This window comes from Doryrhamphus excisus, chromosome 6, assembly GCF_030265055.1.
Source record: "Doryrhamphus excisus isolate RoL2022-K1 chromosome 6, RoL_Dexc_1.0, whole genome shotgun sequence".
NCBI lineage: Eukaryota > Metazoa > Chordata > Actinopteri > Syngnathiformes > Syngnathidae > Doryrhamphus > Doryrhamphus excisus.
In genome coordinates, this window is record NC_080471.1 from 22801308 (window position 1) to 23293807 (window position 492500).

A 492500-nucleotide genomic window follows, 5' to 3' on the forward strand; every position below is an offset into this window, starting at 1 on the left:
TTTAATTTAAAATAAATTATAATTTCATAATTAAAGAATCCTTTAATGTATTCAAATTATACTATTTGAATAATATTTCTTCCACAAAAAAAGAAAAAAAAAAGAATTATCTTGTTAAAATCCTCAAAATTACATCTACACATTTGCCCTCATTCAAAGAAGAAAGAACAAACAACAACAACAAACCACATTATTTTGTCTCAGATTACATTTGTGGGAAGTTATTACATTTACAGATTTTCACTTTCCCACATATGTAATAATTTCCTGAATACTGAATTTCCTGCAAATAACTATTAAATTTAATAACTATTAAATTTGCAGGAAATTCAGTATTCAGTATGTTTGCAGTAGGCAAATTTTATTACGTTTGTGGGAAATGTATTACATTTGTGGGATTATTACATTCAAATCTGCAGATTTCGCTATTTAGCTATTATTATTATTATTATTATTATTATTATTATTTAGCTATTATTATTATTTAGCTGCATTTTTTCCCAGCTAATAGAATGTGAACATTTGAGCAGGATCTTAAGACATAATTTTATTTATTTGTTTTTTATGTTGGTTTTTTTTTTGGTAAATTTAAAGCTGGATGTTAAAGCTTTATTTATCCAAATGCTACACTTTAAGTTTTTTTTACAGAGGAGAGTTTGTGATACAGCATAACATACTGTTCTAATGGAATAAAAATGTGTTTAGTAAGTGCATATTGCTGGTGTAATTCAGTTTTTTCCAGGAAATAATCTTTAACTACAAGAAAAAAAAATATCGCCTTGTTAGCAGTATCGTGATATATTGTATCGTGATACGTATTGTATCGCCAGATTCTTACCAATAAACACCCCTATATCCAACATATCTAACATAACCTTGCTGAAGTCTCCCTACACGCAAACATTATGGTGCATTTAAAGCCTTAAAGGTCTCCTATTTAGCTGTTTAAAGTTCTGGGATGTTAAACAAGCAGACAAGAAGATCATAAAAAGATGGGCTTGATGGCTGCCTGCAGGGGCGGGGGGGTTGAGTGCTGGGGAAATGTTGAGGTGGCAGGTGTAGTATGTCTAAATTAAGAAAAGGGACTGGGTGGTCATTTTGGTTCTAACGCCAGGGGTGTGGAGTGATAAGAAAGCCGTGTTTCTTGGAGTGGATGAAGAACAGACTGCTCTTAATGGCGTACCTCCTCTCAACACGCATTTGCGCCAAAGTGTCCGTTTTCCTGATGGCCTCAGGGCATCCCGGCAGTTTAATGTTCTTCATTCTTGCTTAGGTCTCACTTTACAATACGGTACACAAAAATACACTGGTACATGAATGAAGAACTAATGAGGTACTAATGAGTAGTGGTTAGGGTTAGGTAGGTTCGCTCCTCATTAACTTCTGTAATTTTGTGCACTTTATTGTAATGATAATGGTAATGGTAATGGTTTTATTTCATTTGAACATGCATCAGATTACAATTGAATGCATCACATAATCAGTTCACAGTTCCACATGTCCAAAAGGAGTAGGAAGAAGCAAAGCTTATTAAATCCTACCCCTCCATCTGGTACTTTTACAATCACTAACTGTTACATTTGTTCACTTCCTGCTTTCTATAATACAGTTTAAGTTTTTTTTTTTTTTAACTTCCCACAAATTGTAAAATTTTACCCGTGCGTAATCCCAGCGATTTTTCAAAAGCCGTCCCTTTTTTATGACATTGACTGATTTTTCAAGGCACACAGATTATGGTGTTCTAGGGCACTCATCTGTCATCAGAAAAAAAAACATTAGTTTCTACATTTTTCTGTTCTCTAGTAATCAGCAGTAGAACATAGAACAGTAGAACATCAAATATACTTTCACTTTGACACAAATGGAGCCATATGTACTTAACCAAAATATATAAAACTACCATAAACAACACAAACAGATGGTTTGTTACACCCGCAAACATAATAACTGCCCACAAACGTAATAAACCACAAACGTAGTACAAATCTGCAGCTTTTAATGTAATAATCCCGCAAATAATCCCCGCAAAAATGTAATAAATAAAAAAATGTGCCTACTGCAAACGTAATACTGAATTTAGGAAATTATTACATATGTGGGAAAGTGAAAATCTGTAAATGTAATAACTTCCCACAAATGTAATATGAAGCAAAATAATGATATTTTGTTGTTGTTACATTTGCAGGAAATTCAGTATCACGTTTGCAGTAGGCAAATTTTATTACATTTGTGGTAAATTTATTACATTTGCGGGATTATTACATTCAAAGCTGCAGATTTGTATTACATTTGTGGGCAGTTATTACGTTTGCGGGTGTAACATGGTTGTTTCGCATGGAAATACACATTTATTTCCAAATATACCGCTATGATCTATTTACAATTTTCACATTTGGAACCGAACTGCGTGTGCAAACATGCGTGTGCACGCGTGTGAATGCATTCAATGCATAATCTCTTCAACACTACCAGACTCCGTGCCTGGTACATAGTATCGGGACACCTCTTTACACGTCCCATCTGACCCTAACGTCTGGGTTATGCCCCTCAGCCTGAAACACAAACCTGAGCTCTGTCCAAGTCGTTACAACATCAAAGCCTGTACGTCTGTTAGCACTGAAACCAGATAGTTCTTATGACTAGCTGAGAGATCTGAAACAGCAGGATAGACACACACACACGGGCTTGTAAAGACAAACTTTCACACACTTGTTTATACATAGTCACACACAGAAATATTATCTCCGAGTCACGCCGCCTTCTTCATCATGAGCTTTGACAGTCTACTAATTCTCTTCAGGTTGTTGGGAAAGTTCCGATATTTTTCCCCAAAGGGTTGGAACCATGGAACACTTACATGTCCACAGAACTCTGAAGTTAAGGGGACAGACTTTGGTCAAGGTACTGACTGATCTAGAGTCTGATTGCTCTAATAAAGACTCCATAGAAGGTGTGTAAGATGATCTGATGTTAAACTAAAACACTAAATTTATGGTAGATGAGAAAATATGCGGGCGGCACGGTGGTCTAGTGGTTAGCGTGTAGACCTCACAGCTAGGAGACCAGGGTTCAATTCCACCCTCGGTCATCTCTGTGTGGAGTTTGCATGTTCTCCCCATGGGTTTTCTCCGGGTACTCCGGTTTCCTCCCACATTCCAAAAACATGCTAGGTTAATTGGCCACTCCAAATTCTCCATATGTATGAATGTGAGTGTGAATGGTTGTTTGTCTACAACAAAATTTTCGATATTTGTGCTACACGGTGGTCGAGTGGTTAGTGCACAGGCCACACAGCTAGGAGACCCGGGTTTGATTCCACTCTCGGCCATCTCTGGCGACTGGTCCATAGGTATGAATGTGAGTGTGAATGGTTGTTTGTCTATATGTGCCCTGTGATTGGCTGGCCACCAGTCCAGGGTGTACCCCGCCTCTCGCCCGAAGACAGCTGGGATAGGCTCCAGCACCCAACGCAACCCTCGTGAGGAAAAAGCGATAGAAAATGAAGGAATGAATGAAAGAAAATATGCTAATTTGTGATATAACAACAGCAATTTCATGTAAACGCTGCACAAGGATGTGCACATTCTGGAAGATCTAGAAAGCTTTATGTGCGGGTTATTATGTGTAGCTGCTCTATAGGAGTGCATTCAGTGTGGATTCAGTTAAATCAAAGACAATGGGTGCCTTATTTGGAATAGGTGAGGTCATCAATGTGTACTACTTCCCATATCAGGGTAGTTTTGGATGGTACCCGGGTATAATTTGCATAATCTGTGATTGTCATCAAACATCATAGTTCTAAATTTATTTATCGCTGCTGAGCCGTTTCGGAGGGAATCGTACTTTCAATCCTGATACAAGCGTGGTCTGGTAGCATGTGCGCAACAAAGATATGGGCATGCACAGAAAAAAAAAAAAAAAACATTGGCAAGTCACTGGCATTCCAGTACTCCAAAAGTATCTAGCATTGCTTTGAAGATACTGCAATTAGTCCGCTCAGATGGTCTACTAATACTTGATGGCGTGGCCCACACAGATTTGTGGCTTTGGGGGTTTTCCACCCAAGATTCCATCTTGGGGAACCGCTGACTTCAACAAGAGCAAATGGTGAGGCCCGCTGAAGGGGAGACGTCTGTATCATTACCAGGCGCTAGGACTGTAATTGTAATCACAACCAGTCTTGCACTACCCACACCCCCTCACCTGGGCCCTGCTGTCATTCACAGGTACTAAAATGTGTGAAGTGAATGTCACGGACGGCGCAAAGTACAATCACTTCCTGTAGCTGATATACACCCAACATTAAAAACACCTGAACACTTGCTAGAACCTGCCAGTAAAAGTAGAAGTAAAGGACGGGTGTTTATTTGCTGCTATATTACCTTTGATACTAATGAGGACTTGGGTCATCTTTAAATGTGTGTGTGTGGAAATCAGCTGGTTTTTCAAATGATTTAATGACATATTCTCTAAACCACTCTAAAACAACATCGTATTTAATCTTAGACAGTAGTGCAGGGGTCCCCAAACTTTTTCCAGTGAGGGCCACATGACTTTTCTTTCCTCTGAAGGGGGCCAGGGTCAGGGTCGTATGTTTGTTTATGTTCTATGACTGGGGCAAAAGTGTGGTTGTAGTCACGTCACAATAGGTTACCATTTGGTTATCATGCTTTATTGTTCAGGGGGCCCGGACAAATGTGGAAGTGGGCCGTGTCCGACCCCCGGGCCTTAGTTTGGGGACCACTGCAGTAGTGCATTTATCATTTTTCTTTGTTATAATGAATGCGTGTCACACATACTTTATAACACACATTCAGTTGTCAGTAATAAAGTCATTTTACCTTACATCATTACCAAAACATCGTTGTTTTAGCTTTAACAGGACAAATGACACCAAAAAAAAAACCTCCCAGGACAGCAAATAAGAAATTATCAGGTTATTCCACAACCAAAATAAGATCTGAGGCGCTCCTAACAGAAGTATATGCTATTAGCGCCCTCCTAAAATCCTTAAAACCAGCCGTCTTTGGCCTAAATCTCCTTCTGAGGCGTAGTTCCCTCTGCTGTTACATCAACATTAACACCTGGAGGTTCTTGCTTACCTGTAATTTGCCCACTGAACACTTTTTTTGAAGTGTGTATTTCACACGAGAACAATGTTGAGAAAAGGTGAGGCGCGATAAAACCTTTGTGGCCTATGGTTCCAGTTTTGGTACACAGAATATTGTGTTATATGGTTATTTAAATATGGTAACTATACCAAAAGAAAGATTAGACTCCCGTATTTCATCACAAAAAAAAGGTTCAGCAAAATATCAGTTCCCGACTAAAACAGGGAGATGAAACATCTAACCCAGGGGTGGGCAAACTTTTTGACTCGCGGGCCGCATTGATATAACAAAATTTCCGGGGGGGGTGGGGTGGGGGTGGGGGGGGGGGGGGCAGACTATATATTTTACACGTAACAGTCCACCTGGTATTATTGTATCTGTAAAATTGTCATGCAATCTGCTATTATTATTTATTATTTTATATTTATATTTAAATATTTTAAAAATAATAAAATATTATAATAATTAAAACAAAATTAGAATAATAATTATTATATTATTATTATGTAAAAATATGCAAATATAACAATATTATTATATATAATTAATATAATAATTAGCATTAATATAATAAATATAATAATCATAATAGTTATAATAATATAATAATTATTATTTTAATTTTTATTATTATTATGTGCTTGTGTCTCTTTTTTCAGGAGCACTTTGTAAACAACAGACCATGTCAAACAACGAAATTGATACAACCATCAAAAGGTTGGCTCAGGCCATGATGCCAGGTTGTATGTTGAGTTTAAATTAAATACTTTTGAAAGATTGGGCGGGCCGTATTCAAACACTTGGCGGGCCGGATGTGGCCCCCGGGCCGTAGTTTGCCCACCCCTGATCTAACCTATACCACAAGTGAAAAGTGAAAGTGCACGTAAATTTCAGCTCTTATGAAATGCATTGTGGCTCTTTTTATGGCTTTTTAAAGCTGCTCTAAAAGTGTCATCCATCAGTGTGCAGTTGCATCATCAAAAAATAACATTGTATAAATACATATGTGGTATTGCATGCATTAACAAAGACAGTTGACAAACATGACCAACCAGTCAAAAGGTGATTCTAAATTCTGTCATACAAGTTTGTACAGAACCTTAAAAGTGACTTGTTATTTTTTTAGGCTTTTTCTGACCTATAAATGTCGTATTCTTGTGTTAAACGATGCCAGGAAGTGCAGAATCTGGAAGATCTAGAAAGCTTTATGTGTGGGTTATTATGTGTAGCTGCTCTATAGAAGTGCACAACTCAATACAAAGAGCTGAAAATGAGCATAATCGGTCCCCTTTCATATCTCATGCGTTCATGCATGACTCTTACCTCTCTTTGCTTAGCGCCATGCGTGGGGGATCTAAGTTGGGATTCTCCATGGACTCCATTTGCGGGCATCGCAGGAAGTAATAGAGGGTGTGGAGGGCGTCAGGTGACCAGGACACAGGCTGCTGTGGGCGTGCATGGCGAGCTGGACTCAAACCTGGACGCACTGAGCTCAGACGCTGCATGTGGTGCATGGCACGGGATACCAGGTCACCTGGAAAAAAAATGACATCAAATGATTCCCGTGCTGAGAAAAGTATCGACACCGACCTGTAGTCAGACCCCTTACACAAATCTTAAAAACAAATAACAAGAAATCTGGTGCTTAATGTAAACTCTGCAGGATTCCAATTTAACCGGAATTCCCCTTTTCCTAAACCACTTACATTTAACACTCCGGCACTTATCTATGGTATCTGTCATTAGCGGTGTCATTATCGGTAAACACAGCCAGATGCCGATTCTAAATCAACTACTGAAGTTGGTAATACCTTAACAGATAACAGATCAACAGTACCAATAAAACATGATACAGTTAAATGTCTATTAGCTGTGTCAATGCATAAAAGTATATTCATGTGTACGGTATGTACTAAGTATCACTGTTGATTATAAAAATATTCCCACTTCATCTCGGGTATGGAGGGAGCATTGCTGGAAGAATATAATCTGATTTTTTTTTCATTACACCAGAAATTAAACAAAATATCTTAAAGTTACCCAGCCATGTTGGCGTCAGTGTGGTACAGTCAATGTTAACCATTCACATGTGTTTTGGTTATGCCCAAATATCACCGATTTTTGGAAGAGGGCCTGTAAAACCTTCGGATTTTGGGTTACAGTGTGACTTTTTCATGCGAGATATTGTATCTGGGAGACTTTGTGTTAAGGGAAGATATATTTATATTTATATAAATATCATGTTGGTAGTATATAAAAAATCCATTACCAAAAAAATGGCTTAATCCAAGACCCCCGGTACTGGAGGACTGGCTTTGTGTAATGAACACAATACACGATATGGAACTATTAACACATAGATTGAGGACTGAAGAAGACATGTGTTGAGAAAAATGGGTGAAATGGACACTGTTCACGGACAGAAACCAAGGAAATGACTGAAATTGCACCATGACAAGGAATGTAAATGTAAATGTAAATTGTACACTGTGTATGTCCAGTGCCCCCTTTTTGTTTTGAGTTTGTTTGTATTAATGTTGACGTTTTGTTTAAAAAAAAAAAGAAAAAATAAAGAATAAAAAAATATAAAGAAAAAAAAAATATTCCCACTACAGTACAACTATAACTGGAGTAAGTACCTCGTACTTCAGCACGAGGTACATTATTAAAAAAAAACAAACAAAAGAAAAGAACAAATGTAACTGATTACTAGAGAACAGAAAAATGTAGAAACTAATGTTTTTTTTCCGATGACAGATGAGTGCCCTAGAACACCATAATCTGTGTGCCTTGAAAAATCAGTCAAAATCATCAAAAAGGGACGGCTTTTGAAAAATTGCTGGGATTACGCATGGGTAAAACTTTACAATTTGTGGGAAGTAAAACAAAAAAAAACAAACAACAAAAAACGTGAACTATATTATGAAAGCAGGAAGTGAACAAATGTAACAGTTACTGATTGTAAAAGTACCAGATGGAGGGGTAGGATTTAATAAGCTTTGCTTCTTCCTACTCCTTTTGGACATGTGGAACTGGGAACCGATTATGGGATGCATTCAATTGTAACCTGATGCATGTTCAAATGAAATAAAACCATTACCATTACCATAACAACGATGGTGTTGTAATAAGTTCACACTTGAAGTGTGCATAGAGCAATAAAAACAATAAAATAAAATAAAACAATAAAAACACTGTTCACATTTGGACCAATTTAGTGCCAAACTAAACAGAATTATTCAAAAGGGGAATTGCAGGGCATTGGGAGAGCATTTGCATGACCATATTTGTCCCAAATGTAAAGAGCAATGAATGGACTATCAGTCATCACAGGAAGGGTGTGTGTTTGTGTGTGTTTGTGTGTGTGTGTGTGTGTGTCGAGAAGGGGGTGTTGTGGGTAGAAAAGAACAAGGGAGAGTGAAACAGGCCAAGCTGAACTTGGTATCATATAGCACTCATTTAGTGTGATTACCGCAGGGTTAATTTCTAACCGGATTAGCATGACTGGGGCAGTGCAGGGGTTGAGGCTTGGGGTTTTGGCCAGTTTGTGTGTGTGTGTGTGTGTGTGTGTGTGTGTGTGTGTGTGTGTGCATTAAAGAGTTTGGGTTAGATAGGGTTGGCTCTCCTTAAACAGACCCCACTTAAAGCTGAAGGGCCTCCTTTGTGTTAACCGCTAACAGCAGTCCACCCAGGAGGTCTCCGAGGAATCCTCGCCTGAGATGGAGTCTTTGCCTGGTTTTACAACCCATATTGAGCCCTGAGGCCCGAACTAGCTGTCAGGGGCGAAACACCAAAATGAAATACTACATCTCTAAGATTGCTTTTTAGGGTTCCTTTCGAGAATGGTTTCTTGTTGTTTTTTATTTATTTAAAAAGTCATAAAGAAAAATGATTGCACCCTATCACACAAGTGCACCATAGTTGGATCGAGGACTACAACTGGCCAAAATATTCAACTTTTCACTTTTCAGTATCAGTTTTGCATATTTTGCTAAAATATTTAGTAGAGTTCCATTCAATATTCATCCTGTTCAAGTATGCCGTGTGTCCGTGTGTCTTGCCAAGTCCTCTGTAAAGATCCAAGAGGACTGAGCAGCCAAGTACAGACGCTCCTGTATGGTCTCCTTGGCCTCACATCAGAGTGCCAAGCCCTCTGTGTTTTGCTCGTGTGTTGGATATCAGCGAACACATTGCCTGTGTGTGTCTGTTTGTGTTTGTAGGCGCCAAAGAGTGTGAAGCATGCCAGCCCTGCCCAGACCAGCTCGGATTCATACCACTAGGGCAACGTGGCACAAAGAGTCCACTGAGCAAAGTGGGAGAAAGAGTGCGTCTGTGTGAGAGAGTGTGCGTTCACTTTCTTAACGACCAGCTAACGACGGTGGTGTATGAACGTGGTCTTGTGTTCGAGGGAACAAATGGCAAAGTGTTTGCTCCCTTGGAAAGAGGAAACGTATATAGCACGAGCACCAAACCTATTCCTCTTACCCTTGTCACAACAGACTTTCCATCCTTTACTCGGACCTAAACCTCATTCATCCACCGTGTCCACAACGCTCTTCTACTCCTTTGCTGATGACCTTTGAAATAGATCTTTCAATGAACTGGATTGAGCCCAGTTTTCCATTACTGTCATGTGAAGTAGAGTAAATATTGTATATATTATGTTATGACCTATACAGTACTGACATAACACACTCGGGTAGCAACTATATTATAGCGGCATGTACAGTATGTACAGTAAACCTCGGATATATCGGATTCAATTGTTCCCACTGGTTTTGTCCGATATAAGCGAAATCCGTTATATGCGTATACCGGAAAATGTCAGTTTTACGCATATATCCGGTATATGCGTAAATGGGATTTTATCCGTTATAAAAAGGCACTTCCTTGACTATGTTTCCAATGTACCTGGACGCGCAGGCAACGCTGCAAACGCTGCAAATGACGTCGTATAGCGGCCTGTCACGATTCGGCGAATCGGAGCGGCAAGATGCGGCCATCCGATATATGCGAGGGAAATTTCATGGAAATGCATTGGAACGGGACTGGAGATTTTGTCCGAAATAGGCGAAATCCGTTATAAAACATCCGATATATGCAATGAATTTTTATTGGAAATGCATTACAGAAAAATCGGTTCTTTTTTATCTGTCCGTTGTGAGCGAATTTCCGATATATCCGAGTCCGATATATCTGAAGTTTACTGTATATGAATGATGTATGATGCTTGGTGCATGCCTGTCAAACATTTCTATGGAAAATACAAACAATTCTGCTATTTATGTCATATTTTTTAACAAATGTCTACTCTTGTTTTTCCATTAAAGTTAAAATACAGGGAAAATAGGGGAAATCTATTCAAACGGGATGGCGCCAGGAAAGAATTAGGTGGAAGGGAAGGTTGAGAGGTCAATACCATCATGCACCCTTGCTTGTTTATACAAAAAAAACCCCGTAATGGCATCATGATTCATGACACTACCATGTAAATGTATTGGAAAAAAAGTGAAAATAGAGTCACGTTTGCAGCTCTGTAATAAAAAACAGACTAGCTGGTCCATCAGTGCAACATTTTGATGTGCATTTCAATCAAAATGCAGTACAAGAACAGAAAAACTGACTCCATTTCTGTCACATAAAAGATTCTCCATCCCTTCTGAAGTTCACCCTTTGTCAACTTCAGTATTTGAGAGATGAAATAGCACGTCAGATATTGTCACCTGTTTCACAACACTATTATATTTAGCTACACTGAAGTAAGTGTATTACATGACTTACTGAGTTCGGAGATGCTGCCCACACAGGTAGCCAGCAGGGACTGTTCCAGCGTCCTGAGCTCTAGTTGGGCATAGGCATCCTCCCTGCAGTCCACAGAAGTCTGTTGATTCTCTGTATAAGGACTGAAATGGGCCGGCAGGGACAAGACACCTACGGGAACGAAAAACAGGGAGAAAGGAATTTATAGCAGACATATAATGTTGGTGAGGATCGCAAACAAGTCCCAGCATTGCCTGTGGAGAACAATTGTTGGTTGTATTTACCGAGTAAATGTGTAAACGTGTTACATGTAATCGATGGTAATGAGGCCAAATAAAAAAGTGAGTTATGATCGGGAACATAAACTACCGGTAGGCAGCCAGTGGTGACTTGGTAATGGTAATGGTAATGGTTTTATTTCATTTGAACATGCATCAGATTACAATTGAATGCATCACATAATCAGTTCCCGGTTCCACATGTCCAAAAGGAGTAGGAAGAAGCAAAGCTTATTAAATCCTACCCCTCCATCTGGTACTTTTACAATCAGTAACTGTTACATTTGTTCACTTCCTGCTTTCATAATATAGCTTTTATTTTTATTTTTATTTTTATTTTTATTTTTATTTTTATTTTTATTTTTATTTTTATTTTTATTTTTATTTTTATTTTTATTTTTGTTACCTACCAAAGTACGAGGTCATAAATCCTACCCCTCCATCTGGTACTTTTACAATCAGTATCTGTTACATTTGTTCACTTCCTGCTTTCCATAATAGTTTTTTTTTATTTATTTTTTTGTTTTTAAATAATGTACCTCGTACCGAAGTACGAGGTGATATGAGCATCCAATGACATAATGGGTACCATAGTAACTGGTTTTTAACCTTATGCATTATTTTAGCTGTTTGAAGATGAACTATATCAGCAAGTTGAAGTATTAGTGATTTTAGAAATAAGGAGTTAGTATGTTCTCTGTAGGCGGCATTATGAATTATCCTTACTGACTTTTTTTGCAGTACATTTAGCGAGTGAAGATTGCTTTTGTAGTTATTACCCCATACTTCACATGATCATGCATTTAATATAATGGCAATTAAAGCCATTGACACAACATCGCAATTAATTTAGAGTGGTGATCAGACACTAACTAAATCATGAACAACTTTTCACAGCCTATGTGACGACAGGAAATAGGAACGGTCAATACAAACAAAGGTTTGATGATTGCCAGCCCCCAACAACTACTACTGATGTTTTTTCAGGAAATACATGGGATTTGGAGTTTGTTCCTGTTTTTACAAAACAACCTGCAAACAAGTTATTAATTATAAGAAGGAGCTTTAGTTGGGGATTTCTTTGTAAAGCTCCCTAAAAGCCTCCACTTTACCTACTGTGACCCAGTGGTGGGAAATGACTGGTTCTCAAGAGCTGAGATGTAGAATTCATGGCATTGGAAGGAAAGAAAATAATTCAATATAATTCTCCATTGCATGGCTATGCTAAAATGGGTTGGTCTCGTGTGGGATTTCCTATATGGAACCATGGACCCCCAAGCCATGCCGCCCCCAACAAAGCGAATATATGAGTCTGTGTAAAAACATATTTTAAACTACGTTATGTGGAGTATGGATTACCTACATGTCTAAATTAGATTTACATACTGATGGCTGCTCCCACTAAACTGAATTAAAATAGTATGAACCGTTGTTAGACGGGTTTCGTTGTACAAAATTAGGCACACAAAATATCATGGTAAGATTACAATGCAATGAAGTCCTGAAGGATTGTTTGCAGCACATTTGAAAAATAGTTCAGACCTTGTCAGTCGCAAGCATGCACCAAGGTCAGTAGATATCTCTTGAAAAATGCAAGAGAAATATGATCTCAGGGAAGAACTATATTTGAAACACTTCTATGCTAGGACTACGTTATGCTAGCCATAGCATTTCAGTATGTGGAATCAAACTATGGAATGGATTGAGTAAGGAAATCAAACAATGCACAACGATGAGCCAATTCAAGAAACAATACAAGCAGTTGATGTTTGCGAAATACAAGGATGAAGAGTCTTGAACCAGTCATGATGTGCTATATATATCACTATATTGACACGCACTATGGTACCCATTATGGCATTGGATGCTCATATCACCTTGTCAAATAAAACTAAAAAAATTAAAATTAAAAAAACTTTTAAATTATATTATGAAAGCAGGAAGTGAACAAATGTAACAGTTACTGATTGTAAAAGTACCAGATGGAAGGGTAGGATTTAATAAGCTTTGCTTCTTCCTACTCCTTTTGGACATGTGGAACTGTGAACTGATTATGTGATGCATTCAATTGTAATCTGATGCATGTTCAAATGAAATAAAACCATTACCATTACCATTACCAAAGATACGTGGCTAACAGAGCATGAATAGGACCAAGCTGATCCCATTGTAAGAAGCTATGATATCAGCCATATTTGTAAACAAGCAGCATTATTCAACAAGACCATTGTTGGTCAGGTGTCTTGTGTTGAATTGTGAGAAGAGTTTCTCCTGAACTTATTTGCTTGAACCGCCTCTCGGATGTGTTCGTTTTTATGGTTCATTTGGTTTTATGACCTAATCCAAACACAACCTGCTATATCATTGCACAGTCATCAAACAACGGTTGCAGACTTAAGCAGCAACATGGTGTCAACTGCACCCCACGCATTAACGCATGTCTTTATTGCTCTATAAAAGATAGGTCAACTGTGAGTGTAAATGTAATTGCAAGCATAAATCGAGCTACAGTGCCGAGGCGGTTGAATATTGACTGAGTCGTTCAAAACTTACAAGGTGGTGGGTATTCGACTCTGTTAACGTTTTCACTTACCCCTGCTGCCACTGTTTAAATTGAAAGAGAAACTAGGCATTTATTGTACAAGTAAGTGCATTTGTCTTAGTATATTAACCGTTTGGAAAACAGATCTGCTCCTTGCCTCATATCAACTCTACTTTCCACTTCCTGTTCCTGTCTATCACCTCACACCCCCTAGAACTCAGGAACTCACAAACACAGAGAGATTGAAGAACCCGGTTACTTGCAAACATGTCTATGGGAGTCTTCTGTGGGAGATTTTTTTTTTTATGGATTCACACTGTGACACCCCACTCAAATACTCTATTCAATATCAAAACCTGAATCAGTACATTACTTAGTTCATGAAATCCATATTGATGCTAGAGCAGGGGTCTCAAACTCAATTTAACAGGGGGCCACTGGAGCTAGGGTCTGGGCGAGGCTGGGCCGCATCAGGTAAACAGAACAATGAATAAACTTTGCTTTGGTTCCGATTTTCGACAATAAAAGCTCTGATAAAACAGTCCACTGTTCTCAAATATCTTAATTTTTATTTTTCTACACAAAATAAGAAATAGGAAATAAAATAAATAAATAAAATCAATCAATCAGTAATAAATAAATATAATAATAATAATAATAAAACGGCAAATAATAAAAACTTGAGAAACCACATATAGTTGGTGGTTAGACACATTATTTTTTTTTCTGATTAAAATGAACAAAGCATTATTAGAGCCCTGTAGACATGACAAAACACGACTATAGTCACATTTATACTCTTTTTATTTACAACATATTGCGCAACTGCAGGGTCTTGAGACACATGCTAACTCGCAAACTAGAGAGCTAGCAACCTAAACGGTAGCCTCCAAGTTATTTCCTTTAAACTTAAAAAGCCAAAAACTTACCACTTCCACACGGATAGGGAGGATAACTATTAACAGTTATTTAACCTTTAACATGAACATTAGTCAAACGTAATAATTTTTTCTGGGTACATGATACCATACAGCATCCATATCAAACTTGCGCGGGCCGCACTAACATTAAACTTTCATATCAAGGCGGGGGCCTCAAACTAGTGTCCTGCGGGCCACATTTGGCCCGCGGGCCGCGTGTTTGAGACCACTGTGCTAGAGTAACTGACGAAGGGAACAAGGTTATAAAAGTCTAACTTCAGCTCTCTCTCGCTCTCTGTCTCTCTCGTCCACTCGATGCAAAATCTGACTTGTATAATATGTGCTGACTCCCCGTTCCTAACAATGAAAAAGGCTGCCTCTAGCAGAAGGCGACCACTACAAAGAACATGTCAGGCAAACAAAATCACTTTCCTGTGCACAAAAGAACACAATAGTAATGTCTGTACTTCTCTTCGGTTACTTTGTGTTCAAACAAGAACACCAAGACAACAAGAACACATACTTTGCTAAAGAACCCAGAGTGTTTTTAATTAACTGGTTTGATTATGTTAATGCTCACGCACTGCAGACTCATCCTTCAGTTAGATTAGTAGATCGCAGGAATTGTGTAATCATTCTGCAGGTGATATGCTGGAATGAATTTTTACCCTAATTGCTCAAATTAACAGCGCCTTAACCGAGTTAAAGTCTATAGATAAGGTAAGTAGTTCCAAGTGATTCAGCCACACCCAACGCAGTTCCCACCCTTTTTTTTTTTACCACCGAAGCCCAGCCAAAGTCATCTGGACTTGACAGAGGTTTACAATCCCACCAGGGCCCGTCTCCACATCCACCACAATATTAGAGGAATGTCAACAAAAGAAACTGGAATCACTGGAAAACAAGACATTGGTGAACTTTGTGAGGGTGGGGAGCCTTTTGTGGCTATTATGGTACAATTTCTGAGGTTTACCATGCAAATGGCATGTGGGAATCGAGGCTACAAATCGACAACATAAACATACCACAAAACCCGTGGTAGTCCCCAGCCATCAAACTATCTTGCAGAATTATTGCACTTCAGCCAAGCTATCAGTCAAAGCGCTCTCGAGTAAAATGCAGTAAGACGGTGGAAACCCGACAGCTGAGTTACTATGTTTCTGCTCAATGTTTTGCCAAGCCAAACTGTCATAATAAATTAGCTGCCATCACGGGTCATATCATATTAACAACAAAAAGTTCAACTTAGAGTTTTCTTTTCACTTAAACCTTCAAATATTCTTAGATTTATGGTTATGGTTTTATTTCATTTGAACATGCATCAGATTACAATTGAATGCATCACACAATCAGTTCACAGTCCAAAAAAGAGTAGGAAGAAGCAAAGCTTATTAAATCCTACCCCTCCATCTGGTACTTTTACAATCAGTAACTGTTACATTTGTTCACTTCCTGCTTTCAGAATATAATTTTAATTTTTTTTTTTAGTTTTTTTATTTTAATTTTTTTAGTTTTATTTGACAAGTTAATATGAGCATCCAATGACATAATGGGTACCATAGTAGGTGTCAATATAGTGATATATATAGCACATCATGACTGGTTCAAGACTCTTCATCCTTGTATTTAGCAAACATCAACTGCTTGTATTGTTTCTTGAATTGGCTCATCGTTGTGCATTGTTTGATTTCCTTACTCAATCCATTCCATAGTTTGATTCCACATACTGAAATGCTATGGCTAGCATAACGTAGTCCTAGCATAGAAGTGTTTCAAATGTACTTCTTCCCTGAGATCATATTTCTCCTTCTCTTGTAGAGAAGTATTGGATGACATTTTTTGGTAATTGATTATTTTTAGCCTTATGCATTATTTTAGCTGTTTAGATGAACTATATCAGCAAGTTGAAGTATTTGTGATTCTAAAAATAAGGAGTTAGTATGTTCTCTGTAGGCGGCATTATGAATTATCCTTACTGGCCTTTTTTGCAGTACATTTAGCCAGTGAAGATTGCTTTTGTAGTTATTAGCCCATATTTTTCCACACAATAAGTAAGATATGGTAGAACCAGAGAGCAATAAAGAGTGTGGAGTGATTTCTGATTGAGAACTAATTTTGCTTTGTTCAATATTGAAATATTTCTGGCCACTAATATATGAATAAGAAAGCCAATTATTGCACCAATTGGTCTGTGTGTGATAATTAGTTTTGTCTACCTCAAAGAATGTGTGAAAGACACATGATTAGATTTGGTCAAAGAATGTGTGTGTGTGTGTGTGTGTGTGTGTGTGTGTGCCGACAAATGCATAAGTAACGTGTCTGTCCTGCGACCTTAACAGCCTCTTCATTCATTAAAGGGTGGATCAGAGAGTCGGGGGAAAGTGGGCTTCAAAGTCATTTCCTTGAGCCAAAATAGGGCAGTCAGTGACCGAGAGGACAAGGAGGCTATATGCTAACTCCTGTTTGGATGGTGGAGGATGGAAAACCCTACAATAGTACAGTGTTTAACAGAGTTGTTATTGGATCAACCTCTCCGTGCCCTGGCAAGAAAATACAAACACACATGCTTTCTTTGAGAAATTGCCGGTTCCTTCTCTAATACACGGCAAATTGTCACAAGTTCTGCATGTGAGCGGATTGCGAGAGAATAAAACAGATACCTTGTGTAAATTTATGTAAATGTTTTTATTTTGCAGCCACGGCATTGATCAAGCTTCACCATGTAGGGTAAAAAAAAAAAAGTGTTTGCTTGCCATGGTGGGTCCTCCCCATGATCGTTATCTAAACAGACTTCAAATGGGACAGAGGGGCATTTAGGAAGCCTAAGTGGTCCATTAGTGTTCATGCTAAAAATAATTCTGTTTCAGTTTGAAAAATATGCACGTCTACAAACTGCCTTTACAGATAAAGAAAAGCATTCATACGGTGAATTATACAAATTCTCATTTAGAAATAAAATTATGAAACGTTCAAATCTCAATGGAAAGACGCATGCTCTTTACCAATCATGTGCAAGAACCTTGACAAATGCAGGAAGAGGCTGATAAATCACTAACTATGATAGGCAGGCGAGTTAGGGTCTGCTCAATATAATTTGACACCTCCAGGGACTCTTGGCTGGAAGGGGTCAGGGTTCAGAGGGGATGCTCAGCTGGGGTTAAAAACACAGGTAATCTCATCAGCTGTGAAGGAAGAGATATACACAAATCTCTGGGTTTGGACACTTACCCACATTGTCAATCACTCGCACAGTGACAATGAACAGAAAGTTGAAACATAAAGAGATCCTGAATTTGAGAAAGAAGAAATTGTGAAAGAAAAAAGCAGAAAAAGGCCATTAATGGTAAGTACTTGTCATTTATGCGTGTTTTCCCTGTGTTTGTTTGTAAACTACTAAATAAATGGCTAGGAAATAAAATGACATTAGTTGCAACCTTCATTTAATCCAGTGGTGAGCAAACTGTGACCCGTGGGCCACATTTGGCCCCCCAAGTGTCTTAATCTGGCCAACCGTGTTTTTCGAAATTCCGTTTTTGAACCCGTAACATCAAAGCTTTATCCGGCAACATGACTTGCAGTGCTATTGTGGCACGCTTGAGTCGTACAGGGAATATTCCGATGCAATCTGTAGCTTGTACATCCAAACAACACAACACATCAACGAACACAAAGTGGTACTCTCTCTACCAACATTTTGCCGTGTTTGTCGCATTTTTGCTCCATTGCAAAATATGTCGAGGAGGTTACGTTAACATACTCTTAATGTCCAGTATTTTATTGTTCATAAATCATTTTGTTGTTGTCGCTGGACTACCCAGCATGCTTTGCGGAACTTGTAAAAAACAGTTATGTGTTATGTTTAGCGCTTCGATGTCGTTTTTCACCCACGTAGTAGTACCGTAAAATGGGGTTATAAGGGACGGCGAGGTAATAAGTAACAATTTTCAGGAAAATGTTTTTTGAATGATTTGTTTTAATATTTAATATAATATTTAATAATGAATATTATAAATAAATATTTAATAATTTAATCAAACGGACCGAAAACGTTACCTTAATAAACTAATGAATGAGAGTGACAAAGTGTGCGGGAACCTCTTTTTGAACTCTTTTTGAACAATTTGTTCAAAAATATATGCTTCTTTGAAAAAAAACAACACAAAGCAGCTTCCTGTTTAATATGAAAAGGCAGAATTACATTTTAAATATTTTTCCAAAAATTGTCCCTTATTACCCCACCATCCCTTACAACCCAATTTACGATAGCAGTTAATTTATGTGAAGTTAACTTGCTATGGATGTGTTGTGTTTTCGTTTTATTGCACCGTGAGTAAGTATGTTGTTATCTTTGATGACGACCCATATATGGACGGCTCGCGAGTCGAAAAGTTTACCCAACCCTAATTTAGTCATTTTTGTGACTAAATATAACAATAAACAGTAGCTACAGGTTGTGTTGACCGGTGAACAAAGTGACACTGACACAGAACATAAAATAAGAAAAACACCATAATTCCTTGAAGGGTTTCAAACCCACTTCCGTATTATACACCTAAACATAGACAAACCTACATACACACACACACACACACAAGCTGGGATTGGATTTGCCATGCCTGGCTTTGGTTTCCCACAGTCCTGAAAATATTGTAAGCTCCTCAGCACAACTCACCCTAATCCTAAACATGACTTCAGAATCCCTCCTTTGAGCTCCCAGCCTCTTTTTTTCATTCTTCCACTTTTCTCTGGTCCCACTCTATTTCTTTCTAATCAAGTTGACATTCCACGCCAACCGTGGTGCCTGTGGCTATCTGGTCTCGTTCTGAAGTCCACGGTTTCCATATGTTGTGATGCCACTTCCCATCGCGTGCAGCAAAGGGACAGAAGAACCATAACCGGATGATATAGTTTTATAGGTTTCACTAGCTTATTGTCCGGTCCTCGGGGGTATAAAAATATACATCAATCCAAACACTGACTTTGTTTCTTCTAATGACAACGTATGGTGGCTATTACAACCTTTCGTCAATAGCAAAAGCACATACACACGCGACCTCAAACCCACCCTCTCATAATAGAATCCACTTTTACCACTAAGATGATGTCACCACCTAAAACTGTGCCAAAAACTGCATTACAGAAACAAAAACACAGCAAAAAAAAGTCAATCTCATGATAAGAATAGATGGCTTGAATAAAAGAAGAGTTCTCTCAAAGACTAGACCAGGGGTGGGCAAACTACGGCCCGGGGGCCACATCCGGCCCGCCAAGTGTTTGAATACGACCCGCCCAATCTTTCCAAAGTATTTCATTTAAACTCAACATACAACCTGGCATCATGGCCTGAGCCAACCTTTTGATGGTTTTATCAATTTCGTTTTTTGACATGGTCTGTTGTTTACAAAGTGCTCCTGAAAAAAGGGACACAAGCACATAATAATAATAATAATAATTATAATAATAATAATAATAATTATTATTATTATTATTAGATTATTATAATAATTATTAGAACTATTATGATTATTATAATTATTATATTAATGCTAATTATTATATTAATTATATATAATATTATTGTTATATTTGCATATTTCACATAATAATAATATAATAATTATTATTTTTATTTTATTGTAATTATTATAATATTTTATTATTATTAAAATATTTAAATATAAATATAAAATAATAAATAATAATAGCAGATTGCATGACAATTTTACAGATACAATAATACCAGGTGGACTGTTACGTGTAAAATATATAGTCTGCCACCCCTATAAAATTTTGTCATATCAATGCGGCCCGCGAGTCAAAAAGTTTGCCCACCCCTGGACTAGACCTTATTAGCCGTAATGCATCCAGGTATCCATTTTAAACAGAGACATTTTAAAAACAAGCTCCACTCTTGCTCTATTTGGATGATTCGTTGTGGGCTAAGCTTTGTCTTAATGTGTATTTGCACAATTTGCTCTCATTCTGTCATTGATCAAACCCTCGGTTTGATCACCTGAAAAACAGCACAAAAACTCTTACAGCATTTCAGTTCTCTCGCTGTTCAATACAAGTGAGCATCGGCACACATGTTAAAAGAGGTGAATTAACACAACACGGTTTACTTCCTCACTCGGGCAAATCCGTTCCTGACATCAAGCGAAATAAATCAATCTGTTTCAATTTTCATATCCGGCTATAAACTCAGTCGCTCTGCTTACAGTTCCCACACACCAATGAGCATGAGTTTTATACAGGGACTTAGAATTTGACGTTTCAAAGAACTGAAATCCAAAATCACTGTTGCAAATCTAAAGCAGCTTTCTGATGATTAACATTCCGGTTTGGGCACAGTAGAGAGCATGACGCAGTGCACCGAGAGTCAAATGAGGAAAAGAAACCAGGGCTACTGTGGTTAGTGATGGACGGTGAAAGGTTTACGGATAGGACTGGAGGTGCATTGAATTTTTTATAATTTTTCCAGCTCACCGCTCAAAATAATAATCAGTTTCACCTCAAAGAGGAAAAGAAGCTCACAGATTTATAAAACTACAGTAAACCTTGGATATATCGGACTTGGGTATATCGGAAATTCGCTCACAACGGACAGATAAAAAAGAACCAATTTTTCTGTAATGCATTTCCAATAAAAATTCATTGCATATATCGAACTTTTTATAACGGATTTCGTCTATTTCGGACAAAATCTCCAGTCCCGTTCCAATGCATTTCCATGAAATTTCCCTCGCATATATCGGATGGCCGCATCGTGGCGCTCCGATTCGCCGAATCGTGACAGGCCGCTATACGACGTCATTTGCAGCGTTTGCAGCGTTGCCTGCGCGTCCAGGTACATTGGAAACATAGTCAAGGAAGTGCCTTTTTATAACGGATAAAATCCCATTTACGCATATACCGGATATAAATCCGATATATGCGTAAAACGGACATTTTCCGGTATACGCATATAACGGATTTCGCTTATATCGGACAAAACCAGTGGGAACAATTGAATCCGATATATCCGAGGTTTACTGTATATGATGAAGGTCACTATGTCATCACCTACTGTAGCTTCTTAAGCCACTTTGCAGAATAAATAAATTTGTATTATTTAATGACAATCCACAATGAATGGACAAGCCTTTTCTTTGTTTTTCTTTGTCCACGGTAACAAAAGTGTCCAAATCTGCCCTACATACCATTATAGTGCCATTGTTAACAATAATATAATGCACTATAAAATAACACAATGCTGTGGGATGATACTGGTTAGTTGGATTGGGACGGCACAATGCCTATTTGTCAGTGATGGAACACAAATAAGAGACCACAATAAATCAACGGACCACCCAACCTCTAACATAAAAAGGTGGCGCATTTGTGCACCAATCACTGAAGTGTAATCCAATGCACAACTCATGTGACCTTACGTCGGGATAGAAGATGACAGCCGTGTCGAGCTCTAAAAGTGGGTGTGTGACGACCTGGGTGTGTCCAGAAGGTGCGGGGCGTCTCACCTCTTTAGTCAAAGGCAGTAAAATACCTCCAGTGAGACCTAATTCGAACCCAGTGCCCATCTGACACCCCAAGGGGCTTACATCTCACCCCTGACCCTTTCACACAGAACACAAGTGGGTGTGTCCGCACGTCCAAAGCGCTGTGCTCTAAGTAGATTTGCCCCACCCTTCTTTTAAAACCATCACATCCTCCACACACAGCAGCAGCACGCATTTATGGGGGGCCTATTCTGAGAAAATACGTGTCCGTGTGTTGGTTTCTTGAACTCATCACATGCACTAACAAAGACCCATTGTCTCACCCGGCACACATACTCAGCACGCCATCAGTAGCAGTCAATGGGTGTGTGTCTCTATGTGTCAGCCCGGTGATTGACTGGGGGTTAACCGGACTTTCTCACAAAATGGTCTGGATTAGTCTCCATGATCCTGAAAGGGATAAGGGATCTACAACAGTAATGGTGGAAGAGAAAGATTCCCTGGAAATGCAATGGATGTATTGAATGCAAGCTGAAATATTATCATTGTAGGGAAATTAACATGGCTTCCTTTAACATCACCATTAAATTATTATTATTTATTCTAAATTAGGCAGCAAGGTGGTCGAGTGGTTAGCGCGCAGACCTCACAGCTAAGAGACCAGGGTTCGATTCCACCCTCGGCCATCTCTGTGTGGAGTTTGCATGTTCTAACCCGTGCATGCGTGGGTTTTCTCCGGGTACTCCGGTTTCCTCCCACATTCCAAAAACATGCTAGGCGACTCCAAATTGTCCATAGGTATGAATGTGAGTGTGAATGGTTGTTTGTCTATATGTGCCCTGTGATTGGCTGGCGACCACTCCAGGGTGTACCCCGCCTCTCGTCTGAAGACGGCTAGGATAGGCTCCAGCACCCCCGTGACCCTTGTGAGGAAAAGCGGTAGAAAATGAATGAATGAATGAATATTTTAAATTATTTAAATTATTTGTACAAATTACTGTTTACGCTGTACATTGTTCATATTTATTATTTATTATTTATTATTTATTATTTATTATTTATTATTTATTATTTATTATTTATTATTTATTATTTATTATTTATTATTTATTATTTATTATTTATTATTTATTATTTATTATTTATTATTTATTATTTATTATTTATTATTTATTATTATACGGGAGCCAGGCAACAACATTTTGTTGGCAATTTCACTGCTGTGTTATTGTGCAAAGACGATAAAGAAAGTCTATGTCTATGTCTATAAGTCCCAGAAAAGTAGCTTCCGACAACATGAAATTAAAAGCACAACATGAATATCGACTCACCATTGTTGTCCATAGAGAATATTATCACATTCACACACAACATCGGTATTCGGAAAACAAGTGGGAAAAATATGTATTTTTGCATCAGCACTGAACTCTTACTTTGTCATGGAGAAGAGAACTATTATAGATTCAAGGACCGCTGGAAAACAAAACAACAAACATGCAAAAACTATGGCCATTTAACATTTAACATGGCGGTTAGGGAATACAGTTGCTATTTATTTATCAGTATTTATCAGTAATACAGTGAAAATGAGAGGAACTGTGAATATTGACTTTGCAAGTCAATTTCGATGTGCTCCTTTCACTTTTGTGCTTGTGCAACAAAAATTCCAAGTTGTGCTCCTAGTCTCCAAAGTTTCAACAATACTGATCCATACTTATTTTCTACAACTCCTGAACAACACAAACACCACACCAGTAGTTATCACTGTCCCCTCAATGAGCTTCCTGTGGAAACGATGTGACTGTCTTGAAGTGATTGCAAAGCACAATAGAAGAGAAGGAAGACTTAACACTGAAAAAACAAAGATACAAAGGAGAGAAGCGTCCACCGGTGAAAATGTATTGTGAGGATGTTAATGGCCTTCCGGGTGATGATACCTGCTGACTCGGCATGGAGAGATGTCTCTCAAAAACCTCATGTCTGATGGACACTGCTGAGTGCATTGACTTCCTCGAGGTTTATAATAAGCCAATGATAGCAAATATGACAGGGCTCGACAATAACGATGTACCGATGGCAAGTTAAAACAAAATTGGGGCAAGTAAATCCAATCAGTGATATTCCCGTCGGGCAAGTGTACTTTGGCATGCCATACTGCCAAGAGTTTTTTTTTAAGCGGTTCTTGTTGGGTGTTGGTAAAAAACACGGACTGCGTAATTCCGGTGGTAATTTGCAAACCAATCCTTGCAAATCTTGAAATGGACCAATCAGAATCGTTTATTTAGGCCGCGGTCCGCAGTCCACAGTCTGCGTTTTACCCGCACCCGATCAACCAATCAGCGATCGTTTGACTAGGAAAACATCTATCATGGCGTCCCTGCCAACATGGTCTAATTCTTCAACAACTTGTGAAGGAAAACAGCAAAAAGTGATGAAACAGTGCCTCCTAAACAAGTATTTTATTAGCGGCAGCAAATCAAATGATGGCACAGGTGAGTGAATCACATTGCTGTGACAATTTGAAGTGGTCACAATGAAATATAATAATAATAATAATAATAATGATAAAACGGCAAATAATAAAAACTTAAGAAACCACATATAGTTGGTGGGTAGACAAATTATTTTTTTCAGATTAAAATGAACAAAGCATTATTTGAGCCCTGTAGACATGACAAAACACGACTATAGTCACATTTATACTCTTTTTATTTACAACATATTGCGCAACTGTCGGGTCTTGAGACACATGCTAACTCGCAAACTAGAAAGCTAGCGACCTAAACGGTAGCCTTCAAGTTATTTCCTTATATTTCCTAAATAGCCAAAAACTTACCACTTCCACACGGATAGGGAGGATAACTATTAACAGTTATTTAACCTTTAACATGAACATTAATGAAACGTAATAATTTTTTCTGGGTACATGATACCATACAGCATCCATATCAAACTTTCATATCAAGGCGGGGGCCTCAAAGTAGTGTCCTGCGGGCCACATTTGGCACGCGGGCCACATGTTTGAGACCCCTGCCTTAAGGATTCCCCATGGGCAAGTAATTTTTGTTTTGAATGTAGAGCCCTGTATGACACAGTAGTTAGTAAACACCTTTGGGAGGGGAAAAAAGCCTGTTACCTCATAACTACTCCTTAACACAAACACAACTGTGCTGCAAAACCATGTTACAATACACACTGTGTGATGAGTACACTTCCTCTTCTCTGCTGGGGACACCTGCCTACACATTCCACAGCCTGAGCGTGGCGGCAGCACAAACACAACTGAGGGATCTGAGTGCATCTGTGTGTGTGTGTGTGTGTGTGTATGCGTACAAGGACTGTTTGTTGCTGTGTTCCCAGCTGTCAGCACCCTCCAAATGCTAAGCTAAAAGCACGTTTGTTAAATAGTTTATAAGGCAATTCCAACAACTTTAGAGATCCCTGTTTGTCTGTTTTTTTATGTATGAGCCGTGATGGTTTTCCACTGGTCTCTGCAGACCACCCACTCAATATTCCAAGAGCAGATGGAAAAAGACAGTCAAGGAGGATGATACAAGATATCACCTCCAGCGATACCGTCTCCATCTGTGCTCAAAGCCGCAGTATTTTGAATAGATGAAATTCATTAAATTGATGTATTTAGGAATTCTACGAAATGTCAAGTCATTTGACATGAGAATGATGAGAAAAATGTGTGTGATGAAAATGGGCAAAGACACACTCATCAACTCACTTCAACAGTTTTTCCCCACAAAGCTCCCCAAAGCCACAATGGTTAAATAATTGCTGAGAGAACATACGCTCTTCCAAAAAGACCGAAAATCACACCCCTGGCACTCAGACATATAGTGCATATTTTAGAACCTCTACGTCAGTGGTCTCAAACACGCGGCCCGCGGGCCAAATGTGGCCCGCAGGACACTAGTTTGAGGCCCCCACCTTGATATGAAAGGTTAATGTTAGTGCGGCCCGCGCAAGTTTGATATGGATGCTGTATGGTATCATGTACCCAGAAAAAATTATTACGTTTGATTAATGTTCATGTTAAAGGTTAAATAACTGTTAATAGTTATCCTCCCTATCCGTGTGGAAGTGGTAAGTTTTTGGTTATTTAAGTTTAAAGGAAATAACTTGAAGGCTACCGTTTAGGTCGCTAGCTCTCTAGTTTGCGAGTTAGCATGTGTCTCAAGACCCTGTAGTTGCGCAATATGTTGTCAATAAAAAGAGTATAAATGTGACTATAGTCGTGTTTTGTCATGTCTACAGGGCTCTAATAATGCTTTGTTCATTTTAATCTGAAAAAAATAATTTGTCTACCCACCAACTATATGTGGTTTCTTAAGTTTTTATTATTTACCGTTTTATTATTATTATTATTATATTTATTTATTACTGATTGATTGATTTTCTTTATTCTTCATCTTATTTTGTGTAGAAAAATAAAAAGTAAGATATTTGAGAACAGTGGAATGTTTTATCAGAGCTTTTCTTGTAGAAAATTGGAACCAAAGCAAAGTTTTTAAAATTGTTTTTGTTTTTAATAAATGCGTTTTTTTTGGAAAACCTGATGCGGCCCAGTCTCACCCAGACCCGAGCTCCAGTGGCCCCCAAGTAAATTGAGTTTGAGACCCCTGCTTTACATTGTATATTGTAAAGCCCACCCTGTATAGTAACGATTCAAAACGATCTTGACAAAATAGTGTTGATAGATCACGCCCACACAGTACTTGAACTTGACTGTGTTACAACAGAAAGTACACATTGAATAGTAAACCCACTCATGCATGTACAGTAATACATGCTGAGCTCTAACCATCATGGACATTGATAGTAAACGAATGCTTACTTGAGGTGTTAGCCACATCCTGGCCACACTTTAAGACACAAATGATCACTTTTCCTGGAGGGACCAGACAACCACGCAGCAGATACTCTTTAAAGGAGTGGTGTGTGTGTGTGTGTGTGTGTGTGTGGGTGTGTCGGTTTTTAATAGGAATGTGTGTGTATGTGTCACAGGACTATTCCCGCACACGTTCACACGGCTCCTGTACAAACATCACACCGAGTGACGAGTGTGTTTTCATTCTTTTTCCATTGATGGCTGCGTCTAGGTGTGATGATGTGCTCCAGTGCTAACCTTCTTCATCAAGTGAGACCTTCTGCAGGCATTGTCAACCCGACAGGGTACCGAGTACTTTTTTTTTATTTTTTTTACAATTCCTGCTCTTCTAACTTTCCAAGACAAACAACTGGCCTTGCTTGACTGCTCAGGAAACCATGTGACCACGAAGGGCTGAGCATAGAGACGAGCAGAGGCTCATGGGAACCCATTCAAGTGCCTGCCAAGTGCTCAAATTTGGAGTCAAGAGAAAATCACAAGACACAAAAATACACACAGTTTGCCTACCTTTGGATAACGTTTGTCCTTTTAGTCTAAAAAAAAATAAAGTATTTAAAAAAAAACAGCATGTGAACAATGAACTCTTCTTAGTTAAAGGCTTGAATGGCCAGAGATTATGGTGTATATCTAAAATCGTGCTGTGTCTGTGGATCGTGATGCCTTTCCCAGCTGTAAAAGCCCCGTGCCGGAAGCCTCTCCATGAGTCTCAGCCAGTACAGGCCTGGCAGACTGCACCAAGATGATTGCCGAGATGGACACAGATATAGAAAGCAGACGGGAGAGAAGGAACGTACACACAAAACTGAGTCTGACATATTAATTAAGATTGTAAACGTAAAAAAAACAAAGTAGTTGGAGATGGTATACAACTGCAATTATAGCGCCCGACACTAGTTGGTGTAATAAGAACCATGACCATAAGGCATTTTAGGTGAACACTAAAAACACTTCATATCGACTTTGTTTGGAAAATAACTTGGGAACGGATTCCGCTACCCATCATGAGCATCTTCTTGGCTTTTCCTTTCAGGGGTCGCCATAGCAAATCAACCCTGTCCTCGACCCTCATGTCTCTCTTTTGGTCTTCCTCTATGCCTCCGACCTGGAAGCGCTACCATCGCCGAACCATCTCAGTCTGGCCTCTCTGACTTTATTTCCAAGCCCTCTAACATGTAATGTCCCTCGGATGTACTCGTTCCTGATCCTATCCATCCTGGTCACTCCCAACGAGAACCTCAGCATCCTCATCTCTCCTACCTCCAGTTCTGTCTGTAAATCCTAGGCATCTGATGTAGTCTTCAAACATGTCAGCCAATCCCAACGGTAAAGGAATGACTACATGAACTGATAATTGATGAATTAAGTAAGTAAAGAGTCCATATTGAAGTTGCGTACTGGCCAAGTGTGCCTTCTGCAGGAGAAGATGACGGCATTTCAAGGCACATGTTCAATCAGCGAGGGCAAACCAGGACAAGAAGGGAGGAGAAATACACATAAGGGAAAATGGATGAAAATGGTTTCACAACTTGCAAATTTCCCCACTGAGGGACGAATAAAGGCAAAGTAAGGCCTCCACTAAAGTTTTGACATGGCACAGGTGATAGATATGACTGGAGAACTATCAATCCAGGCATCATGAATGGAAGGGATTTTAGTTTTCTCTGTTCTCACAAACATCAAACACTTTTGAAACAGTGATTGCAACACCTAGATCCTGAAAAAACCTCACAAATGCTGATAGTAGTGACAGTTTAAATTCCTTTCCATTTGTGTCTGACATTTATCTGCCCGTGCCTCTCTATCTGTTTGTGCTGTTTGTGCATGATCACGCTGCTATCTTGGTCTACTTAGAATCCGCAACAGATTCAGCCCCAGCGTTATCAGAGCGACAGTGATGCATCAAGGCGTTTCCTGAAGTTTTTAAGTACAAGTTAGTCTCTCGCGCCCATAGGCCCCGTTCTGCAGACTACTGTGTCAAAACAAAGACTTATGTTGAAAAGCAGAACATACTATCAATCAATCAATCAATCAAACCTTATTTGTAGAGCACTTTTTATACATAGAATGTAGCACAAAGTGCTTTACATGTTCAAAAAGAAAGACAACAACAACATATACACACACACTCGCACATATATAGAAATAGTGGGTAAGCCCCACGAGAGGAGACACCCCAGCCCCCAACCGAGAACAGCCCCCAGCGCAGAAAGCCCCCACTGAGGAAACTGGATATATGGGATAAAAAATATAAAAACGTAAAAAAAATAAGAATATAGAAAGTATATATAGAAATAATGAAATAAAAACTAAAATATATAAGAACATTAATAAAAACTAAAATAAGCATGTGTAAAAATTAAAAAAAAACATTTGGTTAAGATCCAAAACAAAAGGTATAGGGTATAAAATAACCATTAGACAAAAGTCAAGTTCAAAGGTTAAAAAAAAAAAGTAGTATACTAAGAGCATGAGCTAATCGACAAATTAAATAGGTCATACTATACTATACAGTAAACCTCGGATATATCGGATTCAATTGTTCCCACTGGTTTTGTCCGATATAAGCGAAATCAGTTATATGCGTATACCGGAAAATGTCCGTTTTACGCATATATCGGATTTATATCCGGTATATGCGTAAATGGGATTTTATCCGTTATAAAAAGGCACTTCCTTGACTATGTTTCCAATGTACCTGGACGCGCAGGCAACGCTGCAAACGCTGCAAATGACGTCGTATAGCGGCCTGTCACGATTCGGCGAATCGGAGCGCCACGATGCGGCCGTCCGATATATGCGAGGGAAATTTAATGGAAATGCATTGGAACGGGACTGGAGATTTTGTCCGAAATAGGCGAAATCCGTTATAAAAAATCCAATATATGCAATGAATTTTTATTGGAAATGCATTACAGAAAAATTGGTTCTTTTTTATCTGTCCGTTGTGAGCGAATTTCCAATATATCCGAGTCCGATAGTATATCCGAGGTTTACTGTACTATACTAATAATACTAATTCTGCTGAATTAGTACATATATTTATACTGTGTATTCTGTATAATTTGTATTTTCATTCTTTTTTTTTTTTTAATAGATGTGTCTGCACCTACTTCACCAAAACAAATTACTAGTCTGTGTTTGATCATACCTGGCAATAAACCTTTTTCTGATTCTGATTCTGAATTTTTGTATACTAATATGCACTGGGTCCACTCCTGAGCTTGCCTAGGTCTTAGTTGGCCAACTGGTTGGGTGTTATGGTATTTATGGCCTCCAACCTGACCCCGCTTCCTTTCAACCACCGTACACTCTTGATACATCTGCCCCCTTAACCTCGTCCCCCCCCCAACACTCAACACACATATACACTGAGACACCAGTGTGCATGCCTGAAAGGCTCCTTCTGTTGCAAGTTAATGGGGAACTTGCCAAAAATCAGACTAATAACTATGAACAAGGCACGGAATTGTTTCTACGTCTGCTCAACGACAGAAAGTTGTGAAGTTCCGTGCTCGGCTTGTATTGACTTTTGTCGTTTCTATGCAAGTCAACACGTAACTACTTCCCATACGACACCTACTAACAGCACCATAAGGTCCAGTTACTTACAGTTCACACATATGGCGGTATGTCTAATGTACAAACTGAGTCATGTCAGACACCTCGGAAATAATGACCATGCATGCAATAAACTGAACATGAGTCACACATGATTGTAGGAAACCATTTTTCCAATAATTCATACCTGAATCGGCATAATATAGAATTGAACAATAATTAATATATTTTTAGAAGATGATGGTTGGTATATCCACCAAGTGGAGGACAGAGAAGTACTGAGGAGGACTTAAGCCGTGCTGACTTTAACTGCTGTCTGACTTACTTCCTCTGGACTTGCCTGCACAGCCGCAGTGTAAACGCAACGTAATCTGAGACACTGATAGACGGGAGGCCCGCTGAATATTCTATCAGTCCAGGATGAGCAAAATAAATTTTTTTTAAAAAAAGGGCCATCTTCACAATGATTTATCTGTCTGACAAGAAATCCAACAAGAAGAATTACTGATCACTGGACAACCGCAAACAAGGCATCCTTTCAACTGTGAAATTCCATCTCATAGTCGTTCGCCAATCCCTTTTCAAGCTTTACTCTAAATTTCAATGGGCAGATTATCTCAAAGATGGATCGGAAATGTGGCCACCATCTCTGAAAATAACAATGAGATAGCCCAAAAGGATGTAGGGACACAATACATAAAACATGTGTACACATTGAACCATTTATTTTACAATTATAAAGTAATGGTAATGTTTTTATTTCATTTGAACGTGCATCAGATTACAATTGAATGCATCACATAATTAGTTCACAGTTCCACATGTCCAAAAGGAGTAGGAAGAAGCAAAGCTTATTAAATCCTACCCCTCCATCTGGTACTTTTACAATCAGTAACTGTTACATTTGTTCACTTCCTGCTTTCATAATATAGTTAAAGTTTTTTAGTAGTTTGTTTTTATTTTATTTTATTTTTTATTTATTTTTTTGTCAAAAGGATGTAGGGACACAATACATAAAACATGTGGACACATTGAACCATTTATTTTACAATTATAAAGTTATGGTAATGGTTTTATTTCATTTGAACATGCATCAGATTACAATTGAATGCATCACATAATCAGTTCACAGTTCCACATGTCCAAAAGGAGTAGGAAGAAGCAAAGCTTATTAAATTCTACCCCTCCATCTGGTACTTTAACAATCAGTAACTGTTCAATTAATTAATTAAAGTAATTTGTTCACTTCCTGCTTTCCTAATATAGTTTAATTTTTTTTAATTATTTTTTTATTTTTATTTTTTTTGGTCATGTACCGAAGTACGAGGTGATATGACCATCCAATGACATAATGGGTACCATAGTAAGTGTCAATATATACTATATAATATGTATAGCACATCATGACTGGTTCAAGACTCTTCATCCTTGTATTTAGCAAACATGGAAGTAATGTAAGAGACATAAACAGAGCACAAAGAGGACTAGACAAGACGCTCTAATTAGAATTACGAGTGATAGAAATCATCAAATAAATCACAATATTATGCTCTCAACATTCTTCTTGTCACACTTCCATTAGAACACCCAATAATCATCACCCTTTGGTTAACTTTGGGATCCGTGTTTATTTTGCCATCAGGAAGGAGGTCATGTGATGGTTGTTCAGCGCAGATCGCATCAGCAGAAAGACGTGAGGCTTTGGCTCAGGCTGTCATGTCTGTTTTTCTGTACCCACATGTGTTCCCCATATGGGCGTGCTGCCTAAATGTGCTCCTTCCCTCCAATAACCGCAACGGAATTCATGGGAGTTTTACTGTACATGGTTTTTGGCCTAATTGTGCCACGTGTGTTGCTGCGGCTCTTATAATTACTATGTGTCTATCTCGTTGACCTTGACCCAACAGGTGATGTTTCGAAGGGATGTTTGCTTGTATGCAGTGCAGCACATGTACAGGATTATGGGGGGGGGGGGGGGGGGGGGGGGGGTCTGGCATGGGTTCAGATGTCGAGAATGACCAGGTGTGAGAGCATAACAGGAAAAACTATGTGAATGACTTCAACCCAATGCGGTTTGGCTACCCAGCCGGCATTTGATAGAAAGCTTGTGTCACAAACAGATTCAAATAAATTGCATAGCCTCGTTGGTGGAGGCTCGTTTTCAAAACAAACACATTCCTGTGTTTATAGTTACAAGAGAAAGCCTTGGGTGTAGAAAAAGAGGAAAAAATACTATTTTAACCATTATCTGTGGCACATGTTGCATTTCAAGGTTGGAATTCTGTGGGGGGGAAAGTGAGCACATAAAGTGCGTAACTTCCGCTCAGCTCACTTGTAAACAAACAATTATTGTTTCTGTTTTTTGTGCTTCATTCATTCATTTTCTACCGCTTTTCCTCACAAGGGTTGCAGGGGGTGCTGGAGCCTATCCCAGTGGGCGAGAGGCGAAGTCCACCCTGGACTGGTGGCCAGCCAATCACAGGGCACATATAGACAAACAACCATTCACACTCACATTCATACCTATGGACAATTTGGAGTCGCTAATTAACCTAGCATGTTTTTTTGGAATGTGGGAGGAAACCGGAGTACCCGGAGAAAACCCACACATGCACGGGGAGAACATGCAAACTCCACACAGAGATGGGCCGAGGGTGGAATTGAACCCTTGTCTCCTCACTGTGAGGTCCCTGCAGCCCTGTTCCAAATTATTCATTCATTCATTTTCTACCGCTTTTCCTCACGAGGGTCGCGGGGGTGCTGGAGCCTATCCCAGCTGTCTTCGGGCGAGAGGCGGGGTACACCCTGGACTGGTGGCCAGCCAATCACAGGGCACATATAGACAAACAACCATTCACACTCACATTCATACCTATGGACAATTTGGAGTCGCTAATTAACCTAGCATGTTTTTTTGGAATGTGGGAGGAAACCGGAGTACCCGGAGAAAACCCACACATGCACGGGGAGAACATGCAAACTCCACACACAGATGGCCGACGGTGGAATTGAACCCTTGTCTCCTCACTGTGAGGTCCCTGCAGCCCTGTTCCAAAAAATTCCAAATTATCCGTGATAGTTATAGTCTGGAGAAGCAGGATTTTATCAGTACCGCTCCAAAAAAAAAACATGCTAATAACCATAATCTCTACTAAAAACCATAATACCTCCAAATGTATAGTTTCAGATATCTACAATATATTTTACTGCAATAATACAATGTATGCCACCGGGCATGAAAGTAGTTAAAAACAGGGGATGTAAAATCATGCTCCAAAAATAAGGTCAAATTAAACCGTTAACAGACTTATAAAAGTGTACTGTATATTCATACCTTCCTTAAAATGGCCTAAATGACATGTTAATGACAGCTTTGAAAAGCCTTATAGTATAGTATAGTACAGGGGTCGCCAACCTTTACCATCAAAAGAGCTATTTTGCTTCCTCTTAGTGAAGAAAAATAGTCTGGAGCAGCATAATAGCACTCAATTACATGGAATAATACAGACTTCTTTGTTATAATAATAATAATAATAATACATTTTATTTGTATAGCGCTTTTCAAAATACTCAAAGACACTTTACAGAAGAATGGAGTTGAATAAAAGCAAGTAAACAGAGTAGAAGACACACCAAAATACAATATTCATTCATTAATACACAGTTAAAACATGAGAAAAAGCAGGGCGGTGCACAGCAGTCAGATTATGCACAAAAATGTACGATAACAAGACAAAAAAAATGCAAAAATTTGTCAAAAAAAATTGTCAAAAACTGAATCATTGGAAAATTTGTGCCATTCTAAAACTGAGATTTGACTGTATATTGATTTGGCCTGGTGTATAAATCCTGATATATAAATAGTACTGCTCCCCCACGGTCCCCTCAATACATGCTGTTACCCACAGCTTCACACAACACAGTCACTCCGACTCCAGCAGATTTCACCAGAGTGCACAGCAAGGGGTTATTACATCCACTTCTTTCTGAGACAAATGTTTCCACTTAGACTACACACTCCCTGACAGACCCCCACTAACTCCCCAAACCTCTTCACCTCTTCACTTCCCTTCAGTCTGATCAAATGATCTGTTTGTATAGGTAACAGGTTGCATTGACAATAACAGACTTCACGTTTCCATAGGCACACATGCAGAGAAGCAGCTAAGTTAAAGACTACAAAACTGTGATGATGGACAGATATTTTTTTCCAGAGAAAATGGCAGGCGATTTCTGTGAACTGTATGTTTTGAAAAAAAAAAGGTGGAAGTGATGATTGTTGCAATAAAAGTGAAGCGTGCTATACACACTCACTGGATGAAGCCATCTGAGGAAAATAACTGGGTGTTGCTGAAAGATGGATAGTTATTTAGAAGAAATGAGTGTGTTTGGTTTATGTTTGGGTGGAAGGTCTTATGATAGGTAATGATATATACAAAGTCATATAAATGCATAAAGGTCAGACAGACATTTTTTTTTTCTTAATGTTAAGCTATGACGGCTGAACGTTAATGTCTTTGTCCATTAGAGACTCGCCTTCCTGGACTCCATTGTTACTTAGCGTTCTTATTGATGCACATGAAAGACAACAAAGATGATGAAGACAAATGGTAAATGGTATCAACATCCAAATAAGAAGTGCATTTCTTGTACTAGAGATAGGCATTACAGACTACGTATATCTGTGAAACACTTTCTCTTCATCCAATCTCAGTCCATTGCCAATAACCTTTGACCTGTAATGGTTTTATGTGTCCGGCTTTACAGAGTTATGACTAATCCAGATGACAACACAGGTGCATGTGGCATTGAGTCGATGGGGGCACTCCCCGGGTGTCTGGTTCTAATCCTTTTTTTCCCCCCCTATTAGCTACCCAGGCTGCAAATCCATTCCTCGGTACTGGACAGATTGCCTCAAGAGCCATAGCCAGGATGCTGTGGTAATGCACACTAGCTGCACAGTTTCCAATTTAAACAAGAAAAGGAAGCCCGAAACCAATGTGGGCTGTACAGAATAAAACCCAGTTCAATGTCATCCAAGAATTTGTCATGGAAGACTTAATCAAGATGTATATCTAAGGAAGATTTCATGACCACTGCCACTATTTCTGTTCCTCTATTTGTGTCCATTGCCTTTCTGTGAGTATGTCATCCTCACTGTGATTGGCTGGCGACCAATACACCAGGGTGTACCCCCACCTCTCGCCACAGTCTGCTGGGATAACCTCCAGTACAACCCGGGTCGCGGGGTGTGCTTAACTCTCCTAAGAACCATTACTCATCTGACTGTAATGTGATGGGAGATTCATGGTAGTGGTAATGGTAATGGTAATGGTAATGGTAATGGTTTTATTTCATTTGAACATGCATCAGATTACAATTGAATGCATCCCATAATCAGTTCACAGTTCTACATGTCCGAAAGGAGAAGGAAGAAGCAAAGCTTATTAAATCCTACCCCTCCATCTGGTATTTTTACAATCAGTAACTGTTACATTTGTTCACTTCCTGCTTTCCGAATATAGTTTAATTTAATTTAATTTAATTTAATTTAATTTAATTTAATTTAATTTAATTTAATTTAATTTAATTTAATTTAATTTAATTTAATTTAATTTAATTTAATTTCTTTACTTTACTTTACTTTACTTTACTTTACTTTACTTTACTTTACTTTACTTTACTTTACTTTACTTTACTTTACTTTAGTACGAGGTGAGATGAGCATCCAATGACATAATGGGTACCATAGTAAGTGTCAATATAGTAATATATTGTATTGTTTCTTGAATTGGCTCATCGTTGTGCATTGTTTGAGATCAGTAACTGTTACATTTGTTCACTTCCTGCTTTCCATAATACAGTTTAAGTTTTTTTTTTGTTTTGGTGTTTTTTAATAACGCACTTCGTACTGAAGTATGAGGTGATATGAGCATCCAATGACATAATGGCTACCATAGTAAGTGTCAATATAGTGATATATATACGTAGCACATCATGACTGGTTCAAGACTCTTTTTTGATTGATGTAAAAGTTGTGAAAATTTGTAAAAATGTAAAAATTCATCAAAATGAAGATTTCCACGAGGGCAGAGGAACAAATAAAGACAAGATTATTTGACAAAAGAACTGCGATGCTTTCATGATGAATTGGAGACTATCTAGAATCAAACCCATGTGATGTGAATGCATTCATGGTCTTCCAAGAATAGTCTGAACCAACGCATTTATGTACCAATAGATGAGCACAGTGCAACAAATATGCACACCAGCGCACAAACGGGTCTGTGTTTTTACAGCTGGGCCAGACCAGAAGCCAGCGCTAACAATGACATGAACCATCAGAGAGCTGGTGGATGTTTACAACTTTGAGATTCCAATGCAATGTAAAGTGCATTACTAATGTATTATTATTTGAATGTGTAGGATGTGCATTGAAAAGTGCAGCATTTTAGCCAAATTGACTTCCTAATGCAGTAAAGCTACAGTATATGACCCAGCACCTAAACAAGCCAAATATTGCATTACTGTTAATGCTCTGGCAAATTTGAAGCATGTTGGACACGCATGCATCATGCAATGACTATGTCACCGTGATGCTAATGCCGTGATATGTTTTTCAAAATGGCATATGATCATGATTCCAGATGTGCAGAGCAGGGCAGTGTATTTTCAGAGTGCTGGTTTCCCCATCTGTGTGACCACAGTGCTGGGCTGTTCTCCCTGCATCTTCCTCACCGCTGTTCCCACGCCGCCTTCTGGGTTAAATACATAGCTTGGAAAATACTGACCAGCAAGACGTATACACAGCTATCTTGCAGCCCTGATCCTTTACTCCTTGTTTTTTTAATACTTTTTGGGCTGGAACAAAATTATGTTTTGTTAGTGCTGAACCAAATCAAGGTTTATTTTTCTGGGTTAATCTGAATGCACCAGTACACCTCTGAGCTTCCCACAGGTGGAGAACACCTTTCAAACGTTTGCAATATAACACAGACTGCAAAAATCTGTAGTAGTCAGTAAGGCACATTTTCACTATTTATAGCCAAAAAAGCATGGCTCCAGGCATTATAACAATGACAGTGCTTTATGAAAAGCAGAATGAATAGTGAGTATATTGAGCACCACTAACAGAGTGGGGTAATGGTAATGGTAATGGTTTTATTTCATTTGAACATGTATCAGATTACAATTAAGTGCATCACATAACCAGTTCACAGTTCCACATGTCCAAAAGGAGTAGGAAGAAGCAAAGCTTATTAAATCCTACCCCTCAATCTGGTACTTTTACAATCAGTAACTGTTAAATTTGTTCACTTCCTGCTTTCCTATGTTATTTTATTTTTAATTTAATTTAATTTAATTTAATTTAATTTAATTTAATTTAATTTAATTTAATTTAATTTGTTTATTTTATTTTATTTTTGTCACGTACTAAAGTACAAGGTGATATGACCATACAACGGTAATGGTAATGGTAATGGTAATGGTAATGGTTTTATTTCATTTTATTTCATTCATAAGCAAAGCTTATTAAATCCTACCCCTCCATCTGGTACTTTTACAATCAGTAACCGTTACATTTGTTCACTTCCTGCTTTCCTATTTTATTTTATTTTATTTTATTTTATTTTATTTTATTTTATTTTATTTTATTTTATTTTATTTTATTTTATTTTATTTTATTTTATTTTATTTTATTTTATTTTATTTTATTTTATTTTATTTTATTTTATTTTATTTTATTTTATTTTATTTTATTTTAGGAAGAAGCAAAGTTTATTAAATCCTACCCCTCCATCTGGTACTTTTAAAATCAGTAACCATTACATTTGTTCACTTCCTGCTTTCCGTAATACAGTTTAAGGTTTTTTTAAGGTAAACATTGCATCATAATTGCAAAGAATTTGCAGGCCAAATTCACAGTACATGAGGTAAGAATCTACAATATGTTACTGCTATAGGGAGTTGAATGGACATTTATATGATCACAATCAGCAGGATCAATGATTCCCTCATCCACTGCCCATTAGTGAAGCTACTTCCATTTTAAAATGCCCTATAGTGCTATCAGGACAAAGCATGGCAGAAAGAGCTTGTTCATGCTTGCGGGGGGAACTGGATTCCTCTCTACAATGGTGCTGGGCAATGAGTTCAAACTGTGCTACGGAGCCATTTGAACGCAGATAAAAGGAAGACTAAACAAGTTCAGGGTCGACATGTGTATAACAAGCGCACGCATGAGTAATGAATACGATCCTGGCACATCCCGCCGAAGTTCCTCTAATGCACTCCATGCATAGTCGAATACATGAACAGCTAAACATGAAGCGCATGAGCAAAGAATAGAAAAAGATGTGCATAAGCACAAGAAAGAAGGGAGTTTTCAGAATTGTTATTGGAGCTGGAGCTGTGCAAGTCATTGCTTTCTTAAAGAGTTCCAGATGTGAGCCAGGGCCTGAGAACAGAGCTGAAGAGAAATCAAGAGAAAGGGAGGAGATTTATTTCCGAATGTGGCCTTCCAAGTGATCAACGGTCGACCCTCCCATTCAAGAACAATCATTTGAAGGCCAAAAAGTAGGTAATTGCTTTTTATAAACGATGACTGCTTGTGAGGACCGCAGCAGAAGAAGAAGAAGAAGAAAGGGGGGGTTGGAGGTGAGGTTTGTGTGTAAGGGTGTGGGGTGTCAGGTGGTACGGTGGTCAAAGGGCATGCGGCTAGCAGTCATGGGACTATAAAAAGCTGGGGTGGTCAGAATAATGGTCTGTTGTTATAACATACACGGACGCACATGTATATTTCCAAAACCCAACGACAGAACCAACAAAAATAGGCCAATCCCAAAGTAAACCAAAAGACATCTGCCTAAATGATGCGGCAGATGCTGGTCTTGAGCTTATTATATTTATATATTAAAGTGCTCCAACTCATACAGCACAACATAATTTTTAATCGATTGAGCAATTATATTATGTATAGCATGCATACTGTACTTACATACTAAAACCATCGTCTAATTGCACCCCCTAATAAACAGTAAAGATTATTAATCACCCCAGTCTTGTATGAAAGTGTACTTAGATGTGACCGCTCACGTGCCCGGCTTCCCCTGCATTTGTTTTCACTCCCTCTATGTCGAGCTAAGCTGCACAATCACACAACAAAAGGCCATTGTGCTGCATGGAAAAAAAAAGCTCTGCTCCACTGAGCTTGTACGAGGCCACAAACAAAGACTATAAATGAACTCGGCACTGGGTTGCCAAAAGTACCAAGAAAAGAAAGCTAAGTCTATTAGCAAAGAATTGAGATGATTAAGTAGGGAACTCTCATTAGAACACAAGAGGGATGAATAGTGCAAATATGGCAACACCGTTTTACTCCCGCGTTCCAAAAACATGCTAGGTTAATTAGCGACTCTAAATTGTCCATAGGTATGAATGTGAGTGTGAATGGTTGTTTGTCTATATGTGCCCTGTGATTGGGTTAGGGTCCACTCATGCACGGGGAGAACATGCAAACTCCACACAGAGATTGCCGAGGGTGGAATTGAACTCAGGTCTCCTAGCTGTGAGGCCTGCACGCTAACCACCCCTACGCCGTGCAGCCTCAAGACGGAATAGCAACGTCTAAATAAAAATTGTGTTTTTTTTTTTTAAATCCATTCATTGATTAATCAAAAAATAATCTGCAGATTAATTGGTTGTTACAATAATCATTAGTTGCAGCGGTATCAACCAAAATCTGAATCGGAAGATCAGGTTTTTTCAAGACGTGTGATCGACCAAACAACTATAATCATTCATTCATTCATTTTCTACCCCTTTTCCTCAGGAGGGTTCCAGGGGGTGCTGGAGCCTATCCCAGCTGTCTTCAGGCGAGAGGTACACCCTGGGACTGGTGGCCAGCCAATCACAGGGCACATATAGACAAACAACCATTCACACTCACATTCATACCTATGGACAATTTGGAGTCCCCAATTAACCTAGCATGTTTTTGGAATGTGGGAGGAAACCGGAGTACCCGGAGAAAACCCACGCATGCACGGGGAGAACATGCAAGAAATGGCTGAGGGTGGAATTGAACTCGGGTCTCCTCACTGTGAGGCCTGCGCGCTAACCACTTGTCCACCGTGCAGTCCCAAGACGGAATAATGACATGTAAATACATTTTTTAAATCTGATTAATTGATTAATCAAAAAATAATCAGCCGATTAATTGGTTATTGCAATAATTGTCAGTTGCAGCGGTATCGGTCAAAATCTGAATCGGAAGGTCAGGTTTTTTCAAGACGGGTGATCGACTAAACAAGCGCTAATCTCAAACCACAACATGAGGACTTAAGGCCATTCTGAATGATTACCTAAAATATGCAGCATGTCTGTGTGACGTGACAACTCACTGAAATCACTACAACCAATCGGGCCAAACATTTCCCATGAAAGAAAATGCTTCCCTTGTTGCATCATGTTGCTCTGCACTATTATGTTCCAATTCTGACAGGACAAATTAGCAAGAAATCCATCAAATGGCCACGCACAAAAGGCTATTGTATCCTGCCAGGACCAAAAGTAGGTTTTTCCACATCGTGTATTGGAAGGTAAACAAGTGGAAAGTGGAAAAGCACAAACCTCTAAAGGGAAAAGTTAGATAGATGTTGAATGCTATCATTGCAGGAACACATGCTGAAGGCCGCCATTCATTTCATCGAAAGGAAACTGAAATGGGTCGCATGTGGGCTTCACAGTCAGGAGATCGAGGGTTCGAATTGCCATTGGTGTGTTCATGTTCTTGGTTTTCTCTGGATACATCCCAGAAACATGCAAGGTAGGCTAATGCGAATGTCACTGGGAATGGTGTTCTGTGCCGGTTTTCCCACACATTAATTTATTTGTGGCAGTCCGCCAGCCCTTCACATATACAATACATTTGATGTGGCAGCCCGCCACATGTTCATTTAGACCGCCATAAATGCATTGCCCTCGCTCATAAAGACGTGGTGACACTGAATGCGTCCCCCACCTCTCATGCCTGAAGTCAGCCGGGGTAGGCTCCAGCACCCCTGCGACCCCCGTGAGGAAAAAGCGGTAGAAAATGAATGAATGAATGAATAATTTATTTGTGGCAGTCCGCCAGCCCTTCACATATACAATACATTTGATGTGGCAGCCCGCCACATGTTCATTTAGACCGCCATAAATGCATTGCCCTCGCTCATAAAGACATGGTGACACTGAATGTGTCCCCCACCTCTCATGCCTGAAGACAGCTGGGGTAGGCTCCAGCACCCCCGCGACCCTCGTGAGGAAAAAGCGGTAGAAAATGAATGAATAATTTATTTGTGGCAGTCCGCCAGCCCTTCACATATACAATACATTTGATGTGGCAGCCCGCCACATGTTCATTTAGACCGCCATAAACGCATTGCCCTCAATCATAAAGACATGGTGACACTGAGTGCGTACCCCACCTCTCATGCCTGAAGACAGCTGGGGTAGGCTCCAGCACCCCCGCGACCCTCGTGAGGAAAAAGCGGTAGAAAATGAATGAATAATTTATTTGTGGCAGTCCACCAGCCCTTCACATATAAATACATTTGATGTGGCAGCCCGCCACATGTTCATTTAGACCGCCATAAACGCATTGCCCTCACTCATAAAGACGTGGTGACACTGAAGGCGTACCCCACCTCTCATGCCTGAAGACAACTGGGGTAGGCTCCAGCACCCCCGCGACCCTCGTGAGGAAAAAGCGGTAGAAAATGAATGAATAATTTTTTTGTGGCAGTCCGCCAGCCCTTCACATATACAATACATGTGATGTGGCAGCCCGCCACATGTTCATTTAGACCGCCATAAACGCATTGCCCTCGCTCATAAAGACATGGTGACACTGAAGGCGTACCCCACCTCTCATGCCTGAAGACAACTGGGGTAGGCTCCAGCACCCCCGCGACCCTCGTGAGGAAAAAGCGGTAGAAAATGAATGAATTAATAATTTTTTTGTGGCAGTCCGCCAGCCCTTCACATATACAATACATGTGATGTGGCAGCCCGCCACATGTTCATTTAGACCGCCATAAACGCATTGCCCTCGCTCATAAAGACATGGTGACAATGAAGGCATCCCCCACCTCTCATGCCTGAAGTCAGCCGGGGTAGGCTCCATCTCACCCGAGACCCAAACAATGAAAAAAATGCATAGAAACCGAAGTGAACTCACCACTGGCGTTCTTCCCACAGATCAGGTGCTCGTACTGCTGCAGGACTCCCCACAGCTCCGCGTCATTGTTGACAACTCCTTCCAAGGCCTCTGGACTCACCGGAGCTGACCCCGCATCCGGCCCGGGGTGACCCCGTTCGGACATGAGCACACGGGCTCCGATCTCCTCCACCAGGGCTTCCATGCAGGCGGTCAGGCATATCGCAGCGTACTCGTGGATGCGCACGGATACGCGGGTGTCCACCATCCATCGGAAGAAACGTCCGACGCAGAAGGTCAAGCCGCATCGGGCCGACTTACCCTTTCTCAGCATCTCCCCGGCGCTCATGCTGTACATGGAGATGGCTTTGACCGAAGCGGAGACGCAGTAGTCAGCCAGAGCCCAGCTGAGCACCAGCCTCATTGCGCTTTGCACCTCAAAGCGCGTACAGCGGCAGTGCATGACACTCAGACGCTGCGCCTCCCTGGAGATGCGGATGAGAGCCTTGCGAAGGAGCGCAGATAAACGCCTCACGGCTTCCGTAGTGAACACGGGCGTGTGTCCGCCTTTTGTGACGCCACTTTCAGCCACTTGGCGAAGTATCCTCGCCACATCCTCTTCTGTCCAGGGGAACTCTTCCAGTTCGGGCAGGCGAGGACACTTGGAGAAGATGTCCTCTGGGTCCTCGGGGAGGACAGTGTTCACTGTGTCCCAGCTGTTGTTCCTGCTGTTCATAGAACCGGAGTAGTACCACCAGTTACCCCGGTGAGGGGTCGTCATAACGGCCTGGGAGTTCGACTTGGAGGAGGACAGGCTGAGGGATTTGCAGGAGTCTCCCGCTCCATAGCCGGAGTCCAAAGTCAGGTCCTCCAAGGTTTTCATGTGGGCATTACTTACACCAGACATGGTGATCAAACTTCTTGTCTGTCTTCTTTGTTTTGTTTTATTAGCACCGCGTTCCTCCACGGAAGGTCTACCTGCAAGTCAAAGAGTCTCCCAAGTCTCCGCCGAGCAGGCTGGACTGGTTTCAGCGCGCAGCATTTGACGCCAAAGTTGACCCGAAAAACATTTTCACCATAAAGTTGACTTAACTTAACTTATTCAGGTCTTTTTAACTTATTGAGTCCATTTCTGGAGGTTTTCAAGTCCCGACTCACCTTTCCTTCGGGTGGATTTTAAACCTTCCTCCTCCGAGGAGTCTATCCACGTCAGGCAAGGTTGCTCCCTTTCTGGAAAGTTCTCAAAAATGGAATGCTCCCCTTTATCGGAGAAGTGTGTTTAAAAGTCACGTTATCTCATTCAGCCCGCCTCATGTCTTCTCTTTCCTGTCTCCTATCTCAAAGTGAGCGAGTGGGGAAGGACTACAATGGTGAACTACAACACGGAAGTGACGAAAGCACCAATCAGGACACAGCCGACTGTGGTGGGAGCCAATCAGAGCCCAGCGCAGTTTTTCACCACTTCTTCCTTGAACTCTTTCGCTAGACCTTCGCGTCTTTTGATATAATTTATTAATTTGGTTTAATTTAATTTTTGGACATAATTTGTCATACTTCACGTATTGCAATCCACTTTTCCACATGTCCAAAAAGGAGTAGGAGGAAGCAAAGCTTATTTAATACTACCATCTTTCTGTTTCACTTCACTTCAATTGCTAATTGTTTGTGGGCTTCAACAGGAAGTGTTTACCAATAAACTCATTTGAAATAACTGCACGGTGCACAAGTGGTTGCTGTGCAGGCCTCACAGCTACATGACCCGAGTTCAATTCCACCAAGTTTGCATGTTTTTCCGGGTTTTCTCCGGGTACTCCGGTTTCCTCCCACATTCCAAAAACATGCTAGGTTAATTAGCGACTCCAAATTGTCCATAGGTATGAATGTGAGTGTGAATGGTTGTTTGTCTATATGTGCCCTGTGATTGGCTGGCCACCAGTCCAGGATGGACCCCGCCTCTCGCCTGAAGACAGCTGGGATAGGCTCCAGCATTTCTTGTGACCCTTGTGAGGATAAGTGGTAGAAAATGAATGAATGATTGTAACAATAATTGTATAATAATAAATAAAAAGGAGTTAAGGGTTGTAATGTATTGATAAATTATGTAATATTCATAATAAATAATAATAACTCATCTTTGCAGAATTGTTGTAATTCAGCCAAATTGGAGGGTGTCCCCTTTTTAAGGTCATGCCACAGCATCTCAGTAAGATTCAGGTCAGGGCCTTGAAGAGGCCACAGCAAAGCCTTCATTTTGGTTTTCTTCATCCATTCAGAGGTGGACCTGTTGGTGTGTTTTGGGTCATTGTTCTTCTGCAGAACATCTCGAGGTCACCAACAAATGGCCGGGACATTCTCCTTCAGGATTTTTTGGTAAACAGATTGCATGATTCCATTTATTACAGGAAGTTTTCCAGATTCTGAAATAGGAAAACCGCCCCAGACCATCATACCACCATACTACCACCACCATGTTTTACTTTGGAAAAAGTTCAAGTTTTTTCCCAAATTTTTCTAGCAAAATTATTCAGTAGTGGTTTTGGTCTTGGAACGCTGCCATGCAGGCCGTTTTTGCAGTGTCTTTCTTATGGTGGAACCATGAACGCTGACCTTAACTGAGGCAAGTAAGTCCTGCAGTTCTTTGGATGTTGTTGTGGGGTCTTTTGTGACCTCTTGGATGAGTCACACTGTTTTTGGCCAATTTTGGTTGGCCGGCCACTCCTGGGAAAGTTCACCATTTTTCCATATTTTCACCATTTGTGGATAATGGCTCTCACTGTGGTTTTCTGGAGTCCCAAAGCTTACAGACTGGTAAACTGAATTCATCTCAGCTATGTTTTAACAGGTGGGCCATGGAGGTTTGGATTTTTTCCCCCCTTCATAATAAAAGGTTCCATTTAAAAACTTAATTTTGTGTTCAGCTGTGTTGTCATTGATTAATATTTAGTTGAGTGACGATCTAAAAATATATGAAATACTTTTTAACACCCCTATATAAAATACACAGTAATAGTGTGACATAAAAATAAGCCTTTTTTAACGTTTACGTACTGGACAGAGAAACTGTGTGACAGCAGCAACAGAAAAAGGTTACATCATTCTTCATACCAGAAGTTGAAACGGTTATTTTTGGTCATTTGCCATAAAATGAGGTGAAACAACGGCAAAACATTCCCAACGCAGCACTCCCAAGTAGGGTGTTTCTCCACGTGGACCAAATCCAACACCGTTTCATGAGGGGCTTTGGGGGAAGAACATTAACGAGCAAAGTGATGACAATGGCGGTTTTGTTGCGGGATGAATCACAGGAAGTTTGGACTATTATTCTGTCCAAGGCCCTGATGAGATCAGGGGTGAGATCCAGTGCGGAACTCTGAGGTTAACGCTTGCTTCATCCAGATGTCATGTCACTGTGATGAGGACATCACTTACATCATACTGTGGCTCAAACTTAGACCCCAATTTGATTTAACTTTACCCCCAAACACCCATTTTGATAAAACAAAGTAGTAATTTTTACACCGGATGCATCCAGGAATTCCAACACATGGGTGATGGGGCCTGGGTTGGGAATCCAACCTGCAGCAGTGTGCATCACAACACCATGTTCTTAAAAAAAAAAATTGTTTTCACGATTCAGTTCTCAGAACAGCATATTTATTTCCAAAATAACGCAATTATAAAAATCCCGTTCCCACAAACCCAAAATAAAGTCACATTTTTCAGTGACTTTTTCAAAAGAGGAACTTGGCAAAAGTAAAGCTAGTCATTGCGCAATAATATGACGTCATCACAGTCGCATTTAGTCACTATGGAATGAGTGTGGAGTCACGTGTTCGTTACCTCTACGTCAAATATCTTCATTTCTTCCTTCTGTGGTACAATATTTTTAAATATTTCCATAACTTAAGTCCTACTCTAAGTATGTTTTTATTTATTTATTTGAAATTAAAATAAATAAATACAAATAAAAACATTATTCTCTTGGTTGCGTATGGGTATGTGTATGTGTACGGGTATGTATATGTGAATGTGGTGCCCCCTTGTGGTCAGATGAGGAACACAGCTTATTCCTTTCTCGTTTCAATGTGTTTCAATGTGTGCATTAAATGTACACCAGAAGAACACACAGTAAATAAAACACACATAACATCATCTAGGCGTAAGCATAAAATTTTATATGGAAAAAAAACAAACAAATTAAAGTACATTCTTTTAACCTTTTCTCTACGAAACAATTTCACAGAAATTACCTTGGAATGTATATTCCTATTTACCGCCACTCCGCTTCTTCAATATATATCTAGTCTAGTTCATAGTTTACACAGTTCTTTATATAGTCCCTTATGACTGTTAAATGACCTGGTACAGTTTAGACCTTTTGTCCAGTAGAGGCAAAGAAGAGGGCATTTAACAATCATATAAGTCAACACCGGATTATTAACTATAATATATAACTTAAACCAATAGTTGTATAAAGAGAAGCATTAGGAGCCCGTCCTCCCTCCATTTAAACTGGTTGGAGCCAGTCGGGCCCTGCTGGACTGCAGGGTCAGCGTAAGACCACGTGGTCCTGCTCAGTAGTCAACATTGGCCTTTTAGTTTGCTTTGAATTAATACAACAAGGACACCCACTCCATCATCTGTAATCCATGGTAAAGAACCGTAATTCCTTCTATCATTCCTGTTCTTCTGTTAATAACACGACCTGCAGCCCCGACCCTGATGAAGGCACACACGTGAGAAACAGTAAATGCTCCCACTTCTGTTTGAGTTTCAGGTAATACGCACATAAATAAACCTTTTCATTTTCCACATAGCCAATATTTGCAACACAAAAATGCTTAAAAATTAAACCCAACTCTAAGACCTCTAATTCCCTCCGTAGTGTTCACTTTGACGATGAGGTTAGAGATCTGGAGGGAACGCGGAGGGAACGCGGAGGCGAGCATCCGGCGATTAAGAGGCGTCAACTGTTCACAAACCAGTGTTTCAGGTATCAAAACACAACAGTTAGTGTAGTCGTAAAAACAAAATAAACGACAGCAGTTCATGGTAAAATGACCCCCGTTCCAAAAATGGCAGGGCTGTAGAGAAAGTTCCAACTGTACAAAAGCACATGACGCTGACGAGATAATGTGAAAGACAAGATGGAGGGCGTAAATGTGATGTGTATATAGATGACATATCTATGTGTGATCTGTGATTGGCTGGCGATCAGTCCAAGTCAGCTGGAATAGGCTCCAGCATACCCCCCCATGGCGTAGAAACCGGATGGCTGGATCTACTGTATATGTAATGTAATGTAAAATTCGTTACTTTAGCACCTCGGCCATAATTGATTAATTGATATATTTTGCGTCGATTTAATATTCGTACGTCACGGTATCGGAGCTTGATGATACAAATTCACATTGTGCCAACATAACACAATAAAATCTGAGGTGCGCATCTCCTTGTTAGGAAAAAAGGTGCTTTCGTTCATCTTTCAGCCGCCACACACACACTTACCGTGGTGTGAAAAACTGTTTGCCCCCCTATCCTGATTTTTTTGCATGTTTGTCACACTTAAACATTTCAGGTTGTTAAACAAATGTAAATATTAGTCAATGACAACACAACTGAACACAAAATACCGTTTTTTTAATAAAAAAAGTTATTTCATTTTTATTATTTTTATTTTATTATTAAGGGAGAAACAGGCCATCACACTACCACCACCATATTTTACTGTTGGTATGATGTTGTTTTTGTGCCGTTACTTTTACACCACACTGACCTTAACTTAACCTAAAACATAAATGAGTTCAAGTGGAAAAGCTTATAAAGCCATTTCTAAAGCATCGGGCTCCAGCACAACACAGTGAGAGCCATTATCCCCAAATGATGAAACAGTAGTGAACCTTGCCATGAGTCGCCGGGCCAACCAGAATTACCCCAAGAGCGCAGCGACAACAAGAGGTCATAAAAGACCCCACAACAGGCCCCACTTCAGTTAAGGTCAGTGTTCATGACTCCATCGTAAGAAAGATACTAAGCAAAAATACTGTCGTTTGTCGACACAAAAGATGAACCTTTTGAAAAAATGTGTGCCACCATTACATGTGGCGTAAAAGTAACGGCACAAAAACAACATCAAACCGACAGTAAAATATGGTGGTGGTAGTGTCATGGCCTGTTTCTATCTTAATAATAAAACAAGTTTCATTTTTGTGTTCAGTTGTGTTGTCATTGAGTAATATTTACATTTGTTTGATGATCTGAAACATTGAAGTGTGACAAATATGCAAAAATCAAGAAGGGGGCAAACACCTTTTCACACCACTGTATATACTGTACATATATACATAAGCACACTCACACACACTAAACAGCTGCTTTCCACTTCATCCGAGAACACTCCACTAGTAAAGGGTAGAGAGAAAGAGTAGAAAAAGCCTCTCTCTTCCCCAAAGTACTCCAGTTGACCCACCATGATTTGTGTAAACAGCTCGCTTCCAAAGTTCACATTTAGACGACCCCCCCCACCCCCCTCCGTTACACGACAAGAGGGGCCCATGCTGAAGCAGACGCTTCCCTGAAAATAGGTAGGCAGTGAGTGAGCTCTCCCGGCTCGTTCTCACACATACACGCGCCACGGATCTGCAGGCAGATCTAGGAGTCGGCTATCACTTAGGAGTCTTCTTGTTTTGGGCATTCCACATTCCACGTTTGGAGTGGTAGTAGTGAAAGAAGTTCCGCAAGCGGAGTCGCTCCACTTCCAAACCGTTCTGTAGCACCCTGGAGATACAGACACACACAAAAAGCAGGTCTTTATGCTTTTAGCTCAAATGTGAAAAAGGCATTAGCTGCTCTTAACTCAACCTTGAGTGCATTTCTTTATTTAACCAGGATGCCAATTGTTCATTCACTGGAGCATCTCAATAAATTAGCATATCTTTGAAAAGTTCATTTATATGTAAGATGCTGGATCGATCGATCAATCCATCCATCCACCCACCGACCCATCCACCCATCCATCCATCCACCCACGGACCCATCCATCCATCCACCCATCCACCCACTCACTCACCCATCCACCCACCTATTCAGCCACCCATCCACTCAGCCATCCCTCCATTCATCCATCCATCCACCCACTCACCCAATCCACCCACCCACCCATCCATCCATCCATCCACTCACCCATCCACCCACCTATTCAGCCACCCATCCACTCAGCCATCCCTCCATTCATCCATCCATCCACCCACTCACCCAATCCACCCACCCACCCATCCATCCACCCATCCACTCACCCATCCCCATCCATCCACCCAACCAACCCACCCACCCATCCACTCACTCACTCACTCACTCACCCACCCACTCATGCATCCATCAACCCACCCATCCATCCATCCACCGGTCGATCCATCCACCCACCCACCGACCCATCCATCCACCCATCCATCCACCCACCCACGGACCCATCCATCCATCCACCCATCCACCCACTCACTCACCCATCCACTCACCCATCCCTCCATTCATCCCTCCATCCACCCACTCACCCAATCCACCCACCCACCCAGCCATCCATCCACCCACCAACCCACCCACCCATCCATCCACCCATCCACTCACCCATCCCCATCCATCCATCCACCCAACCAACCCACCCACCCATCCACTCACTCACTCACTCACCCACCCACTCACCCATCCATGCATCCATCAACCCACCCATCCATCCATCCACCGGTCGATCCATCCACCCACCCACCGACCCAACCATCCACCCATCCATCCACCCACCCACTCACCCATCCCATCCATCCACCCACCTATCCAGCCACCCATCCACTCACCCATCCACCCACTCACCCATCCATCCACCCACCCATCCATCCATCCATCCATCCATCCATCCACCCACCCGTCAAATCATCCATCCATCCACCCACCGACCCACCCATCCATCCATCCATCCATCCATCCACCCACCTACTCGTCCATCCACCCACACACCCACTCACTCACTCACTCACTCACTCACTCACTCACTCACTCACTCACTCACTCACTCACTCACTCACTCACTCACTCACTCACTCACTCACCCACTCACCCATCCATCCATCCATCCACCCACCCACCCACCCATCCATCCATCAATGCATCCTGACTTTGACCAGAACCAGGAATAGCACTACATAACATGGATGGAGATGTATGGGTATATAAACATGAAATGCATTGTAATGACTTGCAATAGACAGTAGGTGGAGACAAAGATGTACGTTGGAAGCCATCATGAAGCATGAAACATTCCCAACCACTAGGTGGCAGAATATACATAATTAACATAATTAACTGTATCCACCTGTCATACATTTTTATTTCATGTGCTGTGCAAGTTTCTAATGTAAATGATGTCACCAAACACTGCTTTGAAAGATGTTTTTTGCTATTTAGCTACCTGTCCAGAAGCTCCCAGTCTTCTCCACCCCAGCGGTCTTTGAATTCTTCCGTGTTCATTCCTCCAATTTTATCAAAATCAGACTTGTAAATACCAAACAGCCCGAATCCATTTACCTCCCAGTACCCTGTGATCACAAGAATTTCATCACATTGCAGTGTCCATATTCAATGGAAAGTGTGTTGCTTACATCAGCATGTTTCTAACACTAATATGCAATATAGAAATGAAGTTATAAACTCCAGCTACCAGGAAAATAGTTCCTGTGTGATGAATTAAGAATTACAAAGTGAGTGTGATTGCATGCATGTCTTGCTTTGTTCGTTACCGTCAGGCTCCAGAGGTGAGCTCCCACAGCCGAGTCTCATAACAATGGGAGCGAAAGCGAGGCGTCCCTCCACACAGTGCTTCCGGATGCTCTCCAAGATGTTGAGAGGGAAATGGATGTGGAGGTCACACAGGAACACGATACTGTGGCTGTCCTGTCGGTCGGAAAACAAACATTTTTTTTCTTGGGATTTACGTAGAAGCGTAAGCAATAAGATGCTGACACCGTCATCCAGTACCCAGCTGGACTTGGGTACTTTATATGTACTATGTTTATATTTACTTGACATATTACATAATATTGGCAGAGACACAAAATTACTAAGTGGCCTCAGCATCCATAGCCTGACGTTGAAGTCATTGAGTTGTGAATGACAGGCCCGCCATTGCACGGTGACAGCACTGACACTCAACTGACAGATCCACTTAAAACGGGCACCCCCCGCCCCCCTGGGTGGGTGCCAATGAATTTCTGATCAAGACAAAGCCAGGACGGCAAATAGGGAACAGCCATTGCATTACACATGGTGGGCCAATTGAAAGCCAACTGTAAAAGGAGTGAAAGGGGTTGTCGTCAGGCGATACGGTCAATGTGAGGGTCAGAAGGTCAGCGTGTGTCTTTTCTCCTCGCCACATCATCATCATCATCTTCACTTTGTGTTCATCTCACCTCGATGGTGTCCACTCCAATCTGCAGTCCTGCCGAGCGCTCAAAGTTCCCTTCTCTCCTAAGATATTCATATCTAAACAAAAACAAGTTAAGATGTAGCAAGTTAGCTGCTAAAATGTATGAAAAATACAAATACAAATAAACGGTAGGAAAATACATTTCTGGGGATCACAATACATGAAAAAATGAGCTGGAACATCTGGTTCTACCATATCTTACTTATTGTGTGGAAATATGGGCTAATAACTATAAAAGCAATCTTCACTCGCTAAATGTACTGCAAAAAAAGGTCAGTAAGGATAATTCATAATGCCGCCAACAGAGAACATACTAACTCCTTATTTCTAAAATCACAAATACTTCAACTCGCTGATATAGTTCATCTTCAAACAGCTAAAATAATGCATAAGGCTAAAAAATAACCAATTAGCTAAAAATGTCATCCAATACTTCTCTACAAGAGAGGAGAAATATGATCTCAGGGAAGAAGTACATTTGAAACACTTCTATGTTAGGACTACGTTATGCTAGCCATAGCATTTCAGTATGTGGAATCAAGTCAAGTCAAGCCAAGTCAAATCAAATCAAATCAAAGTCCAGTCCAGTCATAGTCAAGTCAAGTCAAGTCAAGTCAAAGTCCAGTCCAGTCATAGTCAGTGTCAAGTCAGGTCAAGTCAAGTCAAAGTCCAGTCCAGTCCAGTCCAGTCCAGTCCAGTCCAGTCCAGTCCAGTCAAGTCATAGTCAAGTCATAGTCAAGTCAAGTCAAAGTCCAGTCAAAGTCCAGTCAAGTCAAGTCAAGTCAAAGTCCAGTCAAGTCAAAGTCAAGTCAAAGTCAAGTCAAAGTCCAGTCAGGTCAAATTCAAGTCAAAGTCAAGTCAAAGTCCAATCCAGTCCAATCCAGTCCAGTCAAGTCATAGTCAAGTCAAGTCCAGTCCAGTCCAGTCCAGTCCAGTCCAGTAAAGTAAAATTAAATCTTAAACTGTATTATGGGAAGCAGGAAGTGAACAAATGTAACAGTTACTGATTGTAAAAGTACCAGATGGAGGGGTAGGATTTAATAAGCTTTGCTTCTTCCTACTCCTTTTGGACATGTGGAACTGTGAACTGATTATGTGATGCATTCAATTGTAATCTGATGCATGCTCAAATGAAATAAAACCATTAGCATTAGCATTAGCATTAGCATGTGTGGTTATGTACCTCGGCACGCTGCTGTCTCGAAGTGCCTGCTCCACATCCATGTCATCGCTGTCAAAGTCAACAATGATGATGCTGAAATTGTCATCCTTGGTCTGATGGTGGAGATTTTCCATGTCTGAAATGAACTGCTGGATCCAGCGTGCTTGGTTCTTCACTGAATGACAGAACAGGGAGATTATGATGGACGGCAACAAGCTTCTCTTAATGAAAGGAGGTGAAAAGCGAATTAATGAAAAGAATATTCCATCAAACTGGCAGCTGTTCTGACCTGGGACCACAAAGTGCACCATAACATCTTTCCTCCATTGCAGCATGACTGGCTGGCAGAGCAGAGGCTTGGCGTAGGCTGTGCTCCAGGGTGTGGCTGCGGGTCGTGACGGGGACCTGGTCGAGGGCGGGTTCGATGAGGCGCTAAGGTTGGACGTAGCGGCGGAAGGTCCTGAAGCCGGGACGGAGCCTGGAACGGTCTCAGAGTTCTCCAGGCTTTCGTCTACTTGCCTGCCACGGTGCAGGAGCAGATACACGTACTCAGACAGACGCACTACACTGCGGCCTCGCTCCATTAGCTCCAGTTCCACCAGATAGCGGTTTCCTCTGGCAGAGTCACGGCGCTTCTCCACGTTGATGATTCGTAACAATGTATAAATCCTGGGGAGGCAATTGCAGGAAACATACATGGGTTTGATGCCAATACCATAAACACTCCATATAATTTCAATGGGAAGAGAAATTCATACATTAATTTCATTCATTCATTTTCTACCGCTTATCCTCACATGCTGGAGCCTATCAATGCTGTCTACACCCTGGACCTGTCACCAGCCAATCACAGAGCACATATAGACAAACAACCATTCACACTCACATTCATACCTATGGACAATTTGGAGTCGCTAATTAACCTAGCATGTTTTTGGAATGTGGGAGGAAACCGGAGTACCCGGAGAAAACCCACACATGCACGGGGAGAACATGCAAACTCCACACGAGGGTGGAATCGAACTTGGGTTTCCTAGCTATGAGGCCTGCGTGCTAACCACTTAACCACCGTGCAGCTGAATCTAATATTAAAACTGAGAAAAAAACAAAACCCAACAACATAATTTTACAAGAACACAGTGAAAATATTAACAGAAAAAAATTGGAATTTAACAAATTGCCTTCGGACGAGAGGCGGGGCACACCCCGGAGTGATGGCCAGCCAATCACAGGGCACATATAGACAAATAACCATTCTGATAATAAATGTTGTTGTTGAACCTACGGCAGCTTGTAGATCTCATTTTACCTTTATTTTTCTATTTTCATAAATTTTATACTTAAGTTATTGGTTAGGCCAATGGTGTCCAAAGAATTCATTGGGGTGCTGCAATGACATCAGCCTCCCAATGGGCTCTGGATCCCTCTGGTAAACAAAGGCAGCCATCCATGCATTTTCTATGACACTTGTCCTCCAATGAAAGGTGTTGCTCAGATGAAATGCATTATGGGAAAACTTTCATTCATTCATTCATTTTCTACCGCTTATCCTCACGAGGGTCTGGTGGCCAGCCAATCACAGGGCACATATAGACAAACAACCATTCACACTCACATTCATACCTATGGACAATTTGGAGTCGCTAATTAACCTAGCATGTTTTTGGAATGTGGGAGGAAACTGGAGTACATGGAGAACATGCAAACTCCGCACAGATATAGCCGAGGGTGGAATCGAACTCGAGTCTCCTAGCTGTGAGGCCCGCGTGCTAACCACTCACAGGACTCAGCATATTTCGAATGTTAAGAGAAAAAGTGTGTTGTTGTTACCCTCCATTGCGTTCGTTCAGCTTCTCCATGTACTGGGCCAACACATCCACCACCTCGCTCTCCGCCAGCTGGAGGTTCCCAGACACGTTGCAGCGCAGGTCATTCCAGTCGGACCGCAGCAGCTCAAAGTCCATCGGATTCACAGAGAAGGTCCTCTGCCAGTTGATGCTCTCCTCTGCCCAGCCCGGACGAGCCTCCACTTCCTCGTAGCTGTAGTCCGACATCTCGCCTTCCTCCAGTTCTGGCTCTGGGTCAGGGTTGGAGCGGTTCATGTCCTGCTCCAGCTCATCCAGGTTGGAGTCCGGCTGCAATTCTGTGATCTCAGTGGTCCTGAGGTAAGACGTAACCCGCTTTTGACCTTGAGGGTTTTCGGTGGAGTTCGACCAATGAGGTGAAGGCGGAGTGGAGTCTTGGTGATGGGACAGTGGATCACCTTTACTGGGAGGAGTAGTCGTGACATTGCTCTTTAAAGGGCGACTTTCCCTGAACCGTTTTACATCTGTTTCACCGTTGGTAGACTTTTGAATGCTTCCATTGTCCGGAGATGCTTTGCCCTCTTTCATGGAGCGACTGGGCCACAGTTGAGGGGCGCTGACTGGACTTCTACCCATTTTAACCCCACCGACATTTCCTTGGGCGCCGAGTTTCACCAATCTTGTCGTCTTTCCTGTTTGGTAGAGAAAAACTCCAGGGAATATCTCTCTCGGGTGACGAGATGCCCGCTCCTCCCTCCTCTCTCGACGCTGCTCCCGTTCCTTCTCTCGTTCCCTGTTGGGCCGAGGCCTCGTGATGTAGATCTTGTTCTCATCCTTCTTCTTGTTTGCAGCAAGTTTGCTGTTATTGTCACGGACGTTGTTGCTGTGGGCGGAGTTAGTCAGGATCTGTTTGGCACGACTGGTAAGCGCAGGGATGGAGGACTTTTTGGGGAAAAAGAGAGATCTTGTCAGTTTCGGTGGAGCATCGACTTCTTTCTCAGATACTTCCGGTCCTCCGCCTTTACTGTTTGGGCTGCTATGGATCCAGGATAGAGAGCGCCCCGGGATGACGCTATCTATGTCAGGGTAATGCATCCTAGATTGGACTTTGGGTACCATCTCTCCGCTGTCATGACTTCTGTTCGTTTTTGGATGAGCTCTTTTCCAATGTCTGTCCCGTTCCGTCTCCTCATCTCTGTACGGAAAGTGTATCCTCTCTCTACGTTGTGTAATACTATCGATTCCTCCTTCTTCTTTGTCGTCAGGCTCATCTTCTTCATCTTCTCCTTCCTTGCCCACAAATGTAGGCCCAGGTTGATGTTGCGGATGGAAGGGTTTTGAGGCGTGGCTTGTCTGACTGAAGTGCGGAGGCTTCTTGGGAGTCGGTGTGCCAACAATCTCCGCCTCGTCCTCAGCATCCACCATCTCCTCCTCCTCAAGGAAATCTGAAGAGACAACGATGAGAGGGTTGGATGAGACGGTCAGTCTTAGAAATACTATGATATATATTATTGTTATATATATTAATTGTTATTCCGTTAATCCGTGAATATCCACCAAGTAGGATTCAATATTAATACATGGAATATTTTCAGACTTAGAGCATAGAAAACCTGTTCATGAATTATATATTCTGAATATGATTTGTACCATTATTAGAGCCCAGAAAACATGAAATAACACCCCTATAGTCAACTTGACACTCCTATTATTGTTTGTTTGCAACACATTACTCAACAAAAGTATAATGCGCAGGTTATGGAATCACCGCAGGGACACAAGAGACTGCCGCCGCTTTATATAGCATGCTACTGAGCTAACTAGTTAGCCTACAATTTATTTAAGGTGTTTCAAATGGAGTGAATATATCGTATTTTCCGGACTATAAGTCACACTTTTTTTCATAGGTTGGCTGTTCCTGCGACTTATACTCCACAGCGACTGTCAATGAAAAAAGTGTTTATGTTACATAAACACTGGACACCTTTTCTGTTCATGTTTATTTTTTGTGTAGCTGAATAACCATTGTGTTAGCATAGCTTACACCTATTCAGCCTGTTCTCTTTTCTTTTATTATGGTTAGAACTTGCCTTCCAAGAGGAAGTAATGTCTGTTTTGGTCAAGTAGTAAAATAAATTACATTTGTTCACTTCCTGCTTTCCTAATATAGTTTAAGTTTTTTTTTTAATTTTTTAATTTTTTTTAAAACTTAATTATTTTTTTTTTGATAATTAGTTACTAGTTAGCTCAGTAGCATGCTATATAAAGCGACGGCAGTCTCTTGTGTCCCTGTGGTGATTCCATAACCTGCACATTACACTTTTGTTGAGCAATGTGTTGCGAACAAACAATAATAGGAGTGAAAAGTTGACTATAGGGGTGTTATTTCATGTCTTCTGGGCTCTAATAATGGTAGAAATCATATACAGAATGTCATGAACAGTTTTCTATGCTCCAACTCTGAAAATATTCCATGTATTAATATTGAATCCTACCTGGTGGATATTCGCGGATTAACGGATTGACGGATTAACAATGATAAACGAGGGGCGGCGGTGGGATTGGTGACTGTGACTTACCGTCAGGGTTGGGAAAGAAGAATGGCCTATCATCTTCCTCCTCATCCATCTTCATATACTTGTAGAAACCAAATCTGTCAAAGACATTAATAATTCACAAGTTTCATAAGTTAGTTAAAATGAAAGTAATAAGTCCTAATAAATATTGTTAAAAACGCTAAGGTTAAAAAGTTTACAGAGTGAGTCATCTTCTCTAGAAAGTATCGTTTTGGGCCACTAGAGAGTGCTCTCGCATATAGACAAGCTTTGTTGTTTTTCTCTCGGTAAAAGCAGGCTTACGTCACGGCAGAAATGAAACGGGAAAACCTCATAAACACGCTGAAAGTTGCTCTAAACGCTTGTTTCTTAGGAAATATAAGTATATTGGTGTACTTACATAGATGCATCTGTTTTTTGTAGTTGTTTTGTGAAGTTCGCTAGCTTCATGCTACTGCTAGCTTGCATTTGCAGTTAGTGTGTTAGCTAACTGTTAGCTGATGTGTGTTTAGCCTGCAACATGAGCAGTATTGGAGTATATTTATTTTTTTCTGTATATTTCAGTTACCACTTATTTTTACAAGAAATCTTCATAAAGCGAGAAAAGCAAACGGAAAAGTATGCGGAGTTTTTGCTGGCTGTCTAGCAGCATACAGACAGTGTACACACGCCAGGTGAAACACGGACAAGATCAGAGTTTAGTGTACCAAAGTTTTGAATAACTTACTTTTCTAAGTAGATTGGAGACTCTCGGTAGAAACACTTGTTTTCTCTCTCCATGTGTGTGAGCCGTGTGAAGTCGTTTGGGTAGACGAAAGAAAGATACACCTGGAGAAAAGTAATATAAGTGAGAGTACGGTCATAAAATCACTTGCCTTTTATTTTGATGTAGTGACTTCTTTTTTCCGATAGGGGGAAGCAGCGTTCAAGATCACCTGCTATCTACTTCCCTCATGTGAATGCTAAACTATCTCTCCTTTACTTTTTAGCAGGTTAAAAGTCACTCACACCAGCCTGCCATAATTGGATGTACTTCTGACAACCCCACCAAGATGATTTTTTAGTTTCAGCCAATTAAAACAGCATTAAAGATGAGTGGCAAGCCTGGTGATCCACGGGAAAGGTGATGGAGCGGTCACTTACAAACTGCAGGCCCTGGTATCTGGCGATGGGGAAATCTTTCACGACGTAAGTCGGAGAGTAAAGACAAGCAGGCAGAATGTTTTCCAGGCGAGAGGGGTCGATCATGGGAGCTGAAAGAAGAGATAAAAAATGATGAAGTACTCAAAATGACGAACGCTTATGTTGTAGTGACCACTGTACTGCCAAAATAGTGAATGTAGTATCATCAAGTAGGGGAATAATCAGATTATGGATGCTTCTTCAGGTTTTATAATTTAAACAGTTACATTAAGTTGATGGTACCGAGCTTATCTTGATGTATTTCTTTAGCAACCATTGTTAGATTTTTTTTCTCTTTCCCTAACACGGGGATCAAAAGAGCCATTTTACCCGCTTGCTGATTAAAGGAAAATAGACTGGAGCCGCAGAACATAATTCAAAAACAATATCTTATAAACTTTCAAAAGTTTAGACCTGAAGAAATTTGCAGCAACGTGCTCACATCCAGGGTGAATTGCGAGTTTTTTGATTGACTGCCAGATTTAGAGGGAATTTTGGGTTATCAAAGTAGTTCAGAGGAGAAAAAGCGGAGTTGATCGAGTACTCGGCTGCACGGTGGATGAGTGGTTAGCGTGCAGACCTCACAGCGAGGAGACCAGTGTCCAATTCCACCCTCGGCCATCTCTGTGTGGAATTAGTATTTTCTCACCGTGTGCATGTGTGGGTTTTCTCCGGGTACTCCGGTTTCCTCCCACATTCCAAAAACATGCTAGGTTAATTAGCGACTCCAAATTGTCCATAGGTATGAATGTGAGTGTGAATGGTTGTTTGTCTATATGTGCCCTGTGATTGGCTGGCCACCAGTCCAGGGTGTACCCTGCCTCTCGCCTGAAGACAGCTGGGATAGGCTCCAGCATCCCCGCGAGTAACAGATCTTGCTAATATAGAAGATAAATGTACATAAATATGTGCAAATTAAATGTAAACTCTGTTGTTTACTCTGGCCCCAACAAGTTTGGGTGTTAAATACTTGAGCATTGCGAAGGGAGCCATAACAAAGTGGCTGAAGAGCCACATGTGGCTCTCGAGCCGTGGGTTGCTGACCCCTGCCCTAACAGAACAATACAGTCCACCGAGAAGTAGCTACCTGCTGCCTGGTTGTCTGCCTTGGGAACCGTAGTACATTTTTATGGAGTTCAATGTAAGTACTGTAACTACAAGAAATTAGTACACCAAAAATACAGTATGTGACACTGAATAAATTACACAATTTTTTTTAGAGTGTACAAATAGTCAAATAGTCCAAAAATAATGATGAACAGATTTACTGCTATAGAAGGTGTCTCTCGGGTCCGGCTTCAGCATGTCTGCTCCGTGCTGTGGGATGCCACCTCCTTCCACCTTCCAGGGTAGAGACTCCTCTGGGAGGCGGACGTGACTGGCAAAGGTTTGAGGGATGTGACCTATACTGTTCATCTTGAGACTGGACTCGTCTGGAAAAAAAATAGATACATAAAAAATACAAAATTTTAAAAGACAGATGGCTGACAAGGAGTGTGGAGACAGATCCATACAAAGGTGTTTGAAGGACAAACAAATGCACATTGATTGTGGTGTGACCCTCGTAGATCACAGGGTGAAAGGGGGAAGGGGAGACAGACGGTCACTGAATACTTCATTAAGTACGCCTGCACAATCTCACGAGAGATATATACAGGAGCTGTATCAACAATTCATACAATAATGTTACATACAGTAGATACTTATGCTCACTTATTAAACATTGATACTATTAGAGATGTTTTCCTTCAATAATTAGTGTACTGCATCATAACAACAGATGTACAGTTGTGTGAATAAAACCCACACATTTGGCACACTTTAATGTTTCAGATCATCCAAAAAATGAAAAAAAAAATGTCAGTGACCACATAACTGAACACAAAATGCAGTTATTAAATTAAACTTTTTATTGTTACCTACGTGGCTCTGTGATTGCCCCGGTTAAAACATAACTTCATTGAGATTAATGGAGATTCATCAGTTTGGAAAAGGTTATAAAAAGCCATTTCTAAAGTTTTGGGACTCCAGGAAAACCACAAATGATGAGCCTTCCCAAAATTATCCCAAGAGCACAGTGACAACTCATGAAAGAGGTCACAAAAGACCCCACAACGACACCTTCACTGAGCAAAGATGACCCAAATATGGTCATTCATTTACATTTATTTGACGACCTAAAACATTTAAGTTTGACAAAAAAAAAAAAAATATGGAAGGGGGGTAAACAATATTTGACACTACTGTATATATATATGTATTCTTCAAGTTTCCTTAAATATTCTTAATATACTCTACTGCTCAAAAGTTTTTCATGCATTTCACAAAAAAATGTTCCATTTCACAAAATTCTAAATTTTTGCATAGAGGCCTACTATCAACAACTGTCAGTCCTCCGCATCAATCTCCTGGTATGGCTGCTAATCCAAGTTAATCATTTTATAAGGCTAACAGATTATTAGAAAACCCGTCTAAAAATCTAAACTAAAATCTCTTATCATGCTGTTAACTACTCCCTTCAGAGAGCAGCACAAACTGGGTCTAACAAGGACAGAAAAACGATGCACAACTGTGCATCGTTTTTCTGTGCAAGGATGCTGGACTTCATGGCACGATTGCCAAGAAAAAGCCATATCTCTCAGACCGGCCCAAAAAATTTCCAAGTGAAACCTTTGAGCGGTAGCGTATTTGTGACTATATTAATTACAGAATATTAATTAATTGCAGAACCCACCTTGCAATCTTAAACTTGTTTCATAAAATACACAGTGTTTTTAACAGGACAACGGGGGCACGATTGTGCATCAGTCACTCACTGTGTTTTTTTTCACATATGATATGAAGTCAGTTGTAAATCAGAATAAAACAGCTGCATCATCTTTATAAAGGCAGATTATTTTTGATATTGTTTATGTACTGGTTCCCATTACACAGTGCTGGTGTGCTTGATGTGAAGTGTCAAAGAAAGTAAAAGAAAGAAAAAGTTTGAAGAAGAAAAACAAAATAGTGCAGAGGAGAATAATAATTACACCAATCGATAGCGGAGGAGGAGGAGAAGGCATGTGTGATTAATGGCACGTCAGGAGCAAGGCCTGATGGGAGAAATGTCATGTAATGAACAGGGCGGTCAGCAACATTTTCATCCTTGGGTTGGTTTCACAGTGTGTGTGTACATATGCTAAACAAAGGGTATCTATTTTTAAACGTCTTCCCAGTGCTATTAGACATCTGCTAATCACATACCTGTTTTTCACAACGCCACTGATGTAATTATGGGCTGGCTCCCAGAGTATGGCTTTGGTCCAAGTCTTTAACCGTCTCATTCTTTCGCTTCAATATTTCACTGAGTTACTCTAAAAAGAACCAGAACTACGTATATACTACAACGTATACATGATGTTAAAGATCATATCATAAGGTATTTATTCTTACAGACCTATTGAGATTTATATGGAGAAAATGGCTTCCGATTGGGATGACTCCGATCCCACCAATACCTTCTAGCATCTGTGAGGACCATACCTGTCAACCCTCCTGTCATATTCAAATCATATATAACTCATATTTTACCTGTATTTCTCGTGAAAAATTAATAGTCAAAATTCTGGTACAAATCCCACAATTTAGCTTTTTCTCACTTCGGAAAAAAATGCAAATGCAAATGTCGACAGGCATGGTCAGAGCCATACCCATCTAAGCTCTGTAACCGAATACCGAATAGATAGCATCACAAGCGTTCCAGCTAACTACATTGCCTCTCCAATTTACTTACTAAACTAGAGAAAGGGTTTCAAACACAGTGGGAAAGAAGAAGCTAAAACCTACCACTTCCACACCAAATAAGAGGAGAATCTTTTTTCCATTCGATCTCAGCCTTTGTGAAATGTAATCAATCTAACGTCATGTCTCGTCAATGAAACATTACTGATGCTTAGATATCAGAACAATACTATAACTTGTCTTTCAATATTTAGATATATATAGAGTAAAAATAGATTATAGTAAACCACAAAACAGCAACCATTTATTTTTGTATTATTATTTTTTTTTAAAACAGTGATATAGTAAGGGACTGAGGGAAATTCCAAGTGGTAAAACAAACAAACCTCTTACCTGTATACAGTGAAATGTAGGCTGAGTCTATGACTTCATATTTCAGACCAGGGAGGAACGGACGCCACTGCGTGTGAAAAGAGAGAGGAGAGAGGGAGGTGAGAAGAGATAACATGTGTGAACAGGATGGATCCCATGAATCTTCCATCACGGTTTCTAGTCCATACTGACACTTAGTGTTATTGATTTCAGCAATGGAATAAGATCAATGTGATGCTGTGGTTTTGTACAAACACATTAGGTGGACAAAGAAAAGAACAATAGTGCCAGGCTGCGAGAACAGTGAAAAAATAGCAAAGCAATATATGAATTTGTAATGAAAATAGATCATAAACTGACAATTCAAGAAAAAAAAATGATGTGACAATCAGAGAGGAGCAAAGTGAGGCCGAGCAAGCAAGAGACAAGCTACAATTCTTTAAATAGATTTCAAAATTAACAAGTCACTTCTGCTTAGCCGGGCTATAATCACAGGAGACAGGTCATTTTAGCAGCGGCAAATAAAAGCACCCTCCTCGGAACTCATGCAAATGCCTACACACTAACACACAAATCTGCATTGAAAGCTTGAAATAAATCAATAAATACTGTCCGTCTTTCCCCTGCTGCCACTTCAAACCCACGCTGACCACAACTACACCAAATGCACAAATACAAGAATGACAAACAAGGTTAGTGAGACTTCATGCTGTGCAATTGCAGGAAGGGACTCAGCAGGCCACCTAAGGTTTTAGCAGGATGTCATTATTTGACTCCAGCGACAAGGCCTCAAGGTCACGTAAGACAGGTGCTACTAGCTTCACTGGAAGGACAAATAAAAACATTGAAGTAATGTATGCAAATTCAAGTAGTAAAAACCTGGTGGAGAATATCACTGAGGGAGTCGTAAGATCTTGCAAGTTTAAAACTTGCTCAGCGAAATGATTTCATGCTGTGAACTATGGTATCACCGCTGTGAATGGTCATACACCTAATATGGAAGTGGCAGTGCAGGAGGCACGAAAAGAACCACACATTCATTGCTTTACCCACAATATAAACCTTGCAATTCAAGCTGTCTCTGTGTTCCGGTTGAGAATGACTGCTTCAAAACAGGTCTACCCTGCCGTCAAGGTGTCTCTTATTTATTTTTGTGGGGGTTGGCAACCCTACACGCTTGCAACATCTGCCTGCTGCAGTCCAATTAAGCAGAGGCCGCAGTCAGTTTCCATTTGATCAAAGTTACTACAAATTTGTCAGATCAAAATAACAATCACTGCATATGGCTTCTATCAAAACATATTACACGATCGTGTAACGTCTCACCTTGTGAGCTGAGTGCATTGTGACAAATTACATAATGAAAACTGCCAGGATGCAGAATAGGAAAAGGTCATCATTCCGCACGCATATTCCCTGAGACAGCTTTCTTTCTCCAATTTCAACAACGTCTCAGGAGTGTTAAAAATGCTGCAGGGTATAAATTCATTCATTTATTTTCTATCGCTTATCCTCACAAGGGTCACGGGGGTGCTGGAGCCTATCCCAGCTGTCTTCGGGCGAAAGGCGGAGTACACTCTGGACTGGTCGCCAGCCAATCACAGGGCAAACAACCATTCACACTCACATTCATACCTATGGACAATTTGGAGTCGCCAATTAAGCTAGCATGTTTTTGGAATGTGGGAGGAAACCGGAGTACCCGGAGAAAACTCCGAGATAGCCGAGGTTGGAATTGAACTCGGGGTCTCCTAGGTGTGAGATCTGCGCGCTAACCACTCGACCGCCGTGCAGCCGAGTACTCTATCAACTCCGCTTTTTCTCCTCTGAACTACTTTGATACCCCAAAATTCCCTCTAAATCTGGCAGTCAATCAAAATCATGGGAGACTCGCTAACCACTTGACCGCCGTACAGCCTGGGTATAAATGAACTAGGAAAACAATGACGGAATTCAAAACCCTCCCGAATTTTAGAAACACGCAATACAGTAAACCTCGGATATATCGGATTCAATTGTTCCCACTGGTTTTGTCCGATATAAGCGAAATCCGTTATATGCGTATACCGGAAAATGTCCGTTTTACGCATATATCGGATTTATATCCGGTATATGCGTAAATCAGATTTTATCCGTTATAAAAAGGCACTTCCTTGACTATGTTTCCAATGTACCTGGACGCGCAGGCAACGCTGCAAATGACGTCGTATAGCGGCCTGTCACGATTCGGCGAATCGGAGCGCCACGATGCGGCCATCCGATATATGCGAGGGAAATTTAATGGAAATGCATTGGAACGGGACTGGAGATTTTGTCCGAAATAGGCGAAATCCGTTATAAAAAATCCGATATATGCAATGAATTTTTATTGGAAATGCATTACAGAAAAATCTGTTCTTTTTTTATCTGTCCGTTGTGAGTGAATTTCCGATATATCCGAGTCCGATATATCCGAGGTTTACTGTATAAGGAATGACGATGGAAAACAAATGTAGTTCTGCCATGTTAGCTGGCATTTTAACACCTACATATTTGTCGTCAAATTAGGCTACACCTGAGTTACTTCGGGGTTCCTCTCATCTTATATATGAATGAACAAAAAGTCCCCGAGACACATAGTAAAATATTTCACAAATCCCCCAGAGACAAGACAAAACCCAACAATGCGCCACTGATTTGTGCACACCCTTCATAATACAAGTTGTCAGGAACATTGAGTAGCTTACAAAAAAAGACCATCTACTACCAGACATGTGCTCCCACACTAATTATGCTCCTTTTAGACTTGACAACATAATAGATTTGAACATTTCCAGGATAAAATGCCACAAAGGGTTTGATGTGACATGAAGTCTTGCCTGCAGACAAAGAAACACAAACGAGAGCGGTATGTGGAGGTGGATGGAGCAAAATGGGCTGCTTCCACATATTTAAGGCTCTTTGACAATTAATGGAGACAAATAACACAATTTACCGGCGTGTCTTTGCCACTCATGCGCTATACTCTTGACACCAATATTTTGGCTACGTACTAATTAAGTCAAACTTACAAGCTGGTATGAGGTGGAACACGACGGTAAAACAATGTTTGTGTTTTACTCTCAGTGGTTTACTATAACGGTTTATACATTTAATGAGAGTAAAAACTGTTTAACCTAGCATGTTTTTGGAATGTGGGAGGAAACCGGAGTACCCGGAGCATGCAAACTCCACACAGAGATGGCCGAGGGTGGAATTGAACTCAGGTTTCCTAGCTGCATGCCCTGTGTGCTAATCACTCGAACACCGTGCAGACAGATTTAGTAAATGCTGTGTTTAAATCAGTGTATAGAATCTTTGTGGTGCTGGGGTGCTGGAGCCTATCCCAGCTGTCTTCGGGCGAGAGGCGGGGTACACCCTGGACTGGTGGCCAGCCAATCACAGGGCACATATAGACAAACAACCATTCACACTCACATTCATACCTATGGACAATTTGGAGTCGCTAATTAACCTAGCATGTTTTTGGAATGTGGGAGGAAACCGGAGTACCCGGAGAAAACCCAGAAATGGCCAAAGGTGGAATTGAATTCGGGTCTCCTAGCTGCGTGGCCTGTGTGATAACCACTCCTACACCGTGCAGCCAGACTTAGTAAATGCTGTGTTTAAATCAGTGTATGGAATCTTTGTGGTGCTGGGGTGCTGGAGCCTATCCCAGCTGTCTTCGGGCGAGAGGCGGGGTACACCCTGGACTGGTGGCCAGCCAATCACAGGGCACATATAGACAAACAACCATTCACACTCACATTCATACCTATGGATAATTTGGAGTCGTCAATTAACCTAGCATGTTTTTGGCATGTGGGAGGAAATACCCGGAGAAAACCCAGAAATGGCCAAAGGTGGAATTGAATTCGGGTTTCCTCACTGCGTGGCCTGTAGGCTAACCACTTGACCACCGTCCAGATTTAGTAAATGCTGTGTTTAAATCAGTGTATAGAATCTTTATCCATATTATGGCTAAAAAATAAGCATTCATACTTGATCATAAAAAAACATGACCACATTCCCATATTCCCATCATTCCTTCAGTAGCTGCCAGTTGTTTTGTTGCTACGTTTTTCTATGTGTTATTTATTTATAGCCATTTTAACTGAACATTTACTTGTGTGTTTTCTTTCAACTGTTGCGTGCCGAGCACAACGCAAGATTAATCTTGACAAGTGCAACAAAGTGAAGTTAATCAAAGGGGCAGGGAGACGAGAGAATTCCGAATCCATATGCTTGACAGCTGCTGCACTGATGTTGAACTTTCACATAATTCATGAGATTAAAAAGCAAGGTGTCTGAAATGTACATTGATGATAAAAAACATACACAATACTCTTTAATGACCGGTTCCAGGTGGCACGGGGCATTTACTGATTTATAGTGAAGCGGGGATACTTTTGTGTGTGAGTCTGCGGAGTGTGTGTGCGTACAGTGACGTGTTCATTAATTGGTCGACAGCGTGACATTTGGCCCGGCACAAGCGATAAAAGAGGAACAGTAAAATTGTGAATCTAAATCTTGCACCTTTGCTGCTACCGCTAATTAAGCCATGACTTTTCTCTCTTTCCTTTTTCTTTATCTCCCTTCCTCTCCCGCTTTTCCGCTTTACGTTATGCTGACAACCAGACCCGTATTCCATTAAGTCGGCCTGTTTCTCCGACAACAAAATCCAGAAAGCAATTGAAACAATTCAAAACACCGCTGTGCCAACAAATAACTTCAAATGGAGTGCTGAGACTTGTAGACTGAAAACATTCCGTGCAATTATCATGGCTGCTGTTTACTATTCTGCGTTTCATGTCTTGTTGTGTACTAAAGATCCAAGACAAAGATGTGTCAACTGCTTTCCTATATAGTAACTTTGCACAATTGTTGTAATTCAGCCACACCGGAGGGCATTTTTGAGCGTAAGGTCAGGACATTGACTAGGCCAGGGGTCTCAAACTCAATTTACTTGGGGGCCACTGGAGCGCGGGTCTGGGCCGCATCAGGTTTTCCAAAAAAAACCCCAAAAAACACATTTATTAAAAACAAAAAAATTTAAAAAACTTCGCTTTGGTTCCAATTTTCTACAAGAAAAGCTCTGATAAAACATTCCACAGTTCTCAAATATCTTACTTTTTATTTTTCTACACAAAATAAGATGAAAAATAAATAAACAAATCAAGAATAAAGAAAATCAATCAATCAGTAATACATAAATAAATATAATAATAATAATAAAACGGTAAATAATAAAAACTTAAGAAACCACATATAGTTGCTGGGTAGACAAATTATTTTTTTCAGATTAAAATGAACAAAGCATTATTAGAGCCCTGTAGACATGACAAAACACGACTATAGTCACATTTATACTCTTTTTATTTACAACATATTGCGCAACTGCAGGGTCTTGAGACACATGCTAACTCGCAAACTAGAGAGCTAGCGACCTAAACGGTAGCCTTCAAGTTATTTCCTTTCAACTTAAATAGCCAAAAACTTACCACTTCCACACAGATAGGGAGGATAACTATTAACAGTTATTTAACCTTTAACATGAACATTAATCAAACGTAATAATTTTTTCTGGGTACATGATACCATACAGCATCCATATCAAACTTGCGCGGGCCGCACTAACATTAAACTTTCATATCAAGGCGGGGCCTCCGCGGGCCGCGTGTTTGAGACCCCTGGACTAGGCCACTCCAAAGTCCTCATTTTATTTTTCTTCAGAGGTGGACTTCCTGGTGTGTTTTGGATCATTTTCCTTCTGCAGAACCCAATTTGGTTTCAGGTTATGAACAGATGGACTTTTTGGATTTTTTTTTTTTTTTGGTGGACAGCAGACTTCATGGTTCCACTTATCACAGCAAGTCTTCCAGGTCTTGAAGCAGCAAAACAGCCCCAGACCATCACACTACCACCACCATATTTTACTGTTGGTATGATGTTCTGCTGTAGTGGGACACACACCTAAGACCAGGGGAGACCGTGCTATGGAACTCTCTCCCCTCCCAAGTAAAAAAGGCCCCCAACATTGAAAGTCTCGTTTTTAATTAACTTTAATTAAATTAAATTAATTAATTAATAAAATAAAATAAAATAAAATAAATTAACTCTGAGTGAGTCGTATGGTGTTTTTTAGATCTTTCTTTTTTATTTTAATTGGTTTTATTTTTTTTATACTTTTATTGCTTTGCTTCTTGTTTCTAATATTTTAATATCTATTTTACTATTTTATTTCTTATTTGATCTTTTAGTTTTGGATTCAATTCAATTTCTACCTTTATTTATTGTATCTTATTTTTACTTTTTATTTTACTAGTCTGTGCAGCACTTTGGAAACTCTGTTTATAAAATGTGCTATATAAATAAAGTGGATTGGATTGGACACCTTTACACACCTCCCAAAAAGTTCAACTTGCATCTGTTATAACTCGGAAAACGAGCACGGATGCCTCAACGCAATAAAAACACTGTTTTGTATTTCATAGAAAAACCAGCTTTACTGGAGAGAAGCACGAAGATAGAAATAGTGCTGCTGGGATTTGACGCGACATTTCCAATGCCGACTGAAGTAATGGAGAGGTTTTGTCACAGTGCAGCTTTGCTAAGTTGCTTACTCATCCAAACTGAACAACAAGCTCCTCATTCATGGGCCTGCTGCTCCACACGGCACGCTCGTTCCGTTCCTTTAGGGAAGATGCAATGTATCCCGAACCTGCTGCTTATCGCATCTTTTCTCCTAATTTCATTCATTCATTCATTTTCTGATGGAGCCTATCCCAGCTGTCTTCGGGCGAGAGGCGGGGTCCACCCTGGACTGGTGGCCAGCCAATCACAGGGCACATATAGACAAACAACCATTCACACTCACATTCATACCTATGGACAATTTGGAGTGGCTAATTAACCTAGCATGTTTTTGGAATGTGGGAGAGATGGCCAAGGGTGGGATTGAACACAAGTCTCCTAGCTGTGAGGTCTGCGCGCTAACCACTCGTTCACCGTGCAACCTAGTAATATACATAATATATAATAATATACACAGTATATTTACATATATATATATTATCCGTAGAAAACCCACAATGCACGGGGAGAACATGCAAACTCCACACAGAGATGCCCGAGGGTGGAATCAAACTCGGGTCTTCTAGCTGTGAGGTCTGCGCGCTAACCACTTGTTCACCGTGCAGCCTAGTAATATACATAATATACACAGTATATTTACATATATATATTACCCGGAGAAAACCCACACATGCACTGGGAGAACAGGTGGAATCAAACTCGGGTCTCCTAGCTGTGAGGTCTGCGTGCTAACCACTCGACCACCGTGCAGCCTAGTAATATACACAGTATATTTACATATATATATATATATTACCCGGAGAAAACCCACACATGCACGGGGAGAACATGCAAACTCCACACAGAGATGTCCGAGGTTGGAATCAAACTCGGGTCTCCTAGCTGCGAGGTCTGCATGCTAACCGTCCACCGTGCAGCCCTCTCCCAATTTCTTCACACAAAATAAACAAAATGAGCCAGCCCAGAAAGAACATGCTTTCATTTTCATTTCAAAGGTACAAAAGTCTGTGTATTCTTTCTTCTTTACTACGAGCGCTGCAACACAAACACACTCCCGCAGGAACAGCCCACCTTTGACCGCACAATCAGAGCCTGGAATACAACACAGAGGGAAAAGCTGTGAATCCAGACTCTGCCTTTATGTGGATTTATGTGAGGCCTCTGCTTATGCTGTTGTGAGCCAGTCGCTATAAATCTGCTGTTTTTTGTAGAGGTGTGAAATATATCCCCTGTTAAATCTCACAAGAGGGCTGTAATAACAGAGTGCAACGCACACACACACACGATGATCGTGATTTGCTGCATGACCTTTAGAACTTTCACTAAATTGTTTCGACGAGTATAAACCACTTTGATGGTTTCATAGATGGCAGGCAGGCGATTCGTATTAGAAGGCTTATTTTTATCTTTATTCCAATAAATAGCAGATAACACCCAACAGCGCGGCTTGGAAAAAGCAAGTCATAACATAACACAATAAAATTTGACATAAGGCACTTAAGTACCAAATTTTAGCCCATTCAAGTGTGGACACACAGGCACAAACGCACACGTGGATGCTCACACTGAAATTATTTTTTGGAGGTCAACATTGCTTCCATTGGATTTCCCAGCCGTTGCATAATTATCTAATTATAACATATGAATAGCCATTTTATCATCTAAAATTCTAACTATTTTCTAAGCTGCTTATCCTTATTAAGGTGATGGGGGTATGCTGGAGCCTATCCCAGCCGACTTTTGGGAAAAGGTGGGGTACAACCCTGGACTAAAAATTATTCAACCCACTTCTTTTCCATGCTGAAACAATGGTAATGGTAATGGTAATGGTTTTATTTCATTTGAACATGCATCAGATTACAATTGAGTGCATCCCATAATCAGTTCCCAGTTCCACATGTCCAAAAGGAGTAGGAAGAAGCAAAGCTTATTAAATCCTACCCCTCCATCTGGTACTTTTACAATCAGTAACTGTTACATTTGTTCACTTCCTGCTTAATTTAATTTAATTTAATTTAATTTAATTTAATTTAATTTAATTTAATTTAATTTAATTTAATTTAATTTAATTTAATTTAATTTAATTTAATTTAATTTAATTTAATTTAATTTAATTTAATTTAATTTTAATTTTAATTATTTTGTGGCAAATCAAAGTTTTTTAAGTTAAGTTTTATCTGTCACCTTAAATAGGTGTCTATTATTTATTATGATTATTTAATTTATTTTTTATTTTATTTTTGTCACGTACCAAAGTAATGATCAATTAAAATTTAAATTAAAATTAAAATTCAAATTATAACGTAAACTAAAATAAACTAAAATTAAATTAAATTAAAATTAAATTAAAATTAAAATATATTAGGAAAGCAGGAAGTGAACAAATGTAACAGTTACTGATTGTAAAAGTACCAGATGGAGGGGTAGGATTTAATAAGCTTTGCTTCTTCCTACTCCTTTTGGACATGTGGAACTGTGAACTGATTATGGGATGCACTCAATTGTAATCTGATGCATGTTCAAGTGAAATAAAACCATTACCATTACCATTACCATTCCCATTCCCATTCCCATTCCCAAATGATAAATAAAGGCATAAATGACATAAATGACATTGAAGCTGTGTGGGAGAAGGAAGCATCTCCAGTAAAACCAGTCACCATAGCGATCACCCGAGGCTGGTCAAAATATTCCTTCCACAGACACACAGCGGTGATCTCTTTTCATCATCGTCATGCACCCTCCCACTCAAAGTCCGCGCACACGGGACTCCAGGTATTTGAAACTTTAACATGAAATGAAGAACCTCTCATCTCTAAGCTTTTGCCTGAGGTGCAAGAACACCACCACTGCTGGAGAAATGGTGCAGAGGCAGAGGGGGGAGCTGGAGCAAATAGAAAAATGAACACTATAGGTAGACGATGATACAGAGAGAGGAAAAAAAAACAACTAGCCAGGAGACGTGCTCATCATTTGAAAAGGTTGTTACCAGATGACATTCAGGATAAAAAAAAAGAACAAACAAAGATTGACGGAGGGGTGGGAGATGTTTTCCAAACCAAACATCATTTAAGTTCCACATTCCTTCACAGGAAAGTGTCACTGAGAGCTAAGTGCACATTTACTAAGCAAACGCATGGCAAGGCAAGTGTCATATGCGATGAGGAAAAGACGCCGGAAGCCAAATGTAGATAAATGAATCTTATGTACACTCACCCCAACCTCCACGTGATCGGAACCCTTGTCATCCTGCTTGTGCAGAATCTCAAAGTAGTATCGTCTGGATGACATCAGACTGAGGAAAGAGAGACAGATTGTTGGGTTTTTTTTACTTATTTGATCAAATATACACAAATCTTCCTCAGAGAAAACATCGTCTTGGTTTACAAACAGAATGCAGCAGTGAGGCAATTGAACTCGGGTGTCCTAGCTGTGAGGCCTGCGCGCTAACCACTCGTCCACCGTGCAACCAATATCAATTTGAATATCAAAATAATCAATATTGATTCATTCATTCATTTTCTACCGCTTTTCCTCACGAGGGTCGCCGGCGTGCTGGAGCCTATCCCAGCTGTCTTCAGGCCAGAGGCGGGGTACACCCTGGACTGGTGGCCAGCCAAACACAGGGCACATATAGACAAACAACCATTCACACTCACATTCATACCTATGGACAATTTGGAGTCGCCAATTAACCTAGCATGTTTTTGGAATGTGGGAGGAAACCGGAGTACCCGGAGAAAACCCACGCATGCACGGGGAGAACATGCAAACGCCATGGCCGAGGGTGGAATCGAACTCGGGTTTCCTAGCTGTGAGGCCTGCGCGCAAACCACTCCTCCACCGTGTGGATTCATGTATATTCAGGGATTAAACCTGGATTGGGTTAACAATGGGTGTCATGGATTAACAATGGCAATTAAAGAGAGAAGGGAATCTCATAATTCCAACAGTGATTTTTATTGCAAATGCTGTTTCGAAAGCAGAGGAGAATGTCAAGCGAGTAGCAGGCTCTGTGTCTAAAAAAATATTTTTTTTTTTGCTAAAAATGTTGGTATTTGGGCTGCACGGCGGTCAAGTGCTTAGCACGCAGACCTAACAGCTAGGGGACCAGGGTTCGATTCCACCCTCGGCCATCTCTGTGTGGAGTTTGCATGTTCTCCCCGTGCATGCGTGGGTTTTCTCCGGGTACTCCGGTTTCCTCCCACATTCCAAAAACATGCTAGGTTAATTAGCCACTCCAAATTGTCCATAGGTAAGAATGTGAGTGTGAATGGTTGTTTGTCTATATGTGCCCTGTGATTGGCTGGCCACCAGTACCCCGCCTCTCGCCCGAAGACAGCTGGGATAGTCTCCAGCACCCCCGCGACCCTCGTGAGGATAAGCGGTAGAAAATGAATGAATGAATGTTGCTATTTACTGGTGGTCCTGGAAGGTAACACCATACGCGCATACGGTATTGCCACCATTCTGTAATAAATCATAGAGGTTAGCCACTCATGAATATCGCTCATCCCTCAGAGTGGCTGTTGAGACACCATTCTGCCAACACAAGTACCATTTTCAGCTCCGGGAACCCCGACTGACCTTTTCTAAATGATTCCTCCATACGCTGTCTACTGAACGCTGCTAGCATATGAGCTGTGGAATATTTTAACAAATAAATATTACAATTCCTTTCACTTCACGTGCGATCAGATAGAAAAGAACATTATTGAAAATGTCAAAAGTGAGTAATTAGAATGATCCCCATCAGGTAAACCCGAGCAAACGTCAGTAACAATGTCGTATGAATACATTATTTCATGTAATGGTAATGGTTTTATTTCATTTGAACATGCATCAGATTACAATTGAATGCATCACATAATCAGTTCACAGTTCCACATGTCCAAAAGGAGTAGGAAGAAGCAAAGCTTATTAAATCCTACCCCTCCATCTGGTACTTTTACAATCACTAACTGTTACATTTGTTCACTTCCTGCTTTCCTAATTTAATTTAATTTAATTTAATTTAATTTAATTTAATTTAATTTAATTTAATTTAATTTAATTTAATTTAATTTAATTTAATTTAAATTTAAATTTAAATTTTCTTATTTATTTTTGTCGCAAATCAAAGTTTTTTAAGTTAAGTTTCATCTGTCAATTATTTAGTGTGAGGATTGGGCAAAGTCTTACAAAAAAACAAAACAGAAAAAAACCCCACTATGCGGAAAGCCGATATCACAATAAGAACCCAAAGATGAAAAATGAGGGTGCAAAACAAAATAGAGTACACCATATAGGAAGGGCAACGTGAGTGTGCGAGCTGGCTGTACTCGTCTCCTTGTGATGGATGATGCAGCGAGCTCGGGATGAATAGAATGAAGACACACGGAAATGAGTGGGAAGAAAGATGAAAGGAAGAGGGAACAGCAGAGGAACGCTAGAAAACAAAGAAAGAATTGTTATAATACTTTTTGTGCCTTGACAATTAGCTTCAGAGCTCTGCGACACACAAAAGAACAAGTGAAGGGCAAATGAAAGGCAGTGGAGGAAGATAATGGCCGTTCGCATGTGACCATGGATGAAAAGAGGACACGGAACAAAAAGTCTAATTGCCTGACTAATTTGCAGTTTGCAATTTCTCGATATACTCTATTCCACACATTTCTACTTGGTAGCTTTGAGATAGGACATTTCAAGTGCCGGCTTGTTTCTATTATTCTTTTTTCCATATTGATATTTTTTCAAACAACCATTCACACTCACATTCATACCTATGGACAATTTGGAGTTGCCAGTTAGCTTAGCATGTTTTTTTTGTATGTTTCAGGGAGAACATGCAAACTCCACACAGAGATTGCCGAGGGTGGAATTGAACTTGGGTCTCCTAGCTGTGAGGTCTGCGCGCTAACCACTCGACCGATGTGTAGCTCTAATTCAAATATTCATTCATTCATTCATTTTCGACCGCTTTTCCTCACAAGGGTCCCTGGGGGTGCTGGAGCCTATCCCAGGTGGGGTACATCCCGGACTGGTGGCCAGCCAATCACAGGGCAGATATAGACAAACAACCATTCACACTCACATTCATACCTATGGACAATTTGGAGTTGCCAATTAGCCTAGCATGTTTTTTTGTACTATGTTTCAGGGAGAACATGCAAACTCTACACAGAGATGGCCGAGGGTGGAATTGAACTCGGGTCTCCTAGCTGTGAGGTCAGTGCGCTAACCACTCGACCACTGTGCAGCCCTAATTTGAATATTGTTGTGTAAAATATTATGAGAAGTAAATATTATTAGAGTCTTTCTTCCAGTGTATCAGTCCCAAAATGCTACGCTAATGCTACGCTACCCATTTGACCAGCTGGCCAAAGATCCAGTTAGAGATCATGTAAACTGGGACATGGCAGACAGAACCAAATATGGCAGTCATCAGTTTATGTGCTGCTGACAGTAAAGTACAGTAAATCCCTCATTTATAGCGGTTAATTGGTTCCATAACTGAAATCAAAATATGAATTTCCGCAACACAGGATTCAATGTTGACCTATGATGCTGATTTTTCAGCCCTTAGTATTGACTTGTGGACTCCTATAGAGCAGCTGCACACAATAACGTGCACAGAAAACGTTCTACATTTGTGTTTCTGTTTTAATTTATTCCACCTCCAGGCACGCCCACTCGGCTATGATTGGTCACACGCACAAAGTGCTTCCTAATTACAAACAAACCCCACTTTCTAGTATAGTGGGTATAGGAGTTGATAATGAACGAATTAAGTCTTTGGAGAGCTAATTTAGCTCACGGTCCACTGACTGGAGACCCCTGACTTAGCGTGTATGAACTCAGAGCGGTAACGAATGCACCGCTGGTGTGGTGGAACTCAGGACTTGCATCCATGAGAGGCACTCATTGTCTGGTACACTTTGTCAGATGCACTGTTTGTGCCTTGAATCTCAGAAGTTAGGCGTTAGTTAGTTAGTTAGTTTTGCAATGCCCTTTGAAAACAAGCGTTTATTTTATTTCAGGGCTCAGTTCCAAATGTGCAAACCTCATTATTTGAAACTTTGGCATCATTTGACACAATAATATAACATTCTTACTACATTTGTGGGTCAGAAAAGTGGAAAAGCATAACAGGTCCCATTCAATAAATTGAATATTTACAGTTGGTAACACGGCTGTAAAGATGAAAAATCACCCCTAGTGACCTATATAACACATTGCATAACTCTTATGCTGCAAGGACTCGACACGGCCGCTATTTGTAAGGGGTGATTGTATCTGGAAGTGTGGATGTCGGCTTTTTCAGCTGAGAGACAAACATCTCCAAGACAGCTGCTGGACTCCGACTGTCGAAGATATAAAAATCTGTGCTCGGGCCACGGAAGCTCTTTGTTCCATAACAAAATGCATCACGAAACAAGAACAGAAGAGCAGACAGAGCACAACAGACGAAGGTGGTGATGATATACTTTAGGCCCAAAAACCCAAAACAAACCACAATGCACCAGCTGTCTTCCCCTCGTTCTCCGTCAGTACATCCCCAAAGTATCCTCCGGCCTCAGCAATTTCCTCATTTTCGTTTTTGCAGCTCAGTTTCTAATTAATGCTATCTGACTGCCACCTCTGCCCAATTTCGCCGCCTCCTCTCCACAACATTAATGATCGCAGTGTTTAGAGCTGCCCCAAGGAGATGCACAAACTTCACTTCTATTCCCCTCATAGTCACCCCCCCCCCCCCCGCCCCCCACCCCACTCCATTTCTCATGCATCCCTTTAATCCATCAGAGAGCTTTCACGCTGTTCTCCCCTGCAGCCTCTACATACGTATCGCCTCTCCTCCCTTCATGTCGTCCTAGTCCTCATCTCATGGATCTTGTCTCCAGATTTGTGTCTTTTAACATTCTCTACTGGTACCTCTATCTACTACATTCCAAAGTATCCAAGAATCCAAATACAGTATTACAACATAATTAGTGTCAATAACTTTTTTCCTCTAATGCAGCATAAAAATGTCATCCTGTATTTGTTGCTCATCACCAGGTTGCAATAGGAGCTTGTTACCTTGGCCAAGTGCTACTTGACATTGCATCAAGGTCACTGCTAAGAAAAGTTCCTCTACTTCTATTTACCATATTTTCCGGACTATAAGTCATTCAGGTGATTGTATGCAGAACTGTTGCCAGCAAGGCATACTGTGGTTTGTATAGATAAATTAATGAGTATTATCAGGCTCCTAATAGTATTTCTATTGGGGGCACTTTTTTGAGGAAACAGCTCCTATAATTAAGACTGTCAAATGATTAAAAATGTTTACCTGATTAATCATGTTAAAAAAATAATAATCATGATTAATCACCATGTATGACTGTCTAAAACAGGGGTGGGCAAACTTGTTGACTCGTGGGCCACATTCAGTTAACCCAATTGTAGAATATATTTGTTACATGCCAACTGTTTTATGTTTGTAATTCCAACAGTCCACCAGGAATAATTCATCTGTAGAAGTGTACCCTTTTTTTCAGGATCACTTGAAACATCAGACCCCATTAAATAACAAAATAGAATTACAATAAAAAAAACTGACTATTAAAGAGTATGTGAATATCCCTGACTACAACTTGACATGTTGCCAGCTTGTATGTTAAAGGTTTAAATACTTTGGAAGCAACTGGTGGGCCGGATTCAAATGCTTAGCGGGCCGCATGTGGCCCCCGGGCCGTAGTTTGCCCACCTCTGGTCTAAAACGTGTTAATTTTTCTGGATTTTATTAAAAGAAAGAAAAATTATGACACAATTAACGTATTTTCCGGACTATAACTGGCACTTTTTTTCATAGGTTGGCTGTTCCTGCGACTTATACTCCAGAGCGACTTATAAATGGAAAAAGTGTTTATGTTCCATAAACACTGGACACCTTTTCTGTTCATGTTTATTTTTTGTGTAGCTGAATAACCATTGTGTTAGCATATCTTACACCTATTCAGCCTGTTCTATATTCTTTTATTAATGTTAGAACTTGCCTTCCAAGAGGACGTAAAGTCTGTTTTGGTCAAGTAGTAAAATAAATTACCCGCAAACAATGCAACTTATACTCCAGTGTGACTTATGTATGTTTTTTTGTACCTAATTATGTATTTTTGGCCTTGTGCAACTTATACTCCGGAGCGACTTATAGTCCAGAAAATAAGGTAAGTTATTATTTAAACTACTATTTATAGCAGAAGATATGGTAATGGTTTTATTTCATTTGAACATGCATCAGATTACAATTGAACGCATCACATAATCAGTTCCCAGTTCCACATGTCCAAAAGGAGTAGGAAGAAGCAAAGCTTATTAAATCCTACCCCTCCATCTGGTACTTTTACAATCAGTAACTGTTACATTTGTTCACTTCCTGCTTTCATAATATATATATATTTTTTTTAATTTTTTGTCCCAAAATATGAATTGTGGGGGGTCTATGTGTCATTCGGACTTGACTCTTGTAATGACATGTAATAATACTACATATGGCATATGTCATTTTAACAGACTGTAAGTTCGATTGCTGCTGTTAATTTTTCACTGATGTAATTAAAGAGCACCAGGTGTGTTTGAATACTCCATAACGCTACATAAAAGATATTTCCAGTAATGCAACATGTCATTTCTGTGCCGCCATCATTAACATCTCTGATCCCGTCTGGCCGGAATAAGCTGTGTTAATGTGCGGTGAGGCTCATGCGCTGCTGCCAACCAGACGTCACACACAGTCTTTCACAGCTCAAGAGATGCACATCAAGTGAATAATCTGATTGCACACAAGCCAACACACACTGTCTCTCACATGTGTCAGCGGGCTCTCATCGTTTATCAAAAGCGACGGCATTGAGTGAAGGCCGTAGAGCAGAAAGCGGGATAGAAGAGTCAATCGAAAATGATGGTTTCATTCTAATCCAGACGCTGGCCAAACAATTGCTTTGAATGGCTAAAAGTTATAAATACATTTAGAGTTGAGAGTTATAGTAGTTGAACTGGAGCCTATATTTAGGTTTGAACTTATCACAAACAAACTATTAAGATAGAATATATTGTTTGAGTAGGCCTGTCATGAAAAAAAAAAATTCTGGACGATAATTGTCCTATAAATTATTATCGCTAATTGATATTATTGATGTCATTTTTCGAGAATTGGATTGTTAGAAAACAAAAAAAACATGCAGTTATTATTAAACTAATGTAAGGTGTCTGCTGGACCACATATTTGTGTTGGCGGAATAAAATGCAATATTTCCGTGTCCTTCAACACATATTTCTTCACTCTGTACTGTCTGTAAAATATTTGTAACATTTCCCAAAATATAGTCTTTTCAACCATATTGAATGGTTACATTTCTTTTGGAATGCAGTGAGCGACACCGTCTGTGAGCACGCAATATTTTGTTTATTACAGTAAACCTCGGATATATCGGACTCGGATATATCGGAAATTCGCTCACAACGGACAGATAAAAAAAACGATTTTTCTGTAACGCATTTCCAATAAAAGTTCATTGCATATATCGGATTTTTTATAACGGATTTCGCCTATTTTGGACAAAATCTCCAGTCCCGTTCCAATGCATTTCCATTAAATTTCCCTCGCATATATCGGATGGCCGCATCGTGGCGCTCCGATTCGCCGAATCATGACAGACCGATATACGACGTCATTTGCAGCGTTTGCAGCGTTGCCTGCGCGTCCAGGTACATTGGAAACATAGTCAAGGAAGTGCCTTTTTATAACGGATAAAATCCGATTTACGCATATACCAGATATAAATCCGATATATGCGTAAAACGGACATTTTCCGGTATACGCATATAACGGATTTCGCTTATATCGGACAAAACCAGTGGGAACAATTGAATCCGATATATCCGAGGTTTACTGTATTTACTTTACCAAGCATTGGCGTATTGATATTGATTGTGTTTTTGGTGTATTTATACAAGTTGCCTGTATTACTCCATCTGCACTACTTTCGAAAAAAATGCGACATATCGTTTTGTCGTTGTTCATTCTGTTCATATTTGCTTCACATTTGCTTTCAAAACCATCACTTATATTCCTTCATTCGTGTTAGCGTATGCTAGCTGACATGGGTTACCTTGCTGCTAGCACTCTGTATTCACTCAGAGTAGCCCCGCCTCTGCAAAGAGGCTGAATGAGAAGAGGGGTCACTCTCGCTATAAAACCAATATGAAGCCTCTCCTCATTCGATTTATCGATTTATTATCAGGGCAGAGATTTGAACCCACAGCCTCCTTGATTGATGCACCAGTGCTAACATCCTCCATCAGTATTTCTATAATGAAATATTCAGGTACCGAATTGTGCTATCCAGATACAGATACAGAGTAGAATACTCACCGGTTACTTTTATGTTTTTCTCACTGTTTTCTCATAGACTGGCCGTAAAGCGCTTTATCCAACGGTCGTCGACATAAGGAGAATTTCTATTAAACGACCTGTGTGGTGAGAAGCTGCACCTTTGCAGTAAGTATGGGAATAAACAATAGAGACACGAGAAGATGATAGAAGAGGAAACGCACAGATAATTCAAAAGAAGGACAGCGCCAGGACTGCTGAGAGCGTGCACGGACACACACACAAGCACACAGGGAGGCGAAGGCGTAAATGTCATTTCCCCCAGTTTTGGAACTCTCTTAAAATGCCAGCTGCAACATCACAGATAACCTTGGAACGCTCATCCATGTTCCGACTCAGCACGCCACTGTCAAAGGTCAGCTTCAGTTTTTTTTTTTTTCGATTTCACTCCTTGAACAGGAACATGCAAAATCACCCATGTTTGCAAATGTGTGTCAAAAATATCACACTTTTTTTTTTTTTATCACACAGCCTTGAGCGCATCACTTTGTAATATTTTTTTTCAAAATATCTTCGATCTTCTTATTGTGTGGAAATATGGGCTAATAACTATAAAAGCAATCTTCACTCGCTAAATGTACTGCAAAAAAAGGTCAGTAAGGATAATTCATAATGCCGCCTACAGAGAACATACTAACTCCTTATTTCTAAAATCATAAATACTTCAACTTGCTGATATAGTTCATTTTCAAACAGCTAAAATAATGCATAAGGCTAAAAATAACAAATTACTTAAAAATGTCATCCAATACTTCTCTACAAGAGAGGAGAAATATGATCTCAGGGAAGAAGTACATTTGAAACACTTCTATGCTAGGACTACGTTATGCTAGCCATAGCATTTCAGTATGTGGAATCAAATCAGTAAAAATAAAAATAAAAATAAAAATAAAAATAAAAATAAAAATAAAAATAAAAATAAAAATAAAAATAAAAATAAAAATAAAAATAAAAATAAAAATAAAAATAAAAATACTATATTAGGAAAGCAGGAAGTGAACAAATGTAACAGTTACTGATTGTAAAAGTACCAGATGGAGGGGTAGGATTTATTATTAATATATTTCCTTTGGGATTTAAAAGGAAACCACTTGTTTTCACCAGGAAGGTAAGGTGTTGCCAGGTGACACAGGAAAATAAAAATAAAAATAAAAATAAAAATAAAAATAAAAATAAAAATAAAAATAAAAATAAAAATAAAAATAAAAATAAAAATAAAAATAAAAATAAAAATAAAAATAAAAATAAAAATAAATTATGAAAGCAGGAAGTGAACAAATGTCGCAGCCATGTTGCTAGAATGGCAACACAGATCTCTTGTACAATATTACTATATTGACAGTTACTATAGTACCCATTATGTCCTTGGATCGTCAAATCACCTTGTACTTCGGTATGTGACAAAAAAAAAAAAAAAAAAAAAATACAACTTAAAACTTAAATTATATTAGGAAAGCAGGAAGTGAACAAATGTAACAGTTACTGATTGTAAAAGTACCAGATGGAGGGGTAGGATTTAATAAGCTTTGCTTCTTCCTACTCCTTTTGGACATGTGGAACTGTGAACTGATTATGTGATGCATTCAATTGTAATCTGATGCATGTTCAAATGAAATACAACCATTACCTTTACCATTACCATTACCAATTGTCCATCAAATCCTACCAAGTTGCATAAATTGAATATCAAATGTGACGTTATAGTATGCAACCACGGCGTCATGTCAATCCTCCTGGTGCTGTTTATACAGCCCGAGGCTTCAAAAAAGGTGTCAGGGAACAGAGATAGTGTTTGGGTTATCTGGGTTGCTCATCTGGCTGCTAAAGTGACACCGCTGTCACAACACCTAGCAGGCACCGCCAAGCTATAACTTCACAGGAATGAGCCGAGGAGCAGGCGTCTAGATCCTCAAAGATGAGTTGTTTGGAAATTCAACTTTTCAAACAGTTCACAAATGCTAAAAAAAAAAAGAAGTGCATTTTATGGATTCACTGAAAGTAACTCTGTCGCCGCATTGTTTGAGGTCATCTGCATAATCTGAACCAGTGAGACAGATTACTGCCAAATTTCGTCTGTGACTGTCAGCGATGCGTATGCGCTGCATCGCACTCTTATTCTAAATTCACTACCCAAAATGCAATTACCATCATATCTCAACACCATTCACTGCAAAGGAAGTCCGATTTACAGACACACAATGAGGACTTGATGGAAAACCGTACTATGCATGGCATCGCCAGTACATCTACATGAAATGACAATGGAAGAAAATATACACAACTTCTGAACACACTTCTGGAAAGACTTTTCCACAAATCCTACCTTGCTTTCTGCTCTGGTGCGCAATCATGATAGCATATAAATTAGCCACCTTCCCCAAACTGTCCCCACAAGGTTAGAAGCACGGAATGATTATAAAAGGTCTTGTTAAGATGAATGACTAACATTTACGTTGAAACAAGACCCCGATTAATCAGTTTGACACACATTTACTTGTGCTTGCCTGCTACGGAAAGATATAAAACCTTGTTAATAGGCACGTTTTGATGCAAATCAGCACCTCCATATACACAAACGCTTAAAAGTTTGGGATCACTTGCAAATGTCTTTGTTGAAATGTAGAACGATCTACATTTTTGCATAGAGGCCTACTATCAACAACTGTCAGTCCTCTGCATCAATCTCCTGGTATGGCTGCTAATCCAAGTTCATCATTTTATAAGGCTAAAAGATTATTAGAAAACCCATCTAAAAAATCGAAACTAAAACTAAAATCTCTTACCATGCTGTTAACTACTCCCTTCAGAGATCAGCAAAAACTGGGTCTAACAAGGACAGAAAAACGCTGCACAACTGTACAAGAAGACAAATATCTGAGAGTGTGTAGTTTCAGTGTCAGTATCAACAGTGAAGCGATGACTTCAGGACGGTGGACTTCATGGCAGGATTGCCAAGATTATTAGAAAACCCATCTAATAAATTTAAACTAAAACTAAATTATCTTACCATGCTGTTAACTACTCCCTTCACAGAGCAGCACAAACTGGGTCTAACAAGGACAGAAAAACGCTGCACAACCTTACAAGAAGACAAATATCTGAGAGTGTGTAGTTTCAGTGTCAGTATCAACAGTGAAGCGATGACTTCGGGATGCTGGACTTCATGGCAGGATTGCCAAGAAAAAGAAATATCTCAGACTGGCCAAAAAAATTTCAAACTTTTGAGCGGTAGTGTATAAAAAGTCCCAACCGGTCGAGAATTAATATTGTAAAACCCATATCCTACTCGTATCCGAATGTTGTTGTATGGTCATATCACTTTGTACTTTGGTAAGTGACAAAAATAAAATTCAAAAAAAAAAAAAACTTAAACTATATTAGGAAAGCAGGAAGTGAACAAATGTAACATTTACTGATTGTAAAAGTACCAAGTACCAGACCATTTGTTTTCGCCAGGAAGGTAACGTGTCGCCAGGTGACGCAGGACTGTGTCCAAGGTCCCCCATCTTGGCTGGGTTGGATTGCATTATGAAGGGGTTTATTCAGTTTTAAGACCAGCATTGCATGGTGATGCTTATGTGGAATCGAAGGTGCGTCCGACGGATACTTCAAGCAAAAAACACTTCCTGACTTTCAGGAACCCATTATGTCCTTGTATAGTCATATCACCTTGTACTTCGGTACAAAAAATTAAATAAAACATAAAAATAAAAATTAATTAAAAAATAAAAATTAATTAAAAACAATAATAAAATAATAAAATAATAAAATAATAAAATTATAAAATTATATTAGGAAAGCAGGAAGTGAACAAATGTAACAGTTACTTATTTGTAAAAGTACCAGATGGAGGGGTAGGATTTAATAAGCTTTGCTTCTTCCTACTCCTTTTGGACATGTGGAACTGGGAACTGATTATGGGATGCACTCAATTGTAATCTGATGCATGTTCAAATGAAATAAAAATGAAATTCGCCTATCGCAGTCAGATCTGGAACCACGATAAACACGGGATTACCGTGTGTTTGTTTACTCACATGGTACAAAATGTGTGTGTGTGTGTGGCATGAGTGAGACTTCTGACAGGTGAGTGAATGGTTTCCAGTGACGCCCTCAACAGCTCTATGTTTCATTCCCTGACAGTATGATTCAGGCCTACAGCAGCCATTAGTCACTGTTCACTTAACTACAGTTTGTTGTGCAGCTCCGATGATCCGAGACACATAAATAAACACACTAAAGCACGAGACGAGGAAAAAAGTAAGCATTGCAATACTCGTCTAGTCTCGTCTGTGTTCTACCATGACCGGCTCGGCTCCACTTCTCTTAAGCTAATTAAATCTGCCAATGTCATACTGATATAGGACGACAGCACACACAAAGGAAACTTTGATTAAGACTGTGGAACATAACAGAGACCAGAGCCTCAAAGGCGCCGAACGTAGAGTTCAGCCTACAGGAAGAGTGGAAATTGGCTGCATTAATTCGACTTCTCATTTAGAGAGAGACTTTTCCTTCCGATCTACATGAGTGGCATTTTAACACCACATAGTGATAACAAATTTAAAGCATGACAAAATCCGAAATCAGTACAGAAAAAAATAATAACAAAGCAAAACATATGATGAAATATTTGTTTTCTGGATAGCTACCAATAGTTTTGAAAATGTCAAGTGCAGGAATGCAATGATGCAAGTGATGAGAGAATAAATGCAACAAACACCTTTGGAAAAAGAACCTGAACTAAGCAACAGTCAATCCGGCATCAAAGTTATGGAGGCTGATGGGTTTTATTTTTATTTTTATTTTTTAAGGGGGATGAAAATTTAAATTCTACAAACGCACATAAACAGAGAACTCTCAGAAGTCGAGACTTTATTTTTATATCACCAATTTTCAGCTTCATGAGCACATAAATGAATAAAATTGGATGAAAATTGGGAAAACTGGATGATGACCGTACAACCTGTGACTCCGTTACGCTCGGAACAATATTGTAACTAATAAAAATGGAAGAATTTACATCTTAAAGGAGAGCTTTGTTTAATATTTAAAGCTTTCTGACATAGATGGAACCTTCCCAGCGTGGTCCCCGACAGTTAATGAAGGCATCATCTATCAGCGTGGTCTCAATGTGAAAGAGCCATGTGGCGATTTGATGAACATGTTGCTCCCCACGCGACTCAGCACAAAAATGATTAAAAAAAAAAAAAAACGCTTTTAAAGTGACAAAACAAGATACTCCATCAAGATTTTTTCGGATAAACGTTTCAAAGTGACAAATATAAACACACATGCTAACATAAACCTTCCCCAAACTGCATAGCTTGCTGCTGTGGCGTTTTCCTGTGTTTGTTAGGCGACTCAGCACAAAATGACAAAAAAAAAAACGCTTTTAAAGTGACAAAACAAGATACTCCATCAAGATTTTCGGTTAAACGTTTCAAAGTAACATACATAAACACACACGCTAACATAAACCTTCCCCAAACTGCATAGCTTGGTGCTGTGACGTTTTCCTGTGTTTGTTAGGCGACTCAGCACAAAATGACTAAAAAAAAATGATGCTTTTAAAGTGACAAAACAAGATACTCCATCAAGATTTGCGGATAAACATTTCAATGTGACAAACATAAACACACATGCGAACATAAACCTTCCCCAAACTGCATAGCTTGCTGCTGTGGCGTTTTCCTGTGTTTGTTAGGCGACTCAGCACAAAATGACTCAAAAAAAAAATGATGCTTTTAAAGTGACAAAACAAGATACTCCATCAAGATTTTTTCGGATAAACGTTTCAAAGTGACAAATATAAACACACATGCTAACATAAACCTTCCCCAAACTGAACAGATTGCTGCTGTGGCGTTTTCCTGTGTTTGGTAGGCGACTCAGCACAAAATTACTCAAAAAAATGACGCTTTTAAAGTGACACAACAAGATACTCCATCAAGATTTTCGGATAAACGTTCCAAAGTGACAAACATAAACACACATGCTAACATAAACCTTCCCCAAACTGCATAGCTTGCTGCTGTGGCGTTTTCCTGTGTTTGTTAGGCGACTCAGCACAAAATGACTAAAAAAAAAAATGATGCTTTTAAAGTGACAAAACAAGATAATCCATCAAGATTTTTTCGGATAAACGTTTCAAAGTGACAAATATAAACACACATGCTAACATAAACCTTCCCCAAACTGCATAGCTTGGTGCTGTGGCATTTTCCTGTGTTTGTTAGGCGACTCAGCACAAAATGACTCAAAAAAAATGACGCTTTTAAAGTGACAAAACAAGATACTCCATCAAGATTTGCGGATAAACATTTCAATGTGACAAACATAAACACACATGCGAACATAAACCTTCCCCAAACTGCATAGCTTGCTGCTGTGGCGTTTTCCTGTTTGTTAGGCGACTCAGCACAAAATTACTCAAAAAAAAATGATGCTTTTAAAGTGACAAAACAAGATACTCCATCAAGATTTTTTCGGATAAACGTTTCAAAGTGACAAATATAAACACACATGCTAACATAAACCTTCCCCAAACTGAACAGATTGCTGCTGTGGCGTTTTCCTGTGTTTGTTAGGCGACTCAGCACAAAATTACTCAAAAAAATGACGCTTTTAAAGTGACACAACAAGATACTCCATCAAGATTTTCGGATAAACGTTCCAAAGTGACAAACATAAACACACATGCTAACATAAACCTTCCCCAAACTGCATAGCTTGCTGCTGTGGCGTTTTCCTGTGTTTGTTAGGCGACTCAGCACAAAATGACTAAAAAAAAAATGATGCTTTTAAAGTGACAAAACAAGTTACTCCATCAAGATTTTTTCGGATAAACGTTTCAAAGTGACAAATATAAACACACATGCTAACATAAACCTTCCCCAAACTGCATAGCTTGGTGCTGTGGCATTTTCCTGTGTTTGTTAGGCGACTCAGCACAAAATGACAAAAAAAAAATTACACTTTTAAAGTGACAAAACAAAAAAAATTGAAACATTTCTGGAATCGCGTCAAAAGCTTTCACATGCACAAATTCCGTGTGACGCTTAGCTGGACTGTGACATGGGATAGTTGCCCTATTTTGTAGGTTCCATTGAAAATGAATGGAATAGAGGCGATGTTGCAACCTGTGTGTTATTCCACATGGAGAGGGCGCTAATCCTTTGGTTTTCCAAGCTTTAGCTATGAAAATATTCCATTCATAAGTACTTTTTGGAAATTAACTTATAACGGTCGGGTCTGGAAACAATTAACCTTTACGATCTGTGTTGTTGTCTGGCATGACACGTTCCAATCGATGTCCTCAAAAGCCCCTTGGGTTTTTTTTTGCACTTCACCTCTGTTTTGCATTTGTCATGTGTCACAATATTGTCTTCTTATTAAACGCTATTTAAAACATTAGATGCCAGGGTTGTAGATAATCAGCCACTAATGACCGTGCTGAATGCTGGCATGGTCTTTGCCCTTTGAAAGACGAGCGAGTGACATCTCAACATCTGTCCATGACCTTATTACATAATGTCATTGACCTTTTCTAGCCCCTTTAAGATGCAAAGCTGAGCACTTGGGTCGGAGACAGCAAAGGCAAAACTCTATTATCTGTACATAAATATTCCAAACTCAAAATAAAAAGCATACTTGTAGTGACTGTGGAAAAAAAAAGAACCAATATTGTACGTACGCCCACAAAGAAGAACATCAAACAAGATTTTGCCTAATTATGCTCGCATCCATTTTCACGGTCGCTTTGAAGCACTTCCCCTTCAGCATGTAATACGTTGCAGCATTCAGAAAGACCTAAGTCACCTTCTACCATGACCTGCAGCCCCGAAAACCATATTTTCACAGCCGTTTTTTAATGAAGTATTTATTATGAATTATTTATTAATTTATTTATTATAACATAATTTATTTATTTATATATTTATATATTATTATTTATTATTATATTATTTTATTTATATATTTTATTTTATTAATTATTATATATTTTTTATTTATAGATAAATATATAATATATAAAATATACAATATATTTTATAATTTTTATTATATATTATAATTTATAATAATATAATATATATCTATAATATATATATATTATATAATTATATATATTATAATATATAATTATAATGTATCATTTATTTATTATTCACTTATTATGTATTTATGAATTATTTATTAATTTATTTATTATAACAGAATTTATTTATTAATTATTATATATTTTTATTTATAGATAAATATATAATATATAAAATATACAATATACTTTTTATTATATATTATAATTTATAATAATATAATATATATCTATAATATATATATATATTATATAATTATATATATTATAATATATAATTATAATGTATAATTTATTTATTATTTATTTATTAATTTATTTATTATAACATAATTTATTTATTAATTATTATATATTTTTATTTATAGATAAATATATAATATATAAAATATACAATATATGTTATATTTTTATTATATATTATAATTTATAATAATATAATATATATCTATAAAATATATATATTATATAATTATATATATATATTATAATATATAATTATAATGTATAATTATAATGTATAATTTATTTATTATTTATTTATTATGTATTTATTATTATGAATCACATTACACTTTGGGTGGTATTGAAGAATGAGACTGAAGATAAAGAGCAGAGGGTCGTACTGTAGATAGAACGTGTCATCTCTACAAGAACAGTCAATTTGATAACAAAAACATGCCCCACATATGCAAAACAGAAACACATGCACAGTGGCATTTTTTTTTATGAAAAAAAGGAGGTTAAGCCACGATAGTGCTTTCAGTGTATTACTGCATTATCCAGTCGAGTAAACAATTCTTTTTATGTACAAACCGAGCGCAGTTCAAAGCTTCAAAAGTGTTGCGGATGGTTTGAATGGAATACATAGGTAGGATAATTAATACATTCATTTCTGCTATAACGACGCTGCTCACTGACACCGCATGATAAGATGATATTTGCATGAAAGAAAAAAACACACACATGGAGACGGCGTGGAAACAATTTCCTCCCACATGCTTGCACTGAAGGCTATTCGGAAAACGTATTCTATTATCAACTAGTGTGCTCATGTTCCACATCACCACTTTAACAGAGAGTAGTGCTTCCCAATTATTTTCTGTCACGCCCTGTCCCGGGAGACCTTTTTTTTTTTTTCCACAAATGCTATTGAGAACCTGATAATATTTATTTATCAAACCATTACACGAGTTGCTTACACAAACACCATCCAAGCATGAATAAAGACAATATACTGAAAGTACTACCGCTTCTTATGCCCTCTGGACACATAACCATGCCCAAGATTTGAGAAGCACCGGCATACTGTAAAGGAAAGTCCTAATGTAGCTTGACACAGTCGATTTACTGAAATGATGCAAGCAAGTCTCTCAGTCTGGTACAATATTGTATGTAATGGTAATGGTAATGGTAATGGTTTTATTTCATTTCAACATGCATCAGATTACAATTGAGTGCATCCCATAATCAGTTCCCAGTTCCACATGTCCAAAAGGAGTAAATCCTACCCCTCCATTTGGTACTTTTACAATCAGTAACTGTTACATTTGTTCACTTCCTGCTTTCCTAACATAATTTAAGTTTTAAGTTGTATTTTCTTTTTAATAATTTTTTATTTTTTATTAATTTTTATTTTTATGTTTTATTTAATTTTTTCATTTGTTCACTTCCTGCTTTCATAATATAGTTTAATTTTGATTTTTTTTTATTTTTCAAATTTTTTGTCCAGTACCGAAGTACGAGGTGATATGAGCATCCAATGCCATAATGGGTACCATAGTGCGTGTCAATATAGTGATATATATAGCACATCATGACTGGTTCAAGACTCTTCATCCTTGTATTTAGCAAACATCAACTGCTTGTATTGTTTCTTGAATTGGCTCATCGTTGTGCATTGTTTGATTCCCTTACTCAATCCATTCCATAGTTTGATTCCACATACTGAAATGCTATGGCTAGCATAACGTAGTCCTAGCATAGACGTGTTTCAAATGTACTTCTTCCCTGAGATCATATTTCTCCTCTCTTGTAGAGAAGTATTGGATGACATTTTTAGCTAATTGGTTATTTTTAGCCTTATGCATTATTTTAGCTGTTTGAAGATGAACTATATCAGCAAGTTGAAGTATTTGTGATTTTAGAAATAAGGAGTTAGTATGTTCTTTGTAGGCGGCATTATGAATTATCCTTACTGGCCTTTTTTGCAGTACATTTCTGATTTCTGATTGAGAACAAATTTTGCTTTGTTCAATATTGAAATATTTCTGGCCACTTTATGTTGTATATTTCTAATATGAGGTTTCCAGCTCATATTTTCATCTATTGTGATCCCCAGAAATGTATTTTCCTTCACTGGTGGACTGGTGGACGTCTAATTTGATTGGATTTGAATTGGTTCTTTTTAGCCTTATGCATTATTTTAGCTGTTTGAAGATGAACTATATCAGCAAGTTTATGTATGTTCTCTATAGGCGGCATTATGAATTATCCTTACTGACCTTTTTTGCAGCTCTATGTAGCTAACTAGTCTGTTGGCCTTCTGCTTCATCATTTTAAGAAATGTAGAGTTGGTTGGGGTTGATTTTAGAGAGACCAAACTCTTTTTTTTTTTCAAAAGTATGAATGTCACAGGTACTTACTGTACAGACTTGGAGGACTGGGACCTGAACTTGCTGAACTCCCCCGGAGCGGTCCATTCTGTACCCAGCTGCAAGACACAATCCAGGACACACGGATGAGATGGATGGTCCATACAGAAGCAGCAGAGCAGGGAATATGACTCATGGAAGCAATACAGAGGAGAGAGTATGCCTCGTTGCATGCTGGGAATTACAGAAACATTGTGCTTACTATCCATTACACAGCAACGCTGTTCTATCTGAGGGACAATCTGTATCCTGTGTCTGTAGGCACGTTGTTGTAAATGGATAGATACATAATTCTGGAAAGTGAAAAAGTACTATTTTACTACCTCAGTGTTGTGATCTATATATGCGTTTCTGGCATTTTACTTTAATGCTTGACTGTGATGTTCCAGCACGTATACAGTATATATTCGGCTTGCAAGACTAGCAACTTCAAATATACTACAAATTCCTCAGTGCACATCATTATTGGTTAAAGTTATTCACAACCCACATGATTTCAAACTGCTTTCTTTGTTAATGCCGATGCTTGTCTCTTGACAAAATGTGTTTTATTGTGCATACAGAAATTGACTTGAGCATGTACTGGAAAACTTTAACTCTCCAAGGCTACTCTTAAGTTTTTATGATGTTTTGATGAGCTCACTAGTGGCAGTGACAACTGCAGAAAGTAGAGCATCAGGATCTCTTCTGAGGGTTTTTTTTTTTCTTTCCTGCTTTAGAGGAATCATCATTAAAACATGCGTAACTTGCAAGACGCTGTTGGTTTCTGCCAAGAAGCAGCACACCTTCTGTGCACGATGAAGGATTTTGACAGATAGTAACGAAGAAAACCAGAACATCAGCAGAAGTCGTGCATCTTTTTGAGGCGGAGAAACGTTGCAGCATGAATATAAATGGCTAACTCCCCAGATACGGTCTATGCGGTGGTGTGAACAAGTGGTTTTTTTTTGTCACTGGTAAAAAGTTTCAGATCATCCAAAAAAGTTCAAATTAGTCAATGACAACACGTGTGTGGAAAAGTAGCAGCAACAACTGCAATCAAGTTTTTCAGATTCACTTGCAATTAGGAATTCTTTACAGAATGGCAGAATTTTCGAGCATGGAGCATGAAACACCGTTTTTAAGGTCATGCCACAGCACCTTGACTGGATTCAGGTCAGGACTTTTGTTTTCCCAGCCATTCAGAGGAGGACCCACTGGTGTGGTTTACATCTTCTTGGGTTCTGCTTAATGCAAGTTCGTTTCAACCGGATGGGCGGCTACTGTACTTCAGGGTTTTCTGGTAGGCAGCAGAATTCATGGTTCACTTTATCTTCCAAAAACAATCTTGCAAAACAGCCCAAGACCATCAAACTACCACCACCAAGTTTTACTGTTGGTATGATGGCCTTTTTGTGAACTGCGACATTACGGCAAATATAAATGGGAACACACCTTCCAAAAAGTTCAGCTTTTGTCTGGTCAGACCACAGAGTATTTTCCCAAACGGCTTGGGAATCATCAACATGTTTTCTGGTAGGCAGCAGAATTCATGGTTCACTTTATCCTCCAAAACAATCTTGCAAAACAGCCCTAGACCATCAGACTACCACCACCAAGTTTTACTGTTGGTATGATGGCCTTTTTGTGAACTGCGACATTACGGCAAATATAATGAGAACGCACCTTCCAAAAAGTTCAGTTTCGATCTGGCCAGACCACAGAGTATTTTCCCAAACAGCTTGGGAATCATCAACATGTTTTCTGGTAGGCAGCAGAATTCATGGTTCACTTTATCCTCCAAAACAATCTTGCAAAACAGCCCTAGACCATCAGACTACCACCACCAAGTTTTACTGTTGGTATGATGGCCTTTTTGTGAACTGCGACATTACGGCAAATATAAATGGGAACACACCTTCCAAAAAGTTCAGCTTTTGTCTGGTCAGAGTATTTTCCCAAACGGCTTGGGAATCATTAACATCAACATCATCTCCAATGTCTTTCTTTTGGAATCATGACTCATAAACACCGGCCTTAGCAAGTGAGGTTCTTTGGATATTGTTGGGGGGTCTTTTGTGACCTTTTGGGTGAGTCGTCACAGCGCTCTTGAGGTCATTTTGATTCGCCGGCAAATCCTAACAAGGATAACCACTGTTCAGTTTTTTCACCAACTGACGATAACGACTCTCACTGTGGTTTGCTGGTGTCCCAAAGCTTAAGAAATGGCTTTAAAACCTTTTCCAGACTGATAGATAGTCAATTAACTTTTAACACAGGGCCATATGGGTATGGATTTGTATTGGGTATGGATTTGTATTATTTATGATTATTATTATTTATGATTATTAGTTCGATTCCACCCTCGGCCATCTCTGTGTGGAGTTTGCATGTTCTCCCCGTGCATGCGTGGGTTTTGTCCGGGTACTCCGGTTTCCTCCCACATTCCAAAAAACATGCTAGGTTAATTGGCGACTCCAAATTGTCCATAGGTATGAATGTGAGTGTGAATGGTTGTTTGTCTATATGTGCCCTGTGATTGGCTGGCCACCAGTCCAGGGTGTACCCCGCCTCTCGCCCCGAAGACAGCTGGGATAGGCTCCAGCACCCATGTGACCCTCGTAGAAAATGAAAGAATGAATGATTATGATGATGATTATTATTATTGTAATTATTATATTAAAATTATATTAATATTTATTATATTAATTGAATATTGATATTAACATCCCTAAAAAGAAAAATTAAAATAGGGACGCTGCATTGTGAATATGAGGAATAAAAACGTGTGTACAATATAAGGCTGAATCGATTGGCCTAGTGAGAGTACATCTTAAGAAATGGATTTTCCAAAATGTCTTAATTCAATAACAAAACAAACATTTTCTTGAAAGATATCTGTTTTTATAATAATAAAAGGCAAATGGGTCACATCATGACAACGCATGCGTGGATCCAGACATTTATTTGGGAAGGCAATGAGTCTCCGAAGAAAGAATAAGAAACAAGGCCATCCGACAGCACGTAGCTACCTCCATCATATTTCACCACTGTTAAATGTCACATCAATATTCACTGCTGACTAATTAATCTCAGCTCCGGCAAAAACCTGGTGACTGTCACATCTTGTTGGAATCGAGACCGTTCTGCAGCTGGACCTTTAACTCTCAAACACACTCGGGTAAAGCCTTTCTTATGTGGCAGTTTGACCTCAAGCATCGCTTTCTTTGTGAATTTATTCAGAACATCTTACTCAGGAGACTTCGTTAATGAAGATTGGCATATTTTTTTATGGATGTCTGACGCGACATGGGAAAAGGAAAGACGGTTCATGAAAAAATGAGTGTTTGAGGTCTCTTTGGTGTGAGGTGAATGTGAGATTATTAAAGAAATCAAAGGTTAAATGTTCAGTGCCCTTCCTGTTTATGGTGTGTACCCGAGTACTGACACAACAGATGATATTCCATTATGCATGTTTTCTGTTCAACCAAAACAGCAGCTGCTAGACGAGTTATTTCCCGTATCTGCATTGTGTCCACACGTCCTGAGTTTGAGTTTCAAATTTAGTCTAAATATCAAATCATTATCAAGCCTGCAGAGCACCAAAAATAATAACAAATTCATACACATATGTACTTGTATCTTTATTTGAGATTTTGTATAAGGTGTACCAGTCCTTACCTGACCCACAAAGGCCAGCATCCGGGCGTTGAGGGGGCTTTCGTCAGGACTGAGCCAGAACTCTGAATTATCATCAGAAGATACAGAGAACTGGAAATCCCCTGAGAAGAAAAATCGTAATATTGGTCATTTATGGTCATTTATTTTGCACATGAGTAACTATTCTTACAAGTATATGGGTCATTTTTCTGAAAGCGGGACATAGCAAGCAAAAAATTTCTAAAAAAAAAGTTGTAATTTTCCACGTCCATCATCCACAATACTGATGTGAGACAAGAACATGTTTCCCTTTTTTTTGTGAGTTCTCGATAGCAGACCAAAATTATACATATATATGACCAATATTTTGGTCATTTTGTAAGCATTACCCAAACATCTTTCCTGGGTGCATCGATATCACAAAGAGCACAGCAACGTTACTTCCTACCACTGATCATAGTAATGGATTTATTTCATTTGAACATGCATCAGATTACAATTGAGTGCATCCCATAATCAGTTCACAGTTCCACATGTCCAAAAGGAGTAGGAAGAAGCACAGCTTATTAAATCCTACCCCTCCGTCTGGTACTTTTACAATCAGTAACTGTTACATTTGTTCACTTCCTGCTTTCCTAATATAGTTCAAAGTTTTTTTAATTTAATTTAATTTAATTTAATTTAATTTGATTTAATTTAATTTAATTTAATTTAATTTAATTTAATTTAATTTAATTTAATTTAATTTAATTTTATTTAGTCACATACAAAATAATTTACCCGCAAAAAATGCAACTTATATTTCAGTGCGACTTATGAATGTTTTTTTTCTACCAAATTATGCATTTTTGGCCTTGTGCGACTCATACTCCGGAGCGACTTAAAATACGATATTCACATTTTTAAGCAGATATGTTTTTACAGCCAAAAACCAAAATGGAAGGTAATGTAATTAACAACAATGGTTCTTCCATTTGTCTCCCAGAGTGTTGATGCTATTCTGTTGCCATAGTAACACCATCAGAAAGTGTGTTTTAGGACACTGGAGGGAGATTAGCATACGAGATGTCTGTCCTAATAAAATGTGCATCGGCTTTAGCAGTGATCTCCAACCCCTTGGAATTTGAGGGATGCTAAGATGGTCTATATTCATTTGAAGGACACTGGCGCTAAGGCCCACAGTGACTGAAAAGAGATTCGATAATAAGATGACCTGCTTACCATCTCTGTAAGGGTGAAGGAATCCAAAGATTCTCAGACCATAATTCTTCCACTTCGGAGCAACGGCCAGCTTCTTCACGGTCGTTCTAGTCTGCAGAAGAAAGCATAAATCGAAGTATTATTTCGATCCTGGGCTGCACGGTGTTCGAGTGGTTAGCACACAGGCCTCACAGCTAGGAGACCCAAGTTTGATTCCACCCTCGGCCATCTCTGTGTGGAGTTTGCATTTTCCGGGTACTCCGGTTTCCTCATTCCACATTCCAAAAACATGCTAGGTTAATTAGCGACTCCAAATTGTCCATAGGTATGAATGTGAGTGTGAATGGTTGTTTGTCTATATGTGCCCTGTGATTGGCTGGCGACCAGTCCAGGGTGTACCCCGCCTCTCGCCCGAAGACAGCTGGGAGAGGCTCCAGCACCCCCCCATCACCGTCACTCACTCACTTTTTTTCTGTTGAATTTGAAGTATTGTGCTGGAAGATACAGCCACTCCAATGCGAACCAACATTCTAAGTGACTGTTTTCATTATACTGTCCATGAACATTTAGCACTCGTGACTAGTGACAACGCTATAGCTGGATCCGCCTAGCACCCAGCAACGTTATTCCCGACCTGGTTGTGAAAAAAGGTAGTAGCCAATGGTGGCTCTCATAGAGTCTATCAAACATGAAACCCAGGATATGAAATGTTCTTGTATTGTGCAACAAACCATGCAACGGACAGAGACGACTACTTACATGAAATGTGCACAACAGAACATGATTTATTTAACAGTAATGATTTTTACAGTCTCATTTAGCGGCTAGGCTGTGCGTCTCATCATACAGTGATGATTGAATCTACTGCTGGCGAGCTACAGCAGATGTCATGAGTTTAATCTCTTCATAAGGGAATCCCATGGTCATAAAATAAAATCTCATCATCCGCAGCTTGAACTATTTTTATGCACGAACGGCAAACCGTCTAGAACAGGGGTGGGCAAACTTTTTGACTCGCGGGCCGCATTGATATAACAAAATTTCCGGGGGCAGACTATATATTTTACACGTAACAGTCCACCTGGTATTATTGTATCTGTAAAATTGTCATGCAATCTGCTATTATTATTTATTATTTTATATTTATATTTAAAAATTTTAAAAATAATAAAATATTATAATAATTAAAATAAAATTAAAATAATAATTATTATATTATTATTATGTAAAATATGCAAATATAACAATATTATTATATATAATTAATATAATAATTAGCGTTAATATAATAAATATAATAATCATAATAGTTATAATAATAATATAATAATTATTATTTTAATTTTTATTATTATTATTATGTGCTTGTGTCTCTTTTTTCAGGAGCACTTTGTAAACAACAGACCATGTCAAACAACGAAATTGATACAACCATCAAAAGGTTGGCTCAGGCCATGATGCCAGGTTGTATGTTGACTTTAAATTAAATACTTTGGAAAGATTGGGCGGGCCGTATTCAAACACTTGGCGGGCCGGATGTGGCCCCCGGGCCGTAGTTTGCCCACCCCTGGTCTAGAATGACCCAAGTACTCACTAGCATTTATGGACTAAGTTGTCCCTTTGGGTTTAAATGACAAATACTGAGGCGCATGTTAGCTTTGTAATTCAGAGGGGATTTGACTCAATATGGCTTCTTTCCTACTACTGATTAGTGAGGTTTTTGCTATAAAACTTAACAAGCAAGCACACCATTCGAAGTCAAAATCAAAAATGCATTACAATTTTTATATTCATGCAATTTTTAGTCCCCAAAACAGAAGAATCCTTAATACTTACATGAGGATAGAGGGGAAAGTGCAGGTTTTTTCTGAGTTGGGCTATCGAGGAGCCACACCAGTCCTCAAACACATGGAGGTTGGCCTGGCCTTTATACTGCAGACAAATAATCAACAGAACAACAGAACATGGTTAGAGTGGACAACATCGTTAGAAAGTTTCATTCATTCATTCATTTTCTATCGAGGGTCGCAGGGGTGCTGGAGCCTATCCCAGCTGTCTTCGGGGTACACCCTGGACTGGTCACTAGCCAATCACAGGGCACATATAGACAAACAACCATTCACACTCACATTCATACCTATGAACAATCGCCAATCGGCAATTGACCTAGCACAGGGGTGGGCAAACTACGGTCCGGGGGCCACATGCGGCCCACCAAGCGTCTGAATCCGGCCCGCCAGTTGCTTTCTAAGTATTTCAACTTTTAACATACAAGCTGGCAACATGACTTGCAATGTCGGATTAAAAAAAAAAAAAAAACACACAAAAAATGTAAAATTCAATTTTGTAATTTTTGTAATGTGGTCTGATGTTTAAAGTGCTCCTGAAAAAAGGGACACAAGAACATACAGCTGATAGTATGACACTTTTACAAATAAATTAGACAACTAATTCAATGCAGAATGTTAGAATAGAATTATAAACGTAAAATATTGTGTGTGTTAAATATATTTTCCGGCCCCCCCGGACAGTTTTGTAAACTCAACGCGGCCCACATGTCAAAAAGTTTGCCCACCCCTGACCTAGCATGTTTTTGGAATGTGGGAGGAAACTGGAGTACCCGGAGAAAACCCACGCATGCACGGGGAGAACATGCAAACTCCACACAGAGATGGCCGAGGGTGGAATTGAACCCTGGTCTCCGAGCTGTGAGGTCTGCGTGCTAACCACTCAACCGCCATGCAGCCCATGACATAATATGGAATCATAAAAATAATTATGAATGCCCAGAAACTTTCATAAAACACTAAAAAGGAACCTTGCGAATATTAAACCATAACAAAAACCACGCGACAGGAAGTGAAAATTGAAGACATCATAAAATTGCTGTAGCCCACTCTTTCAAGAAGACATGATGTTGGTGTTAGTCCTTTCATACACAACTACAATATTGAGGTCACAAGTCACATTGGACCACAGGCCTGTTGTTCAAGTTCAGGCGTCCAATGGGGTCGAAGTCAGGTCCGGTGCTCTGAAGCTATTCCACACCAAAATCATCCATTCATGTTTGTATGGACATTGCTTTGTGCACTGAGGCACAGTCTTGATGGAACGGAAAAGTTCCAAAAAACGGTCCCCACAAAGATGTAATTCACACGGTAACCAGACATGTGCATGACATAATATTCATTCATTCATATTCATTCAGCCAATCACAGGGCACATATAGACAAACAACCATTCACACTCACATTAATACCTACAGACTACGAACATTGGTAAATTTCAGGAAAATATCGGTTCACAACTAAAAATGTGAAACCAGCTTTTTGTGAGAAGATACATTCTCTAGCACTACTTTGAAAATATTTTTTGCTATTGTTACAGCTTGAATATCGAAACAACTATACCAACATTCATTCATTCATTTTCTACCGCTTTGCGGGGGTGCTGGAGCCTATCCCAGGAGGGGTACACGCTGGTCTGGTGGCCAGCCAATCACAGGGCACATATAGACAAACAACCATTCACACTCACATTAATAGTAGAACATTGGTAAGTTTCAAGAAAATATCAGTTCCCAACTAAAAATGGGAAACCAGCTTTTTGTGAGAAGATACATTTTCTAGCACTACTTTGAAAATATTTTTTTGCTATTGTTACAGCTTGAATATCGAAACAACTATACCAACATTCATTCATTCATTTTCTACCGCTTTGCGGGCGGTGCTGGAGCCACAGGGCACATATAGACAAACAACCATTCACACTCACATTCATACCTATGGACAATTTGGAGTCGCTAATTAACCTAGCATGTTTTTGGAATGTGGGAGAAAACCCACGCATGCACGGGGAGAACATGCAAACTCCACACAGAGATGGCCGAGGGTGGAATCGAACTTGGGTCTCCTCGCTGTGAGGCCTGCGCGCTAACCATTCAACCGCCATGCAGCCCATGACATAATATGGAATCATAAAAATAATTATGAATTTAACTAACAATTAACAACTCCTTAATTTTATGCCTATTGTTGTCTTTTACATTGAAAGGGGCGTTGCAAAGGAGGGAGAGCGCATTCACACTCAATAACGTGAACACTACACTCCCCTTGGTTAACACTGTCCATTTCATAGAAGAAGATTCTTTCATGTGTTTAAGCTACCAATGTTTTTTTTTTAATGATGGTCAAGACAGTCGAACAGCTTTCCTTTTCTTTGACGCCTCCTTGGGAGATATACTGTAGGTTAAAGTAAAAAATGTAACGGAAAAAAAAAATGACATTCTCCTTCCTCGGTGTAGCAACGCCGATATATTACGTATTCATCCATCCATTAATCATTTATGGGAGTGCGTTGTAACCACGAAATGGCGGAAAACGAGGAGCGCTTGTACAGGTATTACACATGCCCACCAGAAATGAGCGCGTGTTTGGTCCCCATCAGAGAAGGTTGACCAAGCACATCAGCAGCGTCATGGGAGTGTGTGAACCCAGAATATTCAACAATTAGTCAGGGCTCGTCCCCTGACCATACGCTGACATTTGTCGACATTACACAAGGAGCACACAAGACACGGCGAGGACAAATGGCACGAATCAGCCTTGAGGAACTCCACACACAAAAAATACACAATCTCATTTGCATACTAGAAAACGATTACAGCTATAGAATGAACACCGGAAACGATCATCTTTTGTCCTATTTGGCGGTAATTCATGAATTTTGATCATTACGTTTAAATGTTTCAATCATGGCAAGCCACACTAGCAAAGGCACAGTGTAGCATCCCCACTTTTATGACTTTATTCTGACCATAAGTCGCACTGGAGTATAAGTCGCATTTTCTTGCGGGTAATTTATTTTACTACTTGACCAAAACAGACATTACATCCTCTTGGAAGGCAAGTTTTAACAATAAAAGAATAGAGAACAGGCTGAATAGGTTCATTTATAAGTCGCTCTGGAGTATAAGTCCCAGGAACAGCCAACCAATGAAAAAAAGTGCCACTTATAGTCCGTAAAATACGGTAATTGTGTCATCATTTTTCTTTCTTTTAATAAAATCCAGAAAAATTAACACGTTTTAGACAGTCATACATGGTGATTAATCATGATTATTATTTTTTTAATGTGATTAATCAGGTAAACATTTTAATCATTTGACAGTCATAGTTATAGGACCTGTTTCCTCAAAAAGTCCCTCTTAAGAACTTGATAATACTCATTAATTTATCTGTACAAACCACAGTATGCCTTGCTGGCACCAGAGTTCTGCATACAATCACCTGATTATCAAATAGATCATTAAAATGAGCCGAGATACCATCTGCAACAGCTTCCATGTTACATTTACTGGTGTTATGCTCTGGAGTATAAGTCGCAGGAACAGCCAACCAATGAAAAAAAGTGCCAATTATAGTCCGGAAAATACTTTAATTGTGTCATTTTTCTTTCTTTTCATAAAATCCAGAAAAAATTAACACGTTTTAGACAGTCATATATGGTGATTAATCATGATTATTATTTTTTAATGTGATTAATCAGGTAAACATTTTAATCATTTGACAGTCTTAGTTATAGGACCTGTTTGCTCAAAAAGTCCCTCCAATAGAAATACTATTAGGAGCCTGATAATATTCATTAATTTATCCGTACAAACCACAGTATGCACGTTACATTAAGTGGTGTTATGCTCTGGAGTATAAGTTGCAGGGACAGCCAACCTATGAAAAAAAGTGCCACTTATAGTCTGGAAAGTAAGGTAATTGTGTCATAATCGTTCTTTCTTTTCATATAATCCAGAAAAATTAACACATTTTAGTCATACATGGTGATTAATCACGATTATTATTTTTTTAATGTGATTAATCATTAATCAAAATCACAAAATTACTAATTTGATACTAAATTGATCATATTCATTAATTTATCTGTACAAACCATCAATAAAATGATCTGAGATACCATCTGCAAATTCCACGTTACATTTACTGGTGTCATGCATTTCTGTGTACCAGAAAAAGCTACATAAAATGCTCTGTGCAGACTGAAATCTGGGTAAAAGTGAAGCTCTCAGGTTGAACAAACATGCCCTGTCACATATGGTAAAAGTCAACAAATGTAAATGTTTACTGCTTTGCTGCAAATAGATGGCTGTTAGTGACGCTGACATCCACCTGTTCTCGGGAAAGTACGTACGATATAGTAAGTGCTGTGTTGCAGGCATAATCTTTATCATTGAAAAAAACATTAAAAATCATTCATTTTTTGGTGAAAATCTGGTGTGAAAACAAGAAAGCTACTGTAAGCTGTTTAAGTCAGAATGACTCTATAGTGTCCAAAATTAAATATACCACAGCTCAAATATTTGTAACATTTTATGTCATTCTCCATGAACCAGGAAGTAGCCTGCTAAACAAAAACAAATGGACAAATAAAGTCTATTGTCATGCATGGTTTATTTTAACGGAAAATCAGTTCCAGGGACTACAGGACTCCAACTGTATCATCCATCAATCCGTAGAGTCTAAGTGACCTCAAGATATAAAAGAAAAAAAAAAAAATCATAAATCATGTCATGCTTCGGTTGATGAAGTGAGCAAGGAGAGCCTTTCAGCAGCTTACTCGGTTCTACATTTAAAAGCGGGTCCATAGTGAAGGGAGGTGTCACGCTTCTACATTATTATCACACAGGCGTTTCAACAGATGGCCTGACCCGAGGGGGGGGGCTCACATTTCTCCAGTGACTCCGTAACGTCAGTGAGCATCCTTACAAAGATTGCTCTTAATGTTTGTGTCAAAAAATGTACAAAGTAAGGGATGATGAAGGTCAACAGAATCGAGTCAGGTATCGGAAAGGTGAGTGTCTGCTGTTTGAAACGGAGTCATACAGAACTTCAAGTAGACGGCAATCGTACAAATACACATTATTAGTAGATTTCCTTTGGGATTTAAAAGGAAACCATTTGTTTTCGCTAGGAAGGTAAGGTGTTGCCAGGGGACGCACGTCAAGGTCATCTTTCTTGGCTGGGTTGGATTGCATTGTGAAGGGGTTTATTCAGTTTTAAGACCAGCATTGCATGGTGATGCCTATGTAGAATCGAAGGTGCGCATGGCGGATACATCAAGCAAAAAAACACTTCCTGACTTTCACTTTTAATGCACAACTATTCTCACTTAAAATAGCAGCCATGTTGCTAAGATTGGCAACACAGATCTCTTGTACAATATTACTATATTGACAGTTACTATAGTACTCATTATGTCCTTGGATCGTCATATCACCTTGTACTTCGGTACGTGACAACCCCCCCCCCCCCCCCAAAAAAAAATAAAAAATAAAAAAAATACAACTTAAAACTTAAATTATCTTAGGAAAGCAGGAAGTGAACAAATGTATCAGTTACTGATTGTAAAAGTACCAGATGGAGGGGTAGGATTTAATAAGCTTTGCTTCTTCCTACTCCTTTCAGACATGTGGAACTGTGAACTGATTATGTGATGCATTCAATTGTAATCTGATGCATGTTCAAATGAAATAAAACCATTACCATTACATACGTATGATGTGCGTAACGAAGCACAACCGGTGATCGATGGTGCTCGTGTAAATCGACCTGTTCAGTGATTAAGTATATAGACAAGTCCGAACAGCTACATGTTTTGATCTGACAAATCTTAAGTAGTTTACATCAAAGCAAAAGCTGTTCAACTCGAACAGAAAAAACACGTCACTCGCTGACACCGGGCACACCAAGGTAGGTTGGATTGCAAGGTTTACACTTTGCAGTTCCAATAATACCAAACACACTGCCACTTCCGTATGATGTGATATCATAGTTCATAATATGATGTCCTGCCTTGTTCTCAGGAAACAACGTTCGTCTAAAAGAGAACTCTCATTACGTTTTAATCTTGTGACACTCCTAAAAGAAAATTGAAAAAATGCATGATGAAGATTTGAGATATGAAATACAGCTAAAACAAGAGAAGACGCCATTTGCCCATTTTTCCTCCTACATTTATCTTGGCATATCGCCCCGTGTGCCGCTACCCGAAATCTCCACTCTCCACTCTACGCCACCCATCTGGTTGCACCATCAAGAGGAGAACAAATCCGAAATTCTCACTCCTCCAAGTCTGGTGCAGCCTGCTGCATTCATGCTGGCATCAGGCACTGACAAATGGCCGCTCATTGCACCCGCTGATGAGGAATCGCACCAGCTGACACTGTGAATCCCATTTGGATCAGGAAAGTGAGACATGATGTTCCTGGCAAAGGTACACCAATGATTTTTTTTTTTTAAATATCAATCCATGCACACATCCTCGCATTAGAATGACATTAAAGTGCATCACAACTCTTACTGCAGTTTTACTGAGTTTCTTATGATACAATTATATGCTATTTTACAGTTTAAATGTAATGGTAATGGTAATGGTTTTATTTCATTTGAACATGCATCAGATTACAATTGAATGCATCACATAATCAGTTCACAGTTCCACATGTCCAAAAGGAGTAGGAAGAAGCAAAGCTTATTAAATCCTACTCCTTCATCTGGTACTTTTACAATCAGTAACTGTTACATTTGTTCACTTCCTGCTTTCCTAATATATTAAATAAAATTAAATAAAATTAAATAAAATTAAATAAAATTAAATAAACATAACATAAATAAAATAAAATACAATTAAATAAAATTAAATAAAATTAAATAAAATTAAATAAAATTAAATAAAATTAAAATTTATTTTTGTCACGTACCAAAGTACAAGGTGATATGAGCATCCAATGACATAATGGGTACCATAGTAAGTGTCAATATAGTGATATATATAGCACATCATGACTGGTTCAAGACTCTTCATCCTTGTATTTAGCAAACATCAACTGCTTGTATTGTTTCTTGAATTGGCTCATCGTTGTGCATTGTTTGAGGTCCTTACTCAATCCATTCCATAGTTTGATTCCACATACTGAAATGCTATGGCTAGCATAACGTAGTCCTAGCATAGAAGTGTTTCAAATGTACTTCTTCCCTGAGATCATATTTCTCCTCTCTTGGAGAAAAGTATTGGATGACAATCAGTAACTGTTACATTTGTTCACTTCCTGCTTTCCTAATTTAATTTAATTTAATTTAATTTAATTTAATTTAATTTAATTTAATTTAATTTAATTTAATTTAATTTAATTTAATTTAATTTAATTTAATTTAATTTAATTTAATTTTTGTCACGTACCGAAGTACAAGGTGATATGAGCATCCAATGCCATAATGTGTACCATAGTAAGTGTCAATATAGTGATATATATAGCACATCATGACTGGTTCAAGACTCTTCTTCTTCTTCTCTTTGTATTTAGCAAACATCAACTGCTTGTATTGTTTCTTGAATTGGCTCATCGTTGTGCATTGTTTGAGGTCCTTACTCAATCCATTCCATAGTTTGATTCCACATACTGAAATGCTATGGCTTTTTAAGCTGTCCAAAGTGCAGACAGGTTGGGGGGGACCAGTGGTCAAAGAAGCACAAACGGTGTTCATATTCATCAGCAGGGTTAATATGAGGTCATAAGAACGAGGAGCGGACTAGAAATAGAAGACGAGATTCATGTGATCTATATTCTAGACTCATCAACTTCTGTAATGGGGTTTGTATAATCTGCCATCTGCTCACTGATTACATGTTTCCCCGTCATGGCCGGCATTTCCAATGCAGAAAGTCGATAGCACCCATCCGTCCATCAACGGTCCTATCGCAATAAGACGCTTGTAATGAAAATGAGACATCTGTAATCTTGTTTTTGATCCAGTATTTGGATAGGCAGATGGATGACAGACAGGCGGCGGAATAAAATTCATCACGCCTCTTGTTCTCTGCTGTAGTCACACTTACATGTTGAGTAGCACCTCATGGAGCTTTTTTAAAATTACATCCATAAAAACATGAGTGTGCTTGTCAAACAGCAGCGAGGCTTCTTATCTAGCCTCCGTTTACCTCACGAATCGGAGAAAGCGTTCCCACATGTCTGGGATTATTGCATAATTACAAAACATTTAGGCTTTGTGTGTCTTCAACATGAAAATATGACTGCTCCTATAGTCCCCAATGAGTTATGAATGATGACAAATGTTTACATAATAGCCACGTTTACATGTGGAGTTTGCATATTCCGGGTACTCCGGTTTCCTCCCACATTCCAAAAACATGCTAGCTTAATTAGCGACTCCAAATTGTCCATAGGTATGAATGTGAGTGTGAATGGTTGTTTGTCTATATGTGCCCTGTGATTGGCTGGCCACCAGTCCAGGGTGTACCCCGCCTCTCACCAGAAGACAGCTGGGATAGGCTCCAGCACCCCCGTGAATATAAGAGGTAGAAAATTAATGAATGAATGAATATTTCGACCCTCAAAAAAACGGGAATAGCCACGTTTACATGAGGAGTTTTTCTCTTTCCAAATGGAATCTTTCCGAATGACTTTTCCGAAAGCAATGGTATACATGGAAAGGAATATTCCAATCGCGTGTCTACATGCACCGCTATAATCAACCAGAATAGTCAATAGGGCATGCCCAGTAAACCATAAACACCAACATCACGTGATACCGACTTCCTCCAGTTTTTCTTTCACTTGTTGGAATACCTCCGTATTCCCAGTTTTTCCTTCGTTCGGTCTTGAAATTTAGTTTGAATCAAAAACAAAATTTCCGCAGGAGTCCAGTACCGATTGCTGGGCTCCATTTTTTTAAAATCGAAGAACGTCTGGAGCTGTGTGTTACGTCATATCTCAGCATTCGCTGAAAGAACGCACCCGGGAACAGGAAAAGATAAAGTTCAATCTTGCTAATATTTTATAATTAAGCTCGGCACATGTTTTATATAGATATGTATTTTCTTTTTTTAAATAAAACTGGACTTGTGAATGGCGTATAGAAGGGTTTAGATCAGTGGTGGGCAAACTACGGCCCGGAGGCCACATCCGGCCCGCCAAGTGTTTGAATACGGCCCACCCAATCTTTCCAAAGTATTTCATTTAAACTCAACATACAACCTGGCATCATGGCCTGAGCCAACCTTTTGATGGTTTTATCAATTTCGTTGTTTGACATGGTCTGTTGTTTACAAAGTGCTCCTGAAAAAAGAGACACAAGCACATAATAATAATAAAAATTAAAATAATTATTATTATATTATTATTATAACTATTATGATTATTATATTTATTATATTAATGCTAATTATTATATTAATTATATATAGTAATATTGTTATATTTGCATATTTTACATAATAATATAATAATTATTATTTAAATTTTATTTTAATTATTATAATATTTTATTATTTTTTAAATATTTAAATATAAATATAAAATAATAAATAATAATAGCAGATTGCATGACAATTTTACAGATACAATAATACCAGGTGGACTGTTACGTGTAAAATATATAGTCTCCCCCCCCCCGGAAATTTTGTGATATCAATGCGGCCCGCGAGTCAAAAAGTTTGCCCACCCCTGGTTTAGATTCTGTTCCACAGATGGCACTAATGCACACGAAAGCTGCTTGCCAACCGCCAATAAACTCGAAGAAGAACTCAGTCTGACAACTTTCCGATTGAGTGGGTACAAGATACCTCAATCGGATTGGGGAAAGGAATATTACACTACAAAGGTTACATTCTTTCCGTTTGAGCAAATAACCCGAATGGAATTGGAATATTTGGGTCCATGTATACGTGGCTAATGACAGTAGGTTCAGTTGAATGTGATACCCATGTGTAGTGACCAGTGAACTAACCATTCAACTGCATCACTGGATAAATTAAACCAAAATAACCAAGATATCCCGGATTAATCCCTTATCCTAGATTTGTGCACAAGGACCCAGACCGACTCTACAGTGGATTTCAGGGCAGGTGAACGTGCCGCTAACAAAGAAGGACAGATAGGCTTAAAATCATTGTTAATGTTGAGCATGACTGCCTGTTCCGGTATGGATTCTAACACTATGTGCTTCCCAGTGGTGAATGCATATGCTATGCTGTTTATCTATGACATTGCCAACAGAGCATGACTTTGAAGAAAGTCTCTCACAGGCGGTCTCTGAGGGGTATGATTTCAGTAGAGCCGAGTGCAGTGATACCAATGGAGAGGTACCACTGGTACTTTTGTATGGTTTTTTGTGCACAATTAGTGACATGTTAAATGGTTTCCTTTTTAAATTTAGCAATTTGCAATGTTAAAATCTGTACCGAGGCTTCGAATTGTGTGTCAAGTCATTAGCAAAAATCCAAATTAAATGTGGTTGGGATCATGGTTTGATGACATGAGTGTGCGTTCTAACCTTCCTGAAGCACTGTACCATGTGACTGATTCAGGAAGTGGTTTGCTGTGTGAACTATGTGTCATTTGAAATATAAAGGCACACCAAAACGCAACAGAGTTGACCACACATGTTTTTGGTTGGTCTTTGGTTAGTTATTAGCGAGTGTTATCCTCAGGGTTGCAAGGGGGTGCTGGAGCCTATCCCAGCTGTCTTCGGGCAAGAGGCGGGGTACACCCTGAACTGATATTTTGGCGAAACTTACTTACCTCAGCAAGAAGTACATTCACTTTTAGGGTTAAAAGACAATTTACTTAAAAGTCGTTGTGTGTAGTTTTGCTTTGTTTTAGTTTTACTGTACTTCTTTTTGTGTTAGTGTGACAGTAGAATGCAAAGAAATGCAGTTTACGTTTTTCTGTCCTTTTTTTTTCTCTCCACTTCTTTTTAATCCTATACATGTCATCAGGCAAGTACTCTCCAAGCTTCATTATACACTGGTTAACTTATTTTTACACTTGAAAGTTACTTATATTAATTATAGGTGCGTGAACCTTTTGGAGTCAATTTGGACAATTTGGAGTTGCTAATTAACCTAGCAGTGCAAGGGGCGAGGTACACCCTGGACTGGTCGCCAGCAAATCACAGGGCACATATAGACAAACAACCATTCACACTCACATTCATACCTATGGACAATTTGGAGTCGCTAATTAACCTAGCATGTTTTTGGAATGTGGGAGAAAACCGGAGTACCTGGAGAAAACATGCAAACTCCACATAGAGATGGCAGAGGGTGGAATTGAACTCGGGTCTCCTATTTGTGAAGCCTGTGTCCTAACCACCTGTATACCGTGCAGCCCCTAAAAGGTTTTATTTCCTTATATTTACAAATTTGGGTAATAAGAGTTTAAAAGTCAATATAGGGTTGTTATTTCATGTCTAGAGGGCTCTAATAATGCTTGAATATTCATTAATTTTCTACTGCTTATCCTCACAAGGGTGGCGGGGGTGCTGGAGCCTATCCCAGCCGTCTTCGGGCGAGAGGCGGGGTACACCCTGGACTGGTGGCCAGCCAATCACAGGGCACATATAGACAAACAACCATTCACACTCACATTCATACCTATGGACAATTTGGAGTCGCTAATTAAGCTAGCATGTTTTTGGAATGTGGGAGGAAACCGGAGTACCCGGAGAAAACCTACACATGCACGGGGAGAACATGCAAACTCCACACAGAGATGGTCGAGAGTGGAATTGAACTCGGGTCTCCTAATTGTGAGACCTTTGTTAATTCTCTTTATTTAATTACAAGTAACAAAAGTGCATTACTATGCATTACTCTAATGATGCTGTTGATACATATAGAATTCTACTCCAACAGATGTGGACATTCACTGTTTAATACATAACTATAATTAATAATATATACTGTACAGTTGCATGGCTTTGAGTTCAAGTCACCGTTTGAGCATCCTTCGTCTGCAGAATAGCGCGCAACAAAGGTGCATGTAGCTCGTATGACTACCCCGGCGTGCCTGTGTGACCGCAATCAGGCTGTGACAGCTGGCATATGGCGCTACTCTACCACCACCAGCCACAGCGTACTCCCTCTGACAGCGCCAGCTTGGTGGCCCCTCGGACCTCCGCCACTTTGGCTGTGCACCAGGAAAACAAGTTAGTGCCGGTAATTAGGACAGATAGCGAGCTGAGCGAGCAAAAAGAAGAATTGTTTTGCAATGTTTGACCGAGTCTGCTCAAGGCTTTTCATTATTCCACTGCAGTACCTTCGCAAATTGAGTGACTGCTGAAAAATTTTGTCACCGAGGCACACGGCAAATAATTAATATGTCACAGCAGTTTTAGTTCTGCTAGACCTGAGGACTGCCTTTGACACAGTTGAACGTGTGATCTTATTAATGAGGTTAGAGAACTGCATGGGATTCTCTAAACTGGTTCAAGTACTATCTGGAGGACGGCAAGACAGGAATTCATTCATTCGTTCATTTACTACCGCTTTTTCCTCACAAGGGTCGCGGCCGGGGTGCTGGAGCCTATCCCAGCTGTCTTTGGGCGAGAGGCGGGGTACACCCTGGACTGGTCGCCAGCCAATCACAGGGCAAGACTGGAATTGTCTCAGACCAAATAGTCATAAAAATGACCTGTGGGGTTCCCCAGGGGTCAATCACGGGACCCTTATTGTTTCCCCTATTGTTGTGCTAATACTCAGCTGCAATGTGTCTTACTCAGATCTTGGTGTCACTGACAGACGGTGAAGGTGAACATTGCAACTTTCTACAGCTAAACCAGAACTTCATCTTATTTTTCTGTATTTAATGTTGTGAGGAGCGGCGCCATGACACATTTTGTGACGGATGCGACTTAAAATCCAGATCAAGTCTGCAAAATACAAACTCAAAATGGAATGGGAAGGCAGCAGCATCTTCTTCTCAATGATATTTTGAGGTAATACCACAGTAACATTCTTCATTGATAAGGTCCATTAAAAAAAAAAAAAATATTGATACTTATATGAGTCACCATGAGAAGTTATGGTTGATGAGTCACAGAAAAAAAGTACTGGACCTCAGTGCCTGATGATGGGAGCTAAAAGGCTCCCCTGAAGAAGATTCAGCGCTAAGTGAAGATCCAAAAATAGGAGAAAGTAATTACCTCTGGTTTCCATGGCAATTTCTTATGGCGCTCGGTAAGAAACTTGCTGATGTGGGTGCGGTCTCTGCTGTTGGGGACTCCTGCGATCGGCTCGTCTTCCTTGAAGAGACAATGAAATGCAACACTTATTTTCCGAAACTCAAAACATAATTCACTCTAAAGAGACACTTATGCAAGGAAAAGTTGATTTTAAGTCCTATGTATAATCCTGCCGTCTACTCACACATCAATCTATGCACAGAGACGCAAAATCCATCCATCATCATGAATACTCAATAATAGAGATGAAGTGCCATCATTAGCTCCAACCGCAGGCCTGTCTATTTGATGGGAGTGCTAGGAGCTTAAACTGTCCATTATGCTCAGCTGAGAAGAGCACACACTTAGACTCATGCTGAGGGCCATTCCCCTTGTTAAAACCCCCGTGGAACCCTCTTCAACACTCCTTCCACACTCCTACAGCCTATGACAATTTTAACTCAAAACATTTAGTAAACCGTTGCATTGCTCTTGAGCTCAAGACCAGGATGGATGGTCTCAGGAATAAAGAACAAAAGACAAAATTTATGGATGTGGATTTTCCTGATTTTGTATTTTTGTTGCATGTTTGTCACACGACATTAACCCTTAGATGCATAAGTATATCTTCGTAATTAATTTTTTTTTATCATTTAATATTCCAGGTATTCCTCAAAAAACATGTTTTTGATATCATGCCGTTCACATTTTTAACTTACCTTTTATACATTTTAAGAAATTTTAGTTTTTGTGTTACTACCCCAACCTTCCATAAGTGGGTCAAAAATGACCCGGTCAGGTTGTTTTCTTGAAATATCTTCATAATTAATTTTTTTTTTATCATTTCATATTCCAGGTATTCCTCAAAAAACATTTTTTGATATCATGCCGTTCACATTTTTAACTTACCTTTTATACATTTTAAGAAATTTTTGTTTTTGTGTTACTACCCCAACCTTCCATAAGTGGGTCAAAAATGACCCGGTCAGGTTGTTTTCTTGAAATATCTTCATAATTAAATTTTTTTTATCATTTCATATTCCAGGTATTCCTCAAAAAACATGTTTTTGATATCATGCCGTTCACATTTTTAACTTACCTTTTATACATTTTAAGAAATTTTTGTTTTTGTGTTACTACCCCAACCTTCCATAAGTGGGTCAAAAATGACCCGGTCAGGTTGTTTTCTTGAAATATATTCATAATGAAATTTTTTTTATCATTTCATATTCCAGGTATTCCTCAAAAAACATGTTTTTGATATCATGCCGTTCACATTTTTAACTTACCTTTTATACATTTTAAGAAATTTTTGTTTTTGTGTTACTACCCCAACCTTCCATAAGTGGGTCAAAAATGACCCGGTCAGGTTGTTTTCTTGAAATATCTTCGTAATTAATTTTTTTTTTATCATTTCATATTCCAGGTATTCCTCAAAAAACATTTTTTGATATCATGCCGTTCACATTTTTAACTTACCTTTTATACATTTTAAGAAATTTTTGTTTTTGTGTTACTACCCCAACCTTCCATAAGTGGGTCAAAAATGACCCGGTCAGGTTGTTTTCTTGAAATATCTTCATAATTAAATTTTTTTTATCATTTCATATTCCAGGTATTCCTCAAAAAACATGTTTTTGATATCATGCCGTTCACATTTTTAACTTACCTTTTATACATTTTAAGAAATTTTTGTTTTTGTGTTACTACCCCAACCTTCCATAAGTGGGTCAAAAATGACCCGGTCAGGTTGTTTTCTTGAAATATATTCATAATGAAATTTTTTTTATCATTTCATATTCCAGGTATTCCTCAAAAAACATGTTTTTTATATCATGCCGTTCACATTTTTAACTTACCTTTTATACATTTTAAGAAATTTTTGTTTTTGTGTTACTACCCCAACCTTCCATAAGTGGGTCAAAAATGACCCGGTCAGGTTGTTTTCTTGAAATATCTTCGTAATTAATTTTTTTTTTATCATTTCATATTCCAGGTATTCCTCAAAAAACATGTTTTTGATATCATGCCGTTCACATTTTTAACTTACCTTTTATACATTTTAAGAATTTTTTGTTTTTGTGTTACTACCCCAACCTTCCATAAGTGGGTCAAAAATGACCCGGTCAGGTTGTTTTCTTGAAATATCTTCGTAAGGTCAGAATCAAGTTATAAAAGAGTGTCAGATATTTGTACAACAACAATAATAATGTCCTGACAATTGCACCATTTTGCCGTAGAAGCTCACAATGTGTGTGATTCATTCTGAAGGAATGGTGCAACAACGCTGTTGTTTCATTTGCTTTTCCTAGTGTCATTTACCGCGTTGACCCACAGCGAGTGACATTGCTCCTAATCTGCTGTAACATCAGCGAGAGCACAGCAGAGCTTTTCTTTGTGCAGCCTTGTACGAGGCATATTAAATCCATGGTGGTCATGTGAAGGGCAGGACAGACCGTCGGGGAGCAAAAAGTTCCCAGCAATGAGGATAAAAGCCTGCTCCGTTCCTATGATAGGATCAGGGGAGCAGGACTGTTAAATAAGTGGTAAAGCATCTTCCATTTAGCAGAGATGTTAAAAATGCATACGTCCCCCGTGACAGGTTGGAGACATTTTCATCACCCATGAATCTTTGTAGAGAAGCCGGCTGTATTTGCAAAAGATTTTTTTTTTTTTTTTTTTTAGAGCAGAACAAGTGATGCGACAGCTGTCAGATGCTGAGTCTTTGATTACTTTTTTAACTTCCAAGGGAGTCAGATGAAGGAGGGTGAGGGAAGGTAATGATAAAAAAATAAATGTGACAACAGGCTTCTCTCCTGTCTGCCAGCACCTCTTAAGGAGCCTGATGCATCTCGCTAACACACACATATACATACACACACACACACACACCTCAGACGCACACATACAAACATCCGTGAAGATATTTTGCTCTGTTTAAAGCGGCAAAGAATATTAAGAGTCTGAAGGTAATGGTAATGGTAATGGTAATGGTTTTATTTCATTTGAACATGCATCAGATTACAATTGAGTGCATCCCATAATCAGTTCACAGTTCCACATGTCCAAAAGGAGTAGGAAGAAGCAAAGCTTATTAAATCCTACCCCTCCATCTGGTACTTTTACAATCACTAACTGTTACATTTGTTCACTTCCTGCTTTCCTAATATAGTTTAAGTTTTAAGTTGTTTTTTTTTTTAAATAATATATTTTTAAAAATTTTTGTTCACTTCCTGCTTTCCTAATATAGTTTAAGTTTTAAGTTGTATTTTTTTTAAATAATAATTTTTTTTTATTTGTTTTAAATTTTTTGTCACATACCGATATGAGGTGAAATGACCTAATACAATTTAAAGTTATTTATTTATTGTTTATTTTTATTTTATTTATTGTTTTATTGTATTTCTTTATTTTTATTTTTTGTCATGTACCGAAGTACGAGGTGATATGACCATACGATGCCATAATGAGTACATTATGGCATTACAATTGAACGCATCACATAATCAGTTCACAGTTCCACATGTCCAAAAAGGAGTAGGAAGAAGCAAAGCTTATTAAATCCTACCCCTCCATCTGGTACTTTTACAATCAGTAACTGTTACATTTGTTCACTTCCTGCTTTCATAATATAGTTCAAGGTTTTTATTTATTAATTTAATTTAATTTAATTTAATTTAATTTAATTTAATTTAATTTAATTTAATTTAATTTAATTTAATTTAATTTAATTTAATTTATTTAATTTAGTCACATACCGAAGTATAAGGTGATATGAGCATATGATCATATTTCTCATCAGCAAGTTGAAGTATTTGTGATTTTAGAAATAAGGAGTTAGTATGTTCTCTGTAGGTGGCATTATGAATTATCCTTACTGGCCTTTTTTTCAGTACATTTAGCGAGTGAAGATTGCTTTGTTCAATACTGAAATATTTCTGGCCACTTTATGTTGTATATTTTGTAATATGAGGTTTCCAGCTCATATTTTTATCTATTAAATTTGTCCCACTATTGTACACGCTGCAGGGTTTAGTATGAGAAAAAAAGCAGCGTCATATACGCCGGAAACTACGGTAAACGAAACAAGTTGTCCATCTCATTATTTTTAGAGCGCTTATGACTTATGGGTGCGTGGAGCTTAACTCATGTTGCAAGGGTGATCCTGGTAGGTGGATGAAGACGTGCCCCAGATCTCTGCTCTACTTCATCCCTTCTCCCAGTCTAGCACATCGACTCACCCCTCCCTGCAGACCTGTGCTTGTTTGTGTTTAATAAGGAAGATTCATTAGGCTCATTGATATTCTAGGACACGCTGGTTCATTCTCTGGTCTCGGATCATCAAGGACACACGTGCATCGCGTGAACATGTACAAAGGGAACAGCTAAGCCCCTCTGCAATGATATGATGGATGGATGAGTCAAAGGTTTCCTGTTCAGCCTTCTAATCGACCATTCAAGTCAATTGGAGACGTTTTTACACTTGAGCAACTTGGTTAAAATGCCACAACTTAAATATTATACCACTTTAACATTGTTTTAAAGCTTGATTCATTCTGTAGAAGTGACAGTCATTAGGTTGATAGCATTATAAACATTTTGATATGATATGAACAGTTGCTTTTACTAGTGTGATTTATTTCCACGTTTTGCTGTTATGCAATGTTTAATACATAAGACAGTTTAACAGGCTCCTTAGCATCAGTTTTAATTACCAGTGAAACATGATGATGCAGTTCTGGGCCGAGCGCCAGGAAAAAATTAGGTCTGCTTCTAATTTGGACATTGAAGTAATGTTACATTTTTGTACTTTGGTATACGTGACGACATGTTTAGTCGATGCCGAGTATAGAAGATGCGGTGTAATATGAGGTCAGTGATTTAAACCGAGGCCTTTTAGTTGCATCGATAAGCAGACTGCGGGTCGATGGAGCTGAGCGAGCAGTTTGGAAAAAAATGAATATACAAAATCACTACTGTAGAAGGATAATCATATATCATCTGTTATGCGGTCATCAACCTCTGGTCGACCCGATAATGAAAGCTGATTAGCTGTCAACCTCATAGTTTGTCTGATGCATCCTGGTTTATTTAGGGCGCACAAATGTCACAGCAAATTTTTGCAAAAACTAATCACAATAAAAATGCACGACAAATCAAACTATGAGAATTCTTGTTCAGGTCCCTCCTTTATTGCTGTTTATCCTGTTTATGGCTTTTTAAATATGATTTTTACCATTATTAGAGCTCTGTATGTAACACCCCTATAGTCACCATGAAATAATTAGGGTAGTTTGTCTTCTTGTTACTTTTCCTGATAACACTATTTAGAATGCCCCAGATAATATTTCAATATTGAACAAAGCAACATTTGTTCAAAATTTTAATTTGTTCTCTTATTGTGTGGAAATTTTTTAAAATATCACACTTTTTTTTTTTTAAATCACACAGCCTTGAGCGCATCACTTTGTAATATTTTTATATTATATATTTTTATATATAACTATTCCTCCAGATCTTTGATCTTACTTATTGTGTGGAAATATGGGGTAATAATTATAAAAGCAATCTTCACTCGCTAAATGTACTGCAAAAAAAGGCCAGTAAGGATAATTCATAATGGCGCCTACAGAGAACATACTAACTCCTTATTTCTAAAATCACAAATACTTCAACTTGCTGATATAGTTCATCTTAAAAACAGCTAAAATAATGCAATTAGCTAAAAATGTCATCCAATACTTCTCTAAAAATGTAATTAAATTTAAACTTTGATCGTACCATTATTGGACGCATGTGTTGAAATGGGATAGCTTCTCATGCGTCAGGTACAAAAGGGCATCTGAATACTAACTTGGACATCCACTGCTCGGAACAACCATGACAACCATGAACCATGAACGCTTCAACATCAGCTCCCATTCCGAATACACCAAATAAAATCTGCTTGGTTTGTTTTGCGTTACACTTCACAAGCAAACAATTTCAAATGACAAAAATTGTTGCTCGTGCTCACAAGTTGCATGACTGGCGCTCATCCAATGAATCCAGTTTCTAAACTCAGCAGTATAATCATGCATAACAGTCTTTTCCTAATGCATAAACGAGACGAGCACCACTAAAGAGTGAAACATCGAGACTGTGGTCAGCTGCTTAATTCCAAAACTAAAGTTATCTACATCTTACCGTCTGATGGACATTTCACATTCTCACACATCTGCAAACCCACTTTCATGAATTCATTTCATTCTCTATTGCTTATCTTGTCCAGGGTCATCATCTGAGCTGGAGTATTTCCGAGTTGACTTTGGGCAAAATGCAAGGTCGTCTGTGTTAGTCATAGGGCAGTCACTTATTGGCTGAATTCATCGGGTTTAATCATGGCTGCCGCATCGGATAATAAAAACAGGTTTTATCAACGTATGCTTGATATTGGCTTTCTTAATGATATCGCCCTGAACGTCTTCACCAATAGGAGGATGCTTCATTTACTGTGATGCCACTGGAAGCATTTCACAAATAAACGCTGTTTGTGCAAAATAAGGCGAATACTGCAATATCCAATGCAGTCAGTATGGGAAAATAAAGTTGCAGGGTATGGAACACAAACACAAACAGAACCTTTAAGAGGGGAAATAAAAATAACCAATTAGCTAAAAATGTCATCCAATACTTCTCTACAAGAGAGGAGAAATACGATCTCAGGGAAGAAGTACATTTGAAACACTTCTATGCTAGGACTACGTTAAAAAGCTATAGCATTTCAGTAAATAAAATAAAATAAAATAAAATAAAATAAAATAAAATAAAATAAAATAAAATAAAATAAAATAAAATAAAATAAAATAAAATAAAATAAAATAAAATAAAATTAAATAAAATTAATAAACAAAACCTTCAACTATATTAGGAAAGCAGGAAGTGAACAAATGTAACAGTTACTGATTGTAAAAGTACCAGATGGAGGGGTAGGATTTAATAAGCTTTGCTTCTTCCTACTCCTTTTGGACATGTGGAACTGGGAACTGATTATGGGATGCACTCAATTGTAATCTGATGCATGTTCAAATGAAATAAAACCATTACCATTACCATTACCATTACCATTACCAAATGAGCCCTCCTTTCACAAAGAGCCAGTAACAAACTCTTCCAAGCTTTGGGAACCCGAGTACCTTCATATCTACATCTTAATTTCAGTTTCACAGACACTCTTGAATATAAATATATATATATATATATATATATATTTAAAAAAAACAATTCTGTCAAACTCTTGCAAAACTAATCTGAGCCAAGAAAAAAGCAGTGCGACTATTTTTGTCTGCTGTCTGCATTATTCATAATAGACATTACATGGCGATCACAGAGTGGCTGAGCGAGGAAGAACGCTCGAAAAATGGAACATAAATAAGAGACGACTGCAGCAGTCGATAATGGGAGTGATAGAGTCACTAGGTTTCAATTCATTGTTTGGAAGATTAATGGTGAATGGAGATGGATATGGCGAGGAGGACACGAGGAAGGAGGACGATGGACGGACAGACTGATGGGCACCGCAAACAACATCTTGGAAAGAAAAGTGTGAAGGACCGACTGCGATCCGGCGTGTTTGTTTTGAATAACATTGTGATTCATTTGCTTATGCTCCTGTGTATAGAAATATAGAAATGAACATTTGAGTGGGGCGAGCTGTATATTAAAATTATATGTGCTTATCAACTTGACAACACCATCAGGATCCAATTCTGATAACAACATTGGTATACACTTTACAAAACATATTTGTCCATTTCAGAGGAGCATTATGTAATGGTAATGGTAATGGTAATGGTTGTATTTCATTTGAACATGCATCAGATTACAATTGAATGCATCCCATAATCAGTTCACAGTTCCACATGTCCAAAAGGAGTAGGAAGAAGCAAAGCTTATTAAATCCTACCCCTCCATCTGGTACTTTTACAATCAGTAACTGTTACATTTGTTCACTTCCTGCTTTCTTAACAGAGTTTAAGGTTTTGTTTATTTTTTAATTTAATTTAATTTAATTTAATTTAATTTAATTTAATTTAATTTAATTTAATTTTATTTATTTTATTTATTTTATTTATTTTATTTATTTTATTTATTTTATTTTATTTACTGAAATGCTATGGCTTTTTAACGTAGTCCTAGCATAGAAGTGTTTCAAATGTACTTCTTCCCTGAGATCATATTTCTCCTCTCTTGTTTAATTTAATTTAATTTAATTTAATTTAATTTAATTTAATTTAATTTAATTTAATTTAATTTAATTTAATTTAATTTAATTTAATTTAGTGATTCAAATGTAGTTCTTCCCTGAGATCATATTTCTCCTCTCTTGTAGAGAAGTATTGGATGACATTTTTAGCTAATTATTATTATTTTTAGCCTTATGCATTATTTTAGCTGTTTGAAGATGAACTATATCAGCAAGTTGAAGTATTTGTGATTTTAGAAATAAGGAGTTAGTATGTTCTCTGTAGGCGGCATTATGAATTATCCTTACTGACCTTTTTTGCAGTACATTTAGCGAGTTAAGATTGCTTTTATAGTTATTAGCCCATATTTCCACAAAATAAGTAAGATATGGTAGAACCAGAGAGCAATAAAGAGTGTGGAGTGATTTCTGATTGAGAACAAATTTTACTTTGTTCAATATTGAAATATTTCCAGCAAGCAAGATGCATTATCAATAATAACATTGATTGTCTGCAGCAGATTATTTGACTAGTGAATTAAAATAATCCAGGGTGGATTTCAGTATAGCCGAATACTAAAATACTCCCTACAGAGATAAGCGAAAGCTGCTTTTAATCAAGTAAGTAAAGCTTAAAACATGAGCAGGTTGAATTGTTAAGAGAGCAGAAGTACTTGAAGGGAAATATATTATTGGTTTAGGAATAATGGACATACATACATAGAGTAATCTTTATGGACAAGAACCTGCGGTGACTATCTTCAATTCGACTAAAAAGATGCATGCTGAGAAAGCAAACTGATATTACATCACACTTATGTGTCCTTTTTTTAATATTTGGTCCGATATATTTGATCACACAGCAGCTGCTCCCCAGGGGTTCCTAATGGTTTAACCCTTTGTGACCACTTCTGAACAAAAGGCCTGGTAGGGGCGTTGGCGACTTCTTCCAACAACAAGGCCGAGTGAAGGAGCCATTAAACGAATACACGGACATGCGTTACAGCATCAGTATTGAGAAAGCCACTGGTCCACCCACAGGAGCTTTTATGACATCACTTTCTAAATCCATCGGCGCAGTGGTGTAGCGTGGGTTGCCGAGCGCCGAGGATGAGTCCAGTATTTGCGCTGCATGGGTCTCTTTCAACCAGCCCAGCACTGAGGCCTTATTTTTGGATCATAGCATAAAGTTCTACAATGTTTTGGAACATCGGCTCCATAGGGACAAGGTACAGTATATCACAACATGTATTACATCATTTTGATTTCCTGCAGGACTGCAATCTATTTGTGGTGACAGTCTGTTGACATTGTGTTAATTTATAAGGCTAAAATGTTGTATTTAGTTATTGTTAATACAAGTTACGAATGCACGGCGGATGAGTGGTTCGCACACAGGCCTCACAGCTAGGAGACCCAAGTTCAATTCCACCTTCGGCCATCTCTGTGTGGAGTTTGCATATTCTCCCCGTGCATGCGTGGGTTTTCTCCGGTTTCCTCCCACATTCCAAAAACATGCTAGGTTAATTAGCGACTCCAAATTGTCCATAGGTATGAATGTGAGTGTGAATGGTTGTTTGTCTATATGTGCCCTGTGATTGGCTGGCCACCATTCCAGGGTGTACCCTGCCTCTTGCACTACTTGGTTAATCGGTAACTCCAAATTGACTCCAAAAGGTTCACACACCGTAGTTTTTAATATACTTAACTGTCAAGTGTAAAAAGAAGTTAACCACTGTATAATGAAGCTTGGAGAGTACTTGCCTGATGACATGTATAGGATTCAAAAGAAGTGGAGAAAAAAAGTACAGAAAAACGTACTTCTTATACTGCATTTTTTTTTGCATTCTACTGTCACACAAGCAGAAAACCAAGTTAAAAACAAAGTACAATAAAACTAAAATAAAGCAAAACTACACACAATGACTTTAGGTAAATTGGCTTTCAACCCTAAAAGTGACTTTACTAAAAGTGAAATTGGCGACTCCAAATTGTCCACAGGTTTGAAGCGGGGGCGGGGTACACCCTGGACTGGTGGCCAGCCAATCACAGGGCACATATAGACAAACAACCATTCACACTCACATTCATACCTATGGACAATTTGGAGTGGCTAATTAACCTAGCATGTTTTTGGAATGTGGGAGGAAACTGGAGTACCCGGAGAAAACCCACGCATGAGGGTGGAATCAAATTCGGGTCTCCTAGCTGTGAGGTCTGCGCGCTAACCACTCCTCCACCGTGCAACCTGATGCTACTGCATATACAGGCAAAATTATGCTGAGAAAAACATGATGCGTTCACAGGCTCAGTAGAAAAAATACAGTAAAAACAACATCTTGTTTTTACTGAGTAAATGCATTTTTTAACAAGCTTCCCCTGGAAGTTACTCGAATCCAAGCGTGCGAATCCACAGCATTCTCTGTAACTCTCTTCCACACTCGTAATTAGGTGAAGACTTATTTGCAGACCTCAATTTGCTTCCGTCTCATTCCCTGTCCAATACCGCTGTGGCACGATCTTTATTTACCACCTGCAAACTCCCACTCATCCTTGTTGTCACCGAACCCACAAGACAAAGAGCAATTAAGACTGCCCCTTCTGCTTGAGGTTCAACGCCGCTGTCAGCTAACTGCGACCTTGGAGCCGCTTGAAGCGAACCTTCTGCTGCCATCTCACCCGGCAGCTCTTTCACATCTTCTGAGCTGAGGTCACATTTATTTGATTTATTTATTTATGACATGATAAGGTGTGAAAATGTGTGTACGCTCTTTGTGATTTCGTATTTATTTCCACATTTGTCACACTTGCATGTTTCAGATATTCGTCAATGATAACACAACCGAACACAAAATTCAGTTTTTAAATGAAACTTTTCATTACTAAGACAGAACAAAATCCAGCGACTCTCTGGAAAAATATTATAATGCCATTTCTAATGCTTTGGGACTCCAGCTAACCACAGTGAGAGTCATTATCATGCAAAACATGCAAAAGTGATGAACCTCCCCCAGAGTGGAAAGTTCCAAGACACATCCAAGAGGTCACAAAAGTCCCCACAGCAACATCCAAAGAACTCTTGCCTCAGTTAAGGTCAGTGTTCATGACTCCACCATAAGAAAAACGCTGGGCAGAAACAGCCTGCATGGCAGAATTCCAAGACGAAAACAAAAAATTTTTTTTGCCAGAAAACATCTTGATGATCCTCAAGACCTTTGGGAAAAAAAGACTCTGTGGTCTGATGATACAAAAGTTGAACTTTTTGGAAGGTACTATGTGTTCCATTACATTTGGTGTAAATGCTAAAAAAAAATAACATAAAAAATTTGATATCCTATTGTCATCTATTGGCATGTAAATAACGGAGGGACGACTCCAAAGGTAAAAAAAAAAGCCTCAAAACTGAATGTATAATAATTATATCATAGTACGTGTATGTACTAACCTCGCCCATTTCCGCCTAAATATTTTTTTCCCACAAATTCCACCCCATAATATATATTTCTTTACACTACACCATTGATTTCTTGTTGCAATTAACATATACTTGTTCCCGTCCGCTTTGCGTCAAATTAAAAAAGCCAATAAAAATTGGTTTTATTGAGCCGGTTGGCATCTCACAAGGGCCTAAATCGCTTCCGACGGATCCATCCATGCCTCCCAGACATTCGCTTTGACCGGTGCGTCGATACACCGGCAAACTTTTAACTGGCTCAAGTGAGAAAAATCAAAGCGGGAGGATGTTTAATGACGGGATAAATCTAACAAAGACACTTCAAGGGATTGATATTCTGACAAAAACAACCGAGGCCGACACAGCACATTATCAGTTCTCTGCTAATGTAGGCGCCGGTCGGCTTATTTAAGGTGTTGGGACGTAACCCTGGACTCTGAATAAAAATCTTGTTTATACAGGACAGATTTCTATCACGAAAATATTGAAGTTATTACTCTGCGAATTGGGTTATTTTGAAGTCAAAAAAAGTATTCGTATTACTCAAGGACGGCACCCATGCAGCCTACCACCACAGCTTCAAAAAAATCCCAGAATAAACCTTGTATTGCAACCCACACGTTTGATTTGACAGGAACGTTTTGATCCTAAAACGTAGACGGATTTCATTGTGTTGCCTTTGCGACTAATGGCTGACATTTTACAGATTCTAGATCAGGGGTGGGCAAACTTTTTGACTCGCGGGCTGCATTGATATAACAAAATTTCCGGGGGGGGGGGGGGGGGGGGGATATATATAATTATATATTATAATAATATTTATAATAATAAATATTATTATTTATTATTTTATATTCATATTTAAATATTTTAAAAATAATAAAATATTACAATAATTAAAATAAATTAAAATAATAATTATTATATTATTATTATGTAAAATATGCAAATATAACAATATTATTATATATAATTAATATAATAATTAGCATTAATATAATAAATATAATAATCATAATAGTTATAATAATATAATAATTACTATTTTAATTTTTATTATTATTATTATGTGCTTGTGTCTCTTTTTTCAGGAGCACTTTGTAAACAACAGACCATGTCAAACAACGAAATTGATACAACCATCAAAAGGTTGGCTCAGGCCATGATGCCAGGTTGTATGTTGAGTTTAAATGAAATACTTTGGAAAGATTGTATTCAAACACTTGGCGGGCCGGATGTGGCCCCCGGGCCGTAGTTTGCCCACCCCTGTTCTAGATTACTGTGTGGAAATGATGAAATCAAAAGGTTTGATTCCATACACAGCAAAGGCAAACCCTATTATGTATAATTACGCCTGTTGATCATTGTGTGGTTTAGGTCATTGTTTATGACATAAGTCATAATTGCCATTAAAATCGGTAGTCGACGCTAAAATGGGTACTTCGCATAAGACATTCAAGGCACACAGAGGATGAAGACGAGACGAGACAAGCAAAACAGTCGATAGACCATGGGGAGATCAATCAACAGGCTCCCGGAGTCTGGCCTGTGTCGGGGCGGCGTGGGGACAGCAGAAATCAATGAGTTCAACTCATGGGCGAGCTTAACGCCGGCGCCAGTGCATCGCTGCAGGAAGAAAACCGTGTTTGCCAGAAAAGAAAGGACGAGAATTGCTTTGCAGAGAACGAAGACAACAACCAAAGCATTAACGGGGGAACCAAAGGGATGTTTAGGTTTCGGTCAAATGTTGCGTTTCAGTGTCATAATCAAAATTCTTTCATTTTCTACCTGAGGTCGCGGGGGATGCTGGAGCCAATCCCAGCTGTCTACACCCTGGACTGGTGGCCAGCCAATCACAGCGCACATATAGACAAACAACCATTCACACTCACATTCATACCTATGGACAATTTGGAGTCGCTAATTAACCTAGCATGTTTTTGGAATGTGGGAGGAAACCGGAGTACCCGGAGAAAACCCACGCATGCACGGGGAGAACATGCAAACTCCACACAGAGAGGGTGGAATCGAACTTGGGTCTCCTAGCTGTGCGGCCTACTTGACCACACTTGACCACCGTGCAGCCTAGGATATTTACATATAAAAAAAAAAACAATCAGTGCATTACCAAAATAGTTGTTGATTAACTGGATATTCCATTAACCTGTGATTAATCCAACCAATTAACCTAGCATTATTTTGGAATGTGGGAGGAAAACCGGAGTACCCGGAGAAACAGGGAGAACATGAAAACTCCACACAGAGAGGGTGGAATCGAACTTGGGTCTCCTAGCTGTGTGGCCTACTCGCGAACCACTTGTCACCGTGCAGCCTAGGATATTTACATATATAAAAAAAAAACAATCAGTGCATTACCAAAATAGTTGTTGATTAACTGGGTATTCCATTAACCTGTGATTAATCCAACTAATTAACCTAGCATGTTTTTGGAATGTGGGAGGAAACCGGAGTACCCCGAGAAAACCACAGGGAAAACAGAGATGCCTGAGGGTGGAATCGAACTCGGGTCTCCTAGCTGTGAGGCCTGAGGGCTAACCACTCTACCACCGTGCAGCCCATAATTAAAATGTTATATGGAAAATTGCTCACAAGGTATCTTACATGCTTAGGTACAATTCATCCCATATGCAAGGGGGTGCATAAAAATGATTAATTCATTAATTTTCTACCGCTTATCCTAACGAAGGTCGCGGGGGTGCTGGAGCCTATCCCAGCTGTCTTCCGGCGTGAGGCGGGAAAAACCCACGCATGCACGGGTAGAACATGCAAACTCCACACAGAGATGCCCGAGGATGGAATCAAACTCGGGTCTTCTAGCTGTGAGCCATGTGTGCTAACCACTCGTCCACCGTGCAGCCGCATAAAAATCATTTGTAATTAATTTCTGAAAGCTTCCGAGTTGCTGGTGGAAAAAACTGTCACTGTCAGAACTTCGCAGGGTTCACGATGGGACGGCGGCGTGATTACGCAGAAGGATAAACCAAGCTTAACCACAGCACACCCGGGGTTTGGATTACGTGGGAGCCAAGCCTGGGCTCCTCTAAAAAGGTGGTAAATTGGAAAACAGGCGTCTTAAAAAAAAAAAATTCACTCACTTAGCCAAAAGAGAGTTTTGAAGGAAGGAGAGAAATGTTTCGCAGGAAGTGAAACAGAACTGAAACCAATTGGTACGGGGTCTCGGTACTGCATCCATCCATCCTTTTATCCTCCAGTGCATCCACAAACTAATGATGCTTTCCAGCTCAGTTCCATTATCTGACTGGAAGAAAACAAAAACACAAGCAGGCACCGATTTGGCGGAGGATGCTATTCTTTTATTGTTTGGAATTTATACACGGGTCTTATCCTGACTTGCTTCTATTGTTAAATTCTTTGTGATGCGAAAGAAAAAAGGAGGCGCTTAGTTTTTGTTTCTCTGTATCAAGCGGCAACAGGCGCAGGATCTGCTTAATCCTGCATGGATGTTTGGAATTTTCCGAGCCAAACAATTCGACTGTAGAGAAAATTTCAATGATCAAGCTTTTTTTTTTTTTTAAAGCCATAAGCACTTAAACATATTTGTGATGCTGGTGCATTCAAAGTCTGCGACCATGAGCTCATCACAATCTAAGCATTCTACCCCGAGTGTAAAGTGTGGGACGTAAGCACATAGAAAGCCATCATAATTCTATCTGCATTCTAGCCAATTAATTAATTATAATAATTAATTAATTCCATTACGATGAAACCCTGATGCAAAAATGATTGAACTAAACACGACTCATCACATAAAGCCATAAAATCAAATGTTGACATTCTCACCGAAAGAAAATTTTAAGAAAAACTGTGAGCCTTGAACACACACATCTATCTTCTGTTCATTCTAAAGATATACAAACAGATAAAAAGAGCCAGCAAAGAATCCACATAAAGGAACGCAACTACGTATAAAGCCTTCTGAATAAACCTCCAAAAAACACCAGCAATGCTCCATTCACATAACGTGATGTTATGTGAGTGTGAATGGTTGTTTGTCTATATGTGCCCTCTCACAAAAAGCTGGGTTCCCATTTTTAGTTAGGAACTGATATTTTCCTGAAACTTACCAATGTTCTACTGCTGGTAGGTATGAATGTGAGTGTGAATGGTTGTTTGTCTATATGTGCCCTGTGATTAGCTGGCCACCAGACCAGCGTGTACCCCTCCTGGGATAGGCTCCAGCACCCCCCGCAAAGCAGTAGAAAATGAATGAATGAATGTTGGTATAGTTGTTTCGATATTCAAGTTGTAACAATAGCAAAAAATATTTCCAACGTAGTGCTAGAAAATGTATCTTCTCACAAAAAGCTGGTTTCCCATTTTTAGTTGGGAACTGATATTTTCCTGAAACTTACCAATGTTCTACTATTAATGTGAGTGTGAATGGTTGTTTGTCTATATGTGCCCTGTGATTGGCTGGCCACCAGTCCAGGGTGTAACCCTCCTGGGGTAGGCTCCAGCACCCCCAGCAAAGCAGTAGAAAATGAATGAATGAATGTTGGTATAGTTGTTTCGATATTCAAGCTGTAACAATAGCAAAAAAAATATTGTCAAAGTTGTGCTAGAAAATGTATTTTCTCACAAAAAGTTGGTTTCCCATTTTTAGTCGGGAACTGATATTTTCCTGAAACTTACCAATGTTCAAGTAACCAGCAGTTTTTGGGTGGGAATTTTGCCCATCATCCACAATGCTTATGTGAGACTTGAACACACAAACACACGTCTTTCTCATTCATTTTCTACGGGCGAGAGGCAGGGTACACCCTGGACTGGTGGCCAGCCAATCACAGGGCACATATAGACAAACAACCATTCACACTCACATTAGTAACCAGCAGTCCGTAGGTTACAGTAGGTTCTCACAAAAAGCTGTTGGGAACTGATATTTTCCTGAAACTTACCAAGGTTCTAGTAACCAGCAGTAGAACATTGGATGCAGTTTTGCCTTCTATGCAGCCCACCACCACAGCTTTAAAAAAAATCCTAAGGGAAACTTAGGAAAAAATGAGGCTTCCTCTCCGTTGTGAGCACTAATACTAAAGCACTGTATGTACTACAACAAAACTCTCCGTCCTTATTGAACAAAGAGGTGCCCGAGTGAGTCAAAGTATAGAAATACTGCAATAATGCATCCTTCAACAGCCTCATACAACGCTGTAAACCCCCCAGAGCTTGAAAAATGACAAGGAACAAGTCAGCATTTGATGACTCCATCCACTAACAGCCGAGCTTGTAGCTCAACCAAGCTGTTTGAAGTTTAATTACACCCATGCAAAAGAAATACGTTAATTAGCACGGGGCATTGCTGCTAAGGAGCACGCTATTAAAGTGTAAACAAGATAAACGTTGAGCTCCATCGTACGTACTTTCAAGTGGCAGAGAAGTGCAAAACACAGTGAAAGACTTTCATATTTAAAAAAAAAAAGAGTAACAAAAGTCGAATCGAATTTACATTTCAGAAAAGACATTAGCATGACTCAAAACAAATTAACATTTCGGGAAACTTTAACAAAACATGAAACAAATTGCAGTCAATCAAAGGATTGGAGGCGAATAACGACACTCGCATGATTAGCGCTAATTGCTTGAATGACATGCACCATTACAATTATGGTACAATCCAGTTGGTGTGATTGGCATTGGTTTGGTCTTTTGTTAATGTGTTTAAATGGTAATTTGTTTAGATTTTTTTTTGGTTGTTTCAACTTTTTCACAGTTTATTAAAAATGTTTTGCATCCTTCATACTGGATGTCTGGGTTTAATTAAGTTGTGTTTTGTTATTTTAAATATATATTTTTTTCAATTTCATCATGTTCTATGACTGTTTTGACTTTTTTTTCATTTCAATAAAGATATTTCCATTCAAGAGCTGTAATTATACTCTGGTTTTGTATTTTATTAATGTGTTTAAGCGTTAATTTGTTTAGAATTTAGTTTGGTTGTTTCAACTTTTTTAACTTTTCAAATTTTTAAAAGTGTTTTCCACCCTTCATACTGGATGTCTGGATTTAATTATGTTGTGTTTTGTTATTTTAAATACATATTTTTCAATTTCATCATGTTCTATGATTGTTTTGACTTTTTTTTCTCTTTTTTCTATAAAGATATTTCCATTTAAGAGGTGTAGTTATACTCTGGTTTCGTCTTTTATTAATGTGTTTAAGAGTTAATTTGTTTAGAATTTTGTTAGGTTGTTTCAACTTTTTCAACTTTTTTTCAACTTTTATTTTTAAAAGTGTTTTCCACCCTTCATACTGGATGTCTGGGTTTAATTATGTTGTGTTTTGTTATTTTAAATACATATTTTTCAATTTTATAATTGTTCTATGACTGGTTTGACTTTTTTTTCTCTTTTCAATAAAGATATTTCCATTTAAGAGCTGTAATTATACTCTGGTTTTGTCTTTTGTTAATGTGTTTAAACGTTAATTTGTTTAGAATTTTGTTAGGTTGTTTCAACTTTTTCAAATTTTCACAGTTTGTTAAAAGTGTTTTGCATCCTATTATTGATTACTTAAGTTGTGTTTTGTTATTTTAAATACATATTTTCCAATTTCATCATGTTCTATGATTGTTTTGACTTTTTTTTCTCTTTTTTCTATAAAGATATTTCCATTTAAGAGCTGTAATTATACTCTGGTTTTGTCTTTTGTTAATGTGTTTAAGCGTTCATTTGTTTAGAATTTTGTTAGGTTGTTTCAACTTTTCAAATTTTTAAAAGTGTTTTCCACCCTTCATACTGGATGTCTGGGTTTAATTAAGTTGTGTTTTTTATTTTATTTTAAATACATATTTTCCAATTTCATGATGTTCTATGATTGTTTTGACTTTTTTTTCTCTTTTCAAAAAAGATATTTCCATTTAAGAGCTGTAATTATACTTTGGTTTCATCTTTTGTTAATGTGTTTAAGCGTTCATTTGTTTAGAATTTTGTTAGGTTGTTTCAACTTTTCAAATTTTTAAAAGTGTTTTCCACCCTTCATACTGGATGTCTGGGTTTAATTATGTTGTGTTTTGTTATTTTAAATACATATTTTCCAATTTTGTTGAATGTTCTATGACTGTTTTGACTTTTTTTCTCTATTCAATAAACATATTTCCATTTAAGAGCTGTAATTATAATACAGTGAAAAACATGATTTTTTGATTTTATTTTTTTTGCCCAAGGTTGTCATACCGTGAGCCGGTATCAAAGTAATGTAATTGCACTTCATCGTTTTATTGTTGAAAGACTCAAATATGTGCTCAGAGATTCAAATATGTGCTCAGAGATTCAAATATGTGCTCAGAGATGAAGACTATTTTGGTTTTATTAAATTATATGGATTTTTCCCACACAAATTTGGATTTGCAAATCACTCAGCATTTTAACATAATTAATATCATTTTATTGAATTCATTTGGCAAAGAGTGAGCCGGCTGTTTGTCAGTCGTTATATTAATATATTAATCATTATCCCAGCACCATCTGTGGTCATGATGACTGTTTCTGTGTTTTGTCACAATCACAACATTACAGAAGACCCTCATGAGCGATCAGAATAAAATCTATAATAATCAACTAAAATTGATCAAAAATATGTACTTCAAAAGTGGTATTTGTTTCCCTTTGTCATTAGCAATGATACTGTATTTAGGGATGTTCGATAATTATCGGTACTGATATCGGTATCTGATTTTTTCTCAGATTATGAAAAAAAAACATATTACAAAAATGTTGTATACAACACATACATATGTGTTCATTCCAACACAGGAAATGAGTCATGTTACACATATCGGTATCGAATTATATCGGTATCAGAAATTGAGAATTGGACAATATCGGATATACCTAATTATATTTATTGATCATATTCACACACTCTGGTATCAGTTCCCATCTTGAGGCAAATAAAAACAACATTTTGACATACATAGGAAATAATTGTACAATGGGCTGCACGGTGATCGAGTGGTTAGCACCCGAGTTCAATTCCACCCTCAGGGCATGTCTGTTTTGAGTTTGCATGTTCTCCCCGTGCATGCGTGGGTTTTCTCCGGGTACTCCGGTTTCCTCCCACATTCCAAAAACATGCTAGGTTAATTAGCGACTCCAAAAAGCCGGGTTCCCATTTTTAGTTGGGAACTGATATTTTCCTGAAACTTACCAATGTTCTACTGCTGGTAGGTATGAATGTGAGTGTGAATGGTTGTTTGTCTATATGTGCCCTGTGATTGGCTGGCCACCAGTCCAGGGTGTACAACCTTTTTCACACTTTCAATGACTTTGGACTTGACTTAATATTATTACCAAAGACTTGCAAGACTTTGACACCAACGACTCAGGACTTGACTCGGACTTTAACTTGGTGACTTGAAAATGCTTGCCATTTTCAGTGAATGAGTAAAAGTAAGGGTGGCATGGCGGTCAAGTGGTTAGCGCACAGGCCACACAGCAAGGAGACCGGGGTTCGATTCCACTTTCAGCCATCTCTGTTTGGAGTTTGCATGTTCTTCCTGTGCATGCGTGGGTTTTCTCCGGGTACTCCGGTTTCCTCCCACATTCCAAAAACATGCTAGGTTAATTAGCCACTCCAAATTGTCCATAGGTATGAATGTGAGTGTGAATGGTTGTTTGTCTATATGTGCCCTGTGATTGGCTGGCGACCAGTCCAGGGTGTAAACAGCTGGGATAGGCTCCAGCACAACTCGTGAGCCTTGTGAGGATAAGTGGTAGAAAATGAATGAATAATAGTACAATAACAAATGTATCAAACAAGAGTTTGTGTAGTATTGCAGTTGAAAACTACGTAAAATAGACCTGTGTTATTTTCTACAGTGTGTATTTGTATCTGTGACCAAGTCGCTTGGGGATCTAAGGTGTCATTACTGAATCACTTCTACATGTTGCTTCTAATAAACAATGCTTGCAACATAACAGAGACTGTTTAACGGCCGGATTTAATTACCATTTGTTCACAGTTGGATATCATTGTGGCAACTTTCATTCTCATTTCACTGTGGATTTCTCTCCTCGGAGCAAATGTGTCTCCTTGAATTGGATCGGTTTTGACAGACATTTGGAGAAAGAAAATTACAGTGTGACAAAACGATATGAGCAGCTGAGCGCTGGCTTGACGAGTAAGAAACCTGGGAACAGATTGGCAGTGTAGGTCTTCATTAAAGTCAAATTAAATTCCAAATCTTGGAGGGGGAGTGACAATGCACATGAGGGAAAATTGGCAGGCAAGTGCGCAAGATGAAGACATCCGCGGGAAGGACATTTGAGCCGATGGACCAAATCCCTCATGGGACATCCATTTACACTTGGATGGCTGCAGATCCAATCACCAACCAACCAGCGGGGGAGAGAACTGAACGACTCAACTGACTTTTCAATGCATGACGCATTTCGAATGCAAAATGTACCTGCAGAAATGCAATTGAGATGGGCAACCCTGGTCGGTTTAGGCCCCCATGTGTCGATTGGTTAGCGCACAGGCCTCACAGCTAGGAGACCCGGGTTCAATTCCACCCTCGGCCATCTCTGTGTGGAGTTTGCATGTTCTCCCCATGCGTGCGTGGGTTTTCTCCAGTTTCCTCCCACATTCCAAAAACATGCTAGGTTAATTGGCGACTCCAAATTGACAGCTGGGATAGGCTCCAGCACCCCCGCAAAGCGGTACAAAATAATTGAATGAATGTTGGTATAGTTGTTTCGATATTCAAGCTGTAACAATAGCAAAAAAAAATTGTCAAAGTAATGCATGAAAATGTATCTTTTAGTTAGGAACTGATATTTTCCTGAAACTTACCAATGTTCTACTGCTGATTACTACAAAATGGAAAAAGTTTTTTTTTTCTGATGTGGTAGGTGTGTTGTTCATATAGCCATAGAAGACAATATCTGTATATCGTGTATCCAATCAGTTTAGACCCCCCTGTGTCGAGTGGTTAGCGCACAGGCCTCACAGCTAGGAGACCCGAGTTCAATTCCACCCTCGGCCATCTCTGTGTGGAGTTTGCATGTTCTCCCTGTACATGTGTGGGTTTTCTACGGTTTCCTCCCACATTCCAAAAACATGCTAGGTTAATTGGCGACTCCAAATTGACACCTGGGATAGACTCCAGCACCCCCGCAAAGCGGTACAAAATGATTGAATGAATGTTGGTATAATTGTTTTGATATTCAAGCTTAACAATAGCAAAAAATCTTGTCAAAGTAATGCTTGAAAATGTTTTTAGTTAGGAACTGATATTTTCCTGAAACTAACCAATGTTCTACTGCTGATTACTACAAAATGGATTTTTTTTTTCTGATGTGGTAGGTGTGTTGTTCACATAGCCATAGAAGACAATATCTGTATATCGTGTATCCAATCAGTTTAGGCCCCCTGTGTCGAGTGGTTAGCGCACAGGCCTCACAGCTAGGAGACCCGGGTTCAATTCCACCCTCGGCCATCTCTGTGTGGAGTTTGCATGTTCTCCCCATGCGTGCGTGGGTTTTCTCCGGTTTCCTCCCACATTCCAAAAACATGCTAGGTTAATTGGCGACTCCAACTTAACAGCTGGGATAGGCTCCAGCACCCCCGCAAAGCGGTACAAAATAATTGAATGAATGTTGGTATAGTTGTTTCGATATTCAAGCTGTAACAATAGCAAAAAAAAATTGTCAAAGTAATGCATGAAAATGTATCTTTTAGTTAGGAACTGATATTTTCCTGAAACTTACCAATGTTCTACTGCTGATTACTACAAAATGGATTTTTTTTTTTTCTGATGTGGTAGGTGTGTTGTTCATATAGCCATAGAAGACAATATCTGTATATCGTGTATCCAATCAGTTTAGGCCCCCCTGTGTCAAGTGGTTAGCGCACAGGCCTCACAGCTAGGAGACCCGGGTTCAATTCCACCCTCGGCCATCTCTGTGTGGAGTTTGCATGTTCTCCCCATGCGTGCGTGGGTTTTCTCCGGTTTCCTCCCACATTCCAAAAACATGCTAGGTTAATTGGCGACTCCAACTTAACAGCTGGGATAGGCTCCAGCACCCCCGCAAAACCGTACAAAATGTTTGAATGAATATTGGTATAGTTGTTTCGATATTGAAGCTGTAACAATAGCAAAAAATATTGTCAAAGTAATGCTTGAAAATGCGAAAATCACAAAAAGCTGGTTTCCTATTTTTAGTTGGGAACTGATATTTTCCTAAAACTTACCAATGTTCTACTGCTGATGACTACAAAATGAAAAAAAAGTTTTTTTTTTTTAATTTGATGTGGTAGATGTGTTGTTCATAAGACAATATTTGTGTGCCTTCGAAGGTCAGTCAAAGTCGTCCAAATGAATTGAAGGTACTGTTTGTAACTGCCTCAAAATTACGCCACCATTGCTGAGCAAAGCCTCCTGCGCATGAATGTGTTACTCATGACTCAAACATATGTGGCTACGGTAATCACACCAACACCTGACGTTTTTACATTTGACAAAACATAACTTCCGATCGGCAGTATCACGATTCCTCATGAGCGCAAAATAAAGCTAATCTGATAAGACATGGATGAATGAGATAGTGTCTGAACAAATAAAATGGGCTTTAATAACTTAAATATAAACAATTTAAATAGATCAGATATAGCCAAGACTCACGCTAATTTGATTTTACAGCTTCTGACCCTACAGACGTGCAATTCATTACATTCACATCAGATAAGAGTTCATTTGAAATGTTTTCATACGTCTCTTAAACGCATCGATCGATGTTGTGACTTTCTCCAAACTGCAAAACGAATGGAACCAGAGAGGAAGCCAGGTGTCGTGATAATATAAATAGAATGCTAGGGCCATGTACTCTGTACTCTATGTATTAGTTATGCATATTAGGCTGTGTATAAGATACTAGAATCATGGTTGTATACCTGTGTAGTACAACTCCATGTTATTTTTTTTTGCAGCTGAAAATACACAGGTATGTTCCCAAGCTGTTTTAAGGGTACACAAAGTAGTGATTAACCAATGGAACACTAAAATGCAAATATTCACTATTTAGTTTTATTTTCAAAGATGAAAATAAATGTTCTTTTGCAGATGTCAGAGCTGTGGATTCGGCCCAAATCAAATCAAATCAAATCAACTTTATTTGTAGAGCACTTTTCCTGCAGAGACATGCAACACAAAGTGCTTTACAGAATTAAAAACAATTACCAATTAATTAAATTAAAAAATTAAAAAGTTAAAAATGTAATTACAATTAAAAAGAAAAACATCCTTGGGTCGATTTGACCCAAGGATGGCACCCCCTCAGCAGACCCGACACAGCCCCCAGTGTGGAGGACCCCCCCTGAGGAAACACCGGAGTTAAAAGCTAAAGACTAAGATCATAAAATAGCACTAAAAAGATAAAAACGTAAGAAAAGTTTAAAATATTAGTTAAAAGCCTGATTAAAAAGGTGTGTCTTTAATCTTCTTTTTTTTTTAAATATCAACAGTCTCCGCAGTCCTGAGGCTCTCCAACAGGCTGTTCCACAGGTGGGGGCCATAGTGGCTAAATGCTGCCTCACCGTGGGTTTTTGTTCTGGGTTTTGGTATTGTTAAAAGGCTAGTGCCGGAGCACCGCAGGGTCCGCGGGGGTTGATATGGATATGGTTAATATTCGGCCCGAAGTTAATCTAAGAATCACGATATACTTAATTGATAACACAGCCCACCTCAAATCTTATTTATTACTCAAAGTAGTTATCACAGAATACATTACCATAGTGATTTATTGACGCTGAGAATAAATATGCAGTACATGTGTGTATTACCATCCTTGGCTACACAATAAATGGAGGTCAGTGTGTTTGATGAGAAGAACCGAAGGTCAACTGAGGGAAATTCCAACCATTTGTTAGAAGAATTCTACAGTTTCATCCCCTTGTAGTGTTTTTATGTTGACGTGTAAAGTAAAGGCTGGCAAACAAGGTCATGGAGTGATGACCGTAGAGGGAAAGAAAGGATGGAGAATTTAAAACACAATTAAGAGAAAGTTCTGTTCCGTTGTCTCTCGGCAGGCAGAGGTTTTAATCATTGTGTCGATTTTACAGCGGCACATAAACTGTGGAAGCCATGCCACTTTGTTAACCTCTAGTTGCTTTCAGGGCTGTAAATATGGCTGCGGTACATCTCTGTGGCCTTGTTGGTAGTTTATGAGGGATTGGACATAGTCTGAGACAGACCAGTACCGTGACTAGTGGCAGGGGGGCCTAAACTGATTCGATATACAGATATTGTCTTCTATGGCTATATGAACAACACACCTACCACATCAGAAAAAAAAACTTTTTTTCATTTTGCATCAGCAGTAGAACATTGGTAAGTTTCAGGAAAATATCAGTTCCCAACTAAAAAATAGGAAACCATTTTTTTGTGATTTTCGCATTTTCAAGCATTACTTTGACAATATTTTTTGCTATTGTTACAGCTTGAATATCGAAACAACTATACCAACATTCATTCAATCATTTTGTACCACTTTGCGGGGGTGCTGGAGCCTATCCCAGCTGTCAATTTGGAGTCGCCAATTAACCTAGCATGTTTTCGGAATGTGGGAGGAAACCGGAAAAAACCCACGCATGCACGGGGAGAACATGCAAACTCCACACGGAGATGGCCGAGGGTGGAATTGAACTCGGGTCTCCTAGCTGTGAGGCATGTGCGCTAACCACTTGTCCACCGTCCAACCCATAATTAAAATTGCTCACAAGGTATCTTACATGCTTAAGTACAATTCATCCCATTTGCAAGGGGATGCCTAAAAATCATGAATTCATTCATTTTCTACCGCTTATCCTAACAAGGGTCGCGGGGGTGCTGGAGCCTATCCCAGCTGTGTTCCGGCGTGAGGCGGGAAAAACCCACGCATGCACGGGGAGAACATGCAAACCCCACACACCGAGGGTGGAATTGAACTCGGGTCTCCTAGCTGTGAGGCATGTGCGCTAACCACTCGACCACCGTGCAGCCCAAATATACCAACATAAACACAGAAAAGGTGCGGTTTCGTAGAAAAAAACCAATATATTTACAAATATAACACCGTGATCTGTCTATATGTGTGGCCACCCGCAAATTGTCAGCAAAATAAACTTGATTTGAAATTAACAAATTAGTTATAAATAACAAATCAAAAAACACAATAATTAAATATATTGTGTTGCCCTTCAGTCTCTGCAGTATTCAGGTCAGGCCATTTTCTTTGAGGCTATTTATCCATTCTAAGTGTGCTTAGCTTAGCCCTGAAGTGGTTTTACCCAAGCCATTTTGAGTCCATTGTGCGATATGTATAACATGAACTACTACTGTGCCATACTGGAAGAACTCCACAGAGCAGGCAAACAAAGGAGATGGTCTATGTCCCTCTGACCCACATAACAGTACGTTAAACACACTGAATCATTGCTATAGGCCTGGTTTTTTTTTTTAGCTCTCTGGTTCTCTCTCTTCTTCTGTGATTGGTGTCGAATCTATGTGACATTCAGACTCCACAACAAGAAGAGTGTTGACCTTTGGCACTGGCATTTTCAACGACGGATCGACCTCACTGGAATACACTCACAGTCGGTTTCATCTTGGATATTGCTCTGTGGGCTGCCAACTCCGGAGAAACACACAGAATAGTACGGCATCATAAGTCATGTCAAGGAGACATAAGCTGGGGTCAAAGTGCATGTGGTTGTTGATTTATCATTTTTTATGGATAGCTCAAACTAATTATGTCTTAAAAATAATGACGAAAAGTAATGCATGAAAAATCGAACTGTTGCACAAACAACCATAAAAAACAAACACACTTGTTGAGTTCATTTCATTCATTCATTCATTTTCTACCGCTTATCTTCACGAGGGTCGCGGGGTGTGCTGGAACCTATCCCAGATGTCTTCGGGCGAGAGGCGGCGTACACCCTGGACTGGTGGCCAGCCAATCACAGGGCACATATAGACAAACAACCATTCACACTCACATTCATACCTATGGACAATTTGGAGTCGCCAATTAACCTAGCATGTTTTTGGAACATGCAAACTCCACAAAGAGATGCCCGAGGGTGGAATTGAACTCGGGTCTCCTAGCTGTGAGGTCTGTGCGCTAACCAATCTCCCGCCGTACAACTTTGGGGGGAGTTTTGCAAAAGGAAAAAAAATGCATTAACACTTCAGAGCACTTTTAAGCCATAAAAAATGTCCATTCTAACAGCGTGGAGGAGTGTAGCGTGCAGAAGTTTAATTCCAAATGTGAAAATTATAAATAGTTCACGGTGTTATATTTGTAAATTTATTGTTGTTTTTCTATGAAACCACACCTTTTCTGTGTTTATGTTGGTATAGTTGGGCTGCACGGTGGAGGAGTGGTTAGCGCACAGGCCTCACAGCTAGGAAACCTGAGTTCAATTCCACCTTCGGCCATCTCTGTGTGGGGTATGCATGTTCTTCCTGTGCATGTGTGGGTTTTCTCCGGTTTCCTCCCACATTTCCAAAAACATGTTAGATTAATTGGCGACTCCAAATTGAGAGCTGGGATTGGCTCCAGCACCCCCGCAAGAATGAATGAATGTTGGTATAGTTGTTTCGATATTCAAGCTGTAACAATAGCAAAAAATATTGTCAAAGTAATGCTTGAAAATGTGTCTTCTAACAAAAAGCTGGTTTCCCATTTTTAGTTGGGAACTGATATTTTCCTGGAACTTACCAATGTTCTACTGCTGATTACTACAAAATTAAAAAAAGTTTTTTTTTTTTCTAATGTGGTAGGTGTGTTGTTCATATAGCCATAGAAGACAATATCTGTGTATCGTGTATCGAATCAGTTTAGGCTCCAGCACCCCCGCAAAGCGGTACAAAATGATTGAATGAATGTTGGTATAGTTGTTTCGATATTCAAGCTGTAACAATAGCAAAAAAATATTGTCAAAGTAATGCTTGAAAATGCGAAAATCACAAAAAGCTGGTTTCCTATTTTTAGTTGGGAACTGATATTTCCCTGAAACTTACCAATGTTCTACTGCTGATTACTATAAAATGAAAAAAGTTTTTTTTTATGTGGTAGGTGTGTTGTTCATATAGCCATTGAAGACAATATCTGTGTATCGTGTATCGAATCAGTTTAGGCTCCAGCACCCCCGCAAAGCGGTACAAAATAATTGAATGAATGTTGGTATAGTTATTTCGATATTCTAGCTGTAACAATAGCAAAAAATATTGTCAAAGTAATGCTTGAAAATGCGAAAATCACAAAAAGCTGGTTTCCTATTTTTTAGTTGGGAACTGATATTTTCCTGAAACTTACCAATGCTCTACTGCTGATTACGACAAAATGAAAAAAGTTTTTTTTTTTTTATGTGGTAGGTGTGTTGTTCATATAGCCATAGAAGACAATATCTGTGTGCCTTCGAAGGTCAGTCAAAGTCATCAAAATGAATTGTTTGCAACTGCCTCAAAATGACACCACCATTGCCTAGCAAAAGCATGAGTGTGTTAATAACAGCATCTTGCAAATAAACCATCTTGAACCAATTATATGCTCTCTATTTTTATGATTTTTGAGCATGTTTACGACCCATGCACTCCAGCGATTATGATCTGATACATCCATTTTAGGGGAGAGAATGACAAAGTGTGTGCGACACAAATAAAACGCTTAAATGGAATGCCATAAACTTTCTGGCACATTTCTGCTTCTTCAGCACACTTCTCACAGCACAGATGATTTCTCAGCGGGAGCGCTCGAGACTGACTCCTCTTGAGCGCTGCCATCCATTTGGCCACGACTGAGGCAAGCCCAGGGTCTTATCAGGCAGATTCGACCACCCCTGTCATCTTTTCTTCATGACTCTTATCTCTTCAGGCACATTTCCGCAATTCTTCCTTCAAATCAATTTTGAAGATGGACACATTTTATGAAATGAAATATGTGACACTTCTCGAAGGTGCTCAAAAGCCACATTATAACAGTTTTGGTTTTAAAGTTTTAAAGGAAAACTTTTTTTTTTAAACATTTCCGGCCACAATCCTCATGTGAGACATGAAAACATGTCTTTCTCTTTTCCGTGTGTTTTTGAAGGTATAAAAGCAGGTAGAAAAAAGGTTTAGGACCAGCGAAAAATCAAGCTACTTTTTCTGGCATTGTCGGAGAGTTTTCTGGTACGTGGGGGGACTTAACAGTGAAAGCACATATATATTTTTTTACACTTTTTAGCGGTTCCACTCTACTCCAAAGCAGTTAGCGCACAGTTAGCTTCCGCAGGAGTTTTAGATAGTTGCTTTCCATTACGTGCATTCCTAGCTGCCTCTTTTTTTAGCTGTTTTAATATCTTTAGAAGCACAGAAAAGACTAAGCGATGTGTTCAAGTCTCACATAATGATTATGGATGACGGGCAAAATTCCAAAACTGTGCAGTTTTCTGTGCAGTATAAAAAAGGTTTAGGACCAGCGAAAAATCAAGCTACTTTTTCTGGCATTGTTGGAGAGTTTTCTGGTACGTGGGGACTTAACAGTGAAAGCACATATTGTTCTGAAGTTTTGTTTTTTTTTTTACACTTTTTAGAGGTTCCACTCTACTTCAAAGCAGTTAGCTTCTGCAGCAGTTTTAGATTAGTTTTAGTTGCCTTCCATGTGCATTCCTAGCTGCCTCTTTTTTAGCTGTTTTAATATCTTTAGAAGAACAGAAAAGAGTAAGCGATGTGTTCAAGTCTCACATAAGGATTATGGATGACGGCCAAAATTTCAAAACTGTGCAGTTTTGTGTGTAGTATAAAAAAAAGGTTTAGGGCCAGCGAAAAATCAAGCTACTTTTTCTGGCATTGTCGGAGAGTTTTCTGTTATGTGGGGACTTAACAGTGAAAGCACATATTGTTTTTTTTCACACTTTTGAGAGGTTCCACCCTACCCCAAAGCAGTTAGCACACAGTTAGCATCCTGAAAGCATCATGGATCACACGTGTGAGGCATGATGCCATGTGATCAAAAACATAAATGTTTCTTAAATGACTTCATTAAATTACTATTACTATTTTTTAGTTTTTAGAGTTTTTTTCAGAAGACTTTTTTTAGTCTTCTGAAAAATAATAGTTGCCTCCCATTACGTGCATTCCTCGCTGACTTTTTTTTTAGCTGTTTTAATATCTTTAGAAGCACAGAAAAGAGTAAGCGGTGTGTCACATAAGTCTCACATAAGGATTATGTGGGGACTTAACAGTGAAAGCACATATTGTTCTGAAGTTTTTTTTCTCACTTTTGAGAGGTTCCACCCTACACCAAAGCAGTTAGCGCACAGTTAGCTTCCAGCAGCATCCTGAAAGCATCATGGATCACACGTATGAGGCATGATGCCGCCGTTGTGGATCTTTCCCCGTTTTACAGAGCATGAAAATGTTTCTTAAATGACTTCATTAAATTTTTCAGTTTTTAGAGTTTTTTTTCCCGAAGGCTTCATCGGCACAATAGTTGCCTCCCATTACGTGCATTCCTAGCTGCCTCTTTTTTTTTTATCTCTTTTAATATCTTTAGAAGCACAGAAAAGAGTAAGCGGTGTGTTCAAGTCCCACATAAGGATTATGGATGACGGGCAAAATTCCAAAACTGTGCAGTTTTCCTTTAAACTGTGAATTTGTGCAACATGGATATGGCCTTGTTAAAGGTTATCATAAAAATGAAACACTTTACAATGTTATCTATATTGTCTTCATTGATAAATGCAGTCTTGCTACACTTAAACGTACACATTCATCAAACTACTTACGTAGGTCGTTCGTTGTAGAGTGGCCAACACGGGCTCACATCGAGGTTTGTTAACGCTGCTTCCGAGTATTTCTATTTCACTTTATTCAATTTCTTTTGAACAGCACTTTTGTTATTGTTACCATTACTGGCCAATCAGGTTTTGGTGGCAAACTAGTCTCCTCCCCTTTCTGTATGAAAGGTCATCTGTAGGTGTGAATATGAGCACCAAGGGTTGTCTGTGTCCGTGTGTTTGCTGCTGGGATAGACTCCAGCTTCTAAACAAGATAAGCGATACAGGCAATGGATGCTTGTATGAAGATTGCAAACGTAACCAGTTTTGGGGATGAACACGATGATAAGCCAGGACGGTTTAAATAGACTCACCGCCGCCTCGTCCTCCCTGCTGTCGCTGGTGTCCTCGTTCTTGTGATGGCTAGCTGACGAGCGAGCGTCCCTCTTGCGGCCGGTGTCTGTACCCTCCGTCTGTCTTTCTCCATCTAAGTTCAAAACATGGACACCGCTCAGAAAGCCAATCAGCATGGCGTTTCATCATTTGCGCATAATGATGATGGCGATGACTATACATAATGGTGATTATGCACTCTTCAATCTGACTCTGCGTGATGAATTAAACCCGGATGCATTAATGGAGGAAAATGTGAAGAAGAAAGGAGAAAAAGTAGTCATTGTAGAAAGGAAACTCAGACATTAAGAATATAATTTCTCCTATGAAGTTGAATTATGCACAATGATGCATGTTTCATGGGTAAGGAAAGAACATTTGGGATTTAAATATAGTTTTGTGCCAAAAAACTACCTGTAAACGCCTGCCTGTACAGTCGCCCCTTGCTAGATCGCAGTTCCAATATCGATCCCTCCAAAATATGAGTAAAAAAAATACCAGTTACCATAGTAACTGGCTATATATATATATATATATATATATATATATATATATATATATATATATATATATATATATATATATATATATATATATATATATATATATATATAATTAAAATTAAAATTAAAATTAAAATTAAAATTAAAATTAAAATTAAAATTAAAATTAAAATTAAAATTAAAATTAAAATTAAAATTAAAATTAAAATTAAAATTATTAGGAATTATTAAAAATTATTACAAAAATATTTAAAATTATTTACAATTATTTAAAATAAAAAAATTAAAATAAAAAAATAAACTATATTAGGAAAGCAGGAAGTGAACAAATGTAATAGTTACTGTTTGTAAAAGTACCAGATAGAGGGGTAAGATTTAATAAGCTTTGCTTCTTCCTACTCCTTTTGGACATGTGGAACTGGGAACTGATTATGTGTTAAATATAGTTTTGTGCCAAAAAACTACCTGTAAACGCCTGCCTGTACAGTCGCCCCTTGCTAGATCGCAGTTCCAATATCGATCCCTCCAAAATATGAGTAAAAAAATACCAGTTACCATAGTAACTGGCTATATATATATATATATATATATATATATAATAAATAAAATAATACAATTAATAAATTAAAATTAAAATTATTAAGAATTATTACAAAAATATTTACAATTATTTACAATTATTTAAAATTAAAAAAAAAAAAAAACAATATTCGGAAAGCAGGAAGTGAACAAATGCAATAGTTACTGTTTGTAAAAGTACCAGATAGAGGGGTAAGATTTAATAAGCATTGCTTCTTCCTACTCCTTTTGGACATGTGGAACTGGGAACTGATTATGTGTTAAATATAGTTTTGTGCCAAAAAACTACCTGTAAACGCCTGCCTGTACAGTCGCCCCTTGCTAGATCGCAGTTCCAATATCGATCCCTCCAAAATATGAGTAAAAAAATACCAGTTACCATAGTAACTGGCTATATATATATATATATATATATATATATATATATATATATATATATATATAATAAATAAAATAATACAATTAATAAATTAAAATTAAAATTATTAAGAATTATTACAAAAATATTTACAATTATTTACAATTATTTAAAATTAAAAAAAAAAAAAAAACAATATTCGGAAAGCAGGAAGTGAACAAATGCAATAGTTACTGTTTGTAAAAGTACCAGATAGAGGGGTAAGATTTAATAAGCATTGCTTCTTCCTACTCCTTTTGGACATGTGGAACTGGGAACTGATTATGTGTTAAATATAGTTTTGTGCCAAAAAACTACCTGTAAACGCCTGCCTGTACAGTCGCCCCTTGCTAGATCGCAGTTCCAATATCGATCCCTCCAAAATATGAGTAAAAAAATACCAGTTACCATAATAACTGGCTATATATATATATATAAAAAATATATATAAATAATAAAAAAAATAATAAAAATAATAAAAAAAATATTAAGAATTATTAAAAATTATTTAAAATTAAAACATTTAAAAAATTTTAAAATAAGCTATATTAGAAAATCAGGAAGTGAACAAATGTAATAGTTACTGATTGTAAAAGTACCAGATGGAGGGGTAGGATTTAATAAGCTTTGCTTCTTCCTACTCCTTTTGGACATGTGGAACTGGGAACTGATTATGTGATGCATTCAATTGTAATCTGATGCATGTTCAAATGAAATAAAACCATTACCATTACAAAAATATTGCAAAAAAGGTGATATGTAGTATTCTGGCCACAAAGTGTCAATAACATTGATGAGACATGTCATTAGATTCGATCAGCCATTGCCTGTCTGACAAAAAAGGCTTCTTGGCTTCTTACTTTGTCGTCTTTCTCCACACTTCAAGTTTAGAATAAATAAATTGGAGGCTAACTACTTAGCTCCGGAGCATGATGTGTTAAAGTGGCGACCGTTTATTGTCATCAGGCTTTTAATAATAAAAAATATCGTATTTAGAAAGTCATACACAGATTTTTTTTATGCTCCAACTATAAAAATATGTATTCTATTTAATAATACTGAATCCTACTTCAGGGAAATTCACGGGGTCTGGAACCAATTAACCGTGATAATGAAGGGGCGGCTGCACGTGATCAAATCAAAGCCACACACAGATATCGAACACTCCATAAATCTGCAAAATTGAAGCTAAAAAGGACAAATAGGACGTTTACCTCCATAAGGAGTTCATAAAGCAAGAGAATCCATATTCCATTCCCGTTGATGTGTTTTTATTTGGCTCACATTGGATATTTGATCCCATTTGGCTGACAATTCTGCTGTTCGGATGGACCGAAATAAAATGTGGCACATTCATAAAAACAAGAGGTGCAGGCGGGGTGATATAGGGCACGCATTACACTGAGAGTGTTTTATTGCTCTGTCTGCCGGGCAGAAGAGACTGGAGTGTACGCTCATGCATATAGCTTGACAATAGAAAACATAGGCAGGGGTGCGTGCACGCACACACACATACACACACACACACAAACACACACACCAAGGCATGGATTGTGATTAAAAGACAAGGTGGGGAGAGTGGGTGGCTGTAAAGCATAATGAGAGCTAATGGTTTTCCAATATGTCCCCTTAACCAAGAGTCTGAGTGGACTGAATTGGATGGAGCAAGAAGTATGTGTGCACATGAAGGAGGAAAGGGTGCACACTTAATGATGTCCTTACGTATCACACCTTATTGATAATATCCATACAAATCAAAACATAACACCAAGCCAACCTTGGGATTTGGTAATGGTAATGGTAATGGTTGTATTTCATTTGAACATGCATCAGATTACAATTGAACGCATCACATAATCAGTTCACAGTTCCACATGTCCAAAAGGAGTAGGAAGAAGCAAAGCTTATTAAATCCTACCCCTCCATCTGGTACTTTTACAGTCAGTAACTGTTACATTTGTTCACTTCCTGCTTTCATAATATAGTTTAAGGTTGTATTCATTTATTTTTACTTAATTGTATTTAAGTTTAGCTTAGTTTAGTTTAGTTTAGTTTAGTTTAGTTTAGTTTAGTTTAGTTTAGTTTAGTTTAGTTTAGTTTAGTCACATACCGAAGTACGAGGTGATATGACCATACAATGACATAATGGGTACCATAGTAAGTGTCAATATAGTGATATATATGGTAATGGTAATGGTTTTATTTCATTTGAACATGCATCAGATTACAATTGAACGCATCACATAATCAGTTCACAGTTCCACATGTCCAAAAGGAGTAGGAAGAAGCAAAGCTTATTAAATCCTACCCCTCCATCTGGTACTTTTACAATCAGTAACTGTTACATTTGTTCACTTCCTGCTTTCCATAATAGTTTTTTTTTTTATATATAATGTACCTTGTACCCAAGTACGAGGTCATATGGCCATACAATGACATAATGATTTGGTGGCGAAATTCTTCTGACTTCTTGAGTTCAAAGTGGAACGTACTTCAAGAATAAACAAGAAAATACAAAATACATCAAAAAACTAGTTTCAAATCAGCTGATCTCTGTCGCTCTTCCGCCTTATCGGAAAAGCATTTAGCGCTTTCTGTGGCTTTAATTAGTGTACAACGGATCCCTGCACATTGGTGATTCAGCATTTTCAATACATATATATGTACATATATACACATCACAAGTTCCCATTATTTTGTCGTGAATCACAATATGGGGAGAACTATGGCGCTTGGCGGAGGTTTTGAGATTGTTTCATTCATCCTAAGTTGGCAAACATCTGTAAATACGTGATAATACTAGTGGTGTGCCGGTCATGAACGAACGGGTCAAAAGAACTAGTTCATTTTTGCGAACGGAATGAACGAGGTCACCCGTTCAGTCCGTTCAGTTACAAATGCTTTTTTTTTGATCGGTTGGAGAGTCAGTTCACCGTTCCTTTTGCAGAGCGGGACTATCTGCGTCTTATACTATCGTTTGTGGGTGGGTGGGGGTTAGCTGACTGAAACGACCAAGATCGAGAGATTGATCGGTGACCTCGTTCGTTCTGTTTACAAAAAAGAAGTAGTTCTTTTGACCCGTTCGTTCATGACCGACACACCACTAGTCATCACGTGTTGTTGAGCTGTTGAGTCGAAATGAATGTGAACTGAACATGAGTGAACGGACTGAATCGACACGGCTACGCACAGGGGGAGATCACAGTCTAACGACCAATTGACCGAAATGATCGAAATGACCGAAATGACCGAAATGATCGAAATGACCGAAATGATCAAAATGATCGAAATGATCGAAATGACCGAAATTATCAAAATGATCGAAATGAACAGATCTTTTTACTGAATGAATCACTAAATAATACAAGTCAAATGTACATCATACATGAGAAATTTGATAAAATCTAAGTAAATATGTAAATGTGGAACAATTTTCTGGAACAAGCTGAGCTTCTTTTATTCTATTCGAATAAATATTGCACATTCGACAAAGACAAAAGGTAGAAATGAGCTAAAACGGGTGCAGGTGATTTAACCGAGATCAGAAACAATGAACACCCCAGGAATGGCTGAAGTAAATACTGCATAATTACTAATAATAATAATATTTTTTCTCCGATGCTGAACATCATCTTCCCTGTCTGTCGCTCTTGCAATTTCCCTAAGTTGAGATAATTATGATGAAAACTCTCGACTGGATCGGAAGCATTTCACGAGTTTCCTGAATAAATGGAACAGAAGAGGAAATTGCAGTGCTCAGATTGCATTCCCTTTCAAACTGCAGGACCATCATTCTTCCCTGATTGTGCGAGGATGCATTGTGGTCTGACTCTTATCCACTCCCAACAAAGACAACCCGAGCTTTCGCAGAAAAGTAATACCGGGAAATCAACGTCAAGGAGGCTTGCAGTGACAGGTACTTTCAAGAGGGCTTGAGCCACAGGATCCACGCTGTGAAAGCTGCTAGTCTGTAGTCCAACTGGTCACGCTTCGGTCTGAGTGTAGCCTCCAGGGTCTCTCAAAGCTCACACAGATCAAAGGGAGGCTCCGTCGAGCTACTATGTCTAACTTCTGCTCTCATTCTATAACTATTGTTAAGCCGAAATCAGCAGGACACTTCCAACTTGTAAGCTCTCTATCTAGCAAAAAAATATATAAATCTTAGCTGGAAAGCTGCGGCGCCACGCGGGGAGTCCATTTTCCACTAAGCAAGAAGGTTACGGGTTTGAATCTTGCATGTTCTTGCTGTGCTTGCATAGGTTTTCGAATGCTAAAAGTCCACTGGGCCGGCGCCAGTTGGTGCCAGTTTGCACCAATGCAATTTTCTGCGGCGCCGAGTGTCGCCGATAAGGTGCCTAGTGGCATGCAGTGGCTCAAACTGCCTCCCAATTGGCTTGTGGTGGCCCGTAACGGCGGCAAAAATTGAGTTTGGCGGCAAGAAAATTTCAAAATCTTTAAAATCTTCGTCGCCCCGAGTGTCCACCAAGTGGAACCAAATGTCGCAAACAATTCGCCTATTTGAATCCACTGGAATGTAGTGGCGCGAGCCAAGATGCTAGGAGTCCACTGGGCCGGCGCCAGTTGGTGCCAGTTGGCGCCAAAGATTATGTGATTGGTGCGTAGTGGCTCGCGGTGGCGCCACAGTGAGCCAATCACATAATCTTTGGTGGCAACTGGCACCAACTGGCACCAAATGACCACAACCCTGTGGACTCCTAGCATCATTGGCGCAAATGAAATCTTTGTCGCGCTGTTTGCTTGATGCAAGTGTCCACCAAGTGGAACCAAATGTCGCAAACAATTCGCCTATTGGAATCCACTGGAATGTAATGGTGTGAGCCAAGTTGCGCCAATGATGCTAGGAGTCCACTGGGCCGGCACCAGTTGGTGCCAGTTGGTGCCAAAGATTATGTGATTGGTGCGTAGTGGCTCGCGGTGGCTCCACAGCGAGCCAATCACATAATCTTTGGCGCCAACTGGCACCAACTGGCACCGAATGACGACGACCCTGTGGACTCCTAGCATCATTGGCGCAAATGAAATCTTTGTTGCGCCGTTTGCTTGATGCAAGTGTCCACCAAGTGGAACCAAATGTCGCAAACAATTCGCCTATTGGAATCCACTGGATTGTAGTGGCGCGAGCCAAGTTGCGGCAATGATGCTAAGAGTCCACTGGGCCGGCGCCAGTTGGTGCCAGTTGGCGCCAAAGATTATGTGATTGGTGTGTAGTGGCTCGCGGTGGCGCCACAGCAAGCCAATCACATAATCTTTGGTGGCAACTGGCACCAACTGGTACCAACTGGCACCAAATGACGACAACCCTGTGGACTCCTAGCATCATTGGCGCAAATGAAATCTTCGTCGCGCCGTTTGCTTGATGCAAGTGTCCACCAAGTGGAACCAAATGTCGCAAACAATTCGCCTATTGGAATCCACTGGAATGTAATGGCGCGAGCCATGTTGCGCCAATGATGCTAGGAGTCCACTGGGCCGGCGCCAGTTGGTGCCAGTTGGCGCCAAAGATTATGTGATTGGCGCGTAGTGGCTCGCGGTGGCGCCACACATAATCACATAATCTTTGGCGGCAACTGGCACCAACTGGCACCAAATGACGCTGACCCAGTAGACTTCTAGCATCATTGGCGCAACTTGGCTCGCGCCATTACATTCCAGTAGATTCCAATAGGCGGATTATTTGCGACATTACATTCAAGTGGATTCCAAAAGGTGGATTTTTTTTCGACATTTGGTTCCACTTGGTGGACACTTGCATCAAGCAATCGCCGCGACGAAGATTTTAGGCAATAAATTGCATTGGTGCCAACTGGCACCAACTGGCACCAACTGGCACCAACTGGCACCAACTGGCACCGGCCCAAAGGACTCCTAGCATTAAGAGTATTCAGGTTTCATGTTGGGTTATCGTCAGTTGGGACCACAGAAATAGAAAGACGTAGAAAAAGCTCACACAGAGTGCGGTGTCGCCGCCGTGCAGTGCTTCAGTGCGCATGCCGCCATCTTGTGTAGCACAACTTGGCAGCAGTGTATAGGCATATAAAGGTAGTTTACAGCCACACAGTAGCACATTTTAATGCCTTATCCAATCCAGAATTTCAGAAATCAATAAAAACGTTGAAAGTCACAAACGAGCAAGGTTGTACTACACAAAATGGCGGACTGGCGGCGACAAAAACGTACGGCACAGACTCATGGAGTCCAAATAACTGTACACAATAGATGAATTAATGCGTAACTCATTTTTCTGTAATTTTGACTGATTTTTTTGTTAAAGCCTTCACAAGCACCTTAAAAGCCAAGATGGCTTCTCCACCTGGCATTTCCATTCACATCTGCTGTATGTGAGGTTTTGTGTGCAGGCGGGAAGACAGATGAGGTGGTGAACTGCACGCAGCGCAGAGGAGTCAGTACCAACTCCTGGACTGTGACGGGACTTCCTCAAGCCTCCATGCTACCTTTAATGAAGTAATGAAAAGCTGACTGGCGGGTTAATAGAAGCCAATCGACTACGAGTTGCGCCAGCAGCGGGAGGCCATGTAGAATACTGATCTTACAGCCGCTTCCTCTCTATTGTTCTACTGCATCAGCTAAAACCGTGTTCCTTGTCTCTGGACAGCAGAAAAGAGCCGCAGTCATCACCAAAAAAGGACACCGATGTAATTTTTGTACGACTTGAAGAAGATACTTTAAGTTATTGCACTGGAAAACAATCAAGACTTAATTTAGAAAAATAGATATAGATATAATAGATCGCTCTAATACACCACAAGCATGCAGAACACAATGCACGTTCATATGCAATAAAAAAAATGGGCAAAATTGCACTTTTAAAAACCTGCAAATCAGCGAAAGGTGAGCCATGATGTATCGAGGGAACACCGTACACCAAAAGGACATCATTAAAAGGTAGCGTTTTGGGTAATAGCAACATATGATAATCAGCTTAAGCAGAATTTCTGATTTAAGTTAGCTTGGGGAAAAAAAACGACAGACAGACAGACACGGACACTACCTTTGTGTACTTAAATCCAATAGTATTTCTCACCTTCTTCACTTGAGACTTTCTTTGGCTCCATTTTATGTTATTTTGAAGCCGGAATCAAAACAAGAGCAAAGACTTTATTGAATTAAAGAAATAACTCATGGCAAAACAAGAAGGTGGTGTCCGTGTTGCTGTCACTGCTGCATTGCATCACATTTGGCAATCTTCTATTAAGGTAAAAGTAACCTTACATGTTACTTTTACCTTAATAGAACATTTATATTAATTTATATACACTCCAATTTGTTTTCTGTAAATAAAACTATCATTGGTAAGTTATGAAAATGTGTTATGTGTTAACATTTTTCATTTTTCCTCTACTGGTAGCAGTAGTAAATACCGTAACACATACAACAGAGCACCCATAGGGCGCTCTAATACACCACAAGCATGCAGAACACAATGCACGTTCATATGCAATACAAAAAAAGGCAAAATTGCACTTTTAAAAACCTGCGAATCAGCGAAAGGTGAGCCGTGATGTAGCGAGGGAACACTGCACACCAAAAAGACATCATTAAAAGGTAGCGTATTGGGTAATAGCAAGGTAAGATAAGGTAAAAGTTACAGGTAAGGTAAAAGTAACCTTACATGTAACCTTACAAGTAGTACAACGTACTACTTTAAACAAAGTAACCTTACATGTTACTTTTACCTTAATAGAACATTTATATTAATTGATATACATTCCAATTTGTTTTCTGTAAATAAAACTATAATTGGAAAAGGTATGAAAATGCGTTTTGTGTTAACATTTTTCATTTTTCCTCTATATAATACCATAACACACACAGCAGAGCACCCATAGATCGCTCTAATACACCACAAGCATGCAGAACACAATGAACGCTCATATGCAATAAAAAATGGGCAAAATTGCATATACATTCCAATTTGTTTTCTGTAAATAAAACTATAATTGGAAAGCTATGAAAATGCTTTTTGTGTTAACATTTGTCATTTTTCCTCTACTGGTAGCAGTAGTAAATACCGTAACACACATACAACAGAGCACCCATAGATTGCTCTAATACACCACAAGCATGCAGAACACAATGCATGTTTATATGCAATTAAAAAAAGCAATATTGCACTTTTAAAAACCTGCGAATCAGTGAAAGGTGAGCCGTGATGTAGCGAGGGAACACTGCACACCAAAAAGACATCATTAAAAGGTAGCGTATTGAGTAATAGCAACATATGATATTTTATGTTATTTCCATTTTATGTTATTTTGAAGCCGGAATCAAAACAAGAGCAAAGACTTTATTGAATTAAATAAATAACTCATGGCAAAACAAGACAGTGGTGTCCGTGTTGCTGTCACTGCTACATTGCATCACATTTGGCAATCTTCTATTAAGGTAAACGTAACCTTAAATGTTAATTTAGCCTTTATTTAACATTTATATTAATTTATATAGATTTCAATTTGTTTTCTGTAAATAAAACTAGAATTGGAAAAGCTATGAAAATGCGTTTTGTGTTAACATTTTTCATTTTTCCTCTATATAATACCGTAACACACACAACAGAGCACCCATATGTCGCTCTAATACACCACAAGCATGCAGAACACAATGCACGTTCATATGCAATAAAAAAAATGGGCAAAATTGCATATACATTCCAATTTGTTTTCTGTAAATAAAACTATAATTGGAAAGCTATGAAAATGCTTTTTGTGTTAACATTTTTTTATTTTTCCCCTACCTGTAGCAGTAGTAAATACCGTAACAAACAGAGCACCCATAGATCGCTCTAATACACCACAAGCACGCAGAACACAATGCACATTCATATGCTATTAAAAAATGATATAGGCAAAACTGCACTTTTAAAAACCTGCGAATCAGCTAAAGGTGAGCCGTGATGTAGCGAGGGAACACTGTACACCAAAAAGACAACATTAAAAGGTAGCGTATTGGGTAATAGCGACATATAATAATCAGCTTAAGCAGAATTTCTGATTTAAGTTACCTTGGGGGAAAAAAAACGACTGACAAACAGCTAACAGAGAGAATAAGGAACAACAAAAATATACTTTATATAAATTATTGATAAGCCCAATCTCCTATTGCCCTCAACTATACTATATTGTGACGTCATCTCACTTATGTAAGCTGCACAGCTGCGGCTTTCAGAAGCACCACAAGAAGCCCTAAATATGTCCCTCGCCTCTTTTCTCTCCTTTGGGGAAAACAATTAAAGATGCATGAGACTGTGCGACAGACAGGAGGTTCTTTTTACCTTTTAAAAACACAAGAGCAAGAAAGGGTAAGCGAGGTAGGGTACAAGGAGACTGCGACTGTGTTTCAATGTGTGCACTTTTATATGTAAACTTCAATAATTATGCCATGCATATTTATTTAAAATAGTCAAAGAGAAATGCACAAATAAAAAAAAAAGCCATCTTTTACAACATAGTACTTTAAACAAACCCAGATATCCAAACCCAGCAATCAGGCAATGGAAGATGGACCACTTGTCATTCCGTAATGCCTCTTTTGGGCTCGATACCCAAGTGTCCATGCACACACGCTGCGTGGCGTAGCAGGGGGGCAGCATAAGTCTGCGCCGGCCAAACGGAGACGACTAATTATAGCGTATAAACTGCACTGATGTGTACCATTAACTAGGCAGTAATGAAAGTGAGTGGAGGGCTGCTGTGACACTTGATGAATAGGCGCAGCGCTCCCGGTACCTTTCAGTCCGTATAACTGTTGCAGGAAAGCGAGCCCACTCACAACAAGGCAAGTTGGAGAGTGGATGAAAACAAAGAGAAATATAATGCAAAGCTTTTGCAAGCGAATGTGTATAAGTTATATGTTTTTTGTACAATAAGTGTGCACCCTAGGCCATGTTCTACCCGTGCATGCATGGATGCCCCCACAAATGCCCCCCACCAACTCCCCGGAACTACATTCCCCATCACCAAAATTTGACTAGAACTTGGCAAACGGTGCAAATTGGAGTGAGGGGGTAAGTCACTATTGATGCACTACACTGCTAACGGAGATGTCATACAGTAAACCTCGGATATATCGGACTCGGATATATCGGAAATTCGCTCACAACGGACAGATAAAAAAGAACCGATTTTTCTGTAATGCATTTCCAATAAAAATTCATTGCATATATCGGATTTTTTATAACGGATTTCGCCTATTTCGGACAAAATCTCCAGTCCCGTTCCAATGCATTTCCATGAAATTTCCCTCGCATATATCGGATGGCCGCATCGTGGCGCTCCGATTCGCCGAATCGTGACAGGCCGCTATACGACGTCATTTGCAGCGTTTGCAGCGTTGCCTGCGCGTCCAGGTACATTGGAAACATAGTCAAGGAAGTGCCTTTTTATAACGGATAAAATCCCATTTACCCATATACCGGATATAAATCCGATATATGCTTAAAACGGACATTTTCCGGTATACGCATATAACGGATTTCGCTTATATCGGACAAAACCAGTGGGAACAATTGAATCCGATATATCCGTGGTTTACTGTACAATCCAGCAAAAAAAAAGATTTATATTATTTGATTATATTGGCTGCGTCTAAAGTCTCTACTATTGGCACTCCGATACAAAAAGTTGATTCCAGACCGGTTCGAGTCCACATGGTCACAACACCATGTGGTAATGTGTTTAGCTGTGTGTATTTTTCATTAAAGGCAACCTATTATGCTTTACCTCGTTTCCGACATACTATAATTGTTGTTACAATGTTGTATTCTCGTGTTAAATGAGCGCAAAGTTAGCGCATTTGGAACCAAAAAAAAAATTAATTGTTGTCAATAATATTGATTAGCGACAATAATTTTGAGCAGAATTTGTTATTATGACAAGCCAAGTATCGGCTCATATTCAAGGATGCGTTATCGTGTTGGATCGGAAGATAAAAAACATTCGATGTTGGAATTTAATACTACAATGGATTCATTTCATTTCAGATATTTTTTATATGGGCTGCATGGTGGTCGAGTGGTTAGCGCGCAGGCCTCACAGCTAGGAGACCCGAGTCCAATTCCACCCATGACTATCTCTGTGTGGAGTTTGCATGTTCTCCCGTGCATGCGTGGGTTTTCTCCGGGTATTCCGGAGAAACATTCCAAAAACATGCTAGGTTAATTAGCGAAAATAATAGTAATAGTAATAGTAATAGTAATAATAATAATAGTAATGACTCCAAATTGTCCATAGGTATGAATGTGAGTAATAGTAATAGTAATAGTAGTAGTAGTAGTAGTAGTAGTAATAGTAATAGTAATAGTAATAGTAATAGTAATAGTAATAATAATAATAATAATAGTAATGACTCCAAATTGTCCATAGGTATGAATGTGAGTAATAGTAATAGTAATAGTAGTAGTAGTAGTAGTAGTAGTAGTAATAGTAATAGTAATAGTAATAATAATAATAATAGTAATGACTCCAAATTGTCCATAGGTATGAATGTGAGTAATAGTAATAGTAATAGTAGTAGTAGTAGTAGTAGTAGTAGTAGTAGTAATAGTAATAGTAATAATAATAATAATAGTAATGACTCCAAATTGTCCATAGGTATGAATGTGAGTGTGAATGGTTGTTTGTCTATATGTGCCCTGTGATTGGCTGGCCACCAGTCCAGGGTGTACCCCGCCTCTCGCCCGAAGGCAGCTGGGATAGGCTCCAGCACCACCTGCCACCCTTGTGAATGAATACAGGAATGAATGAATGAACAAATGAATGAATGAATGAACAAATGAATGAATGAATGAACAAATGAATGAATGAATGAGTGTGCAGGGCAGAACAAGAGATGCCTTATGTGCTGTAATGTGGGTGGGGCCCAATGGAGGTCCCACCCTCCCTTCCTAACTCCTTCAGACTCCTCTGTAAGTGTTTTGCACTATACTAACAACTCACTAATGCTGCCACTTGAAAAAAAAAAAAAAAAAACAACAACCTGAATGACGTACTTGGAGACAGACATACAATAACAAACCCAAGGCCCATTGCACTTAACGATTAATAGTCAGCTTGAGAGACAGTGGCCTGACGGCAATGATGGAGCAGAGCCACAAACGCACGCTAGAAGCGAGAGAGTGTTGTTTTGGAGCAAATCTAATCAATGGATCAATAATGTTTGCATTAGAGAGTTAACAGACATTTGGGTGCGACATGCAGACTAAAAGCCGGTGTGTAAAAAGCAGCTCATGATATATTTACAAGAACGCAGCTCAATAGTTGGGTTTCTGTCTGTCAAAACAGGAAGAAAATCAATGAAACAATGACATTGGACTTTCCTTGTCAAGGTTTTTTGGAAATTAATTAATTGATTAATGACTAATTGGCCTATTATTAGTAAAAAGGACTGCCCAATGCCAATCACGCTGACCTATGGCATCACTATTATGAATGATAGTAAAATAGTAATATGGAAGTAGCGGTGTGCAACGTATTATTGGATGTATGGTTGTTTTTCTCAACTGCTGCTGACTTCAAGCAGAAGCTGTAGTAATTTTACATTTGATCAATTTTACTTAAAGATTTTTCAGCTCCATCCAGAGACACTTTTTACAGTTTCAACGCTTCAGGGCAAGCTAAAATGATACATCAATACAATTTACACATTCGTTTTTAGTCTGGGATGTTTTCTAGCAACATAAATTAATAATAGAATGTGTTTAGGATAAAGAGTAGTGGAAATAAGATTAAAAAAAAAAAAAAAAAAAAGCAGAAAAGCAGCTGAATGGACACAGATCAAGGTGTAAATGTTCAACGTTAATAATAGATAATAATAATAATTATTATTGTAATAATTATTAGAAAGAATTAATAATAATTAATAATTATATTATTAAAAATATAATTATAATTTTTTTAATGATTAAAATTATTAATAATAATTAATAATAATTAATAAAATAATTTGTAATTATGAATTATTTTATAATTATAATTTATAATATAATAATTTAATTTACCTTTAATAATTTATAATATAATATTATAATAATATAATATTTTATAATATAATTTATAATTATAATTATAAATTGTTTTATTAACTATAATTATATTTAAAATAATAATTGTAATTACAAAAATATATAAAAATTCATAATTATAATAATTATTATCATATTTAAAAAATAAACAAATTGAGAAATAATAATAATAAATTGTGAGAAATAATGATAATATTAATAGAAAGAATTAATAATAATTAATAAAATAATTTATAATTATAAATTATTTTAAAATTATAATTTATAATATATTAATGTAATTTAATTTAATTTTAATAATATATTATAATATATATAATAATATAATTTTATAATATAATTTATAATTATAATTATAAATTATTTTATTCATTAAAATTATAATTAAACTAATAATTTTAATCACAAGAATTTATATAAAATTCTAATAATTATTATTATAATTAAAAAAAACTTTTTTGAAAAATAATTAATAATATAATTATTTTTTAAATTAAAATTATTTTATTGAATTATTCATTCAATTATTATTTATTATTCATTAAATGTCTAAAGGTCCAATGACCCTTGACACTATATTTGGTAAATACATCATCCATTCAAAATCCTAAAGAACAAATTGAAAGTCATACGCCCTCAAGAAACAGACGGCGGTTCAGTTGCAAGAGACCACCGTTTTATAAGAATGTTCTATATCTTTTCATGGTAGAATTATCCGAAACAAGAAAGCACCACAGGAAGTCTTAAGGGCTAAAAGGTCCTTTTCAGCTGCCATCCTTCCAGTTGCCATAGAGACAACACAGGGAAAATGCTAGAACTCCCCATGACTTCTACAATATCTAAAACCACACGGACAAGGATGGAAGAACCGGGCAAATAAAGCTCTGAGGTGTTATTTGTGAGTCCACAAGCAAGTGCATGGATGTACTGTGTGAACACAAAGCACAAAGCAAAACCGAGTGACACCCGGAGGAGGACGCTGCTCCAATCCCAGCAGCGGCGATAAGGAGCCTACAACTGCTATCGCTGCTCATGTGTCACGGGGGAAGCATTAAGTGGGAGCACAAAAGAGGCTGCACGCTTCTCCAAGCCCCTCTTGCTCATTTGCATACATTTACAAACACAAAAACAAAGCTGATGAGTTTGGTGGCGTTGTATGGGATGTTGTGCTGGCACGCCATGCAAAATGGAGTATCCAAATGAGGTGAGGGCGCCGGCGGCGACCTTTGCGTGATAATTCATCCATCTTGTGAACTCCTGACAGCCCAGACGGCGCGCTGGGAGTCAGTTGGAAGGCAGCCGGCGGCGTCTGCAAGAGCCTACGTCGTGACAACATAGGTATACTTTAAAGCGGAGCGCCATATTTAGGTCCCGCGGTACTAAAGTATATCTGTTGCAAAATGGTAAAACGTGGTTCTTATGGGAGCGACAACAAAGAAGTGATAGGTGGCAGAATATGGAAGGAAAAACGGAGACTCGGAGATAGAGACGTATAATAACAGCAAAGGCTCAAAACACTTAAGACAAAATTGAACCCCAAATAACCTTCCTCTGTTTACATCCCTCCCGCTCCCTTACTGTCTTGCCGTGTGGTTTTAACATTCTTGCTGTACTTCTTTTCTTTTGTCAATTTGTACTTCCTAAAACCACCAGCCTCCGTGTAAACTCATTTATTCTCACTTTTTTCCCCATCATTATGGAGGACCAAAACTGCCAAAATAATAAATAAATAAATAAATAAAAGTGAAAATAAAAACAAAAATGAAAAAAAAAATCAAAAAATTAAATACAAAAAAAATTAATATAAATGGAAATAAAAACAAAAATAAAAAAATATATACATACAATTCTATTTATATATTTATTTTTGTATTTATTTTTAATTTTTGAATCTTGTTTTTTATTTTTGTATTTATTTTCGCTTTTATTTATTTATTTATGTAGATATTTTTTTTTGTTTTTATTTCCATTTATATTTATTTTTGTGTATTTAAATTTTTTTTTCATTTTTGTTTTTATTTTCACTTTTATTTATTTATTTATTTATTTATTATTTTGGCAGTTTTGGTCCTCCATACACTCCATCCTCAATCATATTCCCCGCAACCCATTAATAGCAAAGTATTGTTTCCTTGCAGGACCGTGGTGAGGTTATTATCCTTTACCGTCTATCTGATCATTATCCAGAAGAGTCATTACATTGCAGATCATATCACTTCTGTGCTTAAGAGAGAGGGATAAAGGGAAAAAAGAAAGGTGAGAATAAGAGGACAAAAAAAAAGCAAACAGCAAACTAGTGTCCACATTTGGCCCGCGGGCCGCGTGTTTGAGGATGTTAGTGCATCCCGAGCAAGTTTGATATGGATGCTGTATGGTATCATGTACCCAGAGAAAATTATTACGTTTGATTAATGTTCATGTTAAAGGTTAAATAACTGTTAATAGTTATCCTCCCTATCCGTGTGGAAGTGGTAGGTTTTTGGCTATTTAAGTTTAAAGGAAATAACTTGAAGGCTACCGTTTAGGTCGCTAGCTCTCTAGTTTGCGAGTTAGCATGTGTCTCAAGACCCTGCAGTTGCGCAATATGTTGTAAATAAAAAGAGTATAAATGTGACTATAGTCGTGTTTTGTCATGTCTACAGGGCTCTAATAATGCTTTGTTCATTTTAATCTGAAAAAAATAATTTGTCTACCCACCAACTATATGTGGTTTCTTAAATTTTTATTATTTGCCGTTTTATTATTATTATTATATTTATTTATTACTGATTTCTTTATTTGTTTATTTATTTTTCATCTTATTTTGTGCAGAAAAATAAAAATGAAGATATTAGAGAACAGTGGAATGTTTTATCAGAGCTTTTCTTGTAGAAAATCGGAACCAAAGCACTGAAAAACTTTGTATATTTTTCTATTTTTAATAATTTTTTTTTTTTTTTTTGGAAAACCTGATGCGGCCCAGCCTTGCCCAGACCCTAGCTCCAGTGGCCCCCAGGTAAATTGAGTTTGAGACCCCTGGTTTATAGCATAAAAATACCAGATAAGAGTACACACAGAGAGAGGAAAGGACGACATGGGAAAGACGCGAAGGAGAGAAAAGAAGGACCTGATGTGCTGCATACAAAGAGAAAGAAAGTCGAATGGGGGTGGGGGGGGTGAAAGAGGACAGAAACAATAATAGCCTTGTCTTATCACCACACAGTGATGAATTCCCTTCTCATAGGAGTCTCTGTTCCCCTGGCTTGGACCGTGCACGATGACAAACCACCTCGCCATTGCTATTTATGACCGCCACTCTCTTCATCAGCGGCAGTCCGGTGACCAGCTCGGCTTCGTTTCATCTAGGGGTCAGTAATGACAACCAACCCCCCCCCCCCCCCCCCCTCCACCCCTCCCCCCGCCCACCTATATCTTCATGTCACATGCCTTTCAGCACATCATCTTCTTGTTATCAGGGATCAGTGAATTGCAATGTGACCAGATCCTTGGTGTCAGCAGCCAAGATGGGGAAGACACAAGAATCTACCTCTCGGGAACAAATCGGGAATTTATTTGTTGGTAAAGGCATATTCCCAACATGTAGAGCAGGCGTTCCTAAACTTTACCAAGTCAGGGTCCACTTGAAAATCTAAAAAAAAATGTCCGGGGCCCACCTTTGTCCTATAAACAGTACTCAGAGCACTTAACTTAATAATAATAATTTTATTATTATTACTTATCATTATTATTATTATTATTACTACTACTACTACTATTTTTATTTTTATTTTTATTTTTATTTTTATTTTTATTTTTATTTTTATTTTTATTTTTATTTTTATTTTTATTTTTATTTTTATTTTTATTTTTATTTTTAAGATTCAGGATTGAAATGAAAACAGGGGGATGAAAGAAGTCCAAACTTTTAATCTGTGGTGTACACACAAGATTAGAATTAATTCTCATACTTTTCATAACTGCATTCAAGTCTGGCATGATGACCAGAGAGCTACGTTCCAATCATAAACTGTATAAGGTTCCGAAAATGTTGTGACAGGTCAATAAGACTCAATAGGTTATTACTTGGGTCTATTTTTATTTATTTTTATTTTTATTTTTATAGGTTATAAAAATATATATAATATATTTAAAAATATATAAAAAATATTAAAAATGTTTTTAATCGTGCATAAAATATTTTCAATAAAATATGTATATATATATTTGCAAAAAATCACATTTAATAAAGAATATTTTAATAATAAATAATAAAAAATAAATAATAAACCATATTTTTAATAGCCGCTCATGGCCCACCTGCAGTACCACCACGGCCCACCAGGGGGCCGCGACCCGCACTTTGGAAATCACTGATGCAGAGCATCATTTGTTGCTTTGAGTTGACTGAATCAGCCCAATAAGCAACATTTGGCCTGCAATGAATTCATGCAGTCTTGCTGCAATTGTTTGCATTTTGTATCTAGTTTACTGTTTACCCCGTTAACTGAAAATAATCCTAACACGCAAATCCTGTTCGCCATCAATTATTCATAGGTGTTCCTATTTGTACCCTCCGGTGACAACACAGGCTGGTCATGAACAAGAAAGCACAGCATTGATCGACACCTCTATGACACTTTGAAAATGAAAAGTGTGGAAGCAGGTTCAGCTATAGGACACACACGCACACACACACACACACACACACACACACACACACACAAAGACCCAACGCATCACGTTAGAGACACATTCAGCACACAAAAGGCGTGCACCCAACGAGGTGAGGTGTTACATGCAAAAATGGAGAAAGCTAGTCTATGAATTTCAACAGGGACTGATAATGATAGCAAAGAAACAAGAAGTCTCGTCAAAAGTATTGAATAAATTCAGGTCTGATTAGAATAAAAGCAAATTGCAGCACTATTTTTATTTTGCTTGGAAATGAACCTCAAACGGTACGAGGTGCATTATTTTAAAAAAAAAATAATTAATTAAAAAAAATAAAATACAAAACCTTAAACTGTATTATAGAAAGCAGGAAGTGAACAAATGTAACAGTTACTGATTGTAAAAGTACCAGATGGAGGGGTAGGATTTAATAAGCTTTGCTTCTTCCTACTCCTTTTGGACATGTGGAACTGGGAACTGATTATGGGATGCACTCAATTGTAATCTGATGCATGTTCAAATGAAATAAAACCATTACCATTAAACTTGAATTTATTACTATATTATTATTACTATAGTATTACTAGATTGACAGTTACTATGGTACCCATTATGTTATTGTATGGTCATATCACCTTGTACTTCGGTACGGGACAAAAAAAAAAAAAAACAAAAAAAAAAACCTAAACTATATTATGAAAGCAGGAAGTGAACAAATGTAACAGTTACTGATTGTAAAAGTAAAAGTGGAGGGGTAGGATTTAATAAGTTTTGCTTCTTCCTACTCCTTTCGGACATGTGGAACTCTGAACTGATTATGTGATGCATTCAATTGTAATCTGATGCATGTTCAAATGAAATAAAACCATTACCATTACCATTACCATTACCAAACTGCAGGAGCTGTCACATATTTAGTCAAGTTCCCCGTTCTAAAACTACAGCAACAAATAAAAAGTCCTACCAAACACAAAAAAAAGATTAAAAAAAACAGCATGTTTGTCAGTAATTTGGAAGCCATTGTAAAAACTCTACTTCCATTGTGAAGGAAGAAGACACATAGGCTGAGCAAAAATGGGGTGAAACAACATGGTTTTAATTTGCCTGATGGAACAGATACCTGGCTGCCTTACATGGCCTTTGAAGCACCCACAGTCCAGATAATGTGTCAAAGTGGGGTGTGGAAATAATTACTTTATGCCATGTATGTGTCACTGCTTGGCAACCTCCTTAACAGTAATGAGCACAAATGGTAGGATGAGACAGGTGCATTGGTCCTTTGTGATGCTCACCGCATGCGACAAGTCACGCACGCCCACGTTGGGATACTTCATCAACATTACCTCATCTTCATCGGTATCGTATAGGAGTGTCTCTCGTTAAAAGTAAAACGTAATCTCAATATCACATTTGGAGAGAAAAGCTGTATCGCGTGCACGCGACAAACTGTGAATTATGCCATGAATGCTACGATGAATAATAATAATAACACAATAAAATATGGAGGTGAAAGTGTGTGAGGAATTATTGGAACTACATATTAAGTTATTAACACATATCTCGTTTGTCGGGTCAAAACGCAACTTGTCTGCACTCTTCATCACAGAGTGGTTCTAATGTATCTACGCTCGTTACTTCTGGCTGACCACCAGAAGTAAGTGTTTTAGTGACAGTCTTTAGTTTAGCTAGTCAGTATAAATATATAAATTAATTAAATTAATTAATTATAAATAATTTATATATATATAAATATATTTTTTTATAATTTTTAAATAATTTTTAATTATTTTTTATATGATTTGTAAATCATATTTATTTAGTCAGTAGGGGTGTGCATTAACATTGAAAGACAGGAAGTGTTATGCATAATTCATTCATTCATTTTCTACCGCTTATCCTCAAGAGGGTCGCGGGGGGGGGGGGGGGGGGGGGGGGCTGGAGGCTATCCCAGCTGTCTTTGGGCGAAAGGTACACCCTGGACTGATCGCCAGCCAATCACAGGGCACATATAGACAAACAACCATTCACACTCACATTCATACCTATGGACAATTTGGAGTCGCCAATGAACCTAGCATGTTTTTGGAATGTGGGAGGAAACATGCAAACTTTACACAGGTGGAATTGAACTCGGGTCACCTAGCTGTGAGCCCTGTGCGCTAACCACTGGACCGCCGTGCCGCCGTTCCATTCATTCATTCATTTTCTACCGCTTATCCTCACGAGGGTCGCATGGGGTGCTGGAGCCTATCCCAGCTGTCTACACCCTGGACTGGTGGCCTGTGAATTATGCGGCCCGGGAATTAAGTCGGCTGGGATAGGCTCCAGCACACCCCCACGACCCTCATGAGGATAAGCATCAGTTGAGCAATGTGATGTAAATTAAAAATAATAATGTAAAGATAATTATAGGGGTGTTATTTCATATCTAGAGGGCTCTAATCATTGTAAAATTGTATTTATAATGTCATAAACAGGTTTTCTATGATCTAACTACCAAAATGTTGCATTTATTAATATTGAATCTTACTTATCACAGTAAAATCTCATTCTGGTAAAGAAAATTTCATGCATCGCATGCATGCATGCACGCAATCATGTGACTAATCCTAGTCACAAGAATCTAGCAATACATTCGGGTTTGTTTTTGTAGTAAAATGTATCAGTTATGAAGAATTTCTGCGTAATTACACAAGTCTGTGGTAATGCAGTGTTGTTGCAAGAAAAATCGGAAGGAACAAAAGTGGACCGTAAGACATCAGGGTACTGTACTCCTGCTAAAAAGTATACTGTAGTGGTTATTAATGCAAAAGTAGCATTACTATTGAAAAAAGCCTACTTAAATGTATGTATATTAAATATGAAAAATATGGATTGTTGCAGTGTACCTATATTTCCTGCCTTGTGTCTGTGTTTTCTGTATTTTGTTCTGTTACTACACCCCCCCCCATGCTGACTTCCTCTAATCATCCAATTAGTTCCCCTCATGCTCTATTTTGGTTTTCCATTCCAGACGTTAATTGCTTGTTGAAATGAAATGGATGGTTTGAATGAAATAATAATATCTTGCATTTTCAGAGAAAGATATAAACATGATTTGTACGAAAAAAAAAAAAAAATCTGTCAAGTCAAATATTGAGGGAAGAGTTTTATTTTATTCTATCCGTCAATGGTCCAGATACTGTTTGTAGTCAGAGTCAAAGTTACATGAAGAAAATGATAAAAGGGTTAAACCGATCTCTCATTGGGTTTAATGTAAGACTTCATGGGGGGGGGGGGGGGTTCTCATAACATCAAATTATGCGGCACGTTATTGGCTTGGTTCTGGATTCATATTTTGGCTCGAACCTTTGCATCTTTTCTGGTTTCTTCCCACATTTAAAAACATGCATTAAAAGTTACCTGGATCCTTAACCCCCCCCCCCAGAAAATTAACTTTATTAACCATGAAACCCGTAAATAAAAAATAATGGGTCTGGTTTCATGTTTTACATTTATAAACCAAATAATCATTCATCAAATACCAAAATAGTTGTTGATTAACTAGAGAATCAACTATTTAATCTAGTCATTGATTAATTGTTGCAGATCTAAGATGATTTACTGTGATAGTAGTTGAATATATGCTAAATGTATTTTTGAAAAAGGACCTAATACGCTTATTTTTTGACCCTTTGTATTGAGTTGTGGCCTATAGAGCAGCGACACACAATAACCCGCACAGAAAAACTTTGTAGATCTTCCAGAATCTTCACCTATTCCAGCTGTATTTCCTTGGATTTGTGTTTTCCCGCCAAACGGTCTGTTTTAATTTATTCCACCCCAAGCCCACTCCACAGTGATTGGTCCCACGCGCAAAGTATTTCCTAACTACAAATGAATAAAGTCTATGGAGAGCTAATTGAAAAGTGTTTAGGAACTACTGACTGGAGAACCCGGACATGTGGCGCTGCCTCCAACGTTGAATGCCTGAGGAGGAGCACACATTGTCGGACACACTTTGTCAGAGGCAACGTTGGTGCAGTGGAGCTCAGAAGCTGGACGTGAGGGCTAACTAATGTGGCTAACTAACCGCAGACAATCTTAGCAGAATAACGGCAGTGGAAATGAGATCGTTACATGTTTTCGGGGGGGGACTACCAGACATCTGTTATATATATTATATGTATATTATTATTTCATATTTCACCTTCATGTTCACAAAAACAGTTGCCGCTGACAAATGAAAAGCAGAGCTTTAGGGACATCTCACCCACAGCCACGCCCATAAGAAAGTCAGCTCCTTTGTGACATCACAAAAGGACAGCTTTACAACAGCCTCTGAAACTGAGCGTTTTGAGCCATACCAATCTTCTTCCAAATGTGCAAACCTCATTATCTGAAACTTTGGCATCGTTTATCAAGAGAATACAACATTCTAACTACATTTATCGGTCAGAAAAGTAGAAAAAGCATAGTAGGTCCCCTTTAAGGGATCAGACATCTCTAAAATCAATAATGTTCATTAAGTTTCTTGATTTAAAAACAAAACTTTATTTGCACTTAAAATGCATTGTCTGCTGATCAGTGGCTCACAGGGTAACCACTTCATAAGTAAAATCATTTACTGATTAGGCACGCTTACACAGCCAATGAACTCTCCCGCAGACTCACAACAACAAAGCAAGTAAGCTGTCAACCTATGAGAAGGGTCCAGTGATAATTGGGATTTCTCGTATGGAAACAAAGACACAAAAACAAATTCTGCTCTGAAGCTCGAAGGGAGTCACACGCGTTACATCCCGCGCCGGCGAGACATATTCATTTGTCATGCTAGACAACACAACAGTGTGGGAAACAAATGCAAGGTTGCACACAGATGCGGTTGTTAACACATCTGCTATGCATGAGGATGGGATCGGATAAAACAGACCACACTGAACCTTGTGGAGGTGGACAACAATGTCCGGGGGCCAGTGACGACACTTAAGGCAAAACACTGCATTTACAAAGACCTTTTATAACCTTAACACTGAAACTCACTGAAACAATACAATAACAGTGACGTTTTTATATCCATGTTAGCTTGTGATGACTGGTGTGGTGACTGGCACGTCGTTGGGTGCCTCAAGCTGGGTGCGGGTGGTTGGATGTGGGGTTTTTATTCTGTGTAGACAAGGAATAATATATATTTTGTTGGGATGAGGTTGGAATCTGGGTGGTTAGGGATGTGGGACTAGATAAGTCTTGACTTCTTCCCACTCCCTTTTCGAACATGTTTACGTTTATATTTATATAGGTATTTTTATTTGTATTGATTTTGGTTGGGGCTGCACGGCGGTCAAGTGGTTAGCACTGGTCAAGTGGGGCATCACTAGGTTCTGAGGACGGGGGGGCTTAGCCCCCTGGAGATGCATAGGATATTTTTTTTTAATTAAAATATCCAAAAAACAAATACCAAGAACCAGGATATAACTTTCCCACTTTTGGACAGATTTAGTAGAGTATAATAATCATTATTATATTATTAATTAGCCTATTATTATTATTACTATTATTATTACTATCATCATTATTCTTATTATTATACTTCTTATTTTTCTATTATTACTACTGCTACTAGTAGTAGTAGTAGGCTAGTATTAGCCTGCTTATTGGCTTGCTTATTAGCCTGCTTTTGCCCTATTATATGAAATTTGTCAGAGATTTTTTTTGTTTAAAAAATCAATAAAAAATATTATTAAAATATAATATTAAATATTAAATATTAAAATATTATTTAGGGGGGTATTTTATTTTAGGGGAGCTGAAGCCCCCCCTAAAATAGCCCTAATGTCGCCACTGTAACTCCCATTCAGAGATTTTTTGAAAAAAAATCAATAAAAAATATTATTAAAATAAAATATTAAATATTGAATATTAAAATATTATTTAGGGGGGTATTTTATTTTAGAGGAGCTGAAGCCCCCCTAAAATAGGCCCAATGTTGCCACTGTAACTCCCATTCAAAGTTTCTTTTGTAAAAAAAAAATCAATAAAAAATATGATTAAAATAAAATAGGAAATATTAAATATTAAAATATTATTTAGGGGGGTTATTTTATTTTAGGGGGGCTGAAGCCCCCCTAAAATAGGCCCAATGTCGCCACTGTAACTCCCATTCAAAGTTTTCTTTGTAAAAAAATCAATAAAAAATATGATTAAAATAAAATAGGAAATATTAAATATTAAAATATTATTTAGGGGGGTTATTTCATTTTAGGGGAGCTGAAGCCCCCCTAAAATAGGCCTAATGTCGCCACTGTAACTCCCATTCAGAGATTTTTTTGTAAAAAAATCAATAAAAAATATTATTAAAATAAAATATTAAATATTAAATATTAAAATATTATTTAGGGGGGGTATTTTATTTTAGGGGGGCTGAAGCCCCCCTAAAATAGGCCCAATGTCGCCACTGTAACTCCCATTCAAAGTTTTTTTTGTAAAAAAATCAATAAAAAATATGATTAAAATAAAATAGGAAATATTAAATATTAAAATATTATTTAGGGGGGGTATTTTATTTTAGGGGAGCTGAAGCCCCCCTAAAATAGGCCTAATGTCGCCACTGTAACTCCCATTCAGAGATTTTTTTGTAAAAAAAATCAATAAAAAATATTATTAAAATAAAATATTAAATATTAAATATTAAAATATTATTTAGGGGGGGCTATTTTATTTTAGGGGAGCTGAAGCCCCCCCCTAAAATAGCCCTAATGTCGCCACTGTAACTCCCATTACCTGGTACGTGATCAAGAACACATCTCAAGCTAATCTCAAATAATGAGCAATAATATTAGCGAAACGATGTTCCTTCCGCAAACGACAACCGGAATTACTGCAGCGAGGCGGATTTGTTCAAAAGAAATTAGGAAGAAAATTAGAAGCGTGTTGCTGATGCACATTTTAACATGACAAATTTAGATCACACAAGCCGAGCACGGGTGGAATGGCTTCAGCTTTGAGAAACAAAGACAAACTGAGGAACAGAAACGAGTGGATGTTAGGAGACGGAAAAAGAAGCGAGTGAGGTGGCCAGACAGGACGACAAGAGAAACGTTGCAAAAGTGATGAGACAAGAACGAGGACGACCTTATTCAGTCACTCTGCAGCCTGCACACACAAATGCTTACAAACCTGGCTTGTGTGTGTGTGTGTGTGTGTGTGTGTGTGTGTGCGTTGCACAGCGGTGCTCTCACTTTCATTACAGACCTATTTCCTCCGCCTAATACCCACACAGGAGCCGCTGATAAGGAAAGTGCACACTCTCCATTGCGCACAACATCTCATTTGAGCAGAGGAAATTGGAAAAAAGAGGAAAAGGGAGTAGTGTTCAGAAGAACGGCAAGAATAGCGGCGGCGAATGGATGTTTGCACGCTAAGCACAGATAAGTCGTAAAGTTGTTCTTTTGTGACTGAAGGAGGCGTAAAAAAAAAAAAACAAGGATGACTAGTTAAATATGAGAAGATTAAAAACAAAAATAAACCAATATACAATATAAAGCAACATTTTGCTTTTTTTTTTTTTACCAAACAGCAGGACAATAAATTTTGAAATTAATGTAGCAGGAGGGAACCGCAATCACAACTCAGTAGAGCGCAAGACCTCCACAGAGGCAAATCAATCCTAAAACGCGCCAAAGCACCAAATTGAACACTTTCTCCTCCAAATGCTTGAATTTCGCCAGTCAAACTCATGTATTATTCAATGGAGGGATTCAAGCGCTCAAACATGCTCAGAGAACGTCACATCATTGAAATATAGCAACGTTATTTCCTTCTTCCACACAAATAACATTCATTCATTTATTTTCTACTGCTTTTCCTCATGAAGGTCGCTGTCTTTGGGCGAGAGGCGAGGTACACCCTGGACTGGTGGCCAGCCAATCACAGGGCACATATAGACAAACAACCATTCACACTCACATTCATACCTATGGACAATTTGGAGTCGCTAATTAACCTAGCATGTTTTTGGAATGTGGGAGGAAACTGGAGTACCCGTAGAAAACCCACGCATGCACGGGGAGAACATGCAAACTCCACACAGAGATGGCCGAGGGTGGAATTGAACTCGGGTATCCTAGCTGTTGTGGCCTGCGTACTAATCACTCGACCACCATGCAGCCAGATTTAGTAAATGCTGTGTTTAAATCAGTGTATGAATCTTTATACATTCATTCATTCATTCATTTTCTACCGCTTTTCCTCACGAGGGTCGCGGGGGTGCTGGAGCCTATCCCAGCTGTCTTCGGGCGAGAGGCGGGGTACACCCTGGACTGGTGGCCAGCCAATCACAGGGCACATATAGACAAACAACCATTCACACTCACATTCAATCTTTATACATATTAGGGTCAAAATAATTCCTTCCTTCCTTCCTTCCTTCCTTCCTTCCTTCCTTCCTTCCTTCCTTCCTTCCTTCCTTCCTTCCTTCCTTCCTTCCTTCCTTCCTCCCTCCCTCCCTCCCTCCCTCCCTCCCTCCCTCCCTCCCTCCCTTCCTTCCTTCCTTCCTTCCTTCCTTCCTTCCTTCCTTCCTGAGCCTATACCAGCTTCTTCACACTCACATTCATACCTATGGACAGTTAACCTAGCATGTTTTTGGAATGTGGGAGGAAACCGGAGTACCTGGAGAAAACCCCACACAAATAACATAGAATTTGAGCAAGGTATTTCCTAATTCAGAGATGGAAACTAGAACCGGATTTGACAGCCAAAGACCAGGTCCGGACTGGGATTAAAAAAAGGAAAATGGATGCATGGCAAAAGAAGTGCAAATAAATACGTACATGTTGCAATGCTGCATATAGTTCATAAACATGCACATGATCCTTATTGTTCAAGACAATACGCCAGCAGCGCTCACATTTCGGACTGTGGTGGGGGTTAAAGGATGATAATAAGGATGATAATATGTGGGCCGGCAATATTAATCACAACACAATTCAAATGGAACAAATCTGGGATGTATCAGAGGAGGACATGAATACCACCAGTCACCAACTAGGCGGAAAGGGATGCCTGTGGACGTCACTAAATCATCTCCAGCCATGAGGAACTAGTATTCATTCACGTGCACCAACTAATGAACAGGGCAATGAACATGAGTAATACTAACACATGGAAATTTATTGTATAATATAATAATAATAATAATAATAATAATAATAATAATAATAATAATAATAATAATAATAATAATAATAATAATAATAATAATAATAATAATAATAATAATAATAATAATAATAATAATAATAATAATAATAATAATAATAATAATAAATAAATAATAAATAATAAATATATAACAATTTATTTAATATATTAATAATATAATATATTTAACAATATAAGAATGAGATTATTCATACATAGTAATTTAATCATTATTTCATATTAAATATGGAACAGACAAAAAGACCATCAGGTACGCAAAAAGTCATCATGTTATTTTTTGGGTGAAGGAAATGAAGTCATTCCCTCAGGAATAGTAACATATATGCTCACACAAACAAAAAAAAACATCCCAGTCCTGAGCAACCTCCAACCACCTCCTCTCCAAGGCGAGGCATCCATCACATGGACTGATGATGAACTGGTTCTGTCAAACGCGCACCGCTCATGAATGCGGGGGCACACTCCCCACCCCCTGACCAGACCGGCATTTGGCACCAGAAACCAGGTCAAGTGGGCAGAGGGTGGACAGAGGCGCAGCGCGGGCACACGGACGCTAACAAATTGTCATGCAGGAGAGCGTGAACACATCCACGTCGTCTGCTCGTGTGTTTATTCGGAATACACGGCAAAGGCAACACAGCAGGTACATGTTGAGTGCAAACAGAAAAGTAAGGAGAAAGATATTTTTCTTCCTGATTTATTGGTGATGTCCAACTGTGGGAATCTGTGGTGAGGTTCTACCCTCCAACATCTCGTTCACTGAAACAATGACATCATACAGCGAGGCAAAACGGGGTGCATGGGTATTATCAGAACTCAAAGGCATCAATATTGACAAGACCAATTGTACTCAAGCTACGATTGCTACAATTCACAAACAGACACTCATATCTGAAAAACTTAAAATGATAAATGAAGAGATAAAGAGGGGACAATCAATCCATCCACTTCATACCTCTTAGTCCGTTCAGGGCCACACATTCAGACATAGTATGCAACAATCCGAACAATAATAATAATAACTTCCAATTCAACACCAAATATGAGTCAAATATGTTGCAAAAAAAATTCTGCTACTAATTATTGTCGATAATCAATATTAATTCGTTTTCTATCGCTTATCCTCACTAGGGTCACGGTAACTGGAGCCTATCCCAGCTGTCTTCGAACAAGAGGCAGGGTACACCCCGGACTGGTGGCCAGCCAATCACAGGGCACATATAGACAAACAACCATTCACACTCACATTCATACCTATGGACAATTTGGAGTCGCTAATTAACCTAGCATGTTTTTGGAATGTGGGAGGAAACCGGAGTACCCGGAGAAAACCCACAGTGAGAACATGCGAACTCCACACAGAGATGCCCGAGCGGGTAATCGAACCTGAGTCTCTGAGCTGTGTGGCCTGCGTGCTGTTATTTTTCATGTTATTATTATTTTTTTGTATTAATATCATTTGGAGACATTCATTCATTTTCTACCGCTTATCCTCACGAGAGTCACAGGGGTGCTGGAGCCTATCCCAGCTGTCTTCGAACGAGAGGCGGGGTACACCCCGGACTGGTGGCCAGCCAATCACAGGGCACATATAGACAAACAACCATTCACACTCACATTCATACCTATGGACAATTTGGAGTGGCTAATTAACCTAGCATGTTTTTGGAATGTGGGAGGAAACCGGAGTACGGTTCCACTGTATTCATTTCACGATGAATGTTTCATTTGGTTTTTTTTTCCAAATACAACACGGTCAACTCATATGATAATTTATGGTAAATAAGGGAATTATTTAATTGCCCAAATTTAACAGAATTAGCCTTTAAGCACATTATTTTCAGACGTACTATTGTTCTATGTAGAGTTGTTACTTTGTACTATTGGGATGCAACAAACACGCTGATTTATTGTTTGTATCACAAGCTTTACAAGCATACACGCTTTCACTACAACAAGGGGCGATGAAATGTGAAAATGTCCTCTTTAATGAGAATAGACCAGTAAAAATGCAAATACCAAAATGTCAGAACAATGAATCAGCACCAGTGCGTGACCCCACCGTACGCGGCTAAGCTTTCATTCATCACGGAAACAAACGCAGACCGCTAACCCCTCCGTGACGTACACTCCGGCTTGTGTGGATTGCTCTTGCTTTTCATGATTGAACTATAGCTTTGAGGGCCGTCGGGAGAGTTGGAGCAGGATTAGACGGAACCTCGGAGGGCTTTCCGCAAGCGGCTGTTTTGTGTGTTTTCTGAATAGAAACATGGCGTCCTGAGAGATTTTGTCTGTCTGCTTGCCAGTTGTGTCCAACATGAAGTCGCCATCTTTACATCTTAAAAAATAATAATAATACCCAGCATGTCGAAGCAAAGGCACATGGTCCTTGAAGCCTTTAAAAAAAAAATCTGAAGTTTTCGTCCCAGACCCCGCGAAAAGGCGGGGTACACGCTGTACTGGTGGCCAGCCAATCACAGGGCACATAGTATAGACAAACAACCATTCACACTCACATTCATACCTATGGACAATTTGGAGTCGCCCACGCAAAACCCACGCATGCACGGGGAGAACATGCAAACTCCACACAGAGATGGCCGAGGGTGGAATTGAACTCGGGTCTCCTAGCTGTGAGGCCTGTGCGCTAACCACTCGACCACCGTGCAGCCTAGTAATATTCATGCAAACCACTCGCCCACCGTGCAGCCTAGTAATATTCATTCATTCATTTTCTACCGCTTTTCCTCACGAGGGTCGCGGGGGTGCTGGAGCCTATCCCAGCTGTCTTCGGGCGTAAGGCGGGGTACACCCTGGACTGGTGGCCAGCCAATCACAGGGCACATATAGACAAACAACCATTCACACTCACATTCATACCTATGGACAATTTGGAGTCGCTAATTAACCTAGCATGTTTTTGGAATGTGGGAGGAAACCGGAGTACCCGGAGAAAACCCACGCATGCACGGGGAAAACATGCAAATTCCGAGAGTGGAATTGAACCCTGGTCTCCTAGCTGTGAGGTCTGCACGTTAACCACCCGACCGCCGTGCCGCCCGCGAGGAACACATTTATATTCGAAATTACACCATACCGTTTGACGTGTAAAAAATTTAATTAATAAAAAAATAATAACAAAATTAATTAAAAATAATTGATAAAAAAATTAATAACAAAATTAATTAAAATTAATTAATAAAAAATTAATTAAATTAATAAAAAATTAATTAAAAATTAAAATAAAAACAACTGCACTGTATAGTGAATAGTGACAGAGATGGCAGAGGGTGGAATTGAACTCGGGTCTCCGAGCCGTGAGGCCTGTGCGCTAACCACTCAACCATCGTGCAGCCTAGTAATATACATAATATATAATAATATACACAGTATATCCATCCATCCATCTAGTTTCTATGCCACTTATCCTCATTAAGGTCGCGGGTATGCTAGAGCCTACACACACTATATATGTTGTTAAAAAGAAATATGGATCATAAAAGGAATTAAAAACAGATCAAATTATCATGTGCATTAGATTTTCACATGATGCATGGTTTAATAGCCTTACAGCCTGACCTCTGCATGTACAAATTGGTACTTAATCACTACCATCACTTCCCTCTGACTCTGTGGTACATCTCGCCATCAGCCGTCAGGACAAAGAAGCTGTGAAACCGTGTGTGAAACAAAGGTTGAAACAGAAAAGACACCAAGACGTCAGGTCCAGCATTGTATGATACTACTGGGCTGCAACGATGTTCAAGACCGAGCCTCCTGTCTTCTACAGTTCACTGCTTCATTGCCTCACAGGTCTCTCTGATGCCCTGACAACCGAGGTCAGGGTTAATTAAGCCTTGGTAGCGTCCATTCACCTACACTATACTGCCTTGGAATAATTAAAATGCTAAATACCATCCTGGAGACCCATAAGTAAAAATGTAATGGGGGTCATCGTGGGGTCCGTAGTGGATAATTATAAAATATTAACAAGATATTTTCCGTATCAAGTGAATTATCCAGCTGGTAGCACCGGAAGGGGGCGTGGATTGACAGGTAAAAACTGTATAAAAGATGTATTGATACATGGTAATGGTAATGGTAACGGTAATGGTAATGGTTTTATTTCATTTGAACATGCATCAGATTACAATGGAGCGCATCCCATAATCAGTTCACAGTTCCACATGTCCAAAAAAAGTAGAAAGAAGCAAAGCTTATTAAATCCTACCCCTCCATCTGGTACTTTTACAATCAGTAACTGTTACATTTGTTCACTTCCTGCTTTCATAACATATTTTGTTTAATTTTTTTATTTTTATTTTTTATTTTTTGTCACATACCGAAGTACAAGGTGATATGACCATACAATGACATAATGGTTACCATAGTAACTGTCAGTCTAATGATATATATAGCACATTTTTGTTAGAATCAGGCGTTCTAGAGTCTAAAAGTGTATTATAAAAACTTATAAATACATGTTTGTTTTATTTTAGGTATAATTTAGGCACATGTACTGGTACTTTTACAATCAGTAACTGTTACATTTGTACACTTCCTGCTTTCATAACATATTTTTTTTTAATGTATTTTTATTTTTTATTTTTTGTCACATACCGAAGTATGAGGTGATATGACCATACAATGACATAATGGTTACCATAGTAACTGTCAATATAGTGATATATATAGCACATTTTTGTTAGGATCAGGCGTTCTAGAGTCTAAAAGTATATTATAAAAACATATAAATACATGTTGGTTTTATTTTAGGTATAATTTAGGCACAAGTACTGGTACTTTTACAATCAGTAACTGTTATATTTGTTCACTTCCTGCTTTCATAACATAGTTTTTTAAATTTTTTTATATTTATTTTTTATTTTTTGTCACATACCGAAGTATGAGATCATATGACCATACAATGACATAATGGTTACCATAGTAACTGTCAATATAGTGATATATATAGCACATTTTTGTTAGGATCAGGCGTTCTAGAGTCTAAAAGTGTATTATAAAAACTTATAAATACATGTTTGATTTATTTTAGGTATAATTTAGGCACAAGTACTGGTACTTTTACAATCAGTAACTGTTACATTTGTTCACTTCCTGCTTTCATAACATAGTTTTAAAAAAAAAAAAGTCTATTTTTTATTTTTTGTCACATACCGAAGTACGAGGTGATATGACCATACAATGACATAATGGTTACCATAGTAACTGTCAGTATAATGATATATATAGCACATTTTTTGTTAGAATCAGGCGTTCTAGAGTCTAAAAGTGTATTATAAAAACTTATAAATACATGTTTGTTTTATTTTAGGTATAATTTAGGCACAAATACCAAATTACATACAGCGTGTCATAGAAACAGAACTCCCAAGAAAAACTGAGGACCCCCAACACGTGGTCCGTGGTCCAGCTTCCCTATGACCCTCAACAACAAAAGCAGTAAAACAATAATTTAAAAGCCAAGTTGTCCAATTGTTGCATTGCATCACAGAAACCTTTCATTACACCAGGTAAACATTTCATAATACCCACTGGGAGTGTGAACGGTCGAATCCTGCCCTTCATGATGGGGTAACCAATCGACATGACAAGCCCAGCAAGCACCAGCAGAATCACACCATGCAGTTCTTTCATCATGTATGGGACCAACACTATAATTTTACAGACTACCTAATCGTGTATCCACCATGCAGAGTGATTTCATTCATGAGGGAAGTCTAGCAGTGCCACGGTAAAGTAGTGAATGCAAATCATGCTGGGTAACATTTGAATGTATCCGGGGAGGAAAAAAAAAATGTTCTCATAGCAGCCCGGCATGCAGGAGAAACTAATGATTTTCAATGTCTGATCCAACTGGGGTGAACTAAGGGCAAAACTTCCTATTTATTTCCTTCACAAATGAGTCAATTGGCACAAACAAGAATGTGTCACGCCGGCAATGTGAGGAAAAATGTGTGCAATATGCACGCAGTACGGTACTACACTTGTGACAGTTGACCCATCACACTACAGGCATCTTGTGTCTTATATTATTGCAAACAGCAAACAATTATAAACAGTATGATGTGTATATCGAGAGGCACGACGGACGATTTCAACTTAATTAGAATGGGAATAATTAACCCAGATCGGCTCCCACATTCATTGTCAGTGGGTCAGTCCCTCACCCCCTACTGGGTGCCAGTCAATGAGTCGGTATGTTACTTAACACGGACCAGGCAAGTCCACATGCAAGCAATATTGATTGGTCATATCAGCATTTCAGAAAAATGGTGGCTATTTGCTGCTGATGGGACACTTACATAACAAAGGAAGGGTTGTCTGACTAAATTGTTCCATTATATTTAGTTTTACAGTTCAATCTTGTATTGTGCTGTTGACTTTATACAATGGTAATGGTAATGGTTTTATTTCATTTGAACATGCATCAGATTACAATTGAATGCATCCCATAATCAGTTCACAGTTCCACGTGTCCAAAAGGAGTAGGAAGAAGCAAAGCTTATTAAATCCTACCCCTCCATCTGGTACTTTTACAATGTTCACTTTGTTCACTTCCTGCTTTCCTAATATAGTTTAAGGTTTTGTTCATTAAATTAAATTAAATTAAATTAAATTAAATTAAATTAAATTAAATTAAATTAAATTAAATTAAATTAAATTAAATTAAATTAAATTAAATTAAATTAAATTAAATTAAATTAAATTAAATTAAATTAAATTAAAAATTAAATTAAATTTAACCCCCCGCGGCCCTTGTGAGGAAAAAGCGGTAGAAAATGAATGAATGAATTTAATTTAATGTAATTTAATGTAATTTGATGAAATTTAATTTAATTTAATTTAATGTAATTTCATGTAATTTCATGTAATTTCATGTAATTTCATGTAATTTCATGTAATTTAATGTAATTTGATGAAATTTAATTTAATTTAATTTAATTTATTTTAAGTCACTTGCCGAAGTACGAGGTGATATGAAAATGTACTTCTTCCCTGAGATCATATTTCTCCTCTCTAAGTATTGGATGACATTTTTAGCTAATTGGTTATTTTTAGCCTTATGCATTATTTTAGCTGTTTGAAGATGAACTATATCAGCAAGTTGAAGTATTTGTGATTTTAGAAATAAGGAGTTAGTATGTTCTCTGTAGGCGGCATTATGAATTATCCTTACTGACCTTTTTTTGCAGTACATTTAGCGAGTGTAGATTGCTTTTATAGTTATTAGCCCATATTTCCACACAATAAGTAAGATATGGTAGAACCAGAGAGCAATAAAGAGTGTGGAGTGATTTCTGATTGAGAATAAAATTTTGCTTTGTTCAATATTGAAATATTTCTGGCCAATAAAAGTAATCCACTTTTGATACGTCTGCTGTGTTCAACTGAAAATGTGTCAAAATAAGACTAATCGAGTATTCATATAAGGTAACATCACCAAATCCTGCAATGCAATTACATTTTTTTTTTTTTTAAATTTAAATATTTTAAAGGTTTTTAATGTTATTGTGTACACTGGGTCTATTATTCATCGGGATTTCAAAAACTCTTTCATCTGAATTGTAAAGGAGAGCAACAGCAATGAGATCACTGTCATTGTCTACCCCTAAGCCCTCAGTTACATCATCCGAGTTTCTTCATCTGGTTTTCGCGGCGTCTGTGTGCCACCCAGTGTGTGTGTGTGAGGGGGTGGCGATGGCAAGGGGCCATGGAGGGCACACCCGGCGGGAGAACTCAGAGCTCTCTCTGTGCGAGTCAATGTCACGCTTGTGTACTCATGAACGGATGCCAGGAAGTCGGAAGTTCCGAGCCAACTAACCAGGCCAGAACCACTCACTGTTTTAGGGCGGAATAGTCGAACTGTGGCGAGCCGAGGATAGCGGACACTCAACAGAATGCGTTAAGAAAAATGTGGTACATAAAGGATGAGATGGAATTGCTTTGCTACTGACGTTTACAAAAAAAAAATACCCAGTCATTTATGCTAAAGCGAAAAATCTGTCAGGAAATAAACTTGTTTTATGAAACCAGCACTCAGAGCAGCCAAGTCTGCAAAAACACATCAGTGCACACATCCCCTGCTTTTGCCAGACTTGTAGGAAAAAAAATGGTGAATTTGCAATATTAGTTTAGAATGAGAGAAAAGAGGCTCCAGATATATTAAAGGGGACCTATGATTCTTTTTACACTTTTCTGACCTATAAATAGAATTAAAATGTTATATTCTCGTGTTAAACAATGCCAAAGTTTCAGATAATAAAATTTGCGCATTTGGAAGTGAGCCTTAAAAGAAGTTTGAGATGACTTAAAACGCTCAGTTTCAAAAAGCATTGTACAACTGTCCCTTTGTGATGTCACAGAGGGGCAGACTTCCTTATATGGGCGTAGCTGTAAGCCAGATAAACTTTCTGCCCTTACCCAAGCTCTGCTCTTTTGTTTATGAAACAAACTCAGGCAGAAGTGATTGTATTTGGTGATTCCCAGCAAGAGAAAATTATTTTCATCTGTCATTAATTCATTGATGTCATTAATTTTGGACACGCTGTGCGTCCACGTGGCGCCCTCACATCTAGCTTCTCAGCTCCACCGCAACAACACCACCTGACAAAGTGTGCCCGACAATGACCACTATCCCTTCAGTGTTACGTTACCACTCTGAGTTCATACACGGTAAGTCAGGGGTCTCCAACCAGTGGATCATCAGCTGCTAGTAACCATAGTTAGGTGTGTGACCAATCACAGCGGAATGGGCGTGTCTGGAGGCGGGCCATGGATAGAATAAAATAAAAAAAGACCGTTCTGGCGTGAAGCACAAATCCAAGGAAATACAGATGGAATAGATGCAGATTCTGCAAAGTCTGTGTGTTATTGTGTGTAGCTGCTCTATAGGAGTCCATAACTCAATACAAAAGTACTAAAAGTACTAAAAATACAAAAATTCGCATTAATAGGTCATGAAGATGCAATGCAAAGTTGAGCAGTGTCATTGAGAATAAAAAAGGATAATAAAATATTAAAAAGGAATAAAAAGCTTTTCCATCGTTTATATCAGGGGTCTCAAACTCAATTTACTTGGGGGCCACTGGAGCTCGGGTCTGGGTGAGACTGGGCCGCATCAGGTTTTCCAAAAAAAAACAAAACGCATTTATTAAAAACAAAAAAATTTAAAAAACGTCGCTTTGGTTCCAATTTTCTACAAGAAAAGCTCTGATAAAACATTCCACTGTTCTCAAATATCTTAATTTTTATTTTTCTACACAAAATAAAATGAAAAATAAATAAACAAATCAATCAATCAGTAATAAATAAATATAATAATAATAATAAAACGGCAAATAATAAAAACTTAAGAAACCACATATAGTTGGTGGGTAGACAAATTATTACAACATTATTAAACAATTATTTACAACACATTGCGCAACTGCAGGGTCTTGAGACACATGCTAACTCGCAAACTAGAGAGCTAGCGACCTAAACGGTAGCCTTCAAGTTATTTCCTTTAAACTTAAATAAATAACTTACCACTTCCACACGGATAGGGAGGATAACTATTAACAGTTATTTAACCTTTAACATGAACATTAATCAAACGTAATAATTTTTTCTGGGTACATGATACCATACAGCATCCATATCAAACTTGCGCGGGCCGCACTGACATTAAACTTTCATATCAAGGCGGGGGCCTCAAACTAGTGTCCTGCGGGCCACATTTGGCCCGAGGGCCGCGTGTTTGAGACCCCTGGTTTATGTTTTTCAACTATTATTCTGGATCTGCGGAAACGTACTTCATTTAGAGCCTTGGTCGATCCAAAAGAATGTCTGTAGTCTTTAAGTCCTAAGTATAAATTACATAACAAATGGCCGTCGACATTTCTCATAACTGATAATAATGGTATTATAGTATCTAAATTGAGAAGAATATCGATTAGAATCACTGACGCTGCCACAATTCCTGGGTTCTGTCCATTGGTCAGAAGTAATATGCGTCTCCAGAATTCCGAGATCTACTCCCAGATGTGCTGTGAGGCTGAACTCTGTCACGGCACCCGGTTGTGGGAATCTGCCGCTCCATTCTCCTAACTTAGAACATTACAATCAGACACGGAAACTGTGACCCTTAGGCTGTGCTGGACTCGGATGCGATTATCTCTTGTAGGCCGTGACGGTCAATCACACTGTGCATTCAAGTCATAGCCTGTTTGCTAATCCCATCATTATTATCATTATCAATATCATTATTAAACTATTGTATCACTGCAATTTTCATTCATTCATTCATTTTCTACCGCTTTTCCTCACAAGGGTCGCAGGGGGTTCTGGAGCCTATCCCAGCTGTCTTCGGGCGAGAGGCAGGGTACACCCTGGACTGGTGGCCATCCAATCACAGGGCACATATAGACAAACAACCATTCACACTCACATTCATACCTATGGACAATTTGGAGTCGCTAATTAACCTAGCATGTTTTTGGAATGTGGGAGGAAACCGGAGTACCCGGAGAAAACCCACGCATGCACGGGGAGAACATGCAAACTCCACACAGAGATGCCCGAGGGTGGGATTGAACCCTGGTCTCCTAGCTGTGAGGTCTGCGCGCTAACCCCTAGACCACCGTGCCGCCCCACTGCAATTTTCTCACCTTATTTTGAGATTTTTTGTTATGAATGAGAGTGTGAATGGTTGTTTGTCTTATGTGTCCTGCAAATGACTGGCGACCAGTTCAGGCCCACAACTCCAGTGACGATAAGTGGCCTAGAAAATGGATAAATGGATGGATTCCAGTCGTATTTGGAGTCTGACGTAGTGTCCATGGCAGAAGGCTTTACTTTTTTCACAATGAAGCCAACCTTTGTTGATGCTAGATTTACTGCAAATATTTACATATACAATATAGGGGAAAAAGTCTTAGGGCATGCCCTTTTTATCCTATAATCAACCAAGTAGGTTAACAGTCCATAAGTCTATGGAAGAATTTTAAGAAACCAAATCCGATCAAACCCTTGAGGATGCTAGAGTGGTCGTCTTTCAACCTGAAGTATCCTTCGACAAGGTACCGAACCGAAATTTTGCTGCATGATCATTATCATTGATAATCAATATTAACGCAATATATTTTTCATTCATTTTAGTCATGATGTGTCATTCACATTTGAACCACTAGTGTCACGGAGCTAACTAACTGCAGCTAGTGTAGTAGCTAGTAGTAATAGGCCCCTGAACCCTCTTGTCATTCAGCCTGTGTGTCACAGAGCGATGATTTTTTATCGTTTGATAAGTCGATTTATATTGATATTATATTGATATACGTATGTTGCAGCCTACATACCTTTTTATCCCGAACACACTATAAACCTTGCCATCCTGCCTACACTTGGTGTTACCAGCATCACTCTTTAGCAGCAATGAGCGAAACGCCCCCCCCCCAATCAGAGTTCAAGCGCTACCATAGTCTAAACAGTCCTCGATCGTGCTTACTTCACATATTCAGTTCAAAACTCAAAACACACGATTGCTGCATAAAACGTCAAAACCTGGTATTAGCACTCACGACACTACTCCAATTCGCTACTTCCTGAATTTGCACTACAAGCATCATGGGAACTGTAGTTCTTTTAGCCATAAATTAGCCGTATCATTGTTTGAAGATAACGTGCATTCATTCATTCATTCATTTTCTACCGCTTTTCCTCACGAGGGTCGCGGGGGGTGCTGGAGCCTATCCCAGCTGTCTTCGGGCGAGAGGCGGGGTACACCCTGGACTGGTCGCCAGCCAATCACAGGGCACATATAGACAAACAACCATTCACACTCACATTCATACCTATGGACAATTTGGAGTTGCCAATTAACCTAGCATGTTTTTGGAATGTGGGATGGAAACCGGAGTACCCGGAGAAAACCCACGCATGCACGGGGAGAACATGCAAACACAGAGATGGCCGAGGGTGGGAATTGAACCCTGGTCTCCTAGCTGTCAGGTCTGCGCGCTAACCACGAGACCGCCGTGCCGCCGATAACGTGCATTGAATTAGAATTTTTATGTCACTGTTAGCGCAAATGCGTGCATGCGTGGGTTTTCTCCGGGTACTCCGGTTTCCTCCCACATTCCAAAAACATGCTAGGTTAATTAGCGACTCCAAATTGTCCATAGGTATGAATGTGAGTGTGAATGGTTGTTTGTCTATATGTGCCCTGTGACTGGCTGGCCACCAGTCCAGGGTGTACCCCGCCTCTCGCCCTGGGATAGGCTCCAGCCTGTGTTAGCGCAAAGTGACAAAATGCTAACATGAAACAGTGATAACATTGATGGCCATCAGTAGGTCAAAGTGTGACTACCTTGAAGGTACAAAAGCGCTATACAAGTGAAAGTCTATTTAAAGTTAAAAACCCTGACCGCACAAAACTAAAGGTGCTACCTGTTCACCCTTGTTTGTAAACACATTATAATGGGACTACGTCTTTGTACAGTAGATAGCATCGCAACTATAGTGACAGTATGTGCTTTTTATTATAACTGTGAGGCAGAGGTTTGCTACCAGTTGCCTACCACATGAAACCCCTCGAGTACGGTCCTATTTTTAATTAAACTTTTTATTTTTTTAATGATCCCTTAAGGGATAGCGCATTCACACTCAGCACACACATGCAAGCATGCAAGGAGAGATGTCACAATGAAGGGACACACAAACTTTGACTTTTCCCCTGGGCTGAGTTCCAGGGTCTTGAAACCACATGTCCTTTCTTTTCAGTCATTCCCGATGAGCCACCGCGTTTATACTTTTATTTGTGACAATCAGTTCCGACATTGACAGATAAGTAGCTTGTTTTTTTCTGTGACATTTTTCAGTTTGGGGTTACACGGCGGTCGAGTGGTTAGCGCGTAGACTTCACAGCTAGGAGACCAGAGTTCAATTCCACCCTCGGCCATCTCTGTGTGTAGTTTGCATGTTCTCCCCGTGCATGCGTGGGTTTTCTTCGGGTACTCCGGTTTCCTCCCACATTCAAAAAAAAAAAACATGCTAGGTTAATTAGCGACTCCAAATTGTCCATAGGTATGAATGTGAGTGTGAATGGTTGTTTGTCTATATGTGCCCTGTGATTGGCTGGCCACCAGTCCAGGGTGTACCATGTGTTTTTGACAGCATTTAACTGTTTCTTTGTGTTAAAAATAATGTAAAAAATTCAGAATATATTTGGATTGAATTTTCAGGAATTATCCGACATTGAACATGGAAGAAGTGATTAAATTTTGGCGGTGATCCGGTGTTTTAATAGCTAGCTTTGTAGAGGGAATAGGCGAGTCCCATTACTTGTATGAATTAGCTTCGCTGTTTTATATCTCGGCTGCACGGTGAACGAGTGGTTAGCGCGCAAGCCTCACAGCTTCGATTCCACCCTCGTTTTCCCCGTGCATGCGTGGGTTTTCTCCGGGTACTCCGGTTTCCTCCCACATTCCAAAAACATGCTAGGTTAATTAGCGACTCCAAATTATCCATAGGTATGAATGTGAGTGTGAATGGTTGTTTGTCTATATGTGCCCTGTGATTGGCTGGCCACCAATGAATTATTTCATGTCTAAATAACCCAACCGCAGCATCGCCTTGTTCTCTCAAATTCATCCAATCGATCCAAAAATTACAATTACGCCAAATATGACCACTGATGCTGCCTTTTATCTGGAATATCGACGTTTGTAGAAGTTCAAACAATAACAGGAACGACAGCAATTCAAATAACTTTCTTAACCCTCGGGTACATCTCCGCATATAACCTTGGGCACACACTCTAATTACACAATTCTTTGAACGAACTGTAAATACATCCAGACGTTTTAACTCCCAGAGGGCACAAGAGTTAACACGATTGCATGCAGCTCTGACATGGCCTCATTGGGGTTGTGTTGTGGGAAAGACTACAGGAAATATATTTTTATAATGAGGTAGGAGCAGGTTCTTAACACTGCTTACCGGGGCATTTAACGTTATCACTTTGTCACTTTGCGCTAACAGTGACATAAAAATTCTAATTCAATGCACTTTATCTTCAAACAATGATGCTGCTAATTTTGTAGTGCTCCCATAATGCTTGTAGTGCAAATTCAGGAAGTAGCGAATTGGAGTAGTGACATTAGTGCTAATACCAGGTTTTGACGTTTTATGCAGAAATCGTGTATTTTGAACTGCAAGGTTTATAGTGTGTTTGGGATAAAAAGGTATATAGGCTGCAACATCAAACGTGCATCTAAATATAAATCAACTTATCGAACAATAAAAAATAATCGCTCAAGAGTGATGATGCTGGTAACACCAAGTGCAGGCAGGATGGCAAGGTTTATAGTGTGTTCGGGATAAAAAGGTATGTAGGCTGCAACATCAAGCGCGCATCTAAATATAAATCGACTTATCGAACAATAAAAAATAATCGCTCAAAAGTGATGCTGGTAACACAAAGTGCAGGCAGGATGGTAAGGTTTATAGTGTGTTCGGGATGAAAAGGTATGTACGCTGCAACATCAAATGTGCATCTAAATATAAATCGACTTATCGAACAATAAAAAATAATCGCTCAAGAGTGATGCTGGTAACACCAAGTGCAGGCAGGATGGCAAGGTTTATAGTGTGTTTGGGATAAAAAAGGTATATAGGCTGCAACATCTAACGCGCATCTAAATATAAATCGACTTATCGAACGATAAAAAATAATCGCTCAAGAGTGATGCTGGTAACACCAAGTGCAGGCAGGATGGCAAGGTTTATAGTGTGTTCGGGATAAAAAGGTATGTAGGCTGCAACATCAAACGCGCATCTAAATATAAATCGACTTATCGAACAGTAAAAAATAATCGCTCAAGAGTGATGCTGGTAACACCAAGTGTAGGCAGGATGGCCAGGTTTATAGTGTGTTTGGGATAAAAAGGTATTTAGGCTGCAACATCAAACGCGCATCTAAATATAAATCGACTTATCGAACAGTAAAAAATAATCGCTCAAGAGTGATGCTGGTAACACCAAGTGTAGGCAGGATGGCCAGGTTTATAGTGTGTTTGGGATAAAAAGGTATTTAGGCTGCAACATCAAACGCGCATCTAAATATAAATCGACTTATCGAACAATAAAAAATAATCGCTCAAGAGTGATGATGCTGGTAACACAAAGTGCAGGCAGGATGGCAAGGTTTATAGTGTGTTCAGGATAAAAAGGTATTTAGGCTGCAACATCAAACGCGCATCTAAATATAAATCGACTTATCGAACAGTAAAAAATAATCGCTCAAGAGTGATGTTGGTAACACCAAGTGCAGGCAGGATGGCAAGGTTTATAGTGTGTTTGGGATAAAAAGGTATGTAGGGTGCAACATCAAACGCGCATCTAAATATAAATCGACTTATCGAACAGTAAAAAATAATCGCTCAAGAGTGATGTTGGTAACACCAAGTGCAGGCAGGATGGCATGGTTTATAGTGTGTTTGGGATAAAAAGGTATGTAGGGTGCAACATTACTTTCTATTACATTTATTCATTTTCTACCAGGTCACGGGAGCCTATCCCAGTTGTCTTTGGGTGAGAGGTACACCTTGGACTGGTCGCCAGCCAATCACAGGGCACATATAGACAAACAGTGTTTTTATGTCAATGTTAGCGCAAAGTGACAAAGTGATAACATTGATGGCCGTCAGTAGGTAACAGTGTCAAAGTATGTAATAGAATGCAATAGAAAGTAATAAACAGGTATTCTATGACACTAGAAGGGCAGAATAAAGTACATGCTTTTACACGTAGAAAACTCCAGTCCTGGGAGAAATGCGTAGTTTATTTTTGAGCTGTTATTTAATGTTGTGGACATTGAAATCTCAATGGAGGAGAGCGTCTTCTTGATATGAAGGACGTGTTGATGTTGCTGAGGGCTGCAGAGAGTTGACATGAGCTCTGAAAGCAGATTGCCACAGACTTTCAGTCAAGTGCAAGTTTGTGTGTACGTGTCAGTGTTTGAGCGTGCGTGTGCGTGTGTATCCGTGTGTGTGTGTCGCTGACTCACACGAGTCAAGCTGCTGACGGGTGAAAAACCACGGTGGAATGCTGGCTTTAGGTGGTTTCACTGTCATTTATGTGACAGCTGGAGTTCAAAAGGAACACATACTGTATGCACGCACTTGCATCAAACTCATTGGATTTCAGAACACGTCTGATGTTGGCGCCGATGTTCACAAGTTCTTACACCGGTATTTGACATCATTAACAAGGATATAAAAAGATCCTCCTTGCGGTGCAGAACAGTCACGCATTCTCTGAGAACAGCAACGGCCCATTGTGATATCATATTATACAACAAGGGCCTTTAGAAAAATCTAAAAAAAACATTAAAGGAGAAAAAAAAATACTGATGATTTTTATCTAATTCAGGGGCCTCAAACTCAATTTACTTGGGGGCCACTGGAGCTAGAGTCTGGGCAAGGCTGGGCCGCATCAGGTTTTCCAAAAAAAAAAAAAGAAAAAAACACATTTATTAAAAACAGAAAAATGAATAAACTTTGCTTTTGTTGCGATTTTCTACAAGAAAAGCTCTGATAAAACATTCCACTGTTCTCAAATATCTTAATTTTTATTTTTCTACACAAAATAAGATGAAAAATAAATAAACAAATCAAGAATAAAGAAATCAATCAGTAATAAATAAATATAATAATAATAATAAAAACTTAAGAAACCACATATAGTTGGTGGGTAGACAAATGATTTTTTTCATATTAAAATGAACAAAGCATTATTAGAGCCCTGTAGACATGACAAAACACGACTATAGTCACATTTATACTCTTTTTATTTACAACATATTGCGCAACTGCAGGGTCTTGAGACACATGCTAACTCGCAAACTAGAGAGCTAGCGGCCTTCAAGTTATTTCCTTTAAACTTAAATAGCCAAAAACTTACCACTTCCACACGGATAGGGAGGATAACTATTAACAGTTATTTAACCTTTAACATGAACATGAATCAAACGTAATAATTTTTTCTGGGTACATGATACCATACAGCATCCATATCAAACTTGCGCGGGCCGCACGAACATTAAACTTTCATATCAAGGCGGGGGCCTCAGACTAGTGTCCTGCGGGCCACATTTGGCCCGCGGGCCGCGTGTTTGAGACCCCTGATCTAATTCCTGTCAAATGGAACCCAGAGGGCATATCCTGCTGAAAATATGAAATATACACAGATCGTGCATGTAGTCCACACAGGTGCAGACCAGCACAACACGGGAAGCAATACTAGAATGAAGGCAGCAAATAAGGAATCCCTTGAAGCGTACAAATGAGAAGAGTGTGCGAGCGTGCATGAGGATTCTAACAGCAGGGTTAGAACCCATAGGCTCCAGCACACCCGTGACCCTAGCGAGGACACGCTATAGAAAATGGAAGGATGGATGGAGGTATAACGCAGAGTGAGCGAGGCATGCAATGGGTTACACTTGTGAAATTCTGCATCCACATCACATACACATGAAGTATCCCCCCCCCACCCCCCACCCCGTGGACGACACAATGACAGGTGAGATGGCGTTTGAGCAGGGGAGTGATACGCCGTGAGGTGTGAATTACCCGCACACATACTGTACCGAATTGCAATGTTTGTCGCGGTTTGTATTGGCAAGAATCTGGCAAAACGTATCACGATACTAGGCTCACAATACGATATATCACGATACTGTTAGAAAGACGATTTTTTTTTCTTGTAGTTAAAGATTATTTCCTAGAAAAACTGAATTACACCAGCAATATGCACTTACTAAACACATTTTTATTCCATTAGAACAGTATGTTATGCTGTATCACAAACTTAAAGTGTAGCATTTGGATAAATAAAGCTTTAACATCCAGCTTTAAATTTACAAAAAAAACATAAAAACAAATAAATTAAATTATGTCTTAAGATCCTGCTCAAATGTTCACATTCTATTAGCTGTGAAAAAATGTATACAGTCCCTGACTTATCCACCATCAGAAGCAAATTTGTGTGTAACAAAGTAACTAACATCAGTAAAAAGTCCTTTTAGGATGCTTAAAATAACCATTATTTAACAAAATAGTGATATCAATTTGAAAAATAAATATCTATGCAATATCTGCAATATCACAGTACTACTTTTGTAGTATACAAAAGGACCTCCTCATGGTGTCTCGCTAAGTGGACTCGCAGATTTGTCCACATTTTGGATTTCTACACAAAGTAGCACTACACAAAGTGCAGAAATTGACAAAACCCATGCCGTTTGTAAAATGTGTCGTGTTTCCCGAATAAAGTATATTCGGAAAACAAAACACATTTTACAAACGGCATGGGTTTCTACACATCTACACATTTTTGGATTTCTACACAAAGTAGCACAACACAAAGTGCAGAAATTGACAAAACCCATGCCGTTTGTAAAGTGTGTCATGTTTCCCGAATAAAGTATAAAGCATTCGGCAAACACGACACATTTTACAAACGGCATGGGTTTTGTCAATTTCTGCACTTTGTGTAGTGCTACTTTGTTTGACGAGATTCACGAGTGAAAGGTCCTCACACATAAACACAGTTCAACATGGCAGAATGCAAGCATATAACATATTTTACAAACATGGGCATGGGTTTGGTCAATTTCTGCACTTTGTGTAGTGCTACTTTGTGTAGAAATCCAAAAATGTGTAGATGTGTAGAATACTTATATTCGGGAAACATGACACATTTTACAAACGGCATGGGTTTTGTCCATTTCTGCACTTTGTGTAGTGCTACTTTTTTGTAGAAATCCAAAATGTGGACAAATCTGCGAGTCCACTTAGCGAGACACCATGAGGACCTGCCGCTAGCAAGCAATGCGAAGGTCCTTTTGTATACTACAAAAGTAGTACTGTGATATTGCGGGTATTTTGTTTTTCAAATTGATATCACTATTTTGTTAAATAATGGTTATTTCAAGCATCCTAAAACCCGAATACTTTATACTTTATTGGGAAACACGACCCATTTTACAAACGACATGGGTTTTGTCAACTTCTGCACTTTGTGTAGTGCTACTTTGTGTAGAAATCCAAAATGTGTCGTTTCACTCGTGAATCTCGTTCAACGTCCTTGCATAATTGACTACGTAAGTGCTGCCACCTAACGATCAGAGGTTTCAATTAAAATCAGAAATGGGAAGAAAAACTTGAATAAATACCATATACAGTCTATGATAAATGCCTAAAAAATAACCATATAATACTTTTTAATATCGATACAGTATCATGGAACGAAGTATCGCGATAAATCTCCGAAACGATATTTTCTTACCCCCCTATTTCAGACCCAACCATGATCTCTTATTTAAAATCAAATCCCGTACATCTCACATGTACAAAACAACCCCCATCCGACACAATGAATCGGCAAAGTATCGTGTAATGGGACTCACACTGGGCATGGAAAAATCGTTTTTTAAAAAGTAGCTTTCATTTTCACTCTCAGGAGGAGGTGAGATGATTGTCCCAAAAGTTTCCAAATGACTACTTTAAGGAGAATCTCTCGGATAAGCATTCATGGCAAGCGTCTAAAACAATAAAATTACCTTGGCAGGCACAATCCACAGTTGCACCGCTAATTATTCTGGCTCTTTAATCAGAAGAAACAATTTCCAAAATGATTCATGTGGGCACAGCGAGTCGTCACAGAGATTAGGTTTGATTCTATCGACAGGAAAACAACAAAAACTGCGAGATAGCAACAGCGGAGACCCGTTATCACAAACGTGTGTGTGGGACGGTTTATTTCACAAGAGGCAACACTGATAATGCGGAAAGTGCTGCAGTCGGCTGCGGCTACTGAGAGAAAGTAAAGAGGTTTGTTGCAATTTGCTAAAAAGATGAAAACGAAAAACACAAAACCTGGAAAGACCGACAGAAAGAGTGAAAGTGTTACAATGCTGACATGGAGGATTTTTGTGAAGCAGCCGTTTTGCCCAAGGGCACATGGCTGTTAACGTCAATGGTGACTTTTGTGAAGGAGTACTGAGGGCATATTTTACGGTCACACCAAAAAAAATTCCGATACATTCATTTGAGGCGATCTGCCACAAACTGAAAATCACACGGAAATCACAGACTATTTACATTCGTAAAATCCAAAAAAAGTTTAAGCGAATACCAAAAAAGTCAATTCATCAGAAAAAAAAACAGTTTCTTCCCAAAATCCCAACCCTCCCCAACACCCCTCGCAGACCATCTCACAAACATCTACTGTGAAAATTTTAAAATATCACCATAATTCTAATTATTTATCTATTTTTACCTATTTTATCCATAATGTTATTTATCTGTTTTTATTCCATGTTTGCACTATTCTATTCTATTCATTCATTCATTTTCTACCGCTTATCCTCACGAGGGTCGCAGGGGTGCTGGAGCCTATCCCAGCTGCCTTCAGGCGAGAGGCATCTGGTCGGCATCCAATCACAGGGCACATATAGACAAACAACCATTCACACTCACATTCATACCTATGGACAATTTGGAGTCGCTAATTAACCTAGCATGTTTTTGGAATGTGGGAGGAAACCGGAGTACCCGGAGAACATGCAAACTCCACACAGAGATGGTCGAAAGTGGAATTGAACTCGGGTTTCCTAGCTGTGAGGCATGCGCGCTAACCACTCGCTCGCCGTGCAGCCCTCTATTCTATTCTATTCTATTCTAGTCTTCGATCTAATTGTTGCAGCTCAAGTTATCATCTCTGTGATGAACAGCAATGGACTGAACCCACACCGAGCTGACGTCAAAGACCTAACAGCAAGCCAGGCCAACTGTGGTGTGACCTCATGTCTCCTGTTTCTGAGCCAGAAAGTTCTACTTCAGCACACCACAGCAGATGGTCGACTCGTATGTCCAAGAGGAAATCAGTCGGTACCAGTACATTGTGGATCTGGTAATGGTAATGGTAATGGTAATGGTTTTATTTCATTTGAACATGCATCAGATTACAATTGAGTGCATTCCATAATCAGTTCACAGTTCCACATGTCCAAAAGGAGTAGGAAGAAGCAAAGCTTATTAAATCCTACCCCTCCATCTGGTACTTTTACAATCAGTAACTGTTACATTTGTTCACTTCCTGCTTTCCTAATATAATTTTTTTTAATTTAATTTATTTTATTAATTTTTGTAAATATTTTTTTGGTCACGTGCCATATAATTTCAAAAAAATTAATTATTTAATTTTTGTTATTTATTTATTTATTTATTTGGTCACGTACCGAATCTGTGTGTCTATCTTGCAAGAACAAACACATTCACTTCCTGCTTTCCTAATATAATTTTTTTTTAAATTGAATTTATTTTATTACATTTTTTTTATTATTTTTTTGGTCACGTGCCATATAATTAAAAAAATATATTATTTGATTTTTTTTTTTTATGATTTTTTTTTTTTTGGTCACGTACCGAATCTGTGTGTCTATCTTGCAAGAATAAACACATTCACTTCCTGCTTTCCTAATATAATTTTTTTTTTAATGGAATTTATTTTATTAAATTTTTTAAATTATTTTTTTGGTCACGTGTCATATAATTAAAAAAAATATTATTTATTTATTTATTTTTTTTATGATTTTTTTTTTTGGATCATGTACCGAATCTGTGTCTATCTTGCAAGAACAAACACGTTCACGTCCTGCTTTCCTAATATAATTTTTTATTTATTTTATTAAATTTTTTTAATTTATTTTTTTTGTCATGTGCCATATAATGAAAAAAAATTGTCATTATTTTATTTATTTTTTTGTTTTTTTTTTGGTCACGTACTGAATCTGTGTGTCTATCTTGCAAGAACAAACCCATTCACTTCCTGCTTGCCTAATATAATTTTTTTTAAAATAGAATTTATTTTATGACATTTTTTTAATTAATTTTTTTTGGTCATGTGCCATATAATCAAAAAAAATTATTATTTGATTACGATTATTATTTTTATTAATTTTTTTTTGGTCACGCACCAAATCTGTGTGTCTATGTTGCAAGAACAAACACAACAAAACACAAATATGATTATAACTTAACTGCCCTCATCTACCGTTTGCCTCCCCCTCACTTTCAAGTCTTTTCCCCGTCTTTGTAACGAGCCAAGACAACCTCAATCCTAAGCGACCTTTCCCATTAACCATCGCCATCACCGAAAGCTCATTCAGAGCGTAAAGATTCACACTTTTCCATGATTTATTGAAATTCTCCGAGCTCTGGATCGCTTACAGTAAAGCAACACCACAGCTGATAGCGCCCGGCGTTGCAACCAGACTCCATGAAAGAAAATCCCTCTGTGGAGGTGAGGAGTAAAAGACCAGAACTGAGCTCGAGCGCAAAGAAGCTGACAAATCCCATCATGACCGGGATCGTGCTTGTCCACGGTCAATACTTTTCCCTGAATTCTGCCTCTCTGACATGTCTTACCTTCTCTCTCTCGTTCTTTCTCTCACTACGTGGTTGTTTCTCAGCGCTTACACTTTCTGGTTTTAAATGAATCTCTACTTTGTGGTCCTCGGGACTTTTCAGCTCAATCTGGTGTGATAAAGAACAGCTGACACTTCATCGATTTATTTTGTATCCCACTTTAGGCATTGGGATTCTTATGGAAAGGCATCATAGTCATCAATGTGTTACACATCATTGTACCTCATCTAAATCTGGTTATTATTGACACAGATTAAATCCATAAGAAAATGCAATTTATATGACAGTACCTTGTGTGTTATGGAGGACCAAAACTGCTAAAATAATAAATAAATAAATAAAAGTGAAAATAAAAACAAAAATAAAAAAAAAAATCAAAGAATTAAATACACAAAAATAAATATAAATGGAAATTTAAATATATATATATATATATATATATATATATATATATATATATATATATATATATATATATATATATATATATATATATATATATATATATATACATAAATAAATAAATAAATAAAGGCAAAAATAAATACAAAAATAAAAAACAAGATTCAAAAATTAAAAATAAATACACAAATAAATGTAGAAATGAATACAAAAATAAATATATAAATAGAATTACATATCAATAAATAAATAAAAGCACTCTGCTCTCATATGTATTTATTTCATGCAGCAGACAATGTCAGCTTGAAATGCAGAAGGAAAAACTATTCAAATGAGGGGGCGGTCCTAAGTGTGTCTTGGGTTGAACTGTTCGCCTATTGGTTGATCGACATTTTTCGACATATTTATTTATTTATGTATATATTTTTGTTTTTATTTCCATTTATATTTATTTTGTGTATTTAATTTTTAGATTTTTTTTTCATTTTTGTTTTTATTTTTTAGTTTCATTTTATTTATTTATTTATTTATTTATTTATTTATTATTTTGGCAGTTTTGGTCCTCCATAGTGTGTAGCCTTATTCTAATGACAATATGGCCGTGCATGTAAACTTTGTCCTTGTCTGTGCAAGACAGTCTAAAGTTAATTACAAGTCACAGCCCCATCCTCGCCTGATACATCATGCTCAGTGCTATGCGAGAAGGGCGTCCTTCTTCAGCGCCCCCCCCCCCCACCCCCCTTCACCCCAGGGTGCAGAGACCGTGCCAGCAGGAACACGGTGCCAACAACATATAGCTGTTTCCTCTCCTGCTCATCCAAAAAAGGAGAGGATAGTGTATAAGGCAGCACCCAAGATGGAAATGAACAATGATAATTCATATGAACTTTTATATTGATGGTGGCTTGTTAGACAAGCTAAAGGACAATTTATTAACATGGAAGTTCCATACTGTTTTATTAACAAATCAAATGCTATTAGCATCTTCTTTCTGGAAAACCAACTCTAGGATGGTGCCATCAATTGTACACATAGATATTACTGCATACTGTATACTACACATATACTGTATACTAAGCGAGCATGCTATGGGTTTTGACTTTTGGATTATTTCAAAATTTTCTATTTATTTTGATGATGAAATAAGGTGGTTATCATTAAGAACCGGCGAGGAGCTATCATATTAAAGTTATTCTGTAACTTGGTTATAACCAGGGGGGTCACTAGGTTCTGAGAGAGGGGGTGGGGGCATGGGGGGTCGCTCTGGAGTATAAGTCGCAGGAACAGCCAACCTATGAAAAAAAGTGCAACTTATAGTCCGGAAAATACGGTATATGAAATTTGTCTGGGATTAAAAAAAAAGAAAAACAATAAAAAATATCTAATTATTTAGGAGGCCTTAAGAACATTTTAGGGGGGGGTGAAGCCCCCCTAAAATAGCCCCACAGCTACACAAAAAATAAACATGAACGGAAAAGGTGTCCAGTGTTTATGTAACATAAACACTTTTTTCATTTATTAGTCGCTCTGGAGTATAAGTCGCAGGAACAGCCAACCTATGAAAAAAAGTGTGATTTATAGTCCGGAAAATACGGTATATGAAATTTGTCCGAGATTTAAAAAAAAAAAACAATAAAAAATATCTAATTATTTAGGAGGCCTTAAGAACATTTTGGGGGGGTGAAGTCCCCCTATAATAGTCCCACAGCTACACAAAAAATAAACATGAACGGAAAAGGTGTCCAGTGTTTATGTAACATAACAGTTTTTTTCATTTATAAGTCGCTCTGGAGTACAAGTCGCAGGAACAGCCAACCTATTAAAAAAGTGCGACTTATAGTCCGGAAAATATGGTAATTGAAATTTGTAAAATATATATTTTTTTAAATCGATAAAACATTTTTAAAAATTGATAAAAATATTGAATTATTTTGGGGGACTTGAGAACATTTTTTTTGGGGGGGGGGGGGTGAAGTCCCCCTAAAATAGTCCCACAGCTACACAAAAAATAAACATGAAAAGAAAAGGTGTCCAGTGTTTATGTAACATAAACAATTTTTTCATTTATAAGTCGCTCTGGAGTATAAGTCGCAGGAACAGCCAACCTATGAAAAAAAGTGCCACTTATAGTAGATAGAAAAAATAGAAAAATAGAAAATACAGTATATGAAATTTGACAGAGATTTAAAAAAAAATCAATAAAATTTTTTAAAAAATCAATAAAAAATATCTAAATATTTAGGGGGTCTTCAGAACATTTTAGGTGGGCTTCATCCCCCTAAAATAGCCCCACAACTACACAAAAAATTAACATGAAGCTGAAGCCCCCCTAAAATAGGCCTAATGACGCCTCTTCCAATTGTGCACCCCCAAAATGCCGAACTTGAGGTGTTACGACAGTACAAATAGTGTGAGTACACTATTAGTCCATATAGTAATATCTCCTACTGTACGTCTTGTTGATACACAGAAATAAAACTAAAGTTAAATCCCTGGTTTGTCTCCACTTGGGCCAGCCAATTCACACCCAAGTCAGGATGCAGTCTGTGCTGGGAAATGAGAATCCTTCATCCTGAGGGTGGAATCACCCGGAGAGAGAGATTTACTGCGTGGGTCAGATAAGCTGTAGTGTAGATTCATGGTTGAGTCAATGACAGCCCCCCCCCCCCCCACCACCACTACCGCCTGCACTGCGCTTAAATCCAATCTAACACTGGACAGACTCCCACATGAGGACTCTTATGACACTGACCTTTTAACAAAATGAGACCCCAAAGATATTGCTGCTGCCTCTGATTAAATGACTCTTCCATATATAATACATTTTCTATTACCAGCTCATATTAGTGTCGTTTCCACAATGAGATGCGCCTATATCAGATTCGGTAGCGCTTTTCGGTGTCGCATTTAGTGCTACAACTATTAATTTCTTAGTCGATTAATCTGTATTGATTAATCAAGGAATCGGTGAAGCCATAGGTGGACCAAATCAATATGATAAATGACATGCCGAGCCAAAGCAAAATGCGGGAAAATGCCTCCACCCATTGACAGGAGAGCTCACTCACTCCATCCATTCAGCTATAGAACCAACACGCTCAGGTGTTGAAACAGATATGCTTTCATGGATGACTAAGGAAATTACACACTTCGAAAGACGAGGATATTTGTATTTTGAAACCAAAAATAGTTGATTAGTTGGACAATTGATTAATCATCGATTAATTGTTGCAACTCTAGACACATTAATCCAGGTCTAGAAGTTATACTGAACCATTCATGGTCACCTATTGCGTGCCAAGCGTGAAATTTACGGGCAAACAGAATACAAACAGTCCGAAAACTAATGTTGCCGTTTTTCATAAATACATAGATAAATTACATGCCTTGCCAAAGCAAAATGCGGGAAAATGCCTCCACCCATTGACAGGAGGGCTCACTCAATCCATCCATTCAGCTATAGAACCAACACGCCCAGGTGTTGAAACAGATATGCTTTCATGGATAACTAAGGAAATTACACACTTGAGGATATTTGTATTTTGAAACCAAAAATAGTTGATTAGTTGGACAATTGATTAATCATCAATTAATTGTTGCAACTCTAGGCACATTAATCCAAGTCTAGAAGTTATACTGAACCATTCACGGTCACCTATTGCGTGCCAAGCGTGAAATTTACGAGCAAATAGAATACAAACAGTCCGAAAACTAATGTTGCCGTTTTTTATAAATACATAGATAAATTACATGCCTCGCCAAAGCAAATTGCGGGCAAAATGCCTCCACCCATTGACAGGAGGGCTCACTCACTCCATCCATTCAGCTATAGAACCAACACGCCCAGGTGTTGAAACAGATATGCTTTCATGGATAACTAAGGAAATTACACACTTGAGGATATTTGTATTTTGAAACCAAAAATAGTTGATTAGTTGGACAATTGATTAATCTTGGATTAATTGTTGCAAGTCTAGGCACATTAATCCAGGTCCAGAAGTTATACTGAACCATTCACGGTCACCTATTGCGTGCCAAGCGTGAAATTTACGGGCAAATAGAATACAAACAGTCCGAAAACTAATGTTGCCGTTTTTCATAAATACATTGATGAATGACATGCCTTGCCAAAGCAAAATGCGGGAAAATGCCTCCACCCATTGACAGGAGGGCTCACTCACTCCATCCATTCAGCTATAGAACCAACACGCCCAGGTGTTGAAACAGATATGCTTTCATGGATAACTAAGGAAATTACACACTTGAGGATATTTGTATTTTGAAACCAAAAATAGTTGATTAGTTGGACAATTGATTAATCTTGGATTAATTGTTGCAAGTCTAGGCACATTAATCCAGGTCCAGAAGTTATACTGAACCATTCACGGTCACCTATTGCGTGCTAAGCGTGAAATTTACGGGCAAATAGAATACAAACGGTCCGAAAACTAATGTTGCCGTTTTTCATAAATACATAGATAAATTACATGCCTTGCCAAAGCAAAATGCGGGAAAATGCCTCCACCCATTGACAGGAGGGCTCACTCAATCCATCCATTCAGCTATAGAACCAACACGCCCAGGTGTTGAAACAGATATGCTTTCATGGATAACTAAGGAAATTACACACTTGAGGATATTTGTATTTTGAAACCAAAAATAGTTGATTAGTTGGACAATTGATTAATCATCGATTAATTGTTGCAACTCTAGGCACATTAATCCAGGTCTAGAAGTTATACTGAACCAGTCACGGTCACCTATTGCGTGCCAAGCGTGACATTTACGGGCAAATAGAATACAAACAGTCCGAAAACCCATTGACAGGAGGTCTCACTCACTCCATCCATTCAGCTATAGAACCAACACGCCCAGGTGTTGAAACAGATGTACAGAATGAAGGATTCTTTAGGGTTTCATTTACAGCTGACTTTGCCAACATTTGTTGGGAACTGCAACAAGTCTATTTTCTCAATATCTTATAACCAGGAAAAACAGAACATGTCCCCGTTTTAAAAGTGCCTGAAGCTGTCGGCTGATACCAACCGCAGCCAACATAATACTACCGTGTTTCCCAAATCAACCACGTCAGAAGCCCACCTAAAATATAAAACATGACTTCCCCGGAAATTGCTTTTCACTGAGCAAGTTATTTGTTTTGTTCTGTGCTCCTCTCTTCAATTTACCCCTGCTCTGTTTCATCACATGGAAACAAGGTTCCCTCTCTTTTAGAAGACTCTTTCCTGGACTCTCACTTTCACGCCATACATTGTTGTCCACATGGCACATGAATTGGCGTTATCTCGACCAGTTTCGATATTGTTGTGTCTGCAACCTAATTGAACTCACTGCAGGTCACTGGGATAGATAGATGCACATTATTTGCAGTAAAGACATCAAATTTAAGTGAAATTGGATAGTTTCCCACGTCATACCTAATGACCCCTCACGTACAACTAATGTGCTGCAGAACAGTGGTTGGGAATCAACGTTCTCATGGGTATCTGTGACATTGGTAGTGTAGATGCAACTAATAAAATGTACCCATATGTACTGTATCTATATAATCAATCTGTCCGCTACATACGTACAATACCGCTCAAAAGTTTGGGATCACTTGCAAATTTCTTTGTTTTCCATTGAAAAACAAATTTCCATGCATTTCACAAACAATTTTTACTATTAATTAAAATTCATCAGATGATTTTCAAAGAACAATCTACATTTTTGCATAGAGGCCTACTATCAACAACTGTCAGTCCTCTGCATCAATCTCCTGGTATGGCTGCTAATCCAAATTAATCATTTTATAAGGCTAATAGATTATTAGAAAACCCATCTAAAAATCTACACTAAAATTTCTTACCATGCTGTTAACTACTCCCTTCAGAGAGCGGCACAAACTGGGTCTAACAAGGACAGAAAAACGCTGCACAACTGTGGAAGAAGACGGAAGAAGGATCTACATTTTTGCATAGAAGCCTATTATCAACAACTGTGAGTACTCTCCATTAATCTCCTGGTATGGCTGCTAATCCAATTTAATCATTTTATAAGGCTAATAGATTATTAGAAAACCCATCTAAAAAATCTAAACTAAAACAGAATTCTCTTACCATGCTGTTAACTACTCCCTTCAGAGAGCGGCACAAACTGGGTCTAACAAGGACAGAAAAACGCTGCACAACTGTGCAAGAAGAACGAAGAAGGATGTACATTTTTGCATAGAGGCCTACTATCAACAACTGTCAGTCATCTGCATCAATCTCCTGGTATGGCTGGTAATCCAAGTTAATCATTTTACAAGGCTAATAGATTATTAGAAAACCCATCTAAAAAATCTAAACTAAAACAGAAATCTCTTACCATGCTGTTAACTACTCCCTTCAGAGAGCGGCACAAACTGGGTCTAACAAGGACAGAAAAACGCTGCACAACTGTGCAAGAAGAACGAAGAAGGATGTACATTTTTGCATAGAGGCCTACTATCAACAACTGTCAGTCAACTGCATCAATCTCCTGGTATGGCTGCTAATCCAAGTTCATCATTTTATAAGGCTAATAGATTATTAGAAAACCCATCTAAAAAATCGAAACAAAAACTAAAATCTCTTACCATGCTGTTAACTACTCCCTTCAGAGAGCGGCACAAACTGGGTCTAACAAGGACAGAAAAACGCTGCATAATTGTGCAAAAAGACGGAAGAAGGATGTACATTTTTGCATAGAGACCTACTATCAACAACTGTCAGTCCTCTACATCAATCTCCTGGTATGGCTGCTAATCCAAGTTAATCATTTTATAAGGCTAATAGATTATTAGAAAACCCATCTAAAAAATCTAAACTAAAACAGAAATCTCTTACCATGCTGTTAACTACTCAACACAAACTGGGTCTAACAAGGACAGAAAAACGCTGCACAATTGTGCAAGAAGAGTGTGTAGTTTAAGACAAAGACGTCACCTGGCATCCGCACTAAATAGTATCCGTCAAACACCAGTGTCAGTATCAACAGTGAAGCGGCGACTTCATAGGATACTGGACTTCATAGCAGGACTGCCAAGAAAAAGCCATATCTCAGATTGGCCCAAAAAAAAAAATGTCCAAGTGATCCCAAACTTTTGAGCGGTAGTGTAAATATCAAAAGTAAGAAAATCTAATAAAATCTATCCTCCGGTGTCAACAGCAATACTAACTTTCATAGCAATTAAACCAGATACCAGTGTCTACTGTGAGTACTTCAAGCGCTTGTTTACCATTACAGAAACATAAAGCTTCCGGGCAAGGTAAAGCTGACCAACCGTAAGAACCACAAGAGCTAAAATTAGAGAGGGTGACATCAGAGAGCATTGTTACCATGACAGCAAGACAGCCAGAGGGTATTGCCGTTGCGATGCAACAGGCCAAATCCAACTTAAACTGCAACAATATTTTGAACGCTTTTGTGTAGATATTAAGTATGCAAATCAGTTTTTTGGTATTTTGGTCAGCACTTTGCATAAAGTTGGAGAAAATAATTTTACCACAATAACCAATCTGACTTCTTCATTGCTTCAAATGTGAAGTATATTTGTGTACGACGAGCATTTACCACAATATAGATAAGCACCATATTTGTACAGAAAAACTAGTGTGTATTTATGTGTGTATTCATAGTTGATCAATGGATGTCTGTATGCAGCGTTCACTCCCACCCGCCTTCCTCCTCCTTCTCCTCCTCCTAAGACGACCTGTTGATGCTTGAAAACAGGGGGGCTGTTGTGGAGCTGGGGTGGCCGCATAAATGTGCCACTCATCTAATATGCGCTGCCGTGTACCCTGCCAACACATTCCTCATTTAAATTCAGATTAAATAGGCGCAGAGTACAGCAAGTACACATTTGGAAAAACCATGTTGCTTTTAAGTTTTGCCCCGATCCAATCCGGAAAGCTTAGCCGTTGATGAAAATGGGCGAAAATATTCACCGGTGCTCTTGAACTTGACTTGAGTGGGAAGTGACCTCTTGTGTAAACAACACACATATGCATCATGTTTGTGATGAGTGGAGCACCTCTGCCACAAACATTTACAGACACATAAGGGTACTTTACCTCTAAAAAAAAAATAATAAAATAAAAATACTCAACCAAGGCACATATTCATAAAATAAAAATAGCAAAAAAAGTTGTAGGAATGGTTTATCCCAGCTTATGTTTGTTCTATCTGTTATTAGCATAAGGTCAATACGCTATGGTAATTTATCCTTTATATTATGTACTGTATTGTGTAAAACAGACAGGAAATTTAAAGCAAAAAATGAATACAAATGCACCAGTACAAGCCTGGAATTTTTTTTTTTTTTTTTTACAAAGAAAAGACTGTACACATGATATGTTTGTGTGTTTATATATATGATATTTCTATTGACGGGAGCCATAAATCAAAATCTTACGCATCTTGTGTGTGAATTTTTGAATGAAAACTTAAGTAAAAGTTTCAAATTGCGTTAAAAAGAAGGAAAAAGTAAAAACCCAACACCACTTCCACACGGAATGGGAGGATAACTATTTTTTTTTTCTACTTTCATATATATTGTGGCTGATTGCTTGCGATGTGAAGCTAATCTAATCAAATGTTAAGTCTTATCAATGTTACATTACATTAGTGACCATAATAATACATATAACTTGTATAATTTTGGACTAATAATAGACCACAGTCAACTACGAAACAGAGGTCATTGATTAATTCATGAATTAATTTTTTTTTAAAACCAACACAATGAGGGAGTGATGTTTGAACCATGATGTAGCAAGCGACGGCTGTACAGTAATCCATTCTTTATCGAGTTTTTTTTTTGTTCCAAATTCCTGCAAAGTAGGATTCCTTCATTCTAAATGCTATATTTTCCTAATAAAACATGTTTATAACCATCTAAATATGTTTTTTTTAATATTATTAGAGCCCTCTGGACATGCCCAAACCTGCAATAAAAGCCTGTTGTCCCATCCATCAAGAACAGTAATGTTACTGACTCCTAGTGTAGAATACTACATATAATTCAAAGCCTCTATTAATGAGTTTTCTGAATGCAATGTATTTGTACTTTATTTCATTTAGCCATTTTTATGCTAGAAAATGCTTAATTTAGCCCCAAAATATGCATATCAAAGCAAAATATACATATATTCTTACTAACAGTATGTCGTATTCAACTACAAAACAGCCTGTTTTACTAACTGTAATAGAATGAAGCTACAAAACTTTAACTGCGACGTGCTAAGGGAAGATATAGTGTGCCGTAAATTTGCTCAATGAAAGAACGGGGTAGTAATAAGTAATCATTTCAATGACCTGTTACTACACAGTTCATGAATCCAATTAGATCAGTCGTGTTCCCGGTTATATCATAATAATTCAACATTAAAAGGAATTGGGCACTGATAGTAAAATGTCATTCTTTCACTGACAGAAAAATATATATTTTTTTTATTTTATTTGGGCAAATATATGAAACATTACAGTGCATTTCTTACATCAATCAAAATATAACTTTCCATTTTTTATATTAGGCTTAAAAGCTTATAAATGCCTACCCCTTTTTGCAAGATATAATCATGTATTATTATCATTGTAATATTATTATTGTTTTTGTCATTATCATTATTGTTATAATCTTTATCATTATTACCATTATTATTGTTGTTATTATGACCATTATTAAAATCATCATTAATATTACCATTTTCATCATTATAGTTGTAACAATTTTTGGATTTTTTTTTAATTCTTTAATTTTACAGACTTCATTGCTTCTTGTAGAGTGCTGTATCATTCCATATGTTGTTTTCTGAAATCCGCAGTATTTGTGCTTTTATTGTCAATTTATTAGCCCACTTCCCCCCCCCCCCCCCCCCCCCCCGAAGTGTAACGTTTACATATCATTTTCTGGATTGCATGTGTCTAATCTTGTGCATTAAAAAACAATGTTAATGTACAGCTTCGTCCAATTCTTTCGTAAATAAATATCTGAGACAAGAACAACCACTGTATTTTTTCCATCGGTAAATAATAAGAATGAGAAGCTGCTATTTCACATTCAAGGAAGATAAGCTCGGTATCTCACCTTGCAATGCCAAGAATGACTGAATATTTGGGCGTGGAGAGATTGCGCAACAGCCTGATATGAATATTTACATGCTTCTTGGAGTCCCGTTTTCAGGAACGGCGGCTACGTCTCACTTAGAAACCCCTTGGTGCAAGAGGGGACATGTTATTCATAAGAGGTTAAGTGAGTTGACCCGCTCAGATGCCTGCTTAATGGAAGACGGTCAATTAGATGCACAAACCTGAAAAGACGGCAAGTGAGCGAGTCAGTCAGACGATTCGCTGAACTCTTTACTCTTAACACATTCATTCATTCATTTTCTACCGCTTATTCTCACGCTGGAGCCTATCCCAGCTGTCTTTGAGCAAGAGGCGGGGTACACCCTGGACTGGTGGCCAGCCCAATCACAGGGCACATATAGTCAAACAACCATTCACACTCACATTCATACCTATGGACAATTTGGAGTGGCTAATTAACCTAGCATGTTTTTTTTGGAATGTGGGAGGAAACCGGAGTACCCGGAGAAAACCCACGCATGCACGGGGAGAACATGCAAACTCCACACAGAGATGGCCGAGAGTGGAATTGAACCCTGGTCTCCTAGCTGTGAGGTCTGTGCGCTAACCACTCGACAATACATTTATATTCGAAATTACACCATACCGTTTGACGTGTAAAAAATACAATTAATAAAAAAATTAATTACAATTAATTAATTACAATTAATTACATTAATAAAAATTAATAAAAAATTAATTTAAAGAATGAAATAAAAACAACTGCACTGTATAGTGAATAGTGACATTTCTACCGCTATTTCCTCATGAGGGTCGCGGGGGTGCTGGAGCCTATCCCAGCTGTCTTCGGGCGAGAGGCGGGGTACACCTTGGACTGGTGGCCAGCCAATCACAGGGCACATATAGTCAAACAACCATTCACACTCACATTCATACCTATGGACAATTTGGAGTCACTAATTAACTTAGCATGTTTTTGGAAACCGGAGTACCCGGAGAAAACCCACGCATGCACGGGGAGAACATGCAAACGCCAGTGGAATTGAACCCTGGTCTCTTAGCTGTGAGGTCTGCGCGCTAACCACTCGACCGCGAGGAACACATTTATATTCGAAATTACACCATACCGTTTGACGTGTAAAAAATACAATTAATTTAAAAAAATATTAAAATTAATTAATTCAAATTAATTAATTCAAATTAATTCAAATTAATTACATTAATAAAAATAATTTAAAAATAATTACAAATTAATAAATAAAATAAAATAAAAACAACTGCACTGTATAGTGAATAGTGTCATAGTAGTACACATACAGTATTGTCACTGTCTGCAGGGCGGGAGAGATAGTAATCTGCCATTTCATCTCTACACAACCAGGAAATATGATTCATAAATCAACAACTCCTTCCAGTAATGGTGTTTAGATTTGCCTTACATAAAGCCCTCCCTGTGAATGACTGCAGCTAATTTAAAACCTCAGGGTGTATGATGTCACACCTCCCTCCCTGACTTGAATGTAGCGTAGCAGCCTTTTTTAAAATCTCTTTCATAAAGTGCCCTAATCAGTCCTTGTTAACGACCACATTTCAATGAGTAGAATTGCTGTATTCGAATACTACAGTAATACAACTCGGTTTACTATGAACGTAACTGGTGACAAAACGCCGCGGGCAAGATCAGAAGACGAGGAAAGGATCCTTTGTGTGTGTGTGTGTGTGTGACAGTGTGTGTTTGTGTGTGTGTGTGTGTGCATATAGTCAAGGACATCTTAATCATTGTGTATCGCTTTACACCAACAGCTGCAGCCGATATGCTTCCATGTTAAATGTGTAATAGGAGTGGGTTCATCATATATTTATTTACTAAGACAGACGGTACCAGGCTGCACAAACGCACAAGCGATCTACTTCCTCAATGATGACGTTTTTGGGTTTTATTCGAAAAATCATTCAAAAAATAGCCACGTTTACATGAGGAGTTTTTCTCTTTCCGAATGACCTTTCCGAAAGCAATGGTATCCATGGAAAGGAATATTCCAATCGCGCGTCTACATGCGCCGCTATAATCAACCAGAATAGTCAATGGGGCATGCCCAGTAAAACGTAAACACCAACATCACGTGATACCGACTTCCTCGAGTTTTTCTTTCACTTCTTGGAATAACTCCGTATTGCCGGTTTTTCGTTCGTCCAGTCTTGAAATTTAGTTTGAATCAAAAACAAACTTTTCGCCTCCATTTTTTTAAAATCAATGAACGCCTCGATCTGCGTTCTACGTCATATCTCAGCATTCGCTGAAAGAACGCACCCGGGAACAGGAAAAGATAAAGTTCAATCTTGCTAATATTTTATAATTAAGCTCGGCACATGTTTTATATAGATATATATTTTCTTTTTTTAATAAAACTGGACTTGTGAATGGCGTATAGAAGGGTTTAGATTCTGTTCCACAGATGGCGCTAATGCACACGAAAGCTGCTTGCCAACCGCCAATAAACAACAGAAGAAGAAAGAAAAAAAACCACGAAGAAGAACGCAGTCTGACAACTTTCCGATTGACCCTTACGACCCTCGTGAGGATAAGCGGTAGAAAATGAATGATTTTTTTCATTCTTTCTATTCATTAACAATCATTGGAAATTTTAGTAAAGCACAACAACACTATGATGAATGGAATAATATTAATGATAATTAAAAATACATACATAAACGTATACATAAGTAGCTCGTGTGTATCCGAATGACAATTTCAATTCGAAGCAACAATCGTGCAGCCCTGCTAAGTTCCAAGGTTTAAGATTTCCATCATGCCTCGGAAGCAGCAGGTGAAGATGGGAACCCTTTGCCAACCAACCAATCAAAAGGTGTCCCCTTGCTGACCTCATCATAAAACATCAGATTGTTTAACCTCAGGGCAAAGGATTTGCTTCACTCTCGACACTCTCTGTGCACCCTGTGTGACAACTATTCAACATGTACCTGTCAAGAGTGACAATATCTCACAGGAAGTAAACAAACACGATTGACTATAGGTCTGACATGATGGAACGATAATTGTCCTACTTTGTTTTTATTATTTTATATTATATTATTATGTGTGGAAATATGGGCTAATAACTATAAAAGCAATCTTCACTCGCTAAATGTACTGCAAAAAAGGCCAGTAAGGATAATTCATAATGCCGCCTACAGAGAACATACTAACTCCTTATTTCTAAAATCACAAATACTTCAACTTGCTGATATAGTTCATCTTCAAACAGCTAAAATAATGCATAAGGCTAAAAACAACCAATTATCTAAAAATGTCATCCAATACTTCTCTACAAGAGAGGAGAAATATGATCTCAGGGAAGAAGTACATTTGAAACACTTCTATGCTAGGACTATGTTATGCTAGCCATAGCATTTCAGTATGTGGAATCAAACTATGGAATGGATTGAGTAAGGAAATCAAACAATGCACAACGATGAGCCAATTCAAGAAACAATACAAGCAGTTGATGTTTGCTAAATTTAACATTAACTATGGTAGCCATTATGTCATTGGATGGTCATATCACCTCGTACTTCGGTACGTGATAAAAAAAATTGAAAATTAAAAAAAAAAAATTAAAAGAAAAAAGAAAAAATGTAAAGAATGTAAAAAGTGTAAAAAAAATTGGAAACATTTGGAAAAAAAGTAAAAAAAAAATGTAAAAAAAAAATGCAAAAATGTAAAACTTTCTAAAAATTTTAAAAATGGAAAAAATTGAAAAATGTAAAAAATTAAAAAATTACAAAAAAAACTTAAACTATATTAGGAAAGCAGGAAGTGAACAAATGTAACAGTTACTGATTGTGATTATGTTTTTATATATGTTTTATATATTTTTTTATAAATACAGATTAAATTATAATAATAAAAACTATATTAGGAAAGCAGGAAGTGAACAAATGTAACAGTTACTGATTGTAAAAGTACCAGATGGAGGGGTAGGATTTAATAAGCTTTGCTTCTTCCTACTCCTTTTGGACATGTGGAACTGGGAACTGATTATGTGATGCATTCAATTGTAATCTGATGCATGTTCAAATGAAATAAAACCATTACCATTATTTATGGATTGACATTATATGACATAATCATGCAAGTACAACAAAAGTTTAGTAATGGTCAAATTAAGTTTTAGTTTTATGGTGAAATTTCACTGGGAAATCCCTAACCTTTTGTGAGTAATGATAAAAAAAAACATTAAAAAATAAAAATAATAAAGAATAATAAACAAGCTCTTGCCTTTGCCGTAATTAAAGTGGAGTTTGATGGTCTTTCCCTGGTGTATGTGCAGGTAAGTAAACCACACCGCGGAGGTGAGCAGCACGAGAAGCAGCAGCAGCTTAAACTGCTTCCGGATCTTCTTCACGGGGAAGCGCAGCATCCTGACTCCAACATCCTCCGGTTGGCGGCCCGAGTGAGAGTCACAACGTATCCGGAGTGAGGCGTTCAGGCGTCCGGGTGGGTTTTGTCCTCAAAGGGTGGGGGGTCTGGGCTCAGTGGACCGCTTCCGTTTGCATCGTGGAGACAATAGCTCGGACAGGTTCACCCGGAGGTGACACCGCTGTGGGTCGACATGTGGCTGCGGTTCTCATGTTGCAAAGGAGCCGGTGAAAAGCCGATATATATTCACTTAACACGGAGCAAAATAGCAGTCTGCCGATAATCTACACAAATCCCTCCCGCGTCGGGATCATCCGCGTTGCACACTTGGACGTCCCACGCTAGGAGTTGAATGTAAGCAGATGAGCCAGATGACGAGACGTCAACATGTCACAGCTCCATCTTGAGTGGGCAGATCGTGGAAAAAAAGTGAGGCTGGAGTGTCGGGGAGCGCCTTTTTATTCAAGTCCCGGGAGAGGAGGGGCACTCGGTTGTCATCACGCCCGGTTCGGAGCTAAGCGCTTCACGCATGAACCGCGACAACAAGGCATGTGCCATCGCTTTTTTCCAATCTTATTCCTCCATTTAGAATCCACCGTGGACGAGGAGCAGGAGTCCGATATTCCACAGCAGGTGCATTTCAGCCATTTTTTTTGCAAAAGTAGGCTGCTTCTTCCTCAAGATGACAACACCATTAACAGTTGAGCGTTAAAAAAACAGCGATTCATAGCCGTGGTTAGAATCCTATAGCGCCTCTTCGGGATTAAATGTCAGATGCCGTCGTAGCGAGGAAAACAACTCCGCGAAACGGGGGGGGTCGAGATAATCTCTTCAAACCTCTCCAAACAAAGTAACGCGGTTTTGTGTAGTTCCAATAAAAGACGTCAACGTAGCCGCTTGAAGCTCAGGATTGCTCATCAATTGAGCAAGCTGGAAAGGTGCAGAGCAACCTAGCCTGGGAGGATGAAGAGTGACGGCTTCCGACAGCCAATTAAAACGCGGGGAATATCATCACAGGGAGGCGGGGCTACGAGCTCAGCTATCAACGTTGAAGTGCGCTTCATTATCTAATAGCTGAATGAAACTTGTATTATCGATGCATGTAGAAGACGTCAATAAACTACATTATATATATATTTAAATATATATATATAAATTCAGGTTAAGTATCAATATTTCCTGCCCATTCAAATATAAACTGTAAATTAACTAATTTATAGACCATTATTTTTTAAAATATATTCTTCGTTAAATATGAAAAATTAATATTTTTTCATTTAAGCTGAGCTAAACTAAAAATATCAATCATCTTCAAGTCCACATAATCTGCATATCTAAATAAACCGCTCGTTAAAGGTAATTATTGACTGTATGAGGTTATAGTGGGTGGTAAGGCTGATGTTATGCACACATTGCTGCCCTCCTCTGGCCAAATTGAAAATTACATACTGTTTTTGACAGGTTAGTAAAGTAAAAGTAGAAAAATAATCCTGCATATCTAGAGCAGCATTAAAAAATGAACTACTAAAAAGTTAAGAAATAAAAATAATAAAAAAAAACATACACACATTGCCCGGTGAGGCCGAAAATCAGCCAGCAGGTTCAAACTTTCTTGCTGTAATGTGCCGACAAACCGCTGTATCACAGAAAATGACTACTTCTAAATCATTTAAATAAACAGGTTTTGTGTCAGGTTGTGGGAAGACTTCCGAACGACACATTTGACATGTAAATGTATGAAACCGGGCGACACCGTGCATCATTCATGTGGTTTTTACCCTCTGTCCAATGACCCAGATGCAACAATACAAGGTATGCCTTCATAGAAAATCCAGACAAAGGACACAAACCTGGCTTCGAAGAATATGACCTCAATTTGTCCCAGATGTGCCTTCTGATTCGAACCCGTAATCCTTAATCTTTGTGGATTAATATTGTAATCTGCAGTTCAAACACTGAGCACAGATGAAAAAACGTTTTTTTCTTCATCGAGGCGGTATTAAAATGAGTCCATACTGAACAACCTCAATCAAACATTGTTTGCATCTCACCTCCGATGAGATAGCGTTCACCTTGCAATGGTTGTCGCATCAAAAGCGATGATGTTTCATAACACAACCGCACAGAAATGCAATACAAAGCGTGCAATCACATTATTTGCTTATTCTGTTTCAACCAGGGAGTAGGAGGGCATCACTAGCTCAGCAGGGGACAGTCACTCTTTTTTTTTTCAAGTTGCATAAAAGGTGTCAGCATTGTGAAGAGAGCTTTCATATTACAGCAAAAACACAACAAGCTAGCTCTCTTTCATCAGATGCATTTGGTATGTCAGGCTGCCCTCAGGTGAGAAAACCCCAGGAGACGGTGGTGTGCAGCTACGGTTAGAATGAGACAGTAATGCTGGTGGAGGGGCCGCGATGCTCAGCAGCATTCAAACGATCAAGCAGAGATACCTTGCTGGAATGAGTGTTGCATCGGCATTTTGATCTATATGTGCGATGGCACATATAGACAAACAACCATTCACACTCACATTCATACCTATGGACAATTTGGAGTCGCTAATTAACCTAGCATGTTTTCGGAATGTGGGAGGAAACCGGAGTACCCGGAGAAAACCTGCACATGCATGGGGAGAACATGCAAACTCCACACAGAGATGGCCGAAAGTGGAATTGAACTCGGGTCTCCTAGCTGTGAGGCCACTGGGTCATCGTGCAGCCTCAATTAAAACAGCCTTTTGGAAATGCAAGGAAATACAGCTAGAATAGGTGCAGATTCTGGAAGATCTCGAAAGCTTTCTGTGCAAGTAGCTGCTCTATATGGTTCCACAACTCAATACAAAGGTCTGACAAATTTTTCCATTCATTCATTTTCTACCGCTTATCCACACCAGGGTCGTGGGGGGGTGCTGGAGCCTATCCCAGCTGTCTTCAGGGGAGAGGCGGGGTACACCCTGGAATGGTCGCCAGCCAATCACAGGGCACATATAGACAAACAACCATTCACACTCACATTCATACCTATGGACAATTTGGAGTCGCCAATTAACCTAGCATGTTTTTGGAATGTGGGAGGAAACCGGAGTAAACCCACGCATGCGCGGGGAGAACATTCAAACTCCACACAGACATGGCCGAGAGTGGAATCGAACTCGGGTCTCCCATTCTCACTTCAATTATTCATCAGTTTGTTAGTAAAAAATATAAAAATCAAACACATTCACAATTGATGATCATAAGAGGACCCATCTTAAGGGGCCCAGGTGTGCCGCCAGCCCCACCAGTTCACAGCGGGCTTGGCCTGGCCCTCTCTGGGGTCTGGATGGGCAGGTGGTGTTCTCTGGCAGGTGGCCACCAATTAGCCAAAACATTTTTTAATACAAAATATCATTAGGTTATTCAAGGTTTAGCCTTCCGGATCCCAGCAGGCCACCTCGATGCTTTTTTCATCTGCGGTGAAACAAGTGTGGAGTACCGTTTGAATTTCCATCCAGGGAAACCACATGCCTTCAGGCTTAGAAGTCGACCCCGGGAGGAGGAGGGAAATTGGTAAAGATGAGATGATGAGAGGTGAAGAGCAGTTGTGGCAAACAGAGAGGGCTGAACACTGAAGGAGACACTGACAAGAAGGGACGTCTGGCATATCGACCATAATATCCCTTGCCTTTTTTCCATTCTACCAAGGGATTAAACAATCTATTAATTGTTGCCTACAAAAATGATTGAGATCATCTCTCCATTCGGAGCCCACTCAGAATTCATTGAATGCGGAATGTGTGCAGCTGTTCCTTTCAAATACATGTGAAAATTCTCCTGAGAAGAGTAGTTTAAATATCACATGGCTGCAGCTGCTGCCATATTAAACATTATTCCACTCTTACTTCTTACTGGGTCTTAAAAGGAAAGGAGGGTGCGATACAACTCATTTTGGTATCAATCCAATACCAAGTCAAGTCAGGGCTAGTAACGCCAATACCAACGCCAGTACCAATGCCGATGCCAATACCAACTCCAGTACCAATACCAATGCCAATACCAACACCAATAACATTGCCAATACCATTGCCAATACCGTTGCCAATACCATTGCCAATACCAACACCAATACCAACATCAATACCAATACCACTGCCAATACCAATACCAATACCAACATCAATACCAATACCATTGCCAATACCAATACCAATACCAACAACAATACCAATACCATTGCCAATACCAATACCAATACCAATGCCAATACCAACGCCAATACCAACAACAATACCAATACCAGTACCAATACCAACATCAATACCAATACCAACAACAATACCAGTACCAATACCATTGCCAATATCAATACCAACAACAATACCAACAAAAATACCATTGCCAATACCAATACCAATACCATTGCCAATACCAATACCAATACCAGTACCAATACCAATACCAACAACAATACCAATACCAACGCCAATACCAACAATACCAATACCAATGCCAATACCAACATCAATACCAACAACAATACCAATGCCAATACCAATACCAACAACAATACCGGTACCAATACCATTGCCAATATCAATACCAACAACAATACCAACAAAAATACCATTGCCAATACCAATACCAATACCAATACCAGTACCAGTACCAGTACCAGTACCAGTACCGATACCAATACCAATACCAATACTAATGCCAATGCCAATACCAATACCAATACCAATACCAATACCAACACCAACACCAATACCAAGTTACTCGGACACTTTTCAAGCTCATTGAATGATTTATTGATCATGATCATAATCATAATAAAATATCTGACAAAGATTGTTGGCAAAACAAAAAAAGTGAACAATTTAATAATTTCTGAGCAAATTCTGATACTGATACTGATCAGTGGCTGATTGATCGAAGCATCTTGAATTGACTCTCATTCAAATCCTTTGGTATTTTTGGTATCCAATGGTATACAAAACCGTGGTGAGACCGGCGATGTTGTTTGGTCTCGAGACAGTGCCAGTGAGGAAACGACAGAAAGCAGAACTGGAGGTAGCAAAAATGAGGATCCTGGGAGTGACCAGGATGGATAGGATCAGGAACGAGTTCATCAGAGGGACATTACATGTAAGAGTCCTTGGAGATAAAGTCAGAGAGGCCAGACTGAGATGGTTGGGACATGTCCAGAGCAGAGATAGTGAATATATTGGTAGAAGGATGGTGCGCTTAGGAAGACCAAAGAGGAGGTTTTTGGATGTGTGAGAGAGACAGATGGGTTGGATGGAGGCGATTGATTTGCTGTGACGACCCCCTGAAGGGAAAACCCGAAAAATCTCACCATGCTAGCATCCATCTAAAACTGATTCTACCCTGGTATCAGCGATTTGGATCAAGATTTTGTTGATGGTCATGTTGCATTCCATGTACGTATGTAAATTACAGCGCAGTAAAAAAAAAAATAGGTCGGCTTTTCTTCTGCTCTTCTTCTCTTGGTCAAGCGCTGGATATTATACGAATATGTTCTTTGTTGACACTCCTTTGTTCTAACGTCGCTAAAAGACGGATATCTCATAGGCGATGACGCCACAAGTGGCAAAACCTCAACACTTTGATTTTGCTGTGCTGCAAGAATAAAAATCTAGGTCATTGCTCTGACATTAGTATGCCACAGCCAGGTGTAGCGCAGAGGATAAGAGGACTGTCAGTTGGGCTGTCTGTCTCGAGCTTGTTCTTCCATGCAGAGGAGAGGTTTTGGTCTGGTAGACACCTTTGTGCTATCTATCTATATACTACCTACCTATCTATCGATCATATTGTAGAAGATTCACCGCAAATCCGACAATTGTAGACTTGACTGTGTGTAGCTGAGGTGAAAAATCCGTACATGTTTGTTCTCAGAATAAGCGCACAACATGTAAATGTTCTATCTAGCTAGCACCCATGAGGATACCAGCTTCAGAGACTGCTACAAAGCCTCCGTCAACACATCTTCTTTAAAGAATGTTAATGTTCTAATGCACATCCCGGAGAGGATGCTCCGTGGAGGCCAGTAGGAGATACGAGCGATGATTTTGCTCATCCAAACCGGGACACCGTGAACCCGACCGATGTTGCACAGATCAGTGCCTTATTTGTGCAAAGATGATTACACCATGTTTCCCGGGAGTGGTTCGTACATGGGGAAGAAGAAGAAGAAGAAGACCTAAGTGAATACCAAGCTGACAGGAGTCTGATGAGACGGGGAACAGCGCGGATGCGGACTAAGGACATCACTTGGGTGAATATTTGGTCAAGAAGCAGCTGGGCAAGAAACTTGTGGAAACTACTCAACTGTCTGTTAGAAACCGCTTTGCTGTCACAAGTAAGTTGGACTTTTTTTTTAACAAATAATAAAACAACTGAAAGAAGAGTAAGAAAAAACCTGAACAAAACGAAAAGAGATGTTGAGGCAAGCAACTTCTTCAGCAGTTTGCAGTTCTTCTGGCCTAAAAAAAAAATAGTTTTTTTGTTAGTTCCTATAGAAAACATCTTGTGGGTGAACATAAAAATCAAAGCTAACACAACCAATTAGGAGCTTCCTTGCTGCAGTTATATCTACCCTTCCATTGCACATCCACTGGCCACCACATTGTTGTATACAACAATATACAATATAATAACAATAACAATATATTAACAATAACAATATACAACAATGTATATTGTATCAAAAGGTATCCCAATTTATCATTGAAAAACTGTATTAGCAAGTTTGTATTGTATTATACTGAATATATACTATACAGGCGGCACGGTGGTCGAGTGGTTAGCACGCAGACCTCACAGCTAGGAGACCAGGGTTCAATTCCACCCTCGGCCATCTATGTGTGGAGTTTGCATGTTCTTCCCGGTTTCCTCCCACATTCCAAAAACATGCTAGGTTAATTAGCGACTCCAAATTGTCCATAGGTATGAATGTGAGTGTGAATGGTTGTTTGTCTATATGTGCTCTGTGATTGGCTGGCGACCAGTCCGGGGTGTACCCCGCCTCTCGCCCGAAGACAGCTGGGATAGGCTCCAGCACCCCACGCGACCCTCGTGAGGAAAAGCGGTAGAAAATAAATGAATGAATATACGATACAAAATATATGCACGCTTGAAAAAAATACAATAATTTACATTTTGCTCTTAAGGAAAGCTTAAAAATGCAAAAAGAAGAAATTGGAGTGAGACAACAAAAATGGCCAAAAGAGTGAATTTCATTGTCAACGTTATTGTCACACCACGTGGTAGGTTGACCCCGAAAGCATGCACGCGTGAGTCTTTATTGCTCTCTAGACAAGTAGCATGGCAACAACAAAAAACGATGGTGCAGAAAAAAAAACACACCACGAAAAAAGGCTAGCAGGGTTACAAAAACCAACATAATGCTAAGACGGGCAGCAGCTACCTGGCTGGCAGAGGAGGCAGCAGAAAATGTTCGGCGTGTGACGTGCGTCCATGGGGAGCAATACGACGACGCCCTCCTGCTGGCTGGCCGGGTAGCTCCTCCCATCATGGCGGACAAGGGTCTGAGGGGGGAGAGAGCATTAGCAGGCAGCAGACCAGAGAGCGAGTGTCAATCAGAGAGAAACCAATGAGCTGCTCACCTGGAGCGGGAAAGTGTTACCTTGTTGAAAAAGTCAGTCATCACCACACCGACGATGGCCTTCGGTCACGAGGGAAGCCGCCCACGGCATCTCCACATAGCTATGTGCCGTTTGACTCCCCTGCACAAACTGAAGCTCCATTGCTCTATTGAAGGAAAATGCACACCAGATCACGATGACGCCCTCTTCACTGTGTCGTGTGGAAAACATTTCAGATGGAAGTCCACATTTTTGATGATTTTTGGTGATTTTGGATTTTAAAGACTGTGGTCTTAAACTTTTGATTCACTTTAATGCTTGTTTGTTCACCACACCATCACTGTATAAGCATATATATACTATATACAAGATACATACAATATATCCGCCAAACCATTATAGTCAGACGAGCAATCCCCAACCCACCACAGACACTCTTCTGCCTGTCATCTCTGGTCCCCACCCCTCTACTCCCACCCCCCACTGAGGGAACCAGCTCCATGACTCTGACACCTGCCAAGTGGAAAGACAGCTGAAGAGAGTCACACAAGTCAAGTCAACCCTCGGGTTCTGAGGAGTCGTGCTGACTGAGATCCTACACTTCATCTTCAACCTGGGTCTGAAGTTGGAAAGTATACTGGCGCCATTAAAAAAAAAAACATCCTGCAGGTGCCCAAGAAGCCCGTCCCATCTGGCCTTAATGACTTCAGCCGTTGTTGCCCTGACCTCACAACTCATGACAGTCCTCGAGAGACTGGACCCCCTACAGTTTGGGAATCAGCCTCATGTTGGCGCAGTCATCTACCCGCTGCATTGTGCTAACTCTCACCTGGATGGCGGAAAGAGCACTGTGAGGATCAGGTTCTTTCATTGAACTAACTCAACTAACTCCTCCAGTTCCACTCCCACAGTGAATGCTACAGGACTTACATTCATTCCACAATACCTCACCTGTCTGTAAAAGATAATCTACAACAGGGGTCTCAAACTCAATTTACCTGGGGGCCACTGGAGCTAGGGTCCAGGCAAGGCTGGGCCGCATCAGGTTTTCCCAAAAAAAAAACGAAAAACGCATTTATTAAAAACAGAAAAATATACAAACTTTTTCAGTGCTTTGATTCCGATTTTTTACAATAAAAGCTCTGATAAAACATTTCACTGTTCTCAAATATCTTAATTTTTATTTTTCTGCACAAAATAAGATGAAAAATAAATAAACAAATCAAGAATAAAGAAAATCAATCAATCAGTAATAAATAAATATAATAATAATAATAATAATAAAACGGCAAATAATAAAAACTTAAGAAACCACATATAGTTGGTGGGTAGACAAATGATTTTTTTCACATTAAAATGAACAAAGCATTATTAGAGCCCTGTAGACATGACAAAACACGACTATAGTCACATTTATACACTTTTTATTTACAACATATTGCGCAACTGCGGGGTCTGGAGACACATGCTAACTCGCAAACCAGAGAGCTAGCGACCTAAATGGTAGCTTTCGAGTTATTTCCTTTAAACTTAAATAGCCCAAAACTTACCACTTCCACACGGATAGGGAGGATAACTATTAACAGTTATTTAACCTTTAACATGAACATTAATCAAACGTAATAATTTTTTCTGGGTACATGATACCATACAGCATCCATATCAAACTTGCGCGGGCCGCACTAACATTAAACTTTCATATCAAGGCGGGGGCCTCAAATGAGTGTCCTGCGGGCCACATTTGGCCCGCGGGCCGTGTGTTTGAGACCCCTGATCTACAACAATATGGGCTACCATTCATTCACATTATTAAATTTAAATGTATTTATAAAATGTTTTACTCATTATTTGTAAATATGCAATATATTGTATATTATTGTATATTATTGTATTGCATTTTTCATTTTCTTCTGTAACTGAGCTACAGCCATTTCCCCTGTGGATCAGTAAAGCCTAAGAGGAAGTTGTCGTTATATTGGACAGGTGTGACTGCACCGACTCAACTAATGTATTCACACGAGGCCTTTTGAGGATTAGAGACTCAAAGTTTTATAAGAGGGTGCAGTGAGTGACACATTTTAATTAGTGGGAGAGTGGAGCTTGACCCCTGCTGGTGTTTGGCATTAAGCGGTTGTAATGTGACTAATCTTCCCTCTGCTGGCGATTGTGTGCTCGGATGATGTGTTCAGGCGTGGCGGCTTCCGGTGCTCGTGTCGGGAGACAGAAACAACTCAAGCAGGTTGTGAATAAAGTGTCCATATTTAGGGTGAATTCATTCATTCATTTTCTACTGATTATCCTCACGAGGGTCATGGAGGTGCTGGAGCCTATCCCAGCAAAATCCGTTCCTTTACCCTTTTTTATGTGTCAGGTACTCTGAAAGGAGGAGTGCTTTTACTTAAGTTTAGTTTTATTTAGCTTTATTCTATAACTTATTCCTTCATTCATTTTCTACTGCTTAGCCTCACGAGGGTCGCGGCGGTGCTGGAGCCTATGCCAGCTGACTTCGGCCGAGAGGCGGGGTACACCCTGGAATGGTCGCCAGCCAATCACAGGGCACATATAGACAAACAACCATCAACACGACACGTTTTGAATACAATTTTTTTTTTTTTTTGGGGGGGGGCGTTCTTCCTCTCATGTGTTTCGTGTTTTTCCACCCAAATTTGAACCAACAGAACCAACCAAAAGACTTTGCAAAATTAGTTCCTTTACCCTTTCCTTTATGTGTCAGGTATTCTCAAAGGATGAGTGCTTTTACTTAAGTTTAGTTTTATTTAGCTTTATTCTATAACTTATTCCGTCATTCATTTTCTACTGCTTATCCTCACGATGGTCGCGGGGGTGCTGGAGCCTATCCCAGCTGACTTCGGCCGAGAGGCGGGGTACACCCTGGACTGGTCGCCAACCAATCACAGGGCACATATAGACAAACAACCATCCAGACCACACGCTTTGAATACAATTTTTTTTCTTTTTTTGGGGGGGGTTCTTCCTCATCTTTTTCTTTTATGATGTCCCCTTCGAGGCTCACCCAAAAATGAACCAACAGAACCAACCAAAAGACTTTGCAAAATCCGTTCCTTTACCCTTTCCTTTGTGTGTCAGGTATTCTCAAAGGATGAGTGCTTTTACTTAAGTTTAGTTTAATTTAGCTTCATTCCATAACTTATTTACTGACTAAAATTGTGTTGTAAAAATACGTATAAATTGGTGACATCACAGCGCAAATACCAATAAACTTGGCTACCACTGCTACACCACTAGCTATGTATCTGCTGGAGGAAATAACAGCACTGAAAAGCAATCAGACTCCATCCGAAAATCATCATTCATGACACCATTTCTGGCAGGATGGAACAGCAGATGAGAAAAACTATGCAGATGTCTTCCTCCTCCTCCTCCTCCACCACCTTCAGTTCCTCCATCAGTTCCACCAGACTGCGAAAGGTCTCTCAGGGCTTGTCCAAGACTTTCGATGGTAAGAAACTTAGACATGATATTTTTGTGGCTATGACTGATGTTGATGTCCCTCCAAAAATCCTCCATTAGACAGTACTGCGGTACAGCGTAAAACATCAGCTGTGGTAGAGACCTTCAGTCAAGTACAGAAGTCCCTCAACATCCCAGAGGGGGATTCTGTCCCGGATTTTGAGGAAAAGCTCCGCCCGATCACGGCACAAGAGGGTAAGTTTCTCTCCAATCATCAATGAGTCATTTGTGGAAGTCATCGCATCCTCTTATGTCCATACTCCAACTGTATTTAAAACAACAGTGAAGTTTGAAGAATAGTACGGAATCTAATTATAGATTGACTTTACATAGAAATACTGGTCGTCTCAAGCTTAACTCCTCTGGGACTATTATAATAAAATTTTTAAAAAAAGCAGAGCAGAAGACTAAATTGTCTCAGTGGATGAAAGTGTTTTAGATCCCCTCGCTGTGCCCGAGCGACGACCTCTTCCAGCATAAAGATGTTGTGACAGAACACGTCAATAAGAAAGAAAACTTTTTTCACGGAACTGCTCGGAACTTTAATTATGAGTCCATACCGCCATACTTGACGTATGAATATACTTTATATATGAAGTCACAGTATGAAAGCACTGCAGAACCGTGCAACATAAAATGCTTTAGAAGTCATTCCTATTGATCTGATAATACATATTAGAAGTGGGCGATGTTACACATTTTAGTGTCAATCCAATGCTAAGTAAACACAGAACCGGTATTGCTAATACCAATATATTTTACATAGACATTTTTCAATATTATTGAACGATTTTGTGAGTTTTTCCTTTGGTTCACAGATTCTAGCTGTATTTCTTTGGCTTTCGTCGATTCGATTTATTCCTCCAGGCATGCCCACTCTTGCTGTGGTTGATCACACTTCCAAGTGCTTCAGAGGACTTCCACATAGCAGCCGAAACCTAACTTTATAGGAGTTGATCAACAGTATAGAAGGTGATAATAAACAGCAAGGACTACCAATGTTTAAAAAACTGATTGTGGCGGGAATTGGCTATCAGTAACGACACTCCCATGTATGCACACTCTATAATGCTACACAAACAACCGCTTTTGTTCCACGACTTACACAAAGTAAACATAACAACCAAGTAACGTTGGAAAGTCGTCTGGCTTAAGCAATAGTTTGTCGGCTAGTCCAGCTACATACTGGTCCATGTTCACAAAACAGTCCAGTGTGAAATCCCGTGGACAGATTATATATTTTTGACAGGAATCAGGCACTCCAACCACTTCGGTCTGATGCTTGCATCGTTAGGTATTGTAAATAAATGTAGCTTTACCTTAAACGGAAGAAACACTTCCTGGTAGAATTTGCTAACACTGTAAACAGAGAAGCAGAGCTTGAGGGATCTGACGTATCTGGCTTACAGCACACGCCCATATAAGGAAACCCGGCACTTTGTGATCATCAATGACAGCAAAAACTCATCATCAACTCTGTTTTTTTTTCCATTTGAAATTATCATTTATACCGGTATAAGTTATTTTATTATCATTGGAAGAATTCACATTGGTAGATAAAAATTATTGCAACATCCCAACAAAAAAATCAAATAAATCTCATCACGCAAATATCAATCTGATACGGATATAACCCTGGTACAGTAAACCACGGATATATCGGATTCAATTGTTCCCACTGGTTTTGTCCGATATAAGCGAAATCCGTTATATGCGTATACCGGAAAATGTCAGTTTTACGCATATATCGGATTTATATCCGGTATATGCGTAAATCGGATTTTATCCGTTATAAAAAGGCACTTCCTTGACTATGTTTCCAATGTACCTGGACGCGCAGGCAACGCTGCAAACGCTGCAAATGACGTCGTATAGCGGCCTGTCACGATTCGACGAATCGGAGCGACACGATGCGGCCATCCGATATATGCGAGGGAAATTTAATGGAAATGCATTGGAACGGGACTGGAGATTTTGTCCGAAATAGGCGAAATCCGTTATAAAAAATCCGATATATGCAATGAATTTTTATTGGAAATGCATTACAGAAAAATTGGTTCTTTTTTATCTGTCCGTTGTGAGCGAATTTCTGATATATCCGAGTCCGATATATCCGCGGTTTACTGTATCAATATTTTGAACCCCCCCCCCCCAAGTCTAAAACATGGTTTGGTCTGTCATTCAAAGGTGATGGTGCTGCATTCAAAGCCAAGCTATCCGGGAAACCCAAACCCAGTGTTAGATGGGAGCGAGCCAGTGGCAGTCCACTGTCGGCCGGCACAAAGGTGTTCTACGACGACATCAACAATCAACATATACTTAAGGTCTGGCACATACACGTCTTGTTTATTGCGGATCAATCTTTCTAGCGCCGTGAACATCACTTATCACGTATCAATAACCTCGTCTTGGTTATACAAGGTGCTTTTTTCGGTGACACCAGACTCATCTCACCGCATCCTGCTGGTCTTACTACAGGAACTATGAACTGATTATGGTGTCTTGTGTTCCGATATCAGTATAACCTTGAAATCACATGCATTCCAGCTTAAATGCACATTTCTCAAAAGCGGTGTCCCACCGAAGAGTACTTACAGGCAGGGTCAGCACTTCTGTGCATCCTATCATTAAGCGGAGGGGCTTTACCAACTTGGTGCTGTCAAGTGAGACAGCACACCCATGCATCATGACCAGAAGTAGATGAAAGTAAACGCTCTTCTGATCCTTTTATCTATAAACACTCTAAAGTGGATTTAGCTCTCTCTCTCGCTGTACCAGTCCGGGGATCTTAAGTGAAGTTTAAATAGCTACTATAAAGCAATTAACTTGCGGGTGCTGACATATGCATCTCCCTTGGCCAACTGCATCTCTGACAAAAGTTGCAATGCTCGAAGTCAAGCGTTACACTGCCATCTGCTGTCACGGGAGCAAACGTCAACCGGGATAACTTGGCTTACAGAAATCCTTATATTGCATTCCAGATCAAAAATCTGACTCTGGAGGATGCTGATGTCTACAAGTGCATTGCCTCTAACGAGCACGGAGAAGCCATCTACAGTATATCGCTTATTGTTACAGAAAGTAAGTCCAACATGTACAACAGTGATTTTCAACCTTTTTTGAGCCACGGCACGTTTTTTTTACATTGGAAAAATCTTGTGGCACACCACTAACCAAAAATGTTACAAAATGTCACCACGACCTCACACGTGCATCAATAAGTCTATGGGAGGAACAAGGTAGGTGTTGCCACACGGACCAATATTACATTGCTCTGCCAGTCTTTACACCACAGACACTCCACAGTAGCCACGTTTTTACATCACCACTTTTTCTCTTTCCCAATCACCTTTCTCGGGAAACAATGGTATCCATGGAAAGGAATATTCCAATCTCTTGTCTACATGCGGCGTGAAAAATCAACCAGAATAGATATCAATAGGGCATGCCCAGTAAAACGTAAACATCAACATCACGTGATACCGGCTTCCCCGAGTTTTTCTTTCACTTGTTGGAATAACTCCGTATTGCCAGTTTTTCCGTCTGTCCAGTCTTGGAATTTAGTTTGAATCAAAAACAAACTTTGCTTAGTCCAGTGCCGATTGCTGGCCTCCATTTTTAAAAGTGAAGAACGTCTGGATCTGCGTGTTACGTCATATCTGAGCATGCGCTGAAAGAACGCACCCGGGATCAATTTATACCGGAAAAGATCAAATTCAATCTCTCTAATATTTTATAATTAAACTCAGGTTTTATATAGATATATATTTTCTTTTTTAATAAAACTGCACTTGTGAATAAAGTATAGAAGGGTTTAGATTCTGTTTCACAGATGGCGCTAATTCATACGAAAGCTGCTTGCCAACCGCCAATAAACAACAGAAGAAGAAAAACACCACGAAGAAGAACGCAGTCTGACAACTTTCCGTTTGAGCGGGTACAAGATACCTCAATCGGATTGGTTAAAGGAATATTCCATCACTGTTCAATTCTTTCCTTTTGAGCAAATAAACCAAATGCAATTGGAATATTTGGGTCCATGTATACTATTGACATAATATTTGCAAATGATGATTAATCAATGTTAATTATAAAAAGTGATATTGGATAATTCCTCACGGCACACCTGACGGTTTCTCAAGGTACACTAGTGTGCCGCGGCACAGCGGTTGAAAATCACTGCCGTACAATACACACTGCGATCCTGCAAGCCATTCATTCAGTGTTTCTTCTTCTTCTTCTTCTTGCCAGATCCAGCACTGGACTTTATAAGGATGCTGAAGAAATGGTTGGTTGTTCAACTTGTCAAGATTCAATCTCCTCTGATCCTACTTCACGTTATTGTTTGCATGAATCCAGAAATATCTACAAAGACGTCCCTGTGCAATGGTGTCACATCAGCAGGAGGGGAAAATACTTTTGAAATGTCATCGTGTTTATACTGTCAAACCCGCACAAAGCTTGCATACTCCTCTGCACAAGGAAACATAAATTATGAATGTATTATTAATTGCACAGCACGATAAAACTAACCTTGTACAAAAAACCTGAGATAAATGTGTGCTTTATAAGATTAAGGGGTGAAAACGACAGAAATATCGAAGTTTATATTGAGAGACATTTAATTCATTGGAATGGCCCATTGGTATTTCTGGAGTAAAGTATCTGGTGAGAGACCAGGGTTCAATTCCACCCTCCATCTCAGTGTGGAGTTTGCATGTTCTCCCCGTGCATGCGTGGGTTTTCTCCGGTTTCCTCCCACATTCCAAAAACATGCTAGGTTAATTAGCTAGGTTCATAGGTATCCATAGGTATGAATGTGAGTGCGAATGGTTGTTTGTCTATATGTGCCCTGTGATTGGCTGGCCACCAGTCCAGGGTGTACCCCGCCTCTTGCCCGAAGACAGCTGGGATAGGCTCCAGCACCCCCCCGCGACCCTCGTGAGGATAAGCGGTAAAAAATGAATGAATGATTATTTTCAGTCTTTCTATTCATCAACAGTCATTGGAAATTTCAGTAAACCACAACACTATGAGCAATGGAATAATATTAATGATAACTAAAAATATATACATAAACGTGGGTTTTCTCCGGTTTCCTCCCACATTCCAAAAACATGCTAGGTTAATTAGCGACTCCAAATTGTCCTTAGGTATGAATGTGAGTGTGAATGGTTGTTTGTCTATATGTGCCCTGTGATTGGCTGGCGACCAGTCCAGGGTGTACCCTGCCTCTCGCCCAAAGACAGCTGGCATAGGCTCCAGCACACCGCCACGACCCTGGTGTGGATAAGCGGTAGAAAATGAATGAATGAAAAAGATTTGTCAGACCTTTGTATTGAGTTGTGGAACCCTATAGAGCAGCTACCTGCACATAAAGCTTTCAAGATCTTCCAGAATCTGCACCTATTCTAGCTGTAGTATATCCTTGGATTTCCAAAAGGCTGTTTTAACTGAGGTGACCATCGTGAGGAAAAAGCGGTAGAAAATGAATGAATGAATGAGTATCTGGTGAGTTGATCCACTCCATGTTCTTCTCCCTGATATAGCAGCGTGGAGAAGAGAGAGGAGAAGAAGCCTCCGACAGAAGAAGAGATGCTAAAGATCTTGTCCGGAGCTGAGAAGAAGGACTACGAGAGGATCTGTGCGGAGTACGGCTTCACCGATTTCAGAGGAATCTTGAAGAAGCTGAAGGAGTTGAAGAAGAAAGTGGAAGTGGAGGTGAGCCTGTCATGAATACAATTTATGGAACAGGGCAGTGATGGTAAAATAATATGATATATACATATGATATATCATTGGAAACATGTTTCCCAGGTCGTACGAGTGCTGAAACCTTTGGAGGACATCACTGCCAGAGCAGACAGCAATGTTGTGTTTGATACCATCCTGGAACTGAAAGATCCAAACATGAAGATGCAGTGGTTTTTGGTGCGTTTCGTTTGTGTGTCTTCCAAGTGAGAAAATGCTGAGTACTCCCAACACGGGTATTTTGTTCTCAGGGCACAGAACTGCTGCGCCTCCAGTACGCGCATGGCAAATATGAAATGAAACAGATGGGAACCAAACACATGCTGTGCATTTCTAACGTGAGCCTCGCTGACGCCGGAACCTACAGCCTGCAAGTCGGAGATAAGAGACAGTCAGCTAAACTTAAAGTCATAGGCAAGTCATTCATGTCACCTTTATGTCACCTTTCCTCTCTTTGTCACATCTTCTATTGTTTTTCTATGCTCAGTTTGCAGTTAGTCACGGCGTACACCGAATTATTTACCATGTAAGGTTATTATTAGTGGTGGTTCTGGCTCGAATGACACCCTGGGAAGACTGACCCCTTGCCTCGCAAACCTTGCAATCCAATGAACCTCAGTGTTGCCAGCGTCAGCAAGTGACATGTTCATTTTCTATCAGAGTTGAACAGATACATTCAACTTAACGGCCAAGCAGATGCCGTAGTAAAGATTAAAGATTTGTCCGGTCAAAACACGCAGGTCTTCGGACTGGTCAGCGGTCACCGAGCGGTTCTATTTACGTTCGGCTTTGACTGAACCCCAACTTCATAACACACCTCATACGTAGAGAGAGTAATTTTGACCATTTATATAATGCTACAAACATCTTGACAGAACGAATTGTCTATGAAAAAATACATGTAACTCCAGCATCTCAGAATTCACGAAACGCGTAATCTAGTTTATTTTTGTCCACAGTGGGACATGAATTAGGACCATCCAGTTTCGATGTTGAAGTTTTTCAAGACCTCGCTACTGCTACCCAAACTAAAAAAAAATTTTCTGTTCCTGTCAGATGAACCTCTAAAATTCCTGTCTGAATTCAAGCCAATGAAAGTGACAGAACGCCAGACTGCTGTATTCGAGGTGCGTCTATCCAAGAAGACCAATGTTCCTCTGATCTGGAAGGTTAGTATCTGATAGCATGACTACACAAAAAAATGAAAGACGATCGTGATAATTTACTGTTTTCTTTTGGGCCCTAGGACCCAGCCAATCTATCCCACTCAATATTATATATCTTATATGTTTTACAGGTGAAAGGAAAGGAGGTAAAAAGGGATGAAAAGTTTGATGTGTTGCCGTCCGAAGACGGTCTGACCTACACCCTGAAGATTAAAGACGTGAAAGTCAGTGACACTGGAGACTACACCATCAGCATCGGAGACATCTCGGCCACCGTGCCGCTTTTCATCGAGAGTATGAAATACACCTCATCACAGAGAGGATGCAGAATTAATGGAATATCAGCTGCTATATCATTAAGCTCATCTTTATCCTTTATCTGTATCATCTTTGTTACACTTAAAGGTTTCAGATCATCAAAAAAAAATCAATATTAGTCGATGACAACACAACTGTACACAAATGTTTTGTTATTAAGGGAGAAAAAAAATCCAAAGCTACATGACCCTATGTGAAAAAGTGATTGGTTTAACCACCCACATCTGCAATCAAACATTTGCAATAACTTGCAATGAGTGTCTTAGAGCGCGGCGTAGAAATTTTAGCGCACTCATCTTTGCAGAATTGTTGTAATTCAGCAAAATCTGAGGGTTTTCAAGCATGAACTGCCATTTTAAGGTCATCTCAATAAGAGTCAGGTCAGGACTTTGACTAGGCCACTCCAAAGTCTTCATTATGTGTTACGGTGCGGCTTGTCGGCGTTGCGTTGTGACCCCAGGATGCAGATAAAAATGTCTTTCGAATAATAATCTTGCTGTGCAGTGGCAGGAAACGAGTAAGAGCGTGAGCGAACGGAAAGGAACAACAAAGAAAGTGGCGACAAAATACGGGAATGGGAACAGGAACTAAAGCATAGAAGGAACTAAACGAGCTGTCACGGAGGCTAATTCTGCAAAACAGTTATGTTTTGCTTCCGCCATTCAGAGGTGGACTTGCTGGTGTGTTTCGCATCATTGACTGTTTTTCATCGCAGGGATTCCCATCACCTTCACCGGCGCCTTGAAGAACGTGCGCGTAAAGGAGAAAGGCAAGGCACGAATGGAGTGCGAGATGAGCTCCAAGGATGTGCACATCCGTTGGCTGAAAGACGGGAGCGACATCACAGCCAGCCGCCGCTACATCTTCATGCGTGAGGGAAAGAGGGCAGAGGTCATCATTGAGGAGTGTGAACAGACAGATGAAGGAGAGTACTCCGTGGTCTGCACGCAAGACAACGACCCGCAGGAATACGCCACTTCGGCCAAACTCACTGTGGATGGTACTAAATATCTATCGGTTGTCAAAGTACTGCATACTGAAATTACCTGTTCTTCTTTGCTGTCATGATGTTTTCTGTCATGCTGTCAGAACGTTTTGCCTCAGTGAAGAGTGGGATGTCAGACACTCAGTGTCCTACGGGCAACCCTGCGGAGCTCTGTGTTGTCTTGGATGATGAGAAGGTGGATGGAGTGTGGCTAAAAGATGGACAGGAGGTACAAGATTACTTAACACGATTATCTCTATTCTATAAACTTGATTTTTGTATATGATTTCATATATATCAGGAGTGGACAAAATTTTGGCTATTTTCTATTGGCCGTTACCTCACTCCCTGAGTCCTTAAGAGCCATACTGGACATCGGGTTGACAGTGTGGGATTTTAGCTCGATGGCTAGCACTCTCGACTCTAATTCTGCTAACCCTCGTTCAATCCCCGGTGGGGTTAAAAGTCGGGTTAAACGATAGCTTTCAGATAGCTTGGGGTATTGTGATTGGTACAAAATGCAGTGGTGTCCAAACTACGACCTATGGGCCAAGTGTTACTCGCCATCCATTTTTCACCGGCCCATATCAAAATCTAAAAATATCATTGACAACGGCCCGCGCACAATATGTGCTTAACTGTTTTGTACTCTTTATTTTAAACACTATGTAGAGCTCCTGTATTGAACAAGGCAAAGTACAGTAGCATAATATTGTTCAGGGTAACCAACGAGAAATGGTGGAACCAAAGAGGCCTTATGTGTGGTTTTGCTTCCTTGAGGCTGAATCTGTGAATGACATTATTTCCCATGCACTAGGTGATGGTTCATGCTTGGGGAAGCCGTGTATGGTTATGGTAATGGTAATGGTAATGGTAATGTTAATTTCATTTGAACATGCATCAGATTACAATTGAATGCATCACATAATCAGTTCACAGTTCCACATGTCCAAAAGGAGTAGGAAGAAGCAAAGCTTATTAAATCCTACCCCTCCATCTGGTACTTTTACAATCAGTAACTGTTACATTTGTTCACTTCCTGCTTTCCATAATACAGTTTAAGGGTTTGTTTTTTTTAAATAATGGGCTAGGCATTCATTCAGCTAATGTTTTGCACCTTCAGTTTGACTTTTTTAAGTTCAAATGGGACCTGTTTCTCCAAGGTCAGCTGGGGTGGGCTCCAGCTCAGTATATATGTGAGCTGTGTCGAACCTTTTTTTTTGCATAACCCTAATGTGTGATATCGCTCAGGTTGCAGGACAGAGAGGAGTTCAGGTGGTCAAACAGGGAGCTGTTCACAAGTTGATCTTCTCAGGCGTGACCGATGCTCACGAGGGCAAGTACACCTTCAGAGCAAAGGGTGCGGAGAGTGAAGCTGTGCTCACCGTTGCAGGTGACTATACATCTGTGTATGCGTGTCTATATGACGTGTGCATCTAAGTGAGAAAACTTCCAGAAAATGTAGTTTATTTCTATATATCTCAGATCCGCCAGAGGTTGATTCCTCTGTGCTGGACATGTTGGGAACCCAACCGGTAACAGTGAAAGCGGGCCAGACTGCTACCATTAAGATCCCGTTTAAAGGGAAGCCTCCTCCCAAGGTCACATGGTACAAAGACGGCGTGGAGGTTGTGGAGGGTAAGCGAATGAAGGTGGAGCGGACTGCTGACAGCACCACGCTGGTGATTAACAAGTGAGTGGCAGACTTTCAAACATTTTCAGGCCTCCTCAAGATCTTAGGAGATCTTAGAAGATTTTTGCTGTGTGAGCAGATGCGTGCGAGAGGACAGCGGTGCGGTTGTGCTTCGACTAAAAAGTGACAGCGGCACAGCTACTGTCAACTTGCATCTCAACGTGATTGGTGGGTGATGATACACCATACGATTAACCGTTGTTAAAGATATGACCAACAAAACCATATATTCATCTTCTTTAGACCATCCGAAACCTCCTCAAGGCAAAGTGGAGTTCTTGGAGCTGTCCAGGAAGTGCATCAAGATGAAGTGGAAAGCCCCCAGAGACAATGGTGGTAAGGAGGTGACCGGCTTTGTGATAGAACGTCGTGAGTCAAGTAAAAAGTCATGGACCAGAGTGGGGGAAGTAAAAAGCAGCGCCACCGTCTTCACTGACGACAAAGTGGAAGCGGGGCAAGCCTATCAGTATTACATCAGGGCTGTCAACTCGGAGGGAATGAGTGACCCTCTTGAGACTGAAGAGGTGTGCGCTGGAGAACCAATAGGTAAGAACTATTTACCATTTATGTAGTAATTTGCATATTTCTACAAAAAAATACACACCTTGCTGAAATCCACTTAGAGCCTCCAGGCACAGCGTCCCAGCTTCAAGTGTCTGATGTCACCAAGGACGCCATGACAGTGAGCTGGACCCCGCCGGTTCATGATGGAGGAGCACCAGTTCTGGGCTACAACCTTGAGAGAAGGAAGAAGGGCAGCAAAATGTGGCTGCAAGTCAATAAGGAGATGATCACAGGTCAGACTTTAAACCTATACAGTACTTAAAATACGGTACTTAGGGGGGGTATTGCTTCCTGACCAGTGAGTCATTAAATTGCTCTAAATTAGAATGGTCCGCATATTAGCCTAGCTTAGTAGCATCGATGACACTACTGTGTTTCTGTATGATTGCATTCACACTGAGAAGTATGACAAAATGAAGTCAGGATTTGGATTTTGGACTCAAACTGGCCAAAATGGTGAGTGCGTTTACCGCTATAAAGTTGGCCAACTGAGGGACGGATGCATATATTGAAGGTTGGTGCTCTGAGCCCACCCAGGGACAAGTACATGTTTCATAACACTGTGGGCTCTAGACCACTGGTACATCACTTCATCAAATGAATGAATCATCAAATCGCTCCAAATTATGATTGTCCGTGTATATTAGTAAATAGTGGTTCAAAACCAACCAGGGTTGAATGTGAGTTTTTATCAAACAACCAAACCGCTACCGCTTATCCTCACGAGGGTCTCACACATGCTGGAGCCTATCCCAGCTGTCTTCGGGACTGGACTGGTTGCCAGTCAATCACAGGGCACATATAGACAAACAACCATTCACACTCACATTCATACCTATGGACAATTTGGAGTCGCCAATTAACCTAGCATGTTTTTGGAATGTGGGAGGAAACCGGAGTAATCAAATCAAATCAACTTTATTTGTATAGCACTTTTCCTGCAAAGACATGCAACACAAAGTGCTTTACAGAATTAAAAACAATTACCACACTTAAAAGGAAAAACAAACACTAAGAAAGCCCCTCCCACCCACCCACACACAATCACACACAGTAGGGAGACATGGCATGGCACTGAGGATCAAGGAAACGCCACCTTTGGGGCCGTCCACACTGGGAGGCGCCGCAGGCCGTGCCATCGGGGGACTAGCACCCGGGCCCCCTGACTCCGACACACGGACGGACCCCCACATCAAAGGGAGGAACCCCCAGCTGGCCGGGTCGATTTGACCCAAGGATGGCACCCCCTCAGCAGACCCAACACAGCCCCCAGTGTGGAGGAAATACTGGAGTTAAAAGCCAAACACTAAAAGCATAAAATGGGACTAAAAAGATAAAAACATAAGAAAAGTTTTAAAATATTAGTTAAATGCCTGATTAAAAAGGTGTGTCTTAATCTTTTTTAAAAAATATCAACAGTCTCCGCAGAACATGCAAACTCTACCCAGAGCTATGTAACCACTAGGGCGCCGGTGTACAGGTTTTATGTTGCTTTTTTCCTGTAACTGCTCATTCATTCATTGGTTACTTCCAGACTCTAAATTTATGGTGGAAGGGCTGGTTGCTGATGTGGAATATGAGTTCAGAGTGAGCAGTATAAACCAGGCCGGAGCAGGTAGTCCTAGTACTATTTCCAACGCAGTTATGGCCAAAGATCCTATACGTGAGTTCTTCAAACTTTCCTTTGAACTTTTGTCTTACTACTGATGTATAAGAAAAAATGGTTGTCTTATTCTTATTTTAGAAGCACCCGGCTTGGTGAAGAACTTGCTTGTTTCAGACTCCACCAACACATCCATTTCTCTGCGCTGGACACCACCTGAGCAGGGGGACACACCGTCAGGTTACATTCTGGAGGTTCGCTCTAAAGATGCCAAGGAATGGATGAAAGCCACTAAGATCCCTATTGCTGGTACTGGCTTCACAGTAGGGGGGCTTAAAGAACGAATGAGATACCGCTTTCGGATCCGGGCTGTGAATGAAGGAGGGCTGGGGGAGCCCATTGAACTCTCAGAGGGCGTCCTCGCTATGCCTCCTCCTGGTAATGCAACTCAATTCCCTTTTACTCTCTATCCGTCCTCCTGATTCCATTTCATTGGGCATTCAACCCACAGTGGCTCCCAAGTTTGATCTTCAAGGTAAAATCAAGAGTCAGATGGTGGTCCGTGCAGGAAGTACACTTTGCCTTCAGCTGAGCTTCACCGTGAGACTCCATCAGCCGTATGATAATGATCCTTCCGAGCCGCATCACTGACCCGCTTTGTCACCGCAGGCCTCCCCCCTACCGGTAGTGACCTGGTTCAAGGATGGCAACATCACTACAGGAAGAGAGGTCATCACCAAAAGCAATAATCACTCCCAGTTCCTCATCTCGTCCTCCCAGCGGAGTGATTCCGGAGTGTACCGTATCCACCTCAAGAACGACTATGGAGAGGCTCACTACAACGTTAATGTCCGGGTTACAGGTTTGTCAAGAATACCCACAAAGTTTGTTTCGTAGTACTATAGACACTTGATGAAACTTCCTTTTGGCGTCAAGACTTTCCTCGGCCCCCGAAGAACCTTCGTTTGGTTGAAGAGGTCCCCAGGACTGTGACCATGCAGTGGGATCACACTCCAGATCTGGCTGACGACAACGAGGGAGCCCATTATATCATCCTTAAACGAGATACCGGCACTCCTTCTTGGTTTACGGTGGCCGAACGTGTCTTCAGCAACAAGTACACCGTTACTGGACTGCTTCCAGAGAGGAAGTATTTCTTCAGAGTCGTAGCGCAGAACTCTATTGGAGACAGCGATCCTTTAGACTCAAATGAAGCGCTCATCATCGCCAGGGAAAAAGGTATTGGAAGTATTCAGCTTAGTTCAGTGATTTTCAACCTGGCACACCACTAACCAAAAATGTTCCAAAATGTCACCACGACCTCACACGTGCATCAATAAGTCTATGGGAGGAACAAGGTAGGTGTTGCCACACGGACCAATATTACATTTCTCTGCCAGTCTTTACACCACAGACACTCCACAGTAGCCACGTTTTTACATCACCACTTTTTCTCTTTCCGAATGACCTTTCAGGAAACAATGGTATCCATGGAAAGGAATATTCCAATCTCTTGTCTACATGCGTTCGTGAAAATCAAACCAGAATAGTCAATAGGGCATGCCCAGTAAAACGTAAACATCAACATCACGTGATACCGGCTTCCCCGAGTTATTCTTTCACTTGTTGGAATAACTCCGTATTGCCAGTTTTTCGTCTGTCCAGTCTTGAAATTTAGTTTGAATCAAAAACAAACTTTGCTTAGTCCAGCGCCGATTGCTGGCCTCCATTTTTAAAAGTGAAGAACGTCTGGATCTGCGTGTTACGTCATATCTGAGCATGCGCTGAAAGAATGCACCCGGGATCAATTTAAACAGGAAAAGATCAAATTCAATCTCTCTAATATTTTATAATTAAACTCGGGGCATGTTTTATATAGATATATATTTTCGTTTTTCATAAAACTGGACTTGTGAATAAAGTATAGAAGTGTTTAGATTCTGTTTCACAGATGGCGCTAATGCATACGAAAGCTGCTTGCCAACCGCCAATAAACAACAGAAGAAGAAAAACACCACAAAGAAGAACGCAGTCTGACAACTTTCCGTTTGAGCCTCAATCGGATTGGTTAAAGGAATATTCCAGCCCTGTTCAATTCTTTCCGTTTGAGCAAATAAACCAAATGCAATTGGAATATTTGGGTCCATGTATACTATTGACATAATATTTGCAAATGATGATTAATAAATGTTAATTATAAAAAAGTGATATTGGATAATTCCTCATGGCACACCTGACGGTTTCTCAAGGTACACTAGTGGTTGAAAATCACTGGCTTAGTTATCGGAACTAATCGTTTGTATCCCGGATCGTTTGTATCCTCAAGAGTGCATCAGCAGCCTTCGCTTGAAGGAATATGCTGGACCACCACGTCAGGTGAAACCTTCATTCCTTCTTCACCTGAAGGACCATGCAGTCCACCGAGGCCATGACTGCACCATGAGCTGCGCCTATCAAGGAATACCAACGCCACAGGTAAAAGATACATGGTACATGGTACTCTTGGAGTTGTTCTGTTCTGATGGATTTGGTATTTCCTGTGCGATAGGCTTCCTGGTATAAAGGAGAATGTAAGATCTCTGACTGCCCTCGCTTTTGGCAGAGCACCGCTAACGGAGTGTGTACCCTGGTCATTCCTATCTGCGATGCTAAAGATAGTGGGAAGTATACTCTTGTTCTGGAGAATCCGCTCGGGATGGCAAAGTGCTCATGCGACTTGGTGATTTTTGGTGAGTTATAAAAAAAGGTGAATAAAATGGTCATGGAGATGTGTTACACAAAATACATTACGGCATGTGTGGTGTCATTGTCTTCCAGATAAGGATGACAAGAACCTGCTGGAGAGCCTGGCTAACCAGGCAAACAAGGAGAAGCTTATTTTGTAGGAGACAATGTATGCTTTGTTTGACAAGATTCTGCATACTAGCAATTATTTAGCTCGAACACACGCATCTGCTATTTGGATTGTGGAATGTTATTTTCCTTCTGTGCATGAACTTTCCCTGGCAGTGTAATAAATGAACACTAGAGGTCAGTGGGGTACTTTTCATTCTTCATGAGCAGTGTGGTGTGTTTAGGTCATCGCAACTACCAGTTTGTGCTTTTTCTTTAAATCCCAAATCATGATTTGGTATGAATTAAGCGCTGTTTATGCATCTATAATGTAAACAAACATTTAATTTTGATTCAATGTAATTCTGCATATGTGAAAGTAAATCTAATTGTTCTCTGAAGGATAATGCATGACTTTAGTATACATTTGCTTTAAATATTATTTGACTTTTATTAATGTTTTATTATATTACAATTATTTAAAAAAAATAATAATAATAATTAAAATAATTAAATAATAAAATACAATTTATTAATATTAATAATATAATACTCAGGGTGGGCTGCACGGTGGGTGGGTGGTTAGCGCGCAGACCTCACAGCTAGGAATCCGGGTTCGATTCCACCCTCGGCCATCTCTGTGTGCAGTTTGCACGTTCTCCCCGTGCATGCGTGGGTTTTCTCCGGGTACTCCGGTTTCCTCCCACATTCCAAAAACATGCTAGGTTAATTGGTGACTCCAAATTGTCCATAGGTATGAATGTGAGTGTGAATGGTTGTTTGTCTATATGTGCCCTGTGATTGGCTGGCCACCAGTCCAGGGTGTACCCCGCCTCTCGCCCGAAGACAGCTGGGATAGGCTCCAGCACCCCCCGCGACCCTCGTGAGGAAAAAGCGGTAGAAAATGAATGAATGAATGGTTGACTACTATTTTTCAGAAAAGTATCAAAATCAAGAAAGAAATGTCTGTAAAATAACTGTAGTGAGTCTACACATTGTCACATAAAAGAGCATCCTCTTAATACCTTGTTACACATCTCATTTGAATACAATAAAAATACTACCTAAATACCTCAATATCTTCGGAAAGGCGTCAGCGGTAGCAGCAACAATTTCTGTAACAAAAGTTGTCACATTACATTTTTTTCTAAGTCACGTGAGATATGTATAATAATCAACACTATATACAAATGTATGAATTTTTAACCAGATAATTTAACTCTACATACATTATTAACCAATGAAATAAACGTTGGACAACAGAAGGGCAAACTGCCAACTTGTTCAAAGAATAGCTCTCCATGCTATTATGCTAGCAGCAACCAATATATTACCTGAACATAAAAAAAACACACACACTGTAAAGACAGAGTACTACCATTTCACTACAAATTATTTATTATGCTGAAGAATGCATAATATTTAGAATATTTACCTTTTGGAATTAAAGGCTGAGTCATGGACACACACAGTAGTTTCTACTCGGGTCTCGTTCAACCCTCACTTCTTCTGTTCATCCAAACGTCCAAAAAACCCTCACAGATAGCACACTGGCCCTTAGCGGTGTCACTTGGAACTGCATCGTAAACGTTTTTTTCAAAGGTTTTTTTCTTCTGTTCATCCAACGTCCAAAAACCCTTCACAAACAACACACTGACCCCTAGCTGTATCACCTGGAACTGCACCGTAAACCGTTTTTTTTCACCGAGTTACATTAGTATCAGATTTTTCCCGATCATGAAAACCAATATTAGGAAAATACTGTATAAAACACCCACTCCACTCCATGAGATATATCATGTCACAAATATCGGTATCGGTTGATATCAGTATAGGAAATTAAGAGGTTTTTGGCAAAAATTCGGACATCCTTAATTAAGACGACCATAAAAATGTCTATTTTTTTACGCAAACCCTTCTGCAAGCTTGATGCTAATGTTCCCGTCCAATTTTGAATCAACATTTGCAATAAGAGTAACTCTTTTTTGATTAGATTCGCCTCCAGAAACCCCAAATCTCTCTTTGGTATGCCACATACACTTATTAAACACATTTAAAAGTATAAATAAAATGATCTGGATCGTGAAAATACATAATCAGTGAAAAATAAAGACATAAACATGTAAAAAAAATTGTGGTGTATTTGTACAATTTAGGGTGGATGAGATGTGTCCTCTTCTCTGAGGAAATAAATACAATAAAAATCCACAAATAATATAATTTACCAATAATTTGTGAGACAATAAACATTTTAAAAAATGTCATTGTTTTGTAACATGTTTAAAGAAAAAAACTTTGGCCAGTTTGTGTGTACTTTTCCAAGTGACATAAACTAAAAAGTGTATTCTGACACTGTACGCATGTGTAAGGTCACCAAGGCCTGACAGCCAAGGTGTGTGACATTATATGTGAGTGATGCTTGACTGTGGTCTGATTACCAGCTGCCATGGAGGCCGAGGGGAGTTGAAACCGATCTCCAGACGTCATCACGCTGGCTCACACAAAGGCAGTGTCAAAAGAAGCACCACGGGGGGGGGGGTTCAAATGTCAGGTTGCCAGGTTCCAGTCAATTGAGCGGTGACAGGCTGTAAAGTGACATCACTGCTTCCTTCACCCTCTTTATTGCTCGATATTTGCAAGGCTAAACACTCGGTCTCGCACAATGTCAATGAAAATGAGGCAAAGGCACAGTATAATTAAGTATAATTAATTCCCTATATAGTCATTTTAACATACATAATTGCAAGGAAAATACATCTATTGTAAATTTCGGTGTATAAGCCGCTACTTTTTTATTAAACTTTGAAACTTACAAAGAACACTAAATTCATCACACAGCAACTTAACACTCAAAAGGTATACCTTAAAATGTTTTTTAAAAAACTCTTTTATGGTTTTACCACAATGCATTTTGTTCTCGCGACTCATTCATTGAGGAGCTGCAATGACGTCAGCCTCCCTCTGGGTTCTGGGCTTCTCTGTGCTCCTCTGTCGTCCATACATTTTCTATGCTGCTTATCCTCCAATGAAATGCTTTGCTAAGACCAAATGCTTTGTGGGAAAACTTGAATTTAACTACAAAAATATTTGATTTACAAATATATAAAGACATTTGCTGAAATGTATTTGTCACGGCGGGGCCAAGAAGCAATTAAAGGGGACTTTCAGTGAGCAACCAGTGCACTCACAATGAGATTATCAACCCATTGGGAAAAGCAGGAGATCATTATATATTTACAAAAAAAACTTACAAAGAACACTAAGCTCATCACACAGCAACTTAACACTCAAAAGGTATACCTTAAAATGTTTTTTTTTAAACTCTTTTATGGTTTTACCATAATGCATTTCATTCTAGCGACTCATTCATTGAGGAGCTGCAATGACGTCAGCCTCCCTCTGGGTTCTGGGCTCCTTTTCTATGCTGCTTATCCTCCAATGAAATGCTTTGCTCAGACCAAATGCTTTGTGGGAAAACTTGAATTTAACTACAAAAATATTTGATTCATAAATATATAAAGACATTTGCTGAAATTTATTTTTATTTAACTTTTCTGACCTATAAATGTAGTTAGAATGTTGTATTCTCATGTTAAACAAAATAACGAGGTTTGCACATTTGGAAGTAGAAGAAAGAGGCGAACTTCCCAACACTACAACTATGTTCATGTATCACTTTTATGCCACCATTCAGCATAATTTGCGTTTTTTTTTTTTTTTTTTTAATGGCGTGCTTCGAAATGATCCTCTACAGACGTTTTGGAAGAAGAATGGAGCTCTTTGACGGTACAAGCTTGGCAGTGAATGAATGTCACACATTTGGAGAAAACTGGCAAGCGGTGGAGAAAACAGATGAATGAAAGAGAAAAAAAAAAAAGGGGAGAGAAGTCTGGGTGGCCCTAATAGAGGACGCTTTCCCACCTCGGGCCAGACAACAGAATGCAGCTCTTACGAGGAAAGAGCTGTGTGTTGGTTCCGCTGCTGCTGACGCATAAAAGAACCCTGTTCAATATCCACTGGACTCGGGAGTGTGGAGTGCGGTTCTTAGCTTTGGACAGAAGGAAACACAAACTGACGGACGTTGCATTGTCATTGCATTTATTTCTCCGTTACACGTTCACATTCATAGCAGCTTCACTACAACATAGAAACTATATTTTCTATTACAGTCTTGAAATCATTCAATCACAATCATGGACAATAAAGGAAAATATACAGCATAAAAACAAAGGGAAACATTTTTTCTTTCATTAAATAATAATTAAATGATACATATTTATGGCTATTTGTGGGGAAAAAACACTCCTCCATCAAGCCTATGTTGCTTATTTGAAAAAAAAAATAATAAAATGCAACACTGTGAGGTCTGAAACACTTCCACTTATGAAAAAAAATAAAAATTTATTGTGCTTCAATAATCATGTATGCTTGGCCTATATTAGCATCAACTCATACAATCTGATTCATCTTGAAAAGAAAATGATTGCATTGTTTTTTTTATGAATTTAGGCCCAAAAGTCAGTCATGGTTTTCAGAGTTAGACTCTAAAGGGGATGGGTAGCTCGACGTCACACAATAAAGTGGCTAAAGACTGTAATCAGTTGTGATTGACAGTCATAAAAATTAATATTTTGTAGTTTTTTAGTTGGGCTGCACGGTGGTCGAGTGGTTAGCGCGCAGACCTCACAGCGAGGACACCCGAGTTCAATCCCACCCTTTTTGCATGTTCGCATGTTCGTGCATGCGTGGGTTTTGCGACTCCAAATTGTCCATAGGTACGAATGTGAGTGTGAATGGTTGTTTGTCTATATGTGCCCTGTGATTGGCTGGCCACCAGTCCAGGGTGTACCCCGCCTCTTGCCCGAAGACAGCTGGGATAGGCTCCAGCTACCCCGCGACCCTTGTGAGTATAAGCGGTACAAAATGAATGAATGAATGAATACTGGTCATGTTACTTGGCTGCACGGTGATCAAGTGGTTAGCGCGCAGGCCACACAGCTAGGAGACCGGAGTTTGATTCCACCCTCGGCTATCTCTGTGTGTAGTTTGCATGTTCTCCCCGTGCATGCGTGGGTTTTCTCCGGGTACTCCGGTTTCCTCCCACATTCCAAAAACATGTTAGGTTAATTAGCGACTCCAAATTGTCCATAGGTATGAATGTGAGTGTGAATGGTTGTTTGTCTATATGTGCCCTGTGATTGGCTGGCCACCAGTCCAGGGTGTACCCCGCCTCTTGCCCGAAGACAGCTGGGATAGGCTCCAGCAACCCTTGTGAGGATAAGCGGTAGAAAATGAATGAATGAATGAATACTGGTTATGTTACTTGGCTGCACGGTGATCAAGTGGTTAGTGCGCAGGCCACACAGCTAGGAGACCGGAGTTTGATTCCACCCTCGGCTATCTCTGTGTGGAGTTTGCATGTTCTTCCCGTGCATGCGTGGGTTTTCTCCGGGTACTCCGGTTTCCTCCCACATTCCAAAAACATGCTAGGTTAATTAGCCACTCCAAATTGTCCATAGGTATGAATGTGAGTGTGAATGGTTGTTTGTCTATATGTGCCCTGTGATTGTCTGGGATAGGCTCCAGCAACATTTGTGAGGATAAGCGGTAGAAAATGAATGAAAAAATGAATAAAAGCAGAGTGCATGGGTTCGATTCCCAGCTAGCTTTCCATCAGGAAGGATTTCAAATGTAAAAAGTAAGCCAAAACCGTTCATGCGATAAACCAAAAAACTGTATGTCATGTAAAAATATTTTCTCTTTGTTTTTCTCAAGCTGCTGAACCTCCCCTGAAACCAGCCCTTGTCTTCATACAGTTTTTTTTACAGTCTTTTTTTCACTTTCTTGAGTCATTTTCGAGTCACAGATACAAAGACAAAAATCCCTTTCATTGCAAATTTGGGGTTGTGTATGATCAATATCGTTTTTAATTGCACACCATAAAAATATTGAAAGGCAGTCAAAGTCTTAAACTATAATAACTTCCATCATCGTAGAACCCAAAGAGAGCAACAATCAAAGTGCATGTCAAAAACCTGTACCTTTATACTACACCAGCTACTGGCTCTGGATCAATACTAACAGTCCTGGACAGTCCAGGACAGACCCAAATACCCCGGTCCGCTTTCAGGTCCCTTTTTGTCTGCTTGCACAAAGCTCACAACAACAGGACTGTTGACAGGCCGAGGTAACGTAACAATCCTGTCCGCCATTTGTGGGAGGCTAATGGAGACGCAGCGTTATATTTCACCTCCTCGTCCAATTCTAGCGACATTATCAGTCAACACATAAAGAGGAAAAACAACATAGCATACTAGCGGTACTGCCAAATACATATACTGTATCGGAGAAATGACACCGAAGGACTTAGCTTTGGTTATTTGTGCTGTACAGCAATTTAAAACGAACTGGCAGCTTTCTGACTCCAGCAGGCATAGTTGTGGGTTGTCGAACAAAAATAACCGTAGAAAGAGTTCATCTCAGCCGAGAGCACACAAGAACGAAGCTCCTGGAGTGTTATATAAATTCCCTACATAGTACAAGATGAGTAAGAATTCCAGACTTTTCTTTTTTCCTACCATGTTTTCGTCCCGAGGCTTGAGCCAAAACAAAAAAACTACATAAATGAGGAAGAGTGGACGAGCGGGTATGAGTTGAAACGCTGCATGGACAAATTAAAAAGACAAGCGGGTCACGCTGATGGGTCGGACTGACAAAGCAAATATACCGACAAGACGCTGACGGACCAAAAGCAGATTGAGGAAGTTTCAGGCCAAAACAGTAGCCAGAAATAACTTTAGTCTTTAAGTCGAGTCTACTAGAGTTGCTCAGTCAATAAACCGAAAAACTAGAAGTGTTATCACGATGATCCGCCTGCAGATGTCATGTGACTGCATGAAAATGAAATATCGGTGCATTAACGGAAAACGGTCAAAGATTTCTATTCCAGTATGTTTTGCAAAATACAGCATTCGATTTTTCCGTCCGAATAACTCAACATGTCCTGATACAGTAAACCTCGGATATATCGGAAATTCGCTCACAACGGACAGATAAAAAAGAACCGATTTTTCTGTAATGCATTTCCAATAAAAATTCATTGCATATATCGGATTTTTTATAACGGATTTCGCCTATTTCGGACAAAATCTCCAGTCCCGTTCCAATGCATTTCCATTAAATTTCCCTCGCATATATCGGATGGCCGCGTCGTGGCGCTCCGATTCGCCGAATCGTGACAGGCCGCTATACGACGTCATTTTTCAGCGTTTGCAGCGTTGCCTGCGCGTCCAGGTACATTGGAAACATAGTCAAGGAAGTGCCTTTTTATAACGGATAAAATCCCATTTACGCATATACCGGATATAAATCCGATATATGCGTAAAACGGACATTTTCCGGTATACGCATATAACGGATTTCGCTTATATCGGACAAAACCAGTGGGAACAATTGAATCCGATATATCCGAGGTTTACTGTACTATGTAAGCAATTGAAAATAAACCCGTCTACTGTGCTTTTATTTTGAATGCCGGTCCTGTCCGGTACAGTATATGTTATGGCGATGTTTCCAGATTGTTGCGAACAGACGGGAAGCTGTGCTGCCTTGTCTTTTTCTTCATAAAAGTTAAATTACAGGAAATCTATGCGACTTTCCCGAAGAAAAATCAAACGCTTAACAGGCATAATAAAGGATTGAACAAAGGGGCATAAGTACAGCAATTGAAATAGTGAAAATTAAATGTCAATTTCAGACCTCGATTTGAGTGTGTTTTGCTTTTTCTTTGGCTTTTTCCAGCAGCACTGAATCAAAAAAAAAAAAACAACCAGTCGACAAGAACGAGAGAAAGACTCCATCTTTGCCCGTCACTGAAGTCATTTAAGTTGTATTATTCGTTTTAATGATTTTTTACATCTTAAAATTACCAGTGTTAAACTCTTTTAATAAAATTAAAATGTAACTTAAAAACAGCTTGTACAATTAATTTAAGTTTTATGATGGCAGAACGGTTTAGGCCTATTTTTATAATTAATAAGTGGAATAAGTGTTTGGATACTTAATGTATACAAACTAAAATGACCCAATCAGCTTCAATATCAGCCATAAGTATATATGGCTATATATATATATATATATACAGCCATAATATCCAGTAGTGTAATAATGACTCCATCCAGCCTTAAGCTGGTTGTATGCAACACATGCACACAAAAACATGCCTGGAATATAATTAGTATATATAAGTACACATTGATATCTGAAGACAGTTGCAGTATTTTTATATCGTCAATCAGACGCTTCATTCTAACAGTAAAACGGTGACGCAATATCTGTGATATTCCTGTCATTTCGGGGGGCGAAAAATGATATTTTGGCGTCATTCGCCATGATGCAAAACTCAATGTGTTTGTGTGTGGACGGGCAAAATGCAGTTTTTTTGGTTTGTGTCATAAGAAATGTGCAACATTATGTTTTTAAATCTTATTTACAGTAACAACAGAACATGATGTTATTGACTTACGAGTATTAATGTCATTGCGTGCAGTGGTAGACATACGTGGTAGACTACTACTGTACAGAGTAGCGACAATCTAAAAAAAAAGTAATAAAATAAGGTACAAAAATGAAATGTATGGAAAACACTGTGATAGTATCCAAGGTGGAAAGATGAGATACTAGATACAAGACAAACTACAGTAAACCTCGGATATATCGGACTCGGATATATCGGAAATTCGCTCACAACGGACAGATAAAAAAGAACCGATTTTTCTGTAATGCATTTCCAATAAAAATTCATTGCATATATCGGATTTTTTATAGCGGATTTCGCCTATTTCCGACAAAATCTCCAGTCCCGTTCCAATGCATTTCCATGAAATTTCCCTGGCATATATCGGATGGCCGCATCGTGGCGCTCCGATTCGCCGAATCGTGACAGGCCGCTATACGACGTCATTTGCAGCGTTTGCAGCGTTGCCTGCGCGTCCAGGTACATTGGAAACATAGTCAAGGAAGTGCCTTTTTATAACGGATAAAATCCCATTTACGCATATACCGGATATAAATCCGATATATGCGTAAAACGGACATTTTCCGGTACACGCATATAACGGATTTCGCTTATATCGGACAAAACCAGTGGGAACAATTGAATCCGATATATCCGAGGTTTACTGTACTAACAAAAGCAAAAAAACTATTAATTTGTTAGTTAGCAGGCTACTTCCTGGTAGAGGAAGTATGACATCACAATCCACACCATGGCTGTGTTCGAAACGGCATACTTACCTACTACTCATTTTTACTTTTTGCGATTTTTGAGTATGCAAGAAGTTTTCGGATGTATACTGCATTCGCCAGAAATGTACTACTCACACAAAAAAAAAAAAACGTTGGCTGAACACTGAGCAGCAGGATGGACCAAAACGGCGGTGTCAAGTAGGATATATTGCGAGTTGGTTCGCTTCTTGTTTTCAAAGTAAAAGCACTGATTTATCACTATGTTTTTTTTGTATGAGAAAAGTAAGAGGGTGTTTTATTTTGTGAAAAAAAAACCTGCTCACTTTAGCTAGCTTAAATTTTGACGATTTCGTCCGAACGAAATTGTAAACGGTTGGTATTTGGACAAATAAATGGCAAACTCGGGATCTAAACGAGTATTTCGAGAATTTCTTGCCTGATTAAAAAAAAAAATCTCAATAAAGTGATGTATTTAAAGAGTTTAGAGCGAAAGTCTGATGTCTGATGGATTGAGTTTGCAGTAGAGTGTGGACAGTATGTAGTACTTAGTATGCGGTTTCGAACACAGCCATTGTCCCATGTGCCACACCACAACAACGTTTTGCATTATCCTGTTCACGACCAAAACCCCAACCAAAGCGGTCTTGGTTTTCATTCCTCGGTACAACTGTACCAGTTCCAGCAATATCAATTTCAGTCAACATTCAAAATATTTACCTATGAGAGCATGGACTGCCTGATCACTTCCAATAACGCCATGGACTTCCTCTCATAATGTGCAATGCCCACATTTGCGGGTCTGTTTCGACTCATTCATTCGCTTCAATCGTTCAGTTCGAAAGAATTGAATCCTAGGAAGAGTAAGAACAACACTTACAGCAATACAGCAAATTCATAAAAACCCTACCTTCCCCAAGCAAAACCAGTACTCGCCTCACGATATACTAGTACTCAATCACAAAAGTGGCTGATTCAGTCACGTCAGTTTCCTCCCTTCTGCCTTCCCACCTCTATGCTTCATTTCTAGTTTTTCAGTGGCGAGAAAGAACTTAGTCCGATGTGTTGCTGAGGTTGTTGAATAAGTTCAATAACGGACCAAACAAAGCAATATGGTTGTTTGCGCGTGGAACGGAAGGGACTACAATTAATTCAACAGCTCCTGACAGCACTTTTTGGGGGAAATTTTGCCCATCATTCCTAATCCTTATGTGAAACATGACCACGTATTTATTTTCTGTGCATATGAGCTAGCTAACAATGCATATCATTGGGACATATGAACCTGTTTTGACTACAAAGCCCTCTAAAAAAAAATTAAAACGTTTTATTATTTAAAATACATCCTGTGATCATGCATACATCGATGATAAAATGATGCTAATACTGTAATCTTGCCGCGATTTGTTGATTTAAAACATTCTTCATGGGGCACACTGATTTAGCCCAGGAGCTAACACTACTTCCGTGAACAACAGCAGCACAAAAACATGACAGTCACTTGCAATATCAGCTCTCGTTGAGATGGCTGTATCTTCCAGCACAAAACTGACAGCAAACAAACATCTTTTTTGAGTCTTTGTAGCGAAATCGAGAGCTAAGTAGCGTTGCTAGCTAAGACTAGCGGCTAGCAAGGTGTTGTGTTACACCGCCAGATGTAGTTTTTCATGTTAGCTGCTACGATAACGGCTAGAAAAACTATATCTGGCGGTGTAACACAACGCCTTACTAGCTCAGACTAGCGGCTAGCAAGGCGTTGTGTTACACCGCCAGATATAGTTTTTCATGTTAGCTGCTACGATAACGGCTAGAAAAACTATATCTGGCGGTGTCACACAACGCCTTACTAGCTGAGACTAGCGGCTAGCAAGGCGTTGTGTTACACCGCCAGATGTAGTTTTTCATGTTAGCTGCTACAATAACGGCTAGAAAAACTATATCTGGCGGTGTAACACAACGCCTTACTAGCTGAGACTAGCGGCTAGCAAGGCGTTGTGTGACACCGCCAGATATCGTTTTTCATGTTAGCTGCTACAATAACGGCTAGAAAAACTATATCTGGCGGTGTAACACAACGCCTTACTAGCTGAGAGTAGCGGCTAGTAACACAACGCCTTACTAGCTGAGACTAGCGGCTAGCAAGGCGTTGTGTTACACCGCCAGATGTAGTTTTTCATGTTAGCTGCTACGATAACGGCTAGAAAAACTATATCTGGCGGTGTCACACAATGCCTTACTAGGTGAGACTAGCGGCTAGCAAGGCGTTGTGTTACCGTTATCGTTTTTCGTGTTAGTTGCTATAATAACAATATCGCCGTAGCTTGATTAATATATAGTCACTTATGTAAATTGAACACTGTTGGCTTTTTTTTTTGTTTGTTTGTTAGGGCTTTAGCGCCAAAATAGGTACAATAGATCTCATGATGTACATTGTTAGGTAGCTCATATTAACTTGTTTTCTATCATTAGAATGCACAGAAAATGGAAAGAAATGTGTAATATTGTAAATGATGGGCAAAAAGTGTACTTTTCCTTCGAAAATATCATCGTCAATACAGGGTAAGACAGACTAGCATAAGGGGCGGAGCCAAACACGGGCAAATCTGTCATAAATCCCGTTTTTGAGAGGACAAAATCAACAGTTGTAGACCTGGTTGACTGAGACGCTACATAACTAAAAGACAAGGAAATGTTATGAAATTGCATGGAAAAAAAATTAAGTGGATTTTTAAGCGTCTCAAGTCTGGGAACGACGTGGTAAAAGTAATGTACGTACGTGAATGCAACACTTACTGTAAATCCACATGTACATTTGCACCCCCCGTCAAAAAAGGTCCAGAGTGGCATGCACCTCTTAAACGAAAAATAATTACACCTAATACTTTGTAGAGCGGGATAACGATACCGTGCACACATCGTTGGTCAGTCAGTTGCAAGAGGCATTTGAATACCAGGTCGGATTGTTGCTGGAAGAGGCTGAAGATAATACGACCCAACCGCAGCTTCACGGTAAGAAAGAAGTGTGGGGTTATCATACATGGCTGTGGTGCTCCAGTTGCTATGGTAACAATGGAAATGAGGGCTGAGGCTTAGGGATGTGGTAGTGAGATGTGTCCATGATCACCAGGGAAGCGACTACCACCTTGTAGGGGCTCGTAAGCAGGATACCACGGAGACACCGAGTCCTCATATCCTCTTCCTGGCGACCTCCGCATCCTGGCATTCCACAGCTGACAACGCTATCAGCATCTGTGCGGCGTAATACGTCGCCATGATGATGGCACGCGAGTGCGGCACGGGGAAGCAGAACTTGTTGACAGCAATGGTGAGGTCGGACACCATGAAGAGAACGGCGCCAAGGCAGGCCGACAGCTTGGTCCAGGTCCACAGATCGTTGGCTAATTGCAGGCCAGCGATGGCCCTCCAGCCCATGAAGCCGATCAGAGCGATGTAGACGGCCACCAGGTAGGTGAAGGGGCCCGACAGGTAAGGGTAGAGGAGAAAGTAGCTCAGACTGGACACCGCCGTGATCACCAGGCCTGCACACACGTTGAGGGGCTTCATCCCAAACGCAGATGAGTAGAGGATGTGGGTGATGGCAAACATCAGAAGACCTGTGGAATCATATAAACATGAAATGTGACCTTACATCTCATTAGTTAAAGCCATTTGTAGTCATGGTAATGGTAATGGTAATGGTAATGGTAATGGTAATGGTAATGGTAATGGTAATGGTAATGGTAATGGTTTTATTTCATTTGAACATGCATCAGATTACAATTGAGTGCATCCCATAATCAGTTCACAGTTCTACATGTCCAAAAGGAGTAGGAAGAAGCAAAGCTTATTAAATCCTACCCCTCCATCTGGTACTTTTACAATCAGTAACTGTTACATTTGTTCACTTCCTGCTTTCCTAATATAGTTTGAGTTTTAAATTTTTTAATTTTTTAATTTTTTGATTTTTTTATTTTTTATTTTTTATTTTTTATTTTTTATTTTTTATTTTTTATTTTTTATTTTTTATTTTTTATTTTTTATTTTTTATTTTTTATTTTTTATTTTTTATTTTTTATTTTTATTTTTTATTTTTTATTTAAAATTTAAAATTTAAAATTTAAAATTTAAAATTTAAAATTTAAAATTTAAAATTTAAAATTTAAAATTTAAAATTTAAAATTTAAAATTTTTAATTTTTAATTTTTAATTTTTAATTTTTAATTTTTAATTTTTAATTTTTAATTTTTAATTTTTTTTTATTTTTAAAATTTTTAAATTTTTTATTTATTTATTTTTTTAATTTTTTCCAATGACATAATGGGTATTCCCTGAGATCATATTTCTCCTCTCTTGTAGAGAAGTATTGGATGACATTTTTAGCTCATTGGTTATTTTTAGCCTTATGCATTATGAAGATTGAAGTGTTTGTGATTTTAGAAATAAGGACTTAGTATGTTCTCTGTAGGCGGCATTATGAATTATCCTTACTGACCTTTTTTTGCAGTACATTTAGCGAGTGAAGATTACTTTTATAGTTATTAGCCCATATTTCCACACAATAAGTAAGATATGGTAGAACCAGAGAGCAATAAAGAGTGTGGAGTGATTTCTGATTGAGAACAATTTTTTTTGCTTTGTTCAATATTGAAATATTTCTGACCCCCTTATGTTGTATATTTGTAATATGAGGTTTCCAGCTCATATTTTCATCTATTTTGATCCCCAGAAATTTATTTTCAATGTCCACACCGTCTGTTTGTATTTAGCCCTTAACTGGACTAACTGCATGGATTAGAGGAATCGAAAGATTAAATGCTGCCAAAAACTCCAATGTGGGTCATCTCTCACCTATTGTTAGTGTCAATAAAGTTGAACCTTTAGTCCGCTTTAGTCTCCACTGCCGTACCGTGTCATCAACCACTGCAGATATCTGCAGTCCTTAGTTTGAGACCATCAATTTAGAACTGCAGCCTATATAACCGCGGCATCCATAACGATTTATAGCGGACTGCGGCAAAATGCAATTGTCCCTTTATGTCCCTTAAGGTACAAGCAATATTAATGTAGCCTGTAGACCTAATTTCAAGTGCAATGTTGCTTTGTTTTACTGTCTGCTGCATGAAACTTGATGGTAACTTATTGTTTTTAGTGTATTTTATAGCATGGGTCAAAACCGACCCGTTAACATAAGAGATGATACCAGAAAGCTAACACAAGAGGAAGGTTAACGCAGCCCATTCATTTCAAAGTATGCAACTCAGTATGTAGTATACAGTATCTTCTCACCATGGACGAAGTAGCCTTGCTCCTGCCAAATGAGGAAGGCGTCCCCCAGGGCGGAAAAGATGAGTCCAGCCAGGATCTTGCGAGCGCTGGAGTGAGCCCCGAGGAAGCTGAAGCCGTGTGCCAGGAGAAACACCCATAGGCAGAAGATGGGTAGACATTTGATAAGTGCGCTAAACCAAGATGGACTCGAGGTTGGCAGCCACAGGACGAAATAAACACAGGTTGACTTGAAGAACGGCACCAGCTTGGGGCCTTCACTCTTGACCTGGAAACAGCAAAGATACGTCGATCATCATTATAGCCTTAATGTGATGCTATTACGTCCCATTTGTCTATTCTATTATTTATTTATGTCCATAAAATGATCACAGGAAACAATAAGGCCAAGATGAGCAACAAATCAAAAAGTAGTACTTCCCATAAAGTACAAGAGTGGTTTGTGTTGGTACTACAAAAAGCCTCCCCTGCCCTTCTTGTGGTGCCCAATCAGACACGCATGTGTTGTTTTGATGCTGAAGTGAAACAACACGTCTATGCAATTACATGACCGCCTATAACCTTCCTCTTCCTCCTTGGTTTCTTTCCCTTCTTCCTCTTCTACTCATGTCCTTGGGAATTCCTGCCTATGTAAATAGTACTTCTTGTTTCTGTTTAGAATACATGATGCCTGTTGGAGTTACAAAGCAAACAAAGCCACGTTGCCACAGAATCACCCGTGGTTCCGAGAATCGAACATACAAAAGCAAAGGTCAGTGGGTGGTTGGAGCACATGAAGGTTGTTGTTTTTAGTGTGAAAGCTGAGAAAGACGAGATGAGTGGGAGAACGAGTGGTCACAGTAGTGATGGGAAAACTCAGTTCTTTGTACTGACTTGAGTTCTCATGAGGCCGCACGGTGGACTAGTGGTTGGCATGTAGGCCACACAGTCAGGAGATCGGAAAGACCTGGGTTTGATTCTCCACTTGGACGTCCACATTCCAAAAAGATATGTTGCTTTTTTCCCCATCCGGTTAATACATTCATACACATGTAATACTTGCAGTGTAACAGTGTAACGCCATAACAGTGTAAAGACATAACAGTGTAATGACATAAAAGTGTAACGACATAACAGTGCAACGACATAACAGTGTAACCACGTAACAGTGTAACGATGTAACAGTGTAACGATGTAACAGTGTAACGACGTAACAGTGCAATAACGTAACAGTGCAACGACGTAACAGTGCAACGATGTAACAGTGCAACAAAGTAATAGTGTAACAAAGTAACAGTGTAACGCCGCAACAGTGTACGCCGCAACAGTGTAACGCCATAACAGTGTAACGCCATAGCAGTGTAACGCCATAACAGTGTAACGACGTAACAGTGTAACGATGTAACAGTGTAACGACGAAACAGTGCAACAAAGTAATAGTGTAACAAAGTAACAGTGTAACGCCGCAACAGTGAAACAACATTACAGTGCAACAATGTAACAGTGTAACAACGTAACAGTGCAACGACATAACAGTGCAACGACATAACAGTGCAACGACATAACAGTGCAACGACATAACAGCGTAACGACGTAACAGTGCAACGACATAACAGTGCAACGACATAACAGTGCAACGACATAACAGTGCAACGACATAACAGTGCAACGACGTAACAGTGTAACAATGTAACAGTGTAATGACATAACAGTGTAATGATCTAACAGTGTAATGACGTAGCACTGTAACAACGTAGCAGTGTAACAACGTAGCAGTGTAACAACGTAGCAGTGTAACAACATAACAGTGTAACGACGTAACAGTGTAACGACGTAACAGTGTAACGACGTAGCAGTGTAACAACGTAACAGTGTAACAATGTAACAGTGTAACGACGTAGCAGTGTAACGACATAGCAGTGTAACGATGTAACAGTGTAACGACTTAACAGTTGTAATAACGTACCAATGGAATGACTTAACAGTGTAACGACTTAACAGTGTAACGACTTAACAGTGTAACGACTTAACAGTGTAACAACCTAACAGTGACGTCTTAACTGGCTTCCTTATTAAATGTAGCGAGTTAACAGCGACGGGTACACATGATTCCCAATTCAGTAAAACACTCGACTTTTTAATGACTCATTTGTGATTCGCACATCTCTCGGTCAAAGAGCAGTACGACTACGCCTCGTACAAGGGGAAGATGAAAGGGCTGGTACTATTACTATTCAACTATTCAGTGGGAGCATTGAGTGACAAAGCTAAAGCGACACTTTGAAGTGTTCACAAAAGAGGAAGTGGGGCAGAAGAGGGGGAGCGGGCGAATGCATGCACAGTGGAAGGACACTCAGAAGGATAGATGGGAGAAACCATGATGGATCCTCCAGTTTGGTTACAACGAGGGAGACATCTCGATTGATTTTCACTTATTGAAGGCAAACATGAAGGCAGCACGCCAGCTGAAAACTGAAAACAAATGAAAGCTGAAAGCTTCCCTCCCATCAGCGTATAACCTATCACAGACTAAATGCACACAAAAAGGTTATTTATAGCCGTGTTGGCCACAAGTGACCTTGCTGTACTTTACGCCTGTCTGCTATTGTGTCTCCTCATCAGCAGTTCTTTCCTCCTTCCTGTGCAAGTCAGCTCGACTTCTCCCTGCCTCCCCCCCCCCCCCCACCACCACCACCACACCCCCACCTCCTCCACATTACCATTACCGTGTTCACACATTTCCACATGCAGTGCATACACACTTTAGCCAGATAAGCATCGCATTTTACTTTCTGTTTACATTTGCCTCCTGATGCCATTTATTCCAAAACAGAATTAGACTGCGGGACGGCTGAGGGATTTTTCCAGGGAGGGGCCACTGGACACTAAGTGGACTTAAGTGTACTACGAAGCAATGCAACCATCTCTACTCTTTTATGTATGTTTACTTTCCGAATGGGATTATCTTTTCATGTCTGACAGTCAATTATTCATCTATAAGATTAGGATAATAAGCAGACATTTTAAATGAAAAACAGCATTAAAACCAACATGAGTGGCTCATGAACAAACACCCTCGTGAACAACAACAACAACAACAACAACAACAACAACAACACAATCATCAGTGACTTGCAGTGAGTGTTTCATTCAAGTAAGGCAGGAAGTCAAGTCACTCTCGTTACCTTTGCTCTAATTTATGCTGTGTCAGAGGAAAACAATGAGTAGAGTAAGTGGACACACCGAAGAATAGCAGGATTACTTTGATTCATATTTCAAAACATTCAGCCGGTATTGTAATTAAATAAAAAAAAACACAATTATGTTTGGGTTGAAAGAATTAAGATAAAAAAAAACATCTTTGTGCAAATGTATGGGATTGAATTATATAGTACATATACAGTGCCTCTAGTTCTTAGCAGAATAGAATAACTCATACTGTATATCGGGGTCCCAAACATGCGGCCCGCGGGCCAAATGTGGCCCGCAGTACACTAGTTTGAGGCCCCCCGCCTTGATATGAAAGTTTAATGTTAGTGCGGCCCGCGCAAGTTTGATATGGATGCTGTATGGTATCATGTACCCAGAAAAAATTATTACGTTTGATTAATGTTCATGTTAAAGGTTAAATAACTGTTAATAGTTATCCTTCCTATTCGTGTGGAAGTGGTAAGTTTTTTTTGCTATTTAAGTTTAAAGGAAATAACTTGAAGGCTACCGTTTAGGTCGCTAGCTCTCTAGTTTGCGAGTTAGCATGTGTCTCAAGACCCTGCAGTTGCGCAATATGTTGTAAATAAAAAAAAAAGTATAAATGTGACTATAGTCGTGTTTTGTCATGTCTACAGGGCTCTAATAATGCTTTGTTCATTTTAATCTGAAAAAAATAATTAATATGTGGTTAATTAAGTTTTTATTATTTGCCGTTTTATTATTATTATTATATTGATTTATTACTGATTGATTGAATTTCTTTATTCTTGATTGGTTTATTTATTTTTCATCTTATTTTGTGCAGAAAAATTAAAATTAATTAGTTGCTGTGCTGTGTTGCTGTGCTGAGACAGCAGGGTACCGGTATATGTCCATCAGGGAGGGGCCAGAACAGGCTATATCTTCTGTGCTTCTTTAACTACTTGGTGAAGATGAAGGCAAGGCTGGCCACAATAAAAGGCCTATGCAAAATGTGCACCCATTGAGCGTGTTTGGGATGCTCTACATTTACATTTGAAGCAAACGGTGGTCACAACAGATACCCTCTGGACATACAGTATGGCCTTTTATTGTGGCCAACCAAAAGACACACGTGCAAAATAATCACGGAGTCGCTATTTCCATCAGCGATAACCAACTAAAATGCATTTTTTGGAATGAATAATTCATGAGGTGTGGTTGGGGTGGGGCACAAATATCCACTCCATTATCTCTTCAGCTTTAAATGCACACGCACCCACATTGAAAACAAATGTCACAGCCATTGCCAAACAACGCTTTTCATAACTCTTACCATTAACAATGAATGAGTTCTTCCTCAGCCCAAGCTACATGATACATTTTATAGAAATTGCCGAGGTAGTATTTCACCAAGCAAACAAACCATAATACAAGATAATACAAGATAATACAAGGTGTGTCTTAACATAAATAAACACAGATACAGTACTGAATGAAATCCCATAGGTAAGCCAATACGCATCCGTTATTCATGCTGACTCACATGTTACTCAAGTGTCACCGCATGGCATCATTTTTCAATATGTGGCCAGGTGGAAAAAGTCTGGACACGCTTAACTTATGATATTTATGTCATGGGACGAAAGGCTGCACAGTAAGGAACATATGAATAAAGTAAGTTTGATTGGGCAACTTTTATGACTTATAACATGATATATCTTAAACATTACCCAAACCATAATTGTTGAATACTAGGTTAGGTGGATGGATGGATGGATGGATAGATAATAATCTGTACAAATAATTTGTACAAATAATTTAATTTTGAATAAATAATAATATAAAATAAATAAATAAATAAAACATAATAAAATAATAATATAAAATAATAATATAAAAATACTGCTATACAGTATTTTCACAAAAAAGCTTGTAAAACATACTTCTAAAGAACACCATAAATAAATAAACAAACAAACAAACAAATAAATAAATAAATCATAATAAATAAAATAATAATGTAAAATAATAATATAAAAATACTGGTATACAGTATTTTCACAAAAAGCTTGTGAAACATACTTCTAAAGAACACCGTAAATAAATAAATAAATAAATAAATAAATAATATAAAATAATAATATAAAAATACTGCTATACAGTATTTTCACAAAAGCTTGTAAAACATACTTCCAAAGAACACCATAAATAAATAAACAAACAAACAAACAAAAGAATAAATAAATAAATAAAACATAATAAATAAAATAATAATATAAAATAATAATATAAAAATACTGCTATACAGTATTTTCACAAAAAGCTTGTGAAACATACTTCTAAAGAACACCGTAAATAAATAAATAAATAAATAAATAAAACATAATAAAATAATAATATAAAATAATAATATAAAAATACTGCTATGCAGTATTTTCACAAAAAGCTTGTAAAACATACTTCTAAAGAACACTGTAAATAAATAAATGAATAAATAATACATAATAATACATAATAATTTAAATAATAATATAAAAATACTGCTATACAGTATTGTCACAAAAGCTTGTAAAACATACTTCTAAAGAGCACCGTAAATAAATAAATTAATAAATAATAAAATAATAATATAAAAATACTGCTATACAGCATTTTCACAAAAAGCTTGTAAAACATACTTCTAAAGAGCACCGTAAATAAATAAATAAATAAAAATACTGCTATACAGTATTTTCACAAAAGCTTGTAAAACATACTTCTAAAGAGCACCGTTGTCACATACACTTAGTGAGAGAACAGAGCGGAGAGACATGTGTCATTTCTGCATGTCAACACTCGTCTTTGTCTTTGGTTCACATCGTCTTCACATCTGACCTCAAGTGAACCAAACCCCACCAGAATTTACTTGAAAGCGAACCAAAACTCATCTCTCAGGTCTTTTGAACCAAATCACACACAAAACGCTAATAGATGATTGCAATTGATGATTTCTGTACGCTGTGTTGACATAAACATTCGTCCTGAGTTGAACTTGAGCCAGCGCCTCTATTTCAGACATCACATGACGCTACTTTCCATCTCATTGTAATCCGGGGGGGGCCTTGGCTGGGTCTAAATTAATTTGACAAATTCACACTGCTTGTCGCTATGGGAACTGGTCCGGCCGGCATGCATTCTTTCACACAGGCTGCCCTCACAGTAATCACACCGGCTTCACATGAGGGACCGAGTTACAACACTCCATCCTTCATGGCCCCTGCTAAGAGGCTAACCTTTCCTCGCAGCTCAGTTGTTAAGTAAGACGATGCTGGGGAGACTTGAATTATTCACGTTGCTGACACAATTGTTTGTTGCCATCTTTCCTTTGTGGCACTTTGATCAATATTGGATGGGATTAATGGGCTCGCCTCAGCTAAACACTCGGGATGGGCGTATTGGTCTAAATATTAATTATATCAATATCGGGAAATAAAGTAATAAAGTCGGTGAATGTACATATTAATAGCAAAATCCAAGTAAAATAACCATTGACTAATTAATTTATTTTTTTAATTTACCAGAGCGATAACATTAGTATTAGGGATACAATATAAATAAATAATACATAATAATACATAATAAATTTAATAATAATATAAAAATACGGCTATACAGTATTTTTGCAAAAAGCTTGTAAAACATACTTCTAAAGAGCACCGTAAATAAATAAATAAATACATTAAATTAATAAATAAGACATAATAAATAAAATAATAATATAAAAACACTGCTATACAGTATTTTATTTTTCTATATTTTTCTATTTTACTATAACATTAGTATTAGGGATACACAGTGTTTTTTTCAGGCAAATACCAACAACTTTGATATCCAATAATTTTGTAATAGCTAATGTAGATTTAAATTAGTTTGTACACACCTGGATGTAAAGTGTCTATACAAATAAAATGTATTATTATTATTATTAAGAACAACACAAACAAATTCTTCCCCCATTTTGAAACTACTCAAGTAAAAAAAATAGCAATACCGATCCTGTATTTACTTAAATAAATTATAATTACAATTAAACTAATAACTTATAACTCAAGTTATAATTAAATAATTATTATTAAATTAAATATTAATTATATCAATATTGGGAAATAAAGTAGTCAAGCCAGTGAATGTACATATTAATACCAAAATCCAAGTAAAATAACCATTGACTAATGCTTCAATTTACCACATAACATTACTATTAGGGATACACTGTGTTTTTTTCAGGCAAATACCAATAACTTTGATAACCAATAATTTTGTAATAGCTAATGTAGACAAACTGTACATATAGATTAGGCCTCACTAAATATCAACAATTTAAAGGCACAGTCACCAAATTCTTCCCCCATTTTGAAACTGCTCAAGTAAAAAAAAAAAGAAGCAATATTTACTTGTTTATATTTACTTGTGACTATATTAAAACCAAAATGTTAACTTTAACGCCACCGCTACTATAGCATGTACAAAACATTCAAGGGACGCCGAGCAGCGTACAGCGCATGCGTCGTTCCGAAGCACAGGAAAGAAAAACAGACAAAAAAAGGTAGTCACGTGACATTTTTTGCCTTTAGTCAGTGCCTTTCGGAATTGATGGAACCGTCCCGCACTTGCTGCGGTAACTTGCCAGTGTCACATAAATACCTGTACGTTCACAACGTAATAACATTGGCATGACATTCCCCGCCATACACATTATTAGACGCCGGGAACACAGTGAAGCCTTTAATAAGCATGTCTGCCTTTTATTTACGGGAACGCTGTAATAATCAAACTAGCAAACGTCAGCGCTTACTTTGGCCGTGATACTCACCACAGTGACCGGAGAAACCATCTCGATAACGACTGATGAAAGCGACAGATAAGCAGGTTTACGTCCAGTCCTCTTGTTTATGTTCGGATTGAGAGAGAAAGAGATGCCGATTGTTTTTGTCCTCTCTCCGGTGGGCGGTCTGACGTCCGGTGGGCGGGGAGTGGCTTGTCCCTACTAGCCAATAGGAGCAGAGATTCGTCGGATAGTGGGCGAGGTAAATGTGATTGACGCCCAGATGGGAGGAGCTAATTTTATGTTTACATCTGGGAGCAGATGGCCTTGTATTTACATTTGACAGAACTTCAGCTTGTTGGTTACCTTTGTCTGAAACGTCTTAATTAAACACTTGGTAATGACTTATTAACACCTTATACAACTTATAAACGTCATCTTATTGGAAATTCTAAGTAGTAAAGTGAACTTAGTGGACCTCGTGAAATGTTACACATTGATTAAAACAAGTGGAAAAATTCTTAAACGCAACTGACTAAATGTAAATGATGAATTTGGACTGGAGTGCCTAAAATACATGTACAGTAAAGTTGATTTAATACAAGAGGCATTATTGAGAATCCCACTAGGGGGCGACGTCACAGTTCTGGAGCATTCGAGAGAGCACGTATGACGCGTTATTTTTAGAATGGCGCCATCATGTGGTGGATTAGTGTACAGGTCACATGCGGAAGTGTCTATATTCAGCTTTTCCTACTTATTTCGTTATCACGTGGTTTTTAACATTTGACACTTAAACTTAAACCGCTTCCCATGCAAAAGTAAATCATTTTTTGAATCTACTACATACACGACTGAATAAAAAAAAAACTCGTCTGTCAAATACGGAAGTACGTAGCACTGACTTATCTCATTTCCGGAAAACAGCTTCAGCCCTTCCATATTTCGGTGTTGCTTGTCGGTACTGTGGCTAGTAATGACCGAATTTATCAAATTACTTTTAATTTCAGAATGTATTAATGTAATTGAGCCACTTCTAACGGCCTAAGGTCGTACGAAAGTGCTACTTTACCTTCCAGGCTGATTGGGTTAGCGCTGGCACAGGGCTAGCTAACTTTGCGACTTTGTGCTAGCGTAGGTGGCAACGCAAAGTCGTCTCATCGCACCAGTTTTCCACATAAACGACCGATTTTTTACAAATAAGTTCCCGAGTAAAGACTCTAGTGGTGTTGACGTAAAGCCCAGACACAGTGCTATAAAGTGTGAGCTGAAAGTCGAACGCTCAAATAAATCGTATCACTTTTCGCTCATTTCAAAAGACAGCTGAAACGGCAGTATATACTGCCGACATGATGGATTTTGACAACGTATTAACAATCGCCACTCAAAACCAAGGGAGTGTACAGGTAAGTGAAATAACTTATTTTCTTTTAATTTTTCAGTAATATATGAGTTTCGTCGAGCACACAAACGCTAGCTAGTCTCTTTATGACAGCGAGGCTCCCCTAATACAATGTCTGTTAGCAACCTAGCTGCTAACTTTTACATCCCCTACCGTCGGTGGTCGTTCTAACACTTGGCAGATGGACAACAAACAATATTATTAATCTGTTAGATTCACATTCCCATATAACACTCCCCTCCATTAAGAACTCTATTCGTTCATACTGTGCAGTATTCATTATTTTGGTGAGCTGATTTTATATTCAAAATTCTACAACTCTGTTATGCATTGTTGACAGAGGTTAACCTTCAATTTAAAATATTATGGATAAGAATGAACCAAAGATCATGTAGTGGTTCACTGCATTTAAATATATATACATACTGTACAAAGGCCCACTTGTCTATAAGCTGCAGGTGTCTTGTGTTGGAACATATGGAAGTGGCAGTGCTCCAGCCAGAATTAGAATCCCACATTTCCACTTTTCTGACCTATAAATGTTGTTATAATGTTGTATTTTTATGTTAAATTATGCCAAAACATCAGATAATGAGGTTCGTGCATTTACAAGTAGGCCCTGAAAGAAGTTTTGGATCGTTCTGGACGTGCTGGAGGTTTTTTCTAACACTCTAGTTCTACTGACATCAATGTGATGTCTGCATTTTGTTGCCCTGTACAAGTGACATGAGCAATAACAATAAAGTTGAATCTAATCTAATCTAATCTGGACTTATATGTGCTGCAGATTGCGTGCACTCATTAAACGTAACCCCGGAAGTCCTTGGGAGTGTGACAAATCCTACAAGAGGGCCGGAAGTGGACTAAATTAAACAGACCGTTAAGTTCGGAAGCAGGAAGTCCATTGAACTACTGCAGAAAAAGAAAATCTGGAAGATCTAGAAAGCTTTATGTGTGGGTTATTGAGTGTAGCAGCTCTATAAGAGTCCACAACGTAATACAAGGCACCGTAAATTAGCATAATAAGCCCTCTTAAAGTGCTTTGCACACGCTATAAACCTTGCAGTCCTACCTCCACTCGGTGTTCCCGGCTTCACTCGTTGGCTCCATTGGAGTTGAACTGTGGGACAAGCAGACGCTGTAGTAATTATTCACTTATGATATGTCGGATTGGTCAGCAGAATCAGTAGAATATGAAAACAATACATAGGCATCCCTCATTTATTAAACTGTTTATTACTTTTTAAATACAGGCTTTCCCATTATTAGAGCCCTTTAGACATGAAATAACACCCCTATAGTCACATTTACACTCCTATTCTTCTTTGTTTATACCAATTTACCTATTTAGTTTACTTATTTAGTTTTATAAACGAAGGCCCCGTTGCGCTTTTGGATAAGCCTTCTTAAGGCGGCTTTTTTTTGTGTTAAAGTGTTAAATTCTTAGACTTACCCTTTCTTGTAGAATGTTAGCACACCACAGATGGACTCTGCTTATTTTGTTGTTTATTTCATCTACACAGAAAAGATACAGTTTACAAGTTGGTCCACCCAAAAAGGATGCGAGGTCAAAAGGTGTAAATCCTGCCGCAGTGCAGGCACTCCTGAAGAGGCGACAACATGAAGCCAGACTGAAAGGTAAGAAAAAAAAACACAATTTATTTTGTAGACATTGTGGACTACATGACAAGACTATTTAAAAATATTTTTTCAGAAAGCGAAATGAAGAAGCAGAAGCAGGATCTTGTGGCGAAAAGGGTAGAGTTGAAGTCCGATCGTAAAGCGAGAGCCATGGCTTCCAGAACGAAAGACAACTTCCATGGTTACAACGGCATTCCAGTGGTAGAACCCCCGAAGAAGAGGAGAACTAAGGAGGAAATGGAGAAATCAAGAAAAGATGTAACATTTCAAAATGTACTCGACCCAGAGGACGATGAGGACAATTACGAGTACGAGCAGACAGACTCAGAGCCTGATCAAGATCCAGAACCAGTAAGACCCATAAAAACGTCAGCTTTCAGTAGTAGCAGTACCTCCAAGCTCTCCCCTAAAAAACCTAGCGGACCACCGAAGCCTTCTTCATCCTCGCTGAACTTTGCAGATCTGCTGAAATTGGCCGAAAAGAAGCAATACGAACCAGTGGAGTTAAAACCCAAAGCAACGAAGGAAGAAAGACTCCGCACAGCCGAAGAGATAAGGGAACTCGAGATCGAACGAAGGGCAAAGCGGCGAATCAAAGACCCTACGACTCAGTCCAGTTCCACCGCAGTCAGGAAAAACCCGTCTGAGAAGGAGCAGAAGAATGGTAAACCACAAAAGAGCTCATCGCAAAGACCTAGTCAGCCGTGTGGAACGAAGAAGAAGCCTCAGTCTACACCTTCTTCTAAGACCCCCGTTGGTGAGAGAGACAGACCCAAGACTGTAGTACCCTCCAAGGCCGCATCTTCTCAGGTTTCAACCAAACAAGGGGTCCCTAAGCCTTCATCTAGTAATACATCCATCATTTCAAGTGAACTTAGATTAAAAAAGGAAAGCTCTTCATCCGTTCAGGGAAGACCTTCAGGTCCACCTCAATCCAGACCTTTTGGTTCATCTGTCAGAGATCTCAAATCTCCGAATGGTAACCCACAAAGAACTAAACCTACTCAGGGTAGCTCATCGAAGCAGGAACACACATTTGCCAAGTCTGGAAGAGGAGAACCACAAAGATCTGGAAACCAACCCTCGGTAAAATCTAGTAGCAGTTCTGTGGTTAGACCTTCTTCAAGTGGCCGTCCTAAAGAAGGGAATAGACCTCAGCCGAGGCCAATGGGGACACCCCAGACCAAAGCTGGTGTCGGTAGCTTACACGGTCACCCAGCAGGTACCGCAGGCCGGCCGCCAGGGTTCGCACAGGGTCGAGGTACCGGTGGAGGATCGTTGCCCAACAGGAAACCGTCGGGCAGCTTCGGATCTGGGCCTGGGAGACCCAAGTGCACGGTGGTATCCGAGACAATCTCATCAAAGAATATGAGTGGAACCAGACCGGGAGCTCCTTCTCGACCGGGGATGCAACAGATACCCAGACCGGGAGGTCCGACCAGACCGCTGAATAGACCCCCAGGTATGACGGCACTTCATTTGTACTTTGAATTTTCTTAACTTCAACTCTTCTTTTTTTTTTAAGTGTATCCTCCAGGAACCATGTTACCGCCCATCACCATCGCATATAAGAGAAAATACGAAGAAGAAGATGAATATGATTCAGAAATGGAAGATTTCATCGACGATGGAGATGACGAGCAGGCAGAGGTTTCCAGACACATTAAGGAAATCTTTGGCTATGACCGAAGCAAGTAAGTGTTTTTAGCGTATGCTGTAAAAATCAGCCTCAGTATAAAATAACACTTTTTTTTTTTAACCCATTCAGATACAAAGATGAAAGTGACTATGCTCTTAAATTCATGGAGAGCAGCTGGCAAGATATGCAGAAAGAAGAAGCAAAGAGGTAACTAATGGATCATTCCCATTTATTTCATATTCCTGATTGTTTTTTTTTTTTTTCTTTCCTGCCCATTTTAGTCTCAGAATGGCCGTGCAGGAAGATCTAGAGGAGGAGAAAAAGGAGCAAGAGGAGATGAGAATGAAGAATGCCAAAAGGAAAAAAACAAACTGATGCACTTTAAAACTATTGTAATGGACAATTAAAAAAAAAAAAAGCGTCCTGTCACCTGACCAGCAACAGGACCACCCGGTGTGACATTTTCACATGGCAATCACAAAAACCGTTTTGTGTTATTTGCACTTCCCTCTCTTTGAGTGACACATGACACTGTAAGATTTGCGTTTTTCTTTCAAATCAAATCCAGAGATAACATTTAAATCAGAATATATAGAGAAATGTTTATTTAGTGTTTATTTAGGCTGTAGTGAAACATTCAGTTTCTTTCTTTTCCCCTGTTATTTATTTCCTTGTCATTGCAAAGTCCTATTTCCTAAAAAAAAAAAACCCATAACGTTTCAGATTTTGAGTGCGGAGGAGTGGTATTGTCTCTTTTTAAGATGGACTATACATAAATTGGCATAAAATGTCAGCTGCCAGTGTCACACATTTCACTCAATTGATTGCAAAGTCAGTTGACCCACAGAAAACATTTGTAAATTTGTGTTCCTTTTTAAAACATTTTCAAACAAAGCTTTGCTTCGGGGTTGTGTTTTCAAACCTGAATGTCGGTAGTGACGTAATATAATTCTAATGAATTGACTATTTGATATATGGAATGCGTTTTTAAATAAACATGCTGAGACTTCGCCTCTCGGCTACCGTACTTGGAATATATCGGAGTGGGCGGAGCATTACCTTAGCTACTAAAAGTTTGCGGAAGAGTAAAGAACATCGAGCGACCGCGGTCCACTGTATATAATTTTTTTACCTAAATAAATGGACCTTCGTTCGGAGAAAATACAGCGGGTCCTCTCAAAGGTGAGTTTAAAATACATGACGTCAAATAAAACGGTTAATGACGTCGTTAGAACTACGAAGAGCGCTGTAAAAAAAGTCAGCTAGCATAGCATGCTAGCACAGGTGTAGCTGTCAGATGTCACGACTGGCTAAACCAGCTCAACCACTACGACTTTGGGACAAGGAAATGCTGGACGATTAGTTTTACGAGATTTAATTAAAATATAGGACATGAAGTACATGTCTTTTGATATTTAATTAATACATTCCTGAGTTAATAACATATCTCCAGTACGGCTAGTAGCATACCATTAGCAGCTGTTTAAAACCTGAAAAGCTGAAAAATACTCCCTCTTGAATTTATTTGTGCGTGTGTTAAGATATTTTATCATTCCAATTTAAAAAAAAAACACAATTCTACAAATGGAATGCTTCTTCATTCTGTTGTAATGGTATTTATTATAATAAATACCGTAAATTGCTCTCTGGTTCTACCATATCTTACTTATTGTGTGGAAATATGGGCTAATAACTATAAAAGCAATCTTCACTCGCTAAATGTACTGCAAAAAAGGTCAGTAAGGATAATTCATAATGGCGCCTACACAGAACATACTAACTCCTTATTTCTAAAATCACGAATACTTCAACTTGCTGATATAGTTCATCTTCAAACAGCTAAAATAATGCATAAGGCTAAAAATAACCAATTAGCTAAAAAATGTCATCCAATACTTCTCTACAAGAGAGGAGAAATATGATCTCAGGGAAGAAGTACATTTGAAACACTTCTATGCTAGGACTACGTTATGCTAGCCATAGCATTTCAGTATGTGGAATCAAACTATGGAATGGATTGAGTAAGGATGCTCATATCACCTCGTACGAGGTACATTATAAAAAAAATAAAAAAAAACCTTAAACTATATTATGAAAGCAGGAAGTGAACAAATGTAACAGTTACTGATTGTAAAAGTACCAGATGGAGGGGTAGGATTTAATAAGCTTTGCTTCTTCCTACTCCTTTTGGACATGTGGAACTGGGAACTGATTATGGGATGCACTCAATTGTAATCTGATGCATGTTCAAATGAAATAAAACCATTACCATTACCAAATACATTAATAATAACCCCCAAAAAAACATTCAACGTTAGACACAGTATTTTCTAATTTAATTATTTTTCTCTATCGTTGTGTCTGAGACTGCAAATTTCCCCCAGGATCAATGCCGTGTTTATCTGTCTTGACTATTTTTAGTACAAATTCCGCGATGTTGCTCTTGAGGAACTGGATAAAATCGATAACGCCTTCCCAGGGATGGCGCCCTCTGTCGGCACGTACAGTAAGTTGCGTTCACACGCTTCACAGTTCACTCAAACACGTCACAGTTGACTTTTCATTCACTTCTTAAAACCACAGCATTCAATGACGGCTCGCAGAAAGATCTACTGAAACTGAATGGTAACCTTCCAGTCAAGTATGAAGGTGAGATTTACATTTAGGGGCGTGTCACGTGATGGAACCTACCACACTGATGTCTTTTATGCTGATAGGACGCTCCTACAACTTCCCCATTCAGCTTTGGCTGATGGACTCCTTCCCGGTCACACCTCCCATTTGTCTCCTGAGGCCCACCCCGGACATGATTGTCAGGGAGGGCAAACACGTGGATGCCCGTGGACGCCTTTACCTGCCGGTGCTGCACAACTGGGATCATGTATGTGCTACTTGTCTTACGTGTGCGTTTTCAGTCTTCTGGTTCTCATTTGTTGTTGTTTGTTGCAGCCTAAGTCATCTGTGGTGGAGCTTCTGGAGGAGATGATTTCAAAGTTTCAAGAGGATCCTCCACTGACCTCCAAACCGGAAGGAGACCATCAAGATCCTCATGAGCTTCTGGCATTTGTTAATAATCTCCAGATTAGTGATAGTGCGTTACTTTTTCGATGTTCCACATGTAATCAGGATGGTATTTGTAACGCTACTGCGTCACCTTTCAGGTTCAATCAGACATCACGATCACTTGGGTCATAAAGTGTCTGTCATCGGAGCTGGAGATTTAGGGATGGCATCAGTCATGACCATTCTGGCAAAGGTTTGCACCTTTTTTTTAATCTAACTGATCAGTGGAAAGAAGATGCAACTCTCCGTTTTGCTTCTGTTCTCCACCCAAGTGTAACGTGGATCAACTTGTCTTCGTTGATGTCGCCGAGAGTTCCGCCAAGGGAGGGAGCACAGATTTGGAGATCTTCAAGCTGCCGAAGGTGAACGTGTCCAAGGGTGTGTAACTTTCCGTGTTGCTTACCACATAAGGGAAGCCATTTTTTTTTAAAAATTTTCACTCCTCTGTTAGATTTGTCAGCTTCTGCGGGCTCCAGGGTCGTCGTGGTCACGGCCAACGCGTGGAGCGGTGAGCAGTCCTACGTAAGCGTGGTCCAGACCAACGTAGACTTGTTCAAAGGATTCATTCCAAAGTTGGCACGTCTCAGCCCCAACGCCATCATGCTCATCGCCTCTCAGCCTGGTAAGGAACGTGTGGTAGACAAAAACACGACAACAAAACATTCATATTCCATGTGCACTGATTTTAAAGATGGTGGGAGCGTGAGGTCGACGGACGGATCGGTGCAGCCTTGGCAGTAATGCGGTCGCTGTACCGGACCGTCGTGGTGAAAAGAGACCTGAGCCGGAAGGCAAAGCTCTCAATTTACTGGTGGATCTATGTTCCCACCCTCATCTATGGTCATGATCTTTGGGTCATGACCGAAAGAATGAGATTCCGAGATTACGGATCCAGGCGGCTGAAATGAGTTTCCACCGTAGCGTAGCTGGACTCACCCTAAGAGATAAGGGTGAGGAGCTCAGTCATCCGGGAAGGGCTCAGAGTAAAGACGAGGAGTCAGTTGAGGTGGTTCTTGGTATCTAGTCCGGATGCCTCCCGGACTCCTCCCTGGTGAGGTGTTCCGGGCATCATGCCCAGCCGGGAAAAAGGCCCCGGGGCAGACCTAGGACACGCTGGAGGCATTATGTCTCACAGCTGGCTTGGGAACGCCTTGGTGTTCTCTCGGTGGAGCTGTAGGAGGTGGCCCGGGACCCGGAAGTCTGGGCTTCCCTACTGAGACTGCTGCCCCCACGACCCGGATAAGCGGGAAAAATGGAAGGATGATTTTAAAGACGACGTACACGTCATTGTACGTCTAATATTGTACTTTTATTGATAACCAAATGCGTTTATAATGTGCGACCACGTCATCTGTGGCGGTCAGATGTGCCCTAAACACCTCCCTGAGGAGGCGTCCGGGGGGGGGGGGGTCATCCTGACCAGATGGCCGAGCCAACTCATCTGGATCCTCTCAATGCGGAGTTTCTAACTCATGACCGTACTTTGAGGGCAAACAGGCAGCACCAAATAAAATAATAAACGGTATCACCAAATTTATCTGTAGCGGTCCAAATTGACTCGTGGCGATCCACCACAAATAACATCAGCTATGTGTGAGCGAGTATGTATAAAATATATATAAAGAGTAGTATAGAGGATGATATCAACATGAATTATCAACATGACTCAAGGCGTCTCGCCTACCTAAGAGTCATTTTTTCTGAAGTGTCTATTTTTCTCTGTGCTTGGCCTCTAGTGGACATCATGACCCACGTAGCGTGGAGGCAGAGCGGCCTGCCGCCTACTCAAGTCATAGGAGTGGGCTGCAACCTGGACTCGGAGCGTCTTAGCCACGTGCTGGATATCAACTTAAACACTCACAAGGAGGCCTGGGTCATTGGCGAGCTTTCAGACAACAAAGGTGAGTCGGGTACGCCGTGTTTTGTACGTAGGATCGCTACACTATCGACTATCTGGTGCAGTCCCCGTGATGAGTAACACCGGACCGGGCTCCCAAAAGCAGCCCGAGATCGCCGGATTCAGCTCCACTAAACCTTTGCTCAGCAGGTAAAGCCAGGATGTTGACTTACATAAACGGGAACGTACATACGCAGATCTGACCGATGTGTTCTTCCAGAGCTTTCGACATCATGAAGAATCGAGGTCAGCGTTCGTGGTCTGTTGGTTTGTCTGTCGCTGACATCACAAACAGCATCTTGACAAACAGGAAGAAGGTCCACTCCATCACCACACTTGCCCAGGTGACACTTATTGGACACACCTGATAAACCTCCAAAAACCACATCCATGCTGTAAACGCCTCATGATAACATGTAATACTATGTTGGAACTTGGAAGGACTTGGATGATGGACAAAATCCCCCCCCCAAAATTCCCCCCCAAAAGTGCAGTTTTACTTTAAGTCTGCTTTGAGTTTTTGGCCCACCTCTGCAATTTAATTTGACGCCCCTGATCTCCGTCAGGGCTGGAGCGGCATCGGAGCGGAGGTGTTCTTCAGCTTGCCGTGCCTCCTGGGATCCAACGGTTCCACGCGCCTCGCTGGCGTGTCCCTGGGGAAGGAGGAAGATTCCAAACTCAAGGACAGCATCAGCTCACTCACGAACCTCATAAGTCAGCTCAGGATATGACGGACCGGGGACTTGGGACTGCCGGCTTCGGTGGGAAGTCAGTCGGTGGGAAGTCGCTGTTACTTACTGGCCGTCCGCCGCTGATGGGACTGTTACCAAAATGAATTCTATTACTTCTGATGGTTGCATTGCAAGCTTGAACTTCAGCTCGTCTTGACTGGGTGGGGAAGAAATCACACATTTAGATGACATTTTGTCACAAGTGCACTTTGAAACATTTGAAGCTATTTATCGATTTTGGAATATTCAGACACACGAGTACGATGGTGATTCTTCAACAGGGAAAGGAGTCCGTGGGTGACATGCAGCTCATCTTCTTGAAGGGTCTTTTATTAATAATTTGCTTTTTGCACAGCGGAAACAAAAAAAAAAGTTATGTACACTAACATCTAAATGTTTGTGAGAGTGCAATAAACAAAATCACCCGGTGCCTGCTTGACAAAAAAAACAAAACATATGCAATGTTTGTTTTTATAAGACAATTCAATGAAAAACATATCTCAGCCTTTACCTGAAATTTGCTATTTTACCATAAATTAAAGGTAAAAAAAAACAAAACTTGTGTAGATTAATTTTCATTGGTCAATAACATGACATCACAATAGAAGTCAACATTGTCCGCATCAGAGAAAGGAAAAACAAAACTGTACATAAAGCAACAACCTGTATCTTGAACACATATATAAACTGTATATATATGTATACACGTGTATATATGTATGTTGTTGAACACCACATAACTTGTATGATGTTCAACAAAACAGGTTTATATACATATATATACACATATATATGAAATGCCTTCATTCAGAAAAATAATGTGCACATGCATGAATTGACAGTGTAACAGACAAAAATAAGGGACTTTTACTAGTGAACCGCCAGCAAGTACTCTTATGACCACTAGAGGGAGACAATCTTCATTTTAGGCTTATGAACCGTCCTTAACACGGTAAACAATACAATGGAAACATAACTGACACCACAAGCTCCCTTCGGCTGTTTTGTATTTTTCTGTTGTAACTTTTTGACCTAAAAGATATTGAATATATTTTTGACATAAAACAAAATGTGAGCCAGCTCACTTCATCAAGTGAGCATTGAGATCCTCCACGGACTTTAAGACACTTTGTCGGAAATAACTAACATAATATTACAATAATACAATAATGCACTGGCAACGTGCACCGCATACTTTGAAGTACAAAGTCTGAGAATTGGAAAAAAGAGTACTTACCTTCCAAAGGGATCATCCTAGAAATGTGCCCGGTGATAAAAAAAAACAAACACTAAATAATAACTGGCCATTCTTTTAACATAAACATAATGAATCCATATTTCAAAAGGTGACTGACTTTGGTAGCCGCTGCCCACCTGGGGGTCTCCTACAAAAGTCCAGGCTGGATCGGACCGCCGGCACCCCGCCCCCCAACTGTGGGGGCCTGGACTGGCCCGCCATGGACCTGGTGTACAAAAGTGGCGCCGGGAATGCGGAATGGTCCCTGGGGCCCCGAGAGAACGGCTTGGCGTAAGCGGCGGGTGAGGCGGGTCCGTGTGTGTCGGCGTGACGCTGCATGGGGGACAGTCTGTCGGCAAAGCTGGGCGGGGGCGGGGGGATGATGGAATCGTCCACCCAGCTGTCCTCACCTTCGTATTCCGCTTCCTGAGGCAAACTGGGAAGAGCACAACGCGAGGGGGAAAGGGAGGACGGTGACGGGGGGATAAACACGGGAGGGGGGGGCAGCGGGTGCACAGCGGGGTCGTAGTCTCTGTTGAAGACGGGTGGTGGACTGCGGCGCACCCTGGGAGCCTCCTCGGGGGTGGAGCCCAGCAGCCTCTCCGGGCAGCGGTCGTAGTCATCGGCTTCGGACAGGTTGTCGTACTGGGACGTGTTGGAAGGGCGCCTGTCGGCTGCCGAGGCCGGGACGAAGAGGGACACTGGGAACTTGGTGGGCTTGGGGGGGGCGGACGCTGCCGCCGTGAAGGCACGGGGAGGGAATAATTTCGGAGACGGCTTCATCTCAGCCGCCGACGGGGGAGGAGAGGGGCGCTGGACCGTTATGCGGTCTTGTCGCCCGTCCTCCGCCAGGTAAACCAGGGGCGGGGGCGGCAGATCCGGGAGGTCCAACACTTCCTGCGTGTGCATGCTGACATCATCTAAATCAGGCGCTTCATAAGGAGGGGGCCACTCCATTGGCTCCTCTGGGTTCCCTCCTTGTTCTCCTTCGGGGTCACATTCAACACAAGGTTTTGCCGCTTTTGGGGGTAACGGAGGCGCTCTGCAAGGCATGATGGGAGACGGCGTTGCTTGTACGCGCACCGCAGCCGGATCAGGCGACGGCAAAGAAGGTGTATTTGACCTGCTGAGGATTCTTTGCTGGGGGGTAGAAACAGACACATCACCTTTGACCTCCAGAGGAGATTCAGGCTGCCGAGGAAGAAGGTGAATCGGCCTCTCTTGACCGAGCGCTTTCATTGGCAGCTCATCCGACTTGGCTATAAAAGGAAATTCATGGACAGGAATGAATTATAAAAAAAAAAACAATAATTCAATGTGAACTATACCTGGGGGGGGTTGGTCCAACTTTTTACTCCGTAGCTCAGTCATGGCGGCTTGCAGCTGCTCGACCACGGCGTCATCTGAAAGGAAGTAGGAAGCAGCCAGCTGCTCCTGAAGAAACTCCCTCAAGTCCTCCAACTGAAACTTCAGCAAACGCTCTGATTGGACGGAGAGTAAAAGACACATTAATGCCTTGCTTAATACGTTTCCTGATTATCATCCAATAGGAAGTCGGAATTTCGGTCTTCTCCGCGGCGGCCAATCAGAATGCGACGACGACGGCGTTGAGTTGGATTAGACACAGCGAGGCGTCCGACGGGCCTCAGACTCACTCTTGTGTAACTTGAGGGTGGTGTAGGCCATGGCGGTGAGCATCTTCTCCCCCTCCAGGATGTAGATGTCCCATAAGCGCAGGGTGAGAGTGAATGGGGTCTGTTATGTAACGGAATGCAGAGATACGTGCGTGATCCAAAAGATCTACAGAAAACGTTGAGATGATTTGAGAAGATGAGTGAAATCAAACACTCACCCTGTCGATGAAGCACTGGAGGAACCACTTGGTGGTGTAAATCCCACACGTCATCTGCTCCTTGTCCTGTGCAGGACAACGTTATGAGGAAAAGTGTCTTCCATTTATATGCATTTCAAATAGTTGTTTATATGTCGTACTATAAGGCTGCACGGTGGACGAGTGGTTAGCGCGCAGACCTCACAGCTCGGAGACCCGAGTTCAATCCCACCCTCGGTTTACATGTTCGTGGGTGCATGTGCGGGTTTTCTCTGGGTACTCCGGTTTCCTCCCACATTCCAAAAACATGCTATTTGTTTACTTTAGTTTACTTTACTTTAGTTTGATCTTAATCTGATTTTTAATATTATTATTTATTTATTTATGTATTTATTTGACTTTATTTGATATCAAATTAAATTATAATTTAAATTAATTTAAATACTTTTTTTCTATTTTTTTGTTTTCCTCATAACCTTGTAAAAAATGTTTTCATTTAATTTAATTTAAATTAAAACGCTGCATTTAAATTAAATTAAATTGACTTTGATATTAAATTAAATTATAATTTAAATTAATTTAAAAAATGTTTTTCTCATTTTTTGTTTTCCTCATAACCTTGTAAACAATGTTTAAATTTAATTTAATTTAAATTAAAACGCTGCATTTAAATTAAATTGACTTTATTTGATATTAAATTAAATTATAATTTAAATTAATTTAAATAATTTTTTGTCATTTTTTGTTTTCCTCATAACCTTGTAAAATTGTTTTAATTTAATTTAAATTAAAACGCTGCATTAAAATAAAATAAAATAAAATAAAATAAAATAAAATAAAATAAAATAAAATAAAATAAAATAAAATAAAATAAAATAAAATAAAATAAAATAAAATAAAATAAAATAAAATAAAATAAAATAAAATAAAATAAAATAAAATAAAATAGTTTGTCAAGATGTGCCCTGTGTTTGGCTGGCAACCAGTCCAGGGTGTACCCCGCCTCTGGCCCAAAGACAGCTGGGATAGGCTCCAGCACCCCCGCCACCCTTGTGAGGATAAGTGGAAGAAAATGAATGAATGAATGAATATCATACTATAAATGTCAAAGTATAAAAATGTGTATTGTGAATGACGCTAACCAAGATTCCACTTGATATATCCTGTGAGGGAAATCATTCATTCATTTTCTCCTCATGAGGGTCATGGGCGTGCTGGAGTCTATCCCAGCTGTCTCCGTACACCCTGGACTGGTGGCCAGCCAATCACAGGGCACATATAGACAAACAACCATTCACACTCACATTCATACCTATGGACAATTTGGAGTCGCTAATTAACCTAGCATGTTTTTGGAATGTGGGAGGAAACCGGAGTACCCGGAGTACATGCAAACTCCACACATAGATAGCCGAGGGTGGAATTGAACTCGGATCTCCTAGCTGTGAGGCCTGCGTGCTAACCACTCATCCACCGTGCAAATACATACAAATAAAGCAGCATACTATATCGGTGTTTGAGTGCTGTATCTCACCAGGTGCTTCCTCAGTTTAGGCAGCATTTTGGAGAGGATCCGCTCATGGTGGGCCTGGAAACGCTGCAGTTTGGGAAATCCCGGGATGAAGAAACCTAGCACAGTGGAAAAACACACATCAGCAGACCATAAATGGTGGGCGGAGGAGACATAATATTTAAAGTCTTTTGCCGACTATACTAAGATGAGTGAGATTATATTCTTTACAAATGCTCATGGGGTAAAAACTATAGCTATAAGCCAGTATGAATTATTACTGAAGGCATATTGAGACAATGGTTGATAGAAAATAGAAATGGATGTGCAATCATTATTTCAAATATATAAAAATCCAGTGTAAAAAAGTGATTCCCCCTCCTGTTGACCCCCCCGGCAGAAAGAAACTACCGGTAATTGAGCTCTATCAGTCTGGAACAGGTTATAAACCCATTTATAAAGCTTTGGGACTCCAGCAAACCACAGTGAGAGCTATTATCCACAAATGACAAAAACATTGAACAACGGTGAACCTTCACAGGAGTGGGCGGCCAACTAAAATGACGCCAAGACGACCCATCCGAGAGGTCACAAAAGACCCCCCCCCCCCCCCCAACACCCGAAGAACTGCAGACCTCACTTGCCTCAGTTATGATCGGAAAGACTGCGTATGCATGTTTGTTTGTAATAATAATGACGAATGGATTATATTTTGGCTGCACGGTGGTTGAGTGGTTAGCGCGCAGGCCTCACAGCTAGAAAACCCAGGTTCAATTCCACCCCCGGCCATCTCTGTGTGGAGTTTGCATGTTCTCCCCGTGCGTGCGTGGGTTTTCTCCGGGTAATATATATATATGTAGATATACTGTGTATATTATGTATATTACTAGGCTGCACGGTGGTCGAGTGGTTAACAAGCAGACCTCACAGCTAGGAGACTTGAGTTCAATCCCAACCTCAACCATCTCTGTGTGGAGTTTGCATGTTGTCCCCGTGCATGCGTGGGTTTTACCCATGAGATAAACGTGACTCGGCTGCACGGCGGTCGAGTGGTTAGCGCGTAGAACTCACAGCTAGGAGACAAGGGTTCAATTCCACCCTCGGCCAGCTCTGTGTGGAGTTTACATGTTCTCCCAATGCATGCGTGGGTTTTCTCCGGGTACTCCGGTTTCCTCCCACATTCCAAAAACATGCTAGGTTAATTAGCCACTCCAAATTGTCCATAGGTATGAATGTGAGTGTGAATGGTTGTTTGTCTATATGTGCCCTGTGATTGGCTGGCCACCAGTCCAGTCACCAGTTTGAGCGTCGTGTATGTGTTGTCTCACCATGCATGGCATGCTTGCTGTTGGTGAGGAGCTGGGACAGAGCCCAGAAGGCGTCCTCCTCATTCAGGTACATGAGCAGCATGGCAGCAATCTGGCTCATCCCTTGACAGTAGCTCACCTCCTGGGAACACGACAGTGGCGACAGTTGAACTCAAGCGGAATAATGAATTAATGAGAGGAATAATTTATTATTAGGGCATGCAGAACGTGCTGGAGACTTTTTAAAAAAGGGAGCACCTAAAGTACTCGCTGTAACAATATTATAAACATTTCCACCAAGGTTGTTCAAATATTTACTACAGTACATTTGGGGTGTTTTCAGCTTGTCTACCACTCTGAATACTTTAATTCCGTGACCAAAACGCCCTTGTCCATATTAGGGCCGTGGAAGCTACCATTCGGAGTACCCTTTCAAGGATAGAAGTAATTGTGATTACTGTGAGCTTAAACAACATTCTCCACATTCTTCACTGCTGTCACATAGGCGAAAGGACAAACACCCCCCCCACCACCACCACCACCTCGCCCTCCCCGTTTCGCTCGTGCTCTCCCACTGACCCAGTTTCTTACGAGCAGTTTGTGAGTGGAAGGGAAATGGGTAATAGGGAATAGCACGTCCATTTCCTATGGCTCAAACACCTCTTCCATACAGGAAGCGCAAAACACATCCCGATGAGAAAAACACACCAAGCACTGTTTGTGAAAACTGACATGTTGTGGCGGAAAAAAAGTGCCATAGCACTCCAGATGGTAGCCATCTCCGCTACATATACATACATATATAAATATACAGAATGGTGTGAAAAATCCTGATTTCTTATTTTTATATTAATATTTTAATATTCGTCAATGACAACACAGCTCAACACTAAATGCAGTTTTCCTTATTAAGGAGAAAGAAAAAATCCAAACCCAAAATGACCCCCCAAAATAGTAATTACTTCAAGTGTTTGGGATAACTTGCAATGATAGTCTCTTGGCAGAATCATTGTAATTCAGCCACATTGAAAGGTTATCCAGCATCAACCGCCTTTTTTAATGTCGTGCCACAGTGTCTCCATTGGATTCAGGTCAGGACTTTAACCGGGTCAAATCAAAGTATTCATTTCTTCGCTGAGCTCTTTGAGTAATGATGCTCAGCCGGCCACTCCTGTGAAGGTTCACCACCGTTGCATGTTTTTGCCATTTGTAGATAATGGCTCTCACTGTGGTTTGCTGGAGTCCCAAAGCTTAAGAAATGGCTTTATAACAATTTTCCAGACTGATATATCATATATTAATGTCATTTAAGTTATGTTTTCACACACGGCCATGTAGGTTTGCATTTCCTCACCCCGCTCCCCTTAATAAAAAAGTATCATTTTGTGTTTGGTTGTGTTGTCATTGTTATCATAGTTGTGTCGTTTGATGATCTGAATAAGAAATCAAGAAGGAAGCAAACACTTTTCCACACCACCGTAATTTATAGAATACAGTTGACTACATTCTGTTTATGTTCGTATGCTGATCAACAATCATTAAAATTCCCAGAATGCTCCACTGTAGCCGAATTCATCAGTCCCAGTGTCAAGTTGTCAACATTACAATATTAACAATATTGTGTATAACATTTTAGCCTTCTATTCTACCTGAGATTGTAACCTTTAATGTTCATTTATCCCTTTCATTCATCATTTATATGCATTTTGAATTGTTTTCTGCATCAAACTGTAATTGTTAAACTATAAAAAAACATTTTTGGCTTTTTGGTTTTGGTTAGAGTCTGTTTCAGTTAGAGTAGGCCTTCTTGAACAAATTAATGACGCTAACCAAGGTTCCATACGGTATGGACATACAGTATATACATTAATAATATCTTTGATATAATGTATGTCCACATCAAACTATAATTGTTAAACTATAAAAATATTTTGGCTTTTTGGTTTTGCTTATAGTCTGCTTCAGTTAGAGTCAGACCTTCTGGAACAAATTAATGACGCTAACCAAGGTTCCATACAGTATGGACATACAGTATATACATTAATATCTTTGATATAATGTATGTCCGCATTAAATAATAATTGTTAAACTATAAAAACATTTTTGGCTTTTTGGTTACAGTCTGTTTCAGTCAGAGTCAGACCTTCTGGAACAAATGAATGACGCTAACAAAGGTTCCCTAGGGTATGGACATACAGTACATACATTAATAATAACTTTGATATCATGTATGTCTGCATCAAACTATAATTGTTAAACTATAAAAAAAACATTTTTGGCTTTTTGGTTTTGGTTAGAGTCTGTTTCAGTTAGAGTCAGACCTTCTGGAACAAATTAATGACGCTAACCAAGGTTCCATACGGTATGGACATACAGTACATACATTAATAATAGCTTTGATATAATGTATGTCTGCATCAAACTATAATTGTTAAACTATAAAAATATTTTGGGCTTTTTGGTTTTGGTTAGAGTCTGTTTCAGTTAGAGTCAGACCTTCTGGAACAAATTAATGATGCTAACCAAGGTTCCATACGGTATGGACATACAGTATATACATTAATAATACCTTTGATATCATGTATGTCTGCATCAAACTATAATTGTTAAACTATATAAACATTTTTGGCTTTTTGGTTTTGGTTAGAGTCTGTTTCAGTTAAAGTCAGACCTTCTGGAACAAATTAATGACGCTAACCAAGGTTCCCTAGGGTATGGGCATACAGTACATACATCAATAATAGCTTTGACATAATGTATGTCTGCATCAAACTATAATTGTTAAACTATAAAAATATTTTTGGCTTTTTGGTTAGAGTCTGTTTCAGTTAGAGTCAGACCTTCTGGAACAAATGAATGACGCTAACCAAGGTTCCATACGGTATGGACATACAGTACATACATTAATAATAACTTTGATATCATGTATGTCTGCATCAAACTATAATTGTTAAACTATAAAAATATTTTTGGCTTTTTGGTTAGAGTCTGTTTCAGTTAGAGTCAGACCTTCTGGAACAAATGAATGACGCTAACCAAGGTTCCATACGGTATGGACATACAGTACATACATTAATAATAGCTTTGATATAATGTATGTCTGCATCAAACTATAATTGTTAAACTATAAAAATATTTTTGGCTTTTTGGTTTTGGTTAAGAGTCTGTTTCAGTTAGAGTCAGACCTTCTGGAACAAATTAATGACGCTAACAAAGGTTCCCTAGGGTATGGACATACAGTACATACATTAATAATAGCTTTGATATCATGTATGTCTGCATCAAACTATAATTGTTAAACTATAAAAAAACATTTTTGGCTTTTTGGTTTTGGTTACAGTTTGTTTCAGTTAGAGTCAGACTTTCTTGAACAAATTAATGACGCTAACCAAGGTTCCCTAGGGCAGGGGTCAGCAACCTAAGGCTCCAGAGCCGCATGTGGCTCTTCAGCCTCTTTGTTGTGGCTCCCTTTGCAATGCTCAAATATTTGTTTTAACACACAAATGAGGAAAATATGCATCTTTGTAATTACTTTTGAAAAAAATGGGACTTTCTGTGAGACCGTATACTAGCAAGAGTACTTGATCAACTCCGCTTTTTCTCCTCTGAACTACTTTGATACCCCAAAATTCCCTCCAAATCTGGCAGTCAATCAAAATCTTGGGAGACTCGCAATTTGCTCTGGATGTGAGCATGTTGCTACACATTTCTTGCACGGGGAGAACATGCAAACTCCACACAGAGATAGCCGAGGGTGGGATTGAACTCGGGTCTCCTAGCTGTGAGGTCTGCGCGCTAATCCCTCGACTGCTATGCAGCCCCTATATTCTGCTGTTAAATTATGTTTCGAGGCTCCATTCTATTTTTCTTCAGTGAGCGAGGGAGTAAAATGGCTCTTTTGATAGTAAAGGTTGCCGACCCCTGCCCTAGGGTATGGGCATATAGTACATACATCAATAATAGCTTTGATATAATGTATGTCTGCATCAAACTATAATTGTTAAACTATAAAAATATTTTTGGCTTTTTGGTTTTGGTTAGAGTCTGTTTCAGTTAGAGTCAGACCTTCTGGAACAAATGAATGACGCTAACCAAGGTTCCATACGGTATGGACATACAGTACATACATTAATAATACCTTTGATATAATGTATGTCCGCATCAAACTATAATTGTTAAACTATAAAAAAAATGTTTGGCTTTTTGGTTTTGGTTAGAGTCTGTTTCAGTTAAGAGTCAGACCTTCTGGAACAAATGAATGACGCTAACCAAGGTTCCATACGGTATGGACATACAGTACATACATTAATAATAGCTTTGATATAATGTATGTCTGCATCAAACTATAATTGTTAAACTATAAAAACATTTTTGGCTTTTTGGTTTTGGTTAGAGTCTGTTTCAGTTAAAGTCAGACCTTCTGGAACAAATTAATGACGCAAACCAAGGTTCCATAGGATATGGACATACAGTACATACATTAATAATAGCTTTGATATTGTTTGTTGTTTCTTTAAACTCAAGCCAAGTGAAATCCACGATTGCGCACGATTACACAGCTCACAAAACAGAATAAGGCCAGATGCAATGCCACTTCTGCTTTAGTATGTGCTCTGGAACGCCACAATATTATGTAATGCTCATGTGTTTTTACACACCTGCATCACTTACCGTGTTGTAGACAGAGTAGGCTGCCAGTACATGAAATAGTGCCTGTTGCCTGCAGGGGGGAGAAACCAGAGTCAGAAAGAAGAATATTGAATGTTTGGCAACAATTACAGAAGCTGGTAGAGCATCCCTGGTAAAGTGATGAACCTTCAAGGACCATATCCCAAAATGAGTGTCATCAGTGGGCCCAACTCTCATTAAAACAGCTGCAAATATGACTTCAAAGAGTCTGACGATGCCGGGCTGCATCTGCAATTAAGTGTCCTTCAAATCCTTAAATAGTCTCAATTTAGCTAATTGCATAAACCGTATTCAATTTTTAAAACATCAAGTGTGTGACATTGTGTGTTACTTCAGTTCCTCATTCAGGCCTTAACCAAAGGCACCGCATGTGAGGAACTTTTAGCATTTTACTTCCAGTTGTGTTGCTTCTTTCTTTTTATGACAATTGTCAAAGCAACACCGGTTATCCCTGTTAGAATCACATATTAGCCACTTTTATTCCACCATTGAAAAGCAACCACCAAATACCGTGCTAGCATCCATTACTTCCATACATACTAATATGACCATTGAACGTATGTTTTTTAATGGTCGCAAATACAATGTGGACCACAAAGGATGTCTTACAAACAGTGACTGAGACAGGAAAGGAGCTTTAAATAGTGGCCGGTGTCGACGTGCGAGTGGGACAGCTGTTGACTTGTAGGGAAAGAGTGGGCAAGCCAGCAGGACGGTCTGTTTGGACTCAGCCTCGCTTAGACGTGAGTGGGAAGGCGAGATCACTCCGACACTTTCTCACAACCGTAACCACCAAAAAACGGCGTTAGTGTGACAAATTATTTCACATATTTATTTACTATAAAAGATTAATTATTATCTCCGATTAATGCATCATTGTAGGTGTGATTGTCCTGTGCCAGTACTTGATGTCAGTGTGCTTTTTTTTGATTAAATGCCATTTCCTGTGGGGCTTTGTGCACTGACAGGAAGACTAATAAAATAGAGAGAGGAAACCACCCTTTAAGCTGAGCGCGTGTATTGAGCGGGGGGATGCCTGAAGCCAAAGGTTACGCCCTAACAGAACCTTGGTTAACATGCATGTGGATAGCATAGTTTGATCGTGCCATGTCTTCCTTATTCTCCTTATAACAATGCAACATATAACATATTTATGTTATCCTTCCTGTTTACACACACTGACCAATAAGAGAAGAGCTCATGTGGTTTGACATGTATTTTGCTTCCGTTTTTTTTACCGTGTGAAGAAAACGAATATTAATTAGAGACCCATATTTTTCCCCGCTGAGATACAAGATGTTTCTGATAGCCTTTCAGAGAAGGACTCACTTGACTCCAAAGCGGTCCATGAACATGATGTGGTTCCTGAAGGTTCTGTTGACATCTAAGTCAATCTGTTTGATCTCCGTGGAGAAGTACCGAGCCTGCAGCTTCATTTTCTGATGAAACAAACAACAACACCACATAAAACGTCAAAAGAGATGCCGGGTGGGAGATAATGTGTAAAAGATGTATGATTAATACCTCATATTTGCCCTCATTGTCTTTTTTAACCTTCTCTACGTCCAAAAGTAAAGCCCAAGCCTGGCCTCTGAGCTGGAGGGGGATGCCTTTATAGACGCGCTTCACTAACTGGAACAGGACCAGGACAATACAAGTCATCAACATCATACAATCAACTTGACACAGTTATGTATTTCTATTGCACCAGTGTATTATCTACTGTGACTATGCATGACATGTAGGAGTGACAAGACGTGACAAGGAGAAAAGCCCAATCAGACTGAACTATGGCATCGCAACTATACACATAAACTGTTTTACACACACTTTAAACCCTGCAATCCAACCTATCTTGATGCTTCCAGAGTCGTCGAGTGACATACAGATGTGTTTCCCATCGCCGTGTGTTAATGTCCAAGTAGAAGCTGGAGTAACTCTTTGATCAAAGTTACTTAAGATTTGTCAGATCAAAACATGTGTATGTTCGGACTTGTCTGCGCCCTTACGTACCGTTACCATTAATCGCCATCATCAAGATTAATAACAAAAAAAAGCACAATGGCGGCCACAACAGGTGACTCCCTCCGCTCTACACTCCTAGTACCTGTGGCAACAATAACAACACTAACCCTAACTCCTCATACGTAGAGGAGATCCGTGTTGACAATTTAGTCGCTATATTTAGCTAGCAGGGGCGTGCATTGCAAACTATAAAAACAGTAAGTTGGCATTATTCAGCGACAAGGTGGAGCTATTAATGCTGACACCCACTATTGAAAAGCTAGCATTTCAAGAAATGCTGCAAATGTTTGACAACACACAGTACTTGCGAGAAAATACATCTTACAAACATCAATTCCAGAACATGTCAAGGGAAGGATGGCATATTTAAGTAAATATTATACTACTTTATTACTATTTTTTTATTACTATACTACTATTATACTATTACTACTACTATACTATACTATATATACTATACTACTACTACTATACTATTATCATTGCAGTGGCGTATTAGGTCTCAAAGAACTTCAACAATATAATTTAGTGTCAATTTGTGGGACAATAAAAATTTAAAAACACACCCGCATGGTTTTGTGACTCGGTTAAAATAAAAAGTTCATTTGTTCAGTCATATTTTTCATTACACTTCATTTTAAATCAATGTTAAAATCTTGTCACGTTCTTGTGGACCCATCTCGTGCATCATATTGTGTCGCGAGTTGGTTGTCTCATGACACCCCTAATGACATGTTTTAGTTGGTTTGAGGTCTGGTGACTGCATAAATACCATATTAACACTTGACTAATGGATGGGTTACTATACTTCAGTTACATTGAACTACTATACATAGACACTGCAGTAATCACAAGTATGCTGTACAAAATGTGTTTGCCGTTTGCCTCGTGTTAACCGTTTGGAGAGCCATGGAGTTAGCGCCACAGATTGCGGGAGTGTCTGAGAGGAATCCCGAATTACGCACCTTCTCACTGTTCCTGTACTTGTTCCAGTTCTTCACCATTTTAAGCCATTTCTCCACGCGTTCGATCTCCTGCTGCTTTTGCTGGGGAATGAAAAATGAAAATATTGTCCAGTGCTGAAGTGATAAATGAAAGATGTTCAGTAGGCTGCAAATTAAATGCATACCTTTTCTTCAAGCACACTGGGTGTAGGTAGTTCTTTCTCACTAAAAAACACAAATAAATAAGAATAAAAGACCTTAACATGGTATAAGCTAAGAAGGAAAAGAGCGATGGTCGAATAAAATATGCAACTGCGATCTGTCAGCATAGGTTAGCAATCATCACAGAAAATATAAAATGGAATGTGGGGTTCCTCAAGGTTCAGTATTAGGTCCGATTTGTTTTAACATTTACAGTATGCTGCCACCAGGACGGGTCATCAGTAGACATGGCAGAAACTTCCATAATTAGGGGGTCCTCAAGGTTCAATTTTAGGTCCGATTCGTTTTAACATTAACAGTATGCTGCCTCCAGGACGGGTCATCAGTAGACATGGCAGAAACTTCCATAATTATGCTGACGATACACAATTGTATATCACTGTTTCTTCTGACAATCTGAGTCCTATTAACACTTTTTCGATGCAATTTAAATATTAAGTCCTGGATGGCTGCTAATGTTTCCAGAGGCTCAAAATTAAGCTCTCAGATCCTCAGTCACTAATCTTTTAACAATCCCAAAAGTCAGAACTAAAACTCGCGGTCAGGCCTCTTTCCGTCACGACGGCCCCCGTTTGTGAAACAGTCCAAGTGAGGAACTAAGGTTGGCAGCAACTGTTGACATGTGTAAAAGTACACTGAAAACAATTGTATTATTTCAATCAAAGAAGAGTCAATCAGACTCTTCTGTCTGATTGACTGAGCTCAAAATCTTAAAGACTTCAGGAAAATGTTAGCCCGTGAAGTGGAATAACTTACTGAAGGAAACCGAAGCGGTCTGTGACCTTATAAATGCTGTAGTCAGCATCCTCCCAGGGGTCAATACTGACACCCTCTTGCCGGCCCTGAAACAAAAACACACCATAAACTAGGAAAGATGCTATGGACTACTTTGACAAGACGGTGGTCATCAGAAACGGCAGTTCCGTTCTTACCTTGTCATATTTAGAAAGGATTTCAGCACGTTCCTCTGCTATCAGTGTGTCTATGTCCTTCTTCATGTCAAAATCTGAAATTAAATCCGAGCATGTGGAGACAAAACTTATTATTAAAGGTTATTGGTTATATTACACAAAAGGTCAATTACATTGGAATGATTATAATGGGAAGAAAACAAACCACATGTACTATGCAAAATAATCATACTACTACTGTATGTACTATGAATCATCATTCACCAAATGGAAAAAGTGACATTGTTGATTTGAATTTACTTGGGGGCCACTGGAGCTCGGGTCTGGGTGAGACTGGGCCGCATCAGGTTTTCCAAAAAAAAAAAAAAAAACGCATTTATTAAAAACATTTAAAAAAAACTTTGGTTCCAATTTTCTACAAGAAAAGCTCTGATAAAACATTCCACTGTTCTCAAATACCTTACTTTTTGTTTTTCTACACAATATACACATTTATACTCTTTTTATTTACAACATATTGCGCAACTGCTTGAGACACATGCTAACTCGCAAACTAGAGAGCTAGCGACCTAGCCTAACGGTAGCCTTCAAGTTATTTCCTTTCAACTTAAATAGCCAAAAACTTACCACTTCCACACAGATAGGGAGGATAACTATTAACAGTTATTTAACCTTTAACATGAACATTAAACGTAATATTTTTTTCTGGGTACATGATACCATACAGCATCCATATCAAACTTGCACGGGCCGCACTAACGTTAAACTTTCATATCAAGGCGGGGGGCCTCAAACTAGTGTCCTGCGGGCCACATTTGGCCCGCGGGCCGCGTGTTTGAGACCCCTGCCATAAACAAAGCAATGAGGAAGACTTTCACTGAGACACTTTCAGCAGCCAGCTAAGGCCCCAAGGAATATGTTTGGCATGTTTTGTACAAACAGGTGTTTACACACCTGTCTCGCACACGCAAAGACCATTCCACTTGAGTCTTACACAGCAGAAACACTTTGAAAGGATCATCAGTGGTTCACTTTCTTATACGCCCGCACTGAAAACGATTCATCCCGAGATTGTAAATGACACCCACTCTCTCAGAATGACACAAACGACAATTGTAAAGACAACCTCATAGTCAATAGAACAATATCTATAATATGAACCGTTTCTGTGCCAGTTGCACACGGCAGCTGATCTTCCAATCCAACAGGTGGTCTACTGTTCTACGTTCTTGTCCTGTTCTTGTGCATCTCACACCAGGCTATTTTAAGGGGGTTTTCTTATGTCGTCAACATTTTTCAAGCAAGAGCTGAGTAAGCTATATGCTTGGTGGTAGCTTTTCCCTGTATTTACTTCAACATTGTATCCATATGGTGTTAATCTTTGGGGAGGCAATTGAACCCTATGAATTCTGTTTTGTTTTTTCCATTCCCTTTACACTCATTTTCCCAACATTGACTGTATATTTTCTGGGTTAGTGAATAAAATGTCCATTAATTAAATGCATATATTCTAAGATTTATTATTAATTGGTAAATCTATGGACAATTTTGCCTTGTAATTCAGAAATGGATGTACAGTAGACATCAGCAGGCATTGTAAAACGCTCGCTTACATTAAAAGTAGCAAAGCACAACACAAGTCGCGCTAGCATGCTCTGCTTAACTAAGCTAAGTCGGCTCGCTTGCATTCATGCTCCATAAGAGAGGACTTTCCAAGTTTTTTTCACAAACGTTCGCCAGTGATTTAGCATGTTAAGTGTTTGTGATGAGATTGCCAGGGAAGTACTTCCCCACGCAAATGTTCCATGTCCTCACAATGGTATTACACCAAGATTCCTGGTATATCAGTAAATTCTGTTTTCATTGGCCAATTCTGTGATTCAATTAACATGGAAATCACAGGACCTTAGCTTCAAGCATTAACATCTCCAACGCACTAAGTAATTGTGTAACTTTCAAATTGAAATTCCCTAAAAAAAAACAGAAACAGACCAAAATATATCACAAAACACAAAAGCTATGAGGTTTAACCGTCTTCATGCAAGATGTGAGCATATCACAAAAGACAGGAGAAATCTTCAGTGTACCTCAACTACTGATCAGTTCAACGTGGATGAAATGAGTAATTCTGCATTTTGTTGTTCTTTGGCTTTTTGAGGCTTTTTTGGAAGAATTATTCCAAAAGGACCAAATACCCCTAAGAAAAGAACAAGAAGAATTACACAGGACGTTAGGTGAAGCAAGTGTAACATAGTATAAGGCAAATATTGTATAAGTAAAGTAGAATGCATAGACTATGAGACTAAAAACACTACCTACTATTGCAGTCATAACCCATGCTGAGCTAAAACTCAACTCTGAGCCTCCAACATCACTTCCTGTCTGCCCACCACTCCGTTCTACCTAGGAAACACATACAGCAACACACACAAGCATGAGTCTTATTTATGTCTACTATTTGGGGTAATATCAGCGTAAAGTGGCTACAGGGGTGTTTTGTTCAAGTCCAGCACCGACACCAAAGTTTGGAAGTGAAAAAGGGGTATCAGTGAAAAGTGGAGATCTACTGTATATTGGTGGTGAAGTCATTCATACATTTGGCTGACCACCAAAAACTAGCATCCCGGAACTGATTGTATTCGATCTTGGGTGTTCCACTGCATCTGTCTTTGCCTAAATGACCAACTTGGTCAGGCAATTAAATGTCCAATGAAGCAATTCATGCTTCTACTCATTAAGCACCTTGCTAATTTGTTTTCTGGTTTTCAAGGGTGACATATTCACATCTAAATACATTTGGGACATGTGTCCAAATTTGTTGTTTTTTTTAATCCTAGCTAAATAAGAATGATGTTCAACTATTATCCAGTGTACATTCATTTGTGTGTGGGGGGGGGACTTTTTAGCTTCATCTTATAGGTTCAAGCTGCTTACTTCCTGTGTTGACTCTTCTCGCTACCGATAGTATTGTGTAGGGGTCGGGAAGAAACGGAAACCAGCCACTGCCACTCCTTCAACAACAGGTTCAACGAGAACTGTGAAAGAGTGTCAAACAAAAACCTTGACGGAATACAGTCTCAAATGATCATGTCAGTGTTATTTTTGCTTTGGGGTTATGTGCAAATAATGGAATATCAATGTACATTGACGTAGGCTTTAAATACAGGAAGGTTGAGAACTATTGTTTTGAACGGGGAGAAGCAGTAGAAAACATAAGGAGGTCAAAGAAGACATCTGCATAAATTCTACACAGAGAATAAGAACTACAGTATAAACTGCATCTCTCAAAACAGAGTGTGGGAGGGGGCAGAGTTGGGGAGGAAGTGGTTAGGTGGGCTTGTTTAACTGAAAGTACTGCAACGACTGTTCTGTGTGACTACATTGTAATAACCTGGTTGCTTAAAAGGAGACAAAGCTTTGAGACAGAGGCCCGAGTGACATCATGTCCTGTTATGACATAAAGCTCTATCAATAGTCCGGCTAGCTTTCAGTGCTCATTAACCACAAACAGCTTGCAAAGTGTTCTGAATTCGAGCTAGCTCATTACACGGACTTGAGAAAAAATGCTGTCAGATGTCTTTTTTTTTTTTTTTTAAATCAGACCTAGCTTTCTGACTCTGCCAATGATATGTTTATTTATTTAGCAGAATTGCAAAAATCTATAAAACCTTGTGGTGGATTTTGGATTTTGTGGAGTTGTACAGTTACAAACATTGGCATATTATAGTAGCAGGTAGCTCTATATTGGACAATTCCTAATCATGAGTGGTTTTTATGTTAAACTCGTACTGGTACTTGTATGTTTCTTAGTTACCTTTTGTGTTAATTTACTGTGTTAATTTTACACTTATCTTGTGTCTACAGGGCTCTAAAGTTAAAAACTATAAAGTCACAGACGCTCTAACTATGAAAACATTCAATTTATTAACATTTAATCCTATATTGTGGAAACTCAAGATGGTATAAGCAAACATTGCTGCTCTCTCCTTGTATGTTTCTTAGTTACCTTTTGTGTTAATTTGCTGTATGATTTTAATTTTGTGGCTAACTTAGGCTGTTTGATAAGATTCAGATCAACCCCTTTTCAGTTTCCTCAACATCAAAGAAGTATCACACACTATTAAGTCATTTAGACCATCCGAATGTTAAGATTTTTTGCTACAGACACAGTGATGCTCAAGGAGCTTAGCACATCAGTCACACACCCCACTCTAAAATTAAGCTGTCCATGTGGTGCAATGTGGCGTAAAGAATGAATAATAGCAGTCTAAAGGTGGCTATAGGGGTGTTATCTTGTGTCTACAGGGCTCTAAAGTTAAAAACTATAAAGTCACAGACGCTCTAACTATGAAAACATTCAATTTATTAACATTTAATCCTATATTGTGGAAACTCAAGACGGTATAAGCAAACATTGCTGCTCTCTCCATTTCCATCATCCCCGATTATCTCTTTTTGAGTGTAGAATCAAACTTGAGCACATGCAGGATTTACAACAGAGGATTACATTCGAGAAAATGAAAAGCTTAGATGAAGTCTGGCAATGGTAAAGTAAGACAAGACCTGTGAAGACCTTTTGCCACGTGATGATTAGTCAATCCTCTGCGGTTATCCAAACACAACAGTAAGCCTTTAACCGTACACGTTTGCGAGCTTGCCTCGGTTTGAGTCCAAACCAAAAGGATTTGTATCTCTATTTGCTAACAATTTTCCTGTTGGGATAGAGGAGATTGTCCACAGATCACAACAAAATCCATTGTTTAGTCAAACAAAGGCCACATTGGGTTTAAAGGACAGAAAGGAAGAGTCGTCACCATCTGGTCTTATTAAGCCTGAAGGCTTGTGTCTTAACGGTATCACAAATGGTTCACTCGGCATAAACCGAACAATAAACTGGGGATGGTGCAGTCTGAAGCCAAAATGTAAGTATTTTTGTCTGAAACATGAATTAGCATTAAGCGAAATTGCTTTATTTAATCGCTTCATTGAACAAAACAGGTTGCTGTCGGCCACAACTCCGACACAAGGATGAGCAGGTACGTAGCAGGCATCATACGAGAAAAGTGAAGCCAACTGTCACTTTCCCAGATTTCCCTCCTGATGCCGTCATGGCAACTCAACACATCACACATAGATTCAGGGTGGCTACAGAGTTACTATTTTCAGTACACAACACATTATGATTTCCACGTTAACAGAATCAAAATTTAATAAAAATGGAATGTACTGTGGGCGGCACGGAGGACGAGTGGTTAGCGCGCAGACTTCACAGCTAGGAGACCAGGGTTCAATTCCACCCTCGGCTATCTCTGTGTGGAGTTTGCATGTTCTCCCTGTGCATGCGTGGGTCCCACATTCCAAAAACATGCTAGGTTAATTGGCGACTCCAAATTGTCCATAGGTATGAATGTGAGTGTGAATGGTTGTTTGTCTATATGTGCCCTGTGATTGGCTGGCCACCAGTCCAGGGTGTACCCCGCCTCTCGCCCGAAGACAGCTGGGATAGGCTCCAGTGCCCCCGCGACCCTCGTGAGGAAAAAGCGGTAGAAAATGAATGAATGAATGGAATGTACCGTTTGTCTCATTCACTTCAAAGAACCGGCTCCCATCGTTTCACTTCAAAAAGCCAATTCATTCCCGAACATCCCACCACTGCTATCCTCTCCCAGGAGCAAAGGGTTGAGCATATGGAAGAAATATTTTTGACCATGTCTCATTTTTGGCAGTAATGTTTGTGTTTTTTGACATTAAAAATAGTAGCAACACGGACAATGTATGCCCCTGGGGTGAACCAACCGTCAGAGCGACAGTGGAAAAAGAACAAAGCTGAGAATAGCTCGTAGCCCATCGAGGAGCAAGAGCCCATTGCTGCTCTGCCTTATCATTTTTCCAACGCTGATAAGACGGAGCAGCCGAAACCTACCCAACAATTTCCACATCTTAAAAGTTTATATGGTGAGCTTGAGGGAGGGGCCCGGTTCCCCTGACTTGAACGCATCTTAAGCGCAGAACACCCTGTGGTCCTTGCTTCCCTATCATTACCTTGGGGCGGGGGGTGGCCTGTCTATATATAACAATGACCACACCAAGGTTTACACACTGGAGCTGCTGGTCAGCCAGTTGTTTCCCAGACTACAAGAATATTTCGGAGGGGTGGTATGAGAAGGGCAGAGATGTCAAGGGAATGGTTTTCTTAAACAGAAAACCACAAGTTCATACTGAAGTAGCCACAGTCTCATAAATGAACCCTCTTGCTGGTCATGGTGTAGTCACGATAAAAGCAGTGAAGTGAGCAAAAAGCTATCATCTGGAGTTTTAATGACGGGTGTGATTAAATAGATTACAGTATGCATCACAGTAACTGTATTTAAATATAATCTTGCAAAGGCAATACCTAGATATACATCATGATACAGTTTTCACTGTTGGTATATCAGTACAGCAGCGCTACGTTGTCTTACAATGCCAAACAGACTAAATAATTCACAGGGCTCAGGGACCGCATTCAGACAATGTTACCTAGTTAGAATGAATTCAACCACTTCCAGCCAGCTGGTCTGGAGCTTCGGTGGGGGCTTACACTGCACCAGTGATGTGGTATATTTTGGTTTTCATGTTCAGTCATGTTTGCAAGCACAGAAAGAGGATTATCATGCAGTGTACTGGGAATGGATATTACGCCAATGGAAGGAAATTTCGTTTCAACATGATTGTAAACATGAAGTATTTTTGGACGTGAATGACACATTAGAATGACAATTACTGAGGGAATTCCCAAAACCATCTTATTTAGTCCCAACACATTTTGGAGCGAGATATGTAAAACTTCATCGGAGAGAAACATGATCATTAGTTGCACAGGGAAATTATACCCAATTAAAATGGCGGTATGCCCACAGCACAGCTTGTTCATTACTATCTGGCACAAGCAGTACTAAAAATAGACCTATTGTTCATTCAATTAAGTTACATTTTTACATGGTGTGTATATTCTTTTTCAGAATAGGTTTGTATTTCAGTCTTCTATTGACTGATGAGTTAATAATTTATGTAATCATTTCAGAAAATGCTCTTCATGTAATTATGATAAGCAAGATTTACAGAATAAAGATTTCAGGCAACTCAAAATAGCCGCTGGGTGATATGTAGGAATGACAAACGGCCAAGTGTAGTAAACAGCGCTCTTATTTTGAAGACCGTGACGACAACTTGGGTGCAAGAATAAACGTTTCACTCCAAACTTGCATTGTTAAACTCACTTATATTAAAGCAATAAAACACAATACAGTGAAAAATATATAATATACCCTAGCCCGAATCGCACACGCAAAAGCCACGCCAGCATGCTCTGCTAAACTAAGCTAACCTCGCTAGCTCCTATTTACACTTCTTGAGAAGAATTTCCGCTAAACTTTCAGGTCGCCATTTTGACATGAATAACTCGAACATTCAATGACAACATTTCATTCTCATTACGTCAATTTCCGCGAGAGTCCGCACTTAGTAGTAAATTCTGTTTTTGTTGACCAATTCCGCAATTCCGTCCACGATTTTATGAACATGGAAATCATAGAGTAAAAGCATGATCATATCCACAGGACTGGAAACAACTTATTGAAACATATCCGTATCATAGTGACAAAAGTGGCATACGTATCTCTGTCCTGGCTGCTCAGTACAATAGCTAACAATAAGTGGACATAATAGTAACCGTGCATAAGTGAATACACCACAAAGCGAGCTTGTTTACTCTTAATGTCAACATCATTTTACACTAGTACAGCAGGCACAATTGTATAGTAGTGGTAGTATATAAACAAATACAAATTAACTGCACTGTTATTAAAAGGTATTGATCTTTATTCAGCTTTTTCCTCTGTTATTATTGTGTTTATGTAATGTAATGAAATGTAGTGGAATAATGACAAATAACATGCAGACAAAACACAATGACACAGTAAATAGTGACATCTGGAAGAGCGTCTTGCAGGAGATCTACTATTCCAGTTGTCTGTCTGTGGCCTCCCCCCCTCCCCCCTTTTTGAACCAGTTAACATTTTAAAGAGGTCTGGGCATGGATGACATAGCACAGCAGACCAGCCTTTGGCCTACTTCTCAACGCTTGTCGGTTCACATACTGCAATCTTAATGGGGTCTTCACGCATGGACAGCAGTCATTTTTACTCAGCTTTTTGTCGGGAGTTGCTATGCATCGCTTGGTTAAGCTCCCATTTGGTGACATCATATCCTGTGTTTTGGTGCGGTCGGGATTGACGCTTGCCTCGCTCAGGTCAGGACGAGTCCGCTGGGAGACAGACTTGAGACACATCTCTCTCAGACGGTCCCTGTATTGATATTCGGTCCGGTTCTTTTGGTGCTGGATTTTGTGTTCACACTTGAGTTAATGGACTCAAAGTGCAATATATCCAGGCTACAGTGATGTCGTCAGACAATGTAAACATCACATATGTAAACGGATAATGGTGCAATGGTCCAAATGGACCTTCACCCGTTTTAACAGGACTAAAAATTACAAACACCCCAATGTTGTCTGAGATTTCTCACTTGTGTAAAAAGATATCCCAAAGAACGGGAACATCAAAAGCCATTTTAGAGTATAATTATGTTTTGAAAAGAGAATCCTTCTATAAACTGTGGGAGTGTTTCATGGCCGCATTAACAACTCTCAGCTCATAAACTCTGAAAGGATTGTTTCATGTACTCCACATTATCAAACTCAAGTGGCTAAATATGGCTAGCGAGAGCCTGGGAACACTGTTTTGCTTCAAAAATATATTTATACTTTCACATTCACAGGGAAAAAAATGTACCATGTACAGTTCCTCTGAAATTTAATATTAACTGATCATACAAAAAGACATTTCAATTATATTTTTATCAAAAAATAAACACTTGAATGTTTGCTGGTCACCCTGACATTCTGACTACACAACAGTTGGGTAATTGTGTAATAATATCATGATGCTATATTCATATTTATGCTAACATACAGTATAGACATAAACCTAACATTTATGCTAACATACAGTATATTGACAGTTACAAGTGTCCCTCAAAGAAAACGAGTTTGACACCACTGATTTACTCACTTTTAGTAGAATTGGCATGAATACTATCGCCATCACGGCTCATAGTGAAATTAAGTAAAGATGAAAGAGTACGTTGAGGAAACTAGCGTTCACTTACTTTCAAACTGCCGCGTTCGCTTACCTTGTGAATGAGTCCTCTTCTTCTGTAATGTACCTTCGAGTGGAAACAGCATCCACTATTCTCATTCTCTCCTTCGCCGTCCAGCGGAGCTTCTAACGTCACGCTTTGGAAGGCTTGTGCCCGAATGGATGCTGTCAGGTCGGGCTGTATTTCCCCGCACCCCGCTCGGTCAAGTCAGCAACACATGTCGCGAACTGGCAGCAGCTGTGAGGCACGCGGCGCTCTGCTGACAGTTGGAGGCGAGTTCACGAGCCAGCTCGAGGACGCGCCTCGTGGAGACAGCGGTTTGGGTTCGTGTTGTGACGTCATCTCACTTCCGTCTCAAGTCAAGTGTGGCCTGGGGTCCAGTGGCAGCTGTTTTTTCTTTTTAATTACCACTCGGCACTTTCGACACTAAACAAGAAAACTACAAAAAATACTTTTTTAAGCAGTCATATTTCAAATAAAAAACAATTAATTGGAGGAATTAAGTGAAACAATGTAATCTTACGAGAACAAATCACAATATTAAATCAAATATTAAAAGAAAAAAAGTTCGAATCTACCAGTCCAGGGCGTACCATGCTTTTCTTGCCCAAAATCAGCTGGGGCAGCCTCCAGCATACCCTAGTGAAGACAAGCAGCATAGAAAATAGATGTATGAATGAATAAAAGTTTAAATATTTGTACATTTGAAAAAAAAAAGAAAAATACTAATGGTGTGCAATCAGTACCAGCAAGGCCTTCACTGCTGGCCTAACCATTACCAAAAGCACTGACCTACATTTCAGTTTTGAATTGTAGTATTTATTCCATTAAATTATATTAATGTATTACCAATAGTCTATTATCTTTATTTGTAGCATGTTTCTTGGTTGAAATACTTCCAGTAGTTTATATATGTATATACTAGCGGTAACAATACGCGGTCAGGTGTATTGGTGACTATGTATACAAAGATAAGGCTACTTATATCATAACTACTAGCAATCTTATCACGGGTTGTGGCTATCTTGTTGAATGCATCCTGTAGCTCACCTGTATAATACATTGCTAATGACTATGTCGCTTTACATGAGTGACCCCCGGTTCAAAGTCCTGCTATGGCACATATTTAGTATCATTATTGTTTTGTTTTTTGATACTGGCTAAAATCTGGCCGGCACCAAATGCACCATCAGCCACTGAATTATACAAGCATATTAAGATGAAAAAATATTGTAATCATTATGACAAATAAACAAAAAACAACTGCAATTTTTTGGAAAATTGGGTTGGGAAAGAGTTACAATATTCAGAAAATTAAGTCAAAATGTTATGAAGTTAAGTTATTTAAAAGGGAGCAAAAATGTGTACTATAAGGAGAAAAACTTCATGCTAATACTACACTTTTCCAATTATAATCCTAAGCTGAGAAGCAGGCTGTTTTTTTCTTTAAATATACATAACTTGTTGGCTATATATACTATATATACAATATATATATATATATATATATATATATATATATATATATATATATATATATATATATATATATATATATATATATATATATATATATATATATATATATATATATATATATATATATATATATATATATATATATATATATATATATATATATATATATATATATTACCAATTCTGCCAATCTAGCAGGATGTTGAAGTTCAATGTACAGTAAATGCATGTATCAAAATAACACAAAAACAGTCAGTTAGCGCCCTCTACTGATAAAAATGGGATTGTGTTGAGATAGTTTACTGGGTTATTTCAGCACTGACATATTATTGAATTACTTTAGTGCTTCTTTTACATTGTCACACAAAACTCTGCATAATTATCTTGGTAATTGCATAGTTTTGTTGCAGCTTCTGTACTAGTTACCACTATACTGTATATCTTGAATTAGCATGTTTTAATAAACACGACTGAACATGAAAACCAAAATATACCACATTTAATAATGTTTTAATAATTAATTAATAATATTATTAAATATATAGAATATCAAAGTAGCGTCGAAATCCTTTAATTTTTCTGAATGCCACCCCTGGTGGAAAAAGTTTGGACACCTCTGCCCTTCGACCAAGGAGAATCCTGACGTCACCTCACTCTTTTTCTGCAATACCACATCAATCCTCTGGGGGGAGCTGTCCCGCCCGATAGAAACGTGACGTAGCAAAAGAAACAGACGGCATACACAAGCTTTTGCTCCATTCATGTAGCTCGTGTAACGTGAGCAGGACACACACAGCAGCGACACAACTGTGTCACATTCAGGAGCGAAAACTAAAGTCCTCCACAGAACTCCTCATATTCATAGGAACGTCTGGTGAGTAAAACGCCGTTCCGCCGTCGCCTTCGCGTATATCTTGCCTAGCTTGACTTGCACTGCAGTTTTACGAAGCAGCTCATTAAATATGGCTGCGACGGACACAAACACAAATGGATTCAGTTAAAAAAATGTGGCGGCGTAGCCTGGATTGTTTTTGTGTGAAAGCGATTGTAAAATATGCAACGGTGTTCAAATGTGTGACGTTTAAGAGCCGTAGAAAAAGATGGTAACTTTCGCTTTTGTCGGAATGCTTGCTAATAATGATTTTGAGAGACGTAGAAGTCAGAGCCGGAGTGCAAGCTGTTGCCGATTGAATATGTCAACTTAATTTATTGTGTTTATTAGTTGTATTGAAACATATATTGATTACATTAGTGGCTTACGCGCTGTCACTAGTTAAGATGTCTTCCTAGCAACGCCTATGTAGGTAATAGTGCAAATAAAGGTCATTCATTGTCATTTACCTGCTAGCTGGACACCACTTGGACACATTAGTGAACGATATTGTTGCCTATTTCTTTGCATTATAGTGATCTGTAGTGCAAATGGAACGTAATAAATAAATGCATTATGTTATTAAAATGTCACCTGATGCTGAAGGTCAGGAAAAAAGGGTCACCTGTGTAGCAGCACATACAGGATATGACGTATATCTGCGATGACTATAACATAATATTGCTTATTTTCCAAAGGGGGGGGTGCACATTAGTGACCCAGTTTCTGGCACACCACGTGGTTTGGGGGCTGCCATACATTTGACACATGTATGACACATGTTTCGTGTTGCTACCACGTTTTTTGTGGGTGGATTTGAAACGGTGCCATGTCATGACGGCACGGCGATTCAGGAGATCTGTGATCCACGTAAAAACAAAACGTTATGTTAAAGATTGCAGTAGCGGCGTTAACTGACATAATTAATTCCCTTTCATCACGGCGATAGAATCTTATTGACCAAAACACAACAATTATTTGTCGATGCAAACGCAACGGGAAAGGCTCGTCGGTACATTGGAGGTTTAAAGCTAGCTTGTTTTGCTAGGTCTTTAGTTCCTAGTTCTCCATGCCTACAAGCGGCAACGCGCGGCGACCTTTCCCCCAGTTTCCGCAGAGGAGGGTTGGTCATGTGATGCTTGGGGGAGGGGCGGGCTTTAGAGTAGAGAAGGGCGATACTGGATGATTTGGTATCGGCAAGATAACGCGCCAATTCTTGTATTATTGATACCGATTTAATACAAAGTAAATATAGGGACAATATTTAAATACAAGTGAATAATTGTTGGGATGGGATGTTGTCTTTTTGTCTAAGAAAACATGTGCATTTAATACTTTTAATACAACAATACAATTTGACCCATTTTATTGCATTTCACTGGTGTCAGTATCAAGTTCAGGCTGTACAGCACCAATAAATCAATAAATGATAATTTATCATTATTATTTTAAGTAGGTGGGTAGGTGACTGCCAATAAGGGATCCTCAAAGATGCATGTTCAGCCTCATCAGAGTAGAATTAAAATATCCTGTCTTCATATGCAGCTATCCTGTGTGTTTATTATCAATCCTTTTTATTTATTTGTTCTCCATATTATACAAAAATTGCAAGGAAGTGACACCAAGCAGACAGGAAATGGGAATGACCAAATAAAAGGTATAAAATGACAGGAATTCATGCCGAAAACAAGGAAAAACACACTTGATTTTACTTTTTAATGATTATATCGAGGGCTGCGCGGTGGTCGAGTGGTTAGCGCGCAGACCTAACAGCTAGGAGACCCGAGTTCAATCCCACCATCTCTGTATGGAGTTTGCGTGTTACTTGGCTGCACGGTGATCAAGTGGTTAGCGTGCAGGCCACACAGCTAGGAGACTGGAGTTCGATTCCATGTTCTCCCCGTGCATTGTGGGTTTTCTCCGGGTACTCCGGTTTCCTCCTACCAAAGACACATTTAGATTTGTTTCAACCTGAACGCCCGACACCAAATATGTATTTATACGTCTCTTACATTGTTTTTGTGCTTGAGACAGGCTAGAAGAGGTGATGATGCAAGTGCACATTAAAATAGCTCATGTTCGGTGCAGTTTTAATCCATAATATTAACCTTTATTTTGGTGTATACAGTATATAGAACAGGCTGCACGGCGGCGAGTGGTTAACACAGACGTCACAGCTAGGAGACCCGAGTTCGATTCCACCCTCGGCCATCTCTGTGTGGAGTTTGCATGTTCTTCCTGTGCATTGTGGGTCTTCTCCGGGTACTCCGGTTTCCTCCCACATTCCAAAAACATGCTAGGTTAATTGGCGACTCCAAATTGTCCATAGGTATGAATGTGAGTGTGAATGGTTGTTTGTCTATATGTGCCCTGTGATTGGCTGGCCACCTGTCCAGGGTGTACCCTCGTGAGGATAAGCGGTAGAAAATGTCAAAAGTGCAAAATAAGTAAACAAAAAGGAAAAATATCTTTTTGTATTTTGGGCCCGACGCCTCCCTGTGTCCAATAACATTGTTAACAATATACAGATATAGAATATTGTAGAAATATGAACAACACAACAAAAACAATCATACAAAAATTAACAGGAGAACTAGAAAGTATGCTCGTGGTATCGGTAATATCGATGTTTGTATCGACCCACCTCCTGCAGAACTGCTGTTTGAGTGGACACAACCTGTCTTTTACTTTTGAGTACTATTTCTATTCAATTACTGTGGTTTGCTATTCTGTTTGTGTTATTTGTGTAATTAATTTAGTAATGCAATCATTGGTGAAATGAACAGAAACCCAAAATGTGCATACGGACAAAAATATTGCAGTTTGTGGACGGCTGCAAGAGTAGTAATTACTACAATTTTTTAAATGTTATTTTCACATGAAATAAATGCTGAAGATACATTAGCTTTAATGTCTTGTTTTCACAAATGAAATCCATATTGAAAACGGATGACGCACTCACCTAACCGGTTTTCCAAGGAATTGTGGTTCTTACTTTGGCTTCGGCTTGCGGGAACCTGTTGTACCGAGAACGTTTCTTCATGTGATGTTTTAGTGATCGAGGAGACCACTGTTTAAACACACAGCCCTGAGTTTCTTCAGGCTATTCAACGGCAAATATAAGAAATGTTACTTTTCCCCACGACAGTTTAATTTTAATTTTATTAGTTAGGATTAATTTATCGAAAACATGACTGGAATACAGTATTAATGGTTTTAGAGCAATCCATGGTACAAAATACTAATTATTCTTACCGTCATGTCTGCTTCAACTTCATTTTTGTTTGAATAGCCAGTCACTATTAGTTTAAATAAAGGAACGTTTAAAGGAAGAAGCAACACAAATACCGGTTGTACTGTACAGATACTGTAATATACTGCTATGTCTTCCAGTACGCAAGCCACAGCCACCATGGCAGAAGCTCACCAGGCGGTGGCCTTTCAGTTCACCGTCACTCCAGACGGCATCGACCTGCAACTGTGCCACGAGGCTCTGCGCCAAATCTACCTCTCTGGTCTTCACTCGTGGAAGAAAAGGTTCATTCGCTTCAAGGTGAGAGCTGTTGTCTTTGAAACGGGGGGGGGGGCTAAGTTGAACCTTGTAACCTTGTTGGGTCCATCTGAGATGATTGAAATCCTTTCATCGCTTATTATCATCAACTAAGACGTATCATGTCTTGTCCTGGCTGATGTGAAGTAAATAAAATGCATCATAAAAGCTCTTTTTTTAAGCAATTGCTTAATAGATGCTGAGATTCTTTCCTATGGGGGTCAGTGATTTTCAACCACTGTGACACGGCACACTAGTGTTATCCAATATCACATTTTATAATAAACATTTATTAATCATCATTTGCAAATATTATGTCAATAGCCATGAATATATGGACCCAAATATTTCCAATTGCATTTGATTTATTTGCTCAAACGGAAAGAATTGAACAGGGATGGAATATTCCTTTAACCCCAGGGGTCTCAAACTCCATTTACCTGGGGGCCACTGGAGCTAGGGTCTGGGCAAGGCTGGGCCGCATCAGGTTTTAAAAAAAACCCCAAAAAAAACGCATTTATTTTTATTACAGAAAAATATACAAACTTTTTCAGTGCTTTGGTTCCGATTTTCTACAATAAAAGCTCTGATAAAACATTCCACTGTTCTCAAATATCTTCATTTTTATTTTTCTGCACACAAAATAAGATGAAAAATAAATAAACAAATCAAGAATCAATCAGTAATAAATAAATATAATAATAATAATAATAAAACAGCAAATAATAAAAACCTAAGAAACCACATATAGTTGGTGGGTAGACAAATGATTTTTTTCAGATTAAAATGAACAAAGCATTATTAGAGCCCTGTAGACATGACAAAACACGACTATAGTCACATTTATACTCTTTTTATTTACAACATATTGCGCAACTGCAGGGTCTTGAGACACATGCTAACTCGCAAACTAGAGAGCTAGCGACCTAAACGGTAGCCTTCAAGTTATTTCCTTCAAACGTAAATAGCCAAAAACTTACCACTTCCACACGGATAGGGAGGATAACTATTAACAGTTATTTAACCTTTAACATGAACATGAATCAAACGTAATAATTTTTTCTGGGTACATGATACCATACAGCATCCATATCAAACTTGCGCGGGCCGCACTAACATTAAACTTTCATATCAAGGCGGGGGCCTCAAACTAGTGACCGCGTGTTTGAGACCCCTGCTTTAACCAATCCGATTGAGGCTCAAACGGAAAGTTGTCAGACTGCGTTCTTCTTTGTGGTGTTTTTCTTCTTCTGTTGTTTATTGGCGGTCGGCAAGCAGCTTTCGTGTGCATTAGCGCCATCTGTGAAACAGAATCTAAACCCTTCTATACTTTATTCACAAGTCTAGTTTTATTAAAAAAGACAATATATATCTATATAAAACATGTCCTGAGTTTAATTATAAAATATTAGCAAGATTGAATTTGATCTTTTCCTGTTTAAATTGATCCCGGGTGCGTTCTTTCAGCGCATGCTCAGATATGACGTAACACGCAGATCCAGACGTTGTTCACTTTTAAAAATGGAGGCCAGCAATCGGCACTGGACGAAGCAAAGTTTGTTTTTGATTCAAACTAAATTTCAAGACTGGACGGACAGAAAAACTGGCAATACGGAGTTATTCCAACAAGTGAAAGAAAAACTCAAGGAAGCTGATATCACGTGATGTTGATGTTTACGTTTTACTGGGCATGCCCTATTGATATCTACTCTGGTTGATTTTCACGGCGCATGTAGACAAGAGATTGGAATATTCCTTTCCATGGATACCATTGTTTCCCGAAAGGTCATTCGGAAAGAGAAAAAGTGGTGATGTAAAAACGACTTGATGCACGTGTGAGGTCGTGGTGACATTTTGGAACATTTTTGGTTAGTGGTGTGCCACAACATTTTTCCAATGTAAAAAAAAAAAAACGTGCCATGGCTCAAAAAAGGTTGAAAATCACTGGTGTACATTAACACTCCCGTTTGAAAGTCACCCTCTCGCAAACAACATGCCTGCCACTTCATGCCAGTCCATGAGTCACTCAAACATAATGACCTGATAACATTGTCTTCACCATGTGATACACTATTCTAACACTTTGATCGGGTCCCTGTGACCTTCTTTGTCCTGTCTAACCTTCCACAGAATGGGGTTATGACTGGTGTGTACCCCGGCAGCCCTGCTGGCTTCATGGTCGTGGTCGTGTCTTACATGTCGTACAATAAATACAAACAGTTGGATCCGTCTCTTGGCTTGGTTTCTAAACTGGGACAACACATACCTATTAGGTAAGACACTTTGGTACCATCAAGATCCCCTAAAAAACCTTCACAGTTAACTAATGGCTACCAAAGACAGATTTAGATTTATTTCAACCCGAAACACCCAACACCAAATATGTATTTATACGTCGTTTACATTGTTTTTGTGTTTGAGACAGACTAGAAGAGGTGATGATGCAAGTGCACATTAAAAGAGCTCATGTTCGGTGCAGTTTTAATCCATAATATTAACCTTTATTTTGGTGTATACAGTATATAGAACAGGCTGCACGGTCGTCGAGTGGTTAACGCGCAGACCTCACAGCTAGGAGACCCAAGTTCGATTCCACCCTCGGAGTTTGCATGTTCTTCCCATGCATTGTGGGTTTTCTCCGAGTACTCCGGTTTCCTCCCACATTCCAAAAACATGCTAGGTTAATTAGCGACTCCAAATTGTCCATAGGTATGAATGTGAGTGTGAATGGTTGTTTGTCTATATGTGCCCTGTGATTGGCTGGCGACTCGTCCAGGGTGTACCCCGCCTCTCGCCTGAAGACAGCTGGGATAGGCTCCAGCACCCCCGCGACCCTCGTGAGGAAAAAGCGGTAGAAAATGAATGAGTATATAGAACAGGCTGCACGGTGGACAAGTGGTTAACGCGCAGACCTCACAGCTAGGAGACCCGAGTTCGATTCCACTCTCGGCCATCTCTGTGTGGAGTTTGCATGTTCTTCCCGTGCATTGTGGGTTTTCTCTGGGTACTCTGGTTTTCTCCCACATTCCAAAAACATGCTAGGTTAATTAGCGACTCCAAATTGTCCATAGATATGAATGTGAGTGTGAATGGTTGTTTGTCTATATGTGCGCTGTGATTGGCTGGCGACTAGTCCAGGGTTTACACCGCCTCTCGCCTGAAGACAGCTGGGATAGGCTCCAGCAACCCCTGCGACCCTCGTGAGGATAAGCGGTAGAAAATGAATGAATATTGATTATTTTGATAGTCAAATTTGATATTGGCTGCACGATGGAGGGGTGGTTAGCGCGCAGGCCTTATAGCTAGGAGACCAGCGTTCAATTCCACCCTTGGCCATCTCTGTGTGGAGTTTCCATGTACTCTGGTTTCCTCCCACATTCCAAAAACATGCTAGGTTAATTAACGACTCCAAATTGTCCATAGGTATGAATGTGAGTGTGAATGGTTGTTTGACTATATGTGCCCTGTGATTGGCTGGCCACCAGTCCACCGTGTACCCCGCTTCTCGCCTGAAGACAGCTGGGATAGGCTCCAGCACCCCCGTGACCCTTGTGAGGATAACCGGTAGAGAATGAATGAACGAGTATCTAGAACGCAATATTCTATGTGCCTTGAAAGATCAGTCAAAATCCTCTAAAATGGCCGTCTTTGAAGGGGATGTCACTTGAAAAAATGTCTGGTAGTGAATAAGTTAATCATTACTCCTGTAATGATTGCCGCCCCAGTCAAGGTAAACAATGACTTGCATGCATATAATCAGGTTATCGAGTGTGACTTGTTTAACTTTGCATCGGCAGCATCTCTGTGACATCATCTGTTAACAAATGTTACATAACATCTCCACATTCATTGAAATCATAACAGGGCACTTACGTTAAAAAAAACGATTTTCCATCGTTGTTGTCTGATAGTGGGCAACCATCGAAGACTCTGGTCTACATCACCTTTTGTGTCTTTTTGTTTATCTGCAGCAAATACATGTCTACAGACACTCAGAAGATCATGGGTGGAGTCCTGGTGGGCACGGGTCTATGGGTGACCATAATCATGATCATGAGAAATGTCCTCAAGAGCTTGTTGTCATGGCACGGATGGATGTATGCACGCCACGGATCCGTCTCTTGGTCCACGCGACTATGGATGGTGAGACGCGGATCGTCGCGGCAACCCGATATCACTTGATATCGATCTAATGGATGATACATCTTATTAATACTTATTTGTGATGTCGCTCAAACAGAGAACAATCGATGCGATCATCCATGAGATTGTCTGATACCAAACATCTTTTCTGTTTGTCCAGTTGTTAGTGAAGGTCTTCTCCGGAAGGAAACCGATGCTTTATAGTTTCCAGAACTCCTTGCCACGACTGCCTGTTCCATCTGTTAAGGATACCTGCAGGAGGGTAGGTCCTGCTAACCTCATGGGGCTTTGTTTACTTTCCAGAATTCTACCCTAGTTATTGGATCTACTACAGTAAACCTTGATATATCGGATTCAATTGTTCCCACTGGTTTTGTCCGATATAAGCGAAATCCGTTATATGCGTATACAGGAAAATGTCCGTTTTACGCATATATCGGATTTATATCTGGTATATGCGTAAATCGGATTTTATCCGTTATAAAAAGGCACTTCCTTGACTATGTTTCCAATGTACCTGGACGCGCAGGCAACGCTGCAAACGCTGCAAATGACGTCGTATAGCGGCCTGTCACCATTCGGCGAATCGGAGCGCCACGATGCGGCCATCCGATATATGCGAGGGAAATTTAATGGAAATGCATTGGAACGGGACTGGAGATTTTGTCCGAAATAGGCGAAATCCGTTATAAAAAATCCGATATTTGCAATGAATTTTTATTGGAAATGCATTACAGAAAAATGGGTTCTTTTTTATCTGTCCGTTGTGAGCGAATTTCCGATATATCCGAGTTCGATATATCCGAGGTTTACTGTAGATCTACTCTACACTGTACTGTACGTATTGGGACAACGAATGCTTTATTCTTGCAGTACCTGGAGTCGGTCCGCCCACTTATGGATGATGAAAAGTATGAAAGAATGAAGGGACTCACAAAGGACTTTGAGAAGAATCTGGGGCCAAGACTGCAGTGGTATCTCACACTGAAGTCGTGGTGGACATCAAATTACGTGAGTAAGATAGAATTGTTCCTTTTGTAATATTACATATCTATAATGTTTTTTTTTCTGCTCTTCACCATGCAGGTCAGTGACTGGTGGGAAGAGTATATTTACCTTCGAGGTCGAGGGCCCATCATGGTTAACAGCAACTACTATGCCATGGTAGGAAATGCCTATCCCGATATCGGCCGTTACCAATACTAGTCCGACGATTACTATTCATGGCAGAAAATGGTCCATAGATCAATAATCACTTTCTTGGAAAAAAAAAAAAACGGTGTCAAATGAACAAATACATAAATAGATTAATCACAGTAATTAATCACAGTATTAATCATGATTAATCACCACGTCATACTATGTCTAAAATGCAAATGTTTACTATATTTTACTGAGAGAAAGAAACAACAGTGCAGGATTATGCAGTATATGTCATATATATATTATGGTAATAGTTTTATTTAATTTGAACATGCATCAGATTACAATTGAATGCATCCCATAATTCCATAATCAGTTCACAATTCCACATGTCCAAAAGGAGTAGGAAGAAGCAAAGCTTATTAAATCCTACCCCTCCATCTGGTACTTTTACAATCAGTAACATTTGTTCACTTCCTGCTTTCCTAATATAGCTTAAGGTATTTATTTTTTTTAATTTTTATTTTTTATTTAAAAAAAATAAATAAAAATTGTATTTTGTATAATTGTATTCCAGTGTATTTTTTAATTAAAAAAAAATTAAATAAAGCCTAAAATATTATTAAACCTTAAACTATATTATTATGTATGTATTAACAGAACATTTAAACCACAGAACCATTAACGTGCCGTTTTTGGCAACCCTACTAAAAAGGTACAAAATCATTTAAATATTAATATATTATAATAAATATTATATATATATATATATTAATAATATTAATTAATTAACAATATTCTCCCCCGCAGGACTTCCTGTATGTGTTTCCCACGTCCATTCAAGCTGCCAGAGCAGGTAACGCCATTCATGCCATCATGCTCTACAGAAGAAAGCTGGACCGAGCCCAGATCAAACCGGTGAGTACGGACGCGCTTTTGTTCAATCAACAAATATTCCGTAATGTAGTATCGACTAAATTAGTTCACGTCAGTGCGCCGCTTTGCTTAATTATCAGTGATTCAATAGTCAAATCAATGTGTGTGTTTTCACTTGCACAACACTCGCTCACATCCGGCTGGAATTGCATTGCTAATTTCGCTAAGCGAGATAATTCATGTTTTTGTGAATTTCTCCTATTGGTTCTAGAATGCTGTTGAAAGAGTGAATTGTAACGACTCTGCTGAGATGGCTCCATTCACTCCTATCGCCCCTTTTCCTTTCGCCAAACCCGCATGTTTGTTTTAGTGCAAATTTTCCAGTATCCTCATCAAATCTTGTCACCTTTTCTACAGTACGTTTTGTCAACCTTTCACAGATTTCAACCGACTGTATGAATTTTGTACAAATTCCCATGCATGGGCTTGCAATGTTACACACTCACATTCAGTTGTCTCTGTTTTACTGTCTTGTCCTTTTCGCTATGTCGGACGCTGCGTTAGATATACTTGCTGGCAAACAAGGTTCCTCTGTGCTCGGCTCAGTGGGAGCGGATGTTTAACACTACCCGCATCCCTGGTTTGGAGACAGGTAAGATGGGGACACACCTCTGCTGTGCCCTCTGACTCATTCCCTTCCCTGTGATCCATGTCATCACTATGGCAACAGCCGTTGGAAACCCTGACTCCTTGACTCTATGTCAGCATCAAAGCCCCGGAACAATCCAACGTATGATTGGCTCTTGTAGAACTATGGAGATTAATTGAACAAATTTCAAATTTCATGTACGGGCTTAGCTGCTGGCATCGAAAGATGGGCAGGCCTCTGGTTTCTGGACCCCGTTTAAATCCGACCCCCCCCCGGCAGCTCTATGACGTTCCTCCTGCTGCTTTTCCAACCAATCCTCATCATTTCCTTTCCATCTCATCCATTCTTCTGCCGCTGTAGGTGTGCGTGTCTGCTGCCTTATTTTTGGATTATGATGATTTTAGAATGTCATCTCTATTTGTTTGACTCTCCCCCTTCTTGCTTTTCAGCTCATGCTCCTAAACACAATTCCCATGTGTTCCTCCCAATATGAGCGTATGTTCAACACCAGTCGTGTCCCAGGTGTAGACACAGGTAGAGTCCTGAGCAGCGTTGTGTCCTCCACACTATTACCACTGTACTTCTCCTTGGGACATTTTGTCTGAATTGGAAAGAATAGAAATCGTAAAATACTCGTGTATTTGCTCTTTTTTGCACGTGTGGTGAGTAATTTGCATGTGAGTTACGTCCGCGGTGGGTGCAGCTGTGAGATCTGCAAGGCTGACAATGCTGGGGTGGCATGGTATTTACTAAGTATGAGCTAAAGTGGGAATTGGGAGTCGGACATACATTCAGTCACTTTATTAGTTTTGGTGTGAAACCCATTGTACTGTTTTACATTGGGTTACAACATCGGTTCTGTAGTGCAATATAATTGTTTATACTTCACCATGTTGCATCGCTTAATTGAATAATTTTTTAAAAAGTCATTAATTTTGCCGACCCTGATAAATTGGCGTGCATGTATACTCGGGTGCATCAAATTTGAATGGGAAATTTTAAATTCATAATATCAATTTGGCTGGCATTCCATTTTTTTCTAATGAACATAAAAATGTCTTTTGCAAAGTTTTGAGGAAATCCATTGAGATTTAGGGGTGCCACCTTACACATAAACTTTTGGAAATTTTCGGAAAATGTGCAATTGCCAAAAAGCTACATCTGGCTATCTAGCTAGCTAGCTAGCTATCTAGCTATCTCTCTCTCTCTCTCTCTCTCTCTCTCTCTCACTTGCGCTAGCTAGCTCTCTCTCTCTCTCGCTAGCTAGCTAGCTCTCTCTCGCGCTAGCTAGCTCTCTCTCGCTAGCTAGCTATCTCTCTCTCGCGCTAGCTAGCTCTCTCTCGCGCTAGCTATCTCTCTCTCGCGCTAGCTATCTCTCGCTCTCTCTCGCTCTGTCTCTCTCTCGCTAGCTAGCTCTCGCTCTCTCTCTCGCTAGCTCTCGCCCTCTCTCGCCCTCTCTCGCTCTCTCTCGCTAGCTCTCGCTAGCTCTCTCTCTCTCTCTCTCTCTCTCTCTCTCTCGCTAGCTCTCGCTCTCTCGCTAGCTATCTCGCTCTCTCTCTCTTGCTCTCTCTCTCTTGCTCTCTCTCTCTAGCTCTCTCTCTCTTGCTCTCTCTCTCTTGCTCTCTCTCTCTCGCTCTCTCTCTCTCGCTCTCTAGCTATCTCTCTCTCTCTCTCTCTCTCTCTCTCTCTCTCTAGCTATCTCTCTCTAGCTATCTCTCTCTTGCTATCTCTCTCTCTCTCTCTCTCTAGCTATCTCTCTCTCTCTCTAGCTATCTCTCTCTTTCTAGCTATCTCTCTCGCTATCTCTCTCGCTATCTCTCTAGCTATCTGTCTCTCGCTCTCTTTCTCTCGCTCTCTCTAGCTCTCTCTCGCTCTCTCTCAAGCTATCTCTCGCTCTCTCTCTAGCTATCTCACTCTCTCTCTAGCTATCTCTCTTTCTCTATCTCTCTCTCTTTCTCTCTCTCTTTCTCTCTCTCTCTAGCTATCTCTCGCTCTCTCTCTCTCTCTAGCTAGCTCTCTCTCTCTCTCTCTCTCTCTCTCTCTCTCTCTCTCTCTCTCTCTCTCTCTCTAGCTATCTCTCTTTCTCTCTCTCTCTCTAGCTATCTAGCTAATGTTATCTACAGTAGAGGCAATGAGCACTAAATACCTATAAATATGACTACAAATCATTCAAATTACAAAACCGCAAATTTGCTAGTAATATGTAATAGGAGTATAAATACCAAAAAAAACATAAAGATCACCTCAGAGTTCTTGAGCTGCAGTCTTTGCTGACCTCAAATCTCCATGGCGACCATTGAACTGTTCACCACTTTATTCCACAAAAACAGACGTATGGTGGCACCCCTAAATAATCATCATGTATCGGAAAAATATATTGTTTTTACATATATTGGAACATTTTTAGTACAACCCAGCCATATCAAAATTCAATAATAGTGTTTTTTTTGATGCACCCTAATGTATATACGTGTTTGTTTTCCTCCTGTCTCCGTACCACACTGGCTAGGTGACAAGAGGGTCCGTGTGTCTTTGTACATTGGTTCTACAGAACGAGTGAACCCTCCTGTCACCCATTCAGCCTTTTTGTCCCGGTACGTGGAAGTGGGGGGGGGGGGGGGGGGGGGGGGGGTACTGTTGAGTGCCTACAATGACAGCGAGCTTGCAGCAATTCTCATGCAAAAGCAACGGTTTCTAAGCGTGGAGTACTTTTGAAAGTACTCAATAAAGCTGTTTTTGGTTTGTTTTGCCATAAAATACCGCAGTTCTTTGCCGGATTGAGTACAGTGAAGTCATCGCTGTATAGTTCAGATGTGCGCATATGAATATGTTATGTTATATTCATGTAAACTGAGTCGTTTGGCTTTTTGGAATCGGTGCAAATTCGGTGTTGGTAATAACGAGGAATTGAATACTGTAGCTGTACCTGTAGCTCTCTCTCTCTCTCTCTCTCTCTCTCTCTCTCTCTCTCTCTCTCTCTCTCTCTCTCTCTCTCTCTCTCTCTCTCTCTCTTTAGCTATCTCTCTCTCTCTCTCTCTCTTTAGCTATCTCTCTCTTTCTCTCTCTCTCTCTAGCTAGCTCTCTCTTTCTCTCTCTCTCTCTAGCTAGCTCTCTCTTTCTCTCTCTCTCTCTAGCTAGCTCTCTAGCTAGCTCTCTCTCTCTCTCTCTAGCTAGCTCGCTCTCTCTCTCTCTCTCTCTCTCTCTCTAGCTCGCTCTCTCTCTCTCTCTCTCTCTCTCTAGCTCGCTCTCTCTCTCTCTCTCTCTCTGTAGCTAGCTCTCTCTCTCTCTCTCTAGCTAGCTCGCTCTCTCTCTCTCTCTCTCTCTCTAGCTCGCTCTCTCTCTCTCTCTCTCTCTCTCTCTAGCTCGCTCTCTCTCTCTCTCTCTCTCTGTAGCTAGCTCTCTCTCTCTCTCTCTCTCTAGCTAGCTCTCTCTCTCTCTCCCTCTCTCTCTAGCTAGCTCTCTCTCTCTCTCCCTCTCTCTCTAGCTAGCTCTCTCTCTCTCTCCCTCTCTAGCTAGCTAGCTCTCTCTCTCTCTCTCTCTCTAGCTAGCTCTCTCTCTCTCTCTCTCTCTCTCTCTAGCTAGCTCTCTCTCTCTCTAGCTAGCTCTCTCTCGCTCTCTCTCTCTAGCTAGCTCTCTCTCGCTCTCTCTCTCTAGCTAGCTCTCTCTCGCTCTCTCTAGCTAGCTCTCTCTCTCTCTCTCTCTAGCTCTCTCTCTCTCTCTCTCTCTCTCTAGCTCTCTCTCTCTCTAGCTAGCTCTCTCTCTCTCTCTCTCTCTAGCTAGCTCTCTCTCTCTCTCTCTCTCTCTAGCTAGCTCTCTCTCTCTCTCTCTCTCTCTCTCTAGCTAGCTCTCTCTCTCTCTAGCTAGCTCTCTCTCGCTCTCTCTCTCTAGCTAGCTCTCTCTCGCTCTCTCTAGCTAGCTCTCTCTCTCTCTCTAGCTCTCTCTCTCTCTCTCTCTCTCTCTAGCTCTCTCTCTCTCTAGCTAGCTCTCTCTCTCTCTCTCTCTCTCTCTAGCTAGCTCTCTCTCTCTCTCTCTCTCTCTAGCTAGCTCTCTCTTTCTCTCTCTATCTCTAGCTAGCTCTCTCTTTCTCTCTCTAGCTAGCTCTAACGAGGAATTGAATACTGTAGCTGTACCTAATAAAGTGGCTGGAAAGTGTATCATCTTTACAATCGCCACCCCGAGACCTGAACACTTAAAGAAGTATCAGGCCAATTATGGATATTAAGAGGGGGCACAACTGAGATGATGTCCTTGTGTAATCATAGCGGTACTAACATCATGCTTCATAATACGGACTATTAATGCATGCTCTAATATGCACAATTTTACTAAACTAAAAGTAAAAGCAGTTCACTTAGGACTGCCTCGGCACTCAAAACCAGAAAATGCCATTAACGTGGCTAAAGGTTGTATCGGCATTCTTCTTCTTCAGTAGATAGTAGATGGTCACCTCCATCAACATTATAGCTGGAGGTTTGATAACGGAGCAGGCAAAGTATAATCTGCATGTCTGCTACTTCCTGTTTGGAGGGGTTGTTCCAAATGTAAGCATTCTCTGGTTTCTCTGGTTCTTGTTGGGACACTGAAAGCATCACCAAGACAATATACATTTTTGTTTTTGCATTTGAACACACCCAAAAATATTGTTTGTCTTGATTATGCTCCGTGCTGTTCAAAACAAGTTTTGAATCAATCAATCTTTTATTTTCCATCCACTTTTCCTGCATGTTCAAGAGGCCTTTTTTTAGTCACATAGTCCCTTCCATCGCATATTAGATCACCTTCAACGTCTCATCCTCCTTATCATTTCACATGTTGAACATTCACATTCATGAATGAATGCCAAATATAGGAAATTATGTAAAAATAAGAACTTTTATGAAGCTCTTGCCATCCACATGATTATGCAGTGGATCCCCGCATATGTATGTGTGACAACACAAATTTGCAGATTTTTTTTTTTTAAATTTGTGGAGAACATCTGCCCATTCCGTGCTTTTAATTTCCATAATTAAGATGTAATTTGGTGGTGCTCTGTATTTTCAGTAAATCAGTTTGATATTTACTCCCACAAACCAGCATGGGATTATTATTATTATTATTATTATTATTATTATTATTATTATTATTATTATTATTATTATTATTATTATTATTATTATTATTATTATTATTATTATTATTATTATTATTATTATTATTATTATTATTATCCAAACGCCTACCTCATGCACAGTGATATACATGCAAAAAAAAATTTTTTTAAAATACAGCAATCCTTTGTTTATTTGCTTAATCGGTTCCAGACCTGACAGAAATAAGTGAATGTCCGCAAAGTCGGATTCAGTAATAATAAACAGAAGATTTTCATAGTTAAAGCATACAAAACCCTAGCATAACTTTCTAAATACGATTTTTACCATTATTAGAGCCCTCTCGGCATGAAATAGCACCCCTATAGTCACCTTTACACTCGTATTATTTAATTTTTTTGATATCATAACAGAAAATAAGACATAAATAAGACTCATTCTCACATGTGTTTCAATAAATAAATGTCTTACGGACGTGTGGACAGGAAGTGATGTCAGGGATTTAGAGTTGAGTTTTAGTTGGAGTCCGGCCACAGCATTAGCCTGTGTTGTTATTATAATGATGATGTTTATTAAACAGAAGATTTTCATAGTTAAAGCATACAAAACCCTAGCATGACTTTCTAAATACGATTTTTTTTACCATTATTAGAGCCCCCCTGGCATGAAATAGCACCCCTATAGTCACCTTTACACTCATATTATTTAATATATTCGATATCATAACAGAAAATAAGACATAAATAAGACTCATCCTCGCATGTGTTTTAAGAAATGTCTTACGGACGTGTGGACAGGAAGTGATGTCAGGGATTTAGAGTTGAGTTTTAGTTGGAGTCCGGCCACAACATTAGCCTGTGTTGTTATTATAATGATGATGTTTATTAAACAGAAGATTTTCATAGTTAAAGCAAACAAAACCCTAGCATAACTTTCTAAATACGATTTTTACCTTTATTAGAGCCCTCTCGGCATGAAATAGCACCCCTATAGTCACCTTTACACTCATATTATTTAATATTTTTGATATCGTAACAGAAAATAAGACATAAATAAGACTCATTCTCACATGTGTTTCAATAAATAAATGTCTTACAGACGTGTGGACAGGAAGTGATGTCAGGGATTTAGAGTTGAGTTTTAGTTGGGAGTCTGGCCACAACATTAGCATGTGTTATTATAATAATGATGTTTATTGTTTTTGTTGTTGTTATTATTATGTTTTTTATATTTTTGGTACTACTATTATTATGTTGTTATTATTGCTATGCTAACTGCATTTTGTTGCGCTGTACCAGTGACATAAGCAATAACCATAATGTTGAATCTAATCTAATCTTTATTGTGCCAGTTATGAGATAGTTTTTAATATAGTTTTTATATAGTTATTTATATAGTTTTTATTATATTTTTAATTAATATAATTTTAGTTCATTGAGAACATGTTTGCACTTGACAATGTTTAATATATCAATATTTTGAACTAATAATAGGCCGCAGTCAACCACGGAAAACAGCTATCATATATTAATTAATTCCGAGTGGTGTTAAAACCACGATGGAGTACTGGGAAGCCCAAGCGGCACGCTTCCCCAACTGTGATACTCGTTATTTTTGGTTGCACCGTGAGTGAGGTGGGCGTTTGGTTTAATGAGCTGAACGTATCTTCATAGTTGTTTCAATTACTTTTTCAATTTTATAAGCGGGGATCTTCTGTGTAATTAAATTCTAATATCGTCCTGATCTCATTCACTTTTTGTCAGTTTGCAGTCATGCAATAATTGACATAATTTTTTTTCTTGCTCAAAAATCTACCCTCTCTAACCTATGATGACTAAGCGACATGTTAATGTTTACATCTTTATTTAAAGAATATTGTAAATATTACATAGACATGTATAAGAGTACATAATTTTGGAATGACACAAAATAACCAAACCATGAGGTCACCCGCCTGAGGAGCTTAGTCACAGGATTGCAAATAATTTAATAATTTGGAGTAAGTGCATTAAATATTTTGGCAGCCTTTCCCGGATGTGTGCCTTGCTCCAATGCTGTGTCTGAACTTCCTGGGAACGTCGGTTAACATCATGGTGTGGATATGCTAATACAGCGATGTGCCATTTCAAATCATTTTTTTTGTCATTTACGAGGTGATGAGTATAGATTTTTGAGGATTTGGAAAAAAAAAAGTGGACTGCAACAATATGAGAATAAACAAAAATATTTTTATTTCATACATACACAATACACAAACACACACACAACAATGCTGTTCGCCCTTCTCCATCTTACTCATGGTCCTTCTCCTCCAGACAACCTTCAGCACATGAATGAGAGCAAACACATAGCGGTGTACCACAAAGGCCGCTTCTTCAAGGTGTGGATGTTTTACGACGGACGGCTGCTCTTGCCGCGGGAGATCGAGCAGCAGATGGAGAGGATCCTGGCTGACAAGTCCGAGCCAATGCCAGGAGAGGAGAGGCTCGCTGCGCTTACCGCAGGAGATAGGTGTGTGCATTGCAGGCACTCGTCATATTTATGAGTGCTGGTGGCATCTGGAGGACAGTGCATGTAATATATATTATATATACAGTAAACCTCGGATATATCGGATTCAATTGTTCCCACTGGTTTTGTCCGATATAAGCGAAATCTGTTATATGCGTATACCGGAAAATGTCCGTTTTACGCATATATGGGATTTATATCCGGTATATGTGTAAATGGGATTTTATCCGTTATAAAAAGGCACTTCCTTGACTATGTTTCCAATGTACCTGGACGCGCAGGCAACGCTGCAAACGCTGCAAATGACGTCGTATAGCGGCCTGTCACGATTCGGCGAATCGGAGCGCCACGATGCGGCCATCCGATATATGCGAGGGAAATTTCATGGAAATGCATTGGAACGGGACTGGAGATTTTGTCCGAAATAGGCGAAATCCGTTATAAAAAATCCGATATATGCAATGAATTTTTATTGGAAATGCATTACAGAAAAATCGCTTCTTTTTTATCTGTCCGTTGTGAGCGAATTTCCGATATATCCAAGTCCGATATATCCGAGGTTTACTGTACATATATACAGTGGTGGTGACATTGACATTGGAAAATAAGGGAAATTGAATTTGGAAGCTTTACTTGGAACCTCCTTAATATCCAACAGTGCAAAATGTTGATTCTTACAGTCTGAAATTTTGAGTATTTGGGTTAGCACGCAGGCCACACAGCTAGAAGACCCGAGTTCGATTCCCCCCCTCAGGCATCTCTATGTGGAGTTTGCATGTTCTCCCCGTGCATGCGTGGGTTTTCTCCGGGTACTCCGGTTTCCTCCCACATTCCAAAAACATGCAAGGTTAATTAGCGACTCCAAATTGTCCATAGGTATGAATGTGAGTGTGAATGGTTGTTTGTCTATATGTGCCCTGTGATTGGCTGGCCACCAGTCCAGGGTGTACCCCGCCTCTTGCCCGAAGACAGCTGGGATAGGCTCCAGCAACCCCTGCGTCCCTCGTGAGGATAAGCGGTAGAAAATTAATTAATCAATATTGATTATTTTGATATTCAAATTTGATATTGGCTGCATGGTGGTGGAGTGGTTAGCGCGCAGGCCTCATAGCAAGGAGACCAGAGTTCAATTCCACCCTCGGCCATCTCTTTGTGGAATTTGCATTTTTTTTCTCCCACATTCCAAAAACATGCTAGGTTAATTAGCGACTCCAAATTGTCCATAGGTATGAATGTGAGTGTGAATGGTTGTTTGTCTATATGTGCCCTGTGATTGGCTGGCCACCAGTCCAGGGTGTACCCATGCCTCTCGCCCGAAGACAGCTGGGATAGGCTCCAGCACCCCTGCGACCCTGGTAGAAAATGAATGAATGGTCGGCGCGGCGCCTGGATGGTGGACGAGTGGTTACCGCTACCACTCAGATAGGAGACTCAGGTTCGATTCCCCCCTCGGGCATCTATATGTAGAGTTTCCATACTTCCGTATTCCGGTTTCTTCCCACATTCCAAAAACATGCTAGGTTAATTAGCGACTCCAAATTGTCCATAGGTATGAATGTGAGTGTGAATGGTTGTTTGTCTATATGTGCCCTGTGATTGGCTGGCCACCAGTCCAGGGTGTACCCTGCCCTTGTGAGTATAAGCGATATATAACGAACGAATGAATGAATGAATAGTTTGAGTAATTAGTTAATTAAGGTTTCTTATTAAGATTACTTATCTTGACTGGCAACATTGTTGATATATCGACTGTGCGCAGGACCCCATGGGCAAAAAGCCGTGACGCCTACTTCAGCCGTGGCAAGAACAAGCAATCGCTGGACGCCATCGAGAAAGCAGCCTTCTTCGTGACGCTCGACGACACCGAGCAGCGGTTTGAAGAAAGCAACCCAGTCAAGTCCCTGGATCGCTATGCTAAATCCTTACTCCATGGAAAGTGCTACGACAGGTTGGAAAAAAATGCATGGAAAAAAAAAATATATATCCGTTACGCAAGGCAGCTCGATACACCCAGGGGGTTTCTTCTCTTTACTCACTCAGGTGGTTTGATAAATCCTTTAACCTGATCGTTTTTAAGAATGGCACCATGGGTCTGAATGCTGAGCACTCCTGGGCTGATGCTCCAATCATTGGTCATCTGTGGGAGGTGTGTCATTCTGGTTCACATCAGCGTTGTGTTCAAATACAAGTCGATGAATGACATTTTTAAATGTGTTTTTTTTTGTTTTTTTTTAGCACGTGCTTTCAATGGATCCATTTAAGCTTGGATATACTGATGAAGGGCACTGCTGTGGGGAGAGGCACCCCAACCTACCTGCCCCACAGAGACTGCAGTGGGATATCACCCCTGAGGTTAGCACATTTAGCACGCTAAATAATATTTGTAGTGTCATGGAACTTTGCTTCCCCCTGCTGGTTGCTTTGACTACCTGCACCAGTCTTAGTTATTGCATGCTTTTAACACTCAGGTATTCAATCAATTTCACAGTATATTTTTTTAGCCTAATGTATTATCTTTTGCATTTGGTTTTTAGTGCCAAGAGGCCATCGACAGCTCGCTGACGGTTGCCAGGACTCTCGCTAACGATGTGGACAGCCACATTTTCCCTTTCAATGACTTTGGGAAGGGTCTCATCAAGAAGTGCCGCACCAGTCCTGATGCCTTTATCCAAATCGCCCTGCAGTTGGCTCATTACAGGGTTAGTACGTTCCCCCTTTGTCGCTCATTTGCATGAATGTAATCTCTGTTGATCAATAATAAGCTATCATAAAATGTGCATGATGTGGAGGAGAGGTATAGAAAATGACATGTTGTAAAATTAGAAAGTTGTACTGTTAACTACTGATTTTCAAACTTGTATAGGCGTGGTTGATGAGCCAATACATCAAACTAAACAAAATAAATTAAATAAAATTTTAATAAATTAAAATAAAATTTTAATTTAATTTACTTATTTTTTTAATTTAATTAATTTTTTTATTTAAATAAATTAAAATAAAATTTTAATTTAATTTACTTAAATTTTTTAATTTAATAAAAAAAAAAATATTTTTAAAAGTCTATTGCATTGTTTTTCCCCCAGACACACATTTCTACACTAGAATCTAATTAAATTTGAGTGATGAAAAATTATGAAAAATAAGTTTTAGTACTTGTGAAACTTATATTTACCATCATTTCTTCAGTCATCCCTCCTTTATTGTGATTAATTAATTCCAGATCAAATAGTGGTAAGTGAATTTCCCCACAGTAGGATTTCTTACGGCATATTTTTGTAAGTAGAGCATAGAAAACCGATTTATAACCATCCTCATTAACACCGTTAAAGCCCTCTAGACATGAAATAGCACCCCTATAGCCACCTTTAAACTTGTATTATCTGATATAGTAGATGGAATAATAGAAAATAGGACATTATATATATTCAGGCGTGGGGAGAGTTGTTTTTTTAATTTTTTTTCTGCTTCCGGGACTTCTTGTAGTAGCATTAGAAGATCAGACCAGATTACCGACACCCTCAACTTGAACTGAGAGAGGTACAGATCGTTTAGAAATAAACGAGTTGCTGACAGCTGCTAGCAAGCCAAGCTAACTGGAAAAACTGCTGCAGTTCAAAGCGGTTGCCTAGCAACAGCGCCAAACGGAAAGCAAAATGATGCCAGTCTTGGAAATCCAAAATGAGAGACCAGGGCCGTTCTGGCTGACAGATGATGCTTGGCATTAGATAGATGGTGCCTCCAAGAATGTCCATCTGGGGTTCGGCATCATGTTGACTTCTCCATGACCAACATTGGGAGTTATTTTGCGCTACAGGAGCACGAATAAGGAAGGATACATCTTAGTGACCTGCTAGCACAGATTGGAAATGTACGTTAGCGGAACAACAGCCTCAAGAATGGATTCTCTGAGATCACTGATGAAGTCATAAACCGTAAGAAAAATAGCACTGAACAAGCATAACACGCATCAGGGTACTACAAGATGATAATACTGCCTTAGTAAGGAGGTTAAACGCGTTTTCCTTATCCGTCAATAACATGAACAGCGTGATGCGTTCATGAACATCACAATGTAGAACATGAACATCAGGCTACCACATCAACAGGTCGCTAAATTAACATACCGACAACTATAAGTGTAGAATACTACATACGCATAATACATAATATATATTATGTATTATATAATATTATATTTATAGTATTATATTTGTATTTTTCTTAATTTAGTCATTTTTATGATTGAAAATTCTCGGTTTAGACCCATAATATTTTTAAAAATGCATTTTTTGCAAACTCATAAGCTCTATTCAACAATGAAATAACATGATTTATGAATATATTTAGGAAAATCCGTCAAAGTGAAATTAAAACGCCACATCCGATACACAAAAAATTGAATTACTATTGTTAATTCTGTTATTATTTGTTCCCAAAAATTTTATTTTTATGACTGCAGCCCCTTTGTAATGTCACTCATAAGTTTCTTAAAATACCAGCAGAGGGCAGTCACAATATGATGATGATAAAATGATTTTTGCTAATGTTTTTTTTTCTAATTTTATATTGAAGCCAAAATTCATTCTTCTTTTTATTCTTCATTTAGAATATTTAATGAGAAGTAATCACTGTAGAAGTTGACTGATCTTGTCTCCAAACAGGACAAAGGAAAGTTCTGCCTGACCTACGAAGCCTCCATGACCCGTTTGTTCCGTGAAGGCCGAACCGAAACAGTCCGCTCTTGCACCATGGAGACTTGCACCTTCGTCCATTCCATGATCAAAGATGAGACTGTAAGATCATTTTTTTTGCCGAGGCATATGGGATTTGCTTCAACAGACTTGTTCGTCTTCTGTTGTCCTGTCAGAGAGAAGAACGTCTGAAGTTGCTGAAACTTGCAGCAGAGAAACATCAAAATATGTACCGCTTGGCTATGACGGGCAAAGGCATCGATCGCCACCTCTTCTGTCTTTACGTGGTTTCCAAGTACCTGGGAGAAGACTCGGCCTTCCTCAAGGAGGTAGGGACTGCCAATGATTGTGTAAATTGGATTTGGACTTAGCATCAATTCATTCCAGAAGAGTCAACTTAAACCAAAACAGACTCTAACCAAGGCAAGTTTTTAGTACAGTGGTGCCTTGATTTGCATCATTAATTCATTCCAGAAGAGTCAACTTAAACCAAAACAGACTCTAACCAAGGCAAGTTTTTAGTACAGTGGTGCCTTGATTTGCATCATTAATTCATTCCAGGAGAGTCAACTTAAACCAAAACGGACTCTAACCAAGGCAAGTTGTCAGTACAGTGGTGCCTTGATTAGCATCATTAATTCATTCCAGAAGAGTCAACTTAAACCAAAACAAACTCTAACCAAGGCAAGTTTTTAGTACAGTGGTGCCTTTTATTAGCGTCATTAATTCATTCCAGAAGAGTCAACTTAAACCAAAACAGACTCTAACCAAGGCAAGTTTTTTAGTACAGTGGTGCCTTTTATTCGCGTCATTAATTCATTCCAGAAGAGTCAACTTAAACCAAAACAGACTCTAACCAAGGCAAGTTTTTAGTACACTGGTGCCTTGATTAGTTTCATTAATTCATTCCAGAAGAGTCAACTTAAACCAAAACAGACTCTAACCAAGGCAAGTTTTTAGTACAGTGGTGCCTTGATTAGCATCTTTAATTCCAGAAGAGTCAACTTAAACCAAAACAGACTCTAACCAAGGCAGGTTTTTAGTACAGTGGTGCCTTGATTAGCACCCTTAATTAATTACAGAAGAGTCAACTTGAACCAAAACAGACTCTAACCAAGGCAAGTTGTCAGTACAGTGGTGCCTTGATTAGCATCATTAATTCATTCCAGAAGAGTCAACTTAAACCAAAACAAACTCTAACCAAGGCAAGTTTTTAGTACAGTGGTGCCTTTTATTAGCGTCATTAATTCATTCCAGAAGAGTCAACTTAAACCAAAACAGACTCTAACCAAGGCAAGTTTTTTAGTACAGTGGTGCCTTTTATTCGCGTCATTAATTCATTCCAGAAGAGTCAACTTAAACCAAAACAGACTCTAACCAAGGCAAGTTTTTAGTACACTGGTGCCTTGATTAGTTTCATTAATTCATTACAGAAGAGTCAACTTAAACCAAAACAGACTCTAACCAAGGCAAGTTTTTAGTACAGTGGTGCCTTGATTAGCATCTTTAATTCCAGAAGAGTCAACTTAAACCAAAACAGACTCTAACCAAGGCAGGTTTTTAGTACAGTGGTGCCTTGATTAGCACCCTTAATTAATTACAGAAGAGTCAACTTGAACCAAAACAGACTCTAACCAAGGCAAGTTTTTAGTACAGTGGTGCCTTGATTAGCATCTTTAATTCCAGAAGAGTCAACTTAAACCAAAACAGACTCTAACCAAGGCAAGTTTTAGTACAGTGGTGCCTTTTCTTAGCATCATTAATTCATTCCAGAAGAGTCAACTTAAACCAAAACAGACTCTAACCAAAGCAAGTTTTTAGTACAGTGGGGCCTTGATTAGTGTCATTAATTCATTCCAAAAGAGTCAACTTAAACCAAAACAGACTCTAACCAAGGCAAGTTTTTTAGTACAGTGGTGCCTTTTATTCGCGTCATTAATTCATTCCAGAAGAGTCAACTTAAACCAAAACAGACTCTAACCAAGGCAAGTTTTTAGTACACTGGTGCCTTGATTAGTTTCATTAATTCATTCCAGAAGAGTCAACTTAAACCAAAACAGACTCTAACCAAGGCAAGTTTTTAGTACACTGGTGCCTTGATTAGTTTCATTAATTCATTCCAGAAGAGTCAACTTAAACCAAAACAGACTCTAACCAAGGCAAGTTTTTAGTACAGTGGTGCCTTGATTAGCATCTTTAATTCCAGAAGAGTCAACTTAAACCAAAACAGACTCTAACCAAGGCAAGTTTTTAGTACAGTGGTGCCTTGATTAGCATCATTAATTCATTCCAGAAGAGTCAACTTAAACCAAAACGGACTCAAACCAAGGCAAGTTTTTAGTACAGTGGTGCCTTCATTAGCATCATAAATTAATTCCAGAAGAGTCAACTTAAACCAAAACAGACTCTAACCAAAGCAAGTTTTTAGTACAGTGGTGCCTTGATTAGCATCATTATTAGCGTCATTATTTAATTCCAGTGGAGTCAACTCAAACCAAAACAGACTCTAACCAAGGCAAGTTTTTAGTACAGTGGTGCCTTGATTAGCATCATTAATTCATTCCAGAAGAGTCAACTTAAACCAAAACGGACTCAAACCAAGGCAAGTTTTTAGTACAGTGGTGCCTTCATTAGCATCATAAATTAATTCCAGAAGAGTCAACTTAAACCAAAACAGACTCTAACCAAAGCAAGTTTTTAGTACAGTGGGGCCTTGATTAGTGTCATTAATTCATTCCAGAAGAGTCAACTTAAACCAAAACAGACTCTACTTTGGGAAAATACTAAAGTAGTAACGCCACATGTGAGAAAAAGAACATAAATATGGTGGTGGTAGTGTGATGGTCTGGGCTGTTTTGCCGCTTCAGGACCTGGCTCAGTTCTCGTAGGCTCAGTTCTTGTATTTCACTCAATGATGACCCCATCTGTTATGTTGTAGGTCCTGTCCGAGCCTTGGAGACTCTCTACCAGTCAGACACCTCTTCAGCAGGTGGAGCTGTTCGACCTGGTCCGACACCCTGAATATGTGTCGTCTGGAGGAGGATTTGGACCCGTATGTTGTCATGCAGTGCCAAGAAAGCGGAATAATAATTTAATATGAAGACCTGTTACAAATTGATGTACATTTTTGTCTTCTGTTAGGTGGCGGATGATGGTTACGGCGTCTCTTACATCATCGTTGGGGAAAACCTGATCAACTTCCACATCTCCAGCAAACACTCCAGCCCGGAAACTGTGTGTTCACTTTTATTTACTTTCCTTATCACCTTTTATTTTGCATATTGTGTGATCTTAATTGAGCTCTTATTTCTTAAAATGACAAATGTTTTTTTTTTGTTGAATTTATATAAAATTAATATCTTCGTTACAGGACTCCCACCGCTTTGGCGCCAACATCAGGCAGGCCATGTTGGACATACTCGACCTCTTCCAGCTTGACAACAAAGCTTCCAAGTGACTCTTATCATTTTAAACAAGTTATATTAATTCTTCCGGAGGCTGTACAGAATCAAATGTAGGGTTTGGGATATTTACATTTATGTTTGTAGAAAAAAAAAAAAAAAATAGGGTGATTGGGATTATATTTCCAAACCTTTTACGTGTGTTTGTGTGTACCGTATGCATACTGCAAAGATGGATTCTAATGCTAGTGCACAGATCAACGTTTCTATTTACAGGACTGTATACAACAGTGCCTTAGCGATGACCCACTTATGTATAAAAAGGGCAGAAAGGGAGGAGAGATTAGATCTGAGATCAGTTTTTATCTCACTTCATTTTGAAGGATGGAGCAGAAAACATAATTCAATATTTAAGGTTTTAAGTTGCAATGTGGTGCAGGATCTTCTTCTGCTTTGATTATCTTTCTTTTTTTTTTTATTTCCTAGACTCTTTGTCTTTGCTTATTTACATCTTTAAGCACCTCAATACTCATCGTCAGGTTTGGTCCGCAGAGTGTGTATTATTCTAGAAATTAATGCATCATGTGACCGCGGTCTCTTTCCGTTCCGTGCACATATGCATTGAACGTGCGATTGTACGATATAGCGACTAATGTTTGTGTTGTTTTTTCATCCTCAGGATTGAATCACTTGGTGTAATAATCTTAAAGTGCTTTTTTTCCCCCAGCATGTATATGTGCAGCAGTCGTAGAAATGCAGTACTGTACAATATGACTTTGGTGATGCGTTCACTAATGTTTGTTATATTCACTACGTATTTGTTGTACACTCCACGAATGAGATGGTTAAGTAGGGTCACTTTCATTTCACTGTTTTATTAGCCAACTTTTAATTTGTCGAGTAGTATCATGGCGCCGATTTTTTTCATCTCTACAGTCCAAAAAGACCACTTGTCATGCTTTGGAATGCATTTTGTGACGTGCGTGTTGCCAGTACCATTTTATTTATTTTTACTTTTAACTTCTTTATGCGGACAACAAACACATTCGGGCTACGTCACATAATGCCTCCGTTCTCATTTAGGGTGACACAGATCTTTTTTGATGACAACCTTCGCCAGAGTGTTTTAGTTGTATGACTTATGAGTAGATGTCATGTTTACACCGCTGCATGGTTTTGGAAAGTGATGCTGTATATGTTTGCTTCTAATTTAAGATAAAAAATGACAAGCAGCTGGGACATACCAAAATAAGTTTTAACAATAAAGCGAATGTCAGACAACTATTTTGAGTGCTGAGTGTGTTAAATGGGTGTTTTTGTGTTTTGTTTTTTACTTTGTGTTAAATTAACGCTGTAAAAGTATACATGCAACACTTGTAGCCGGGCCTATAGAGCCACAACAGTCCTTATTGGCTAAGGGAGAACCCGCGATTATGTTCTGCGTGCTGATTGGCTTCAGGACAATGTCAATCAATCTCGAAAACTACCGTTAGCATTAGCTTCTTGTTCACCGCAGCTGGGACATACCAAAATAGGTTTTAACAATAAAGCGAATGTCAGACAACTATTTTGAGTGCTGAGTGTGTTAAATGGGTGTTTTTGTGTTTTGTTTTTTACTTTGTGTTAAATTAACGCTGTAAAAGTATACATGCAACACTTGTAGCCGGGCCTATAGAGCCACAACAGTCCTTATTGGCTAAGGGAGAACCCGCGATTATGTTCTGCGTGCTGATTGGCTTCAGGACAATGTCAATCAATCTCGAAAACTACCGTTAGCATTAGCTTCTTGCTCACCGCAGCTGGGACATACCAAAATAGGTTTTAACAATAAAGCGAATGTCAGACAACTATTTTGAGTGCTGAGTGTGTTAAATGGGTGTTTTTGTGTTTTGTTTTTTACTTTGTGTTAAATTAACGCTGTAAAAGTATACATGCAACACTTGTAGCCGGCCCTATAGAGCCACAAACAGTCCTTATTGGCTAAGGGAGAACCCGCGATTATGTTCTGCGTGCTGATTGGCTGCAGGACATTGTCAATCAATCTCGAAAACTACCGTTAGCATTAGCTTCTTGTTCACCGCAGCTGGGACATACCAAAATAGGTTTTAACAATAAAGCGAATGTCAGACAACTCTTTTGAGTGCTGAGTGTGTTAGATGGGTGTTTTTTGTGTGTTTAGTTTTGTACTTTGTGTTAAATTAACGCTGTAAAGGTATACATGCAACACTTGTAGCTGGCCCTTTTATAGAGACACAACAGTCCTTATTGGCTAAGGGAGAACCCGCGATTATGTTCTGCGTGCTGATTGGCTTCAGGTCATTGTCAATCAATCTCGAACACTACCGTTAGCATTAGCTTCTTGTTCACTGCTAATAAACAAAAGAAGAAGCAGCAGCTAATCTTAGAACTTCGACAGTGTTTCATGTGTGAGAAACCGTTAATGCCTGCTGAGAACTGAAGGTAATTACAACCCTAATATATAATTATAATAATGGTGAGCAAATAAAGTTGTCTACTTCGGATTTCAATTAATGCTGACTATTTTGGGTAGCCTAGCTCCGCGATAAACGAGGGAACACTGGACACAATAGACCTATTTTTATCTAATATTGTTCACATATCTTTGTGAGCACATCTCATTTGCTGAGATAATCCATCCACCTCACCATATGGCATATAAAGATGGTAATTAAACAGCATGATTATTGCACAGGTGTTGATTGGGTGGCCAAGATAAAAGGCCAGTTTCATTACACAGCATGTCACAGATGTTGTGGGGGTGTGCGCCACAGCTGTCGCAGGTTCACTTCCCTACCATAAGCCGTCTTGAAAGGCGTTTCAGAGAATTTGGCAGCACATCCAACCCGCCTCACAATCTCAAACCGCAGGTAACCACACCGACCCAGGACCACCGGATCCAGCATCTTCACCTCCAAAATCCTCTTGATCAGCCACCTGGACAGCTACTGCAAAAAATCAATCAGCAAAAAAAAAAGGCTCACCTCTCAATCCGTGTGGAAGTGGTAAGTTTTTGGTTCTTACTTTGTCTGCCATTCCTACTTAAAACCCTTAAGTTTAGAATAAGTAAGGTGGAGAGGGTGGCCCGGTAGCCTTGCGTGGGTTTTCTCCGGGCACTCCGGTTTCTTCCCACATTCCAAAAAAACCATGCTAGGTTAATTGGTGACTCCAAATTGTCTGGTATGAATGTGAGTGTGAATGGTTGTTTGTCTATATGTGCCCTGTGATTGGCTGGCCACCAGTCCAGGGTGTACCCCGCCTCTCGCCCGAAGACAGCTGGGATAGACTCCAGCACCTCCCGCGACCCTCGTGAGGAAAAGCAGTAGAAAATGAATGAATGAATATATTTATAAAATATATATATTATATAGGGTAACACAATTTCCCACAAAATTGAATATATATATATATATATAGTTCCATACCCGACCAAAATTTTTGACTTTCCCACAAAAAAAAAAAAAAAAAAAAAAAAATATATATATATATATATATAATTGGTACCCGACCAAAATACACATTTTGGAACTAATTACCTCTGATAAACGACTGTACTTCCTGGTTTTTGTTCCTAAAGGTTATCTACAAGCTCAAACTCCATTAATTTACTTATACCTGTTTTTTCCATCTTGTGTTTCTTCATTGATTGCTTGTTCCCCCCTCCCACCCCAAGAGCAATCTCCCTCTTGCAGCGAAAGGCCACCCATCACATGGTTGGGCTCAAGTGGACAGCACCAAGGAGCCTGTTTCCGTTTGAGATGCTATTAATAAGGTAGCTTCACACACTCACTCACTCACATCGAAGGAAGACGTTTAAAGGTGTCGCAAGGTGACACATTTCCAAGGAGGGCAACAGGCAGGAAGCGATTACATGTGACAGTTGTCTCTGGAGCTTCTGGCCCCCACGTGGCCAGGCGCCTTTTCGCTCTTTCTCTCTGCCACACACACACACACACACATGCCCTGATGTCACCCTGGCCTGGGCTTCCGATAGCAGGCTAACATTTCAAGACTGCATTCTTGAGGTCTGCTTACTTCTCACTTACTCTGCAAGACTTCTGTTTGGCCAATTGAGAAAGCAAAAAAAATAAATAAAAATGGGACACACTTTGAAAAAATATTTGTTTCAGCTCAGGTATTTGATGAGTATTAGTAAATATGAACAGAATAGACATCACCAAGCAAAACACAATATATTGAGACAATATCCTTGCATCATTAAGGGTGGGCAGATATTGTTACATTGTTGATATTATACTGCATTTTGTTGTGTTGCTTGCACAAAAGTTTTTTGCACTATTAACTTTATTTAGTGCAAAAAAAACAGTGTTTAATTAAAGGCAATCATTGTTTTATTTTCTTGATATTGTTATTAATATTTTTTTTTCTGTTTGCTTTAATCCATTTTCAATACTGCTTATCCTCACTACGGTCACAGGGGTATTTTTGTCCCATTTTCAAGGGCCATAACATGCAAAAACTCAAAATTGTAATATTTCAGTGGACTCTAACACAAGCCCCTGATTGTAATTATGATCAACAAATTATTGGCACCATAACAAAATAATTTAAATGGGACCTTTTATGCTCATTTTTCAACCCTTTGTATTGAGTTGTGGACTCCTATAGAGCAGCTACCCACAATAACCCACACAGAAAACTTTTTAGATTATTTTCTTGATATTGTTATGAATACATTTTTTTTTCAGTTTGCTTTAATCCATTTTCAATACCGCTTGTCCTCACTACGGTCACAGGGGTATTTTTGTCCCATTTTCAAGGGCCGTAACATGCAAAAACTCAAAATGTTAATATTTCAGTGGACTCCAAAACAAGCCCCTGATTGTAATTATGATCAAGAAATTGGCACCATAACAAAATAATTCAAACACCCATTTAACATTCAAATTGAGTTGTGGACTCCTATAGAGCAGCTACCTACAATAACCCACACAAAAAACTCTTTAGATTTTGCAGAATCTGCATTTATTCCACCCAAAGTGCTTCCCAACTACGAACGAACCCCACTTGGGTGGATGTAGGAGTTGATAACGAATGAATAAAGTCTTTGGAGAGCTAATTGAAAAGTGTTTAGGGGCGACTGGCAGCTTATGGAGACCCCTGTGTTTACCTGCTATCAGATCGATACCAAAAATTTGCTGTATCGCCCACCACTACCGATTGCACACCCAATTGGCAAGCTGGAGAAGCCACCGGCTCAAGAGCAGACCCTGAAACTTAAAGCCTTGACTTGCACTTTCTAAAAGTAGACTCTAAGATCCGCAGGCTCCGCTTGTCACCGGCTTAACTCATGGGCTACTTTGCTCCCTCAAAAGAAAAGGCTCGTGTTTTCAGCGCACGATGCAGACATTCCTGTCAAGTGTAAAACGCATCACAATTGCCGCGAGTGTTTCTAATTGGGTTCAATGTTGATAGTTACACGTTGAAATGTACGTTTATGGCGTTCCATGCGGCATGCAGTCACTCTCGACAGCATGTCTTGTGGATTTGGTGAGACTGAAGCGACATGTACGTACTTCCAGATTTTGAAAAAGCGTCTTCTGAATCCAAGCGATTAAAAGCAGGGTGTAAATGGAGAGCGTGAGCTTGTTTTTTTGGCATGGAGGTAACCACGCATGACTCCGGCCAGCTGCACCTGTCTTAATGTGGGAGAGGAGCGAGGCCCCTGTGGGCCCCCGAGGTGGATCTCAGCCAGGACGAGGGGCTCAGTGGAGATTGGGGTGAATGTGACGACCATAAAAGAATCCGTTCCTACCTAGTGCTTCCTTTACTATAAATAACCTTGATTTGGATTACATGGAATTAGATCTCGGATACGATGTGGATAATGTGGCCTTGTTGACTCGAGAACAGAAAAGAGCGTTCAAATATGCTTACAGGTTACTTTTATTATTTAATCAAACCCCTTTTCTATTTGACATCAAATGCTAATACATGTACAGTAAACCTCGGATATATCGGACTCGGATATATCGGAAATTCGCTCACAACGGACAGATAAAAAAGAACCGATTTTTCTGTAATGCATTTCCAATGAAAATTCATTGCATATATCGGATTCTTTATAACGGATTTCGCCTATTTCGGACAAAATCTCCAGTCCCGTTCCAATGCATTTCCATTAAATTTCCCTGGCATATATCGGATGGCCGCATCGTGGCGCTCCGATTCGCCGAATCGTGACAGGCCGCTATACGACGTCATTTGCAGCGTTTGCAGCGTTGCCTGCGCGTCCAGGTACATTGGAAACATAGTCAAGGAAGTGCTTTTTTATAACGGATAAAATCCCATTTACGCATATACCGGATATAAATCCGATATATGCGTAAAACGGACATTTTCCGGTATACGCATATAACGGATTTCGCTTATATCGGACAAAACCAGTGGGAACAATTGAATCCGATATATCCGAGGTTTACTGTATTTGCTTTATCCCAGAGTCGTAGGAAGTGATGATGGATGGAAAAATGGAAAATGGCTGAATAAATGGATATTGTCCACTAAGTCAATGCATCCACTGGAAGACTTAAGGTAGTAAGAAAATGTAAACTTTATTTGCAAATTAGTCATTCTAGGTTCTCTGATTTACAGAAGAGAGAGGAAAAAACAATAATAATGGCACAGTCATCGTAATATATACATTGCTGATACTGCAATAATGCAGGCACTCGTGTTGTCCAGATTAAATTACACCACACGCGGCATCGTCTGATCAGTCTCTAGAACAATTAACAAAGCAATTTCCTGCAATTGAACATACCGCAGCATGTCTGCATTAGCGTGGGAACTATTAAAGCTCCTCAGGTGAATGGCTCGGGGTCGGGAAATCACAGTTTGTCCTTTTGTACATTCAGCATTAGGAGAGGTTAAGACATCAATGTGTTGTACTAAGACATTTGGTGATTGGATAAGCCTCAGCAGACCTGAGCGTCGATACAGTAAACGTTACTTGCAGAAAATGTAAAGCATTCACTCCGTCTGTATCATCACCGTTGATAAACTAAAGGAAAAATAATAATAATTTCAACAAAATCCATAAGAATAGTATCCATAAAATATATATCAGGCATTGTGCAAATGGTTAATTTGAATTGAATTGCAATTGAATTAAACAAGAGTCTCAGTTATCATAATCATTTACATCATAGCCATTAAGTATTAAGTCCCGGTGTCAATATCAATGGATATGATTTCAAGGGTAGTTCAATACATCAGTGTCGGTAAAAGTACATTCTAATATAGAGCAGTGCACACTTGATGAAACTACATGACTGCATGATGGACAGCATGATAGAAAACAGTGTTGATAATTACAATTTACATCCATTTATGTAGTATACAATTATAATGCAATACTATCCTGCTATGACCACAGTAATTCACGTAGAGGAGAATTATGGTATGCCGGAAGGAAGCAGTGGACAGTGGATCCCCCAACATTCATGACCCAAAAATGATCTGATTCCTGGACCAAAATTTGGATTGAGTATCATCAGAACCGTGAGTTCATATTTGGCATTTGACATTTTGCATATTTTTTCATCAAACATTGACATTTGACACCTTTTTCGGGGGTCCTTGAATGCACCACAGTGCTGTAAAACGCAAAAGTCAGTTTGAGGTGCACCTTCCATGATCATTCAATAGTGGTGAGTACCTTACAGGGATCTTAGTGTAGTTCTAAACCACTGCAAACCAGAGCACAAATCATGTAAACATCATAAAAATCAGTATTATTATAATAGCAGAATATTTGGTTCTAGCTCTTGTGTACTTTTTTTTTTTGCATGTACTGTATATAATATTTATAAGACTGTGTTTCCCCTGTTTCAGTTCTCGAAGTTAATGAAGAAAATTGACATTCAATATGTGGTCTTTTTCAGAATCGGTAAGCGGTAAGAGAGGATTTAAGTTGAAGCAGGAAATCACAACATCAGGAGACGACTACAAGAAGCCCTCGCTACAGCAGGTTATTATAACAAGGTAAAAACCAAGCAGATATATTCAAAAGTATCAGTGGCATCACGTGGCCTACAGTACTACGGGACATTCACATGTCAACAAAGGTGGCACGCTGATAAAATTAAGTTGAATAAGTGCTAAGGGGTGATAATGGAAAAATCAGTTTATACGTCTATTGTTTAAAAGAACTTCCTGTATATCTTGTGAACTGATGGACCGCAGTGCCATTTTTTATGAGGTACATTCATAAAAACATCAGCCCTCTGGCCTAATAAGTTCAAGTAGAAGCCATATTTTTTAATGTGTGAACAAGGTACCCAAAGCGTGTCTCCGTATGGAGCTAAATTTCCCTCAATAAAGCCCCTTTCGACACCGTTTCATTTCCATTTGGTCTTTTTGAGAGATTGATATTCATTTTAAGTAACAGTGGGCTCGTCCTTATTAACAGACACAGCAGCAGCAGCAGCGAATAACTTTTTAAAGACTTGTAGAAACGCAAAAAAAAAGGTATGTAAATGCACAGATTACATACAAAAATGCAAAACAACACCAACAAAAGTCCAGTCCAGATATTTCAAAATCAGCCAAGAGGTAAAACATTGTTTAAAAAAAGTAAGAAAAATAGTGACAAAAGAAAAGAAAGTAATTATACAGTAAAGTGCAAGTAAAAAATATATCTTTCTACATGAGAAGACTCAAGACAAAGCCATGAGGGGTAATGGTCTTTTTGTGGAAAAGTGCAAGTTTTGGAGACACTCATCTTCGCCGTAAGAAAACACCCACCGCCTCCAAGGGCACGGGGTAGTCCTGTAGGAACGTCCCTCCATCGAACACTTTAGCGTTCTGGCTGTCTTGCCACTGGAAGCCCCCGTCAGGTAAATAAATGTCCCTCCTCACTGCTCCCTTCTCCACCACCGGTGCCACCAGAACCTAAAAACAGACAAACCCAATCACACACACACACCGAAAGCTCGCAAAACAACAATCCCCCCACTATGACGTCACCTCGTCTCCAATGAGGAACTGGTCATCGATAGTGAAGGTTATGGGGTCATCGGGACTGAGCCACCACATGGGCCGGTAGATGGGGCTTCCTGTCGCCTGCCACTCCTCTGCATACTTCTCTATCAGTGGTACCACATCCCTCTGATGCTTTGTTATGTATATCCGAGTTAAATTTAGCACCTGTGAGTCAGCGGAAGAACAGAGGAGCTCATGTTAATGTTTACAGACAGAAAACAACACGTTTTTAAGGTGAAAAAACATAACAGGCGCCAACGTCTTATGTCGGTGGCAAGATTTATAGTATCATTTCATTTGCATGTCATTGTCAACAGAAATGCTCTGACATTTTGAAACTCGAGGATTAGAACACAGATACACAAAATATCCAGGAAGAGTCTGTGAGGCATCCGAACCAGATTATCAAGCCGCGTCATCTGACTCCGATCCATGCGGAGGAGTAGCGGTCTCTCCCAGATGACGGTGCTTCTTACCTTATCTCTAAGAGAGAGCCCAGCCACCCTGTGGAGGAAACTCATTTCAGCCGCTAGGACCCGCAATCTTGTCCTTTCAGTCACTACCCACGACCATGACCATGACCACCACAACGGACCGATGTAGAGACCGCATCACTACAGATGCTGCACCAATTCGCCTGTTGATCTCACATTCAAGCCTTCCCTCACTTGTAAACAAGACCCCGAGGTACTCATCCCTGACTCGGAGATGGTCGCCACCCTTTTCCGGGTGAGAACGAGAACATGGACTCAGATTTAGAGGTGCTGATTCTCATCCTGTGAACCAATCCAGTGAGAGTTGAAGGTCACGGCTCAATAAACCCAGGAGGACCACATCATCTACAAAAAGCAGAGACCCAATCCAGCAGCCATGAAACCAGTACCCCTCAACACCTTGGCTGCACCTAGAAATTCTAACCATAAAAGTAATGAACTGAATCGTGACAAAGGGCAGCTCTGGCGGAGTCAGGAAACGGGTCACTGGAAACGGGTCAGACGAATTACCGGCATTGCGAACCAAACTCTGACACCAGTCATAGTACAGGGAACGAACAACCTGAATTAGATGGTCCGATATCCCATACTCTCGGAGGAACACGGTCTTCTCCAGGTCCACAAAACACATGTTGGGCAAACCCCTATGCACCCTCAAGGACCCTGAGTGTAGAGCTGTTCCACAGTTCAACGATCAGGTCAAAAACAACAACACTCCTCCTGAATCCGGGTTTCAACTATTTCTTTACGTCTCGTGTTTGATTTTGTGAATGAAACCTTGAACGGGATTCTGTAGACCTGTCAGCAGGTTTCTGTCAGAAAATGGAAATACAGTAAACCTCGGATATATCGGATTCAATTGTTCCCACTGGTTTTGTCCGATATAAGCGAAATCCGTAAATATATGCGTATACCGGAAAATGTCCGTTTTACGCATATATCGGATTTATATCCGGTATATGCGTAAATGGGATTTTATCCGTTATAAAAAGGCACTTCCTTGACTATGTTTCCAATGTACCTGGATGCGCAGGCAACGCTGCAAACACTGCAAATGACGTCGTATAGCGGCCTGTCACGATTCGGCGAATCGGAGCGCCACGATGCGGCCATCCGATATATGCCAGGGAAATTTAATGGAAATGCATTGGAACGGGACTGGAGATTTTGTCCGAAATAGGCGAAATCCGTTATAAAAAATCCGATATATGCAATGAATTTTTATTGGAAATGCATTACAGAAAAATCGGTTCTTTTTTTATCTGTCCATTGTGAGTGAATTTCCGATATATCCAAGTCCGATATATCCGAGGTTTACTGTACTTTAGAATACATTTCACCCTTACAGTTTTTTCTCTTTGGTTAAAAAAATTGCGAAATATGCAGAAAAGCAATGATGTCATGATGTTAGGTTACAGCTAATCACAATATCCGGACTTGGTGGTTTTGGCAAGGTCCACGTTGTTCACGTTGTCTCCATCCGATTAATCAGTGCTTCTCTATGTGACACTTTAGTCAATATTGATTGATTAATCTGTACAAAACACTGTATGAATTGCTGGCACAAGCATTCTTCAAGTATAAAAAAGACATTTATAGACGTGCCAAACTTGAAGAAATTTTATAAGCAAAGTACCCCCCTGGCTCTCACTGCCCCCACCCCGCTATTAGAGAAGCAGTGATTTACACTGACATTCCTGCAAAGGTCACAGCCTCTACAGTGTGTCATGACAAAAACAAAAGCGGACATTCCTTAAAAAAACGTGTTTTCATGAGAGCATTAGCGGGAATGTGCCGGGTTTGCCTGGAGCCTTCCATAACTGAGAAGCCAGGTGGTTTGTGGTCGTATGAGCTTTTATGTTTGTCCACTTCCAGTCTTGCGACCTTCTCTGTGACACACGGAAAAGAAAGGAGTGCGAGGCTTAATCTACCGTGAAATGTCCACAAAAGGGAAAATGCATCGGTGTGGTCTCTACCAAGACGTCTTTTCTGTCTCACTTCATCTAACTTTATGAATCGAGAGCCGTGCGAGAGGCCAAAATGGAAAACACTGCTGCTGTCAAATGTCTGGCTTCCCAAAAGGTCTATTTTTATCTCTGACATTGCAACAGAAGTCACCACCAATATAATTTGCTGCCTCAAAGAGGAAAATAAATAAGTTGATTGTCACGCATGTCAAATACTCATGGAACGTTTAACTGGCACAATGAAGCCCAGTACTTTTCCAAGACTTGTCCTCAAATTCATTATCATTCCTGCTGCAGCGGCTCTCTAGAGTGCAAGAGAGCTATAAATCCAGAGCGGGGATTATAATTCAGAACAGATGGATCTCAAAACCACAGGTGATGTTGGATGGGGGGGCGAGGGGGGGGCGAGCCATCACTCCTATTGCAGCAGGAAGAGGAGGTGGGGTGTGACTTCCCTCTCTTGACAAACATCAGATTGTTGTCAGTTCAGGACCCTTGAACCCATGTCCACATTGCTAGTGATATCGATGTCCGCCGCTGGACTCGATGAGACCGCAGGACATGTTTTGTTGTCGTGCAGTGAACCGCAGGAGGAACAGAGTGGCGTAAGAGCTCTTCTGCACAGGGGGGGCAAAGTTCGAGTTTGGATATGTTTTCTCGTATCTTGCATGAATATGATCCGACAAAACAGCTCTTCTCGCTTCTTTCACTCAGTTTCACATCACATAAAGTAATCTGTGAGTTGTTGGACCGGGTCTCACATGTGGTCGTCTTTGTTGACTTAGTCATTCACTTATACCCTTGCTACCATTGGCTAAGTTAAACCAGGCAACGATGGAGGAGAGTGGAACTTTCTGCACATGTCAGTGCATCCATTTTCTAGCGCTTATCCGATGTTTCTCCCGGATCATAGTGATTCTCTCACATTATCTCTAAGGGAAAACCCAACCACCCTATGGAGAACAGTCATTTTGGCTGCTTGTATTCGTGATCTTGTCCTTTTGGTCACTACCCAAAGCTCATGACAGAAAGTGAGCTGAGGAACGGAGATCAACCGGTAAATTGAGAACTTTGACTTTTGGCTAAGCGCCACACCAATCTTCCTGTCCATATCGCATTCCATCCTTTCCTTAGGATCTCATTCCCAACCTGGTCATGACACTACACCCTATTCCAAGAAAGAACCATAGACTCTGTGCTGATTCTAATCCTATCCGCTTCACACTTGCTGTGAACCGACCCTGGTTAAAAAATCGAAACCTTGTCCACTGCCATGACAGGCAGAATGTACCATTGCACCACCAGACATAATGTGGTGAGGATCCGCATGGAAAAACAGCGGTTTGCGGCAGGGAGTCATACACAGCACATGTATGGTCGCCATTGTTGTTGTTGTTTTTTTAATAGTGTATTTAGTTTGATATATTATTTACATGTTTGAAATTTGTTGTTGCAGCAGAGTAGTTTGAATCAGTCTAGACAATGACTAATTTAGATGTAAAAACAATCTCTTTACCCGGTCCTCTCCGCAGACCCATGGTGGTGTGTGGAAGTTGATAACAGGGAGGAACGAAACAATCTCTAGCCAACGGATGAACAACTCTTCATCTGTGACCATGTCCCCAGATAGAGAGCCACCTGTATGCAGACAGAGACAGTAGGGAGATGTTCATATAATGTCATTGATTACTGTACTTTCTGGGAAATGTTTGACAGAAACACAAACATTCATTTTCTACCACTTATCCAGGTCAGGCCTAAGTTGAGTTGGAGGATATCTCAACTTAGGACTTAGGGCTTAGGACTGGTTGCCAGTCAATTACAGAACAAATAACCAATCACACCGATGGATCTTTTACATTTCCAATTAGCCCAACGTGGATATTTGTGTGAGTACACGAGGAGAACATCAAAACAGTTGTTTTGTCCACTTGTCCGGTTGCTAAATACACACAGAAAGCCGCTTATCTCCGTTTTGTTTCCAAAGTCTGGCTAACAATGTGGATTATTCAATAAGCATTTGTTTTTCTTTAAAGTACACAAACAGATTATATGACAAATATGGATTGTTAGGGCTGCACGGCGGAGGAGTGGTTAGCGAGCAAGCTTCACAAATAGGAGACCCGGGTTCAATTCGGGTACTCCGGTTTCCTACCACATTCCAAAAACATGCTAGGTTAATTGGCCACTCCAAATTGTCCATAGGTATGAATGTGAGTGTGAATGGTTGTTTGTCTATATGTGCCCTGTGATTGGCTGGCCACCAGTCCAGGGTGTACCCCGCCTCTCGCCTGAAGGCAGCTGGGATAGGCTCCAGCAACCCCCGCGACCCTTGTGAGTATAAGCAGTAGAAAATGAATGAATGAATACTGGTCATGTTACTTGGCTGCACGGTGATCAAGTGGTTAGTGCGCAGGCCACACAGCTAGGAGACCAGAGTTTGATTCCACCCTCAGCTATCTCTGCGTGGAGTTTGCATGTTCTCCCCATGCATGCGTGGGTTTTCTCCGTGTACTCCGGTTTCGTCCCACATTCCAAAAACATGCTAGGTTAATTAGCGACTCCAAATTGTCCATAGGTATGAATGTGAGTGTGAATGGTTGTTTGTCTATATGTGCCCTGTGATTGACTGGGAACCATTCCAGGGTGTACCCTGCGTCCTGCCCGAAGACAGCTGGGATAGGCTCCAGCACCCCTGCGACCCTTGTGAGGATAAGCGGTAGAAAATTAGGTCGCTCCAGTATATATGTCTGCATGACGACGGCAATTTAACTTAGTTTTTTACGAAGGTTTTCTTATGACATGTTTATTGTTTGAGACTTTCCATGTGTATGCACAGCTCATTATCAATTAAATGGCTAGTTCGGATTTTTGAAGTGAAGTTGTATGACATCCCCATCAGCAGTGTAGTGCATCAACGGTAATCATCCTCACTGAGCCCCTGGTCCCTTGTCCCCTGGTTTTCTGTCCTGCTGCCCAAGTGTGCATGGTGACAATTTTCTTAGGACCCATAAGATGCAGTATTACCTACTGCATCAGGAATGAGGAAGTTGTATCCCAGCAGAGTGTGGTGCAGCAGGGAGGGAATGATGCCCTTCAGGCCCATTAAACCCCAGTCAGACTGAAGGGGTGGCATCCTCAGAAATACCGGCTTATGACTGGACCTGACAAGCAAACAGGGTCATAATAAACTGAAACCTCATACAGAAGTAAAAACCAAAAAAACAAGGATAATTTATACCTGGTCCCCGCTGACATGATGGTGGAGTCTCCGATCCTGGACGCCAAGTCGGCCAGCAGGCTGATGTATGTGTCCCCATCCAGAGCCTCAGGTGGCCGCAGGGCTTGCACCTCAAACAAGTTCCTCTCACCGCCTTCCAGGAAGATGTACTCCATTCCCAAACGTGCTTGTAGGGATCCCACTCTGTCCAGGAACCAGCTTACCGCTCCTGGGTTTGTGACATTCAGCTTTACACAGAACTTCCCTTGCCACTGAGTCATCAAAGGGACCTGTGGTATAAAACACGGTTGGCTTGATCTACGCTGTGGAGAATAAGTCCCCGTATAAATGTGGGTGCATCTACCAACTCACCAGTTGACCATGAGGGGCTGAGGGAAGACTAAGCCAGAAGGCCTCGGTGCCATCCATGAGGGATGTATGGAACTGCGTGGTATCCACGCTCAGGAAAGGGGACAGAGTGACGGAAATGTTTAGAAGCTTGACAAGTGGGAGGTCCCTGGTGAGTCTCTTGGACGTCCCCCTCTTCCTGCTGTTGAGGTAGTCATGGTCCTATAGAGAGCAGAGCACTTTTATGACTTAGAAATGCATCCTCTGAAATTAATATTTCAGATGTGGAATAGGACCCCACATGTGTTTTTTTCCGGATACTCCGATTTCCTTCTACAATTGTCCATAGGTATGAATGTGACAATGGTTGTTTGTCTATATGTGCCCTGTGATTGGCTGGCGACCAGTCTAGGGTGAACCTCTCAGCAGGGATAGGCTCCAGCCTACCCGTGATATATCCCGATTGAGCGGTCGGTGTGGGAGAACATGAGAAACCCCATCAAATCACCACCACCCCATCAATCATTGTTTGGGTCGACATTGGCACCATTGTCAACCACGTCCTTTCGATAGGCCACCATCAGTGACAACAGACCTCACAACATAAACAACTACCAACAAAAATACCCCCAAACCACTCCAAAAACTTATTTCTAAAAATCACAAATACTTCAACTTGCTGATATAGTTCATCTCCAAACAGCTAAAATAATGCATAAGGCTAAAAATAACCAGTTAGCTAAAAATGTCATCCAATACTTCTCTACAAGAGAGGAGAAATATGATCTCAGGGAAGAAGTACATTTGAAACACTTCTATGCTAGGACTACGTTATGCTAGCCATAGCATTTCAGTATGTGGAATCAAACTATGGAATGGATTGAGTAAGGACCTCAAACAATGCACAACGATGAGCCAATTCAAGAAACAATACAAGCAGTTGATGTTTGCTAAATACAAGGATGAAGAGTCTTGAACCAGTCATGATGTGCTATATATATCACTATATTGACACGCACTATGGTACCCATTATGGCATTGGATGCTCATATCACCTTGTACTTCGGTACGAGACAAAAAACAGAACAAAAAAACCTTAAACTGTATTGGGAAAGCAGGAAGTGAACAAATGTAACAGTTACTGATTGTAAAAGTACCAGATGGAGGGGTAGGATTTAATAAGCTGTGTTTCTTCCTACTCCTTTTGGACATGTGGAACTGTGAACTGATTATGGGATGCATTCAATTGTAATCTGATGCATGTTCAAATGAAATAAAACCATTACCATGACCAAAATCTTGGAGAAAACATAGTGGAAGCAACCATGTGTAAAAGCCAGGTGGAGGCTGTCAACAGAACCCATGCAGTGCTTGGCCAATATTTCATAAACTTAATCATAGAAAGACCCCCGACATGTTGCAATAATTCTACTAACTACAAACTACTGTTTAGTCCGTGTTTTCATTTTTCTGAGGCTAAGTCACATGACGTCTCTCAGAAGCATTAATGTCTCTAAGCAGACATTAATCCTTAGGAATGTCTTTGCAAGGTTAACGACTGATTCTTCTAGATTATCTCACTGTGTGATGTAAGAATGTTAAGAAAGGTGAGATTAGAACATATTATGTAATGTCCGGGGGGATGTTCTTTGTCGAAAATCATATTTTCTCACATGTTTTGGGTGTACTGAATTTCAGCAACATGAATGGAAATATTAATGGTAATGGTTTTATTTCATTTGAACATGCATCAGATTACAATTGAGTGCATTCCATAATCAGTTCCCAGTTCCACATGTTCGAAAGGAGTAGGAAGAAGCAAAGCTTATTAAATCCTACCCCTCCATCTGGTACTTTTACAATCAGTAACAGTTACATTTGTTCACTTCTTGCTTTCATTATATAGTTTTAATTTAATTTAATTTAATTTAATTTAATTTTAAATGTAAATTAAATTTAAATTAAATTTCAGTCATGATGTGCTATATATATCACTATATTGACACTTACTATGGTACCCATTATGTCATTGGATGATCATATCACCTCATACTTTGGTACGTGACAAAAAATAAAAATTAAAATTAAATTAAATTAAATTAAATTTAATTTAATTTAATTTAATTTAATTTAATTTAATTTAATTTAATTTAATTTAATTTAATTTAATTTAATTTGACTGGTTCAAGAGTCTTCATCCTTGTATTTAGCAAACATCAACTGCTTGTATTATTTCTTTTGAATACACTTTTGAAACGAGGCAAACTGATTAAATAACCCACATTTTTACAAGCCAACGAGAATATAATGTGTTTTATGCATAAAACTGCGATGGAAAAAGACCGAGTGGTGACTGATAATTTGGGAAATACTAATAAAACAGGAGGAACATAGAAGGAACATTGTTGCCTGTCACATTGCAGTACAGTCACACATTTTAATATCTTTAAGTTTCCACCATCAGTATTGCATGCTGGCTCATGCTAATAGCAGGGAACAAATCTGGTGTTTTATATCTTCAGTGTACCAGAAAACAATTTTTGTGGGCAGAAGAACTTTTCTCACCAACTCTAATGTGTTGCTTTTATTCCATTTCCATACTTTTGTACTTTCACACCTCCCGGACTGGTACTGGGCTCTCACGCCAACCAGGGTGTGAATGTGTAGTGTGTACATTAGGTCAGATGTCCTGAACTTGACGCCTCGTATCCGCATATTATGTTCTTAAGTCTTTTGCTTGTTTTTCTCGTGTACGGTCCCAGCCGTGCACGGAGATCTCACTGTTACGTTTAGTTCTTTCCCATGCCGTGTTCCTGTTGCAGTCCCAGATTGGATTCTCTCGCAAATATAGTATTTGTTTTGGAACAACTATCACTTATTATTGACTTTGATACATTTAACGGAGATCCTTCGTACGTTGACTACATGCTAGTGACATGTCGGTGGCACGAGGAAGAGGTCTGTTCAACGACAGAGCAAGAATCCATCAAAAGAAAAACCTTAAACTATATTATGAAAGCAGGAAGTGAACAAATGTAACAGTTACTGATTGTAAAAGTACCAGATGGAGGGGTAGGATTTAATAAGCTTTGCTTCTTCCTACTCCTTTTGGACATGTGGAACTGTGAACTGATTATGGGATTCACTCAATTGTAATCTGATGCATGTTGAAATGAAATAAAACCATTACCATTACCAAATGTAGGCCCGCCCAGGGATCACACATACTTGTGGGTCCAGCCAAAATGGCTTCTTATTGGAGGGCAGCGAGGTGTGCGAGGTCTGTTGGGGTACTGGGCACTAGGTGGGTGCACTCAGGGGCTAGGGGGGTCGGGGCCAGGTGGGTTGGCTGGCGGGGTTGGTGGTGTGCTACGGCAATGTCCTGGGGTTTTGTTGGGGTGTCCGATGTTCCCACTCTTCTTTTGTTGTTTTGTCTTATGTAAGATTCTGTGATTATGTGTGTGAAAAATCATTATTATTATTATTATTATTATTATTATTATTATTATTATTATTATTATTATTATTATTATTATTATTATTATTATTATTATTGAATTGGTAACTGGGGTGCGTGGAGAAGGGGTAGGATTTAAGAAGCTTTGCTTTTTCCTACTCCTTTTCAGACATGTGTAGTAATGAGGTGTTGTGTATGTATGTATTATGTACGTATGTATTTGTGTATATATATATGTATCAATATGTGTATGTATGCTGCATGTATATATACACATATGTGTGTATATAATATATATGTAAGTATATAACTAGATATAGTAAGTGTATATGTGAGATACATTAATGTAACATAGCATGCATGTCTGAAATAAATTAAGAAGAAAGAAAGAAAGACTAGATAGGACAGGTCTAGTCTCAGGGGATGGTCTGAGGGGAAGAACTCTACCTTAGAGGAGAACTACTTTGGATAATGCATCATGTACCCGCAAGGTACCAGTTAAGTCTGGGAATATCCTTATTCATCCTGGTCAGTGAATCCATCACAACTAAACAGTTCGAGTAGGTACGCCCTAAACAAGAACCCTACCTTAAAAGAGAGATCCTTTGAGCATGAACAAGGCTTTTCAGAGGCAAAATGTCTTCCAAGACAACCTGAACCGTGGAGTTGCAACTGATTAGAGAAAACAATGATCTGGATGAATGAGGTATTCATAGACTTACTGAGTAAGTACAGTGTTTATCCTCCAAAGAACCAGAAAGCTTTCCTTCTTTTGTGGTGTCGAATGACAGCTGATAAGATACAATGGTTCTGTCCCCCCTAAATACTTCAGATCCTGCGCCAATTCCCCAGATTAGGACTTTCCTACCATGTCACACGTAACATAAATAGCTCATAAGAGTTTAGTTTAAGAGATGATATCTAGCAACGTCCATGTTTTTTTTCCAGACTCTGCATTAGTAGCATCCTACAGTACTGAATCACACGTACCATTTCAGAGAGGAGGTTGGTGGAATGTTCATTAAGGCTGATAATGCCCTCCCCTAGCTGGTGTCTTCTAAGACGATTAGAGAAGGTCCTCAATTCTCTCTCCACCTTCTGTCCCGAATCCACATTGCTGAGTAGCTTCCAGAACGGCAGCCTGAGGGACACAGAAGGATTTTACCCACCAGATAAACGTGACTCGGTTGCACGGCGGTCGAGTGGTTAGCGCGCAGACCTCACAGCAATTCCACCCTCCGCTATCTCTGTGTGGAGTTTGCATGTTCTCCCCGTGCATGCGTGGGTTTTCTCCGGGTACTCCGGTTTCCTCCCACATTCCAAAAACATGCTAGGTTAATTAGCGACTCCAAATTGTCCATAGGTATGTGAGTGTGAATGGTTGTTTGTCTATATGTGCCCTGTGATTGGCTGGCCACCAGTCCAGGGTGTACCATGCCTCTCGCCCGAAGAGTGCTGGGATAGGCTCCAGCACCCCCGCGACCCTCGTAGAAACTGAATGAATGGTCTGCGCAGCGCCTGGATGGTGGACAACTGGTTACCACTACCACTCAGCTAGGAGACTCGGGTTTGATTCCCCCCTCGGGCATCTCTATGTAGAGTGGACCCTTATGTGTTATGTGTTGCAATGGAGAGATGTGTTCCGAGGTTGGGAAGAAAAAGGGGTGACGGACAGGAAGTGAGGCAGAAACCGCATAGGTAGTTGTAGCCAGTTGTAGTAACAGTAGTCCATGTTAGGAAGCTTGCTTCTTTTGACCTTAATAAAAAGGTCAAAGGTTGTTCTGCCCGTGTTTGTCTGAGCGTAGAGTGTTACAATATCATTTTAAATGTTTCATGCTCTGGGTGTCAGAAGACAAATATACTTTTTTTTTTAAATCATGAATATTACCAAAATGCTCCCTAAGTTTTTAACTTGAGTCTTAATGGGCTGTATTCCTAGCATAAAACCGATGGCGGACACCAGAGGTTGGGCAGCCATCAAGCTGTAGGAGTCTTCTTGTGTGCAGAATCTGTAATAATTCTGGTCATTTTGCCGAACCACCGTGGTGAAGAGCAAGCCGATCCAGAAGATAAAGCTCTCAATTTAGCAATCATCTATATTCCCACCCTGACCTATGGTTGGTGGTTGGAGACTGGGAAATCTGGACATCCTTCCCGAGACCAGGATAGCACTCACCACAAAGCATTCATGTTGGGTATCTCCCTATTGACCTGGGAGAGCTGCTGCACTGCTTCCTGGTGGACGGCCTTCACATTGTTGGCCACGCAAACCGTGTACTGTAACGGGAGGAGATCCATACTGGGGAGGGACTGCAGGCAGAATTGTTGTCTGCTGTCCACCCCCAACTGCAGAGGGAGATCTGGGGACACCAACACTGCAACACCTGCATGGAGGAAGACAGAAAGAGTTTATTCAATGATACATTGGTAGCTTTGGTATTTTGGGGCACCAGTTCCCCCGATATTTTGGTACATTGCACGTTTTTCCGGGTACTCCGATTTCCTCCCACATTCCAAAAACATGCTAGGTTAATTAGCAACTCCAAATTGTCCATAGGTATGAATGTGAGTGTGAATGGTTGTTTGTCTATATGTGCCCTGTGATTGGCTGGCCACCAGTCATGGGTGTACCCCGCCTCTCGCCCGAAGACAGCTGGGATAGGCTCCAGCACCCCCTGCAACCCTAGGGATAAGCGGGAGAAAATGAACGAATGAATAAAAATAATAGCCATATCAATAGCCATGGGCTGCACGGTGATCGAGTGGTTAGCGCGCAGACCTCACAGCTAGGAGACCCGAGTTCGATCCCACACTCGGCCATCTCTGTGTGGAGTTTGCATGTTCTCCCCGTGCATGCGTGGGTTTTCTCCGGGTACTCCGGTTTCCTCCCACATTCCAAAAACATGCTAGGTTAATTGTCGACTCCAAATTGTCCATAGGTATGAATGTGAGTGTGAATGGTTGTTTGACTATATGTGCCCTGTGATTGACTGGCCACCAGTCCAGGGTGTAAAGATATTTGAGAACAGTGGAATGTTTTATCAGATGTTTTGGTGTGGAAAACCGGAACCAAAGTACTGAAAAAGTGTAGCAGAAGCAAAATCATTTAAGATTTTTTTTTATTGATTTTTTCCAGTTTTTAATAAATGCGTTTTGGTTTTTTTTAAAAAACCTGATGCGGCCCGGCTTCACACAGAACCTAGCTCCGGTGGCCCCCAGGTAAATTGAGTTTGAGACCCAAATAGCCGACTTCTGCTTCTGATCCTTTCCCTCGTACCACCTCCCTTTCTCTACCTTCTGCCCTGTTTTGAGGGCATTCACGATTCGCATAAACCTGATAACTAATCTGCGATTTGCATAATCTTGCCCCACGTAGCCAAACTGAGATTTCGAGTTGAGTTGTTTCACAGATTAAAGTGCAGAACTGCTTTCCGGAGGCCGGCAGACAGTCTGAGAAGTCAGGTTGAGAACTTGGCTCATTTCTGCTGCCCTCTCTAGTTTCAATGGCTCCACTCTTTCACAGGCAGGTTTTATAATCCGATTCATACTTTCACAGATCCCGAGTCGTGCAAAAAGTCCATCGAGGAGCCTTTCACCTTGGTGGGAGGTGGGACGCTTCTCATATGGTTGTAATTGATAATGTCAAAGAGATACTTGTATCACTGCAGGGTATAAGATCACCTTCTTACTCCTTGTCACATTTACATTTATGTCGATTATTTGGATGAAAAATACACAAAAAACATCAATTTTAAATGTTTTATGGGGCAAAGGTAGGGCAGCATTTTGGTTGTATGACGTTGGAATGCAGGAAGTGGAAAAAGAGGCCACCGGTTTATACCAGACACCCAGTAGCCACGCTACATCAGGGTTTTACCCGAGTGCACGCAAGGTGGAAAGTGTTTGCAAGCACGGCTTCCTGAGTCATATTTAATTTTTTATAGGAAACAACATTGTGGGTCCTCACGGAAACGGGACAATTCAATCAGCAGCAGCTGTATATTTATTCCGTCTTTTTTTTTTTACCACATGATTCCAATATTCCGATGTTTACCGAGGTGCACGGAGTGATTTATGGAAGTGTACAGATACACACTTAGCCAACGTATCCCTCGATGGCAGACAGGAGAAGAACCCGATTGGTTATTTAAAGAAAGTGAAGCAGGTTTGGAGCTTTGGGTTTCAGCCAAGGTGGTGTGCCCCGAGAGTTAGAGGGGAAGCAAATGTGGGGGGGGGGGGCTATTTTTAGAACAATTCCTTAAACATAACCAAGCTTCCCCTGAATATTTTCCACCGGCTCTTGGAAGAAAAAATCATATGCCTGAGTGACTCTTTGAATGCCTTCAATCTGCTGGAAATTATAGCAAAAATTCATAAAATATTGATGAAGCTTTAATCTCACACATTTATTGAGGACCTTTAATATCACAGAGGGTCTGTTCTTTCTCGATGGGGGAGCAAACTAGCAAACTAGACCCCATGTAGTTTCCGAGATGTAAGATTTAACGTGGCGTCTAGACCCTCAGACGTGACTGCCGCCGGGCTCCCTGCTGCTTTGGAATGAATTATGAATTCTCTACCTTATTTTACCTGTCACCCTTACAATGCATGCTGTGTACTGTACCATACCTGTGCATACTTACAAACTGGACTAGGATTATACAATACGCATTCCAATACAATCCAGCTCTACATTAAAAACAAAAATGACTCGCCCATGGGGAATCCTTAAGGTGAGAACTACTTGCCCGAACTTGCCCCATGTAAAATGAAAAGACTGCCATAATGATATCATCTCATTTTTGTGGCATCACATTCATTCATTCATTCATTTCCTACCTAACTACACCGAACATGAGATCTTTTACTGTGCACTTGCATCATCACCTCTTCTAGCCTGAGAAGAAAACAGTAAACATTCATTCATTTTCTACCGCTTATCCTCACGAGGGTTGCGGGGGGTGCTGGAGCCTATCCCAGCTGTCTTCGGGCAAGAGGCGGGGTACACCCTGGACTGGTGGCCAGCCAATCACAGGGCACATATAGACAAACAACCATTCACACTCACATTCATAACCACAAAAAAAAACTCTTGGCAGTATGGCATGCCAAAGTACACTTGCCCAACGGGAATATCACTGATTGGATTTATTTGCCCCAATTTTGTTTTAACTTGCCCTGGGCCATCGGTACATTGTTATTGTCGAGCCCTGCACTTTATTTATATAGCACAGGGGTCTCAAACTCAATTTACTTGGGGGCCACTGGAGCTAGGGTCTGGGCAAGGCTGGGCCGCATCAGGTTTTCCCAAAAAAAACAACGCATTTATTAAAAACAGAAAAATATACAAACTTTTTCAGTGCTTTGGTTCCGATTTTCTACAATAAAAGCTCTGATAAAACATTCCACTGTTCTCAAATATCTTCATTTTTTCTGCACAAAATAAGATGAAAAATAAGTAAACAAATCAAGAATAAAGAAAATCAATCAATCATTAATAAATAAATATAATAATAATAATAAAACGGCAAATAATAAAAACTTAAAAAAACCACATATAGTTGGTGGGTAGACAAATTATTTTTTTCATATTAAAATGAACAAAGCATTATTAGAGCCCTGTAGACATGACAAAACACGACTATAGTCACATTTATACTCTTTTTATTTACAACATATTGCGCAACTGCAGGGTCTTGAGACACATGCTAACTCGCAAACTAGAGAGCTAGCGACCTAAACGGTAGCCTTCAAGTTATTTCCTTTAAACTTAGATAGCCAAAAACTTACCACTTCCACACGGATAGGGAGGATAACTATTAACAGTTATTTAACCTTTAACATGAACATGAATCAAACGTAATATTTTTTTCTGGGTACATGATACCATACAGCATCCATATCAAACTTGCGCGGGCCGCACTAACATTAAACTTTCATATCAAGGCGGGGGCCTCAAACTAGTGTCCTGCGGGCCACATTTGGCCCGCGGGCCGCGTGTTTACTTGGGAGGGGAGAGAGTTCCATAGCTTGGGGCCAACCACAGAAAAGCTCGAAGATGAACTGCATTAATTTGTTTATTGTTATTAAAAAGTTGTGTGCCAGCCAAGCCTTGACATCCCTTAAGCACTCGAGAAGGGGTCTCAGGGGGGGCATGGTCGTTTTTTTGCGAGTGGCAAGTACAGCTGGCAGTCGTCCGCATTGAAACACGGAAGCACATGTGCTCAGCATGAATTCTCTTATAATGGAAACTTCGATTCGATGCCCAACCGCAACAAATTGATGGTCACGTAACTGGAATTGTGCTCCGGTTTTAAATTTCCAAACCCAAAACTCATTGAAGAAATAGTGACACTCGTCACGAGTGTATATTCCGATTTTTCCGATCATCAATCAGTTTTAATGATTAATTAAAGAGTCTTGTGATCACGCAGGGCGGCACGGTGGTCGAGTGGTTAGCGCGCAGGGTTCAATTCCACCTTCGGCCATCTCTGAGTTTACATGTTTTCCCTGTGCATGCATGGATTTTCTCCGGGTACTCCGGTTTCCTCCCACATTCCAAAAACATGCTAGGTTAATTAGCGACTCCAAATTGTCCATAGGTATGAATGTGAGTGTGAATGGTTGTTTGTCTATATGTGCCCTGTGATTGGCTGGCCACCAGTCCAGGGTGTACCCTGCCTCTCGCCCGAAGACAGCTGGGATAGGCTCCAGCACCCCCCACGACCCTTGTGAGTATAAGCAGTAGAAAATGAATGAATGAATGAATACTGGTCATGTTACTTGGCTGCACGGTGGTCAAGTGGTTAGCACACAGGCCACACAGCTAGGAGACCGGAGTTTGATTCCACCCTCGCCATCTCTGTGTGGAGTTTGCATGTTCTCCCCGTGCATGCGTGGGTTTTCTCCGGGTACTCCGGTTTCCTCCCACATTCCAAAAACATGCTAGGTTAATTAGCCACTCCAAATTGTCCATAGGTATGAATGTGAGTGTGAATGGTTGTTTGTCTATATGTGCCCTGTGATTGGCTGGCCACCAGTCCAGGGTGTACCCCGCCTCTCGCCCAAAGACAGCTTAGAAAATTCAAACAAATAGAAGTATTTTTATTTTAACTGAATGTATTTTTCCTGCGTTTATCATCCATGATGGAAACATTGTAGGAAATGTGCATACAGTAGCCCCTCTCACACAGGAGATGACAGCTTGTGTTTAGCAAATCCTTGGCTGGCTAAATGAGTCATTCTTCAAGTGGTTCACATCTCTTCTCCGGGCAGCTGCTCACTGACCTTCTGAATGACAGAGCAGTTGGTCTTTATGTTATATTATTATCTTTATTATTTACTTATACGAGCACCGCGTGATTAGTAGAAAGACCAAAAAAACATATCGAGTATGAAGCATTGGTAGGCAAACCTGGTGCTTCCGAAGCATTTAATATTAACTTTAATATTAACGCCTGTTTCATGATTTAACTTTTGCTGCAATAAATCATACAATCATACGCGGGTGGGTGCTGGAGTCTATCCCAGCTGTCTTTGGGCGAGAAGTCGAGGTCGCCAGCCAATCACAGGGCACATATAGACAAACAACCATTCACACTCACATTCATACCTATGGACAATTTGGAGTGGCTAATTAACCTAGCATGTTTTTGGAATGTGGGAGGAAACCGGAGTACCGGGGAAAACTCACGCATGCACGAGGAGAACATGCAAACTCCACACAGAGATGACCGAGGGTGGAATTGAACTTGGGTCTCCTAGCTGTGAGGCCTGAACGCTAACCACTCATCCACCGTGCAGCCTGAGAAGAAAACAGTAAACATTCATTTATTGAATTAATATTCATTTCCTCACAAGGGTCGCGGGGGTGCTGGAGCCTATCCCAGCTGTCTTCGGGCAAGAGGCGGGGTACATATTTATATTCTATTATATTATATATATTATATTATATTATATATATTATATTATATATATTATAATATGGCCACCAGTCCAGGGTGTACCCCGCCTCTCGCCCGAAGACAGCTGAGATAGGCTCCAGCAACCCCGCGACCCTCGTGAGGATAAGTGGTAGAAAATGAATGAATGAATGAATATTAGTATAATATATTATAATAATATAATAAAACAATATAATTATAATATAGTTAATAGTTAATTATAAAAAGTTTCCTGTGTAACATCTTTCTATATCCCAACTAAATATCCCAATATCCCAACTTTGGCTTGTACGGGCTTGCTTCCCTGGCTTCTGGCGGATTGGGAAACCAGATTGCACCAAACATTATGGAATTCATCTTCCCATTTATAATGGAAATGAATGAAGCAAAGAAAAAAGATCAATCCATTGGTCCCCATTAGAAGACAAGAACACATTCCTTATGTTTATATTTTGGTTGTCTTTTTTCTGGTCTGATGTGCCCTCAGTAGCCTGCTTGTTTTTGTATGGCTAAAGACAGGTGGAGCCATGACAGGTTCCTACAGTTGGCAACATTCTCAAATGTCACACTCCTACTCTGCTGCATGTCGTCTCTCCCGTGTCTCTGCTTCCTCCAACTTCTATCTTCACGTTTTGTGATTTATTCCAACCGATTTATTCCAGACTGATGACACTTTTTGCATTTGTCTGTGTTTGCATTTGTTATGTGTTCAATAACTGATCTTGGATGGATCCATGTTCAATATGTGGGTACTTCATGGATAGAGGTGGAGAAGAAAAAAATCACAGGGCACATATAGACAAACAACCATTCACACTCACATTCATACCTATGGACAATTTGGAGTCGCTAATTAACCTAGCATGTTTTTGGAATGTGGGAGGAAACCGGAGAAAACCCACGCATGCACGGGGAGAACATGTAAACTCCACACAGAGATGGCCGAGAGTGGAATTGAACTCGGGTCTCCTAGCTGTGAGGCCTGTGCGCTAACCACTCGTCCACCGTGCAGCCCAACAATAAACATTCATTCATTCATTTTCTACCGCTTATCCTCACGAGGGTCGTGGGGGTGCTGGAGCCTATCCCAGCTGTCTTCGGGCAAGAGGCAGGGTACACCCTGGACTGGTGGCCAGCCAATCACAGGGCACATATAGACAAACAACCATTCACACTCACATTCATACCTATGGACAATTTGGAGTCGCTAATTAACCTAGCATGTTTTTGGAATGTGGGAGGAAACCGGAGTACCCGGAGAAAACCCACGCATGCACGGGGAGAACATGTAAATTCTACAAAGAGATGGCTTGAACTCGGGTGGGATTGGGATTGAACTCGGGTCTCCTAGCTGTGAGGCCTGCGCATTAACCACTCGACCACTGTGCAGCCCGAGAAGAAAACAGTAAACATTCATTCATTTTCTACCGCTTATCCTCACAAGGGTTGTGGGGGTGCTGGAGCCTATCCCAGCTGTCTACACCCTGGACTGGTGGCCAGCCAATCACAGGGCACATATAGACAAACAACCATTCACACTCACATTCATATCTATGGACAATTTGGAGTCGCTAATTAACCTAGCATGTTTTTGGAATGTGGGAGGAAACCGGAGTACCCGGAGAAAACCCACGCATGCATGGTAAGAACATGTAAACTCCACACAGAGATGGCTGAGGGTGGAATTGAACTGGAATCTCCTAGCTGTGAGTCCTGCGTGGTAACCACTCGTCCACCGTGCAGGCCGAGAAGAAACCAGTAAACAACTAAATAAAATCCAGTCTAATTACTATTAACTTATTTTAGAGTCACACCAGTTTGTGTTTACTTCCTGGTAGAGGCGGGGGGTTTTAATTAAAGGGACAGTACCACGGATATGTTTCAACCAAACAATAAGACAAGAGAGTTCCTGCTGTGTTGGTTCTATAGTGGACCGGTCATTTTGATTGAACCCTCCTATCGATTGTTTTTCACAAAGCTCAAAGTAGAAAGAGAGGCTTAAAGGGTCCTGATCATTCCATCAGTCCTCTTTAAAGATGGCGGGGGGAGCAAAGGCATGTGACCCCCTTGTTAAGCCTGCCACTGTATTACGTAATACCCCAAATGTGTATGTGTGTACATTCATATATTGTCTTCACGTGTAGTACCGACGGCATGACGGCAATTTAAACGTAACAGGATTATTATCAGGCACATTAGCGTCCACGTCTACGTCTCCGCCCTTTTTACTCAACGTCTCCAAAATAACGAGACACCGATGCCCTCATTGAGTCTACTCTTTTAATAGAAACAAAAGGCAATTAGCTCCATGCCTGTAAGAGTTAATTTAAGATGCTAAAGGTTTGCTTCTCTTTGTTGTTTAATCTCTTAATTGATAAACCAACATGCCACAGACGGGATTGTCTTTCAGTCTATTCGCGGCCAACTTTCCCGTCCAGTGGCGAGTATTTTGGGACGGCTTTTTCCGGGAGCCAGTTCAATTTTTTTTCTACAAAGTTTTCAATGAGACCCCCCAGGGGGATTCCCTCAAACCCTGGGATGGGATTCACACCCCACTTTGTGCTGCCCGTTCATGTCCGGGTCACATTTCCAAACGGAGCACCATGATGCTTTATTTCATTAGGGGACATAATAAGAGAAAATAAGATCAATTAAATAAGTAAAATAAAAAAAAAAAAAAAAAAAAAAAAAAAAATAAAAATAAAAATAAAAATAAAAATAAAAATAAAAATAAAAATAAAAATAAAAATAAAAATAAAAATAAAAATAAAAATGAAAATGAAAATGAAAATGAAAATGAAAATGAAAATGAAAATGAAAATGAAAATAAAAATAAAAGAATGAATGAATGAATAAATGAATAAAATTAAAATTAAAATTAAAATTAAAATTAAAATTAAAATTAAAATTAAAATTAAAATTAAAATTAAAATTAAAATTAAAATTAAAATTAAAATTAAAATTAAAATTAAAATTAAAATTAAAATTAAAATTAAAATTAAAATTAAAATTAAAATTAATGAATAATAATATAAATAAATACAAATTAAAATTAAAATTAATGAATAATGAATAAAAATAAAAATAAGAATGAATAAATGAATAAATGAATAAATGAATAAATGAATAAATGAATAAATGAATAAATGAATGAATAAATAAATAAATAAATGAATAAATGAATAATAATTAAAATTAAAATTAAAATTAAAATTAAAATTAAAATTAAAATTAAAATTAAAATTAAAATTAAAATTAATAATAAATAATAATATAAATTAATAAAAATAAAAATAAAAATAAAAATAAAAATAAAAATTAATGAATAATGAATAATGAATAATGAATAAAAATAAAAATAAAAATAAAAATAAAAATAAAAATAAAAATAAAAATAAAAATAAAAATAAAAATAAAAATAAAAATAAAAATAAAAATAAAAATAAATAAAATAAGATAAGACATAATATAGATGCACATATGTTAACATTGGCAGAGTTCCTTGTTGTTCTTGTTTTACTTCCTGTTCTGTATACAGTCGTCCCTCGCTACATTGCTGTTCAGGACAAACCTGAACAACCCTTACCCTAACCCTAACCTCCAACCCTAACAGAGAAGCTTTATTTCATTAGTGGACATAATAAGAGAAAATAAGATAAATAAAATAAGTAAAATAAATTCAATAAATAAAAAAATAAAATAAGATAAGTCATAATATAGATGCACATATGTTAACATTGGCAGAGTTCCTTGTTGTTCTTGTTTTACTTCCTGTTCCATATACAGTCGTCCCTCGCTACATTGCTGCTCAGACATCCGACACGTATGCGTACACCAGAGAACGATGAGTGACAGCCATGAATGCCGCTTATTTTATTGGAGCCAAAAGAAAAAATAAGCCGCAGTTGAACATGCAGCTCGGAGCAAGTTTGCACGCCGTACCTTTAAATGACGTAATTCGTAATTTCTTACCCGATGAGCCGAGGAAGTAGCGCTCCAAGGCCGAGCCGAAGCCTGAGGGATTCTCCTTGAGATCACTCACAACGAAGGGCTGCATGGTGGCGTTCTCATCGTTGATAGGCCACGTTTGACCACGCACACTGGCGCCACCGTACCAGGATATGTTTGTCATGGAGAAGCAGTCCTGACACAGAAAAAAAATAAGAAAGTAGTAGTCTTACATCGATATACAGTTTTATGTTAGCAACAGTTTTGCATCGCATGACTGACAGGTGTGTTTTGTTGACAAAGTGTGTCCGATCCCGTTGCTTATTCAGTCCATAAATAGAACTAAATGTCTATGATCGGTTTCACATCAGGAAGGGTAGGTTTTGCCTGTGCAGTCTTGCATTTAGAGGTGAAAACAGCATCCGAAAGATGGAAAATAAATCAGAACGTTAGCATGAACTTATTTATTTCATCAACTGCTCATCTTTAGTTGGACATTCCAAATGTTTGTCCTAGCTTTGTACAATGATTCACGGACCAATTACGGCTTTTCATGTTGTTTTCACCTCTAAATGTCATTAAATAAGCAATACAATAACTGACACAGAAAAAAAATAAGAAAGGAGTAGTCCTACATCGATATACAGTTTTAGGAAGGATAGGTTTTGCCTGTGCAGTCTTGCATTTAGAGGTGAAAACAGCATCCGAGAGATGGAAAATCAATCAGAACGTTAGCATAAACTAAAAAAGAAGTCTAAAAACCTTAACAAGGTAGGACTTAACAAGAAGATACTGATGTTTGGGTTGGTCACCTGTTCAGACACAATCTCAAGTTCTTGTTTTTTTAATGCACAAGATTAGACACATGCAATCAAGAAAATCATATGTAAATGTTACACTTAAATAGATTAAATAAATTGACAATAAAAGCACAAATACTGCAGATTTCATAAAACAGCAGATGGAATGATACAGCACTCTACAAGAAGCAATGAAGTCTGGAAAATTAATAAAAATTTAAAAAAACAAAAAATTGTTACAACTATAATGATGAAAATGGTAATATTAATGACGATTATAATAATGGTGCTAATAATAACAATAATATTGGTAATAATGAAAAAGATTATAACAATAATAATAATGATATAAAAATAAATAATAATAATGATTATATGATATAATTATAATGATAATACCAATAATAATATTACTATAATTACTATGATAATAATAACAGGGGAAACCAAGACTGTGGCATGAACATGATTATATCTTGCAGAAAGAGGGGTCGGCATTTATAAGCTATAAAACTAAAACTAAAACTAAAACTAAAAATAAAACTAAAACTAAAACTAAAAATAAAAATAAAAATAAAAATAAAAATAAAAATAAAAATAAAAATAAAAATAAAAATAAAAATAAAAATAAAAATAAAAATAAAAATAAAAATAAAAATAAAAATAAAAATAAAAATATTTATTTCATCAACTGCTCCTTGGTCTACTTGTAATTTGGGACATTCCAAATATTTGTACTAGCTTTGTACAATGATTCACAGACCAATTACTGTTTTTCATGCTGTTTTCACCTCTAAATGTCATTCAATAAGCAATACAATAAGATTGTTGTCAATGTAATTCATTGGTCTTTTTACACACTTTTTTTTTTTGGCTCCCGTACGAAGTTATGCTTTATTTTTATATTATTTTACAAATGATATGCAATTTAGCGACTTCTAAGACAGCCGGTAGCTACTTTTCTTACTGAAAAGTTACCAACAGTGATACAGCCGTGCCTCGCTACACCGTGGTTTGAACATGGTGCCCTTATTCGATGACGTTTTTTTTTTAAATAAGTTACTAAATGATCACTGTTTCTTTTTTTAATGCATTTTTTTGCATGTTTGCAGTTTTTATTCATATTATTACAAGTTGTGTTTAATATTTTGACTAATCTGATATTCAAAACAGCTTTTAGGGTAACGCAGTGTTGTTTTACACCACTGCAAACTACAACCCTAATTTATTTTCTTATTTTCTTTATTTTCTAAGAGTCTCATAAGAGGAGCCAAGCGGTCAGCTGAGGATTTTGGAAATGGTGCGTTTCTGAGCCCATGCAGTCCCGCCACATGACAAGGAGTTACGGCTGGGACAGATTAATCTCCCCAAGCCTCCCGTTGGTTGGAGAAATGTGTGAGAATTAAGCTGAGGGAAAGTACAGTATGTGCCGGGGTGGTCAAAAACTTGCGAGGAGGGGCCCTTGGAATGTGATTTACACAAACAATATAAACGATTAGAACTATTAAATAATTGATTTCAGCTTTTTGGGCAAAATTTAAAAGGGTCATTTTGTCAGACGAAGACAAAAATACAAACATGCATATTGTAGCATGATAGCAGAATGAATGAATGCATGACAAAAATACAGTTATTAAAAATGTTGACGAAAATTTTTAAAAGTGCATAAAAATTTTTAAACAAAAAACATTTTGTTCTCTGGCTAATAATAGATGAGGATGCTAACAAAGTAAGGGTGTTTTCCGATGAAAAAACATATATTAAGAATACAAATGGACTCATGCAGTGTATTAGCCATAGCATACGCTAACTAGAGAATAAACCGAGGCTAAATTACGGCGAACATTTTCGACGCTAACCAAAAAAAACACGCTAACCGATGTTCCACTGTATCTTGGCGGTGAATGTATTTATAATACATAATAAAATACAACTTTTAAGATAACTGATGATAACTTTATCAGCTGCTATTTATTATATGCCTATATGTTCCTTTCATAAAAAAAAATATATATATTATATAAAAAGTTGGGCTATATAAAAATTATAGAAATGCATGCAAATTACTTGTACTAAACATTTCTTCTAAACTTGAATTGTCACACCTGCTTACGTCACAAATGCGATGACGTCACGGCAATCAAGTGACGTCCCATTTCTAATAATAATAATAATTTCTACGCGCGTGTGCATAAGAGTTATACCGCAGAAGCAGGCGCAAAGGACGCATGCACAAAGAGTTAAAAGACGCACACCTTGAGCCGCACATGGCAGTGCACCGGCGTCCAAGTCATGCTGTAGCACTCGGTCTCCGTGTCCTCGTTCACGTCCACGGAGATCTTGATCTCGGCTACCGAGTCCCACGTGTAGCAGAACTCGGTCTTGTTGAGCCAGCACAGGTTCCTGACGAAAGGGACCTCCAGGTCCGGGTTCCCCACGTTCCCCACGTCAATCTCCACATAGGTCTTGTCCTCAGTCAGGGTCTGGATGACTAACGAGTGGGTCCTTCTCTCCCAGATGAGTCCACTCAGAGTCCCCTTCAGGATCCAGTTCTTGTTGGGCTGGTCCACCACTTGCCAGTATATGATCCCGATGGTCATGACGAAGAAGACAGCCACGCCGAGACACGCTATCGCTCCTTTCCACGTCTCGTTCATCTCCTTCAAGCCCGTGTCCCATGTTACCTCGGGGATGGGGCTGGGGTTCCTATTTCGAGCGTGAGGCATGTTGTTTTTCAGATCAGCAAAGAACCAAACACCGAGAAATGCCGCAGAAAGCTCCGTGCGCCAAAAGTCTCCTCTGCTGCTTGCTTCATGGTGTCATCATGGTGCGCGTTTTTTTTTTGTTTTCCACTTTGGCGCGTTAATTAATCTCACAGACGTGTCAAAACAGCAGGAATTGGATAGTTGACTTACCGCATAGTGACGCCGCATTTAAATTGTCAATGCGCATTGGTTGCGGTAAAAAGGTTTGGCAGCGGCGCCTTTACGAATAGCTCCGAAGACGCGCTCTCTCTTTTGCGCCGCACCGGGCTGACGTAACGCCGCACTCTTTCTTCACATGCAAGGTGGAGAGAGGGAAATGGGGGATCAGGAGGGCTTGCCAGAGTCTTGGAGGTGCCAGCGTGGGCGAAGAGACCACAGTCGAGCCAGAAAGGGAGCGACCCCCCCGCCCCCCACCATGCGTTACCGCTCACTGTCTGTGCGCTCTGTGTGCGTAAAGACTCTCCAGCCTGCAGTGAAGTTGCTGGTGGTGCGTTTTGGGTGATCGTACATTGGGAATGGACACGTCGGGATATTTCACACACTTTAACCGCATTTAAGGTTGTAAATATTAATTCCTTAAATATTAATAAATATTGTTGGTCATATAATGTAATTAAATACATTAGAATATTCATTCAGTTATTAAATTAGCAAAGTGAAACTTTTGTTTGTTTGTAGCGAGCAACAACATCCCCCCCGTGTCAGGGTACATGGCAACAGTTGGACATACGTACATATATATTATTAGAAGCATTATTTTTTTTTAAACAATACTGCTCATGTTACTTGGTTGCACGGTGATCAAGTGGTTAGCGTGCTGGCCACACAGCTAGGAGACTGGACATTTTTGTACAGTGGTATTATTTTTGTAATTTTGGTTCTATTTGGGGCTGCACGGCTGTCAAGTGGTTAGTGTGCAGGCCACACAGCTAAGAGACCGGAGTTCGATTTCACCCTCGGCCATCTTTGTGTGGGTTTTTACTCCGTTTTCCTCCCACATTCCAAAAACATGCTAGGTTAATTAGCGACTCCAAATTGTCCATAGGTATGAATGTGAGTGTGAATGGTTGTTTGTCTATATGTGCCCTGTGATTGGCTGGCCACCAGTCCAGAGTGTACCCCGCCTCTCGCCTGAAGACAGCTGGGATAGGCTCCAGCAACCCCTGCGACCCTCGTGAGGAAAAGCGGTAGAAAATGAATGAATGAATGAATACTGGTCGTGTTACTTGGATGCACGGTGATCAAGTGGTTAGCGTGCAGGCTACACAGCTAGGAGGCCGGCGTTTGATTCCACCCTCTGCCATCTTTGTGTGGAGTTTGCATGTTCTCCCCGTGCATACGTGGGTTTTCTCCGGGTACTCCGGCTTCCTCCCACATTCCAAAAACATGCTAAGTTAATTAGCGACTCCAAATTGTCCATAGGTATGAATGTGAGTGTGAATGGTTGTTTGTCTATATGTGCCCTGTGATTGGCTGGCCACCAGTCCAGGGTGTACTGGTGTACTGGTACTTTTACAATCAGTAACTGTTACATTTGTTCACTTCCTGCTTTCATAATATAGTTTAAGGTTGTATTTATTTATTTAATTTATTTAGTTGTATTTAAGTTTAGTTTAGTTTAGTTTAGTTTAGTTTAGTTTAGTTTAGTTTAGTTTAGTTTAGTTTAGTTTAGTTTAGTTTAGTTTAGTTTAGTTTAGTTTAGTTCCGTTTAGTTTAGTTACAAGACGGGAGTACCATCTGTTACTGTGAAATCAATGCACTAAGTAGTTCCAGGTCATGTTATCATGAAAGTACCTCTTAGTACATGGTTGCAGTATATACATACATACAGATTGGAGTTTTTTTTTAGGGCTTTATTGGTGAATCCCATTACGTGCATGGTTAGTGAACGAGGCGGATAGCTAGAACACATCGAAAAAGGAAAATACATATTCTTGTCCCATGTAAGGATTGCGGATAACGGGCAAGATTCCCAAAAAAAACAGACTTCTCCTTTAACAATGTTGTGTTTGTAGGTTACGGTTTTCCACAGCGCCACAGCAGATGTCCTAAGAGGTGCTGGCCGACATACCTTGAAGATCAGTTGCTCTTGTCTCTGTTTATGTATGTCAAACCCCCTCAGCTCCTAATCCATCACATACCTCTGGCAGGGGCAGGGACACGGGATAACACGCATGTCCAAGTTCAACATGGGCATTGCGGCAGTCAGGCTCCTGGGTCAAGGGTCAGGCTTATGACATCAACGGAACATCTACGGGAGGGAGGGAGGAAACGGAACCGCCCCCTTGCATTTGGTTCCATCCCTTGCCAGCTATAAATAGGAAGCGGACTGCTGAGTGGCATGCATCCACTCCCTCGGCGTGTGAACACGGGGCACGAAAACGATGAATCCGTCTCAATCGTGATGAATCTCACTGTCAGCAGGGATTGGGGATGATGCTAAGCTAATTGGAGACGAGATTGTCCGTGGGTGCAAATATGGCTTGGAATTGTTTCTTTATTGATTGATTGATTGGCAACCAGTCAAGTATGTGCCCCGTCTCTTGCCCTAAGTCAGGTGGGGTAGGCTCTATCATTTCCGTGACCATAACGAGTACAAGCGGCATCTTCTTATAGAACAACTTATTTTAGAACAACTATCCCCATACCGGGCTGCACGGTGGTCGAGTGGTTAGCGCGCAGACCTCACAGCTGGAAGACCAGGGTTCAATTCCACCCTCGGCCATGCGTGGGTTTTCTCTGAGTACTCCGGTTTTCCTCCCACATTCCAAAAACATGCTAGGTTAATTAGCGACTCCAAATTGTCCATAGGTATGAATGTGAGTGTGAATGGTTGTTTGTCTATATGTGCCCTGTGATTGGCTGGCCACCAGTCCAGGGTGTACCCCGCCTCTCGCCCGAAGACGGCTGGGATAGGCTCCAGCACCCCCTGCGACCCTCGTGAGGAAAAGCGGTAGAAAATGAATGAATGAATGAATCCCCATACCGGGCTGCACGGTGTTCGAGTTGTTAGCGCGCAGACCTCACCGCTGGGAGACCAGGGTTCAATTCCACGCTCGGCTGAATCTCTGTGTGGAGTTTGCATGTTCTGCCCGTGCGTGCGTGGGTTTTCTCCGGGTACTCCGGTTTCCTCCCACATTCCAAAAACATGCTAGGTTAATTAGCGACTCCAAATTGTCCATAGGTATGAATGTGAGTGTGAATGGTTGTTTGTCTATATGTGCCCTGTGATTGGCTGGCCACCAGTCCGGGGTGTACCCATGCCTCTCGTCCGAAGACAGCTGGGATAGGCTCCAGCAACCCGGTACCCCTTTTTTGGAATGTGTGAGGAAACCGGAGAAAACCCACGAGGAGATGCCAATATGTTAACCACTCGTCCACCGTACCGCCCCATTTGGACATTCATTCATTCATTCATTTTCTACCGCTTATACTCACAAAGGTCGCAGGGGTGCTGGAGCCTATCCCAGCTGTCTTCAGGGGCGACACCCTGGACTGGTGGCCAACCAATCACAGGGCACATATAGACAAACAACCATTCACACTCACATTCATACCTATGGACAATTTGGAGTCGCTAATTAACCTAGCATGTTTTTGGAATGTGGGAGGAAACCGTTAAAGATACATATTTGTGAGGACGTAGCATGAAAATATCATATAGTCAACAGACCTTCGCCAAGCAGACCTTTTAGATTAGATCATAGAAAAGTTAGCCGGTGTTGAACTCCCTGACTTCTGACTGCTTTTGAGCCATCGCTGTGTAGTCTAAAAATACAGTTTGTCTTTATGGACTATCTCTTATCACCGAGTATTGACCCTTGATCTTTTAGAGGAGTTAAAAAGTGACTTTATTTTTCCAAAATATCGTCTTCAGGGTAATCGCTTAAACAGTTTAGCCCACCGAATGCAAAACTCTTCCCTGCAACCTTTCCATCTACACGTCTGGAGCTTCAATTTACAGCTTCTCTTTTTTTCTCTCCAGGATATTCAATACCAACAATTTGTCCCCGGCTGCCTTTAAGTTGAGGGGGGGGGGGGGGGGGGGGGGGAATTTCCAAGCACCCACTCTTGGCGGGACGACACCACTGTGGACCGAACCTTTTCCGTCTATCCACCTCTCTCACTTTCTCTCTCTTTGTCCTGTCACATAAACAGCCGCTTTCCACTGCCCCGGACCTGAACCTCCATTCCCGTCTTCACTGATACGCACACGCATCCCAGTGGCGTCAGTGAAACGGACATTTTATATTTTGGAAGCTGTTTGATTGGAGGAAATAAGGGTGGCCGTCTGTATATGTTACAGTACGGTTTTACAGGGTGCCACATACTCTACCCTTTATCAGGCAATTAAACACTCGATGGCACCTGCAGTATCGAACTGTCAGATCAAATATGTAAAAAAGGAAAAAATTAAAAAATAATAAGAGCAGTTCAGCGGCTCAAAGGCTTTTGTATCGTGATTTAATGAGGGGGGGGGTCAAGACAAAACGATACTCAAGGCTGGGTCCATGAGACGAGACAGGGTTTTAACGTTATGTTAGGGTTGGTTAGGGTTTAAGTTGGGGGTTGGGGTTAGGGTTTGAAGTTAGGGGCTAGGGTTGGGGTTTGGGGTTTGAAGCTCGGGGTTAGGGTTTGGGGTTAGGGTTTGGGGTTTGAAGCTAGGGGTTAGGGTTATGGGTTGGGGTTTGGAGCTAGGGGTTAGGGTTTGGGGTTATGGGTAAAGGGTAACGGGTTGGGGGTTAGGGTTTGGGTTCTGGAGCTAGGGGTTAGGGTTGGGGTTTGTGGTTAGGGTTATGGGTAACGGGTTACGGGTTGGGGGTCGAGGGTTAGAGTTTGGGGTTTGGAGCTAGGGGTTAGGGTTGGGGTTAGGTGTTGGGGTTAGGGGTTGGGGTTAGGGGTTAGGGGTTAGGGGTTAGGGGTTAGGGTTAGGGTTGGGTTTGGGGTTAGGGTTACGGGTTACGGGTTACGGGTTACGGGTTACGGGTTACGGGTTACGGGTTGGGGTTTGGGGTTTGGAGCTAGGGGTTAGGGCTTAGGGTTATGGGTGACAGGTTACGGGTTGGGGATTGGGTGTTGGGGTTAGGGTTTGGGGTTCGGAGCTAGGGGTTCGGGTTGGGGTTTGAAGCTAGGGGTTAGGGCTCAGGGCTTACGAGTTAGGGGTTAGGGGCTACGGGTTAGGGGATAGGGGTTAGGGATTAGGTTGTTGCTGATACATGGTTACGGTTAGGGGTTGCTGGGGTTAGGGTTTGGAGCTAGGGGTTAGGGATTGGGGTTTGGAGATCTGGGTTAGGGTTAGGGGTTAGGGTTATGGGTGACAGGTTACGGGTTGGGGATTGAGTGTTGGGGTTAGGATTTGGGGTTCGGGTTGGGGTTTGAAGCTAGGGGTTAGGGCTTAGGAGTTAGGGGTTAGGGGTTAGGGGCTACGGGTTAGGGGTTGGGGATAGGGGTTAGGGGTTAGGGGTTAGGGGTTAGGTTGTTGCTGATACATGGTTAGGGTTAGGGGTTCCTGGGGTTAGGCTGTTGCTGATACAGTCCAATAACCATCAGACGACATCTGCCAGAGAAGGGTTTTAAAAACAGAAAAAACGGACCAGATGTTGTTTTCACAGTCCTGTGGCCAAGCGTAGCAAATACTGGACATGCAACAAACATTCAGCTGTCAGTATCTCGTTTTCTACCAGTTACAGTTTGCCTACAGTGAAGTTTCAATCAGATTCCGTTGCAGAAGTCAAAGTCTCCCTCTGCTGCCGCCTTGGGAGCTCTACATGCAACATACAGGAGGTGCCAGCTGGAGCATTCCTGAAATGGTGACTGTTCTTAAAAATACATGACCTCTGATGTTCACCATTCATGGCATCACAGCATCAAGTCCAAATTAAAGATCCAAACATATCCACTGTTGTATGATATGTTAATGTCAATAGAAACTGACTGCAAAATCACCGCAGTCCAAATCCCACACTCTAAGCATCATGGGAACTGTATATTTTCCATGTGTTTTTTTCCTAAATACACATAAAGGAAAACTACACAGGAAAATCGCAATTACTTTATCATTGTTCCTGAATATGTTTAGATCTTGTTTTTTGTCCTTCAATAATAAAAAGTTTTATTTTAAAACTGCATTTTTAATCAGTCGTGTTGTAATTTAATAATTTTTGATGATCTGAAACATTGAAATGTGTCAACACGCACTCGTGAGTCTGTGAAATACAGCCAGACACCACAGAAAGGGGGCGGTAATGAGCCAAGGGGCGGATCCCAACCGCCGTAAAACCGACGAAGAAGAAGAAGGATCAGTTCCCGGAAATACATTCAAGCACATGTCCTAAAACAACCTTGAGAAGACTACAAAACAGCAAGTTGTCAGCGTACGCGACACAGCAAACCGAAGCAGGGATGCCAGTAACGAGATTACTGTAAGTTATCATTTTCTATAATATTCCCAACTATTAATAGGATTGAATGAATATGTGGTTCTTCAACCTAGTTTAGTCTAGATCTCATCATCTATCATGAAGCTAGCATTAGTTACCTTCGCTAACGTTTAATGACTTCTGACTTAATGCACACATCGGTGTACATTGTGTAGATTTATTTAGAACTCTCTTTGGTCGTTTTAGTTTGGTAACGATGTGCTGAAGCCAGAAAATGACTTCTCTGTGTTAGCTTAGTATGCTAAAAACAACATGGTAACGGAGCTGTGATTAGCTGGAGCTAAAATGAAGAAAAAACACAGAACGGGGTCGGTACAAATAATTTTCAGACGTCGGTTGGATAAGAGAGACAATTCCTTCTAAGTAATAAAACCAAATGTACTAAATGTACGTAAATATTTTAATTTTCTCAAATACATACACTGCTACACTTGCTAATAGACAAGCTGTTAGCTACTATATCATCACATGATCTTTCATTTCGGCTTTATGCAATTATGTATAGCTATTAATAGATTGTGTTTCCTGTTTAGATTATAATGAGGGACATGTTAGTATGTTTAACACTATTCTAATGTATTAACAATAGGTAGTAGTTAATCACGTGTCCTCATTTAGGTCGTGGGGGTATGCTGGAGCCTATCCCAGCTGACTTGGGGTGAGAAGCCGGGTACAAGGAAACCATTCACACTCACATTCATACGTATGGACAATTTAGAGTCTCCATTTAATTAAGATAATTAAGTTTTTGGACTGTGGGAAACCAGAGCACCTGAAAAAAAAAAACATACACGATGACAACATGCAAACCACACAGATTTGAACAGAGATTCGAATCCAGATCTCGCTTCGAACCACAATGCCACCGTTTTTGCTGGACTTGAGCTTTGAATTTCTGCGACCAGCCAAGTGCACCTTTTAGTGACTGTTTAGCTAGCTGCTCGTTTGGCATGTTTAGCTATAATATTACTAACATTTTCATTTTCTTCTAAGATGAATGAAGAAAGTTTCCATTCTTCTTTTTTTAAAGGTATCCCCTCTACCAGCTGGGGAACCCACAGCTGAGAATCTTCAGGCCCAACTGGTTCTTGACGCTGGTGAGGCCCGGAAAAGAGCAACCTCCTGACACGGTGCAGTTCCGCATCCCGATGGAGTAAGTTGTTACTTCCTGTGTGTAGAGAGATGCATGGGGCAGGAGGCCAGGCTAATTGGCATGGAATTGACACGGATAAAGATTTAGTTTTCACAGTTCTGTGCATGTATAGAACATGTATTATACATGAAAAAGTGCCATAATGAAGAACATGGATGAGAATCAAAAAGGAAATAATATTGGAAAAACGTGCAATAAACTAAAAATCTGCAACATATACAGTAGTTTGATCATCCAACTTTGCAGTAGTACACATTCACATATATATTTCCATTCAATTAATTATACAAGAAATAGTACAGTATTATGTCATGAAATTTAATTTATTTATAATGAAAATGTCATTTTTTAGGGTGAATGTTTTTGTTTTTTTAATTATTAATTTGTTTTCCTGGGACTTATTAGATAACCTGCACTCTGCATTATGGCCACAAGGTGGTGTGACAACCTCAATGACAGAAGTCAGACCCATCAATCAGTTCTCCAGAATCCTTTCAGCACCTTAAGGTCGTCTTGACTGAGATGTGTTGCAACAATGATTTGTGAAAAGGCTGACACAGGCAATATAATGGGAAATGAAGTCGAAACTATTTATTTGGGGCTTTAGGACTGTCTGCCAGACGTCACACTTTGTTACCTACAAGTGCCAATATTAATATTAACAGAGGTAAGGAAAGCAAAAATCGTCATTTTCTGAGAAACACCTTTTGGAATATGTTATACAGACCTCAACTTTATCCCACCTTATTTCCTGCATTAATACTCAAGGAATATTAGGCTATTCCATATATATATATATATATAGTATATTTCTCCTAAATTACTGGGTAGTATAATGCAACAATCCGTTAAGTTTTGGATGATTGGAATCTGACACCTTATAGTTGAGCCATCATGCAATCAAATCAGTGATAAATCCTGAGCATATGAAGTTTTAACACCCCCTAGCGTCTTTTTAATGTACTACACTTTTCGTGTCTGTGACTGTATTGATGTTACAGGTGGCTCTTTTGATAGCGGCCTTAACTGCAGTGTGGCCCTCAATAACAAGTTGGACACCCCTGCTATAGGCGATAAAGTGAATTAGTGTAATATCTAGTAATGTATCTCATTATTTATGAATTTATTTTGGATAACTGTGCTCTACGGTGTTTCTTTTTAGGATAGTGCAACGCCGTCCCCATTTCTACAGCACAGAACCGATTTTTTTTTTTTTTTTACGATATCCATGAATCCATTATTTATTCAACAAATGTGAGCTTTATGACAGTGAAAGCTTTTATTACTCTTAACACGGCCAGTGTTTGTGCTTGATAAGTCGTGGTAATGCCGAGCTGCTGTTAATGAGCAATGTTGGCGTTCTCAGGGTAAGAACACAATGCGGTCTTTGTCTCCAAAAGCCGCTTTCACCCGTTCACTGCTAACTTGAACTTATATTGACATTTTCTGACGGAGGAGGAGTTTTGTGAGGAAAGACATTTTTTAATCGCTGTCGCCACTCTCTGCTCCCAAAATGTAGAATATTTTGCATAGTCCATTCACGTGATGGCTCTCTGATGTAGTCCATCATGCCGTGGACTTGTTGAAATTATTAGCTCCAAGTGAAGACATAAAATACTTGAAATGCTGGATTTTTGTCTATAAAGAGGGCACAATATATTTTGCACTGTATTAAACTGCACTCTCTATGAATGTACATAATTTTTGTATTTACTTTGCGGTATTTACTTTCCATATAGCAAAATTTGGTCATTCATTTTCAATGGAAGCTGCACAAGAGGGCGGTTATTGCCAAGTGAATATTCATACATGTTAATCTTTGTGCTCGTGCACATCCTTGTGCACACGCTGGCTTGAGACACGATCTCTGAAAGTAAAAAAAAAAAAAAAATTCAACCCTTCATCACCAGTCGTTACCAATGTGGCCAGAAAATAATACTTGCCATGTCAGATTTTGTAGAGCTGTTTGACATTCATTCATTCATTCATTTTCTACCGCTTTTCCTCACGAGGGTCGCGGGGGTGCTGGAGCCTATCCCAGCTGTCTTCGGGCGTAAGGCGGGGTACACCCTAGACTGGTCACCAGCCAATCACAGGGCACATATAGACAAACAACCATTCACACTCACATTCATACCTATGGACAATTTGGAGTCGCTAATTAACCTAGCATGTTTTTGGAATGTGGGAGGAAACCGGAGTACCCGGAGAAAACCCACGCATGCACGGGGAGAACATGCAAACTCCACACAGAGATGCCCAAGGGTGGGATTGAACCCTGGTTTCCTAGCTGTGAGGTCTGTGTGCTAACCCCTAGACCACCGTGCCGCCTGTTTGACATTTCTAAAAAAAAAAATATTGACATATGTCAATATTATTTATGTTTATGATGTACTTTTGAGTTTATCTCTGATACTAGCAAGAGTACTCGATGCACACCGCCCTCTTTTTCTCATCTGAACTACTTTGATATCCCCAAATTCTCTCCAATTCTCACAGCCATTGAAAACCTTGTAATTCACCGTGGATGCGCGCGCACCGCTCAGTGGTGTCGCTCGCCACAGATTGCCATCGTCAATTCCCCGCGCTAGGGCGTGAGGTAGTGAGGTTTAACAAAGATGCTATCACACCGCTACGAGTTAGCATCTGTTAGCACATACGCACTACGCTTGTATTGGTTTTATTCTGTTAAAACTGGTAAAATTAGGAAAAAATGTAAACGTTTAGTAGTGGCATGCCTGTCATTGCCTTCCCCGCCTTCACCTTGGAGACCCCGCCTCCTGCCTGATTGTGTTCAGGTGTCCCTCATCACCTGATTTCCTGCCGACTATTTATTGCCTCTGATTCCTCCTGTCTGGTGCAAGTTTGTTGTACATTCATGTCTCGTCCGAGCAGTCCTTGTTATCGCCTCGCCTGGTTTTCGACCTCTTCTTCTGCCCGTCGCTCTTGGATACCTTTGCCTTATTGGACTGACTTCCTGTGTACCGACCTTCACACTCGTGTAGAACCTTAGCTCGTGTAGTGGCTGCCAATTCTGCCTTTGGGTCCTCCTTCCACGTCCCGCCTTGACAGTGGTTTATAACATGTTTTGAGCTGATGTTTTGGGGCTTCTTTGCTTTATTAAGTAAATACAGTAAACCTCGGATATATCGGACTCGGATATATCGGAAAATCGTTCACAACGGACAGATAAAAAAATAACCGATTTTTCTGTAATGCATTTCCAATAAAAATTCATTGCATATATCGGATTTTTTATAACAGATTTCGCCTATTTCGAACAAAATCTCCAGTCCCGTTCCAATGCATTTCCATTAAACTTCCCTGGCATATATCGGATGGCCGCATCGTTATGCTAATTTTGTTGATGTCACCGGCTATTGTCTTTCTCCTGGCTCCAGATTTAGGACAAATATAAAAGTGAGTGACGTCAATAATACTAGCACAGCAGTGAATGAGATCTTAACCTCACTATTGGAAATAACGTAGGCCTGACGGGCGTAACAGGGCCTAGCTTAATTAACAATTTGTTATGCTCAGAGTCCAATAAAGTTAAATTCTCATTACCTTACGTCTCTTTTCATTGCCCAGTCCAGGTACATTGGAAACATAGTCAAGGAAGTGCCTTTTTATAACGGATAAAATCCGATTCACGCATATACCGGATATAAATCCGATATATGCGTAAAACGGACATTTTCCGGTATACGCATATAACGGATTTCGCTTATATCGGACAAAACCAGTGGGAACAATTGAATCCGATATATCCGAGGTTTACTGTACGACCAAAATTCTATTGGTAACCAAGGTTGTAACGGTTAGTAGCCAAAGAAGTATCGAAAAGTCAGTCAGTTTAGTTCCAATCTCTGGGTGTTGTTTAGCAAATAATCAGATGCTCTTGGGTTCTCTCAGACGCTTGGGTTATCCATTCTGCTATTTCCATCTGTACTTACCAGAGGGGAGTATTTCTTCTAAGCTTCTAAGTCTTCGGATTGTTCTCCGATCCTTTGTGCCGTGTTAGCATTTCCTCTTTGCTCTTGTACGAACGTCATCAAATTTCTTGGTTTCCTCCCACCACACTTTAGTTCTTCACCTGGCATGGCTAACGACGCGTAACACACTTAACACGCACACACAGTACACAAACGGTGAACGGTATGTTCAGCCTACTCCCCCCCCAATCACATTTTATGCTACTATCCTGGCTAATAACTATGAAACCAGAACATGCGGTGGTGTTTCCCTGTAATCTGACTTGAGAAAACCGAGCCTCCTTCACAGCAACCACCATTGTCTGCCAGCTGTACAATACCTGTTAGATCAAACGATGCTCCTATCGCCATGGCGAACGCTCTTTGTTTGCTCGTTCCACTTCACCAATGCATGACTGAAGTTGGAAACCAGGTCCCTTTTCACGCTAATTAACCTCTCTTTGTCACGGTAGGGTTTAGGTTAATTAAGGAATGTAACCACTGCTTGATACTGACTGTTTTTGTTGATTAAATCTCAGGAGGACAGCTTAAACTTTTCTGCACTTTTTTCATATTAAGAACATGTACTTGTGTCACCTGATGAAGAGTTCTCTGGAGGTCTACTGTTCAGGTCCAGATCAGTGCATTACCGCTAAGTCTGACTGTGTAATTTTCAACTCATTGTTGACCAAACCTAGAACTCAAAGGTCAAAGAACAAATCAATACAGGTTGCTCGTCACCTTTCTTAGAAGTGACAATGTTGTGCTTGTGGTGCCGTGTAACAATCAATACCTTTCAGGGCTCGACAATAACGATGTACCGATGGCCCGGGGCGAGTTAAAACAAAATTCAAGTAAAATGCAAGTAAATCCAATCAGTGATATTCCCGTCGGGCAAGTGCCCTAAAAGCAGTTCTTGTTGGGTGTTAGTAAAAAAAACACGGACTGCGTAATTCCGGTGGTAATTTGCAAACCAATTCTTGCAAATCTTGAAATGGACCGATCAGAATCGTTTATTTAGACCGCGGTCCGTAGTTTACCCACACCCGTTCTTGTTCGCGATCAACCAATCAGCGATGGTTTGACTAGGAAAACATCTATCATGGCGTCCCTGCCAACATGGTCTAATTCTTCAACAACTTCTGGAGGAAAACACCAAAAACCGATGAAGCAGTGCCTCCTATTTTATTAGCGGCAGCAAATCAAATGATGGCACAGGTGAGTGAATCACATTGCTGTGACAATTTTAAAATAAATCCTTTATTATTTAATAAGCACAATGTTTATTCAATCATGAATGTACTTTTATTTATCAAGGCAAAGTGCCTGGAAGTCTCTTGACAATCCAGATTTCCATGCAACGTCATGATCTATGTAGGAAAACAACCACAAGAAATGAGATTTCACAAAAATTAGATGATATTATGGCAGTCTTTTCATTTTACATGGGGAAGTAATTTTTGTTTTTAATGTAGAGACCTGCCTTTTTTTTTTTAAAGACGATGTGTTTTAAATGAAACAGCCATGTTGGCTTGTATGTCAGTGGATCTTGTATACGCTACATCAGAGTGTAAGTCCATTTACTACACACACACACGGCTACTTCATGATTAGTAAATCCTTCACTGTTAACTGAGGGCGCCTCAAGATTGAGCAGGCAGGTACAGGACAAGTGTTCCCTCGATCTATCAGGCCGAGCTTGGCCCTTTTGAAGAACTGCACTCTGGCAAGTTGAGTGTCCGTCTGCACTGCCCATTGTTTTCTGCGTCCTGCATCCGACTGTCATGTCCGGCTTGCAGTCTTTGTTTGCAATTTTCTCCCCAACAAAACCCACCATGTCGAAGAAATGTCGTCTACCCAAAAGGCAGAGGAGAATTCTAACCATCCCACATTTTAGACATGTTTAAGGAATGTAAAAGTCACGCGGTTGTAGGGCGTGGAATACTGTAAATGCGTCTTTGACTCAAAGGAGCAATGTGTTTTAACAAGGACACAAAAACGCTACAGTTCAGCCAGGATGACACCAGGACAAGAAGGCATGGTTACATGAATGAAATAACATGTGAGTCGCTTAATGATTTCTTGTCTCCAACCTGTGGGTTTGTGTTTAAATAAGACAGAAACGTGAGGACATGTTAATGCATGTCTGAGAAAAGTTTATAAAGATTAGATTAGATTCAACTTTATTGTTATTGCTCATGTCACTTGTACAGGGCAACAAAAGGCAGTTAGCATCCAACCAGAAGTGCAATTTTTATAAGTACATTAGTATGGACAGATCTATGTAAATAAAACTATACAGGCTATGACTATAATACAGTGAGGATATGTACAGGGATATAAATGACTATAATATGGCTATTGTAGATTATACAGATTATAAACAGTATGGGTATGACAATATATAATAACAGTAATATATACAGTATTGCAATGGAGTGACTAGGGTATGGAAATGACTATAATATGGCTATTGTAGATTATACAGATTATAAACAGTATGGATATGACAGTATATAATAGTAGTAATATGTACAGTATTGCAGTGAAGTGACTAGAGTAGAGTATGGTTATCGCAGATTATATAAATTATAAACAGTATGATCAATGAATCAACAGATAGTATATGTACAATAGTGCAATAGTACAATAGTGTATGGTGTATAAAGTGTATGGTGAAGGTTTTACAGTCTCAAAACATATTTAATAAATATGGCACACAAATACAGTTGGCTACTAATTGCGGACTATTTTGGGAACCTATCCCCGTGATGAATGAGGTAACTGTATTCTTATTTTGCACTTACGTTATATACGTTGACTTTGTACTTAATGCCAACATTTTTGAAGCCCTTTGAGATAATTTGGAATTAATCTTGGAGTGGAGCATACCAAGATCTAGACCACGTCTCTAATGTGACTTCTGTTCAACCTCTCTCTGATCTATTAAAACCCAAACAGTAAATCTAATCCTTCACACACCGCTCTTATATTGTCAACTTCTCAGCTGTCTTTTCTCTCATTAAGTCTCACGTTCCTCAGCGGGGATCCCTCTAGACAAAGTCTGCTATTATCATCTTAATACTTGGGGTTGAGCAATTTCTGTGGCGGGTATTGTCTGCTAGGTTGGAGTTTTGAGGTAGCGACTGTGCTTATCTCCACCCACACCTGACAATAGAGCAGACAGACAATGAGGACTGGCTTTTGTTTTTCAACCTTTCATCTGCGCAGAAAACAACTCTCCTGTTGCATTCTCGACACAAAACCACGGCGACACGATCTACTTTGATGTCACCATGACTATGCATATCTTGTATGTACTGTATGAGAAGAAATACTGTGTGTTAGACTGTCGCTTACGACAATATTTGCAATATTTAGACCAGGGGTCTCAAAGTCAATTTACCTGGGGGCCACCGGAGCTAGGTTCTGGGTGAAGCCGGGCCGCATCAGGTTTTCAAAAAAAAAAACAACCCCAAAACGCATTTATTAAAAACTGAAAAAAAAATCAATAAAAAAACTATCTTCAATGCTTTTGCTTCTGCTATACCCTTTTCTATACACTTTTTCAGTACTTTGGTTCCGGTTTTCCACACCAAAATATCTGATAAAACATTCCACTGTTTTCAATATCTTAATTTTTATTTTTCTATACACAAAATAAGATAAAAAATGAACAAATTAAGAATAAAGACAATAAATCAATCAATCAGTAATAAATAAGTAAAATAATAATAAAACAGCAAATAAGAAAAACGTAAGAAACCACATACAGTTGGTAGAGAAATTATTTTTTTCAGATTCAAATGTACAGTATTAACAGTTATTTAACCTTTAACATGAACATTAATGAAACTTAATAATTTGACCCAATTAGCAAGTTAGCATCGCACTCAGTTCCATCTAACTTTAACAACATGTTTGATGAGATGCTTTATCTTGACGTGTATTTTATTCCAAATCATTTCCTGCATTTATTTGTACCCAGCGTCATAAGCCTTTAGCTTCATTGCTAATCCAAAGCTAAACAGGGCGGGGTAACAGGGTAGGGCGGGGAAAAATCATGTTAATTGTGTCCGGTGTGCACACAGCTTTAAACTGTCATTTCACCATTAAACTTTGGTATCAAGGCGGGGGGCCTCAAACTAGCGTCTCGCGCGCCGCATTTGGCCCGCGGGCCGCAATTTTGAGACCCCTGATTTAGACATTCCAAAAAGACGTATTGATGGTCAGAAGACATGCGTATTGCATATTAGTCGTCGCTCTCACCGTACCATCACTGCAGTGCAAAGCGAATGTGTTTTCAGTGGGTGTTTAAATACGCCGTCTTAAACGGTGCACATCCAAAGGGATATGCCCTTTCACCTACCACAGTCATAGTCTTTCAGTGCACAGGTGTAATCAGACCACCTTAAACTACTTGGAACTGATACTCCTAATCTTCTCGGCTGAGCGAGAGGTAGTACACATTATAGAAACACCCAGATTCTTAAAGGTCACAGCAGTGGATGGATTTACATGTAGGATTTTCATGTCAGAAGAATACAAGTTCATCTGTATGTGTGGCAGAATTGGACAAACAAAAAGAATCTGTCGAAAACAAATGCATTTTTTTTTATTATTCAGGACTCTACATTAAAAACAAAAATGACTTTCATATGGGGAATCCTTAAGGTGAGAACTACTTGCCCCATGTAAAATGTAAAGACTGCCATAATGATATCTAATTTTTGTGGCATCACCTGAGAATCTCTAAAGATGAAATGATTCTCATTTCTTGTGGTTGTTTTCCTACATAGATCATGACGTTGCATGGAAATCTGGATTGTCAAGAGACTTCTAGGCACTTTGCCTTGATAAATAAAAGTACATTCATGATTGAATAAACATTGTGCTTATTCAATAATAAATGATTGATTTTAAAATTGTCACAGCAATGTGATTCACTCACCTGTGCCATCATTTGATTTGCTGCCGCTAATAAAATACTTGTTTAGGAGGCACTGTTTCATCACTTATTGCTGTTTTCCTTCACAAGTTGTTGAAGAATTAGACCATGTTGGCAGGGACGCCATGATAGATGTTTTCCTAGTCAAACGATCCCTGATTGGTTGATCGCAAACAAGAACGGGTGTGGGTAAACTACGGACCGCGGTCTAAATAAACGATTCTGATTGGTCCATTTCAAGATTTGCAAGGATTGGTTTGCAAATTACCACCGAAATTACACAGTCCGTGTTTTACCAACACCCAACAAGAACCGCTTTTAAAACTCTTCACAGTATGACATGCCAAAGTACACTTGCTCGACGGGAATATCACTGATTGGATTTACTTGCCCCAATTTTGTTTTAACTTGCCCCGGGCCATCGGTACATCGTTATTGTCGAGCCCTGATTATACATTTTTTATTATTTAACCAGTGACCTCTTGTGGAACTGATATTACTGTAGATTTATCTTTTTAAGGGGAACTGGGAGCAACCATTTTTCAACCAATGTAACCAATATAATACAATAATGCAGCTCATGTAAGAACACCACCACCACCGACAGATTGTACGAATAAATTCTAGCACAAGTTGCATAAAATTGTCGTAAATTTTCATGTCGCTCAACAGACATTAATGACCGTCATAGCTTGGTTTTTCAAAAATCCATTAATCGATGAATTGCTGTTTCATGGTTGATTATTATGGACAAGTCATGTGTAATATTCTAGTCAGTGGGCATCAGTAAAGACACAAGTGAGACATGACATTAAACCAGGAATTTTCGGGATGTGGAAAACAGATATCCATCATGTCGTGGATAGTTTTGCATTGGAATGGTTTGAGTTATGCAGGGCATGAACCTTTTTTGGAGAAATTTCCCATTACAGCAACGAGATCCTAATTGTTCGTTCTTAGGAGAGCCTTAATTGCATGTCAGAAAAAAGCTAAGAACTAAAGGATATGGATAAGCAACTACAGTAAACCTCGGATATATCGGATTCAATTGTTCCCACTGGTTTTGTCCGATATAAGCGAAATCCGTTATATGCGTATACCGGAAAATGTCCGTTTTACGCATATATCGGATTTATATCCGGTATATGCGTAAATCGGATTTTATCCGTTATAAAAAGGCACTTCCTTGACTATGTTTCCAATGTACCTGGACGCGCAGGCAACGCTGCAAACGCTGCAAATGACGTCGTATAGCGGCCTGTCACGATTCGGCGAATCGGAGCGCCACGATGCGGCCATCCGATATATGCCAGGGAAATTTCATGGAAATGCATTGGAACGGGACTGGAGATTTTTGTCCGAAATAGGCGAAATCCGTTATAAAAAATCCGATATATGCAATGAATTTTTATTGGAAATGCATTACAGAAAAATCTGTTCTTTTTTATCTGTCCGTTGTGAGCGAATTTCCGATATATCAGAGTCCGATATATCCGAGGTTTACTGTATAAGCAATCACAACCGATTGGCATGATTATCACAGCAAAAATATGCACAAACCTTTAGCATTTTCAAATAAATGCGTGCAATTGTTGTGGAAAAGGAAAAACTACCTCACCCTGAGGTCGAAGGAATCTGTTCATATAATATTTTGGTTTGCCTCACTTAATATTGTCCCAACAGTCCAAGGTATTGCGTTGTATCCTGAAATTTAAACATGCACATTATCGCATTCAATCAAAGAAGCACAAGTGATAAGATGCAATATCCGAGGTACTTATGTTAGACCTCGGCGTCGCTATAAAGCTCTTTGTCAGACGCATTTGGGAAGTGCTCTCTACCAGGCTAATACAATTGGCTAAATTGATTAGCAGTTAAAAGCCTTTCTTTCTCTGGTCAAAGCAGTGCGTTTTAGAAATGCTGCCCTATTGGGCTACCATGAGCTTGGATGGTCCAGCAGATTGGCTGATGCCAGGCCGGCTTCCTGTATAGGGTTTCACTGTGCAGGATCAATACATGCAGACGGCTAATTAGGTCAAGACCATCACATTTCTCTTCTGGATTTTTATGCCTCAAAGGATAAGACCCGATATACATTATGCTTATTGATTTGATGTTTATGTATTTCAGTACAGTATGTAATATTACAGCAGATTTGATGTAAATATCACCGCCTGGCCTCCATTAGTTCTATAGAGAAACATTTAACACTGAAGCCAAAAGCTTTATAATAATAATAATAATAATAACCTTTGTTTTATTCTCTCCCACTCTCTGTACCTCCCTGTGTGTTTTTACATCTGTGTGACTTGGTTAGGATGACAAAGAATGATGTAAAAAACTACCTGGAGAAGATCTATAATGTCCCAGTGGGAGCGGTCCGCACCAGGATACAATTTGGTGAGTGTCTTTTCTATTTTGGCCAAACTTAAGCGAGACCATTTTATTGCTTTCTACGCATCAAATTCGGTGTGATTGTAAATCCACAGTTAAGGGACGTTGACTTGCTCAGTGGTACTTGGACTTCACGTGGGGTGGGATACTCCAGGCCTTGAATAGAACCTATAAGTACACTTCAGGGCTGCATCTGTAGTTCAGAAGGCAACGGATGCGAATGGAGGGGCCCGGCAGAAGCAGGCAAACCTGCTTTTCATTCATTTTTAGTGAATAATGTGAAAAGACTAGAAATAAATGCATCGTGAAATACAAACCGTACAGCCTTCGTTCGTGTTCATTTTCTCTTTCTTGGTTGTTTTGTTGCTTGTTCTACTTGAAGCGCCAATGCGTCAATACAGAGTCGTGGAGCGTAGTCGCAGGAAAAACATGTCCTCAATGAGGTTTTTTTCATGTATCATTTATACCAGTAAAAGTCATTTTCATTGGAAGAATTTATACTGGGCCTCACAGCTTGGAGACCCGCGTTCGATTCCACCCTCTGGCATCTCTGTGTGGAGTTTGCATGTTCTCCGGGTACTCCGGTTTCCTCCCACATTCCAAAAACATGCTAGGTTAATTGGCGACTCCAAATTGTCCGTAGGTATGAATGTGAGTGTGAATGGTTGTTTGTCTATATGTGCCCTGTGGCTCCAGCACCGCCCGCAAAGCGGTAGAAAATGAATGAATGAATGTTGGTATAGTTGTTTCGATATTCAAGCTGTAACAATAGCAAAAAAATATTTTCAAAGTAGTGCTAGAAAATGTATCTTCTCACAAAAAGCTGGTTTCCCATTTTTAGTTGGGAACTGATATTTTCTTGAAACTTACCAATGTTCAACCCTCGTCAAGAAAGCGGCAGAAAATGAATGAAATAAAAATCTTTGTCGCGCCACAAGAAATCGGCGTCAAGTGTCCACCAAGTGGAACCAAATGTCACAAACAATCCGCCTATTGGAATCCACTGGAATGTAATGGCGCGAGCCAAGTTGTGCCAATCATGCTTAGGAGTCCACTGGGCCGGCGCCAGTTAGTGCCAGTTCGTGCCAAAGATTATGTGATTGGTGCGTAGTGGCGCCGAATAACGGCAACATGCCGAGCGAACATTAATTCGCCGCCACAGCAAGCCACTACGCGCCAATCACATAATCTTTGGCGCGAACTGGCACCAACTATATGTGCCCTGTGATTGGCTGGGATAGGCTCCAGCACCCCTCGTGAGGATACGCTGTAAATGACTGAATTCATTTATACTGGTTTAGAAAAGGGCGGCACGGCGGTCTAGTGGTTAGCGCACAGACCTCACAGCTAGGAGACCAGGGTTCAATTCCATCCTCGGCCATCTCTGTGTGGAGTTTGCATGTTCTCCCCGTGCATGCGTGGGTTTTCTCCGGGTACTCCGGTTTCCTCCCACATTCCAAAAACATGCTAGGTTAATTAGCCACTCCAAATTGTCCATAGGTATGAATGTGAGTGTGAATGGTTGTTTGTCTATATGTGCCCTGTGATTGGCTGGCCACCAGTCCAGGGTGTACCCCGCCTCTCGCCTGAAGACAGCTGGGATAGGCTCCAGCATCCCCTTCGACCCTCATCAAGAAAGTGGCAGAAAATGAATGAAAGAAAAATCTTTCGGCGTGAAGTGTCCACCAAGTGGAACCAAATGTCACAAACAATCCGCCTATTGGAATCCACTGGCATGTTGTGGCGCGAGCCAAGTTGTGCCAATCATGCTTAGGAGTCCACCGGGCCGGCGCCAGTTAGTGCCAGTTCACGCCAAAGATTATGTGATTGGAACTGGCACCAACTATATGTGCCCTGTGATTGGCTGGGATAGACTCCAGCACCCCTCATGAGGATACACCGTCGAAAATGACTGAATTAATTTATACTGGCTTAGAAAAATTATTCACCCAACCCTCCAGAAAAATCATGTGATCATCATCATTTTTTTAAAGGGACATTGACTTTAATTGGGTAGCAAACAGCAATTTCCATTCCCCAAGCCCCACTGCCTGAACTACTATACCTCAAAGGGATGCTTAGCTATGTGTGAAGTGAGGGAGTATACCAAACCAAACAGGGTTAATCGTATACAGTAAATGATTCGCATTTTTTAAAATAACTCTGCTGTTGATTGTTAACAGCTACAAGTCTCAATCTTTGCCCGTCCGCCTGCGTACTGTTGTTGACAGGCGCTGGAAACCCCGGCTCACTGTAAACATGCTGTCAAAACAACATCTAAACCCAAAGTATGCACTGTGCAACATCTTTTTATGAACTGACTGTAAATGTCATAAAAAATACCATATTGTGTGTGTGTGGTCGGGAACCACATTTTAAATGGAGGGGAAGAGAAATTTTCTTCGATGCACCACTGACGCTGACAAAACAGAAGAAGGGAGTCCGAAAGAAGTGTATAAATGTAAGTAATTAAGCATAATTATTGAATTTCATAGTAACAACACTTTTTTTAGATATGTTTTTTTCGTCATACCATGTTTTGAATTGTTGGTTGTCGCTAGTTATAACAAGGGGGCAAACACAAATAAGCTATCTACTGCATTTCATGAACGATTAGACCAATCAGACAGCAGCTACATTAGCCTATTAGCTGTAAGTTGTATTCTAAAATGAGCTAGCTCCTGCTGCTATTGTATAAGCTACATTACATGAATGAATTGTACTGTGACATTTGCGTTTTATATTAGTCGTCTAGTCACTCATGCAACACCGTACATTCTTATGGTAAAATATGCTTATTTATTGTGTTCAGTGTACAGTATCAATGGTCAGGAACAAGGTAAACAATATGGACAGCATTTCAGACTATCAAAGTTGATCAAACGTTTTGGAATCTAACTTTGTCCACATCAATTTACTACACACTATGACATTATTATTCATTCATTCATTCATTTTCTACCGCTTTTTCCTCACGAGGGTCGCGGGGGTGCTGGAGCCTATCCCAGCTGTCTTCGGGCGAGAGGCGGGGTACACCCTGGACTGGTCGCCAGCCAATCACAGGACACATATAGACAAACAACCATTCACACTCAACATTATTATTATTATTATTATTATTATTATTATTATTATTATTTTATGTACTATGAGTTAACAGTTGAACCCCATCCATTTTGCATATTTGTCAATCCTGCACGAGATGCTGAGCCTACTGAGGTCAAACCATCAGAGGAGCACCACAAAATGTCATTCTGGACTTCGGAACAATCTGGTAGAGAACAACAACGCTGGAGACGGAGGCCAAAATTAGTTTTTTTTAAACCTCAGGAGAATGGCTGATTAAGTTTTTATATATTTGTTCATAAAGTTCATGTTGTATATTTGATACATTTTATTATTGTTATTTGAGGCCTATTTTTGTACATAAATGTCAGTTTGTAAAAATATGTTCCTTTTTATAAAAAAAAAAATCCTGTGTTAAGCTATTAAAACGGGAAAAGCATAGAAATTAATGTGCTTTATTTTGCGGTAGGAACCATTTATTATAAACGCTTTAATTGGTGCGTCTGCTTACGTCACAGCAACTAAGCGGTGAAGGGTGATGATGTCATGAGAATCAAGTGGCGTCCCATTTCTTAGTGGCTTCTTCCCCTTGGCGCTCGGTTTTAAGAGGTAAGGGGAGAACACGAAGACGAAGGGCTAAGGGACGGAATTGGGACCCCCGTAGAAGAGTGGATGGGAGAAACGGTGACATGCGGTCCCGAGACGAAAGACCCCGTAGTGCGTCAGGGAAGGTACCCCTATCTTATGTCGAGAGTTCCACTCCCATTTAAAAGCACCAAGACAGGAGGAGGCGGAAAAGAGTGAGGGGTGCAAATGACCCTTTCTTCCCTCCATGGGTAGCAGGGCTATTTTGGAAGGAGTTGCCATGGATACCCCTTCTGGTCTGGGATTTGTAATGTGATATCTGGCTGCCAAACCACAATCTCTAAAGTGGGAGAAAATGGGAGTGCTTGCATTTTGCAAGTGTTTTATGAAAGCATTGCCTGTGTCTCCGTATGTGTTTGGAAAGGATTACCTGAACTTTTATGTTTTTTCCCATCATGCTTTGTGATGTTTAGTAGTTTTGTTGTTAATGGACGGACAAGTAAGTGTCTTATCCAGTCATATTTCCCTGCGGATTTCCTCGGCTACTTAACCACAAAGACACGCACACACAGCGACACACATCTTTACCTCTTGTTCCCCCTCCCAAACAGGGGCCTCCAAGTTAGATTGGGGTGGGAGAGTATTAGTCTTTTACAACTCCGCTCAGGGCTTTCCCTGAGCAGTGGGCTGCTTTTCTGCTGATGTACCCGACACACGCACGTTCACTAATGACTTACCGCAGCGGAATGTTTTTCATGTTATAAACTGTACCCATGGCGATGGCATTTTCACCGTGGCTCTTTTGACTTGTCTGTCAACAAGCTGTCGAAAGGATTCGAGCGTTTTGATGACCTGGTCATTCACATTGACGTTCTGTTTTTTTTCTATGGAAATTGCTCCTCATTAAAAAAAAAAAAAACACCCTTTTGATTTATGTATGTTATGCAAAGCTGCTAAAAATGCTGCTAAACACACGGCGGGCATTTCAATTCCCCCAAGTCCCCTGTCTTCTCTCCACTTTGGTGAGGTCTGACAAGAAAGACCATGATGTCATCATCATCATCATCGTCTCCAGCTGGGGAAGAGGTTAACTTTCACTCCCTCGTCATCAAGTTCAGGCTCTTGTTTTTTTTTTTGACAGATGCAAACGATGCACATGAAAACAAACTAGTGCATCCTGCATGTTTTTTTGTTTTTTTTTCAGACTTGAAGATTTATTGATCATAATAGCGCTGCACTTGGCCGTCACCATCCAATTCCATTCTGAATGACTGAATTGTGACTGTCACTAATTGTTTTGTGTAGCAGCAACATTATTTATTATGACTGATGACTGAAGATGTGCTAAACTTGTCATGCAACTGACCAATGCCTACATAAAATTATCAGATATTTTTTATCTATATACTATATCTAACCTGATTATATCAGATGTCTTAGACATCGCTGTTGATATTGGATTTTCTCAAAACAGTTTAAGGCTTATTTTCTACCGCTTTTCCTCACAAGGGTCGCGGGGGGTGCTGGAGCCTATCCCAGCTGTCTTCGGGCGTGAGGCGGGGTACACCCTGGACTGGTGGCCAGCCAATCACAGGGCACATATAGACAAACAACCATTCACACTCACATTCATACCTATGGACAATTTGGAGTCGCTAATTAACCTAGCATGTTTTTGGAATTTTGGGAGAAAACCCGTTGGAATTGAACCCTGGTCTCCTAGCTGTGAGGTCTGCACGCTAACCACACGACCACCGTGCCACCCGACTTATTTACAGTGATATCAAAATATATACAAAATATCTGTCCATCTGCATTAACTCTTGTCCTATTAGAGTCACAGGTAAGCAGCTGAATGCTAAAAATAGAAAGTATGAAATTAATTTTTGTATTGTTATATTTATATTATCTGTATCGTGAGCCATATATTACAAATCTTCTATCGTGAAGTACCCTGAGCCCTACTGTCAACCCTCCAGTTTTCTCTGTAAAAACTACCCTATTTTGCCTTTCATTTCCATTGTCCAACTGGAAATATATATTTTTTAATGAATATTTGAATTCAATGTAATTTTAACATATCATCTCCTCTTATTTGCCAGGTTCCAACAAGAAGAGGAATCACCTTAACCAGAGAGTTAAGCAGCCTGACTATAAAGTAGCGTATGTTCAACTGGTAAGAACACACAAACGCACATGTCCGCCTTTTTTCTCTTTTTGTGAGCAGTAACTTCACCCTTGTCTGTTTTGCTGTGGAAGGTGGAAGCCTCAACACTAAACTTTATTTAACTTTATTTCCTTACAAGTATGTTTAATGTGTTGGGCGGGCAAAAATGGCGCGTTAATGATGGTTATGAATTTATTTCATTAATTACGGCTGCATTGCGGTCGAGTGGTTAGCGCGCAGACCTCACAGCTAGGAGACCAGGGTTCAATTCCACCCTCGGCCATCTCTGTGTGGAGTTTGCATGTTCTCCCCGTGGGTTTTTTCCGGGTACTCCGGTTTCCTTCCACATTGCAAAAACATGCTAGGTTAATTAGCGACTCCAAATTGTCCATAGGTATGAATGTGAGTGTGAATGGTTGTTTGTCTATATGTGCCCTGTGATTGGCTGGCCACCAGTCCAGGGTGTACCCCGCCTCACGCCCGAAGACAGCTGGGATAGGCTCTAGCACCCCCCCGCGACCCTTGTGAGGATAAGCAGTAGAAAATGAATGAATTACATTGCGATTTGTACGTTAATTAACTCACCACCACTCAGTTATGATGACAGACCGTCGAGGGCGATAATACAATCTACCCTCAACTTAGTGCCTTTTGAAAACAACCCGTCTTGGTTCATAATAACACGGGTAAAGTGTGATGTGTGTTTTAGATTATCAGACATGTGTGCTATTTTTTTTAGCATGATTTTAATTTTCAGTTCATTTGGAGCTGTTACTACATCCACAGTTGTACCGTGTCATTTATCTTTTTGTTCCTAAAATACAGTAAAAAGGGCGTATTTCACATATAGTTCTAAATGGTGATTAATCATGATTAATTCATTTGAAAACTATTCATTTGATTAAATGTTTTAATCGTTTGTCGTTAATCAAGAATTGTTGTTGCTGCTGTTTTTGTCTCTCTACTCTCTCTCTACCAATCACAGGGCACATATAGACAAACAACCATTCACACTCACATTCATACCTATGGACAATTTGGAGTCGCCAATTAACCTAGCATGTTTTTGGAATGTGGGAGGAAACCGGAGAAAACCCACGCATGCACGGGGAGAACATGCAAACTCCACACAGAGATGGCCGAGGGTGGAATTGAACCCGGGTCTCCTAGCTGTGAGGTCTGCGCGCTAACCACACGACCGCCGTGCAGCCTGTATACAGTATGTTTATGTAAATATGCCTGATAATTTGTATACTGGCAGGGTTTCCCAAGGATTGTTTGAAGCTGTGGTGGAAGGCTGCATGGGACTCGTGTGTCATGTTGCTGCGGCATCACTGTACGAGTATCGGAGTATTATCAGAGTATACTTCATTATACCGGGATATCATCAACATCACACATAAACGACATTATTGTCAAAATGTTGTCGCCTTTTCAAATGCAACATAGTGTTTAGCCATTGTGTTTGGAATATGAAGATGTGTATTACATGATCTTTTGGTGGACTACAACATGAGTGTGAAAACAGAGCCATTATGTGGTGGAAAGTATGAACTTGCAGGATACCATCTTTGGGCCAACAGTGTCATCGTGTGGTGGAAAGTATGAACTGACTCAGTACCTGTATGACATCACACATAGCGTATCACAGCAGGGTGTGTCTCAATGGGCGTGTTTATGCATAAATTACGTACTTGGCACGCAATTCGTGGCCGGAAACGGTGCAAAATGGGCACAAAATGACCCCACACCCGCATTAACATATTTACACCTTGTCAAGTACTGTTTGCATCGAGTACACAACAATGAGACCCCTGTCGTAGCATCAATATCTTAAAGCTGGACACGCGATGTGTTTGTGTTGATTGACTTATATAGCATAGCATAAGCCATAAGTATTACAGTAACATGCAGAGCCAGGCAAAGTGTGTAAACAAATATGTCAGAAAGTGGAATGAAACTGAAGCGCGAGCGATCACACACACGCTATGACGAGCTACACATTTTACCGACTATTTTTCGTTTTCACGATAATAAGAAACAGGGTGAACGTCTATGCCAGTGGTGGGCAAATATTTTGACTGGTGGGCCGCATTGAGTTAACAAAATTGTTCGGGGGGCCAGAACATATATTTAACACATACACATGCACACACACGCTATTTTATGCTTATTTTATTTGTCTAATTTTATTATTTTATTGTTGTACTATTAGGTGTATGTTCTCATTTTTTCAGGAGCATTTTAAATATCAGACCACATCAAACTATGTCATTTAATTTAATTTATTTATTTTTACTAAATAAGACATCCGACTTGCAAGTCATGTTGCCAGTTTGTATGTTAAAAGTTGAAATACTTAAAAAGCAACTGGCGGACCGGATTCAAACACTTGGTGGGCCGTATTTGGCCCCCGGGCTGCAGTTTGCCCACCCCATGTGCTAGAGCAATTAGTTTGGGTAAAGGTACATAATTCTTATATAATTCAATAATTAGGGCTGTCAGCGGGAATTTCCTTTAATTTTTTTTGGAAGTGTGATGAACGTCTACACGTCCTGTTTGACCCTCGACCCACACCGTAGTTTAGGGGTGGGCAAATATTTTGACTGGTAGGCAGCATTGAGTTAACAAAACTGTCGGGGGGGCCAGAACATATATTTAACACACACACACTATTTCATGCTTATAATTTTCCTTGAATTATTTGTCTAATTTTATCTGTAAAATGACATATTTTAAATATCAGACCACATCAAACTATGTCATTTAATTTAATTTAATTATTTTATACATTTTTTTTTACTAAATAAGACATCCGTCTTGCAAGTCATGTTGCCAGTTTGTATGTTAAAAGTTGAAATACTTAAAAAGCAACTGGCGGGCCGGATTCAAACGCTTGGTGGGCCGCATGTGGCCCCCGGGCCGTAGTTTGCCCACCCCTGGTCTATGCAGTCACACGTGCGCAAATGCTAACAGAGCCGACAGGCTATTCTGGTGCATGTTTATTCAAATAAACATAAGCACAGTGATTTTTGGTTCTTGTTTTCCAAGTTATTATGGTCAGTATGTGCGTAAATAATAATCCATATATGTACATATCCATTCATATAATATGAACATTGTTTTGTTGTGGAATTCATTCCACATTCCTTAGAGCCCAGTTTTCTGTACTTGTCACTGGCCATTCCCGACACACCTTAGATACTTTCTTAATCTTTAACGATTAATCTATTATTAATAATTAATGTGTCTATTAATTATACTTAGTATTAGCAGTGTCAATAAGTAAAACTACCCCCCAATAGACATAGACTTTCTTTATTGTCTTTGCACAATAACACAGCAGTGAAATTGCCAACAAAATGTCGTTGCCTGGTAAAAAAAAAAAAAAAAAAAAGTAAAAAAAATAAATACAAAAATAATATAATAAAATAAATAAAAATAATAATAACAAACAATAATAAATAATAACAATAAATAATAATGTGGAGAATAAATAGATTACATCAAATATGAACAATATACAGTGTAAACAGTAATTTGTGCAAATAATTTAAATAATTTAGAATAAATAACAATAATGTAAAGTTTTAGTTGTGCGTGTGGGCAGGTAGAGGGGCTTATTTGGCACTCAGCAGTCAAGATTATTATTTTTTCTTGCATTTTGAGCTTACATCAATGTCAGCGCTTGTTTATGCGGAGCTTTCCAGGCAACCATCTGTCTTGAAATGGATAAATAATGAAAATTGCGTAAACATAAGCGGTAGAAAATGAATGAATAACAATTTTCATGCATAATTAAAACGGCCATGAAACTTTCAAAAGTGGTGACATCCTCTTTTTTTTTTCCTGTTACCAAGGAAGTGGTCTGGAATTCCCTGCAAAGTGTGAGGTGCAGCCTCTGTCTCACCATGCCCCCCCCCCCCCCCCCCCCCCCATTCGGTGTGTATTATTTACGCAATACAGAGACACAGAGGATCCAAGTGCGCTCACACTGTGCGTACGTAGCTGCCAACTACCAACACTATCTACTGAAGTTAACATTCTGATGTTTTTGTGTGGCTATAAAATACACCAAAAGCCACGATTTTAACCTTTTTTCGTCTCATGCGGGCCTAACTGCTTCAGAGATTTCGTGCTCTGAGCAGTTTAGTGTGCCATCACCAAATTATGCGACGATGGTCTCAAACATGCGGCCCGTGGGCCAAATGTGGTCCGCAGGACACTAGTTTGAGGCCCCCGCCTTGATATGAAAGTTTAATGTTAGTGCGCCCCGCGCAAGTTTGATATGGATGCTGTATGGTATCATGTACCCAGAAAAAATTATTACGTTTGATTCATGTTCATGTTAAAGGTTAAATAACTGTTAATAGTTATCCTCCCTATCCGTGTGGAAGTGGTAAGTTTTTGGCTATTTAAGTTTAAAGGAAATAACTTGAAGGCTACCGTTTAGGTCGCTAGCTCTCTAGTTTGCGAGTTAGCATGTGTCTCAAGACCCTGCAGTTGCGCAATATGTTGTAAATAAAAAGAGTATAAATGTGACTATAGTCGTGTTTTGTCATGTCTACAGGGCTCTAATAATGCTTTGTTCATTTTAATATGAAAAAAAAATAATTTGTCTCCCCACCAACTATATATGGTTTCTTAAGTTTTTATTATTTGCCGTTTTATTATTATTATTATATTTATTTATTACTGATTGATTGATTTTCTTTATTCTTGATTTGTTTATTTATTTTTCATCTTATTTTGTGCAGAAAAATAAAAATGAAGATATTTGAGAACAGTGGAATGTTTTATCAGAGCTTTTATTGTAGAAAATCGGAACCAAAGCACTGAAAAAGTTTGTATATTTTTCTGTTTTTTGGAAAACCTGATGTGGCCCAGCCTTGCCCAGACCCTAGCTCCAGTGGCCCCCAGGTAAATTGAGTTTGAGACCCCTAGATTTTGTTTTAACTTGCCCCGGGCCATCGGTACATTGTTATTGTCAAGTTTACGTGCCATCACTTCATTACACAACATGCTGACTTTGTGACTTACTCTATATTGAGTTGTCATTGATAACTGGCGGGCGCGACGACGCCATTAATCAAATAACATGTACGCTGTGCCAGCATATGTCTGTCCGTGTGTGGACAAGCAAGCGGGGGCTTTGACTTTGTGGGTTATTTTGAGTCATTCTGTTTATTTCTGTCAATGGCAAGCGGTTGTTTGGGTTCATTATATGACATCTCGACTTGACATGCACACTGTTGTGATGGGCCCTGGCCCACCTTTTTTTTTAAATTGTTGGATATAAACCCAATATCTGGACTATTTCATTGGCTGTACACGCTTTGGCTTTGCACACACCTCTACACACTCGCACAACAACCCAAGAGAACCCTCTCTTTTGCAGCAGTAGGTACAAAACAAGATTGTTCCTAATTGACTCCACATGTGGGAGAGTGTTCTGTAGGTCGATGCTCACACCAAGGCCCCCAATCCTACCCTTGTCCTTCCCTCTCCCCCCTGCCTCCCAGCCCTCCTTTCCCCGTGCTCCTTCCATCAGCTAATATTGCAGCTGTAATGCATTTGTTCTTTCTCATTCCTTACTCTCGGTTTGTGGTTAAGGGGGAGGCCTCCTGTTAGCGGGGTTCCGTGACGGCCATTTTCCTCAAGCTTAGATGGGGATGGGGGGGACCCGACCGACTATTGGGAGGGGGGGCTGCATGTGTGAAATCTGCACCGTGTGTGGGAAAGTGTATGTGTGTATGGGGAGGGAGGGGGGGGGGCTGCAAGGGGCTGAGCAGGGGAGTTGACTAAGGCCATGATGGAGTCATGCCAGAGCGGGGAGGTCCAGAGACGGGGCAAAGCTATCAGTATATATTTGTGTGTGAAACGGAGTATACTGTGGGTGCTGTGGCGGTAAAAAGAGTATTTAAATTAAAAATATATATTATTGAGTCAATCATTGTTTGTGCCTTTGGCTGCAGTCACTGGGACTGGTGTGTTCATTTTTTATACAGTAAACCTCGGATATATCGGACTCGGATATATCGGAAATTCGCTCACAACGGACAGATAAAAAAGAAACGATTTTTCTGTAATGCATTTCCAATAAAAATTCATTGCATATATCGGATTTTTTTATAACGGATTTCGCCTATTTCGGACAAAATCTCCAGTCCCGTTCCAATGCATTTCCATGAAATTTCCCTCGCATATATCGGATGGCCGCATCGTGGCGCTCCGATTCGCCGAATCGTGACAGGCCGCTATACGACGTCATTTGCAGCGTTTGCAGCGTTGCCTGCGCGTCCAGGTACATTGGAAACATAGTCAAGGAAGTGCCTTTTTATAACGGATAAAATCCAATTTACGCATATACCGGATATAATTCCGATATATGCGTAAAACGGACATTTTCCGGTATACGCATATAACGGATTTCGCTTATATCGGACAAAACCAGTGGGAACAATTGAATCCGATATATCCGAGGTTTTGTGATTGGCTGGCGACCAGTCTAGGGTGTACCCCGCCTTACGCCCGAAGACAGCTGGGATAGGCTCCAGCACCCCCCCCCCCCCGCGACCCTCGTGAGGAAAAGCGGTAGAAAATGAATGAATGAATATCCGAGGTTTACTGTATTTTCCATCATTTTTCCACATATAAAAAATATTGTTTCATTCTACTAATATATACCTTTAGTCAATAGTATAGTCCATATAGTTTCTCTCCTTATGGTCTAGCAGCGGTAAGTGAGCTGAGTGATGAGGCTGCATATTGAAAGCTCCCTGTAAGTGACTCCGGGAATATATGAATGAGATGTTGGATCGGTGTTAGCGTTTCTGAATGATTCGTTTAAGTGTCAGCAGATTCAACATAGTGGGTGAGCTCATTAATGTTGACATTGTTTCGTGTTACTTACAGTGTTATAAAGGACATCCGAAGGCTAATTCATTTGCATATTTTGTTGCACGGTCGAGTCATAATACTGAACTTTTCAAAAAGTGATGGTATCCATGTATAGAAGGGAATCTCAGACATTTTCCTAATGTTGTTTTCAGCAAAGAGGGGAGGAACCGGTGTTTGTGTTCTGTGTTGGCCAGTGCATGGCACTTCCAGGTACCCGTTGGATGCTTGGAGACATTTAGCATAGAGATTCACATGTTAAACTCTGTTTGACGGATGTTTTGCACACAATGAAAGCAAGTGAAGAGATCATCCGAGGTGATTCCCATTGCGCCGATCGGTATAATAATTACAGAATTAATTTGGTCAAACAATAATCCGTGAACACACGTAGGTACACAGATGGTCTGTTGTGTTTGTTACAAAGTTTGGACCTCGTAATGACGAGGTAAGCACCTGGTTTTGTTAAAAAATTTAAACTGAATGACTCAACATTTGTAACTACAGCAGTTTTGTAGTTGTTCAATTGTGAAACCCAATTTTTTTCATATATTTTTTGTTATATAATAGTCAATTGGTGGTGACAAAATATTTGGGAATGACTTGTTTTCATGATGATGACTAAGAAAGAGAATCGGACCCATAGTTGTAGCATACAATTGTATATTTCTTTGGTGTCCTCCTGTAACCTTTCCCAGTCGAGATGATTTGTTTGAGAGCGAGAGTGACCAAAAAAGAAGAAAGAAACGAGAACTGAAACAACCCCGTCAAAGCAATTATTGAGTCAGGACCTGGTTTCTGTCTTTGTTTGACTGACACTAGATGGCAACATTTTGCCTCATGTTTTCCTTAACCTCCCTGCAGATCATTTTTCACTTTCCGCTGCTTCAAAATCTCTTCCATCAGTTGTAAGTTTGAACAGTGGGTCCCACTTTTTGTTGCCATTTCGAGGCGCAATCATCATTTAACCCCTACATTTGCACCCTGACTTTTATTTTTCGGAATGATATATCTACTATCTTTGCAGTGCAACATGTGAATAAATATTATTTATGCAAACAACAGGTGCCTGATATTGTTCTGCATATTGAATGTTTCTTAAATTGGCATTTAAACATTAAAAAACAATATATTCTCAGTAGAGTCGTCCCGCAGAAAACAGCTCCGACACTTATTCGAACCATCTTAGGAACACAGTAGTGCCTCTGACACATCACCCGATTTTAGGTTTACAGTATCTGATTGGTACGGGGGTAGGAAGAGGTGCAGGATGGGGGTGCGTTCAACCCCATGTTCTCTGGTCTGAATAAAACTGCGGCTCTGTGGAGCTGCCGGGCCGACGAGGAGGGGGGGGGGGGGGGATGTTGCTTATCTGTGTGGAATTTTATTATTTTCAACTATTTGGATTGCTGTGGCTCCCCACTCTCATCCTCCCCCACCCCCCCCCCAACACCCCCACCCTCTTCTTCCTTTTCACCTAGTCACGCAAACACAGGCTTTCCTCACACAGCCCTGTCTGCCTGCCTGGCCGCCACTTGGCTTCCTTCCCTTCTCTGTCCCGCCTCACCCTTGCTTATCGCATCAATTACCATGTTTAACTTGTGCCACTTTGCCCTCATCGACCTCTGTGTTCGGTCCGGTTTTCTGTCTTATATAGCATGAAGGGAAATTCATCACATGAGACCGGTATTATTAGCTCGTGTTGTTCTGATGTAATCTATATGTAGTTACATTGCAACACCCCGACTTCCATTGTTGTCACTCTTAGTGAAACGCAGTCTTGTATATCAAACAGAAGTTCACCTTGACCTCAGCATCAGCATGCCAACAAAAATGTGTTCTCTGGTTACTGTACAGTTCGGCGCACTGGTGATTCTCCTGAAAGGGATACCACCGAAGGGTGCAGTCACTTCGAGGGGCATGACGCACATGACTCCAGTGATTTAAAGCTATAGCCATATGAAAATATACTGCAGACATATTGGATAAACGGGGGAAACTGTTGAATGTTTTGTGTAAAAGACGCTGTGACGCTTGCAGCCCATTTGGTAATGGTAATGGCAGTGTTTGTTAGAGCTAACTATGGTAATGGTAATGGTTTGATTTCATTTCAACATGCATCAGATTACAATTGAATGCATCACATAATCAGGTCACAGTTCCACATGTCCAAAAGGAGTAGGAAGAAGCAAAGCTTATTAAATCCTACCCCTCCATCTGGTACTTTTACAATCAGTAACTGGTACATTTGTTCACTTCCTGCTTTCCATAATACAGTTTAAGTGTTTTTTTTGTTTTTTTTTAATAATGTACCTCGTACCGAAGTACGGGGTGATATGAGCATCCAATGCCATAATGGGTACCATCATCGTTGTGCATTGTTTGATTTCCTTACTCAATCCATTCCATAGTTTGATTCCACATACTGAAATGCTATGGCTAGCGTAACGTAGTCCTAGCGTAGAAGTGTTTCAAATGTACTTCTTCCCTGAGATCATATTTCTCCTCTCTTGTAGAGAAGTATTGGATGACATTTTTAGCTAATTAGGTAATATTTTTAGCTTTATGCATTATTTTAGCTGTTTAAAGATGAACTATATCAGCAAGTTGAATATTTGTGATTTTAGAAATAAGGAGTTAGTATGTTCTCTGTAGGCGGCATTATGAATTATCCTTACTGACCTTTTTTGCAGTACATTTAGCAACCATTGCTCACCATTTTGTGAAAAAGACTATTGAATAATACGAAATGGTGGAACTTCGTTTTCAGCTGCTGTTCATTGCACCTTGTTAACCGTAAACAGCGTAGTCCGCACACAATGTGACTAAAATTGAGTCAAGGAAGTCTGTATTAAAATCAGATGACATCTGCATTGATGCACAATGTGAACTTCAGAATGTTTGTGTGGTATTTTTCCGATTTGTTGCGTCAATAGCAACAACAACGCATATTTGTTATATTTGTCAGTTTCATGTCAATGGAATATATAACTAGAGAACGATGGCAATAAAATGTTTATTGATTATTTTCATTTTCATGGAGAATCCCAGAAGGTCGGCAGGGCTAACGGCTCATGGTTCTTCTTTTGTTTTCTTCAAGTGATCCTTATTTTATCTCGTCACTCAGTAGCACCTTCTCTCATCTTTCTTATTTCCTCCCATCTTTCCTCCCGTTACCCCTCATTTAGATCGCCATGGCAACACATATGCACAAACGTGCATGCTCGTAACCTTCCTTGATTACTTCTGACCCCCTGACCTGTAATGACACAGCTGCCACTTTGATCAGCCAATCAGCACACGGCGCCACCCAGGTTCTCAGCGGGGCAGCCACAGGCCTGATAAAGCTCTCTGATAGGCCCCTGCTGATGCATTTCCTGTTTTGGTATGCGTCTTCGTTTTTTTTTTATTTTCTCCACCAGCTGGTCCTGCATTCCTCGGAGTCGAAGAGGGGGCAGGGGCATTGCCTGGATGTTTACGTTGCATGTGCACGTAGGGGTGACTGAATGTGTTTTTGTGTTGGGGCCTTAGTGTGTGCGTGCGTGTGCATGTGTGTGTGTTTGGTAGCCTAGATAGTTGTAGCTGTGGAGCTCGAAGGTGATTGGGCTGTTGTTTACATGCGTTGTTGAGGGAGAAATTTGGTACATTGTGGGGGTTGGGGGTGACATAGATGGAAGGGATAATGACAGTGAACAGCTGTTAATGTGTGTGTTTATGTGTGTGTGTGTGTTATGGGGGGGGGGGTGGATGATCGAGATAGGCGAGGTTTAGGTGTGACTTTCAAAAGTGGGCGGTTCAAGATCTGATTCACCGTTTTGTTGTTCATCACATCCAGCATTGGGAATATTTGCTTGTGTTTCTTGTTGTTGTTGTTGTTGTTGTTGTTGTTATCGTCCGAGTGTCCACTTCAACACCAGATGGATGTTGATATCTTTGTGGGTGGTTGGGTGTGTATTTAGATGGTGATGAGCCTTTTCCTGAGAGCTCTGTTACCGAGGTCCGATGTCTCCAGTAGCAGACTGGGGAGCGGACATGTCCGGACATGCACACACATACTTAGTTTGTTACCAGGCAGAAGTATCAAAGTAGACGTTTGTATTTATTTATGTCTCACACCACACACTGTATAGTCTCTTTCCTACGTCTTACACCATCTTAGAACTCATACACCTGCCTGACTCTTGATCTTTGTTCCACGAAGTGTGCACAAATTAGTGCCGCCATCCTAAGGACCTCTCTAAGGACATCGATATGTTTTGTGTACAGGTACATATCCATTAGGATTTGCTGCTTGATCTGCTCATACACATAATTAACTGTACTCAACGCATTGGCTCAGTTTGTTTTCTTCCTAGTAGGTAACACCGATCCATAGCCATTCCGGTTTTACTTTTTTATCTTTGTATAAAAATTGTACGGACCAATACATTTGCGTAGGTTTGTGCATCCTATCCATCCATTCACCCAACACTTATCTGAGGTCAAGGAAACCCAGATTTCCTCTACATTAAAAACAAAAATGACTTGCCCATGGGGAATCTTTAAGGTGAGAACTACTTGCCCGAACTTGCCCCATGTAAAATGAAAAGACTGCCATAATGATATCATCTCATTTTTTGTGGCATCACATGAGAATCTCAAATAAAGATGAAATGATTATCATTTCTTACGGTTGTTTTCCGACATAGATCATAACGTTGCATGGAAATCCGTATTGTCAAGAGACTTCTCGGCACTTTGCCTTTTTATATAAGTTGTGCACCACAATGAAACATTATTGAATAGACACATTTAAAGTGTTTTTAATCCAGAAAAAAATGCTCAATGGTCAAACAATAATTTGTGAAGCAAAGGTGAGAAAAATACACAGAGAAATGGAAGCACTAGATTTTGTAGCTTGTGCAAAATCAGCACTTGGTATTGGATCTAATGGGTGGTGTTTCATTGTGACCACTTCAAATTGTCACAGCAATGTGATCATTTGATTTGCTGCCGCTAATAAAATACTCGTTTAGGAGGCACTGTTTCATCACTTTTTGCTGTTTTCCTTCAGAAGTTGTTGAAGAATTAGACCATGTTGGCAGGGACGCCATGATAGATGTTTTCCTAGTCAAACCATCGCTGATTGGTTGATCGCGAACAAGAACGGGTGTGGGTAAAACGCGGACTGTCGACTATGGACCGCGGTCTAAATAAACGATTCTGATTGGTCCATTTCAAGATTTGCAAGGATTGGTTTGGAAATTACCATCGGAATTACGCAGTCTGTGTTTTACCAAAAAAACTCTTGGCAGTATGGCATGCCAAAGTACACTTGCCCGACGGGAATATCACTGATTGGATTTACTTGCCCCAATTTTGTTTTAACTTGCCCCGGGCTATCGGTACATCGTTATTGTCGAGTCCTGTGGTAGATCCCTAGGATTTCCCAATGTTCTCCAACGTTGGGTCTTCCAGTCAGCCATGCCCTTTAACGTATTTCAGGGATCCCAGGGTTTTCCCAGGGCAGCTGAGAGATATAGTCTCTCCAACGTGTCCAGGGTCTTCCCCGACGCTTCGGACATGCCCTTGAACATCTTTCAGGGAGGTGTTTGGGAGGCATCCCGAACTCTCTTCTTGACTGTTTAGAGCAGGGGTGCTCACACTTTTTCAGCATGCGAGCTACTTTTAAAATGACCGAGTCAAAATGATCTACCCACTACAAAAATGCAAAACATCTATTTATTTTCAAATGTATTGAGGATTATTTGTACGTACAATGTATGTTGATGTACCTTACATAACCAAATGAGCCAATATTGCAAAACACACATAATTAACTATTAACATTTTTTGTAATTACCTGAGTTTACTTTGATGACTTGCACTGAATTGAATCAGCCAGGGATGCATAGTCCGGACAGTAGCTGCTGATAGCCAGCCTCAAGCACACTTCCAAATGTTTATCAGTCATGGATAATATCCGTATCATAATATCCGTATAATATTCCATATCCGTATGGAAGTGATATGTTTTTTGCCTTTTTACTTGGTCCAGTTTTTGCCTTTTTACTTGGTCCAGCTCCTTCACTCATTTTAGTGACCATAAACTTTAGCGAGGGCTTTAAAATCTCGCAATTCGCCGACTAGCTTAGCACTTTGCATCGCTGTTTACGCATGAGCGGTGACCTAAAGGTCAAAATTCAGTTGTCATCTGACTGGTTGTCCTGTATGTCAATCAAGTAACGGGGATGGATGATAGGCTGACATCGTAAGTTCTGCTGCACTTAGAGACGTTGTTTGATTTGATTGGTCGCCCGAAGGGCAACATTCAGTTGTCATCTGAATGGCTGCCCTGTATGTCAATCAAGTGACGGCATTGATGCTGGGATGATATTTTTTTAATGTCACGCCGCGATCGACCAGTACCACCTCCGCGATCGACCGGTAGCTCGCGATCGACTTAATGAGCACCCCTGGTTTAGAGGTACAAGATGAGGAAAATTTGTCGCCGCATCAAACCACTGCCGCTGGGCAGTGATTGACAAAGGGATATCCACACTTTCAACAGACGTCTTTTTCGTGTCTCACCGCGCAAACCAGCCCCACACCGCCTTCCCTTGCTCATCCAATCAGTAGTTAGAACTCATTGTTGTTCATATTTGATGTCATCTAAGTCTATGATTCTATCTATGATTCTATAATAGATGCATTGACGGACTTGCGGTGAGTCCAATTTTACATACTCTATTTTAAAAAATGCCAATTTGCTCCACTTTAGTCTTAAAAAAAGATATCACATAGTTCGGAAATGGGAACTGCATGCGGCTCCGGTGTCACGGTCTGCTGACCTTCGGCCTCGTGGTAGTCCAGACTTGTCCAAACATTTAAAAAAAGGCTTTGCTGATACTTTGAAATAACCGAAGCACAAAGTTAAATAATGTGTTAGCTGTCGGTATTCAAAAGCCAAAACGGTGCAGCAGATAAGCCAGACAAGTGAGTCAACGCCAACAGACCTTTAGTAGCCCCTTTCTTTTACACTCTACCGACTGTTTTGACTTCCTGGACCACCTCCAAATACCTCCTCAGTAGTGCTTATATTTGCTTATGGTGGTTGCAGAAAATGTTGAAGAGAAAAATAGTTTGTTCAGAACTAATTTGAATCAGATTTTCCGAAGGGGGACAACCCTTTTCATTTCTTTTTAATACCGATTCCACTCTCTGTCTACCCCCCACCATCCGCCCCCCCACTTCCACATCTGTCCCTCACTCGTCTGTTCTTGGAATGCAGGACTGAGGTCTGGACAGAGGAGTTGCAGGGAAGTGAGGTTCTCATTGTGGATGTGTTTCTGTGTCATTGAGATAAAGTGAGAGTGAACGTGTGGGCCACCCAGGGGCCTGGCAGCTGAAGCTGTTTACAATCATCTGGCCACATCGCTCCTCTACGGCTTTTACATATTTTTTCCTGCTTCTCACTCTTCTGCTCAGCCTTTTTCTGTGATTACAGATGATTAAAAAAAATACTCCTCAATGAAGTAATATCATACGAAGAATCGACCGGGTGTCACGGTTACCCTCTCTTATGGGGGCAGTTGCGATGCTTGGACAGATTTGGTTGATCTGTGCAGCTTTTCGGAGAATTTTCAATCAAAATTCCCAAGTCTGACGGCAGGTTTTGAGCGAGTGCGCAACATTTATTTAAACTTCACACTAATCAGTTGTCAACTACTTTTGGTACAGTAATAACTTAACGCAGTACTTATTATAAACTAAAAGAAGTGCAATCACAGTGTTGCTCCCTCTGCTAAAATCTGTAGCCTTACAAGATGAACGTTTCACAAAACAAGCAACTTTTTACAAACTGCACCTATTTCATAATTGGGTAGTGTGACCTTAATTTAACCAGAAAGAAAATTGAAACAAAGTAGATTCTTCACCCCAAAAATCCGAAAAAGTGTGTCATGATGTGCTATACATATCACTATATTGACCGTTACTATGGTACCCATTATGTCATTGTATGGTCATATCACCTCGTACTTCGGTATGTGACAAAAAAAAAATACATTTTTTTAATTTAAAAAACAAACTATATTAGGAAAGCAGGAAGTGAACAAATGTAACAGTTACTGATTGTAAAAGTACCAGATGGAAGGGTAGGATTTTATAAGTTTTGCTTCTTCTGTCATTGTATGGTCATATCACCTTGTATTTCGGTACGTGACAAAAAAAATATATACATTTTTTAATTTAAAAAACAAACTATTTTAGGAAAGCAGGAAGTGAACAAATGTAACAGTTACTGATTGTAAAAGTACCAGATGGAGGGGTAGGATTTAATAAGCCTTGCTTCTTCTGTCATTGTATGGTCATATCACCTCGTACTTCGGTACGTGACAAAAAAAAATACATTTTTTTAATTTAAAAAACAAACTATATTAGGAAAGCAGGAAGTGAACAAATGTAACAGTTACTGATTGTAAAAGTACCAGATGGAAGGGTAGGATTTTATAAGTTTTGCTTCTTCTGTCATTGTATGGTCATATCACCTTGTATTTCGGTACGTGACAAAAAAAATATATACATTTTTTAATTTAAAAAACAAACTATTTTAGGAAAGCAGGAAGTGAACAAATGTAACAGTTACTGATTGTAAAAGTACCAGATGGAGGGGTAGGATTTAATAAGCCTTGCTTCTTCTGTCATTGTATGGTCATATCACCTAGTACTTCGGTACGTGACAAAAAAAAATACATTTTTTTAATTTAAAAAACAAACTATATTAGGAAAGCAGGAAGTGATTGTAAAAGTATCAGATGGATGGGTAGGTTTTAATAAGCTTTGCTTCTTCTGTCATTGTATGGTCATATCACCTCGTACTTCGGTACGTGACAAAAAAAAATTATCCTTTTTTTTATTAAAAAAAACAAACTATATTAGGAAAGCAGGAAGTGAACAAATGTAAAAGTTACTGATTGTAAAAGTACCAGATGGAAGGGTAGGATTTAATAAGCTTTGCTTCTTCTGTCATTGGATGGTCATATCACCTAGTACTTCGGTACGTGACAAAAAAAATATATACATTTTTTTAATTTAAAAAAACAAACTATTTTTGGAAAGCAGGAAGTGAACAAATGTAACAGTTACTGATTGTAAAAGTATCAGATGGATGGGTAGGTTTTAATAAGCTTTGCTTCTTCTGTCATTGTATGGTCATATCACCTCGTACTTCGGTACGTGACAAAAAAAAAATACATTTTTTTTAAATTTAAAAAATATATATATTAGGAAAGCAGGAAGTGAACAAATCAAACTATGGAATGGATTGAGTAAGGACCTCAAACAATGCACAACGATGAGCCAATTCAAGAAACAATACAAGCAGTTGATGTTTGCTAAATACAAGGATGAAGAGTCTTGAACCAGTCATGATGTGCTATATATATCAATATATTGACACGCACTATGGTACCCATTATGGCATTGGATGCTCATATCACCTTGTCAAATCAAACTAAAAAAATTAAAATGAAAAAACTAAAAAAAAATTTAAAAAAAAATATTATGAAAGCAGGAAGTGAACAAATGTAACAGTTAGTGATTGTAAAAGTACCAGATGGAGGGGTAGGATTTAATAAGCCTTGCTTCTTCCTACTCCTTTTGGACATGTGGAACTGGGAACTGATTATGGGATGCACTCAATTGTAATCTACCAATACCATTAGACCTCCTGCAAGAGTCAGACATTGAATGCTTTAATCTCTGCCAAGCGTTGGTCAGAAATAAGAAACAACGTCTCTATCGGTCGACATTTCACAGTCTAAGCCGCCACTGCTTTGAAAAACCGAGCATGACACATGCTCACTGAAGATAAGATAAATTGGTTTTATTCCCACTGCCACATACGCACACATTACTGCACAGACGCTCACCCGGAGACTGGGGTCGCCCTCGGTTCTAATCTCTGTAACCTCACCACTGTGGTCTCTCCCTCTGTCGTTTTGCCAGACTCTCCTACCGTGTGGTCAAAATGAATTCCACCACAACTTTGAATACCTTCTGTCACTCTCACTCACACGCATAAACACACACGCAGCCGCACACTCCATCAGTTGTCTGAATGACTGCTTTGCTATGATTCATCCTCACCGCACAGCCACCACGGCCACAAGACCCACAGTCTCGAGAGATTTCTCACTGTGTTCGTCAACACCTCTGTTTCAGCGTAGGGGCCAGATTTGGTCTTAGTTCAAAGACCCGACTGCCAAACATTTGGTTGCGTTTATGAACTGCCTTGTGGAAGCGTCTTGTCTCTGACGGCTTTTGGATTATCCCGACTCAACAATCAATAAAAACATAATCTCATTGTCAGACTGTTTAAAGGCTCTCTGACCTCAGTGAGAGTTCCTCTGTTCAGAACTGTGGTCATGTGGCGTCACCCGAGAAGTCAGAATCCTTACTGCTCTTATGCTAGGAGTCCACTGGGTCGGCGCCAGTTGGTGCCAGTTTGCGCCAAAGATTATGTGATTGGCGTGTAGTGGCGCCACTACGCGCCTATCACATAATCTTTGGCGCAAACTGGCACCAACTGGCGCCGGCCCAGTGGACTCCTAGCATGATTGGCACAACTTGGCTCGCGCCATTACATTCCAGTGGACTCAAAATAGGTGGATTGTTTGTGACATTTGGTTCCACTTGGTGGACACTTCACGCCGATTTTTTGTGGCGCGACAAAGATTTTTCTTTCATTTTCCGCCACTTTCTTGACGAGGGTCGCAGGGGGTGCTGGAGCCTATCCCAGCTGTCTTCAAGCGAGAGGCGGGGTACACCCTGGACTGGTGGCCAGCCAATCACAGGGCACATATAGACAAACAACCATTCACACTCACACTACTCTTATGCTAGGAGTCCACTGGGCCGGCGCCAGTTGGTGCCAGTTCGCACCAAAGATTATGTGATTGCCGCGTAGTGGCTCGCTGTGGCGCCGAATTAATGTTTGATTGGCATGTTGCCGTTATTTGGCGCCACTACGCGCCAATCACATAATCTTTGCCGCGAGCTGGCACCAACTGGCGCCGGCCCAGTGGACTCCTAGCATGATTGGCACAACTTGGCTCGCGCCGTTACATTCCAGTAGATTCCAATAAGCGGATTGTTTGTGACATTTGGTTCCACTTGGTGGACACTTCACGCCGATTTCTTGTGACGCGACAAAGAATCTTTCTTTCATTTTCTGCCGCTTTTTTGACGAGGGTCGCAGGGGGTGCTGGAGCCTATCCCAGCTGTCTGGGAGTAGGCGAGAGGCGGGGTACACCCTGGACTGGTGGCCAGCCAATCACAGGGCACATATAGACAAACAACCATTCACACTCACATTCATACCTATGGACAATTTGGAGTCGCTAATTAACCTAGCATGTTTTTGGAATGTGGGAGGAAACCGGAGTACCCGGAGAAAACCCACGCATGCACGGGGAGAACATGTAAACTCCACAAACAGATGGCCGAGGGTGGGATTGAACTCAGGTCTCCTAGCTGTGATGTCTGCGCGCTAACCACTCGTCCGCCGTGCAGCCTGACAAAGATTTTTAAAATTTTGAAATTTTCTTGCCGTCAAATTAAATTTTTTGCTGCGGGTTACGGACCGCCACGAGCCAGTTGGGAGGCAGTTTGAGCCACAGCATGCCACTCGGCACCTTATTGGTGACACTAGGTGCCATAGCAAATTGCAGTGGCGCGAACTGGCACCAGTCGGCGCTCGTCGAGTGGACGCTTAGCATTACTTAGCTTAACAAGTACTTTGTAATGCCATATAAAAATGGCTGATCTTAAGACTGTTTCTATTTTCTATTTAGTATTGTTTTTAAGGTATGAAGATGGCCGAATCAAATATATACGTTTGAATCACGGCACGTTGAATCAACTGGAGAGACATGCATTGACACCTTCCTGTTTTAATCGGACATTTGAACACATCAAAACTATACTACTATACACATCTATAACTACTATGTGTACTGTAAATCATTGTTAAATCTCAGCCTATGAATAATAGAAAAATTACCCTGCTCACATTTCCCCTCTATTGATTTCACGTGCATTGCAAGGTTGCTGGAGACACTACAGATTTTCTCATGTTTTCCATAAGGGGGGGACATTATTATACTTGAATACACAAAATCCTTTATTCACACTAGTTCTTTTTCTACGTCATGGTCATTTTAGTTGGAAATGAAAAGCAAAGGTCAATTGGAAAGAACACAGTTGTTCTTTGTGTGTCTCTTCCCATTTCTTGTGCGGCTGCAGATGGGATTACTCAATCTTAGACACAAACTTGAACCCAGATTTCATTTAAGGTCATTTCACTAAAGTAACTATTGTTCCCGAAAGCAGTTTCCCAAACATTTTCAATTATTTGGCTTTTCCTGAGGACCCAACAATTCAAAAATACATGAAATGTTACCAGAATATACATGAATACATATGAATCCATATGAAGTGATAATGAATAATAATAACATCGACTTTTACCCAATAAAAAAATGGACACTAAGTATGAAAATGAAACTGGTATACGACATTTGGGGCAAATCCAAGGACTGTGATTTTCCCATCTGGAATTGATATTTCATGGCTGAGCTGCACTCGAGCAGGGCACCTCACTCATTGCTTCGCAGGTGATAGAAAGCTGCCAACTCGTGTGTCATTAATTGTGTTTGCTTGCTGTGGTCACGACACTGATGGGGGAAATTATACCAGTCACACTTATTAACCAGACTTATTTCTTTAAAAAAAATAATCAAAAAACTTATTGAAATCATTTGGATACCTATCCAGTGACTGGACACAAATAACTAAAATCAAGATAAAGCTCATTAGACCTTAACAACAAACCCACTGATTCTTCTCATCACCTTGAGAAACCGTCAGGTGTGCCGTGAGGAATTATCCAATATCACTTTTTATAATTAACATTGATTAATCATCATTTGCAAATATTATGTCAATAGCCATGAATATATGGACCCAAATATTCCAATTGCATTTGGTGTATTTCACTGTATTTGGTCATTTGCAGCGTTTGCAGCGTTGCCTGCGCGTCCAGGTACATTGGAAACATAGTCAAGGAAGTGCCTTTTTATAACGGATAAAATCCCATTTACGCATATATCGGATATAAATCCGGAATACGCATATAACGGATTTCGCTTATATCGGACAAAACCAGTGGGAACAATTGAATCCGATATATCCGAGGTTTACTGTATTATTATGTCTCACAGCATGGGGTCAAGTCCCCGTATCTCTTGAGAGCAGCTTGATTCAATTGAGAGCTGGTGGAAGATGATGGCGGTGTGACGAAATCGTCTTTTTTTTTCCATTTGACGCGGAGGCTGCGATCTCCACGTTAGCTGTTTTTTTGGCCTCCTCCTCGAGTCTCCTCCATAAATCACTCAATCTCAACTCACACAAACACTTCCTCTATTTCTCACAGGCACACACTGTATACACAGAGACGGACACATAGGACACACAAGTTTGACTGGGATCACATGGGGGCCAAAGGGTGGGGTGGGGGGGACGAGCTGAAGCTGTGCTCTCGTGTGATAAATGTTTCAAACAAAATACAATTTCTTTCTGCCAGAACCCTGTCTTGCTGCGGAAATGTGTCCAGCAGACTTTTAACACACGCATACACAATCAGGATGCGGCCTGTTGCCAACAATAAGACTTTTGCAACGTGTCTCAGTATTTTGTTGACTGTCTTTGACTGAATCTCAATCGGCGAATCCGATTCATCTTTATTATGTTTATACACGAGGTGACCTGCGCTGCTCTCCGCGACTGGGAATTATCATGCGACGACGCTCGAGTTTGATGCGGCTTTGCGTTGTTTGTTCCGTTGCCAAGGTCTTGTGTTTATAACAGTGTGCTCGACCGCGTACAAATGATACAAACAATACCGTACGGCCATCCCCGCCCGCCTCAACGTCGCGCTGCCAATGCCGCTCCCTCGCATTTTTCTGACACGTCATATGTAGTACTCTGGTCGTGAGCCGTCATGAGATATTACATGACATGAACACATCGTGGCAAATCCGACATGAGCAGAAAAATTTCTCCCATTCTGTGTGGAAGTGGTTGTATGAGTTTGGCTTCTTACCTTGCCCTTCTCAACTCAACTCAATTTGAAACACTTTCAACACTGAGTTTCCAATTTATTTGTTCAAAGTGCTTTCTAAGTCGTTATTTGTGTGGCTTGCTATAGCCGATGCTATGTGCATAAGTGTTGTGCAATATAGATATAGATTACAATTGAGTGCATCCCGTAATCAGTTCACAGTTCCACATGTCCAAAAGGAGTAGGAAGAAGCAAAGCTTATTTAATCCTACCCCTCCATTTGGTACTTTTACAATCAGTAACTGTTACATTTGTTCACTTCCTGCTTTCCATAATGCAGTTTTTTTTAAAAATAATGTACCTTGTACCGAAGATCAGTTTAAGTATTTGTGATTTTAGAAATTTTAGAAATAAGGAGTTAGTATGTTCTCTGTAGGCGGCATTATGAATTATCCTTACTGACCTTTTTCCTTTTTTTGCAGTACATTTAGCCAGTGAAGATTGCTTTTATAGTTATTAGCCCATATTTCCACACAATAAGTAAGATATGGTAGAACCAGAGAGCAATAAAGAGTGTGGAGTGATTTCTGATTGAGAACAAATTTTGCTTTGTTCAATATTGAAATATTTCTGGCCACCTTATGTTGTATATTTGTAATATGAGGTTTCCAGCTCCTATTTTCATCTATTGTGATCCCCAGAAATGTATTTTCGTTCACCTTTTCAATGTCTACACCGTCTATTTGTATTTGCTGGTGCGTGTCCTTTCATGATTTTAGTTTTATTTAGGTTCAAGGACAATCTATTATCATCAAAGCATCTTTTTAGTGTGATCATTTCTTCTCTGACCTTTCTAATGATTTGGTCTGTACTCCCTCATATACCGGATATAAATCCGATATATGCGTAAAACGGACATTTTCCGGTATACGCATATAACGGATTTCGCTTATATCGGACAAAACCAGTGGGAACAATTGAATCCGATATATCCGAGGTTTACTGTACCGAATATATTTACCCAGATATGGATATACCTGTACCGTGGTGTACATGCTGGTTATTAATTTAATGGCGTTTGACCTCATGATAATATAATTGAACATTGCGACCGTTTGTGAAGTGGAAGGTGCTGCTCGTGAATATAAATCACCTCCGTGGATGGATTTATGATGAATGGCTTTCACACAATCCAAAGAGTGATGGCGGGGTTATGATCTGGCCGGTAGATACAGCCGAGTCATTTCAGGACTGCAATGAGTTGGCGCCGGTTAAAAGGTGCCGCCAGGTGTCCGTCGGATTGGATGAGAAGGATAGGCACTGTTGGACGTTTACATGCCTGCACCCACTGACCTGTGTGTGTGTGTGTGTGTGTGTGTGTGTGTGTGTGTGTGTGTGTACGTGTACTGTACTCGACACCAGCCTGACAGCCTAGTCGGCCAGCGATGCATTAGCGGTGGCCAGAGATGGGGTTGGTATGGAATAAATAATGGATACCCTTCTTTACCTCTGAATAAATCAGGACCAGAGAAATGGAGAGAGACATCCAGGAGAGAGTTGGAGAAATTCTCATTAACAATTAACTATGAATGAAAGAAAGAAAGGCAAAATTAACAATTCTCTCCTTCTAGTTTGGTAACTGCAGAAAGGACACGCCACCAGCAAATACAAATAGACATTGAAAGGGTGAACGAAAATACATTTCTGGGGATCACAATACATGAAAATATGAGCTTGAAACCTCATATTACAAATATACAGTAAACCTCGGATATATCGGATTCAATTGTTCCCACTGGTTTTGTCCGATATAAGCGAAATCCGTTATATGCGTATACCGGAAAATGTCCGTTTTACGCATATATGGGATTTATATCCGGTATATGCGTAAATGGGATTTCATCCGTTATAAAAAGGCACTTCCTTGACTATGTTTCCAATGTACCTGGACGCGCAGGCAACGCTGCAAACGCTGCAAATGACGTCGTATAGCGGCCTGTCACGATTCGGCGAATCGGAGCGCCACGATGCGGCCATCCGATATATGCCAGGGAAATTTAATGGAAATGCATTGGAACGGGACTGGAGATTTTGTCCGAAATAGGCGAAATCCGTTATAAAAAATCCGATATATGCAATGAATTTTTATTGGAAATGCATTACAGAAAAATCGGTTCTTTTTTATCTGTCCGTTGTGAGCGAATTTCCGATATATCCGAGTCCGATATATCCGAGGTTTACTGTACAAGGATGAGTCTTGAACCAGTCATGATGTGCTATATATATCACTATATTAACACTTACTATGGTACACATTATGGCATTGGATGCTCATATGACCTTGTCAAATAAAACTAAAAAAATTAAAATAAAAAAAACTAAAAAAATATATTTTTTTTAAATTATATTGGTATTGGTATTATATTGGTATTGGTACATGTTTGTATATTTCTGAGGTTTACTTTTGGGGTGTTAAGTTGATGTGTGATGAATTTAGTGTCGTCATCAGTAAGCTAACACGGTGAGTCAGACTTTTGTTGTTGTTGGTATGTATGATACAGTATGGTCATATCACCTCGTACTTCGGTATGTGACAAAAAATGTATTATGAAAGCAGGAAGTGAACAAATGTAACAGTTACTGATTGTAAAAGTACCAGATGGAGGGGTAGGATTTAATAAGCTTTGCTTCTTCCTACTCCTTTTGGACATGTGGAACTGGGAACTGATTATGTGATGCATTCAATTGTAATCTGATTAAAACCATTACCATTTGTATAACCAGAAGACGAATAAAGAGGGAAACCTCTGAATGGTTGTTATCTTTGCATTTCAGGCTGAAGACCAGACGTTCGCCTTCCCTGATATCTTCCCGGAAAAGACCAGCACCCCGGCACAGGGCTCCATGGAGGAAATGCAGGAGAAGTTCATGGAGGACGAGCGTCAGAGGCAGAAACCTGACCCCAGGAGAGGAGGGGTCACGGAGTGGTTCGGACTCTGAGGCGGCGGCGGTGGCGGCGGCGGCCCACGACTGGGAACCATTTATGCCTGTACACGTGTGAGTGTTTCGTTAGGTGTTTCAAGTATTCAAGAAGGAATTGTCGGGATGTCGTTTCTGTTTCAGCATTCAAAGCTTCCAAGAGAATGACTTGAATTCCCATCTTTCCTCAAATCAACCAACTCATGAACCTCAGTTTGCTCACATGACCTCCTTTTTCGTTGACTTTGTTCTTTGCCATCTTGTCTTGGATCTCCTCTTTTCTTTTCTCCGTTCATGACTTTTACTCATTCATGGTGGATCTTCTGGAGTTGAACACAATCTATCAAATAAGGCATCAAAGTGTTATGAAGTGCCCTTCATAATAAACCCTTGATGACACTGAGTCACATGTGACATTCTTATGTAATCATCCAACATTGAAACCTTGGTTAATGTCCGCCCCGGTTAGCATTTTTTGTGGTTGATGTCCAAATTTTTGGATAAAATTTGGCCATGAATTGCTTTTGTTTGGCGTCCAAAAATATCTTGGATCACACACCAAAGACAAAATCTTGTGTGACTTGCACATGTTGGTGCAGTGCATTGTGGGCCGCATGCACCATTTTAGAGCGACATTGTTTGTTTCTATCAGATTTGTTATGCTAGAGCTAGAGACACATGCGATGGACTGACGTCTGAATTTTACGACTCCGTCATTGTCTGCGGTGCCCACACATACAGTAGATGCGTACACAAATCCGGTTGTTACATTGATTGTAACACTCATTTTACATCCGTAACACTCTTTTCTAGTTACAACAACAAAACGTAGACATTCAAACTAACTGTAGCATAGCGTTATAGCATTGGCGGCGTGCACAGACGTCACCAAACACCTCAAAAGGCATCCTACTGGCGGTGGGGGGTGTTGTTCGGTTGTTGTTTTTCTTGTTCTCTATTAAGAAGGCAAGCTACATGTTTTTTTTAGCTTTGATATTTAGTTTGATATATTTCTGCAAATTGTGGTTGTAGCAGAATAATGTGTCTATTTTGTGTTATTTTGTTTATTGATTGTCAGCAAAACTAAGTAAAAGTGAAGTTAAATGTTCAGTTGTCATTTGTAATTATTTTTGCCTCATTTTCTGTCTGGAAAACTCGATAATTATTGTTTATAAAATGTGTTTTGTGTTAACATTTTTGGGGGTCTGGAACGGATTAATTGGATTTACTTGATTTTCTGTGGGAACATTTGTTTTAGAGGCTGTTTTGGTTTGAGTCGGATTAATGACTTAAACCAAGGCACCACTGTAATGCTAATATTAATTAATGGCAAATTATTTTTGCCTCATTTTCTGCCTGTAAAACTCGATAATTATTGTCTATAAAATGTGTTTTGTGTTAACATTTTTGGGGGTCTGGAACGGATTAATTGGATTTACTTCATTTTCTGTGGGAACATTTGCTGTGTTTAGAGTCTGTTTTGGTATGAGTCGGATTAATGACTTTAACCAAGACACCACTGTAATGCTAATATTAATTAATGGCAAATTATTTTTGCCAAATTTTCTGCCTAAAACTCTAATTATTGTCTATAAAATGTGTTTTGTGTTAACATTTTTGAGGGTCTGGAACGGATGAATTGGATTTACTTGATTTTCTGTGGGAACGTTTAGTCTGTTTTGGTTTGAGTTGGATTAATGACTTTAACCAAGGCACCACTGTAATGCTAATATTAATTAATGGCAAATTATTTTTGCCTAATTTTCTGCCTGTAAAACTCAATAATTATTGTCTATAAAATGTGTTTTGTGTTAACATTTTTGGGGGGTCTGGAACGGATTAATTGGATTTACTTGATTTTCTGTGGGAACATTTGCTTTGTTTAGAGTCTGTTTTGGTTTGAGTCGGATTAATGACTTTAACCAAGGCACCACTGTAATTAATTGGATTTACTTGATTTTCTGTGGGAACGTTTAGTCTGTTTTGGTTTGAGTCGGATTAATGACTTTAACCAAGGCACCACTGTAATACTAATATTAATTAATGGCAAAAGTGCATCCGTGATGAGATTAATGGGTTAATTTAAAACAAAACTTGCGTTTCTTGCACCGTCAGATGCATGTTTTAGTTAATTCTCTTTAGTTTCAAAAGAGCGTTCAACTTTTGGGCCGTCACCTTTCACTCTGCGTGCTTCTGCAACAGGTCTTCCTCTCACAGCGCACTAAAAGAAGTGGTGTGGTATCCCTTCCAGATTTGACTCGCGGCCAATTGGAAAAGACCACCAGGACAACCCACATCCTTTCTTTTTATGATTTTGCCTCGGATTAATTGACCAATTTAGGTAAACAACATTTCAGTCGCTTCAGCAAAGCAACATCATGGAATGTTTTATTATTTAGTTATAGCACCTCTCGCCTTAATGTGGAGGAAAATCTACCTAATTATTACTGCTTGTTGCAATTAGATGTAATAAACGAGTCACCCGTACAAAAGTGGTGTGCTTGCTTGTTCTCGTTCTCGCCTCGTCTTCCACCGCCGCCGCCGCCGCACTCAACAACTCGCGCTGTGCCAACGTGGTCTGGTAGCTGTTTTGACAAAGTAATGATCTGTGATTGAATCGGGGCCACTGGAGGACTGTGCACGCTTACGGTAAAAAAGGCCCATAAAGGGGAGGGACGTCTCCCGGGCTGGTGGTGTGCATCCTCCATTATGTCTTGAGGCCAAGGTTACTGTAAGTGTCCCTCAGCCGTGACCACAAAATGTTGGCTCATACAAAAAGGTCGGGTCTCTGACCCTGAACCAGCCGACACCGCTATCACTAAGGAGAATGTCAATATTGATCCTGTTGGCCCATTGTGTGCTGCCTGGAAAAGCTTACCCCCAGTGCTGCTTTAAAGCGAGCCCGTTTTGAAGAGAACAATCTGCTTATTACTCAGCATTTTTCTGTCTGCTGTGTTATTACTCACTTGCTTTGTCTGCCCACCCCATTGTCCGCAGTTAGAAGTACAAATTAGTATTTTTTTTCCCTCTCTTGGAAAGAAACCATACTGTGTAACGTACAATATATTCACTAGCTCTGACTTGACTGTTAAAGTTACGCTGTGCAAATACTTTGAAGAAATGTATTGTTATTTACTGAACACAATCAATATACAGTAAACCTCGGATATATCGGATTCAATTGTTCCCACTGGTTTTGTCCGATATAAGCGAAATCCGTTACATGCGTATACCGGGAAATGTCAGTTTTACGCATATATCGGATTTATATCCGGTATATGTGTAAATGGGATTTTATCCGTTATAAAAAGGCACTTCCTTGACTATGTTTCCAATGTACCTGGACGCGCAGGCAACGCTGCAAGCGCTGCAAATGACGTCGTATAGCGGCCTGTCACCATTCGGCGAATCGGAGCGCCACGATGCGGCCATCCGATATATGCGAGGGAAATTTCATGGAAATGCATTGGAACGGGACTGGAGATTTTGTCCGAAATAGGCGAAATCCGTTATAAAAAATCCGATATATGCAATGAATTTTTATTGGAAATAAAAAAATTTGTTCTTTTTTACCTGTCCGTTGTGAGCGAATTTCCGATATATCCGAGTCCGATATATCCGAGGTTTACTGTATACTGTATCTATATAAATATGGCAAAATTAGGGATGCTTCCATGGATTGGTGTCCGTAAAAAAACGTGATCGGCCTATGCAGATAAATGCCTTTCAAAGTCGACCACAAAAACCGATTGCGGTGTTGGACATGAATGTGCATGTCTGCTGCGTCACGTCGGGTTGACAAACACCTGTATCGAGCCGACGGGGAACGTGTTCTGTATTACCGTGAAAGTCAACACTAGTCTGTAAAACCTGAATGGTTTGGCGTTACAGGCTACGTGAATTGGCGTTATAACTTTTCTTGCATGTTTTTCTTTTTTTTTTTTGACCACAGGGACATTTTGTGATTAAAACAAACAAGCACTGTGATTAGTTTGGAGCTTGTTTTTGTCTCTCTGGAAAGTGGGTATTTCTTTTATGGGGTACGTACTAAGTGTTTATCTTCAAAACACCTTTTGTTTGTTGTTTAGGAACCTAAAGGTTATCTGCCCAAAAATTTATTTTTTTAAATAATTACCTATTTGTTACGAGCCCTTGGAATTGTCTAACGGTGCACTTATCATAAATACTCCAATACTACATAAATCATCCAATACTTCTCTACAAGAGAGGAGAAATATGATCTCAGGGAAGAAGTACATTTGAAACACGTCTATGCTAGGACTACGTTATGCTAGCCATAGCATTTCAGTATGTGGAATCAAACTATGGAATGGATTGAGTAAGGAAATCAAACAATGCACAACGATGAGCCAATTCAAGAAACAATACAAGCAGTTGATGTTTGCTAAATCCAAGGATGAAGAGTCTTGAACCAGTCATGATGTGCTATATATATCACTATATTGACACTTACTATGGTACCCATTATGGCATTGGATGCTCATATCACCTTGTCAAATAAAACTAAAAAAATTAAAATTAAAAAAACAAAAAAAAATTTTTTTAATTATATTATGAAAGCAGGAAGTGAACAAATGTAACAGTTACTGATTGTAAAAGTACCAGATGGAGGGGTAGGATTTAATAAGCTTGGCTTCTTCCTACTCCTTATCACTATATTGACACTTACTATGGTACCCGTTATGGCATCGGATGCTCATATCACCTCCTACTTCGGTACGGGACAAAAAATAAATTAAAAATTATATAATAAATAAATTAATAAATAAATAATAAAAAAGTTTTGGGGGAAACTTTAAAATGACGGTGTATACTTGGTATTGGTACATGTTTGTATATTTCTGAGGTTTACTTTTGGGGTGTTAAGTTGATGTGTGATGAATTTAGTATTGTCATCAGTAAGCTAACACGGTGAGTCAGACTTTTGTTGTTGTTGGTATGTATGGTCATATCACCTCGTACTTCGGTATGTGACAAAAAATGTAAAAAAATATTTTTTTTAACTATATTAGGAAAGCAGGAAGTGAACAAATGTAACAGTTACTGATTGTAAAAGTACCAGATGGAGGGGTAGGATTTAATAAGCTTTGCTTCTTCCTACTCCTTTTGGACATGTGGAACTGGGAACTGATTATGTGATGCATTCAATTGTATTCTGATGCATGTTCAAATGAAATAAAACCATTACCATTACCATGATAGGTCCCATTTAAGAATTGCACCTGGAGGTAAATTGAACAGTCCGTTTCGGTCAGAAACAAGAAGAGGTGCAGAATCTGGAAGATCCGGAACGCTTTCTCTGCCAGTTATTGTGAGTAGCTGCTCTACAGGAGTCAACCATTACCATTACCATAAATTGAAAAATGTCCAGTTAATTAACGTGATCGGTATTGGCCGGTCCGACTCATGGATGATCGAAATCGGCATCATTATTGTTTTTACAATTGTATCAATAATAAAGGGACACAATATAAATAATAGTAATTCTAACTTGTTGTTGACTTAATATGCTATTCATTGTTGCGCTGCCTCATGTGCTTCTATGTCGAATGCAGATTGTTTTTAACGATGACACCCTGAGAAAACGATGATCTAAAGCTTGTTTTTCCACAGCGTCCTCAGGCACAGTCAGTTGGTGAGCTCATGGCTGCTCACGCTGATGAGTAAGTCAGTGAAAATGATTCCTCAGAGGCCGCAGGAGGTGTCAAACTACTGAATGATTCACTGGTAGTCATCGCCGAGACGTACAAACTTGAGTTTTAACACTACGGTGTCTTAAGAGTTGTGGTTCTAAACTGGTTTGTCTCGGAGATCAAACATCATACCTCGATCATACCAATGCCGAGGCACATTCAAATCAAGATTGTCAGATCAGCAAACGTAGATGTTCATAACATACTTCATACGGGACACATTCATGGAAGTCAACCTCTGAACCGCAGTACAGTGTTGGTCTGGACACTGCATAAACCCCTCTACAATGCAATGATAATTATAGGCATGGCTGCACGGTGGATGAGTGGTTAGCGTGCAGGCCTCACAGCTAAGAGACCAGAGTTCTATTCCACCCTCGGCCATCTCTGTGTGGAGTTTGCACGTTCTCCCCGTGCATGCGTGGGTTTTCTCCGGGGACTTCCAAAAACATGCTAGGTTCCAAATTCAACAGGAAGTGTTTACCAATTGTGAAATAAAAAAAAAAACTAATTTGAAATAACATGATTGTAACAAGAGGCTGCACGGTGTACAAGTGGTTACCATGCAGGCCTCACAGCTAAATGACCCGAGTTCAATTCCACCGAGTTTGCATGTTTTTCCGGGTTTTCTCCGAGTACTCCGGTTTCCTCCCACATTCCAAAAACATGCTAGGTTAATTAGCCACTCCAAATTGTCCATAGGTATGAATGTGAGTGTGAATGGTTGTTTGTCTATATGTGCCCTGTGATTGGCTGGCCACCAGTCCAGGGTGTACCCAGCCATACTCTCACTTGAAGACAGCTGGGATAGGCTCCAGCACCCCCTGCGACCATCATGAGGAAAAAGCCGTAGAAAATGAATGAATGATTGTAACAAGAGGCTGCACGGTGTGCAAGTGGTTACCATGCAGGCCTCACAGCTAGATGACCCGAGTTCAATTCCACCGAGTTTGCATGTTTTTCCGGGTTTTCTCCGGGTACTCCGGTTTCTTCCCACATTCCAAAAACATGCTAGGTTAATTAGCGACTCCAAATTGTCCATAGGTATGAATGTGAGTGTGAATGGTTGTTTGTCTATATGTGCCCTGTGATTGGCTGGCCACCAGTCCAGGGTGTACCCCGCCATACTCTCACTTGAAGACAGCTGGGATAGGCTCCAGCACCCCCTGCGACCATCATGAGGAAAAAGCCGTAGAAAATGAATGAATGATTGTAACAAGAGGCTGCACGTTGTCCAAGTGGTTACCATGTAGGCCTCACAGCTAGATGACCCCAGTTCAATTCCACTGAGTTTGCATGTTTTTCCGGGTTTTCTCCGGGTACTCCGGTTTCCTCCCACATTCCAAAAACATGCTAGGTTAATTAGCGACTCCAAATTGTCCATAGGTATGAATGTGAGTGTGAATGGTTGTTTGTCTTATATGTGCCCTGTGATTGGCTGGCCACCAGTCCAGGGTGTACCCCGCCTCTTGCCTGAAGACATCTGGGATAGGCTCCAGCACCCCCGCAACCTTTATTATAGGCATTTACTTGAAATATAAGAGTTTTTGATATATTTTTTAAAAGTATATAGTTTCTTTATAAATAATACAATGTGGAAATTCAGCTGACAAAGCACAGTGCCTGGTTGTGAAAGAAACAGATGACAGAAAAGAACGTGGTGGTGGTGGTGGGGGTTTGACCACGAAACGCAACATTTCCCTTCTATAAAATGTATTAAAGAGCCAGCCTGATATAATAATAACAATAATAAGCTTCATTTACGGTTACCAGGTTACCAGAGTTCTTGCTTTTTCTAAATCCTCCAAAGTCTTGTGTGAAGCCTGGAGGAGCACGAGCAGTTCTTCGTAAGACTGACTCATCAAACATTTGTAGTGGGGACACCAGACCGGCACCTGCGTGAAAGCGGACAAACAAGCGTTGACATTTTGGTATCGTGTGTCCCAAAAAAAAAACAAAAAAACAATGAAAGTTTGGATGTTTATCTTAAGTGTGCTGATATTTTTAGTGTATTTTCTTCAGCAGTGATATCATTTTCAAAGCTGCAAGAATGATGCTGCAGTGATGTCAATGATGCACTGATGTCATCCCCATACTACTGGCAGCCCCCCCCCGGGGGGACGGGGGCCGGGGTATATTTCTGGGAATTGCGCTAATAATGCTATATGTGTTCACCCATACAGTATTTTAATCCCACATTCTCTTTCTTTTTCTACTCAGCTTGACAACAACACATCGGGCGAGAGGCGGGGCACAGTCTCGCCAGCCAATCACAGGGCACATATAGGCAAACAACCATTCACACTCACATTCATACCATAGTCCAAAAATATTCATAAAGTCTTGTCACAGCAATATTACACTGATAAGACCATGGTCTGTCCGACATGATAGCGTATATATACATACATATATATTATATATATATGGATATATACAAATATACATACATATATGTATATTTTATAATTAGTAATAATAATTTTATTATATTACTTATTTTATTATTAATTGGCGACTCCAAATTGTCCATAGGTATGAAAGTCGACCAGTCCAGGGTGTACCCCGCCTCTCGCCCAAAGACAGCTGGGATAGGCTCCAGCACCCCCAGCGACCCTCGTGAGGAAAAAGCGGTTGAAAATGAATGAATTAACTAATTTTATAATTAGTTTTTTAGTTAATTAGATTTTATTAAAAACTTGTCCTCTCATTTTGTGTGGAAGTGGTACATTCTTGGCTTCTTACTTTGTCTTTTTTCCTTCACGTTGTTTGAAACACTTTCTTAAGTGTCAAATAAATAAATTAGACGTTAATTAGTTAGCTCAGTAGCTTCTTTACATGCTTTGAGCAGCGGCCATTTTTTATGTGCCTGCAGAGATCCCGTAGCCGGAGCATTAGTGTTGCGCAATATGGTGTAAACTTAATAATAATAAATAATAACAAATAATAATAAAGAAAGGTCATTCCGGTGTGTCGACGTGGCTGCTAAGTAAAATAAACGTGGCACTGAGGTTGTACTGCATATCCGCCGTGTATTCTATGAACGGTACGTATGTTGATAAATAATACATAGAATGTCATGCATCAGCAGAAGAACATAGCCGTGATCCCGCCTCAGCAAGTCATGGTAGTGTACTGAAAGAGGCGTTTAAAGGAGTGTAAACACAGCAGGGGGGAAAGTGACAGTAAAGCAGACCAAACCTCTACACTGTACGGGAATCGCACAAGGATTCCTGCACCAGATGCTACGTAAGCCAATGCTTCATTTAAACACCAACTATTCAAATAGAACAGAAGAAAATGGCTGTCAGCTGAAAAAACAGTGTTTTTTTTTACAAATTAATTCATAAATTATCATTGTTTTTATTTGTTGTAGACTATTTATTAATCAAAACATATTGAAATACAGTCTGCACAGTGGATGAGTGGTTAGCGTGCAGACCTCGCAGCTAGGAGACAACGGTTCAATTCCACTCGGTCATCTCTGTGTGGAGTTTGCATGTTCTCCCCGTGCATGCGTGGTTTTTTTCCGGGTACTCCGGTTTCCTCCCACATTCCAAAAACATGCTAGGTTAATTAGCGACTCCAAATTGTCCATAGGTATGAATGTGAGTGTGAATGGTTGTTTGTCTATATGTATGTGCCCTGTGATTGGCTGGCCACCAGTCCAGGGTGTACCCCGCCTCTCGCCCGAAGACAACTGGGATAGGCTCCAGCACCCCAGCGACCCTCGTGAGCGGTAGAAAATGAATGAATGAATATTGAAATACAAGCGATTTTGTAGTATTCTGGGCGGCACGAGTGGTTAGTGCGCAGACCTCACAGCTTGGAAACCCGAGTTCAATTCCACCCTCAGCCATCTCTGTGTGGAGTTTGCATGTTCTCCCCGTGCATACGTGGGTTTTTTTCCGGGTACTCCGGTTTCCTCCCACATTCCAAAAACATGCTAGGTTAATTGGCGACTCCAAATTGTCCATAGGTATGAATGTGAGTGTGAATGGTTGTTTGACTATATGTGCCCTGTGATTGGCTGTACCCCGCCTCTCGTCCGAAGACAGCTGGGATAGGATCCAGCACCCCTGCAACATTGAGACATTACCTTAACACAGTTCTCCCATTCTGTGTGGAAGTGGTATGGTAGCTGGGTGTAGGTATGTACTACTGGCTTTGGAAAGGGGCGGGGCTGTGAGATGTACGCATGCATTTGCTTTGCCTCACTGAAAAGGATGCAAAGCAGGAACATGGAGGTCACGAGGAAAGGGAAGAAGCAAGGAAGTGCAAGTCTAAAGGAGATGACATCACTGGGAAAATGCTGAGCTGGATTTAAGGGCTCCTGGATGAAAGAGGTCCCACTCCCACTCAGCACCATCCCGCTCACTCTTTCTTCTATCTCATGAGATGTACAGTGCAGGTCGTGTTCCCGTCCCTACATGGTTAGTTAATGGAAGGGAGGTTGAATATTTTAAACAGGCTCCTCCACTCTTCTACTTTTGCACCCCCCCCCCTTCGTTCAGTTGTGCATTAGTCCAAGTGCACACATGACCCTGTTTCTTCTACTGCAGTTCACATCCAAAACCTGCATAGCATATTTTAAGGATAACTGGATACAGCAGAGGCTGTACGGTGGTCGAGTGGTTAGCGTGCAAACCTCAGAGCTAGGAGACCAGGGTTCAATTCCACCCTCGGCCATCTCTGTGTGGAGTTTCCAAGTTCTCCCCGTACATACGTGGGTTTTCTCCGGGTACTCCGGTTTCCTCCCACATTCCAAAAACATGCTAGGTTAATTAGCCACTCCAAATTGTCCATAGGTATGAATGTGAGTGTGAATGGTTGTTTGTCTATATGTGCCCTGTGATTGGCTGGCCACCAGTCCCAGGGTGTACCCCGCCCTTTGTCTGAAGACAGCTGGGATAAGCTCCATCACCCCCCGCGACATTCAAAACCATGTGTGTACATGCGTTAAAATTGCCATTCAATGCCTAACCTGCGCGCTACACTCCTTGCGATTTTTCCGTTGACACAGCAATTCTGCCACCTTGTGGCCGTTTTTATGGCTTAAAATTCATCTGAGGTGAAAACAGCTGGGATAGGCTCCAGCACCCCCCGCGACCCTTGTGAGGTTAAGTGGTAGAAAATGAATGGATACAGCAGGAAACTATGTATCCATCCACCCATTTCCTGTTACGCTTGACCTCATTTAAGGTCACTGGTAAGCTGGAGCCTACCCCAGGTAACTTCGGGGAAGAGCAGGATCGGTACCAATTCCGATTCTTTGTTTTCGATTCTTGATTCCGATGCTTTCAAGAGGCTGGGTCAAAAATGTTTGGATGTTTTAAATGCTAGTGCTAACTTTTTTTTTGCTAACTTTAGATCAACTTTGCTATGCATTTCTCTTTCACAAAGGATGTCGAATATCCATCCTGTTACGTTCTGTGTGACTTGTTGAACTATTTTGTGTTGCTTCTCCTTATTTCCTGTTTTATTTTGCAAGCACTTCCTGTTTTTTTTTACTATTTGCAGTCACCTTTACTTCATTTAGTCCCAGCTGGTGGTGATTGGTAATCAGTTGGCTTCTTCAGGAGCATGTGTGGCTTGTCTCATTTGCTGGTTTGTTGTGAACGTTTGGTTGGCTTTGGACGAATCTGAATGTTAGTCCCGGTTTCCGGGCTCCACCCTGCACATGTCACCTGTCCGACATAGCCTAATTAAGCTAATATGCAAATGGTACTGAAATGAGGATTCAAAACCTCCACTTCCTTACTGGGTGACTAACAGGCTAACCACTAGTACTACTGCCCCAGGAATATATTTCCATGTATATGTATCTAGCAGTATACAAATTGGATGGATGTACTATATACTGTACGAGGGCCTTCAGGCCGCACTTTGGACACCACTGCTCGAGGTCCTCTGACTTTCCTCCCATGTTATGTTAATTGGAGACTCTAAATTATTGAAATTAGGCTGCCTCTTGCCCAAAGTCGCCTGTTATTGTTTGCATGCTATCCTCAATAAAATATGAAAACCTATAAATGTTTGGGTGGTTTTAGTTTCATCTGTGTGATTTTGACAAAGAGCAGATCACATTTGATGGTGATTTTATGCAGAAATGTGAGAAATTCCAAAAGGTTCAGATACGTTTTCATACCACTGTAACATGAATATTTACAGTCAAATCCTTTACATATGTTACATCATATGATAACCTATAAATGTTTGCGCGGTTTTAGTTAAAGCAGACACTGTTTTTTCATCTGTGTGATTTTGATGAAGATCAGATCACATTTGATGGTGATTTTATGCAGAAATGTGAGAAATTCCAAAAGGTTCAGATACTTTTTCATACCACTGTAACATGAATATTTACAGTCAAATCCTTTACATATGTTACATTATATGAAAACCTATAAATGTTTGGGTGGTTTTAGTTAAAGCAGAAACAGTTTTTTCATCTGTGTGATTATGATTTTTTTAAAATCACATTTGATGGTGATTTTATGCAGAAATGTGAGAAATTCCAAAAGGTTCAGATACTTTTTCATACCGCTGCAACATGAATATTTACAATCAAATCCTTTACATATGTTACATTATATGAAAACCTATAAATGTTTGGGCGGTTTTAGTTAAAGCAGACACTGTTTTTTTTTCATCTGTGTGATTTAGATTTTTTCAGATCACATTTGATGGTGATTTTATGCAGAAATGTGAGAAATTCCAAAAGGTTCAGATCCTTTTTCATACCACTGTAACATGAATATTTACAGTCAAATCCTTTACATATGTTACATTATATGAGAACCTATAAATGTTTGGGCGGTTTTAGTTAAAGCAGAAACTGTTTTTTCATCTGTGTGATTATGATTTTTTTTAAATCACATTTGATGGTGATTTTATGCAGAAATGTGAGAAATTCCAAAAGGTTCAGATACTTTTTCATACCGCTGCAACATGAATATTTACAATCAAATCCTTTACATATGTTACATTATATGAAAACCTATAAATGTTTGGGCGGTTTTAGTTAAAGCAGACACTGTTTTTTCATCTGTGTGATTTTGATTTTTTTTTTAAATCACATTTGATGGTGATTTTATGCAGAAATGTGAGAAATTCCAAAAGGTTCAGATACTTTTTCATACCACATACCACTGTAACATGAATATTTACAGTCAAATCCTTTACATATTTTACATTATCACAAAGAAACCAGCAGCTGGTCAGTGGTCAGTGTATACTGAGCATGTGGCGGTAACGCAGAGGTTACGCAAGCCCGAGTGTGAGAGCTTTACTGTACATACACTACACTGTACTACACTGTATGTTCACCAACAAAGACAGATGGTATTGTTCAAAAAAAGATATACTTTGACAATTCATCTCCAACTGTCTGGAAAAAAAAAAAAATTACACATCGTTACACAATAACAGCCCCAGCCATCATCTTGTGCACAAGCATACTCCCACACACTCATACTTGCGCTCACTAAGACAACCAGGATAGCCTGCTGAGGATTCTGAAGGCCTCTCTTGGACTAGCGCCATACACATTCCTCCTTCCCCAGGTTGCCATTGGTTCATCAGAGCTCAGCCAGTGCACTCTGTCACCCCAAAAGTGTGTGTGTGTGAATCATTCGCTGATAAAATGTACCCTGATGCGGCCCCACGGTATACATCCAGCGTATATACGGCCTTACTGTACTCACGTCTTTGCACTTGTTGGCTGGGAGCCAGTCGCAAAAAAAAAAAAAATGGAGGCAGGACGCTGTAGAATCCATGTGGCCTGGTTATTTATTGTTACTCGGAGTACAAAGAAGCGGTGCGTTCCACCATGACAAACGAGTCCGATCTGTTCAGTTCTAATATGCAAATGGGTTGTTTGTACTAGCTATTGGATGACATTTGTTTCTTCTTAACTAGCTGTAAAATTAAGAAATGACACATTTGGGTTTGGTGCCGTTGTCGGTGTTCAGTTTCACATGAAACATCTCCAGACTTCTCAGTGATCCAAACTGCCAGCGTTGTTTTGACCGTGAAATATGATTGCCTCCGTGCAGTCTTGCCAACTTAGCCAAGGTCGTTCTCAACTCTTTTGTAGAGTTTTTGTAGACTCTGACCTTCTAAAACCTGGATTATGGTCCTGCGTAGTCCCGATGCGGCCCCTTCCGACGCCGTCTTGATCCTTTGATAAGTCTTAGTCGGGGTTGAGGGTGGAACTCGTAAGTCTCTTCTGACTGTTTTCCGTGGAGTCAACTCAGTAAGCAACGACAACAGTCAATGACCGTGTAGTTTGTCCTTTGGTTGTAAGCGAACAATGGCAATTAAGGGATTAATCGATGTGTTAATCAATGTAGCAGGGATTAATCGATGTGTTACAAGAGTCACTTAACACAAAGGCAGCCGTTCAACTCGATGATGATAGAAAACAGTCACATGTCAGGGTTTATTAAATTTTACAGTATCTTCTTCAGGGCGGCATGGCGGTCAAGTGGTTAGCGCGCAGACCTCACAGCTAGGAGACCAGGGTTCAATTCCACCCTCGGCCATCTCTGTGTGGAGTTTGCATGTACCCGGAGAAAACCCGGAAAAACATGCAAACTCGGTGGAATTGAGTTTGCATGTACCCGGAGAAAACTTGGAAAAACATGCAAACTCGGTGGAATTGAACTCGGGTCATCTAGCTGTGAGCTCTTGTTACAATCATGTTATTTCAAATTTGTTTATTTTTTATTTCACAATTGGTAAACACTTACTGTTGAATTTGGAACCTAGCATGTTTTTGGAAGTCCCCGGAGAAAACCCACGCATGCACGGGGAGAACGTGCAAACTCCACACAGAGATGGCCTTTGAGGGTGGAATTGAACTCGGGTCTCTTAGCTGTGAGGCCTGCGCGCTAACCACTCACATTCCAAAAACATGCTAGGTTAATTGGCCACTCCAAATTGTCCATAGGTATGAATGTGAGTGTGAATGGTTGTTTGTCTATATGTGCCCTGTGATTGGCTGGCCACCAGTCCAGGGTGTACCCCGCCTTACGCCCGAAGACAGCTGGGATAGACTCCAGCACCCCCCGCGACCCTCGTGAGGAAAAGCAGTAGAAAATTAATGAATGAATGAATAATTGTAACAAGAGGCTGCACGGTGAACGAGTGGTTACCGTGCAGGCCTCACAGCTAGATGACCCGAGTTCAATTCCACCGAGTTTGCATGTTTTTCCGTGTTTTCTCCGGGTACTCCGGTTTCCTCCCACATTCCAAAAACATGCTAGGTTAATTGGCGACTCCAAATTGTCCATAGGTATGAATGTGAGTGTGAATGGTTGTTTGTCTATATGTGCCCTGTGATTGGCTGGCCACCAGTCCAGGGTGTACCCTGCCTCTCGCCCGAAGACAGCCGGGATAGGCTCCAGCACCCCCCGCGACCCTTGTGAGGAAAAGCGGTAGAAAATTAATTAATGATTGTAACAAGAGGCTGCACGGCGAACGAGTGGTTACCTTGCAGGCCTCACAGCTAGATGACCCGAGTTCAATTCCACCGAGTTTGCATGTTTTTTCCGGGTTTTCTCCGGGTACTCCGGTTTCCTCCCACATTCCAAAAACATCCTAGGTTAATTGTCCAAAATTTTTCATAGGAATGGTTGTTTGCTTATATGTGCCCTGTGATTGGCCGTGCTCTTCTGCTGCTGGATGCAAATGCAACCGTCAGTTGCCGAACGTTTGAGTGTGTGGGAAGAGCAAAGGATGAGGGCGGTGCTGGATTGATATACAGTGTGCGTGCATTCACAAACAAAAAGAAAAAAAAAAAAAGACTGAATGGTTCAAATGGGTTCAATTATCATAACAGAATAATAGAAATAAACTGGGGGCCTGACCACCCATCTGGGCTGCAGAGCATCCAGCCTGGTCTTGAGTATGAAGAGGCTCAAGGGAGCACACACACACACACACACACACACACACACGTATATGTTCACTTTTGAAGCCAGCGAAGCCCTCACTGGTGGAATTATACTGACTGCAGACTTTGCCAAGTCAATAACACAGAATCATCCCTGATGCTCAACTTCCTGGAAGTGCTGTCTGGTCTCAGCACTTCATGTACCTGTTTAGCGCTCCAGCTACTGCCTGGCTGCACGGTGGGCTGGACGGGGATCAGCGTGTCTATCACTGCTCAGTATCTGCCTGCAAGTCGATCCAACTTAAAACATGGGAATAATGGGCCTCGGAGATTGGCTCGTTCTTTTTTGCTCGGAGCGTTGAAAGCTTGTGTACTTTAACACAAGTCTCTTTTCATCACGCACAATCACCAATGGGTCACTAGTCTCTTTATATCACCCGCGGAGCAGAGCCTCAAGGTTAATTGTCCAACGTCCCATTGGAGATGGGGCATCGCTTCGATAGCTTCGAGGGGTTGGGTACCTTTTCATATTTAAAAGAAAACATGACATCCATCACAACCTGAACTGTGTTGTCCGAGTGGAATTATAGAACAATATTGAATATCAAGTGCTTTTCTTTATTTATGCTTTTTATTAAACACGGACCTACGCTTCCGGAAGTCCTCAGGAGCGTTTAGGAGTGTGACCAATCACACCTTTTAAGGTAAATTGAACAGTCCGTTTCGGTCAGAAACAAGAAGAGGTGCAGAATCTGGAAGATCCGGAACACTTTCTCTGCCAGTTATTGTGTGTAGCTGCTCTACAGGAGTCAACAACTCAATACAAAGCCCCAAAAATGAGCATGATATGAGTGTGTTTGGACATGTGGAACTGTGAACTGATTATGGGATGCACTCAATTGAAATCTGATGCATGTTCAAATGAAATAAAACCATTACCGTTACCATTACCATGATAGGTCCCCTTTAAGAATTGCTGGTCTCTATGGCTTCCTCTTCTTAGATTGTGACTTTCTCTGCCAGTTATTGTGTGTAGCTGCTCTACAGGAGTCAGCAAGCCCCAAAAATGAGCATGATATGAGTGAGTTCAAATGAAATAAAACCATTACCATTACCATTACCATTGAATGTTTGAATGTTGCTAACAATGGTGACATGAGACTCATGGAAACTGCCATTTGTACCGAGTCACGGTACATTTTGACTTGACGTGAGTCGTTCAGATGGAATTTGGGCGTTGCGTATCAAAGTACCAGCATCCATCCCTAGTGATCACCGACTTCTCAGGGGATAAGGTGAGACCAGTGGTTGAAATAATCTCTGGTTGAAATAGCTTCTGGTATCCCGCCTCGTGTTTGACTTCACCAGCAGCCCTCAGCTACACCGCTTACGTCAGAGAAGCCCGCTGTTATCCAACAATTAGCCAAGCCAATGACAGAGGTCCTCACTCGGCCAAAAATAGATCCGATCTTTTCTGGCTTGATTTCAACTGGATGACTGGATTTGTGTGACCTGGATTTATTTGACATGTTTCAACTTCTCCATCCTCTTTTTGGCCATCAGGGCTTGATTAGAGCCGCCTGGCGCCCTCGCTGGCCCCGTTTCAACAAATCCTAGTCAGCTCGCGTGACCTTCATTTGACTGTTTGGCTGCCATTAATGTGGCCTGTCTTCAGTCGAGCCTGACTCGTATGGCCCGAGCGTACCAGATGAAGCCCCCGACTTTTTCTGGCCGCAGCTTGTAAGTGAGGACTCAACTAGTGTGGCCTTGGCGAATGCGGGGCCTCTGGTTGATTAAGGACGTGTTTGTTTCCCAGCGAGCAGGCAAGGTGGCGACATTGCTCCTGCACAGCCAAGGACTTAGTGTCAGCCGTGGAGAACGCCAAAACAAACTTCTCTGATTGCCTCCCATATGCCCTTATGACCTCTGTGTTTCATTTGCCGGGCAAGAAGGAGGAAGAGGCGTAAAGCGAGAGGAAAAGGTGGTTTATATGAAGCAGGGCTGGGGAGAGGATGTGAGGGTACCGTGACTTTTGTGGTTTGGGTTTGAGATCAGGGGGAATGAACAAGGGCAGGGGAGGTCAGAAAAGAAGACTCTGTCTCATGACCTTTTACCCATTTATGATGCAGTGTTGCTCCGATGTTTCTTTCCCTTACGCCAATACTGGAGCTTTGCCCGGCTTATAAATCAAATCTTGATGTTTAAGTCACACCCACTAAATTTAGAGAGCTCTGACGGCAGCCACTGGCCAATTAACTTCTCTGCTGGATGAAATGGGGAAACTTGTTTTTTTTGTCTTGTATATTTAGTAGGTTTGTGTTAAGTTGCTGTGTGATGATTTTAGGTAACGGGTTTTGAACGTGGTCACAGTTTTCAATGTTTAAGAAAATGTCGTGCCTCATACACCAGATATTATGGTATACCTAGTCTGTGTTAAGTTGCTGTGTGATGATTTTAGCGGCATTTGTAAGATGACACTGTGAGTCGGACGGTTATATTGAGTAATGACTTCATGTGATTTCCGATGGATTTCCTCACTCACAGTATTTCAACCATTTGTAGTAGTTCTGAAGTATAGTGTACAAGATGTAACGAGATTCGAACATGGTCACAGTTTTCAATGTTTAAGAAAATGTCGTGCCTCATACACCACATATTATGGTATACCTAGTCTGTGTTAAGTTGCTGTGTGATGATTTTAGGGGCATTTGTAAGATGACACTATGAGTCGGACGGTTATATTGAGTAATGACCTCGTGATTTGTGATAGATTTCCTCACTCGCGAGCAGCACCGTATTTCAACGATTTGTAGTAGTTCTGAAGTATAGTGTAGGAGATGTTACGAGATTCAGCGTTCTTCAATGTGTCTTATAAATGTCTCTCATACACTACATACCATAATATCTGGTGTATGAGGCACAACATTTTCTTAAGCATTGAACCCTGTGACCAATTTCGAATCTCGTAACATCTCCTACACTATACTTCAGAACTACTACAAATCGTTGAAATACTGTGCCGCTGGCGAGTGAGGAAATCCATCAGAAATCACATGAAGTCATTACTCAATATAACCGGCCGACTCATAGTGTCATCTTACAAATACCGCTAAAATCACCACACAGCAACTTAACACAGACTAGGTATACCATGATACCTGGTTCTTCAATGTGTCTTATAAATTCCTCTCATACAGTACATACCATAATATCTGGTGTATGAGGTACGACATTTTCTTAAACATTGAAAACTGTGACCATGTTTGGTGTTAAGTCGCTGTGTGATGATTTTAGCGGTATTTGTGAGATGACACTGTGAGTCGGCCGGTTATATTGAGTAATGACTTCATGTGATTTTCGATGGATTTCCTTACTCGCGATTTGTAGTAGTTCTGAAGTATATTGTCGGAGATATTACGAGATTCGAACATGGTCACAGGGTTCAATGTTTAAGAAAATGTAGTGCCTTATACACCAGATATTATGGTATGTACTGTATGAAAGGCATTTATGTAGTATTGTGCACTGGTCACTGGTTGTCATTACTATTACTGTAATGTACGGTGAGTGGATTACTGTGATGACACCCACTAAATTTAGAGAGCTCTGACGGCAGCCGCTGGCCAATTAACTACTCTGCTGGATGAAATGGGGAAGAATTTAAAATACTTGTTTTTTTGTCTTGTATATTTAGTAGGTATACCCAGTTGGTGTTAAGTTGCTGTGTGATGATTTTAGCGGTATTTGTAACATGACACTGTGATTCGGCCGTTTATATTGAGTAATGACTTCATGTGATTTCCGATGGATTTCCTCACTCACAGTATTTCAACCATTTGTAGTAGTTCTGAAGTATAGTTTAGGAGATGTCACGAGATTCGAACATGGTTACAGAGTTTAATGTTTAAGAAAATGTTGTACCTTATACACCAGATATTATGGTATGTACTGTATGAGAGGCATTGAAAACTGTGACCATGTTCGGTGTTAAGTTGCTGTGTGATGATTTTAGCCGTATTTGTAAGATGACACTGTGAGTTGGACGGTTGTATTGAGTAATTACCTTGTGATTTGTGATAGATTTTCTCACTCGCGATTTGTAGTAGTTTGGAAGTATAGTGTAGGAGATATTACGAGATTCGAACATGGTCACAGGGTTCAATGCTTAAGAAAACGTAGTGCCTTATACACCAGATATTATGGTATGTACTGTATGATGTTGTCATTACTATTACTGTAATGTTCGGTGAGAGGATTACTGTGAATATTCTTTTTGATTTGTTAATTTAAAATCAGAGAACATCAAACCAGCAGGAGGTTTTTATGAGTGTGGGGGAGCAAAAAAAATAATTTTTATCAATTGCTCGTGTTTTTTTCATCATACACACTTAGAATGTAACATACTAATCTACTATTTGTTTTAAAAAAATCTTACAAGATTAATGCTGAGGTCAAATTAGACAACATTGTTGTTTGATTATATAGCGTGTACTCAGCGGTTTTCGAAGGACCACATCATCAGAAAACGTGTTTCCAAACGCCAGGCCATTGTCGCGGTTGTTTACGGATGAATGACAGTTGAAGATGACAACAAATAGGAAGGATAAAGTCGGAGAACCGGACAGGAGTGAAAGGGAGTCTTGTCGTCTGAGAGGTGGTGTGGTTTGGGTTAGGTTGTGGTTAAAGCTTTGAAAGAGCGGAGGGGGGGACGCGGCGGTGGCGGCGGCGGCTGCGGCGGGCTTGGGTGTATGGGGGGCACAGGGGGGCGAGCGAGGCAGCGAAAATACCCGCAGCATTCAAATGGAGCTCCCATTGGGAGGTTTTACGCTTCAAAATGGTTTCCTGTGACGTGGATTGTGTGTTTGATTTGAGCTTTGAAGGGTTTGTGTTATTCTCGGGAGGGGAGAATCTAGCACGCTCTCATTTCCGCACTACCAACAGCCAGCAGAAAGTTGGCAAGGCGAAACAGGGGGATTGTAAAGACAGATTTCTCTCTCCCTGCTTGTACGAACCGCATTTTTCTTTCTTTCGTTCTCTTTTGCTTTTTTTTGTTTCTGTGTTTTTTCTGCTGAGCTGAAAAAACACATTTCTTGTGGACTCGCTCTGCATATTGATAGATTGTTCGTAATAATTGGACCTGCCCGGGCCTGCGTCCAACTACGGCGTTCCCAGGCTGACTGATTTTCCTCTCATCATATAATATTTGGGAGTCTCTCCAAAAATGTACAATACAGCGTACATGCATTCCGATGTTTTCTGTCAAACACTACAGCGTAGCAGACGATAAAGAGAGTGAATGAAGTGCATGCAGACGGGACGTGTCGGGGGTCACGACACGGGGGGAAAGGAGGCGCATACGCTGAGGCGGCGGGAAGCCACCTTTTAAGCCAGGGGTGGGCAAACTTTTTGACTCGCGGGCCGCATTGATATGACAAAATTTACGGGGGGGGGGGACTATATATTTTACACGTAACAGTCCACCTGGTATTATTGTATCTGTAAAATTGTCATGCAATCTGCTATTATTATTTATTATTTTATATTTATATTTAAATATTTTAAAAATATTATAAAAAAAAATATAAAAAAAAATATAAAAAAACATAAAAAAAATATAATATAAATATAAAAAAATATTATAATAATTACAATAAAATTAAAATAATAATTATTATATTATTATTATGTAAAATATGCAAATATAACAATAATATTATATATAATTAATATAATAATTAGCATTAATATAATAATTATAATAATCATAATAGTTATAATAATAATTATAATAATCTAATAATCTAATAATTATTATTATGATGTGCTTGTGTCCCTTTTTTCAGGAGCACTTTGTAAACAACAGACCATGTCAAAAATATAAAAAAACATAAAAAAAATATAATATAAATATAAAAAAATATTATAATAATTACAATAAAATTAAAATAATAATTATTATATTATTATTATGTAAAATATGCAAATATAACAATAATATTATATATAATTAATATAATAATTAGCATTAATATAATAATTATAATAATCATAATAGTTATAATAATAATTATAATAATCTAATAATCTAATAATTATTATTATTATGTGCTTGTGTCCCTTTTTTCAGGAGCACTTTGTAAACAACAGACCATGTCAAAAATATAAAAAAACATAAAAAAAATATAATATAAATATAAAAAAATATTATAATAATTACAATAAAATTAAAATAATAATTATTATATTATTATTATGTAAAATATGCAAATATAACAATAATATTATATATAATTAATATAATAATTAGCATTAATATAATAATTATAATAATCATAATAGTTATAATAATAATTATAATAATCTAATAATCTAATAATTATTATTATTATGTGCTTGTGTCCCTTTTTTCAGGAGCACTTTGTAAACAACAGACCATGTCAAAAAACAAAATTGATAAAACCATCAAAAGGTTGGCTCAGGCCATGATGCCAGGTTGTATGTTGAGTTTAAATTAAATACTTTGGATAGATTGGGCGGGCCGTATTCAAACACTTGGCGGGCCAGATGTGGCCCCCGGGCTGTAGTTTGCCCACCCCTGTTTTAAGCCCATGACAGCAAGTCATACGAACCAGCGGCGAGCTTACTGTTCTGCCAACTACTGTACTTGACGGAGCCAAGAAAATGACAAAAATCAACAGTGGATATGTTTGTGTAAGGGGAAAAAATCTGTGGAACCCCACTCTGACTTTTTTTGGTCAGCACATTTTCCTTTTCTTTCTCCTTCACATTCCCTCTCTCTGTTTTTTGCTTTGCTCCCTCTGTGCTCTGTCTGTATTTTTTTTACTGTAAATACTGTACTATATGCGCCGCGCTCGGGTAAGAGGACAATTATTCTAACAGCGTGTCTACTGTGTAGCGCACATGGAAAAAGCTAACTCTTATAGGCCAATTTTCTCCATGGAGTTATGTAAATAGTTTTCATGGAATGAGTGGGCTTTCCCCAAAATGTGTGTGGGGGGGCAGCGGAATCAGAGGGGTTCCACTGACGTCCCAATCCCTCAAGCCACCCCTGCGTGTATCACTAACTCCTTTGTTGTCCGTGGAAAACAAGCCCCCTTCTGCAGCAAAGGTTAGTAATAGCTATGACTCCAAAGAATAACATGGAGAAAGTTTATTGGTCTATCGTTTCCTTCGTTTGGTTTGTTTCTTTAGTCGTTTGATTTAAATCTCGTGTATACATTTTAAATCCTACGGAATAAAGAAACACTACTGTGTTACCAAAGTGGGGGTTCTGGAGTGTACAGAAAAACAACCATTGACAAACAACAAAGTTGAAAAAAGTTGAAAGAAATATTTCAATATCGAACAAAGCAAAAGCTGGTTCTACCATATCTTACTTATTGTGTGGAAATATGGGCTAATAACTATAAAAACAATCTTCACTCACTAAATGTACTGTAAAAAAAAAGGCCAGTAAGGATAATTCATAATGCCGCCTACAGAGAACATACTAACTCCTTATTTCTAAAATCACAAATACTTCAACTTGCTGATATAGTTCATCTCCAAACAGCTAAAATAATGCATAAGGCTAAAAATAACCAATTAGCTAAAAATGTCATCCAATACTTCTCTACAAGAGAGGAGAAATATGATCTCAGGGAAGAAGTACATTTGAAACACTTCTATGCTAGGACTACGTTATGCTAGCCATAGCATTTCAGTATGTGGAATCAAACTATGGAACGGATTGAGTAAGGACCTCAAACAATGAACGAATGCGTTGCTCAGACTCAATGCCTTTGGGTGGGAACTTTAAAATGACGGTGTATACTTGGTATTGGAACATGTTTGTATATTTCTGAGGTATACGTTTGGGGTGTTAAGTTGATGTGTGATGAATTTAGTGTAGTCATCAGTACGCTAACACGGTGAGTCGGACTTTTGTTGTTGTTCTACTGCTATATATGATAACCCAGTTTGTTAACAAGCTTGTTGTGAGTGCACTGATTGCTTGTGATTGGCTCCTGGCCGTTACTGTTTCCTTGCTGACTTGTGAGGGGCAAAGTATGGTGATATCACCGTGTACTTCAACAAAAAATTCGACAAAAAAACAAAAAATTCAAACAACGCACAACGATGAGCCAATTCAAGAAACAATACAAGCAGTTGATGTTTGCTAAATACAAGGATGAAGAGTCTTGAACCAGTCATGATGTGCTATATATATCACTATATTGACACGCACTATGGTACCCATTATGGCATTGGATGCTCATATCAACTCCTACTTCGGTACGTGACAAAAAATAAATTAAAAATTATATAATAAATAAATTAATAAATAAATAATAAAAAAGTTTTGGGGGAAACTTTAAAATGACGGTGTATACTTGGTATTGGTACATGTTTGTATATTTCCGAGGTATACTTTTGGGGTGTTAAGTTGATGTGTGATGAATTTAGTGTAGTCATCAGTAAGCTAACACGGCGAGTCAGACTTTTGTTGTTGTTGGTATGTATGGTACAGTATGGTCATATCACCTCGTACTTCGCTATGTGACAAAAAATTAAATTTTTTTTTAAAAAACAAACTATATTATGAAAGCAGGAAGTGAACAAATGTAACAGTTACTGATTATAAAAGTACCAGATGGAAGGGTAGGATTTAATAAGCTTTGCTTCTTCCTACTCCTTTTGGACATGTGGAACTGGGAACTGATTATGTGATGCATTCAATTGGAATCTGATGCATGTTCAAATGAAATAAAACCATTACCATTACCATTACTAAGTTCCCCAAACTTTTTTATGGGCAATACCTGACAAAGTTGGGCAATTGTCCAATTAAAAATACAATTCGTGTACGAGTTCCTACATGGTGATGTAATTCAAAGTCGGATTTCATACCGAAATCTACCGCCTCACCAAGCGACTTCGCTTTCTGTTGTTGCAGATCTCCATGTTTGCCAGTAATAAACACGACATACACCACCAACAACTTGCCGTCTATCGAGGAACACACGAGCGTTGCATTAGGTCGGCTCCATGGATGAAATACCTCCACTTTCGCCAACACCAAAGCTGTCACACATTCGTTGCGTGAGTGTCTATTTTCCAACTCTGTCGACCTTCCTGTTTATACGCCGATGAGGTCCTTCCTCCCTCGTCTCCTTGAAAAAAAAAACAATAAATCAGTCCTAACCTGCACACTGGGAGAACACTTGTTTTCAACGTTTCTCCTGATCAAATCCAGAAATAATGATGTGATTTGAAACAGGTGATGTCAACAGCTGACTGTAATCAGGAGTCAAAACCAAAGCAGCGTCCACAAAAGAAAGACCAAGTCCTTTAAGAACAACCATGTGCCGACAAACGGCTGAGGGAAATGAGTGAAAACGTTGAAACACGTCGTGTTTTTAGTCTTGAATCGACAACTGGAGGTGTTGTGTTGATTATACCTGTGTTCTTTTTGGATGGATCCGGTGAAGTGCACCGAAGTTGTTCGTAAGCTACATAGCTAAATGTTGACTTAATGCACATGAGACTGCAGATCCAGGTGCACTCTGTGAAGTCCCACCCAAAAAAAGACCAGGGAGAAACATTGACATGGATCCAACCATCTGGGACGGACCAGTATAATCAATATCCAATGTGGACTCTGGGGAACCATCCAGATGGGTACCAACAACTTCATCCAAAAGTCAAAGTCTATCACGCCACACTGTGCACCTTTGTGATTGGTTATTAGAAACCTCAACCAGGTTTGTGTATTCCGACCAGTGAGTGTGGTTCCTGGACCTGACTATGGAGTACCTTTCCTGTTCTACAACGTATGCCACATTTTCATTGGAAATGTAACCTTTCCCCTTGATATTTTTTTTCCTCAAGAAAGATTGAACATAATTATACCTTAAATGCGCCATTTATGCATGTCTTAAGTCACATTGTTCATTGTGGAGTCTTGATCAAGCTGTGTGGGTGGGATGGCATCAGGGCAATTAGGGCGCCTGGAACTGGAGAGTGAAGGGAAGAAGAGAAACGCCTTATTGAACAGTGCTGATATTATTTGTAAACAAATAACGCAAACAATCAATCCTCCATACTCTGTATTTTTATTACATTTTTTATTTGCTTTGTTTTTGTTTAAGTCATTTTTCAAAAGATAACCCCTTCAGTACTTGGACATTTTTGCTGATGTTTCAAGGCATACAGAATATCTACGGCTATAAAAACATGAAACCTACCAAAAATAAAAAAGTTTGTTTTGACCTTTTTCCGTTGCAGTAGAACATTGTACGTTTCAGGAACCTAGAAAAGAGTGGAAAAATAATAATAATAATAATAACGGTAATGGTTTTATTTCATTTGAACATGCATCAGATTACAATTGAATGCATCCCATAATCAGTTCACAGTTCCACATGTCAAAAAGGAGTAGGAAGAAGCAAAGCTTATTAAATCCTACCCCTCCATCTGGTACTTTTACAATCAGTAACTGTTACATTTGTTCACTTCCTGCTTTCCTAATATAGTTTAAGTTGTTTTTTACATTTTTTTGTCACATACCGAAGTACGAGGTGATATGACCATACTGTACCATACATACCAACAACAACAAAAGTCTGACTCGCCGTGTTAGCTTACTGATGACTACACTAAATTCATCACACATCAACTTAAAACCCCAAAAGTATACTTCACAAATATACAAACATGTACCAATACCAAGTATACACCGTCATTTTAAAGTTTCCCCCAAAACTTTTTTTTATTATTTATTTATTAATTTATTTATTATAGAATTTTATTTTTTTGTCACATACCGAAGTACTCTGTGATATGAGCATCCAATGCCATAATGGGTACCATAGTGCGTGTCAATATAGTGATATATATAGCACATCATGACTGGTTCAAGACTCTTCATCCTTGGATTTAGCAAACATCAACTGCTTGTATTGTTTCTTGAATTGGCTCATCGTTGTGCGTTGTTTGAATTTTTTTTTTTTTTGTCGAATTTTTTGTTGAAGTACACGGTGATATCACCATACTTTGCCCCTCACAAGTCAGCAAGGAAACAGTAACGGCCAGGAGCCAATCACAAGCAATCAGTGCACTCACAACAAGCTTGTTAACAAACTGGGTTATCATATATAGCAGTAGAATAACAACAAAAGTCCGACTCACCGTGTTATCTTACTGATGACTACACTAAATTCATCACACATCAACTTAACACCCCAAACGTATACCTCAGAAATACACAAACATGTTCCAATACCAAGTATACACCGTCATTTTAAAGTTCCCACCCAAAGGCATTGAGTCTGAGCAACGCATTCGTTCATTGTTTGAGGTCCTTACTCAATCCATTCCATAGTTTGATTCCACATACTGAAATGCTATGGCTAGCATAACGTAGTCCTAGCATAGAAGTGTTTCAAATGTACTTCTTCCCTGAGATCATATTTCTCCTCTCTTGTAGAGAAGTATTGGATGACATTTTTAGCTAATTGGTTATTTTTAGCCTTATGCATTATTTTAGCTGTTTGAAGATGAACTATATCAGCAAGTTGAAGTATTTGTCATTTTAGAAATAAGGAGTTAGTATGTTCTCTGTAGGCGGCATTATGAATTATCCTTACTGGCCTTTTTTTTACAGTACATTTAGTGAGTGAAGATTGCTTTTATAGTTATTATATATATATTAGAAATAAGGAGTTATGTTATCATTAAATAAAACAACAATAAATAATAATTTATTTACCAATATAGCACAATGAACTATTTACAATTGTCGCATTTGGAAGTGAATTATGTATGTGCCGCCATGTCTGTTTGTGGTCCAATTTCCCTACAATGCGAAACCATTCAAACAGCAATGGAGCCCGGCAACTTATCAGTGGTCCTGAAGGGCGCATGAACGTCAGGTTCTTCCCTTCTGTGTATATGACGTTTACGTACAATTCAAACAGAGTATAACCTCTCCATATGGTCCCTTGTGGTGGTGAATGACGCACGAGAAGAAGTGAGCGGAGATTGTTGTCTGAAAGTGACGGGCCGCCTGAGGTAAAATTCAAAGAAAAAGACGATACGCTGGTTGATCTTCTACCCCGCCCCTGAGCAAATTGGCTCTGGATTATCCACAGGCGTCATTGTTGGTGCTCCCCTGTACCAATAAAGCACCGCGCAGAGAAAGGCACAAGCCCTCCAGGTCTTGTTTTTGCACTTTTTTGGCAGGTACTCGCGGTCTCGGCGCAAAAAAACAATAACAACATCAGCCCACAGCTTTGGGACCTGGACTGGAGTCAGAGGCAGCCAGAAAGAGGCGGGCGGTGCATGCCCACATTGCGGATCCGGTCTGACACTTTATCTGGTGCTCTGAAGTGAAAGTTTTTCTCAGTGTGGAGAAAGTGTCGTCCTTTTGGCAAGTATGACGACTCAAAGGTGCACTCGTTGCGTTCAAGTCTTTCAAAGGGTCTCCCCTCGGTACTCGGAATCTAAACCTTCATTCCAGAAACAGAGATTCCTGGGGTCTCCTGAAGACAAACAAAAGGAAGGGAATCCACACCAGTTTCTAAACAATTTATTGAACGAGTTTACACAAAGACCACACAACATCCCAGACGACTCAAGCGAGTTGGAATTAAAACGTTTACCCTGTGATGTCTTCCAAGAATGCATCCATCACGCCTCGGACTGTTGTGATCTTGGTCTGTTTTGTTGTTGTTATTCCTACTCGGTTGTTGTTCCTCGAACGCAATATCTGTTTGTGTGTGTGAGAAAGAGAGGTAGCGGAGATGAGGATGCTGAGGTTCACATTGGGAGTGACCGGGATGGATAGGATCATGAACAAGTACATCACAGATGTTAGAGTCCTTGGAGATAAAGTGAGAGAGGCCAGACTGAGATGGTTGGGACATGTCCACAGGAGAGATAGTGAATATATTGGTAGAAGGCGTAGAAGAAGACCAAAGAGGAAGTTTATGAACGTAGCAAAGGACGACATGAGGGTAGTTGGTCACATTGTATGTGTGTGTGTAGCGGATGCTAGCAGCCAGCCGGTGCAGCTGTGCAAAAGTATGTTAGCAAAAAGTAGCTAACTCCCTGACACCTTAAGGTGACAGTCTGAGCTTCTAGCTGGTTGGCTAGCACTCTCCGCTCTCATTCTGGACTTCAGGTGGACAGAGGCGTGGCAAGACTGGCCTAGTTTTAGTACACCCTAAAAAAAATTAGTGAAATTTTTAAATTAGTGAATACTGCCCATGCTGCACGGATGTCGAGTGGTTAGCGTGTAGACCTCACAACTAGGAGACCCAAGTTCAATCCCACCCATGTTGTCCCCGTGCATGCGTGGGTTTTCTCCGGGTACTCCGGTTTCCTCCCACATTCCAAAAACATGCTAGGTTAATTAGCCACTCCAAATTGTCCATAGGTATGAATGTGAGTGTGAATGGTTGTTTGTCTATATGTGCCCTGTGATTGGCTGGCGACCTTGCCCGAAAATAACTGGGATAGGCTCCAGCACCCCCGCGACCCTCGGTAGGATAAGCGACAGAAAATGAATGAATGAATGCCCATGTTACGCTTGCTCAAGGGTGGCTACCGTCAACATTGTGGAAAACGATAATGTTCAACAGTTCAATGCAAATTCTAAACAAATATTGAATGGAATCGAACCCTAATCAAATGAAGTAAGTAAACAAATCCAAAAACTGTATGAGTGGACAGATATTTAATTTTATAGCTAACTTTTCTTTACCTCTAAAGGCCAAGGGGAAAGAAAGACTCCAAGAGAACGATGAGGAGATGGATAAAAAGTGCTGGAGGCCATAGGCGGGCTCAGGTGACTCAGCTTTCCCTTTCCCCCTGGAAGCCCAAACATGGGAGCTGTGGGTTTGCACCCCCAAAGTTTTATTAGAACACAGGCTTTTTAACAGGGGGGAAAAACAATGTTATTGCTGCTTCCTGCACTAGAGAGTTCCCCAGCATATAAAATATACCAGGGATTGGGTCATAATGATATGATCTGGCATCAGGTGAATAGGGTTTTTTTTTTTTTTCTTCTCCCTCAGAGTCGACCCAAGACCGCGTCTGTGCACAGGAAAGGGCTCCGGTTTTGAAGAAATGTCTTCGGATTCTGGGGTTAGTGTTAGGCTTAAGGTAGGGTTAAAGGTGGCTACCCCATGTTGATCCTGCTGTGCCCATAAATGCCTGATGTTACTACAGTATCGAAGAAGGATAAATCAAAGAACTGGTAATGGTTTTATTTCATTTGAACATGCATCAGATTACAATTGAATGCATCCCATAATCAGTTCACAGTTCCACATGTCCAAAAGGAGTAGGAAGAAGCAAAGCTTATTAAATCCTACCCTTCCATCTGGTACTTTTACAATCACTAACTGTTACATTTGTTCACTTCCTGCTTTCTAATATAGTTTGTTTTTTTAATTTTAATTTTAATCTAAATTTTAATTTTAATTTTTTATTTAATTTTTTTGACAAGGTGATATGACCATACAATGGGTACCATAGTAACTGTCAATATACCATTTATAACATATATAACATTTATAACAATAACCATATATTTTTTTTATTTGTTCACTTCCTGCTTTCTAATATAGTTTGTTTTTTATTTTAATTTTTTTTATTTAAATTTTTTTTGACGAGGTGATATGACCATACAATGGGTACCATAGTAACTGTCAATATAACATTTATAACATATATAACATTTATAACAATATCCATATATATATTTTTTTATTTGTTCACTTCCTGCTTTCTAATATAGTTTGTTTTTTAATTTTAATTTTTTTTATTTAATTTTTTTTGACGAGGTGATATGACCATACAATGGGTACCATAGTAACTGTCAATATACCATTTATAACATATATAACATTTATAACAATATCCATATATATATTTTTTTTATTTGTTCACTTCCTGCTTTCTAATATAGTTTGTTTTTTTATTTTAATTTTTTTTATTTAAATTTTTTTTGACGAGGTGATATGACCATACAATGGGTACCATAGTAACTGTCAATATAACATTTATAACATATATAACATTTATAACAATATCCATATATATATTTTTTTTATTTGTTCACTTCCTGCTTTCTAATATAGTTTGTTTTTTAATTTTAATTTTTTTTATTTAATTTTTTTTTGACGAGGTGATATGACCATACAATGGGTACCATAGTAACTGTCAATATACCATTTATAACATATATAACATTTATAACAATATCCATATATATATATTTTTTTATTTTTATTAATTTTATTTTTGTCCCGTACCGGAATAGGAGGTGATATGAGCATCCAATGACATAATGGGTACCATAGTAAGTGTCAATATAACATTTATAACATATATAACATTTATAACTATATCCATATATATATATATATATTTTTTTATTAATTTTCTTTTATTTATTTTTTTTTATTCCACATACTGAAATGCTATGGCGTTTTAACATAGTCCTAGCAGTAGTCCTACCTTTAAGGAGGTCTTCTCATCGGTCAATTATGAACTATTCCATCGTTTTGTGTGTGTGTGTGTGTGTTTATGACATTTTTAAGTCCATATTCCTGATACAAAGAAGCTCTGTCAGCTTCTGCCGTATGAATCAGAATGCAGGGCAGCTGAATGTGTGACAGTAGCAAAAGTAAAAGCAAACAGAAGTTCTCCACTGTGGAAAAATCTAACACTATGAAAAGGCAGCGATGGCCGTGATGAGAACCGATCCATGTTAAGTTTCCAAACTTTGTTGTGTTTGGCGACGGAGGAAAATGGCATCGGGGTAAAATAACATATCTGTAGCTGGATTGTCACCAGTAGTGGGTTTATGTACTGCATGTGTGTGTGTGTGTGTGTGTGTGTGGTTTAGCAGCAAAGTGTTTGTTTTCGATAACATGCCGCACATATATACAAGATTTCACCACATGTTGTCTCTTTAGGTTTATGTGTATTTCCTAATGGGATTCACTTCCCATTTATGAAGGCCTCCATCCGTGCATACTGTATATAAAGCTAACGAAGCAGACATTAAACATTACAAAACACCGTGCCGGCTCATTAGCCTGCAGATGTATGATTTGTTTTGCAAATTGGTGACAGGATGTAGTGCCCTGATTAATCACACGTACATAAACAGCTAAGCTAAATGAATGGATGGCGTGTGTGAATTTCCTCTCAAGCATATGCAATGCATCACCCCGCACTCTACCTCATGTGGTTGTTTTGGATTACACGGACCGTGGTCTGGATGGAGTCTGCATGGGGTGCGGGGAAAAGGGGTTGTTTGTGTACTATTGTGCAAGTGTCTATGTGGAAAAACTAAAAAAGGCACGGGTCTTAGCCGATTGGGGGTCAGACAGACAGTCATCACTGGATCCACCTTATCTAATGTCTGGGGGCTTCCAGATGACAACCGAGAAGCTAGCACTTTGACATGAATCATGAATCATATTGTGTGTAAAGTGTTTTTGTCCACGGGAAATGTGTGTGTGTGTGTGTGTGTGTGTGGCCGGGACTGAGTGCATATTGCAGTTACTAAATTAGCCGACATATCACGCTGACCTCATCCATGGAGAGCTCTAATAAATTCACGGCAGGTGACGAGTGCCGAACTGTGCTCTTTAAAAAAGGCAACGCTTCAAAAAAACAACCGCCATTTGGTTTCATTAAATAAGCATGATGTCAATGATAATCTCCCACCGAGCCGAGCCAAATCATTCCTGAAACAAACACATGTATGATTATCATCATAATACTCCGCTTATTAAGTCATTTGGCATTCGTCTTTAAACTGATTCGGGAATCAGATTCCTGTCCTGAGAGTTTCATTCCGAAGAAGAACGCAACCTCCCACTGACTGCTCAGAAAATGATGTCATCTCTGTCTGCCGTTGGAATCCGCCAGAGTGTCTTATCGTTCGGGGGCTCCTTCGCTTACAACAAAAACACTTCAAGGCGGCTAAACGCCGGCTGAGTACTCGATCCGGTTCTGTCATAACACGGACTTATATAGTCCAGACTTGGTGAGAGAAGGTCTGAGCTTCTATACTTGACCGAAGAATACCTAGTGGCCCAAGTGAAGCCGGGTTCTAAGATTATTACAGCCATCGCGGTACTGATTTCTTAAAGTTGTACCGTCTGGAATTATTGTTTACACTATACATTGTTGTTCATATTTGATGTCATCTATTTATTCTCCACATTATTATTATTATTATTTACTATTATGCGTGAGCCAGGCAACGACATTTCGTTGGCAATTTCACTGCTGTGATATTGTGCAATCACAATAAAGGAAGTCTATCTATCCATCCATCCATCCATCCATCCATCCATCCATCTAGCTATCTATCAGTATCCATTCATCCATTTGTCTGTCGGTCCATCCATCCATATCTATCTGTCTGTCAATTTTATCTGTCCATCCATCCATCCATTTGTCTGTCGTTCCATCCATCCGTTCGGCCATCCATCCATCCATCTAGCTATCTATCAGTATCCATCCATCCATTTGTCTGTCGGTCCATCCATATCTATCTGTCTGTCAATCCATCCGTCAATCCGTCAATCCGTCAATCCATCTATCCATCCATCTAACCATCTATCCATCCATCCATCCAGCTATCTATCAGTATCCAGCCATCCATCCATCCATTTGTCTGTCGGTCCATCCATCCATATCTATCCATCTGTCAATCCGTCCGTCCGTCCGACCGTCTGTAAATGGGCATGTTGAGTACTATAAATGCGAACATTGCCTCACTCACACGCTTGATATGTATATTTTCACCTAAAAGCTGTTTTTCTACCTTTTTTAGTTGGGAAGGGATATTTTCCTGAAACTTACCCAAGTTCTACTAAAGAACGGAAAAGTAGAAACTTTTTTTGATGAACCACAGGACTCTAATCTTTCTTTTGGTCGATTCCGAGTGCCTTTAAAGACCAGTAAAAAGTCTAATATGGCCAGTACTGAAGGCGACTTTTGAAAAATGGCTGGTGGTTGACTATGGCCTATCATTCACGTCTACAGGGCTCTAATAATGGTAATAATGTATTTAGAAAGTCCAAATGTTTTTCTATGGTCTAATTACGAAATCGTACAATTTATTAAAATCCCACTCCACAGAAATTCACTTATCGTGGTCGGGTCTGGAAGCAATTAGCTGCCATAAGCTATACGACATTACTGACTGACACAATTAAAAACATATGCAATCATTCTCCTGTTTGTGTCTCCCGTTTGAGTCTTTGAGAACTTTTTTTGGCAGTCAACATGAACTGCACTGGAGCCTATGATGGGATGGGAATGCTAATTGTTATAATGTATATAATATATACATATTAGAACGTATTATAATGTATTTCCCATAACCTGTGGCTTCTTCTACATCTCACATGTAATGTGCACATAGGAACTCCTTCAAATGGGAATTGAACCGTGACATTGTCCATGTGAATACAATCCTGACAGAGGCAGCAGTCATAAAAACGAAAAAAAAAACAAAAAAAAAAAAAACAGTTGGGTTTTTCCAAGATCCGGTTTGGCTTTGCCTGCACCGAGCTGCATTCAAGGACGACCATCTCTGTCAGATTTTGTGATGACTCTCCACACTTCTCTTCCCCAAACAAGTAGAATATTTCCTGTTTTTTTTTGTGATTTTTTTAAAAAATATTATATTGCCTGTAGTCAGTGTCTCCTCTGATTGTGCGTCCGTGGAAAAATTCTGCAGAGAGAGACAATTTTTCACTTCCACTCACACTCAATGGTGGGCGGTGTGTTTTGAACCTGGGTCTTAAATGGGGACTTGAAGTAAACTGCCTTTTGAAATTTTGCTCATCATCCACAATCCTTACATGTGATAAAAATGATAAAAGTTTCATTGACAAAATACGACAATAATAAACACTCAGGTTCAGGCTGATGGGATGGCTGTATCTTCCAGCATGGGATGGCTGTATCTTCCAGCACAAGACTTATAATCTTCATATAATCTTGTATAATCAGTATAATCTTCAGGTAAAAAATGCTAAGACCAAACCAACATCTGGTTGACTCTTCCTAGCATTATCCTTGGTATCCACTGCTGTGAAATCCGTCCACATGTTTCGTTGGTAGCATGTGGAATCTCCGTGTTGACCAGCTCTCCAGATTATTGCCGCAATCTTCTGCTAAACACGCGTGAGGAGGCGTGATTTGTGACTTAGCATTAACTTTTAAAAACTCACAGGCCCTATTGCTAAAAGGCTAAAATGTCATCCTTCTATTCTGCATTCCCTGCGGGCTGGCACGTGCCTACTAGACTGAGTTCAGGGTAATTTATTTGTTGCGGCATACGACCATTAAGTTCAGTATTTTGGCTGCTGAAAGCGGTTATGACAGAGTGGCACTTAGTGGGATGTTTCTTCAAGGACTTTGCTGCCGAATCAAGAACAAGCTAGCAGCCTGAGATGAAGCACATCTTGGCTATCCGACTAAAGACAGTACGCAGTACGCTCGTCTTATTTCACCAACATTCTTGGTTAGATTCCTGTTTGTTGGCATGGAATCGACTCCTGATTTCCTTCAACCAATTGATCAATATGGAGTTGATTGACCGAATAGTATGCTCACTCTGTGTAATTTAGACTCAACTGGAACTTGGTCTAAGCGCTCATCAATGGCAGTCTGGTGGAGTGTGTGCCTAAACTGTGGGACATTGTATTCAAGTGGGACTGAGTGTTTGGGAAGTTGCCATTAAGACACAAAGCAGGGACATCTGAGGCGGGTTAATGACCTTAAATGGATCTGTGTTTGGCACAACTCAGGGGACGTATAACTGTGAGTTGGGACGTATGCGTATACATACACACAAATACACACATAGCTCCTCAAGACAGATTTTACGGGGTTTATAGTAGAGTGTGGGTAGCAGGGTCACGGATGTTTTTGGTGTTTTGTGTCCTCGTCTTAACATCGCTCGAGCAGAGACCACCCCTCAGGACTCGTCACCGCAGATGACACTTACGCTTTCCTGGTATGTTTTTATATAACATTGTATGTGACATTTACACATTTTACGATTGGTTTATGAGAGATTTTAGCACTGTGTGATTTTAGGTCTTAGGTCAAGTGTCTTTGAGTACTCTGAAAATTACTATACAAATAAAATGTATTATTATTATTATTATTTTTCCCTATAGGAAATCATGAAAGTAGATATTGTATATTCAGATGATGTGCAGTCAGGGGAAGCAGGTGAGGCAGAGCCCCAGTTGTCATGATTTTGATATTTTTTCCTATTCAAGTACTCCATATACTGAGAAAAATAAGAACACAAATATTTTCCAGTCATTTTTTCTTATCAAGTACTCCATATACTGAGAAAAATAAAAACACAAATATTTTCCAGTCAATAGGTCTTAGGTCAAGCGTCTTTGAGTACTTTGAAAATGGCTATACAAATAAAATGTATTATTATTATTATTATTTTTCCCTATAGGAAATCATGAAAGTAGATACTATATATCCAGATGATGTGCAGTCAGGGGAAGCAGGTGAGGCAGAGCCCCAGTTGTCATGATTTTGATCATTTTTCCTTATCGAGTACTCCATATACTGAGAAAAAAAAACACACAAATATTTTCCAGTTAATAGGTCTTAGGTCAAGCGTCTTTGAGTACTCTGAAAATGGCTATACAAATAAAATGTATTATTATCATTATTATTTTTCCCTATAGGAAATAATGAAAATAGGTCTTAGGTCAAGCGTCTTTGAGTACTCTGAAAATGGCTATACAAATAAAATGTATTATTATTATTATTATTATTATTTTTCCCTATAGAAAATCATGAAAGTAGATACTATATATCCAGATGATGTGCAGTCAGGGGAAGCAGATGAGGCAGAGCCCCAGTCGTCATGATTTTGATAATTTTTCCTTATCGAGTACTCCATATACTGAGAAAAATAAAAACACAAATATTTTCCAGTTAATAGGTCTTAGGTCAAGCGTCTTTGAGTACTCTGAAAATGGCTATACAAATAAAATGTATTATTATCATTATTATTTTTCCCTATAGGAAATCATGAAAGTAGATACTGTATATTCAGATGATGTGCAGTCAGGGGAAGCGGGTGAGGCAGAGCCACAGTCGTCATGATTTTGATCATTTTTTCCTTATCTCCATATACATATACAGTACTCCATATACTGAGAAAAATAAAAACAAATACTTTCCAGTCAATAGGTCATAGGTTATATACCTATATACAAATAATAAAAAAAATTAAAAAAAATAATAAAAAATAAAAAATACATTATATACAAATAAAATGTATTATTATTATTATTATTTTTCCCTATAGGAAATCATTAATCAAGGATTCTTTCTTTTCTTGTTATCCTTATAATGAGGATAAATATGTTTATTTGACAAGTTATGGTACCTTTTAATGATTCTCAAGCATAACTTACAATGAGTCTCTTACAACGCTGTGAAGGAATTTTGGCCCACTCAGCTTTGCAGAATTGTTGCAATTCAGCCACAGTAGAGTATGAAGCGCCATTTTTAAGGTCATCATTTGAGACGCGCCTTAATGTTGTTTTTGTTCAGCAGTGGTTTTTGTCTCGGAACCGTTTTTGCCTAGTGTCTAGTTCTTATAGTGGAGTCATAAACACTGACCTGAACTGAGACAAGTGAGGCCAGCAGTTCTTTGGATGTTGTTGTGGGGTCTTTTGTGATGTCTTGAATGAGTCATCGCTGCGCTCTTGGGATAATTTTGGTTAAAGGAAGGTTAACCACTGTTCCGTGTTTTTGCCATTCATGGATAATGGCTCTCACTGTGGTTTGCTGGAGTCCCGGAGTTCTAGAAATGACTTTGTAACCTTTTCCACGTGAACTCAGGAGTGATAAACCACAGTGGAGGGCAATCACTTTTTCACACAGGACCATGTAGGTTTTGATTTTTTTTCTGCCGCCTATCCCAGCTGTCTTCGGGCGAGAGGCGGGGCACACCCTGGACTGGTTGCCAGCCAATCACAGGGCACATATAGACAAACAACCATTCACACTCACATTCATACCTATGGATAATTAACCGAGCATGTTTTTGGAATGTGGGAGGAAACCGGAGTACCCGGAGAAAACCCACGCATGCACGGGGAGAACATGCAAACTCCACACAGAGATGGCCGAGGGTGGAATCGAACTCGGGTTTCCTAGCTGTGAGGCCTGCACGCTAACCGCTCGGCAGCCGTGCTGCATGTTGAATAACTACTATTCCTGGAATTGAAGCTTGTGGTATTTAAAATGAGAATGTCTTCACCACAAATGTTCTCTGTCTACTTTACTGGCTGGAGCTTATAGAATTTGGCCCATCCGACTGTCTCAGTTATTTAGGGCCAACATGCAGAGTGCACAAGGTCAATGTGACTTACTGTTGTTTTTTGTTTTTTTTATCTCGGAAGCAGATTGAGTCCAAAAAAATGGTAGACCAGTGTTATTCTTGAAATTTATATAATTCGTTAGCATATCAACACATGTAATGGTAATGGTTTTATTTCATTTGAACATGCATCAGATTACAATTGAATGCATCCCATAATCAGTTCCCAGTTCCACATGTCCAAAAGGAGTAGGAAGAAGCAAAGCTTATTAAATCCTACCCCTCCATCTGGTACTTTTACAATCAGTAACTGTTACATTTGTTCACTTCCTGCTTTCTAATATAGTTTGTTATTTTAATTTTAAATTTAATTTTAATTTTAATTTTAATTTTAATTTTTTTTATTTAATTTTTTTGACGAGGTGATATGACCATACAATGGGTACCATAGTAACTGTCAATATACCAGTAACTGATACATTTGTTCACTTCCTGCTTTCCTAATATATATATTTTTTACTTTTATTTTATATATATATATATATATATATATATATATTTTTAATCAGTTCCCAGTTCCACATGTCCAAAAGGAGTAGGAAGAAGCAAAGCTTATTAAATCCTACCCCTCCATCTGGCACTTTTACAATCAGTAACTGTTACATTTGTTCACTTCCTGCTTTCCATAATACAGTTTAAGGGTTTTTTTTGTTTTTTTTTGTTTTTTATTTTAAATTTTTTTAATTTTTTGTCCCATACCAAAGTATGAGGTGATATGACCATACAATGACATAATGGGTACCATAGTAACAGTCCATATAGTGATATATACGTATATAGCATGTTGCTATGCAAAATATCAAAGTAGCCCCGTATATGTATATCCCCCCGTTGGAACAGGTTTGGACACCCCTGGTTTAGGGGATAGGCCCAGTGATCTTGAACCCAGCTGCATCCGTACTCCTCCATTTACTTCCTGGGTCACACGTCCAGGATACCACCCTGACATCATGAGCTTCCTGTTATTTGATGTGCTCTTTTTTTTCTTTTTTACCTTGACGTATATATATTTTTTCCTTCCTAATATAGTCGAGGAGTCGAGTTTTTCCAAAGATTGTGTTGTAGTTCATGATTGACACACGCTTAGAATAGAGTAAACCATCAAACACAACAGAGTGACCAAGACTAAGTATGACATTTCTATTCATGGCTCCAGTTTATTCCAGCGTAGCGCACACAACAGAAGCACGGTCAACTTATCCTGGCTTGGAAGAACACTTCCCACTGATTTCAGAACTCAAGTACAAAGTAAAACTATCTTTCTTCCAATGCAGCGTGTGTTTTCCGATTCCGATGTGACTATAAAGCAGTCATTGTGATGTGTCCCTTGGCTAAGTCCCTGCTCTGACATTATTGCCTGTTGTCCCCCTCATTTCCAGCTATTCCCGTGTTTTCATAAATGATCAAAAACAGAAGGAAAATGCCTTTAAAAAAAAAAAAAAAAATCATAATGTAAATGTTTAAACTTTTCCATTCAATATCCAAAATTGGACAAGACTGGCACAGAGCTGAGAAACAGCAGCACTCCTGACTAAGTCTCATCTAAATGAATCCCAGTTGTAGCGTTACGGTGTGAGCCTTGACATCCAAATAATGAACAGCCCCTGTGTTGCACGTATACACACACACACACACACACACACACACACTCTTCCGCGGGCAGACATCTCAGTCACAGGGGACACCCTCAGGAAAAAACACATCTTTCTCTCCTTGCTGAGCGGACAGTGTGACTGGATAGTGGCAGGCGTGCATAAAGTCGGGCTTGTTTTTACAGGAACCACATGTTTCGGGGATGACTGGCGACTGCACAGGATCTGTTAACATAGCTCCTTTCTGACAGCACCCTCCAATTGCCACATCAGGACCCGGTGACTTGTACTTTCCCTGATAAAGTGCTTGTTTTTCCCCTGGAAGCTCATGGAATTTAGCCCCCCTCCCCTTAGCGGCAAGCTGAGCTGTAGGATCCAAGCTGTGCCCCCCCTTGCTACCCTTCCCTTCGTGAGCGCTCAATAACTCGTAAATACTTTCATGGGACCCCATAAGCCATACGTTACCAGAACATTGTATGCATGTACAGTATGTGAACTCAGCAGAGGTTAAAATTCGCTTTTTATTTCTCCAGGACTTGTTTAATGAGCCTTTAGTAGAAAACATTAAAGGAGGATTAGCACATGCCGAGGCCTTTGTTGTGCTACTCATATAATGTAGATGATGGGATTTTTTATTGTGTGTGTGTGTGTGTGTGTGTGACTTACACAACATGTACTATGAGAAGTGATATCATCAAGCAAACAGTTGCATTTGATTATTTACTCATTACATTATAACCCAATGGAAAATGTTGCCATACGTATTATTGGGGTGGGTAAACTGACTGCAGTCCCTAAGCACTGCAACACTGATTAATGCTAACCAGCTAATGCTATCTGCCATGGATAGTGAAGGGACGTCAGTGAGTCTTTTATATCATTACAATAATTATGCGTTGTACCTGTACTCAAAATGATGACCGACTTATGGTAATGGTTGTATTTCATTTGAACATGCATCCGATTACAATTGAACGCATCACATAATCAGTTCCCAGTTCCACATGTCCAAAAGGAGTAGGAAGAAGCAAAGCTTATTAAATCCTACCCCTCCATCTGGTACTTTTACAATCAGTAACTGTTACATTTGTTCACTTCCTGCTTTCATAATATAGTTTTTTTTTTTTTACATTTTTTGTCACATACCGAAGTACGAGGTGATATGACCATACAATGACATAATGGGTACCATAGTAACTGTCAATATAGTGATATATATATAGCAAGTTGAAGTATTTGTGATTTTAACTATTGTGTAACTATTACATTTGTTCACTTTCTGCTTTCCTAATATAATTGAAGTTTTTTTTTGTCGAATTTTTTGTTGAAGTACAAGGTGATATGACCATACTGTGCCCGTCACGAGTCAGCAAGGAAACCGTAACGGCCAGGAGCCAATCACAAGCAATCAGTGCCCTCACAACGAGCTTGTCAACCCACCGGGTTATCATATATAGCAGTAGAACACTAAATTCATCACACATCAACTTAACACCCCAAAAGTATACCTCAGAAATGTACAAACATGTACCAATACCAAGTATACACTGTCATTTTAAAGTTTCCCCCAAAGTTTTTTATGTAGGTATTTATTTATTTTTGTCATGTATAGAAGTACTCGGTGATATGACCATACAATGACATAATGGGTACCATAGTAACTGTCAATATAGTGATATATATATATATAGCAAGTTGAAGTATTTGTGATTTTAGAAATAAGGAGTTAGTATGTTCTGTGTAGGCGGCATTATGAATTATCCTTACTGACCTTTTTTTGCAGTACATTTAGCGAGTGAAGATTGCTTTTATAGTTATTAGCCCATATTTCCACACAATAAGTAAGATATGGTAGAACCAGAGAGCAATAAAGAGTGTGGAGTGATTTCTGATTGAGAACAAATTTTGCTTTGTTCAATATTGAAATATTTCTGGCCACCTTATGTTGTATATTTGTAATATGAGGTTTCCAGCTCATATTTTCATCTATTTTGATCCCCAGAAATGTATTTTCGTTCACCCTTTCAATGTCTACACCGTCTATTTGTATTTGCTGGTGCGTGTCCTTTCATGATTTTAGTTTTATTTAGGTTCAAGGACAATCTATTATCATCAAAGCATCTTTTTAGTGTGATCATTTCTTCTCTGACCTTTCTAATGATTTCGTCAGTGGTATCATCCGTAAATAATACCAGCTTCAAGTCTTTCGTAACTTTGGAGATATCATTGATGTACAAGTTGAACCGCTTTGGTCCCAGTATTGACCCCTGGGGAACTCCGCACATAATATATGAACTTGCAGATGTGTATTCTCCTAGCTGTACGTATTGCTTCCTGTCAGCTAAGTAGCTTTTGAAACATTTCTGGCCATATATTTGTAATATGAGGTTTCCAGCTCATATTTTCATCTTCTGTGATCCCCAGAAATGTATTTTCCTTCACTTGAGACGGACAAATTCAAGGATGAGCATTTCAAGAGTGCAATTCTAGATCATAATATCAGTGTTTGCATCGCTGTAGATTCTATTCAAGCGAAACGTTTTCCTCTACGGTCGTACGTGTGAGGCCAAGTGTCTTCCCCGCCGCCATACTTCTCCAGACACAAGCGTCTTATCAGGCACAAGGGCTCCCCCCGTATCAGCTGGTAAACAGCAGGCCTTGCTGGGAAGCCTTCACCTCCCTCGCCGCCTTCCCCCCAAGAGGCTCTCCGCTAGGCTCTTGTGGGCTACTGTTGGTGGATACGGTATCTATGGATGGCAGGCCTGGGAAAAGTTAGTGAGTCAGATGCGGAGAAGGCGATGAAAGAAAGAAAGGGAAAGGAAAGGTTTCGGATAAAATAGGAAACAGAGAGAGGCAAAAAGGGGGGAAATCGCAGAAGGGAGTGAGTAAAGGAGGCTCATTCAGGGGGAGATAAAGTTCTCTCTTTTCCTTCTTGTTTTTGACGGGCCAGTTGATGTTTTTTCTTTCCTTTTTTTTTTTTTTTTTTTTCTTGACATAGGCCGTGGAGACTGGATCTCTCGAGTGAAACCACCTGGTGTGTTGCCCTCCCCTCGTACCCCATTTTCCACCCATATACGCACTCGGTGACCATCTTTATCCCTGGCTGCGTGCCAGGTTACTATGGCAACCCTGCCCGTTACAATGCGAGAGGAAATATTTTGCACATTTTCAAGCATCTCTTTATTTGCTGCTGACTTTGTGCTTTTCGGTAACGTCTCTCTGTGTGTGTTCAAGAATGTTTGTATTTTTCTAAACTCTCCCCGTATCCATTTTTTTTTTTTGAGGCTTGGAGCATTAACATACTGTGTGTTCCCCTTCTCAGCGCGGTGCCAAAGAGCAGAGAGGGTGTGCAACTTGCTTTAAGTGGAACATTAAGAGTCACACAACATGCAGCTGGTCTTTATTACTTCCCCTTCGGTTCATTGAAGCATAATTACATTCTGACTTCATCCCAACCTTAGCATGACCTCTGCTCTCCTGTCACACACTGGCAGCCACACACACACAATCGTACGCGCCTGCCAACAAACGGTATCACACATTTTGTGCACGCGCATGCACGTTCACGTGCACGGAGAACCGAATCCCACCTACGAGCAGACAGAGATTTATAATAGAATACAGTAAGTAAGCCCAAACATTAATTGGGCTCCTGCTGGAAAACTCTGCTGCATGCAAGGTCTTCTGTGTGTGTGTGAGGCTTGCCAGTTGGAATTGAACCCCAGCGACACTGTTCCTCCCTGCTGTTTTTCCTGTCCTCCGCCATTGTAACTGGAAAGGGTTGCCAATCAGTCACAAACGATGACTTTTTACTGTCACTTTTCCATCCTCCGCCCTGTTCTTCGCGTTCTCGTCTGCTCTCTTCCTTTCTGAAAGGTGGCTCCACTTTCTCTTTCTCTCGCTCTTTGGAGCGCTGGTGATGTTATGGGTTTTCCAGTCAGTCGTTTGTGTCATTTTTTTTTTCTTCCCCCTCTTATTTTCTAATTATCACAGGGCATCATTTCCTCGCATCAAAACAGCTGAGCCGTGTCCTTCAGTAGGCCAACGTTGACTGCGACGACTCAGTTAAGGTGGGAATGTCATATTCGAGGTTACAAAAGGTTGCGCCGAGGTGCGTGTCTGTTTTTGTTACCTTAAAAATAACTAAAGCGGGTTAAGTGGGTGTCGGGCTCGACGGTGCTCCAAGTAGTTGGACACGGGACTAAGGGTGTATCGGGGTTGTTTATGGGGTGATGCTGGACTGGGTGGGCTTGTTAAATATCATTAGGGCCTCCTGACGTCACCGGCCTAGTGTTTGGGAAACACAAAATGTCCCTGCGATGTGCCAATGCCATGCAACTCAGCTAACAGCAAATATTTACCAGCACAAAGCCGCACCGCTGGCAAGGCCGAGTCAGCGCCGAGCCAAGTAATCTGCTTGATTATTCTTGGTTTATTCCATAACAGCCATTACAAAGATGTTCCCCCCTTCATCATTTAGCTGCAGGAAAAAAAACAAGCATGTGACATCCGTACTGTACTGTACTGTATATAAAATAAGACATGTGTTCTCCCCTTTAGCTTCAAGGGTCCACGAGCTGACATCACGTGGCTTCCTGTGTTTCCATGCAATGAAAGTCCCATCATTCACGAGAGCGGCATCGTACGTGGCATCGATGTCGGGGTACTCTGCCACTGTTCCAATATAACCATCAGGGTTTTCCTCCCTTCAGAAATGAGGTCGTTTTTTTTTAAATGGCAACATGAGTCAAACGTCAAAGCGGGTTGGGTTAAGTGCGGCGACATGGCTCGCTCTGAAACCACTTAGGGTCCGATTCTCCCGTGCGCTTAAGGGATGCCGGCTGTGTGGGATTCTCCCCATCTGTGGAAGTCTGTCACTACCCACCTTCATTCAAGATTAGGGTTGTCAAAAATAGAACGTTAACAGGGGTAGCTAATATATTTCATCAATTGGGCTGGCTGTTATGACCACAAATGGCGGCACAGGGGTTGGCGCCCCCACAGTGTCTCTTTTATAACTTTATTCTGACTTCTATAGCCTATTTGTCATTGCCATGTCACTTCCTCATTGTCACTAGGAAGTGCAGACAGATGCATTCACGGACATACCAAACATCACAACAATGTCTATAAATAAAATAAAACATGTAAATATAAAATAAAATATATAATAAAAATATATAATAATATAATAATATATATCATATCATATAATAAATATAATATAATAATATATAATAAAAACGTCTTTATGATGATCTAAATAAACAGAAATGTGTATATTCTTATCACTCACTTTGCTGCATTCATTATGCTCAGAAATCCCAGAACATTTGCTCAGTTATAACAAAACTTGTGTCGCAGTAAATGCGTGGATGTCGGGAGGTTCAGAGTTGAGTCTGAGCTTAATGTGGGTCATGACCTTGATATTATTATTATTATAATGTTGATTTTTATCATAATTAAGTTATTATTATTGTATCTTTCGGGGTGTTAAGTTGATGTGTGATGAATTTAGTGTAGTCATCAGCAAGCTAACGCGGTGAGTCAGACTTTTGTCGTTGTTCTACTGCTATACATGATAACCCAGTGGCTTGACAAGCTCAGAAGGTACCTAGGAAATATACATTAGATGTACCAACATCAGTTTAAAATAACAAACCGCTATTTTAGTATTTATCCATAACGCATTACTGCCAGAAGAGCGGTTCATGAGGACAAGCAACACAGATGGATGGTGCTGCCTTTCTGTCCACCAGATGGCACTACAGAAGCCCAGAGGTGGGCTGACGTCATTGCAGCCCCCCCCAAATGAATGCATTGCTCAGACGCAATGCCTTTTGGGGAAACTTTAAAATGACGGCGTATACTTGGTATTTGAACATGTTTGTATATTTCTGAGGTATACTTTTGGGGTGTTAAGTTGATGTGTGATGAATTTAGTGTAGTCATCAGTAAGCTAACACGGTGAGTGAGACTTTTGTTGTTGTTCTACTGCTATATATGATAACCCAGCGGGTTGACAAGGTCGTTGTGAGTGCACTGATTGCTTGTGATTGGCTCCTGCCCGTTACTGTTTCCTTGCTGACTCGTGAGTTTGTATCTAAATTGTCAACTGTGCCTCGACGCTCTGGCAACAGAGTACAATGGAGCCAAATTGGTGAAATTTAATCAATAAAATTCTCTTTTCCAATTGAAAGTGTGCTATTTTAACGCATTCAATGACATCAACAATCCATCCATCCATCCATTTTCCTCCGCTTATCCGGGTCCGGGTCGCGGGGGCAGCAGTCTTAGTCGGGAAGCCCAGACTACCCGGTCCCTAGCCACCTCCTCCAGCTCCACCGGGAGTACACCAAGGCGTTCCCAGGCCAGCAGCAACTCCAGAGTAGAACAAAGTCCAGCCCCTCTCGAGGAGTTTGGTTCCGGAACCCAAACTGTGGGTCGAGGTGAGTCCGACTATCTATCTAGTCGGAATATCTCAACCTCTCGCACAAGTTCAGGTTCCTTCCCCACCAGCGAAGTGACATTCCATGTCCCAAGAACCAGATTTGGCCGCCGAAGACCAGGTCGTCCATGCACCCGCCCTTGACCGCCACCCAACACACAATGCACCGGACACTTATGCTTGCCCCCGTAGGTGGTGGGTCTACGAGGGGGGAGATCCCGTGTGGCTTCTTCGGGCTGGGCCCGGCCGGGCTCCACGGGTGAAGGCCCGACCACCCCGGGCCTGGCTCCAGGGTGAGACCCCGGTATCCCACATCAGGGCGAGGTACGGTTCCTCCTCTTGTTTTTGTTCATATGGGTCTTCTGAATCACTCTTGGTCTGTCCCGTCACCTCGGACCTGTTTGCCTTGGGAGACCCTACCAGAAGGGCATATAGCCCCAGACAACATAGCTCCTCGGATCACTCGGGCACTCAAACCCCTCCACCACGATAAGGTGGTGATTCACGGAGAGGAGACATCAACAAGTGTTAGGAAAACTCCATGTTCAATAATTTTCAGGCAAACCTCAAAAAATAATGTGATGGCATAGTCTTTGTCCTTAAATCACATAAGGCTTACACGCTTTGGGTCTGCTTTACACGCGATGGTCGAGTCAGGAGGCTGAATGAGAGAATACGAAAAAAGGAACCGTGCTTAACTCCAAGCGCATAATAATAAAAAACACTTAAACACAAACGGGACAATAGGCCCACTGAGTATGTGTGTGTGTGATTTCACATTGCAGTACAAAACAGTGAGAGTGTGTGAGTTAAAATAGAATGTGAGACCACCACATACTCCAAATAAAACAGCCCTCCAAGTGAGGGATGGAAAAGCCTCTGTGAGTGATGTCAGATGCATTTTACACAGGATTGACTTGGAAGGTCACCGCTGTAGTCATGGAACACACTGGAGGCCTAAAAACTTTTAGCACCTCTTCCACCCTGCTCAAATCGCCTACAAAATTGACCTGACTTTGGGATTCGTATTCACGGTGCTCCCTTTTCAGCGCCTCCACCTGATGTCTTTCTGAAGATGCTTCTTACTGTGTCAGTGTCCGCCGCACGCACGTCCAAATTTAGCCTGCCACGGTTGGCTGATCATTTTTGATGGCGCTTTGTTACTGATGGTGGTTACTATCAGAGGGGAGCGAAGCCACCTTGGGCTGCTAAATGCATCCGTCACTACTGAATGCTGCCTCTTGCTCGTGTTATCTCTTCTTTGCCTCGCTTTGCTTTGCTATTTCCAGCCGGTAGCCGCGGCCAAGGCCCATTATTGAGAGCGAGTGTAAAGGCGGATTTATATGTCTGCATCAGGAGCTACGAGTGGAAGCTCGGGTGTGATTGTGCTTTCTATTCAAGCACAAGTGGGACGTAGAATGACACCAGGCAGACACCGCAGGGTTTTTTCCTCCTTGATCAGGGATTCCCAACCGGGACTGCTGATCAAGTCATTCAAAAGGTTAACCATTGAACTTTGAACCTTGTGGCTTTTACAGCGCTGTAACTAATCTATGGCTAAATTCTAATCTAGTGACTTCTCCTTTGCTTCAGAACTACTACTAATGGTAATGCTAATGGTTTTACAGTAAACCTCGGATATAGCGGACTGGGATATATCGGAAATTGGCTCACAACGGACAGATAAAAAAGAACCCATTTTTCTGTAATGCATTTCCAATAAAAATTCATTGCATATATCGGATTTTTTATAACGGATTTCGCCTATTTCGGACAAAATCTCCAGTCCCGTTCCAATGCATTTCCATTAAATTTCCCTCGCATATATCGGATGGCCGCATCGTGGCGCTCCGATTCGCCGAATCGTGACAGGCCGCTATACGACGTCATTTGCAGCGTTTGCAGCGTTGCCTGCGCGTCCAGGTACATTGGAAACATAGTCAAGGAAGTGCCTTTTTATAACGTATAAAATCCGATTTACGCATATACCGGATATAAATCCGATATATGCGTAAAACGGACATTTTCCGGTATACGCATATAAAGGATTTCGCTTATATCGGACAAAACCAGTGGGAACAATTGAATCCAATATATCCGAGGTTTACTGTATTTCATTTGAACATGCATCAGATTACAATTGAACGCATCACATAATCAGTTCCCAGTTCTAAATGTCCAAAAGGAGTAGGAAGAAGCAAAGCTTATTAAATCCTACCCCTCCATCTGGTACTTTTACAATCAGTAACTATTACATTTGTTCACTTCCTGCTTTCCTAATATAGTTTAAGTTTTTGTTGAAGTACAAGGTGATATGACCATACTGTGCCCCTCACGAGTCAGCAAGGAAACAGTAACGGCCAGGAGCCAATCACAAGCAATCAGTGCACTCACAACGAGCTTGTCAACTCGTTATCATATATAGCAGTAGAAGAACAACAAAAGTTTGACTCACCGTGTTATCTTACTGATGACTACACTAAATTCATCACACATCAACTTAACACCCCAAAAGTATTCCTCAGAAATATACAAACATGTACCAATACCAAGTATACACGGTCATTTTAATGTTTCCCCCAAAGGCATTGAGTCTGAGCAACGCATTCATTTGGAGGTGCTGCAATGACGTCAGCCCCCCTCTGGGCTTCTGTAGTGCCATCTGGTGGACAGAGGCAGCACCATCCATCTGTGTTGCTTGTCCTCATGAACTGCTCTTCTGGCAGTAATGCGTTATGGGTAAATACTAAAATAGCGGTTTGTTATTTTAAACTGATGTTAGTACATCTAATGTATATTTCCTAGCTACCTTCTGGGTGTTAAGTTGCTGTGTGATGAGTTAGTGAGTGGAAACCGTGAGTCAGACTGTTGTATTGAGTAACGACCTCCTGCAATTAAATATAAATATATCTGGTTGTTCCTCGAAATGTGTGGCAAATACACCGGAACTGCACGGTATAAATGCTTTTTGCATCTTCTAATGATATACTGTTTTGGCTCAGTTTTGTCATTAAGGTCAGACAAAAAACATTTTTCTCATAGAGGAAAATGTAAATCCATTCCAGACACTCAAAAATATGAACCACACATTTATTTTAAAGAGAATAATATTTTTTACATGCAGATGTGGACTTTCCAAACATCCTGGTGAGACTGAATTCAGTTCAAACTGAATTCAACCATTTTTATCTGGCATGTTTCTGTGGCCCATGCATTGTGGGTTATTGGTCGCCAATCTTCAGCTTCCACAGAGAATGCTCGCCTGATGTCCACAGGGCGACTGTATATTGACTATTATTAAAATGGCAATATTGAACATATATGCTAATTATCTCCCATAAAGGTAATGACAAACAGATGAAAGGAAAAGCCCCTATTTAAAAATATGAAGCTAATAAAGAAGCGAAAGCCCAGCTCCCATATAAACTGCTTGTATTGCAATATCCACAAGTGGGTGTGTACACATAGAAGAAAATTTACAGCTTTTTCTATTAAATTGATTCATGAACCTTCACTAAATTTGACAGATTTATCAATTCAAAATTATGACCCACTGAAGTCAACGGTGCTGAAGTGTCAGACTTTAAGACTCTCTTCTTACAGCAGCAATTCTCAGCAATAAAATTGACCATCTACGTATCGGGAGGTCTTCATGTGAGCTGGTGTCGGACCAACAACCTGCCCGATGGTGTGGGTGTGTGTCCTACAGCCTGCAGGTTGAGGGGCCGGCGAGGGAAACACACTTCAATACAAATGAATGGGCCATTATGTAAGTGCTTACAACATTGAGAAATTATGTAAATGGTTCCGTTGCTACGCGACAGTACTCCCCCTGTCAAAACATAAACAAGATTGTACAAATGACTAAATATTCACAATGTTGAAATATAATGAAATGTGCTCAACATTGATAAACATCGTTCTTAAAAATGTTCCCCTCTCCCAGGAACATTGACCTTCACACTGAAATTAACATTTTGGCTTGAACTTCCAGACTTCCACGAAAGTAAGAGATAAGGATGACGTGTTTCAGACATTGGAAGGGTTCAAATCAGTTCTCAAGTAGTCCAAATTGTGAGCTGGACTTCTTGCTGAGTGTCAAATGTTCTAGGTGATGATGCAGGGAGGTCCAGCTGTGAGCCATCACCGAACACGGCGCTATCCCACCTCATGCACCCTTGATGCGTCACTTGCTGTTTGAACTTTGCTGGCTGTTTTTATTTGGCTGTGCATCTAAATCATCGGGGGTCAAGTAAACAGCTCTGGTGGAGGTAAACAGCCTGAGGAAAAAAGCTTTTCGCTCGAGGGGCCTTCCAACACTGAGTTTCGTGCACACACACACACACACACACACACACACACACACACATACACGCACAACCTCCAATCTGGGTACAGATCGTCATGCTCACGCCCATTTGGCACTCATGGTTGCACGTTTGGCTCCAGAATCCTCTCATTGCCGTTGGAGTCAGTAAGATGATGTTTTAAGGAAGCCACGATGAACTCTCATTTCTTCTCATGGTGTACTCAAATACACGTTCATCCATCTCCTCAGCAGCTCAGCAAAAGAAGAATCGGGGCAGAGAGTGAGAGAGAGAGGATCAAAGCTGTTGAGTGGGATGGATCCTTCGAAATGAATAGTGCTGGGGGATATTGCTTTAACCTTTGTCCAAAGCGCTCTTCTCAGGGACCTCCCTGTTTGTATTAATGACTCAGAGTTAGCAAGAGTCTCTCTAGCCGCAGAAGGGCTCCGGGGCTAACAATACAGTCACTAACTTTAAGTGGGTGTCTGTTGTGTCACAAGAGGTCAGCCATTTCGCTACCAAAGACGTATTTAGGCGTATGTATTTATATGTTTTATTTTGAGCGAGAGGTGCAAAGAAGTGATGATGTAACTCTACAATAGAAGAGAGCACGGTTGGTGCAGTTTGCAAATGTCCACAAGGTGGCAGAAGTGCATTTTATAAGACCTTGGTATGCATCTCTCCCATAGAAATACTTGCTTCGTAACAACCCGCAAGTACCAAGGCATCTTGGCGTGTTGCATGAAGGATGTTACGCATTGAAGTGACATTTTAGTTTGTGAACACAAACCGTTCAGTTGAAAATTGTAAAAAGTATTTTGTGTCAAAGTGAAAGTTATGTTTGAAATGTGTCTTTTCACAAAAATACTTTTTTTGTTCATTCATTCATTCATTTTCTACCGCTTTTCCTCACGAGATCCGCGGGGGTGCTGGAGCCTATCCCAGCTGTCTTCAGCCGAGAGGCGGGGTACACCCTGGACTGGTGGCCAGCCAATCACAGGGCACATATAGACAAACAACCATTCACACTCAAATTCATACCTATGGACAATTTGGACAATTACGTTATTTTGTGTGAGAAGCAAAATGAGGTGATGACACAACTGCACAATAGAAGAGATCATGTTTGGTGCAGTTTTAAGCTGTAAAAATGTCCATAAGGTCGCAGAAGGGCATTTTATAAGAGCTCGGCATACATCTTTCCCTTATAATATAATGTAAATACATTCTCCAGAGCAACCAGGAAGTGAAAAGGCATGGAGCCGTGTAGCGTAGGAAATTTGAATGCATGCACGTGCATGCATGTACACATACACACACACAGTTCACTTTCAAATATTGTACAAATATTGTTAAAATATTGTTAAAATTGTTGTCATGTAAAACAATTTTTGTGTTATTTTAGTTGTGTCATAGTTGTGTGGAGCCTATCCCAGCTGTCTTCAGGCGAGAGGCGGGGTACACCCTGGACTGGTCGCCAGCCAATCACAGAGCACATATAGACAAACAACCATTCACACTCACATTCATACCTACGGACAATTTGGACAATTATGTTATTTTGTGTGAGAAGCAAAATGAGGTGATGACACAACTGCACAATAGAAGATCTCATGTTTGGTGCAGTTTTAAGCTGTAAAAATGTCCATAAGGTCACAGAAGGGCATTTTATAAGATCTCGGCATACATCTTTCCTTTATAATGTAAATACATTCTCCAGTTTGGAGTTGCCAATCAACCGAGCATGTTTTTGGAATGTGGGAGGAAACCGGAGTACCCGCAGAAAACCCACGCATGCACGAGGATAACATGCAAACTCCACACAGAGATGGCCGAGGGTGGAATTGAACCCTGGTCTCCTAGCTGTGAGGTCTGCGTGCTAACCACTTGAACCCCTTTTTTGTTGAGGAATGATATTTTGCAGATGTTCTACTCCTGATTACTAAGGAACAGAAAAAGGTAGAAATGAGATGAGAGTCTAATCCAGGGGTCAGCAACCCACGGCTCCAGAGCCGCATGTGGCTTTTCAGCCTCTTTGTTGCGGCTCCCTTTGCAATGCTCAAGTATTTTTTTAACACCCGAATGAGGAAAATACGCATCTTTTGTTTTTAAATTATGCCTTTTTTCTTTAGTGAGCGAGGAGGTAAAATGGCTCTTTTCATAGTAAAGGTTGCCGACCCCTCTAATGTTTCTTTTGGTATACCCCATTGTTATTTAGACCTAGGACACAATAATCTGTGTGCCTTGAAAAATCAGTCAAAATCATCTGGTACCGAGAGGGACGGCTTTTGAAAAATGTCTGGGATTGAGTCAGTTAAGAAAACAACATTTTTTTTAAATCGACAGTATAATTTAGGTTGTGCTCCTATACAGGACTATATAGAGTTTGTCCAAGCACCGCCGTCCCTTAAAAGGTTCAGAGTTCAAATCCAGGGCATCCTTGTAGAAAAGCGGTTAGCAAGACGGTTCATTTCGGGTTCTGGGTTCAAATGTGGACTTTGGTCTTCCTGTGGGGAGTTTCCATGTCCTCCCTGTGCTTGTGTGGGTTCTCGTGGGTTACTCCGCCTTCTTCCCGCAGTCCAAAGACATGCATGTTGGGTTCATTTTAGACTCTAAATTGTCTGTAGATGGGAATGTGACAGTGAATAGCTGACTGTCTGTAAGGCTGTTCTTTATTCAGTTGTCACTTATCCTAAACAGTCCCAAAATGTTTGAACTTTAGAATTGCAGCGCCAGACAGACTGCTTCTCATTGATTTCTTTACAGGGAATTGTCTCGACCGTGTTACAGTGAAACCCGCTTATCCCGACACCACTCAGACTGGCTGACTGACATTGACGGAGCCAAAATAGAAACTAAAGCTTACTTACTATTTCTTGCTATTTACTTGTGCCTGTGGCCAGAGACGAAACCATACAAACGGGCAGTTTGACTGTAATTCAGGGGTTGAGCTATAGGGGGCATTGGTCTATGCCTACAACTTAATGTACTAGTGTCACTTTAAAGGGGACTATTAATCTTTTTCCACTTTTCTGACCTTTTAATGTAGTTAGAATGTTGTATTCTCGTGTTAAGCCATGCCAAAGTTTCAGGTAATGAGGTTTTGCGCATTTGGAAGTGAGCCCTGAAAGAAGTTTGGGATTTTTTACGAACAAGTTTTAGCTCTCTAAATAGTTTATTCATTTCCCGTCAACTCCTATGCCAACAAAATTAGAAAGTGGGGTTCGTCAGTAGTCCGGAAGTCCTCTGGAGCACTTGGGAGTGTGACCAATCACAGCGGAGTGGGCGTGCCCGGAGGCGGAATAAATTAAAACAGACCGCTTTAGAAATATAGCTGGAATAGGTGCAGATTCTGGAAGATCTAGAAAGCTCTTGAGTGAATTATGGTGTGTAACTTTCTATTGGAGTCCCCAACTCAATACAAAGGGCTGAAAATGAGCATAACAGACCAGTCGAGGTGTAGGATGCATGTTAATACAGCTTATTTTGCACTGAACAAGAAGTCAGTCTGTGCATGTTTTAATGCAGATGTTATGTTTTGGCTGCGTGATAATGAGTAAGTTGACAATACGACACCACGTCGACATACATGGAACAATCTTCATAAAAAAAAATCCCTTTCGATCACAAATTTTTGGTCGAGAAAAGCGGTTAAACTGGTACTTTGAAGTAGGTGTATCACGCGACACCCAACTTGCGAGATAATACACGTGATTGGGTCCACGGGACTAGACGGGATTTTAACAAAAATATTAAGAAAAGTACAATGAGAAAAAATGACTGGACAAACAGTACGAGCCTGGCAGTTGTCAGGTGCATTTGGTAACGATTACTGTCCCACAAATTGATGCTAAACGATATTATTGTCTATATATTTTTTTTAGACAAATAAACCACTATAATGATAATATAGCTACAGATTAAAAGCAAAATTATATTTATCACTCACAATAGTTTAACTGTCATTGGCAAAGACTTAGCAGTTGCTGAACTGCGCCCTCAGGTGGTTTAGAGAGGAAGTTGTGTTTCTACACACCAATGAATGAGCAGTTAGCTTAGCCCTTAGCAACATGTGATGTTCCGGTTCTTGACGTACAGTAAGTTATTAAAAAAACTGCGAACTAAAAGTAGTTGAGATGGGTTATAAACATAACATATTTGCACGTATTACAAGTTTGAGTTATACTGTGTGGAAGTTTTTTTCCTAAATAGTACTACATAATATTACTAAACTTGCTGTGTATGTTGTAAATATTGTAAAATGTCAATTTAAATTGTATTAATAAAAGGTGTAACGCTGTCCCTCGTTTATCGCGGTTCATTGGCTCCAGACCCGATGAGTGAGTTTCCATAGTTTTTTTCTGCCCCTGTGCCACATTTTAGACACCCATGCGTGTTTCACCAGGAAGGCAAGGCATTGCCATGCGAAAAGAGGAATGTGTCCAAGCTCAATTTTGGACAATTTTAACAGATTTTTCAAGGCTCGCAGAATATTATGTTGAATAAAAATGGCTATATAAAGAAAGATTACACTCTCATCTTTCTACCTTTTTCTATTCTTTAGAAATCAAATATTTAGTTTCAGAAAAATGTTATTTCTCAACAAAAAAATTCAGAAAAAGATACATTTCAAGCACAAATTTATACAAAAATATCTAAACAATGATGCCACAACATAAATAACACTTGTAGAGCGCCTACTTTTTAGTAAAAAAAAACATCAGGCGATTTGGCGACAGAAGTGGGACCAACTTAAGCGGGTTCCACTGTAAAATGAGGACATTATAGAGGCTGTACACATAATTGCAGGATTTTAACCTTCACATCCCGCACAAGAAGGCAACAGAGATTATGTTGGCACATACCATACCCTGTTTTTTTTTTTTTGTGGTTGCTGTGGCTGATTGCAGCCAATTTAGAGCAGGTGTATTTGGTTTTGAGGAGCCTGGCTCCCCTGATTGGCTGCAGCGAGGACCGAGCCCTCCTTAAAAGGCAGAGGGAGCCGACAGGAAGAGGAGGAGCACCTCCCATTGCACTCTCAACCTGACCCGCCACACCTTTGACTTGTTTGGCTTTAAACAAATGGACGCTGTATGCTTGTTTTTTCTGTCAAATCTATTTCTTGTACAAGTTAGGGTGGAACTGATGGTACTTGGGATCTTATCATAATGTTTCTGAAAGATATTATTGGCAAAATGGCGACAAAGAGAACATGGAAGACGCCATGATGCCACTCAATGTGTGTAAGAGCTAAAAGCTACTTAGCTGACAGAAGCAATATGTAAAGCTAAAAGAATACATATCTGCAAGTTCATATATTACATGCGGAGTTCCCCAGGGGTCAATACCGGGACCAAAGCTGTTCAACTTGTACATCAATGATATCTCCAAAGTCACAAAAGAATTAAAGCTGGTATTATTTGCGGATGATACCACTGCTGAATTTATACAAAAGAATTAAAGCTGGTATTATTTGCGGATGATACCACTGCTTTTCATTAGAAAGAAATCATTAGAAAGGTCAGAAAAGAATTGTTCTCGAATCAGAAATCACTCCACACTCTTTATTGCTCTCTGGTTCTACCATATCTTACTTATTGTGTGGAAATATGGGCTAATAACTATAAAAGCAATCTTCACTCGCTAAATGTACTGCAAAAAAGGTCAGTAAGGATAATTCATAATGCCGCCTACAGGGAACATACTAACTCCTTATTTCTAAAATCACAAATACTTCAACTTGCTGATATAGTTCATCTTCAAACAGCTAAAATAATGCATAAGGCTAAAAATAAGCAATTAGCTAAAAATGTCATCCAATACTTCTCTACAAGAGAGGAGAAATATGATCTCAGGGAAGAAGTACGTTTGAAACACTTCTATGCTAGGACTACGTTATGCTAGCCATAGCATTTCAGTATGTGGAATCAAACTATGGAATGGATTGAGTAAGGAAATCAAACAATGCACAACGATGAGCCAATTCAAGAAACAATACAAGCAGTTGATGTTTTGCTAAATACAAGGATGAAGACTCTTGAACCAGTCATGATGTGCTATATGTATATATCACTATATTGACACGCACTATGGTACCCATTATGGCATTGGATGCTCATATCACCTAATACTCCGGTACTTGACAAAAAATTAAAAAAAAAATCAAAATTAAACTATATTATGAAAGCAGGAAGTGAACAAATGTAACAGTTATTGATTGTAAAAGTACCAGATGGAGGGGTAGGATTTAATAAGCTTTGCTTCTTCCTACTCCTTTTGGACATGTGGAACTGGGAATTGATTATGGGATGCACTCAATTGGAATCTGATGCATGTTCAAATGAAATAAAACCATTACCAAGAGTGTTTGAATTCCTTCTCTAAACATGAGTTCTTATACTCACATTAAGTGAGTAGTAGTAGTAGTAGATTTTAGGTTCATCCTGAAATACCACCCGTGGGTGGTACACGAAGCCGGCATCGAGATAGACTTGTTGCCAATCGGCGCCGGCCAAATGAAATGAAAATGACCTCGAGTAAATCACACTGCATTTCTGCGGTCAGCGAGATATTCTTGGCAACGCGAGACAGTTTGATCATTTGCTGAGGCAGATGTACAGAAGTGTTTTATTTCAGGGGTAGATCAAAAGTCTTTTCACGCTGCGTCTGACCACATCTCGGATTATATTGGGATTTATTTGTATTGGGCCTATCCACTTCACAGGGAGGCCTGGTCGTCAACAAATCCTCTCCGACACTCCCTGTTTTGATCAAAATCTGCACATGAATCTGGAATCTGGATCAAACTGCTCAGGTCTGTTATGCACTTATCACAGTGGGCGCAGCTCTGTTCCTAACTGGTGTTGAAAGGTCCCATTGTGCTGCATCGGAGCTGGCCGCTAGCAGATGTGGGCTAGTTATGGCCGATGCTTCCTCTCCTCTCATCACCGTCTGTGTCACTGCCCTCCCCTCCCATTCAGGCCAGTGGAAGGATGTTGTGAAAGCACATGATCACACATCCATGCACGCAAGCCTGCTATCGTTCGCCGGACCAGATGCTTCGTTTGGAGGGATTTCATGTGTTGACTGGGAGTAAGCAAAGTCAACTTCAACTCACCGCCTCTTTAGTGTTGCCCCTCCACAACATGGAGGGGTTGTATGCCTTGAAAATCCTGTGGCACAGAATAAGGAAGACAATCCACGATGACTTGACGTATATTCACCCTCAGGATTTATTCTTCTAAAAGATAACAACACTTCAGATATCATAAGATGATTACATCAACAATTTGTTTCCAGACACATTTCACATTTTTCAATTAGCCTGCTTCATGCTATTAACTGTACATTAAAGCTGGCTAGCATTAGCCATTTCGCTTATGTTCATATGCTCTACAACACATTTTATATTTCAGCTGTTTACTCTAGCAAATTTCTAAACTCTTGACAGCATAAATTATCTCTACTTTGTACTAACCTGTGGTACAGAATTCATTCATTCATAAGGAAGACAATCCACGATGACTTGACGTATATTAACCCTCCGGATTTATTCTTCCTGTAGAATAACAACACTTCAGATATCATAAGACGTATACATCAACAATTACCAATTTATTTCCAGACACATTTCACATTTTTCAATTAGCCTGCTTCATGCTATTAACTGTACATTAAAGCTAGCTAGCATTAGCCATTTCGCTTACGTTCAAATGCTCTACAACACATTTTATAACAAACGTTTTGCAGTCAACTGTTTACTCTAGCAACTTTCTAAACTTTTTACAGCCGTTAAAATATAAATTATCTCTACTTTGTACTAACCTGTGGTACAGAATTCATTCATTCATTCATTCATTCATAATGAAGACAATCCACGATGACTTGACGTATATTCACCCTCAGGATTTATTCTTCTAAAAAATAACAACACTTCAGATACCATAAGATGATTACATCAACAATTTGTTTCCAGACACAGTTCACATTTTTCAATTAGCCTGCTTCATGCTATTAACTGTACATTAAAGCTGGCTAGCATTAGCCATTTCGCTTATGTTCATATGCTCTACAACACATTTTATATTTCAGCTGTTTACTCTAGCAAATTTCTAAACTCTTGACAGCCGTTAGTATAAATTATCTCTACTTTGTACGAACCTGTGGTACAGAATAAGGAAGACAATCCACAATGACTTGACGTATATTCACCCTCAGGATTTATTCTTCCTGTCAAAAATAACAACACTTCAGATATCATAACACGATTACATCAACAATTACCAATTTGTTTCCACACACATTTCACATTTTTCAATTAGCCTGCTTCATGCTATTAACTGTACATTAAAGCTAGCTAGCATTAGCCATTTAGCTTCTGTTCAAATGCTCTACAACACATTTTATAACAAACGTTTTGCAGTCAACTGTTTACTCTAGCAACTTTTTAAACTCTTTACAGCCGTTAGTATAAATTATCTCTACTTTGTACTAACCTGTGGTACAGAATTCATTCATAAGGAAGACAATCCACGATGACTTGACGTATATTCACTCTCAGTATTTGTTCTTCCTGTCAAAAATAACAACACTTCAGATATCATAACATGATTACATCAACAATTACCAATTTGTTTCCAGACACATTATACATTTTTCAATTAGCCTGCTTCATGCTATTAACTGTACATTGAAGCTAGCTAGCATTAGCCATTTCGCTTATGTTCAAATGCTCTACAACACATTTTATATTTCAGCTGTTTACTCTAGCAACTTTCTAAACTCTTTACAGTCGTTAGTATAAATTATCTCTACTTTGTACGAACCTGTGGTACAGAATAAGGAAGAAAATTCACGATGACTTGACGTATATTCACCCTCAGGATTTATTCTTCCTCTGTCGTTTTATTACCTACTCTATACCACCATCGCTGCTAGCTCCCCCTAGTGGATCTTGCGGTATTACACCCAAACGCCAACAATGGAGATTTGGTTATTTCAGAAACAAACATAGGGTGTCTTTTTTTTTTCTTTTACAACTGAATTTTATATGTATGACAATTAAATGTTCTAACCATATTTATGCATTTTAAACAGCTTTTTTAAAAACCATATTACCTTATCTTTTATGTACCTTACGCTAGCTTTGTCCCTGCAGAATCAACCTCCGTTCTATACTAATCACCTTAAAGACACGGCCGTGTTATTCAATAATCGCCTCCAGTGAGTCCGACTCGTTTCATGTCCTAAACAGCAGCTGACTCCTGTGGTATAAAATAATCGAGGCAAGGAATAGGACGGTGGGTGGGGGTGTCAGCAAGAGCGGGTGGTTGGAAAAACAAACTGGAAGTGCAGCAGAGGCCAATTCTCTCTGACTTGCTCGGCGTTCTCTTTTGCCGTCGTACTAATAATCAATCCATTCCCTGCCCCTCTCTGCTGGGCCTCTCTCTCTCTCTCTCTCTACACCCGTGCACGCACAGCTGCACTGCAGACCCCATCGGGAAGGCTGGGGCCAGGTGGCGTTGCAAAGGGAAGGATGGGAGCATTTCCAGGAGAAAGGCCGATACGCATACAGACATGATGGAATAGTCCAAATTCACAATAGCCACGTTTACATGAGTTTTTCTCTTTCCGAGTGACCTTTCCGAAAGCAATGGTATATATATCAGCGGTCTCAAACACGCGGCCCGCGGGCCAAATGTGGCCCGCAGGACATTAGTTTGCGGCCCCCGCCTTGATATGAAAATGTAATGTTAGTGCGGCCCGCGCAAGTTTGATATGGATGCGGTATGGTATCATGTACCCAGAAAAAATTATTACATTTGATTAATGTTCATGTTAAAGGTTAAATAACTGTTAATAGTTATCCTCCCTATCCGTGTGGAAGTGGTAAGTTTTGGGCTATTTAAGTTGAAAGGAAATAACTTGAAGGCTACCGTTGAGGTTGCTAGCTCTCTAGTTTGCGAGTTAGCATGTGTCTCGAGACCCTGCAGTTGCGCAATATGTTGTAAATAAAAAGAGTATAAATGTGACTATAGTCGTGTTTTGTCATGTCTACAGGGCTCTAATAATGCTTTGTTCATTTTAATCTGAAAAAAACCATTTGTTTTTATTATTTGCCGTTTTATTATTATTATATTTATTACTGATTAATTGATTTTCTTTTCTTGATTTGTTTATTTATTTTTCATCTTATTTTGTGTAGAAAAATAAAAATTAAGATATTTTAGAACAGTGGAATGTTTTATCAGAGCTTTTATTGTAGAAAATCGTAACTAAAGCAAAGTTTATTCATTTTTCTGTTTTTAATAAATGCGAAAAAATTTAATAAATTTTTGGTTTTTTTTGGGAAAACCTGATGCGACCCAGTCTCACCCAGACCCTAGCTCCAGTGTCCCCCAGGTAAATTGAGTTTGAGACCCCTGGTATACATGGAAAGGAATATTCCAATTGCGTGTCTACAACAAAGGTTCCATTCTTTCCGTTTGAGCAAATAACCCGAATGGGATTGGAATATTTGTGTCCATGTATACGTGGCTCCTGACAAGGAGAACTGCCGATTTACAACAGCTAATTATAGTCAATATATCAACGTGCGCTGCTCACGTGCACGCTCACGTCTCTTTTATCTCTTGGAGGATAATACCGCTCATGCCTGTGGTCGTGGCTTCCATCATGTTGGCTTCTTCACTGCGCCACTCGCCTCTGTGGGAAAACAATTTGTGGCTGATGTTTCTTTAAATTCCTTTGAGAATGTTAAGAAGACACTTTTTGCCTTTTGGATATCAGAACATAATTCATATCTCCAGATTCTCCCGGCATCGGTTGTGCTTTATACTTACACCAGGGACAGGCGTTTGCGTCAAGCGAAATCAGGACAGAGTGTTATGTGTCTGTGTGTGCTATGTTTGAACTATTGGACGATTCCAGATAATAAAACACACAAACACAAGCCTTCCTGGTGGTTGCTACCCTTCTTTTGTTTTAAAAGATGCTTATTTAGTTGAGATTATTTTGGTTCATTCATCACCAACTTGGTGAATTGTGTTATTTTTGGTTGCACTGTGGCGTTTGGGTTGATGACCTCGTGTTGGTTTGCGTTCAGTGTTGCCAACTTGGCGGCTTTGTCTCTAAATTTGACCACATTCGAAACCCTCTTGGCATCGCTGGGGCATTTTCTGGTATTTGGGGACTTAAAAGTGAAAGCACGTTTTCTTACATGTTTACGTTCCGGAGAGAGTACAGACGAAATCATTAGAAAGGTCAGAGAAGAAATGATCACACTAAAAAGATGGTTTGATGATAATAGATTATCCTTAAGTAAAACTAAAATCATGCTGTTTGCTAACAGCAGAAAGGACACTCACCAGCAAATACAAATAGACGGTGTGGACATTGAAAGGGTGAACGAAAATACATTTCTGGGGATCACAATAGATGAAAATATGAGCTGGAAACCTCATATTACAAATATATATACAAATACAAATATTTCAATATTGAACAAAGCAAAAAATTTGTTCTCAATCAGAAATCACTCCACACTCTTTATTGCTCTCTGGTTCTACCATATCTTACTTATTGTGTGGAAATATGGGATAATAACTATAAAAGCAATCTTCACTGGCTAAATGTACTGCAAAAAAGGCCAGTAAGGATAATTCATAATGCCGCCTACAGAGAACATACTAACTCCTTATTTCTAAAATCACAAATACTTCAACTTGCTGATATAGTTCATCTTCAAACAGCTAAAATAATGCATAAGGCTAAAAATAACCAATTAGCTAATAATGTCATACAATACAATATATATCACTATATTGACACTTACTATGGTACACATTATGTCATTGGATGCTCATATCACCTCCACTTTGGTATGTGATTAAATTAAATTAAATTAAATAATTTAAATATATATATATTTTTAAAATATAATAATAATAATGAATAAAAATAAAAAACAAAACCTTACCATCAAAACTAAAAAAATAAAATAAAGGAAAAATTTAAAAAAAATAACCATACCTAAAAATAAATAAAATAAAATAAAATGCACCTCGTACCGAAGTACAAGTAAAAAAACAACAACAAAAAAACCTTAAACTGTATTATGGAAAGCAGGAAGTGAACAAATGTAACAGTTACTGATTGTAAAAGTACCAGATGGAGGGGTAGGATTTAATAAGCTTTGCTTCTTCCTACTCCTTTTGGACATGTGGAACTGTGAACTGATTATGGGATGTACTCAATTGTAATCGGATGCATGTTCAAATGAAATAAAACCATTACCATTACCATTGACCAGCCAGGTAGTAAAGTCCAATTTGCCTCACTGGTTTCAGAATAAGATTTATCAACAATCCTGTCCACAAAATCGAATCATATATATTTTTTTCATTTCACAAATGATGATCAATTATGCCGATCTACGGCTTTCCCCCCCAAAAAAGCAAGCAGAGGGAAATGCTCAGTGTGTGCCGCTTCAGAGGTTAAGAAGGCTCCACGGCAAGACGGGGGTAATAACTCACAGAGGTCTCAACTCTCCTTTTTTAAAAGCAACACTACAAGACCGACATCAAGGCAACCTTCAGGAGGAAATGAGATGGAAAAAAAGAAAAGAAAAGCTCACAGCAGGAGTCGGAGGAGCCCCATTTCCAAATTATTAATATTGTTTTTCAAAGAAATCCAAACACTCTCAGGGGATTAAGAGGAAAAAGAAGGGGTAGTAGGAAAAAAAAAAAAAAAAAAGAAGCAGGTAGAAGATCTCGACCGATGCCATTTTTGTTGTTGTTGTTGTTACAGCTGACCTGTCGACACGAGAGAGATGGATGAAAAAAAAAAACGAGTAGTGGCCTTGGTTATATAAAGACCGAAAGCTGAATGAAACACTATCTTTATGGCTGGGTTACAGCGAGAACTGGAACTGACGCTTTGGCTGTAGCTAAAAAAACATCCTCAGCTCTGAGCTTGTCGTTTTCATTCAGACTCTTGTTTTTTTTTTTTTTTTTTTTGTTTTTTTTTTTTTACTTTCAGCTTCCCTGCGCTCGCTGTCAGCGGTGGGACGCACCGTCACACAATGTCCTTCCATTTTCCAAACCCCCCCCCCCCCCAGTCGCCTCACACGGTATCGCACTAATGGTCACAACATCACGGGACAAGTTAGTCCTGAACGTAACGCAAATAAAACGTCATGCGTTTTAGGAGTGGCTGATGTGGTAGTAAATAGCAGTCTGGAGTTGCTTCAACAATAACAGTCCTCTGAAATCACAGGGATAATAACACCCCCCCCCCCCCCCCTTAGATTTCCCTCATTGAGGGGATGTTTTTCCTCCCCGCTCCGTTGGGAAACACTATTGTAGTGATGGGATAACTTGTCACATTAAGCCGCTTGTGTACAACATGGAGGTCCATCTTGCATCAATTAAAATCTCCGAGGCGTCTGGTTTTGATTAGGGGTCCTAGCATAACCGAGTTGATTCCTTTCTTAATGAAAACCACCGGAGAGGCTGAGCTGTGCTAAAAAAGTGTTTAACAAAGAATAATAGCTGAGTGGGGAAGGTATGCTGCTCTCATCCTCGTCCCCCCCCCCCCCCCCCCCCCCCCCCCCACCAACGTTTACTTTCTTCAGGCCTGTCGGCATGCCAGAGAGTGGCCCCTAGTCTTGGAGGGCTGCACGGGGTACGAGGTGAAGAGTTCGGGAAAGCGACTGATATTTTTACTCCCTTTTTTGCTCTTGGATCCGGCAAAATCCTGCACTTTTTTTTTTTGTATGTAACTAAGGTTTTACACTACTGGCTGATTTTACACTGAACCTACTCTTCCTGGGACCTTAGCACTTTCTTTCATTCATTCATTCATTCATTCATTCTGGGTGCTGGAGACTATCCCAGGTGTCCACCCCGGACTGGTGGCCAGCCAATCACAGGGCACATATAGACAGGGGGTGGAATTGAACTCGGGTCTCCTAGCTGTGAGGCATGAGCACTAACCACTTGTCCACTGAGCAGCCTGAGAACAAAACAGTAAACATTCATTCATTCATTTTCTACCGCTTATCCTCACAAGGGTCGCAAGGGTGCTGGAGCCTATCCCAGCTGTCTTCAGGCGAGAGGCGGGGTACACCCTGGACTGGTGGCCGGCCAATCACAGGGCACATATAGACAAACAACCATTCACACTCACATTCATACCTATGGACAATTTGGAGTCGCCAATTAGCCTAGCATGTTTTTGGAATGTGGGAGGAAACCGGAGCACCCGGAGAAACACGTTTGGAGGGATTTCATGTGTTGAATCGGAGTAAGCAAAATCAACTTCCCCTCACCGCCAGTTAAACACTCCTGGCTAATTTAACACTGAACAACTCTTCCTCCACCTCTGCTATTTTGTTATGTATATCTTATCATGGGACCTTGTCACTTTCATTCATTTATTCTGGGTGCTGGAGCCTATCCCAGCTGTCTTCGGGCGAGAGGCGGGGTACACCCTGGACTGGCGGCCAGCCAATCACAGGGCACATATAGACAAACAACCATTCACACTCACATTCATACCTATGGACAATTTGGAGTGGCTAATTAACCTAGCATGTTTTTGGAATGTGGGAGGAAACCGGAGTACCCGGAGAAAACCCACACATGCACGGGGAGAACATGCAAACTCCACACAGAGATGGCCGAGGGTGGAACTGAACCCGGGTCTCCTAACTGAGGTCTGCGCACTAACCACTCATCCACTCATCCACCATGCAGCCTGGACAGCAATCAATTATATAATAATCATTATTATATTATTAATTAGCCTACTATTATTACTATCATCATTATTCTTCTTCTGATTATTACTACTACTACAAGTAGTAGTATTAGCCTGCGTATTGGATTGCTTATTAGCCTGCTTTTGCCGTATTATATAAAATTTGTCAATTTTTTTTTAAGCCCCCCTAAAATAGGCCTAATGACGCCACTGGTGGATGCTAACAGGCAAGATCTACTTGTGTTGATTAGCTATGTCTATTTACTGTTCATGGACATGGAATTGAACTCGGGTCTCCTAGCTGTGTGGCCTGCGCGCTAACCACTCTTCCGCTGTGCAGCCCACAAAATAACAATTTGGAGTCGCTAATTAACCTAGCATGTTTTTGGAATGTGGGAGGAAACCGGAGTACCCGGAGAACATGCAAACTCCACACAGAGATGTCCGAGGGTGGAATCAAACTCGGGTGTCATAGCTGTGTGGCCTGCGCGCTAACCACTCATCCGCCGTGCAGCCCGCAAAATAAGATTAAATAAGCAATTTAAGACATACATAAAACTCCTGCTCACTAAATTGGTACTTTAGTGATGAGTCTAGTGCCTGTCTCATTGAACAATTACTGACACCTAGTGGCCAATGTAGAACACAATACTACATTCACTGTTAGAATGCTTCTTCTGTCTTGTATTTGTATTGTAGCTCATTTAGCCATTTTTATGCTTGAAAGTGCATCATGTAGGCCATGAATAAATATTGTTCATATTTGATGTAATCTAATTATTCTCCACATTTTTATTTTTATTTTTTATTTTTATTTTTATTTTTTATTTTTATTTATTTTTTATTTATTTTTTATTTATTTTTTATTTTTTATTACACGGGAGCCAGGCAACGCCATTTCTTTGGCAATTTCCCTGCTGTGTTATTGTGCAATGACAATAAAGAAAGTCTATGTCTATGTCTACATCGTGACCGGTTGACACTGAGAGTGTATTGTATTGTACACACACACAATATTCCAGACAGTTACGGTTAAGGGCATCGACGGTTCCGGAAAACCGTGTTGGTTCACCAAGAGTACAGGAATGCGTCAAGTGAAGTTTGGATGTTGTCATCGCAACGCAGGGCGTTTCTGAAAATGATGCCTGATCTACAGTACGTGACGCAGCTTTCCACATTCTTTCATCTTGGCTATTTTCTTATCTCTGACTGTCCCCTGAATGCGTCATCGCTGTGATCAGGTCCTCCTAGGGGCAGCGTATCTGTGTCATGCGATTCATGCGATGCCTGCGATTCAAAGAAAAGGAAGCCTGGAGGAGACACTCGGTCAAACGCAAGCATGAGCACAGATCGTCTCCAACTGATAGAGCACAACACTTTTACAAAAGAAATGTAAAAAATATAATGTATATTTTTTATGACATGGTCGAAATTCATTGATAAAAATTCTGTATTGCATATTACTTGCACTAAAATTAAATATTTTGCTTTTCTTAAATATATTTGACATGTAATACATACAATAGCGACTCCAAATTGTCCATAGGTATGAATGTGAGCATACACCATAAGGATGGATGATACATACAGTGACACTTCATTTTGCATACAATATTCCAGTTTTATCTGAAAATTCTGCCTTTACAAAGATATATAATCCTATTTTTATGGTAAAAATTATTAAGTGTCTGTAGTGGAGTGGATCCCCATGCATTCTTGATGCATTTGACTGCAAAAAAGCACCCAAAATATGCATTTTATTTAAAAAAAAATCTGCAATAATTTATAAATATGTGCTAATACACACATGAGACACAAAATTTTGCTTGGTTTGTTAATCATAATACATGACCAATTTCATTATTGGTGAGTACTTATACAATTTATATTTTTAAAGTGTTTAATAAGTGTGTGAGGCATATTTTGGGATGAAAATTCTGCCTTTACAAAGATATATAATGCTATTTTTATGATAAAAAATATTATGTGTCTGTATTGGAGTGGATCCCCATGCATTCTTGATGCATTTGACTGCAAAAAAACACCCAAAATATGCATTTTATTAAAAAAAAAATCTGCAATAATTTATAAATATGTGCTAATACACACACGAGACACAAAATTTTGCTTGGTTTATCAATCATAATACATGACCATTTCATTATTGGTGAGTACTTATACAATTTATATTTTTAAAGTGTTTAATAAGTGTGTGAGGCATATTTTGGGATGAAAATTCTGCCTTTACAAAGATATATAATGCTATTTTTATGATAAAAAATATTATGTGTCTGTATTGGAGTGGATCCCCATGCATTCTTGATGCATTTGACTGCAAAAAAACACCCAAAATATGCATTTTATTAAAAAAAAATCTGCAATAATTTATAAATATGTGCTAATACACACACGAGACACAAAATTTTGCTTGGTTTATCAATCATAATACATGACCATTTCATTATTGGTGAGTACTTATACAATTTATATTTTTAAAGTGTTTAATAAGTGTGTGAGGCATATTTAGGGATGAAAATTCTGCCTTTACAAAGATATATATATATATATAATGCTATTTCTATGATAAAAAATATTATGTGTCTGTATTGGAGTGGATCCCCATGCATTCTTGATGCAGCTGACTGCAAAAAAACCCCCAAAATATGCATTTTATTTAAAAAACATGCAATAATTTATAAATATGTGCTAATACACACATAATACATGACCATTTCATTATTGGTGACTACCTACACAGTCTGTATTTTTAAAGTGTTTAATACGTTTAATAAGGCATATTTGGTGATGAAACCTAGACAACTCTTGATGTGTTTATGTGCAAACCTCCAAAAACGTGAGCGCCAGACATTTTTGAGAGTCTTGTGTTTAACAAAGACAAACAAAGTACCTTTTCATTCAGACAACTTTCTCCTGGGCATCTGGTGCCCCTGGTAGCCTGGCTTTGTTCCGTGAAATTCCGGTGAGTCAACTCACTCCGCTACCACGACAGTCGTCAACTATTTAGCTGAGATGGACCTAATGGATGGGGTACGACCATTCAAAGCCATGTATTTATTTGCTAAGAGCAGATAATGAACTGATTCAATCCTTCTGGGTAGCGGCCATTTTTGATGATTTTTTTACTGATTTTCCGAGGCACACAGAATATTGTGTTCTTGGTCTATATATACAGTACATGGTATACACCAAAATAAAGATTAAACTCTCATCTTTCATCAGAAAAAAAATATTTGTTTCTACCTTTTTCCGTTCTTTAGTAATCCAGACTAGAACATGGGTAAGTTTCAGCAAAATATCAGTTCTCAACAAAAAAAGGAAGAGAAAAGATACATGTCTAGCATTACTTTCATTTTCATACAAATTTAGTAATATATATTTCGCTGCGAATGGCTGCACAACGGATGAGTGGTTTGCACGCAGTTCGATTCCACCCTCCACAACGATGAGCCAATTCAAGAAACAATACAAGCAGTTGATGTTTGCTAAATACAAGGATGAAGAGTCTTGAACCAGTCATGATGTGCTATATATATCACTATATTGACACTTACTATGGTACCCATTATGGCATTGGATGCTCATATCATCTTGTCAAAAAACTAAAAAAATTAAAATGAAAAAAAACTAAAAAATATCATGAAAGCAGGAAGTGAACAAATGTAACAGTTACTGATTGTAAAAGTCCTTTTGGACATGTGGAACTGTGAACTGATTATGGGATGCATTCAATTGTAATCTGATGCATGTTCAAATAAATTACCATTACAAACTTTCCATTGTTCAAGTTTGCAGTAAAACCTGGAAAAAAAAACAAAATTTTCATAATTTATGCGCAGGTTAATCGAATCGTGATAACCGGTAAGCGATTTTGAACCTTCTGAATGACCAGTCATGATGTGCTATTTATATCACTATATTGACGGTTACTATGGTACCCATTATGGCATTGGATGCTCATATCACCTTGTACTGTGGTACGGGACATAAAATTAAAAAATTAAAAAATTAAAAAATTACAAAATTTAAAAAAATAAAAATTAAAAAATTTAAAAAAAATTAAAAAAATTAAAAAAATTAAAAATTTAAAAACCTTAAACTGTACTATGAAAGCAGGAAGTGAACAAATGTAACAGTTACTGATTGTAAGATTGTAAGTACACGATTGAGGAGTAGGATTTAATAATCTTAGCTTCTTCCTACTCCTTTTGGACATGTGGAACTGGGAACTGATTATGGGATGCACTCAATTGTAATCTGATGCATGTTCAAATGAAATAAAACCATTACCATTACCATTACCATTACTCTTGTGTCATAACCGCTTCTATAATTTAGCTCCGGTTCGGAGTCTGAAGCGGCTACCAGACTCAAAGTAGCTTTTTAATGACCACACCATTCATTGCTGGAAGGCTAAGCATAAATCTGACTTGTTTATGGGGCTCACAGGGCAGCAAGAAGACGAACGCAGCAGGAAGCCCTACGGAGATAAAAGATCAGTGCAAATAGTTTAGTAAAAGTACGGCGGAGGCTTTTTGGAACCTCTTTTATTTCCTTTTTGAAGAGGAGTGACAGCTGCTTGCAGTGGAAGAATAAAGAATTGATGCGGCGTGCAGGGGGAGGCCACTGGGCTCCGGGGGACGGGAGAAAGGTTCCTGATGAAATATTGAAGGAGACTGGAGATGGGACCAAAGCATGTCCGTGTCCTGTCTCCGCAGCCAACAATGTGCGTGCTCCGCTGTGGAATTCAGCTCGACAGCTAAGGTGAGCGGGTTCCTGGGAGAATGTGTCCAACAAAGTCTTTGTCCAAATGCACATGCGGCTATCTGTATTGTTGGGAGTGGGTGTGTCGAGATCTTGACTTCCATCCAGAGAAGGCTGATGAGAAAAAGAACTTAACGGTGAATTATTACATGCCACAAAGGAGGCGGACTGCTGTTGATTTTGACATTTCTAACATCTTGGAACTTGTTACACAATAGTCCTCTTTAACCTGGGATGCTTCCTTTATGGTATCTTCACATAGATAGAAGGGGTAAATTTAACTATTCAACTGAAAATTCTTACCGAAATATACGGTAATCTCCTCAGAGACGGCGGAGGGAAGACTCACATGCCCGGACACCCAAAGCTATTTGAATCAGGTGATAAGCACATGCTTAGCCTAAAGACATCATATAACAGTACATGAGGAAAGCTACAAAGGACTTGTTTTATACAAGGGCAAGTATAGCGCACCTCCCCTTTTCTCTTCAATTGCCATTGTTCGCTAGCAATGGAAGCTAACAAGCCTAATGATAAATGTTCAATCCGGGTTTAATTTTTAAATATACACTACCGCTCAAAAGTTGGAAATTTCTTTGGTCCAGTCTGAGATATGACTTTTTCTTGGCAATCCTGCTATGAAGTCCAGCATCCTGAAGTCGCTGCTTCACTGTTGATACTGACCCTGACTATTTAGTTGCAGCTGCCAGGTGACGACCTGTGAGGCGTCTTTGTCTTAAGCTACACACTCTCAGATATTTGTCTTCTTGCACAGTTGTGCATCGTTTTTATGTCCTTGTTAGACCCAGTTTGTGCTGCTCTCTGACAGGAGTAGTTAACAGCATGGTAAGAGATTTTAGTTTTAGTTTAGATTTTTTAGATGGGTTTTCTAATAATCTATTAGCAGCCATACCAGGAGATTGATGCAGAGGACTGACAGTTGTTGATAGTAGGCCTCTATGCAAAAATGTACATCCTTCTTCCGTCTTCTTGCACAGTTGTGTAGCGTTTTTCTGTCCTTGTTAGACCCAGTTTGTGCCGCTCTCTGAAGGGAGTAGTTAACAGCATGGTAAGAAATTTTAGTTTCGGTTTTTAGATGGGTTTTCTAATAATCTATTAGCCGTATAAAATGATTAAATTGAATTAGCAGCCATACCAGGAGATTGATGCAGAGGACTGACAGTTGTTGATAATAGGCCTCTATGCAAAAATGTACATCCTTCTTCCGTCTTCTTGCACAGTTGTGTAGCGTTTTTCTGTCCTTGTTAGACCCAGTTTGTGCTGCTCTCTGAAGGGAGTAGTTAACAGCATGGTAAGAAATTTTAGTTTCGGTTTTTAGATGGGTTTTCTAATAATCTATTAGCCGTATAAAATGATTAAATTGAATTAGCAGCCATACCAGGAGATTGATGCAGAGGACTGACAGTTGTTGATAGTAGGCCTCTATGCAAAAATGTACATCCTTCTTCCGTCTTCTTGCACAGTTGTGTAGCGTTTTTCTGTCCTTGTTAGACCCAGTTTGTGCTGTTCTCTGACGGGAGTAGTTAACAGCATGGTAAGAGATTTTAGTTTTAGTTTCGAATTTTTAGATAGATTTTCTAATAATCTATTAGCCTTATAAAATGATTAACTTGGATTAACAGCCATACCAGGAGATTGATGCAGAGGACTGACAGTTGTTGATAGTAGGCCTCTATGCAAAAACATCAAATACATCCTTCTTTGAAAATCATCTGATTAATTTTAATTGTTTGTGAAGTGCATGAAAATGTTTTTCTTTGGAAAACAAAGAAATCTGCAAATTATCCCAAATTTTTGAGCGGTAGTGTATATATTAAAAATACTGATACTCACCCCCAATGATGATCTATGAACAGATGGACACCATCAGTGAAGCCTAAAGACATAAACATAAAAATATAAAAAATGTATATACATATGCTGTACATTTTTACCTTTTCATGTATTGATACATTGTAACCACCTTAGGGTGAATGAGTCAGACTATTTTTGTATTAAAAAATCATAATTTTGGCCACAAATCAGCACAATTGCATGGATTTGCGAATGCTGAATCAACTATTTTTGGTACATTTCCAACTACGTTCCAAAGAAGATATGATATCTGCATGGATGAAACAAACATTGCTGATTATGATGATGTTCTGTTCATATAATTCACTGGAGAAGATTGTCAACTGCCCGATTCAAACTAGTATGAACAAAATAATTTCTAACTGTCTCCCATAAAAAATAGTTGACCACTTTCAGATCATTTCCCTGTTGTTTGTGTTGTTTGTGTTGTGACTTTTCCATGTTCCTAACAAAAGCAATTCAATTGAAATTGTTGAGATTGAGATGATGGCATTTTGGGTTAAGATAAAACTCCAATTAAGAGGTTATTTTTTCCATTTTTCTCACGCTTGAGCGCTAGCACAAACCCAATTAAAAGACATTCACATGCTGACAGAGCGACCTTGAGCATGACAATTGTCGGTAATTGCTCATGAAGGTCCCCTATCAACATTGGCACATGCGATGGCACGAACTGGGAAAATAGAATCAGAGTCGGCATAGGCAGGCAGATAGAGGATGTATTTGTTTGGGTCATTAGGAACTCATGGTGACCCAGTGAGCCACGACATTATATCAGCGGCCAGGCCAAGGCTCTTGCAAGCTGTGTTAACTGTGCAAGTCTGTGCAGGGCCAATTGGCCTGCACTGATATCCCCCGGTTCCTAGAATCAAAACAATCGCTTGCATGCTCTCGAACACCAAACGGGAGGCAACATGAGGGCGACTCGATCCTCATGGCAGTCATTTGCATTCGGTGTGAAAGCCGGACAATGACCACACACACAGTCGATAAAACGGTCTAGACTTTGGAAAGTGATTGACACTTTGATGCTGGGCATCTTGAGGTAGCGGGCGGTTTTTCCGGGTGTGATGGCGTTTGAGTAACGACTTTATTCCCAAGGTGATATGAACTTTGTGAGGCAAACAATCGTTCACACTCCCATTCTTACCTATGGAAAATTTACCTAGGAGAAAACCCATGTTGTCAATAGTATCGATTATGGAGAATAATTTGTAGGCCAACTAGGAGACCCGAGTTCAATCCCACCCTCGGCTATCTCTGTGTGGGGTTTGCATGTTCTCCCCGTGCATGTTCTTGTGAGGTTCCTCCGGGTACTCCGATTTCCTCCCACATTCCAAAAACATGCTAGGTTAATTGGCGACTCCATGAATGTGAGTGTGAATGGTTGTTTGTCTATATATACCCTGTGATTGGCCGTTTGGATTAAGTGTCCCCAAAAAACACATAAAAAAAAGCAGAACCAGAGTAACACTGTATGCTAACTGAGTTAAGGTCTAATAAAAACTTGATGTGTGATGTGTTCAGTGACACCACGGTGAATATTTTCCTGAAATTTTGGGTTGAATTCAGAACTGTGGCTACACGGTGGATGAGTGGTTAGCGCACAGACCTCACAGCTAGGAGACTCGAGTTGAATTCCACTCTCGGCCATCTCTGTGTGGAGTTTGCATGTTCTCCCCGTGCATGCGTGGGTTTTCTCCGGGTACTCCGGTTTCCTCCCACATTCCAAAAAAAAACATGCTAGGTTAATTAGCGACTCATGAATGTGAGTGTGAATGGTTGTTTGTCTATGTATATGTGGCCTGTGATTGGCCGTTTGGAATAAGTGTCCCCAAAAAACACATAAAAAAAAGCAAAATCCATACAATTAATCTTTTGACTCTTAAGTGATGCTAATATCTTGGCAAATATGGTTAGAAACCAGAGTAACACTGTATGCTAATACTTGATGTGTGATGTGTTCAGTGACACCACGGTGAATATTTTCCTGAAATTTTGGGTTGAATTCGTAACTGTGGCTACACGGTGGACGAGTGGTTAGCGCACAGACCTCACAGCTAGGAGACCCAGGGTTCAATTCCACCCTCGGCTATCTCTGTGTGGAGTTTGCATGTTCTCCCCGTGCATGTTCTTGTGGGGTTTCTCCGGGTACTCCGGTTTCCTCCCACATTCCAAAAAAAAACATGCTAGGTTAATTAGCGACTCATGAATGTGAGTGTGAATGGTTGTTTGTCTATTTATATGTGCCCTGTGATTGGCCGTTTGGAATAAGTGTCCCCAAAAAACACATAAAAAAAGCAAAATCCATACAATTGATCTTTTGACTCTTAAGTGATGCTAATATCTTGGCAAATATGGTTAGAAAACCAGAGTAACATGGTTATGCTATGGAGTTAAGGTCTAATAAAAACTTGATGTGTGATGTGTTCAGTGACACCACGGTGAATATTTTCCTGAAATTTTGGGTTGAATTCGGAATTGTGGCTACACGACGGTGGTCGAGTGGTTAGCGCGTAGACCTCACAACTAGGAGACCCGAGTTCAATGCCATCCATGTTCTCCCCGTGCATGCGTGGGTTTTCTCCGGGTACTCCGGTTTCCTCCCACATTCCAAAAACATGCTAGGTTAATTAGCCACTCCAAATTGTCCATAGGTATGAATGTGAGTGTGAATGGTTGTTTGTCTATATGTGTCATTGGGGGCGACCAGTCCGGGTTGTACCCCGCCTCTCGCCTGAAAACAGCTGGGATAGGCTCCAGCGATTGACGTCTTAAATTGCTTATTTAATTTTCTTTTGCGGGCTGCACGGCGTTCGAGTGGTTAGCGTGCAGGCCACACAGCAAGTTCGATTCCACCTTCGGCCATCTACTATGTGTGGAGTTTGCATGTTTTTCTTGTACGTGCGTGGGTTTTCTCCGGGTACTCCGGTTTCCTCCCACATTCCAAAAACATGCTAGGTTAATTAGCGACTCCAAATTGTCCATAGGTATGAATGTGAGTGTGAATGGTTGTTTGTCTATATGTGTCATTGGGCGACCAGTCCGGGTTGTACCTCGCCTCTTGCCCGAAGACGGCTGGGATAGGCTCCAGCACCCCCGCCCAAATTGGTCACGGTGTCAGGCCCATCAATCAGTGTCTCAGAACGTCAAGTTTCAACTTTGCTCAATGAACACGTTCACCTCGGAGTGTTGTCTTTACTTCCATTACGGCTTGAAATAAATCCATGCGGCCATGTTTATATTGTCAAAGCCGAGTGCAGAAAGAAAGCTTATAGCCGAAGAAAACACCAAACCCAGCGGTAGTACTTTAACAAAGGAGGTCAGTGCCAAGTCACATGAAGTTTATTTTATCTTTCTACTACTCCCTTTCATTGATGTTCACACCATAGCAGATACTGTCCCGACGTTGCTTATTTATTCAAAGAACTCTACCTCGGCACCGCGCTCATTCAGCACTTAATGTCCGTAAAGCCCTGGGTAATTGATGTTTCCCTCCGCACCTGAAATCCTACCACTTCACAGGACTAAGATCCTCTGTCTTCTTGTTTGTTTTCAAAGACCTCAACCAGGACAAATACCTTTTTAGGTTCGACTTCCAACAAGCGAGCGGTCTTGTGCGTACCACCGAAGTGCCCTCAAAATCTGTTGAGCTGACATAAATTTGTTCCGGTTGCACGATGAAGCAGGAAGAATTTGACCGTGTGAGAAAAGAACAGGTTCTGCTAGCGGGACGGGGGCTTACTGCGGGGATTGCTCGGCTTCGTTGGACTCTTCCTGGCTTCAAAGGCTGGGAGGAGAGGTTGTGTTTAACGGTACAATAACAGTGAATGTAACCACCCTTTGAAAACATAACTGGACTGAACTGGATAGGTGGGAACAAGACGAGAGGAAGAGATGGTGTAACGGCGCAGATGCGGGGAAAAGCCGGGGCTCGCAGACGACGGCTTCTGGGCTTAACGGACGTATGGAGAGGTTATGCAAACGTTCTCACGCTTATTAAAACTCAAACTTCAGGACCGGATTATTATTATTATTATTATTGATTGCCCATGGGTCGAGGAAGAAGATGTGTTTTTTAGATTACTGCATAACAGGACTAAAGTTGAAGAATTAATTGTGACCAAGTTATGTAGAAATTAATTCACATTCATTATGCACCATGACTTTAATGGAAATGACATAATAATAATCAAATAAACAATATCATAATAAACAATAATCACATAATATCATACCAGAGGCATTAATGCATCCTGATGGTGGTGTAAACAATAATAATAGCAGTGTAAAGGTGACTATAGGGGTGTTATATTATGTCTGCAGTGCTCTATCCATTCATTTTCTATGCCTCTTATCCTCACAAGAGTCGCAGATATGCTGGAGCCCATCCCAGTGCGTACACCCTGGACTGGTGGCCAGCCAATCACAGGGCACATATATGTAGACAAACAACCATTCACACTCACATTCATACCTATGGACAATTTAGGGTCGGCGATTAAGCTAGCATGTTTTTAGAATGTGGAAAAAACCTGAAGCATTTTTGTATCCTTGTTAAAACACATTGCTCCTGTCGTCATTTTCCCCATATGCTAACCAACCAGCCAATATGCTAACCACTAGACAACCGCGCAACCAAGTAAAGCTTTATATTTAATTAGATTCATTTTTAAATTCCCTATTTGTACATTCATTCATTCATTCATTTTCTACTGCTCATCCTCATGAGGGTCTCGGGGGTGCTGGAGCCTATCCCAGCTGTCTTCAGACGAGAGGCGGGGTACACCCTGGACTGGTGGCCAGCCAATCACAGGTAACATATAGACAAACAACCATTCACACTCACATTCATACCTATATACAATTTAGGGTCGGCAATTAAGCTAACATGTTTTTAGAATGTGGAGAAAACCCGCGTAAACTCCACACAGAGATACCCAATCGGAGATTTGAACCCAAGTTTTCCTATTCTCTGGACTGTGTGGCCAACATGCTAACCACTCGGACACCGTGCGGGTAAAAAAAAACAGAAACAAATTCAATTCACACACTGTAAACCCGAATGTTCGAAGTACTTAAATAAATGAAGTTATGCATACTCAAAGTTCTTTAAAAAGTTCTAATAACTTAATTATCTCAAGTTCAATTAACATGTACGCCACACAGCTATGACACCCGAGTTCGATTCCATCTCTGTGTGGAGTCTGCATGTTCTCCCCGTGCATGCGTGGTTTTTCTCCGGGTATTCCGATTTCCTCCCACATTCCAAAAACATGCTAGGTTAATTAGCGACTCCAAATTGTCCATAGGTATGAATGTGAGTGTGAATGGTTGTTTGTCTATATGTGCCCTGTGATTAAAAAAAAATACTAGGGAGCCACAACAAAGAGGCTGTAGAGCCACGTGCGGCTCTGGAGCCGTGGGTTGCTGACCCCTGGATTAGACTCACATCTCATTTCTACCTTTTTCTGTTCTTTAGTAATCAGCAGTAGAACATCTGAAAAATATCAGTTCTCAACAAAAAAGGGGGTCAAGTGGTTAGCGCGCAGACCTCACTGCTAGGAGACCAGGGTTCAATTCCACCCTCGGCTATCTCTGTGTGGAGTTTGCATGTTCTTCCCGTGCATGCGTGGGTTTTCTCCGGGTACTCCGGTTTCCTCCCACATTCCAAAAACATGCTAGGTTAATTAGCGACTCCAAATTGTCCATAGGTATGAATGTGAGTGTGAATGGTTGTTTGTCTATATGTGTCCTGTGATTGGCTGGCCACCAGTACAGGGTGTACCCCACCTCTTGCCTGAAGAGAGCTGGGATAGGCTCCAGCACCCCCGCCACCCTTGTGAGGATAAGCGGTAGAAAATGAATGAATGAATGAATCGGGAATTGTCTTTGGAGATTCCATTGTAGTCCTTTCCAAACAAATGTACGAATGAACGAACTTCCTTCAAAACACCAAACATCCAAAACCCGGCATGTCCGCACATCTTTGATGGGGTTTGTCCACAATCACGACATTTTTGAGGTTTGGTAATATTCTTTTGATTTGCAGGAATGCGGACTATACTGTATAACAAACAGCTGTATGGAGCTGGGGTGCTGGGGGTAACGTTGGGGTACCCTATGTTGCAAATGTATGACCTCATCTAAGGGAGGGTTTTATGGTTTCTTTTCCGATGGCGACTTTTCACAGGGGGAGGCATTCTGGGGGATGCCACAGTGTCGGGTTGCCCTTCCTCTGTCGTGGAAAAGGTACATTTCACCGCAAGATACTCAACTCAACACATGGAAGCCATCAGCTCGGACTGGAGGCTCGTGTTTGGGGGGGGGATTGTGAGCAGGAGCTCCAAGGCTCATGTACACACACATGTACTGTAAGACGGAAGTACTGCAGATAAATCAAAAATACTAAGAAGACACGTTCAGTACCAGCAGCAGCAAGTTTGACTGATGACTTCAGAGGACGCTTGGTTCTCCATAATTGATGGATTGATCCCTGAAATTCGGATCAGGATGTAATTGCTATGGTACCCATTATGTCATTGTATGGTCAAATATCACCTCGTACGTCGGTACGGGACAAAAATAAATTAAAAGAAATAAAACAAAAATAAAACAAAACAAACAAAAAAAACTTAAATTATATTAGGAAAGAAGGAAGTGAATTAAAATTAAAATTAATTATTACAAATTAATTATTACAAATTAATTATTACAAATTAATTATTACAAATTAAAAAAATTATTAAAAAAAAACAGGAAGTGAACAAATGTAACAGTTACTGATTGTAAAAGTACCAGATGGAGGGGTAGAAAAAAATTAAAATTAAAATTAAAATTAAAATTAAAATTAAAATTAAAATTAAAATTAAAATTAAAATTAAAATTAAAATTAAAATTAAAATTAAAATTAAAATTAATTATTACAAATTTAAAAAATAAAAAAAAACTTAAACTATGTTATGGAAAGCAGGAAGTGAACAAATGTAACAGTTACTGATTGTAAAAGTACCAGATGGAGGGGTAGGATTTAATAAGCTTTGCTTCTTCCTACTCCTTTTGGACATGTGGAACTGGGAACTGATTATGGGATGCACTCAATTGTAATCTGATGCATGTTCAAATGAAATTAAACCATTACCATTACCATAATTTGTTTTATCAATATGCTGCAGGTCAAAGCTGTGAAGTACTCGGGAAAAGTCTTCTCTAATGAGCCCGGGTGAGAGGGACAACACCACAGCCCTTTTATAAAGCCCCTTTTCTCGCCACTCTGATCCTTGCATGACTGAAACAAAAGCTGTTTGTCCTGTGGGTCTTGGTGTGGGAGTGGACAAGTGCATGTGTATGAGTCCAGTACAACAGCCCTGCCATAAATTCTGCCTTTACAGTAGGAGTATCCTCCACTAAACTACAAAGAAAGATAAAAACACATTTTTTCGTCGGTTCGTGACAGACCGGTATCAAACGTTCATCTGCAGCTAAAGAAATAAAAGTGGAAACCTATGAAGACGGACAACAGAAGGCCGGCAGGCCAAATCATTATGAAGAACAGAGGAGAGAAAAAGAAACAAATATTTCAGGGGTCCTTCAGAGGTGCTTGAATGGTGTCCATTTCTCTTGTGTGTGTGTGTGTGTGTGTGTGTGTGTGTGTGTGCATCTGGAGTGTGTAATCACATACAAACATCAGGTGAACTTTTTACACGGAATTGGGGATGACGAGCCCCCGATCAGCATCTTTGGAGAAGATGGCTTAGTTTTGTAAGTAAAAGTGCTAAACGATAGACTAAACGCATTGAGACGAGATTGATGCTAACGTAGCGGCCATTAAATTCAATGAGGCGTAATTAGCATCCCTGATGGCTTCCCGTGATGAGAGATTGTTTTTACTCTTCTCTTGAGCAATGGTGGTGGGGGGAGTATTTAACAAAACATTCATTCATTCATTTTCTACCGCTTTTTCCTCACGAGGGTCGCTGGAGCCTATCCCAGCTGTCTTTGGGTGAGAGGCGGGGACTGGTGGCCAGCCAATCACTGGGCACATATAGTAGACAAACAACCATTCACACTCACATTCATACCTATGGACAATTTGGAGTGGCTAATTAACCTAGCATGTTTTTGGAATGTGGGAGGAAACCGGAGTACCCGGAGAAAGAGATGGCCGAGGGTGGAATTGAACTCGGATCTCCTAGCTGTGAGGCCTGCGTGTTAACCACTTGTTCACCGTGCAGCCTTGAGTAATTGATACTCATTGAAATGTATATTTTTCATTAATTCATTCATTTCCTACCGCTTATCCTCACGAGGGTCACGGGGGATGCTGGAGCCTATCCCAGCTGTCTTCGGGTGAGAGGCGGGGTACACCCTGGACTGGTGGCCAGCCAATCACAGGGCACATATAGACAAACAACCATTCACACTCACATTCATTCCTATGGACAATTTGGAGTGGCTAATTAACCTAGCATGTTTTTGGAATGTGGGAGGAAACCGGAGTACCCGGAGAAAACCCACGCATGCACGGGGAGAACATGCAAACTCCACACAGAGATGGCCAAGGGTGGAATTGAACCCCGGTCTCCTAGCTGTGAGGTCTGCGCTAACCACTAGACTCCCGTGCCGCCTATTTGCATTATTTTGGGTGGCATGCTATGCTAAGTGACCAGGATTACCAGGATTATGAGGTGTTATCAGGCCAGCTATGAGACCAAATCCAACCAGCATGTCCCAGGTCTCTATGTTTTCCTTGAGACAGTGGCCCCGTCCCTACCATATATGCCCCCCCCCCCCCAGTTTAATATTGATCTTTCATAAAAAAAAAATATAGAAAAAATTATCTCCACTACTACAGGTAACAATAATCGCAATATCCACACTTGAGCCTACCCACTTCCAATGCCCCCCCCCCCCCATTCCCTATCCCCATGCCCGGAATATTTACAATATTCGGGGTGGAAAATATTTATTTATTTTGACAGATTTTTTTACCTTTTCCTATAGTTTCCCCTACCTGGTAACCATGGAGACCACTACTGCCCCGTCCCTCACCAATGTAAGGGAATGTAAGGGGGGGTGGGGTAGTTTCCTGTGACTGTGCTTGTGTGCCCGTGAAACATTCATTTATTTTCTACCGCTTATCCTCACAAGGGTCGCAGGGGGTGCTGGAGCCTATCCCAGCTGGCCAGCCAATCACAGTGCATAATTAGACAAACAACCATTCACACTCACATTCATACCTATGGACAATTTGGAGTGGCTAATTAACCTAGTATGTTTTTGGAATGTGGGACGAAACCGGAGTACCCGGAGAACATGCAAACTCCACACAGAGATGGCCGAGGGTGGAATCGAACTCGGGTCTCCTAGCTGTGTGGCCTGCACGCTAACCACACATCCGCCGTGCAGCCCACAAAACAATATTAAATAAGCAATTTAAGGCATACATAAAACTCATTCATTCATTCATTTTCTACCGCTTATCCTCACAAGGTGTCGCAGCCAATCACAGGGCACATATAGACAAACAACCATTCACACTCACATTCATACCTATGGACAATTTGGAGTCGCTAAATAACCTAGCATGTTTTTGGAATGTGGGAGGAAACCGGAGTACCCGGAGAAAGAGATGGCCGAGGGTGGAATTGAACTCGGATCTCCAAGCTGTGAGGCCTGCGTGTTAACCACTTGGTCACCGTGCAGCCTTGAGTAATTGATACTCATTGAAATGTCTATTTTTCATTCATTCATTTTCTACCGCTTATCCTCACGAGGGTCACAGGGGATGCTGGAGCCTATCCCAGCTGTCTTCTACACCCTGGACTGGTGGCCAGCCAATCACAGGGCACATATAGACAAACAACCATTCACACTCACATTCATACCTATGGACATTTGGAGTCGCTAATTAACCTAGCATGTTTTTGGAATTTTGGGAGGAAACCGGAAAACTCCACACAGAGATGCCCGTGAAACATCCACGCAAAATTTCAAGAAAAATAATTTGCCCCCCCCCCCCACACACACACATACACACTACCATATTTTGCCTCCTTTTTTTGCCGCCCTCCCGTTTAACAGTTTCCCGTGAATTCCCCAAATTTTAACTTCCATCAAAACAATATCGTTTTCCGACAATTGTGACGGTATCAATCTGGGAGAGCAATGATGCCGTGTTCCGACATCAAGTAGCCTCCTGACCAATTCCTGCCTATATTCCAAAGAAGACTAAAACTCCGTCCGGCGAACAGTTCCACCATGGAGGAAGCCGAGTCTTAAACCGAAAGACATACCATGTGCTGTTGATAACTTAATGGTGATTATGATTTTACAACCGCGATGCTTCAAAGAGGGTTTGAATGTCAGTCTGATCTGACTGGCTTAAACAGTTTGACAGATAGAAATGTTAACCAATTCCACATTATTTTAAAATAAAGTGTGTGACACAAAGCATCTGGCATGTCAAGATAGATCAAGATACACGCACGTAAATGAATGACTTGTAATGTAACCACATCCACATAATAACACAGAGCATACATGTAATAATACAGTATATCATATACAGACTGCATGTCTGCGTGTTAGTAATAAAATGATTGTCACCATGCTTTCTGTGGTGATGCGGAACATATGCTGGGACTTCAGACCATCTCGGTCCCTTCACCCGGCCTAACCTCGTGCCCCATATCCTACGTATGCATCAGTTTTCACACATTTATTTATTGTTTTATACTTCACACTCACATTCATACCTATGGACAATTTGGAGTCGCTAATTAACCTAGCATGTTTTTTGGAATGTGGGAGGAAACCGGAGTACCCGGAGAAAACCCACGCATGCACGGGGAGAACATGCAAACTCTACACATAGATAGCCGAAGGTAGAATCGAACTCGGGTCTCCAAGCTGTGTGGCCTCCACGCTAACCACACGTCCGCCATGCATGTTACATACATGTTGTCCTGAAGCATTTTTCTATCCTTGTTAAAACACATTGCTCCTGTCGTCATTTTTCCCATATGCTAACCAACCAACCAATATGCTAACCACTAGACAACCGTGCAACCAAGTAAAGCTTTATATTTGATTTGATTCATTTTTAAATTCCCTTTATGTACATTCATTCATTCATTCATTCATTTTCTACTGCTTATCCTCACAAGGGTTGTGGGGGGTGCTGGAAACTATCCCAGCTGAGGTACACCCTGGACTGGTGGCCATTCAATCACAGGTAACATTTAGACAAACAACCATTCACACTCACATTCATACCTATGGACAATTTGGAGTCGCTAATTAACCTAGCATGTTTTTTGGAATGTGGGAGGAAACCCGAATACCCGGAGAAAACCCACGCATGCATGGGGAGAACATGCAAACTCCACACATAGATAGCCGAAGGTGGAATCGAACTCGGGTCTCCAAGCTGTGTGGCCTCCACGCTAACCACACGTCCGCCATGCTTGTTACATACATGTTCTCCTGAAGTATTTTTCTATCCTTGTTAAAACACATTGCTCCTGTCGTCATTTTTCCCATATGCTAACCAACCAGCCAATATGCTAACCACTAGACAACCGTGCAACCAAGTAAAGCTTTATATTTGATTTGATTCATTTTTGAATTCCCTATATGTACATTCATTCATTCATTTTCTACTGCTTATCCTCATGAGGGTCGCGGGGGTGCTGGAGCCTATCCCAGCTGTCTTCAGGCGAGAGGCTGGGTACACCCTGGGACTGGTGGCCAGCCAATCACAGGGCACATATAGACAAACAACCATTCACACTCACATTCATACCTATGGACAATTTGGAGTGGCTAATTAACCTAGCATGTTTTTTTTAGCATGTGGGAGGAAACCGGAGTACCCGGAGAAAACCCACGCATGCACGGGGAGAACATGCAAACTCCAAACATAGATAGCCGAAAGTGGAATTGAACTCGGGTCTCCAAGCTGTGTGGCCTGCACGCTAATCACACGTCCACCGTGCAGCCCACAAAACAAGGCATACATATGTTACATACATGTTGTCCTGAAGCATTTTTCTATCATTGTTAAAACACATTGCTCCTGTCGTCATTTTCCCATATGCTAACCAACCAGCCAATATGCTAACCACTAGACAACCGTGCAACCAAGTAAAGCTTTATATTTGATTTGATTCATTTTTAAATTCCCTATTTGTACATTCATTCATTCATTCATTTTCTACTGCTTATCCTCATGAGGGTCGCGGGGGTCCTGGAGCCTATCCCAGCTGTCTTCAGACAAGAGGCGGGGTACACCCTGGGACTGGTGGCCAGCCAATCACAGGGCACATATAGACAAACAACCATTCACACTCACATTCATACCTATGGACAATTTGGAGTCGCTAATTAACCTAGCATGTTTTTGGAATGTGGGAGGAAACCGGAGTACCCGGAGAAAACCCACGCATGCACGGGGAGAACATGCAAACTCCACACATAGATAGCCGAAGGTGGAATTGAACTCTGGTCTCCAAGCTGTGTGGCCTCCACACAAATCACACTTCCACTGTGCAGCCCGCAAAACAAGATTAAATAAGCCAATTAAGGCATACATATGTTACATATATGATGTCCTGAAGCATTTTTCTATCCTTGTTAAAACACATTGCTCCAGTCGTCATTTTCCCATATGCTAACCAACAAACCAATATGCTAACCACTATACAACCGTGCAACCAAGTAAAGCTTTATATTTGATTTGATTCATTTTTAAATTCCCAATATTTACATTCATTCATTCATTCATTTTCTACTGCTTATCCTCATGAGGGTTGTGGGGGATGCTGGAGCCTATCCCAGCTGTCTTCTACACCCTGGACTGGTGGCCAGCCAATCACAGGGCACATATAGACAAACAACCATTCACACTCACATTCATACCTATGGACAATTTGGAGTCGCTAATTAACCTAGCATGTTTTTGGAATGTGGGAGGAAACCGGAGTACCCGGAGAACATGCAAACTCCACACAGAGATAGCGGAGGGCGGAATCCAACGCGGGTGTCATAGCTGTGTGGCCTGCGCGCTAACCACTCGTCCACCGTGCAACCCGCAAAACAAGATTAAATCAGCCATTTAAGGCATACATATGTTACATATATGATGTCCTGAAACATTTTTCTATCCTTGTTAAAACACATTGCTCCTGTCGTCATTTTCCCATATGCTAACCAACCAGCCAATATGCTAACCACTAGACAACCGTGCCGGAATACCTGGAGAAAAACCCACACATGCACGGGGAGAACATGCAAACTCCAAACATAGATAGCCAAAAGTGGAATTGAACTCGGGTCTCCAAGCTGTGTGGCCTGCACGCTAATCACACGTCCACCGTGCAGCCCGCAAAACAAGGCATACATATGTTACATACATGTTGTCCTGAAGCATTTTTCTATCCTTGTTAAAACACATTGCTCCTGTCGTCATTTTTCCCATATGCTAACCAACCAGCCAATATGCTAACCACTAGACAACCGTGCAACCAAGTAAAGCTTTATATTTGATTTGATTCATTTTTAAATTCCCTATATGTACATTCATTCATTCATTCATTCATTTTCTACTGCTTATCCTCACAAGGGTTGTGGGGGGTGCTGGAGCCTATCCCAGCTTTTTATTATGTCATGCTCTGCCTCACCTGCCTCCCTTGACCGCATGTCACAAAAAGTGTCCCTATTGTCACGTCTATCAAAAGATCGACATCTTTTACCATTTGTGGTCATCGCTGCGAAACTCTGAATGCCGGCGGTGCGCTGCGCTTCGTCTTCCATGTTGCCATGTTTGCTTCCACCCTCCGTGTGTTTAAGGAAGACATTCATTGGGAATGAGACGGACGGTCTATCCAGTATTTGAAGTGGTGTTTGGCCTTTAAATCACAAGCTTTACTGCTTAACTTATTTCCCAGAACTTCCACTGCTGGCCTGTGACAGAGACGATGATGATGATGGGAAATCTGTGTTTTTTTTTTGATAGTTGGTGTTTTGGTTTTTCCTCAAGCTCACATTTTTTTGGGAAAGCCTGCAGTATTAATCAGCAACACACATGTGAGCGGGGGCTCCCCGGAGCCTTTAGTTCAACAGGCTTTGGAAAGAATTTCCAGATTTCACTCTGATTTGCATGGAAATCTTGAAGAAAACAATCCATGGCATGGCATGGCATCATTCCTTGCGGAAACGTTGGAGTCCTAATTGCAAATACAACATGTCAGAAAGTCGGGGTGGCCCGCCATCTTGCATCATGAAGCCAAATGTTCAAAATGATGTAGAGATATCAACACTATTTGGGGCAATTTGAAGCAACATCCATCACGTTTTATTTAGCATGGGGGGGCCGCACGGTGAATGAGTGGGTATCATGTTGGCCACACAGTCAAAAAAACCTGGGTTCAAATCTACGTCGGGCATCTCTGTGTGGACTTTACATGTTCATGAGTTTTTTTCCCCGAGTACTCCGGTTTCCTCCCACATTCCAAAAACATTCATATTGGGTGCACCAGGGTCCGGGGTGTACCCGAAGTCAGCTGGGATAGGCTCCAGCATACCCCCATGACCCTATAAGCAGTATGGTAATGGTAATGGTTTTGAGTGCATCCCATAATCAGTTCCCAGTTCCACATGTCCGAAAGGAGTAGGAAGAAGCAAAGCTTATTAAATCCTACCCCTCCATCTGGTACTTTTACAATCAGTAACTGTTACATTTGTTCACTTCCTGCTTTCTATAATACAGTTTAAGTTTTGATTATTATTTTTAATGTTTTGATGTATTCATGTTTTAATTTTTAAATTTGTACATTTTTAAAATTTGTACATTTTTAAAATTTTAAATTTTAAATTTTAAATTTTAAATTTTAAATTTTAAATTTTAAATTTTAAATTTTAAATTTTAAATTTTAGGCGGGCATGTACTCCCCGTGCATAAGTGGGTTTTCTCCGGGTACTCCGGTTTCCTCCCACATTCCAAAAACATGCTAGGTTAATTAGCAACTCCAAATTGTCCATAGGTATGAATGTGAGTGTGAATGGTTGTTTGTCTATATGTGCCCTGTGATTGGCTGGCCACCAGTCCAGGGTGTACCCCGCCTCTCGCCCCAAGACAGCTGGGATAGGCTCCAGCACCCCTGTGACCCTTGTGAGGAAAAAGCGGTTGAAAATGAATGAATGAATTTTAAATTTTAAATTTTAAATTTTAAATTTTAAATTTTAAATTTTGAATTTTGAATTTAAAATTTAAAATTTAAAATTTAAAATTTAAAATTTAAATTCAAAATTCAAAATTTTTAAATTTTAAATTTCAATTTAAAAATTTTAAAAATGGAAAATGGATGGAAGGATATTCAAGAGGTTCAAGGATTCAAGTGGTGCATTCACTTCAAAACCGATTGTCTCCGATTCCATGAATTGTCATTACAATCATTGTGATAAAACATGTCATAAATACTGGAGCTCAAGGAACGGACCCGGATCAGCCTTGGTTCTGCATGATGGACTCGGGTCAGAGGAGCGTGTTTGAAGTTCATGGTGGGACAATGTGATGTGGAAGGACCCTGTTGTAATGACCCGCTAGATGATCGACTACATAAAGCTTTAGTGCCAGGCAGGAACGTAGTCATCAACGCTGCCCATGACACAAAGCGGGTGCCAACCCGGTCAAGCGGCACCCGGCGGCCGGGGCCCCCGCGCTATAAAGAACAGAGCGGACATTGTGCAACTTAGCCTCAAGGTCACAAAGTCATTTGCATATGGAGCTGCTATAGTCCATCTCTTCCCATTTATCACCTTTGACCCTTCATTCACTCATCTCATTTCCTCCCCAGCCTTACGGTAACGCTCACCCTCCCAAATTTCAATCCGACTTTATCATCTCAAGTGACACCAGTCGGCAATCCAGCGCTCCATCTCGGCCTCGTTTCAGGGATCTCACCTCACAGCAGCACATTGAATGACACATTAACCTCCAAATGAGCTCTGCTGCGGGACCTTAATCTGTCTTTGGCCACCCAGACGCTTTAATTCCCTCACACCCACACGGCCTGATGAAAGACGCCCGACGGGGTCAAGGGGCAGAGTTTGACCATTAGCGCCGCAGAGACTGACCTCATTTAACTTCACGCTTAATGATGTTTGTATTGTGTGTTTGTCTTTGTGCGTGTATTAATGTATGTGATGAGAGGAGACCTTTGACCTTTAACAAGCACTTTAATGGTCACGTTTTTTTTTTTTTCAATGTAAAAAAAAGCTGTTTTTAAGTAGAAATTGGTTTATATATGAAGAGCTTGCAACCAAAAGGCGCTAAATCCAATTTTCACTAAGTTGCATATTTTTCACGAGTTTAATAGACCTTTGTCATGTGTATCCAAATCACATATTTTGGTTTTGAAATCATTTTAAAAAATATGAAAAAAAGATATGATATGAAATTTATGCTTTCAACCAAAAGGCGCTATTTCCATTACAGATTTCAACCAAAAGGAGCTAAATCCCTTTCTTTATTCTTTATTCTGATTGGCCCAAGTTTCCAATTGTTTTTTCGTTTCTTTTTCAGTTCATCGCGCTTTCATTGTGGAAACGTTTATCAAAACAAACAAATCTTTATCTAAAACACAGACGACAGGCAAAATGATCTGATATATTTGTAGGTTAAATAAAACGCAAATAAAGTAAAGGAAAAAAAAGGTTTTCATTTTCGAAAAAGTTGTTTTTTTCGTTTCTTTTTCAGTTCATCGCGCTTTCATTGTGGAAACGTTTATCAAAACAAACAAATCTTTATCTAAAACACAGACGACAGGCAAAATGATCTGATATATTTGTAGGTTAAATAAAACGCAAATAAAGTAAAGGAAAAAAAAGGTTTTCATTTTCGAAAAAGTTGTTTTTTTCGTTTCTTTTTCAGTTCATCGCGCTTTCATTGTGGAAACGTTTATCAAAACAAACAAATCTTTATCTAAAACACAGACGACAGGCAAAATGATCTGATATATTTGTAGGTTAAATAAAACGCAAATAAAGTAAAGGAAAAAAAAGGTTTTCATTTTCGAAAAAGTTGTTTTTTTCGTTTCTTTTTCAGTTCATCGCGCTTTCATTGTGGAAACGTTTATCAAAACAAACAAATCTTTATCTAAAACACAGACGACAGGCAAAATGATCTGATATATTTGTAGGTTAAATAAAACGCAAATAAAGTAAAGGAAAAAAAAGGTTTTCATTTTCGAAAAAGTTGTTTTTTTCGTTTCTTTTTCAGTTCATCGCGCTTTCATTGTGGAAACGTTTATCAAAACAAACAAATCTTTATCTAAAACACAGACGACAGGCAAAATGATCTGATATATTTGTAGGTTAAATAAAACGCAAATAAAGTAAAGGAAAAAAAAGGTTTTCATTTTCGAAAAAGTTGTTTTTTTCGTTTCTTTTTCAGTTCATCGCGCTTTCATTGTGGAAACGTTTATCAAAACAAACAAATCTTTATCTAAAACACAGACGACAGGCAAAATGATCTGATATATTTGTAGGTTAAATAAAACGCAAATAAAGTAAAGGAAAAAAAAGGTTTTCATTTTCGAAAAAGTTGTTTTTTTCGTTTCTTTTTCAGTTCATCGCGCTTTCATTGTGGAAACGTTTATCAAAACAAACAAATCTTTATCTAAAACACAGACGACAGGCAAAATGATCTGATATATTTGTAGGTTAAATAAAACGCAAATAAAGTAAAGGAAAAAAAAGGTTTTCATTTTCGAAAAAGTTGTTTTTTTCGTTTCTTTTTCAGTTCATCGCGCTTTCATTGTGGAAACGTTTATCAAAACAAACAAATCTTTATCTAAAACACAGACGACAGGCAAAATGATCTGACACATTTGTAGGTTAAATAAAACGCAAATAAATTAAAGAAACAAAAAATTTCCCATCTATTGATAATCTGACCAATCAGAGAGAAGAATACAATTGGCGCTGCACATACAGAAAGCCAGTATCAGCGCGCATCCTGTTTTGTTTGTGTACATTAAGTACACGTATGATAGTTACGGTATGTTATGCAATTCAGGAGAACACAAATTGTGTTTTTACAGTATTCTGTAACATGGAAGGTTTTTTTTTTTACGCCATAAAAGGCATGTCTCTACCTTGACACCTCCAACTTGTACTTGTACTAAAAAACATACAATGTAAAGAGTTTGGAATGAGATGATTTTTGTCACTGTCACCTTCATGGTGCAGTCAAATATGAACACTGCTTTTAATTAAAAAAATGTTTTTTTAATTTTTAAAAATTATTTTGTATTGTATGTTGAGAATGGCTTCTGTGTTGTAATTATTTTATTAGCATAGCACATTAAAGCACCTTACATTCTTTTACAACAATGCCATTGAAGAAGCTAAAGGTGACTTCAAATTTATTTCAGCCAAAAGGCGCTAAATCCATCATTTCAGCCATCAGACTGCTCAATGCCAAATAAGC

At 39.7% G+C, this 492500-nt stretch overlaps 10 protein-coding genes and 3 long non-coding RNA genes across 22 annotated transcripts in view; 6 read left to right on the plus strand and 7 right to left on the minus strand.

The window, feature by feature from the left end:
* Positions 1-44186, minus strand: part of abtb2b (ankyrin repeat and BTB (POZ) domain containing 2b) — a 54234-nt gene extending 10048 nt beyond the window's left edge. Inside the window, exons 1-3 of the mRNA XM_058075833.1 lie at positions 42789-44186; positions 10893-11042; positions 6435-6645 (exon numbers count right to left, since the gene is read on the minus strand). Coding sequence (XP_057931816.1) covers positions 6435-6645; positions 10893-11042; positions 42789-43674 — 1247 coding nt within the window. The 5' untranslated portion in view covers positions 43675-44186. The remainder of the gene's footprint in view (positions 1-6434; positions 6646-10892; positions 11043-42788) is intronic.
* A 2735-nt stretch (positions 44187-46921) lies between these two features.
* LOC131131725 (N-acetyl-beta-glucosaminyl-glycoprotein 4-beta-N-acetylgalactosaminyltransferase 1-like) lies at positions 46922-209896 on the minus strand. Of its 2 annotated transcripts, XM_058076687.1 has the most exons (20): positions 208209-209894; positions 142522-142634; positions 111666-111764; positions 98488-98583; positions 96673-96763; positions 95473-95573; positions 91804-91871; positions 72864-72942; positions 63057-63123; positions 60212-60376; positions 58905-59014; positions 58489-58589; positions 57786-57859; positions 55232-56651; positions 53691-54070; positions 53423-53576; positions 52223-52295; positions 51554-51707; positions 51226-51352; positions 46922-49544 (listed from the first exon to the last, which is right to left on the minus strand). In XM_058076687.1, the coding sequence occupies exons 1-20, from the start codon at positions 208348-208350 to the stop codon at positions 49433-49435; spliced, it is 3726 nt and encodes a 1241-aa protein (XP_057932670.1). In that variant the 5' UTR covers positions 208351-209894; the 3' UTR covers positions 46922-49432. The 2 variants fall into 2 exon arrangements, with proteins under 2 accessions (XP_057932670.1, XP_057932671.1); XM_058076688.1 differs by lacking the exon at positions 51226-51352 and having other exon boundaries at positions 208209-209896.
* Positions 209897-211380: 1484 nt separating this feature from the next.
* On the minus strand, positions 211381-235930 carry LOC131131616 (uncharacterized). Of its 4 annotated transcripts, none has more exons than XR_009130216.1 (7): positions 235795-235930; positions 235432-235474; positions 229965-230096; positions 227729-227878; positions 215997-216121; positions 215778-215898; positions 211381-214833 (listed from the first exon to the last, which is right to left on the minus strand). It is a non-coding gene; the product is annotated as an uncharacterized LOC131131616 (long non-coding RNA). The 4 variants fall into 4 exon arrangements; XR_009130217.1 differs by lacking the exon at positions 211381-214833 and adding an exon at positions 216954-216986 and having other exon boundaries at positions 215553-215898; XR_009130218.1 differs by lacking the exon at positions 211381-214833 and having other exon boundaries at positions 215554-215898; positions 215977-216121; positions 235795-235923.
* On the plus strand, positions 214576-234561 carry LOC131131609 (immunoglobulin superfamily member 22-like). The gene is made up of 26 exons (XM_058076456.1): positions 214576-214709; positions 219309-219436; positions 219508-219642; positions 221635-221771; positions 222429-222528; positions 223699-223735; positions 224997-225168; positions 225265-225378; positions 225450-225612; positions 226255-226367; positions 226496-226658; positions 227398-227682; positions 227772-227896; positions 228919-229060; positions 229153-229360; positions 229440-229528; positions 229604-229906; positions 229984-230157; positions 231459-231587; positions 231669-231965; positions 232039-232127; positions 232197-232389; positions 232464-232766; positions 233854-234002; positions 234076-234256; positions 234345-234561. Exons 2-26 carry the CDS (start codon positions 219310-219312, stop codon positions 234410-234412), a joined length of 3996 nt encoding a protein of 1331 aa, XP_057932439.1. The 5' UTR covers positions 214576-214709; position 219309; the 3' UTR covers positions 234413-234561.
* A 9729-nt stretch (positions 235931-245659) lies between the features above and the next one.
* Positions 245660-257050, minus strand: LOC131131615 (lysoplasmalogenase-like protein TMEM86A). The gene is made up of 3 exons (XM_058076464.1): positions 256888-257050; positions 248889-249153; positions 245660-247216 (listed from the first exon to the last, which is right to left on the minus strand). Exons 1-3 carry the CDS (start codon positions 256906-256908, stop codon positions 246789-246791), a joined length of 714 nt encoding a protein of 237 aa, XP_057932447.1. The 5' UTR covers positions 256909-257050; the 3' UTR covers positions 245660-246788.
* Positions 257051-257740: 690 nt separating this feature from the next.
* On the plus strand, positions 257741-262415 carry LOC131131612 (protein SPT2 homolog). Its single transcript, XM_058076462.1, has 6 exons — positions 257741-258245; positions 259765-259879; positions 259956-261344; positions 261408-261576; positions 261651-261728; positions 261803-262415. Exons 1-6 carry the CDS (start codon positions 258189-258191, stop codon positions 261894-261896), a joined length of 1902 nt encoding a protein of 633 aa, XP_057932445.1. The 5' UTR covers positions 257741-258188; the 3' UTR covers positions 261897-262415.
* Positions 262416-262538: 123 nt separating this feature from the next.
* Positions 262539-267747, plus strand: LOC131131613 (ubiquitin-conjugating enzyme E2 variant 3-like). Its single transcript, XM_058076463.1, has 12 exons — positions 262539-262703; positions 263943-264027; positions 264105-264170; positions 264239-264402; positions 264471-264612; positions 264683-264777; positions 264857-264962; positions 265036-265206; positions 266321-266485; positions 266547-266631; positions 266702-266825; positions 267048-267747. The coding sequence occupies exons 1-12, from the start codon at positions 262662-262664 to the stop codon at positions 267210-267212; spliced, it is 1410 nt and encodes a 469-aa protein (XP_057932446.1). The 5' UTR covers positions 262539-262661; the 3' UTR covers positions 267213-267747.
* LOC131131611 (USP6 N-terminal-like protein) lies at positions 266981-291363 on the minus strand. Of its 3 annotated transcripts, none has more exons than XM_058076461.1 (15): positions 291120-291363; positions 281910-281983; positions 281734-281819; positions 280941-280980; positions 280777-280857; positions 279311-279418; positions 279116-279225; positions 277769-277817; positions 273119-273239; positions 271815-271909; positions 270302-270367; positions 270105-270204; positions 269778-269930; positions 269573-269708; positions 266981-269491 (listed from the first exon to the last, which is right to left on the minus strand). In XM_058076461.1, the coding sequence occupies exons 1-15, from the start codon at positions 291169-291171 to the stop codon at positions 268552-268554; spliced, it is 2211 nt and encodes a 736-aa protein (XP_057932444.1). In that variant the 5' UTR covers positions 291172-291363; the 3' UTR covers positions 266981-268551. The 3 variants fall into 3 exon arrangements, with proteins under 3 accessions (XP_057932444.1, XP_057932443.1, XP_057932442.1); XM_058076460.1 differs by lacking the exon at positions 291120-291363 and adding exons at positions 283976-284085; positions 284204-284274 and having other exon boundaries at positions 266981-269708; XM_058076459.1 differs by having other exon boundaries at positions 266981-269708.
* Positions 291364-293273: 1910 nt separating this feature from the next.
* LOC131131610 (carnitine O-palmitoyltransferase 1, liver isoform-like) lies at positions 293274-321022 on the plus strand. 2 transcript variants are annotated; one of them, XM_058076457.1, is made up of 19 exons: positions 293274-293439; positions 296830-296989; positions 299117-299259; positions 300958-301129; positions 301290-301391; positions 302003-302140; positions 302216-302293; positions 303083-303190; positions 303713-303800; positions 311203-311398; positions 313158-313346; positions 313439-313544; positions 313634-313750; positions 313933-314097; positions 316060-316191; positions 316266-316418; positions 319028-319141; positions 319231-319323; positions 319460-321022. In XM_058076457.1, exons 2-19 carry the CDS (start codon positions 296849-296851, stop codon positions 319544-319546), a joined length of 2322 nt encoding a protein of 773 aa, XP_057932440.1. In that variant the 5' UTR covers positions 293274-293439; positions 296830-296848; the 3' UTR covers positions 319547-321022. The 2 variants fall into 2 exon arrangements, with proteins under 2 accessions (XP_057932440.1, XP_057932441.1); XM_058076458.1 differs by lacking the exon at positions 303713-303800 and adding an exon at positions 304247-304331 and having other exon boundaries at positions 319460-321017.
* Positions 321023-321840: 818 nt separating this feature from the next.
* Positions 321841-327849, plus strand: LOC131131603 (uncharacterized). Of its 2 annotated transcripts, none has more exons than XR_009130213.1 (4): positions 321841-321950; positions 322379-322513; positions 323182-323280; positions 327416-327849. It is a non-coding gene; the product is annotated as an uncharacterized LOC131131603 (long non-coding RNA). The 2 variants fall into 2 exon arrangements; XR_009130212.1 differs by lacking the exon at positions 327416-327849 and adding an exon at positions 326908-326946.
* On the minus strand, positions 326076-353825 carry LOC131131602 (SITS-binding protein-like). The gene is made up of 10 exons (XM_058076446.1): positions 352947-353825; positions 349916-350087; positions 340177-340384; positions 338991-339141; positions 334568-334765; positions 334217-334485; positions 334003-334139; positions 332492-332613; positions 328500-328679; positions 326076-328424 (listed from the first exon to the last, which is right to left on the minus strand). The coding sequence occupies exons 1-10, from the start codon at positions 353415-353417 to the stop codon at positions 328251-328253; spliced, it is 2082 nt and encodes a 693-aa protein (XP_057932429.1). The 5' UTR covers positions 353418-353825; the 3' UTR covers positions 326076-328250.
* A 5891-nt stretch (positions 353826-359716) lies between these two features.
* Positions 359717-403270, plus strand: LOC131130994 (large ribosomal subunit protein uL23m-like). 2 transcript variants are annotated; one of them, XR_009130131.1, is made up of 6 exons: positions 359726-359878; positions 360927-361049; positions 372289-372371; positions 378119-378192; positions 402017-402238; positions 402305-403270. XR_009130131.1 is itself a non-coding variant. In XM_058075232.1 (5 exons), the coding sequence occupies exons 1-5, from the start codon at positions 359859-359861 to the stop codon at positions 402179-402181; spliced, it is 465 nt and encodes a 154-aa protein (XP_057931215.1). In that variant the 5' UTR covers positions 359717-359858; the 3' UTR covers positions 402182-403270. The 2 variants fall into 2 exon arrangements, 1 of the variants encoding a protein (XP_057931215.1); XM_058075232.1 differs by having other exon boundaries at positions 359717-359878; positions 402017-403270.
* A 57018-nt stretch (positions 403271-460288) lies between these two features.
* LOC131131391 (uncharacterized) lies at positions 460289-461505 on the minus strand. Its single transcript, XR_009130188.1, has 3 exons — positions 461416-461505; positions 461086-461162; positions 460289-460819 (listed from the first exon to the last, which is right to left on the minus strand). It is a non-coding gene; the product is annotated as an uncharacterized LOC131131391 (long non-coding RNA).
* Positions 461506-492500: the final 30995 nt, after the last annotated feature.

Coding starts and splice junctions, on each gene's coding strand:
- LOC131131613 (XM_058076463.1), top strand. CDS start 262,662: ATGGACCTTCGTTCGGAGAAAATACAGCGGGTCCTCTCAAAG. Junction 264,028..264,104: donor GCCCTCTGTCGGCACGTACA/GTAAGTTGCGTT, acceptor TTAAAACCACAG/CATTCAATGACGGCTCGCAG. Junction 266,632..266,701: donor ACTAAACCTTTGCTCAGCAG/GTAAAGCCAGGA, acceptor GTGTTCTTCCAG/AGCTTTCGACATCATGAAGA.
- LOC131131612 (XM_058076462.1), top strand. CDS start 258,189: ATGATGGATTTTGACAACGTATTAACAATCGCCACTCAAAACCAAGGG. Junction 259,880..259,955: donor ACATGAAGCCAGACTGAAAG/GTAAGAAAAAAA, acceptor ATATTTTTTCAG/AAAGCGAAATGAAGAAGCAG. Junction 261,729..261,802: donor CAGAAAGAAGAAGCAAAGAG/GTAACTAATGGA, acceptor TGCCCATTTTAG/TCTCAGAATGGCCGTGCAGG.
- LOC131131615 (XM_058076464.1), bottom strand. CDS start 256,908: ATGGTTTCTCCGGTCACTGTG. Junction 249,154..256,887: donor TGGTTTCTCCGGTCACTGTG/GTGAGTATCACG, acceptor TGCTGTTTCCAG/GTCAAGAGTGAAGGCCCCAA. Junction 247,217..248,888: donor GCAAGGCTACTTCGTCCATG/GTGAGAAGATAC, acceptor ATGATTCCACAG/GTCTTCTGATGTTTGCCATC.
- LOC131131602 (XM_058076446.1), bottom strand. CDS start 353,417: ATGCCTCACGCTCGAAATAGGAACCCCAGCCCCATCCCCGAGGTAACA. Junction 340,385..349,915: donor CTACTTCCTCGGCTCATCGG/GTAAGAAATTAC, acceptor TCCTCCATGCAG/GTGTTGCAGTGTTGGTGTCC. Junction 339,142..340,176: donor CCCAACATGAATGCTTTGTG/GTGAGTGCTATC, acceptor TGTGTCCCTCAG/GCTGCCGTTCTGGAAGCTAC.
- LOC131131725 (XM_058076687.1), bottom strand. CDS start 208,350: ATGCTGCGCTTCCCCGTGAAGAAGATCCGGAAGCAGTTTAAGCTGCTG. Junction 72,943..91,803: donor CAGTCCTCCAAGTCTGTACA/GTAAGTACCTGT, acceptor CTCTTTCCTCAG/TCTGATGTCATCCAGACGAT. Junction 57,860..58,488: donor TCTCCAATCTACTTAGAAAA/GTAAGTTATTCA, acceptor TGTCTTTGACAG/ATTTGGTTTCTACAAGTATA.
- LOC131131609 (XM_058076456.1), top strand. CDS start 219,310: ATGGAACAGCAGATGAGAAAAACTATGCAGATGTCTTCCTCCTCCTCC. Junction 219,437..219,507: donor CTTGTCCAAGACTTTCGATG/GTAAGAAACTTA, acceptor ATCCTCCATTAG/ACAGTACTGCGGTACAGCGT. Junction 221,772..222,428: donor ACAATCAACATATACTTAAG/GTCTGGCACATA, acceptor ATTGCATTCCAG/ATCAAAAATCTGACTCTGGA.
- LOC131131610 (XM_058076457.1), top strand. CDS start 296,849: ATGGCAGAAGCTCACCAGGCGGTGGCCTTTCAGTTCACCGTCACTCCA. Junction 302,141..302,215: donor CGTGGTGGACATCAAATTAC/GTGAGTAAGATA, acceptor TTCACCATGCAG/GTCAGTGACTGGTGGGAAGA. Junction 313,545..313,633: donor TCATTGGTCATCTGTGGGAG/GTGTGTCATTCT, acceptor GTTTTTTTTTAG/CACGTGCTTTCAATGGATCC.
- LOC131131611 (XM_058076459.1), bottom strand. CDS start 291,171: ATGCTGTTTCCACTCGAAGGTACATTACAGAAGAAGAGGACTCATTCA. Junction 281,820..281,909: donor TCCTTTCTAAATATGACAAG/GTAAGAACGGAA, acceptor TTTTTGTTTCAG/GGCCGGCAAGAGGGTGTCAG. Junction 270,205..270,301: donor TCCAGTGCTTCATCGACAGG/GTGAGTGTTTGA, acceptor GTTACATAACAG/ACCCCATTCACTCTCACCCT.
- LOC131130994 (XM_058075232.1), top strand. CDS start 359,859: ATGCCAGTAACGAGATTACT. Junction 372,372..378,118: donor CCGCACCAGGATACAATTTG/GTGAGTGTCTTT, acceptor CTTATTTGCCAG/GTTCCAACAAGAAGAGGAAT. Junction 378,193..402,016: donor AAGTAGCGTATGTTCAACTG/GTAAGAACACAC, acceptor TTTGCATTTCAG/GCTGAAGACCAGACGTTCGC.